Here is a 505,850-nt window from a genome sequence, read left to right as displayed (position 1 = left end):
TGTTAAAGATGCTGTATGGAATCTTGATGACGGGGAGCTAGTAATTTAAGAGTCGCTGCCAGCACTGAATTGTTTCAAGCTTAATAGTATAAGGTTTATTGTTGCATAACGTGCATTTGATGTGTTGAAAGTGACTCTGGTTCTTAATTAAAGTTCTAATTGGCTTCACTTTTACATATCCTATGAGCATCAAGACAATTCCTCACTTAAGAATGGGAAAATTTCATAACTAGACAGTCTTAAGTATTCTTATTCATCTTTAATTGGATCATACACTTGCCCACACAGTAAAGATTATTTATTTTAAAATATGAAATGTAAGATTGTGTTTTACTTACAACATTATCATGTTTTTTTACTATCTAACCTTCCAAGTTGCTATATTCAGGTAGGCTGATGACACCAATGTTTTGGGCCCGGTCAGGGGAGTGTGGCGAATCAACATATAAGAGGAACATTGAAAATCTGGCTAGGTGCCACAATGACAACCTCTTACTTAGTGTCAGCAAGACCGAGGAACTGATTGTTGACTTCAGGAGGAGGAGTTTGGAGGTCCATGAGCCAGTCCTCAATGGAGGATCAGAGGTGAAAAGGATCAGCAGATTTAAATTCCTCGGTATCACTTTGGAGAACTTGTCCTAACTCCAGCACGTAAGTGCAATTGCAGCAGCGCCTCTGCTTCATGGGGAGTTTGCGAAGATTCCACATAACATCTACTTTGACAAACTTCTGTAGATGTGTAGTGGAGAGTGCAGCACCTTTTTTTATATATACAAGTATTCACCCCCTTGGAAGTTTTCAGGTTTTATTGTTTTACAACATTGAATCACAGTGGATTTAATATTGCTTTTATTGACACTGATCAACAGAAAAAGACTGGTGTCAAAGTGAGTACAGATCTCTACAAAGTGATCTAAATTCATTACAAATATAGAGCACTAAATTGATGCATAAGTATTTCCCCCACCCCACCCCCTTTATGTCACATCAAATCATCACTGATGCAGACAATTGGTTTTAGAAGTCACATAATTAAATGGAGATCTGTTTTTTGAGATGTGTACAGTCAAGCTGCTTCAATTGATTGTAGTAAAAATATACCAACATCTGGAAGCTCCACTGCTGGTAAGTCAGTATCCTAACAAAGACTATACCATGAAGACAAAAGAACACTCCAAGCAACTCTGTGACAAGGTTATTGAAAAGCACAAGTCAGGAGATTGATACAAGAAAATTTCCAAGTCACTGAATATCCCTTGGAGTAGTTAAGTCAATTATCAAGAAATGGAAAGAATATGGCAACTGTAAATCTGTCTACAACAGGCCGTCCTTAAACATTGAGTGATTGTAAGAAGAGGACTAGTGAGAGAGGCCACCATGACAACTCCGGAGAAGTTACAAGCTTCAGTGGCTGAGACAGGAGAGACTGTGCCTACAATTGTTGCCCAGGTGCTTCACCAGTTACAGCTTTAGGAGAGAGTGGCAAAGAAAAAGCCACTGTTTGGGACAAAAAAACATGAAATTCCAGCTAGAGTTTGCCAGAAGGCATGTGAGAACCTCTGGTTTAAAGAATTCACACTTGTTGTGTTGTACTCTTAGCCCACAATCTTATATTATTTTTAATACTGCCTTGAGCTTTGGAGATATAGCTTCTCATCCTCATTCTTATCCAGTAACAATGATGTCACCCAGGCAACACTAACAGCCTGGGCAGCCTTGCAGCACCTGGTCCATAGATTTCTGCCAGAGCACAGATGCAGATAAAATAAACCTATTATAGCAACAAAACTGTTGAGTTTTTTATGGTGAGGAACACTTTGGAGTCTTCTTCCATCTCCATCTGTAGATAGACCTCAGCTAAGTCCTTGTTGATGAAGTGTTTTCCTCCATAAATGTTTGCGAAGATATCCTCTATCATGGACAGAGGGTATTGATCTACTTTAAGTACTAGCTCGATGGTGACTTTAAAATCACCATAGATCCTGACAGACCCATCTTTGGCTACTGGTACCACTAGCATTGGTCCTGGGCTCCACTCAATCTTGGAAAGATTTAATTTCGCCTCCATGCAATGTACCTCATTGGCTACTTTATCATGGATGGTATCAGGAACCAGATGGGCTTTGCAAAACTTGGATGTGGCATTCTCATTTAACACTATTTTACCCTTGATATGTTTGAGTTTTCCAGTGCCCTCCTTGAATACTGCTGTGGCATGATCCAGTACATTTCTTAATTCACTTTCAGTTGACTCTGTTGCAGGATGTGTGGCAAGCAAATGGTGAATAGATCTCCATTCAAGTTATTGCCTGAGCTAATCACAGCCCCTTCATGTTCTAACCACATACAAGCAATCTGTTAGAAATGTCATTCCCACAGAAACTATCTTTTCTCCAGTATAAGTTCTTAACTGGACATCTGCAGGCTTCAGTTCAGTATTTTTGAAATGCCTTTCAAACTCATTTTGTGTAATGACTGAAACCAATTCCATTTTAATTAATTTGTCATTCACTTCTGGTGTAAGCCATATTGCTTGTCTGTTTTCACATTGTAAATCTCAAGGCTACCTAGTTCACAGATTTTTCTTCAACAACCTGCAGATAAGTGTTTTTTATCCTGTCTGCTTGACCTGTTTTCATCCTACTTTGTTGCATTTTCAACAAATTTTGCCTTTTAAACGTGAATTGGTCTGGTGTAGGTCAACCCCTGCCACAACAGTAACACAATTTGATTAAGCCTGCAGGTTTCTGTTTAGACATTGCAATTTGTTCGCACTCACTTTAAATTCTGACTGCATCTGCCACTGCAGTTTTCATTGATACTGTGGCGGCTCATTTCCTAGCGTATGCGAACCGACTCACAATTAGATAGCCTACGGGGGTTTGCGAGCACAGAGCTTTGGAGCCTCTTCGCCATGGGGGGCCGGTTGACAGAGGCTTAAAAGTGAGGCTGAAGTTTTTGGAATAAAGTTTTTCCTTCGACTGCAGTTACCGACTCCGTGTCGTAATTTTAGCGCTGTTTGTAGCACACCGCTACAATTGGTGACCCCGACGGTCCAAACGATTTTTGGACCAGAAATGACCGACGCCGCCTCTGTTCATGCGGTTTCGTTGACACTGCCGGGTTTCTGGACACAGCGCCCGGACCTATGGTTCCAGCAAGCCGAAGCCCAATTCCACGTTCGCCGGATCACCTCAGAAGACACCCGCTACTACTACGTGGTGGGCTCCCTCGACCAGGACACAGCTGCCCAGGTCGCGGAGTTCGTACAGTCGCCCCCGGCAGACGGCAAGTACACGGAATTCAAAGCCCTGCTCCTCAGGATTTTCGGACTCTCACGGCGCGAGCGGGCTGCCCGTTTACTGCACCTGAATGGCTTGGGCGACAGACCTCCATCGGCTTTAATGAACGAGATGTTGTCTCTGGCCGAGGGACACACAGGCCTCATGTTTGAGCAGGCATTCCTGGAGCAGCTGCCCGAGGACATACGCCTGCTGCTGTCCGACGCGGATTTCAGTGACCCCCGGAAGGTGGCAGCCCGGGCGGACTTGCTGTGGAACGCCAAAAAGGTGAGCGGGGCGTCCATCGCACAGATCTCCCAGCCACACTCCCAGCAGCAAACCAGTCCAGGCCCGGCCGCAGAGCCCACTAACCCCCGGCCCAATGACCACTGGTGCTTCTACCACCAGCGGTGGGGCGCAGAAGCCCGCCGTTGCCGCCCGCCCTGCAAGTTCCTGGGAAACGCCAGGGCCAGCCGCCGCTGATGGCTACGGCGGCTGGCCATCGGGATAGCCTCCTGTATGTGTGGGATAGCAGGTCGGGACGCCGCTTTTTGGTCGATACTGGGGCTGAGGTCAGCGTTTTACCTCCGACAAGTTACGACACTCGCAGCAGGGCACCGGGTCCCCCCCTGAGGGCCGTGAATGGCAGCACAGTAAGGACCTATGGCACCCGTCAGGTGCAGCTACAGTTCGGCCCCAGCCAGTTCACGTGGGACTTCACACTGGCCGCCGTAGCCCAACCGCTTCTGGGTGCGGATTTTTTGCGAGCTCACAGCCTGCTGGTTGACCTGCCCAGGAAGAGACTGGTACACGCCGAGACCTTTCAGACGTTCTCCCTGGGCGCGGCCCAGTTGCCAGCCCCTCACCTCGGCTCCATCACGCTGTCCGACAACGACTTCACCAGGGTCCTGGCGGAGTTCCCATCGGTTCTGGCACCGCAGTTCACAGCAGCCATGCCCAGGCACGGCGTACAGCACCACATCCCGACACAGGGACCACCCCTCCATGCCCGTGCTCGGCGGCTTCCCCCGGACAAGCTCCGACTGGCGAAGGCGGAGTTCCAGAGAATGGAGGAATTGGGGATCATCCGGCGGTCCGACAGCCCCTGGGCTTCCCCCCTGCACATGGTGCCCAAAGCGACGGGGGGCTGGAGACCGTGCGGCGACTACCGCAGGCTGAACGAGGCTACCACACCGGACCGCTACCCTGTGCCGCACATTCAGGACTTTGCGGCAAACCTGCACGGCGCCCGGATCTTCTCCAAGGTCGACCTTGTCCGAGGGTACCATCAAATCCCGATGCATCCTGACGACGTCCCCAAGACGGCTCTCATCACCCCGTTTGGCCTCTTCGAGTTCCTCCGCATGCCGTTCGGCCTGAAGAATGCCGCACAGACGTTCCAGCGGTTAATGGACGCGGTGGGACGGGACCTGGACTTCGCGTTCATCTATTTGGATGACATCCTCATAGCCAGCGGCAGTCGTCAGGAGCATCTGTCCCACCTCCGTCAACTCTGCGCCCGACTGAGTGAGTACGGTCTTACAATCAACCCTGCCAAATGCCAGTTCGGACTTGATACCATTGACTTCCTGGGCCACAGGATTACTAAAGACGGGGCAACCCCTCTGCCCGCTAAGGTAGATGCGGTCCGCCACTTCCCCCGACCCACCACGGTCAAAGGCCTTCAGGAATTCGTAGGTATGGTCAATTTCTACCGCCGCTTCCTCCCTTCAGCTGCCCGGATCATGCGCCCCCTGTTCGCCCTGATGTCGGGTCCGAGCAAGGACATTACCTGGGACGAGGAGTCCGCCGCCGCTTTCGTTCAAACGAAGGAAGCTTTGGCGAACGCCGCAATGCTAGTACATCCCAGAATGGACGCCCCTACCGCCCTCACAGTGGACGCATCAAACACGGCAGTCGGTGGGGTGCTGGAGCAGCTCATCGCAGGTCGCTGGCAACCCCTGGCGTTTTTCAGCAAACACCTGCGGCCACCCGAGCTCAAGTACAGTGCTTTTGACCGGGAACTGTTGGCGCTCTACCTGGCAATCCGGCATTTCAGGTACTTCCTAGAAGGTCGGCCCTTCACTGCGTTCACGGACCACAAACCACTTACCTTTGCGTTTACGAAAGCGTCCGACCCCTGGTCGTCCCGCCAGCAACGCCACCTGTCCTACATCTCTGAATACACAACGGATGTCCGGCACGTCTCGGGTAAGGACAATGTCGTGGCGGATGCGCTCTCTCGCCCTACCGTTCATGCCCTTTCCCAAGGGGTAGACTTTGAGGCACTGGCAGAGGCACAGCAGGTAGATGAGGAGATTCCGAGTTACAGGACTGCAGTCTCTGGTTTGCAGCTCCAGGACCTCCCCATAGGCCCAGGTGAGAGGACCCTACTCTGTGACGTCGCCACCAACCAGCCCCGTCCGGTCGTCCCCGCAGCCTGGCGGCGACGTGTTTTCGACTCCATTCATAACTTGGCGCATCCCTCCATCCGGACAACTGTCCGGATGGTTTCCAGCAGGTTCGTTTGGCACGGACTCCGCAAACAGGTCAGTGAATGGGCCAGGACGTGCATGCACTGCCAGACGGCCAAGGTTCAGCGGCACACCAAAGCCCCACCGCAGCAGTTCCATCCCGCCCACCGGCGTTTCGACCACATTCATGTGGATATCGTGGGCCCCCTGCCAGTGTCGCGCGGAGCGCGTTACCTCCTGACTATCGTGGACCGGTTCACAAGATGGCCAGAGGCGGTCCCGCTCACCGACACCACCTCCGAATCTTGCGCCCGAGCCCTGATCGCCACCTGGATATCCCGCTTTGGTGTACCAGCCCACATTACCTCCGACAGAGGCGCCCAGTTCACCTCCAGCCTGTGGTCAGCTATGGCCAGCCTTTTGGGGACTCAGCTGCACCACACCACTGCCTACCACCCACAGTCGAATGGGCTAGTGGAGCGTTTCCACCGTCACCTGAAGTCGGCCCTCATGGCCCGCCTGCGAGGAGCCAACTGGGCGGACGAGCTTCCCTGGGTCCTTCTCGGCATCCGCACAGCGCCCAAGGACGACCTGCACGCCTCGTCGGCCGAGTTGGTATACGGCGCGCCCCTGGCCGTCCCCGGGGAGTTCCTACCAGCCCCGAGGGGGCAAGAGGAAGAACCCGCTGCAGTCCTGGGCAGACTTCGCGAGAAGCTCGGTAACCTGGCCCCCATACCCACTTCACAGCATGGGCAGCACCCGACCTGCGTACCCAAAGACCTACGGAACTGTAAGTTTGTGTTTGTACGAAGGGGCGGGCATCGGCCACCGCTGCAGCGGCCATACGAGGGGCCGTTTACGGTGCTCCGGAACAACGGGTCCACGTTCGTGCTGGACGTTGGGGGGAAGGAGGAGGTTTTCACGGTGGACCGCCTCAAGCCGGCCCATGTGGACCTGGCGCAACCGGCCGAGTTTCCGGCGCCTCGGCGCAGAGGCCGACCTCCCAAGCAGGTTCTGGCCCAGGCTGTGGACATTGGGGGGTGTATCGCCGGTTCTGGGGGGGGGTTATGTGGCGGCTCATTTCCTAGCGTATGCGAACCGACTCACAATTAGATAGCCTACGGGGGTTTGCGAGCACAGAGCTTTGGAGCCTCTTCGCCATGGGGGGCCGGTTGACAGAGGCTTAAAAGTGAGGCTGAAGTTTTTGGAATAAAGTTTTTCCTTCGACTGCAGTTACCGACTCCGTGTCGTAATTTTAGCGCTGTTTGTAGCACACCGCTACAATACAGTAATTTCAACTTCTCTTTTAAATAGTTGTGCTTCAGTTTGAGGCCGTTTTTGAATGCTTTCTTGTAAGATTCCACAAACTAAACAATCTCCCAGTGCATCATTAAGCTCATCAAATAACTGTCAAAGCTCAGACAATTTCTTCATTTTAGCCAGTAAGCTGAAATGGCTCGGCTTCCTATGAAACCTAAAACTTCTTGCAAACAACAATAGTTAAGTTTCGTCTACAGTACTTAGTCTTACAAACGTGGTGGCGTAATGACGTATGCTTTTCACGTACTTACATAAAACATAATTATGTAAGCAAACAGTTTTTTAATCGACAATATAATTACAATTTCCCCTCACTGTTGTAGAAATATCAAACGCACTGCACGCCCCACTGTCAGGGCCGGCTGCCAGCGGGCCGGGCGGGTGTGTCGGGGTGGGACTCCGGAGCTGATGTGGTCACCATGGCGGCGGCGCGCGGCCCCGGAATGGCGCCATGATGTCAAACAAGAAGAAGAGGAAGCGGCTCCACCGCAGTGTTATGTTGGCCAAGAAGATCATCATTAAGGACGGGGGCACGGTAAGTAACGTTGGGGCCTGAGGAGTCCATGGGCGCCGGTCGAGAGTTTGAGGGCAGTGAGATCGGGTGGGGGAGGCGCGGCTGCCTAGCCCTGCCTGTGGGGTCGGTGGCCACATGGCTGCGTGGATGGTGTTCAGCGACGGGTGCTTCCAGTCCGTAATCTGGAGCGGGTCGTGAATCGGGCCTTTTGCATCCACCGTACCTCACACCCGGTTCTCGGGTTCTGATCTCCGAAAGGGTTCTCCTTGTCACCGTTAATAAACACACGCCAGGAATGCGTCTGTGCAGTTCAACCCTCAATCCTTGGTTCTTCGGGTTGTTGTGAAGAATGTTAACCTCCTAATGCGTTATTAATAAATACGTGCGCACAACTCATTCTCTTAAGTTTTTAAGAACAAATGAAAGAAGGGCTGTAGCTACAAAGCAAAACTACTTTTCAGTTCATGGCTTCTCAAAAAAGTTCGTTTTAATTGCAGCAAAATATATGGAACAAGAAAATTCATGACTGACAGTGGTGCAGGTGTTAGTATGAGAAAACAAAAGAACTGTTAGCGGATATTCCTTTGTCACGATTCTGGTGACATTCATACTGTGTGACTGAAATAACAAGTTAGAGCTGGGTACACTGGCAGGTATATATGGATAGGGGAAGAAGCTTAAAATGAGAAATAGATTAAACCAATTCATTGGTAGAGATAAAGACAATTGACAGCAATATATTCAAAGGTCAAAGTAAAATTATTACCAAAGTACATGTATATCACCAGGTACAACTGGAGATTCTTTTTCTTGCAGGCATACTTAGTAAATCCAATAACCATAATGGAATTAACAAAGTACAGCATCCAACAGAGTGTACAGCCAGTCAGCAAAAGACAACAAACTGCAAATACAAAAGAAAAAATAGTAATAAACAAATAAGCAATAACTATTGAGAACATGAGATGAAGTGTCTTTGAATCCATAGGTTACGGGAACAGTTCAGTGATGGGACAAGTGAAGTTGAGTAAGTTATCTCCTCTGGTTCAAGAGCTTGATGGGTGTGGGGTAGTAACTGTTTCTGAACATGGTGGTGTGAGACCTGAGACTCCTGTACCGCCTTCCTGATGGCAGCAACGAGAAGAGAGCTTGACCTGGATGATGGGGGTCCCTGATGATGGATGCTGTTTTCCAGTGACATTGGTGCTTTCCGTACAGATGTGCTCAGTGGTAGTGAGGGCTTTACTGTGGGAAACAGGACCATATCCACTATTTGTAGGATTTTCCATTCAAGAACATTGGGATTTGTATACCAGGCTATGATGAAGCTGGTCAGTATACTCCACCACACATCTATAGAAATGTATCAAAGTTTTAGATTCATGCTAAATATTCTCAAGGAAGTAAAAGGTGCTGCTGTAATTGCACTTGCATGCTGGGTCCAGGACAGGTCCTCTGAAATGATAAACACTGTGGAATTTGAAGTTGCTCACCCTCTCTACCTCTGATTCCCCCCCCCCCCACCCCAGTGAGGACAGGCTCATAGACCTCTGGTTTCCTCCTCCTGATGTCAATAATCAGCTCCGTGGTCTTGTTGACATTGAGTAAAAGGTTGCTGTTGTGCCACCACTCAGCCAGATTTTCAATTTACCCTCCTATGTGCTGATTTGTTGCCACCCTTGATTCAGCCATTGGCAGCGGTGTCATCAGCGAATTTAACTATGGCATTGGAGCTGTGCTTAGCCACACAGTCATAGGTGTAAAGTAAGTAGAGCAGGGGGCTAAGCACACAGCCTTGTGGCAGACCTGTGCTGATTAAGATTGTGGAGATGTTGCCAATCTAAACTGACTGGAGTCTGTTTGTGAGGAAATCAAGGATGCAATTGTACTAAGAGGTATTGATGTCAAGGTCATGAAGCTTATTGATTAGCTCTGAGGGGATGACCATATTAAATCCTGAGCTATAGTCAATAAGGAGTATCCTCATGTATGCATCTTTGCTGTCTAGATGTTCCAGGGATGAGTGAAGAGCTAATGATATAGCATCTGCTGTGGATCTGTTGTGCTGGTAGGCAATCTGGAGAGCATGCAATTCGCTTCTCAGGCAGGAGTTAATGTGTTTCATCGCTAACCTTTCAAAACACTTCATTGCTATGGATGTAAATACTACTGGACAATAGTCATTGAGACAGATTACCACATTCGTCTTAGGCTCTGGTATAATCAAAGCTTGCCTGGAGCAAGTGGGTTCCTCATACTGCTGAAGATCTCTGAATTCTGCATCCAGTTGGTCAGCACAGGTCTTTAATACTCAGCCAGGAATCTCATCTGAATCAGATGCTTTCCATGGGTTCACCCTCCTGAAGGATGCTTTCATGTTGTCCTGAAATCACAAGGTCATCGGGAGCTGTGGGAGATCATGATGGTTACTCCTTGTTTTGACGGTCAAAGCGAGCATTGAAGGCATTGAGCTCATCTGAAGGTGTCACCTGTGTTGCTTCAGTTCACTTTGTTAGAGATAATAGCATTCAAGCTCTACCATAGCTGTCTTAAATGTTTAATCAATGTATGTTACTTTCTCCCAGGTATAAACTAAAATATTGATTATATATTGGTTGTGATAGAAAGAATTTTCAGTTGCTTATGTAAGGATTATCACAAACCACTTGAATGTGAACTTTTAAAAGCCAGTTTTCCCAGGAAGTCCAGTGGCCATGTTTGTTTGCAGACGATACGTTTATCGTAGAGGTAGAGCTTGGATGAATTTCCACAATCTCCTTCAGCATGTACACCTCAAAACCTTATAGCTTTATGATCCCATCAGCTCAGTGGAAATGAGGATTGATTTCCACCAACCACCCCCCCCTTGGAAATTAAGGGTCGGGCTGTGTTTGTGGTCGAGTCATTCAAATTCCTAGGGACTATTACTATACGTCTAAGTAGGACAAGACATTGCATTCATCACTAGGAAAGCCCAGCAGAGATTGTTCCTCCTGCCGGCTTAGGAAGCTTAACATCTCAGGCTGTATCCTGATGAACTGCTACTCATCTATCATTGAGAATGTTATAACCACCTCTATCACCATTTGGTTTCCCGCTGTCTCCTCCCTCTCCAAGCCCAGCTTGCAACATGTGATCCGCTCTGTGGAGAAGATCATTGGCTGTCTGCTACTGCCATTAAAAGACCTGTTGCTGACAGAGCAAAGAAAGAGGTGGAAACTACTAATTACACTAGTGGTCACCAACCTTTTTAAGCCCATGATCCCCTACCTCGGCCTTAGTGAAAGACCAGATTGACTCCAAATCGATTAGTTACAGGCATGCGCACCAGGGCAGAAAAGACTGGAAGTAAAACCCCACAACCTGGAAGTAGAAATAATGTATAAACACCAGGGGTACCCACCTTTTTTTGCACTGCGGACTGGTTTAATATTGGTAATATTCTTGCAGACCAGCTGACGACGGGGGGGGGGGGGGGTGGTGTTAAACACAACCAGAATACAGCGATACTCAAAGCAGGTTCCTTATGTCCAGTCTATTCCGCAATTTAGTTTTCGCAGCTCTCGGCACTTAGCTTCTGTCCTGCTTGCTCACATTTTTTCCGCTGAAAAACTCAACAGAGTTGTCTTTAAGCACAAGGTGCTTGGACTCAGGGTACCAGAGCAGTTTTGAGGGCTTCATTGGCTCATTAGACAGACTCCAGGCCCGAACTCCAGCCTCCCACTGCCAGACGCCTTGGCTAGGTGGGGCTGGTCATGAGTGGGGTGAGAGGACAAGGTCAGGGCCGGAGATCCCCATGCCGGGGCCGTGGCAATCGCAGTCCAGAGAGAGTGACCGACCAAGCGAGGAGGAATGTGATAGGGTGCCTACCCACGCCCCCCCCCCCCCCCGTAGGATCTATTGGCCGACAAAAGTTTGTTTCAGTAGATCGCAGCGCGGTAGCTGCCCTGGTACTTGTGGAACCCTGAGCCTGAATTAGTTTGTCTGCAAATATTTTAGCACCGGGTTCCCCACAAACATCCGGTGTGCTAAACAGGTTTAGAGGCAGCACTGATCTGTCCACACTCCAGGCCAGTAGCATCGGCACTTCCCGCCAGTCATGTGAGGCCAACCAGTGATCCCTTGTGCGAAGGTATCACTGCATTTAGGTGACTGATGACCTTGTGTGGGTTCAAGTTCAACAGAGGCATGACAGGGAAGAAGGAAAGGTGCGGCTGACGCATATCGTTTCCTTGTGGCCCAGTGGTTGGGGACCACTGAATTACACTGTGTAGTGTGGGGGAGCTACGCGCATGCTCACTGGGCAGAAAGAACGGAACTAAAACCCACAACCCAGAAACAATCTCTCAACAGTATTTGTGTATTTCTTTTTCTTTTTTTTTCTGGATCTACTGGGAAAGTCTCAAAGATCGACCAGTCAATTGCAATCGACGGGTTGGCGACCACTAAATTATACCAACCCTAGCAGACTCCTATTCATCAAATTTCCATCTATGAAATGCTACAAGTCCATCACCTCCAGAACTACTCATCATTTCCAAAGCTTCTATCCTGTAGCTAAACAGCTTCTCAACAAAACTCACTCGGGTCTAATACCTTAACTGTCCCTGCTCAACATACATTAAATAATCTTTCCTGCTCTCCTTCTTCTGATAATTAAGTAGTCTGTTCATATGTTCACATTTATTTAAGTTTGATTATTTATGGTTGCGCTAATTGTTGATTTCTCATGTCTGTTTGCACTATTGTCTTGTAAATTGTTTGTTGCTATAGTGTTGTCTGTTATGGTATTGTCCTGTGTTTTATGTTTGGCACTAAATCACGATCAATTCTGGTAATATTGGTCATATTGGTAACAAAGGGTTTCTGATGACTGTAAGACAAAGCACATCTCCAATGCCATGTTTACGTTTACCAATGATACCACTGTTGTTGACTGAATCAAGCGTAGTGATGAATCAGCATATAGGAGGGAGATGGAAAATCTAGCTGGGTGGTGCCACAACAACAACCTCTCACTCATTGTCAGCAAGACCAAGGAGATGATTATTGATTTCAGAATGAGGAAACCAGAGGTCCATGAGCCAGTCCTCATTTGGGGATCAGAGGTGGAGAGAGTCAGCAACTTTAAATTCCTCATTGTTATCATTTCAGAGGATCTGTTCTGGGTCCAGCACACAAGTGCCATTACAAAGAAAGCATGGCAGTGTCTCCACTTTCTTAGAAATTTGCAAAGATACAGCATGTCATCTAAAGCATTGAAAAAAAACTATAGATGTGTGGTGGTGAGTATAATTGACTGATTCCATCACAACCTGATATGGAAACACCAATGCCCTTATAGGAAAAAGCCTACAAAAAGTAGTGGATACTGCTCTGTCTATCATGGGTAAAGGCCTCCCCACCTTTGTGTACACCTACATGGTGCACTGTCACAGGAAAGCAGCATCCATCATCAAGGACCCCCCCACCATAGGCCATGCTCTTTTCTTGCTGTTGTCATCAGGAATAAGGTTCTGGATCCTCGAGACCTGTTCTACCAGGTATAGAAAGAGTTATTTACCCTCCACTGTTAGTCTCTTGAACCAGAGAGGATAACTTCACTCAAATACACTCGCTCCCATCACTGAACTGGACTCACTTTCATGGACTCTTAAATCTCATTTTCTTGATATTTATTCCCTATTTATTTATTATTATTAATATTTTTTGTTCTCCTTTTTATATTTGCACAATGTGTTTTTTTACAGTTGGGTGTGGTCTTTCATTGATAAAATTGTGTTTCTTGTACTTGCTGTGATTGCTTGCTAGAAAATGAATCTGAGGGTTGTTTATGATGACACATGCACTTTGATAATAATTTTACTTTGAACTTTGATATGCTTCCAACTCGACCTTGTCTTGAGAAACACTAAGACATTGTGATATTTTGGTTGGTATCATTGATTTAACTCTGCATCCTTCCTATAAAAGAAAAAGATGCAAATGCATTCAGGAGGCTATTTTACTGATTGTTGTGCAGGTAGTTCCAAAGTTGCACATGGATTCCAATGATTTAATCAAAGTACTCATTTAAAAGCTACAATATTTGTATTTTCTTATTGCAGCCTCAAGGAATAGGTGCACCAAGTGTATACCATGCTGTGATAGTAATATTTCTAGAATTCTTTGCTTGGGGGCTTCTGACAGCACCAACACTTGTGGTAAGTTGTTATCTGAATTATATTGCCTTTGTTAATCAGAGTGAGATCTAAAATCAGAATCAGACATATTATCACTGGCAGATTGATGATTACTGTTGGTGTTGAATTAGCTATATTGTAACTAGGCTGCGAAATGTGATTCTATATAAAATTGTATTTTTTAACGTCATCCTATACAAATATGATTTCTCCTTAGAAAAAAATCATTTATTCCAAATATATTTCAATCAGTTAAGGGATCTGAAAGGAGAAAGCATCTACTTGGAAATAATAGGATGAAGCTCTCTCATTGAAAGGCTGCGTTGCTAGTCTGTTTCAATACCAGTGGTTTTGTTCACATTGGGTTGTACAATTATATAATTGTTATTATAAAATAATAACTGGATAATTATAGTTGTATAATTAAGTACAATCTGTTCATGCAGTAAGTTGTGGTGAGTTCTGATGTAAAATCAGAATACTAACTTCCATTTCCATGTTAGACTGGTTAACCCTCTTGGCTGGAATGACTGTGATATTTAATACATCTTTTCCATCAACATCCTCCTTGTCCTTATTTTTGTATGATGTTTCTGTATAGGACAGTCTTCCTAATTTGGACTGATTTATAGAATAAAAAGATAACCTTGAATGTGAAGAATAAATAATTACTTAGTGTCATGGAATTTTTTCTGATTTTTTATTTAAAATTTCCTTCGAATACTGTTCCTTCGAATAGTATTTGTTTTATTTGAATTTTAAATTGTGTTCAAAGTGAGGGTATGATGAGATAAGGGAGCACCCTCCTCCCCATTTGAGATATTCTTTGTCTGTATCGAAGGCCCCAAGAGACTGCCAAGCTCTCTCTATACCAACAAACCAAATTAGTTCATTTTTTTAATATGTTATCCACCAACCATCATGGGGCTGGTCCAAGTTTTATTGTTGGTGGGTGCTAAATTAGGGGTCCACAAATAAAACAAATTTTTGCAAATCCACTGTCTAGAGCTATAAAGTATATCATCCAAATTTCCTGAATTGAAAAGCTAATAAAAGCCTCTCTAAGCTCAAAAACATCCTTTGAAATAACTTCCAGTTGGATTTCTCTCCTCTTAATCTGTTGAATTTACTTGATTATACTTCTTGACTAGCAGTCTATGTGTTTGCATATCAGTTGTTTATGATTTTCAGTTGCATCTGAATTTCCAACTCCCGTAGGTTGTTGGTAACATAAATTGTCATGTTGCTAACATGCAAGAAATAAAAACATAGATAATGAATTATAGTTTGAAGGTCTGTCTTTCATTTACAAAAGTAATGTACCCAATCCATTCCCATAGTTGGGTTGTTAACTTAGCAAGTGAGCCCAAGACTTTAATGATGCATATTTTGTACTCAGCCAAAATGAAAAATGAAGAATAAAGGTTGTTAACTATTTGAAAGATGGGATTTAAAACCTGTGTGATTCAAATTAATCTGCTGTAAATTTCAGATTTTATTACACTTGAAGATATTATAAAAATCTTAATTTTTTTTGCAATGTTGATGAACAGGTCAGGTTGTTTACAAACTGGTGTTTGTTCAATGTAACATTATGATGGACAGTTTATATTCTTATATTCTCTAGGTCTTGCGTGAAACATTTCCCAAACATACATTCTTGATGAATGGCTTAATCCAGGGTGTAAAGGTAAGACCAAATCCCTTGTAAATTTCTCAGGAATTTCATAAATTGTTCCTTTTATAGAAAGGTACTTTTAAAATCATAGTTGAGTTCTTGATTTTTGTTTTCTCAGTCCTAATTCATTTGGAGCTGGAAGCCACATATCAAAGTGAGAGACAGGAAAAAAAAGAAACCTTATTATGTCCTAATGTTAAGTTCATCAGGGCCAGTTGCTTCCTTTATTCCCTCCTCTAGTGCCGTGTAAATTTTTGGAGAGGTAGGAAAAAGGCAGATAATCATTGGGTTGATAACAGAAAAAATGCTCAAAAGATTCATCTGTGGCACACTTGAGTGATAGATCTATTCATCCACTCACATAAACTACACCATATCTCTAAGAGTGCTTGTCTTTTTAAGGAATAGTTTGCTTTTGGGAGCTGGAAGGGTCACAATCCATCATGCTCCGTGTATGTGGCTCAGCTAAAAGTAGTTATCTTTAGCTGGAGGTTGAATTGCATTACTGGATTGCAGCTGCATAATAAATAATAGTGTTCTTTTCCTTTGGTTAATATGAAATCAACAACTTTAATTATAGTTCTTTTATTTTTGTTGCAGTAATAATTTCAAGTATAGGGAAAAACTATTAATGCAAAGTATTGTCAAAATTAAGCTGTTTAATTTTCTGTGTAAATGAAATATAAATGAACATACTGATGCAAAGTTTCTTTTTTCTTCAGGGATTACTGTCATTTCTGAGTGCACCCTTGATAGGTGCACTTTCAGATGTGTGGGGGCGGAAGTCCTTTCTACTGCTGACTGTTTTTTTCACTTGTGCTCCTATTCCTTTAATGAAAATTAGTCCATGGTAAGTTTATTTACATATGTGGTGAATGAAAAAGACAGGCTTTGCAAACTTGACTCTCCAGAAAGGCAAGGATGGAAGGTCCTTAGTACTAGAACTACCTGCAAGTTCACTATAAGCAACATACTCAACTGACTTTAAAATTTATCAGTCAGTCTAAATTTTGAAGTTCCTGAGCCAAAGGCAGTTCAGGATTGCCTTTGTCAGATAGACTTCAATGGTTTCTTATCATTTTGGACAATTATGGTTTGGGAAATAAAAACCATACACACTGTTTCTAAACCTCCTCTAGTTCTTGTCTCACCCAACCTCAGTGGAAAAAGCCTGCTTGCAATTATCATATCCATACCCCTCATAATTTTATATACCTCTCAAATCTCTCCTCATTCTCCTACGTTCCAGAGAATAAAGTCCTAACCTATTTAACCTTTCCCAATAACTCAGGTCCTGACAACATCCTTATGCATTTTGTCTGTACTCTTTCAATCTTACCAATATCTTTCCTGTAGGTAGGTAACCAGAACTGCACACAGTACTCCAAATTAGGCCTAACTAATGTCCTATACAACTTCAACATAACATCTCAACTTCTGTTCTCAATGGTTTGATTTATGAAGGACAATGTGCCAAAAGTTCTCTTTACAAATCTATCTACCTGTGAAGCCACTTTTAAGAAATTATGGTTCTGTATTCCCAGATCTCTGTTTACCACACTCCTCAGAGCCCTACTGTTCACTGTGTAAGTCCTACAGTGGTCTTTCCTCCCAAAGTGCACCTCTTCACATTGTCTGGATTAAATTCCATCTGTCATTCTTCATTCTGTTTTTCCAGCTGTTCAAGCTTCTACTTAATTATTTGATGGTCTTTCTCGTCTAGTAGACCCCAATCTTGGTATCTTCCACAAATGTGTTATGACTTTCTTTTAAATTTCTTCTGATATCAATACTCTCATTTTTTTTCTCCCTTAGGTGGTATTTTGCAGTTATCTCTGTGTCTGGAGTGTTTGCTGTCACCTTCTCTGTAGTATTTGCTTATGTAGCTGACATAACACAGGAACATGAAAGAAGTATGGCCTATGGATTGGTAAATGTATTTTTTATTATACATTATTATCCAGACTAATTTAATTGGGCACACAGAGGAAAATTATTTAATGGAAAATATGAAAATCCTATTTAGAATATTAGAAACTCTGATAACTTCCATTAGTGTGGCACAGTGTTTTTAGTTGGATTACTCATTGTGTTGCACAGGATATGGTTACACATTATTTTTCTTTCTCCAATACTAGATGAAATGCTACTTTTACTTTTAACTCAAAATCAGAGTCAAGTTTATCATCACCGGCATATGATGTAAAACTTGTTAACTTAGCAGCAGTTCTATGAAATACATAATCTAGCAAAGAGAGAGAGAGAGAAATTAATAATAAATAAAATAAAACATAATAAATAAACAAGTAAATCATTTATATATATTGAATAGATTTTAAAATGTGCAAAAGCAGAAATACTGTATATTTGTAAAAGTGAGGTAGTGTCCAAAGCTTCAATGTCCATTTAGGAATCAGATGGCAGAGGGAAAGAAGCTGTTACTGAATCACTGAGTGTGTACCTTCAGGCTTCTATATCTCCTATCTGATGGTAACAGTGAGAAAAGGGAATGCCGTGAATGCTAGACGTCATTAATAATGGACACTGCCTTTCTGAGACACCACTCCCTAAAGATGTCCTGGGTACTTTGTAGGCTAGTGCCCAAGATGGAGCTGACTAGATTTATAACCCTCTGCAGCTTCTTTCGGTCCTGTGCAGTAGCCCCTCTATACCAGACAGTGATACAGCCCATCAGAATGCCCTCCACAGTACATCTCTAGAAGTTTTTGAGTGTATTTGTTGACATGCCAAATCTCTTCAAACTAATAAACTATAGCCGCTGTCTTGACCTCTTTAGAACTACATTGATATGTTGGGACCATGTTAGATCCTCAGAGATATTGACACCCAGGAATTTGAAACTGCTCACTCTCTCCACTTCTGATTTTTCTATGAGGATTGGTATGTGCTCCTTTGGCTTATCCTTCCTGAAGTCTACAGTCAGCTCTTTCATCTTACTGACATTGAGTGCCAGGTTGTTGCTGCGGCACCATTCCACTAGTTGGCATATCTCACTCCTGTACGCGCTCTTGTCACCACCTGAGATTCTACCAACAATGGTTGTATCGTCAGCAAACTTATAGATGGTATTTGAGGTATGCCTAGCCACACAGTCATGTGTATACAGAGAGTAGAGCAGTGGGCTAAGCACACACCCCTGAGGTGTGCCAGTGTTGATCGTCAGCGAGGAGGATATGTTATCACCAATCCGCACAGACTGTGGTCTTCTGGTTAGGAAGTTGAGGATCCATTTGCAGAGGGAGGTACAGAGGCCCAGGTTCTGCATCTTCTCCATCGGGATTGTGGGAATGATGGTATTAAATGCTGAGCTATAGTCAATGAACAACATCCTGATGTAGGTGTCTGCGTTGTCCAGGTGGTCTAAAGCTGTGTGAAGAGCCATTGAGATTGCGTCTGCTATTGACCTGTTGTGGCGATAGGCAAATTGCAATGGGTCCAGGTCCTTACTGAGGCAGGACTTCAGTCTAGTCATGACCAACCTCTCAAAGCATTTCATCGCTATTGATGTGAGTGCTACTAGACAATAGTCATTAAGGCAGCTCACATTATTCTTCTTAGGCACTGGTATAATTGTTGCCTTTTTGAAGCAAGTGGGAACTTTTGCCCGTAGCAGTGAGAGGTTGAAAATGTCCTTGAATACTCCCACTAATTGTTTGGCACAGATTTTCAGAGCCTTACCAGGTACTCCATTGGGACCTTCTGCCTTGTTAGGGTTCACTCTCTTTAAAGTCAGTCTAACATTGGCCTCTGAGATGGAGATCACAGGGTCATCAGGTACAGCAGGGATCTTCGCAGCTGTATTTCTGTTCTCCCTTTCAAAGCGTGCGTAGAAGGCGTTGAGTTCATCTGCTAGTGAAGCATCACTGCCATTCACATTATTGGGTTTCACTTTGTCGGAAGTAATGTCTTGCATACCCTGCCAAGTTGCCATGCATCTGATATCGTCTCCAACCTCGTTCGAAATTGTCTCTTTGCCCTTGAAATAGCCCTCCTCAAATCATACCTGGTTTTCTGGTACAGGCCTGGGTTGCCAGACTTAAATGCCACAGACTTAGCCTTTAGCAGACAATGTATCTCCTGGTTCATCCACGGCTTTTGGTTTGGGAATATACATTAAGTCTCATCCACACAGGTTTTAATGAAGTCGGTAACAACTGCAGCATACTCATTCAGATTCAAAGATGAGTCGCTGAATACAGTCCAGTCCACCGATTCAAAGCATTCCTATAGGCGCTCCTGTGCTTCCCTTTGTCAACCTTCTTGGTGCTCACTGTTGGTGCTGCAGACATCAGTCTCTGCCTGTACTCAGGGAGTAGAAGTACAGCCAGGTGATCAGACTTCCTGAACTGAGGGCGTGGAATAGTACAGTAGGCTTTCTTGATGGTGGTGTAGCAATAGTCCAGTGTGGTGTTACCTTTGGTATTGCAAGTGATCTATTGATGGTAATTGCTTAGTGATTTTTTTTTTGGAACTGGCCTTGTTAAAATCTCTCAAAATGATTGTGAAGGTGTTCGGGTGCGCTATTTCGTGCATGTTGATCCCATTGCTTAGATCATCTGAAGCCTGCTTGACATTGGCCTGACGTGGAATGTAAACTGCTATCAGAATGACCTCAGAGAACTCCCGTGGTAGGTAAAAAGGACGACACTGTACTGCTAGATAATCCAGGTCTGGTGAGCAGAATTGGGAACAGCACTGATATATTTGTACACCAAGAACAGTTGATCATGAGGCTTACTCCTCCACCTCTGCATTTAAGAGACTATAGATCTATCCTGATGGTGTATAATAAACCTGTCGATCTGAATTGCTGCGTCCGGTATGGAAGGGGTTAACCAGGATTCCGTGAAACAAAGAACACACTTGGTCCTAATGTCCCTCTGATTCAGCACCCTTGCTCTGAGATCATCGATTCTATTCACCAGAAACAGCACGTTCGCCAGCAAGACAGTCAGTATAGGGAATTTAAAACCCTGTTTCCTTAAACACACTTGTAATCCTGATCTATGCCCACGCTTCCTCTGAGGAGTCCTCCGTGGGCACTTCCGACCAGAGACTGTTGTTTCCATCGGTTTTAAGCAGCAATCATTCATTTAAGCACATTAAGACATCTTTGTTGACTATACTGACCTTGGAAGCAGTTGTGCTTTTTAGTTGTAACAGGCTGAAACAGGAATATTTAATCGTATCCATTGAGAGTACTGCTGCTAACTATCACTCCTTTTCCCTGAGTTACTCTTGCCTTAAAAGCCGTGCTTTTTCCCTTCCTCCATATGTTCCTTTGAATAGCTAAAGCAAGCTTAGCCTTACCCACAACAAAAGCAGCCACCCTGAGAATGAAGATTTGACATCCTCTTTGATTGGGTCTATCATGTGTTATTTCTTCCCACTTCCATCCTTGTAAACTGTAACCTTCTTGCATGCAACATTACAGCCCATCAGATTGTTCAGTTGTTTAATTCTAAGGAATTCTTATTTAATTCTGCAAGTCCTTATCTATCAGGTCATGGGTTTATCATATTTGGTGGATTTTTAGCCACTCCCATAATGCCATCTATGGCATTAATTTTGACCTCCTTTTCCCATTCAGAGGTTTCTAGATGCTTAACTTTCCACTGTCAGTTTTAACACTACCCACTTTGGATATGTACAGTTTCTTGCAGGTAAACATAAATAAACTCATCTCCAAACTCATTGACCTCTAATTCTGCACCACTTCCTCTGCATCTAGATCCTTGACTTCCTGATCAACAGAATGCAATTAATAAACATGCAAGACCACCTCCTCAAGAATTACCCTCAGCACTCTGCAAGGCTGCACCTTCAGCCCCACACTATATTCTCTGTACATTCAGGACTGTTCATATTCCAGTCACAAACAAGAGAAAATCTGTAGATGCTGGAAATCCAAGCAACGCTCACAAAATGCTGGAGGAACTCAGCAGGTCAGGCAGCATCTATGGAAAAGGGTACAGATGACATTTTGGACTGAGATTCTTTGGCAAAACTGGCAGGAAAAAAAATGAGTCTGAGTTGAAAGGGGAGGAAGAAACACAAGCTGATAGATGAAACTGAGAGGGGCAGGGGTTGAAGTAAAGAGCTGGGAAGTTGAATGGTGAAAGGGATACAGGGCTGGAGAAGGGGGGAATATAATAGAAGGGGTGATGGGCAGGCAAGGAGATAAGGTGAGAGCTATTCCCTATCCCCTTCTCTCTCTCACCTTATCTCCTTGCCTGCCCATTGTGTTTCACCTTATGTTTCTTCCTCCCCTTCCCCCACCTTCAAACACTTGACTCCTCATCGTTTTTACCCCAGCCCTGCTGAAAGCTCTCGGCCTGAAACATCGACTGTACTCTTTTCCATGGATGCTGCTTGGCCTGTTGAGTTCCTCCAGCATTTTGTGTGTTTTTCTTGGTCATATTCCAACTCTATTTATGATAACAGATAATACGACCGTTGTGGATTAGATCTCAAACAGTGACAAGATGGAGTTCAGGAGAGAGATAACAGAGTTGTCACTTTGTGTCAAGTAAACTATCTTTTTTGCAAGGCCAGCAAAACAATATACTGGTTATTTATTTAGGGAAACAGACGGAGTACACTTCTACGTCTCTTGTTAATAGTGCTGAGGTTGAGATGGGTGAGAGCTTCAAATTCCTCAGTGCAAATATCACCATTAATTTGTCCTGGTCCAATTATGGGATGCTGAAGTCAAAAAAGCACACCAACACCTCTTCTTCCTGAGAAGGCTAAAGAAATTCAGCATGTCTGCAATGATTCTTGCCAAATTTTATAGATGTGCTATAGAAAGCATTCTCTTTGGTTGCATAACTTATGTGCCTAAAGTTGCAAGAAACTGTAGAGGTGTAAACCAGCTCAGTCCATCACACAAACCAACCTGTCTTTCATGTCAGGCAGAAGATATACGAAAACCTGAGAGAATGAACCACCAAACTCAAGAGCAGCTTCTATCCCACTGTTACCAGATTCATGAACAGGCTTCTCATTGACTTATTGTAATGTATGCATTTTATTTCAATCCCTGCAGTGCACTTTCTCTGTAACTGCAACGCTGTATTCTGTTTTCCTTTTACTACCTCAGAGTAATTATCTATGACATGATCTGTTTGGATGGCACAGAAACCAAAAACTTTTCAAAGGTACATTTAATGTCAGAAAAATATATACAATATACATCCTGAAATACTTCATAACCATCCACGAAAACAAAGGAGTGCATCCAAAGAATGAATGACAGGTAAATGTTAGAACCCCAAAGTCACCCACAGCTCCCCCTCCCACGCGTAAGCAGCAGCAAAGCAACAATCACCCCTCCCCACCTGCAAAAATTAGCATCAGCACTCACCACCAAGCACTAAAGCATCAGCAAAGACACAGACTTGCAGTACCCCAAAGACTACTTATTCACCCGATATTCGACATACCACAGGCTGTCTCTCTCCTTAATAAGGGAGGAAGAGGTGTCTCCACAGTGAGAGGGGATACATAACAAACAACTCGCTGATTTACAATGTTAAAAGTCAATTGCGTCGCTTTTTCCGAGCTCTGTGCCCGTAGAACTCAGGTCTCTGGGCACACAACCAGCAGTCAGCTCATTGCTTTCAATCTTCCATCTCCCTTGACACACCAGATTCCTGCAAAGACACTGACCTTCGGTCCGCCTGTCTCCAGGGCCACGAGATCCTAGAACTCTGAAGGCAAGCTATTCTCCTCGGTTGCATGTATCTTGATAAATGTGACAATAATAAGCCAATACCAATACCATTGATCACACTCAACTGCATTCTCAGCCTGGAGTGCTGGCTCAAATAGTTCATAAGATTAGCATCCCTTTTGTTCAAGTAACTAATCTTGTATTTCTAATATACATGGAAGAATTATACATATTAAGTTGGATAATGTCTTATAATTTTCTTAAAAGAAAAGCAGTGACTTTGTTTATTTCGACCTAATAATTGAATACGGGCAAGTGAATTCATCTTATAATTGCTATATTTTGAAACTAACGAGTTTTATTAAAAGTCCCATTTCAGTAGCTCATTTGGAGATTTCTACATGTTATCCTTCTCTTGTGATAAATTAGCTTTTTGTATTGCACTAACTATTCCAATCTTTATTATTTCCAGGTTTCAGCTACATTTGCTGCAAGCTTGGTTACTAGCCCAGCCATTGGTGCATATCTTGGTGGAATTTATGGGGACAATCTTGTGGTTATTCTTGCCACAGCTATTGCTTTGCTAGATATTTGTTTCATATTGGTGGCTGTACCAGAATCTCTTCCTGTAAAAATGCGGCCTGCATCTTGGGAAGCGCCCATCTCATGGGAGCAAGCTGATCCATTTGCTGTAAGTGGAACAATGTACATTGTATTAGAAATATTGTGGATCTTTTGAATGCACCTTTATGTTGAGAACGTACAGAACTGTGGAAAAGTCTTAGGTGCAGGTAAAAAAAAATGGGTAATGAAAAGAGCAGTAAACAGTAAAAAAACTAAGTCAAATTAACGCCCTTAAAACTGCAGCAGTTCTCTTAGGTACCCTGTCATGTAGTTTTATAAGCAAATCGGCTGGTAGTTTGTTTCGAAAACTTGCCACAGTCTTCTGCAGACTTTGGCTCTCTCGCTTGCTTTCTGTAGGTAATCCCAGACAGCCTCGATGATATTGAAATCAGGGCTCTGTTGAAGGCCATGGCATCTGAAGCTATATTTAAAAATCTAGGGTGCACAGTACTGTAACTTTACCTAATTTAAAATTTTTAAAGGTTTCTTGATTGCAGCCAGTTTGTAAATGCAACTTTAAAACACTTCAGTTTACATATTGAACTATTTGTTACACTTTTCTTACTTAACTGTTGAGCACCTGCTCAAAATTATAAATTTAAGTAATGCTTGCTTGATCATTTTGAGCTTTTTTAGTTTATTTGATAATATATTCAAAATGTGGAAAGCTAGCAAAGGTTGAAATTAATGCCGATGATTTTTTTTATCCTAGTCACTCAAGAAAGTTGGCCAAGATTCAACAGTTCTTCTTATCTGTATTACAGTTTTCCTCTCCTATCTGCCAGAAGCAGGGCAGTATTCCAGTTTTTTTCTTTACCTCAAACAGGTACGAATAACATTTTAAAAATCTAATAGCTTGTAGAAATTCCAGAAGTCATTGGCTGAACATTAATAATGATGTTCTAAAGCTAATTTGAGCATTGGTATGTATTTCACACTATTATTTTTAGTGGTACCCTGCAGTACAACTCAAAAGATCAAACTTACACTCAACTGTGATACCATTTGACAACTTCTACTATAATATTTAAAATAGGTTGATTCTTTAAATAACATTTACTGCATGTTACATAAACAGTGTATAACATAGCACAGTGTGTTCACTTCTCACTTTGTGGTCTCTAACTTGTAGAGGAGAGCACAGAGATGGAGGGAGCACTTTGTGTAACATTTCCTTTCAGTCCCAACCTTCACTCTGAATGTCCATCATTTGTCATTTTAACTGGCAATCCCAATCCCAAGCCCATCCTAACCCTTGTTAACCTTCATTTTAATGAAATAAGAGCATCATCACCTCACCATTCATCAAGGCACCATACAGCCTTTTAGATCTTAAGATCATCATTTTCAAATAATTTCCAGAATCTACAGTATTTTTAAATAATCAAAGAAATGATTTGGCTTCTTGTTATATTTTCTTTGGGTGATTTTTAAAATTTTATTGTTACCATTCTCATTGTCCTTGCACTATCCTTTATTTTGTCAATTAAACTCTCTTGTGAGCTACCCTCAGAGTTTCCTTTGTTAACTTCTCTATTTCTTTCTTTCTCTGTAATTTAAACCCTGTGTTTAAATCACTTCCCATAAACCTTAAATGCTAATACTCTCTGCAGATGTCTGTTGAATATTTTTATTTAACTTTCCAGCATTCATATTGTTTTGCTTTTGAACTAAGATTTAGTATTTTTCAAATAGTGTTGGTCATTGTCTTGTGCTGTTGTGTTCAGCTAACTAGTTGGACCTACTTTTATAATTTTGCGCAAATTCTACAAGGTAATCATCATATCAATTAGAAGTTGTATGAAATGATAAGCTGATATAGCATTGGGATTATTAAATTTAAAAAAACATTATTCCTAACACTTTCTTGTTCTGTTAGGTGATGAGATTTTCAGCAGAAAGTGTCACTGTGTTTATAGCTGTCCTTGGAATTCTCTCTATAATTGCACAAGTAAGTGTCCAGTTAGCCCTTGTGTAACAATTAAGAAGATCCCCCCCCCCTTCCTATTTCCCTTCCCCTACCAATGAAATCAAAATTTACTTGCTGCAACATCACATGCACATAGTGTCATATAAGTAGCATTCACAAGGAAAACAAATTTTGACAAGAAAACACAATTAGAACAAAAAGACAAATTCCATTTCAGAGCAAATTGATCGTAGTATTGTGCTGATTGATACAAGAACTGCGTGGTTGAAGGGAGGTAGCTGTTCTTCAAGCTGGTGTTGTGGGACTTCAGGCTTTTGTACTTCTTGTCTGATAGTAGCTGTGAGAAGATGGGAGAGCTGGGATGGTGGGGTTCTTTGAATAAAGATGTTGCCTAACAATGGAGGGGAAGGAGGTGCGTGTGATACATTTCGCGGAATCTACCACACTCTGCAACTTCTTAGGTTCCTGTACTTTCACATTGCCATACTAGACCATGATATCACCTGTCAGGATGCTTTCAACAGTACATCCGTAGAAGTATATTAAAATGTTCTCTTACAAGCCAAACCACCTTTTAATAAAAAGTAAAGACACTGGCATGATTTCCTTATGATTGCATCTATGTGTTGGGCCCAGGAAAGGTCATCCAGTTTGTTAATACCCAGGAATTTAAACCTGCTGACTCTGTTGTGCCAGTCCTCCAATGTAAACTAGTGCATGTTCACCCACTTTCCCCTTCTTCAATTCAATAATCAGCTCTTTAGTTTTACTGATGTCGAGCAAAGGTTGTTGTTGCGGCACCACTGATCCAGGTGTCCTGTTTCATTCTGGTAGACTGCCTTATCAGCACCTAAGCTTGTGGCCTTTGGCCTTATGTAGCCTAAAGATCATTTGGTATTGAAGTTTTCAATATGTCATATAAGCCATTCAAAATGAATCCAATTAAATATAATAGTAAACCCTTATTTTCCAATCTCCCATGCTATAGCTGGTACACTTCAAGATACTTGTCAAATCACTGATTTGTGTAACTCCATTCTTGTCTGCTGCAGCTATGCATTCCTACATGCATGTTCAATTCTTGCACAGGAATACTTGTTTTATTACTCCTCGCTACCATCAATGGCCTTATTTCAGTCCCTGTTCCTCTCTATTGCCACTTCCAAATCATCAACAATTACTTTCAGCAACCTCCTTGCCCCAACCCATATTTCACTTAACCACTTCCCACTTCTGAATTTTTAATATTTTCTTTTTTGTGAGAAAGCACTAAAATAAATTTACTAAAACTGTTGACATTTTTCAGACAGCAGTTCTGAGTTTACTGATGCGATCGATTGGAAACAAGAATGCTATTCTGCTTGGTTTAGTATTCCAGATGTTGCAGTTGGCCTGGTATGGACTTGGCTATGAACCGTGGTATGTAGTTTAATCTTTTCTCTTGGAAATGTAGTCTTTAATAGGATCTTTAGTGGTGTTGGGAATATCCCATTATTTTTGCATCACAGTAATAAGATGCAATTGGGAGAAGCACAGGCATAGCTAAAAATTGACATACCATCCTGTTAAGCTACAGCATTGGCTTGCATGCTTGTTAAACAAAATGCAAAAAAAAAGAAATTTATATAATCCCACAACTAATAGATCAAAGCGAAGCTCTGCTGTACTATTATTATAGCTATTATTATTGTAGATAATTAAGTAACTGATTAGCAGTTTTCTTCCATTCTCAGTGAAGGCTGGCTTAGTATGCAAGTGCTAAAGAAAACACAGAACCATTCGTAGCCATATTGTAGCTAAGTGGGATCAGATTTATTAGTATTGTCATATATGATATGAAATTTGTTGTTCTGTGTTAGCAGTACTCTACAAAGGCAAATTATAATAAACTGCAAAAATAAATAGTGTAAAAAGATAGGAATATTGAGATTGTTTTCATGGACTGTCAGAAATCTGTTTGCAGAGAGGAAGAAACAGTCCTAAATGACTGAATGTGTGTCTTAAGGCTCCTGTAGCTTCTCTCAGTGGTAGTAATGAGAAGAGCACATGTCCCAGATGGTGAGGGTCATTGGTGATGAGATAGCATTTTCTTGCCTCTTGAATATCTCCTTGATAGTGAGGAAAGTTGTACCGGGTGATGGAACTGACTGTGCCTTTCACCATTTGTAGTGTCTTGCAGTCAGGTGCATTGGAGGCTCCATACCAGGCAGTGGTGCCACCAGTGAGAATGCTCTTCATTGTACATCTGTAGAAATTTGTAAGAGTCTTTGATGACGTACCACCTGTCAAATTTCTAACTAAGTACAGCCACTAGCGTGCCCTCTTCATGATTGCATCAATCTGTTGGGCCCAGATTAGATCTTCTAAGATGTTGCCACTCAGGAACATGAAACTGCTGATTCCTTATTGAGGACTGTTTTGTATTCTCTTTCTTGACTTCCTCTTCCTGAAGTCCAAAATCAGTTTCTTGGTTTTGCTGAAGTTGAATGCAAGGACATTGTTACACAACTCTGCCTGCATATTTAATACTTCTGTACCCCTCCTCAGCATCTTCTGAGGTTCTGTCATCAACAGCAGTGTCATCTGCAGATTTATGGAGGGAATTTGAGCTGTGCTTAGCCACACAGCTGAGTGTAGAGAGTGAAGCAGTGGGCTAAGCACACACCATTGAGGTGTTCCTATGTTAATTGCCAGCGAAGAGGACATGTTATTAGCAATCTGCACTAGTCTTTCAAAAAGGAAGTCACAGATCCAGTTGTAAAGGGAGGTACAGATTTTGAAGCTTGTGATTGGTACTGAGGTCATGGTGTTGAACTCTAATCTGTGATCAATAACCAGTAGTGTCGGTGACATGTTTTGCAGTTGTCTAGGTGCTCCAAAGCAGAGTGGAGAGCCACTGACATTATCTGTTGTACATCTGTTGTGGTGGTAAGTGAATTGCAGTAGGTCTAGGTCCAGGTCCTTGTCAAGTCAGGAGTTAATTGTAGCCATAATAGGCTCGCCCTGCTCCTTTTGGGCACTGTTAGGATTGCTGTCCTTTTGAAGTAGGAGGGAACCTCAGACTGCAACAATGGCAAGTTGAAAATGTCGTCGAGCCACAGATGAAGGTTTCAAAGGTACATTTAATGTCAGAGAAATGTATACAATATACATCCTGAAATGCTTTTTCTTCGCAACCATCCACAAAAACAGAGAAGTGTCCCCAAAGAATGAATGACAGTTAAATGTTAGAACCCCAAAGTCCTCCTAAGCTCCCCTCCCTCCTGCGCAAAAGTGGCAGCAAGCAACAATCCCCCCTCCCCCTACCGGCAAAAACAAAACATCGGCACCCGCCACTGAGCACTCAAGCATGAGCAAAGCAGCAGTAAAGACACAGACTTGCAGTACTCCAAAGACTAGGTGTTCTCCTAGTATTCAACATACTACAGGCTCTCTCTCTCCCGAATAAAAGAGAAAGAGATGTCTCTGTTTCACAGCAAGAGGGGAGACACAACAAACAACTTGCTGGTTTATGATGTTAAAAGTCCATTGTGTCGCTTTTTCCAAGCTCTGTGCCCAAAGATCTCAGGCCTCTGGGCACACAGCCTTGATCTTCCATCTCCCACGACACACTGGTCTTCTACCCGGACGCCAACCTCCGATCCCCCATCTTCAGAGCCACGAAATCTCAGTCCTCTGAAGGCGAGTGAAGTTCTCAGGCTAAGACCTTGGTATGCCGAATAGTGGCCATTCATAAAATCCCAGGAGTGGTTCCCATTCCCACAAAGAACCATAGTCAGTGTGTAACTCCAGGTCAGGGTCTTCAAAAGAACCCTGAAAGTGAAAAATAGAGTTATTAAAGATGGAAGAGGAGCTGTTTCCAAAGATGCAACCAAAGGAGTCGCCATTAGATGCCATTAATTCTCCTTGTCTTCCAAGGAGCAAACATCAGAGAGAAGTCCCAATGGGAGAGCTGACCTGCCTAGCATGGACTCCAGCACATCCACCTCACCTCTGTTGTCTTCGCCACCGCGTGTGGTGCCTCCTCCGCTGAGTGGCCATAACAAACAACAGGCATGAGGGCTTGGGCCACGCAACTCTCCCACCTTTGGTCTTGCCAATGAACCAGGCTTTCAGTACTTTGGATTACCAACGTCAAACAGGGTGTTGCAATCACAAGAAAAATGTTTAAGACAAATTTTTTGTACATTGGAATACATTCTCATTTGTGACAATACAAATTTTTGTTTCTTGGACTATTTTATCACTTTTGATCTGGTCCTGAGGGCCTATACATAACGTACAAATTTTCTGAAATGACAAGGTGAGGCAGTAGGCAATTTATTCAAATTGGATTGCATGTTTTTCTAGCAAAAACATTTATATTACAGAGATGGAATTTTCAATCCTGCCCAAATTTATCCTCCCTTAGGAAATGGACCCTATCCCATATGTTTCCACTTTTCTGATTTGTGTCTTTTATTCTTTTATTATTGCAGAGCTTAATTGTATAACATTATTGTGCATTGACTGTAGGATGATGTGGGCAGCAGGAGCAGTGGCAGCCATGTCCAGCATTACTTTCCCTGCCGTGAGTGCATTGGTGTCACGGAATGCTGACTCAGACCAACAAGGTAAAGCCTTCTTTTCTGTAGGAATTAGCGAGTATCATCTTTGTGCTCAATAGTTTTTTGAAGGTATTTCATTCATCAAATTACTCAGAATGTGTTTTGAAATTCAGAATCGCAGCTTTTTAAGTGTGTTTAAAAAAAAATACAATTTGAGTTTGTCCTCTCATCAGAACAGTTCCTCTTTTGATACCATCATTAAGAATTGATAGTTTCTCTTTAAAGACTGCATGACTAACAAAGTTCCCTGCATCATTCCTTTCAGACTTCCAGCATTTGTGTTTAGTTTTCAAATACTTTTAGAAGACCTCCTACACCCTTAGACTTTCCTTTGCAGTTTATGGGTGCTGTAGTGACAGAAATCTAGCTTTGTTACTAATGATCAATGTATAATTCTTAAAAGATGCATTAAATACGAGAATGTTAACTGCTGTGCAGTCCATGATAGATTTTTTTTAGCATGCATATAAAACTGACCACAGTTTTTTCATTGAAAATATGGCAACAGATGCTTGCTTCTTCCACAATTTCTGCTTCAAAGGAAGTGAATATTTTCAAATTAACCTGAAATGTAATTCACCATTAGAGATCCTTTAATTAAAAGTAATGGTCAAACAAAAAGAAACAGAGTTGCTGGTGATACTCTTTTGGTCAGTCAGGCAGTAGCTGTGAAGAGAGACAACCAGTATTTAAAATTGATGCCCCCTCATCAGAACAATTCCCCTTGGAAAACTTTTTTTGCACACTTCCAGCTGATATTCTGAATTTCAAACACTTCTTATAAATAACTATATGAATCTAAAAGTCTACTAAAGTTACTTCTATCAAAGGAAGATTTCAATAAAATAAACTGAGGCATCTGACAAAGATTTCCACAGTGCCACAATGGAGCAGAAATAGAAATCCTTTACTTTTTAAATCAGTTTTGAAACCTTTGTAAAAATGAGAATTATTTTCTCATTGCTTTGGTTTGCCTTTCTCTAAAAAGAAATCTTTCCCCACCCACATGACCACATTTTGCACTCTATGTCAAAATGTTACAAATACAAACCTTTTTTTCATAAAGGAAACCTTTTTAATCGTGTCCAAATAACCTCTGTTTGGATTTTAAGCTGTCTTACTTCTTGGACACACATAGAACAGCTGTTATTAAATAACTGAGTTATTAAACTCAAGTGATAGCAGTCATTTTACATTTAAAATCAAGATTTCATTTTGAAATATGGTTTGAACCATGACTCAGTTTGCAGTTATTTACAGGTGTCGTTCAAGGAATGATCACAGGAATTCGAGGGTTATGTAATGGACTAGGACCTGCACTTTATGGATTTATATTCTATATTTTTCATGTTGAACTAAATGAGTCACCAGAGAATGATGCTGAATCATCTGACAGTAAGAAGACAGAAAGCCATTCTGAGCAGGTAGGATGTGAATATTTATACCAGTTGTTTACTTGACAAACCGTCATGTAATGTTAATATATAGTTAAGCATCAAAGATTCATCTGCACTCATATTCCTTGATTAATTAACATAACCCTATTAATTGTTGATGAATAAGACACTAGACTGCAGATTCTTTTTTCAATTTATTTACATTGCTGAATGTTTTGGACCTATGTATGGATACCATCATTTAGTATACAATAGATAATGTATTTTGTGTGTTTGTTTAAACCTCCCTTGCTTTGCCATCTGACCCACTGTTAATGAGTTTACCTACCCAAAACAGAGAGCTCTCATTTTCCTATTAGCCCTTTCATCTTACTTTATGTATCAAGGATTGGCTGAAAAGAATGTCCAGTATTTCTCAATTGTTTTCCAATTTCAAAGTGGTAATTTAGGCAGAAAAAATGCTTGGAGTTTTTGATCTCAGCATTAATGGCAAGGTTCCAGAAGGTGTCTGGTTTTTGTATTTGGTATTATTTTTAATTACCCATATTAAAATAATCAGAATATTCCAGCAGTTTTTTTTATTTGTTGCCTAATTTAGATTAGGAGATCCATGTGTTTGCAGGACCTTTTAATTAGATAATTGTGATACTATTGAATGTGGAAAGAGAAAGAAATGAACATAACATTTATTTTGCTGGAAATGATAACTCTGCAGATAGTTATATGAGCACGAGTTATGCCTTTAATACCTAGAAAATGTGCAATTACAGGCTGTTTTATTACAGAAAGGGGTGTACTGTGAGCTGATTTATAGCAAGTGACCTAATACCTGACAGGTATTCCCAAAAGAAACTCTGGATGTTTGTTGGACAGTAACAAAACACTCCAGTACTTGAGTGGTGTTAGTAGATTAACATTTATTTTGATTTTTGATAGAAGTTTCTCTTTTTGTTTTAAACAGAGCTCGATAATTCCTGGACCACCATTCTTATTTGGAGCATGCTCAGTATTGCTGGCTTTACTTGTTGCCTTCTTCATCCCGGAATGTAGAAATATGTCTGTAAGACCCAGCAGCTGGAAGAAACTTGCTGGTAACCAAGGCCATGTACACAATTCACAGCTCCCTTCTGAAGCTAAGGAACCTCTGCTTCAGGATACCAGTGTATGACAACAGTTTGAACACAGAAAACATTTAAAAACAAGTATTTAAGAAAAACTGGTGTGGGCCTAAAGTAATACAAGATTTCCTGAATCCAGTAATTTAGGCAATACAACTCAGGATTATATTGATCTCTTCAGGATGACAAGCTTGCTGCAGGACTGCAGTTATGAGAGGAAATTGGCTGCATTGTGAATTTTACAAGCAGCCAAGTAACTCGTATAGTTTCTTGGGAGGTTTCTTTTATAGGAGGATCTTAACCTGATGCTGCTCTCAATTCCCCATGGCATGGCTAAACTAAAATGTGCCATGTGAAAGAAAATCATTAAACACAATGTGTTAGTGTGGCTCTTTACATGTTCTGTAAAGATGTAATAAGTATTAAAAACTGGGCTAAAACTATGGTCAGTCTATACTCTGATGCTGGAGATGTTGTACTGTGTCTGGATCTAGACTCAAAGCTGATGTCCCAGTGAGACTGATCCATTCTGAGTATTTCTGCAGAAGCAAGTATGGTTTGTTATTGAGCCTTGTTGTTTTAAAGTAACTTAAATACAAAACAAAAAGTGATTTTGGTAATTTATCTGCAAGTATTCAAGGCAGCATGTGTCATTACATTTTGTTCTATCCTTTCATTCCTGTATATACCCCAAACATTTCACATTAAATTCAAGTTTACTGTCACTTGACTACATGTATATACAACCTCTGTTCCTCTGGACCACAGTGCACCCACAAAACATGTAACACACACAGCACATAAACCAAAATATTACCATAAATAAAATATAACTCAAAACGCATGCAACACGGTAAACAGTACAGTATATAGTAAACAACAAGCAGACTTTTAACTTGCCTTTTGAGACTTTATCTAGCTGCTTATTTTAACTTGGAACTGGTGCTGGAATGCCTTGCTCTTGTGGACTGAGTGAAATGTGCACCTGACTTCACTTCAGTTTGCTTCAGCAAGTAAACTTAAAAGGCAGTTTGCCTTAATTGCTTGTTTGTTTACTAGGTATTGTTAATGTGATGGGTATTATTTAAACCAATATTTTTAATGCCACATTTTCACTGCCTTTTTCCCTATGCTTTTGTAATAAGTAGCATTTAACTTCAAACCAGGTACGAACATGAGCTTCAGTCCTGCAGCCTTGAAAATTATATTTTGTATGTTAATATTGTGGCCTTTTTAGCAATATAATGTTTTGTGGTAAATAGAATTGTGTCAAATTTACAACATTGACTTTCATAAGTTGCTTGTAATTTCAAATAAACATTATACTGTTTTGTGTTAAAAGATCAGTGCATTGAAAATAATTACTGAAATCATACATTTAATTTTATGGCCCCTTAACTACTGGAATCTGATTTCTATAAGAGGCATTTACTCTATTAGTTAAATTTTAAATTTCTCAACCAGAATCAATGTTATGCTAAAGATCTATCATACAGTGGGAGGAGCACACTACCGTTTCAAACTACTCAGCTGCCACCCCTATTAGTCTCATGGGTGGAGAAGTCAGCTACCTGTTCTCATTATCGACCTCAACCCAGCAAATTGAAGTGAATGTATGTCATCCTCAAGCCTGGGGAATTGACTAAGAGGGGACAAAGAGATGTTAGAAGGTCTTGCAGTGTCAAGATGTGAGTCACTGTTTTGCTCTTATATCCATAGTAGATATGTGGTTGGTCTAATTGAGCTTTTGGTCAATGTGACCCCCAGATGTTGACGATGGGAGCAGTTTTTTTTCAATAGGTTCAAATATTAGATAGGTAAAATTTTATTCAATTCCTTTTAGAGTAGCTTATAAAATTTTGTGTTATTGTGGTATGGTTCTGGCAAACCTACCACCATAAATCATTGGAGCTTCAGCATGGTTTGAGATCTTGTCCACAGGTGATGCAAAAGACAGAGGATTTTGTCTAGGTACCACTGTTTGTTCCTCATCAAGGATAGATTTTTTTTTTTGGCATTTTAACCAAATAAAAACTCAGTTATCCACCATACTTCCAGTAATTTTGTTACTTTTAATCAAAATATGGATAGATCTTAAGTAGTATTTTGTGCCAGTAAGGTTTATTTTTAAATGTTTGTCTTCCGTTTCTAATGCAAGCAATGCTTTTATGAATCAGTCTTAAAAGTGCAAATTACAGTAAACACTTAGACAAATTCAGTCCAGAAGTCTGTTTTGATGTAACTGAGTAAGCTTTAAATACTTGAATATAGTCTTATAAACATACTGTTCACATGTCAAGAAATTTCTACCTGAATATGAGAGATCTTGCAAAAGGATGTTGTTTTCTCATTGTGCAAATACTTAAGTTAGAAGTAAATTTATTAGCAAAGTACTTTTGTGTCGCCATATACAACCCTGAGATTCATTTTCTTGCAGGCATTCAGAATAAGTACCAGAAACACAATAAAATGCACTGAATGTCTGCATTCATGACCTGCTTCATATTTCTTCTGCCTTTTCTCCTCGACAGCTGGAATTGACTTCTTGACAATGCAGCGCCAACTTCTTCTGTCCAAAGCACCTTTCCCACAGGTGTTGACATTCATGTCAGTGTTCTTCATATGGCGCTTGAGCACATCTTTATAGGGCAGCTTCTGACCACCATGCTTCCTCTTTCCTTCATGTAGCTCGCCATAGAAAACAGCTTTGGGTAAATGATCATCACTCATTCTTGTGACATGACCAGTCCAATGCAGCTGAGGAACTGTGATGAGCAATTCTGTGCTGACTGTCCCAGCACGTTTGAGCACCTCTATATCTGGTACCCTCTCTTTCCACTTGATGTGTAATATTTGGTGTAAGTGCCTGAATTGTGTCTTGGTCAATTTCTTGATGTGTTTCCGATACAATGTCATCGTTTCAGTTGAATAAAGCAGAGATGGTAAAACAGCTGCGTTTTAACGTCGTGGCGAGACCAAATTTGCTTCTGCAAAGCACCAAAGACTTTGGTAGCTGATTGAATTCTCCTCTAAACTTCCAGGTCTGATGAGTTGGTGTTGGTCACAGCGTTTCCTAAGTATGTAAAAGAGTCAGAACATTTCAGCGCTACCTCATTGACAAATACGACTAGTGGTTGGGTCTCATTGGGACTACACAGAGGAGGAGGCTGGTACAGAAGTTTGGTTTTGGGGACATTGATTCTTAGGCCAAGAACAGTGGCTGCAAATGAGAAGCGGTCTACAATTTCTTGATGAAACAACTTGATCATCATAACCAGCCTCTCTGACAGCCGTAAGCTTTGAGCACTTCCCAGAGTGTTTTTCTGTCCATCATATCAAATGCTTGTGAGAAGTCAACACAGACAATGTACAATGGTTGCTGCTTTTCTACCACCTTCTCCTGGAGTTGCCTCAAAGTAAAAATCATGCCAATGGTTGCTGCTTTTCTACCACCTTCTCCTGGAGTTGCCTCAAAGTAAAAATCATGCCAATGGTTGCTCTTCAGCCCTAAAGCCACATTGGCTTTCAGGAAACACATGCTCTGAGATGATCTTGAGCCGGTTGAGCAGTATCTTCGCCATAATCTTGCCAGCTGTGGACAGAAGGGAGATTCCTCAGTGGTTTCCACCTACACTACGGTTGCCTTTCTTTTTGTAGATGGTGACTATCAGCGCATCTTTGAAGTCCTGAGGGAGACATTGATTCTGCCAACAAGCATTATATAGGTTCAACAGTTAAGTCTTCAGAGCAGGACCACCTTGCTTCAGTAAATCTGATGGAATGCCGTCTTGCCCGGGTGCTTTCCTACCTCTGGTATCTTTTAAAGCTGTATTAAGTTCTGTCATAGTAAAGCGTCCACATAGCTCTTCTCTTAACGGTCTAGTTGTGAGCTTTTCACATGCATTGCGGTGAGCCGCACCTTATTGGTTTATGAGGTTACAGAAGTGTTCCCTCCGTTGCTCGATGTCTTTCCTGTCAGTGCATAGCTTGCTCCCATCTGCAGTTTTTACAGTGGATTTCAGCAAGGCATTTGATAAGGTACCCCATGCAAGGCTTATTGAGAAAGTAAGGAGGCATGGGATCCAAGGGGACATTGCTTTGTGGATCCAGAATGAGCTTGGCCACAGAAGGCAAAAAGTGGTTGTAAATGGGTCATATTCTGCATGGAGGTCAGTCGCCAGTAAGGAGCCTCAGGGATCTGTTCTGGGACCCTTACTCTTCGTGATTTTTATAAATGACCTGGATTTTATAAATGAGTGGAGGGATGGGTTAGTAAGTCTGCTAATGACACAAAGGTTGGAGGTGTTGTGGATAGTGTGGAGGGCTGTCAGAGGTTACAGAGGGACATTGATAGGGTGCAAAACTGGGCTGAGAAGTGGCAGATGGAGTTCAACCCAGATAAGTGTGAGGTGGTTCATTTTGGTAGGTCAAATATGATGGCAGAATATAGTATTAATGGTAAGACTCAGTGTGGAGGATTAGAGGGATCTTGGGGCCCGAGTCCCTAGGACACTCAAAGCAGCAACACAGATTGACTCTGGTTAAGAAGGCGTACGGTGCATTGGCCTTCATTAATCGTGGAATTGAATTTAGGAGCCAAGAGGTATTGTTGCAGCTATATAGGACCCTGGTCAGACTCCACTTAGAGTACTGTGCTCAATTCTGATCGCCTCACTACAGGAAAGATGTAGAAGCCATAGAAAGGGTGCAGAGGAGATTTACAAGCATGTTGCCTGGATTGGGGAGCATAGAGTAGGTTGAGTGAACTCGGCCTTTTCTCCCTTGCAGTGACAGAGGAAGAAAGGTGACCTGACAGAAGTGTATAAGATGATGAGAGGCATTGATCGTGTGGATAGTCAGAGGCTTTTTCCCAGGGCTGAAATGGTTGCCATAACAGGACGCATGTTTAAGGTGCTGGGGAGTCGGTGGAGAGATGTCAGGGGTAAGTTTTTTACTTAGAGTGGTGAGTGCGTGGAATGGGCTGCTGGCAATGGTGGTGGAGGCGGATATGATAGGGTCTTTTAAGAGACTTTTTGATAAGTACATGGAGCTTAGAAAAATAGAGGGCTACAGGTAAGCCTAGTAATTTCTAAGGTAGGGACATGTTTGGCACAACATTGTGGGCTGAAGGGCCTGTATTGCGCTGTGGGTTTTTTGTTCCTATGTTTCTGTACTACATGGGTCATCATTATGTAATAAATGGGTTTTGTATTTAAACACGTCAATAAGTTGATTTTGTTACTATGTCAAAAAATACACAAAAATACTACTTTGTAGTAACCATACCTCCACTGTATTGGAATGAATGGTATCGAAAGCATATAAACAGTTAAGAAAGTGCAACTATTATATTAGAGAGAGAGAAAGTTGGAAAATACCATTGCCTTTATAAGAACCAATGTACAGTATATACTGTACCTATTGTCAGGATTTTGAATTTAATATTATAGCAGCTTCTATGTTGGCGTGACCTTTAGTTGGTTGTTTCTAACTTGGGCATTGCATGCAGTCTTAAATCTCTTCCTGGTTGGCTTCATTTCTGTTACAAGCCTCAAGTAGCATCAGTTCACTGACATGGTTAATAGACTTGCCAAAATATTAATGGGGCCCTGAGGGATGGTCTATTCTGTTTGCTAATCACTTAAACATACTTTATTTATGATATGAAATCACAGTCTTGCATTCTAGATCACACTGGACAGATTAATTGCTGGTAGGCTTTGCCAGCTTTCCATCACCTCATTTATTAGTTTAAGTTCTGAGGAGAATGTCTGAAACACAGTATGTTCCAAATGTTGTGAATTACCCTCTAAGACACAGAATACATGTAAGTGATGCTTAAGCAATTCCTCAGAATTGATTTTGACTTGGTTTCACTCTGGTTTTGTAGGTTCTTGGATAATTAATGAAGTTAATATAGGAACTGTGAGATCTACAGAGAAGGTGCCTGACTGGTTAGTTGGATAGTTGTAGGTACTTCTAGAAGAATGTGTTTGTTTCCATGTTTCACTTGAGTGCACTCACATTGATGACAAAACTTAAGGATTCCTGAGCTCTGATTGCTGAGAGGAGTTTAGTTCCAGCTTTGTTGGGATTGTCTTTGACAGTGGTGATAATCCAGATCATAAAATTAATAGTGTGAAGTGAAAATTGCCTGGTGGTGTAGCTGAAGAATATCAATCAGCATGCTGATGTCACGGAACAAGATCTTGATGTAGTGAGAATTGAGATCAAGATGATTGGTGGTTAAGCTCTGCTGCAAGGATATTAATGTTCATTCTGTTATGCTTTGTAACTCACCCACAGAATTCTCGCTGCCATTTTCACTTGCTCAAAAATTGCTACGCTATCTCTTTCCCCTTTCTTCAGAGTTCCTAATGTATTATTTTGTGACTGTCATAGTGCCAAAATATTCATAACGAGGACAAATGGACTTCCCCTTTACAGTGCCCTTCCTTTGTCCATAAAAGGAACACAAGTCATTGGGTATATTTAAGTCAGATGTTGACAGATTCTTGATTCCAATATTGAATGACTTGTCCTATCAAAAGCATTTGATGGCTCTGGGCCTATATACACTGGAATTTAGAAGACTGAGGGGTGATCTCATTGAAACCTATTGAATGCTGAAAGGTCTTGTTTGAGTGGATGTGGATAGTCTAAGACCAGAGGACACAGCCTCAGAATAGAGGGGTGTCCTTTTAGAATGGAGATGAGGAGGTATTTCTTTAGTCAGAGAGTGGTAAATCTATGGAATTCTTGGCCACGGGCATCTGTGGAGGTCAAGTCTGTATGTATATTTTAAGGCAGAGGATGACAAATTCTTGATTAGTCAAGGCATAGAGGGATCTGGTGGGAAGACTGAAGAGGGAAAATTGGAGAGCCATGATGAAATGTCAGAGCAAACCCGTTGGGCCAAATGGCCTAATTCTGCTCCTATATCTTACGGTCTTCCTATCTTTACTGCCAAGAAGAAGCAGCAAATGATTTTTTATAACCTGAAAACAGATATTTTCACAAGAGGCATCTCACATCAAATTAACATTTGCAGGAGCACATGATATTGGATGATACACTTAGAAATCCTCCAGACCTGGTGTATATATCAGTATTTGGATAGTTAATGGTTACAGTAACAATACTATTCAGAAATTATAAAATGCTTTATTTATTTCAATCTGTTCCTATTATATTTTTATTAATATTAAAACAATGAGCGCATGTAAATAAGCAACATTACTCAATTAAAAATATGTAATTTTTATTAAAACAATAATAACATCTGCTCAAAATCATCATGACATGTGAGAAAATTCTTCTAGAAGATTATCACCAGTTTCAGCAGACGCTCTCAAAAATGTTCCCCACCCCTTGAATAGAGGAATATGGACAATGTGAAGTAGATGGGATTAGTTTAAATTAGCATCATGGACTGCACAGACATAGCAGGCTGAAGGTGGCCCTGTGCTGTATTGTTCTGTCCTCTAAAGGTTGGCTTGCATGCACTTGGAATCAGGCAGATGATGTTTGCAGAGCTTTGTCATCTTCAACATTTAAACATTAAATCTCAGATGCAGGGTGTGTACAATGTTGGGGTTAGACTACCTAGGCATTCCACTATGCAAATACCACCTTCCAGCAATGACAACACCAGTACCCAGCTTGTTCTTCACCACGTAATATATTTAACTAAATAAACTTTATTCATTGTAAAAATAAATGTTTACAAGAATAAATCGTTCAATGCCTTTTCATTCTTTACATTCATAGTCAATGCTTTTCATACTGTTCTATTACATTCATACACATCAATAGCACTGCTGCCACTCATGTGGCACTCTGGGGTGGTATACTACTACAATAATTGAGGGGCTTCCTACTCCAACACAGCCCCTTCCTCTCCAGTCGGAAAAGAAACCTACACTGTGGTCCTTCCCCAAAGTGCCCTTGCATAATGGCAACAAGCTTCAGCCTGTTCCTCAGCATGTATGTTTGCAATCTGGAATGTGCCTATCAGCAGCATTCCTCCATGGACATCTTGATGTGTTGGCAGACCAAAGGGCATCTTTCACCGAGTTGATGATCTGCCAGCAGGACTTAATGTTTGTCTCTGAGTGTGTCCCTGGGAACAGAGAGTCCTCTGTCAGGCAGCTGCTCAGAATGAACTGCAACACAGGCCCTTTCACAAACCCACAGTCTGCAAAGTGGACTCCACAGTGGGCAGTTTGCTCCTGGCATGCAAGACGGATATTACAGCAAAGTAAGGTTTAAAATGTGTGCTAGCTGAGCAGAGAAGCAGGTACTTTGTACAGCCTTTCTCTGCAGGCAGCAAGTTAAAATAATAAGCTGACAAAGACAGTGTGCAGACATAGAGCAGTCACCCAGGCTGACAGCCTAACGCTTGTACAGCCTTTCTGTTTAAGCCTGGGAACCAAGGTCACCAAGCATACCAAGACATGAAAAAGATCCAAACAAAGAATTCTAGGACAACACTTATTACTGAACAGTTATTCTATTAATTTTCAACTATTATTGGCTTTTAACACATGGTTTTAATTGGTTATTAATGCCTGAAATATGTATTATGATCAGTACTTAAAAATGCAAACGGTGGGATTCATAAGTATACAAAGTTTCTATTGGATTACTATTTATATACAACCGGTCAATTTCTGTATAAAATGGCATTTCTTTGTTCAAACTTCAGAGCAGTGTGATGATAGGGGCCATGCTGTTCTCCTTGTGCACGAGCAAATGAACTATGACTGAAACATCTACAGTCTGCTTTGGAGGGCCCCTCTCACTGCCAGCCAAGCAAGGTCTTGGTGCCTGTTGGTGAGGCCTAGCAAAGAGGCATTCTGCCAGATGGTCTAGACAGTCACCCCACTGTGTCCATCAAGTCCTTCTGCAATGTCTTCAAACTACTAATGGACTTGTGGTTAAAAGTTTTGGTTTGGAAGAACTCTCCACAAGGGACAGGTAGTGCGGCAACATCCAGCTGACTGCAACATTGCGCGGAAACAGGGCAAGTAGTGGTAATTGATGCCCACATATTTAGGTTCCACGCACAGCCTGATGTGGTCACACATGAAAGTGGTCATTAGGGTGAGGCTGACATTGGATATGTTTTTCCCCCAATGTCAGATCCCCAGCACCTTTAAATGATCAAACCCGATGTTGAAGGGGACATTGGATCAATTGGGCCCATTGCCGAAGACCACGACCTCGTTCTTCATGTGGTTAACCCTGGTCCAATGCCAACTCAAACTGGTTACAAATGCGGATCAATTTGTGAACTGACCGTGGATCTGAGCAGAAGATAGTGACGTTGTCCATGTACTAGGATTTCCTCACGAGTCCCTCAACTACATGGCAGTGTCACCCCTCCTATGCTCTCATCCTTCCTGATGGCTTTGCAAAGTGTTCTATACAACCCTGCCTGACCCCAGACTTGATGGAGAAGCTGTTTCCCACCCATTGATTTGGACTGCACTACAAATGGAGTCAATTGATTCCCTCCCCAATTCCCATTTTGGAGAGTACAATTATCAGCTAAGTGTGTGATATGCTGTCAAAGACTTTCTCTTGGTTCAAGCTGACCAAGCAGAAATCCACCACCCCATCCATTGCCCCCCCCCCCACCATCCTGCACACAGGCAATGGCATCCCTAAACAACATGAGGTTGTCAAAGATCTTCCTGCCAGGTACAGCACAGGGTGGATCATCCGTCTCAGAACAGACTTCACCCCGCTGGTGAACCTAGTCTACATTCAACAGCAAAATGAGTCTCCGCGTCCTGATATCATCCATCTCCCATTTCTGCTTCTAGATGAGGGCAATTATGCCCTTCCCCATGGAGTCTGATATGCTGCAACTAGAAGCATTTAATTGTACACTTCCAGCAGATCTGGACCTATCCAGTCCCACAGAGTTGTACAACTTAGCCAGTAAGCTGTCACTTCCAGTTTTATTCAAGTCAAAAGGAACAGATGGAGCCAGTCAGCTCCTCCTGCGACCTCCTCCAGGGGTCCAGACTCCCCGGCTTACCGTCATCTACACCTTCATGGTGGATGACAGGAAATTCTGAGAGGCTGTGGCCTTTCTGTGATATAGGCTGGCATAGAAGGATCTGCAGATCTTCAATATTTTCGCCTGTGAGGATGTGACTGAGCTGCCCTCTTCCTTAAAGGCTGTGGATCACAGATCCCTGTGAACCTTTTGGCTGAAGAAATGTGAGCACACCTCATCCTGTTTCATGGTTTAGACCCTGGATTGGCAGATGATCTTGGAGGATTTGGTAGTGAATGAGGGGTTTAGACAGGGTAAATACAAGAAGGATTTTTCTATTGAGGTTGGGTGGGACTACAACCAGAGGTCATGGGTTAAGGGTGAAAGGTGAGTTTAACGGGAACATGAATGGAAAACTTCTTCACTCAGAGGGTTGTGAGAGTATGGAATGAGCTACCAGCACAAGCGGTGCATGCCGAGAAGTTTGGGTGTCGGCAGGTCAACTGGTTTCAGCATGGACTAAATAGCAGAATGGTCTGTTTCTGTATGATTCAATGAAGAGCACCTCTGGTAACTCCTCCCGCACATCCACCCCATTTGATTGCATAAGTTGCTGCAACTATCTGGAGTCTATACAGTTCCTCTGACCGTGACTCGCTTTCTGAACCCCGCTGCTGATGCTTTCTTGATGCTTTCCTTGGTGGCTTCCCACCAGTGAAGAGGGAAGAAGGATTTCAAGGTTGTCCAACCGGCATTCTTCCTCTCTAGTCCCTTAATGTTCTCTCGGGTTCGCAAGCTTGCCCTGCAGCTTCCCCTGCCTGCTCCCGTAGACGGCAGTAGGCTCGGAGGAGGCGGTGGTCAAAGAAGAAAACTTGACGATTGAGATATCGCTGTATCCCCAGCAGGAAGCGCGACAATCATTGCCACCCCGCGACCAAACAGACAAACCTAAGAGCCACCATCCGCACTCCTGAAGGGAAGTCACATCAACCTCGACTTTGGCCGGGTACCATAAAGCGATGACACCGTTCTCCTCACTCTGCACACGTTCAAATGTGCCCATTTTATATCCATGGTATTACGATGAGCAGTGTACCACACTTAACAGCGTGATCTCGGCGGAGAATACTCGCCGTTGTCACTCGAAACTGCCGTTAGCATCCCGAGAGGGTGGGCGGGGTGGGGCGGAGCGGGGCGGAGCTGGGCCCCGTCTGACCTCTGACGCATGCGCACTGACTCGTTGACCGGCGCCCGCTCCCGCCGTACCTCGGCGTTGCTTGTCCCTTAGGCATAGCCTCCTCACCGAGCGCACCATGGGCGGCAAGGGGGCTGCAAATGGCATCGAGGCGCCTCTGCCAGGAAGATGCGGATATTTCGTGGCAAAGAAAAAGAGATACTGCAAAATGATCGTGGCAGAAGGGAAGCTGCTGTGTGGGGAACATGCGAATACAGCTTCAGATAGCAACGTATGACGAATCTTCCGTGAAGTATTTAGAAAAGTTTTTGCATTATCATCACTATAGAATATTTTGGGTTAGGAAGTATAGTCAAGACTTATAAAGTTGGGTATAAACGACAAGATTCCGTTTGGTCATGTTTTAGACGGGGTGGGCAGTTATGCTTTTTGTCAACACTAATTCATACTTAGGCTTTTTCGGCCTCTTTTTACATTGATTCCATTAATAAACACATGACTACGTGTGCACTTCAATTCAAACATAAAAGTGATATAATTAATTTGGTAGGAGTGAAAGTATACTCTTAAAAACGTGCGGGAAAGAAGCATTTCAACTGTAATTATTTGTGTAAGTTTATATTCAGTGCTTTATTATTTTATTAGTCCCCCTAAGTATTAATTGTCTTTGATTCAGAGGAAGGTTTTACATTACCTTTTCAAACAAATACAATTATGTTGATATGAAAAGACTTTCCCTCTAGAGCTCTATACTAAATGGATAGTGTGGAGGGTTATAGGTTGCACTGGGTTGAGAAGTGACAGAGTTCACCCTGGAAAAGAGTGAAGTGATTAGTTTTAGAAGGTAAAATTTGAAGGCAGAATACAAAGTATAATGGCAGGGTTCTTATTGGTGTGGAGGAACTGAGGGATCTTGGGTCCATGTCCATAGATTTCTCAAAGTTACTGGATAAGCTAACAGGTTTGCTGGGAAGGCACATGGTGTGTTGGCCTTCATTAGTTAGAGGATTGAGTTTAAGAGCCCTGAGGTATTGTTGCAACTTTATAAAACCCTGTTTAAACCCACTTATAAAATTATGTTTAGTTCTGGTTGTTTCATTATATGAAGGATCTAGAAGCTTTAGAAGGGGTGCAGAGGAGATTTACCAGGATGCTACCTGGATTAGAGGGCATGGTCTTAGTTTGAGTGAGCTAGGGCTTTTCTCTTTGGAATGAAGGAGGATGCCGGGTGACTTGATAGAGGTTTACAAAATGCTAAGAGGCAGAGATAGAATGGATAGCCAGAGAGACCTTTTCTAAGGATGGAACTGGCTAATTTGGTGGTGGAGGGAGCCATAATTTTAAAGTGATTGGAGGAAAGTATGGGGGGGGGGGGGAGATGTCATAGTTGTTCTTTATACAGAGGGCGCTGCTATCCCTGTGCTGCTTCCTACATTATAAACAGCTTAATTTGATGCTTTAGAAAGATGAATATTAAACAAGTTGGTTCATGAATAGCAGCCAGCATAGTGTTGACACTTTATTTCCTTCTAGGATGAAAACCAACGGAAAAGAATTCCGTGTCCTCTGGACCCAAAACAGTAAGTGTTGTACACTTCCCCATTTTTGTATTTATGCAAATACACTGGACATTTTTTGCAGCCTTATACTGGACAGCATTATTTAAAATCTTGAAAGCAACTGCACATTTCCCTGCTAGTCATGCACTCTCCTCAGATGTATCACTCCTCCCCAAGGCTCCCTGTGTTGTTTTTTTACAGATATATGGATTGCTCTGAGCAGGTAATTTTTACACAGCCTGAAAACTGTGTGGCACTTTAGTTCTTTTTGTCATAAGCATATCAAACAAATACAAACCACAACTCACAACGCAAGTAAAAGTGTCACAGTCAAAAAAATAACAAAATTGAAAGTGTTGACTAGACTGTGTCGGCATTCAACAGGGCAGCAATTTATTAAGTGTGAGCTACTGACTTGCATCCTCTGTTTATTATTATAATTTGTAACAATGTTATAACTTGAAACACTGACAATATAAATACGTTGAAGCTCTGAAATGTTTCAAAGTAAAGATTGTGGTATGTTTATTATTTTGAAAATTTATGGAATATATTCATTAACACAATTACCAAGGACTGCAGTTGTTCAAGAAAGCACATTGCCACTACCTTCAAAGGCATAAACACTGGACTTGCTAATGATGTTCAGATGTTGATAAACAAATAAGGATAAAAAGACATTTACATTAATTTGATCATGAAGCTAATGTGTTATATTGTTACATTTTTATCTGCACTGACCACTCCGGAGTCTTTTGGAGATGACCACAAATGCAACCATTGGTACTGTTTTAGAATAGGGATTTATTGGCCTTAAGTCCCTCTAATTTCCCAAGTGCCTTCTCCTAATAATTGTTGTTAAATTCCTTGCTCATTTGACACTTAATTCGCTATTTTAAGAACTCAGAAATATAAGTATTTCTTTAAGTGCACAGTCATTTCCTGATTTCCCCATTACAAATTCTCTTGTCATTGTTTTTATGGGTTCCACATTCTTACCAGGCCTTTTACGTAGTTGTAAAGCTAAGGTTTTTAAAAAATATATATTTCTAGTTCACTTTATTATTCTGTATTCTCTATTAATTGTTGTGGTGCGTGGCCAAGTGGTTAAGGCGTTAGACTAGCGATCTGAAGGTTGTGAGTTCGAGCCCCAGCCAAGGCAACGTATTGTGTCCTTGAGCACAATTGCTCCAGTCCACCCAGCTGAAAATGGGTACTGGCAAAATGCTGGGGGTTAACCTCGTGATAGACTGGAGTCATGCCACAGAAACCGGCATGAGCACCAGCCTGATGAGCCTATAAGGCTTTAACTTAACTCTTATCAATTGTTAAGAATACACATCATAGTCTATTCCTTAGCCTTATTAGTTACAAATCATTCATCATATTTCTATGTATAGTAATTATGGATTGTCATTTCTTTAAAGTTTTGCTATTGTTTACCATTTGATTGAATTTGTCACTTTCCTCAGTAACATTCTTCAAATCTATTTTTTGCCGAGTGGCAAGTAATATTTACACTGCACAAGTCCTAGAAATGACCATGTCTAACAGAAATATTCATTAGAGATATCGACATCTGATTCCCCCATCCACGACCTTGACCAAAATCCAAAAAGAACTAGCCACACAAATACTGTATCTACAAGAGCAGGCCTGAAACTAGATATCTGGATGTGAATAAACACTTTAATCATTCAGGCCTTGTGGAAATGACAGACAGGAAAAGACCAGCTAATCAGTCAAGTCTGTCCCACTTATACAACTTTGTATAAGAAATACAATTCTTTTTTATCCTTACCAGTTTTACATTACTGTCTGTGTCCAGATGGATATCTTACTGTGAAAGCAGTTTGTCCTCCTCACTGCATTTCCTATTACTTCCCTAGGAATGGGATTCATCATTTTTATGATGAATTCTTCTGATAGTTCTAAGGGAACCATTATATATATAAGACTTCAAATCCATATAATATTTTGATGCTACACTAGTCTTATTTGCTAGTGTATTTGGTGAAGGGAATTTCCATAGGTTTGGTGGAGAGAAGAGAAAGAAGAACCTTGGACATTTTGTTAATTATTAATTATTATTTAGTTAATTATTTGTCTAATACATGTAAAGTTCAAAGCAAAAGATTCAAGGTGGGTTTTGCTGCTTGCCCACAGTGTTCAAGGACAATATCCACATTAACCATTTTAGAAATTATACAAAAATGTAAGAGCTGGGAAGTGGATTGGTGAAAGAGAAAAAGGGCTGGAGAAGTCAAGTCAAGTCACTTTTATTGTCATTTCGACCATAACATACAGTACATAGTAAAAATGAGACAACGTTTTTCAGGACCATGGTGTTACATGACACAGTACAAAAACTAGACTGAACTAGGTAATAAAAAAAAACACAGAGAAAGCTACACTAGACTACAGACCTACACAGGACTGCGTGAAGTACACAAAAAACAGTGCAGGCATTACAATAAATAATAAACAGGACAGTAGGGCAAGGTGTCAGTCCAGGCTCTGGGTATTGAGGAGTCTGATAGCTTAGGGCAGGGGTGTCAAACTCATTTTAAGTCACGGGCCGGATTGAGAAAAATGCGACTTCATGCGGGCCAGATCAGTTGTGCACGCGCGTGTGCTCCCACAGCTTTCGTTGCCTTCATTTTTTCAACCTGCTCTCATGTGTATCAGTCTCTGCTATATCTAAAATTGTTTCACTTTACGAATTTCCTTTTTTATGAAGCAGATTGCCTAGCAAGCATTCTTTTTATGATTGGTATTAACTTACAGACGTAGATTACAAGAAAGTAGGCAACGAGAAAGAAACGACGCTATTTCGGCTAAGATTGTTTTGGGAGCCATACCTTTTCCATTAATAAACTGTTTGAAATCAAGCATTAGCAAACACAAATGTAGACCTAACAGTTACACAGAAATGCCATTTCACAAAGCAACTTTTTATCCCGGAGCTCTGTTGTGTCTTTCCCTTTGCTTTCCATGAACTGACAGATCTCCTCATGCAACTCAAAACATCTTTTCAGCACTTTTCCTTGGTTTAACCATCGCACCTCTGTGTGATAGGGCAAATCATTATATTCTGAACCCAACTCCTCCAGAAACGACTTGAACTCACGGTGATTTAAACCTTTGGCTCTTATGAAGTTAACTGCTCGTGTTATGGTGCTCATTATATGTTCCATTTTCAAGGCTTTGCCACACAACGATTCCTGGTGTATGATGCAGTGATAAGCTGTCAGCTCACCTGCGCCGTTTTCCTCCCGCATCTTCTCCCGGATCCTGCCCACCAATCCACTCTTGACCGCACATCGCGGGCTTCTGTTTCTTATCCAGATGCTTGTATTTGTCGTGGTGTTTCGTTTCATAGTGTCATCTTACGGTATATTCTTTAATTACAGCCACACCGTCTCCGCACACAGGACAAACAGGTTTGCCCGTTATATCTGCGAACATATACTCTGCCTCCCACCTGCCTTGAAAACCCCTGTTTTCAAAGTCCACCTTTCGTTCAGCCATTTTTGGGGTGAGGGATAGCAGAAAGTTGACCACACGTGACTAGCGCCATAAGGATGCTGATGAGAGAGTAAGGCAAGCGCTAGCAATGCACTGGCAGTGCATTGTGGGATTTGTAGTATTAGTGGTGCATGCAATATACCGGCGGGCCAGCTCTAATAGAAAAAAAATTTATTCATTAATGATATTCAGGAAATAAACCAGGGAAACCAAATAAACACTAAAAACCCTGAAAACCTGGTACCTGAATAAACTCAGCATTAGCCATATCATATGCCATAGGCGCTTCGATTACTGGAGCCAGCTTTAATAGTAATTAGATATTATCTCGTGGGCCAAAGATAATTCCACCGCGGGCCTTGAGTTTGACATATATGGCTTAGGGGAAGAAACTGTTATACAGTCTGGTCATGAGAGCCTGAATGCTTCGGAGCCTTTTCCCAGATGGCAGGAGGGAGAAGCGATTGTATGAAGGGTGCATGGGGTCCTTCATAATGCTGTTTCCTTTGCAGATGCAGCAGGTAGTGTAAACGTCTGTGATGGCGGGAAGAGAGACCCCAGTGATCTTCTCAGCTGACCTCACTATCCACTGCAGGGTCTTGCGATCTGAGATGGTGCAATTTCCGAACCAGGCAGTGATGCAGCTGCTCAGGATGTTCCCAATACAACCCCTGTAGAATGTGATGAGGATGGAGGGGTGGGAGATGGATTTTCCTCAGCCTTTGCAGAAAGAAGAGGGAAGTGATGGGCAGATAAATAGATAAGGTGAGAGTGGGAAATGGGAATAGTGAAGAAGCAGCAGAGGATGTGGTGATCACAATTACCAGAAGTTCAAGAAATTGATGTTCATGCCATCTGTTTGGAGACTACCCAGACGGAATACAAGGTGTTGTTCCTCCAACCCAAGTGTGGTCTTATTGTGGCAGTAAAGGAGGAGGCCATGCCCCACCCAGCCCTTTATCTCTTTCACCAACTTCCCAGCTCTTTACTTCACCCCGAACCCTCTTCTGGTTTCTCCTATCACTTTCTACCTTGTACTACTTCCTCTCCTTCCCTCCACCTTCTTATTCTAACTTCTCATCTCAATTTTCGAGCCTTGATGAAGGGTCTCAGCCTGAAACGTTTACTGTTTACTCTTCTCCATAGATGCTGCCTGGCCTGCTGAGTTCCTCCAGCATTTTGTATGTTTTAAAATGTTTTTATTTTAACACACACAAATACACCGAAAGGTCCATTTTACTTGTAGGCCAAATCAAATCCCATTCCTTTAGTAGTTGTCTTCTGTTACCTTTCAGTCGTTGTCTTTTCAAAAATTTAGCATGATGAGAAAGATAAAATATTGATCTGTTTGTAGTTGAAGTTAGATTCTTAATAATCTAATGTCAAACTACAATTTTTTTCCAGTACAGTTGATAAAGATAAACTAGAAAAGCATCTGAAAAAATGTAATTCAAGGGAAAAACCAAAACCTGTAAGTTGTTATTTTTCTTTTTTCTACATGAAATACTATTACATTTTATTTTCAAAAACTGTATAAAATCTGCAATGTTCATTTAAGCATTAATATTTTAAAATAGTTGTGATGTAAAGTATTCACTTATTTTCATCGTGTCACTAAAAAATCAGGGTATTGCCACACTGAAACTATGCACTTACAACAGGCACTTACAGTAGTCTTTAAATTAGTAGGTTCCAACTATGTTGGAAAATAATATACAAATTAATTAAATGTTTGAATGTTAAAACCAAGATCTTGTGGAAATGCAAATATTAGTTCCAGAGAATGAATTATACTTCCATTTCTCTAGATCGATCACAAAGAAATTTTGAGTGGTTAAAATTGTTCTGTCAGTCAAGGAAAGTAATGTGGAACTTGCAGACTATTGAGTCTCATATCAGTACAGGGAAGCAATTCAGGTCGATTTTTAGGGATAGGATTTATGAGTATTTAGAAAACCATGATCTAATTGGGGACAGAGAGAGGGTTAAGTTATGTCTTACTAATTTGTTTGTGATGTTTAAGGAAGCGACAGAGGTGATTCTCTGTAGATTTTAGCAAGGTATTTGACAGGTCCATCATGGTAGGCTCATCCAGAAGGTTAAGGTGGGTGGCTGTGATGTTGAATCAGGTTCCCGGGTCCGGAAAGTGAGAGGGGAAATACACTGACTTTGAACAGGTGTATTTATCATTTATTTACAAACAGTAAAAATTTGACCAAACATTCATGTTCCCCAAGTTATAGACACTACAAAGCTGAATTTTCAACAAACATGCTTGGCTAAAACCACGCACAGAGCATACCTTCCCAATAGTCATGTGCATCACTTGCCTTAAACAAAAGAAGTGAGACATAATCTCTCACACATGCTTTCTGGTTATTTGAAACTGGACATCAGGCAGCTATCCAATGGAAAAAGCAGCTGCAATTTCTAAACTAACCAATCACAAAGTCACTTTTGACGATCAGAATAAGGCACGGCCCCCACAGGAAACATGGTAACTTGGCCATTTGGATTCGAAATTGGCTTGGCATAGAAGACAGAGGGTAGTGGTTGATGGGACTACTGTGGGTAGGTATCTGTGACCAGTGGCATTCTACAGGGACCTCTGCTGTTTATGACCTGATTGAAAATGTGAATGTTTGGGTTAGTAAGTTTGCAGATTATGCAAAGATTGGTGGTGGTGTGGATAGTATAAAAGATTGCCAAAGAATATAGCAGGATATAGGCCAATTGGACATGGGATAGAGAAATGGCAGATGGAGTTAAAGCTAAATGTGATGAGTTGCTCTTTGGGAGAACAAATATAAAGTGACATTATGCTATTAACGGTGAGACCCTTAATATTGGGGTACAGAGTGATCCTGGGTCCAGGTCCATTGCCCCCTGAAATTGGCTGCACAGGTTGATGGGGGATTAAAAAAATGTCTGTGGCATGCTTGCTTTATTCGTTGAGATATTGAGTTCAGGAATCAGAAGTTGCGTTGCAGCTTTATAAAACTCTAGTTAGGGCCACATAGAATCATAGAAAACCTACAGCGCAATACAATCCCTTCAGCCCATAAAGTTGTGCCAACATCTCTACCTTAGAAATTACTAGGCTTACCTATAACCCTCTATTTTACTAACCTCCATGTACCTATCTAAAACCCTCTTAAAAGACCCTATTGTATCTGCCTCCACCACCATTGCCGGCAGCCCATTCCACGCACTCACCACTCTCTGAGTTAAAAAAAAAAACTTATCCCTGACATCTCCTCTGTACCTACTCCCCAGCACCTTAAACCTGTGTCCTCTTGTGGCAACCATTTCAGCCCTGAGAAAAAGCCTATGACTATCCACACGATCAATGCCTCTCATCATCCTGTACACCTCTATCAGGTTACCTCTCATCCTCCTTCGCTCCAAGGAGAAAAGGCCAAGTTCACTCAACCTATTCTCATAAGGCATGCTCCCCAAACCAGGCAACATCCTTGTAAATCTCCTGTGCACCCTTTCTATGGCTTCCACATCCTTCCTGTAATGAGGGAACCAGAACTGAGCACAGTACTCCAAGTGAGATCTGACCAGGGTCTTATATAGCTGCAACATTACCTCTCGGCTCCTAAATTCAATTCCATGATTCATGAAGGCCAATACACCATATGCCTTCTTAACCACAGAGTCAACCTGCTCAGCTGCTTTGAGCATCCTATGGACTCAGACCCCAAGATCCCTCTGATCCTCCACACTGCCAAGAGTCCTACCATTAATACTATATCCTGCCATCATATTTGACCTACCAAAATGAACCACTTCACATTTATCTGGGTTGAACTCCATCAACCACTTTTCAGCCTAGTTTTGCGTGCTATCAGTGCCCCGCTGTAACCTCTGACAGCACTCCATACTATCCACATCACCTCCAACCTTAATGTCATCAGCAAACTTACTAACCCATCCCTCCACTTTCTCATCCAGATCATTTATAAAAATCACAAAGGGTAAGGGTCCCAGAACAGATCCCTGAGGCATTCCACTGGTGACTGACCTCCATGCAGAACAGGACCTGTCTACTACCAATCTTTGCCTTCTGTGGGCAAGCCAGTTCTGGATCCCCAAAGCAATGTCCCCTTGGATCCCATGCCTCCTTATTTCCTAAATAAGCCTTGCATGGGATACCTTATCAAATACTGAAATCCATATACATTACATCTACTACCCTTCATTCATCAGTGTGTTTCGTCACATCCTCAAAAAATTCAATCAGGCTCATAAGGCACGACCTGCCCTTGACTACTCCAAATGTTCTTAAATCCAGCCTTTCAGAATCTTCTCCATCAACTTACCAACCACTGAGGTAAGACTCACAGGTCTATAATTTCCAGGGCTATCTCTACTCCCTTTCTTGAATAAAGGAACAACATCTGCAACCCTCCAATCCTCCGGAACCTCCCCCGTCCCCATTGATGATGCAAAGATCATCGCCGGAGGCTCAGCAATCTCCTCCCTCACCTTCCGCAGTAGCCTGGGGTACATTTTGTCTGGTCCTGGTGACTTATCCAACTTGATGCTTTCCAAAAGCTCCAGCACATCCTCTTTCTTAACTTCTACATGCTCAAGCTTTTCAGTCTGCAGCAAGTCATCACTACAGTCACTAAGAGCCTTTTCCATAGTGAATACTGAAGTAAAGTATTCATTAAATACTTCTGCTATTTCCTCCAGTTCCATACACACTTTCCCACTGTCACACTTGATAGGTCCTATTCTTTCACGTCTTATCCTTTTGCTCTTCACATATTTGTAGAATGCCTTGGGGTTTTCCTTAACTCTGCCTGCCAAGGCCTTCTCATGGCCCCTTCTGGCTCTCCTGATTTCCTTCTTAAGCTCCTTCCTGTTAGCCTTATAATCTTCTAGATTTCTAACATTACCTAGCTCTCTGAACCTTTTGTAAGTTTTTCTTCTTGACTACATTTATTACAGCCTTTGTACGCAATGGTTCCTGTACCTTACCATAACTTCCCTGTCTCATTGGAACATACCTATACAGAGCTCTACACAAATATTCCCTGAATATTTGCCACATTTCTTCTGTACTTTCCCTGAGAATATCTGTTTCCAATTTAAGCTTCTAATTTCCTGCCTGATAGCCTCATAATTCCTCTTACTCCAATTAAACACTTTTTTAACTTGTCTGTTCCTATCTTTCTCCATTGCTATTGTAAATGAGATAGAATTATGATCACTATCTCCAAAATGCACTCCCACTGAGAGATCTGACACCTGACCAGGTTCATTTCCTAATACCACATCTGGAATATTGCATTCTATTCTGCCGTATCTTAGGATGGATGTGGAACCTTTGGAGTAAGTACAGAAGATGTTTACCAGGATGCTGCCTGGATGAGTAAGCCTGTGCTATAAAGAGAGATTAGGCAAATTTGGGTTGTTTTCTCTGAAACAGCAGAGACTGAGTAGAGATCTGAAAGAAGTCTATAAGATTGAGGCATAAATAAACAGCTGATATCTTTATCCCAGGGTCAAAATGCCTAATACTAGAGGACATATATTTAAGGTGAAAGGGCACGTTCAAAGGAAATTGGCAGAGCAAGTTTTCTGCAATGATCTGCCAGGGGTAGTAGTGTTGGCAAATATGGCAAGGGTGTTTAAGAGGGTTTTAGACAGGCACATTGATGTGTAGAGAATGGAGGAACATGGACATTGTTGGCAAAATGGATTAGTTTAGTTAGGCATTTAACTAGTTTAGTAAGTTCAGCGGACCGTCATGAGCTACAGTGCATGTTCCTGTGCTGTACTGTTCAATATTCTATGTTAAAAATTGAACATGAATCAGTTTAATGTTCTATTTTCGTTTTTAAGTATATTCTCATTAGTGTTGATCATGACATGAAGAAGTTCCTTACAATGGTGAGCTACAAAGTATTTTGCAAATAGATAATAGGTAGGTAGTGAAAAGTTGTGACAAATTGGAGATGAGGTACAGATCAACTTTGATTCAATAGATGACTATTTTTAATTTCTTATCAGAAAAGGTTCTTGATGTTTCTAATTATATGCATAATCAATAAGCTTGAAAGAAGCAAAGTTTAAATATATATAGTTAATTTCTGTGTTTTCTTATTTCAGATTTATTATAGTAAAGGTATCAATGGGGGCTTTGAGGATTCAGTGGAGGGAACCAAACAGGTATAGCTTTCTGTTCTGTGAAAATCAATAAAATATTGCTTATATGATAACAACAACTTACTTTATTTCTCAATATTATTTCAAGGTTTCAATTTGTGCTTTGTCCAAAGAAGAATTGGAGAAAATGATCAGAAAACTGGTAAAAGTAACCAACAGTAAGTAAAATATACAACAAAATAAAAAAATATCTAATTCTCATAGGGGTGAAAACAAAGGTTTAAATGCAAGACAAAGGTAGATTAGCAAAATTTTCACAATATGCACCTTTTGTTTAAAATACTGTATGAAGCCTTTGTGAACTTTATCCTTTCATGTAATGGGATACAGATTAGAGCGTTTTTTTGGTATTTGAACAATCAATGGGTTATTGGTTTTAATGAAATATAATAAAACTCTTAATCTGTACATTGAACTTACTGTGCTCTGGGCACAACATCGAGTTTTTAGAAAAAAGTAACTTTGTGCCAATAAACTAAAATTGCATCAGTCTATTTTCATAACATGTGCTTAAAGGATCCTAAAAAGGTATATAAATCTAGGTAATATTGTATGTAAATTAATTTATTCACCTGTACCAGATTCCTAGCATATGGTGATAAGACCACAGTAAATACAATAAAGTAAACTTATCAATCCTACTTTCCTAGTTGTAAGATATAAAGAGTGTTACAACACTGCAATGAAAATTTTGGTAAAAGTGAAGTCAGTGTCATTCAAGGTGAACCTAGTCCCAATAATTAGTCATACCTCACACAAAGGAAGACACAACTGTTTAATCATGGAAGTAGTATATAAAAATTGCTGGTTTTTTTAGCCTCCATAAAAAAAAGTTTCCTCACTATAGATTCCGTTGTTCTCTCTGTATGATAAATTAAACTGTACCTGTTTTATAGCCCTGTTTGAGGACTATCCTTTATATTTCATCATACACCACAACATTTCCCATCAGCATCCCTGCCTCATTCTACGTGCTGCTGAAAGTCTCAACTATGCTTTTGTTATTATTAGTCTCTAATTTTCTACTTCTCATAAATTTCTTTTTTCTAAATAGTATAAGGTCCCACACTACCATTACTTCATTAAATACACGAAACGTGTTGCTTCTCTAGTGTGTTTTTAAATCATGCGTGCATAGTAGACAAACAAATTGGAGCAAACCCTGACATTTGTACCTGCAGACAAATTTACTGTGTTGATGGAAGTGACATTGAAAGTGTCCCAATTTTATGGTATAAGTGTAATCCACAGTCAGAGACCAATGGCAAATTTCAGATCTACAAAATCAAGTCTGAAACATACTGAATAGTTTAATCAATTGCACATTAAAATATAATGACTCCCAGTTTCTAATGCATTAAGTTTAAATTTTTTAATGTGTTCTAATTCTTAGAGTCTGGAATATTTTTGTACGGTTCTCCAACACACAACTCCTATAACTCCATCTTCCTCCAGCTGTGGCTTTCTTGCACCAAAACTGTTCTGTGCCTTCAAATATACAAGCCATTAACTCTGAAATTTTCTTCATTTCTCCCCTACTCCTTCAACATAACTCTATTTAATATGTCCCACTTACTGAGCTTTTAATCATCCTACCTGCATCTCCTTTAATATTAATTTCGTTTATTATACTTTTTTAAAAATAAGTGGAAGGAACAATGTGGTTGACTTTTAACTCTTTGAAATGAGCCAGCAAGCCACTCAGCATTATCATGCCTCTACATTTAAGCAAAGCATAAAATTGGATGGCACTGAATTCAGCAAAACAAAGTTACTTTCAACCCAGTTGAATTTTCCTCATGAACATCTAGTAAGAATAAACAGTAGTTCATCCCGTGCTTCTTCTATGCTTCTTGATATTCCTTATCCCATTTCTAACAAACCTGAACCGCTATGTACATTTATACTAATTCTTTGCATCTTAGGTGACTTTACACGCAGAATTCTTTCAGGTACCTTTTAACACAAATGATATAAAACCATGGATACTCAGATCCCAGTTACCCACAATTAATGCTATGAAGCTAACTTTCCTGAGATCATAAACCTATCAACTTATTAATACATCATTTACTTATGTGCTAAGTGATTGTCTCCATCTGGTCTACAAGCTTCCTTGAAGTAAGCAGCATACCCAGCGTTGTATGTTTTGAAACAACCAATTTAAATAATCCATGGTTTTATACTGCACCTCTTCTGCAATAAGACAGATGCTATGACACAACATCCTGCTTGCTACAAGCAGTGCATCTATTTGCAGTTTGCATTCTGAGATTTTTTTTCAATTTTGTTGATATTGCTTCCATTTACATTTTAAAAATTGAAGACAGGTGCCAGTTTATGGCCAGAAGCTAAACAATCAGTATTAGTTGGAAGTTTTAACACAACTGTTTGATCTTTACAAGTAGCAGCTGAACGTACCTCTGCATAGAGGAAATTCATTCTAGAAGTAAGCAGAGGAAATCTGTCTCAGCTGGATTACAGTAATGCAGTTAGAGGAAGTTGTACTAAATTGTTAAAGGCTCCATTGAGATCAAGATTAGGTATAGTGTACTTTGGTCTGTTCATGGAAAATGCAGTTGTGATTTTCTTTGCATGTTGTGAAAGCTTGACAATAAGATCAGCACATTTTTTAAATTTAAGTAAAACTATTTGTAATTCATATTTTTATAATGTTTTTGTTAATTATCTTTAGATTTGGATTCTCAGGTAACTGATCGAACATCAACCCATAGAGCATTTGAGGAAGCTCTGAATGATCCAAAAAATGGAGAATATGCCTTTAAGCATTTGAAGCAGAAGGTAGGATGTGGAGATGAATGACTTGAATTAAAAACTCAAGTGTATATTTATGTGCTTGGGTGGTGTGTAACTTGTAAGTTCAACCATGGAAGTTGCTAATTGTGCTACAACCAATGCAACAATTATCGATGACATAAAACAAGCAACAACTGTTGCAACTGAGGGAGATGTCTCCTGGATACATGGATTCCGATTGTAGAGAAGATTTTTAAAATAAAACTAATGTTTTCAAAAATCATGAATTTTCATCGGACACAGAAGTCATTTGGAGAATATCGCTAAAATCTTGAACCATGCTGAGCAAGCCTATTGTCTCATTATATGAGAGTTGAAAGTTACATTGCAGTTTTATCAAACTGGTTGGGTTACTGTTTGAGTATTACATTCAATTCTAGTTGCTCTATTGTAGGAAGGATGTGAAGGGTTTAGTGAGGGTATTGAAGAAGTTTACCAGTATGTTGTCAGAATTAGAGGACATGTGCTACAGATGTGCTGGGTTGGATAAACTAGGGTTGTTTTCTCTGGAACAGCGGAGCCTGACAGAATTTTATAAAATTATGGGAGGCATAGATGAGTAATCAATGGCTATCTTTTTTCTAAGGTCCAAATGTCTTGCCTTTTAAAGTAAGAGGGGGAAAGTTCAAAGGATATGTCTGGGACATTTTTTTTATATTTACACAGAACAGTGGGTGCCTGGAATGCTCTGCCAAGGGTGGTGGTGGAGGCAGATATGACAGGCATTTAAGTGGCTCTTAAGCATATGAATATGCGGAGAATGCAAGGTTATGGATTATGTGCATTCAGAAGTAATTGGGTGTCATTAGCTAAATTAGTTCAACATTATATCATGGCCCAAAGAGCCTATCCCTATGCTGTACTGTCCTGTGTTCCAACTAGTTTACATCCTGTCACTTAAGTATTTGCTCTAACTTCTATCCCTTTATCAATTTCCTAACTAATTCAGTAATTTCCTCCTCGACCTCATGAAATTCAACTTTAGATAACAATCACTCAAGAAGGTCTTTATGAATTATCTCCTGGAAGTCCCTAATAACTTGTATTTCATTTGTTGCTTCTAAAATCTTGGAAAAGATTCATATGCATTACTGCTTTTGAATTGAACTATCTGAAACTCTTATCAATTGAACATTGTCAGGAGTTCATCCACTTCATGGTAAAAAATGTAGTCATTTCCCCAAAACAGATGATGTGTTGACAAGTGATTCCATGGGTTGCTTTCACTTACCTTACTTAAAAAAACAATGTGCAATTTTCCAAATGGGGGGAAAAAACAATGGCTTACCACACCATTACTTTCATTTGGGTAATATTAATTGTTATCTCCTAGAAAAGTTTATTACTATTGCAAATGATCGTGGTAAATAGCATTTCTGTTATAACTCTGATAGGTGTTAGCTAATGTGAGAAACTGGAGATTAAACCTGGACCTTGCACCATTGCCAAACTATTTAGTAAATAAAGCATCTGAGCCATATGTAATAGAAATTATTAACTTTTTAAAGTTTTTGATTGTGTTGTTAACCCATACAGTATGGAATATATTCTAGGCTTCACTCGCTGGTAACTTGGAAAGACTGGGCTTACTAGGATCAAACAGATGTTACGTTGAGTTTGGTGCTGGTCGAGGAAAATTGTCTCATTGGATAGATCTTGCCTTGAAAGGTTCTGAGAATGTTCACTTCCTCCTTGTGGAAAGGGCTACTACTCGTTTCAAGGTAATAGTTTTCTAGAATTAGATAAGAAATAGCAATGATCTTCTACAAAAGTTTTAAAATTCTTTGAATAAATATGGCATTTTCTTTTAAAGGTAGATGGTAAGCACAGGCATCAAGGTTCAACATTTGAGCGGCTTCATATTGACATAGAAGATCTCAACCTAAGTAAGAGCTGTTTCAATTTTGCACACATGCATCGAATGTATTTTTCTTCTGTTAAAATATTATAAATTTTGTTTAATAATAGTAACATCATTGCAGGTAATGTGCCTCTTCTAGCAAGTGAAAAGTTGCCAGTGGTTGGAATTGGCAAGCATTTGTGTGGAGCTGCAACAGGTATGAATGGCTTTAAAATAAATCCAAATGTCAAAAAGAGGTAAACATTTATTGTTTATCAGTATGAGGCACCTTTTTAAATTTGTGCTTTAAAATGCTGACTTTTAGGATGGTGCCCTCTAGTGATGTCCCAAGGCAAGTAATTATTGTTTATTAATTTGTTCCTTTCTGTGCCTTGTAGCACATTGGATGGCAACCTTGCTGTTTCTTCAGCAGTTTTTACCTGTTTTTCAAGGCTAAGTTGCTAGCTCGATGTTGAACCCAGCATGAATGGAAAGTAAGCAAGGAGTCAGCCAATTCAAACCCAGGACAATTTGCCTCGAAGTCCAGTGTGGATGCCACTACATCACTGACTAGCCACGTTTATTAAGTGATCATCCTAAATTAACAATGAATCAGGAGAAACTTTACAATTATGATGCTCAAAATTTTATTCAGTATTACAAATATACAGGACTAATTTAGTATCAAAATATATCATGATTCTGAAACTGACAAATTACAGAATTATAGAGTGAAAATCATACAGTACAGAAATTGCAAGGGTAAAAAATGCTGATGGGAGTTATGTACAGGCCTCTGAAAATTAGCTACAAGAGGAAACAAAGAAGACATGTAAAATGGGCAATGTAAGTGTTCATGGGAGATTTCAATATGCAGGTAGATTGTGAAAATCAGATTGGTGCTGGATCCCAAGAGAAGGGATTTGTAGATGCCTATGAGACTTTTTTTAAGAAGAGCTTGTGGTGGAATAGTCCATTAGGGAAAAGATATTTCTGAATTAGCTATATGTAATTAACTAAGTTTGATTAGGGAGTTTAAGGTAAAGGAGCCCTTATGAGGCAGTGATCATAATATGATGGCATTCACCCAACAATTTAAGAGGGAGAATTGAAATCAGATGTATCTGTATTGAAGTGGAGTGAAGGGAACTGCAGAGGTGTTAAAGGGGAGTTAGTTGGCCAGAGTTGATTGGAAAAGTACACTAGCATGGATGATGTTTGAGTTTCTGGGAGTAATTTGGAAGATGCAAGATTGGTTCATTCTAAAGAAGAATAAGCATTCTAAAGGGAATGGCTGATAAGGGAAGTCAAACACAATGTAAAAGGAAATGAGGCCATATAATATAGCAAATATTAGTGGAAAGCTGGAGGATTGGAAGCTTTTAAAAACCAACAGAAGGCAAAAAGAGCAATAAGGACTGAAAAGATGAAATATGAAGGGAAGCTAGCCAATAGTATAAAAGAGGAATGCTAGCAAGTAAAAGAGAGACAGGAGTAGACATTATACCGCTGGAAAATGATGCTGGAGAGGTAATAATGGGGAACAAAGAAGTAGCAGATGAACTGACTAAGTATTTTGTGTCAAATTTTACTGTGAAAGGCTACCAGCAGCATTTCAGAAACTTGGAAGTGCCAGCGAACAGAAGGAAGGGGGGGCAGAAAAAAAGAAAATTATAGGCCAGTTGGCCTGACTCCAGTGATTGGCGTGATATTAAAGCCCATTATTAAGGATAACGTGTCAGCATATGCAGAGTTATTTGATAAAATAGGCCAAAGTCAGCATGGTTTCTTTAAGGAGAAATCCTGCCTGACAAATCTATAGGAATTGTTTGAGGAAATAAGAGGCACGACCGTGCAAAGGAGAGTCGGTGGATGTTGTTTACTTGGATTTTCAGAAGGCCTTTTACAGAGTACTGCACATTAGGCTGCTAAACAAGGTAAGAGCCATTGGTAATACTGGAAAAATACTAGCATGTATAGAAATTTGGCTGACTGGCAAAATGCAAGGAGTAGGAATAAAGGAGGCCTTTTCTGGTTGGCTGCCAGTGACAAGTGCTATTCCACGTCTTTTTGTGTTATTTGTCTATGATTTGGATGATGACATTGATGGTTTTCTGGCTAAGTTTGCATATCAGCTGTCAATCAGTAAGCTTAAAGACCTTAGTCTCAATATCTCCTTGTGCAATGGAATCCTCTGGATTTTCTCAGTTGCAGACCCATCAGTTCAGATTGGCAACAGCGTCTTCTTCACAATCTCTATCAGTACAGGAGCATCACAAGGTTGTGTGCTTAGCCTCTTGCTCTACTTACTTTACACTTACGACTCTGTAGCTAAGCACAGCTTCAATGCCATTTAAGTTTGCTGAAAAACCACTGTCGTTGGTTGAATCAAAGGTGGTAATGAATCAGCATATAGGAGGAAGATTGAAAATCTGGCTGAGCAGTGCCACAGTGATGACCTCTTACTCAATGTCAGCAAGATCAAGGATAGGATTATTGACTTCAGTAGGAAGAAACCAAAGGTCCATGAGCCAGTCCATATTGGGAGATCAGAGGTGGAGAGGGTCAGCAACTTTAATTTCAGACAACCAGTCCTTGGCCCAGCACATGCATACAATTATGAGGAAAGCATGGCAGCACCTGCACCTCCTTAGAAATTTGCAAAGATTTGCCATGACATCTAAAACTTGTGCAGTGGAGAGTGTATTGACTGGCTGCATCATAACCTGGTATAGAAACACCAATGCTCTTGAATGTAAAATCCTACAAAAGTCCATCCATCAGAGGTATAGCCCTCCCCACCATTGAGCACGTCTACATGGAACATTGTTGCAGGAAAACCGCATCCGTCATCAGGGACCCCCACCACTTGTGTCATGTTCTTTTCTCACTGTTGCCATCAGGAAAATAAAAGAGCCTCAGGACAAACCACCAGGTTCAGGAGTAGTTAATACCCTTCATCCATCAGGTTCTTGAACCAGAGGGGTAACTTTACTTGACCCAAAACTGGATTGTTCCCACAACCTATAGACTCACTTTCACGGAGCCTTCATCTCATGTTCTCGATATTTATTCACTATTATTTATTTATTTTTGTATTTGCACAGTTTGTTGTCTTTTACACACTGGTTGTCTGCCCTGTTGGTGTGGTAGTCCATTGATTCTGTTATGTTTATTGGATTTATTAAGTATGCCCACAAGAAAATAAATCTCAGGGTTGTATATTATAACACACATGCACTTGATACTAAATTTACGTTGAACTTTCAGTCTGCAGAAGAACTGGGGCAGACTAGGAGATTAGGCAAAGCAGTGGCAGATGAAATACACTGTATGGTCATACACTTTGGAGAAAGGAATAAAGGCATAGACTGTTTTCTAAATGGGGAATGGCCTAATTTTGCTCCCATGTCTTATGAGCCCTTAATCCACAACGTTCAGGCCAACCATTTTGCTCCTCCACATTAGTCCATTTGCCCACATTAGGTCCATACCCAGCTATTGTGTTACCTATTTAAGTGCCTGTCTAAATGTTTCTTAAATATCACGATTGTATCCTACTCTACCACCTCCTCTGGAAGAAAATTCCAGATATCAATACTGTGTTTCTCCATAAAGGCATTTTCTTGATGTGTATGGCCAATCAAGACTCTTTGCATTTGTCTGGTAAGCTATCAAGACTCCAAGTAGGAGTTGGGGTCTGCTATCATATCATGTGCCCTCTTGGACATTTCTAACAGTCTTTAACAAGTCACACATCTTTTAAAATGTCTTTGATAATCAGAGAGATTATAAAAATCATTACAAAAGTTGTAACTTAAGTATTATATAAAATTAATTTAAAACGTCTTTTTCCACATGTTAGCAACCCCATTCAGGAGGATAGAGTTGCTATTTGTTTATCACAGTTTCCCAGCATCATCATGAAAATCAGATAAAAAGTTCACGTAAAACCTTCGTAAACCTTTGGCACATAATTACTTAAACACTAGGCTTTAATGGAGAGTCAAGCAATGGAACAAGTAGTGAGAATGTATCAGACATTCACACATCTGCTGATGGTTAAGATACAAAGATCTTGTAGTTAGCAGTTCCTCAGCTATAAATCAGCAAAATTCTGGTCACTTGTGTATTTTCTTGCATGTGTAATTAGATGGTGAAAAAGCAAAGTGAAGCTTTAAAAATGAAACATGTTTGTGGGTAGTTAGACTGATCTGCTAACCTGGATTTCTTTTTAGTATTATCAACTGTCAGCTAGTAGAAAGTTGCTTGAATTCATGTTGAGATACCCTAGTTGCATATAAATAGCCCCAAATGTAAAAACTGGGAAAAATATATCTATTAAAATGCTGGTCTTTTTAAATTGGACAGATCTTGCACTGAGGTGTATGTTGAAAAGTTATAAAACCAAACAGGAGGATGCTGTCGAAGAACCTCTGAAGAAAAGATCCAAGGGTGAAATGGAGACAAGGGAACACCCTTTGAATCTTCCTAACTGTACTGTTCTGAACACTTCAAATGGACTGTCAGTACTTGGTATTGCCATTGCACTGTGCTGCCATCACAAGTGTGAGTGGAAGCATTATGTGGGCAAAGAATTCTTCTCTTCACATGGTCTTGGTGCAGAGGATTTTAACATATTTCAGCGTTTGTCAAGCTGGGCCACCTGTGGCATGAAAAAGCATTCCATTGACATTTGTGAAGTAGAATTTGGCAATGCAGATGAGAAACTGCATCTGGAAGACCACAACTTTGAGGAGGAAAGTTCTGCATACGAAGGGTATGTATCAAATCTTGAAATATTATTGTTATACACTGGTTTAAAGTTAGAGTGATAAATGCGAGTTCTGGAAAAATCTGGTAGGGGGGCATTAAGGTATATATGTATTTTTAATTGCTTGATTAACTGGAATTCTTAGGTGCAAAATATAGTTTAATTGCTGGACACAGTAATACTAAAAGTTGTATGTGGATGAGCATACTTGGGATTTTGATTAAGAGGACTGTGGCCTTGGAACGGGTATGATCACCTTGGTTATAATGTGTTCTAAGGAGAAGTTGCAAAAGTTATTTTTTATTGCCTGAATAACATAACAAGCAACTTAATTGAGATTTAAGATAATTTCATTGGATAAAGAAGAAAAGACAATTCAGGAGACTGGAGCAGAGGGACACAATCTTAAATTAGAACATGGATGGTTACACACACCATTAGATAACATAAAAGGAAGAGAAGCTTTGGCAAATTTCTCTTCTCTGGACCAGGAGCATAGAAACAAACCACTGCTCTGTTATTATTTTAGCTGGTACTGTTGTTAGAGAGTTAATGGCTCATGCTAAGGATACCTTTTATCTTTCTTGTTCAGAATAATTTTACTGAAATTCCTAATTATTCAATTTAACAATTGTAAGCATTTCAGCTCCATTGAGTCATTATACCATACCTACATTTTAGAATGCCTTTAATTACCAACAATGATAACAAAATCAACTATTAGACCTATTACATAACAGTACGAACCACTGATGTACAACTGAAATTATCTGTTTACATTTAAAGATATACGCACTGCAGTTCCTAGTGCACAGATGGCTATCAATCCTTTCACCCTTTTATATTCTGGCTGTTCAAGTCGTCATTAGGACCCCTAGAGCCTGTGAAGCAGGTTTAGTGTTGTGCTAGTTTCATGACATCTCAGATGTAGTTTTCTCCTGCTTTGGCTTTTTGCTTGAATAATCTTTTCTTTAATCATTTAAGTTTGGAAAGTTAACGCCACCAAATCAAGGACCTTGTATTGACTAGCAACAAACTCTACAGGAGTTAAGAAAACCTTGTCTATGCAAGGACAATTCAGGAAACTGGATGGATGAAACAGAGGAACTCAAGGGACTTCAGAGTGGCTAGGTTTGACAGGTGCTGTGCTGTAGATTAAGGAAAGTGCTAGGCTACAGATTAACCAAATGTGATGTAATATGGTAATTAGCTGTGGTATCAAGTAATGTACATTTATCGATAACCTGCTCAAAATATTTAAATTATCATCTCAACTATAAAATTAAGTAAATGAAAAAGTATTTGTAATATTTTTAGAAACTCAATTTCCAAAAAATGAGCATTTTCAGGTAGTTTACACAGATTGGTTTATAAATTTCAGTTCAGTGATTATTCTTTGCATTGGAAAAATTGCTAAATAATAGTGTGGAAGAGTGTTTAATCATCAAAACTAATTCCCAGACTTTCATACATGAGGCTGTTGCAACAATCTTCAACACTTGTTATGTATTGAATGTACACAGTGAGTTTCACTTATCATAATATCAAAATCAAATTAGAAGCTCCCTTTGCTTCTGGTACAACATTGTGTGTATTATCTACAAGATGTATTACAGCATCTCTCAAGCTTCTTTGTTATCATATCTTTATTTTACTTACGTAGAGATGCAGTGTGGAACAGGCCCTTCTGCCGCATGAATTGCACTGCCCAGCAACCCATCTATTTAGCCTTGGCCTAATCACAGGACAATTTATAATGACCAAATAACCTACTAACTGGTACATCTATAGACTGTGGAAAGAAATTGGAGCACCTGGAGGAAACCCCATATAGTCACAAGAGAACATACAAACTCCTTACAGATTCCTTACAGGAATTGAACTCCAAACCCCAACACCTAACACTGTAATAGTCATGCTAACCAGTATACTACAACCTAAAAAGATGGGCAACTTTTATGCCACCATCTCCTGGACAATTAAGATTCTACCTTGGAAAGAAATTTCTACCAGGCAACAATATGCAAGTATATTTATCAATTCAACTGAAACACTTCAAAAGGACTGTCCTTCCCATTTGCATCTATATTCCATGCAAAATCCACTTTAGAGTTTTAAGTTTCCTGTGAGTAGCGTTCCAGGCAATGGCAAATTATTTTGGGGCATTATTGCGCAAAGCAAGGGAAGAAACTAAAAGTGGATGCTTTCACTGTATTATAAGTACAAACCAACCAATTTTATTTTACAGCTGATCACTTTTTAAATTTTAAATCCCCTCAGAACACTGAATGTAGAGGAAAGAGAACACGTGGGACGCCTGTGCAAACTGTTGATAGACCATGGCCGGATCTGGTATTTGCAGCAGCAGGGATTTGATTCTACTTTGCAGTATTACACCAGTACCAACATCTCACTGGAAAATGTCCTGCTCACAGCTATTCCCCATCCAACAATTAAACAAACTGAGGACTCTGGAATAAGATTCAGTTTTTTAAAGAAATGAGGACTGTTAACAACAATATTTGTAAAGCAACATGTTCCATTCATTAATCATTAGTCCTTGATTCTCTTTGTTTGTCACATACAATGAATTGAATAAAATGCAGATGTGGGGTTTTTCTTTTATGTTTTTGATGGTTGACGTAAAAAGTTCTTGCATTTCATAAATTCACAAGTTTCAAAGAATCCGACCAGGTTCACGCAAGTGTTCATCATTTAAATTTGCATTATGTTATTTTAATACACTATTTGCTTTGTGATAGTGGTAACATGATTTTAATTGAATATTTCAGCTTCATTTGTAACTGACAGTGCTGAGTTACAAGTTTCAGTTTTGCCTGAAAGAGAGAAAAAAATGTTTGTATTTTGGAGTTTTATGTACAGTATTCAGTAGGTATTTCCTGTCTTGTATATGTAGTCAAAACATTTTTTAATAAGCATTTACAGTTTCATTCTTAAGTTGCACAAAAACTAATTTCACTGAGTCTTTTTTTACTGGCTATAACTTGGTATAAAATTGTAGTATAGTTTTGTGATTTTTCCACAAAACAAAATGATTTAATCAGTAACAAAATTAAGTTAAAACTATCAACAGTACTATACAATATTATTAAGGAAGAAAGATTGTTATTATTGAAATATACTGTGACTATATGGCATTGCATTTATTAATTTACATCTGCTTTACCTCAAGATTTAAATGTGTACGATTTCCACTCATGTCTGTCTTCCACTCTGGTAGTTGCCGTACATCTCTCATCTTCCTTGATAGGTAAGTTTCCAGAATGACGTTAAACTAGGTATTTAAATAACACTAATGGTTTGAATACCATTTCCAGGATACTCTGTGTAAGTGTGGCTCATGAATGGCATAGAACCTACTTGCCCACAAAGTCTGAAGCCTGGAGTATTTAGAAGCAATTAGCTAACCTAAATAAGCTAAGAATTGAGTTTCAGTGGTGCTCTCCCAACCAACGTGCCTTGAGCAAAACAACAAATTTCACAATATGTCAGTGATACTAAGTCTGATTCTGATACTGTGAACCAAAATCCAGTCCCACTCATGTCTTGGTCTCAATTACTTTAGCAAAGGGATCCAAACTTCCATATGCTAGATCTCCTATCCACCATGACGTAACTGATACCTGCAGCTCAATCTTTAAAGGCAAAAGTGACAGTTGTTAGGTAAGCCTGTCACCCCCACTGAGGCATAGGCTGCTAACAGCAGTTCACCAGAATCATCTCTCTTAGACCAGACTTTCAAGTTGTCCCTAGGTGTAGCCCATCATCTTGGTGTCAGCTTCAAGGTTGTGTTCCAGGTGATCTTCGGCGGGCATCTCTTCCACTTTCTCTGGGGATGTTTTGTAAGGGTCTGCCTGGTGATGTTGATACTTGGCTTACACAGCACATATCCCATCCATCCCCAACTTCATTTCCTTAATTCTTTCTGCACTGTGTTCACTGCCATCGATCAGTGTTGCTTATGACTTCTGGCTAGCGTATCTGGAGGATTTTTTTCACAGACAGCTATTAATAAAAGTCTGCACTTTCCTGATAGTCTTTGTTGTCCTCCAAATCTGCCCTGTACAGAAGAACTGACCACAAGTTGGAGTTGAACAGCCTGATCTAAGTGTGCTATGACAGCTCCTTCAAGGACCAGCTGTACTTGAGCTGGGTGAAGGCTGCCCTAGCTTTGCCAATTGGTGCTGCCCTGTCTGTAAATGACACTGCTTTTACTTCCTCAAGTGAACGTCCCTTGAAAGTATCTGGGTCACTGCAAGTTGAGTTGATCTTGGGGACTTTTTTCCTCTTTGGTTATCAAGTCTGTTTTTTTTCCCCTTGTGGGTGTTGGACAGGAGAGTTATATCGTCAGCAGAGTCCAGGTCATCCAGTTGTTTACATAGGATCCACTTCATCCCATTCCTTTTCTGTGCCGTAGATGGCTTCATGATCTAGTCTTTGACCAGAAGGTACAGGAAAGGGGACAGCAGGCAGCATTGTGTGACTCCTTTCTTCATCTAAAAGTGCGTGGTGAGCTATCCACCATGGTTGACTCTGCAGGACATTCCCTCGTACGAATTCTTGATCAGTCTGACCATCTTGCCTGGTACTCCATAGTGCCCCAGGATTCTCCAAGGTCTCTCTGTCTATACTGTCGAATGCTTTTTCATAATTGATGTTACTGTACAGAGATGAATTCCACTCAAGTGACTGCTTGATTATGGTGTGTAATGTGGTTATTTGGTTAGTACATGATCTATTCTTGTGGAACTCTTGATTGTTCATCTTTTTAAGAGTGTGATGCCTCTGTAATTGGAGCAGTTGCTAAGGTCACCCTTTGGAATCTTGACAAAGTAGCCCTTTTTTCCAGTCTGTTGATACTTTCTCTTCTTTCCAGGTCTTCTGAAAGAGAGGGTACAGCATCTCTGCTGTAGTGTCTACGTCTGCCCTGGGAGCTTCTCCAAGAATGTTGTCTGGACCAGCTGCTATACAATTGTTTAGCAATTTTGTTGCTTTCCTGATCTCTCTGGTAGGCTTGTCGCAGTTTATAGGCAGGACAATATTGGCTAGAGGTATGTCATTTGGGTTTAGAGTTGTGAGTCTGCTCAACAGATCTTCAAAGTGTTCAGCCCACCTGCAGCTGCTGCTCTGTTCCCACTATGCCTTTCTATCCTTGTCCTTGACTGGCTTCTCAGGCTTACTGTACTTGCCAGTTTCTTGGTGGTGGTGTACAGCTTCCTCACATTGCCATGTAAAAGTATTCAGCCCACAAAGTTTGTTCACATAAATGAATATTACAAGCAGAGATTTTGATCAACTTAACTGCGAATTTTTATTTGTGAATCACATGCTCCTTTTTTTTCCACGATAGAACCCAAAAGATGTAACGCATGAAAAACTAAAAACTCAACTGAAACATCAGCAGTTCAAAAGTATTCATCCCCCTTTGCTCAATACTTAGTCGAACCACTTCTCACAGCTATTACAGCCGGTGGTCTTTTGGATAAATCCCTTAGCTTTGCACAACATAACAGCAAGATTTGCCTATTCTTTCTTGCAAAATTGCACGGGGTTAGTTGGGGGAGTGGCAGTGGACGACAATCTTGAGGGTTTGCCAGAGATACTCGACTGGGTTAAGGTCAGGACTATGACTGGGCCACTCAAGAACATCAATTTTCTTCATCTAAAACCACTCCATGGTTGCAATGGAAGTGTGCATTGGGTCATTGTGCTGCTGAAACCAAACGTCCTACCCAGTTTAAGCTTTCTGGCAGAGGTGAGCATACTTCTATCCAGGATCTCTCTGTATTTAACAGCATTCATCTTCCCATCAATCCTGACCAGATTCTCCATCCCTTTTGCTGAAAAGCATCCCCATAGAATGATGCTACCTCCACTATACAGTAGGAACGGAGTTACCTGGCAAATGCACATTACTAGATTTACACTACATGTACCATTTAGTGTTAAGGCCAAAATATTTCACAAGTCCTTCTTCCACATCTTTACAGTATCTGTTAAGTGATGCTTTGCAAAGTCTTTATGGACAGGACTTTTTTTTATCCTGGAATTTTTCCTTGCCAATTTTCCATAAATTACTTTTTATGCAAGGCCTTGGAGATTGAGGAGCCATGAAATTTCATCTTCAGTTGCAGCCACAGGCTTCTGCAGCTCAGAGTGACTTGAATGCTCATCTGTCTTCATTTTGGTTTGGTCTTTGAAACTCTACCATTGTAAGCAGGTGATGCTCCAATTTTCTACATAAACAACTTGGGCAAGTTGGTATGGTAATATACAATATTGCATCTGAGGAAAGTTAATGTAGTAATTACAAAGGGGGCTATTACTTTTTCAGCCTCACTATTTTGGTTTTTAATTTTAAGTACATTGTTGACAGATTTTGGAATTTTTCTTTTAATTTAGCATGATGCTTGATGTTTTATAGATTAGCTCAAAAGATCAAAATTTATGCTTTGAATTTAGAAAATGGACAAAACATGAAAAGAGTTATGTGAGCTGAATATTTTCTGAAGGCAGAGTTGCTTGGTGGTGTCAAACAGTTTCCTCATGTTGCCACACCCTGCTCCTTTTTCTGCTTCTGCCAGGCTTAACTCTATGTAACTGTGCTTATCTGCTGTAGTGCTGCTCTTCTTCTCTGCATGCTGCCTATGTGCTTTCCCGTTTCCCATTCTAGTCCTGTTGTTATTCGTAATTGCTTTCTTCTGCCTCCTTGCCTTGATCATGTGGAATGTTTCAGTTGAAATCCATTCTTCCTGCTGGTTCTTTTTAGCACCTAGTAGTTCTCGACATGTCCTTAACTTTCTGCCATTTGTTGTGTAGATCCTCTCATGCAATTCTTGTAACACTGGAATTTGTTGCTGAGGGCCAGTTTGAATGTTTCTTGGGACTGCATGGTACTTAAAATGCTGTTGTTGAATCTGTGCCTTGTTCCATCCAATTCTTCAGTTGAGTTTCAGCTTCTCAACCAAGAATTGGTAGTCCAATGTGACATCTGCTCCTCTCCTTACTCTGACATCTTGAAGTGGTCTCCTGCATTTCATGGGTATACAGATATGGTCCATTTGGTTCTTTGTTTATATGGTTGGGTGACACCCAGATGTTCTTGTGAATTCTTTTATGGGGAAAGATGCTCCCTCCAAAGACCATGTTATTCAATGTACACATGTAGGCAAAATGCTGTCCATTCTCATCGTACCCATTCCATGTGTTGCCATCACATCTTTGTAGCCAGTGTTAGCCAATCCTATTTTTACATTGAAGTCTTCTATGAGAATGTTAATCTCTCTCTCAGGATGCACTACTTGAATGTTCTGGAGTCTGCTGTAGAAATCATCCTTGTTTTCTTTGTCACTATCTTTAGTGGGCGCATAACATACATGACGTTTATCTTGATTTTTCTCTTTGTACTAAAAGATGCCGAGATGACTTGGGGACCATGGGCTTCCTATCCTATCATGTCCTTTGTATTACTTTTGATAGCACTAGTGCCACTCCATGTGTATGTGGGACAGCATCTTCCTCATGCCCTGAATAAAGCATCAGTTCCCCTGTCAACAGCTGCCTCTGCTTATAGTACTGTCCATCTTGTCTCACTGGTGCCAAACAGGCTCTGATTGTCGTTCTTCATTTCAGCCTCCACTTGCACTGTCTTTCCACTTTTGTACATTGCCTTTACATTCCATGTTCCTGTAGTGTTCTCGTGCAGTGTGTTGAAACTCTGACTAAACACTGTTAAACTGGAGCCAGTGAAGACAGAGATGCAGTAAGATTGACTGTTTACTGTACACTCTTCCACATTAATGTATGGTGAAAACTGTTGATAATACAAAATATATACAGTCTGTTTCATTCTTGAGACCACATGCACTTTTTTCTTTCAGCGAGTGTCTTCAGCCACCCAGGAGAGGGAGGGGGTCACGTCAAACCACCACCGGGCTCGAGCCGACCCCGCATTTGAAATTGAAAAGCCACCATGCGCGCTGCTCTAATCGCCGCTTCCTTTAACAGAATCCACATTATTTTTACTTCAAATACTGTCATGTGAACTTACGGCGTTGCTTCTATAATGTTTCTTTACAGGTAGACATGGAGCTCTTTACGTTCATGCTGCACGCATGGCCCCCACCTTTCCACCTTCTCCAAACCAGAAGTTACCCCCCAAGACGCGGCAAAACCGGAGGTGACGTCATCACATGCCGCGGTATACCATAGGCAATGAATTTTATCTTTAACCTTAACTAGAAAATAGTTACAAACATTATTTAAAGCAGAAACCCAACAAAGCTAAACAAATGCATCAAGGGCAACACACTCCCCGCCTGACTTGTGATGTCACTATGAACATGGTATAGAACTTTAGTCTCTAGATCAGTCTTTGGGAAGAAGTAGAACGACCTCTGCGACTGGTCTTAGGTAAGTTTTCACATCACCTTGGTCAGTAGTTTATAATTTGACCTTCCTGACATGTCCATCCCTACCAGGGAATATGACAGTGATTCTGACCATTGGCCAGCAGTTGCGGACGATCTGCTTGTCCCTGAGCAGGACTAGATCTCCAACTTGAAGGATCCTGCAAGGTTCTGTCCACTTTTGTCTGTGTTGCAACAAAGGTAGGTATTCGTGGCTCCAACACGTCCAGAACTGACTTGCATGAGCCTGAAGCTGTCTCCATTGCTTCGTGTACAAGTCTTTGAAGTCTCCAGGTGGAGGGGGAACTCCTGCCTTCTGTGTAAGGAGCATTGACGGCGAGAGTATGAAGGGGCTTACCGGGTCTGAAGACACAGGTAGGAGTGGTCACACATTTATAATGGCTGGGACCTCTGCCATTAGTGTGCACAGTATTTCATGGGTCAGACGGGTGCATTGCTGAAGAAACATTGAATCAAGGATTCTTCTGGCAATACCAATCATCTGCTCCCAAGAGCCTCCCGTGTGAGAGTTGTGTGGTGTGTTGAATTCCCAGTTGCATCCCTGCTCACTGAGGTACCTTTGCACCATTTTGTCCATCCCAAGCTCCTTGGACGCTCCAACAAAGTTTGTGCCGCAATCAGATCTTAACTGTTTTGCAGGGCCTCTTAGTGCAAAGAAGTGCCTGAGAGTGTTAATGCAGCTGGATATATCTGAAGATTCAATTACCTCGATATGTACAGCTCTTGAACTCATGCAGCTGAACATGATGGCCCACCGTTTGCTCTCTGCTTGTCTTCCTCTGGTGCATCTAGTGGTGACAGTCCAAGGACCAAATACATTGAACCCCACATATGTAAAAGGAGGGCAGGCTTTGAGGCGTTCTGGTGGGAGGGCTGCCATACATTGAACTTCCAGCTTCCCTCGTGGTTTGCAGCAGGTAACACATTTGTGGAGTACTGAATTGGTTAGTGTTTTGCCTCCCAAGATCCACAGTCCCACTGCCCTGATTGCTCCCTCCGTCAGGTGACAGCTTTGATGCCTTACCTGTTCATGATGATGGCATGTGAGCAGTAAGGACACGTGGCTGTCTTTGGGCGGGATTACTGGGCTCTTTTCTGCAGCTGATAGGTGAGAGTCTATTAACCGGCCTCCAATGCAAATGAGATCGTTCTTCAGGATCGGGCTGAGCTTCCTCAAACGACTGTCCTTTGGTATTGGTTTATTAGCTTGGAGGGCTGAAAGCTTCTTTGCAAAGGCTGCTCTTTGAGTTGCTTTAAGGATGACATCCTTTACCTGGGCCAATTCGTCCGCAGTGCGAGGTAAGCCACATTTGTGCCATCCTTTACATTCACTATTTTGGGGTGAGTGTTTGTGGGATCTGGAGATGTGGATGAGGAACACAAATCCTCTCATTAAGGAGTTCAGGGTGGAGAACCGCTGAAAGCGGTCATTGGTACATATTGGTTTTTGCAGGTTGGTGGCACAGGTTTGTATTTGCGGCTGAATTTCCAAGTCTCGGGTTCAATCAGCTCAAATGTCTGGCTCGTTTGTGTTTTTTCTGCTGGTGACTGATGAGCAGGAAGGAAGGTCCAGTGAACCAGGGAGTCTGCACCAAACGGGATGCAGGTAAGGATCTCGATGCATGTTCTTCAGGGTTTTCCTCTGTGCGTACATAATGCCATTGTTCAGGCTTCGAGGACGGTCGGATGCGTTGAACTCTATTATGAGCTTACACGTAGAAACATTTTGATTCATTATAGATGTAGCCAAGCACTACTTTGCTGTCTGTGTAGAACTTGGTGTCATCCAGCTCTAGGTCTAGCTCGTTCTGGATAAGATCTGCCCTTTCCACAGCTGGGACAGCTGCACACAGTTCAAGCCTTAGAATTGTAGGCTCGGACTGAGGTGCCTGCTTCACCTTACCAGTTACAAATCCTACTTCAACTTGACCATCCTTCCAAACTACTTTTAAGTAAGCCACAGCACCGATGGCCTTGGTTGATGCATCTGAGAACACACAATTCTCTGTGCGCAGCCTCGGTGAGTGGGGTTGCAGTGTACCTACACGGGACGTGAAGCTGTTTTAGGTCTTGAAGTGAGTCTCTCCAAGCCTCCCATCTCCTTAGTTTATTTTCTGGTAGCAGAGTGTCCCAGTCAGCTCGGATGTGTTCTCTGAGGAGAGCTCTTCCCTGGATCGCAACCGGTGCCAGTACACCCAGGGGATCGAAAACACTGTTGACAGTGGAGAGAACTCCATGGTTCGTGAATGGTTGGTTTGTGGTCAGCATGGAGAATGTGAATGTGTCAGTCATGATCTTCCAAAGGAGACCCAAACTCCTTTGTGTGAGTGTAGTTTCTCTACCTAGATCTAGATCCTTGATTGCTGGAGCACAGTCATCAGGTGGGCAGGCCTCCACAACTGCCTGCTCTATGTTATTTGACAAGCGCTGGCGTGGTTCTCTGAACGGTAGTGGGGTGACCCAGTTGTTTGCTTCGTCTCTAAAGACCTTGGTGTCCATTATTTTTAAGAAGATGGTGTCTTCCACTGTTGGAGTGAGGTTATTGTCGTGCTTGGTTTGGGCAAAGACTGTCTCAGTGTCTTCTCAGTTACTTTACTATGCTTGTGCTTTTGTTGTGCTTCCTTGATACACATAACGCATGTGCAGGGCTGAAAGGTTGAATGGCGGCCACTATCTAGCACGTTAGTCTTGAGTGTGTTAACTGTCGGTTTGTATATGTTGTCAGGACACACCTCTCCTATCACCACCCAGCCCAGATCCAGACGTTGGGCAAAGGGGGCATTGTGTGGTCCATTGACCTGCTGCCTGACTTTGTGCACCCTAAGAACGTTTCTTCCGAGTAGCAGGAGTATTTCTGCTTCTGGATCCAGTTCTGAGATGTGCTTGGCAATGTGGTGGAGATGCGGCTGGTGTAGCACTGCGTTTGGCGTCGGAATCTCGGATCGATTATTCAAGATCTTGTTGCACTCCAAGAATGGGGGGAGGCAGATGACAACTTTACCATCCAGCGACTCAAGCTGGAAGCCTTCTGCCTTCCTGCCAGATGTTTCTGCGATGCCAGAGCAAGTTCTGAGGTAGTATGGAAATGGAGTACTCTCTACACTAAACAACTCGAAGAACTCTGGTCTGACTAGTGAGCGGTTGCTCTGGTCATCCAGAATTACACAGGCTTTGATGGCCTTGTCTTTGGCTCCCTTAGCGTATACCTTAGTGAGGCAGATCTTTGAACACGAACGGCTTTACTGATCTGAACCGCAAACTTCTGTGCAGCTCAAGCTGACAACAGTTGTATCAGGGTGATCCTCTCCCTCTCTGCCGTCCTCTTGAGAGGGTGAAGGAGCCTCAGCGGTTTGCGGTGACGGGCTGGGATGCATGGCCACATCGTGATTAGTGCTGTTGCATTTTGAGCACTTTACGGGGAACGTACACTCTTTAGCGAGGTGGGAGGTAGAGGAACAGCACTTAAAACATATTCTTTTTTTCCTTGAGAAGGGCCTTTCTTTCGTCAAAGGGTTTGTTTCTAAACATACTGCATTTTTGAGGGGGTGGGGTTTGTTGTGCAATGGACAATTCTTGCTAGGGTCATTGTTGGTTGTGGAGACTTTGGTTTTATGCACTGAGACAGGTTTATTGATGTCAAAATTGTTTGAAATAGATTTGATTGGTTTGATGTGAGTTGTGGTGCTACCTTGATTCATGAAGCTAGGGTCGTTTCGCCTCCTTGCGCACAAACCTACTAAAATACTTAAAGGGAGGGAATCTACCACCATTCTCTTCCTTGTACTCTGAGCCAATAGACACCCACCTTTCCTGCAGCCCAAATGGAAGTTTGTCCACAATTGGTTCAATCCCGTGTGAAGTATCTAGATATAACAGGCCAGTTAAATAGCTGTCGTCTTTAGCACCTTCAATCTCCAAGAGTAAATCTCTGAGTTCTCTTAGTTTAGTGTGGTCCTTGGCCACCCTAGGAAAATTGTCCAGCCATTGAAATAGCGCCCTTTCAATAATTTCAGGGGCTGCATAGCACTCCCGAAGTCTCTCCCATGCTTTGCGTAAGGCTAGCTTGGGGTCGTTGACGTACACTGAGCATATGCGTTTCACCTGTTCACTTGATTCCTTTCCCAGCCATTTAGTCATAAGGTACAACTCTTGGGTTGCTGTGAGCTGGACTCTGCAGGCTGCACTGGCGAATGAGTACCGTGCACGATAATTTTCAAGCTTATCGTCAAACTGGTTCAGTCCTGAATTGACGAGGTCTCGTTGTGCTAAATACTGTGCCAAGGGTTCTGCTGCAGGTGGCGTGCTGGCTGGAGGAATATGTTGGGGGGCATATGACTGAGCGTGTACATTCATGATGGGATTTGCTGTTCTGACTTCAGCCTTTGTCTCTGCTCTTGGCAGATCTGGTAAGTTTGGCGTCAGGAAGTATTTGTAGTCGGCCCTTTCATACTTGAGTTCGTTGCAAGGTTGCAATTGTGAGTTGTCTTCCCCAGGTGGATGCGATGCAACGAAGGTTCCCTGAGATTTCACATGAGATGGGATGCCAATAGGCAAGTATGGAGAGGAAGGACAAATCTGCAGGTCAATTTGAGATTGGACATATACGCTGGTGCGTTCCAATTTGGCCCTTTCTGATGCATATTTTACTGCTTCATCTAGAACGTGTATTTCTTCACCATTTTCCAACACTTCTGCTTCTACCATGGCTGCATCAGCTTCTCATTGTAGCATCAGCGCTTCTAACTCTGCATCTATCCTTGCCTTTTCCCTCTAGTTTTCAGTTTCTCTGGTAGCCTTTTCCATTTTCAGTTTTGCTTCTTGGTTAGCGTGTGACGCTCGCACCTTGGCGGCTTCTGCTTTAGCTCTAGGGAGGGCAGCCACACTTGCCGATGTCCTACTGCTCTTGGCGTTGGATGCCAACATCTTGATCGCAAAGACATCGTACCACTTGTCAAAACACCTAATGATGACACCTTTTTGCTGTAGTGTTCTCATGCAGTGCGTTGAAACTCTGACTAAACACCAAGTTAAACTAAAAACAATGAAGACAGAGTCACAGTAAGATGAACTCTTCCACATTAATGTATGGTGAAAACTGTTGATAAAATAATACAAAATATATACATTCTAGGTTTCATTCTTGACACCACGTGCACTCTTTTAGCGAGTGTCTTCAGCCACCCAGGGGAGGGAAGGGGTCACGTCAAACCACTGCTGGGCTCGAGCCAAATCTGCATTTGAAATTGAAAAGCTGCCACGTGTGCTGCTCCAACCGCCGCTTCCTTTAACAGAATCTGCGTTAATATTTTCATTTCAAATACTGTCATATGAACTTACAGCGTTGCTTCTATAATGTTTCTTTGTGGGTAGACACGGAGCTCTTTACGTTCATTCTGCACGCATGGCCCCCACCTTTCCACCTTCTCCAAACCAGAAGTTACCCCCCAAGACGCGGCAAAACCGGAGGTGACGTCATCACATGCTGCGATATACCATAGGCAATGAATTTTATCTTTAACCTTAACTAGAAAATAGTTACAAACAAATTATTTAATGTGGAAACCCAACAAAGCTAAACAAATGCCTCAAGGGCAACAGTTCCAATGATGATGGTCCTGGTTGATAGAAGGTCCTGTGGCTTAAATGAGCTTGTGGCTTTCAACACATGACTTAATATGTCTTCCAGGCAAAGATCTTTCCTCTCCCAGGGATGAGGTCTTTGGAGCTTCTGGTGCCATTTCTGTAGCTCTGGGTTTTACAAGATAGGGTTGTTGACGCTTGTACACACTGGGCTTGTACTCGCTGGAATTAAGGAGATTAAGAGGGGATCTGATTGCAACATATAAGATTATTAAGGGATTGGACAAGATAGAGGCAGGAAGTATGTTCCAGATGCTGGGAGAGTCCAGTACCAGAGGGCATGGTTTGAGAATAAGGGGTAGGTCATTTAGGACAGAGTTAAGGAAAAACTACTTCTCCCAGAGAGTTGTGGGGGTCTGGAATGCACTGCCTCAGAAGGTAGTGGAGGCCAATTCTCTGGATACTTTCAAGAAGGAGCTAGATAGGTATAGGGAAATCAAGGGATATGGGGACAAGGCAGGAACCAGGTATTGATAGTAGATGATCAGCCATGATCTCAGAATGGTGGTGCAGGCTCGAAGGGCCAAATGGTCTACTTCTACACCTATTGTCTATTGACCCCAGCCCTAACCTTCCTCCTTTCGCAGCCAAGCTTGGGACGCTACAATTTAATTTTCCAGCACTGGGTTCCTTCACAACGTTTGGTTTACCAGACATTACTCATTTAACACACTCAGATATTCAAAAAATTCTGCTACAGTGTATTTACACCTGGACTTGAGCCAACAGAGCCTAAACCCACCTGGATAATGTATAGAAAATCCACTTTTCTCTGGCACAACATCTGATTTAGCCAGTGCTGGTTACTACTTAAGTTACATCTGCTTACATACGTAAAAGCCCTGACTGGTTACATATAGCCTTCATGTTAAATACACAGAATAAGACAAAGAACCAAATCAATATGTTGAAAAATGTCAATGTTCTTCAAGCAACTGTAGCATACAAATGAGGGGAAGAGATGAACAACAACTATTTAAGACTGGAAAAAAGAACAAATAGAAATTCCATATGTTTAATTATGTCAGGAATAAAATACATATTAACAATGCAATGCCATATAGCCAATTAGAATAATGATATTTTCCTTCAATATTGGCATGACACTCGTGTTAGTTGAAATTTGGATGTACCAATCTGCATTTAAGAAATTGTTTCCCAATGAAGTTTTGTGTGTTCAATGTCATCTAACAAGAGACAGGAGATTTTCTTACTTCACTACACATTTTGTTCCTAGTCAGAACCCTGATATTTGTTTTTCTCTGATTCATTCAGCTGCATTTAAGTTTAATTTATAGGCACAGTTTAATGAAGATTTAGCATTATTAAGCAGGGTAACTGTTTGATATAATGCAGGTTGTAACACTGTCTATTAATGCTGACAATTGTATGGTTGATTTACAATAATCAAAGTTAAATGTTTTTAATGTTGAGTCAGTCTGCTGTGACAGCTTAAAAAATAGAACTTTAAATATTTACACTTTTACTAAATTGTGCGAAACAAATGTAAATTGAAAATACAATTTCCTTTCACTCACAGTTTTTTAATTCCTTTATATAGGCTTGCATGAACTCTATTCCAAACAATTCACGGTCTTCCTCCTCTTCAGGGCTTGCACACGCAGGTAGGGTTACTTTTAGCTGAAGTGGATTGTCTCTCAGATTCACAAACCTTTAACATACATTAACAATATCAGTGGGTAATTTTTTTTTTTGCTCAGCAAGATCAGTTTTTTTAAAATAAAGGATATAGCTAAAATTTGTAATCATGAATGCCTATATCAAATAGCATTCCAGAATTCTTATACAGCACCCTGGTTTTCTCTTTATCAAGGCTATTTAGAGTTGGTCAAAACCTAAACCTTATCGATTATAGGTGGGGAAAACAGAAGCAAAAGGCAGTGCTCACTCAAATACTAGTATTTTGCTGTATTTCAATGCCTTGTTTGGAAACTTATCTTTCCATCACAGTTTGCTAAGCCATTCAGAGGGGGTAGCCAGTGCTAAACTTTCTAACAGAAATAGGGCTGTTAGCACTAAGTCATAGGCTAACACCACACAATCTGTATTTCCAGAAAACAAAAGGTCCACTTGTTTAGTTTAAACAATTATGGTTCACAACCCAGATAAAAGAACATATAATTCTCAAAGAAAAATGTCTCTTAAATGCAGAAAAATGACAATGAAAAGTGATGAAATTATAGAAAAATAATAGTAAAAGCTGTGCACAGAGGGAACTGGAAAAGTTTTCAAGAGACATTGCAGCATATAGTAGTACTTCTTCCCAATACAGGTCTTAATAAATAACATACAAATGGCACATCGACGGCAGATCAGGTATGACTTTAATGGAAAATAAGGAAATCCCAGCCATTTTAATGATTTTTTTCCTACACAGAGGAAAAGGGAAAAACAACCAAGGCAGTGTAATGAGAGGAAATAAGCTTGAAATTTGTTATACTAAATAAAAAGATGAGATGTATAGCCAGGAATTGATGGGTCTATCCTAGACTTTTAAAAGAAATTGATGAGAAAATTAAAGACATAACAAAGTTCCCTGCATTCAAATATTATGTATGTCCGTGTGAAGAACCTACTGGTTTGGCCTTCAACCTTTATTCTCATCAAGTCATTAATTTTCTACCAGGTAAAATGAATTAGCTAGAAATTACTGATTACCAAGTTCATATAGAACAAATAGATTCTAGTACTTTACCTCAAATTGATCATTTCTTCCATACAAATTGGGATTATCTTCAGCTTGTTGCTTGTTAGAACCAGAGTGCTGAGATTTTTCAATTGACTTATGGTCTCTGGCAAGTGAGTGATTTTATTTCTCTGTAGCCAAATCGTGTGCAGATTTTCCATTCTTTAAGTAGAAAAATAAGACGGCATTTTAGTAAATAAATGCTATGTACATTACTGCTTTTAGAAATTCTGATGGCTTTGTGTAGATACTTTTGTAGGTTTTCACCTGTCATCCACTGCACAACATTATATTTTTTGTACCCTGCTATTGTCAGAGCCCTGAAACACCATCAACCCCACTGGGTTCTCTCTAGACACATTGCTTGACCTGTTGAGTATTTTCAGCTTTTACAGGTTTCCCCCACCCCTCCAGATTCGCCATCATTTGCAGTTTTTTTGTTAACTTTTTATTACTGTGACATTTGTAATGCTCTGTTGAATTCAACTCTATACTTCAACATTTTTTTTTGTTTTACTTCTAGCGATTACAAACAGTGATATTTCTAGCAAGACTTCCAGAAAGCTGAAATTAGAATTTTCTTCTTGATTACTGTGCCTTATTTGTAATTTTTTTTTCCTTTTTTTAATTTTTTTTAATTCCCCCCACCCCTCCCCCCCCCTGTAATTGTTATTGGTTGATCCAGAGCATTTTAGTTCAACAGGAAAAAAGGAGAAATTAACTTTTACTGTGGGACTGTTATCCTCTCTCTTTACCAAGATTCCTAAAGCTGGATTGAAAAAGAAAGAGGAAACAGTCATTTGGTTTTGCCACAACAATGATATATACAGAAAGAGAAATTAGTTTTACTTGGAGGATCAAAATGATGTATTAACTGAGCATGTAAAGACGATGTGAAAATAGAAGACTTCTAAAGGAAAAATTGGCAGAAATAACTGAATGAAATGCAAAGTGGACTGTATTAACACTTAAATGTGATTGGTAAATTTGGAAGAAATTGAGAAAATTAGTTCCCCAAGATCCTCTTTGTTACCTAGCCATGTCATCCGGAAGCTCCTGAAGTTTGTTGCTGCCCATGTCTAACCATTCCAGTGCAGGCATATTCAGAACAGCCAAGGGGACTGCAGTAAACCGGTTCATGGACAGGTCGAGATGGTAGAGCCTCTGCAGTTGGGACAACTAAGCAAGTGAAGGACATTTACAAGAAGAAAATTTAATCCTACACTTCCTTTCTCAACAATTGCAAAAACAAAAAAAAAACAATCATAGCTAACATTAACAAAACAAATTTTATTATCTAGCCCTAAATCTTCATAGTGAACCATTGCACATGAAACAAATTTTGCATGGAGGCTAGGGTCAAAAGACAATGTAGTTTGTTTGGAGCAGATTTTGTGCTCATTCCATGTGCTCCATTGAACATGAGGTGATATGGACCCATGATCTGAGTTGTTAGGCCAATTACATAACCATATTCAGTGTGTGAATGTTTACAAATTTGTGCACAGGTTATTTTTAAATCAATTATCCTTAGCTGTTAACTAGTTTATATAGCAATGACCAATCTGAAAGAGTGTTCAAAGAACCAACATGTTAAATTGAGTTGCTAGGATACATCTAATCATTTCCAAGTTCATTACATTCATTGCATAATAGTGCCATTTAAACCCATTTATTCTTGGCATTCAACTTCCTGTGAGATACCAGTGTCCAGAAATTCATTTGGACCAGCCATATAAATACTGCAATTATAACTGCAGATTACATGCTGGGTATCACACAGCAACTGGCTCATCTCCTGAGCCCTGCAAAGCCTTCCTACCATCAACAAACACAAGTCATCACTGATAGAATAAGCCCTACATACTTTATTGTCACTAAACAATTGATACTAGAGCGTACAATCATCACAGCGATATTTGATTCTGCGTTTCATGCTCCCTGAAGTACAAATCGAATTAAATATAATAAAAATTTAAATAATAAATCATAATTAGAAAATAGAAAAGGGTAAGGTGGTGCAAGTCAGGTCCGGATATTTGGAAGGTACGGCCCAGATGCCTAATGAGCTTTATCTCCATCAACATTCAAACTTGATTTCATCTAAGGCAAGGTAGTCCACTTGATTGGCATCTTATGTACAGCCATAAATATTGATTCCTTCCATCTCCGATGCACAGTGCCCACAGTTTTCCCTCCAACAATATCTTGCCTGAGTTTCTCCACATGCATACCCTAAATCCATGACTGCTAATACCCAGAACAAGGGCAGTGGGCAAGGGAATGCTGCAACCTTTACATTCCCTTTCGTGTTACTAACTGTCCTGACTTCAGGAAGGAGAGAATGGAGGCAGCAGCAGAAAAGGTAAGCAGCTTCAAGTTCCTGAGTATCAACATCTCAGAGGATCTATCCTGGGCTCAACATACTGATGCAATCACAAAAAACCACAATAGTAGCTATACTTTATTAGAAGTTTGAGGAGATCTGGTATGTCACCAAAGCCTTCTAGAGATACCCCATGGAGAACATTCTGACTGGTTGCATTACTGCCTGCTATGGAGCCTCTAATGCACAGGATCACAAGAGGCTGTAGAGGGTTGTGGACTTAGCCAACTCCAAACAAGCCTCCCCACCTTCAAGGACACCTCCTAAAGGTGGTGCTTCCAAGTAGGCAGCATCCATCATCAAGTACCTTCACCATGTCCCAGATGATGGATGCTGCCCTCTTCTCATTACTACCATCAGGAAGGAGGCTCAGGAGCCTGAAGAAGTTTTGGGAACAGCTTTTCCCCTCCACCATCAGATTTCTGAATGCTGTGTGAATCCATAAACACTGCCTCATTGTTTCAGCTTTGCATAATTTTTTTGTTGTAGGATTATTTTTTATATGTCTTGCACGGTAGTGCAGCCACAAAACAACTAATTTCATGACATACGTCAGTGATAATGATTCTCATTCCATCAGTAGGTCTCTATCCTGGAAGATTCTACCCACCAGCATTGTGGGACTACCTTCATCCAGCAGCTCCCCAGGCCCTTCTCAAGAGCAATAGGATTGGACATTAATTATCTACAACACAAAAATAGATTAAAAAAGAAAAATATTGAAAAGACTGTAGATTCTAGAAATTCTAACATAAAAGGTCAAATTAATATTTCTGCTCAACACTATCCTAGCTGCTTTTAAATAGATATTGTTTGGTGTCAGGTGAATACAGTAGTTTCAGCAATGTTTAGAATTTGGACTTTTTGTATGAATTTGCTGAAGCATTTATGTCGGTCCAAACTAAGATACAAAACTTCATTTCTACCAGTTGTCTAGAAAGGAGCTGTGAGAACGCATTGGAGTGCATAATCCCCCTTCCTGAGATTTCATTCCAAAGTACAGAATGGTTACAGTAGCGAGGCAAATTACTTAGTCAAGTCCAGTCAGTTAGTATCATTACAAACTTTCTCCAGGATTCTGCAAATAATTATTTCAGATATTTATCCAGGTTCCTGTTAAACACCACAATTCATATTGCCTCTCCAAAGACACCTGGCAATGCATTCCAGGATATAATCAGTCACTGCAAAAAAAAATCCTCATGCCATTTGTTGTTTGCCAATTATCATCATTCTATGTGACTTCTATGCCAATGGAGATAGTTCCTCTGTTCTCAGGAGCTTAAACACTTCTATCATTTAGAGTCATATAACACTAACCCATCTAGTCCATGCCTAACTATTTCCTAGAACCATTGACCTGCACCCCGGCCATAGACCTCCAACACAACTTCCATTGCCAGCTCATCCACACACTCATCACTCTCTGAGTGAAGATGTTGACCTATTTACGATTTACGATTTATGTCAATGATTTAGATGAGGGCATTGAAAACTATATCAGCAAGTTTGCTGACGATACTAAACTGGGTGGCAGTGTGACATGCGAAGAGGACGTTAGGAGAATACAGGGAGACTTGGATAGGCTGAGTGAGTGCGCAGATACTTGGCAGATGTCATTCAATGTGAATAAATGTGAAGTTATCCACTTTGGAAGCAGGAACAAGAGGGCAGAGTATTGTCTGAACGGTGTAGAGTTAGGTAAGGGAGAAATGCAAAGAGACCTAGGAGTCCTAGTTCACCAGTCAATGAAGGTGAATGAGCAAGTGCAACAGGCAGTGAAGAGGGCAAATGGAATGTTGGCCTTTGTTACAAGGGGAATTGAATACAAGAGCAAGGATGTTCTTTTGCATTTGTACAGGGCCCTGGTGAGACCACACCTGGAATATTGTGTACAGTTTTGGTCTCCAGGTTTAAGGAAGGACATTCTGGCAATTGAGGAAGTGCAGCGTAGATTCACTAGGTTGATTCCTGGGATGGCAGGGCTGTCTTACGCAGAGAGATTGGAGAGATTGGGCTTGTACACGCTGGAATTGAGGAGATTGAGAGGGGAACTGATTGAAACGTTTAAGATAATTAAAGGATTTGATAGGATTGAGGCAGGAAATATGTTCCAGATGTTGGGAGAGTCCAGTACCAGAGGGCATGGATTGAGAATAAGAGGTCAGTTATTTAAAACAGAGTTGAGGAAGAGCTTCTTCTCCCAGAGAGTTGTGGAGGTGTGGAATGCACTGCCTCGGAAGACGGTGGAGGCCAATTCTCTGGATGCTTTCAAGAAGGAGCTGGATAGATATCTGATGGATAGGGGAATCAAGGGATATGGGGACAAGGCAGGGACTGAGTATTGATAGTGAATGATCAGCCATGATCTCAGAATGGCGGTGCAGACTGGAGGGGCCGAATGGTCTACTTCTGCACCTATTGTCTATTGTCTATTATTTCCCTTAAACATTTCACCTTTCACCCTTAATCCATGACCTCCAGTTGTAGTCTTACCCAGCCTCCCTGGGAAAAAGCCTGCTTGTATATACCCTATCTATACCCCTCAAAATTTTATACACCTCTATCAAATCTCCCCTCTTCTCCTACACTCCATGGGGAAGAAGTCCTAACTTATTCATCCTTCCCTATAACTCTGTCCTCAAGTCCTGGCAAAATCCTTATAGATTTTCTCTGCATGCTTTCATTCTTAGTGATATCTTTCCTGTTGGTAGATGACCAAAAATGCACACAATACTTTAAATCCGGCCTCACCAATGTCTTATACAACTTCAACAAAACATCTCAATCCCTGTACTCAATACTTTGACTTATGAAGGCCTGTATGCCAAAAGCTTTCTTTATGACCTTGTCTCCTGTGATGCCACTTTCTTTTTTTTATGTTAATTTTATTTGGATAAGGTATCAGGAAGTATTACACAAACTTTTTTACATATAAAACCTCCATTTTTTATATATGTATAAATCTATATATATATATACACACACACAAGTGTGTATTTATACATTCACAAGAATACACTGAGAAGATATTTAAAAAAATAATTTTAAAAGGGACATAAAATAGGTAACATAGTGGGAATAAAAAAGAATATATAATTATATAATTAGGCACTTAAATAGATTTTTATGTGCAATTGTAATCCCACACTATTAAACTAAATAATAATAGTTGTTAAAAAAAAGTAATAATAGTGGTTGAATAATAATTTCCATTTGTCTCTTCTGGTCCATTTCTTTCTAGTCCAAAATATTGTGTGTAACCCTATAACTTCCATGGTAGGTGTTTGTATCCTAACACATTCAGGTTTGCTCCTACCTACAGACATACTTATCCAATCCCTGTTTACTTACTTCATTTTATCACTTTTTCCCAAATCCTTTTATTTACTTGTGTGAATTCTGCATTTTCCAGAAATAGAACAGTGAACATTCAAACCAAGGGAGCTTACGTGAAGACTATTATTATGCTGTTGAGGAAAGCAGTATGAACCATTAGAAGAGTCATCTAAAGTTTGCTGGCATTGGGGTTATAAATTCAATCCATTTATTCCAAATTTGATAAAATTTTTCTTCTTGAATTCTCAGGGAGTAAGTCATCTTTTCCATTTTAAATATTTCCAAAATAATTTCATGCCGGTCTTCTGAAGTTTAGCCACTTTCTGGTGATTGATTTCTTATTTGCCTCTAAAAGGGTCTGCAGCAGCTTTATAGCCTTCTTCTGTTCCAAAAATAATACATGCCTCAAATAGAGAGTCACAAAGTCCAGAGGTATCTGTATATTAAATACTTTAATAAATGTTCTGTGAATACCTTTCCAATATAAACTTAATTTAGGGCAGTCCCAAAAATTATGGAAATGATTTGCCTCCTTGGAGCCACACCTTCTCCAACACACCTGATTTGTGTCTTTCTATTTTTCCTATTATAGGTTCTTGATGTATCTTACAATATTTTTCCAGCAATGTTCTCTCCAAACCAAAGAGTTAGTTGAAGACCACTGAAAGCTGCATATTTTTCCCCAAACCTCCTCTGAAAGTGCCAACCTCGCTTCTTTCTCCCACTTCTCTTTAATATACAATGTGTTTTCATTTTTGGCATGAGAGAGGGCATTATATAATCGAGAAATTGATTTACTTGGTATTGAGCTATAAGCTGATTTCAGAATTTTAAGAAGTTCTAATTCTGCCGTTGATTAGTCTGTACATCTGCAATTCTGGTTAAAGTAGTGTTGTACTTGAAGGTACCTAAAAAAAAAATCGTCGTGTTCTAGGCCGTGTTTGTCCTACAGGGATTGAAAACTTCGTAATGCACTTTTATGTGTGAATGAGAGATAGATTGTAAGACCTTTCTTTCTCCATAGTTCAAATCTTTTATCTCCTCTGCTGGGAAGGAATTCAGTATCATAAGCACACCATCTGAAAAATTTTAACATGTAGATTGCACGTGAATTAACCAACTTCTGCCATACTTTTAGTGTGAAGTTTATCCAGCTGTTTTTAATCTTTTCCAATTGGGCCATCAATCCTTTGTCCGCAATTGAGGCCTGTAGAGGAAAACTGTCAATCAATCCAAATTCTATTTCCTTCCATCTAGCCTTGTATTCCCCATTACACCAATATAACTGACGGGTTATCTGTGAAGCATAAACAGCGAGCAAGTGCCATACCTCCTCCTTCCTTTACTAACTGTAATGTGTTAAATCAGATTCGAGGTTTCTTTCCTTGCCAGATAAAGCGGGAAATCCATTTGTCCCATTCCCTAAATTGATTATCGTCTACCTTCACAGGTAAACTCCAGAAAAAGTAAAGTAACCGAGGGAGAATATGCATTTCTATGGAATTTATCCTTGAATTTAGAAAAAGAGTATAAGATTCCATCTACGTATATCTGATTTTATCTCTGACACCAATGGCCCATAATTTACCTATGACAACTTTGAAAGATCTTTTGGCAGGGTTATTCCTAAATATTTTAATGATTTAGCTTCCCACTTAAGATCATATGTTTCCTGCAATTTTTTTGGATGCTGTAGGGACATAAGCTGTGTTTTCTTCACATTAATTTTATAACCTGATATTTTCCCAAACTCATCCAACAGTGTAAACAATTCTATGAATGATTTTTCTGGTTCACTCAAATAGATGTCTGTGAATAGCGCCACCTTCTGTTCAATCCCTGCCACCTTGATACCTTTTACAATTTTGCTCTGTCGTATTAGTTGGACAAGAGGTTCAATGTATAGTGCAAACAGGAGGGGGGGAAATTGGGCATCCCTGTCTCGTTCCTCTCTCTAAAATTCAAGAGTCAGGGAGGTCCCTGTTTATCTTAATTCGAGCTGTAGGGCTGTCATTTAAAGTCCGGATTACTTTAATAAACTTCTTGAAAGCCGAATCTTCCTAACAGTTTGTATAGGAATACCCATCTAACTGAATCAAAAGCTTTCTCGGTGTCTAATCCCACTACCATTGCCTCTGCACCGTTCTTAGCAACCTGTTCTAATATGTGTAAAGTACTCCTTATATTGTCCTGAGTTTGTCTTTGCTGGACGAATCCAGTCTGGTCTAAGTGGATGAGGCCAGGTAGAAGCTTTTCCAGTCTATGAGCTAATATAGATGTAAATAATTTGTAATCCAAATTAAGGATACTGACTGGCCGGTAATTACCGTACTCTAGTTTACCTTTACCCTCTTTGGGAATGACTGAGATAATCACCTCTCTCCAAGAAGGTGGAATTTCTCCTCTCTGTAAGACCCAATTAAAGGTGTTAAGTAATAACTTCAGCGATTTGTACCACTGAGGTAAACCAATCAGAGCCTGGAGACTTTCCAGCCTTTAATCTAGAGATGGCCACATTCAGGTCTTTGGTAGTTACTGGTTCTAATAAGCATTCATTCTGTAAATCTGTGAGCTTGGGTAGTTCTAAACAATTCAGGAAAGTGTCTACATGGGACTCATTGGAGTTCCGGGGTTGAGAATACATCTCTCGATAATATGTTTCAAAACTCTCTTGAATTTTCCCTATTGTACGCACCAAATTTCTTGGTGTTCACCTGGCGGAGAATCTCACCTGGACCCTCAACACCAGCTCCATAGCAAAGAAAGCCCAGCAACGTCTTTACTTTCTGCGAAGGCTGAGGAAAGTCCACCTCCCACACCCCCTATCCTCATCACATTCTACATTGGGTTGTATCGAGAGTATCCTGAGCAGCTGCATCACTGACTGGTTCGGAAATTGCACCATCTCGGATCGCCAGACCCTGCAGCGGATAGTGAGGTCAGCTGAGATCATCGGGGTCTCTCTTCCCACCATCACAGACATTTACACTACACGCTACATCTGCAAAGGAAACAGCATTATGAAGGACCCCATGCACCCATCATACAGTCTCTTCTCCCTCCTGCCATCTGGGAAAAAGGCTCCGAAGCATTCAGGCTCTCACAACCAAATTATATAACAGCTTCTTCCCCCAAGCTATCAGACTCCTGAATACCCAGAGCCTGGACTGACACCTTGCCCTACTGTCCTGTTTATTATTTATTGTAATGCCTGCACTGTTTTTGTGCACTTTATGCAGTCCTGTGTAGGTCTGTAGTCCAGTGTAGCTTTCTCTGTTGTTTTTTTACGTAGTTCAGTCTAGCTTTTGTACTGTGTCATGTAACACCATGGTCCTGAGAAACATTGTCTCATTTTTACTATGCACTGTACCAGCATTTATGGTTGAAATGACAATAAAATTTGAATTGACTTGACTTGAATTGTATTGTCTGCTTGTTGTTTATTTAACTTATATGCTAACAATCTAGCTGATTTAGCTCCTACTTCATAATTCTTTTGTTTCAGGTAAAGAAAATTTCTTTGAGCTTCCAATGTACAAATATCATCAATTTCACTTTGCAATTTCTTAATTTCCTGTTTTAAATTAAAATTAATTGTGTTACTATCGACAGCTTGAAGTTGTTTTAACTTTCCTTGAAGATCTGCTAGTTCTTGTGCTTTAAATTTTTTTCACATGAGTAGTAATGGAAATTATTTTTCCTTTCAGTACAGCTTTCAATGTATCCCATAAGATCACTGGTGATGTTTGTCCCATGTCATTAAGGTCTAGGTATTCTTTGATTTCTCCCCTTAATCCCTCCATTACTTTCAGGTTATTGAGTATCTGTGAATTTAACCTCCTCAGTGTTTTCCTCATTTTCCTTTCCAAAATTAGAGACATAGAGATTGGGCTATAGTCTGACAGATCAATTGCTGCAAAGTTACACTCTTTTATCCTGAATCTGTCTATATTAAATATAAAAAAATATTCTATCCTTGAGTAAGCTGAATGAGGGAAAGAGTAATGTGTATTGTCTCTACTAGTGGGGTGTAATTCCCTCCACACATCTACTATTCCCAGCAAATCCATCAATGATTTCACTTTCCTAGTCAGAGGTTTGTTCTGAATAACTGTTCCTGAAGATTACTATCTGCAGATTACTATCCATTGAGAGCTGGCCATTAGGTCAAAAATGTGTCTATAGAATGACCATTCACTACCTGGTGGAGCATAAACATACAGAAATATTATTTCAGTCCCTTCTATTCTTCCTGTAATCCTTATAAATCGTTCATCCTTGTCTTTAGTCTCTGAAATATGTTCATAGTTAAGAGCACTTGATATTAAAGTAGCTACTCCTCTTCTGTGGCTCGGTTTATATGATGAATAAAATACATACTTAAAGCTCATTCTTTTTAATTTTGCATGTTCAGATTGACTCGTGCATTTCCTGAAGGAAAGCTATTTGTGCCCTCTCTTTTTTCAATTTAGACATAATCTTATTTCTCTTAATTGGATTCAGAACCCCATTAACATTATAGGAATTATTTTTACAGGTTCAATTTGTAATTTTCTCTAGTAGAAAAGAAAACACTCTCCTTTTCTAAACAAATGGTAAGCAATCCCTTCTTAACAGTAAATCAGAACACAAAACCAAACCCTAGGCATCTTTGAATGTAGAACATTTGAAAATTTTGATACCACTTTCAAGGAATTAGGAATCTCTACTCCCTGATCCCTTTGTTTACTTTGGAGCTACACCTTCCCCAAGGAGATCAGCCCCAGCTTCTCCAGCCATCCACTCAACTCCTCATCTCTAGAATCAATTCAGAAAATTTCTCTGCATTTGCTCCAAAACCTTCAATTCTTTCCAAAAATGTGACACACCCAGAACTGGATACAACACTCCATTTGTAACATTTTGTAACAGCATCTTACAGAAGTCCATCTCAACTTCCTTTGCTCTTACACTCTATTCCCCCGTTTATAAGTGCAAAATCCCGTCATTTTTCTTGTACCCTTTTATAATAGTACCCTCTAATTTCAATTGTCTCTTCATTCTTCCCATTTCACACATCTCAGTATTACATTTCATCTGCCACTTACCCCCCTGTCCTAACCCCTATTCTGTCATCTGCAGATTTGAAAATTATACTCTGCTTGTAGATATCCAAGTCATAAGTGTATTAAAAAGAGTAATGCCATTATATTGTTTATCTTAGTGCACATTATATCACTTCCCTCCAGTCCTAAAATCTTATCACAGATACCTTTAACCAATTTCTATCTGTGCTGCTACAGCCCATTTGATTTGATAGCCTTCCCACTGTGTGGCACTTACCAAAGTTCAGAAATATCACATAACTGTATTTCCTCACACTGAGAATATATTGAGATTTGCACACATTTTGGACATTGAGTCACAGAACATTCACTGATTTGATGTTATACTAGAAGTAGATGTATTAAATGAACTTCAAAATCCTAAAAGTCCTCCTCACCCAGGGGCCACACAAACCCTTTCATTAATAAGAAGTCTCAGGAAAATACCCAAAAATAGTGCACTTGTAATCATGGTTCTTAAACTGCAAACATTTGCCAAAGAACTCTGACATTTACACATAATTAAAGATGGCACCATTCTGCTACATAACTGATAGAGGACAAATTCCGGATACTTCTGTGCATGAAAGTACATTTAAGCAGCCTGCAGTAACCTTGAGTTTCGTTTTTCTCCAATACAAAGAAGTGAGAAAAAGAAGCAGCACTTGCCTGTTCAGGTAAATCACAGAGATCTCTGTTTACAGCTAGGTCCAGTTTCTCCAGGTTTACGCAGCTAGCAAGCTCTTGAGGTACTTGCCGTAGTCTGTTGTAGCTCACGTACAGCTCCCGCAGTTTGGTCAGTTGACCTGTATGGGAAGAGAGCGATAATCTGAAGTTCAGCTGCTGCTGTTACCATTTAATCTTCATTATATTAAGAAATTTAAAAAAGCTGAAGTAATTTGTTCTGAAGCTACAAAATTAGCATTTAATAGCATAGAAATTGTTGCAGAGTTTCTTACATAAAGCCTCCCTACAAATTTTTAAATTTTCAAAAGGACTTTTCAAACTATTAAGTTCACAATTAGGGCATTTTAATTCAGCAATTGATGCTCACAGCTAAATATATCAACTAGATCAAATAATATCTATATTAAAAATATGAATCTATTTTAAGCAAATGATGTGAGTAAACATTTTGATTTGTAATGTGATTATGTTTAGAACTGCCCAATTTCTTAGCAAAGTCATAACTGATTTCTTTCATGTCTCACTGGGATAAATCTAGTTTAATCAATCACATTTCTCTAAATTGCTACCTTCAACAATGATTAAGACTAAGTGTGCATAATGACTTATTGTAGTTTGGCCTTATATTTATTCTGAAGTCTGCAGCACACTGTACTACACTATTAGTAGTCTCAAAATATTGTCATGAAAGTAATGTTAATAGAGCAACAGAACCAAACCAAATGAGAAAATACACTCCACAGGATACACTGAACTGCAGTCTGATCTGACATCCACTGGGATAATGCTAGGTTACGATCTCCATAAGGCTGATAATGGAGGTAAGTGAGGGGTGTTTGTAAAAGCTGATTGAGGAAGAGCAAATTTAGCAGTAATAGCCAGTAACATTTAATCGCAAACCAGCTTTCACTGGCTAGAATCACTCAAAGAACTTTCACAAACTATCAAGAGGTAACTGGTGTTTGTACAAATCTTACAGGAGACCACCCTCAGTAAGAACAGGGAGGGGAAATTACGTTGAATAGATTCATCATATTGAGCACCGTTAAAAATAGTGTATTCCAAATATTGATGTGGTATTCTGTTGGAATAAAGCTTGCATCATTGAATAATGGCTGTTAGTCATCAAGGACAACCTCTCGGGCACTGGCCTGGATTCCTCTCTCAGCCTGTAACTGAGATAAACAAACCAGCACTGTGGTCTGCTGAGAGAGTGACAGAAGCTGGATAGAGAAAAGATCATCTGACCAATCCAACAGATTCCTTTGCTGACATCGTCCAACTGCTTTTGGCATTCAACTTCACTCGCCCCATCACTGAACTGTTCCCACACATATGGGTTCACTTTCAAGGACTCATATTCTTGATGGTTATTGCTTATGTGTTTATTATTACTACTTTTTCCTCTCTTTTTGTATTTGTACAGTTTGTTGTCCTTTGCACATTGGTTGTTTGTTCTATCCTATCGGGTCCAGTCTTTCATTGATTTTATAGTGTTTCTTGCATTTACTGTGAATGCCTGCAGGGTTGTATATAGATAGATACTTTATTGATCCCAAAGGAAATTAGCCTCACAGTAGCATTATAAGTGCACAGATATATTAGAAGGGAAGTGAAAAAGAATTTTAAAAGTATATGTACTTTGCTAATAAGTTTACTTTGAACTTTATTTTTATCTGCTGGATCTTAAGCCTGAGTAAAATGGTAATGTGGCAACAGATTCATGTAAAGGGATTTGATCATACAGTTGCTGTACTAAAACCACAGGTTTGTACTTCATGTACATGCACAATTTTGGCATACACCTTTGATGATCAATCAACAGTATTGCCAGAGATGGCTTTATTGAATAATATAATTATTTCCCTTGTAAGAACAACATCAAGGCATTTCACTTGCCTTTACAGGTAACAGGACATGCTCATTAGCTTTGTAAAAACAAACATCTACAAGTAGAGGCAAACATTATAAAGCAAGCAGATCACAGAGCTTCATTAGTGGCCAGTTAAGCCCCACAGAGCAATTTGAGGAAAATTCCTGGCACCATATTTTGAGGAAAGCAATAGGCCAAAGAAATAGCACAAAAGATGATTGTTTCAGTTTTGAGATAACATTGAAAAAGTTAGACCTGTTCTCATATAAACAGAAGTCAGGAAGTCTAAATGTGATATTGAACTTCATTTGGACACGGCCCAAGAGAGGACCAAGATCCAAAGATAATATTTGAAAGGCGCTGTCTGGAAAAAGTTAATAAAAGCTCATTGTTCCCTTAAATTAGGAACTTACAGGTTCAAAGAAAATTCAGGTCAAGTATCCCTTATCAAAAATGCTTTGGACCAGGAATATTTCAAATTTTTGATTTTTTTGAATTTTGGAATATATAATGAGATAGCTTGAGATTGCCATCATTTCCGACTCTGAATTTATGTGCTACCAGTAAGCAGTTGGTCTTTAACCTGTTCTTCACACACATGTACTGATACAGCCATTCAGCATGTTAGATTATCATCAGCAAAGATCTTGGCAAGCTCACTGAATTTCTGTTGCTTCATGATCAACAGATGCTTTATCTTTAAAATTTTAATGTCATAGCTTTTCTTATATTTCTGTAACTAGTCTGCTGAATATTCACAATTACCTTCAATTTTCAGTTCATCTTGATAGATCTTTGTTTGTTTCATGATCAGAGTATCATTAAGTGCAAATGTTCAATCTGATGCTGTCAAATCTACTACAATACAAATGATCAAGATCTTCATTTTTCTCTTTGTGCAGTTTTCTTTCCTATTTTTCATTAACTTCTGTTCATTACATATCTGAGGTCACTTCTCAGAACTGTCTATGGTGCACAGAGACCTGAGCATTGACTGGGAATTTTCCCAGCACCTTGTGGAATTTTTCATTTGTGACGTCAAGTCAGCATAAAAAAAAAATTGGTTTTCCGTTTGGGAATTTCAGGTAAGCGGTACTCTGCCTGTAGTAGTATTTTGCACAAAATCGTGACTAATTTATATAATAATCACAATTCACATTTATTGTCAAAGGATGTAAATATCATGGAAATTAGCTTCTTGCAAGGAACAGCACAATTACAAACTTGACAAACTTATTTAACAAATTATACATAATTTACACAACAAAATGAACATAATGACATTAAGTGCTAGTTGAGAGTAAAAAAAATACAAACTGAGATAGTGTTAGGGTTTTTCCAGCAGCCAGGGCAGGCAAAACTAACATCGTTCATTGATATTGTTTAATATCTATGATTGGGTTCATGAAGAAATATATTTAATTATCCAGACAAAATAACCAAATATGCTATAGCACAAGAAAGTGGGCCTTGATTACAATAGTAGACCAAAATACACAGAGTAAATGCAAACCTATTTCCCTTGGTAGTTCCTTGACTGAATTCCGTGATAGATCCAACACAAGAAGGTTATCAAATTTTCCAATAAATTGAGGAATTGTTTCCAAGCCAGTTCTGTGGATCTGCCACTCTTGTAAATATGTCAATTGTTGTATTGCATTTGGTAGTGTCTAAGAAATAAAGTAACACATTAGCATCCAACACAGAGAAGTAACAAAGCTCAGAGGAAAGATACACAAATTGAATCACAAGCTTGTACCTGAACCATTTTACTCAACATGGCTCTCCATTCAACTGCAAAAGGCAAATATCAAAGTAAAATTTGAGCTGGACTAATTCTGTACACTTTCTAAAATGGATGTTATAAGAAATCTCTGATCAGAAATATGGTCAGGTGAACCTAAAAATTAATAAAATCTCTCTCATCTCCAGTTTCATGCCTTGTCTTGAGCAGGAAGTTTAAACAAACCAAATACAGCAAATTTACCATTTAATCACTTGATTTTGACTCTTGGTTTAAAAAGACTTGACTTTCTACTTAGGGATTCATAAACAGTACTTCAATGCACTTAAAGCCACTTAATTACTTAGTTACCTTTTACTTGTCTGCACACGATTTTCCTAAACAGTTGCTTTAAGTTTAAAATCTTAATTTTTCTGCTGAAGCCTGACTCACATTTACCAAGTAGTTTTGAAGTACCTCTCTAATTAACTGACGTCTCCCAGGATTATTTATCATAATTCAAGCTCCTAACACTACAATCAGACTTCTGGACTTTCTCTTTACTTTTTCTCAAGCTTGAATGCATCGTTTCTTGGTAACCAGAAGAGGACAGAGTACATCTTCTGCAGAATGCCATGCCAGAACTAGTATAGCACAGTTTGAATAAAACTGTCTCTAATTAATATTTTATTATAACTATAAATTCAGCATTCTAATTGTGTTTTATTCATTAGATGATTGTTGAGCTCATTAAGACTCCTAGGTTTCTTTCAACAGCACAGTTCAATTGCACACATTGCTGTGAGTTAACTGCTTGTGCTAACTCTGCTTAGTTCACCCAAGTGTTTTGCTTTAATTATTCCTTTAGTGTTTGTTTATCCTGTTACTAATTTCGAGCATTCTACAAATGTGACCATCTTTCAGTCTATTTTGCATTAAAGTTATGGATAAATTTATAACAGCAATGATCCCAAATCTATGGCCAGTAATACCAACCAGTCAATCTAAAATGATCCCTCAAAACATTTTTTCCCTCCAATTAAGTTCTTATCCATTTTCAGTGTTTCCCTGAGTTTTTCCCCCGCACCAAGTTTAGAATTAAAATTCAAAATTACATGTTGCTTAGTCTTCTTGAGATCTAACCGTGCAATGGAGTCATAGAAGATCTTTCCTTTCAAATGATTCCACTCCTTTAGCCCCCTAACACTTTCCCCTTCCTTAAGTCATCTATAAAACTGGATTAACACAGAGGGGTGGAGTTTTTGAGTGTCCAAGGCAGCTCTTTAAATGCAGTATGTAGACAGACTAATGAAAAGAGTATTATTATTAGACTTTGTTATGGAAAAGGAGAATGATGTACCAATAATAAAAATCTTAAACTTGGGTGGGGGGGGGGGGGCGGGGGTGATGGAGGCCAGTTTCACCAACATAAAGGAGGACTTGGCAAAGGTAGATTGGGAACAACTGTTTGCAGTTAAGTCTACATGTTCACAGTAGGAAGCAAAAAAAAATTGTAAATAACAAGAGTTCAAGAGCAACACATTCCTGTACATGTAAAAGCCAGGGGTAGCAAGCACGGAAAGCCTTGAAAGTCGAGGGAGATTGGCGGTTGGAGAAAGAGAGAAGGTAAAGGATGCCCATGACAGCGAAAGATAATCAATGACAAGGAACACTTTTGAATATAAAAAGTGTAGGGAGACACCTGAAATGGAAATTCAGAAGGTTGAGGGGTCACCAAAAATAACAATCAGCAGATGGGGATAAGGCAAATTCAAAGACATTCTATAAATATATTAAGGGCAAAGCAATAGCTGGGGGGGGGGGGCGATGGAGAGTGATGCCCATGGGCAATCTGTATGTGGAGTGAGAATATACAGATGTGGTCCAAAATAAATGCTTTTCATCAGTATTCATAAAGAAAACAGACTCTGCAATTGGAAAATTCAGTGAAGGGATAGTGTGGGTCCTCATATACAAAGAGGAAACACTCAATGCCTTAGTGAGCTTAAAGGTGGATTGGTTTCAAGGACCAGATAGGATTTAACACACATTGCTGTGGGTGACAGAGGCAAGGGAAGAGATTGCTGGAGGTCTCAATGAGATTTTTATTATCTTCTGTAGATACAAGTGAGGCACCAGATGACCAAAGGACAAAACATGGCCCTCTTTTTCAAGCAAGACAGCAGGAAGAAGTCTAGTAACTATGGACAGGCAAGCTTAGCAGCTGTAGGGAAAATCCTGGAAACAATTCCTAAGGAGAGGATTAAAGATTATTTGGAAAGGCAGTAACAAATCAATGATATCCAACTGATCTGACTGAAGGCCTGACCCACAGGACAACCAGAGGCCATCAAGCCTCCCAGGCTCAACTAGACACAGCCAGTCAACTAGAAAATGTGGTAGAAGGGCTGGGCTACAGGTGAGACTGAAACAGTACAATTTCAAGTCACCCTTCCCCTTCCTACTCCCAGCAAATATCCAAGCCATCGGAAGTAAAGTAGATGAACTTAATACTAGACTTGCCCATCAATGGGAACTGATCAACTGTTGTGCACTCTTGTCTGATCATGATATGGCTCACACCTGCTTTGCCTGACTATGCCAAACAATCCAAGGGTTTCTCAACTCACTGGATGGACCATACAGTGTCCTCAGGCAAAGTTAGAGGCAGAGAGGTCTGCTTACTAATCAACACTTCGTGGTGCTCAAACATGACAGTCCTGGCAAGCTCCTGGCAAATTGCAACATGGAATGTCTAGCAATGAAGTGCTGTCCATTCTACCTGCCATGACAATTCACTTCAGCTATCCTGACAGCAGTCTACATCCTACTCCAGGCAGACGTGAAACCTGCACTCAGTGAGCTATGCTCTTTGGTCAACAGCCTTGAAATTGGATACCCTGAGGCACTCTTCATCATCACCAGTGACTTCAACCAGGCCAACTTCAAGAGTGTGTGGGTTACCACAATACTACCAGCATATCCCTCGTCTCACTAGGAGGTTGGGTGGGACTACAAACAGAGGTCATTGGTTAAGAGTGAAACGTGAAAAGTTTAAGCGAAACATGAGAGGAAGCCTCTTCACTCAGAGAGTTGTCAGAGTGTGGAATGAGCTGCCAGCACAAGTGGTGCATGTGAGCTCGATTTCAGCGTTTAAGAGAAGTTAGGGTAAGTACATGGATGGTAGGGGTATGGAGGGCTATGGTCCCCATGCAGGTCGATGGGAGTAGACAGTTTAAATGGTCTAACATCTGCCAGATGATGCTGAGGATGTTCTACGAGTCTGTGGTGGCCAGTGCTATCATATTTGCTGTTGTGGGCTGGGGCAGCAGGCTGAGGGTAGCAGACACCAACAGAATCAACAAACTCAATTGTAAGGCCAGTGATGTTGTGGGGGTGGAACTGGACTCTCTGACGGTGGTGTCTGAAAAGAGGATGCTGTCCAAGTTGCATGCCATCTTGGACAATGACTCCCATCCACCCCATAATGTACTGGTTAGGCACAGGAGTACATTTAACCAGAGACTCATTCCAACGAGATGTAACATTGAGCGTCATAGGAAGTCATTGCTGTCTGTAGCCATCAAACTTTACAACTCCTCCCTCGGAGTGTCAGACACCCTGAACCAATAGGCTGGTCCTGGACTTATTTCCACTTGGCATGATTAACATTATTATTCATTTATGGTTTTATATTGCTATATTTCTGCATTATTCTTGGTTGGCGCAGCTGTAATGAAACCCAATTTCCCTCGGGATCAATAAAGTATGTTTGTCTGTCTGTTTTGGCATGGAATAAATGAGCTGAAGGGCATGTTTCTGAGCTGCATTTCCTCTATGACTTTAAACTTCACTATCCATCGCAACAGCTCCAACACACTTGTACCTACAGTTACCACTACAGATCATCGATGGAAATGATCAGGCCTGAATGGAGACCTCCCCACTGCCCCCCCCCCCCACCACCAACCATTTCCTCAGGACTTGGGCAGATCATCTGGCAGGGGATTTGCAGGCAGCTTAAACCTCTCCTTAGTCTAGCCTGAGATTCCAACCTGCCTGAAGGAGTCTATCATCATCCCAATGACAAATAAAAATAGGGTAATGTACCTCAATGACTAATCCCCCATTGGCTTTACATGCACCATCACAAAGTGTTCAGGGGAATTGGTCATGGCACACATTCACTCCAGCCTCCCAGACAACCTCAACCCATTGCATTTCACCTACTGCCAAAACAGGTCCCTGACAAATGTCATCTCTCTGTCCCGGCACATCTCGAGAGCATCTGGATAATAAAAGCACCCATGTCAAACTCCTATTTATTGACTACAGCTCCACTTTCAACAGCATAATATGTATCAAACAAACACACCTCCTAACTCTTAGACTTGGGACTTGGCGTCCACTTCTGCAGCTGGCTCCTAGCCAACAGACTGTAACTACCGTAGTATGGATAGGCAGCAACATCTCTGACACAATTACCTTTGACACTGGTGCCTCACAAGGCTGCATCCTCATCCCCATACTCCCTGTGCATTTACAACTGCATGGCCAGATTCTGCTCTACCTTCATCTGCAGGTGAGTCACATCTCAAAGAACGGCAAGTCAGAGTACAAGAGCAAGATAGAAAGGCAGTGACATGGTGTCAGTGACAATCTTTCTCTCAGTGTCAGCTAAACAAGAGACATGGTCATTAACTTCAGGAGCAACACACACAAAATGCTGGGGGAACACAGTAGGTCAGATGCTTGCTCTTTTCTATAGATGCTGCCTGACCTGCTAAGCTCCTCCAGAATTTTGAGTGTGTTGCTTTGGATTTCCAGCATCTGCAGATTTTCCTTGTGTTTGTGATTAACTTCAGGAACTGAGTTGAAGCACGAGCCCCTATATCAATGATGCTGAGGTAGAAATGGTTGAGAGCCTCAAGTTCCTAGATGTAAACATCACCAATGACCTGTCCTGGTCCAACTAGGTAAACATTATGGCCGAGAAAGATCACCAAAGCCAAGGAAATATGGCAGGTCTCCATTCATCCTCACTATTTTACTTTGGTTACAGATGCACCGGAGAAAGCATCCTATCCTGAAGTATCAATGCTTGATATGGCAACTGCTCTGCCAAAAACCACATGAAATTGTAGAGAGCTCAGTCCATCACAAAAACCAGCCTTCCTTCCATTGTCTATACTTACCTCTGCCTCAGAAAGGCAGCCAACGTAACCCCTCCCACATGGATATTCTCTCTATTTCACCCTCCCACTAGATGGAATGTACCAAAGCCAGAAAATACAAACAACCAGGCTGAAAGACAGCTTCTATCCCACTGGTAAACACTCCTAAATGAACTCAACCTCACAATACACCTTGTCAGGATTCTTGCACCTAATTTGCCTACCTGCATTGCATTTCCTGCAACTGTAACCTATATTCTGCATTTTGTTGCTTCTTCCCTTTGTACTGCCTCAATATGCTTATGATCTGAAATAATCTGTACGAACGGCATGCAAAGCAAGGTTTTTCCGCTGTATCTCAGTCCATATGACAATAATAAACCAATTCCCATTACAACATGACTTAATCAAGGGCAGATCCAATCAACCAATTTAATTAAAATATCCAAAATAAGTAATAATGTGTGCCAATAAGGGCAGAGCAGTGGATGTGAGTTACATGGACTTCAGCAAGGCCTTTCCCATATGGGAGGCTGGTTCAAACGGCAAGGGACCATAAGATCCCCGGAAAGTTGTTGACTAGATCCAAAATGGGTTTGTCAATAGGAGATAGAGGGTGAAGGCAGAGGATTGTGTTGATGATTGGAGCCTATGAGTGGTAGTGTTCCATAAGGATCAGTACTCAGGCCCTTGCTGTTTGTAACATACCTAAATGACTTGGATGTGGATGTGAGAGGCATGATCTGTAAGTTTGTGGATTACATGAAGATTGACGGGATTATTGATGGCAAGGAAGGTGTGCAAAGAGTTACCTACAATTTGCTGAAAATGGCTGATGGAAGTTAATCCAGAAAAATATGAGGTCATGCATTTTGGGAAAACTAAGGAGGTTAGGATATACATCATCAATGGCAGGATGTCAGGGTGTATTGAGGAACAGAAGGAATTTGGAGTACAAGTCTTCAGATGCTTTCAAGTGGTAACACGGGTAGACAATGTACTTAGGAAGGCATGTGAAATATTGGACTTCATTAGCTGGGAAAATGAATACAGAGGTAGGGAAGTTATACTCCAACTTTATGAAACCTTGGTCAGATCTCAGCTGAGTTACAGCATGAATTTCTGGTCACCAGGCCATAGGAAGGATGTGATGGCACTAGAAATGTTGCAAAGGAGATTCGCCTGGATGCTGGCTAGGATGGAGTGTTGTAGTTCTGAGGAGACAATGGAGAAGCTTGATCTGTTCTCCCCAAAACAGAGGGGATTAAGAAGGGAAATGAATGATGTATATATAATATTGACAAGTATAGACAGGAATCGTTTCCTCCTTATCAAAAGCTAGATAAAATTAAAGGACATAGATTTAATAAGGGAGAAGATACTGAGGGGATAAGAGAGGGATTTTCTGCACCCAGAGAGTGGTATCTGTCTAAAGCTGAGTCACCGACAAAATTTAGATATCTAGATGAACAGTTGAATTGTCAAGGCACAGAGGGCAATGGACCAAGTAATGGGAAATGGGATTAATATAGAATGGTGCCCATAAGCTCTTGTGTTTGAGCTGACTTGAAAGACACATTTCCTCCATACTTGTGAGATTCTATGACCTTTATAATCCTACCTTCCCAACCCCCCACACACGCACATTCTATAACATGTATGGTTGATGAATTAGATAACTTTGATACAACCTGAAGTATTTAATTTCACTGAAGTTGGTATTTAATACAAGTAGTTTTTGTTATGATAAAGCCATTTGTGTGGCAATTATTGGATTGTAATTGGACAGCTGGTCCTTAATCCCAATATTTTCTTATTTCTTTAAAAATATATACATATAGCACATGGAACAATAAGACTAACTGGTCTGTAATTGCATGTTCCAGTTTGTGACCATACTGATGCACATACCCTCCTGACCATGAATCTGTCAAGCAATGCTGAACAAACACTACAAGCATCTCCTAAGATCCAGAAACATCCGACTGATGGCACTGCTGACTCAGCAAACTCTCGCCAATCCTCCAAGAGCTGAAGATGTCCAATTAAAATTAACAAATGAAGAATAGAAATGCACAGGTCCTGATGAAGTGCTGACTGGACTATTGACAGTGGGAGGCAGAAATGCTGAGTCTATCAGTTATTCCTTAAAACTCTCACATATTGAAGAATTCCTCACCGACTTATTTAACAACAGCACCTTTATCACATTATCACCTTGAAAAAAAAATGTCACCAGTTCAATTATGAGAACTACCAAGACATTGCTTTCCTCTCCATCACTTGGAAGACACACAAGTTCTAAAGTAACCAGTATAGCTTCAAATCATCACAGGCTACCAGGTACATGATTTCTGCAAATGTCTAAAGTTTAAAAAGGCTGCTGCAAAACACCAGCCACCGGAAGCCTAATCCAGGAAAGGTATCAACAACACTACCTGGAACTGTACATTGCCCTCATTGAGCTGATCAAAACCTTTGACCCTGTTCATTGAAAGACTGCAAGGAAAATTGTGTCAATGGTTTAGCTGCTGCTACAAATTTACTCTCGATGTTGGATTCCTCCATTCTGTACAGCACCTCTAGCACAGAGCCCTTTACATTCTGAAAGGCATAAAATAGGACAGCGTTCAGCATTTTCCCAGTAGTAATGAGAATACCAACCCAATACAGTCTGCCATACTGAATATCATGAGTACCAATATCAAACTGATGGTAACCTGTTCAGCATCACTCACCCCCCTGCTAAGGAGGATGTAATGTTGAAAGTAACAGCCGAATTCCTGTGCACAGATATCATTATTAAAAATCCATAGGAAGATGTACAAATAACCCGTCTCCTTCTCTACAGTTGTTAACCTCACACAAGTTTACAGACAAACCCGAACATGGGCAAAACAAATTCTCCTCATTCATGTTCTAAGCAACCAACAGACTAAGCAAACAAATTACTGATTAAACAACAGGAATCTGGAAAATGTGGAATCTGCTGCCTACCTTAGCAGCCATCCCTACCAGATGGAAAAATAAAGTTGCTGAGATTCAGAGTCTGATGAACCAACATTGCCTGTGGCATTCTAACTCACAACAACTGTAACTTCTTCAGATTGGTTTGCAAATGGTGGCAAATCCATCTCTTCTCTATAAAGTCCTGATTAACCCACAGGAATATCCAGTGAAAACTAAACCACCAGCTCCAGCACTTCCTTTACAAAATCCACAGAATACATAGAGAAGATTGAAAATCAAAACCAGGCCAAAATCCGCAGCGTTAACAGGCTGGTGATTTATATCAACAACTGAGGTTGCGCAGGCACTGTGTATACCTAATGCACAGCCACCTGAAATATTGCCTTGCCAGCCTATCCAAGGGAAAAGAAATGGGATGACCAAATGAAAAACCTTAAGGACACCCTCAAGGCAAATACCAAAAGATATGTCGTCAGTCGCACACTGGGAGACAGTAGCCCAGAACAAAGTCAGCTTAAGCTTATCCGAGAATGAATGACCACTATTGTAGAAAAGTTTTCCACCTGGCAGAGAAAAATGGCTGTCTCAATGCATTTGGGGCCTGACCTTGCCTATAAAACCATCAACCAGTGTATCTGTAGCTCTAAGATCAAACTTCTCAGTTACCTAACAACCCATAACAAAAACCTTCTAAGAAAATCCCTCAACAGCAAGCAATCATTATGGTTATTTACATAGCTAACTATAGTAACACCCTAATGGTCATAGATTGATTTTAATTACCACAAGATAGGTTTGGTTTCACTTCACCTCAACTAAACTATTAAGGTTCTGAACACAAGAGATTCTGCAGATGCTGGAAATCCAGACCAACACACAAAATGGTGGGGGAACTCAACAGGCCAGGCAGCATGTATGGAGAGAATTAAACAGTCGATGTTTTGGGCCATGACCTTTCATCAGGCCTGGAAAGAAAGAGAGAAGAAGATGTGGAGAAAGGAAGGAATGCAAGCAGCAGGTGATCGGGAGACGAGGTGAGGGGAAGAGGGAGGAAGTAAGAGACAGGGAAGTGCTAAGTGGGAGAGGTAACAGGCTGAAGACGGAAAGGACAGGAGATCATGGGAAAAAAAGGAAGGAAGAGCGGCACCAAAGGAAGATGATAGGCCGGTAAGGAGAAGAGAAGAACTAAGAGCAGAGCCAGAATGGGGAATGGTAATAGAGCATGGGGGAGGAGGGAGAAATTACCACAAGATAGAGAAATTAATGTTCATGCCATCAGGTTGGAGACTACCTAGATGGAAATAAGAGGCACTTCTCTTCCAACCTGAGTGAAACCTCATCGTGACAGTAGAGGCCACAAACCGACGTATCAGAGTGAGAGTGGTAAGCTGAACTGAAATGGGAGGCGACCAGGAAATCCTAACTTTTGAGATGGATAGAGCGAAGGTGCTTTACAAAGTGGCCTCTAAAGATTCACAGTTGAGAACAAGAGAGTTAACTAACTCCCCCACCCACAAAACACATTTGCTTTGTACCACTCTGGGAATGCTTTCCCCAGATTCACTTTTCTCCAATATCAGGTACCCATGATGAATAACAGACACTGTACCCTCTAGCAGGATTTAAACTCTGAGCACAACACTAAACTGGCTGAACTCAATGTCTCACAAAATCTCCACTCTTTGGAGAACAGTCAGTGCCTGTGAATTTGTATTCCTTTATAAATCAATTGTATTTGGAGAAAGGTTAAAAATGGTTGTTCAAGATGTAGAAGACTGATTTCCCAGACCAAATAGAAACAAAGTTGGTCCCAAACAAAGTTTCTGATTGTAAAGAATAACTTAAAATAATATTTTAATTTTATTTTAAAGCTGATTATCCCATTTTGCTTTCCTTTTCTTTAACAGGAAAGCTTTGCTCCTGATGTGTGGGCTTCTGTATTTTATACTAAGTAATCACACCCAAAGGATCGGGGGAATTAATTATCCTTAAACCATTAAAATGAACATCCTGTACTTACGTTATTAGGGAATGAGAAATAACTTGCGTTTGTTATGGGTTCCTAATTTCAGAAGTTTCCAGGGAGCCTTTGGGCCAATTGAAATGCAGTATTTCTGGTGTTTACTTACTGTGTCAACGAGGTGCAGGTACGCTGAGTTTCACCAATACTCATCACTGAGACTTTGTCAAAATGCACTTGAACAAGCTGCATAGACACGAACCATTCGGCCCATCTAGTTCCTACCCGAAGCGCCCAGCCCACCTCCATCCCCCATCCTTCATGTCCTCACCTCCCGAGACTTTAGGAGTCACTGACCTTCCACGTTTCGTTCTCAATCTTCAGCACAACCCTTCCCTCTGTTGTGATCACTTTCTCTTTCAACCTGGCCAGATTTATTCGCTCCTGCCACACCACCGTCACCCTGCACAGAGGTAAAATGGTTATAAACCGTCACATGAGAATCGGTTCTGACCTTGCGGCTGCTACCTGTACTCACCCCTTCAGCCCCTTCCTTTTGGACCACTCCTTTTCTCTCTCTCGGTCTTCTTTGAACTGCTGGATCCTTCCTTCCCAAAGTGCTTTGACATTACCAACCGTGCCGGCGCAGACCGCCAACGCTTTCATTGTGTGAGGCAGATCCCGAGGGTCACCGCATGGTCCCGGTGAATCTCAGCGCGGTGAGGGTCTGCGGGTAAAACAAATATTAGCGTCCCGAGAGAGGGCTGCGGGAACGCCTCCTTCCCATAACACACTCGCTCGCTCGCTCGCTCGTCCACCCAGATCCCCCCAGCCCCGTTCGTGCACTGAGGCTGGCTCACTATTGTCCCAGCTGTTATCTACATTAAATTGGTTGTTTCTTCTGCTGCCGCCAATCTGTTTAACTAATTGTGCGGGAGCGCTCATGTTGTATTTTAATTCGCTTCGGAACAGAGTGCACTTGAAATAAAAGCCCGAAACCATCTCAATCAGACAATGGAATTAAGCTTCAAACCCTACCCGCAGTCCGCTCAACCGGTTGCTCCTCATTAGGATAGCTCCACGTGGTAATCCAAGGACGAAATGTGATGCTGGTCTAAATTTAACCCACGACACAAATAAAGAGACGACCAGCTGGCTGAGTGCCCGGGACCTGGAATTGACATTAGAACCGACATTTTGCTTACTGAATGTCCATGACTAATTTTGTTTTGTTGTGAGCAGTTGCCGCTTTATTCGGTGTCTGCTGGTTCGTGGTCTCCTACTGTTGGTTCAAGGTTCGACGTGCGAGTTCCGAGATGCTCCTCCGCACACCATTGTTGTAGGGAGTGGTTATTTGAGTTACTGTCGCCTTCCAGTCAGTTTGAACCAGTCTGGCCATTCTCTTCTGGCCTCTTCGCCCGCAGAGCTACCGCTCGTTGGATTTTTTTGTTTCCCACCATTCACCATTTAACAAAAAAGCTAGAGACTGGTGTCCGTGGGAAAACCTGGAAAATTAGTAGTTTCTGAGATGCTCATAAGTCATCGGAGCAGTAATAGACCACTTGGCTCATCAAGTCTGTGCTGCCATAGAATCATGGCTGATTCATTCTCCCCTCCTCAGCCCCACTCCCCAGCCTTCACTTCTCCTCAGCCCCACTCCCCAGCCTTCTCCCCTCCTCAGCCCCAATCCCCGGCCTTCTCCCCTCCTTAGCCCCACTCCCCGGCCTTCTCCCCTCCTCAGCCCCAATCCCCGGCCTTCTCCCCTCCTCAGCCCCAATCCCCGGCCTTCTCCCCTCCTCAGCCCCAATCCCCGGCCTTCTCCCCTCCTCAGCCCCACTCCCCAGCCTTCTCCCCTCCTCAGCCCCACTCCCCAGCCTTCACTTCTCCTCAGCCCCAATCCCCGGCCTTCTCCCCTCCTCAGCCCCAATCCCCGGCCTTCTCCCCTCCTTAGCCCCACTCACCGGCCTTCTCCCCTCCTCAGCCCCAATCCCCGGCCTTCTCCCCTCCTCAGCCCCAATCCCCGGCCTTCTCCCCTCCTCAGCCCCAATCCCCGGCCTTCTCCCCTCCTCAGCCCCAATCCCCGGCCTTCTCCCCTCCTCAGCCCCAATCCCCGGCCTTCTCCCCTCCTCAGCCCCAATCCCCGGCCTTCTCCCCTCCTCAGCCCCAATCCCCGGCCTTCTCCCCTCCTCAGCCCCAATCCCCGGCCTTCTCCCCGTAACCTTTGATGCCATGCCCATTCAAGAACTTACCAACCTCTTCTTTAAATACACCCAATGACCTGGCCTCCACAGCTGCATGTGGTAACAAATTCACCACTCTCTGGCTAAAGGAAGTTTCTCCTCATCTCTGTTTTAAATGGACAACCCTATATTATGAGGTTGTACCCTCCTGTCCAAGACTCCCTCACAATGGGAAACATCCTTTCCACATCTGCTGTCTAGGCCTTCCAACCTTTGAAAGGTTTCAATGAGATCCCCCTCACCCTTCTAACTTCCAGCAAGTGCAACCCCGGAGCCATCAAACGATCCGCTTATGTAACCCCTACATTCCCGGAATCATGCTTGTGAACCTCTGAACCCTCTCCAATACCAGCACATCTTTTCTTAGATGAGGAGCCCAAAAATGTTTACAATACTCAAGGAGAGGCCTCACCAGTGCCTTATAAAGCCTCAGCATCACACACTTGCTCTTGTATTCTAGATCTCTTGAAATAAATACTAACATTGCATTTGCCTTCTTAATCACCAACTCAACCCACAACCTTATTATTGTTATGTATAAGGGCTCCCAAGTCCCTTTGCATCTCAGAGTTTTGGATTTTCTCTCAACGTAGAAGATAGTCTCACATTTATTTCTGCTACCAAAGTGCATGACCATGCATTTTCCAATATTGTATTTCATTTGCCACTTTCTTGTCCATTTTCCTAATCTGTCTTAATCCTTCTGCATCCTACCTGTTTCCTTACCACCACCTGCCTCTCCACCATTTCAGCTGCAAACTTGGCAACAAAGCCATCTATCTATTATCTAAATCATTGATATACAGCAGTCCCAGCACTGACCCCTGTGGAACACTACTAGTCACTGGCAGCCAACCAGAAAAGGACCTTTTTATGACCACTCACTGTCTCCTACCAATCAGCCAATGCTCTAACCATGCTAGTAACTTTCCTGTAATACCATGGGCTCTTAATTTGGTAAGCAGCCTCATGTGTGGCACCTTGTCAAAGGCCTTCTGAAAGTCCAAATATACAACATCCACTGCATCCCCTTTATCTATCCTACTTGTAATCTCCTCAAAGATTTCCAACAGGTTTGTCAGGCAAGATTTGCCCTTAAGGAAACCATGCTGATTTTGTCCGATCTTGTCCTGTGTCACCAAGTTCTCCATAACCTCATCCTTAACAATGAACTCCAACACCTTCCCAACCACTGAGGTCAGGCTAACTGGTCTGTAATTTCCTTTCTGCTGCCTACCTCCTTTCTGAAAGAGTGGAGTGACATTTGCAATTTTCTAGTCCTCTAGCACTGTGCCAAAATCCAATGATTTTTGAAAGATCAATACTAATGCCTCCATAATATCTACTGCTACTTCTTTCAGAACCCTAGGGTGCAGATCATCTGGTCCAGGTGATTTATGCACCCTCAGGTCTTTCAGCATTTTGAGCACCTTCTTCCTTGTAATACTAACTGCACTCACCTCTCTTCCTTCACACCCTTCAACATCTGGCACACTGCTAGTGTCTTCCACCATGAAGACAGATGCAAAATACTCATTTAGTTAATCTTCCATCTCCTTGTCCCCTGTTACTATTTCTCCAGCCTCATTTCCTAGCTTCCTATATCCATTTTTCCTTTATTTTTACATACTTGAAAAAGCTTTTACTATCCACTTTAATATTGATTGCTGCCATGCTTTCATATTTCATCATTTCCCTCTTAATGATTCTTTTAGTTGCTCTCTGTAGGTTTTTAAAAGCTTCCCAATTCTCTTTCTCCCTGCTAATTTTTACATTGTTGTATGCCCTCTCTTTTGTTTTTACATTAGCTTCGACTTCTCTTGTCAGCTACAGTTGTACAATTTTGCCATTTGAGTATTCCTTCATTTTTGGAATACATCTATCCTGCACCTTCCTCATTTTTCCTAGAAACTCAAGCCATTGTCATCACCGTCAGCATCTCTTTCCGATTTACTTTGGCCAACTCCTTTCTCATACCACTGTAATTTCCTTTACTCCACTGAAATACTGCTATGTCAGACTTTACTTTCTCCCTATTAAATTTCAAGTTGAACTCAATCATATTGTGATCACTGCCTCCTAAGGGTTCTTTTACCTTAAGCTCCCTAATCACCACCTGTTCATTACGTAAGACCCAATCCAGTATAACTAATCCCCTGGTAGAGTCAATGACAAACTGCTCTGAAAAGCCATCTCCTAGGCATTCTACAAACTCACTCTCCTGATGTACATTACCAACCTGATTCTCCCAATCAACCTGTGTGTTAAAATTTCCCACAACTATCATAACATTGCCCTTTTGACATACCTTTTCTATTTCCTGTTGTAATTTGTGGTCCACATCCCAGCTACTGTTGGGAGGTCTGTATGTATCTGCCATCAGGGTCATTTTACCCTTGCAGTTTCTTAACTCAGCGCACGTGGACTCAACATCTTCCAGTCCTATGTCACACCTTTCTACTGATTTGATGCCATTCTTTACCAGAAGAGCCATGCAAACCCCTCTGCCTACCTTCCTATCCCTCTGATACAATGTGTAACCTTGGACATTCAGATCCCAATTACAACCGTCCTTGATAGCCACAACATCATACTTGACAATATCTAGTAGTGCAACAATATCTTTTCTTATACTCCGTGCATTGAGATTTAAGACTTTGAGTACTATATTTTCTACCTTTTTAGATTCTGCATCCCTAATGCACTGATACTCATCCTGCTGGCTGCAACTTTGTCCTATCACCTGCCTGCCCTTCCTGACAGTCTGACTGCATGCTATCTTTGCTTTTTTTACCATCCATCCTATCATGACTCCCTTCAATCCGGTTCCCAGCTCCTGCCAAATTAGCTTAAGCCCTCCCTAACAGCTCTAACAAGCCTGACTGCGAGAATATTGGCCCCTTTTGGGGTCAGGTGCAACCCATCTCTTTTGTACAAGTCATACCTCTCCCAGATGAAATCCCAATGATCCATGAACCTGAAGCCATGCCCCTGCACCAGCTTCTCAGCCATGCATTTATCTGCCAAATCAGCCTGTTTCTACCCTCACTGATGCATGGCACAGGTAGCAATCCAAAAATGACTACCCTGGAGGTTCTGCTTCTCAGTTTTCTGTCTAGCTCTCTAAATTCACTCTTCAGGACCTCATTGCTTTTCCTTCCTATGTTATTGGTACCAATATGTACCAAGATATCTGGAAGCTCTCTCTTCCTCTTCAAAATGCTGTGGATGCGATCCAAGAAGTCCTGACCTTGGCACCTGGGAGGCAACATACCATCTGGGTGTCCCATTTGCATCCACAGAATCTCCTGTCTGTTTCTCTGATTCTTGAGTCCCTATCACTACCACTCCCCTCTTCTACCTCATTCCCTTCTGCACCACGGACCTATGCTCAGTGCTAGTAACCTGGTCTCCATGGTATTCCCCTGGGAAGTTGCCCTCCACAACAGTATCCAAAACTGTATACTTTTTATTGAGCAGTACTTATTAAATGGAATGTGTAAACCACCCCTGTCTGGCACCAACCGTCATTTCATGTCAAAGTCACTTAGATGATATATCTTAGCCATCTGATGTTTGGTTTCAATAACAACTGAACCTCTTGATCATGTCTGTATGCTTTTATGCACTCAGTTGCTGCCACACAAGTGATTGATTAGATACTTGAATTAATAAACACATGTACCTAATAAAGTGGCCACTGAGTGTAGTTGTGTTGTGCCATTCAGTCTTTCTTCAAACCCATAGTTTAAAGGCATTTAATCTCTAATACCTCACCTGGTAAATCTTTTCAAATTTGATGATGTCCCACATCATAGGTATCTTTTTAAAAAAATACTGTGGTTCTTAGTGTGAAGTCAGAGTTTGCAAGATCAGAATTTATATCCGCATTCCTAGTTTTCTTTAAGAAGGTGATAGTGGATCTTTTCTTCAGTTTGCTGCAGTTTGCCTTATCTAGTTCCTACAATTTTTAAGCAAAAAATATCAAACTCCAGAAGGTGACATAAGAGACTGCAGATGCCCTTCCATTTCCACCTCCAACAAATTCATTTCTAGCTCAGCATCCTGACGGACAGAAGAGACAGCTACTTTGCCTATGCTCACCTTGAATCAACCAAATCAGTAACTGGCAAATTAACTGTGTGTGTAGCTAATAGATGAGAATATAAGTAGATTATATTTACTCCATTGCATAAATATTTTAACATCTACACCATGAGCTAATATGGAAAATGGAATAGGAAAGATTGCCAGTTTATTTAGGAATAATTTATTTAGAGAACTTAATAACAAACAGTAAGTATCTAAAGTAGAAAGGCCAGATTAAATCTCAAATTTATCTGATTTTACTAATTTTGCCTACCTGATGCTTTACTATAGGATTCGGTGTGCAAGGAAGGAGTTATTGTCCAACGAATAAAGCATTGAAGACTAATTGCTTCAATAACATTTAGCATCCAACTCAATGTTCCCACTAAACTAGTCTGCTGTTGAATGCATGATTCGCCCACCACTTCATATGTGTTCAACATAGGGTTTTATCTACATCCAGTTTCTATGCGTTTATGTTAAATCAATGTTAACTGTTGATTTACGTAACCATCTTTGTGGGATTGGGTTCGAGAGGTATGAGATAGTGTTACAGCTATATAAGACCTTAATCAGACTCCACTTGGTCACTTCACTGGGACACTCAAAGCTGCTGCACAGATTGACAGTGTTGTTAAGAAGGCTTTTGGTGTGTTGGCCTTCATCAATTGTGGGACTGAGTCAAGACCTGTGAGGTAATGTTACAGCTATTTAAGAACTTGGATGGACCCACTTGGAGTACTGTGTTCGTTTCTGATCACCTCACTGCAGGAAGGATGTGGATACCTCAGAGAGAGTGCAGAGGAGATTTACAAGGATGTTGCCTGGATTGGAGGGTGTACCTTATGAGAATAGGTTGAGCATACTTAGCCTTTTCTCCTTGGAGTGATGGAGGATGAGAGGTGACCTGATAGAGCTGTATAAGACGATGAGGGACCTTGATCATGTGGATAGGCAGAGGCTTTTTCCCAGGGCTGAAATGGCTAACCCAAGGAGCATAGTTTTAAGGTACTTGGAAATAGGTATGAAGGGATGTCAGGGTGGGTTTTTCCACACAGAGAGTGATGGGTGCGTGGAATGCACTGCAGGTGGCTGTGGTGGAAGTGGATACAATAGGGTCTTTTAAGAACCTCTTAGATAGGTACATGAAGCTTAGAAAAATAGAGGGGTTTGCACTAGGGAAATTATTGGCAGTCTCTCGAGTAGATTACATGGTCGGCACAACATCGTGGGCCGAACGACCTGTAATGTGATGTAAGTTTCTATGTACTATGTAAGTCAATTCTGTAGTTAACAAACGCCAGTATTACAGTAATTAACCTGATAATGAGAGCTTCTTTAAATAAAAACTATTCATTAAAACTAACAACATCAGTCATAGTGTCATAGAATCACATAGCGCGGAACCAGGGCTTTCAGCTCAACCCGTCCATGCAAAGCAAGATGTTTATCCAATTTGCCTTCATTCGGCCCATGTCTGTAAACATTTTTTGTCCATTCACCTGTCAACGCGCAGCATATGAATTTTTTAAAGAAATAAGATATATAAGAGGTTGGGTTAGGAAGACCCAAATTAACTATTATGTCCTTTCTTTCAACATGCCTGGTGGAAGGACGAAACAGGAACACACGACAAAGATAAAATACACCATAATCAGTGAACAAAAAAACAAAATAATCGCTTAATTGGCTGTTAATGTGAGAATTCTCACCGTAACATATGACGAAGCAGGTTCGAGACAAAGCAACGTTAATTAATTATCCTGTTTAAAAGTTCAGGAGTTTTGTTTTAATTATTGAGATACAGCGCTGTATCTTGAGTCACGCCGCCCAGCAATTCCCGATTTAATCATGGGGAGATGTCAGACGTTTTTGACAATGAAACTGCGAGTGGTGTCTGCTTTTCCTCACCAGTTGACGGCAAGAGGTTTGGGGCAGTAGCTACTTTCTAAGCAACAACATTCCTCTGGGCAAAAACCCGTTCGGAGATGGGGGACTGTGGAGTTGGGCAAATCTGAAGAAATCGTGTGGATTGCAAACCAAACAGCAACGACCGCTCACGCGATTCACATGGACGCTGAACACAGTGTTGGCAATCAAAAGCAGACTTGTTCAGTCAAAGTAAATTTATTAACAAAGTACATGTCACCATTTACAATATTGAGATTCAATTTCGTGGAGACATTTACAGGAAACTAATGGAATACAATACAACCTACCAAAACTATATATAAACCAAGGCTGGCAAGTGCTACTGAGGGCTTTTGAAATTGTTTTGTTTGTAAGTAAATCTTGAAAGGAAGTGAGATATTGGGATGAATTTAGCTCTTCAATGTAAAAAAAGCGCTTAAATTATGCAAATAATAAATGCAACATGTGACTATGATTTATTTCTGAGCCCCAGATAAACTTCTGCAGATGCACTATTTAACCTATCCTGACAGGTTGCATCACGGTCATTTGAATGCGTGTTAATGTCAAGAAGATACAGAGAGCAGCGGCTTCATGGGCACACCACTCCCCCACCCCACCCCGGTGCATCAACAAGTAGGCGATGCCTTAAGCAGCAACATTTATCGTTAAAGACCCCTCCCAATGGGTCTCGATACCTTTTACCGTCGGTCTGGGGGCGCGGAAACCTGAAGCCCAGCAGCCTCAAGAATGACAACATCGCCTCAACCATTCGGTTCTTGAAACAACCAGGAAAACACTAACCACCGCTAGTTTAATAACACTAACACCACCCTGATCATTTTGCACTTAACTGGAAGTTTCTTTCGTGTTCCCCCCCCCCCCGGCAAAAGTAGTGTATAATCTACGGCTTTCTTGTGACTTCTGCTTATCTGAAGCTATGTGCCTGATGGTGTTGCAAGTAAACTTTTCTTTACACTTGTGCATACCTGTTCTTGTCCCTATGACAATAAACTCGAGTTGACTTTGATAACGCCCCGGGTTGCTGGGGGCTTCACTCCTTCTATTCAGTCTTTAGCTTCTATGACAGTCCCTTTGTGTCTATTCAAACACGCGTCTCTCGCTGTTAAATTTTACAAGCTTGTCAGCGACCATGGGAAAGTGGAATGAATAAGTCCATAAAAGTTCCTTTTTTCAGGATTCGGGTGTATGATTTTCTTCCCTACCATTTCAATGGAGCCAGGAGTTGGTGGAATATTATTCGTGGTACAAAGCAAACACCAGACAGAGTGCGAAGAGCGAATCGTTCTGGAAGCAGAATTCTGCGTATGTGTCCACGGCTGGACTCCAGACGGCCCTGCTGGAGCAGGATAGGCCGGAAGTTCGTGTCGCCCCAAGCACCAGGTAGCAGACGATCTTGTACCTCTCGTAACCCAAGGCTTTCACCGCCTTCTTCACACACTCGGCCAGTTCCACGGCTGCCAGCGCCGAGCCCCTGGGCTCGTACTTGGCACCGTTCAGTCTGCTCTCCAGCACCGAGCGAATGGCGGCTCTTGCTTCTTCCGCTGAGAAGGTTTTGGCCGGCCGGGGCACGTAGATGTTCTCTGTGGGACTGTCCAGCCTGGTACTGCTGTTGCCGGGCTTCGAGCGCTGACGGTCCTTCTCCCTTTTGCTCGGGAGTCTTGTTTGCTGCCGTTCGATCTCGCTCGCCGGAAGAGCTGAACCCCATCTTTTGGAAATCTGGGCGCTCCGGGCTTTTGGAAGTCGGAACCCCTGGAACCTGATACATTTCGGTCGTTCAGGCTCGCGGAAGCCGCGGCTTTCCATTGCAGCGCCGCAGTGATAAGGAGACACCACCGGGCAGTCCGCTAACTGAGCCGGTGTTGGTTCCTGTCGCAATGCATATTTATAAGCAGGGATGGGCAGTTCCTCACAGCCCCAACCTGGGCACTCGTGTGTGATCGACCTTCGCGCACGTTCCTGGGATAGCCGGGAGGAGCATTTGTATTCACGCCTCATAGGAATTGATCGGGGCAGTCTGAAAGCCGTGAATTACAGTACTTCCTTCCAACAGCCCGGGCCGCCGCTCGCTCAGCAAACCATTCAAAGGATGGCGCGTTGTTCTGACATTCACTCTCTAGTGCTTGACCCCCAAGATGTATCTGATTACTTAGATAGAGTGACAAGCACTGTCACTTCCTCCCATCACCACAGTGTGTTGTATCAGGAAGGCCGACAGTATCATCAAGGTACCTGTTACCCTGGTCATCCCCTTTTTCTCCCTTCCATCTTCTGGGAGAAGATTCAGAAGTTTGAAGGCCTGGATGACTAGACCGGGGAACAGTCCCGCACCCCCCCCCCCCCCAATGCCATGAGACTTCTCAACCAATCCCCTCTTTCACATCCCCTTTCACATAGCGCTGCGTGTTCTCAAACATCTAATTCTGTCTCTTCGATTAGTGTCCCTTTGGTTTTCTTTTACCACGCCGTCAAACTTCACTTGGCAGGATACTGTTGTTTTAAACACTTCACTGCAGATGTTGTATTTAACATCTGCGGTGATGTTTAACAGCGAGAAGAGTTTAAAAGGTGACAATTATTTCTTCACCGGTTTGATCGGGGCGCGACTCCACAAGCGCGTAGAGGTCAGCCACTGAACAGCAAAGAGTTTAAAGACAGCTTTATAGAGTGGGCATCGGAGGAGCGGGCGACGGGGTAGAGGGAGACAGAGTAGGAAGGCTTTGGCTCAACGGGGCTTATGTGATAAGGGGTCGAGGCGAGGTCGGTTATCTCTGTAGAATACATACAGGAAGTGTGTGTGTGAGGGCAGTTTTCTGTGCTCGGTGTCAGATGTGGGGTGGGTGGGGGGGGGGTGTCCTGAAGTCTCCCAGCTTCCCGGACGGCCACATCCACGCCAGATGTGGCGGGCTGCAGTTCCTTGGGGACCGCGTTAGGGAACTGGAGATGCAGCTTGATGACCTTCGTCTGGTCAGGGAGATTGAGGAGGTGAGAGAGGCAGGGAGTCACACCGAGGCCACAGGCGACACATAAGTGGGTAACAGTCTGGAGAGGGAAAGGCAAAAGTCAGAGGCTAGAGAGTACTCCTGTGTCTGTACCCCTTGACAATAAGTACTCCTGTTTGAGTACTGTTGAGGGGGGACAGCCTAGTTGGGGGAAGCGACAGTGGCCGTGCCTCTGGCACAGAGTCTGGCCCTGTGGATCAGAAGGGTAGGGAAAGGAAAAGGATGGCAGAAGTGATAGGGGACTCTATAGTTAGAGGGTCAGACAGGCGATTCTGTGGACACAGGAAAGAAACGCGGATGGTAGTTTACCTCCCAGGTGCCAGGGTCCGGGTTAGGATCGCGTCCACGATATCCTGAAATGGGAAGAGGAACAACCAGAGGTCGTGGTACATATCGGTACCAATGACATAGGTAGGAAAAGGGAAGAGGTCCTGAAAGGAGACTACAGGGAGTTAGGAAGGAAGTTGAGAAGCAGGACCTCACAGGTAGTAATCTCGGGATTACTGCCTGTGTCATGCGACAGTGAGTATAGGAATAGAATGAGGTGGAGGACAAATGTGTGGCTGAGGGATTGGAGCAAGGGGCAGGGATTCGGATTTCTGGATCATTGGGCGGGTGCGACCTGTCCAAAAAGGACGGGTTGCACTTGAATCCCAGGGGACCAATATCCTGGTGGTGAGGTTTGCAAAGTCTATTGCTGAGAGTTTAAACTAGAATTGCTGGGGGGTGGGAACCAAACTGAAGAGTCTGGGGAAGGGGCGGTTGGCTCACAAATGCAGAAAGCTTGGAGACAGTTCGAGAGGGAGGATAGGCAGATGATAGAAAAGGGATGAGCTCAGACCCATGGTTTGAGATGTGTCTACTTTGAAGCAATGAGTATTATGAACAAAGCGGATGAGCTTAGAGCGTGGATCAGCACTTGGAGCTATGATCTGGTGGCCATTACAGAGACTTGGATGGTGCAGGGGCTGGAGTGGCTACTTCAAGTGCCAGGCTTTGGAAGTTTCAGAAAGGACTGGGAGGGAGGCAAAAGAGGTGGGGGCGTGGCACTGTTGATCAGAGATGATGTCAAGGCTGCAGAAGAGGAAGTTATGGAGGGGTTGTCTCCGGAGTCTCTGTGGGTGGAAGGGGTCAATAACTCTACTTTTTTTTTTGAAGACCACCCAATAGTAACGGGGACATCGTGGAGTAGATGGGGAGACAGATTCTGGAAAGGAGGAATAACAACATGGTTGTTATGGTGGGAGATTTTAATTTCCGAAATATTGATAGGCATCTCGCTGGAGTGAGGGGTTTAGATGGGGTGGAGTTTGTTAGGTGTGTTCAAATGGGTTTCTTGACACAATATGTAGATAAGCCTACAAGAGGAGAAGCTGTACTTGATCTGGTCAAGTGTCAGATCTCTCAGGTGGAGATAGTGATCACAATTCTATCTACTTTACCACAGATAGCATTGGAGAGGGATACCAACAGACAAGTTAGGGAAATGTTTAATCCGAGTAAAGGGAAATATGAGGCTATCAGGCAGGAACTTGGAAACGTTCTCAGGAAAACATACAGAAGAAATATGGCAAATGTTCGGGGGATATTTGCGTGGGGTTCTGCATAGGTATATTCCAACGAGACAGGGAAAGGATGGTAGAGTACAGGAATTGTGGTGTACAAAGGCTGTGTAAATCTAGGCAAGAAGAAAAGCTTATGAAAGGTTAAAAAACAAGATAATGATAGAGATCTAGAAGATTTTGAGGGTAGCAGGACGGAGTTTAGAAATGAAAGTAGGAGAGCCAGAAGGGGCCTTGAGAAGGCTTGGCAGACAGGATTAAGGAAAAGCCCAAGGCATTCTACAACTGTGTGAAAAGCAAGAGGATATGAGAGAATAGGACCAATCAAGTGTGACAGTGGTAAAGTGTGTATGGAACTGGAGGAAATAGTGGAGGTACTTAATGAATACTTTACTTCAGTATTCACTACAGAAACGGATCTTGGCGATTTTACGGATGACTTACAGTAGACTGAAAAGCTTGGGCATGTAGATACTAATGAAGATGTGCTGGAGCTTTTGGAAAGCATCAAATTGTTTAAGTCACCAGGAGTGGACGGAATCTACCCTAGGCTACTGTGGAAAGCAAGGGAGGAGATTGCTGAGCCTCTGACAATGATCTTTGCTTCATCAATGAGGACAGGAGGGGTTCCAGAGGATCGCAGGGTTGTGGATGTTGTTCCCTTATTCAAAAAGGGAGTACAGATAGTCCAGGAAATTATAGACCAGTGAGTCTTACTGCAGTGGTTGGTAAGTTGATGGAGAAGATCCTGAAAGGCAGGATTATGAACATTTGGAGAGGCATAATATGATTAGGAATAGTCAGCATGGCTTTGTCAAAGGCGGGTTATGCCTTACGAGCCTGATTGAATTTTTTGAGGATGTGACTAAATACATTGATGAAGGTAGAGCCATAGATGTAGTGCATATGGATTTTAGCAAGGCATTTGATAAGGTAACCCATTCAAGGCTTATTGAAAAGGTAAGGAGGCATGGGATCCCAGGGGACATTGCTTTGTGGATCCAGAACTGGCTTGCCCACAGAAGGCAGAGTGGTTGTAAACATGTCATATTCTGCATGGAGATCAGTGACCAGTGGTGTGCCTCAGGGGTCAGTTCTGGGACCCCTACTCTTCGTGATTTTTATAAATGACCTGGATGAGGAAGTCCAGGGATGGGTTAATAAATTTGACACAAAAGGTGGGGGTGTTGTGGAAAGTGTGGGGGGCTGTTAGAGGTTACAGCAGGACATTGATAGGATGCATAACTGGGTGGAGAAGTGGCAGATGGAGTTCAACCCAGATAAGTGTGAGGCGGCTCATTTTGGTAGGAAAAATATGATGGCAGAATATAGCATTAATGGCAAGACTCTTGGCAGTGTGGAGGATCAGAGGGATCTTGGGGTCGGAGTCCATAGGACACTCAAAGCTGCTGCACAGGTTGACTCTGTGGTTAAGAAGGCATACAGTGCATTAGCCTTCATCAATCATGGGATTAAGTTTAAGAGCCGAGAGGTAATGTTGCAACCATATAGGATCCTGGTCAGACCCCACTTGGGAGTACTGTGCTCAATTTTGGTTGCCTCACTAAAGGAAGGATGTGGAAGCCATAGAAAGGGTGCAGAGGAGATTTACAAGGGTGTTGCCTGGATTGGGGAGCATGCCTTATGAGAATAGGTTGAGTGAACTCAGCTTTTTCTCCTTGGAGCGAAGGAGGATGAGAGGTGACCTGATAGAGGTGTACAAGATGATGAGAGGCATTGATTGTGTGGATAGTCAGAGGCTTTTCCCCAGGGCTGAAATGGCTAGCACAAGAGGGCATAGTTTTAAGGTGCTTGGAAGTAGGTACAGAAGAGGTGTCGGGGGCAAGTTGTTTTTTTTTACGCAGGGAGTGGTGAGTGCGTGGAATGGGCTGCTGGCAGTGGTGAATGCGGAAATAATTGGGTCTTTTAAGAGACTCCTGGACAGGTACATGGAGCTTAGAAAAATGGAGGGGCATGGGTAACCCTAGGTAATTTCTAAGACATGTTCAGCACAACTTTGTGGGCCAAAGGCCCAGTATTGTGCTGTAGGTTTTTTGTTTCTAATATTGCCACATATACTGACTGTGAGCTTAACGGGAGTAAGGATTTCATGCATGTGACAATAAAAGAATCTGAAAACCTGTTTAATGCTTCTCAAACCAGTTATTGTCAGATGCAAAGACTGTTAAGGTTCTATTCTACAAACAGTGTAGTTATAAGTATAAGTGTGTAGAGGCCCTCTGTTTGTTGGAGTCAATATCCTAGTAGTCTACGTTTAGTCAAAACGCAAGCCAGGGCAGTATGATAACAAGAGCAAGCTGTTGTCCATGCAGCAGGCTCCCCCACTCCACACAGCTGGTGAATCCAGAGGAACAGCAGAGACCGATACAGTTTGGCACCAGCAGCATCGCATGAGTTGCTGGTCAGCGTTGAACTGAACTTAAGCCTGGTGGGTTTAAACTCCTCCACTTAATTCTCAACTGCTGCAGGGTTGCAGAAGTTCCTCAGCTATTAAAGTCGATGGAGAGTCTAATTGCCTGTACTGACTCCTGCACCACTGATCAGCCTTGGAGAGGTTACGTGGTTTGCAAATCCAACCCCAACAGCCACACTGTTCTGAATCATGACACACAAAGTCTTCCAAGTGGACTGAGAAGATGCAAAGCCTCTTTGAAAAAGGTCAACATCGCCAGAGTCCTGGAAACACTGGCGCACACTCACTGACAGTGCAAGAGGAACACTTGACCATACAGTTCATGCACCAGAAACACAAACATGCAGGTTCAGGAAAATGATTTCGGGATGAAAGGCTTCTCAGATGAGGAGCATTTGACAGCTCTGGGCCTGTAGTAGATGGAACTTAGAAGAATGGGGGGGGGGGGGGGATCTCATTGAAACCTATCGAATGTCGAAAGGCCTAGATAGAGGGGATGTGGAGAGCTTGTTTCCTATAGTGAGCGCATCTAGGATCAGAGGGCCCAACCTCAGAATAGAGGGACGTTCATTTATATCAGAAATCAGATGGAATTTCTTTAGCCTGAGGATGGTGAATCCGTGGAATTCATTGCCACTGGTAGCTGTGGAGACCAGGTGGAAGTTAAGAGATTCTTGATAAATCAGGGCATGAAAGATTATGAGAAGGCAGATTGAGAGGAAAATGGATTGGCCATGATCAAGTGCTCATCCAAGTCATTTATAAAAATCACAAAGATCAGGGTTCCCAGAACAGGTCCCTGTAGAACATTACAGGTCACCAACCCCTAGGCAGAATATGTTCCATCTACTTCAGCCCTCTGCCTTTTATGGCCAAGCCAATTCTAAATCCTTGCAGCAAAATTTCCTTGGATCCCATGCTTCCTGACTTTCTGAATGGGTCTACCCTGGGGAATCTTATCAAACACCTTACTGAAATCCATATACCTCGCATTTACTGCTCTACTTTCAACTTGTTTTGTCCCTTCCTCAAATAATTCAATCAAGCTTGTGATGCATGACTTGCTCCTCACAAAGGCATGCTCTCTTTAAGCCAACTATGCATGTCCAAATGCATAGTTCTGTACCTAAACATCTACATAAATTCTGTACCTAAACATCCTCTTCAAGTTTACCCACCATTTAATAAGACTCATTGATCTATAAATCTCAGGATTATGTCTATTAACTTACTTGAACAAAGCAATATTTGTCGACCTCCTATCTTCTGGTACTGCTCCTGTATTCAGTTTGTAGCAAAGATAATTGCCAAAGGCACAGTGATCTATTCCCTCACTTCCCATAGTAACCTGGATTATAGCCCTTCTGGCCCTGGGGATTTATCTTTAATGTTTTTCAAAAGTTCCAGCACATCATGTTTCTTAACGTTGACATGTTCCTGCAAAACAGCATGTTTTATGCTGTCCTCATTCATCAAAGTCCCTCTCCCTGGCGAACACTGAAGCAAAACATTAAGGAACTCCCTTGCCTCTTCCAACTCTAGGCTCATAAGAAAAAAAAACATAAAATCGCAACATTTTGTTAAATTGAAACTAGCTCATCAGGCAATTTAAAAATGGCTCATGTGTCATTGGCTGAATCAAAGGTGGTAATGAATCAACAAATAGATCTGGCTAAGTGCTGCCATGACAACCTCACACTCAGTATCAGCAAGACCATAGAGCTGATTATTGACTTCAGGAGATAGAAACTGAAGGTCCATGAGCCAGTCCTCATCAGGGGATCAAAGGTGGAGAGGGTCAGCAATTTTAAATTCCTCAGTGTTATAATTTCAAAGGACCTGTCCTGGGCTCAGCACTCAAGTGCAATTATGCACAGTAGCCAAGAGTGAAAAGAGATCAAAAGTTGTGTTTAGCTGATCTTGAAGATCACTAGTACTGGCATATGTAAGCACTTCTAAAATTTGGATTGTAGTAGGTGGCAACAAAGCCATGACTGAAAAATCAATGCCATTATTAAAGGCATGTGTATTAGGGTTAGGGTTTTTCTATTTGAACATTGGCCATTCACATATGTTGTCTGAAAAATAAGTAAAATACCTTAGGATAACAGAGAATACAATAAAATGACATTTCCACACAACTCCTTAGTATAAATATTTATACAGTTCTTTGCAACTAAGCGGGTGTTATCTGCACAATAAACACTGTAACACAAATAAGAATACATTCAGTTGTCATTTGGTATACTTAGAAAAGAAAATGGATAAATTGACAATTTGATGTAATGCCTTGTTGGACTGGCATTTGCCAAAAATGTTGCTTGTGTATTAATACTGTTAAAATTTCACTATAACATTAATAATAATTCTTTGTATTAGACACTTTAATCAGCAATGGAAACACTGATTTCCAGAACAATTTCTTAGACTGCCACAGAAATGTGTTAGTTTGTCTGTTTTCTTCTTCTTGTGTTCTAGGTTAGAAAGTTAGTAAAGGTCAGCAAAGGCAACCAGGTTTACCATCATATATTCAAAATGTAAACACTATTAGAGAACAGCTAGAACCATGTTAATAATTTTGTAATTAGTCTTAAACAAAATATTTTGATTTATTTTCATTTATCTTTTCTTTTTGATTTATTACCTGGGCTCAAGGGATTTCTCCATGAAATATTGGTTCTTTGAAGAGACATGATGTTCACAAAATTTACTTCTTCAGCAATATATTATTCAGTCCAAAATCTCAATTCTACATTATTTTCTACACATGATCATGTTTTACAAGAAAAAATAATTTAGGGACAGGAACCAGCCACTTACCCGCTTAAGCCTGCATTCAATAAAATAATGGCTGATTTGGTTGTAACCTTGACTCTGCATTTCGCTTAACCCTGATGGCCAATGTTCCCTCTAATTATTTTATAGCTGCCCAGATCAACCAGTGCTCTGAGCATTAACTTTTTACACAACTTGGCACTTTAAATGTTTTTTTTGTAATGTGCACATCAAATAAACAAAAACCATAACTCACAACACAAGAAAACTATGTCAAGCAGTCAAAACAACAGACGGGTACAATGGCAGAAGTAAAATGTTTTGACTGGATGGCGCAGTGTTTAATGGGCTAGCATTGTTTATTAATAATTATTTACTGACTTCCATTCTGTGTTTAATGTTACAATGTGTTACAGTACTGGAACTTGAAACATTGACAATGTAACCATGTTAACGCTCTAAAATGTTTCAAAGTAAAGGTATTGTTACATCTATTATTTAATAAATTTATGGATTATATTCATTAATGATTATAAGGTATCTTACAATTATATTAACATAGATTTCAAAATTATCTTCAAAATTCCAGCTGCACAGCAACACTGGCTATGTGCACAGGAGCATTTCAGATACCACATGGCTGAGCACCCACACTGCTTCGAGGGAACAGTACTGATGACCTCAGTCACTATCTTAAAAATATTCAGTCTCTGCTTCTATTGCCCCTTGTCAAACAGCTTCAAAAAGATATGAAACTCAGGATAAAAAAAACCTTGCCCCTTCACTGGGTAATCCCATCATTTTTAAACATGAATACCAATTCCAAATTGTCCAAAATGAGAAATCTATTTTCCGCATCTACCCTGTCAAAACCCCACTTGACCTCGCATAACAGTTAGCATGGAGTTATGCAATGGAAGCTTTTCCTGTGTTGGAAATAGGCCATTATCTTAAGTATGAATCAATTTTAAAAACAGTCACCTTATTAATCATTGTGGTAGGTGAAATTCATACTATTGGACATGAGCTGGGGTTTCATTGGGAAGGAAAATCAGTAATATTCTGATGCAAATGTATGCAAGGAACTCATCTAAAAAATAGGACACATGATTATGATACATCTGCTAAACTTAACTTACATGGAAATCTGAGATTCAGTAAGTTATAACACTTCCAAATCAGAACATTCAAACACACTCACAAAAGTGTTAACATTTCTAGTGACAAATTTTAAGTTATCATTCAATGCTCAAGGCAAAAACATCCACTGTGATCAAGCCAATTTTTAAAGAGCAGAGCGACCCTCTAGCCAATGGCCTTGCTCACAGCATTCAAGCAAACCACATAAAGATGCAACCATACTGAGCAATCTTCAAAATGTAAACCTGCCAGCATTCAGATAACAGTAACTTCTATTTCTGATCTTTTATTGGAACCTTAGAAAGTATAAGCCATTCAGTAAGATTTTGACTGATCTGTATTTAAGTCCTGCCTGCATAATTATCAGTAGATATTCTGACCAAATATCTTCAAAGCTTCAATTAACAACCAGAGCTTGTTGCAGAAGTCCCAAATTTCTGTGGCCATGCTGAAAAGCTCTTTGTAATTTCACTCATGAATGGTCTAGTTTAATCTTAAAATTACACGACAATGTCAGCATAGGCAGCTAATCCATGGAAAACTAAATGCTGCCCTTTATTACACGGCCATTGGAGTAGAAAAGTGTGGAGATCTTACTACACCTCGACAAGGCTTTGATAAAAATCACATCATCACATGTGGTGTACACCGTGAAGTTTTGGTCCCCTTACTTAAGAAGAAATATGCTTGGATTGGAGTCAATTCAGGCAAGGTTGTCTAGGTTGACACTTGAGATGAAGGGTCTATTCAGAGGAAAATTTGAGTCTATACTTAATAGCGATTTGAAAAACTGTCATATTGAAACATACGATTCCAATTTGGGGACTCTGCAGCTCATATTCTCAGTTATTTGTTTACATTTTAAAAATTATGTACCTGATATGCCCGTTTTTGCACATTGGATGTTTGTGTCAATCTTTGTTATGTGCAGTTATTTATGTTTTATTTGTGGATTCTATTCCATTTCTTTGCTTTCCTGTGGGTCCCTGCAAGAAAATGAATCTCAAGGTTGTATATAGTTAACACACTCTGATTATTAATTTGCTTTGAAGTTGATGTGATGGAGGCTGAGAGGATGTACCCACATGGAGAGATCCAGAATTTGAAAAATGGCAGAGCACAGGCTGAATACTAAAATGAAGGAGCTCCCATTTAGGATGGTGATTTTTTTCTGCATGTGTTGTGCATTTTTAGCAATTCTCCAAACCAGGGAACCATGAAGGCTGGTATTTAATGTATTTAACATTGAAATTACAATGCAAGGGATACTAGGGAAAAGTCACAAAAGTGAAACTGAGTCCGAGATTATCCATGTCTCTATTATCCCTTGTCCACTCGCCCCTCCCCAATTACCTCTATCCTGGCATTTATCCCGATAAGTAGCACAAGTGCTACACCTTTCTTTTCGCCTCCACCCTCACCATCATTCAGTACCCAAATAGTTACTCCAGGTGAGGCAACCTGCAAATCTGGGGTCCGTTTCGTTAAGCACCTTTGCTCCATCCGCAACAACAGGTGGAATAACCCAGTGGCCACCTATTTTAATTCTACTTCCCATTCCCATTTCACCATGTCAGTTTATGGCCCTCTACTGCCATGATACAACAAACATCGTTTTCTCTAACTTCTGGTAATTTCTTCCCCCACCATTTCTCTTTTTGCATTTCCCATTCTGGCTCCCCGTTACTCTTTTCTCCTCCTTACCTGCCCTTTACCTCCCTCGGGAATCCCTCCTTCCCATTCTCCTATGGTCCACTCTGCCTCCCATCAGATTCTTTGTTCTTCAGCCCCAGCCTCTTACTCTCCCTACCTTCCCCCTCACCTGGTTTCACTTATCACCAGCCACCTTGCACTCCAACCTCTCAACCCACCATCTTGTTCTGGCTTCTCCCCCCTTCCTTTCCAGTCTTGATAAAGGGATTTGAGAGGGGGAGAGAGAGAGAGGGGGGGAGGGAGAGGGGAGGAGGGAAAGGGGGAGAAGAGAGAGAGGGGGAGGAGAGAGAGGGGGGAGGAGAGAGAGGGGGGAGGAGAGAGAGGGGGGAGGAGAGAGAGGGGGGAGGAGAGAGAGGGGGGAGGAGAGAGAGGGGGAGGAGAGAGAGGGGGAGGAGAGAGAGGGGGAGGAGAGAGAGGGAGAGGAGAGAGAGGGGGAGGAGAGAGGGGGAGGAGAGAGGGGGAGGAGAGAGGGGAGGAGAGAGGGGAGGAGAGGGGGGAGGAGAGAGAGGGGGAGGAGAGAGAGGGGGGAGGAGAGAGAGGGGGAGAGAGAGGGAGGAGAGAGAGGGGGAGGGGAGGGGGAGAGAGAGGGGATGAGAGAGAGGGGAGGAGAGAGAGAGAAAGAGGGGGGGAAGAGAGAGGAGGGGAGGGGGAGAGGGTGTGTGTGTGTGTGTTTCACAATCTCACTGAATGGCAGAGCCAAGCTGAAGGGCTATATATCCTATACCTGTTCAATATTTTCATTTGGTGCATTGTTCTCAAGTCTCCATTAGAATGCAATTTAGCTACATTAACCATACTCAATTCTTTTAACATCACTATTTCATTCCAATCACCTTTTCCCTCATTCTTTAATATTCAAGGGAATAATGTTATCTGTTATTAACAACTGAATGATGATTCTACCCTTTGTTCACCAAATCCTTGAGGCAAAGGCAAATATTTTATGTTTCAATGAAAAAATATTGACCTGAAATCCTGTTCATCTCACGAATAATGCGACCTGAGCTGTAGAGTGTTCCCACCACTTCACTTTTATTTTAGAAGTCCAACATCTGCAGTATTTTGTTTTAGATTCTATTATCATTTTGGTTGGACATTTAAGAAATACAAGTATTGAACAGGATTATAAATATATGGTAAAAAATGATATTAATAAAGGAAAAAAGGGTTCCAAATGCTGAATAGTCTTTTTCTGACTCTACTCCTAATGTAGATTTATTGACCTGTAATGCACTGTCTTAAGGATGGTGGACACAGAACAACTTCCAAGGATTTAGATAAATACCTGAAAATAAGAATAATGCAGTATTTTGATATTAACAAAGAGCTTGCAAAGATGTAACAAACTAAACAGTTTTCTCCTGTGCTGTCATTGCTAAGAGATCAGACTGAGGACCCTGCAACAATCATATGGACCCCTTCTGCAGGGTTTTCTAGCTGCTTGATTCAGGGGCTCAACGTAACGATGGGGACTTCAGGCATGTAAAGCAGCCAAATGACGATTTAAAATGATTCTCATTCTTTCCCTGTTCTCCTTCAAAGTATGGATGGTGTTATCAAATAAAACCAGGAAAGAAGGCAGCCAAAGAGGAAATGGGGTCTAATTGGCAAAAAGATTCAGTTAATTGCAGATAATTCATAATTTGGATAATATAAATATCTACATCATTTTATCTGTAAGATGGCAGTGATAATTTTATATTTATGAACATTGCATCAAATTATTTAGTTACAGAATTCATAACCCAGCAGCTAAACATGAACCATGGCACATAAAAAACATGCATATCTATTATTCAGCTGAAACCATGTACAAATAGATGATAATAAGTTGTCTTCAATACTGGAAACAGGACACAGATCAAAACAAGTTACTGACAAGTTTTCAAGCCAACATGCAAACACGTAGTGCATGAGCTGCTACTCATTTGAACCAGTGAAATGGGGAAGGTTGATTACACCAGAAACCAAGCCCCAGTGGAAAGAAATCCAAGTTTATAACAATGATCTCCCTTTCAAAAGGCGATCATTAACAGTAAAAATTATAAATACGTATTCTTCTAGTCTTGAGCAAAACAAAATACTACAAATGAAAATGACAAGAAAAATACCTTCAAATGGTATTTCACAGTAAATATTTATTACAACTAACCTTATAGAGAACACTTATAGAGATATTATGCACATGATCTTTGGACCTTTTTAAAATTCAAGTTGGAATATTTAGTGTTTTTCATGTCATAAAAACCTGGAAACAATCTGGTTAATAACACTATATTAATTGTTGGAGTACCATATAAATGTTTCCTCCTAAATTTAAAACTGCAGTTATTAACTTATACAGCAATGTAGATGATTAAGAATATGGTTCTGTATACAGTATTTCTAATAGTTCATAATCTGTTGTAAAACTGTGCAGTGGATAACTTTTGCATCCATTATGTAACAGAAGTTTTCTGAAAGCTTACAGAAGTTTTTAGTGCTCAAGAATCAATCACCAGACAATAAATTGTTTCTACTGAATCATAGTCTTTGTTTATGCACTTAAAACATTGTCAATGTTCCACAATGACTTACTCATTTTTTTTTTCTGTTTGGGGTTCAAGTCTCTGAAGGGGAAGAGGTATGTCGAGGACTTCAAAGAGGTTGTAACTGTAACCAGTATTCACGATAAATCTTACCTTCCACCATTTAGTATTAATGAAATAACTCTAACCTACCATCTACAGAACACCATATGGTTTAGACATATTACTGTTTAGAATACAAAACATTACAGAGAAGATTGCAACAGCATTTAATTATATGTGAATTATACCCAATGCCCTTTCCTTGAAGCTATGTCATAAGTGCTGTGCATTAATCACCTCTATTTACTTTAGGTCTAGCAGCATCAACGCAGGGTTCTCCAAGTAAGATTTCCAAAGATTTGAAAAGCGAGCCATTGTGGCTCCATCAATAATCCGGTGATCAGCTGACCAGCTAACATTCATAATCTGAGCCTGGATTATTTCACCTTTGTCATTGAATCTGGGGAGAACCTAAAGAGTAACACAAAGTCAGAAATTTAGATAAGATGGCAGGAAAAGTGGAACATGAATAAGATTTCGCACCTGTGAACAGCCTCTGATGCACAGCATCAGATCCTTTGGCTTGCCAGGCCCTATATCATTTCTGCTTCACTCTCCTGAGTCAGCATTGCCTTTAAAATTTTACAATCACCTCAGTTAATCACTTTTGTCCATTCCTTAGACATCCGCCCTTCACTCCATCCATCCCCTGCATGTCGCTCACCCTTTATGTTCTGTTAGGCTGCCTCTTTTCAGGTCTGCTTGTACTCCAGTTTGCCAGATCCACTCAGGATCATCTTTCCACCTCTGAGTTTCTCCTTGATATTTACTATCTCTCTGGCCTACTTAGTCCAACTCATGTTTTGCTCTGCTTTCTTAGCCTGTTTAAGCTTCACCCTACCATGAGCTTGTCACCCTGCACATCTTCACACTGCAATCACTCAGAAGCCAAATACTGTTGTGTATTCCTTGATTATTTGCCCCTTTGCTTTGCCCATCCCTTCTCCTGGTTCACCCTGCACAAGCCACCGGTCATCAACCTTTCAGGTCCACTCGAACTTCACCCTGCCAGATTTGCTCAGTGTGCCAGATCCACTTGTGGTCACCTTGCACCTCTTCACATTTTGTGGCCTACTTTCAATCACTCTGCCATGGATTACAACCGTACATTGATTGGTTAGCTTTCCCTTCCTTCTGTCCGTTCCTGCTCCTAGTTTACCAACAAGGTAATTTACCCTTTCAGATCTGTTTGAACTCCAATCTACTGTCTCTCCTTCAGGTCCACTTGGGCCCCACCCTAGCATTTCACTTTCAGATCCACTTGAACCTGAAATAATGATAACTGCTTTGATACGTACCTGTATCTTTCCAACTGCTCCAATAGCTACTTCTGGAGGTAGTATAACAGGTTTAGCATAGGTGCCACCAATCTACAAACAGACAAATACTATACATTAATGATTTCTGGTGTATCCAGCACCTTACTTTAACAGCTAAATAAAATGAATTTCAATTGTCAGCTTTACTGCAAAATATTAATTGTTCTCCCAACTAGCAAAAAGCAAATGTTGGGTAAGCACAAGGCATGTGACTACAGTACCTTCTGTGTGGGTTGTGTATACAATACTGTAGTGTACGCTCACTTGCTCAAGACATCCATATTCTTGATTTAGAAACACAAAATGCTGGCAGAACTCAGCAGGCCAGACAACATCTATGGGAGGAGGTAGTGACAACGTTTTGGGCTGAAACCCTTCATCAGGAGGGTCCTGTCTCCTGATGAAGGGTTTCGGCCCGAAACATTGTCACTACCTCCTCCCATAGATGCTGTCTGACCTGCTGAGTTCTGCCAGCATTTTGTGTTTTTATTCATTTCCAGCATCTGCAGATTCAATCGTGTTGCCATATTCTTGCTTTAGTTAGCTTGTGACACAGTAATCATATTTTTTTTAGTTTTTCAGCAACTCAGCCAACATTGTACCAAGTCATAACGTGATACAGTAAATACAAGTTTGCAATTTTACCTTTGCACTGTACTGCTGCCACAAAACAAATTTCACATTTAAGACAATGATGATAACCCCGATTCTGATTATGACTCTAATCAAGCTGATGAAATCCCGTACATTATATTAACTCAATCACAAAAACTTTTGTTTTCACCTTTTCCCAATTTCACCTGAACATCAATTTTGTTCCGCTTTCTTTAAATGTCACCTAACTTGTGTTTCCAGCATTTTCTGTTTTTATTTTAGATTTCCATCAATTTTTGACTTCTTTTCACCAAAACTCAAGTTGTCTGAGAGATGAAAAGTAAACATACAAGAACCCAGACGGTCTCACAATATGAGTCATGCCTAGATGGTTGGACGGCACGGTGGCACAGCAATTAGCACAACACTTCGCTGTGTCAGCAATGTGGGTTCAATTCCCACCGCAGTCTGTAAGGAGCTTGTAAGCTCTCCCTTATACAACGTGGCTTTCCACCAGGTTCTCCAGTTTCCTCACACATTCTAAAGGTGTATGTGTTAGTAGGTTAATTGGTCACATGGATGTAATTGGGTGGCATGGGATTTTTGGGCCAGCGACCTGTTATCCTAGTCTGCATCCTAGGGTACTAAAGGAGGTGGCCCTGGAAATTGTGGATGCATTGATAATCATTTTCCAATGTTCCTTAGATTCAGGATCAGTTCCTGAGGATTGGAGAATGGCTAATGTTATCCCACTTTTTAAGAAAGGAGGGAAGGAGAAAACAGTGAACTATCGACCTGTCAGCCTGACATCGGTGGTGGGGAAGATGCTAGAGTCCATTATTAAGGATGAAATAGTGGCATATCTAGATAGCAGTGATAGGATTGGGCCGAGCCAGCATGGATTTACCAAGGGTAAATCATGCTTGACTAATCTGTTGGGAGTTTTTCGAGGATGTAACCAGGAAGTTAGACGGGGGAGATCCAGTGGATGTAGTGTACCTTGATTTTCAGAAGGCATTTGATAAGGTCCCACATAGGAGATTGGTGGGTAAAATCAAAGCTCAGGGCATCGGGGGGAAGACACTGACATGGATAGAAAACTGGTTGGCAGATAGAAAGCAAAGGGTAGCGGAGAATGGGTGTTTCTCGGAATGGCAGGTGGTGACTAGTGGGGTGCCACAGGGCTCGGTATTGGGACCACAGCTGTTTACAATTTACGTCAACGATTTAGATGAAGGCATTGAGAATAACATCAGCAAATTTGCTGATGATACTAAGCTGGGTGGCAGTGTGACATGTGATGAGGATGTTAGGAGAATTCAGGGTGACTTGGTGAGTGAATGGGCATATACTTGGCAGATGATGTTTAATGTGAATAAGTGTGAAGTTATCCACTTTGGGAGTAAGAACAGGAAGGCAGATTATTATCTGAATGGTGTAGAGTTAGGTAAGGGAGAAATACAAAGAGATCTAGGAGTCCTTGTTCACCAGTCACTGAAGGTGAATGAGCAAGTGCAGCAGGCAGTGAAGAAGGCTAATGGAATGTTGGCCTTTATTACAAAGGGAATTGAGTACAAGAGCGAGGAAATCCTCTTGCACTTGTACAGAGCCCTGGTGAGACCACACCTGGAGTATTGGTTTTGGTACAGTTTTGGTCTCCAGGGTTAAGGAAGGACATCTTGGCTGTAGAGGAAGTACAGCGTAGATTCACGAGGTTAAGTCCTGGGATGTCTGGACTGTCTTACGCAGAGAGGTTAGAGAGACTGGGCCTGTACACGCTGGAATTAAGGAGATTGAGAGGGGATCTGATTGAAACATATGATTATTAAGGGATTGGACAAGATAGAGGCAGGAAATATGTTCCAGATGCTGGGAGAGTCCAGTACCAGAGGGCATGGTTTGAGAACGAGGGGTAGGTCATTTAGGACAGAGTTAAGGAAAAACCTCTCCCAGAGAGTTGTGGGGGTCTGGAATGTACTGCCTCGGAAGGTAGTGGAGGCCAATTCTCTGGATGCTTTCAAGAAGGAGCTAGATAGGTATCTTATGGATAGGGGAATCAAGGGATATGGGGACAAGGCAGGAACTGGGTATTGATAGTAGATGATCAGCCATGATCTCAGAATGGCGGTGCAGGCTCGAAAGGCCGAATGGTCTACTTCTGCGTCTATTGTCTATTATCATGCTATTTCTGTAAGAATTCAAATAACAGGGCTTCAAACTTGGTTCAAATTTGAATGGCGATTAAGCAGAGAATCAATTTGCTGAAAGTAACTCTATAGAGTAAATGGAGTCATATCAGTAGTGAAAGAAGAACTGATCAGAACCAAAAAAAACACACTTCATTTTGACTACAGGCAAATGGGATTTGTTTCAGTTGGCATCAAGGCCAGCAAACATGGACCGAAGACCTGTGCTGTACTGTTACAGGTTCTCTAACAATTTGTCTGTAAAACATTTATGCTGTATCAAATTTATAAACAGTCAAAAAGAACTGATGCTAACAGTTTTAATTAATCATTCACTTATACTGGAGTTGAAATTCAGTGTTTTCATAAAGAGTACAAAAAACATTTCATTTACTACTTTCCCAGTGTTTACACATACCAGGCTGAACAAATCTTGAAATACTCAAAATGCTATGTTACAGATAAAAGAACATAGCTAAATTTTATTGCAATTAAAACAATACATTTGGCTAACAACTACTTAATCAAGTCCCTTTATTCTTGCACATCAGGATGCAAAACATTTAAAAGATTCCAACTGTCCAATAATACACTGGGAGTCATTCCTCGAGACAACAACAACAAAATTTAAACCCCACTCGTTTCCTTTTCATCTATAATGAAGACTCAATGTCTGATCATGACATCTGAGTAAAACTTAGTTTGATGTTTAGCATGCAACAATAAATCACCTTTAAGAATATATATGAACATAGAATATTACAGCACAGAACAGCCCTTTGGCTCATGATACTGTGCCAACCTTTAAACCCACTCTAAGATCAATCTAACTCTTCTCTCCTCCATAGCTCTCAATTTTTCTATTTATGTGCCTATTTAAGAATTTCTTTAATGTCCCTAATGTATCGGCCTCTTCACCACCCCTGACAGTGCATTCCATGCGCCCACCACTCTGTGTAAAAAAACTTCTCCAACACCTCCCCTATACTTCCCTCCAATCTACAAAAAGCATGCCCCCTTGTACAGTTGGCCCCCCTTATCCGCGGGGGATTGGTTCCAAGACCCCCCGCAGATACCAAAAAACACGGATGCTAAAGTTCCTTATTTAACCCGGATTAGTGCGGTGGTCGTTAGGACCCAGCAGAACCCCCGACATTATTTAACATGTCTCAGTGCAGTAGACATTAGGACTTGACAGTGCTGCTCTGAATCCGCAGTGTTTCTGTTCATGAAAATAATCACGATCGCGTTTGAAAATAAAGTGGAAGTAATAAAGCAATCGGAAAGAGGTGAAACGCCATCGGTCATTGGAAAAGTGTTAGGCTACAATCGGTCAACGATCGGAACAATTTTAATGGAGCATGTGAAAGGCACTGCCCCGATGAAAGCTACAATTATTACTAAGCAACGCAGTGGTTTAATTATTGAAATAGTATGTTTCTTAAGTGTTTTATATGCATAGAAAGGTAAAATATGCACTATATACTACCCGGGGACTGCCTGTACATTTAAGTCATTTCTAGACTACTTATAATAACTAACACAATGTAAATGCTATGTAAATAGTTGTTATACTGTATTGTTTAGGGAATAATGACAAGAAAAAATAGTCTGTACATGCTCAAACAACGAGTGCTGGAGAGAGAACTTCCGGGTTTTCCTGATCCGTAGTTGGTTGAATCCACGCATGCCGAATCTGTGGATAAGGAGGGCCGACTGTATTAGCCATTTCTGCCTGGGAAAAAATCTCCGGTTATCCACTTGATCTGTACCTCTTATCATCTTGTACACTTTTTCGAGTCACCCCTCATCCTCCTTCGCTCCAAAGAGAAAAGGCCTAGCTTGCTCAACCTACCTTCATAAGAAATGCCCTCTAGATATAGCTTTGTGTCATATGAAGTTTTGAGTGAACAATCTTCAGTGATTTTTAGATTTTCTTTGAAAAGAGTGTTGTTAGCATAAAACAAAAGAACATTTTCCAATCAATTCAAAGTAAATCAGAAGAGGGCAAGGAACAGGATAAAAGATATGTCACATGCAAACCAGAAGGATACCGCCTTTTCAGACCAATGAACATGGAAACCAAAGTGAAATTTGTTCCTTTGATATTTCAGAAAAAAGAGGTGGGCAGTGATGATTAGAAATAAAACTGATGCTGTTTACACTGCTTTGTTCTGAAGTGGTAACTTCAAATTAGTACTGATGCAAGTCTAGAACTCAATGGTGTCACAGTGTATTGGCACATGTCCTAAATTTTGTTTTAATTCAATTACAAGTTACAAAAATCAATTTCTCTAATGTAATGAAGCAGTTAAACTCTTGTATTTTCCCTCTGAACCCTTTATAAACTAGTATCCCACAGCGCACATCAATATTGTGTTACTCTGTAACTGAGAGAATATAACTCAGCGTTTGTTAATCCTTATTTGAATTAGAATTCAAATACCCAATCTTGCTTCATGTATGTGATGAAATTATTGCGTGTAGCCGGAGGCAACTCTGCAAAACACAAGTCTCCTATGAAGGTGGAATATACACAAAGCAGGAAAAATTCTGACTATAGGACATACATGAAGAATATCTAATTTTGATACTTCAGAACCAATATTGAACAGGTTGAATGGTGTCACAAAATAATCTTATACTCAACGTCAGCAAGACCAAGGAAATGATTTTGAATTTAGGAAGGGAAGTCAAGAGAAAACACGCCAGTCCTCATTTAGGGGTCAGCGGTAGAAAGGATGAGCAGTTTCTAATTCCTGGCATCCACATCAAAGAGGATCTATCCTCGGCCTAAGACATTGATGTAATCAAAAGGGGCACACCAGCAGATCTACTTCATTAGGAGCTTGAGGTTTTAAATGTCGCCAAAGGCTCTTGCAAATTTGGACAGCATTCCAAAAGGCTGCAGAGAGTTGTAGACTCAGCCAGTACGTCTTTGGTATAGCCAGTACAGCCCTTCCTGCCATCGAGGAATCTTCAAGAGGGGTGCCTCAAGAAACCAGCATTCACTATTGCTACCTTCTCCAATTAAGACATTACTACCATCACAGAAGGCATACAGGAGCCTGGAGACCCATGTTAATAAGGGATCCTTCCTCTGTCATCAGGCTTCTGAATGGTCTACCTTATTATTTGTCTTCTGTATTGTTATTTTTGTAATTTATATATTTATGGTAATTTAAGTTTTGCAGGGTACTGCTGCTGCAAAACAACAAGTTTCATAATGAGTCAATGTCAATAATCCTGATTTTGGGTAGAGGATCATTAAAAAATATACCCAAAGACATACTAGGAAATACTGGTAACATGATTGCACTTTACTGACCGTGCCAATGTTGGAGAGGGTGAATGTCCCTCCAGTAAGATCATTTGTTCCCAGTTGATTTGCTGAGCCCAGAGTAAGCAGTCGGTTTAATTCTGCTGCAATCTCAAAGACACTAAGAATCTGTACATTCTTAACTACTGGAACAATCAGACCTTGTTGTGTATCCATAGCAATGCCAATGTTATGGGAAGCCTGTCCAGAAAGACAAAAACAACTAAGATCAGCATTTCAAAAATTAGGAATACTATCTACATGTAATATGTTAAGATTTTCTTCATTGTAGGAAATTCATTTCTTTACAGCTATTAGTGAAATAAAGTTTAATGGCCAAGTATTGTTGAAACAGCTGAGTGAAAGTACTGTGTGGTAACACTAAAAGTTTCCCTCATCTAAATAATGTATAAAATCTGAAACCAAATGTGTGAGCTCAGAAAGAAAGTTACATGGGTAACAAGGTTACCATAATAACAAAAAGTCAAAACACGTTATGAAAGTACTTCATGTGCCAGAATGGAATTCAAGTGCAAAACTATTCACATTAAACAGCACAAATACTGATTTTAAATTATTTAACATTCTGGCTAAAACTACTTAAATCACAATTAGCTGTAATATTCAAATAAGATTTCAAGATATCTGCAAACATATTAATTCTCAAAGACCCACAATTGGTGAGGTGATAGCAGCTGACAATTAAGCTAGAGTCAAATGTGGTAGGCATGGATACAAGGGCATGACTAAACTCTTGGTTTACCATTAACTTGAAACAAAGCACAACAGCAGCATTTAATTAGATAGAATATCTTAGGGACATGCTATCTGATGCAAACATCAAATTTGCAATGTACTTTTCCCTGCAAGTGCTGCATGTCTCAATACAAACACATTGTCCAGATGAAGCTTTTGATCTCCCTCTTCCAATGTCAGCCTCACTCATTTTCATCTATAATTTAAAGTATCCTTTGCACAAGACTTCACAACATACAGAGGGAAAGGATATTCAGAAATCCATCCGTTGTTTAATTCTGCATGGTTTTGTTAGAAAGGAATCACTTAATCTAGCCACATTAACATAGTCAGATATAGCTGCAATAGACTTAACATTTCAAAGTTCAAAGTACATTTATTATCCAAGTATGAATACTATATATAACCGTGAGATTAGCCTCATACAGGCAGCCACAAAACAAAAGAAATCCAATAAAAAACATTAAAAAAAGATTGTGCAGAATAAAACCAAATCATGCAAACAACAAAAGTAAGCACATAACATTCAGAACTGATGTTCACAAGAGTGAGTCAACAGCCACGAAACCAGTTAACACTGCAGTTGATTCAGGAGTCTAATAATTGCAGGCCACAGCCTCAGTTCATCTTAACCACCATCTCAGTACAGGGCTAATAATGAAATTATATAACCCAGAAAAACACTCTGCATTACAGTATTTGTTTTTAAGCTTTCGTATAATGTAGTTATACCTTATAAGTTATAAACTGACAGTTTTCATCCAACGAAGCGTTTAAGACAGGATATTGTAGCAACCCCAAAGATGCTGCCTGTTGGAATAAAACACAGAATTTACAAGTTTTTTCCCACTAATAAAGCTTAATGAAATGTTTTATATTTCTCAAGATTTCTCTCAAATTTTCTTTTATTTTGTTTATCTTGGGGTCTGAGTCCATAGGATGCTCAAAGCAGCTGCGCAGGTTGACTCTGTGGTTAAGAAGGCATACAGTGCATTGGCCTTCATCAATCATGGAATTGAATTTAGGAGCCGAGAGGTAATATTACAGCTATATAGGACCCTGGTCAGACCCCACTTGGAGTACAGTACTCAGTTCTGGTCACCTCACTGCAGGAAGGATGTGGAAGCCATAGAAAGGGTACAGAGGAGATTTACAAGGATGTTGTAAACTAAGTTAGATATGGCCCTTGGGGCTAAAGGGATCAGGGGTATGGAGAGAAAGCAGGTACAGGGTTCTGAGTTGGATGATCAGCCATGATCATACTGAATGGCGGTGCAGGCTCGAAAGGTCGAATGGCCTACTCCTGCACCTATTGTCTATGCTTCTATGTTTTCATATTTCTATGTGTTGGCGCATGGCCTAGTGGGCAAGGTATCAGACTAGTAACCTGAAGGTCACTGGTTCGAGCCTCAGCTGAGGCAGCGTGTTTGTGGTCCTTGAGCAAAGCACAACACATTGCTCTGCGACGTCACCAGTGCCAAGCTGCATGGGTCCTAGTGCCCTTCCCTTGAACAACATCGGTGGCGTGGAGAGGGGTAGGCCTGCAGCTTGGGCAACTGCCGGTCTCCCATACAACCCTGCCCAGGCCTGTGCCCTGGAAGCTCCAGGCGCAGATCCATGGTCTCTCAAGACCGACGGATGCCACCATCATGTTTTCTATGTTTGTCTGTTGCCTGGATTGGGGAGCATGCCTTATGAGAATAGGTTGAGTGAACTGGGCCTTTTCTCTTTGGAGCAACAGAGGATGAGAGGTGACCTGATAGAGGTGTATAAGTTGATGAGAGGCATTGATTGTGTGTATAGTCAGAGGCCTTTTTCCCCAGGGCCGAAATGGTTGCTAAAAGAGGGCACAGGTTTAAGGTGCCGGGGAGTAGAAACAGAGGAGATGTCAGGGTTAAGTATTTTACTCAGAGAATGGTGAATACATGGAATGGGCTGCCGGCAACGGTGGTGGAGGCGGATATGATAGGGTCTTTTAAGAGACTTTTGAATAGGTACATGGAGCGTAGAAAAAGAGAGGACTATGGGTAAGCCTAGTAATTTCTAAGGTTGGGACATGTCTGGCACAACTTTGTGGGCTGAAAGGCCTGTATTGTGCTGTAGGTTTTCTATGATTCTATCACTGGTTTCATAATTTTATGTACCTGTATCATTACTTTTTTATATGACATAGTATAATAATAATTTTACTACTATTAATCTGGATGAAATAACTTGAAATATGTTACCAATCACGAGATCTCCTGTTGAATTGTAAATACTATAAGAGGACATGCGACCTATAATTTTCTGAGTATTTATCACCCAAATTTGCTGTAGAAGTATTTTTTATTCAAGTAATGTGAAAATATGCTTGCAGACACTGGCTGGTATTGGGTGAACAAAATATTTTAATTCATTCTCTAAACAACCTTTTAGTATTGAAAAAATTATTCATCCAGAGAAAATAAGTAACACCTGAAGCATACTACAGATAACCAGGGAACAGGAGCATCAACTTTTTTGATAGATCAAAAACTTTAGCCACTGGAAAAACAAGAAAAATTTAAAAAAGCTTAAGAATACAGATACATCCCTGACAAACTAATGGACCATCTATCATTTACCAACAGTTGTTAAGACCAACCGCTTCATTAAGTAGCCCCACATGACTGAAAGTTAAATGACAGAGCAGAAGGGCATCACCTAATTTATGTAGCAGTTTTAAAGAAGTGACCAACAGATATTTTAATTTTGATCAAAATAATACTGTTTTGCTCACCTTTATAAAGAATGGCATGTATGAAAGTTTGATGCCTCTATCTTCAGTTACAGCTTTCAGTTCTTTTCGCAGTTTTACAAGGTTAGTTAAATCTACTTCATCACAGTAGCCAAAATGAGGAATTTTCAGTGCAACAGACATTGTTTTTACCATAGCCTTCCGGATCCCTGTGATTAAAAAAAACACATTCCAAGTGTTTGCTCACTATTTAATTTTGCAACATTCTGCATACAACTGAGAAGAAGTGCAAAACTTTTCAAAGAATCTTAATTTAACTGGAAGATATGGATTTTCAGAGATGGGATGCACTTAGTTTGTCTGTTGGCTGCAGTTTACACAGTCTTCTGCACATTCTGCCCTTCTATCTTTTCTAATCTTTCCAGACCCGCTTATCAGTCAGCAGGGAGAACATCACATTGTTTTTGACCTGGCTGCTTGAAAGCCTAATTATCTTGAATGGATTTTTTTTCCCAAAACTTTCTGGAAAGAAGTGGGGACGGAGGAGCACATACCTCAAAGAGTTAAAAAAAACGAATAATTTATTAAAACTGAATAAAATCAAACCTAGTCAACATGGTTTTATGAAAGCAAAATCATGTTAGATAAACATGCTCTAATTATGAGTACATGACATGGAGAACTGATTCATATGTAGTATATTTAGATTTCCAAAATGCAGTTAACATGGTGCCACACAAGAGGCTGGTGCATCAATTAAGAGCCAAAGGTACTGGAGGAAGTGTGTTAGCATGAATTGAAGCAAGTTGCTACATGGAAGATAAAGAGTTGTAATAAATGGGTCCTTTGCAGGCTGGATTGATGTAATTAGGGGAGCATTCTAGCAAATTCTAGCTCTCAGTTGTTTGCTGTTTTTGTTGATGACCTGGAGGAAGAAACAAAATGCATGTTTCGCAAGCTTTCCAATGATATAACATTTCAAGGGCATTGTGTGATAAAGGCATAGTAATTCTGTACTGGGATACAGATCAAGGTAGTGAGTTGAAACCCTGGCATATGGAATTTAATGTGGGGGGAGTATGAAGTCATGCAAAAGGTGAATATCTAAATAAAGATTCTGCAAGTAAGTTTAGTGGGATCTAAGTTTTCTAATTCCTAAATTATAAAATGCTAGCAGCACGGACTAGCAAGTACGTAAGAAAGCAAACAGCATTTTGTTCTTTCTTGGAGTTTAAGAAAAGATACATTTGGTACAGTTGTAAGAAGTATAGCCAAGGATACAATTGAAATATTGTTCAGTTTTTTTATCTTTCTTTCCTAATGGATTTGATAGAATTCTGGGATGCCCAAAGGAGGTTTACTAGGCTAATTCCTGGGGCATAATCATTGTATCCCTTAGAGTTTATTAGAATAAGGGGTGACCTTATACAAACATACAAAGATCCTAAGGGAGGTTGACAGGTTAGTTGAGACATTCCCACTGGTGGGAGACAGAACACAAAGGGACATAGCAACAAAATAAAGGATCAGTCATTTACAACTGAGGTGCTTTAAAGATATTTTCTCTGAGATGATAGTAAATCTCTGGAATTCTCTGCCACCGAGGGTGGTGACAGACAGATCATTAGATATATTTAAGGAGGAAGCAGATAAATATTTGAAACATTCAGGAATTGAGTGCCATGGGAAACTGGCATGGAAGAGTTGAGGCCAGCATAGATTAGTGATAGTTATACTGAATGGAAGGGCAAACTGGAGGGATCTGTTGGCTGACTGCAGCACCTTTTTTCCTTGTGTTCTTAGGTACCTCAAAAAGAAAACAAACCTTCAATAATTGCATCTGTTAAGATAAAAATAATGTGCAGAAATGAAATTTTGAGCGATCTGAAGTAGTTTACCTTTAACTGGCTCAGTTCTATCTTTATCCATAAATGGTATTTTTGGAGTTATTGGTTTGGGTACAGTAGGTGCTCCTTTAGCTGTGGGTGAGGTTGGCTCTGGTGGAGGTGGAACAATCTCAGGAGAAGGTGGTAATATAGCACCAGTTTGCTTAGCCAAGTAGTTCAGTATATCTTCTTTGAGAATTCTTTCATCCTTTCCAGTTCCTACAACTTCACTAAGTTTAATCTGCATAAAGAACACACTGTTTCAGGAACAATGTTACATTCAAGTCAGAATAAGTTACCATGTGGGCAGTATATTTCAAAAGTTTTAATCACAGAGGAAATTAATTTGAACCCCACAACCCCTCAGCAACGTAAATTATATGCAAAATGTTTATTGGATTGTTTTCATGCATCTTGCCACAGCTGAGAGATTGATGGTGGCATTGCAGCAGACTACCATTCAAACCTTTTTGATGTAATTGTGCATCAGACAAGATCTCTGTAATAACCAGTCTACAGCGTTTGTCTCATTTACAGCAAAGTCTGAATGACAGAAGTTCTTACCATTCAAACTCCTAGTATCTAAACAGTTGCATTCTGCTCTTTAGGTCCACAACTAAAATTGAACACTTTCTTTGGGAAAATGCTAAAAGGGAAAACCAAAGTGGTGCAAGTCTGATGTGGAGAAGCCCATCTCATCAATTAGTCAATGAGTATGACCAATTGAGGTGATGAGAGAAATGCTTTTTGCTACCCTTTCAGTAAAGTGAAAAAATACACTAGTTTAGAATACCATCTAGATTTACATCTTTCAAAAACATAACCAGATGTCAAGGTACTTCATTTAATAAAAAAAACTGGATGATTCAATATGAATCCCTGGAAATTTATTCTGATAGCAAGAGAAAACTGCCAAACTATATACCTCTCTTAGACCAAAAATATAACCATCATGTTCAAAGATAGAATAAAAATTGGGAAATAAAACACTAGAATATGCTTCAATGATTTTTTTAAATGCAAGTGCTACAAATATGAAAATGAAGTTAGTAAGTCTAAATGCACAGGCTTGGAATCTGTAAACAGAACAGCTAATTTTGACATTTAAGGTGTATCCCCATCATATAAATTGAAGAGTGTACGGATGCAAAATCAGACAGAAGTTAGGTGAACCTGTCTGTGAATCCAGCATTTTGTTTTTACTGCTCTAATGCAAGTAGACTGAGCATTTATTCAAGGCTGCTAAAACGCAGTTGAAATTACAAAGAAACACCAAGCATCTGTCACTATGCAATAGAAGCTGAATAAATCCAGGAGATTTACAAGCACTGAGAACCATTTGAGAACAATAACAAACTGTAAATCACATCAATTACATTGTATAAAAATATCAGATAAGCTGGACTATTTGAGCAAGAACACAAAGAGCATTGTTTGAATTTGTTGAATGTGCAGTATCTTCTCAAACAGTCGCACCACAAATACGTCAAATCTTTCAGTGCCCCGGTAATATTTGCATTGTTAATGTATATCTGTAGGGTGAGTTTTCTTTTGTAGCAGTTGAGCATTACTGGCAAATAACTTTATATACATAATATACCAAATTAAATGAAAAACTTTTTGTTGCTTCACAGGAACCTGATAACCTTTCAAAATAGATTTGTCATTTTATTTCAATAACAAATGCAAATCAGACTTTCAGGGGCTGATAAATGGAGACTGTTAGATAAACAAATACCTACCCATCAACAGAACACATTGTAACTTACATTGTTTTCCATGGCAAGCCGGCGCACAGCAGGTGTTGCTAGTCTTTTCTGCCCTTTTATCTCTTGGTGCGTATGTTCCTCATTCAACACCGCAGGTGCTTCAACAACATCTTGTTCTGGAACAACAGCTATGGCAGAAGCATGGGGAAGTTAATCACACTCACTTTTGCTAAATTGCAGAATACTAACTTCAAAAGTTTTGCCATTTTATGTTCTGAACATAGCTGAGCAATCCTTTTTTAAAATTCATTTTATTTATTTATTTTTCTATTGAAGTTCATCATCAAACAAACATTTCCATAAGACGTATTTCAGACATTGTACATATATATCATATAATCATTTATATCACAAATCTCCACAAAGAATTTATCTGGGGTATACACTTACAAAAAAGAGCGGAAAGAAAAAACAAGCAAAAGGAAAGAACTATGTACAAATAGGGAGTGAAGTGAAAAAATAGGGAGTGATCTTTCTTTTAACAACATATTCATTGATTTGTGAGAATAAAATCAGGCCTATGAGGCATTCTGTACAAACGTTTGTAGTTAAACCATTTTTCCCAGTATAAATCAAATTGTTCCAGCTAATGATTAACAGATGCTGTTATCTTCTCCATTTTGTAAATGTCCATTGTAATTTCCATCCATCTATTTAAAGTTGGGCTCTCCTGTGATAACCATTTCCTAGTAAGAGTCTTTTTACCGCCACCAACAGTATATTCATTAAATATTTATCTCTTTTCAACCATTCTTGAGGTATATATCCAAAATATATGGTCTTACTCTCTAAGGGTATTTCACATTTAAAGATGTCTTGTAGGGCATTGTGTATCCCCCATCCAACAGTTTTTGATAATAGGGCAGTCCCAAAAAATATCATAATGATTTGCATTTTGATTTCCACAATTTCTCCAGCAAACAGGGAGGTTACTATCATAATGGGATTTCTGAGAGGGTGTAATAAAATATCTTATCAAGTTTTTCCATCCGAACTCCCTCCATTTCTATAACTGGTACACTTCCACTGATACCTTCATATTGTTGTCCACTCTTCTTCAGATATAATTATCCCTCCTTCCTTCTCCCATTTTGTTTTAATGTATGAAGTTGAACGTGTTTTAAGATTTGACAACCCGTTATACATGCTTGAAATGATTCCACTACCATTATCTGAATTATATGCTTTTCTAAATAGTTCTATCAAGCACGTACTTGCCTTGGTTACATTTTTAACTGTCTTATTAACATATTGTTGCATCTGTAAATACCGATAAAAATCTTGTTTCTCTAATAAGTGTTTCTCTTTAAGCATTTCAAAACTGAACAGTGTTCCTTCTTTCATTATGTTACAAAGAACTATTATTCCTTTAGCTGTCCAGTCCTTAAATCGAGCATCCAATTTATTTGGTGTAAAATCCGAGTCATATGCACGCCATTTAAGAATTGTAATATCTCCCTCTAGATTATATTCTTTTTTAGTAGTTTTCCATATTTTAAGAGTCAATTTCACCCATGGGTTATCAATAGTATTCATGTACCTTTCTAGGTTGTTATCAGCCAAAATTGCTTGTATGGGGATGGGAAGTACCTGCTCCTCAATGTTTTTCCATTGAGCACCATATGATGGGTTGCACAAACATATCACAGCTCTCAACTGTGCTGCAAAATAATAATCTCTAAGAGAAGGTAGGCCCCATCCCCCCCTTTTTCTTTGCTAATTGCAAAGTTTTGAGACAAACTCTAGGCCTTTTACCCTGTCAAATATACCTTGATAACATCTTGTTCCATTCATTGAATTGATTTTGATTAATCTCTATTGGTAGGGTCTGAAAGAGATACAACAGTCTGGGCAGTATATTCATTTTAACAGACTCAATCCTTGAACTGAGACTGAAAAAAGGAATCAGGTTCCATTTTGCCACATCTTCCTTAGTTTTTTTATATAAAGGCTGATAATTACATTCTGATAATTTTGCCAAATCTTTTGGCATAATGATACCCATATATTTGAAAGACTCTGTGTGCCATGCCCAAGGGTATCAACTTTCAGTTTCTCTTGGTGGGCTATAGTAATATGAAAGTAATTGGGTTTTATCTATGTTGATCTTGTACCCTGGTAATTGACCATATTGTTCAAAGGATTGCATCAATTTAGGTAAAGAGTATGTTGGTTGTCCTAGATAGATCAAAATGTCATCCACATAACAAGCCAATTTATGCTCTGTTCCTTTAATAGTAATTCCCCTGATATCTTCATTTTGTCTAATGTATTGAGCTAATGGTTCCAAATATAGCATGAAGAGTAGTGGTGACCATGCACAACCCTGTCTCGTGCTCCTTTCTAGGGTAAGACTATTTGATAAATATCCATTGATTTCAATCCTAGCAGTAGGATTGTCATACAGAGTCTGTATAGTTTTAATAATTGTGTCTTGGAAACCAAATCTATGTAAAACTCTGTAAAGAAAATTCCAATCAACTGAATCAAATGCTTTTTCAGTGTCCACAGATCACTATTGCTTCTATTTTATTTTATTGTATATGATCCATAATGTGGTGTCTTTCCTATATTGTCTTGTGTCTGGCATTGTTGTATAAAACCTGTCTGATGGTTACGTATCAGTATGGGTAGAAACTCCTCTAATCGTTTGGCCATGCTGGAGGTAAATAATCTATAATCTACATTAAGAACGGATATTGGTCTAAATGACCCACATTCCATTTTATCCTTGCCTTCTTTCAGTATAGCTGAGATTATCGCTTCCTTCCAATTGGGTGCCATTTGTGCGTCGGCCTCCTCCCATCTCCTGCCTTCTCGATTCTCACACTATTTCCCAAGCGGACTGGGATAACTCCTCTGCCAGGCTTTCCCTCTGTTTGGTCACGCTGACTGGCAACCCTCTGGCCTTCTTGTCTGCAGTCATCTCTTCCACTGTCTGGTACAACCGTGTCCCGTCATCATAAAACACTCGAAGTTTAGCAGGGTATGGAGTTTGAAATCTGATCTTTTTTTGTTTCAGTACTCGCTTTACTTCAGAGTATTCTTTACGTTTCTGCAGGACCGTGGGGGAGGGGTTAATCTTGGTCAAAATATATTACTTTATCGTCTAAAAACACTCTCTTCTTACCCCAGGCCCTTCATAGAATCTCCGCCTTGGAGCTGTATCGAAGGAATTTAATTATTATTGAACCTGGCTTATCTTGGGTACACTTTGAGACTAGCGCACGATGGGCTCTTTCGATTTCCAGCTCCATAGTTGAGGGAAGCTCCAGCACACCCTGCAGAAACTTTCCGACAAACTCCGTCATAAATGAGCCCTCTGCTTGTTCGGGAACGTTGTAGATTCTGATCATTTTCCACCGTGATCTTCCCTCCAGGAAGATCTTCCTGCATCATGCACTGTTACAGTATTCCCTGCCATATTCAGTGGAAGCCAGTAAGAGACAAGAATTTTAATATTATGAACTAATCTCGTAGTAAATGCAAGTCTGAAATCTTTATGCCTTTTTGAATGAAGTGCAATTGAATTTTAAATGCTTTCCAATTTAATAATTAAAAACAGCTCTGTTTCCAGTTTTTCTCACCAATTTCATTGATTACTCAGTCTGGTACACAACATCAGCATCACAGCAAGAAGTGCCGAGAGCAAAGTAATGTTCAGTGTAACCAACACAGGAAATGGGAGACACACACAACTGCCTAGGAGGTTACCAACAAAAGCAATTAATTCATTGTTGATTCAAAAATGTAATTGAAAAGAAATGCATTTTCAAAACATATTGTGACCTTTCAGTGACTGAAATCACAAGCAAAAAAAACTCAAAATACCCAAATAATTATTGAATTCAGGGAGGAAATTGGAGGTCCATGAGCCAGTCTTCGTCAGTGGATCAGAGGGGGAGAGGGTCAGCAACTTACAATTGCTGTGTTAACATTTGAAAGGACCGGTCAATTACAAAAAAGCATGGCAATACCTCCACTTCCCTAGGAGTTTGCAAAGATTCTGCATGACATCTAAAACTTTGATCAACTTCTATAGATGAGTGTTGGAGAGTATATTGACTGTGATTTTGTATTTGCACACTGGTTGTCTGCCCTATTGGTAGTGTGTTCCATTGATTCTATTATGGTCATTGGATTTACTGAGTATTCTTAGAAGAAAATAAATCCCAGGGTTGAATATGGTGACCTATATGCACTTGATAATAAAATTTACTTTGAAATGAAATAAAAATTAAGATTTTTGCAAGTGTTTATAATCACTATGTGATGCAACAGGCCAGCACACCACAACAAGGATTTGGGACTGAATCCACCCCGTGATTAAGACCCTACCTAAATTTCAAGATATGCAAAAGTCAGTAAGCACATTCCTTTATCTTTTCAGCAGAACAGAGAAAGAGCTTAAACTACACAAGGACTATTTAAGTAGTAAGGTAAATTTGTTTCTTCTGTTGAGAATCAGCTGCTGTCAAGAATTACTTAATAGTGATAAGAGAATGAGCAAAGTAGCGCCTGGCACTGGAAGATGAGAATGAATCTCTTCTGCTCCCCTCCACATGCAGGATGGAAGACAAGGCTCACTCCGAACCCACCCAGAAGATTCCACCTTTCCACCTACTTCTCTTCACCCAGTCCTCCCCATTTTTCACCATTCCCTGAACCAAGTCCAATCATTTGACTGTAAGAATCTACACAATCCATGAAATATTTCCATTAAATTACACTGGGGTATCCCTACCATTCATGGTAGGCCTCACCTGAAGAGAAAGAAAATTAAGTTCAATTCTGCTAAGAGCTCTCTCTCTAACTGAGCCACAGAGAACAAAGCATGCAGTTACAGGTTTGTTCTATCTAACCAGGAATTCTTGACAAAGCATTGCTGGACATAAAATGCATTTAATAGCTGGGCTGGGAAAACCTTATACACTGACAGATAAAAAATGTGTGGGTCCTGGTTCCTACAACTGCCAATGCAAAATGAAATAAAATCCAAATCGAAACCAAACTTCAAAATCTATTATTTCAGCTTTCAATTTTTATCAAATTTACTAATTTATACAAATTAAAAAAGATTAATGTTATAATATCAAATACTCTCAGGGCAGTCAATTGGAAATGTACTGGCAGCAGGACCAACAAAATACATGTTGCAGTGAAATACCAAAACAGTGGATATAATGGGAGCTTCATTAATCTTCAACTAACTACTCATTTCACTCTTGAATAATGCAACAGTTTGTGACATTTACAATTATATTCAGCTAAAACAATTTTACCAGGTTACACAGTCCAATTAATCTAGTAACAATCACAATAGCAGTGATTGTTCTGGTGGGCAAGTGAAATTTGTGCATGACAGATCAAGATCACCTGAAATGAGCACATTGTAGAAACCACTTATCACAGCCATTAAAGAAAGGTTGTGTCTCAAAAACCTTCAGTGGAATAGATGTTTTACTGCCTTCAATCTCTGCTTGGATCCTCCTTCCATAGCCCTTACTAGACCAGGGCGATGGTTGCTATGATACAGTCACTTTACTGACACAAAGTCCAATTTAAAGGACTATTTAAGCAGCTTCAGCTTTTGCAGACTTTTACCACCACACAAAAAGTATTCAAGACATAGAGCCAGCCAAACCTTTGGCGGCATTCCACAGCAAAGGGAGTGTATTACATTCAAAGCAAAGAGAAATATTTCTCATACTAGTAGAGTGAATGAACACAACAGGATAAGGGCTAGTCACACAGCCTCTGACAGCACACATTGGGTAGACTGAAGCATAATGTTGCTTTTAGATCTGTTTAATAAGATAATGATGATGATATTTATAAAATATTTCTTTGAGTGTTGACCCAATGAAGAGGGAGACTGGTGATTTAATAATGGAAAATCGATAAACAGCTATTTTGTACCTTCACCATAGAGAATACAAATAACTTGGAAAACCTCGTGCATAATCGCCAGGAAAGTGATACTGAGCAAACTGTTGGAGCTGAAAGCTGATAAATATTTGTGTCCTGATGGACCTCATCCTTGAATGCTATAAAGTGACTAATGAGAGAGTTGACATATGAGTATGAATGATCCAAAATTCCCCAGATTCAGGAAAGGTCTCGTTAGACTGAAAAATAATAAATGAAACTCCTTCATTAAATGGGGAAGGAGAGAAAAAACAGTACTATAGGCATCAATTTTACATATGCCACTGGATAAACATTAAAAGCAAATATTTCAAAGTAAGACAAACAAAAAAAACTTCAAAGTGATCACTTGTGAAAGAGAAATCATACCTGATCAATTTGTTGGAGGTCATTAAAGTTGTAACATGCACTATGGATAAAGGACAACTGGTATACTTTGATCTTCAGAAGGCATTTAAGTAGATGTTGCATTGGTTATTGCACAACATATTTACATAATTAAAAGATTGGTTGGATAACAGAAAAAATGGTTGGCAAAATGGAACAAGCACTGTGGAGCAAGGATCTGTGCTTGGGCCTCAACGTTTTACTTTTTTTATATCAATGACTTGGATGAAGGCACCAAAGTTATAGCTCCAAAATTTGCTAATGGTATAAAGATAGGTTGGAAAATGTGAGGAGGTTATGAAGAAGCTAAAGTCAGTTCAGATAGTGGGCAAAGATCTGGCTTTGGAGTATAATGCAGGATATGTAAAATTCTCCATTTGGTATAAAGATAACAAAGTAGGATTTTATCCAAATACTGAGACTTGTAGAGCTTTGAGTTGCAACACAATCTGAGTATTCCACTCCATCCCTTACAAAATACTAGTATGAATGCACAGCTAATAATTAGCAAAGCTAACGAAGTGTTGTTATTTAATGCTGGACAAGTGATTACAAAAGTAGAGAGATGAATTGGTGAGATCACATCTGGAGTGCTGTGCATAGTCTTTTCTTAAGAAAGGATGAAAATTTGTTAGGAATATTCTTTTGGATAACTGGACTAAGACCTGGATTGCGCTTTGCGAAGACTGAAATCCACTGGTGAGCAGTGGTGTTCCGCAAGATTCCCTGTTAGGACCATTTATATTCATGTTATATGTCAATGATGGAATTGATGGCTTTGTGGCTGAGTTTGCTGATGATACAAAGATAGATGGAGGGGCAGGAAGTGTTGAGGAAGCAGGGGGTCTGCAGAAGGATTTGGACAGATTAAGAGAATGGCAGATGGAGTACAGTGAAGGGAAATGTATGGTCATATACTTTGGCAGAAGTAATAAAGGCACTTCCCTGTTTACAAAAGTAAAGACTATTTTCTAAAAGGATTAAATTCAGAAATCAGAAGTGCAAAGGAACATGGCAGTCATTGTGCAGGATTCCCTAAAGGTTAACACACAGGTTGAGTTGGTGGGAAGGAAGGCAAATGCAATGTTAACACTTATTTTCAGAGGACTAGAATAAGCAAGGATGTAATGCTGAATCTTTATAAGGCATTGGTCAGACTGCAAATGGGAGTATTGTAAGCAGTTTTGGGCCACTTACCTAAAAAAGGATATGCTGGCATTGGAAAGGATACAGAGGAGGTTCACCAGAATGAAGCTGGGAATGAAAGGGTTGATATACGAGAAGCATTTGATGGATCTGGGCCTGCACTTGCAAGAGTTTAGAAAAATGAGGGAGGAATCTCATTGAAATGCATTGAATTTTGAAAGGCCTCAACAGAGTGGACATGGAGAGGTAGTAGGGAATTTTAGGACCAGAGGGCACAGCCTCCGTATACAAGGACTTCCCTTTAAAACAGATGAGGAGGAATTTCTTCAGCCAGAGGATGATGAATCTGTGGAATTTCATTGCCAAAGATAGCTATGGAGGCCTTGTCATTGGGTATATTTAATGTGGAGGATGACATGTTCTGATTAGTAAGAGTGTCAAAGTTACGGAGAGTAAGTGGAAAAAGGAGGCTGAGAGGGATAATAAATCAGCCATAATAGAATGGCAGAGAACATTTGGAAGGCCTAATTTTGCTCCTACTGTACGTCTTACAGTCTTATAGATTGGGTTGGTTATCCCATGAGAAATGATGGAAAGGCTAAATGTGTATCCACTGGAGTTTAGGAAGGGAACTTAATCAAACAAAATAGGTCCTGAGGGCCTTAAAAGAGCAATGTTTTGATTGCAAGAGAATCTGAGAGCAAACTCAAGGGACCAAGTGGCCTAATTCCCCTCCTATGAACTGCTTCCGTCTGGTAGGCGCTTCAGATCCCTCCAGACTAAGACTAATAGGCACTGGAGAAGTTTTTTCCCTACTGCGGTCACTTTGCTGAACAGTTAACTGCCGGTTAACTGTCGGCTAACTATTACTTGGATTGCACTACCTATATGTATAATCTATATTTTCATTTATATTTATCATTATTATTGTTATGAGCAGAGAGACAACATCTGCCGGAAGTAAATTCCTTGTATGTGCACAGGTACTTGGCGATTAAAGTCTGATTCTGATTCTGATTATATCTTATGGTCTAAAACTTATTCATATTAAAATTGATGGAATTAAACTTCAGAATCTAGGAGGACAATCAGTTTCTCCAGTCAAGTAATATGACCAAAACTACGTCGGGTATCAGTCTAATAAATCTGGAGCATTGTATCCAAAGCTTTGAGAAGTCTCTTACAAGAAGTATGATAACTGGGCAGTACTCCAGCTGAGGTTTACCTGCTATTTACATAAATTTGAAAAAAAGTTCTTTGCCTTTGCATTTTACACTTCAAGCCAAGGCCCTATTTATTTCTGGAAAGTCTTGCATTCTGGAATGCAATAACACTCTCAAAGATAAATACATATACACACACACACGTTTGACTTCTATTGGTCCTATTCATATTGAATTATATCAAATATCACCTTTACACTAATTAGTCCCAAGTCTGATGTACCTTTTATAGCTTCTGTTTCTATATCAATGAGTGGTTTGCCCACATAAGCAGTATCATCCACATTGTAATAAATTTTTCGAACAACACCATCGTATCGGCTGGTTATTGTAACTGATGCTTTGTCACTCTGGACTTCGCAGATGCTGTCAAACTGTGATACTGTGTCTCCCACCTTTACGTACCTGCAATGATCAGAGAAAAGCAGTCACTACAAGACATTGGAACACACAACTATATCAAATGTGTGATCACTTAGGCTTTATGGAAAATGTGTTCAAATCAGCTACAAAGACAGAATTAGATGAGGCTGGAAAATAGTCTCAAGAAAAACTACTAATATTTCTCAATCAATACCAGCAAATATTTTTCGGCAGTGCTTTATCATGATTTTCCCAAATGCAGGCCGCTAGTAAAGTACTGAGGTGTCTGTGCTGCACAAGAGTTCGTTCATCAGAAATGAGAGGAGTGGCTGAAGAGACAAATGCAAGCATAAGGTAATTTACATACCTCAGAATTAAATGAGATTTAATATTAATTATAGGTCATTAAATTTGGCATTTTAATTTTATATGCATTTTAACATTAATTTTTGAATTTTAGAATTATTTCCAAAGCTTCTTCAATATTTCAATGTATTAAGACATTAATTATTCATTATTCTCAACTTTGACAGCATGTTGACAAGGACTTTTTCCAGTATTTTTATGGGCAGGGCTTGTTCTAATTTGCTATCCTAATGTTATCCAATACCTGGCTACTGCACAGATCTTTGCTACTGGTGGATCTGGATGACTTGAGTCAACAATTCAACATTGCCAGATCCAGAAAAATCTACACACAGAACATAAGTAAGCAACAACCCGACAGAAAATGAAGTTTAATAAAAGGGAGGTTTCTAATGTTTCCAAAAATTGTGTAAGAACTGGGAAGATTTAAGTAAATGACAAGATTTGTCCAATGAATCATGAGAGAGAAAAATATAATGAAAGGCAAAAGACAAAATGAATGTAATATTTGCTGACAACACAAAATATGAATACTCCAAGGAACAAACCTTGAGCCTCATTTAGTCTTAGAACAATACAACACGGATACAGGTCCTTTGATCTGATCAGTCCATACCAAGCTCGTCCCAATTTCCTGTATTCAGCTCACATGCCCAAGCCAGTCTCTCAATGCACCCAAGTGATTCTTGAATTATACTTTTGTACCTGCTCAATCACTTCCTCTGGCAGCTCATCCCAGTTATTCACTGTACTGTGTGCAAAATGATGCCTTTTAACTCCCTTTTATATGTTTACCCTCTCGGCCATAAAACTATTCCTGCTAGCTCTGGACTCCCCTACCCTGTGGAAAAGACTGTTACCAATCCCATTATGTATGGCTCTCATATGAAACAATTCTTTAAGATTCATGGAATAAAGACCTAGGCTGGGCAACGTCTCCCTATATCTCAGGCCCTGTAGTCCTAGCAACATCCTTGTAAATCCTCTAATTTAACCATATAATTCCTATAACAGGGTGACCAAAACTGTACTACTGCTTTAAGTCCATAAGTGATTGAGAATAACACTTGCTGCTGATAACCAGCCAGGTGAGAAAGAAAAGAGTGAGAAAGTGGCAGAGGACATCTGATGGACACTAGGATAAAAGAAGCAATGAGCTTGGGTATGGAGCAGGCATGCAGCAGTGTTGGAAATATGTTCACTTGACATTTAAGGCAACTGCCCAATCCTAGCTAATCTCCTCTTCTCCCTCTGCTAATCATACACAACATGCAGGCAGGTTGTAGCCTGTCAAATCCTTTTCCACCAAATTAACCCATAAAACACACCTGAAAATGCAATCTTTTACCCACCTAATATTTAGCCTCAGTCACTGGAAAAAGATACGGAGAGAACAAAAAAAGCACTGATAGAAAGAAGAATGAGAGAACCTCAAAACAAAATGAGACAGTTGGAACAAGAGTGAAATTGCACAATAGACTTACAATAGAAGGAAAGCTCTAAAGAATAAAACAGTGTTGAATGTTGCTTTCAAAATAACTAATTGGAGATGTATGTAAGTCGTCACTTTTTATTGTCATTTCGACCGTAACTGTTGGTATAGTACACAGTAAAACGAGACAACATTTTTCACAACCATGGTGTTACATGAAATAGTACAAAAACTAGACTGAACTACGTAAAAACAACACAGAAAAAAACTACACTAGACTACAGGCCTACCCAGGACTGCATAAAGTGCACAAAACAGTGCAGGCATTACAATAAATAATAAGACAAGACACAGTAGAGGGCAGTAAGTTGGTGTCAGTCCAGGCTCTGGGTATTGAGGAGTCTGATAGCTTGGGAGAATAAACTGTTACATAGTCTGGTTGTGAGAGCCCGAATGTTTTGGTGCCTTTTCCCAGATGGCAGGAGGGAGAAGAGTTTGCATGAGGGGTGCATGGGGTCCTTCATAATGCTGTTTGCTTTGCGGATGCAGTGTGTAGTGTAAATGTCTGTAATGGCTGGAAAAAAGGCCCCGATGACCTTCTCAGCTGACCTATCCACTGCAGGATCTTGCGATCCAAGATGGTGCAATTTCTAAACCAGGCAGTGATGCAGCTGCTCAGGATGCTCTCAATACAACTCCTGTAGAATGTGATGAGGATTGCGGGGTGGGAGATGGACTTTCCTCAGCCTTCGCAGGAAGCAGAGGCGCTGCTGGGCTTTCTTTGCTATGGAGCTGGTATTGAGGGACCAAGTGAGATTCTCTGCCAGGTGAACACCAAGAAATTTGGTGCTCTTCACGATCTCTACTGAGGAGCCGTTGATGTTCAGCGAGGAACGGTTGCTCTGTGCCCTCCTGAAGTCAACAACCATCTCTTTTGTTTTGTTCACATTCAGAGTCAGGTTGTTGGCTCTGCACCAGTTCGTTAGCCGCTGCACCTTCTCTCTGTAAGCTGACTCGTCGTTCTTGCTGATGAAACCCACCACGGTCATGTCATTGAGCAAGTAAAACCAGTCATGTCAAGAATTACTTGTACCCTGTCCAGGAGTCTTGAGTCAAAAATATAGAAGTGCTTCTGCTGTCTGTACAGAGCATTCAAAGTTGTCTACAACATACAGTATTTTTTTCTTTTTACATACAGATTAATGTCGTTAAGTTACTGTAACCTACTTGGTTTGTTTGGCAATATTGCAGGTCTGAGGAATCATCTCAAGAATTCACACGTAATTTTGATTTATATTAATGTATTTCATGAGGTAATAGCTTTTACCATATATAGTAAACTGAGATGTTAATTATATGTTACTATATTGAATAGTTGATCCAATATTTTCTTCAACTTGAAAACATTACAGTGTCTGCATGTGAAAAGCATCCCAATGATTTGTGAGATACATTAGTTCATTCAACCTTCAGACATGAAAGAAGCTATCTAAAATACAGGTTTCCCTGTATTACTCGAAGGTAGAGCGTTCCTATGAAACAGTTCGTAAGCCGGAATGTCGTACAGTGAAGAAGCAATTGCCATTTATTTATATAGGAAAAATTTGTGAGCGTTCTCAAACCCAAAAATTAACCTACCAAATCATGCCAAATAACACATAACACCTAAAATAACAGTAACATACAGTAAAAGCAGGAATGATCTGATAAATACACAGCCTAAATAATGTAGGAATACTTTTCTGCAATCATTGCAGCGAAAATCTCACGCAATTGCTTCCCGTTCAGTTCCTGGACGTCTTCACTTTCTGGCTGCTCGCTACTGCGTTCGGCTTCAAATGTTATCCTTTCCTCTTCATCAGCTCTTTATCTCTCAGTTCTTGGTCATGGGATGCCAAAACCTCTTCAACATCATCTTCATCAACTTCCACAAACCCTTAGCCAAACTCACTATGTCCTTACTTTGTTCAACACGATCGAAACACTTAATTATGTCTAGTTTTACACTGTGTAACACCTTTACGCACTCTTTTAGGCTTTTTCGACACCTTAGAACTCATCTTGCTAACGGATGCACAAAGTAAATTGACATAAAGCACAGATGCTCACAGGCACGTGTTTAAGCAATGCCAACTAGAATGCAGTTCCGGGGGAGGAACTTGGCTGCTTGGCGCGTGCTGCCTTTTTTCGTAACAGTGAAAACACCTTCTGTTAACGAAAACAGGTAACTAATGTAGGTCTTTCGTAATAACGAGTTGACGTAAAGCAAATGTTCGAAAAACGGGGGACACCTGTACAAGTTTGTCTTTAACACAGGGCAGCCAGCCATACATCCCATTTCTATTTGTGAGATTTTGTTATGTGCAGATACCTCATTCGTACATTGGGCTGTAACAATGTTTGAAGGAAATGATGAGGCACAATTCAAATGCAATAGTCTTTGAAACAAAAATTATTCACCAGATTACATGGTCTATATTAAGTTGTACTCTTAGCAATTTTGTTATATAAAACACAAGACAATGAAGAGGTACACTCTTGCATTGTAAAATACATCCTAGTCAAAAATTAACCAATAAATCAATTTTATGAACAAAAGATTTGTTGATTGGGCCCATAGCAATTCTGGAACACAAAATCATCATCTGGAATCAACTTACCATTCCTTCACATTAACTTCTGTAATCCCTTCCCCAATGTCAGAAAGTTTAAACTGAACAACTTGACCATTAACAGCTGCAAAAGTAAGTAAAAAGGTAAGTCAACAGTTGACACAACTAATCATGCTAAATTATGAGTTCAGAGAGAAACTAGTAAGCATTACAGTTACCAGCAGAGGTTCTTAAATATCTTGACTGTACGCAGGCTCGAATAGATGACTTGTTAAATATAGGATATTGTGGCTTCATAAAATGACCATTACTACAACATCTATAGTGGTGCACACATACCTGGCAGAGAAACAGAGACAATTAACAGATGTAACAATATAGACTTCAATGGCAGTTTTGCAATTATAGCAACCTCTAAGAAATGGGAAAGAGAAGATTGAGAAATTTGACATTTGCAATTCAAAATCTCTTCCTATGCTCTTCACAGAGAAGGGGCAAACATTCATAATTTCTGTTATTGCTGTTGCTGAACAACAGGAAACAAAAACAGCATTATTGGGAAGGACCTATTACCTTGAGTAGCAGTGGTCAGTGGTCTTGGTATCAATTATGGTTTAACCACAAGAGAAACTTCTGCCTCAAACTGGCAGAAGGCCAAACATCTTGGGCAAAGGGCAAAGAAGTCATTTTCCCACAAGGACATATTTCTATGTGTATGATGGGGGTATATTGTTTACCTCTGAGCTTCATTATCAATTACCTGGCCAATCAATGCCATCACAACCTTTGACAAAAGTGCTCTTAGAATGTTATTTAAAAAGTTAATTTTTTTAGGGTACAAAGCAGATAGAAGCTCCAACCTTTTTTTTATTATGCAATATGAAACAGTAATGATGAAAACACCAGTGAAACAATTTTAATCATTCTGCATGCCCCATTACCATAGAATGCAACAAGTATAATGTAATACTAATGTATGGTTAACCGTACTTTTCCATTGTGTTGAATTTGATTTTCACTAAAGTAAACCTTACCCTTCTATACAGAGAATTTATCCAAAATAGCTTAAAGTTATGTCAATGAGATCTTCAGATTCACTACCTTCTGGCTAAAGAAATTCCTCATCACTGTTCTAAATGGACATCCCTCTATTCTGAGGCTGTGACCTCTGGTCATAGACTTACCCACTATATAAAGCATCCTTTCCACATCCACTCTGTCAAGGCCTTTCAATATTTGATGGGTTTCAATGAGAACCCCCCCCCCCCTCCATTCTTCTAAACTCCAGCACGTACAGAACAGAGCCATCAAACACTCTTCAATATCATTTCTTTGATAAGAGGCCCAAAACTGCTCACAATACTCCAAGTCCATCGTGCACAAAAAGTTCTTTTGCATCTCTGATTTTGGAATTTTCTCCATTTAGAAAATAGTCTATGCTTTTATTCCTTCTACCAAAGTGCATGACTGTATAATTCCCAGTACTATACTCCATCTGCCACTTCTTTGCCCATTCTCCATACTGTCCAAGTCCTTCTGCAGACTCCCTGCTTCCTCAACACTACCTGCCCCTCCACCTATCTTCTACTGTCTGCAAACACGGGCATAAAGCTATCAATACTGCCATCCAAATCGCTAACATATAAAAGGAAATGGTCTCAACACCGACCTCTACCAAACACCACTAGTCACTGGCAGCCAACCAGTAAATGCCCCCTTTATTCCCACTCTGCCTCCTGCCAGTCAGCCAATCTTCTACAGGTATCTTTCCAGTAATTCCTGCTAAGCAATGTATGAGCTCATGGTATTACAGGAAAGAGAAGTATGAGGAAATCAGAGACGGAGAGGTTCAACAACCTTAAATTTCACAAAGTTATTATTTCGGAGGACCTGTCTTGGGCCCAACACATAAGTGCAATTACAAAGAAAGCATGGCAGCACCTCTACTTCCTTAGGAATTTGCTAAGATTTGGCATGACATCTGAAAACTTTGACAAACTTCTATAGATATGTAGTGGGGAGTACATTGACTGGGTGCACTGTTGTACTGCCTCACTATCAGAGGACTTTAGGTTCAGACTCAGGGAATAATTGTCAAACACAGTTTATTTAAAATTACATACTGTTTCTTAGCAAGCTTGCATCACTCAGTTGAACTACAGAACCCCACTCACATAGCTTGGGAAAATCTGCAAATCAAGTGAGCACCCGAGTACTGTCTGGGGCTGCTGTCAAACAATTTGTTATCACATACATATTCTGATAAGGGGACACAGCAGCTTTTTCATGCAACAAACACTTCTTTGTTCATACATTATTCTCACAGCACAACTCGTCAAGCTGCCAATAAATCAAGTTAGGTTTTAGCCCTTTTAGTTCTGCATATAATTCCTCAGCACCACATAGCCTGGTATGGAAACACCAATGCCCTTGAACAGAAAACCTCTCTAAAGATAGTGGATATGGCCCAATCCATCACAGGTAAAGTCTTCTCCCACCTTGAGCACATCTACATAAAATGTTGTTGCAGGAAAGCAGCATTCATCTTCAGGGACCCCCACCACCTAGAGCATATTCTCTTCTCGCTAGTGCCATCAGGAAGGTGGTTCAGGAGCCACACGACTCACACCACCACGTTCAAGAACAGTTAATATCCTTCAACCATCACGTAACTTCACTTGCCCCATCACTGAAATGATCCCACAAACTATGGACTCACTTTCAAAGACTCTTCATCCCATTGCTTATTTACAATCATTATTCTTTCTTCTTGTATCTGCAGCTTGTTGTCTTTTACATACTGGTTGAATGCCCAAGTTGGTGCAAGCTTTCATTAATGCTATGGTAATTATGCCAATATGAATTTATTGAGTATGCCCACAAAAAAATTAATCTCAGGGTTGTATATCGTGACATATATGTACTTTAGTAATAAATTTACTTTGAACTTTGAAGCAGTTTCATGTGCGGCATCTTGTCAAAGCCTTCTGAAAATCCAAGTTAACAACATCCAACTAACTCTTTGTCTATCCTGCCTGTTATTTCCTAAAAGACTTCCAACGGATTTGTCAATTCTGGCCTATTTTACCATGTGCCTCAAGTAGCCTGAAACTTCATCCTGAACAATGGACTCCAAAATCTACCCAACTATTGAAGTCAGGCTAATTGGCCTATAATTTCCTTTCTTCTGCCTCCCTCCCTTCTTAAACAATGGAGAGATATTTGTAATTTTTCTGTACTCAGGAACCATTCCAGAATCTAGTGGTTTTTGAAAGATCATTACCCTGCCTCCATAATCTCTTTAGCTACCTCTTTCAGAGCCATGGCATGTAGACCACTCAGACCAGGTGACTTATCTATATTCGGACCCTACGACTTCCCAAGCACCTTCTCCTTAGTAATAGCAACTACACTTACTTCTGCCTCCAGTCTCAAATGTCAGTATACAGGTAGTGCCTTCTGCAGTGAAGACAGACAAAGACATCCCCCGTTTCTTCCCCCACCCCAATTACTACCTCTCCAACATCATTTTCCAGCAGTCCAAAATCCAATCTCACCTCTCTCTTACCCTTTATATATCTGAAAAACTTCAGTATCTTCTTTTATATTATTGGTTAGCTTATCATCTTTTCTCTCCTTTTCCTGGTCAGCTATCAGCCCTGCTAGAGTCTCTTTCCCAGTAACTTTGGCCAGCTTCTCTCTCATGCTGCTGTAATACCTTTTACTCCACTATAATACTGATACATTTTACTTTAGCTTCCCCTTCTTAAATTGCAGGGTGAATTCTATTATATTATGATCACTGTCTTCTAAGGGTTCCTTTACCTCAAGTTCCCTCATTAAATCTGGTTCATTACACAACACCCAATCCAGAATTGTCTTTCCCTTAGTGGGCTCAACTACATGCTGCTCTAAAAAGCCATCTTGTGGACACTCTATAAATTCACTCTTTTCGGATTAAGCACCAACCTGACATCCCTATGACTATCAGAACATTGCCCTCATTACATGCCTTTTCTATCTCCCGCTGTAATTTGTATCTGACATCCTGGCTACTGTTTTGGGGGCCTGTATATAACTCCCATGAGGATCTTATTACCCTCCACCCACAAGGATTATACAACTTCTAATCCTATGTCACCTCTTACTAAGAATTTGATTTCTTTTTTTTTTTAACCAACAGAGCCACCCCACCCCTCTGCCTACCCGCCTGTCATTTCAAAACAACCTGTATCCCTCTGGTGGTTAAGCTTCCAACTATGATCTTCTTTCAGCCACTTCTCAGTGATGCCCATGTCATAACAGTCTATTTCCAACTGTGCAACAGACCTTCTAACTTACTCTATATACAGGTGTCCCACATTTTTCGAACATTCGCTTTACATCAACTCGCTGTTACGAAAGACCTACATTAGTTACCTGTTTTCGCTAACAGAAGGTGTTTTCACTGTTATGAAAAAAGGCAGCACGCGCTGAGCAGCCTCCCCTGGAACTGCATTCTAGCTGGCATTGCTAAAACACGTACCTGTGAGCATCTGTGCTTTATGTCTATTTATTTTGTGACCCAAATCATTTGACCTTCAATGTTATTCAACAGCCCCTGATCCATTGTGCAATTATACATACTGTAGTGCAAACATTGAAACATGGTTAGTTAATGGAACAGTAAGGGCAAATGTTGCATTTATTTATTTGCAATTGGTTGAATATTACATACTTTCCATGAGATTTAATCTAATCAATGTTGAACCTTAATTATAAAGGAAAAGCTCCGCATTCAATCACTAATCATCTCCATTGGCTTGAATGTCAAGATCAGAAGTTATGCAGCTTGATAATTTTTCTTTATATATCTATATCTATTTGTACAATGTACTGTGTATCTTAATTAAAATGGCTTCTTTGTTTTGTTAAGAATAGGAATGCTTCTTTGTATGATAAGTGTTTTCTCTCGCAGTGGTTTATAGACAATAAACAATAGGTGCAGAAGTAGACCATTCGGCCCTTCAAGCATACACTGCCATTTTCAGATCATGGCTGATCATCTACTATCAATACCCGGTTCCTGCCATGTCTCCATATCCCTTCATTCCCCTATCCATAAGATACCTATCTAGCTCCTTCTTGAAAGCATCCAGAGAATTGGCCTCCAAGGCAGTGCATTCCAGACCCCCACAGCTCTCTGGGAGAAGAAGTTTTTCCTTAACTCTGTCCTAAATCACCTACCCCATATTCTCAAACCATGCCCTCTGGTACTGGACTCTCCCAGCATCTGGAACATATTTCCTGCCTCTATCTTGTCCAATCCCTTAATAATCTTTTATGTTTCAATCAGATCCCCTCTCAATCTCCTTAATTCCAGCGTGTACAAGCCCAGTCTCTCTAACCTCTCTGCGTAAGACAGTCCAGACATCCCAGGAATTAACCTCGTGAATCTATGCTGCACTTCCTCTACAGCCAGGATGTCCTTCCTTAACCCTGGAGACCAAAACTGTACACAATTTAGCTTTAGACTTGCTGATATCGGGATTGTATTCATTTGTTAACCAATGGGGAATGTTATTTTCTTGTGAGGCTGGGAGCTTGGTGGTTTTCGCAGTCTTTTCAGGGGAGTCGGGAAGAAGATGCCAAGGAAAGTGGACGTGCGCTGCACTGCTCGGTCAACCACCAGGTGCAAGGACATGAAGGTCGGAGGAAAGTGACGAGGGGTCAAATGGTTCGATGGTTGAGCTCCAACGACGTGCACTAAACTGACTGAACTTTGGTAAGTTGGCGCCTTTTACTTTATTTTCTTTTCCTTCATATATACTGTATTGCATAGTACTCTTTTAGTTTTAGTAAAATCTAAAACTAAAGTGTATTCCATAACTGTATCTGGTGTGAGTTTGATATTGTGTGTGTGTGCATGGCATAAACTTGACTCTCACAGCACCTGCGTGTATGGGAGGTGGGGTTGGTGAGTGGCTGGATCTCCTTTTCCCCGAGACATATACCAGCCTGTTGGGTAAGTGTTACATATTGGGTTTTTTTATACTTTTATTAAATTTTAATTGTATTGGTAGTGTTTGGAATAAATATTGTAATCTAGGGAATATAGTCATTTTTACAGCATTGACTCTACCTACTAATGTTATTGGTAACATCATGCATTTGTCAAGATCCTCTTGAATTTTTTTCAATAATGGCAAATAATTCAGTTTATATAAATTCTTTATATCATTATCAACTCTTATACCTAAATATTTTATACCATTTATCGGCTATCTAAATTGAGTTACTAATCGACATTGACTATAATCTCCTTTAGTAAGGGGTAGAATTTCACTTTTATCCCAATTTATTTTGTACTCTGATATTTTCCCATATTCTTCCAATCTAGAAGATAATTTACGCAACAAATGCAATGGGTTAGTTAGATAAATCAGAACATCATCAGCAAATAAGTTAATCTTATATTCCTCCTGATTAACTCTGAAACCTATAATATCTGAGTCAGTTCTAATTAATTCAGCTAATGGTTCTATCGCCAACACAAATAAAGCAGGTGATAATGGACAACCTTGTCTAGTTGACCTTGTTAACTGAAATGATGTTGAAATTTGGCCATTTGTCACCACTTTAGCTTTGGGGCTAGTATTTAAGGTTTTAATCCTTTTTATAAAAGATACTCTTAATCCATATTTTTCCAATACCTTAAATAAAAAATCCCATTCCAATCTATCAAATACTTTTTCTGCAGCCAAAGCAACTGCCACACTCATTTCTTCCCTCTTTTGTGCCAAATGAATTATGCTAAGTAACCGATTTACATTATCTGCCGATTGTCTATTTTTAATAAATCCTGCTTGGTCCATGTGTTATTAATTTTGGTAAGTATTTAGATAATCTATTAGATAAAATCTTTGCTATTATTTTATAGTCCGTGTTCAACAAAGAAATAGGTCTATATGATGTTGGCTTTAAAAGATCACTGTCTTTTTTTGGCAATACTATTAAAATAGCCATCGAAAAAGATTCTGGAAGTTTATGCGTTCTTTCCGCTTGGTGTATTAGCTCCATAAAAGGAGGAGTTAATAAATCTTTAAACTTTTCGTAAAATTCAGGCAGAAAACCATCTTCTCCAAGAGATTTGTTACTCTGAAGTGATCCTAGAGCTTCTTCGACCTCTTTTAATGTAAAAGGCACATCTAATCCCTTCTGTTCTTCCGAATTCAATTTTGGGAGAGTTATTTGTGATAAAAAAAAACCTTTCTATCTCAACAATATCATTTTGTGATTCTGATTGATACAGTTCAGTATAAAAAAATTTTTAAAGTTTCATTGATTTCTAAAGGTTTATAAGTAATTTTATTTACACTTATTCTAATTGCAGTTATGGTTTTGGAAGCCTGGTCTGTTTTTAAACTGCCAAGCAAGAATCTTGTTAGATCTTTCACCTAGTTCATAATATTTCTGTTTAGTTCTCATAATTGCTTTTTCTGTTCGGTATGTCTGAAGTGTATTATATTGTAGCTTCTTATTAACAAGTTGTCTTTGTTTTTCTTCTGTCATATATCTTTGAGATTCTTTTTCTAATTTTGTAATCTCTTTTTCCAATTGATCTATTTCTACCATATATTCCTTCTTAATTTTAGAAGTATAACTTATTATCTGGCCTCTCAAATATGCCTTCATCGCTTTCCATAATATAAATTTATCATCAACTGAATGTGAGTTTGTATCTAAAAAAAAATGTTTTTTCATAAAATCACAAAAATCTTGACGTTTTAATAATATTGAATTAAATCTCCATCTGTAAATTGATTCCTCCTTATCCATCATTATCATTGGTGAATGATCTGACAATATTACTGCTTTATCTTCCATATTTTTCACTCTGTCTTGAATATTCGCTGATAGTAGGAAAAAATCTATCCTTGAATAAGTTTTATGTCTATTTGAATAAGATGAATAATCTCTTTCACTTGGGTTAATTCTTCTCCATATATCAATCAAATTTAAATCTTTCATCAATGATAAAGTTAATTTTGCTACTTTATGTTTTGTAACAACCTTTGTTGACCTATCTAGAACTGGGTCTAGACAAAAGTTAAAGTCTCCACCTATTGATATTTTATCGTGTGCATCAGCCAAATTCAAAAAAGCCCATTGTATAAATTTTACATCATTTTCATTTGGTGCATAAATATTCATAAGAGTCCATAGTTCTGAAAAGATTTGACAATGTATAATTACATATCTTCCAGCAGAATCAATTAGTACATTTTGTATTTTAATTGGTAAAGTTTTGTTAAGCAAAATTGCAACTCCCCTCGCTTTTGAATTAAATGAAGCTGCAATAACATTTCCGACCTAATTTCTCTTTAATTTCTGATGTTCTATCTCTGTTAAATGTGTTTCTTGTATAAAAGCTATATCTATTTTCATTTTCTTAATGTATGTTAAAATTCTTTTTCTTTTCACCAGTTCATTAAGCCCATTAACATTAAAACTTTAAAAATTCATTAAATTAGTCATTATTTTTAAAGGGGTTACTCCAATCTATAATAATACATAATATTTCAACTCTCATAGTACCTTGGGGAATTATTTTAAAATTCTCCATGTTGCTATGTGTCTCCCCTCCGATCATCCAGGCAAAGAAAGAAAGATAAAAGAAAAATAGATTATAAAGAAAAAAACTACAAAAAACCCCCTGCTAATGTTGTGAATGAAAAAAAACACATTACCCCCCCTCCATTGTGCAGGCCATGGCAAACGCCATGATTACACACGTGAATCCCGTAGCGATCGATCCAATGTTCCCCCAGCTCCCCCATAGCATGAAAAAAGTATATGTAAGAAAAAATATCACTACTCTCAATTAATATTTCTCAATTTTTTACCTTTCTCCCCATATCATATAATTAAAAGTATATTTAAATATTCTTCTGTCCTTAATCTCCATCAACTCACTTCACTGTCCCTGTCTTCATCTTTAATCTGTTTCACTTTTAAATCTTTACTGTGCAAATATTTGGGAGTTCTTGTGCAAACTCCTCTGCATCCCGATGATCAGTAAAAAAATCTTCTTTTTCCATCATCCAAAAAAGTTATCAGTGTTGCCAGGTGGCGCAATATAAATTTATAACCCTTTTCCCATAAACTTTTTTTGCTGGATTAGATTCCTTCTTTCTCTTCAAAAGGTCATAACTTATATCAGGATAGAAAAGAACTGCTTTCCCTTCTATCATCAATGGCTCATTTCTCTTTCTGGCACATTGGGCAGCCGCCTTCAGGATCTTTTCTTTATCTTGATATCTTAAGCATTTTATCAAGATTGGTAGTGGGTTTTGATCAGGTTGAGGTTTTGGTCTTAAGGCTCTGTGGGCCCTTTTGATTTCAATCAATTGGATTCCCTCTTCCAATTCCAAATTTTCCGGGATCCATTTTTGAAAAAATTTTATTGGATCCTCTCCCTCAATCCCTTCTTTAAGACCAACAATTTTAATATTATTTCATCTACTAAAATTTTCAAGCACGTTTATTTTTCCCAACAGTCATTTTCTTTCTGATGTCCAGGCAAGAATATTATCTTCCATTTTATTCACTCTATCAATAGTGTCTCCCGTTATTTCTTCCAACTTTTTAACTTTCTTGTCCATTTTCTCCTGTTTTTTCACCATTTTATCAAACATAGTCTTCATATTTTTAGTATCTTCTTTTATTATTTTTAAGGTTTTTAATTCTTTTAACTCATGTATTATTTGCACCAAAGCTTTTCTTATGCCTCCAGAAGATCTTCCACCTCCAACCTCTTCCTGTTGTTCTTCTTTTGCCTCCTCATCTTCATCTGTATGTTCCAGAGAATCTGAATCCACCTCGGATTCATTTTCACTTCCACTTCCAATTGTAGCTGGGATTTGTAGTTCCAATTGCTCGTGTTTGCGCATGCCCCTTACTTCGCACACGCGCAGTTCCTGTTGTTCCTTCTTGGAGACTGTTGATGTTGCAGCCGATTCCTGTTCTGTATCGCCGGAGGTAAGATGCACTTGAGTCTGAGACTTCTTCATGGTGGCCGGACCAGCTTGCACTGTCTTCAAAGTAGTAGTTTTCTTCTGCATCTGTTTAGGAGGCATATCTAAGGAAAATCCTGAGTAGTTTAGACATAGTTTTTAGAAAATATTTACTAACTTTTCTTCACAAACATTAATTAGTTTTTTTTTTTTACGGGAGAGCTGGATTTCCACATCTCGATCCTACGTCATCACATGACATCCCCCGTGTTACATATTGTTTTGATCATTTATTACAATTCCATTCTTTCTAACAGTCATCCCCATATTTCATTTGTTTTTCACTTTATAAATATCATAATATATCAGCACGGGGGCTGGAGGAATATAGTAATTTTGCATCTGCACTATATGAAAGAACGCAATTGTCCAAATGTTGAAAATGCAATACTTACCAGGAAAATCGTAAAAACTGTATGGATTAACTTAAACTAACTGAAAGAAATGTAGTTAGTAAGGCAAAGTTGAGACCATCATTTGCACAGTATGAAGGGTTGTAATGGAATTAAAGTACTAACAATTTTGCAAAATGTTAACTACCACTGATTTGATAAAATGAGTTCTTTCCAGTTAGAGACATCGGCTGATTCAATATGTTGTGTATCACTTACGTCAGAATGCTTTTCCTGGATTTCAGTTTGGCATTCAACGCCATTATTCAAAGACTTTGGTGAACAAATTTCTACTATTTACTCTAGATACAGAACTGTGCAACTGGGTGTTGAACTTCCCAACTAACAGAACTCATATAGCCAGGATCCTCCCCATCATCTTCTACAAAGCCGACACCCACCCCCCACCCCCAAGACTGTGTGCTGAGCCCATTGCTGTCCACTCTGCTCACACGACTGCACGGCCAAACACCCGAACAATCACATCGTAAGGTTAGCCAATGACTCAACAGTGGTGGTATTCATCACCACAATAATGAGATGACTTAGAGAGCAGGTGGAAGAGCTCAAGGCTTGGTGCCATTTGGCAGTATTGAGGTGTCCAGCTGACAATAAACTGAACTTGAACTTTTCATCAATGTCAACAAGACATAGGAAATGGTTATTGATTTCAGAAGAACTCACACCACTCATTATCTCATGTTCTCAGTATTTATTGCTTTATTATTATTTTCTTTTCTCTCTTTCTTTTTGTATTTTGCACATTGGTAGTTGTCTGTCCTGTAGGGTGCGATCCTTTTTTTATTTATTAAATTTTTAGAAAATTACAAAGAATAAATGTAATGATAAAATAGTAAGAAAGAGAAATAATATTAACCCTCCCCCCTTAACCCTTGTCTAAAGAAAGAGAAAAAAAAGAAAGAGAAAGATTGCCTGGATATCGGAGGATCCCCACATGCTCCATGGAGTTCAAAATAATTTTAATATTTATTTTTACTTTCCCAATTACTTTATAATTTTATCTTCAAAGGACCCATGTATTTAATCCTATCTTTTGTAGGTATGGGAGCCAAATTTTCAAAAATATATCATATTCATTTCTTAGATTGTATGTAATTTTTTCAAGTGGAATACAACTAAATATTTCATTATTCCAACGATCCATAGTTAAATATAAATCAGATTTCCAAGTAACTACAATAACTTTTTTGGCTACTGCCAAAGCAATTTTTATAAATTTTTTCTGATACTTATTCAATTTAAGTTTCGGTATTGTCCCTTCAATGTCTCCTGATAAAAATAATATTGGACTATGTGGGAGTTGTACTCCAGTAATTTGTTCCAATAAAAGTCTTAGATTTATCCAAAATGATTGAATTTTAAAACAAGACCAAGTAGAATGAAAAAAAGTACCAATTTCTTGATTACATCGAAAACATTGGTCAGACATATTTGAATTTAATCTATTTATTTTCTGTGGTGTTATATATAATTGATGTAAAAAATTATATTGTACTAAACTGTTGAACATTTACTGTAGTTATCATACTATCAGAACATAATCTTGACCAGCTTTTTCCATCAATTTTAATATTCAAATCAGATTCCCATTTTTGTCTTGACTTATGAATTCCTGATTTAATTGTCTGTTTTTGAATCAAATAGTACATACAGGGTGTAAATTTTTTAATTTTTCCTTTTTGAATTAATATTTCTATTTCACTAGGTTTTGGCATCAACATTGTTTGACCCAGCTTTTCTTTAAAAGCCTTTAATTGAAAATAACAGAAAAGAGTGTTGTTTGATATTTTATATTTATTTTTAATTGATCAAACGACATCAATATACCTCCTTCAAAACAATCACCTATATATTTAATCCCCTTTTGGAACCAATTATGTAAAAGTTTACTATCCATTGTGAAAGGAATAAGCCTATTTTGAATTAAAGTTCTTTTTGCTAATAAAGATTTCTTTATCTCTTCGTCCATATTTACCTTATTCCATAAATCAATCAAGTGTCTTAATATAGGAGATTCTTTTTTTTCCCCATATCCATTTGGATTCCCATTTATATATAAAATCTTCTGGTATGTTTTCTCCTATCTTATCTAATTCTATTCTAATCCATGCCGGTTTTTCTTCATCAAAAAAAGACGCAATAAATCTAAGTTGATTTGCTTTATAATAATTCTTAAAATTTCGAAGTTGTAACCCTCCTAAATCAAATTTACATGTCAATTTTTCCAATGATATTCTTGACATCTTTCCTTTCCAAAGAAATTTCCTTACATATTTATTCAGTTCTTGAAAAAACTTCTGAGGCAATTGTATTGGTAAAGTTTGGAATAAATATTGCAATCTGGGAAATATATTCATTTTTACAGCATTAACTCTACCTATTATTGGTAACATCATCCATTTATCAAGATCCTCTTTTATTTTTTTAATAATGGCAAATAATTTTGTTTATATAATTTTTTTACATCATTATCAACTCTAATACCTAAATATTTTATCCCATTTATTGACCATCGAAATTGAGTTACTAATCGACATTGATTATAATTTCCTTTGATAAGGGGTAAAATTTCACTTTTATCCCAATTTACTTTATACCCTGATACTTTCCCATATTCTTCCAATCTAAAAGATAGTCTTTGCAAAGATTGCAATGGGTTTGTTAAATAAATCAAAACATCATCAGCAAATAAATTAATCTTATATTCTTCTTGACTAACTCTAAAGCCACCAATATCTGAATCTGTTCTAATTAATTCAGCTAATGGTTCTATTGCCAATACAAATAAAGCAGGTGATAATAGGCAGCCTTGGCTAGCTGACCTCGTTAAGCAAAATGGTGGTGAAATCTGACCATTTGTAACTACTTTAGCTTGAGGATTAGTATTTAAGGTTTTAATCTATTGTATAAAAGATTTTCCTGACCCATATTTTTCCAATACCTTAAATAAAAAATACCATTCCAATCTGTCAAATGCTTTTCCTGCATCCAAAGCAACTGCCACACTCATTTCCTCTCTTTTTTGTGCCAAATGAATTATACTAAGTAACCAGGTTATATTATCCATTGATTGCTTTTAATAAAACCTGTTTGTTCCATATGTATTAATTTTGGTAAATATTTAGATATTCTATTAGATAAAATTTTTGCTATTATGTTATAATCTGTATTCAACAAAGAAATAGGCCTATATGATGTTGGTTTTAAAGGATCTCTATCTTTTTTTGGCAATACAGTTATGATCGCTGTTAAAAAAGATTGTGGGAGTTTATGCATTCTTTCCACTTGATATATTAATTCCATAAAAGGAGGAATTAATAAATCTTTAATTTTTTTATAAAATTCAGGAGGAAAACCATCTTCTCCTGGGGATTTATTACTCTGAAGTGATCCTAAAGCTTCTTCAACCTCTTTTAATGTAAAGGGCATATCTAATCCTTTCTGTTCTTCCAAATTTAATTTTGGAAGGGTTATTTGTGATAAAAAAAAATTTATCTATCTCAGCAATCTTATTTTGTGATTCTGATTGATATAGTTCAGTATAAATTTTTTTTTAAGTTTCATTAATTTCTAAAGGTTTATAAGTAACCTTATTTGCACTTGTTCTAATTGCATTTATTGTTTTAGAAGCCTGTGCTGTTTTCAGCTGCCAAGGAAGAATCTTGTGATCTTTCACCTAATTCATAATATTTCTGTTTAGTTCTCATAATTACTTTTTTCTGTACGATATGTCTGGAGTGTATTATTTTGTAATTTTTTATTAACAAGTTGTCTTCGTTTTTCTTCTGTCATATATCTTTGAGATTCTTTTTCTAACTTTATGATATATTTTTCTAATTGATCTATTTCTGCCATGTATTCCTTCTTAATTTTAGATGTATAACTTATAATCTGACCCCTTAATTATGCTTTCATCACGTCCCATAATACAATTTTATCCTCAACTGAATGTAAATTTGTATCCAAAAAAAACTGAATCTGTTTTTTCATAAAATCACAAAAATCTTGACGTTTTAATAAAATTGAATTAAATCTCAATCTATAGATCGATTCCTCCTTATCCATCAATATCATTGTCATTATCAAGGGGGAATGATCTGACAGTATTCTTGCTTTATATTCCACACTTTTCATTCTATCCTGAATATTTTTTGATAATAAAAAAAATCAATCCTTGAGTAAGTTTTATGTCTATTTGAATAAAATGAATGCTCTCTTTCTCTTGGATTAATGTTTCTCCATATATCAATCAGGTTTAAGTCTTTCATTAATGATAAAGTTAGTTTTGTTACTTTTGATTTTGTAGCAACTTCAGTTGACCTATCCAAAACTGGATCTAAACAAAAATTAAAGTCTCCACCTATTAATATTTTATCATGTGCATCAGCCAAGTTCAAAAAACTTCTTGTATGAATTTTGCATCATTTTCATTTGGTGCATAAATGTTCATAAGAGTCCATAATTCTGAAAAAATTTGACAATGTATAATCACATATCTCCCCACAGAATCAATTTTAATTATATTTTAATGTATTTTAATTAGTAAAGTTTTATTAACCAAAATTGCAACTCCTCTCGATTTTGAATTAAATGAAGCTGCAATGACATTTCCAACCCAATCTCTCTTTAATTTCTTATGTTCTGTTTCTGTTAAATGTGTTTCTTGTAGAAAAGCTATATCTCCTTTCACTTTCTTAATATATGTTAAAACTCTTTTTCTTTTCACAGGTCCATTAAGTCCATTAACATTAAGATTTAAAAAATTAAGTAAATTAATCATTCATAATACCTTGGGAACTCTAAAATTCTCCATGTTGCTATGAGTCCCTCCCCAACCATCCAGGCAAAAAAGAAAACTAGAAGAAAGGTAACTAATATATAAGAAAAAAAACAAAATACCCCCCCACTAATGTTGCGAATAAAAAGAAACACATTACCCCCCCCCCATTTTACGTGTCATGGCAATTGCCATGATTGTACACGTGAAACTCACAGCCATCGATCAGAAGCTCCTCCAACTCCCCCGCAAAAAAAAAGAAAATATATTAGTGAAGAAAAAAAATTAATGTCTCTACTCCCAATTAATACTCAACTATTTTTTTCTTATTCCTTATAAATGTCCGTCAAGTCCAACCTTATTTCAGTCTTCATCATTAGTCCACTTCATTTCTATGATTCTTTACTCCTCCTCGTGGATATCAGGTAGTTCTTGTACAAATTTCTCTGCTTTCCGGTAGTCAACGAAAAATCTTCTTTCTTCGTTATCCAGGAAAATTATCAATTTTGCTGGGTAGCTCAATAAAAATTTATAGCCCTTTTCCCATAAAGATTTTTTCACTGGATTAAATTCCTTCCGCCTCTTCAGAAGATCGTTACTTATGTCTGGATAAAAAAAAACTATTTTCCCTTCTATCATCAATGGCCCATTTCTCTTTTTAGCACCTTGAGTAGCTGCCTTCAAGATCATTTCTTTATCTTGATACCTTAAGCGTTTTATCAAAATTGATCTTGGATTTTGATCTTGTTGAGGTTTTGGTCTTAAAGCTCTGTGTGCTCTTTCAATTTCAATTACTTGACTTCCCTATTTCATTTCCAAAATTTTTGGAATCCATTCTTGGAAGAATTTTATTGGATTTTCTCCCCCTGTACCTTCTATAAGACCAACAATTTTAATATTATTTCGTCTAATAGAGTTTTCAAGCGCATCTATTTTTTCCAACATCCATTTTCTTTCTATTGTCCAGGCAAGATTATTGTCTTCTATCTTATCTATTCTTACAGTGTTTTCTTCCATTTTTACTGCCATCTCTTTAACTTTATTATCCATCTTCTTTTGTTTTTCCACCACATTATTGAGTGTATTCTGCATCCTTCTTATATCTGTTCTTATAGCTTTTAATTCATTCATCATATATATCAGGATATCTCTTATGTCTCCTTTAATCTCCTTTTCCTCTTCTTCTTCATCTGTGTTTCCCAAAGAATCTGATTCCACTTCTGATTCACTTCCAATTTCACTTCCAGCCGTAGTTGGGATTTGTAGTTTTGTTAATATCTGTTCATGCACACTTGTTTCTTCGCGCATGCGTTGTTCCTGCCGTTTCTTCTTAGAGACTGCCGACATTGCCACAACTTCCTGTCCTGCATCATCAGAAGTGCCATTCACTTCACCGGGAGGAGATCCAACTTGAGTACGAGGCTTCACCGAGACAGTTAGGCCTTTTTCCCCGCCGATTTGCAGTCTTTGAAGTAGTAGTTTTCTTCTGTTTCGGTTTAGGAGCCATATCTAAAAATAATCCTGAGTTGCTTATAAATAGTTTCTAGTAGGTATTTGTTAACTCTTCTTCATTTAAACCCTATTTCATTACTTTTTACGAGGAAGCTGGATTCCCAACGTCTTGATCCTATGTCATCACGTGACGCCCCCTTGGGTGCGGTCTTTCATTGATTCTACTGTGTTTCTTGTATTTAAAGCGATTGCCAACAAGAAAGTGAATCTCAAGGTTGTATATGGTGACATACAAATACTTTGATAATAAACATAGTTTGAACATTGAGCACATCTACATGGAGTGCTATCGCAGGAAAGCATCATCAATTATCCTTATAATTCAGGTCATGGTGTCTTCTCACTGCTGCCATCAGAAAGATGGTACAGGAGCCTCAAGACCCACACCACTAGGTTCAGGAACAGTTATTACCCCTCAACCATCAGGCTCTTGAATCAGAGGATAACTTCACTCAACTGCACTCTCTCTATCACTGAACTGTTCCCACAACCTGCAGGCCCACTTTCAAGGACTCTTCATCTCATGGTTTCGATATTCATTACTCATTTATTATCTATTTTTGCTTTTTGTATTTACACACTTTGTTGTCTTTTGAACATTAGTGTATTTCCATCTTGTTGGTTGCAGTCTTTCATTGATTCTGTTGTGTTTATTTGAATTTACTGTGAATGCACGCAAGAAAAGGAACCTCAGGGTTGCATATGGTAACACACGTGTACATACTTCAATAACAAATTCACCTTGAACTTTTACATTGACAGCACAGCAGTGGAAACTGCAAGCAGTTTCAAACTCCTGGTAGTGCACATCTCGCTTAACCTCTCCTGGTCCCAAAACACACCCTATATAATCAGGAAAGCTCACCAAAACCTCCATTTTCTGAGGAGGCTTAAGAGAGCTATACACCTATACTCACATCCTTCTAGTGATGCATAGCAATGCATCCTGACAAGCTGCATCACTTTACGGTAAGGAAACTGCACAGCAACGGACAGCAAGTTTCTGCAAAGGGTAGTCAAAACTGCCCAAAGCATCACCGGCACCAGACTACCCACCATCAAGGACATGTATGCAGAAAGGTACCAGCAACATCAGGAAGAGTCCTACTCACCCTGCTCATGTACTGTTTGTCCCACTCACACCAGGGAGGAGGCTTTGAAACATCCACACCTGGACCACCGGGCTCAAAAACAGTTACTTTCCCCAAACACTATGGATGAGCTTCAGCACCTGGCTACGTGGTGTGCCGACAACAATCCGGCCCTTAACACCCAGAAGACCAAGGAGATCATTCTGGACTTCAGGCATGCTAGGAACCACACTCACGTCCCCATTTTCATTAACGGAGCTGTAATGGAGTGTGTATCAAGCTTCAAATTCCTCAGTGTCCACATTTCCGAGGATCTCACCTGGTCCCTGAACTACTCCATCCTGATCGTGAAGAGCATCAAGAAAGCTCACCTCTGTCCCAGGATACTGACGGACTTTTACCGGTGTACCATTGAGAGCAAACTCACCAACTGCATCTCAGTGTGGTGTGGCAATTGTCCTATATCAGACCTCAAAGCACTCCAGCGTATGATGAAAACTGCCCAGCGGATTATCAGCACCCAATTGCCCACCATTGAGAACATCTACCATAAATGCTGCCTGGGCAGGGCAAAAAGCATTATCAAGGATGCATCTCACCCTAGCCATAGACTTTTTATTCTCCTCCCATCTGGCAGGTGCTACAGGAGCCTCCACTCCCACACCAGCAGTCACAGGAACAGCTTCTTCCCTGAGGCTGTGACCCTGCTGAACCTCACATCACAGTGCTAAGCAGTATTGCACCCATGTTGTACTTGCTCAGTACTGTTACACTTGTGTGCTGTGGCACTTACTTTTAATTCGCAGTTATTTTGTAAATAACACTATTCTTTGCATTTCTGGTTAGATGCTAACTGCATTTCATTGGCTTTGTATGTGTACTCGGCACAATGACAATAAAGTTGAATCTAATCTAATCAACACCTGCAGCCACTAACCCACCCCTCTACACCACCAATCATCACTACCTTCTCATTTTCTGTCCTTCACCTAATGTACAGTCACTCCTGTGCCTGGCGCCACTATCTGGGCATACAACCAAAGTTAATAAGCTATCTTATATTTTTGTGATTATTGTGTTCTTTATGCTGCATCGATCTAGAGTAACACTTATTTTCGTTCTCCTTTGCACTTGTGCATTGGAAATGGCATCGTTAATCTCGAATCGGATCTCATTCTTACTTTATGTACAAACGGACGCCAACTATTGTGCAGCGACAGTGCCAGTTTCAGACCCGCCATACCACCACCGAGGCCGCCACAAACACTGGAGGAAGCCACAGAAAAATGAACCAGGTAAAACGTGGAGTTTGCCTACTGAGACAACTAGTACAACTTCGTCCTACAACAGCCGCCTGAGGGCAAGCTCGATGACAAGCGTGGTATCGACTCATGGGCATCCCTTCTCCACTCAACATGACTTCCACACTTGATGACCACTAACTTCTCACCAACCACGCAAAATACCTGTCGCAGCGGCGTCCGTCTGCCGGAAAGCTTCAATCCCTCACCCCGCAGCATAGCCATAACAGCCCGCACGGTCGCCATTTTACCCGGAACTGATGTCAACACGTAACCCTGGAAGGACACGGCGCCACTCGTTTGGGGGCAATCGGTGGGGTGGGTTGTCTCTTTGCAGGATCTCGTCCTGACCCTGACTGAAAACTCTCCGAGTTAGGTATTTCTCAGGGTCGGGGAGAATATTCCAAAATCTCGGAGAGGATTTCACCGCTCTCGTTGAAACCTTTCCGCTGCGCAGCTGGTAATCTTTCTGTGACAAAGCTCAGGCCAGAATGTCTCTTCCAAGAGCCAAAAGAGACTGCAGGCGCTGGACTTAAGATTATCACAAAAAGTGCTGGAGGAACTCAGCGGGTTAGGCAGCATTTGTGGAGGGAGATGGTACGGTGAACTACATCTACCTGCTGTCTGGACACGCCCCCCTCCCTCCCACGGACCCCGGTATAAAGGCCTCAGTCTCCAGGATGCAGTGTGGTGGTCAATTGCTGCTTGTTCTTTCAGCCAATAAAAGCCTATATCTCACCTCACGTCTCCAAGAGTTATTGATGGTGCATTTCAGGTGATAACACAACCTGGACTACAGCTGATTGTCCATTACCCTTGACAGATATAGTCTGTCCCACTGAGTTCCCCCACAGCTTTTTCCATTGTTTCTATATCATGGAATAGAGATCATGTCAGCCTGTGTGATGAAGTCAACTGAGTGTGATGGAACCGGCATCTGAGAATGTTTGCATGGGAGAGAGTGCTGATTCTGGTTCCCTAAATCTTGCAGTCCATTTGAAAGATAAAGTGGAGACAAGCTGTAGGAATATTGTATGCAGTTCTGGTCATCCAGCCATAGAAAGGAAAGCGTATAGAAAAGACTTACGGGGATATTACTGGAACTGAAGTGCTTGAGAGGCTGGAATGTTTCTCCTTGGAAGATAGGTTGAGGGGTTACCTTACAGAAGTATATACAATCATAAAGGGAATAGATAGCACATGTATGATCGTAGTCTTTTTCCCCAGAGTGGAGTTTAAAACAAGAGGATGTATGCTTAGCTGAGAATGGAAAGATTTAAAGGGAAATTTTCTCACAGAGGGTGGTGATTATGTGGAATGACCTGCCAGAGGAAGAGGTAGAGGTGGATACCTCCAAGGTGTAGGGCTTAACATCCAAGAATACACATTCTATTGAAAGGACAGGCAGATAGACGGAGGTGGTGGGGTGGCTTTTCTGGTAAAAAAAAATCAAACCTTTAGAAAGAGGTGATAGAGAATCTTTGTGGGTAGAGTTAAGAAACTGCAAGGGTAAACAGACCTTGATGGGTGTTATACACAAGCCTGTGAACAGTAGCCAGAATGTGAGATGCAAATTACAATGGGAGATAGAAGAGGCATGTAAAAAGGTCGATTTTATGATACTCCTGGGGGATTTCAATATGCAGGTAGACTGAGAAACTTGGTTTGGTGCTGGATCCCTGGAGAGGGAATTTGGAGAATGCCTCTGAGGTGGATTTTTAGAGTAGTTGGTGTTGAGTCACTAGGGAAAAAGCGATTCTGGGTTAGGTGTTGCATAATGAAGCTGATTTGATTAGGGAACTTAAGGTAAAGGAGCTCTTAGGAGGCAGCGATCAAGCCTTTGATCAGCTCCATTGCTTGCTGATCTTGCTAATTAAAGCATCAAGCAAGGCTGAAATTGATGAGAACAAAAGCAGAAGGCAAGCAGGCGCTCAGCTTTGTCTGCCTGTGTTTGATGGGTGCCCTCCCTCGCTCACTGCTGCTGGAGGAAGGTGCAGGAGTCTTGGGTTTTGGGCAAGGTTTAATCAGCGCAGCTTGTGGCTGTTGACACATTTGAGAGGACTCTGCAGTTCATGTTACATATATTGTCAAACAACACATCATTAAATTGAACTGAACAGAACATTCCTAGACCATTTCAAGGACTCTGCAGTTTGATATTTAATATTCTGTGAATTATTCGCTTGTTGTTTTAATCATTTGGTGTTTGATGTTTTCCTTGGACAGGTATTTATTTGTATCATGGCTGCCTGCAGAAAGACAACTCTAAGGGTTTATATACTGCATACATACTTAAAAGGAATCACATTGACATGAGAGAGGAGCTGGAATGGGACACCAGCAGGGATGATGGCAGAACAGCAATGGCAGGAGTTTTTTTTTATAGCAATTCAGAAGGTGCAGGATAGATACACCTCAAAGAAGAAGTATTCTAATGAGAGGATGAGGCAAATGGCTGACTGGGGAAGTCAAGGACAGCATAAAAGCAAAAGAGAGGGCATACAATATTGCAAAATATTAGTGGGAAGTTGGCAGAATGGGAAGCTTTAAAAAGCCAACAGAAGGAACTGAAAAGCAATAAGGAGAAAAAATATGAAATATGAAGGTAAGGTAGTCAATAATAAAAAAGAGGATACCAGAAGTTTTTTTCAGATATACGGTACTGTGCAAAACGCTTAGGCACCTTAGACTTTTGTACCTAAGAGAACTCTTGGAGTTTTAAAAGCGAAGAGTAATCACACCAAATAATGATTTTTAGCTTTTTACTATTTACAGCTCTTTATAGTAAATTTTTTGATACTTAGAAACTTTTCATTATTTTTGAAACTATCTTCGCTTTACAGAATATTTTTACGTGTACCCAAGACTTTTGCACAGCACTGCAGAAGGAGTGAAGTGTCGAGGGCAGAAGTGGGTGCAGTTGCTATTAGGAGAAGGTGTTTGGGAAGCTGAAAAATCTGAAGGCAGATAAGTCATCTGGACTAGATAGACTACACCTCAGGGTTCTGAAAGAGGTAGCCAAAGAGATTGTGGAGGTATCAGTAATGATTTTCCAAGAACCACTGTATTCTGGAATAGTTTGGGAGCACTAGAAAATTAGAATTGTCATTCCATTCCTCAAGAAGGGAGGGAAGCAAGGAAATTATAAGCCAGTTAACTTGACTTCAGTGGTTGGGAAAATCTTGGCGTCTATGATTAAGGATGAGGTTTCGAGATACTTAGAGGTGCATGATAAAATAGGTGAAAGTCAACATGGTTTCCCTAAAGTGAAAATCTTGCCTGACATGTCTTTTTGGAATTCTTTTAGGAAATAATAGGCAGGATAAACAAATGAGAGTCAGTAAATGTTGTTTACTTGGATTTTCAGAAGGCCTTGGACAAGTTGCATCACCTGGGTTGCTAAACAAGATAAGAGCCCATGATATTTCAGAAAAGATAATAGCATGGATAGAAGATAACTGACTGTCCAGAGGCAAAGAGTGGGAATAAAGGGTGCCTTTTCTGGTTGTCTGCCATTGACTAGAGATGCTCCACAGGGGTCAGTATTTCCTGACTGTATTTCCTATTATATGTCAGTGATTTGAATGATGGAATTGTGTAGATGATATGGAGATAGGAATTTAGTTTTAAGACTTTTTATGGCCTTTTTTGAATTAATTAAATCCTTTGGATCCAACAAAGTCATATGTTCATAGATTAATACTGCATGGTAAATGGGCCCTTTGGCCCAACTGCTCCATGCTGACCACAGCAAACTCCCTGCTAGTCCCGGTTGCCAAGGTTCAGCCCATAACTCTCCAAGCCTTTCCTTCCATGTACCTGTCCAAATGTCTCTTAAATGTTATAGTGATATCCACCTCAATCATTTCCTCTGCACCTCATTACAAGTACACATCATCCTTGGTGCAAAGAAGTTATGTCTCAAGCCTCTTAAATCTCTACCAGCTTGTGGTTATGGACTCTAGTTTTGGGCACCCAGTCCTGGGAAAGAAAGACTATCATTGTCCACCTTATTCATACCACTCAAGATTTTATAAACTTCTATGAGGTCACCTCTTACTCTGTGCTCCAAGATATAAGGATCCTGCAGTGACACTGGTGACAAGCTGTATTGGCATTTGCTCTTCCCTTGGACTACATTGGTGATGTGGAGGGGGGAGCCTGCTGAGTGGGCAGCAGCCGGTTCTTCTGATCTTTCCACCCAGGCTTGTGCCCCAGAGAGGACACAATCCACCAGGGGTGCAAACCCATGATCCCCTGGGATCAACAACTGCCTTACTACTACCTTTATAAGGATCCAGCATGGCCAACCTCTCCTCATAACTCAGGCCCTCAGTCCAGACAGCATCTTTGTAAATGTCTTCTGCCCCCTCTCCACCTTGACAATGTCTTTCATATATGAGTGACCAAATATGTACACAGTACTCCAAACGTTCTCTCCTCAAATTCAGTTGCCCACTGTAACTTGTCTTCAACTTATGTTTGATTCATGATAATATTTGAGCTACATTCCAACCAATGCTTCTATTAACAGTGCTAAAGTCAGTGAGGAGTGATGTCATGTTGTCATTTGCATAAATATTTTACAATTTTTATTGTTATAGTGTTGCATTTTGCCTCCAACAACCTTCCTGCAGGAGTGGAGCTGATGTTCAATGTGCAGGGGACACTGCTGGGTAGATAGGACAAAGGTCATCCAACAGAAGAGAGTTCCAATAACACAAATAAGATTCCAATATGATGCACTCAACTCTGTGGCACTCCAACACCAGCAGAGAGCACACTAAACAGGACGGAACACAAAAGCATGCAAGCTCTGCATCTGGCAAAATGGCATTCTAGTATTTGTGCACTTGGCAGAAGAAGCCCTCAAGAGGCTGGCATCTCACTGCAGCATTCTATGCACCCAATCTTAGCACACCATCTCATGCTCCCAGCAGGACAGTAATCATTTCTAGAACTGCATACTGCAACTTGGGCACTGCAAAGGCAATAATAAAGCAACTTAACACCAGAAGACTGTGCACCCAACAGCAAGGCAGGCCAATATCGGCACACTGTGTACCCAGTACAACAGTGCATCTAAGTTAGAACACTTAGTACTAGCAGGATGACAGTCTAACACACTACTTCTGATAAGATCATACCCCAACACTATCACAGTGCAACTAGCAGAATAGTGCATCAACACCAGGATATTGTATTGGTTTATTGTTTGTCACATGTATCAAGATGAAGTGAAAGGCTTTTCTTTGTATGTCACCTGGATAAATAATTTCATGCACAAGTATATTGAGGTGGTACACACAAAAAAAATAGCAAAATAGAGTTTTATAGTTATGGGGAAAGTGGAGTGCAGGTAGACAAAAAAAGTGCAAAGGCTACGATAAGGTCGTTAGAGAGATCAAAAGTTCATCTTTATCGACTCAGAGATCCTTCCAAGAGTCTGATAATAGTGGGAAAAAAATCACTCCTGAGCCTACTTGTATTTATTTTGAAGCTCTATATTATCTACATGATGGAAGGGCAGTGGGATTGATGGGGAGGTGGTGGTGGTCCTTGATTTTTTTGGCTTCTTTCCCTTGGCAGCGAGAAGTGTAGACAGAATCAATGGGATCTTGTGCAGACCAGTTGATACACCAAGTTGTGATGCATTCCATGGTGCATCTGTAAAAATTGTTAAAGCTCATAGAAACCCTACAGCGCAATACAGGCCCTTCAGCCCACAGTGCTGTGCCAAACATGTACCTTTTGAAATTACCTAGGGTTACCTATTAGCCCTCTATTTTACTAAGCTTCATGTACCTATCCAAGAATCTTGTAAAAGACCCTATTGTATCCGCATATTGGAGGCATGCTGGATTTTCTTTACTCTCTGAGGAACCCGAGGCACTGGTGCTTTTCTTGGACATAACATCCATGTGGCTGGACCAGGACAAATTTTTTGTTGATATTTACACTGAGGAACTTGAAGCACCCAAACACCAGAATGTTACATGTTATGGGTTGACACCCTAACACCAGTATTCTGTGCACATTGTGTGTCGGCATCCCAGCTATAACAATTTCTGCATGCAATACCTGGCACCTCCAAAACCAGTCTAATGAATCCAATGTGCATCTCATAAAATTAAATTCTGCTGTACATGTATTCCAGAAGTTAGAGCCCATCCAGTGGGAGAGTGCTCCATGTTCATCTGAGATTAATAAGGCTGCTACAATAATAAAATAACAAAACAGAAGGATTCACTAGAAAAATGGATGGATTACAGAAAGCCTGTATAGGCTCTTGTGTCATTTTAGGGTACACACTCAATTCTAGATTCCATGTTATGACAAAGAGGTCGGAAGTTCAAAGTAAATTATTACGAAGTACGTATATATTACCATATATACAACCCTGAGATTTGTTTTCTTGTAGGTATACATGGTAATTTCAACAAGCATAATAGAATCAGTGAATGACCACACCCAACAGGGCAAACAACCAGTGTGTAAAAGGTAAGAAACTGCAAATACAAAAGAGAAAAAAGGAAAATAAATAAACAAGCAATAAATATCGAGAATATAAGATAAAGATCCATTGAAAGTGAGTCCTTAGCTTGTGGGAACAGTAATAAAGGCAAGTGAAGTTATCCCCTCTAGTTCAAGAGCCTGAGGGATGAGGGGTAATAACTGTTCCTGAGCCTGTTGGTGTGAGTCATAAGATTACTGATGGAACCTGACCATCACTCGCAATGCTGGCATTTGTTGTCCATCACTAATTAGCTCTGAGAATATGATTATAACCCTCCTTCCACCATCACTGTGGTCCCGATGATAAGGGGAGAACGGTATCAATGAGAGGCAGAACGGAAAATGCAAGAAGAGGAACAGAAAAGAGGTTGACATCAGAAAGCGGGACTGAGTTAAGAGGCGGGGTTTGAGCGGTGATGGTGTGAGAGGCGGGATTTGATCGGCGACTGCGGAAAGGAGCTAGGGGTTGGCTGTTTTGTGCATGTCTCTGCTTTCTGTGGGTGGCAGACTTCTCCGGTTCCCCTCGGCGACAATGGCTGAATACATTGAAATTGACGGTGGGATAATGGAAGGGGTGAGTGATGCGTGGAGTTGCTCTCCACTGTAAGTCTCTCGGTTGGGCCTATGCTGCTTAACGCCGACTGCGTAGCTTTGGGCCCGGCTGTTGAAATCTACCGATAATACTGTTTGAACCCACATAAGGTTGGTGCGCGAAGTAAAGCGGTCGGTCTCAGGCAGAATCTCGACCCGTTAATTTAGTGTGTGCTTGACATTGGTCAGTTAGAGCTATCAATGATAATTTGCGGGAAATAAACCTAGTACTGATCGGCCAAGCATATGTGTTTCTGCCCGGGTTTCGAGAGATGAAGGGACTCTGGAATTGGGGGTTCTGCGTTGCCTGTTTGCAAAAATCTGAATATCGCTGCCTTTCTTTACCCGCCCACCCCACAAGATTGATAATAATACCATAAAGGGGAGTCGGTGGCTGTTACGGCACTTCATGCGATTACGAATTGACTAATAGGAAACTCCAATCCTATTAAGATGTTTATTAATGTACTTCACAGATCTTTTTACCTAACAAAGACCCATATCATTTATGGGTAGCTTGCGAATATATCAGTGATTGATAACTAACGTCACGTGTATTAATCTGTCTGCCATGATTCACGAGGTAGTAGTTTTGACTGGAATTAGATTGTGGATTTGATACATTCAGAAACAAGTCGTTCAACCCACTGACTTTACGCTGGCCATCCAACACCAACCCCCAACATAATTTGGGTTAGTTGATGGGAATGGCTTGCAACAGGATTAGTGTTTGACCATTTGTGTAAACTTGGGCAGAACAAGCTGTTTTGTGTAGTATTCCTACGATTTTTAAAAAATCTACTCTAGATTAAGTTATACATGCCTTTATAATTGAAGTGTAACCTCTGAAGGTTAATACCACGTATAATAAAGGATGACATTGTTGTCTCTCCTCATTAATTGGCATATTTACGTTCTAGCCTTTTGCAAATCTTCTCTGGGACACACAGACCCCTTTGTCAAGCCTTTTAATACAATCTGTCACAATTAAGATAATTGATCTGCTTTCTTGCCAACATTAACAGTTTTACAGTGCCCCATGGTATATTCCATTTGATAAATTTTGCATATTGACTTGACCTATGTCGATCAACTGCCTGGAATCTTCAAGGACATGAAACAACTCCCAAGTATAAAAAGTATAATATATCCAGTGTAATTGGCTTTACTTAAGCTTAAAATTATAGCCTGGAACTAAGCAACACACACAAAATTATAGAGGAACTCAGCAGGTCAGGCACCATCTATGGAAATGAATAAACAGTCAACATTTTGGGCCAAGGCCCATCTTCAGGACTGGAAAGGAAGGGGGAAGATGTCAGAATAAAAAGGTAAGGGAAGGAGGATAGCTAGAAGGTGATAGGTGAAGCCGTGTTGGTAGGAAAGGTAAAGGGCTGGAGAGAAAGGAATCTAATAGGAGAGGAGAGTGGATCTTGGGAGAAAGGGAAGGAGAAGGGGACCAAGGTTGAAGGAGATAGGCAGGTGAGAAACGGTAAGAGGCCTGAATTGGGAATAGAAGAAGGGAGGGGAGAGGGAATTTCTTTTTGCCAGAAGGAGAAATTGATGTCCATGCTATCAGGTTGGATGCTACCCAGACTGAATAAAAGGTGTTGTTCCTCCACCCTGAGGGTGGCCTCATCGTGGCACAAGAGGAGGTCGGGGTTGGAAAGGGAATCGGAATTAAAATGTTTGGCACTGGGGAGTTTCACTTGTGGCAGATGGAGTTGGCGTGCTTGATAAAGCGGACCCCCAATTTATGACAGATCTCACCAATGTAGACAAGGCTGCATAGGGAGCACCAGGCACAATAGACAACCCCAGCAGATTTGCAGGTGAAGTGTTGCCTCGTCTGGAAGGACAGTTTGGGTCCCTGAATGGAGGTGAGGGAGGAGGAGAACGGGCAGGTGTAGCACTTTGGCTGCTTGCAGGGTTAAGTACCAGGAGAGAGATTAGTGGGGAGAGATGAATGGACAAGGGAGTCACAGAGGGAGTGATTCCTGTGGAAAGCAGAGGGGTGGGTGTTTGGTGGTAGGATCCCTTTGGAGATTGCAGAAGTTGCAGAGGATGATGTGTTAGATGCGGATTTTAGGTAAGAAGAGGAACTCTGTTACAATTAAGGTGGCGAGATTTGGTTCTCAGCAGATTTCTGCCTTGCAATTGAGCTTTACATTCATTTTATTATAGTTGTTGCCTTCATCTGAGGGTGTTCATTGTTCAATTCTCTTTACAAAACAGTATTACCTGATCTCAGTTTATCTCCAGAATGTGGAGTTCAAGGAAAGTATCCCCAAAAAGCTCGAGGAGCTCCTGTTGTAGGTTATGTTTTCTATGCTGAATCATGGCAGACACATCAATACATTGATATTTGTAGAATAAAATTCCCCCACTCACTGAATATCGCTATATCTATTGACCAGTCTCTATCATTTCTTTTACAATCTGTTCAACTGTGTTGTTATTGGGCCTGTATAATGTACCCAACAGTGTCTACATCCTGAAAATATTACACTTAATCATCAATAATTCACAGAATAATTTCTGAATTGTTTCCTTGCTTCCTTTCCTCATTAGATGCCAAATCCAATATTAAAAGTTCAAAGTAAATTTATTGTCTAAAGTACATGTATGTAATCATACACAATCATGAGATTTATTTTTGTGCAAAGAATCACAGTAACTACAAGGAACACAACAGAATCAATGAAAGACTGCATCCAACAGGATGGACTGATAACCAGTATGTAAAAGACAACAAACTGTCAGAATGCAAAAAGAAAAAAATAAAATAAACAATAAATATCAAGAACATGAGATGAAGAGTTCTTGAAAGTTAGTCCATTGGTTATGGGAACATTTCAGTGATGAGACAGGTGATGTTGGGTAAAGTTATCCCCTCTGGTTCATGAGGCTGATGGTTGACTGTTCCTGAACCTGGTGGTGTAGGTCCTGAGGCTCCTACCAGATAGCAGCGAGAAGAGAGTATGGCCTGGATGGTGGGGGGTGGAGGGGTTCCTTTGATGGCTGCTGCTCTCTTGGGACAGCACTCCATATGTGCTCAGTAGTGGGGAGGGCTTTACTTGTGATGGACTGGACTGTATCCACTACGTTTTGTAGGATATTCTGTTGAAAGGCATTGGTGTTTTCATACCTGGCTGTGATGCAGCCAGTCAATGGACTCTCCACCACACATCTATAGAGGTTTGTCAAAGTTTTAGATATCATGCCAAATCAACATGAACTCCTAAGGAAGTAGCGGTGCTACCGTGCTTTCTTTGTAATGGTACTTGCGTGCTGGGCCCAGGATAGGTTGTCTGAAATGATAACACTGAGGAATTTAAGGTTGCTGACTCTCTCCACTTCTGATCCCCAAATGAGGTGTTTCCCTATTGACCTCTGAATTTTCTCCTCCTGCAGACACTGATCTGCTCCTTGGTCTTGATGACATTGAGTGAGATGTTATTGTGGTACCACTCAGCCAGATTTTCAATCTCCCTCCTATATGTTGATTCATTATCACCTTTGACTCGGTCAATGACAGCAAACTTAAATATGGCATAAGAGCTGTCTTAGCCTCATAAGTATAAAGTCAGTAGAGCAGGGGCTAAGCTCACTGCCTTGTGTTGCACCTCCACTGATAGTGATCATAGAGGAGATGTTGTTGCGAATCTGAGCTGACTGGGGTCTGCAAGTGAAGAAATCGAGGATCCAGTTGCACAAGGATGTATTGAGGCTTGGGTCTTGAAGCTTATTGGTTAATTTTGAGGGGATAATAGTACTGAACGCTGAACTGTAATCAATGAAGAGCATCCTATGTAAGCATCCTCACGCTCCAGATGTTCCAGGGTCAAGTGAAGAGACAATGAACTGGCATCTACTGTTGATCCAAGTCACCTCTCAGGCAGGAGTTATTTCATCACCAACATCTCAAAGTGAATGTACAGTAAGTGCTACTGGACAATAGTCATTGAGGCAGGTAACCATGTTCTTCTTGGCACTGGAATAATTGAAGCTTGTTTGAAGAAGGTGGTTCCTCAGGCTGCTGGAGCAAGTCATTAAAAATAACAGTGAACACTCCAGCCATTTGATCAGCACAGGTCTTTGGTACTCGACCTGAAATCCTTGCTGGCCCGGATGCTCTTCGTGGGTTCACCCTCCTGAAGAATGCTGTCACATTGGCTTTTCAGATTCAGTTTATTGTCATTTAGAAACCACAAATGCAATGCAGTTAAAAAATGAGACAAAGTTCCCCTAGAATGATATCACAAAAGCATATGACAAAACAGACTACACCAGAAAATCCACGTAACGAGGACTTCCGGTAAGGTGGCAATTGTTTAGTCGCTTCAAACTTTTGCTCCGTTATACTTCCTATTTTGGCACTATGTGTCTCCCTTTTTAAACCTTAGTTCATAATTTTATTTGCTTTTATCTGCCTGCGAATACGTCTTATCTTATAATGACTACAAAAAGTACTAAACTCGGGGAAAGAAGAAACTTCCATGGCTCTGTCGGCTGAGATTCTCTCTATCCTGGAACAGCATTGACAAGATACTCTAACGGATATCAAGACTGAATTTAGAGCTTCTATCAGTCAGCTGGAGTCAAAATTGGATCAGGTTAACGCCAGAGTGGATGACCATGCTGAACATCTATCTCGCATCGACCTAACCTCTGAAGATTTAGAACACCGTGTTCAACATCTAGAAACTCTCTGCTCCAACCTAACGGAAAAAAACAGTAAACTTACTTCCAAAATGGGAGATCTCGAAAATCGGAGCAGACACTGCAATATGCGAATTCTCGGTTTGCCGGAGGCCACCAAAAAGGGCTCTTCCATCGAATTTTTCTCTTCTTTTCTCTGAGATTTTCGGGAAGGAATTTCTCCCGACTCCACCTGAGCTAGAAAGGGCTCACAGGATTTATGTTTCTCGTACCATTTTGGGTTCTAGTCCACGGCCAATTATTTTATGTTTTCATCGATATCAGGTGAAAAATCGTTTGATTATGGAGGCACGCCGCAGAGGTACTTTGACTTTCAAAATACAACTATTCATTTCGTGGAAGATTATGCCCCCCAGGTTATGAAGATAACTCCATGTTTTGATGGTCAAAGGGAGCATAGAAGGTGTTGGAGCTCATGTGGGAGTGAACCCTTGTCACCTATGTTGTTTGGTTTCTCTTTGTAGGAGGTGATAGCATTCATGTCCTGCCACAGAAGTAGAGCATCCTTCAGTGATTCAAGTGTGGTCTGTTATTGCCACTTCACATATGAGATGGCTTTCTGGAAATTGTACCTAGACATCTTGTATTTTACTTGTTTGTGAGACTTGAATGCCACTGATCTGGTCCTCAGCAGATTTCGGATCTCATGGTTCATCGGGGATTCTGGTTGGGGAAGATTGAATAATTTTGTGGAGCCGCTCATCTACAACTGTCCTTGTAATATCAATGACAACTATCCTTTGAGTCCTTGAACAAGGTCCAGTCCACTGACTCGAAGCAATCCCATAGCTGCTCCTTTGCCTCCTATGACCATCTCTTCATTGTCCTTACTTCTGGAGCGTTGCTCTTCAGCGTCTGCCTGTGTACAGGTAGGAGGAGGACAACCAAATGATCCAATTTCCCAACGCAGTCTAGGAATTGAACAGCAGGCATTCCTTATGGAAGTATCTGCCCTAGTCTATACAGGTTTCCCCCTGCTATCCAAAAGTAGAGCATTCCTATGAAACCTTTCGTAAGACGAAATGGCATACAGTGAAGAAGCAATTACCATTAATTTATATGGGAAAAATCTCTGAGTGTTCCCAGACCCAAAAAACAACCTACCAAATCATACCAAATAGCACATAAAACCTAAAATAACACTAACATATAGTAAAAGCAGGAATGATATGATAAATGCACAGCCTATATAAAGTAGAAATAATGTATGTACAGTGTAGTTTCACTTACAGAATCGGGAAGATTTAGCCAAAACCGATTTGTAGAAAAAATTTGGCACATACGCATGCGTACACAACTGCCTGCGCAAGACTTCACGGTCGTGGTAGTCTTTCTTGGGGTAAACTCAAGTTTAAAGCGGGCGCCTTTTTTCATAAAAGCGAAAATCCTCTTTGGATTTCTTTCAGTTAGCTAAAACAGGTACTAATGTAAGTCTTTCATAAAAGCGAAGTGGCGTAAAGGGAACTTTGGTAAAGCTGGGGACACCTGTACATCTCTTGCAACCATGCCTCTGTTAGTGCTATCAGATTGTATTGGTATGTTCAACTTTTAATATATGGTACTGTGCAAAAGTCTTGGGCATACATAAAAATATTCTGTAAAGTGAAGCTACTTTCAAAAATTATGAATTGAAAAGTTTGTAAATATCAAAAAATTACTATAATGAACAGTAAACAGTCATGAACTAAATAAAACCAATTTTTGGTGTGACCACCATTTGCTTTTAAAACTGCATCAATTCTCTTAGTTGCACTGTTCTGTAGTTTTATAAGAAAATTGGTGCAGGATGACCTTGTGTCATGTTGTTATGCTAACTATTGCCCTGGTGCAAGAATTGACAGTTTGAAGGTTAAACTTTCACATTTGCCGTGCCTTCGCCTTTTAGTTTGGTTTGATTCTATCTACACTCATTTCTGTTTCAGTTAATCTGTTTAGTTCATCAAGTCATTATGTTACTTATCATTAGCATCCTGTTTGTAATCTTTGTTGACCATAAGATATAAGAGCAGAATTAGGCCATTTGGCCTATCATTGGCTGATCCATTTTGCCATCACCCCTGTATTCCTTCATGCCCTGACCAATCAAGAATTTATCGACCTCTGCTTAAATATACGTAAAGACTTGGCCTCACTGGACTTGGACTTTGCCTGTGGCAGTGAATTCCACAGATTTACTTCTCTCTGGCTAAAGAAATTCTGCATCTCCATTCTAAAAGGATGCCTGTCTATTCAGAGGCTCTGTCCTCTAGTCTTAGACACTGCCACCTAGGAAAATGTCCTTTCCACATCCACTCCATCAAGGCCTTTCACCATTTGATGAAGGTTTTAATGAGATCACCCCTGATTCTCTTGAATAATTATGCTTTGGGCTTTTGACCTACTACGTAAGTTTTTATTTGAAAAGCAGCCTATTACTTAATGTGTCACTTTCTTTAATGAAATGCAAAAAATTCTCTAACGTTTAATTTTTGGGAAAATGAATGCTTGAAAATCTAACATTTGCTCTTTCCTACTGACACACTAATGCAGAAAACAAAATTTATATAAAAAATCTAGGGTGCCTAAGACTTTAACATAGTACTGTAAATACAGATAGTTGAATGGATGTCTGTGGCATTTTCATTTTCCAGGGAGGACAGATTTTGCGTGTTTGTACAGCACTAAGTTGCCTTCTTGGAACCAAGATAAAAATCCATAACATTCGAGCAGGGAGAAGCACACCTGGCCTACGGTAAGTGTTCACAGTTTATTTGATCAATTTTTTAACCTCCCCATCAAACTCTTTTAAAAGACCGTGGAATCATAGAGCACAGAAGCAGGCTCTCTGGCCCATCGAGTCCACACTGAACTATATTTTTGCCTAGTACCATAGTCTTCCATTCTCCTTCCATCCATTTGCTTGTCTAGACTTCTCTTAAATGTTTTAGTTCGAACCTGCATCCAACACTACTTCTGGCAGCTTGTTTCACACTCTTGTCGCTCTCTGAGTGAAGATATTTCCCCCACCCCCCAGGTTAAAAATTTTTCTTTTCACCCTTAACCTATTTTAGTCTCACCTACTCTTTGCCTCTCTATTTAATACCCATCTTTTTGCCTTCTCCCTTGATTCCTCAAACAATCAACACCGATCGGGGTTGGAAGTGCCCACGGAGGACCCCTTGGAGGAAGCACGGGTGTAGGTCAGGGTTACAAGTGTGTTTAAGGAAACGGGGTATTAAACTCCCTATACTGACTGTCTTTGTGGTGAACATGCAGTCTCTGGTGAATAAAATTGACAATCTCAGAGCAAGGGTGCTGAATCAGAGGGACGTTAGGACCAAGTGTGTCCTTTGTTTCATGGAATCCTGGTTAACCCCTTCTGTACCGGATGCAGCGATTCAGATCGACGGGCTTACCGTCAGAATGGATCTTCAGAATCTCTCAAAAGCAGAGGTGGAGGAGTATGCCTCATGATCAACTCTTCTTGGTGCATGAATATATCAGTTCTGCTCACCAGACCTGGAATATCTAGCAGTAAAGTGTCATCCTTTTTACTTGCCATGGGAATTCTCTGAGAGCATTCTGGTAGCAGTTTACATTCCACCTCAGGCCAATGTCAATCAGGCTTTAGATGATCTGAGCAATGGGATCAACATGCACGAAACAGCGCACCCATTGTTTTGGGAGATTTTAACAAGGCCAGTCTGAAAAAATCACTAAGCAATTACCATCTACAGATAACTTGCAATACCAGAGGAAACAACACACTGGACCATTGTTACACCACCATCAAGTATGCCTACCGTGCTAGTCCATGCCCTCACTTCAAGAAGTCTGATCACCTAGCTTGATCTACTCCTTGAGTATAAGCAGAGACTGAGGACTGCAGCACCAGCAGTGAGGACCAAGAAGGTATGTATGGCAACTCTATAAGGGTCTTCAAGACATTACTTCCTACAAAGCGAAACCCAGTAGCATGAATGGCACTACCAGATGAACTCAACGCCTTCCATGCACACTTTGAAAGGGAGAACACAGCTACAGCTGTGACGATCCCTGCTGCACCTGATGACCCTGTGATTTCCATTTCAGAGTCCTATATTAAACTGTCTTTAAAGAGAGTGAACCCTCGCAAGGCAGAAGGTCCCGATGGAGTACCTGGTAAGGCTCTGAAATCCTGTGCCAACCAACTAGTGGGAGTATTCAAGGACATTTTCAACCTCTCACTGCTACGGGCGGAAGTTCCCACTTGCTTCAAAAAGGCAACACTTATACCAGAGCCTAAGAAGAAAATTGTGGGCTGCCTTAATGACTGTCGCCTAGTAGCACTCACATCAATAGCGATGAAATGCTTTGAGAGGTTGTTCATGACTAGACTGAACTCTTGCCTCAGCAAGGACCTGGACCCATTGCGATTTGCCTATTGCCACAATAGGTCAACAACAGATGCAATCTCTTTTCTTTCTTTTTCAATCTTTTTATTAAATTTCATATATAAAAAAAAACAACACAAAATAATGAATAGATTACAGATTCAATAAACTTGAGATTACATTAGTAATAGGATAATAATATCCTATTAAAACATCCATCAACAAAAGGTGCATAAATCAATCAAGTCTATGTAAATATATATGAAAAACAAAAATAATCGTCGAAAAAAGAGAAAAAAAAAATTGAAATTATATATGAGAAAAAATATATAATGAAAAAAAATACTAAACTAACACTAACATGGGCAATAATAACACTTTATAAATATATAAAGGTGTCAAGAAAAGAACTCCAGAACTCCATACCTGAACAAGTATAAGTAGAGAAAAGGATCTGAAATAAGCCAAATTAATTCATATGAAAGTGTCGAATAAATGGTCCCCAGGTTTCTTCAAATTTAATTGAAGAATCAAAGATAGTGCTTCTGATTTTTTCCAAACTCAAATAAGAAATAGTTTGGGAGAACCACTGAAATGTAGTAGGAGGATTTACTTCTTTCCAGTTTTGTAATATAGACCTTCTGGCAATTAATGTTACAAAGGCAATCATTCGTCTGATTGAAGGGGAAAGTTGATTGCCATCTTCATTTGGTATACCGAAAATTGCAGTAATAAAATGGGGTTGTAAATCGATATTCCATACTGAGGAAATGACATCAAAAATGTCCTTCCAATAGTTATGTAAAGTGGGACATGTCCAAAACATGTGAGTCAATGAAGCCACTTCTAAGTGACATCTGTCACATTGAGGATTGATATGCGAATAAAATCGGGCAAGTTTATCTTTAGACATATAAGCTCTATGTACAATTTTAAATTGTATTAAAGCATGTTTAGCACAAATAGAGGAGGAATTAACCATTTGTAAAATTTTTTCCCATTTATCTGTTGATATATTACATCGAAGTTCTTTTTCCCATTCTTGTCTAATTCTATCCGATATTTCTGGCTGTATCTTCATAATCATGTTATAAATAAAAGCTACTAATCCCTTCTGACAAGGATTAAAAGTAAAAATCAGATCTGAAAAATCCGATGGAGTTGAATTAGGAAAAGATGGAAGAATTTTATGTAAGAAATTTCTAATTTGTAAGTATCTAAAAAAATTAGATTTAGGTAATTCAAATTTGTTGGATAGTTGATCAAAGGACATCAAAGTACCTTCAAAAAAAAGATCACGAAAACATTTTATACCTTTCCTTTTCCATATACTAAAAGCTTGATCTGTCAATGAAGGTTTAAAAAAAAAATTACATAAAATAGGGCTGTCCAAAGCAAAGTTTTTCAGATTAAAGAATTTGCGAAATTGAAACCAAATTCGTAGTGTATGTTTAACAACAGGGTTAGATATCTGTTTATTGAATTTGGCTAAATCAATAGGAAGAAAAGAACCAAGAACGGAAAATATAGAATATCCCTTAACCTCACTACATTCCAAATTTACCCACTGTGGGCACACAGGTGAATCCAAATCTAGTTTCCAGTACATTAGGTTACGAATATTATTCGCCCAATAATAAAATCTAAAGTTAGGTAAAGCTAGACCACCATCTTTTTTAGACTTTTGTAATTGCCTTTTGCTTAACCTAGGATTTTTATTTTGCCAAACAAATGAGGAAATCTTTGAATCAATATTATCAAAAAAAGATTTAGGAATAAAAATTGGTAAAGCTTGGAATAAATATAAAAATTTCGGTAAAATCATCATTTTAATAGCATTAATCCGACCAACTAATGATAAAAATAAGGGAGACCATCTAGTAGTAAGTTGCTGAATTTGATGAAGCATAGGTAAAAAATTCAGTCCAAATAAATCTTTATATTTCTTGGTAATTTTTATACCTAAATAGATAAAGTTATCAGTAACAACTTTAAATGGCATCCTATCACTCAATAAAGTTTGCGCGTTTAAAGGGAATAACTCACTCTTATCTAAGTTTAACTTATAACCAGAAAAACTACCAAATTGAGCCAACAAGGATAAAATAGCAGGAATAGACCTACTAGGATTAGAAATATATAACAACAAATCATCAGCATAAAGCGATAATTTGTATAACTTCTCATTACGGGTAATACCAAAAATATTAGGAGACTCACGAATAGCAATAGCTAAAGGTTCTAATGCAATATTAAATAGTAAAGGACTTAAAGGACAACCTTGTCTCGTACCACGAGATAATTGAAAAAAAGAGGATCTATAATTATTTGTAAGAACAGAAGCAACAGGTTTATAATATATTAATTTAATCCATGATATAAAATTAGGACTAAAATTAAAGTTTCTCAATGCATTAAATAAATATGTCCATTCAACTCTATCAAAGGCTTTTTCAGCATCTAATGAGATAACACATTCTGGGGTTGTAGGTGATGAAGTATAAATTATGTTAATCAATTTTCTAATATTAAAAAAGGAATATCGATTCCTAATAAAACCAGTTTGATCTTCTGAAATAATCTGTGGTAATACCTTTTCTAATCTAATGGCTAAAATTTTTGTAAGAATCTTAGAGTCTACATTTAATAATGATATAGGGCGATAAGATGCACATAAGGTAGGATCTTTATCTTTTTTAAGAATTAGAGAGATAGTAGCTTCATAAAACGATTGAGGTAATCTCTTCTTAACAAACGCATCATTAAAGATTTCACATAGCCAAGGAGAAAGCAATAAAGAAAAAGTTTTAAAAAATTCTACAATAAAACCATCAGGACCAGGAGCTTTCCCTGAATTCATTGATGAGATAGCCTCTCTTATTTCATCCATAGAAATAGGAGCATCAAGCAAGCTACAATCTTCATCTATCAGTTTAGGAATATTCAAATTATTAAAAAAATTATCCATCATAAACCGGTCACCGTCAAATTCTGATTGATATAAAGATTTATAAAAATCTTGAAAAGTGTTATTGATTTCTTTATAATCAGTAGTTAAATTACCGTCTTGTTTACGAATTTTAATAATTTGTCGCTTAGTCGAAATAGCTTTTAATTGATTAGCTAATAATTTACCAGTTCGATCACTATGAATATAAAATTGAGCCCTAGTCTTAATTAATTGATTCTCAATTGAAGAAGATAATAATAAACTATGTTCCATTTGAAGCTCAACTCTCTTCTTATAAAGTTCTTTGGTAGGAGTAACGGAATAAATCTTATCAATTTCTTTAATTTTATCCACCAATAAAGCTATATCTGAATATCTTTGTTTTCTTTTACCAGCGGAATATGAAATAATTTGTCCACGAATAAAAGCCTTGAAAGAGTCCCAAAGTATTCCTTTATCAATCTCTTCATTATAGTTTGTTGAAAAAAATAAGTCAATTTGTTGTTTTATGAAGGTAATAAATTCTGGATCTTGAAGTAAAGTAGCATTAAGTCTCCAAGATCTAGTATTGATAGAAGAATCCGAAATCTTGATAGATAACTTCAGAGGCGCATGATCCGAAATAGCAATAGAATCGTATTTACAATCAATAACATCTGTTAATAAACTATGATCAATAAGAAAGTAATCAATTCTAGAATAACTATGATATACATGTGAAAAAAATGAAAATTCTTTACCTTTAGGGTTCAAAAACCGCCATATTTCAGTAATTCCAGAATCAACCATAAAAGAATTAATAAGTAAAGCTGATCTATTCGGAAGAGTTCGAATAGGTTTAGATCTATCCATCGAAGGATTCAAACAACAATTAAAGTCTCCACCCATAATCAACATATATTCATTCAAATTAGGAAGAGAAGTAAATAACCGTTTAAAAAATTCAGGACAATCAAAGTTTGGAGCATAAATATTAACTAAAACAACTTTCCGATTAAAAAGTGAACCAGTTATCAACAAAAATCTACCCTGTGGATCAGAAATAATTTCATAATGTGTAAACGAAATTGAGGCGTCTATAAAAATAGACACACCCCTAATTTTAGCGGTACAATTTGAGTGAAATTGTTGACCTTTCCAGAACCTAAAAAAACGTTGATTATCCTCCCTCCTAATGTGGGTCTCCTGTGCAAAAATAATATTAGCGTTCAATCTATGGAATACTTTAAATATTTTTTTACGTTTAATCGGATGATTTAAACCATTAGTATTCCACGAGATAAAGTTAATAGATTTATCCATCATACCAATATTAATTGTGTGTATCATAAAAGGTTAAAAAAACACATAACCCACAATTTAGGAAGAAGGAAAATTGATTCAGGAGCAACCGGAGATCCTGACACCTCAACAATATTAACAATTTAAAGTCAGCCCATAAACTAAAAGCAAAAAAATAAAAAGCAAAAGCATGAAAAAAGATCCCTCCCCCCTCCCCCCACCCTTTGAAAGAAAGCCAAGCGGCAGGCGCATAAACTAATACTAATATTACCCCCATTTCAAGATGGCAGCTCCATAAGAAAATTTTTTAAGAAAAAACTATATAACACCCCAATTAAAATATAGAGTTGCAAAAAAAAAATATATATATATATATATACCTACATATATATATATATATATACATACACATACACATACACACCCATATCAGACAAATCAAAAAAAAACTAAAATAGTAAAACCAGAAAGATCATTAATAAAAAAAAATGCACATTAAAGTTTAAAAATGTGATACACCTTTAAAAAAGAATTTCCATATTCAGATACAAAGATGACGTTTCACAAGCCAAGACTTATGGGAAGAAGAAACGACATTTTGAGAAAGCCATATTACAAAATATGAATATAAATTCAGCAATCTAATGAGAAAATATAGTAAAAAAAGTTATCAAAATAGAATATTTTTATATAAAAAAAAAGATTTAATAGACACTACAACATATTTAAAAAAAAACTAAAGAAAAAGAATTCAAAACCTTTGTTCCATTTCTAAATACAGGCAAGCAAATAAACGCTTATAAAAAGTAAAGACTTATGGGAAGAAGAAACGACATTTTGAAAAAAATAATTCATTATTACAAAATACAAACGTATATAAAAAAAGGATATTATAAAGATTAAAACAGCATCTATAAGCAATAATAATGGTAAAAAAAAAGACCCAGACCCATAGTTCAAAATAAGAAGTTATAACCCAACTTCCAGGGTTAAAACTTAAAATGAAATAACATCCTCTCTCCAAAAAAAAAATCTTCAATGTAACTCATAGTTCAAGTTGCACTAGAGGATCGATATTCTTCAACAAATTTCTTCGCTTCTTCAGGAGTGATAAAAAAGTGTAGACTGTTGTCGGGCAGCACCATTCTAAGTTTCGCTGGATACATTAAAGCTTGTTTAAAACCAAACGAATGAATCTCTGCCATCACTGGTTTAAAAGCGATCCTGGCTTTCATAACTTCATACGAATAGTCTTCAACTATTCGAAATGAATAATTTCTGTAGGAGATCATACCTTTTTTACGAGCTAATCGAATTAAAAGCTCTTTCTCACGAGGATAATGAAGGCGAACAATCACCGCTCGTGGTTTATCAGACACAGACGAAAGCCTCGCAACTCTATGAGCGCGGTCAATAACAGGTTCATTTTTCAAACCTTCACCACCGAAAATTTCCCACAGTAATTTAGAGAAAAATTCAGTTAAATCACCGGACTCAACTTTTTCGGGAATTCCGATGATGCGCAAATTCTGTCTGCGAGAACGATTTTCAAGATCAGTAATTTTAAACTTGTACTGATCTAAAGTTTTAGCAGTCGACTCTATCTTCTTCTCTAACACTTCAATTGTACGTGCTTTTTCACAAATTGATTGTTCAAGAGTCGTGATCTTAATTCCATGCTGTTGAACCTCTAACGCCTGCGACTGAAACTTAGTTTCAAGCGATTTAACAACTCCTTCAAGATCGGATATTCTCGAAGTAATCCTCCTTTCCAAACTTAACAGTTTACTGTCCAATTTACCTTCTAGTCTGCCTTCCAGAGCCGCAAATTTAGCATCCAGTTTATTGTCCAATTTACTTTCCATAGCCGCAAATTTAACATCCAGTTTAGTGTCCAAAAGACCAACAATTGCGTCGATGGATAAAGGATCCTTAGCCGATTTCTTACTTGTAGCCATTTTAGGTTTGACAAGATTAGATCAACTATTATTTTAGGAAAAAAGGGTCAATCAAAGGTAGCAACTCATATGATTAAGTTCGAAAAGGTCTAATTAAAGGGTGATTATAGTTAAAAAAATAAAGAGCGCCTAAAAGGCAGATGCTTACGTCGCCATCTTGAAACTCCGCCCCAGATCAACAGATGCAATCTCAGTGGCTCTCCACATGGCTTTAGACCACCTAGACAACACAAAGACCTACATCAGGATGCTGTTCATCGACTATAGCTCAGCATTTAATACCATCATTCTCACAATCCTGATTGAGAAGTTGCTGAACCTGGGCCTCTGTACCTCCCTCTGCAATTGGATCCTTGACTTCCTAACTGGAAGACCACAATATGTGTGGTTTGGTGATAACATATCTTCCTTGCTAATGATCAACACTGGTGCACCTCAGGGGTGTGTGCTTAGCCCACTGCTCTATTCTCTATATGCACGTGACTGTGTGGCTTGGCATAGCTTAATTGCCATCTATAAATTTGCTGACGATACAACCATTGTTGGTAGAATCTCAGGTGGTGACAAGAGGGCATACAGGAGTGAGATAGCAACATGGCACTCAACGTCAGTAAGGCGAAAGAATTGATTGTGGATTTCTGGAAGGTTAAGATGAAGGGACACATACCAATCCTCGTAGAGGGATCAGAATTGGAGAGAGTGAGCAGCTTCAAGTTCCTGGGTGTCAAGATCTCTGAAGATCTAACCTGGTCCCAACATATCGATGTAGTTAGAAAGAAGGCAAGACACTGGCTATACTTTATTAGGAGTTTGAAGAGATTTGGCATGTCAATAAATGCACTCAAAAACTTCTATAGTTGTACCATGAAAAGCATTCTGACAGGCTGAATCACTGTCTGGTATGGAGGGGCTACTCCACAGGACCGAGAGAAGCTGCAGAATGTTATAAATCTAGTCAGCTCCGTCTTGGGTACTAGCCAACAAAGTACCTAGGACATCTTTAGGGAGTGGTGTCTCAGAAAGGCAGAGTCCATTATTAAGGACTTTCAGCACCCAGGGCATACCCTTTTCTCACTGTTATCATCAGGTAGGAGGTACAGAAGCCTGAAGGCACACACTCAGTGATTCAGGAACAGCTTCTTCCCCTCTGTCATCCGATCCTGAATGGACTTTGAAGCTTTGGACACTACCTCACTTTTTAAAAAATATTTCTGTTTTTGTATGTTTTTTAAATCTAGTCAATATACATAATTGATTTACTTGTTCATTATTATTATTTTGTTTATTTTTTTCTCTCTCTGCTAGATTATATATTGCTTTGAACTGCTACTAAGTTAACAAATTTCACATCACATTCCAGTGATAATAAACCTGATTCTGATTCAGAAACTTGTCAATCAAACACAAATAGATGGACCACATTTCCTGTGGGTTTTTGTGCCGTAGAGGAATAACATTTTCTGCAGCATCTGCCTTGTTTCTTTATATGAAAGCAATTGCCTGCCCACCTTTGTACCTACAGGCTGATTTTATTTTCCCTCTTACCTTTAAGACTATTTTCAGATTAATTGCATCACTTTCAAACTCAAAAGAATAATTTCATCATATTATGAATGTTGTCTTGTGTAAAGCCTCTTTGCAGCAGAATTATCAGTTAGCTCTTTGTTATGTACTAAATAACCTAAAAGATCTCCCTGGTTTCCCTAAGTGGTCACTGCGTTATTGATCTTAAAATATCATCTTGCATATATGTTATGAATGTGTCGTTGATTTGCTGCTGATGTGACTTATCCAGTCTCTATGTAGATAAAAGTCTCCCATGATTACAGATTTTATCTCTATTTTTTGTAATTATTCTTAGTTTTCTAATAACCTGTTTGAGTGGTGGTGAAGAAAAAACTTTATTCTTCATTTCATTCTCTGTCTGATGATTTATGCCCACTTGATGCCACTCGGATGGTTTGTGAACAATTCCCATTAGATGAGAAATTTTAAAATATTTTATCCTAGCTTTGGTTGTAGCACAAAAGGCTGGTATTGGAAACAGGAGAACATTTAAACTGGTACAAAAATGGAGATATTTTCATGTGTTAATCAGAGGCACCCAACTATGATGGCTTTAGTTTGTGGCCCTTATTCTGAAGATTGATTTGGATTCTAATTACTAATGTAATCTTCATGAACACACATATTTCTATTGGAAGACCTGAAAAATGCAGTTCTTAATTGATTAACTGCTAAAATAGCAAACACGAGGAAATCTGCAGATGCTGGAAATTCAAACAACAACACACACAAAATGCTGGTAGAACACAGCAGGCCAGGCAGCATCTATAGGGAGAAGCGCTGTCGACGTTTCGGGCCGAGACCCTTCATCAGGACTAACCGAAAGGAAAGATAGTAAGAGATTTGAAAGTAGTGGGGGGAGGGGGAAATGTGAAATGGTAGGAGAAGACCGGAGGGGGTAGGATGAAGCTAAAAGCTGGAAAGGTGATTGGCGAAAGTGATACAGAGCTGGAGAAGGGAAAGGATCATGGGACGGGAAGCCTCAGGAGAAAGAAAGGTGGGGGGAGCACCAGAGGGAGATGGAGAACAGGCAAACAACTAAATATATCAGGGATGGGGTACGAAGGGGAGGAGGGGCATTAACGGAAGTTAGAGAAGTCAATGTTCAAAACTGCTAAAATACATTCTTTTAAAATCCCAAGGCCTCAGCATCTGTCAGGACTTGAGATGGTTCGTGATATATGTGATGGTTACCTTGAAGAAGCCAAAGTCGGTTCCACAGAAATATGTTTCTCTCCTGGTAAAATCAAAGGAGGTAACCACATGGCAGATACAAGAACAGCTGGGTAAGCAAAGATGCACATAGCTGCATATTAATGAAGAAAAAAATGTCTTGCTTTGTTCTTTTACACTTTTAGGATCCCTGAATTTGAAGCCAAATTTTAGCATCTGCAATTGATATTGAACATTATATCTTGCTCATCAGAAGAAAATGAATAAACAATTTATTTTTATTCTGATTTCCATGGCTTCTGATAAATTTTAGCTTAGAAGTTTGTGAAAGATCCAAATATTTAACTCAAACTGGTGACATTCTTTGACGTTCTGATGTTTGATATTGTTAGGATTCATTGAGCATCTGAAAGTGGTGGGAAAGCTTCTGTCATGGCATCCTGGAATGCAAGGATCTTGGTCAGAAGAGATGTTGGTGTCAGTCTTTGGCTTCCTTAGCTAGTGTAAACTGTGATTGAGCTTCCCAACATTCAATTTTGACATAAGAGTGCATCACATCGATGATTTTTTTTTTGTCTTCCTCTAAATTGTTTGCGTGAAGTTTCCAACAAATCTGTGTGAACTTTATTTAAAATTGTGAGGTCTATTATGGTGTATTCTATTTTATAGATGACTAACATTACAAAAAGTGAAACTATTAAGTTTTTTTAAAAAAGTTTACATCACAAGTCACCTTTTTCTCTTGGCTTTTTTCTTTGGGGTATTCACTGCCGATGTTAGAATAGTGCTTCTGATGTAGAAGAACCTTGCAATCAAAAATGGGCACTGAGCTCAGAAAACATTCCAGTGTAGCAGAACGCATGGATCTTCATATTAGAAGAAAGGGAAGGTGGTGATGGAGGAATTGTGTAAGAGGATAGAAACTGAAGAGGGTTTAAATCTAAATTTGAGATATTTAGAATAGGAACTTTCCTGTGCTTATTGGAGGTAATTGCCTCTATTAGACAAATGATGTACAGTTTTCCACTGAAGATGCTTGTAAAAGTCCCACTTTTCAACTACCAAGTTCAACTGCATTGTCTAGTCTGTTCAATTTGGGCATAAGTTAAGTTTAACTCTTCTGTCATAGAAATGAATGACTCTGTCCTTCAATACCATTGTTTACAAATGTATTTAATTGCTGATCTACTGGGAACTCTTGACAAAAGCACTTTATCAGTAATTGGTAGCTGTGACATTTTGTTCCTTTTGTGAGAGTAATTCTGGCCAGTCTGCTCAAGAATGGTAAGTTTTGGTTCCCGTAAGTAAGTTTTGATGTACCTGTTGTGTTTTTTGTTTGTGTGGGAGGAAGGGTTTGGGGTTGATGTGCATGTTCCATATTTGGTTTTTTTTGCGCGTGGAGTGGGGATTTTGGAGGTTGATGATCGTGCTGCCTTTCTTTCTTGGTCTTGTGGCTACCTGGAGAAGAAGAATTTCAAGTCATATACTTGGATAATAAATGAACCTTTGAACCATAGTTAATACACAATATATAAGCCAGTTTTTTAAATACTCAAACAGTTGTGAATCATTTCTGTGCTGAAGTGAGAGTATACCCCAGTCATCTTTATGTGATTTCAGCCTCCAAATGTATTTATGCCACATTTACAAAACTGGGCTTCAGTCACCATTGAATGCTTTCAAAATCCCAGACTGTTGTCTACTTCTCAACTATTAAAAGCTGTGTCTAGAATAAATCTGTACAAATATATCTCCCTTAAGATAATTACTTGCTCTCCCTGGACGTTGTAATGCTGACTATTTCTCTATTACTACAAAGATTCGAAGCTGCCATCTGCGTGTGAAAATGTTTCCTTATGAGTGGTTGTTTAACCATCTGCAGATTTATTATCTCCTCGTTGTTAAGCTTGGCCTGTGTTTTATCTTGTGTTATCAGTGTTTTTCTCAGCTGCCTATCTGGCAATTACAAAATTTTACTTTGTACGCTTGTTCCTGTGTTGCACTGCTGCATCCATTTTAATAGGTGCAACGGGAGATTGGGAATGAATGCAGTTTAGTGATCAATGGTGAATGCAATTTTAGACTGGGGTATAGCCAAAGAATTTCTTGCTAGCTGAACTTTGTGGACGTTAGAAAATATGAGATGGACCAGGAAAAAAATTGCAGTGATGGCTTTTGGAGGTAACAAGGCCATGAGAGTTTCCCAGAAGAAGGGGTGAAATGAGCAAAGAGCAGATCAAGGGAAAGTTCAATTAAAAATAGTCTCAGTAATGAACTGGATAATGGCACAAGAAGCAGAAATTGGGTTTAATTGGGCATGAAGTGAGACAGCTCAGCAATCTGTGTTTGAGGGCAGGAAATTATATCTTAAGATTAAAAGATCAGGACATATTCAGAATTGAATAAAGTTTTAATATAAAAGTATTGTGAATAAATTTTGAATTACTGGAATATTATTTTCAAAGATAAATCTATTTGATGGAGGTTCCCCGGTTTTGTAAAGTGAACCTATGTAATTTTAACGTGCAACACCAAGAGTCTATCACTCAACATTGCATTGTTTTCCTGTGAAGATTGTCAGATGAGTCTTTACATCACTGATAAGCCAATTTATCTCTCTGCTATGCTTGTGGGACACTTCTGTGAATTTTCAAAATTGCTGATTTATTTTTGTCAGAAAGACATTTGTTATGAACAGTATTTCCATTTTGATATGCCATTAATTTAGAAGGTCAATTGTGCTTTGTTTACCAGGAGCGTCTGTCTACTAATGCAGGTCTCCATTCCGTGTGTACTCTTTGCTGCTTCTCCATCTGAACTGATTTTACGAGGAGGCACTAATGCTGAGATGGCTCCACAGATTGATTATACCTTAGAAGTAAGAGCCAGCATAGTGCTCAATGATTTGCAAGGGAAATAGTGTGTGTATACTTTCCTAGGGATGGTATTTTATCTTAATTAACTAATTTGTGGTTTTCAATTTATCTGCATTTGTCCATGTTGAGAAATGTGTTTAAATAACTCCTCCCATTTTGATTAGTTTCTTTGGATTCATTATTCAGTGAACACAAAAGTTAACTCAAAAGAACTTTTCAAAATGGCCCATGACCTGCCAATTGCAGCTGTTTCTTTGATTTCATTTAGTATCAGTTAACTGGCAAAGTGATTGGGATTTGAGCCTTTTTTTTACAAAGATGTGCCCTCACTTTCTGTCATTCTTTCACAACTATCCTCTGCACTATATATTTAGTTCATTCTTCAGTGGTTTAGACATTTGACTTAACAGCCACTGCATGAGACATATTATTTTCTTAAAAACCTTTTCAATAGCTGATTGAAATTGATGGGGCTGTGCATGAAAGCATTTAATGTAGTTCAGAATTCATAAATGTTTTCTGCTATAAATCCTTAATGCAACAAATTACTGAATTAATCTTTTTGGGTTTGTGTATGTGCAAAATTCAAATGAGGACTGGTTGTGCACTCAGGTGGTGGCATCCGTCGGCCTCGAGAGACCATGGATCTGCGCCTGGAGTTTCCAGGGCGCAGGCCTGGGCAGGGTTGTATGGGAGACCGGCAGTTGCCCAAGCTGCAGGCCTTCCCCTCTCCACGCCACCGATGTTGTCCAAGGGAAGGGCACTAGGACCCAAGCAGCTTGGCACCAGTGATGTCACAGAGCAATGTGTTGTTAAGTGCCTTGCTCAAGGACACAAACACGCTGCCTCAGCTGAGGCTCGAACCAGTGACCTTCAGGTTACTAGTCTGATGCCTTGCCCACTGTGCGCTCAAAGTACATAACAAATAACAGTAATAACATTTACATCTTTTACTGTCAGTTGAAAATTGCAAAATCTTTATAGGAGCATTTTTAAACAAAGCTTGGAAAAGGAACCAAAAGATATTGAGCACTTTAAAGTGTGAAAGACATGGATAAGGTTTACTGAGGGAATGCCATGCTTTCAGTTGCCATTGGCAGACAAATTGTAATGTGAAATGATTTTGGCTAGAGGAGCATAAAGAGATGAGGAGGGGTGAGAGATCTGAAACAACATGAATTTTAAAGGGTTTCTGAGAATACAAGTACAGATATATGCACAAAGTATATAGTTCCTCTTATCGATCATAGAGGCTGTGAGACTATTTGAGTTGGCAAGGCTGTGAATATGCAATTGGCAAATTTGTTCAGTAAGTGGGGATGTTTTAAGGCAGTGATCAGTATGATGGAGGATCCACTAGCTGAAGGGAAGAAGTCAGTAGAAGTATTTTCATTAGAATTTTTATGGTCCCTGTTGGGATGATAAAGAACATCTGAATAAAATGTTAATAGTGGTAGAATTGAGATCCTTGAGAGAAAAGTGTCAGGTGTAGGGAAGTGTCAGACCAAGAATGATTTCAGTGACAAAATGTGCACTGCCACCATGAACATCTGTGGCGTGTGATCAAAGGTAGAGCCAGGCAGGGAGGCTTCATTGAATAAAGAACATAGAACAGTACAGCACAGTGATGTTGCACTGACCTTTTAACCTACTCCAAGATTGCTTCCCACGTTCATGGTTAACTATTATTCAATCATATGTGAATACCCATGAATACAGCCAAATGAAATAGCATTCCTCAGGGGCCAAGATGCAAAACACAGTACTAATAGGCATATACAGCAAAGACACATTTAGCACATGTTAGATAGGAAGTAAAAATACAGTCACAGATAATTATAAATAACCCAAGTCTGTGAGAGACATGTATTCCTCCTGTGTGGCGCTCCATTTTTTATTTGTCCACATGCCTGACTAAGAGAGGAAGATGTTCTTGTTTGTCACCCAGGTTTCTATCTACAGACAGTGATAATATACTCATCCATGATGATCCAGTGTATGTAAGTGTCTAGTTCACAAATAAGTGGATGTTTTGGAGGGAGATGCAGAATTCCACCAGTGGGACAACTTGGTTGAATCTGTGGGCTCTTCAGAGAGTGCAAAGACATTCGGAGGAAAGCTTGCCTAAGTTGCACAGTCTGACATAGTGACTAGAGAATAAGAAAGCTGAGGATTGGTGTAGGTATGAAACACAATTTGGGAGTGTAGTTTGCCAGTAGAGGGACAAATGAAAGGAGATGTGATTACATAAAATAACCAGCAACAAGTGAAGGATAAGCAAATGAACTAAGTTAGTTTAAATTAAATTAATCCAAGATTAATTTATGGGGATAATTTTACTAAATATAGCAATATTGCATGGTAGCCAATAATACTCAATTTCATTGTGATCCAAAATTAGAATTTTCAGAGGACATCTGGTCTTGAAAGACATCAAAAATGAGCATGATTTTATAACAACTGATGACTTAACTGAAATGCTTTCAAGTAAGATACTTGAATGATGCTGAATGAATAGTGACGGGAAAAAAATTCTGACTGCAAACATTCAAATTTTAACTTGCAATACTAGAGACACAAATTAGCCTCTTTTTGTTTGGTTGTGTTGAGACAAATAGTAGTTATATTTATGCAATTTTAATTTGGTCATCTTAAAAATCAGAAGCAATAATTATACTTTTCTGTTTTGCAGCTATTTCAGCCAATCGTAGAAAAGTTTGGATTTAAGTTCCACTGTGATTTATTAATGAGGTGGGTATTAAGAACTGTTCAAAAGTTGGACGATTTGTACTTGAATAACTAATTTAAACAGCAACCCAGGTTAATACCGTGGCAATTTTTATCTTCATCCTTTCTGCAGAAACTAGTAATTATTTAATACTGAATTTTAGCTGGTAGGAATACTTGGTAATCACAAAGTAATATTGAGAATTATTTTTCATACACAGCATTTAATGTAAAATAGAAAATTAGACCAGGATTGACTTCCAGACAGACTGACATACTTTATTGATCCCGAGGGAAATTGGGTTTCGTTACAGCCGCACCAACCAAGAACGGTGAAGAAATATAGCAATATAAACCCATAAATAATTAAATAATAAGTTAATCAAACCAAGTGGAAGTATGTCCAGGACCAGCCTATTGGTCCAACCCATCTAACTACTGTGTAAGCGCCATTTTGAATACCAGAAGTATTATACTGATATAATGAATGTTCACAATATTAGAAACATTCCTTTGTTCTCTTACTTTTCTCAATTCTGAGAAAAAGTTATCAACTTGGAAGCTAGAAAGTTTTTTGACAAGATCTGGCCATTTGGCCTAACAAAGTTTGCCAAATTCCTATTCACACAGTGTATTGAAATAACTATTGATTTTAGATTTGGAAGTATCTCTAAGGTACCACTCTCACCTACACAACTCGGTGGTTTGTTCCATGTATTCACAACTCGCTATGTAAAGAAATGCTTCCTGACAGTCTGAAATCACCCCTTAACCAGTCTCCGCATCTGGCCCTGTGTCCTTAATGATGAATTAGATTTGAAATATCAACTGCCATCCACTTTACTTAGACCATTAATGATTTTGAACACTTCTGTCATATCGCCTCTCAATCTATTTTTATTTAAGCTAAAAATATTTAATTCTTTCAACCTTCCTTCATAGCTCATACCCTGTAGACTTGCAATGAGTCTAGTCGCCTTTCTCTGAACTCACCAGTGCCTTCCCATCCCTCACACAATATGGAGACCAAAATTGTACACAGTGCTCAAGCTGTGACATAAGATGCTTAAGCAGAATGTCTCTTGACTTGAACTCCACTGAGCTTATTATATAACCCAACATTTTATTAGTCTTCCTAATCGCCCCTGTGCATTATCTAGTGATAAGTCCATTAGGACACCCAAATCCTTCTCATACAGTGCACTTTCTAACTCGACAACCCCCCCCCCCCCCCCCATTTATATCAAATATTTCTACTTCCTATGTGTAATGCTTTACATTTACTTACATTAAATTTCATCTGCCACTTATCAGCCCAACTCTGTATTTTAGACATAAACCATAAGATATCGGAGTAGAATTAGGCCAATTGGCCCATCGTGACTGCTTCGCCATTTAATCATGGATGATATTTTTTCCCCTCTTCAGCCCCACTCCCTGATCTTCTCCCTGTAACCTTTGATGCCATGTCCAGTCAGGAACCTTTCAAGCTCTGCCTTAAGTACACCCAACGATTTGGCCTCCATAAGAAATAGGAGCAGGAGTAAGCCATCTGGCTCATTGAAACTGCTCCGTCATTCAATAAGATAGTGGCTGATTTTGGCCATGGACTCGTCTCCACCTACCTGCCTTTTCTTCATAACTCTTAATGCCCCTACTATGCAAAAATCTATCCAACCCTGTCTTAAATATATTTACTGAGGTAGTCTTCACTGCTTCATTAGATAGATTTGCTCCACAGATTCACCACGTTGTGGGAAAAGCAGTTCCTCCTCATCTCTGTCCTAAATTTACTCCCCTGAATCTTGAAGTTATGTCCCCTAGTTCCAGTCGTACCTACCAGTAAAAACAACTTTCTTGTCTAACTCATCTATCCCTTTCATAATTTTATGTTTCTATAAGATCTCCTCTCATTCTGAATTCCAGCGAGTACAGTCCCGGGCGACTCAATCTCGTTTCATAGTCTAACCCGTTCATCTCTGGAATCAACCTGGTAAACCTCCTCTGCACCACCTCTAAAGCCAGTATCTCCTTCTTCAAGTAAGGAGACCAGAATTGTACACAGTACTCCAGGTGCAGCCTCACCAGTACCCTGTATAGTTGCAGCATAACTTTACTGCTCTTAAATTCAATCCCTCTAGCAATGAAGGCCAGCATTCCATTTGCCTTCTTGATGGCCTGCTGCACTTGGAAACCAACTTTTTGTGATTCATGCACAAGCACTCCCAAGTCCTTCTGCACAGCAGAATAATCTTTTTTTCCTTCCAAAATGGATGACCTCCCATTTACCAACATTGGTACTCCATCTGCCAGACCCTTGCCCACTAACTTAACCTATCTACATCTCTCTGCTGACTCTCCGTATCTTCTGCACACTTTGCTTTTCCACTCAATTTAGTATCATCAGCAAACTTGGATACACTACACTTGATTCCCTCTTCCAGATTGTTAATGTATATTGTGAACAGTTCTGGGCTCAGCACCAACCCCTACCGCACACTGATTGTCAACCAGAGTTACACCCATGTATCCCAACTCTCTGCTTTCTATTAGTTAACGAATCCTCTATCCATGATAATACATCACCCCCAACTCTGTGCATCCATATTTTAGTCTTTTATGTGGCATCTTATTGAACTCTTTCTGGAAATACAAATAAATAACTTCATCTATTCCCCTCTATCGACTGTGCTTGTTATATCCTCAAAGAACTCCAGTAAGTTCGTCAAACAGGACCTGCCTTTGCTGAATCCATGCTGCTACTGCCTGATGGATCCATTTCTTTCCAGATGACTCACTATTTCCTCTTTAATAATGCCTTTAAGCATTTTCCCAACTACAGCTGTTAAACTAACTGGCCTATAGTTACCTGCCTTTTTCCGACATCCTTTTTTGAACAGTGGCATGGCATTTCCAATCTGCCGGGTCTTGCCCAGAGTCCAGAGAATTTTGGTAAATTATCACCAAAGCCTCTACTATAACTTCTGCCATTTCTTTCAGTACCCTGGGATGCATTCCATCAGGACCAGGGGACTTATCTATCTTCAGGACCAAAAGTTTGCTCAGCACTAATTCTTTAGTGATAGCAATTGTATCGAGGTCCTTGGCTCCCATCGCATCCATGACATCTCTCTTTGGCATGTTGGACATGTCCTCCACCATGAAGACCAACACAAAATTGTTATTCAAATGCTTGGCCATTTCCTCATTACCCAATATCAATTCCCCCTTCTCATCCTCCAAGGGGCCTACATTCACTTTAGCCACCCTTTTCTGCTTTATATAATTATAAAAACTTTTACTATCCAGTTTCCCACTACTCGGTGACCCTGTACACATGAGCTTTTAGTTTGATGCCTTCCTTCCTTTTCTTAATTTGCCAAGGCTAGCTAGCTCTCTACCCCCCCCCCACCCCATGCTGTTCTTTCTTTTAATTGGAATATTCTATTGTTGAGGACCATGAAAAATCTCAACTATTCTACCATTTAGCCTGTGTTCCCAGTCTCCACTAGCCAAATTCTTCCCTCATCCCATTATAGTCTTCACTGTTTAAACATAATACACTGGTTTTGGATTGAATTATTGCACCCTCCATTTGTATGAGAAATTCAGTCATACAGTGATCACTCTTTCCAAGAGGATCCCTAACAAGATCACTAATTTTACCTGTCTTATTGCACAGGACCAGATCTAAGACAGCACGTTCCCTTGCAGGTTCAGTAACATGCTGTTCAAGAAAGCCATCACAGATGCATTCTATGAAGTTCTTCTCAAAACTGCCTCGACCAACTTGATTCACCCAATCCATGTGCAAGTTAAAGTCCCCCATGATAACTGCTGTTCCATTCTTACATGCCTCAGAAATTTCTCTTGTTTAATTGCCTGTGCCACTGTAATGTTATGATTTGGTGGCTGATAGAGAACTCCAACCAGTGATTTCCCCCCCCCCCCCCCACCATTATTCCTAATCTCTACCCAGATGGATTCAACATTCTGCTCCTTGGATCTTGTATCGTCTCTCACTATTGGCCTGATCTCATCTTTAATTAAGAGTGCTACCCCACCTTCCTTGCCTTCCTGCCTATCCTTCCATATTACCTAGTATCCTTGGATATTTAATTCCCAATCCTCTCCACCCTGCAACCACATCTCTAATGGCACCTAAATCATACCCCTTTATACTGATTTGTGCCACAAGTTCACTGACCTGGTTTCGAATACAATGGGCATTCATTGTGCTTTTTAAAATCTCGTAATCTTTTACTCTTTTGCACTTGACTTTTCTTCACTCTTACTTTTGTTTTTTCTTTATCCACACTTTTCTTTTTTACTTTATCTATACTTCTCCAATCTGTTGACCCCCCCCCCCCCCCGCAATTATTTAGTTTAAAGTCCTATCCACAGCCCTAGTTATGTGGTTCACTGGGATCCAGGTCCCATCATAGTTCATGGAGAGCCCATCCCGTTGGAACAGCTCCCTCCTTCCCCAATACTAGTGCCAATTTCCCATGAATTCGAACCCACTTCTCCACACCAAACCTTGAGCCACGTATTTAACTCTCTAATCTTCTTGACCCTATGCCAATTTGCACATGGTTCAGGTAGTAATCCAGAGATTACTACCTTTTGTTTTTAATTTAGTCTCTAGCTGCTCAAATTCCCTCAGCAGAACCTCTTTCCTCATTCTACCTTTGTTGATGGTAACCTCATGGATCACAACAACTGGATCTTGCCCCTCCCACTGCAAATTCCTCTGCAAGTCAGATGAGATGTCCTGAATCCAGGCACCAGACAGGCAACACAGCCTTTGAGATGCTCTATCCTTGTGACAGACAACTCTCTCTATTCCCCAGACTATATTATCCCCAATTACCACTACATTTCTCTTGCAGGCATTTAACAAACTACCTTGACATCCATTACCAACCTGATTTTTGCAATCAATCTGCATGTTGAAATCTCCCTTGACTATCATAACATTGCCCTTTTGATACACCTTTTCTATTTCCCATTGTAATCTCTGGTGCCCATCCCAGCTACTGTTGGGAGGCCTGTATATAACTGCCATAAGGATCCTTTTACCCTTGTAGTTTCTTAACTCAGGCCACAAGGATTCAACATCCTCTGATCCAATGTCATATCTTTCTACTGATTTGATGCCATCCTTTACCAACAAAGCCACACCACCCCCTCTGCCTATCCCTCTGATGCAACGTGTAACCATGAACATTCGGCTCCGAACTACAACCATCCTTCAGCCATGATTCAGTGATGGCCACATCATACCTGATAATCTGTCATAGTGCAACAAGATCATCCACCTTAGATTTTGTTTAGATCTAACTGGATTGATTCTGCTGCCTGAAGGTTATCAGGCTGTCCCCCATCGACAAACTTTACTAGTCTATTTGTTATGTGCTTAATTGTTAATGTAAATTAAAAACAGCACTAGCCTTAAAATGTGAAAATGATCCTCTCACCTTAACTCATTGTGTTCTGTTCTTGAGCCAATTCTGCACCCATTTTTACACCTTACCTTGAAATCCCTGCCACCTGTAATTTGATTGTTCATCTCTCATGGGGTACCTTGTCAAAAGCCTTTTGAAAATCCAAGTAAATAATGTTATGTACCCCTAGGGTTCATATTTTCTGTGGATTATCACTTTAAAATGTCGGGAGAATGAGACTGACTTTTGGATATTGTTTGAGCTGTTACAGAGAGAGAGTGAAAGAGACAGAAACTGCTCGAAAGATTGATATGGTTTCTCTACAAGCGTGTTTACTTTTCCACGATGTCACTGCCTGCTTGTAAAGTTCTTGCGGAGAGAGGAGGGCAGAGCAGGTTGATGGGCAGCTGGTGTTCAGCATGCTGAAATAAATACCAGGTCAGCTGCTGGACACTGGATGAGCTTGTTGTGCTCACAAGAAGGTGGGTTTGTGGAAGATCGATTCTGGGAAATCGATCAGTGGCTCTCACAGTGCAGAAAAGATGTCACCAGTGGGGTGTTATTTGTGTGTCCAACCCTGGCCAGGGTTGATAATTCCACCACGGAAGAACGGTTGCCATTGTTTTGTGGTCACATTCGATGACTTTAAAGGAAGAGAAGAGAGGAGAAGGTTTGAAACAGAAGAAACCTATTGACAAAGAGGTCACTGTTTGGACTCTCTCCTCTGTAGCCTGTAAAGGTATGTTAGAGTTCCATTTGAATACGAAGGTGTGACTGTCATGTAGTTAATCCACAGGAGTGGGTTCTCTGTGATTACCACTTGTGTGTTACCCTTGTCTGGGTGTGGTAGTTCACTGAAGAAAGGCAAATCACTGTAGGAGTTATTTCGTATGTCGTGGAACTGGATAAGTGGTAATCACATTGTGTGTGATTGGAGTAACCTTGTGTGGAAATTACCTGTGTGTGATAATCCTTGCCTGGGTTGGTAGTTTTACCATTTGAAGATGGCACCTCAGTGATAAGCTACTGTTGGTGATAATCCGTACGTGGATTCTGTTTGAATATCCTGTGGCCACCACTTTGGGATGACCCGTAGCTGAATTTGGGTGTGGTACCACCTGTGTTGAAAGGATATTCGTTGAAGATCACTGTCGGTGATACTTCGTGTGTGGAGTGGAACAACTTCGGAGATAAAACCTGCTGCTATTGCTATTTTAGAATATAATTGTCTTCTCACAACAACGCCTTTGGATTACAAATCTCTCTCTCTTACCAACAACAGCAACCTCGTGCATTGAACTGACCTTTCTTACATATCATCATAAGACTGGATTCATTTACCCCTAGACTTGAAGAAGCTTGGTTTTCCTATTTCCACACGTGTGTGTGTGTGTATCATTGCTAACCTGTTTGATATATTTGCATTTATATTACTGTATTGCTTAGTTACTAATAAACACTATTAGTTTATAGCAATACCAGACTCCAGTGCGTTCTCCATTTCTGTTGTTTCCTTAACCCGGTCATGGGGTACGTGACAATAATATCAGCCTTACTATTGTCACCAGAAATGTTATTTGCCTCTTCATAGAACTCCAGCATGATTAAACATGATTTCCCCTTTCTGAACCCTTGCTGGCTTTCTGCTAACATTCCTGTTCTTATCAGCTGGTTTTCCAGCTCATTCTTTATTATTGTTTCCATTATCTTGCATGCGATACACATTAAGCTTACTGGTCTATAATTACCAGAGTCAGTGCAGTCACCCTTCTTATTTACTGGGACAATGTTAGCCCATTTCTCGTCCTTGGGGTTTTCACCAGTCTTCAATGACTTTTGAAAAATGCATGTAGGGTTTTGTATATATATAATCACAAACTTCTTTAAGTCCCCTTGGATATCTGATGTCCATATATCCAATGGGACTTTTCTGATGAAGCAACACCTCACTTTCTAAGTTCTCTAAATCACTAAAAACAGCCTTAATTTTTCTCTTTCTCCAGTTACTCAATTAGTTTTTCTTAAAATTTTTAGATTTCCAGTGGCACTTTTTTTTTTGCTTTACAGGTAATACAGGTATTTATTTGTGTATGGGAATGAAGCATAATATCAGAGTGATCCAGAGGCATCTTTGCACCACCAGTAAAAGGTGGTCTGGGGTTTTCTGACAATAGCGGACCCAAGGATTTCATTGGAACATAGAACAGAGAGCAGTACAGCACAGGAATAGGCCATCTGGCCTGCAGTGTTGTGCCAAACCAGCTAAAAAGCAAATCAAAAAACACCCAAACACTAAGCCTGCCTACCTACACCATGTCCACTTTCTTCCATCTTCCTTACATCCATGTGCTTAGTCAAACGTCTCTTAAAAGCCTCCAATGTATTTGTCTCCACCAGAATACTAGACATTCACAACTCCCTAAGTTTAAAAAAAACTTACCCCTCACATCCCCTTTGAACCTTCTTTCTCCCTGTCACCTTCAATGCATGCCCTCTGGTATTAGACATTTCAACCCTGGAAAACATACTTTTTGTCCACTCTATCTATGCCCCTCATAATCTTGTAAACCTCTGTCAGATTTCCCCTCAGACTCTGCCGGTCTAGAGAAAACAACCCATGTTTAACTAGCCTCTCATGTTAGAGTAATGATCTGGACTGGGGACTCCTGGTGATTTACCCACTTTACCATTCTGCTTCATCTGACACTTCAGATTAATAATGTAGGGTGAAGATTGGCATATTTGAACTAAATGTTTTGTTTTGCAGAGGTTACTATCCAAAGGGTGGAGGTGAGGTGAGAGTGAAGGTGTCTCCAATAAAACTTCTTACTCCAATAAACATGACAGAAAGAGGAACCATTAAAAAGATATATGGGAGAGCCTTTGTAGCTGGAGTTCTACCATTCAAAGTATGTGATACATCTTGCAATTATATTTGAATGTTATATAATTATAGCTTTTTAAAATTTTTATTTGAACAAACTTTTTTTGTTTCCAATAGTGCTTTTGAATTTTTGGTTGTGCTTTGAATATTGTATCCAATGGTTACAGAAAGAGAAAGTGTGTGCAGAATTGAAAATTAGAGAGTCTAACCCCTGGTCAAATGAAGTACAGTATGTTGTCTCAATTGGGGACAGTTGATATTGGTTGTATCTGCTAAGCCTGCAGTGCTGCCCATTTTAAAAATGCTTTTGATCATGAAATTGTTCTGAAGGGCAAACACTAAGTTATGTTGGGGTTGCACTTTGCTTATTGGAGCATTAGCTGAGTTTGTAGGCAATACAGTGAAAGTACTGTAGGATTTGCAAATATTCTTGTGGCAGTGTGAGGGTGCTGGTCAGCTATGGAGAATTAATACTGTAGTCATATATTTCAGACCAGCATCTGATCTGGAATTATCTTTTATGTTATCCACTCCTCATTCTATGTGGCCATGTGTCTTATCCTTTTATCAAGTACTTATTTGGTTTGTTTTGGATCACACATTATCAACTGTATTAAATTCCATTAAACAATTTACTCTGGTGGGATTTGAAACTCCAAATCTTTAGCTTTCAAGTGCTAAATTCAGTACTGCAGTAACAAATGATTTTGATAGGCAATGATAACTTGAAAGCTTAAATGACTATATTTTATTGGATGTAGCCCAACTTCCTGCAGAAAACTGCAAATTTTTGTTCTATAGGTGGCAAATGTTAATTTCTGAGCATTAAAAATAATTCACTGTATTAATCCATTATAAAGCAAGTGTTTATGCTGAGATTAATGTGAAGTAATGTTGTTTTTCCTTTTAATTAGCTTGCATCTGAGATGACATCTGCAGCAATTCGGTGCATCAGGAAAGAACTGCGTGACATTTATATAAATATCGTACCTGTACAGGAGCCCAAGGATAAGGCTTTTGGAAATGGAAATGGAATTATGTAAGAAGCAAAAATCTACCGTTGCACTTGAATGAAAGGTTCTCTTCTGTTTTAAAAGCAGGAACTATTCCTGCAGTTTTTGGTATTTTCCTCTCCATCGCACTGTAAATGAATTCAAAACCTAACCATGTTTAATACTAATTTGTGTGTCATCCTTAGAAAAATCTGCAAAGCAAGTTCTAACTTCTGGATCTAATTTCTTATCCAGTGTCTTTGCTGAAACCTCTACAGGATGTGTACTTGCAGGATCTGCCCTCGGTAAAAAAGGTAAGATATTAATGTTTTAAATTAGCGAAGAATAAACAGCAAATAAATGTACTGAGCTGCTATTAATCCATTACAACTACTTGTTTATATGTCATCTTATAATATGGTCATATATCCCAAGACTACTCACGGGAGTTTCCAATCTGCTGGCAAACTAGAATAGTTTCAGCAGTGGAAGTGATGAAAAGCCACTGGGAATAGTGAGAGTAATTATAGTAAAGTTAAAAGACTAAAGATAGAGCCAATAGTAGTGACCATTGCCTGTGGGATTTATGAAAGCTGGAAAGAAACAAGGTTTGCAGGTACGAGGACATCTGCAGATGTTGGAAATTCAAACAACACACACAAAATGCTGGTGGAACACTGCAGGCCAGGCAGCATCTATAGGGAGAAGCGCTGTCGACGTTTCGGGCCGAGACCTTCATCGGGTCCTGACAAAGGGTCTGGGCCCGAAACGTCGACAGTGCTTCTCCTTATAGATGCTGCCTGGCCTGCTGTGTTCCACCAGCAATTTTGTGTGTGTAAGGTTTGCAGCTAGTCCTGTCTCAATATTTTGATTGTTTCTGAAACACAGGGGTTTCTGCAGACAGAGTTGGAATTGAAGCTGCTGAGATGTTGTTGATGAATCTTCGACATGGTGGATGTGTGGACCAGTACTTGCAGGATCAGGTATATTTAGTGCATAAAGAAATATTTAACTAACTTATAAGACTTAAATATTTTTGTAAAAATGTATTGATCTCTATTATAATCCTGAAATTATTTCCTCCTGCCTTGCTTCAGTTGTGCAGTTTATATGATTGGCTTCTCGAATGCTAGCTGTATGTTGATAGTTAAGTACACAATCAAGTAGTCCCCACTGTATGGGATGGGGTGAATTGCAATAAAATAGTTAAGTACACAATCAAGTAGTCCCCACTGTATGGGATGGGGTGAATTGCAATAATATCTCAAGCATTTTATTAAACTAATCTTGTTCTGAACTTTATAAAAATTACATACGGTTAAATGTAATTTAACCAAAAGCATAATAGCTTTTATTTGGGTCATGGTTCTGAATATGACAGTCGTTTAGCACATATCCAATTTAAGTGTGTATCTATATTTCTGTAAATTAATACAAAAATAACTTGGATTCATAGAAATAACATTTTGCCTGGACATATAGAGATGTGGTCATAAATGTGTAAAGACAACCCTAAGGCATGTGTCGTATATTGCATTAGATTTATTATATTATTTACGCTTGGTCAGGGTAAAGTGGGGGATGTTTTAATGCCTGTTTTGACCTGGTAGCCAGTTGTAATAATTGAAATTTGTTATTTTTATTAAAAACTGGTTCTGTCCAATAGCACTGCTTTATACTATGTTCTAAAAATCAAATTCCTTCCATGAGTCTTCGAAGAGGACCACAATCTTGTCGTAGGGTTTGGAGGCTTGCATGCCTCAATGAGCCGGAGAGCTATGTTGTCTGGAGTCAGGGCTTTATGCTTTGGCTCTTCGTAGGGTCACCCATGCCAAACAGGTCAAAGGGTAGAGGCCAGACTAAGAGTGATCCACCGGTCTCCGGGTTCAGGGATTCAGCTTGGGGTTAACAACCCTGACTGATTAAAAATAAAATTGTTATGGAAACAGCAATGAAGAATCTTTCTCTGTCTATGTGTGACGGTATGGACAAGCAGAAATGGAGGACTTTCATTGCTGCACTAAATGCCAGCAGCATAATGAGCAGTAAGTAAGTAGCCTTGAATAAAGACATAGAGAATTGTCTTAGTCAATGGTGAAATGATAGTGTAACACAGCCGTGAACTTTTGTCTCTTTACTTAGCTCATTATTTTCATGGCTCTTGCTAATGGTGTCTCCAGACTAAGAACTGGCCCTTTGACCCTTCACACGCAGACTGCGATGCACTTTGCAGAATTGTTAACTAAGGTCAGTATATTTGTTACCCATGAACATTTCTGGCAATGTGATTGTTTTTAAATCAATGTTATTTTATGGTATTTTCCTTGCACTTCCATGAAGTCTCTGGAAATATTTTGTCCTTTTTTTTTTTGGAATGTTTGAAGACGATCATGGGTTACCAGCTCAAACTGAAGGGTTAAGTGCAAATCAGTCTTATGCTAACCTTAAATAATTTTCACGCCGAATGCACTACAATTATTAAAACTTTACCTTGTACTACAGCATTCCCCATCTGTCTCCGGAGACTGAAATTGAAGTGCAGCATTTCAATTTCCAATTTTAAATAATATTTCCCCGTGGCAGTAATTTACAGAAATCCTAGTAAGTGTGTTGCTATCCTCCATGTGGATATCATACCTTGGGTGTCAAGTGTATAATTTTATTGCAGACAGCAATCTTTCAGATGAAGGGGGGAGAAAGGTAAATGTCATCCATTTTGTTACTCTGCAGTCAACTTCTGACTCTATATGTTTTTGTTCGTAATCTTGGAGGGGTGGTGTAGAATGATTTGATAGCTTAAGATGATTAAAGTATATTCAGTTTATCATGCTGTGGGTGTTTTGTAAATAAAGATGCAAAGTATCCATAAAGTATATAGTCTCCAAACTGAATAATGTGTTTTCTACTAACAAATACTAACAACTACTAACAAATAAAAAGTTACATTTGACTTGGAACAATTTTTACCTAATGCCTTTTCCACCTTAATTAGAATAAGATAACATGGTGTTGTAGTGATGTCGATAGAAGGGTGCGCCAAACCGTGTATGGAGTCGAAAAGTTGCCGCCACCAGGTTGCTGGGACGATGGGGCGAGGTTGGCCTGTAGCCATGTTGCACAGGAGGGTACTCTCACCTGGGCCTACTAGAAAGTCCTGCAGCTGCAAACCCGAGACTGCAGTCCTGTAGCTGGGCATCTCATCGTCTGCTTGCTGTGCCTCCGTCAGTGCTGCATAGTCCACCCCCAGGGACAGGGCCTGGACAGCTGGTCTGGAGAGTGTGTCCGCCACGACGTTGTCCTTTCCTGAGACACACTGGATGTCCGTCGTGTACTCGGAGATGTAGGACGGATGTCGCTGCTGGTGAGCCGACCAGGGATCGGACACCTTCGTGAATGCGAAGGTCAACGGTTTGTGGTCCATGAACGCGGTGAATGACCTGCCTTCTAAGAAGTACCTGAAATGCCGGATTGCCCGATACAGTGCCAACAGCTCCCGGTCGAAAGCACTGTACTTGAGTTTGGGTGGTCGTAGGTGCTTGCTGAAGAACACCAGGGGTTGCCAGCGTCCCTCGATGAGCTGCTCCAGCACCTCACCAACTGCTGTGTCGGATGCGTCCACCGTGAGGGCGGTCGGACCGTCCGTTCTGGGGTGCACCAGCATCGCGGCATCTGCCAAGGCTTCCTTGGCTTTAACAAAAGCAGCCGCGGCCTCCTTGTTCCAAGTAATGCCCTTGCTTTTACCCGACATCAGGGTGTACAAAGGACGCATGATATGGGCTGCTGAGGGGAGGAAACGGTGGTAGAAGTTCACCATACCAACGAACTCCTGCAGGCCTTTGACCGTGTTGGGCCGGGCAAAGTGGCGGATCGCGTCTACCTTGGCGGTCAGAGGTGTTCCCCGTCTTTGGTAATCCTGTGGCCCAGGAAGTCAATGGTATCAAGACCGAACTGGCATTTGGCCGGGTTGATCGTGAGGCCGAAATCACTCGGGCGGGAGTAGAGCTGGCAGAGGTGGGACAGATGCTCCTGAGGACTACTGCTGGTTATAAGGATGTTGTCCAAATAGATGAACCCAAAGTCCAGGTCACGTCCCACCGCATCCATTAGCCGCTGGAATGTCTGTGCGGCATTCTTCAGGCTGAACGGCATTCGGAGCAACTCGAACAGGGTGATGAGTGCTGTTTTGGGGATGTCTTCAGGGTGCACCAGGATTTGATGGTATCCCCGGACAAGGTCTACTTTGGAAAATATTCTTGCCCCGTGCAGGTTTGCTGCAAAGTCCGGTATGTGCAGCATGGGGTAGCGATCTGGAGTTGTAGCCTCATTCAGTCTGCGGTAGTCGCCGCATGGTCTCTAACCCCCGGTTGCTTTGGGCACCATGTGCTGGGGGGAGGCTCATGGGCTGTCGGACCTGCATACGATCCCCAATTCCTCCATCCTCTTGAACTCAGGCGGAGCTTTTCCGGGGGGAGCCTTCATGTGCGGGCGTGGAGGGGTGGTCCCTGGGTCAGAATGTGGTGCTGTACCCGTGTCTGGGCATGGCTGCCGTGAACTGCGGTGCCAGAATCGATGGAAAGTCTGCCAGGATTCTGGTGAATTTGTTGTCCGACAGCGTGATGGAGTCCAGGTGTGGGGCCGGCAACTTGGCTTCACCCAGGGAGAATGTCTGGAAAGTCTCGGCATGTACCAGTCTTTTCCCTTGCAAGTCGACCAGCAGGCTGTGAGCTCACAAGAAGTCCGCCCCCAGGAGTGGTTGGGCCACAGCGGCCAGTGTGAAGTCCCACGTGAACTGGCTGGCGCCGAACTGCAGCTGCACTGTGCGGGTACTGTAGGTCCGTATCGTGTTGCCGTTTGCGGCCCTCAGGGTGGGCCCTGGCTTCCTGTTGCGGGTGTCGTACCCCGTTGGGGGCATGATGCTGATTTCCGCTCCAGTGTCGACCAAGAAAAGGCATCCCGACTGTTTGTCCCAGACGTACAAGAGGCTGTCCTGGTGGCCAGCCGCCATAGTCATTAACGGCAGCTGGCCCTGGCCCTTGCAGGGCGGGCGACAATGGCGGGCTTTTGTGCCCCACCGCTGGTGGTAGGAACACCACTGTTCACTCCTGCCTCTGTATTTTGTGCGCCCCCCCCCTGCCAGGCCTGGTCTGGTCTGCTGTTGGGCGTGTGGCCTGGTAATCTGACTGATGGACGCCACGCTCTCCCTCTTGGCTTTCCACAGCACGTCTGCCCGGGCCGCCACCTTCCGGGGGTCGCTGAAATCTGCGTTGGCCAGCAGCAGATGTATGTCCTCGGACAGCTGCTCTAGGAACGCCTGCTCAAACATGAGGCAGGGCTTGTGTCTGTCAGCCAGGGCCAGCATCTCGTTCATCAATGCTGATGGCAGCCTGTCTCCCAAACCGTCCAGGTGAAGCAGGCAGGCACCCCGTTCACGCCGTGAGAGGCCAAAGGTCCCAATGAGCAGCGCTTTGAATGCTTCATATTTGCCTTCTTCTGGGGACGACTGTATGAAATCCGCAACCTGTGCGGCCGTCTCCTGGTCAGGGCGCTCACCACGTGGTAGTAACGCGTGGAATCGGAGGATATCTGCTGAATCTGGAACTGGGCTTCTGCTTGGCTAAACCACATGCGTGGTCGCAGCGTCCAGAAGGTCAGTAGTTTTAGCGAAACTGCGTGAACAGATGAAGAGTCGGTCATCTTTGGTCCAAATCCCTTTTGGACCATCAGGGTCACCAATGTAGCGATGTACTACATACAGAGCTAGAGACGACACGCAGTCGGTAAGTCGTTTCAAGACTAGTTTATTCAAACTTAGCAGCGCTGGCATTTAATCCCTAGCGCCCGCCCTCTCCGGGCGGAAATGACATCAGAGGCGCATTACCAAAGTCTCTCCCCGCACGCTGGTTATTTGTGAGCTGGTTCACCTGCGCAGAAAGTGGGTCGCCACAGTTAATTCTTTGCCAAACAAGATATCTAATTTGACTTTGATCAAAGGCAGAACTGCATCTTCTGTATGTGAATGTTGTACTCTGGATATGGACATGCAAGCATTCGGGGTCGGGCCAGTCCAAAAGTTATTTATTAAGGCTTTTTGGTCAATAAAATGGTGGTTAGAGAACAACATTATAACTTGGGCTGTAGTATGAGTTTTTGCTGTAATCTGCACTGGAGTATTCTAATTTAGCTCTTTTCATTTGAATAAAATAAGCCTAATTAAAATGCTTCCTTAAACTTTCTGAAGTTATATTTTGTGTTGTATTCAGGTCCCAGGAAATGCATGATGTTTCTTCAATAACACAAAGTCTCTTGTACAACATGTAAGGTGTTAAAACAGGTTTTCATTTTGTTTTGTATTTTCTTTCAGGCTAAGTTTACAGTAAATAAAATAAGTGATCAAGAATCTGGATCGGGAACGTGTGTCATAGAATGTGAGGGGATAGGAATGGCAAATCCCAACTTCTGAAATTTGAAATGTACATGCCATCCAAAAGTTACGGAAGCTGTATATTTTTTCAGTACCTTGGAGGTTCTTGATCCTCGTAACTATATCATGGAAGACTTGAATTTACAGAAATAAACATTGTATTAATATACAAGGGTTTTTTGTTGATATACTGATATAAGGAAGATAAGTTAACTGGGTAACAGCAACTTTGAAAGATCTCAAAACCGAAGGGGAATTTCACACAATAATTTTTGGAAGTGAGAAGAATTTGAGTTCCTTAGAGCATTTTAATCGATTATTAAAAAATCCTGTGTTTGCTGATCTAGCAAGAGAAATGTTGTAAGATAAAATAACATTTTAAAGCAAAAGTTCTACTTTAATGGTAATTATTATAGCTTAAAACTTCAACAGTTTTGTGCATGGCTCTACTGTAATACAGCAAATGCACTTCAATGTAAGACAATATATTTGAATATTGTGTATATTTTTCATTTGCAATGAGTTATAACATCAAATTTGCTGAGGAATAAAAATGAGCAGTCATCAATCATTTGGATCAATTGATTGGTAATTTGATTTCATCTTTATGCTTCCAACCTGTTGATCGTTTATTTAACTTGCTACGACTAGCCTTAGGATTTCCATGTCATTCTGAGGAGGTGGAGAAGAGGGTGTCTGATGTGGACAGGAGGGCATTAAGGTGAATGTAGAATACCAAGTCCTGGTGTCAGAACAAATGTGACAACGGTGGGACAAAGAGTTAAAATAATGCAGAATTCTGGGGAACTGATTGTACCTTTAAAAATAAAATGTGTGTGTGAGGTTGAAAATCTTAAATTTAAAGCATTAAGGGTAGATGGATTTTTAGGTGAATAGAAATGTGTAAACATGAGTTGTATTCAGGTGGCAGGAAGTGCATGCAAGTGCTTTTGAAAGAGCTGTGTAAAGTGTCAAGATCGCAAAGCATGGTCCTCTCCTTGAGATGAGGTGCGATAATGATGGCAATGATATGGAATCCGTGTCCAAGGATTATTTGTCTTCCCTGCCTTTGGGTATTAAATGCTGATATAACTTTTCAGGTGAGCTATAATTTTATTGAATGAGTAGTTTGCAGTTGGAGAGAGAGTTGGGTATAAGAGTTCAACCTGTGTTTTTGACATTATCTTGGAAGAACAGATATAATACTTGAACCAATGCATAGATAGTGAACAGAAGTCAGCTTGGGAGAAATTCTGGGTACAGATAATTGTTACTTTCAGCCCAGGTAAAAAATTAATACCAATTGACTTGACCATCCAGAATAGAACAGTCTTGATATGCACCCTGGTCATCTTTAGATGGTTTTGGTTGTGTACTATACACATGATAAATTGTGGTAACTTCTCAAGCTGGATTTGACAACTTTGAGATCTTTGTCATTAAATACAGTAGCACTAACATCTTAACATAATTCCAATGACCTCTCCAAGGGACACCCTCCTTTTGCACCTTCCACTCTCTTTATGTTGCTAGATCAAATGTTCTGAAGGACAAGAGCAGTTCAAAAGTGTTTCCAACATTTTTCACAGCAAACAAGAATGCCAATAAGTGCAAATATGCAAGCATCTCTTTTTCCAGAAAACATTTAAGAGTCTTATTGCCTCTCCTCCCAAATCCTAAGAGCATCACTTTTCCAAAACATAGTAGTCACAGGATGTTAGGAAACATCTCAATTATTGTCATCTATCACTGGTAAGCTGAAAGAGTCTCCTCATCATTTGTGATTCAAGTTATGTAAATAAGGTGTGTGTGATAGTTAATAGTAAATAAATTCATTTACAATATTAAAATATGTGTAAGAGTATAATATTCACATGCATATAGATATTTAATTGGTCTCATTCAGAATTGTGGATAATTACAACATGGAAGTAAGTTGCTTGGCTGATCATGTTCCTGCTCGTTTAAGAAAGGCCATCCTCTGTTAAGCCTTCATATCGAACCCGCAGTAAGATGTCCATAAAATGACTGTTAAAACTTGACCTAAAATCTAAACTGTGTTTATAGAATGTAGCATCAAGGCTTCTTTTATATTCTTGTCTCATTTTATAAATCTTAAGGACTACAAATGGAACACTGTGTGCAGATTATTTACTGCACTATAGAAAGGATGTGGTCACATTGGAAAGAATGGAAGAGATTCATCAGGACGTGATCTGGGATGAAGCATCTTGGTTATGAGGAGAGTTTGTGTTTTTTTTGGAGGCAGGGAAGGCTGAAGTAGTACATTACAAAATTATATGAGGGCCAAAGATTAGATAGTAAAAAAAAACATTTTTCCCTGTACTGGAGGTAACCAAAATAAGAAGAGCATAGGTTTGGAGTGAAAGGTAAGAGGTTTAGAAGGGATCTGAGGGAAAAATTTCATTCAGTGGGTGGTTTGAATCTGAATGCATCACCTAAGTGGGTGGTGGATGCAGGTACAGTTGGCCCTCCTTATCTGTGGGGGATTGGTTCCGAGACCCCCACGCGGATATCAAAAAACGTGGATGCTCAAGTCCCTTATTTAACCTGAAACAATGAGGTGGTCTTTAGGACCCAGCAGAACCCCGGACTTTATTTAACGTGTTCAGTGTGGTGGATATTAGTACCCAGTGCAGCTCTAAATCCGCGATGTTTCTGTTCAAGAAAATAATCACAATCACGATTGAAAATAAGGTGGAAGTAATAAAGTGATCAGAAAGAGGTGAAACGCCATCGGTCATTGGAAAAGCATTGGGCTACAGTCGTTCAACGATTGGAACAATTTTAATGGAGCGTGTGAAAAGCTCTGCCCCGATGAAAGCTACAAATATTACTAAGCAACGCAGTTTATTTATTGAAATACGTATGTTTCTTAAGTGTTTTATATGCATAGAAAGGTAAAATATGTACTATATACTAAGAAAAACGTTTGACTGACGCTAAATAATACCAGATGTACCTGTTCCGACCTCAAATCCGACTTAAAGATGGACTCAGGAACGGAACTCATTCATAACCCGGGGACTGCCTGTACTTTTAAGTCATTTCTAGATTACTTATAATACCTAATACAAAGTAAATGCTATGTAAATAATTGTTATACTGAATTGTTTAGGGAATAATGACAAGAAAAAGTAGTCTGTACATGCTCAAAGAACAAGTGCTGGAGCGAGAACTTCCGGGTTTTCCCAATCCACGGTGGTTGAATCCGTGGATAAAGAGGGCCGACTGTATACTCATGACATTTAGGATGCATTTAGATTGTGTGTGTGTGTAAAAGAAAGATGGCATAGAAAGCTATGGGTCAAGCACTGGTTTAAGGGATTAGTGTAGATAGATACTCAATAGTTGGGATAGATATTGTGGGATAAATTATCTTTTTCTGTGCTGTATAGCTCTATCACAAATGCCTTTATAATGGCCTGCCCAATTTCTTCTGCTACCTTCGAGGATATGAACCAAAAACATCATATTTCCTTTTCCTCTTAAAATTGTAAAATTTAGTTTATATCACCTAGATAATAGTGCTATCAATGTAAATAATTTCAAACATGTTCTTATTGAAAGGTAAATAGGTACAAGGGCCAGATTTACTTCTGCTTAAATTCTTAGCTACTTTCATTTTTTTCACTTCTCTGTATATTTCTTTTTGAAGTTTGTTACTATCCAAGTCCATATCATTAACATTAAATTAAAAACAAAGCTGACTTCACTGATCCTTGGGACCTGTCATTCCACTTACTCCAATCTGAAAAACATCCATTTCTAACTCACATTTTGTCCATTGACTTTTTCCTGCCAACTCTACTGCTCCATTAATCCCAATGTAAATGAAAGCTCTTTCAAGAGTTCCTGACTCTTTATTTCTGTATAGCTATGATTAATGATTCCTGGTAAAATATTAAATGTCCAACAATGTAAGTATTTTTGACAAATGCTAATTAAATGAAAGTCTAGTTAAGTAAGTTTAAGCTGGAACTATTGAAAACTCATCTCACAGGAAATGCTATGAAATGTCTGTTACCATATCTATAATTAAACTATATCATTGTTCTTTCTTCTTACACCCTCATACATTTAGGCCAACCTAGGTGGATTATCATTTAAACGCATTATTCCTTTTTTGTAATGTGTTTTGAATGTTATTTAGCTTGAATAAAAGCAAAACTTATTTATTAAATGCTAAAGCTTCCCTACAGTTTTAATTTTCAAAACCTCAGAGTTGTATTGATCAGCAAGTGTGTTGAGGACTGTGTACAAAGGGTGTTATCAAAACAAAACATGGATGAACTACTGAAGTCTGGGATTGTAGTATTCAAATCTGGTGAGCCTGACCTTCACAAGATAATCAAGATGCGTCCTCCATAAGGATATGCCAAGAGACTATACTAGTCCAAAATTGAGTCCCAGACCAACTGTCAGTTGTGGATGGGCTTGCATACTATAACAGGCTGCAAAATGAGGCAGGAGGTATTGCCAACAGCAGTGTATCCCTTGCAGATGAGCTTAATCCATTAAATGGATATTTTGAACAGAAGAAATGTGACAAACACTTTCTCTCCCCCCGCCCCGCCCCAATAGCCTGCAATACATATGAACTCAAAGTCACCATTCCAGACATATGATCGGTCTTATGCGGAGTGAACCCACAGAAAGCATCTGGCCCGAATGGTTCCCCTGCCGGTGCCCCTTCATCCTGCACTGATCAGCTGGTGAGGGTATTTGTAGATATTTTTTACCTCTTCCTGCTTCAATCTGAGGTTTCCACCTGATTTTAAAAAGAGCATCATCATCCCTGTACCTAAGAAAAACAAAGTAATATACCTTAATGACTACTGCCTGGTGGCTCTGATAGACACCATAATGAAGTGGTCATGGCATGCATTAACTCAAACCTCCCAGACAACCACGACCCTCTGCAATTTGCCCACCACCAAAACAGGTCCATAGCATATACCATTCCCCCGGTATTAAGCTCATCTCTGGAGTAACTGGGTGTGAAAGACACCTACACAAGACTGTTGTTTATTGTCTACAGCTCTGCTTTCATTTCCAAACAAGCCCATCTCCAGGCTCCTAAATCTGGGACTCAACACCTCCTCTTGCAACTGGATTCTTGTCTTCCTGCACAACAGACTACAATCAGTAAGGATAGGCAGCAACACCTTTACCATGCAACACACACAATGCAGGAGCTCAGCAGGCCAGGCAGCATCTAGGAAAAGAGTACCATTGGTATTTCAGAATGAAACTCTTTGGTGGGACTGGAGGAAAAAAAGCACTTTTCCTAGATGCTGCCTGGTCTGCAGAGTTCCTCCAGCATTGTGTGTGTGTGCTGCACGGATTTCCAGCAACTGCAAATTTTCTTTTGTTTGTGAACACCTTTGCCACCATTATTTCTCAACTCTAGTTCCTCAGCCCCATAACTCTACTCCTTATACACTCACAACTGTGTGGCCAGATTCTGTTTAACTCCATAATTTTGCAGATGACACAACCATAGTGATCATATCTCAATATCGAATCCGAATACCGGAAGGAGAGCCTGGTGACATTGTGCTATGAAAGCCCCCCTTTCCCTCAGTAACAGCAAAACAGAAGAGATCAGCATTGATCTCTGGTCCACATGCTCCTATTTCCTGGATAAGGTTGCTAAAGTTGAGTGGGTTGAGAGGTTCAAGTTCCTAGGAATGACCATCACCAATAGCCTGTCCTGGTCCAACCAGAAAAAGCTCACCAGCACCTCCACTTCCTCAAGAGGCTAAAGGAATTTGATGTGGACAGAGCTTAGCACATCGCGGAAACCTCCCTCTGTGGGCTCTGTCTATGTTCTAGCTGCCTTGGTGAAGCAGACAGCATAATCAAAGATCCAGCCCACTATGGACATCCTCCCTTCACGATACCACCCACTTCATGCAAAAGATACAGAAGTCTGAAAGTAATGCCAACAGGTTCAAGGACATCTTCAATCGTGCTGTTTTAAGACTATTGAACACTCCCTAGTATGATAAAATGTAATTTTGACCTCGCAATTTACCTTGTTATGACCTTGCACTGCACCTTCTCTGTAAACAATGTTGTAACCTGCACTCAGACGGTCTGCACCTGGGCTGGACTGGAACCAATGTACCAGGGGGAGCGTTTGCTGCTGCTGTTCAGGAGGCCTTAAACTAATGTGGCAGGGGGATGGGTTTAAGTGCAGAGAGACAGAGAGGTGTAAAATGAGGGTAGAAGCAAAAAGTAGTAAGGTGAAAAGTAAAAATGGCAGGCAGGCAAGTCCAGGGCAAAAAGCAAAAAGAGCCACTTTTCAACATAATTGTATAAGGGCTAAGTGTTGTAAAAACAAGCCTGAAGGCTTTATGTATCAATGCGAGGAGCATTCGCAACAAGGTGGTTGAATTGAGTGTACAGATAGTTATTAATGAATATGATATAGTTGGGATCACAGAGACATGGCTCCAGGGTGATCAAGGATGGGAGCTCAACATCCAGGGATATTCAATATTCTGGAGGGATAGACAGGAAAGAAAAGGAGGTGAGGTAGCATTGCTGGTTAGAGAGGAGATCAACGCAATAGAAAGGAAGGGCATTAGCCTGGAGGATGTGGAATCAATATGGGTAGAGCTGCATAACACTAAGGGCAGAAAACGCTGGTGGGAGTAGTAGTGAGGTTGGGGATGGTATTAAACAGGAAATTAGAAATGTGTGCAATAAAGGAACAGTAGTTATAATGGGTGACTTCAATCTACATATAGTTTGGGTGAACCAAATTGGTAAGGGTGCTGAGGAAGAGGATTTCTTAGAATGTATGCAGGATGGTTTTCTGAACCAACATGTCGAGGAACCAACTAGAGAGCAGGCCATTCTAGATTAGGTATTGAGCAATGAGGAAGGGTTAGTTAGTAATCTTGTCGTGCGAGGTCCCTTGGGTAAGAGCGACCGTAATGTGGTGGAATTCTTCATTAAGGTGGAGAGTGACATAGTTAATTCAGAAACATAGGTTCTGAACTTAAAGAAGGGTAACTTTGAAGGTATGAGACGTGAATTAGCTAAGATAGACCGGCAAATGATACTTAAAGGGTTGACGGTGGATATGCAATGGCAAGCATTTAAAGATTGCATGGATGAACTACAACAATTGTTCATCCCAGTTTGGCAAAAGAATAAACCAGGGAAGGTAGTGCACCCGTGGCTGAAAAGGGAAATTAGGGATAGTATCAAGTCCTAAGAAGAAACATATAAATTAGCAAAAAAAAGCGGCACACCTGAGGACTGAGAGAAATTCAGAGACCAGCAGAGGAGGACAAAGGGCTTAATTAGGAAAGGGAAAAAAGATTATGAGAGAAAGTTGGCAGGGAACATAAAAACTGACTGTAAAAGCTTTTATAGATACATGAAAAAAATAAGATTGGTCAAGACAAATGTAGGTCCCTTACAGTCAGAAACAGGTGAATTGATCGTAGGGAACAAAGACATGGCAGACCAATTGAATAACTACTTTGGTTCTGTCTTCACTAAGGAGGACATAAATAATCTTGCAGAAATAGTAAGGGACCGAGGGTCTAGTGAGATGGAGGAACTGAGGGAAATACATGTTAGTAGGGAAGTGGTGTTAGGTAAATTGAAGGGATTAAAGTCAGATAAATCCCCAGGGCCAGATGGTCTGCATCCCAACGTGATTAAGGAAGTAGCCCAAGAAATAGTGGATGCATTAGTGATAATTTTTCAAAACTCCTTAGATTCTGGATTAGTTCCTGAGGATTGGAGGGTGGCTAATGTAACCCCACTTTTTAAAAAAGGAGGGAGAGAGAAACCGGGGAATTATAGACCGGTTAGTCTGACATTGGTGGTGGGGAAAATGCTAGAGTCGGTTATCAAAGATGTGATAACAGCACATTTGGAAAGAGGTGAAATCATCGGACAAAGTCAGCATGGATTTGTGAAAAGAAAATCACATCTGACGAATCTTACAGAATTTTTTGAAGATGTAACTAGTAGAGTGGATAGGGGAGAGCCAGTGGATGTGGTATATTTAGATTTTCAAAAGGCTTTTGACAAGGTCCCACACAGGAGATTAGTGTGCAAACTTAAAGCACACGGTATTGGGGATATGGTATTGATGTGGATGGAGAATTGGTTGGCAGACAGGAAGCAAAGAGTGGGAGTAAATGGGACCTTTTCAGAATGGCAGGCAGTGACTAGTGGGGTACCACAAGGCTCAGTGCTGGGACCCCAGTTGTTTACAATATATATTAATAATTTAGACGAGGGAATTAACTGCAGCATCTCCAAGTTTGCAGATGACACGAAGCTAGGCGGTGGTGTTAGCTGTGAGGAGGATGCTAAGAAAATGCAGGGTGACTTGGATAGGTTAGGTGAGTGGGCAAATTCATGGCAGATGCAATTTAATGTGGATAAATGTGAAGTTATCCACTTTTATTGCAAGAACAGAAAAACAGATTATTATCTGAACGGTGGCCGATTAGGAAAAGGGGAGATGCAACGAGACCTGGGTGTCATTGTTCACCAGTCATTGAAGGTGGGCATTGTGGTGAACTACATATACCTGTCTGGACACGCCCCCTGCTGACTGCTCCTGTGGCTCCTCCCACAGACCCCTGTATAAAGGTGATCAAGGCCTGAGCCCGGCCTCTCAGTCTCCAGGATGTAGTATGGTGGTCACTCACTGCTTGTTCCTTCTTCCTGTCAATAAAAGCCGATATCTCGCCTTTACATCTCAGAGTGAGTTATTGATGGTGCATCAGGCATGCAGATACAGCAGGCGGTGAAAAAGGCAAATGGTACGTTGGCATTCATAGCAAAAGGATTTGAGTACAAGAGCAGGGAGGTTCTACTGCAGTTGTACAAGGCCTTGGTGGGACCGCACCTAGAATATTGTGTGCAGTTTTGGTCCCCTAATCTGAGGAAAGACATTCTTGCCATAGAGGGAATACAGAGAAGGTTCACCAGATTGATTCCTGGGATGGCAGGACTTTCATATGAAGAAAGGCTGGATTGACTAGGCTTATACACACTAGAATTTAGAAGATTGAGGGGGGATCTTATTGAAAGGTATAAAATTCTAAAGGGATTGGACAGGCTAGATGCAGGAAGATTGTTTCTGATGTTGGGGAAGTCCAGAACGAGGGGTCACAGTTTAAGGATAAAGGGGAAGCCTTTTAGGACCGAGATGAGGAAAAACTTCTTCACAAAGAGAGTGGTGAATCTGTGGAATTCTCTGCCACAGGAAACAGTTACGGCTGGTTCATTGGCTATATTTAAGAGGAAGTTAGATATGGCCCTTGTGGCTAAAGAGATCAGGGGGTATGAAGAGAAAGCAGGTACATGGTTCTGAGTTGGATGATCAGCCATGATCATACTGAATGGTGGTTCAGGCTCGAAGGGCCGAATGGCCGACTTCTGCACCTATTTTCTATGTTTCTACTATCTCAATGCACTGTGATAATGAATTGGTCTCTGAAAGGTATGCAAGATATGTTTTTACTGTACCGAGGTACATGTGAGAATAAACAGTTACCGATTTGTTGGCAAAGTTTTATGTCCTGAGTTTGTTGCAGCATCTTTTCAACAACTTTATTGGCTTTACTTTATAGATATTAAACTTGCGCGTCTGCAGGTAGCGGGCCGTTGTATATACATAGATAAACCCATATTTGGTCTGCGGGATTTTTTTTGTGTGTATCTAGCACAAATGTAGGAAAACTTAATGATGATTCTGCCAATTTATGATTGTCAGAATGTGCCCCTTCTGGTTGAGTGGACGGAACATGAGATGAAGCTGATGTTCAGTTACAATTTGTAGTGACTTAGATGTCACTGAATGGGTGAAGCAGCTTCTCTGTATTTGTTGTGACTCTAACAGTATCTAACAGCTTTCCGCAGATGACTAAATCCCAAGTATTTCTCGACCATATTATTATAATTTTGGAATATGATCGGCGCCAAATATGATTAATTAACCAAAGCAAGGTTCTGGTGGAATGCTATTATGTCGAGAGGTAATCAAATCCGAATTGCTAGATTCAGCAGTCCCCTGGTGCAGGGTCAGCAACTATTTGTTAGTTTCAAGGGACGTGGTTATAAGTTAGGAGACGTCACAAAGCCCAAGCTGGTGCTGAAACTCATCCCAATTACTAGCTGCCAGGAACCCAAACCTGTGCCCTCACTTACCGAAATCTAATGCAGCATGTTCACTTAATTTCATCCATACCAACGCCCTAAAGCCAGCGAAGGGAAGCCAGACCCTTCTAATTGGAATTAACGTCCAGACATGTGGAGCCCCGACCAGTGCATTCGACCCACAGCGGATCGAGTTTATTTTGTTGATTTTGGGGGTAAGGTTATTAAAACTCAGAAAATGCTAATTGTCAGCTCAATGCTAATTGTCAGCTCTCACAGATGAATGGTGGAAATTTGACATACCTTCAATGGAGCCATGCATATCTTTGCAAGCGATCTTTCAGTCATAATATGTTTATTTGTATCTACTGTTGGCTGAGTTAAAGTCGACTGTGCCAATGCCATTATTTACTAGGGATTAAAATGCATAGATTTTAAACTCAGCATATGCAGGTAAATATTTAATGTATGCGGTTAACATAGCACTATAACAGCGCCAGCAATCCGGTTTCCATTCTGATGTTATCTGTGTAAAGAGTTTGTGTTTTCTCCATATGACAATTTGAGTTTCCTCCGGGTGCTTCGGTTTCCTCCCACGTTCCAAAGATGAGCGTGTTAGTAGATTCATATGGTCATATGGGTATAATTGGGCTCGTTCTCAAACGGTGAAGAGATAACATTTCAGGAATGTTACAATAAATGAAAGCTGTTTGTTGGGGGTTTTTTTAGGAGGCATCCAGCATTTCCTATATGATAACATGCGCTTTTCTACCTTTATCTAAAAGTTTATCCAACATGTACAGAAGTAGGCGTTAGAAACATAGAAAACCTACAGCACAATACAGGCCCTTCGACCCACAATGCTGTGCTGAACATGTACTTACTTTAGAAATTACCTAGGATTACCCATAGCCCTATATTTTTCTAAGGTTCATGTACCTGTCCAAGAGTCTCTTAAAATACCCTATCGTTTCCGCCTCCACCACCGTCACCGGCAGCCCATTCTACGCCCTCACCATTTTCTGTGCATAAAACTTACCCCTGACATCTCCTCTGTACCTACTTCCAAGCACCTTAAAACTATGCCCTCTATTTCAGCCCAGGGAAAAGCCTCTGACTATCCACATGATCAATGCCTCTCATCATCTTGTACATCTCTGTCAGGTCACCTCTTATCCTCCGTCGCTCCAAGGAGAAAAGGCTGAGTTCACTCAACCTATTTTAAAGCATGCTCCCCAAGCCAGGCAATGTCCTTGTAAATCTCCTCTGCACCCTTTCTATAATTTCCACATCCTTCCTGCAGTGAGGCGAATCTAGTTAAATCTTTATATTTTCTAAACCGCTGTAACAGTGTGAAAACAGCAAAATTGCGGGTGTGCTAACGACCAAGCTGTGGTTCCTTATTGTCCGGAAAATCTTGACATCGACATTGCCTGTATTGATTAATCTATCCTTCCAAATTTGGAAAGAGGAGAGAGAAGGAAGAGTATGATTTGAGAACAATGCCGAATGACGAAAGGAAGAATGTTAGTAACTTGCCACTGACGACACTACTCCTCTTGTTTCTATATTGGTACTATTGTCATGGTAGCACACAGAGAAAGTATTGTGTGACAAGCCAAATCCAGACTGGATCATATTTAAACAGTTTCCTTCCAATTGTAATCATAATATAGTGACCACTGCGGGAATGCTTAATGCTAACATCAATTGTTTAAACAACCACGAATATGTTATTAACGGCGCTTAAGGAAGGCAAAGGGTTTACTCTGACAATAGATTTGATACCCCCCCCCACCCCGGAATTGTAGTGATGAAAGTGTTTAAAGTGGGCGATGGAAGTTATTGCTCGTAGCAGAATCTTCCCGTTGCCTCAAAATGGGCGCTCGAGTTTAACGGCAATTGTATATTTTGCCGAATTCCAGATTCGTGTTCATTAACAGTGTGCATATGGCTCAAAACTCACTACACAATTCTTCCAGAGATTGCAGCTTCAAGTACCACGATGCTTTGAACACAGACATTTCATTTGATGCTCCAGCGAGGCGTTCTTCTATTGGTTGAAAATTTAAACCAAGCTCCCAATTTATCTCTGAAATGAATATAGGGAATGCCAGGTACCATTTTCAGGAAGATTAATTAAAGTTTGTCCAATAGTATCTCTAAACCAACACCAGTAAAAAAAAAGGCCTCACTGATCATGAACCCACGTTGGAGCTTGCTTTTGTATTTTCTACCTGCAAAAGAAAGTGACTTGGAAGGTATTGAGGTTGTGAAATGTAAATCTTTCTTTGTATCCAATGGGATAGAAATGGTGATTATATGATCAAATAATATCATCCCTACAAGTATTTAAGAAATGTTTCACTTCTGTTGGTAAACTCCATTATCAATAGTTGTTAGTCCAACATGTATGACAATACATGTAATGCAAGAAAATAATGTAATATTGAAATGTGTTCCTATACTAATCTGAATTATGATTCACAGATGTTGTCCAATCTAAGTAAGGTGTAATTGATATCACTTGTGGGTAGATTAAGCCAACAGAAAGGATCTGATTTATTTTATAGGAGCAATATGATACACAATTAACCTTTTAACATCCCTAATGGTTATCATAATCTTTCAAAATAATATAGCTTTTGTACATTAAAGGGTAGTGAACAAAATAGATTTTTTTGTTTTGTTTTCTGATCAGTTCGACATGAAACCTTAGTTTCTAGATTAGGTATGAAAGGCATAGCTAAATCAAATGGATAATAGTACATTGGGAGCTTGTTTTTGATCCCTTTATTTTTGTTGATATGGAGGGAAGTAATCACTTCTGAGTTGATATATTGTCAGGCTGGCATTACCTATTTCCCATTCAAAAGGTAATTTACACCTTTCTAGTGAGAGTTCTGATTGTTCTTGATTTACTTGGTTGTGCAGTAGCTGATTATCTCTGGTAACTAACAATCAGAAATGAGTTACTACTGACAAATTCAAAGAAAAATGAAGCATGGAATACCGTTTAAGGAAATGCATGATCATGTGCTTTGGAGGAAAGAATAAAAGCATGGACTAATTTCTAAATGGGGAGTGAATTCAAAAATTGGAGGTGCAAAGGGACTTGGGTGTCCTATTGCAGGATTCTCTAAAGGTTAGCTTACAGGTTGGGTTGACAGTAAGGAAGGCAAAAGCAATGTTAGCATTCATTTTGAGAAGACTAGAATATACAAGCAAGGATGCAATGCTGAAGCTTTCTAAGACATTGGTCAGACAACATTTGGATATTGTGAACAGTTCTGGGCCTGTTCATCATCATCATCATCATCTGGTGCCATGCCAGTTTGAGCTTTGACTGCCATAGTCCACACACTCCTGTTTTGGGTCAAGTGGATCAATTCATTGGTATTCATTTCCAGTTCTCTGGCTGCTGTCTCCATCATCACTTATCTTTGCCTTCCTCTTGCTTTCTTCCCATCAATCTTTCCCATAATTACCGTGCATTCTAACTCCTCTTTCCTAATCACAAGTCCAAAAAAGTTATGTTGCCTTTTCATGATCTCATACATTATTTCTCTTTTTGTGCTTGCTCTGGTCATGACATCCTCATTAGATACTCATTTTGTCCATGATATTCTTTGCATCCTCCTCAAAAACCACATCTTTGCTGCTTCAATTCATTTCCTCATGTTACTAGATACTGTCCAACATTCTGAACCATATAACATAACTGGATAAACATAACATTTCAGTACTCTGAAGTGAGTTGTCTTGCCTAGTTTAGTGTTGGTCAGTATATTCTTCATTCTTGTAAAGGTGTCTTTTGCCATCCCTATCCTTCTTTCAATGACCATGTCACACCTGCCATCTGATGTCACCCAGTTTCCTAAGTAGCAAAAGTTCTGTACCTGTTTGATGTCTTCCCCATTTATTCTCAGCCTGCAGATAGGATTCTCCTTCTTTTTAGATATCACCATACATTCTGCCTTTTGCAATTGATAGACAGACCCATTTTTGCACTTTCTTCAACAACTACATCTATTAAGTTTTGTAGTTCTTCCTCCGTACTTGCAATTAACACAGTGTCATCCGCATTTCTGAAATTATTGATGTTTTCACCGCCAACTTTGATTCCCAAGATGTCTCTTATTTTTTGTGATATTGTCTCATTGTATGCATTAAACAAATCAGGGAGAAAACACACCCTTGTCTAACACCTCTCTTGATTTTCATAAACTGACTCACTTCTTCATCTATTCTTACAGTCGCAGTTTGTTCCCAGTACAGATTTCTGATTAGGCGGAGGTCTTTTGAATCTAGATCTAGAGTTTCCTGTAATACTTCAAATAACTTATTGTGCTTCACTTTATCAAACACTTTTGTGTAGTCAATAAAACAAACACATTTTTTTGCACTTGAGTAGCTTGTTCTGATAGTACCTTAACATTTATATCGTGTTTCTTTTACCTTTGTCTTTCACAAAGCCACATTGTTCTTTACCTTTTTCAGCTTGTATCTTATTTTTAGCTCTTATCATCAAAATTCTTAGAAGTATCTTGGTAATATGACTCATTAAACTTATGGTCCTATGTTATTCACATTCTATTGCTCCAGGTTTCTTAGGAAGAGTGATAAATACTGATTTTACCATCTCTTATGGTATTATTCCAGTCTCATAAATGTCTTTGATTAAATCAGTAAATTTTTTCAATTCCATAATCTTCAAGGGCAATAATTTCTTCTGTTACTAATTCATCAGGACCTGCTGCCTTTACTTTCTTCACCTTATTTATTGCATTACGAACTTCAGAGTTTAAAATACTTGGACCTTCAATGTTCTTCTTAATTTCTGGTTTTTTGCCTCGATAGTCTTCAAACAATTTCTGAATGTACTCAGTGCATCTGTTCATAATCTCATCTTTTTCCATGATAATGGTACCGTCCTTTGCTTTCAAACATCCACCTGAAGAACAGAGGAGCTTTGGGCCCATTACCTAAGGAAAAAAAGGCTGGCATTGGAAAAGATCCAGAGGAGGAACACATGAGGAGCATTTGATGCCTCTGGGCCTGTACTTGCTGGATTTGGAAAGAATTAATGGGGATCTCATTGAAAACTATTGAATATTGAAAGACATAGTTAGAAGGGACGTGGAGAGGAGAGTGGGCTAGAATCTAATAGTGGTCTTGGACCAGAGAGCACATATCTGAATAGAAGGGAGATGAACAGAGATGAGGAAGAATTTCTTTAGCTAGAGGATGGTGAATCTGTTGAACTCACTGCTGCAGATGGTTATGGAGGTCAAGTCACTGGGTATATTTAAAGTGGAGGTAGACAGGATTTTGGTTCATCAGGGCATCATAGGTTACAAGAAGAAGACAGACGAATGGATTGAGAGGTAAGAAATCAGCCACGGTGGAACTGGTGAAGCAGTACTGATGGGCTGAATGGCCCAATGTCATAGTCTTATGGTTTAAAATATTTACTGGAAATCTAAAACAAAACATTTAATTACCCTTTGCTAGATAGGTGTCTATAAAAAAGCCATTATTCAAAGACTCTGAAGCACTTTACAGGGGTTGGGGGAGAGAGAAGGAGGGATGATTTCTGGGTAAAGCTTGCTCATTTCTGATTGAAATAGGGGGAGTATTTATGTTCTCAAAGGGTTATGGATCTTAAGCCAAAAAAATCATTTCAGAGGCATATCTTATGAGAATTGCTATATTTTTCCTCTTCACTCCAACTCTTTCCTCCATTTCCATTCCTTTTTGAAACTTATAATGGCAAAGTTAATTGGACATCAGTTCTAAACCCCTGCCATGTTTTTGCATTAACCAGTGAAACAATGTATTACTTTTGATTGGATTTGTCATCATAAACTGATATTACCATGAACATTAATCTCAATGTTTTAACTTCATAATTTAGCTTGAAGTGACATTCTGGACATCTTTTTACGCCTCACTTCTATATTAGCTTGCTTTTCCTCATATCTTGGATCTCTAAAGCAAATGAGAAGAAAGTGGCATGAATTGTCTTATACTGTTATTGTATTGGTAACTAGAAATAAGAATAGTAATTAAGTTGCTCATGGTCAATAATGGTAATATTCAGATCCTTTTCTTGATATTCATCCCCTCTGACCTTGGATGATCTTTTGTCCAGATCATTAGACAAGTCTCCAATTGCTTTCATATAAAATGGTTCCTCTTTCTTCCACTTCTCCCAACACCTCTACACACCTCCCCCCATGAGAAGCTTTTTCCAGAAAATTCAAAAATGTGTAAGATTTTAAACATGTCCCCCAAAACAAAAGTTCTTAAAACACAAATTTCTTAGAATTCTGAGCAAGGCAGTTTTAGTTCACCCTCTGCAAACTTTCTGGTTTCCTCTTTGCCATGGATATAGTAAATGGCATATTTTATTATCTTATATAGTGCCATACTTAAAATTATATATCTCTAGCAAATGTCAATGCTATATTTTAAACCAATTTATTAGTAATTTCTTTATTTTTAAGATGAACAACATTATTTTCAGCAGAGAACCCTTCAGGACATCAGTACTTTTAATTTTTATCTTTAGTTTTGTTTTATTTTGCAGCCATCTGCTTTCTGTTGTCTATCACCTATTCTTCTCTCTGGCCATCTGCCCTTATTATGAGCTTTTTATCTTGCACCTTTTATACCATATCTATTGTACTGCCTCTGTCAGTTCTCTCAATTATTTATACCAAGTATTTAACTTGGCTAATTAAAGATGAATACAATAGCACAACACTGTAAATAATAGAAATCTGAAATAAAAGCAGAAAGTGTTACTAATAGGAGTTAAAGTAGCATATATCGAAAGAGAAAAATAGAAAAACGTTTTGAGTTGCTGACTTCCATATATTAAAGATATGCACAATGTGACCCTATTATTTATGGAATGAGGGTAAGAGTAAACAGAACTATTGACCTGTTAGCCTGATATCATAGGAAGGTAAATGCTGTAATACATAATGAATGATGCAATAAAGAGCACCTTGAAAATAATAATAGATTATGAGATGTCAACCTAGATTTATAAAAGTAAAATCATGTTCAACAAATTTGCTGGGGTTCTTTGAGGATGTGCCCAATTAAATTGACAACCAGAAATTAATGGATTTGATGTATTTGGATTTCTGGAAGGCTTTGACTCAATGCAAAAAAGCATACAGATATATTCAAGAGATGCTGTTGTATTTCATTCCAAACATCAGAATGGGGAAGAAATGTGATCTAAGTGACTTTGCATGAAATGATTGTTGATGCCAGATGCAGTGGTTTGAGTATCTCAGAAACTCTTAATCTCCTATGATTTTCACACACAACAGTTTCTCGAATTAACAGAGAATGGTGCAAAAACAAAAAAAAAATCCTTCAGTGAGTAGCAGTTCTGTGGGTGAAAATGCCTTGTTAATGAGAGAGGTCAGAGGAGAATGGCCAGATTGATTCAGGCTGACAGAAGGTAACAGTAATTTAAGTAACCACATATTATCACAGTGGTGTGCATGAGTATCTTGTAATGCACAACTGGTCAAATCTTAAAGTGGATGGGCTTCAGCAGCGGAAGACCGCTAATATACACTCAGTGGCCACTTTATTAGGTTCTGGAGGTATCTAATAAAGTGGCCACTGAGAGTAAATGATTTGGCTCAGGGATTCAAGGTTGATGATGACACTAAATTAGGTGGCATTGTGAGTACTGTATGGAGGACAATCAAGACAGAATATAGTCAAACTGAGGGAGTGGGCAAGAACATGGCATATGGAATATATTGTGGAAAAGTTTGAGATCATTCTCAAGAATGCACAAAATAGAAGAGCAATGTATGTATTAAATGGTGAGAAATTGAGAAATGCCAATATTCATAGGGATATAGATGTGTTTCTCTACAAGCTGCTGAAAACCAACATTCAGATCTAGTAAGCATTTAAGAAGGCAAATAGTAAGTTAGTTATTATAAAAAGGGGATTTTAATACAGCAATAATGAAGTCTTACTGCAATTATGGGGTTGCACAGTGGTGTAATGATTAGCACAATACTTTACAGTATCAGCAACCTGGGTACAATTCCTGCCATTGCCTGTAAGGTGTTCGGTACATTTTCCTTGTGACCATGTGGGTTTCCTTCCACAGTCCAAAGACATACTGGTTGGTCATTGAAAATTGTCCTATGGTTAGGCTAGGGTTAAATCATGGGGGGTGGGGAGGAGAGGGTTGCTGTGTGACATGACTTGAAGCGCCAGAAAGGACTATTCTGTGCTGTATCTCAATAAATAAAAATAATTATATGCAATAGGGTAAAGACTGCAGCTAGGGAGAGTATTGTATATGGTTTTTGTCTCCTTATCAAACAAGGGTGTGCCCATCCTGAAGGCAATAATGATTTGCCAGACTGTTTCCAGGGACAGTTGGTATGTATTATGAGGGAAGGCCAAGTACAAAGTGTAGATTAGACATGCTTTCTCCAGAGTTTAGAAGAATGAGAACAGATTTCATTGACACTAAAAAACTTCTCTCAGAGCTGACAGAATGATTGTTGGGAGGATGTTTTCCTTGATTGAGGAGTCTAGCATTAGAGATCACACTTTCAGAAAAAGGAAACTGATAGATTTCTAGATATAAAGGGAATCAAAGGATATGGGCATAGTGCAGAAAAGATTGAAGATCAGTCATGATCTTGATAAAAGGCATAATGGGTTCAAGGGGCATGTCGTGCTAAGGAAAGAAGGGTGAGATAGAGAAAAAAGAGGAATTTATGTGTAGTATGAATGATTAAATTAATAAAATAATGAATGGTCAGTGGAGCAATACAAAGGTGATGGTGATGGGACAAATAAATAAAGATTAGTTTTGAGGAGGTGTTAATGAGAAATAATAGAATTATTACCAATATAGGCAGTCTTAAAAAAATGAAGCAATGATTATATGTGTTGGGATTCTGGATGGAAGGGAAATACAAAATTTAAGAGCAGAAGTAGATTTTTTGTCAAGTTCATGGGTGATCTTTTCTTGATGAACCCCTTCTTGCCTATCCCCCATAATTCTTAATAATAACAGAAAATGCTGGAGAATCTTGGCTTGACAGGCAAAGAGAGACATTTAATGTTTTAAATCAAGGACTCTTCATCAGGACTGAGAATGAGAAAACAAATTCATCTGTGCAACAGAGAAGGTGGGGATTACAATGAATGGCACAAAGTTAATTTCTATTAATTAATGTAACCACTAGTTGGGCAGTGACTATGTTCTTTCTGCTGTGCCTAGATAATACTGTGAAGTCTGTGTAATGTTGTACAGTAACTCTTGACTCCTTTACAAACCTGAGAAATAAGGAAACAAAAATTTTCAAAGTCATAACTCAGACTTCTGAGTCCAAACTATTGATGTGCAAATTAAACATTTCCTATTGAATAACAGGCCTTCTTCTTCATCTTACCACTGTAACCAGCCCACCCCTTACCCTACCTTCTCTGCAGGATCAACACGTTTACTAATAGTGCAGATTTTTGGAATTTGCATCTCAAATGTGATCCCGTTCACCTTTGGAAGACCAAATGCAGATTGGGTGATAGTTTTGTGGAACATTATTTATTCCACAATCTTGGACCAACATTTTTGGTTGCCTGCTAATTTTATGCTACATTTACATTTAGTTCACAGTACATTGACTCACAAATTATGATGTTTGTTTACTTATCCCACTTATGTTTGTACCCTTGGCCTCCTATACTCAGCTTACAAAGGGCTATCACCTTCCTTGGTGCTTTATTCCATTCTGAGTGGTCCATGAAACTTTAAACACTATCTAATTATTTGTCATTGAAACAATTTATTTATTGTAACTTATAGTAATGTCTACCTGTAACTTTAATGTCTTGCACTGTTCAGCTGCCCCCCAAAAAATTCACATCAAGTTGATAATCTGATTGTGACAGATTCTGCAGTAATTTCAACAATTTTAGAAAGTAAATAGATTTTGTTAACGAACAAGAGAAAATCTGCAGATGCTGGAAATTCAAGCAACGCATACAAAATGCTGGAGGAGCTCAGCAGGCCAGGAGGCATCTATGGAAAAGAATACAGTTGACATCCTGACCCATTGAAGGGTCTCAGCCCAAAACGTCAACTGTATTTTTTTCAGCTGCCTGGCCTGCTGAATTCCTCCAGCATTTTTCGTGTTGATGTAGTTAACAAGCTCACTTTCCCCCATGTATTGTACTTTCTTTGATTTTAGTTATTCACCATCAACAGCCTCATCAATCTCTCTTGCCTTTCACAGTACCCCTATTTGTTTTTCCTCCCCTTTTTTTGCCTGATTAAAATTTGTTCAGTCACTTCCTTTTCTGCTTCTATCGAAAACTTTAACGTTTCTTTTGAATGCAGTTGTTGCTCAACCCATATATCATTTTCACAATTTCCTTTTAAACACATCCTATTGAAATCGTTTCTTTAAGTTTTTAAAGTGTTCTCAGTCAGGAGATATGTTATTTATGGGACCTCTCTGACAAGATCCACTGGCTCAACAGATGGTTCTAGATAATCACTGGCATTTTTGGCCGCTGCGAAATCGGAGTCCACCAATGAACAGAACTTGTCTTGGTCCTCACAAGGCCACTGGTTCCGGTTGAACATCCCGACCCGGCGCCCCCTACAGGCAAACCCAACTGACGCACTCCCGCCGTCTCTGTGTTTTTGAACTTTTCCGCCCGGTGATTGGCCGAGCCATTGCTATGGTGACGCGAGGCAGCGGGCATGTGACTAAAGCTGTTGACTGCCAGCGGGCCGTGGCGGCGGAATGGCTTGAGTTTCTTGTCTGAGGGGGAGGGAAGGCGCCGCGCGGAGGGGGCGGGCTCCGAGAAATCCGTTCGCGGGAGGGGACACGACTTTGTCCAAGTTGGGAAGAAGTGGTGGGTCCTAGTTGGAGAGTCGCCATCTGTGGATCTTGCTGGAGAGGCGTTGAAGTTGGGATTGTGCTGGACACGCGGACGCGCGCCTCGTCGACTTGACACCCCGTGCACGCGCTCGCAGCCCCCGTCCCCATTTGCCCAGTTGCGCGCTCTTTAAAATGGCCGAGGAGCAGGAACTGATCAGTGCGTCCGAGTTCTCCAAAGGTGAGTACGGCAGCCCTGGGCTTCGTGGCAGGGAGGAGGAGGAGGAAGATGATGTGGTGGTGGGGGTGGGGGGAATGGAGGGAAACGCGGGATGTCCCTGCTGCTAATGTTCGTGTAAATTCTCTTATACCCTTTCCCTTCACCGTACCTTGATTTAGATCGATTATATTTCGCAACTCTGAGGAACAAGCCGAAGAGCACCGTCAATACCCATTACTTTTGCACGGACGAGGAACTCGTTTATGAAAAGTAAGTTTCTGCTGACTGTAATTGGAGTTCAGTTTCTTTTTAAAGTCTGCAGTAAGCATCGTGGAGGCTTGGTATGGTAATAGTTCAGTTCTGTGATCACGAGTGAAATCGGGATGCGGACTTTCAACATGCATCTTTATTAACTTGAGATGTTGTCTTTTAATTATTTAAGAATGACTGTTCCTGTTTATTTATATCTCCGGAGGACTGGGCAGATGATGGGTTTCTCCAATCGTAACAGTTTTTCTATAAATTGAAACGCCTTCGATCCTGTGTTCACCTGAGTGAATTGCTTGTTTCTGTTCAGTTTCTATGCAGATTTTGGTCCACTTAACTTGGCTCAACTGTATCGATATTGTTGCAAGCTTAATAAGAAATTGAAAGTAAGTAATATAAATAACTATATAGTTAAAGTGAAAATTGTCTTAATATTTAGACTGTCAAAGAAGTCTGAGAGAACAAGGAAGCCATAATGCTTAAATTTACATATTAGTAATTCCAGAATATTGCACTGCTTTGGCTGTGTTTTATTGAAGAAACTTCTAAAACTTCATCCCAGTGAATAAGCTGAGATCTCTAACACTGTTGCTCTAATTATAAACTCTCTCTCCCATTCAGAGGCAAAATTAAAGCATAGGACTAAACTGAAATGGTGCTTAAAGTGAACTTTGATAGTATAAAGCTGTAGTGAAATAGTGATTTTTCTTCAGAAAAAAAACTTTGAGGGGATTAATACAATAGATCTATTATGGAATGAAGATTTCCATTCTTTGCGGTTACAGGAATTGTGTTGACTCTGTATGACTAAATCAGGGGTGGGCAAACTTTTTGACGTGTGGGCCACAAAGGGTTCTAAAATTTGACAGGGGGGCTGGACCAGAAGCAGATGGACGGAGTGTTTTGGTAATACACCTCATAAGAGAAAATAAAATATGGGATATGTAGAAAACATGTGCTTTAATTTCAATTGAAAATGAACAAATGCATTACAACAAAATATCTGTCTTTGATGTCCCATGGTATTTAGCTATTTATTGAAATGACTTTTAAAACACTGAAAATTAAATGAATAAAATACAGCTTTTTTTAATAGTAACAGTTATTATTTTAAAGCACTGAAAATTCTGTTATCCTTCAAGATATTATCATCATCACTCTCCTTCTGCCTGTCTTTATTTCAAAAACGGTAGGAGATGCAAGTCTACTTGTCCTGCTCCTTCTTATTCAATTGTCTCCTGTGCCAAAACTCAACAACGACCAGCACAAGGACAGAACAGTGAGAGCGCGCCAATATGCGGAGCGCGTTATTTGATCTGGAGCGCATTTTTTATTTTGAGAACGTACGTGCACCTGTGCACTACTCATGTCCATCACTTAACAGAAATGACATGTAACATGTAAGGCTTATTGAAAAAAAATATTTTCAAATGCATTTTTTACATATCACAAGGAAGAAACTTATTTTTAATTTCATTGGTCTCCCTTTTTAGCCAGCGCATCAAAGTCTGGATTTAGTTTTGTTGTGGCGATTCTCAGGATGGATCTGAGGTGTTGGTCAGTTAACTTGGATTTGTGGCTGGCTTTGTTGATGTTCATGACTGTGAACGCTTGTTCACACAAATAGGTCGAGCCAAACAAAGAGTAAAGCGCAAATGTGGAGTAATACGCTGCACCTCAACAAAGGTCAATGTGTAGCGGTGTGCTACATGCAGCGCTAAAATTACGACACGGAGTCGGTAACTGCAGTCGAAGAAAAAAACTTTATTCGAAATCCCCAGCCTCACTTTTAAGCCTCCCTCAACCTGCCCCCCGTGGCGCAGAGGCTCCAAAGCTCTGTGCTCGCAAATCCCCGCAGGCTATCTCCCTTCGCCGGAACTCTGGCTAATTGTGAGCTGGTTCGGATGTGCCAGGAAATGGGTTGCCACAGATGTATATAGAGTGCATCATCTATTGGGAAAACGCCAGAATTGTGGGGAAAAAACGTTAACAAGGTTTATTAATATAATTTCATCAAGTTCTGTGGGCCGGATTAAAAAGCTTAATGGGCCGTAGTTTGCCCATGCCTGGACTAAATTATCAAAAAGCTAGCCCTATCTGTGGATTTGATGATTAGGATGTTGAAATTTGACAGGAAATTAGCTGAAGTATGTAATGGGTGGTGTTTTTAGTGGTATGAGCACACTTTGGTTATGTTACTGGGCTACTTTTCATGATGATTTAAAATTCTATCACTGCTTCTGGAGAACTTGGATAAATCTGAAAAGTAAAAAGGCAAGTATATGTAATGTTGACTGAAGCTACTGAACTTCTGTTTTTTAAAAAAAACTGATGTCCATTAGAGAAGAAACTTGCCATCCTTGTCCAGTTTGGTTGACTATACAAATAATGTCAGCCTTACCGTTCTACTCTTGTCTTACTATAACATTTTAGCAACATGCAGTTCAGGGATAGTTGGGGATGAACAATAAACCTACAGCACGATACAGGCCCTTCAGCCCACAAGGTTGTGCCGAACATGTCCCTACCTCAGAAATTACTAGGCTTACCTATAGCCCTCTATTTTTCTAAGCTCCATGTACCCATCCAGAAGTCTCTTAAAAGACTCTATCGTATCCACCTCCACCACTATTGCAGCAGCCCATTCCATGCACTCATGACTGCGTTTTAAAAAAAACACTTACCCCTGACATCTCCTCTGTACCTACTCCCTAGCACCTTAAACCTGTGTCCTCTTGTGGCAACCATTTATCCATCAACCAGTTTTCTAAACCCAAGCAATTACTGATATTTGAGAGTACAATATTAACAAAATTTTTTCTGTTATTCTATTCATTTGGATCTCTGCCACTATGTTGTACCTATAAAGAGTTTGTGATTACACAGTATTTTTGTCCATCTTCATTTTGTGATGACCCAGTCAGAAACTCCTGAAATTTTCAGAACCTATGCACATTTGAAATGATTGTTTTGAGCCCAAAATATCAAAAGGCAACACCCTGGAAATGATTTTTTTTTGCTGCTATAAGCTGAAGATGAGCAACTTTGTGAATTTTTATCATCAAATTCTCTGCAAATGAATACTCGATGTCCTCCTTTCTCTGACCCAGATTTGAATGTCTTCTGTTTACTATAGTGCAATTATCTGGGTTATCCAATGGCTCTGAGCAACACTGGCATAAAATCAAGCAGACTTTTAAGAACAGTGTTTTTACAAGTGTTTCTACAGTTCCTTGAACAGAGAAGGCCAGTTATCAATGCTTTGGCAGTTACTTTCAATGTCTATAGCAAATATTCAGTAATTTACCTGAAAGGGAGATTAGGTCGGGTTTATGTTAACTTGTATTATTGCTTTAATTTGTGCAGTTTCAATAACAAACCTTTGGTTTACGCTCCTAACTTGGTGGTGATTTGGCTTTTTAACATTGGCTGTTTCTGTCATAATGGAAATTTTTTTTTATTGAATTACACAATCTATTTGGATAGTTGGACAAAGGATCAGAAATAGTCGTGTGTAATCCAGATTCTGTTCTGGTTGGATCCACTTCTGCACATGCCATTTTGGGCCAGGTACTTTATGCTGCTGAGCTTTGGGGCAAGGTGTAAATTAGGTCCTTATATTTAAATTGGCAAAATTTGGATTTGCTTAAATCAAAAGAGTAGTTACCATTGTAAAAGAGTGTTTGTTTATTTTTGTGAAGGTCTGTTGATTTATTGATAATGAAGTTAATATTTGATTATTTAAACTGAAATAATTTCCTCTGCTTTTAAAGCTAGCTCCTGGCAGAAAAGACTGGATCAACTAGGCTTATACTCACTGGAATTTAGAAGATTGAGGGGGGATCTTAGTAAAACGTATAAAATTCTAAAGGGATTGGACAGGGTGCAGGAAGATTGTTTCCGATGTTGGGGAAGTCCAGAACGAGGGGTCACAGTTTAAGGATAAAGGGGAACCCTTCTAGGACCGGGATGAGGAAAAACTTCTTCACACAGAGAGTGGTGAATCTGTGGAATTCTTTGCCACAGGAAACAGTTGAGGCTGGTTCATTGGCTATATTTAAGAGGAAGTTAGATATGGCCCTTGTGGCTAAAGGGATCAGGGGGTATGGAGAGAAAGCAGGTACATGGTTCTGAGTTGGATGATCAGCCATGATCATACTGAATGGCGGTGCAGGATCGAAGGGTCGAATGGCCTACTCCTGCACCTATTTTCTATGTTTCTAAGCTTGATTTTCTATGGACAAAAGTGGGTTAGGTTTTTTGTTTTACTTGGATGTTACTATGGTAGTGAGCCTATAGTAGAATTTTATTGACCTTGCTTTGATCAACAAGCAAAACTTCATTGTAGTTTAAATAAATAATGTTGTTGTGTATTTTGGCCATTGTTGCTTGACAATCTATAGCTGAATCTTAGATCTTGCAAGACAGCAGGTACAGAGGTTTTTTTAATCTTGAGACATATTTTGCTTGACCTGAGTGTCATATAAGCACTTCCTAGGCATTTTTACTGTGCTTTTAGTTTTTGTGTTCTTGCCAAGAACTGAATTGTGATATTCAGAGTAATGGGGAAAGGGAAAAAGATTTGTGCTTGAGTATTACTTATTTGAACTTATGAAGAGGTGTCAAAATAAGTTGAATGGTATTGTTTTGCATAATTAGTTTTTCATTATAAATTAAATTGTTTTGATTTGCTTATTGACTTTTGTGGCTTCAACCATTTTGAACAGACATCATTATCTAAACTGTTCCTTTGAAAATTAGTTGCTTATTGTTTCGGTAGGCAACTGTGGTACATTTGTCATAATTTCTGTTGTGTTTAATTTCTGCACATTCTCTTGGGTATTGGTTGTACTGTGGCGACCCATTTCCTAGCGTATCCGAACCGACTCACAATTAGATAGCCTACGGGGGTTTGCGAGCACAGAGCTTTGGAGCCTCTGCGCCATGGGGGGCCGGTTGACAGAGGCTTAAAAGTGAGGCTGAAGTTTTGGAATAAAGTTTTTTTCCTTCGACTGCAGTTACCGACTCCGTGTCGTAATTTTAGCGCTGCGTGTAGCACACCGCTATAATTGGTGACCCCGACGGTCCAAACGATTTTTGGACCAGAAATGACTGACGCCGCCTCTGTTCATGCGGTTTCGTTGAAACTGCCAGATTTCTGGACACAGCGCCCGGACCTATGATTCCAGCAAGCCGAAGCCCAATTCCACGTTCGCCAGATCACCTCAGAAGACACCCGCTACTACTACGTGGTGAGCTCCCTCGACCAGGACACAGCGGCCCAGGTCGCGGAGTTCGTACAGTCGCCCCCGGCAGGTGGCAAGTACATGGAATTCAAAGCCCTGCTCCTCAGGACTTTCGGACTCTCTCGGCGCGAGCGGGCTGCCCGTTTACTGCACCTAGATGGCTTGGGTGACAGACCTCCATCGGCTTTAATGAATGAGATGTTGTCTCTCGCCGACGAACACACACCCTGCCTCATGTTTGAGCAGGCATTCCAGGAGCAGCTGCCCGAGGACATACGCCTGCTGCTGTCCGATGTGGATTTCAGTGACCCCCGGAAGGTGGCAGCCCGGGCGGACTTGCTGTGGAACGCCAAAAAGGTGAGCGGGGCGTCCATCGCACAGATCACCCAGCCACGCTCCCGGCAGCAAACCAGTCCAGGCCCGGCCACAGAGCCCGCCAACCCCCGGCCCAATGAACACTGGTGCTTCTACCACCAGCGGTGGGGTGCAGAAGCCCGCCGTTGTCGCCCACCCTGCAAGTTCCCGGGAAACGCCAGGGCCAGCCGCCGCTGATGGCTACGGCGGCTGGCCATCGGGATAGCCTCCTGTATGTGTGGGATAGAAGGTCGGGACGCCGGTTTTTGGTCGATACTGGGGCTGAGATCAGCGTTTTACCTCCGACGAGTTACGACACCCGCAGCAGGGCACCGGGTCCCCCCCTGAGGGCCGTGAATGGCAGCACCGTAAGGACCTATGGCACCCGTCAGGTGCAACTACAGTTCGGCTCCAGCCAGTTCACGTGGGACTTCACACTGGCCGCCGTAGCCCAACCGCTTCTGGGTGCGGATTTTTTGCGGGCACACAGCCTGCTGGTCGACCTGCCCAGGAAGAGACTGGTACACGCCGAGACCTTTCAGACGTTCTCCCTGGGTGCAGCCCAATTGCCAGCCCCTCACCTCGGCTCCATCACGCTGTCCGACAACGACTTCACCAGGGTCCTGGCGGAGTTCCCATCGGTTCTGGCACCGCAGTTCACAGCGGCCATGCCCAGGCACGGCGTACAGCACCACATCCCGACCCAGGGACCACCCCTCCATGCCCGTGCTCGGCGGCTTTCCCCGGACAAGCTCCGACTGGCGAAGGAGGAGTTCCAGAGGATGGAGGAATTGGGGATCATCCGGCGGTCCGACAGCCCATGGGCCTCCCCCCTGCACGTGGTGCCCAAAGCGACGGGGGGCTGGAGACCGTGCGGCGACTACCGCAGGCTGAACGAGGCCACCACACCGGACCGCTACCCTGTGCCGCACATTCAGGACTTTGCAGCAAACCTGCACGGCGCACGGATCTTCTCCAAGGTAGATCTCGTCCGGGGATACCATCAAATCCCGATGCATCCTGACGACGTCCCCAAAACGGCTCTCATCACCCCTTTCGGCCTTTTCGAGTTCCTCCGCATGCCGTTCGGCCTGAAGAATGCCGCACAGACGTTCCAGCGGTTAATGGACGCGGTGGGACGGGACCTGGACTTCGCGTTCATCTATTTGGATGACATCCTCATAGCCAGCGGCAGTCGTCAGGAGCATCTGTCCCACCTCCGTCAACTCTGCGCCCGACTGAGTGAGTACGGTCTTACAATCAACCCCGCCAAATGCCAGTTTGGACTCGATACCATTGACTTCCTGGGCCACAGGATTACTAAAGACGGGGCAACCCCTCTGCCCGCTAAGGTAGATGCGGTCCGCCACTTCCCCCGACCCACCACGATCAAAGGCCTTCAGGAATTCGTAGGTATGGTCAATTTCTACCGCCGCTTCCTCCCTTCAGCTGCCCGGATCATGCGCCCCCTGTTCGCCCTGATGTCGGGTCCGAGCAAGGACATTACCTGGGACGAAGGAAGCTTTGGCGGACGCCGCAATGCTAGTACATCCCAGAATGGACACCCCTACCGCCCTCACAGTGGACGCATCAAACACGGCAGTCGGTGGGGTGCTGGAGCAGCTCATCGCAGGTGGCTGGCAACCCCTGGCGTTTTTCAGCAAACACCTGCGACCACCCGAGCTTAAGTACAGTGCTTTCGACCGGGAACTGTTGGCGCTCTACCTGGCAATCCGGCATTTCAGGTACTTCCTGGAAGGTCGGCCCTTCACCGCGTTCACGGACCACAAACCGCTTACCTTTGCGTTTACGAAAGCATCCGACCCCTGGTCGTCCCGCCAGCAACGCCACCTGTCCTACATCTCTGAATACACGACGGATGTCCGGCACGTCTCAGGTAAGGACAATGTCGTGGCGGATGCGCTCTCTCGCCCTACCGTTCATGCCCTTTCCCAAAGGGTAGACTTTGAGGCACTGGCAGAGGCGCAGCAGGTGGATGAGGAGATTCCGAGTTACAGAACCGCAGTCTCTGGTCTGCAGCTCCAGGACCTCCCCGTGGGCCCAGGTGAGAGGACCCTACTCTGTGACGTCGCCACCGGCCAGCCCCGTCCAGTCGTCCCGACAGTATGGCGGCGCCGCGTTTTCGACTCCATTCATAACTTGGCGCATCCCTCCATCCGGACAACTGTCCGGATGGTTTCCAGCAGGTTCGTTTGGCACGGACTCCGCAAGCAGGTCAGTGAATGGGCCAGAACGTGCATGCACTGCCAGACGGCCAAGGTGCAGCGGCACACCAAAGCCCCACCGCAGCAGTTCCATCCCGCCCACCGGCGTTTCGACCACATTCATGTGGATATCGTGGGCCCCCTGCCAGTGTCGCGCGGAGCGCGTTACCTCCTGACTATCGTGGACCAGTTCACAAGATGGGCAGAGGCGGTCCCGCTCACTGACATCACCTCCGAATCTTGCGCCCGAGCCCTGATCGCCACCTGGATATCTCGCTTTGGTGTCCCGGCCCACATTACCTCCGACAGAGGCGCCCAGTTCACCTCCAGCCTGTGGTCAGCTATGGCCAGCCTTTTGGGGACTCAGCTGCACCACACAACTGCCTACCACCCACAGTCGAAGGGGCTAGTGGAGCGTTTCCACCGTCACCTGAAGTCGGCCCTCATGGCCCGCCTGCGAGGAGCCAACTGGGCGGACGAGCTTCCCTGGGTCCTACTCGGCATCCGCACAGCGCCCAAGGACGACCTGCACGCCTCGTCGGCCGAGTTGGTATACGGCGCGCCCCTGGTCGTCCTCGGGGAGTTCCTACCAGCCCCAAGGGGGCAAGAGGAAGAACCCGCAGCAGTCCTGGGCAGACTATGCGAGAAGCTCGGTAACCTGGCCCCCATACCCACTTCACAGCACGGGCGGCACCCGACCTGCATTCTCAAAGACCTACAGAACTGTAAGTTTGTGTTTGTACGAAGGGGCGGGCATCGGCCACCGCTGCAGCGGCCATACGAGGGGCCGTTTATGGTGCTCCGGAACAACGGGTCCACGTTCGTGCTGGACGTTGGGGGGAAAGAGGAGGTTTTCACGGTGAACCACCTCAAACCGGCCCATGTGGACCTGGCGCAACCGGCCGAGTTTCCGGCGCCTCGGCGCAGAGGCCGACCTCCCAAGCAGGTTCTGGCCCAGACTGTGGACATTGGGGGGTGTATCGCCGGTTCTGGGGGGGGGGTTATGTGGCGACCCATTTCCTAGCGTATCCGAACCGACTCACAATTAGATAGCCTACGGGGGTTTGCGAGCACAGAGCTTTGGAGCCTCTGCGCCATGGGGGGCCGGTTGACAGAGGCTTAAAAGTGAGGCTGAAGTTTTCGAATAAAGTTTTTTTTCCTTCGACTGCAGTTACCGACTCCGTGTCGTAATTTTAGCGCTGCGTGTAGCACACCGCTACAGTACAATTTTCCCTCCTTTTCAAAACAATAATCTTGGACTCTACATTTCAACTTCCTACTTCCACAGTTCTCCCCTTATCATTTCAAAGCCACATCCAACTCTTGTTTTCTCAAAACTACTTCTTTTTGAATGACTTTGCAAAAGTTTCTCTTCATGAGCCTTTTCTTTGCATAGTCTTACTCTCTATTGGATCTGTATGTTGAACTATGAACATTAATTCATTACTTTGTAGTTCACTTTTCATGTAATTTGAGGGTTTTGAAGTTGCTTGTTAAGTTTCTGAGATGTGGTAAGAAAGTGCAAAGAGATTACAATATTTAGTTGTTTAGATTTTTGTCTTGTTTACTTTTGCCAATCAAGATACTTCCTCTGTTTTGTACTTCAGGCGCCATGGCTGTAACTGATACTTAGCATTAATGTGATTATGGAATTACTTCAAATGATAGATGTTTCAGCAGACAATTTACTAACTGCAGTACTAAAATATTGCACCATGAAATATGCCGACTTTCTCATTAAGAAATATTAGTTGAGTGAATACTGTAGATTGATTTTCCTGGTCACTCAAGGGATTTTTTCTGGTTCTTTGCACATTCTTTGTGTATAAGATGATGAAAGGCATTGATCATGTGGATAGTCAGAGGCTTTTTCCCAGGGCTGAAATGGTTGCCACAAAAGGATACAGGTTTAAGGTGCTGGGGAGTAGGTACAGAGGAGTTGTCAGGGCTAAGTTTTTTACGCAGAGAGTCATGAGTGCATGGAATGGGCTGCCAGCAATGGTGGTGGAGGCCGATTTGTTAAGGTCTTTTAAGAGGCTCTTGGATAGGTACATGGGGCTTAGAAAAATAGAGGGCTATGGGTAAGCCTAGTAATGTCTAAGGTAGGGACATGTTCGGCACAATTTTGTGGGCTGAAGGACCAGTTTTGTGCTGTAGGTTTTCTATGTTTTTTACACGTAATCAATCAGGGCATATTGAAGATTCAATTACCTGTGGAGGTAGGGTTATAATGTACAAAGAAGTTTTAAAAAAAAATTTGTAGTGAAGTATTTGTAGTTACTGCTATGATTTAGGAAATGTATGTCCAACTTTATGCTTTATTGTCACCAAACAATTGATACTAGAGCATACAATCATCACAATGATATTTGTTTCTGCTCTTCGTGCTCCCTGAAGTACAAATCAAAGTAAATATCATAAAAATTTAAATTATAAATCATAATTAGAAAATAGAAAAGGGTAAGTAAGGTAGTGCAAGTCAGGTCCAGATATTTGGAAGGAACGGGCCAGATCCGGGTCAGGATCTGTTCAGCAGTCTTATCACAGTTGGAAAGAAGCTGTTCCCAAATCTGGCCGTACCAATCTTCATGCTCCCGGAGGGAAGTGGGACAAAAAGTGTGTTGGCTGGGTGGGTCTTGTCCTTGATTATCCTGGCAGCACTGTTCTGACAATATTAACTTCAATATTAATTTAGCTTGTTCTGGTATTTTAATTTCAAAATCATTAATTCTGATGCAAGCTGACAGTTAATAGATCTACTGTATATGGGCCATTTGCCTGTGACTACCATTGACTTAGAGAAAACCCTCCCTCTCTTCTTAACACATCCCTTTGTTTTTGCTTTGTAGGTCTAAGGCCCTTATGTACTGTAATGGTTATAAGACCATTAGGTATTCAGCTCATTGAGTCTACCTTTCATGGCTGATTTATTATTCCTTCAACCCCATTCTTCAGCCTTTTCTTCCCCCCCCCCCACCTATGACACCCTTATTAATCAGAAGCCTATCAACCTCTGCATTGAAGATACTCAGTGACTTAGCCTCTACAGCTGTCTGTTGCAATGAATTCCACCAATTCACCACACTCTGGCTAAAGAAATTCCTTCTAATCTCTGTTCTAAAGAGATGAGTGATCTGTGGTTTCTTACTTTTGGTGTCTTTGGTGATTTTGTCTTCAGCTGTTTTATCATGGCCATTGATGAAATTAGTTTTCACTTTGTCTCCTGAAGTACTTACTTGATCTAACTACTGGCTGCTCATTTGCTAACATGTGCAAGGATGATCGGTGTCCATGTTCAGGTGACAATGTCCATACAACTCTTCCTTCTTCAGCTCTTAATAAACCCATGCTTTTTTTTCTCAAACTACTTTTCCAGCATCAGTGCTATTTTCCTTTAAGGTTTAAAACAGACACACCATTCCTCATTGATTCCAAGTCCAAAAAATTTTCCTGGTTGGACACTTTTCACTCCCAGTATTGTAGAGTCATTATCGTATGAAAGGAGCACTGAGGTTTTGCAGGATTTTGCTAAAGGTGCTCCATCAGATTTGTTACTATTCTCTTTCCACATTACCCTGGTTTTTATTTTCTCTTGCACTTTTATCCAGGTAAGTTCCAAGTTGTAAGCATAACCACAGCCATCACTGCTGCTCTTAATGCCCTTTTAAAATTTGTTTTATATTTAATCTCTTCCTCCTGGTCTTTCATCCCTGTTGATCTGTGTAGAAAAGACTGAATGTGACATATTCCCTCTTTTTTTACTTTTGAGAACATTCATTTGCAAAACTCCAGTCATGTGATGATAAATGAATCTTAAAACTGTAAACAGTAATCACTAATTTTGGTCTTGTTTTCATGGTTATTATTTAGTCTGATATGGTACAAGCTTCATCAGGAGGTACAAATTGTAAAACAGATGCAGATGACTTTGTGCTCCCCTCCCATCCCAGATAATAATTGATGATGTTTAAAGAATTCCTCTTTTTTTTGTCAGTTAATCCACTAAAACTATGGAGGCTAATTTATACCTTGACAGTTTAAATGTAAGCAATGTCAGTAAATATTCCCATAGCTCAACAGAATTGAGAGAGCTTAAAATAGATTAATATAAGTTGTTTTCATGCACTCTAGTTCAATAATAAAGCTTATGTTCATCAAATGAGTAAGTAATTTATTTTTATGTATTATGTCTATATATTTGCCCAATAACAGGCATATGATCCTGTTTGAAGATGTTAACCTATGCTGTGGTGCCCAGAATATTTTTTAAAAATTCACTACTCTTACCTTTTGTTTCCATCAGAGTATTATTCTTTTTGTCTTGTACAGTGGCATTCAAATAGTTTGTTATGTGTCTGGCTCTTTTTTTCTGACATGAACATCTGTATTTTCTTTTTAGTCATTTACTTTGTCACGTAAGAAGATCGTTCATTATACCAGCTTTGATCAACGAAAACGAGCTAATGCTGCTTACCTAATTGGTGCTTATTCAGTAAGTGCAACATTTTTTATATGTTTAAAGGAGTGACAGATTCATAATGAAACTTTCAGTGTAACTTTAAGCCCAATCCAGCCAAACAAACACCCAGTTATTGGAAGTTCTGTTCCATGTATGGAGCAGGTACAGCAGGGCCTATGCCTTCTCAAGCCTGTCTGTCATTCAGTAAGATTGTGCTGATCATCATAACTTTTGATTTTTTTCCTTCTATATACAATACACCTTTTAAAATTGTCTCTGAATGATTCTATTCCAGTTATTTCAATGAAGAATTTCAAAAGCATAAAACCCTTCCAAGGAAAAAAATCTCTGTTACCTTAGTTTTAATTGAGATTCCATTAGTCATACAATAATGTTTGGACAATCTCTATCCTTTCAATCTCCTTCAATTTTTGTTTTGTTTGTTTTAATAAGATCATGTGCCATTCTCCTAGAACTGGTGTTTGGATTTAATGTATTCGGACTCTCCTAATAAAACAATCTCTTTATTCTGCTAGAAGAACTGTGGTTGAGCATAATCTGTGCTGGTGGGAAGAAAGAATTCTTGTTGCTTTGAGTCAAAGCCCTGCTTCAGGACTGGGTTTGGAGTATGAACCTAGTATAAAGGGGAGAGGGAGAATGGAAAGATTGGGATGGGTTGGTGATTTGTGGACTAAGGATGGGTGAATAACGATGAGGTGATGGAGCAGGGACTTGCTTCCATCTCCCCAACTTTCACCTATTTTTGACTCACCAATACCAACTCATCCCTGTCTCATCAGTCCCTCTCTTTATACTGGCTAACATCCCCTTCTACACCCACTCCAGATGCAGGATGAAAAGGGGATAATTCCTTTTCTCCCACAGATGATGCTTGATCACACAAGTTTCTCCAGTACCTTGTTTGTTGCTTGAGATTCTAGATTCTGCAATTTTCTTTACCAGGAATCTCTTCCCTCCATGGCTCCAAGCAGGGCTTGGAGGGCCTTTCACGAGGGTCTGAAATTGCACCTAAGCTTAAAGTTGTATAATGAATTGAATTGAAGTTATTATTTACATCCTTCATGTACATGAGTAAAAAATCTTTGTTGTGTCTATCTAAATGTGCAGTTTATAGTAATTTATAAATAGTATATACAACAGAACTGTCAATATAACATTGAAATACAGTTGTATCAGCATGTATTAAGCAGTCTTATGTCCTGGTGGAAGAAGCTGTTCTGGAGCATGTTGGTCCTGGCTTTTGTGCTGCAGTACTGTTTCCAGGATGGTAGCAGCTGGAACAGTTTGTGGTTGGGGCGACTCAAGTCCCCAATGATCCTTCGGGCACTTTTTACATACCTGTCTTTGTAAATGTCCTGAATAGTGGGACGTTCACGTCTACAAATGCGCTGGGCTGTCCGCACCACTCTCTGCAGAGTCTTGCAATTGAGGGAAGTACAGTTCCAATACCTGGCAGTGATGCAGCCGGTCAGGATGCTCTCAATTGTGTTCCTGTAGAAAGTTCTTGGGATTTTGGGTCCCATACCAAACTTCTTCAACCATCTGAGGTGAAAGAGGCACTTTTTCGCCACACAGCTGGTACATACAGACCATGTGAGATCCTCGGTGATGTTTATGCTGAGGAACTTAAAGCTGTTCACCTTCTCAATGCCAGATCCATTGATGTCAATATGGCTTAGCCTGTCTCCAGTCCTTCTGTAGTCCACAACCAGCTCCTTTGTTTTTGAGACATTGAGAGGGAGGTTGTTTTCTTGACACCAGTGTGTCAGGGTGATGACTTCTTCTCTGTAGGCTGCTTCTTTATTATTTGAGATTAGGCCAATCAATGTAGTATTGTCAGGAAATGTAATGAGCAGATTGGAGCTGTGAGTGGGTATACACAGTCATGGGAGTAAAGGAGGGGGCTTTGGACACAGTCCTGAGGGGCACCTGTGTTGAGCATCAGAGGGGCAGTGGTGAGGGATTCCACTCTGTCCACCTGCTAGCGATCTGACTGGATCCTGCTACACAAGGCAGAGTGAAGACTGAGGTCTCTGAGCTTTTTTTCAAGCCTGGAGGGAATTATGCTGTTGAATGGTGAACTGTAGTCCAAGACCAGCATTATCACATAAGCATCCTTCTTCTCTAGATGTGTAAGGACAGTGCGTAGAGCTGTGGCTATTGCGTCATGTGTCGATAGGCAAATTGTAGGGGTCCAATGTGGGTGACTTCCCTACCTTTTGTACTCCATTTTATCCGTAAAGACAAGCATTCCGATTTTGGATCCTTTTGGCTCTTGTTAAGTTTCTTTTAAAATGAAGGATGCACTATTTATTGCTCTTGCTCCTTTTTAAAATAAATTATTTCTTCATTCTTCCTCCAAAATTGGTAATCTCTCATTTTGCTACTTATTCTGCTTTACATCTTATTGTCCATTCATTTAAATCTGTAAACGATGTTAATTAAGTCATGGAGCTATACAGCATGGAAACTGAACCTTCAGCCCAACTAGCCCATGCCAAGTTGTCAAGCCTTGTGGATTTGTGGATGATGAAAGGTTCAAAGGTTCATTAAGGACAGAATATGGCAAATTTAATCTTGTACTCTATTGGTAGATTTGGTGTTGAGTTCATTAACAAAGGAATAACTTGCTGAAGAGAGAGTCAGATACATTGGAATATGGAAGGTAATTTCCTGAGACGTCTTACTTGTATTTCTCAAAGGATCTTAAGATTAGGAACAGTGTGAGCTCTTCCTCTCAGTATTAATAAATATGTAACAATTAATTTTGAAGTTTAAATTTGGATAATCTTAATTCTTTGATTATAACAAGTTGGTAAAGACAGTCATTGCAGAGCTTCAGTGCTATGCTGTCTGAGGATCAGTTGCTACTCATAAACCATTCAGTTTCTAAGGATGTCTCTTGGATGTGGAGAGTTGGCTATTTTAACTCTGCATCTAGAAAATGTCTGGTTGCACAGGGATTGTGGATGGCCAGCTGGATTCTGGTCAATCAGGCCCAGTTTAATTTCTGCCTAATCTAAATGTCCTTTTACTACTTTAATAATGGACTCTGGCATTTCCCTAGCAGCAGATGTTGGCTAAACTGACCTACAGTTTCCTGTTTGTTTTTCTCTCTCTCTCTGCCTTTGTGTTTGTCTCTTCCCCCCCACACCACCCTACCCCTGTCAGGAATAGCAAAATTAGATTTGCAGTTTTTCACTCTACTGAGTTGAGAGAATTTGATAGATCCTAACAAAGTACTTATCCCCGCTGTATATATATTTTTTGAACCTCCTTGAATGCAGATAATTGGATCCAATTGATTTGGTAGCCCTTCTGTTAGTCAACTGATCAATTCTCCAATGATACTTGTTTAAGTTTATTTCCTTCTCTCCCGCCTCATTTTACTGCTTTCTGCTATGCTTTGTTTTCTGCAGAGGCCTACTAAATATTTGTTTAAATTTTAACCTTATTCTTGTCTCTTGCATCTTTGGAGGTCTTCTGGACTTTTTCTGTAGCTGTAATACGTAACGTGCCCTGCTAATCTTCAGGAAACTTTTTTATTAGTTTTTTAACACATTTTACAAATTAAAAACCCCCAAATCAAAATGAGGAACATTAATACAGTGCAAAATTAAGCATACAATGACAATATGATACAAAGAAAGATAATTTAAAAAAAGCACCTAAATTGAAGACAAGTAAACTTAGTATCCTCCCCAAGCCCCACAACACAAAAAAAAACTCCAGACCAACCACAACACAATATAGAGAATATAAATCAGGACAATCAAACTCCCAGACTGTGAATACACTTAGCAACAGAGGATAATAATGCCTACTACCAGGGAAAAAAAGGGGAACTGAAAGCAAGGGACCGAAAAAAAAACACAAATAAAAAAAAACCCTAGTCAAGAGGAAGGTTATGAAAGTACTCGATAAAAGGTCCCCAGACCTTATGGAACTTTAAATCCGAATTAAGAACTGAATAATGAATTTTTTCGAGGTCCAAGCTGGCCATAATGTCGTTAAGCCATTGAGCATGAGTGGGCGGGGCAACATCTCTCCATCTAAGGAGGATCAAGCGTCTAGCCAGGAGAGAGGCAAAGGATAATATTCGGCATTTGGTCGGACCCAGACGTAAATCTTTCTCGCCCCAGAAACCGAACAAAGCAATTAAGGGGTTTGGTTCTAGGTGCAGATTCAGAATATACGATAACGTAGTGAAGACATCTTTCCAAAATTTCTCCAAGCTAGGACAGAACCAGTACATATGAATGAGAGAGGTCTCGCCCCTCTTGCATTTATCACAAAGCGGACTAATGTTAGGGTAGAATCGAGATAGTTTAGATTCAGACATATGGGCTCTATGAACAATCTTAAACTGTAAAAGGCAATGGCGAGCACAGAGAGAGGTTGAGTTAACCGATTTGAGAATCGAGTCCCAACTCTCATCAGATAAGGAGGTATTTAAATCCTGCTTCCATGCCATTTTAATTTTATCCATAGGGGCCCGTCGTAAGGCTGCTAATTTATCTCGAATAATTGATATTAAACCTTTACCTAGTGGATTAAAGGAAAGAAATAAGTCCATAGCATTTTTCGCAGGCATTTCAGGAAAGTTAGGAATTAAAGGAGCAATAAAGTTTCTAATTTGGAGATATCTTAAAAAAATGAGCATTGGGCAGATTGAACTTAACAGAGAGCTGCTGAAAAGAAGCAAGGCGATTATCAATGAAAAGATCTTCAAAATGTCTAATGCCCTTCCTATACCAAACATGGAATGCTGAATCGTACGTAGTAGGTAAAAAAAAGGTGATTATGTACGACAGGGCTGGAAACGGAAAAACCATGGAAACCATAGCATTTCCTAAACTGAGCCCATATGCGCAAAGTGTGTCTAACAAGAGGATTAGCTATTAATCTGGACAGACTACTAGGGAGTGCAGAGCCAAGAAGTGCAGAGATAGATAATTCTTTAGTGGAGCTCAACTCCATTGCCACCCAATTAGGGCACTCGGGTTGGCCATGGAAGAAAGACCAAAAGGTAGCACAACGTATATTAGCTGCCCAATAATATAAACGAAAGTTAGGTAAAGCCATGCCACCCTCTTTTTTAGGTTTTTGGAGATGCATTTTATTAATTCTAGAGCCTTTATCCCTGCTAATCTTAACAAATATTGTTTTAAAAATTCAGTTAGTTTTTAAAAAAAGTTTAACTAATCTCCCTGTTAAATATCCTTGGTGGAAGTTTAAATGCTAATAGAGTTTATGGTGATTACATTGTATGCATTTCCATTGGCATTTGAGCCTGAACAATTAGAGACATTAAGAAATGCGACCATAACTGCATACAAATAACATCTTCGATGGTGTATGAAGAAGATGAAGTGTAAGGGTTTGTCATATTGGAGGTTCCACGAGTCATACTCCACCACAGATTGAAGTGTATTTTGACAGTAAAAACATCCCAAAGTACCACAGGCACATGAAACCGAGTAGTTTGGGTGAGCTTAGTCAGAAATAGTTTTTAACAAATATTTAGAATGTTTGGATTGGTTATTTGGAAGCAGAAGTTAAAACATCACTGGTCTCCCCTTGAATGTAGTGGCACCAGTTAACCCATTTGTTGCATTGCTGTTTGGCCAAAAACAAGATATCTGATGTCTAAATGCCATCAGAGTCCTTGGTTTTATTTTAGCATATTTGATCTTACTGTGTCGTATACAGTGCTTCTTTCATTTCTCAACTTTCTTTCTTACAGAAGTGTTCTTCAGCATTATGCAGTGGGGATTTTAGTCTTTTCTAAATTAATTTTCTGATCATCATCAGAGTGGGCATCAGTAGGATGATTACAAGGTTCAAAATTTATTATCAAAGTACATGTATGTCACCATATTCAAATCTGAGATTCATTTTCTTGTGTGCATTCACAATAAAAATAGCAACAGAATAAAATCAATGAAAGACTCCACCTGACAGGACCAACAAACATTCTATATGCAAAAGAAAATAAACTAGGCAAATACAAAAAGATCTAAAAAAACAAATAATAAGCAATAAATATCGAGAAAAAGAGTACTTTAAAATGAATCCATTGGTTGTGGTAACAGTTTAGTGATGGAACAAGTGAATTTATCTCTTCTAGTTCAAGAGCCTTGATGGTTGAGGGGTAAAAACAGTTCCTGAACCTGGTGGTGCTAAGGCTCTTGTACCACCTAGGTGGCAGCAGTGAGGAGAGAGTATGGCCTGGATGGTGGAGGTTCTTGATGATGAATGCTGCTTTCCTGTGACAGAGCTCATTGGTGGGGAGTGCTTTACCAGTAATGGAGTGGGATGTATCCACTGCATATTGTAGGCTTTTATAATCAAGGGTATTGGTTTTTCCATTGCAGGTGGTGATGCAGCCAGTCAATATATTCTCCACCACAAATCTGTAGAAGGTTGTCAGAGTTTTAGATGACATGTTGAATCTGTGTAAACTTCAATAAATAATTAGAGGTGCTGCCATGCTTTCTTTCTAATGGTACTTGTGTGCTGGACCCAGGACAAATGATAATACCAAGGAATTTAACTTTGCTGATCCTATCCACCTCTGATCCCCCAAGGAGGACTGGCTCATGGATCTCCTGTTTTCTCCCTTTGATATCAGTAATTAACTCCCTTATCTTGCTGACATTGTGTGAGAGGTTGTTGTTGTGGCACCATTCAAATTCCAAGATGGTGGTGCATCACAGCTTGCAGCGGCCACTCTGGAGCTGATTATCTGTTATTTGTGAAGCGGGGTGCCGTGTGCAAACATAATCAGATGAAAAACGGACGTGGGAACATGGAGGAATATCTGGAAATCTCCAGGAAGACCTTCTTCATTGCTGCTGCTGGTCTCTGCTGGGAAGAACAGGCCCCCAGTCCTCAGGGTCGCGTTGCCGATGGTTGTTGGGGACGTCTTAATATGCTCGGCAGAGGATGGTGCTCGGAGAAGCTGTGCCGGAGGGGATGGTTGGAGGCTCGGAGGTTTGACGGACTTGGGAGTCCGCTGTGGTCGGAGCACTTTCATTGTGTGCTATGTCTGTGAGGCTGAGTCGGGCGGCGCCGTGGAAGTCCATAGCGGGGTTATTCCCTTCTGCCTTATTGATTGTTTTCAGGGGACAATGGTATTGAATGCTGAGCTGTAGTCAATGAAGGGCATCCTGATGTATGCATCTTCATGGTACAGATGTGCCAGGGTTGAGTGAAGAGCCAATGAAATGGCATCTGCTGTTGACTGTTGTGACAGTAGGCCAACTAGAGCAGATCCAAGTTGCTTCTCATGCAGGAGTTGATATGTTTCATTGCCAACCTCTCATTTACAGTGGATGTAAGTGGTATTGGATGATGGTCATTGAGACAGGTTCTTCTTAGACACTGGTATAATTGAAGCCTGATTGAATCAAGTGGATACCTCAGACTGCCGAAATGAGAGGTTAAAGATCTTGGTGAACACTCCAGCCAGTTGATCAGCATAGGCCTTTAGTTCTCAGCCAAATGCCTTATCTAGACTGGATGCTTACCATGTTTTCACCCATCTGAAGGATGCTTTCACATTGGCCCCTGAGTCTGAAATCACAGTGTCATCGGGGGCTGTGGGAGTTCATGAAGGTGACTCCATGTTTTGACAGTCAAAACCCACAAAAGCTATTGAGTTCATCTGGAGCAAAGCCTTGTTGTCACCTATGTCACTTTGTACGATGTGTTAGCTGTGGCAGAGTTTGAATGCTACCAAGCATCCTTCCTTGATTTAAGTTTGATTGGGATTGCAACTTTGTATGTGAGATAGCTTTCCAGAAGTTGTACGTTGCTGCATTGCATTGATCGGTGCTGCATTGAAGTTTAGTTTCACATTTTTGGTAGGCTGACATTTTTGAATAGCAAGTTGGTTTTGAGACCAAAATTTTCCTCAGTTGATAGGAATAAATATCAATTGCAATATTAATTTGTCAGAATATTTGCTATTTCTTCTCATTATTTTTGGAGATTATTTGCTTTGTGCAATCATTTTTGGTGAGCTGTTCCGGGAATAAAACTTGCTGGGTTGACTTCTAGCCACAATGCGGTTAGTAAGTTTACTTTGGCTTTTGCTAATGGTCAACATGAATATTAACAAAATGTAGACTTCTTTTTTCACAAAATACCCTAAGCCTCAATACTTCCTTCCAGTAAATTAACTTTCTGTTCAATACACCACTTTAATGGGTAATATCGCTTCTAAAATGGTGAAAATTATTTTGTTTTAAAAAATGAGTCTGGTATGATAATAGCAGTGTTTAGGGATTAAAATAATTCACTTGATTTTAGTCTAGTAATTGGTCATAGCAAGAAATATGAAATGGAACAGTGTGGTATGTCATACATGTATGATTTTCCCTTCACTCTATTCTACAGTCCCCATGGGCTGTTGTCTTGTTTATCAGTCTTCATCTCACCTTGTCAAAGGCCTTCTGAAAATCCAAGTAAACAACGTCCACCGACTCTCTTTTTGTCTATCCTGCCTATCACTTCCTCAAATAATTCCAACATGCTTGTTCTACAAGATTTCCCCTTAAATAAACCATGCTGATTTTGGGCTGATTTTCAAAGCCTCATCCTTAATAATGGACTTCAACATCTTCTCAACCACTGAAGGAAGTATCATTGACCTCTACTTTTGATTTTTGCTTTGCTCCCTTCTTAAATTATGGAGTGACATTTGCAATTTTTCAGTCCTTCAGAGCCATTCCAGAATCTAGTGTTTCTTGAAAGATGCCTACTAATGTCTTCACAATCTCTTCAGCTATTTCTTTCAGAACTCTGGGGTGTAGTCCATCTGGTCTAAGAGACATATCTACATTCAGATCTTGCAGCTTCCCAAAACACCTTCTCCTTAATAGATGGGTCTCCTGACATTCTTAAATTTCTGCCATACTGCTAATGTCATCCACAAGGAAGAGTGATTCACAATACTTACTGTGTTGTCTGTAATTTTTTTGTCCCCCATTCAGCATCATTTTCTAGTAATCCAATATCTGCATTCCTTTTTTACTCTTTATTTATCTGAAAAATCTTCTGGTATTCTCTTTTAAAAAAGCAATAAGGGAGAGAAAAGATGAAATATGAAGATAAGCTAATCAATAATATTAACGTCAGAGTACATTTACTATCACAGTATGTATGCAGCAAACAACCCTGAGATTTGTCTTCCCACAGACATCATGGAACCCATTCAAAGCAAACATTAAACACCCAGTGCAGAAAAAAACAAATCACGCAAGTGGCAAAAAAGAAACAAATACACTGAATATAAAACATCAAACTACAGAGTCATTGAAACAGTTTAGGAATATACAGTTGAGTTGCGTTCAATTCAATTTAGTGCTATGTTGTTTGTTGGCTGCAGAATTGTAACCAGAAACATGTTTAACAAAGTGCACTGTCCGAACCACAAACTCCGTTAATTAAACCTTGCCCAAGAGTTGGGGGGGAGGGGAGGGCGAAGGACGGAGGGAACAAACAGGCAGACAGTGCTGAACATCTGCTCTCCTTCCATTCTTGTTCTCATTGATTTCAATCTTGCATGTGCTTTAATCAGCAGGATCAGACAAATATAGAGTCAATCATGGGCTCGTGACCCATCCCCATTCTTCTTGGCCCCTGGGCTGCACCTTCTGCTCAAAACCTTCCCAAACACCCTCAGAGACAGCAAAGTGCTAGATTGCTCAATTGGCCCAAAACACACCTTCAAACTGTAAACCACAGGTTCCAGAAGTAGTTCTATGAACTGTCAGGACATTGCCTTTGGTTGCGTTGTTTGCTGGCACCATCTTCTTCAGCCACTTTTGTTTTAGTTGCTTTCTGTTGGTTTTATAAAGTTTCCAATCCTCTTGCTTCCCAGTTATTTTTTGCTGTATTATGTACCCTCTCGTTTGCTTTTGTGCTGTCTTTAATTTCCCCTGTCAACCACGATTGCCTCATCCTCCCTTTAGAATACTACTACTTCTTTGCAGTGACCCTGTCCTGCACCTTCCAGGCTGCTCCCAGAAACTCCAGACATTGCTGTTCTGTGTCATCCCTACTAGTGTCCCCTTCCAAACAACTTTGGGATGCTTCTCTAATTCCCTTTACTCCACTATAATACTGATACATCTGACTTTAGCTTATCCATCTCAATGGCAGGGTGCATTCTTATGATCACTATCTCCTAAGGGTTCTTTACCTTGATCCGTAATAAAATCTGTTTCATTACACAACACCTAATCCAGGATTTTTTTCCCTAGTGGGTTCAACCACAGGCTGCTCTGAAAATCCACTTCATCAACATTCTACAATTTCTTTCTTTTGGGATCCAATCCCAGCCTGATCTTCCCAATCTATCTGCTCATTGAAATCCTCCATGACCATCGTACATAACCCTTTTTACATGCCTTTTCTATTTCCCATTGTAATATGTACTTCAGATCCTGGCTACTGTCTGTATGTAACTCATCAGGGTTTTTTTTTACCCTTGCAGTTTCTTAACGCTATCCACAAGGACTTTACATCTTTCTAAGTATTTGATATTATTTTTACCAACAGAGCCGCTCCACCCATTCTGCCTTGAATGTTGTAGGCTACCACTGATGGCAAAATTGTTAAAATATCACTGTTGTTTTGGAGCTGAGTCATTACAAACAATACAAGGTTGTGTGGATCTTTTGACTTCCTTGCTGACAGATGAAAAAAGAAATGCTCAAGTGGATACTTTAAATACTCATGAATGGAATGCAGTGAAGTACTTCAGCACATAAATACCTTATGTAGATGTTATTTTGCATTGTACCACCGTCTCTAACATAGTTGCAAAGGCTGAGTTGTTACCAGTGTCTTCTCTACAGAGCGTTCAAATAATTTAGTTTCATTTCTTCCCGTGGGTTTAGCTTTTTAGATTTTCAAATAGATTCTGTCAAGCTGCAGAGTTTTACTAGCTATTATTTTGATTGGTCACTTCATCATACTGTACTGCACTGTTACTGACAAATATTTGATAATGATGGCACATTGTTTAGAAGTTTATCTTCAAAATTGTTATGTATTAGACCTAAAAGTTGAGCAACAGTGTCTTGCTTTCTAGTCCAGTTACTAAGTGAGAGTGTTTATTCTTGTTTCTGTGGCATAAAGTATTTTTTTCATTTTAGATTTGCATGTTGTCTTGGGGAGTAAGGTTCCATCTGATACTGAGGTAGTTGACAAGAGGTAGTAAACTGATGTCTGTTTCATTCAAATCTTGAAGGGCTTGTTGTTAGTGGTTAGACCAGAGCCTTGGTAACTTGTTTTAAGTTTCATGTTGGAGTGAGGCTGAGACGAGTAATCAATTGGGTTGGAAGGGAATGGATAAATTTGGCCTTTAGCCAAAGTAGTCCTGAAGATGAGTGGTGCAAATTGGATTATTGTTTTTAGTTGCCATGAATTTCCATTGTATTTATTTTGATTCTTTGAGTTTTGCACACTAATAGAACTTTTGCCACTCAACAGGTCTATGGTGCACAAAACCTGCGGCCACCATTAGCAATATAATTTTACAGCCTGGGCCTCCAGCTTTTTGGCTGTTTCATTTTGATTTCTTGTACTGTGTTAATTTATTTTAAGTTCATGGCAAGATAATTGCAGTGTTGCTGTGAGTAAATGCCAAATTTAATTCTGTATAGAATTAAATAAATGATTTATTTATGCATACAGGTTGTTCTGTTGGTGATAGCTGAAGAGCTCACCAGATTCACAGAAATATTCTGTATGGATATTGTGACAGAGGGCTCTTCACTGGCCTTGGGCAGCAGTACAATAATTTCACAACTTTGAATTAACATGCACTTGTCTTTTAATATCCAAATAATAATCATACCATTTTGCTGGGTAGTGTCAGTGGTGCACACCCTTGGCATGGAAAGCAATTCCTATATATCATATACACATGAACACACACACCTTCACAACATATGAATGTATTTGCCACAATCGATCTGCAAGTGACATACACAGAGAACAAGTTAGTTATTAAACTTAATATACTGAAATGTTTAAAAAAACACAAAATGCTGGCAGAACTCAGCAGGCCACCAGACAGCATCTATGGGAGGAGGTAGTGGGGACGTTTCAGGCTGAAACCCTTTATCAGGCGTGAAGTAACATGGGATGGTCGAGGGGGGGAGGAATAAGAAGTGAGGGGAGGGATGAAGTAGAGAGCTGGGAAGTGATAGGCTGGAGGGAAATGGGCTGGGGGAAGGTGGAGAATTATGGGAAATAAAAGAGAAAGATAGGTAGGGCTGCGGGGAGATTATAGTGAGGGGGGAAAAGAGAGAGAAAGAGAACCAGACTAAAATTATAGATGGGGTAAGTGGGGGCAGGGGTATCAACGGAGGTCTGTGAGTTGAATGTTCATGCTGGCAGGTAGGAGGCTACCTAGGCTAGCCGCAGACTGGGAGAATGTTTCGCCGAACACCGGCGCTCAGTCCTCCAGCAGTGGCGGGATCTCCCTGTGGCCACACACTTCAATTCCACAACCACTCCCTCTCCGACACGTCTGCCCATGGCCTCCTCTACCGTCAAGATGAGGCCACACACAGGTTGATGGAGCAATACCTTATCTCCCACCTAGGTAGCCTCCTACCTGCCGACATGAACATTCAACTCACAGACCTCAGTTGATACCCCTGCCCCCCCCTTACCTTATCCCTACCTATAATTTTAGTCTGGTTCTCTTTCTCTTTTTTCCCCCCTCACTATAATCTCCCCCCGAGTCCTACCTTTCTTTCTCTTTTATTTCCCATAATTCTCTACCTTCCCCCAGCCCATTTCCTTCCAGCCTATCACTTCCTAGCTTTCTACTTCATCCCTCCCCCCACTTCTTATCCCCCCTCGACCATCCCATGTTACTTCACTCCTGATGAAGGGTTTCGGCCTGAAACGTCATCACTACCTCCTCCCATAGATGCTGTCTGGCCTGCTGAGTTCTGCCAGCATTTTGTGTTTTTTATTTATTTCCAGCATCTGCAGATTTACTCGTGTTGCATACTGAAATGTTTATTTGTTTTACGTTTGCTTGTTGAAGGAAGTGGATGATCTTGATGTAGGCTCTCTTTTCCTGTTTATCTAATGTGTTTGACCTTAAGATGCTCAGGGATCCTGCTGGGCCCTCTCAAATCTTTGTCCAAGTGCAAATTCTGGTTCTTATCCAACTCTAGACACGTACACACATACACACACACACACACACACACACACACACACATACACACACACACAGACACACACATACACACAGACACACACACATACACACACACATACACACACACATACACACACACATACACACACACATACACACACACATACACACACACATACACACACACATACACACACACATACACACACACACACATATACACACACACTCTCTCTCTCTCTCTCTCTCTCTCTCTCTCTCTCTCTCTCTCTCTCTGCTGGATACTGGCAAAAAAAAATGAAGCGCTGTTAGCTGCCTTGTAGGTTATAAACAGCTATACAACTATATGCCTATATAAACAGCTACAAATAATATTGTTGTTTGTGCATTATATCATGTAGGAGTCTATGAATTTTTCTCTCACAGTCTCATAGTCCATTTGAACTTTGCATCGGTGCCATACTTGCTCTGTCACTGTGGAGCACAAAATAATTAATTGCATAAGTATTCACCCCCTTCAAGATGCACCTTTGGCAGTAATTACAGCCTTGAGTCTGTGTGGATAAGTCTCCATCAGCTTTGCACATCTGGATACTGCAATTTTTCCCCATTCATCTTTACAAAACTGCTCAAGCTCTGTCAGAATGCATAGGGATCATGAGTGAACAACCCTTTTCAAGTCCAGCCACAAATTCTCAATTGGATTGAGGTCTGGACTCTGACTTGTTTTTAAGTCATTCCTGTGTAGCTTCGGCTTTAAGCTTGGGGCCATTGTCTTGCTGGAAAACAGATCGTGTCAGAAGTCACAGTCCTCTTTCAGACTGCGTCAGGTTTTCCTCCAGGATTTCCCTGTGTTTTCCTGCATTCATTTTACCTCTACCTTCTCAAGCCTCCCAGGGGGTGAAGTATCCCCACAGCATGATGCAGCCACCACTATGCTTCACGGTAGGGATGGTGTGTTTTTGATGTGTGTGGTTTGTCTTATGCCAAACATAGCATTTAGTCTGATGGTCAAAAAGCTGAAATTTGGTTTCATTAGACAATAGGACCACCTTCCAGATGACTAGAGTCTCTCACATACCTTCTGACAAACTCTAGCCATGATTTCATGTGAGTTTTTTTCAACAGTGGCTTTCTCTTTGCCATTTTCCTATAAAGCTGCAACTGTTGAAGTACTCTGGCAACAGTTGCATGCGCTGTCTCTCCCATCTCAGCCACTGAAGCTTGTAACTCCTCCCTCACTAGTCCCCCTTCTTGCATGATCACTCAGTTTTTGAGAACAACCTGCTCTAGGCAGATTTGCAGCTATGCCGTGTTCTTTCCATATCTTGATGATTGACTTAGCTGTACTTCCAATGGATATTCAGTATTTCGAAAATTTTCCTGCATCCATCTCCTGATTTGTGCTTTTCATGGAGTTGCTTGGAGTGTTCTTTTGTCTTCATGGTGTAGTTTTTGCCAGGATACCATTTCACCAGCAGTTGGACCTTCCAGATACAGGTGTATTTTAACTGCAATCAATTGAAGCATCTTGATTGCACACTGGTCTCCAAAAACATATCTCCATTAACTAATTATGTGACTTATAAAAGCAGTTAGCTGCACGAGTGATGACTTGATGTGCCATATTAAAGGGGGTGAATACTTATGCAATCAATTATTTTGTGCTTTATAGTTGTAAATAATTTGGATCACTTTGTTTTCTCTTTGACACAAAATAGTCTTTTTCTGTCGATCAGTGTCAAAAAAAAGCCAAACTAAATCCATTGATTTAATGTTGTAAAACAATAAAACATGAAAACTTCCAAGGGAGGGTGAATACATTTTTATAGGCACTGTATATATGTGTTAATTTTAACAAGTGTTTAGGTTATATTTTGTGTTCAATAAATGTAGTTAAACTTTAAATTTATGCAAATGAGGCACTAAACTTTGCATTGTTCAACTTGTAACTGAACTCTGCTAAAGATCTTAATGGACTGGAGCACACTTCCATAGTTTATCCAGAGATATACAATTGTGTTTCCTTTTTTCTTAATATCAAAAGATTAATGCAGAACTTTTAATTCTTTGCCAAAGTCTGTGACTTATTTTTCCCATCTTGCTGTGCATTTTTAGGTCTTCATCTTGTGGTCAGTGGTGCAGTAGGTTCCTGGTTACAGTAGTTTTGTAATTGGAAGTTCCTGTTTTCAGTCTGTAATTAGTGGAAGCCAACTTTTTCTTTGCTTTCTTTTGATTTTCTTACTCTTTTGCTGTTTTATTTCTAATTCTAGCTGAACACCATATTGTTAGAAACTTAGAGATGCTGGGTGTGGCATAATTACATGCATTTGAACTTTTAGTTGGTGCTGGGAAACCTGTCATTGTTTTGTTCCATTGAATGGTCATGAATAGTTCTGCCATTCCATTGGCATGTGGTTTTATCCCCAGCTGAGCATTAACTAATTCCTCTTAGGAATGTTAGTGCAGAGTCATATTATATATGTGCACTGGCCATTAGTCTTTTAAAATTACACAGTACTTTGTTAAATATCTGGCCTCTCTGTAGTGGTTAACACTATGCCTGTATTGACAAATATACATGTACTTACTGTTTAATTTTCTATTCTGTATTTTTAGTACACAATTTTTTAATAATTCATTGTGTATCAATTTCTCTCCCCAAATAATGTTATTTCTATCTAGCATACTACATATGGTATCTCTGAGTTACATAAACTGAGTTGTTCATTTAAAAATTTCCTTCAAAGTTGTAATGGAAAATCTCTTGGTCTCAACAATCTTTGCAAATTGATTTTTCCAAAGAGTAGACTGAGGAATGTTACCAGCAAGTGAACAATGACTAATATTTATTGACTGCAATATGGGCGTAGTGATGGAGGAAAACTATCAGCAAATTAATAAAGGAAATCGTGCACAATCTAGAGATAGCTTGGGATTTGTAATATATGACCTTATCTGAATGAAATTTTGAGAAAGCAAAGACAGTTTTAAATGGGTTAATATAAACTTGAAGCTAGTCTAAATTCTGCAGCAGTTACAGGTGCCAGAAAATAATTGTAAATTTTATTGTCTGTCTTTAACAAGGTCATTTACCTTCGAAAGACACCAGAAGAGGCCTACAGATCTCTTGTAGCAGGAAAGAATCCTCCTTACATGCCATTCAGGTATGATTGCCATGTAGTACCACAAATAAGTTTCCTTGATCTACCATTTATATAATTGCATTTTTTAATGTATTGAAAATGAAATTTATTTTTCCTCATACTTGGAATGCCTGGGCGTGGAAGGGAGGGTGAATTATTTCTGCAGCATTGTTTCATGTGATTGAAGGCATGAGAATGGTTTGGTTGTGTTTCTTGTCCACTGCACTCTTTCAAATATCATTTTCCTTGATACGGCTCAGATTGGGAATAGAAGTAGTAAGTGCATTTGGTGTCATGGACTGATCTTAAATCACTGTTGTGTGCTCTGTTTTGCACCTTCTGATCCTAGAGTTTGTACCTTTGGGACTAAATTACTCTGTAAACATTGTATGCAAGCATAGCCTCCCAGATGATTAATGTTTTTAGCTAAATTGAAAGGATTGAAGTATTACCCACTGAAGTTCTATTCCTCAATATGTTGATATTTTAAAGATGAGTTTAGAGTGACTAGGAAGAAATGAACGTTCATGCGTCTTTTGCAATTTGTAACAAATGAAACGTGGCATGTGATTTTTGTTTGCAAGACCTTGTTTAAAATGAGTAATCATTTTAAGTTGTCAGTTCTGCTTGCTGGTTTGCTCAATTAATCTACCGTCACAGCACTATCTATTGTTACCACATTTAGAGTTATTTTGTAATAGGACAGTGTTTTGTAATTTGATCATTTATGTGTTGAAGTGGTGTATATAGAGAAAAAAGCTTAAAAGTTGTTATTGGTCTTGTCAAAAGTGAATGAGGAATTAATAAAGTTCAAAGTAAATTTATTATCAATGTACATGTACGTCACCATCCCTGATCCTCATTGACCTCCTGAAGTCAATAATCAGCTGCTTGGTCTTGCTGACATAGAGAGAGGTAGTTGTTGTGGTGCTACTCAGCCAGATTTTCAATCTCCCTCTATGCTGATTCCTCATCACCTTTGATTCAACCAACAACAGTGATGCATTAGCAAACTTAAATATATAATTGGAGCTGTGCTTAGCCACGGTTATAAGTTAAAAGTGAGTAGAGCGGGGGCTAACCTTGTGATGCACCTGTGCCGAAGGAGATTGTGGAGATGGTGTTGTTGCCAATCCAAACTGTCTGAGGTCTGCAAGTGAAGAAATCAAGGATCCAATTGCAGGGAGGTATTGAGGCCAAGGTGTTGAAGTTTATTGATTAGCTCTTAGGGGTTGATGGTATTGAATGTCCAGTTGTGGTCGGTAAAGATCATCTTAATGTATGCATCTTGGTATCCAGATGTTCCATAGTTGAATGAAGAGCCAATGTAAATGGCATCTCCTATGGACATGTTGTGCTGTAGCAAATTGGAGTGGATCCAATTGCTTCTTAGGGAAGAATTAATGTGTTTCATTACTAACATCTCAAAGCACTTCACAGTGGATGCAAGTGCTACTGGAAGATGAGTCATTGAGGCAGGTTACCACATTCTTCCCAGGGCATAATTGAGGCCTGCTTGAAGCAGTGGCTGCCCTGGACTGCTGAAATGAGAGGTTAAAGATATTGGTGAACATGCTAGCTTGTTCATTAGCACAGATGTTTAGTACTTAGCCAGGTACCTCATCAGCGCTAGATGCTTTTTGTGGGTTCACTGTCTTGAAAAATGCTGTCACATTGGCCTCTGACTGAAATCACAGGGTCATTGGGGGCTGTGTGAATAACAAGGTGATGATATAGAAAATGAAGTGGGATAGGAATTCATTATAGAGGAATCCATGGATATCCCAGAAATGGCAATAAATTGTGAATTTTGAAGGAGAAATATAGAGTAATTGAAGATTATCAGGGCAGTGGTAACCAAGAAAACTGTTGGAGCTGCAAGCTAATAAGTTTCCAGACTTGATTAATTTCATCATGTCCTTGGAAAGTCTAGCTAGTGAGATTGATGAATTAATTTGTTTTTCCAAACTGCCCTCATTCATTTGGCATGTTATGCTAGACTGAAGAGCCTGTTTCTGTGCCACATTGCTCCCTAACCCTATTTTCAAGATAATTACATAAAGTCAGCCTGGTTTTGTGAAATGGGAAATGATGTTTAACTGATTTATTGCATTTCTTTGAAGAAGTAACGTGATGTGTATAAGAGGAAATTGATGGGTGTACTATATTGAAACTCAGAAAAAAAGTGTTTAATTAGGGGTCATCTTGAAGGTTATTCTAGAAAATAAAAAAACGTGCTGTGACAAATCAAAGTGGGTAGACGACTGACTTGCTAATGGCGGTGTAAGTGAGTCTTGTTCTGGTTGGCAAGATGTAAAGAGTGATTTGTTAGAGGGAAGAAATGCTTTGCTCTCAACTTCCTATAAATTGTTTAATTTACATCTGGAGTATCATGTGTTGTATTGGTCATTATTTAAGGAAAGTTACTAATCTGTTAGAAATAGATCAATGACTTTTTAAAAGACTGATAGGTGAAATGAGCAAATTGTCTTAAAAGGAAAGATTGAATAGGCTTGCCTTGTACAGGTTTCCTCCGCTATCCGAAGGTAGAGTGTTCCTATGAAACCGTTTGTAAGCCGAAATATCGTAAAGAGAAGAAGCAATTACCATTCAAAAAATAACCTACCAAATCATACCAAATAACACACAAAACCTAAAACAAAAGCAGGAATAATATGATAAATATACAGCCTATATAAAGAAGAAATATTGCATTCATGGTGTAGTTTCCCTTATCAAAATCTGGAAGACAGCAAGCCAAAATCGATTTTGGGGGGGGTGGGAATGGCACGTTCACGCATACATGCGTACGTACGTACATGCATGCACACACAACTGCCCGCACAAGGATTCATGGTCATGGTAGTCTCTCTCGGGTAAACACACGTATAAAGTGGCAGTCTTTTTTTCGTAAAAGTGAAAATCCTCTTTTGGTTAGCGAAAACAGGTACTAATGTAGGTCTTCCATAACAGCGAGCTGTCGTAAAGTGAACATTTGGAAAAACAGGGGCCACCTGTACTTGTTGAAGTGAAGCATACAAAACTTGTAGGGTCTCTGATGTGGTGAACGTGAAGGTGGCATTCTTTCTTGGGGATGAATTCAGAATTGGAGATAGCGGTAAGATTGCTCAGCTATGAAATTTTGTCCTTGCTTAGTTTTATGAATCATTGGAATTCTTTCTCACAGACTTAGTTTTCTAGATTTATATGTTAGTGTTAGATATAGATTCTTGAAAAGGAAGTATCAAAAGTTTCCTGGGGCAGAGGAGAATATAGGGTTAAAGTTGTTTTTTTAAAAAAAAAGAATACAAGACAGCCAAGGATCTGAGAGACATATAGTCCCATTTCTAAACTGTATGTGTACATGGGCGGTAAAAGAAAATGACATTAATCTGAATATTACTGATCCGGACAAAAGTTGATGCAATGTGGAACTGGAACCTTAATGTCTGCATGAACTGTTAAATTTAGAGATTATTTTTCAGGTTTCTGTTGAGAAACCTATGTACATATTTTGATTTTAGTTACAATGAATATGTATTTTTAATTTACTTGTGCTTTTGTGATTATGTACCTGAGGTGACGATGCATACCTTGGATTTTATCAAGTTGAACTAGATCAAACATATAATAGATAAATCACATTTGCACGTATATACCTGTTGTAATGTTGAGATCTGTATTGATTTCTTTAGTTGGGTGGTTGTAATGTATTAATTGATGTGGCTGTTGGTTTTGTCTTTTTAGTTGTTTTTATTTCCTTACACAATTTAGAATTGTGACTGTTTCACTTGCTACCTTCTCCTGCAACCTGTGATGTGGTTTTAGCTGTCTTTATGCCCTTTCTTGAGGCATGGCAAAGAATGCTTTTAAATTGTATCATAATCTGCTGAATGTGAGAAAACTTGAAAGTAAAGCGGAGGGGTTTATTGCAACATTTGGAGGAAATTCATTTGAAGGGGTTGAAAACGTATTTAAAAGCTATTTATATTTTTTTTCCTTTGCTTGAGGCACTCCCATATGCTAAAGACTTAATTTCATATACTTATCTAGAGTAATTGCTTTTTTATTATTTACCTTGCTCCTGGGAGTAAATGTTTGCTGTCATTTAAATGGAATCTGGCATGCATGTGCTAGGCTTAACCCAGCAAAAGCTGGAGCATATTTTCCAGGTTGAATGTTGTGAAAATTGTGGAGGTTTGTGCTTCCTCGGACTCCATGAGCAGCATGAGTAATGGAGCAAATGATGCCATTACTGATTTAGACTGGTGTAAATACTGTTACGTACCCTGTAACTGGGTGTCTAACCAGCCGAGAAAGAAGTATCCGTTGGAGTCTGGTGATACTATACTAAAGGTGTTTATTAATAAAAATAAGCAAAACCATATCAATAATGCAAATATACATATAAAACCAGTTAGCAGTAATAAACCTAAAAGTGTAGGAATAATAATAATAATCAATAATAAACAAGCTCTATCGATGTCTAGGGGTAAATAAATTGTCATAGAAAAGTATAAAGTTCAGTTCATGAGTGCTGATGTAGTTATAGTTGTTGTATTGTAATCGGAGAGAGAGCGAGCAAGATGTAACAGCTACAGTCAGGCAAACCTTCCTTTGCTTTCTTAATCCGTCGTATCGGTGTGGTCATTCAGATATGACCTCTCCGTCCTTCTGCTAGACCGTTCTTCTGTGGTGGACTCGTCACTCTGGCATGAGTGGATGACCGACCTCCTGGTTCGGTCTCCGAAGCCCCCACCTTTCTTGTGGGTTCCAACAGTGTCCACTGGCGTTTCTGGAGGGTGTCTCTACAGACCTGTCTTTTATCCCTACTCACAGGGACTCAGCTGTCCATCACTCCTGAATGACTGTGTCTATCAAATAAGGCCACTCCTTCAATCCACTGAGGAATGTTTATGAGCAAACTATTGTCCTTGCAGCGAAACAGTAATTCAAAAAAAGAGTCACAATACGGTTAATCAGCAATTTCCCCCTCTCTCTTATCTGTCGCTGATGTTTTTGTGTGTTTTTCCATCTCTCTTTCTCATGGTCAGCATAGCAACAGTAATAGTTCATGTTTCTCGGGGGGGGGGGGGAATGGTTAACTCTGTACCCCATTGTCCATCAGGTCTAACCATCACTCGTAACAGTACTAAAAGCTGGGATTTCTGAGGTTATTTGGAGTTCTGTCATTATTTCTAGGGTGGGGCTAGAAATAATATCCTCAGCATGTGCTCTTGTTGCACTGATTTAGTTTACTACTTTGAAAGGGTTTAATCATTTATTTTAATAGAAAAGTGAGGGAAAAAACTGCAAAAGTAGCTCTAATGGGGGAAAAGTAACTAATTGCCTGATACAGTAGTTGTTAAAAATGTAATGCTAATTCAGTTCTTCTGTTTTTTTGTGATTTATGGAGAATCTTTTGGAGCAACTAGTCATGGGTTAGATGAAAATGACCTGTTTGCTTGGTTCACAAGTCAATAAAAGGTTCAGTCTTTTATCCTTTTATGGACTGAAAATGCTGGAATCTGGACCACCATACAAAGCACTGGAGGAGCATCGCAGGCCAGGCAGCACATTTGGAAGGAAGTTATCACTGTTTTTGGTCACACCCTTTATCTGGTCTGAAAGATTGTGGAGAGATGGCCAATATACAAGAGAAAAAATGGAGGGAAAGGTGGACCAAGAGTCATTTCTGATGAGTGGATATAGGTGAGGGTAGGGGGAGATAGGAAGTTGAAGGAAGGCAGAAAGTATAAGTGGTGTCAGAAACTGGAAGGTAATAAGTTGAAATGAGAAAGGACTGAAAATGATAGATTCTAGTAAGAAACGAAGATGGAATAAAGGGAGGGAGGTAGTAGGGAAATTTTTTGGAGGAGTTTGTGGGTGATGGCCAGTAGAGGGAATACCTCACTAGGAAGAGCTGTTTATGGCCCTGGATGGTGGTGAGGGGAGGTGTTACACCTTTTTGAAGTTGTGCAAGAGAATGCCAAGGGGGAGAATGATTGGAAAAGGGGGTCACAGACTGATCCTTTTGGAAAGTGGGGAAGGGATGGGATCCAGTTGATAAAAAATTATATGTTGGATACATAGTCTGGTGAGGAAGTAGGTGATTTCCTGGGGAGGAAATTGTGAGGTGAAGGGGACAGGGCGAGGGCAGAAGTGCTGGAAATTGAGAAGATATGGGTGAGGGATCCATCAGTAGTGCGGGGGGAGATTCTCATTTCTGAACAAGAAGGGCTTTCACTTTGTCTTTCAACCTAAAATCTTTTGGCCTGTTTGGTTCAATCAGTTATACTTTCCCTAACAACAAAATCTGGTATGGTGAGTTACATCAAAGAACACTTGGTTAGCCAGCCATTTTCTGAATAGTTACAGTGACGTGCATACAGTTCTACTGTTTTGCATTGAGTGTGCCAAACTCCATGTCGGCTATCAGTTCGTTGTGAGATGTCATCAGAATGTACTGATGATCACGTTTTAGCTCTTCGTAACAGCACACAGATGCACAATGAGATTATAAGCATTCCACTATAATTTCCATCTCACACAAGTGCTTTCCAATGTAGCTTAAACATCTTCCTGAGTATTACTGTCAGAACAATTGGTGAGTGGCTCATGAAGACAACCAAAATTTATTTGGAAGTGCTCTGAAACTTCAATTGTGAAGTGACTTTGCTGAATAAAAATTATTTGCTCCATTTTGCTCCTCATTTTAGAAAAAGCCTATTGTTTTAAATTTGTAATATTGCTATTTCTGAGCCTATGATGCCCTCTACTGTGCAGTGTCAACATATGACTTGTCACATACCCTGTGATGGGTTAAAGAACCAGCAGAAATGGAGAACACAGTGGAGTCTGGTATTGCTATAAGCTAATAATGTTTATTAGTAACTAAGCAATACAGTAATATAAATGCAAATATATTGAAAAGGTTAGCAATGATATCTAGAAATAGGAACAAAACTCGGCTCTTTCAAACCTAGGGGTAAAGTGGGTACAGTCTTACAATGATGAAGAGAGTTCAGTTCAGTTCGAGGTAGTTAGTTGAGTAACATTGTGGGGGGAGAGAGAGAGAGAGGTGAGCTGATGCCGTTGATTTTCCCGTTGTCTTCTGAAATCCTGTTGTCACCAACTATGACCATAACGTATGACCGTTCTTCAGTGGTGGAATTATCACCCCGGCAAGGATGGACACACAAATAATTCCCCACCGGTCGCACCTTTTCACACTGTGAGCCGCTGATAGATTTCCCCGAAACCCCCACCTTCCTGTGGGTCCAACAAGCTCATCCAGTCTCCAAAACCTTACGTATCTCGTGGTGTGTCTCCTGTGTAACAGCGGACCTGGTTTTTATCTCCACATGTTGGACACTGGCGGTCCATCAACCTGCTCCATCCTCCTCCCTTTGTAGGAATTTTAACAAGCAGGCAGGTGTCCTTGCAGAAAGGTAAACAACTTTCAGAGAAACCATAACATCAATCTTTCGAGCAGTTTCTCTCTCCCCCCTCCCCCTCTCCCCTCCCCTCTCTCTTTGTAACAGCTGAAAGTGTCCAAAAGTCAGTCTTATTCCCCTGACATTTTAAGTGATTGTCCACCAGAAAATATGAACCCTAAAGGTACATAACAGACTGTTTTACAGTTACCTGAGATCATTGCATGGCCTAGACATAAAAAGATAAATACAGGTAGTCCCAGAGTTATGAACGTCTGACTTATGAACAACTCGTACTTACGAACTGAGGAAGGGGAACGCTTTGCTCTATTTTAAGTTGGATCATGATGCCGTCCGCCATTTTAAGTCATTGCCATTGACACTGTGCTGAGTGTTTAACTTTGTATTTGGCTTAAATTTTTCTTAGTAAGATCAACCCTAACCCACCCCTGTTTCAGTCGGCTGGTGGTGCAGTCAGATCAGCGCCAGGCTAGAGAATGGAGGTTCCCGAGTTCGATTTAGGACAGACTACTCCTGTGTGCTGGGTTGCTGTTGATCCAGTGACTCCATACCATCCATGCCGGGTTGATGTCAAGCTCGCAACTCGGCCTTGTAAAAAAAAACACTGCCACCTCCAGTTTAAATTCCCACACGGAATATTGTGGAGGATCAAATACCCAAACCCAGCACAGCCCCCACTTGTCGCATTTAACCTGTGTGTCTCAGTGCGGTGCAGTTTAGGACCCAGGGAAATCAGTACAGCGGTCCTTGGGACCCAGCGGACCTCAGAAGCCGGCGCAGGTTGGGACCCGCTGCCCACAGTGTTTCTGTTCCATTGATGGGAAGTGATCGCGATTGAAAATAAAGTGGAAAAAATAAAGTGTTTGGAAAGAGATGAAACTCCATCATTGGAAAAGCATTAGGCTACAGTCAGTCAACGATCGGAATAATTTTAAAGGATAACGGATAAAGTGAGAATAATGGAGCATGTGAAAGGCCCTGCCCCGATGAAAGCTACAATTATTACTAAGCAACGCAGTGGTTTAATTATTGGAATACATACGTTTCTTAAATGTTTTATATGCACAGAAAGGTAAAATATGTACTGTATACTAAGACAAACGTTTGACTAACTGACGCTAAATAATACTGGATGTACTTGTTCCGACTTACGTACAAATCCGACTTAAAGACAGACTCAGGAACTGAACTCATACGTAACCCTGGGACTGCCTGTATTGCCAATAGGAATAGAAAGATTAATTGCCCACAAATTCTTTGTATTCAGAAATGATGCATTATAATGCAGACACAGATTGGTGAGGAAAAGTAATACATCAAAATTTTTACTAGATAGAAGAAAATAAGTCTTGACAGCTGAGTAGATAAACGAGTAGATAAATTATGTGCATGAGTTGAAGCCCAGTCAGTCTTAAAAACTTCATGAAGGATTCTGTACTCTTGCTTCACTCTTTCCCTTCCCCTGTACCTCAAAAAAATCAAGTTCCAGGCTGAGTCATGGTTCCAGTTGCTTTCTGGGTTCCCACTCAGCTAGAGACTGCTGCCTTTTACCAAATGAGTTTAATATTGTGGATCACCAGTAGTGGAGGTTAACTTGCTGACAAAAAGATAAGTGATTCAGCTCTTTGAAACCACAATGAAGGACTACTCTCAGGTGGGGAGGGAAATCTAAAGGCTAGTAGTGGAAACTTGCCTTCCCACTATCTGAGATGGAATGCTGTTAATGGGTAACAGCTACAGTAACTGCTGTTTGGCAGGTGTAGTGATCTGGCCTATTATTTTGGTCTTGGTAGTAGGTTTCCCTGCTATTGGAAAGTAGAACGTTCCTTGAAACCTTTCATAAGCCGAAATGGTGTAAAGTGGAGAAGCAATTACCATTACTTTATATGGGAAAAAAATTTGAATGTTCCCAGGCCCCAAAAAATAACTTAACAAATTTATGTACTACTAAAACTCTCATGCCCTGTTTGTCTGTTTGTGACCTCCAGTTAGCCCAATCAGTGCATTACAGTGGCACTTTTTTTTTTACTAAAATCACTTAAAAGAATACTGATAGAGAGAAACGCCAGGTGCTAGGTGAAACTTGGAGGGGAGGGATGAAGCAAAGGGCTAAGAAGTTGATTGATGGAAAAAGACGGAAGGCCATGGAAGAAAGAAAAAGTGGGGTGGTGGGAGGAAGGAATACCACAGGGAGGTGATGGACGGGCAAGGAGATGGCATGAACATCGATTTCTCAAACTTCCAGTAATGCCCCACCCTTCACCATTTCCCATCCCCTTGTCCCTCTCTCATGTTATCTCCTTGACCGTCCATCACCTCCCTCTGACACTCCTCACCTCTCCTTTCACATCTACTTCTCAGATATTTTTTTTTCTCCAGTCCTGTTGAAGGGTTTCAGCCAGAAATATCGATTCCACTTTTTTCCATAGATGCTGCCAGGCCTGCTGAGTTCTATCAGCATTTTGTGTGTGTTGCTCAGATTTCCAGCATCTGCAGATTTTCTCTTGCTGGTAACCCGAAGGTTATGTTGCTGTACTTGTCAGGTAATTCAAGCTGCCTCTTAATGGTAATATCTTCAGTCAGGCCAGGATGTGATTTAAATTATAACTGATCTAGGCATGTCAATTTGTCAGCTTCATGCAATATGGTACACAAGAGTCATGTAAAACTACATGCTAGTGAGGTTTCTGATATTTCTACATGTTGTAGCTTCAAAACGTTAATTCAAATGAAAACGAGAGCTGAAAAATGGAAGTCTAACTTCATTCATTAGGCGAGGCACACGTGCATCACCTGGTAGTGTCATGATGAATGCAATTCATATATTCTTACATATAACCAATAGTGAATTATTTAAATGAGCAAGGCTGCTTGATCAAACTATATATTTACAATATTACTGGAATATTAAATACACAACATTGTTTCACTGTTACGTACCCCGTAACTGGGTGTCAGACCAGCAAAGATAGAAGTATCCGTTGGAGTCTGGTGGTACCAAAACTAAAGGTTTATTAGTAAACTACACAATACAGTATCAAAAATGCAAATATGCATATAAAACAGGTTAGCAATAATGAACATAAAAGTGTAGGAATAATAATAAGCAATAATAAACAAGCTCCATCGATGTCTAGGGGTAAATGAATTGTCATAGAAAAGTATAAAGTTCAGTTCATGTGTGCTGAGGTAGTTATAGTTGTTGTATTGTAATCGTTGGAGAGAGAGTGAGTGAGTGCGGGAGATTAGGTAGCTGCAGCAGGCAAATCTTCTGTGGCTTTCTTAACCCGTCGTGTCGTTGTGGCCATTCAGTTATGACCCCTCCGTTCTTCTGTGGTGGACTCATCACTCTGGCATGAGTGGACACACAAGCAAGTCCCCACCGGCCCTGCCGTCACACTGTGAGCTTTGTTGACCAATCTCCTGATTCGGTCTCCGAAGCCCCCACCTTCTTGTGGGATCACAACACTCAGTCAGTGTCCAGTGGTGTGTCTGAAAGGTGTCTCTCCAGACCTGTCTTTTATCCCTACTAATGGGGTCTCAGCTAGCCATCAACTGAATGACTGTGTCCATCAAATCAGGCCACTCCTGCTGTCTCCTGAGGAATGTTAACAAGCAAAGTAAAGTCCTTGTAGTGAAAGGTAAATAATCCAGGAATAGTCAAAATACAATAAATCAACATAGCTACAGGAATAGTTCATAGTTCTCTGGGGGGGGGGGGATGGTTAACTCTGCACCCCATTTTCCATCAGATCTGTTCATCACTCATAACACCACAGATCTCTGGCAAAAGAAAGGATAAGCCATTTGGAAAATAAATCAAAGTTCTTGATTTTGAGAGAGTACTGAATACTTGGAATTATCTCCACTAGTTAGTTTTGAAGATTTGGTCATTCAAAACTGAGTACACCAGATTCCTTTAATCTGGCATGGGGTAGAAGGTTGGTCTTACTGGAATTTGTAAGTGTAAAGGGTAATCTCAGGATACTGGGAATGTTCTTTTAGGGGAGAGATGAAAAGCACTTCATGCCAGAGATTGGAGTCTTGTGTGTAGGCTGACAGATTTTTGTGGACTACAGTGCATCCAGGATCTTTGGGGATCAGGCAGGAGAGTGGAGTTAAGACCAAAATCAAATTGATTGATAGGGTTGAAGGACCTGCTGTATTTCTGATCACAGACTAGTTCAAGAATGAAAGGATATCTGTTGAGTCTATATTGGCTCTGTGCAAAAGCACTCCACTGCTCTCCCCATAGTCCTGCATAATCTTTAATTTCAGGTACTCTTTGTTTTAACACTATAATTGAATCCATCTCTGTTACTATCCTAGCAGTGCATTCCATGTACTATCCACTTTTGCATTGGGTTTCTTTTCCAGAAAAATAAATTCCTTGTCACATTTATTTCATCATCTGGTTCTCATAGACCAATTTTCTAATACTTTTAAGTCTGTATTTGGTTTTTTACTCCATTTTCTAGACTCTACACAGAAAATTTACAAACAATTCTACAGTGGATTTTGGTATCATTGATATATTTAAGCAAGGCATGTTAAACTGCCATTTTGTATCATATTTTAAAAATATTTTGTATATTATTTTAAGTTCAGTCTTTGGAGTAGGTTTGTTACTTTGTATCTGAGAAATTAATACTCTAGCAAAGAGTGTTCTAATTTCAGTACATTGGGATCTTTGGAGAGAAGTAGGATTGTTGATGCATTTTATTTTGATCCCTAAATGTCTTTGTATCCAAAATGTGTGCACATTGTCACTATTTTGGCACTCAGCATTCCAGTCAGTATCTCCATGACTCATTCTCTGGAAAGAACTAATTATACTTGTAGGTTGATTATGGATAGACTGTTCTATTGCTATTGCCATGATTCTCAAGTGTTTGTTGTTTCCTGTTTTCCAGAGTTGATTTGAGATGTAAAAAGTTCATAAATCAGTTAGAATTAGAGCAGAATATTGTTGGAATTTTATTTGGATATGCCCCATTTCAGATAACTTTTACTGCTTCCCTCTCCCAGTCGTTCTCTGTTCCTCTAATTCCTGTAAAAGATTGATTTTTAAGAGCTACGCCCTCTTATTGCTCCCTTTACTGGCTGATGGATGGTGCTCTTGTTTCTTTCTCTCACCATCCCAGTTTCATTTGATAGTTATCTGAAATTTCCCAATTTTTTCCCTTCTGCCCTGGGGGAAAAAAAGCTTCCTTTGATAAAGGAAATAAGTAAATATGAAAATTGGAAATTCTTCAGATGAAATGAAGTAGGCACTGTAGTATTTTACGGACTCATTCCTGCTGTTAACTAGAATGGGTTAATGGACTTTGATCAGGGAATCCTAGCTTGCTATTATGACCGGACCATTTTATTTAAGATCAGTTATCTGAACTGTATTAAAGTTTAGCTGTTTGTGGTTTGTTACAGCATAGATTCCAGGAATGCAGGGAGAGCGTGAAAGAACTCTTGAGGCTAAGATTAGATTGACCAGCATCTAATTAAACAATGGAGCAGACTCGTATAGCTTTTTGGCAATATTATACTCCTGTTTACATTCTTATTAGTGACAAATCCTTTAAGATATTAATTTGTTAATTCTTCAGGGTGGACTATTGAATAGAACAAATCATACAATGAATTGGTTTAAACATTTTTCTCAGTTTTGTTAACTGATACGCATGATCAAATAAAATGCTACATATATGTGCATCGTTTGAGTATATTTTTTATCTGTTACTTGACCAATGGGTTCTCAGTAAAGTGTTGACATACTCTGAAATATTTTACTTGGTCTCTTTGTTTTGTAGAGATGCCTCCTTTGGGAATTCCACCTACCATCTAACTATTCTAGATTGTTTACATGCAATAAATCAGGTAAGTGACCCATTTATTTAAGTACAAATGGTTTTTATTTACATTGGTTTAGTTTTTTAAAAATGCTTTTATGGTGGGATTGACAAGAACAAAAGATATAAAGCATTTTAGAAGCAAATGTATTTTGTAAGGATCATGAAACTACTGGATCACCATAAAACTCTTATTAGTTTACTAATTTTTCTTTTAGGGATGGTACTCTGTTATGTTTGCTGGCCTGGCCCATGTCTTAGTACATATCTTGCATTTGAAAATTACTAGCAGTCCACTGTTCAGGGGCAATGATTGATGGGTAGTATATGCTGACCTCAGCAGCAAAGTCCACATCCTGAAATAGTATTGGGTGCATAGCTAAAATGGGCTTCAAATAACCATTGTTTCTTGGTAATCTTTTAACCTTCAAGATTCAAATCTTCTTCTATTGTTGCCTTGGCAATTGGTAAGATTTTTGTACCCCTTCATGCATTTCATGAAGATGTTGAGATGTAACAATACCATTTAAAATCTGCTGCAAAGTTTTATTCACTCTAAGGTGACAAAAATCACTGGCAATTTTATGATCCTAAAGTTGCCAATGTGGCTCTTTATTCCAGAGGCTGATCATATAATAATCAGGAATATTACCTAGATTTTACTTGTAATTTTCTGTTTATCCACTTTCATTCCTGTCAAGGCCACTCTTTGTTGCACATCCCTAACTGCCCCTGATGATGATAATAAACTACCTTTTGGAAATGTTGCCGACTAATGCTTAAGCTATGCTTGTGGTGCTATTTGAAGAAGTTTCCAATAATGAAGGACCAGCAATACATTTGCCAGCCAGTTGGTGCGCAACTTGGTTACCTGCAGACTGTACTCTGCTCCAATTGTCCTTCTAGGTCAAGGATTCCCAACCTTTTATTGTGCCATGGATCAACACAATTAAGCAAGGGGTCCATGGACCCCTGGTTGGGAACCCCTGTTCTAGGTGGTACTGCTCTTTGGTTTAGAAGCTGTTAGGATCCTTTATATGCCAGGTTTAAAAAGCAACCAGGGCCTGTCAGGACTTGTCTGCCGAGTGGGTGATTGGTAAGGTGATAAGCAAATTAGTAAGGGCCAGTAAAAGGAGGGAAGATGTAAGCGAAATGGGTCCTTGTGAGAGCAGTCAGGCTTTGGCTCAGCTGGTTTCAGTGAGAATAGGTGTAGGCTGAAGGTGCGGAGTCTTTTGGAGTCAATTAGTTGTTTGCAGAACTCGAGCTTAACTCAATTTATACAGTTTGGCTAACAACTTTAGACAGGAAGATAATTAAGGCAGTGGAATTCTCCTGTAAGATGTAGGATGACAGGGTACCTAATGGTCTCCCTGATGACTACATTTGGAGTAAAGTGCACCCAACTTCACCTCCTGACCGAGGTCAAGGAACTGGAACTAGAACTGGATGTACTTGGGATCATTTGGGAGACTTCAAACCTCGTAGATGAGACTTTTATTGAGGTGTTCACACCTAGAGTGCAGACTTCAGGTAGTAGGAAAACCAGGAGAAGTAAGGAGAGCAAGCAGTTAGTGCAGAGTTCCCCCATGGCCATTCCCCTCAGCAGCAAGTAATACCCTTTTGGATACCGCTGGGGGGGGGGGGGGGGGGGGGTGGAGAGTGACCTCTCAGGGAACAGCAGCAGCAGCCAGGCCAGTGGCACTGTGGCTGGCTCAGCAAAGTAGAGTGAAGCTGGGCAGAGCATCCGTAAGAGGAGACTCGATGGTTAGGGAGATGGACGAGATTGTTTTGGGCCACAAGATGGAGGCCAGGATGGTGTGTTGTCTGCCAAGTGCTAGGATGAAGGATGGCTCAGAACAGCTGCCGAATATTCTTAAGAGGGAGTGTGAACAGCCAGAGATCATGGTGCACATTAGCACAAATGACATGGGTAGAAAGGGGGAAGAGATCCTGTGCAGTGAGTAAAGAAAGTTGTGGAAGAGGCTGAAAAGCAGGGCCTCCAAGTGCCATGTACTAGTCAGGGTAGGGTAGGATGATAGTGCAGATAAATGAGTGGCTGAAAGAGTGATTCAGGGGGCAGGGTTTCAGACTTTTGGATTGTAGGGATCTCTTCTGAGGTAGGTATGACCTGTACAAAATGGCCAGATTACACCTGCACCTGAGGGGGAATCGGTATCCTTGCAGGCAGGTTTGCAAGAGCTGTTGGGGAGGGTTTAAACTATTTTGGCAAGGGGGTGGGAACAGTGTAATAGGGATGAAGATGGGCAGTTGGTATCCAATAGATGCAGTGTGTAGTGAGAAAGGTCAGGCAGATGATAGGAGCATTGTATTTGGTGGGATGAGTTGAAGTATAACCTGTGGGCAATCGAAAAGGGCAAAGAATAGAGAAATAAAGGTATATTTGAATGCATGCAGTATACAGAATAAAGTAGATTATCTTGTAGCTCAGTTAGAAATTGGCAAGTAGGATGTTTTGGGCATCAGTAAGTCATGGCTGAAAGAAGATCATAGTTGGGAGCTTAACATTCAAGGATGCACATTGTATCAAAAGGGCAGGCAAGTAGGCAAAGGGGATGGTGTGGCTCTTCCTGTGACAGTGCTCTGTGTGGATGTGCTCAGTGGTAGAGAAGGTTTTACATGTGGTGAACTGGGTCATATTTACTACTACATATTATAGTGTTTTCCATTCAAGGCCATGATGCAGCTAGTCAGTATACTCCTCACACATCTATTGAGGTTTGCCAAAGTTTTGGATGTCACGCCCAATATTTGTGAACTTATAAGAAAGTAGAGGAGCTATATGTTTTGTTTGTAATTGCCCTTGCGTGCTGGGCCCAGGGCAGGTCCTCTGAAATTATAACACTGAGTAATTTAAAATTGCTGACCTTCTCCTCCTCTGATCCCCTGATGAGGACTGGCTCGTGGACCTCCAGTTTCCTCCTCCTGAAGGTAATAATCAGCTGCTTGGTCTTGCTGACATTGAGTGACAGGTTGTTGTGGCACCATGCAGCCACATCTTCAGTCTCCCTCCTATATACTGATTTGTCATCAACTTGATTTGGCCAATGACAGTGGTGCTGTCAGCAAACTTGAATATAACATTGGAGCTGTTGTTAGCCACACAGTCATAAGAATAAAGTGACTAGAGCAGGGGACTAAGCATATAGCCTTGTAGTGCACCTGTGCTGATGGAGATGTTGCCAATCTGAACTGACTGCGGCCTGCATGTAAGGAAACAAAGATGTAATTATACAAAGGTACTGAGGTCAGGGTCTTAAAGCTTATTGATTAGTTTTGAGAGGATGATGGTATTGAATGCTGAGTTCAGTAAAGAGCATCCTGATATATGCATCTTTGCTGTCCAGGTGTTCTGGGGCTACATGAAGAGACAATAAAATGGCACCTGCTGTGGACTTGTGCTTATAGGCAAATTGGAGTGGATCCAGGATGCTTCTCGGGCAGGAATTGATGTATTGAGCAACCTCTCAAAACACTTCATCACAGTTGATGTAAATGCTACTGGATGTGGGTCAGTGAGGCAGGATACCATGTTTTCTTAGGCACTGATGTGATTGAAGCAGGTGGATACTGAGACGGCTGAAGCAAGAGGTTAAAGTTGTTGGTGAATACTCTAGCCAATTGATCAGCAGAGGTCTTTCGTACTTGACCAGGTATCCCATCAGGACCAGGTGCTTTCTGTTGGTTCACCTTCCTGAAGGATGCTCTCACGTCAGCCTCAGAGACTGAAATCACAGGGTCATTGGGGCTGTGGGAGTTCATGAAGTATCCTCTGTGTTGACAGGCAAAGTGTGCATAGAAGGCATTGAGTTCATATGTCACTTGATTTCTCTTAGTAAGAGGTAATATCATTTAAGCACAAAGGCAGCATGGTTTCCTTAAGGGGAAAATTTGTGTGGCAAGTCTGAAATTATTTTGAGGAATTAACTGACAGGATAAACAAAGGAGAGTCTGTGGGTGTTCTGCACTTGGATTTTCAGAAGGCTTTTGACAAGTGCAGTAAATGAGGCTGCTTAAGAAGATAAGAGACCATGAGATTACAGGAAAGATGCTAGCAAGGATAGAAGATTGGCTGAGTCAAGATTGACAAAGAGTCAATGCCTCAGGAAGGTGGTGTCCATCATTAAGAATCCCCCCACCACCTGTGACATGCTCTCTTCACACTGTTATCATCAGAAAGTAGGTACAGAAGCCTGAAGTTACACACTCAGCGATTCAGGAACAGCTTCTTCCCCTCTGCCATTCATTTTCTAAATGAACACTGAACCCATGAACACTACCTCACTACTATTTTATTTTTGTTATTTTGCACTACTTAATTTAACTTAATTATTTAATAGACATATATATTTAATGTGACTTAGATTTTTCTCTATATTTATCATGTTTTTCATTGTACTGCTGCTGTAAAGTTAACAAACTTCATGAAATATGCCAGTGATACTGTATTTGATTCTGATAAAGGGGCCCTTTTCTGGTTGGCTGCCAGTGACAAGTGGTGTTCCACAGGGGTCAGTATTGGGACAACTGCTTTTCATGTTTAGTGTCAAAGAAGGCACATCAGTGGCTAATATTTGTGAGTGTCTTTGGTGAGCTTGAGGAAATTTGGCATATCAGCAAAGACACTTGCAAATTCGTACAAATGTACTAAGGAGAGCATTCTAACTGGCTGCATCACTGTCTTCTGCGGGTAGGGGGGTGCTACTGCACAAGATTGAAGTAAACTGCAGAGTGCTGTAAACATAGTCAGCTCCATTATGGATGCTAGCCTCTATAGTATTCAGGACATCTTCAAGGAGTGATGCCTCAAAAAGGTGGCATCCATCTTTGGGGACCCTCATCACATAGGACTTGTCCTGTTCTCATTGCTCCAATCAGGAAAGAGGTACAGGAGCCTGAAGGCACACATTCAATGAATTGGGAACAGCCGGTTCTCCTCTGCCATCTGATTTTTGTGTGTCTTCATGTATGCACGTGTGTGCATACACACACTTATTTATGAATCTTAACTTAAAGGGTTAGTAAAGAAAAAAAACCCAAAAAGGGCCTATTATAATTAAAGAGTCAAATGTGCATAATTTGGATCTCAACTCTTCCCAAAATTCATATTCACTGATCCCCAGTCAATCTCGGCGCCTGGCTCTATCGAATCATGGTCTCCCACTGGGTTGAATCCTATAAACAGTTCTCCCCAGCGTCTTGTCTCTTCATCTCCAGCTGAACAAAAAAAAAACAAGACCAACTTTCCTAATTGGATGACGCACATTCCTCAGTATCCCTTATCTTCAACAATAACCCACAGGCTGAAAACAGAACAGACTGCTAAAATGAAATACCCTTAATATAGCAATAAAAATGTGAGCCAGAACATTAACGTTGTTTTGCACTGTATACATTGTACTGCTACCGCAAAGACAACAAATTCTGATGATATTATGCAGTGATATTAAACCCGATTTTGATTTGGATGATGGAATTGATGGCTTAGTTGCCAACTTTGCAGACAATATCAAGACAGGTGGAGGGGCAGATAGTGTTGAGTCTTCAGAAGAACTTGGACAGATTGGGCGAATGGGCAGTGAAGTGGCAGATGAAATCTAGTGCAGGGACAGGTATGGTCACACATTTTGGTAGAAGGAGTAAAGGTGTAGACTATTTTGTAAACAAGGAGAAAATTCAAAAATCAGAGGTTGGCGTCCTTGTTCAGGATTCCCTAAATGTTAACTTGTGGTAGGGAAGCCAAAAGCAATGTTGGCATTCATTGCTTTAATATGAGAGTATTAAAAAGAATGATATAATGCAGAGACTTTATGAGGCATTGGTCGGACTGCATTTGGAGTACTGCGAGCAGTTTTGGACCTCTTATCTAAGAAAAGATGTGCTCGCATTGAAGAGGGTCCAGAAGCGGTTCACAAGACAGATTCTGGGAATGAAAGGCTTGGCATATGAGGAGTTGTTTGATAGCTCAGGCCTGTACTCGCTGGAGTTTAGAAGAATGGGGGGGGGGGAGTGGGGTGTGTGATCTCATTGAAACCTATCGAACATTGAAAGACATAGAGTGGATGTGAAGATGTTTCCTATAGTAGGTAAGTCTTGTATCAGAGGACATAGCCTCAGACAGCTGTGGAGGACAAGTCATTGTATATATTTAAAACAGAGGTGGTTAGGTTCTTGATTAGTCAAGGTGTCAAAGTTTATGGGGAGAAGGCAGGAGACTGGAGTTGAGAGGGATAATAAATCAGCCAGGGTAGAATGGCAGAGCAGATTCGAATGGCCTGATTATAAGACAGTAAGGTGTAGGAGCAGAATTAGGCCATTTGGCCCATTGAGTCTACTCCGCCAGAGCTGATCCAATTTCCCTCTCAGCCCTAATCTCCTGCCTTCTCTCCATATCCCTTCCAGCCCTGACCAATCAAGAAATAATTGATTCTGCCTTAAATACACATAAAGATTTGGCCTCCACTGCTGCCTATGGCAAAGAATTCCATAGATTCGCCGCTCTGTTGCTAAAGAAATTCCTCCTTATTTCGGTTCTAAAAGGACACCCTTCTATTCTGAAGCGGTGTCATTTGGTCTTAGATTCTCCTACTGGGGAGCATCCTCCATACATCCGCATCCATTCTAACAAGGCCTTTCACCACTTGATAGATTTCAATGAGGTCACCCCTCATTCTACTGAATTTTAGTGAATACAAGTCCAGAGCCATCAAATGCTCTTCATGTGACAAGCCTTTCAATTCCAGAATCATTTTCGCAAACTGCCTTTGAACCCTGTCCAATGTCAGCACATCCTTTCTTAGATAAGGGTTTCAAAACCGCTCACATTACTCCGAGTAAGGGCACGCCAGTGCTTTATAAAGTCTCAACATTACATCCTTGCTGTTGTATTCTAATCCTATTGAAATGAATGATAACATTGCTTTTGCCTTCCTCACCAAGATTCAACCTGCAAATTAACTTTTAGGGAATTATGCACAAGGACTCCCGAGTCCCTTTGCACCTCAGGTTTTTGTATTTTCTCTCTAGAAAATATTCAACCCTTTAATTTCTTCTAGCAGATTGCACATACTTCTTGACACTGTATTCCATCTGCCATTTCTTTGCTCATTCTCCTAATCTGTCTCAGTTCCTCTGTAGCCTTACTTTTTCAACTACCTGCCCCTCCACCTATCTTCATATCTTCTGCAAATTTTGCAACAAAGTAATCAATTCCATCATTCAAATCATTGACTCCTACATCTCCTAATAATGCTCCTATGTCTTGTAGTCTTATGACTAACTGCAGAGCATTTGGCAAATGTCACACACTGCAACAATTGTGCATTGGGAGAGGAATGAACATTCAGTGTGATGGTCAATTGCAATGTTTTGTCTTGGGTAGTGTTCAGCTTTTTGAGTATCCTTTTGAAGCTACATGCTTACAGGTAAATGGAGTATATTCTATCATCCTTTCTAAATGTGTTTTGTATATGTTGGTAAAACTTTGGTTATTAGGAAGTGAGGCACTCCAGTTTACTCTGCCTCTGAAGTTTACTCTGCCTCTGACCTGCTGTTGTAGCTACAGTGTTCATGTGATTGGCCCATGGAGTTTCTAGTCAATGGTTTCCCCACTCCTGCCCTTCAGGATGTTGATGGTGGGTTCTTGGCAGTTTATAACTTAATTGAATGCTATAAATTATCTTAGTACATCCTTAGGAAATACCTAATTTTGAGGATGACTTGTTTCCAGTCTGGTTTTTATAGGTCTGGGATGGCTAGTAAGGCAGGTGTTACAACCTCAGTCTTCTGGTAGATGAGACAGCTGGTATCTGAGGGAGTGGTTGGGTAGTTGGTGAGGTGGAATGCTCCTTTTGCCACAACTAATGCATAACATTCACAATGTTATGCTAAATTCTGCTCTGCCACTTGAGTCATTATAGGAGAAAGATTCCCAAAAGTTCGTCAGTGGGGATTATGACATTGCTTGAAGGCAACTTAAAAGCTTCCTTAAACTTTTTTTTAATCTGCCTGCTTTGTGACCCCTTCCCATGATAGGGCTTGGTATACTCTTTGAGAAACTGGCATTGTGCATGTGACAAGTTTGGCCTGCCTGTGTAGCCAACTGCAGGCATTGATCTTGGAAATGTTGGCTTGGGATACGGCATTGAATGTAGAGGATTTAGCAACAACAGTTAGTGCCATCTTGCTGATGTCTTAAGTTCCTGTTGTAGGTCCTATGCAAAGGAGCAAACAAGTGGACAAGATCACTGCTGTCCAGTAGACCTTGCAATACCAAGCATTAGTCTTCATCTTCAGAAACCATTTTCCTTAATCAGCTGATGGTTGTGTTAAGACATTGCAGGAAATAATCAACTTCATCATTGCAGTCTGCCTTCAACAAGATATGGGTACCTAAATATGTGAAGTGGTTTGTATTTTACTGCTAGGGCAGTGTGCTGCATTGGGGGCTGGCTGGTTTATCTTGTGGTAGTTGAGTATAGGCTTTTTCTCTTGTATACTGTAGTAACAGGTCAACAATGTCTTGAAGCTGAGCCTCTGAATATGCACAAGTACGCATTCCCTGTACATTGCAACTTGACCAGTGAGGTTTGGGTTACTTAGGGTCTGTAGTATAGACTCTAGTCAAAGTTTCCTGTTCTAAAGAATAGATCCATACCCACAGCATGTTCGTGGGAGGTGCAGCATAAACTGTGGTAAGAAAGACAGCATTGTTCAACGCTGATTTTCATGATTCTGTCAAACCTATAGGTCAGTATCCTCACTTGTCTGTAGTGAGGTTTTGAATGTAAAATGGAGGCAAATATTTCTGTGTAGCTGAACTTGAGCAGGATTACAGAATCTTCCTGAGTAATGGACTCAAAGGCTGAGGTCAGAAAAGATCACCTGGAGTGGTTGATGCTGCTACCTTCATTTTCCCTGGAATTGTTGCACAATGAAAATAGTATCTATTGTGCATTTCGGGGAACTACATCTACACAGCAATTCAGGAGCAGATCTGCAGCCATTGGGAAGAGGTGGTTCAAAACGACACAACAATGACTTTTCCTGAGGCCCCATAATGTTAGTAACAACATGGGTATTGCTGCAAGAAGTGGTGAAGGACCCACAAAGGTAGTTCTCTTTGGATGTGCTGAAACTAGAGAGGGTTCAAAGGAGGTTCACAGAAATTATTCCAGGATTAAGTGCTGTGTCATATGAAGAGTGTTTGATGGCTGTGGGCCTGTGTTCACTGGAATTTAGATGAATGAGGAGTGAACTCATTGAAACCTATTGAATAGTGAAAGGCCATAGAGTGGACATGGAGAGGTTGTTTCCTTTGGTGGGAGTGTTTAAGATCAAAGGACACGGCCTCAAAATAAAGGCATGTCCTTTTAGAACAGAGATGAGGAATTTCTTTAGCCAGAGTGCGGTGAATTTGGAATTCTTTACCACAGGTAGCTGTGGAGACCAAGTCTTTATGTATACTTAAGGCAGTGGTTGATAGATTCTTGATTGTTATGGCATGAAGGGATACGGGGAGAAGGCAGGAGTTTGGAGCTGAGAGGAAAAATGGATTAGCTATGACGAAATGGTGGAGCAGGTTCTGGGAAAAATCCCTAATTGTGCTCCTATACCTTATAGATGTGGTTTAGCCTGCTGATTTGCCGGCTTTGCAGAAGGGCATATTCTTGGCACCACCTCCTTAGCTGTTTAATTGTATTTTATCATTGATGGTAAGATTGCAGAGATTCCAATATGATCCATTGATTGCTTGAGTGTCAGTTGCATATAGAAATGGCGCGCCCGCACATACCCATCCCCGCACGCACACTCACCCCCAACATTTCTTTAAAAGTTTCACTGATGATGTTGCCAAGCTGGGTAATGAAACATCTGTAAGCTAACAAGCCAGCTCAGTGAGCCACTCAACAACACCACCCTTCTCCATATACAGCACCTGTTCCCACACTCCATCCCAAAAATATCTGTCCTGTAATTTTGGAATCTGCCATTCCACATCTGGAGAAAATTTCCATTTTTCTAAACATCATAAGACTGCATAATTCTAGTGCTCTTTCTAGTGCTGTATCCATAACCTTTTGTACTTCGTGACAGAAATAAAATCAGATGCGGTACTCCAAATTCTACCCTAAGTATAGGGTGAGAATTGCATTTTTGTTGAAAGGACCTAAGAATACCTATGTTTTTACAAATTCTCTAAAGCATTTTACAAGACTTTTTGGCATATTAAACCCATCTCACTGAGTATTTTGTATTTTTATTTTGGTAGCAATTTTGTTGGTACTGCTAACTTCATTTGTTTGGTACATCACTATCAGAAAATTCCCACACTTAAAAGTGCATCAATGAGTTATTAAAGAGTTTAGCTAATGTTTGGTTATGTTGTTATGTTGAGAAAATGCAGTGTTTTGTCACCAACTCTCAATATCTGTGAGGTTGGCATGAAAAATTTTAATCAGTGATTGGAGTTTTTTTTTGTATTTTGACTGCCTTTATCCTAAGTTGGCGATTGATTAAACGGTGGAGGAACTTAGTTGTTTTTGATGTGCAATGTTAGTAGACACTCTTAGTAGACATAGGAGCAGAATTAGGCCATTTGGCCACTCCATCATGGCTGATTTATTATCCTTCTCAACCCCATTCCCCTGAAGTAGACAGGACTATTTCATAAGATGGGCAAGACTTGTTTTTCCTCTGGAGCAAAGGAAGCTGAAGGGTGACCTGATAGATGTAAAATTATAAGAGGCCTAGATGGAGCAGCTAGACAAAATATTTTTCCATTTGGAGAGGTATCTAAAATAAGAGGGCACAAATTTAATGAGGGAAAAGAATTTTAAAGAGAATTTGAAGGCAAGGGGAACTCTCTGCCAGAGGAGGTGGTGGAGCTAGGTACAATCTGACAAGGAGACAAGGCTTTGAAGGATATGGACCTAATCTAGAAAAATGGGTTTTAGTGTGGATAGGTAGAATGGTCAGCAGAGGTTTATGAGTTGAAAGCCCATTTCTCTGTTGCATTACTTGTATGACTATATTAATTTTTTGAAATAAAAGAGAAATATCAGTGAAAATGACTATATGGTTCTGCACTTCTGTGAATAATCATAAAAGCAAGAGATTCTGCCGGTGCTGAAAATCAGGAGCAAAACATATAAAATGCTGAAGGAACTCAGCAGGTCAGGAAGCATCGTGAATGGTGGTGAGGCAGGATTATCAGGGAAGGCTTTGAATACGGACTGTTCCACATAGCCAATGAAAAGACACAGAATAGCTGGTGCCCACGGCTACACCATGAGTTTGGGAAAAGTGGGAGGGGCCTAAAGAAATAGTTGAGTTTGAAGACCAGTTCCACCAGACATGGGAGGGTGGTGGTGGAGAGAACTGATTGGGTCTGTTGCCAAGAAAGAAGCAGAGAGCTTTAAGGACTTCTTAATAGAGTGTACAGATACTGGACATCCAGTGTGAAAATGAGATGATCAGGGCCAGGAAGTAGACCATAAGGTCATAGACATAGGAGCAGAATTAGGTCATTTGGCTGATCGATTCTGCTCCACCATTCTATCAAGGCTGATTCTTATTTATTTATATAAATATAGATCCTTCTCAACTCCATTCTCCTGCCTTCTCTCTGTAACCTCTGACACCTTGATTAATCAAGAACCAATCACCTCCAATTAAATATACTATCTGTGGCAATAAATTCCACAGATTCACCACAATTTGGCTAAAGAAAATTTTCCTCACCTCTGTTCTTTATGTGTCCCTCTTTTCTGAGGCTGCACCCACTGGTCCTAGATTCCCCAACTATAGGTAATATTCTCTCTATCTCCACTCTATCTAGACCTTTCAATATTTTATAGGTTTCAATGGAATTTCTCCTCCCCCCCCCCCCCCCACCCATTCTTCTAAACTCCAACCAGTACGGGCCCACAACCACTAAACATTTTCTTATGTTAACCCTTTCATTCCTGAGAATATTTTTGTGAACTTCCTCTGGACCCTCTCCAACACTAGCACATCTTTTCTTAGATAAGGGTCCCAGAACTGCTCACAGTACTCTAAATGTAGTTAACCAATGCTTCATAAACCCTAAGCATTTCATCCTTCCTTCTGTATTCCAGTCTTCTCAAAATTAATAATAACATTGTATTTGCCTTCCTTGCCACCAAATTAACCTGCAAGCTAACCTTTAGGGAATCTTGCATGAAGACTCCCAAGTTCCTTTGCACCTCTGATTTTTAATTTTTCTCCCCATTTAGAAAATAATTCATGCCTTTATTCCTTCTACCAAAGTGCATGATCATGCACATCCCTACACTATATTCCATCTACCACTTCTTTGCCCATTCTCCCAATCTGTCTTGAATTCTTCTGGAGACACATCATCTAGTGCCTTTTCACATTGGTCAGTGATTAATGAAAGACGTTCTATAAGATAGCAGTCTAATTGGAGTTCATTCACTTTTGAAATACAAAATTTAACTTTTCTATATGAGACCATTAAAAAGGTATGACAATATTTACTAGCAAAATAATGATACAGTCCTTACAACATATGAGCGCACAATGTGATCTAACCTTGAAGCTGCCTTACTGAGTTTCCTGTAAGTTATGTGCATTTAAGAATGTATTGGTATAACTGCACTTCAAATAACACCCAGTGAACATTTTAAATCTAGGATGTTTTGAAATCCTAGCTAATGTTTTTCTCCTAATAAATAACACTAAAAAGAATAAACATGAGATTCTGCAAATGCTGGAAATCCAGAGTAAAACACACACAAAATGCTGGAGAATTCAGCAGCACTGGCAGCATCTATGGAGGCGAATAAACAGTTGACCTTTTGGGGTGAGACCTTTTATCAGGATTCACTCCTGAAGCGTCAACTGTTTGTTCCCCTCCATAGATGCTGCCTAACCTGCTGAGTTCTTCTAGCATTAGTGTGCATTTCACCAAAATGGATATTTGCTCTTGACCAAGCTTGTGATTTGTTATTTGTCATTTATGCAGCCATGTGCAGTTTAGAATGAATTGTTACATGCTTGGGTTCTTAAGGGCTGTGAAAAGTGTTAAATGACTGGAAGTTTTTTTTTGTAGGAAGGGATTCAAATAGTCTCAACTGATGTTTTATTGTGGCTGTCCACATAAGGTATGTTTTGTAGAGGTTTGCTTCCTAATGGTGACTTCAAATTATTGGTAAACCCACAAGAAATTGAAAGCTTAGCCTATTTGTTGAGAAGTTAAAAGCACTATCTCAACAAAAAAAAATCTTGTTTTACAATCATTGGCTGTGAAAGCCAGAAAAATACTTCCAAAGTGCATGTGCAAGTAGCAGTTAAAGTAATTAAATGATAAATTTTATTTGTTTTTCAAAAAGTACCAATGGATGTTTTGCATTCACTGAAGAAGTTAAAACTTTAGTTTAAAATCCCATGAACTCTTTGTTAATGCAGGACACCCTACATATTATATTGAAATGTCAATCTAGATTATATGCTCTGGTCACAGATGGTATGATTTGTCCACATTTAGATGCAAATAAGCTATCATTTGGAGCAAATGGGTTCCATGTAATGGCAGAACAATAGGACAACATACTTGTTTAAAATTCTGTGATACAGTTTTCATGCTGCATTTGGCAAATTATCCCCAATTGTGAATAATAATGCATATCAAACAAGCAAAAGAATTTCAGGTAGGCTATATACTTTAATTCATTGGGCTTAAGATATTTGTCATACTGCTTTTTAAGTTGTGTGCCTATTTTAGTTAAGAAGTACAATAATACTTTCAATTCTGTTTTTTTTTTCAGGCCTTGCAACATGGCTTTCTTAATTTTGAAAAATTTGACGTGGATGAGTATGAACACTATGAGGTAACCCTCCCTTTTGTTTTCTGTTTATTTAAAAAAAAATCAATCTTTTGCGTACTGAATTAATAACAAGTAAGTGCATAGTAGTGTAGTGGTGTGCTCAATACTTTACAGTACAGGCAACCTGGTTTCAATTCCCACTGCTGCCTATAAGGAGTTTGTTTGCAGTCCCTGTGACTGAGTGGGTTTTCTCCCAAGGTCCAAAGACGCACCAGTTGCTAGGTTAGTTGATTATTGTAAATTGTCCGGTAATTAAGGCTAGGATTAAATCAGGATTGCTGGGCAGCGTGGCTCAAAGGGCCTATTCTGTGCTGTATCTCTATAAATAAATAGGTTGGAAAATTAGTGGTGGATGTAGTTTTCTGAAGAAGATACTGCAAACAAGGATACAAAAGCTGTTACTGAAGTATGGCAATCTGAATTTGAGATTCTACAAACAGAAGTCCATAATTGGCTAGTAATCTGTTTCTAATGTTATAGCAACCCACTGTCTTTCCTCCTTCCCCCCTGAATGTTGGGGCATTGATTAATAAGAGACACCTTGTGTATCTTATCACTGTCTACAGAATAAGTGAAAGCCAGTGATCCTGTAAGAAAGACATGCAATTTTAGCATCTTTCGCAACCTCTCACACCCAAGCTATTTCCTTGTATTTCTGGAATGTTGCCATTTATACCTTGGCCTACGTATACATGTGATGGACACCATTTTATCTTTGTGCGTACCTTCTACTGGTTGGCTGCTGTCATATGAGAGATCAAAATAATATTGCCTTGGGCCTTTTTAATAATAAACATTTCTTTCCTGTAGCGTGTTGAAAATGGTGATATTAACTGGATCATCAATGGCAAATTTCTGGCTTTTAGTGGACCTCATTCAAAAAGCAAAATTGAAAATGGTGAGGAAAATATTTTAAAGGAGTTTTTAATATTTTGCTTTACATAATACTCTATGCTCAGTTTGCAATTGTTTTGAAAATTAATGAATGCTGCTCAAATTTGCCCTTAAATCTTCAAAACCATTTTGCATTGTGCTCCTTTATTATATCTTGTGAAAAGGCTGCTGTTTACAGAACACAGATGTGTGGCGAGAAGCTGATCTAAAATTATGTTTTTAAATATGTATTTATGTTTATTCTTAAATCAAAATGGGATGAACTAATTGACCAAATGTTACAGTGTAAATTTATGTTTGGTTGGCTACACCCTCACTCACAGAATCTAGGTTATGTTCCATGGTTTCTGATTGTGTTAAATTTATTGGGTGCTTACATATCAAATTAGATGCAAATCTAAAATACCAGACTAGATTGTAGCTAGAGCATGTAGTAAAAGTTGTGAAATTCTTTCTTTTGGTATGTTTGCTGTTGTAGCGATGTGCTACATACACACAGCGCTGAAATAATGACACGCAGTGGGTAAGTGATTTGGAGACTAGTTTATTCAAACTTCGCAGCACTGGCATTTAATCCCTAGCGCCCGCCCTCTCCGGGCGGAAATGACATCAGTGGTGCATTACCAAAGTCTCCCCCCGCGCGCTGGCAATTTGTGAGCCGGTTCGCCTGCGCAGAAAGTGGGTCGCCACATAACCCACCCCCCCCCAGAACCGGCGATGCACCTCCCAATGTCCACAATCTGGATCAGCCTCTGTTTGGGAGGTCTGCCTCTGCGTCGCATTGCCTGAACCTCGACCGGCAGCGCCAAGTCCACATGGGCTGGTTTGAGTCGGTCCACCGTGTAAACCTCCTGTCTCTTCCCAATGTCCAGAACGTACGTGGACCCGTTGTTGATCACCTTGAATGGCCTCTCGTACGGCTGCTGTAACGGTGCCTGGTGTCCGCCCCTTCATACAAACACAAACTTACGGTTCTGCAGGTCTTTGGGTACATGGGTCGGGGTCCATCCATGCTGTGAAGTTGGTACGGGGGCCAGGTTGCTGAGCCTTTCGCGTAGCCTGTCCAGGACTGCTGCAGGTTCTTCCTCTTGCCCTCTTGGGGCTGGTATGAACTCTCCCGGGACGGCCAGGGGTGCGCCGTACACCAACTTAGATGACGAGGCGTGCAGATCCTCTTTGGGCACTGTACGAATTCCAAGCAGGACCCAGGGAAGCTCGTCCACCTAGTTCGGTCCTCTCAGGCGGGTCATGAGAGCCGACTTCAAGTGACGGTGGAAGCATTCCACCAGTCCGTTCGACTGTGGGTGGTAGGCAGTTGTGTGGTGTAGCTGAGTTCCCAACAGGCTGGAGGTGAACTGGGCACCTCTGACAGAGGTAATGTGGACCGGTACCCCGAAGTGTGCTACCCAGGTTGCGATCAGTGCTCGGGCGCAGGAATCGGCAGATGTGTCGGTGAGCGGGACCGCCTCTGGCCACCTCATGAACTGGTCTACCATAGTTAGGAGGTACTGCGCTCCTCGGGACACTGGTAGGTGGCCCACGATATCCACATGAATGTGGCCTAACCTCCGGTGGGTGGGTTCGAACTGCTGCAGCAGGGGTTTAGTGTGCTGCTGCACCTTGGCTGTTTGGCACTGCGCGCACGTTCTGGCCCATTCACTGACCTGGTTGCGAAGTCCGTGCCACGCGAACTTGCTGGAGACCAGCCAGACGGTTGTCCTGATAGATGGGTGCACCAAACCGTGCAGGAGATGAAAACTCGCCTCCTCCAGGCTGCTGGGATGATGGGGCGAGGTTGGCCAGTAGCCACGTTGCACAGGAGGGTCCTATCACCTGGGCCTACAAGAAGTCCTGCAGCTGCAAACCCGAGACTGTGGTCCTGTAGCTGGGCATCTCGTCGTCTGCCTGCTGCGCCTCCGCCAGTGCTGCATAGTCCACCCCCAGGGACAGGGCCTGGACAGCTGGTCTGGAGAGTGCATCCGCCACAATGTTGTCCTTTCCCGAGACACGTTGGATGTCCGTCGTGTACTTGGAGATGTAGGACAGATGTCGCTGCTGGCGAGCCAACCAGGGATCGTGAACACGAAGGTCAACGGTTTGTGGTCCGTGAACGCAGTGAACGGCCTGCCTTCTAAGAAGTACCTAAAATGCTGGATTGCCAGATACAGTGCCAACAGCTTCCGGTCGAGAGCACTGTACTTGAGTTCGGGTGGTTGTAAGTGCTTGCTGAAGAACACCAGGGGTTGCCAACGCCCCTCGATGAGCTGCTCCAGTACCGCACCGACTGCTGTGTCGGATGCGTCCACCGTGAGGGCGGTCGGAACGTCCGTTCTAGGGTGCACCAGCATCGCGGCATCTGCCAAGGCTTCCTTGGCTTTAACGAAAGCGGCCGCAGCCTCCGCGTCCCAAGTAATGTCCTTGCCTTTACCCAACATCAGGGTGTACAAAGGGCGCATGATATGGGCTGCTGAGGAGAGGAAACGGTGGTAGAAGTTCACCATACCAATGAACTCCTGCAGGCTTTTGACCATGTTGGGCCGGGCAAAGTGGCGGATCACATCTACCTTGGCGGGCAGAGGTGTTGCCCCGTCTTTGGTAATCCTGTGGCCCAGGAAGTCGATAGTATCGAGACCGAACTGGCATTTGGCTGGGTTGATCGTGAGGCCGAAATCACTCAGGCAGGAGTAGAGCTGGTGGAGGTGGGACAGATGCTCCTGACGACAACTGCTGGCTATAAGGATGTCTTCCAAATAGATGAACGCAAAGTTCAGGTCGCCTCCCACCGCGTCCATTAGCTGCTGGAACATCTGTGTGGCATTCTTCAGGCCGAATGGCATTCGGATGTACTCTGAACAGGCCGAACGGGGTGATGAGTGCTGTTTTGGGGATGTCTTCAGGGTGCACTTGATGGTATCCCCGGACGAGGTCTACTTTGGAAAAGATTCTTGCCCCATGCAGGTTTGCTGCAAAGTCCTGTATGTGCGGCACGGGGTAGCGGTCTGGAGTGGTAGCCTCGTTCAGTCTGCGGTAGTCGCCACATGGTCTCCAACCCCCGGCTGCTTTGGGCACCATGTGCAGGGGGGAGGCGCATGGGCTGTCGGACCTCTGTACGATCCTCAATACCTCCATGCTCTTGAAATCCTCCTTTGCCAGGCGGAGCTTTTCCGGAGGGAGCCTTCATGCGTGGGCGTGGAGGGGTGGTCCCTGGGTCGGAATGTGGTGCTGTACCCCGTGTCTGGGCGTGGCTGCCGTGAACTGCGGTGCCAGAATCGATGGAAAGTCCGCCAGGACTTTTTTGTCCGACAGCGTGATGGAGTCCAGGTGTAGGGCCGGCAACTTGGCTTCACCCAGCGAGAACGTCTGGAAAGTCTCGGCATGTACCAGTCTTTTCCCTTGCAAGTCGACCAGCAGGCTGTGAACTCGCAAGAAGTCTGTCCCCAGGAGTGGTTGGACCACTGCGGCCGGTGTGAAGTCCCATGTGAACTGGCTGGCGCTGAACTGCAGCTGCACTTGCGGGTGCCATAGGTCCGTATCGTGCTGCCGTTTGCAGCCCTCAGGGTGGGCCCTGGCTTCCTGTTGCGGGTGTCATACCCCGTCGGGGGCAAGACGCTGATTTTTGCTCCGGTGTCGACCAAGAAGCGACATCCCGACTGTTTGTCCCAGACGTACAAGAGGCTGTCCTGGTGGCCAGCCGCCATAGTCATTAGCGGCATCTGGCCCTGGCCCTTGCAGGGCGGGTGACAACGGTGGGCTTTTGTGCTCCACCACTGGTGGTAGAAACACCACTGTTCACTGGCCTCCTCACTCCTGCCTCTATGTTGTGTGCGCCCCCCTGCCAGGCCTGGTCTTGTCTGCTGTTGGGCGCGTGGCTTGGTAATCTGACCGACAGATGCCACGCTCTCCCTCTTGGCATTCCGCAGCACGTCTGCCTGGGCCGCTACCTTCCGGGGGTCGTTGAAATCTGCGTCAGCCAGCAGCAGATGTATGTCCTCGTGCAGTCGCTCTAGGAACGCTTGCTCGAACATGAGGCAGGGCTTGTGTCCGTCAGCCAGGGACAACATCTTGTTCATCAATGCTGACGGCAGTCTGTCTCCCAAACTGTCCAGGTGAAGCAGGCGGGCACCTCGCTTACGCCATGAGAGGCCAAAGGTCCCAATGAGCAGCGCTTTGAATGCTTCATATTTGCCTTCTTCCGGGGGCGACTGTATGAAATCCACAACCTGGGCGGCCGTCTCCTGTTCAAGGGCGCTCACCACGTGGTGGTAACGCGTGGAATCAGAGGATATCTGCCGAATCTGGAACTGGGCTTCTGCTTGGCTAAACCACATACATGGTCACAGCGTCCAGAAAGTCGACAGTTTTAGCGAAACTGCGTGAACAGATGAAGTCGGTTATCTTTGATCCAAATCCCGTTTGGACCGTCGGGGTCACCAATGTAGCGATGTACTACACACGGCGCTGAAATAACGACACGCAAGTCAGTAAGTTGTTTGGAGACTAGTTTATTCAAACTTGGCGGCGCTGGCATTTAATCCCTAGTGCCTGCCCTCTCCGGGTGGAAGTGATGTCAGAGGTGCATTACCAAAGTCTCCCCCCGCGCACTGGCTATTTGTGAGCTGGTTCGCCTGCACAGAAAGTGGGTCACCACACTGTATTCTTTATCAACAATTTACTGGAAATTGGATTTATTTTATGTAATTTATGATTGACTGATTATAGTTTTAAAATGAATTTTTGGGCAAGAGGTGGTGCTACTGCATAAATAAATGTGTTCAGTATTCAAAAATGATCAGTTGCTAATAACATCCTAGTGAAAGTTCCTTTCTTTATTCTGTTTGTCTGAAAAATCTGGATAATAGGAAAACTTACACAGGCAGTATTTGAGGAAATTGTGCTTGAGCTTTTTGTTCTATTGCTGCCAGGGCCTTGTATTTTAATTTGTAATTGTAAGTCATTTATACAGTAAGGTGGCACAAGAATATATTTTTGGGATTTTGGATTAAGTAAAGACATTCCTAATTTATTTTCTAATTATGACTTGGAATGGTTTCTCTTTAGGAAAAGTCAATGGCAAATTTCATAAGACAAATGTTGTCTTATGATTTTTGTAGTGAAATTACTTGTGTCAAGTGCATAATATTGGGTTTTTGGGTATCTTGTTTATTAAATCAGGTAAGCAATTTCTTATCATGAAGGACCTTTGGGAACGATCAAGATTTTTTAATCTGATATCTTTTCTAGTGATTTAGTTTTTAATTCAACCTACCAGTTGAATGAATTAGTTCTCTCAAGACCAATTAATCTACTGGTGCCTTTATAAGAAATAGGAAAATATTAAAAATATTTCTCATAATTTATAAATATTTTAATAGATTTTTAGAAATATTAATGAAAAGAGCAAGATTAGGTCGACAAATCACGAACAAGAAAATCTGCAGATGCTGGAAATCAGAGTAACACACACAAAATGCTGGAGGATCTCAGCAGACCAGGCAGTATCTATGAGTATGGCCCTGCTGAAGGGTTTCAGCCTGAAACATTGTACTTTTTTCCATAGATGCTGCCTGGCCTGTTGAGTTCTTCCATTTTGTGTGTGTTGCTAAGATGAGGTCATGCTGGAGTTTGTTGGTGTGGGGGGAGAAAATGAATCACAATATTATTGAATGACAAGAATAGGATTGGGGGTTTGTTCTTCTATTTCTTTGTTGTGCTTATTGAGATTAATTAAATATTGTTTTCAATAATCCTTAGGTTATCCTCTCCATGCGCCAGAAGCCTATTTTCCATACTTCAGGAAACACTGTGTTACCACAATCATAAGACTTAACAAGAAAATTTATGATGCTAAACGCTTCATGGATGCTGGGTTTGCACATCATGACCTGTTCTTTGTTGATGGAAGTACACCGAGTGATTCTATTGTGAAAAGATTTTTAACAATATGTGAGAATGAGGAAGGTGCTATTGCGGTACATTGTAAAGGTATAGCCAATGAAATAATGCTATTAATTTTCCAACAGCTATTATGATTATTTTTTTTCCTCACCAGTCTTCAACTTTGCAGATCCATTATGCCCTTAATCTTTCCAAAGACTTGTTGACGCTGCTCTTTCAGTACATATGAGGCATTCTGCACTGCTTTGTACAATGTGCTTAAATGTGCCAGCTGCTTGGCTACTCATTTATGCCCATTTCTAATAATGAGTGATTTCAATGTGGTGTGGTTTTGGCATTTAAGAACGTAAGAACATGTTAACCATGTAACAAGATAAACCTAACAACTAAAGCATTATGTGTAATTGATCTTACACAGGGTTGCTACACTAAGAGAAGGGTAAAATTACACCAGGATTCACCAGGATGTTGCCTTGATAAGGAATTGTTATGGGGAGAAATTGGATAGGCAGGTTTGGTTTCTGTGGAGCAAAACCAGCTGAGTCAAAATCTGAATATAGGTACATAAGCTTGTAAGAGTTGTAGTGCAAGTGGTCAGAATTGATTCCTTATGATAGTAATATCAAATACAAAATACAGTTTAAAATGAAAGAAAGGAGTTTCAAAGAGGATATGAAGGGAATTTTTATTTGCATAGAGCAGCTGATAATCTGGAACTTGCTGCAAGAAGAGGTGGTGGAGTCAAATGCAATCACAACTTTTAAGAGACATTTAGATGGTCATTTTTATATATACAAGGCATTGAAGAGTATAGATACAATGTAGATAAATGGGGTTAGTGTAAGTGGGCAAAAAAATGGCCTGGGGTTGGATATGGTGGGCCAGATGGCCTATTTTGTGCTGTACAATTCAATGAACTCTGGGCACTAAAGCCTTAATTCAATTTGGTCTTAAACATTGGCAAAGATGCACAATTGTTTCATTTTACGTGATTAATTTTCCTTCTTAATAGTGTGAAATGAATATATAATACTTAATCACAAATGTAGTGAAAATTGATTGAGTAGGATCATAGAATTACAAGTTAGTTTAAAAGCTACATAAAACATGTTTTACTTGAAAATGGTACTTTCACAATGGAATCTTTCTAAACCTGCACTTTATCACACGGTAATTCCTTTTCCAGGTTTACCAATTCTTCTAGGCTAAAGGAAAAGAATCTCTTTAGTGATTGGGTGGGTGGGTAGCGGTTAGAAAGTTTTTTTTCCCCAGTTTAGTGACAGTTAATGGAAAGAAACCAACATAGAACAGTTAAGAATCTTTCAAGTGCTTTTGCAAAAGTAAAAGGATTTGTAGGGTCATTATTGTAACTTCATTCTAGTAAAATGGGAATTGAATAAAAGTTTGTCTACTGTAACATCAGCTTGATGGATTATTGCATTTAGACCATAAGATATTGGAGCAAAGTAGGCCATTCGGTCCATCAAGTTTGCTCTGCCATTCAATCATGGGCTGAGCCAACTCTTCCAGTTATCCCCACTCCCCTGCTTTCACCCCATAGCTTTTGATGCCTTGGCTAATCAAGAACCTATCTATCTCTGCCTTAAATACACCCAACGACTTGGCCTCCACGGCTGCTCGTGGCAACAAATTCCACAGATTTACCACCCTCTAACTAAAGTAATTTTTCTGTTCTAAAAGGACATCCTTTAATCCTGAAGTCTTACATAGATTTGTTTCAATCTAAATGATATGTAATATTTTCATAACTTTGTTTGAGTATGACAGTTGACACTGTGTACAGAGAGTATACAAGAAGTATTTCTGGCCCACCGAAGATACTTTTCTTGGATATATTTTTGTCCAAACTATTCAGTCCTTACAAATAACAGAAATAGTTAGTCTCTTTAAGAATTCAAAACAGGCAAGTGTATTTGAGCTAATTTGTGAAGCTTACCTCAGTACTATTGCTGCTCTGATTCACCTGATTTTTGAATCGTATGATCTGGACTGATGCTGAGGGAATGTTGTATAGTTTGAGTGGGTAGGTTTTTAAATTATACCTCTCCAAATATCACCCTTCGAAGAGCACTAAAATATATTAGAATGCAACGTAAAGAAGAGCATGAACAATTTCCCCATAACTAAGTCAACAATCATCTCACAACTCATATCAGAATAGTTTGCAACAATTTAACAGATTTGCTGATAATCTGTGAAGATGCAGGCATTTATTTAGCATTCATTTTAGCATACTATGCACAGCGCTAAATAACACTGAATAATAAATACACTCTTCCATTCAAATAAAAATTTTAAATTTAAAAATACTATAACTTTTAAATCTATAATGGGTATTAAAATTGTGCCTTATTAACATGAGTAAAATGGATAAAATGCACCTTATTTTAATTAAGATAGAGAAGTACATTTTCTGTTCACTTGGAAGTAAATAGTGAATTGTACCAAAAACTGCTTTACTAAACCTCAATCTATTCTGGATCAAGTAATTGGCTAAATTGCTCTCCAATCTTGATAAATCATACATTTATTGTCATGTATTTAAGAAATATTTAACAAATGTTACCAAAATTTTCCTGTCAGTTTTTGTTGCTGTGTATGTGGCCAGGCCAACTTAATTCATAAGATAAATATTTCACAAAGGTGAAGTGACTCCAGATCATGATCATATTTAGTGTTTGTTTATTTATTGGAAGTTTGACATTGATGTAATTATGTAAAAACCCTAACAAATCTTGCTTCATTTCAGCTGGTTTAGGAAGAACGGGCACACTGATAGCATGTTACATAATGAAACACTACAGATTCACTGCAGCAGAAGCCATAGGATGGATTCGAATTTGCCGACCAGGATCTATAATTGGTCCACAGCAGCACTTCTTGGAGGAGTAAGTGACAAATTTATTTTAGAGTATAAAATACTTTATATTGCACAGTAGAAGGTATTATTGTGCATTATGATAATGCAAGTAATCTTACACCCAATGGAGTCAAAGAAAACTACTGAAATTTGCTGCAAGTCTGCTAAAAATTAGTTATTTTAAAGGATGAATAATTGCAACTTTAGATACAAGTCACTTTTATGTTGATGAGTGTAATAATTTTCAGATACTGTACTTTGAAAGCCTTTATCTTAGATTTTTTGGAAGTTGGAAAATATCTTCATAAGAATGAAATGAAATACAGTTGGCCCTCCTTATCCATGGGGGATTGCTTCCGGGACCCCACCACCCCCGGCGGATACCAAAAAAACACAGATGCTCAAGTCCCTTATTTAACCTGTCTCATTGCGGGTGGACTTTAGGACCCGGGGGAGCTCAGGACCTGCTGCCCATGGCTGCTGCTGAATCCACAGTGTTTCTGTTCCCTTGACGGAAAATAATCACGATTGAAAATAAAGTGGAAATAATAAAGCAATTGGAAAGAAGTGAAGCACCAATGGTCATTGGAGAAGTGTTAGGCTACAGTCGGTGAACAGTCAGAACAATTTTAAAGGATGAAGTGAGAATAATGGTGCATGTGAAAGGCCCTGCCCCAATGAAAGCTACAATTATTACTAAGCAACGCAGAGGTTTAATTATTGAAATACATATGTTTCCTAAGTGCTTTATATGCATAAAAAGGTAAAATATATACTATATACTAAGACAAACCTTTGACTAACTGACGCTAAATGATACTGGATGTACCTGTTCCGACTTGCATACAAATCCGACTTAAAGACAGACTCTGGAACGGAACTCGTTCTACTCTGGGGGACTGCCAACTTTAAAATCATTTCTAGGTTACTTATAATACCTAATACAAAGTAAATGCTATGTAAATAGTTGTTATATTGTATTGCATAGAGAGTAATGACAAGGGGAAAAAAAATCTGTACATGCTCAAACAACGAGTGCTGGAGACAGAACTTCTGGGTTTTCCCGATCCTTGGAAGAATGAATCCAAGGATGAATCCGCGCATGCGGAACCCCCGGATAAGGAGAACCAGCTGTACTAACTCTTTAAAGCATGGTTTGTATGATATAGAAATAGCGACTAGTACTGTGCTGCTACCTTTGAATTCAATTGACTTTCTTGCATCCTTCACGTACATGAGGAATAAAAATCTTTACATTACATCTCAGTCTAAATGTGCAATGTGCAATCATAGTAATTCATAATAACTTATGATAAATAGAACAATCAATGTAACATAGAAATACACTCAAATCAGCATGAGATGGCCTGGTGGAAGAAGCTGTCCCTGAGCCTGATGGTCCTGGCTTTTATGCTGCGGTACTTTTTCTTGAATGGTAGAAGCTAGAACAGATTGTGGTTGGGGTGGCTTAAAAACATGGAAACATAGAAAATATACAGCACAATACAGGCCCTTCTGCCCACAAAGTTGTGCCAAACATTTCCCTACCTTAGAAATTACTAGGCTTACCCATAGCCCTCTATTTTTCTAAGCTCCATGAACCTATCCAAAAGTCTCTTAACAGACCCTATCATATCCGCCTCCACACCGTTGCTGGCAGCCCATTCCACGCACTCACCACTCTCTGAGTAAAAAACTTACCCCTGACATCTCCCCTGTACCTACTCCCAGCACCTTAAACCTGTGTCCTCTTGTGGCAACCATTTCAGCCCTGGGAAAAAGCCTCTGACTATCCACATGATCAATGCCTCTCATCATCTTACACATCTCTGTCAGGTCACCTCTCATCCTCTGGCAATCCAAGGAGAAAAGGCCGAATTCACTCAACCTATTCTCATAAGGCACGCTCCCCAATCCAGACAACATCCTTGTAAATCTCCTCTGCATCCTTTCTATGCCTTCCACATCCTTCCTGTGGTGAGGCAACCAGAACTGAGCACAGTACTCTAAGTGTGGTCTGACCAGAGTCCTATATAGCTGCAACATTACCTCTTGGCTCCTAAATTCAATTCCATGATTGATGAAGGCCAATACACCGTACGCCTTTTAACCACTGACTTAACTTGCGCAGCTGCTTTGAGCATCCTTTGGACTCTGACCCTAAGATCCCTCTGATTCTCCAGATTGCCAAGAGTCTTACCATTAATGCTATATTCTGCCATCATATTTGACCTACCAAAATGAACTACCTCACACTTATCTAGGTTGAAGTCCATCTGCCACTTCTCAGCCCAGTTTTGCATCCTATCATGTCCCGCTGTAACCTCTGACAGCCCTCCACACTATCCACAACAGCTCCAACCTTTGTCAACAGCAAACTTACTAACCCATCCCTGCACTTCCTCATCCAGGTTATTTATAAAATTCACGAAGAGCGAGGGTCCCAGAACAGATCCCTGAGGCACACCACTGGTGATCATTCTCCATGCAGAATATGATCTGTCTACAACCACTCTTTGCCTTCTGTGGGCAAGCCAGTTCTGGATCCCCAAAGCAATGTCCCCCTTGGATCTCATGCCTCCTTACTTTCTCAATAAGCCTTTCATGGGGTACCTTATCAAATACCTTGCTGAAATCCAAATACACTATATCTACTGCTCTTCCTTCATCAGTGTGTTTAGTCACATCCTTGAAAAATTCAATCAGGCTCGTAAGGCACGACCTGCCCTTGACAAAGCCATACTGACTATTTCTAATCATATTATGACTCTCCAAATGTTCATAAATCCTGCCTGTCAGGATCTTCATCAACTTACCAACCACTGAGGTAAGACTCACTGGTCTATAACTTCCTGGGTTATCTCTACTCCCTTGAATAAAGGAACAACATCTGCAACCCTCCAATCCTCCGGAACCTCTCCTGTCCCTTTTGATGATGCAAACATCATCACCAGAGGCTCAGCAATCTCCTTCCTCGCCTCCCACAGCCTGGGGTACATCTCATCCGGTCCTGGCGACGTATCTGACTTGATGCTTTCCAAAAGCTCCAGCACATCTTCTTTCTTAATAGCTGCATGCTCAAGTCTTTCAGTCTGCTGCAAGTCAGCACTACAATCACCAAGATCCTTTTCCATAGTGAATACTAGAGTAAAGTTTTCATTAAGTACCTCTGCTATTTCCTCCAGTTCCATACACACTTTCCCACTGTCATACTTGATAGGTTCTATTCTTTCATGTCTTATCCTCTTGCTCTTCACACATCCTTGTAGAATGCCTTGGGGTTTTCCTTAACCCTGTACGCCAAGGCCTTCTCATGGCCCCTTCTGGCTCTCCTAATTTCCTTCTTAAGATCCTTCCTATTAGCCTTATGATCTTATACATCTCTAGCATTACCTAGCTCTCTGAACCTTTTGTAAGCTTTTCTTCTCTTCTTGACTAGATTTATTACAGTCTTTGTACACCACGGTTCCTGTACCCTTCCATAACTTCCCTGTTTCATTGAAACATACCTATGCAGAACTCCACACAAATATCCCCTGAACATTTGCCACACTTCTTCTGTATTTTTCCCTGGGAACATCTATTGGGCGGCCTATAGAAAACACCCAGTAAAGTTATTGACCCCTTCCTGTTCCAAACCTCCACCCACAGAGACTCCATAGACAATCCCTCCATAGTGTTCACCTTTTTTGCAGTTGTGACATTATCTCTGATCAACAGTGTCTCGCCCCCACCTCTGTTGCTTTCTGAAACAGCTAAAACCTGGCACTTGAAGTAATCATTCCTGTCCCTGAGCCATCCAAGTCTCTGTAATGACCACCACATTATAGCTCCAAGTACTGATACATGCTCTAAGCTCATCCACTTTGTTCACAACACTCCTTCCGTTAAAATAAACACCTCAAACCTTTGGTGTGAGCGCGTCCTTTCTCTATCACCTGCCTGTCCTCCCTCTCGCACCATCCGTTTTGTACAGGTCACACCTGTCCCAAAAGAGGACCCAATGATCCAGAAATCTGAATCCCTCCCCCCTGCTCCAATCCCTCAGCCAGGCATTTGTCCTCCACCACATTCTATTTCTATTCTCACTGTCGTGTGGCACAGGCAGTAATCCCGAGATTACTACCTTTGTGGTCCTGCTTCTCAACTTCCTTCCTAACTCCCTGTAGTCTCCTTTCAGGACCTCTTCTCTTTTCCTACTTATGTCATTGGTACCAATATGTACCACAACCTCTGGTTGTTCTCCCTCCCACTGCAGGATATCTTAGACATGATCTGAAACATCCCGGACCCTGGCACCTGGGAGACAAACTACCATCCAAATTTCTTTCTTGCTTCCACAGAATCGCCTGTCTGACCCCCTAACTATAGAGTCCCCTTTTGCTACTGCCTTCCTCTTCCTTTCCCTACCCTTCTGAGCCACAGGGCCAGACTCTGTGCCAGAGACATGGTCACTGTTGCTTCCCCCAGCTAGGCTGTCCCTCCCAACAGTACTCAAAACAGGAGTACTTATTGTCAAGGGGTACTGCCACAGGGGTACTCTCTAGTACCTGACTCTTCCCCTTCCCCCTTCTGACTGTGACCCACTTGTCAGTCTCCTGTGACCCCGGTTTGACCACCTACCTATAACTCCTTTCTATCACCTCCTCACTCTCCCTGACTAGGCGAAGGTCATCGAGCTGCATCTCCAGTTCCCTAACTCTGTCTCTTAGGAGTTGCAGCTCGACACACCGGGTACAGATATGGGATGCTGGGAGACTCCAGGATCTCCCACGTCTGGCACAGAGCACAGAAAACTGGCCTCACACACATACTTCCTCCTTTCCTCAAATAATACAGGTAGACCTACCTCGCCTCGTCCTTTTACTGCTTAAGCCCATAGAACCAAAGCCCTATCACTGTGCTGCCTCTCACTCCACTGCCTGCTGGATATGGCAGTCTTTTTTTAAACCTTTTGTGTTCTATTGCTGACGTCATAGTCTTGCCTCTCTTTTACCTCAAGTAGTAAAACTGACTTTGCTCCAGAAATCAGTCATTCACTCACAGCCTTCTTGCTCCAAGTTGGATCCCCAATGATCCTTCGGGCCCTTTTTTTCACACCTATCTGTATAAATGTTCTGAATCATGGGAAACTACAGATGCACTGGGCTGTCCGCGCCACTGTCTGCAGAGTCCTGATTGAGAGAGGTACAGTTCTCATACCAGGCAGTATTGCAGCCAGTCAGGGTGCTCTCAATTGTGCCCCTGTAGAAAGTTCTTAGAATTTGGGGGCCCATACCAAACTTATTCAACCATCTAAGGTGAAAGAGGCTCTGTTGTGACTTTTTCACCACAGAGCTGGTATGTACAGACCACATGGGGTCCCTGGTAATGTGAGTGATGAGGAACTTAAAAGCTGTTCACCCTCTCAGCTCCAGACCCATTGATGTCAATCGGGGTTAGCCCATCTCCCGTTCCTCCTGTAATCCACAACCAGATCCTTTGTTTTTATGACACTGAGGAATAGATTTTTTTGATACCATTGTGTCAGAGAGATGACTTCTTCCCAGTAGGCCACTGTTATTGTTTAAGATTAGCACAATCAATGTAGTGTCATCGGCAAATTTAATTAGCAGGTTAGAGCTGTGGGTGGCAGCACAGTCATGGGTATACAGGATGTAAAGGATGAGACTTGGTACACAGCACTGAGGGGCTCCTGTGTTGAGAGTCACAGGGGTGGTGATCTGACAGGAAGCCCAGGATCCAGCTGCACAAGGCAGAGTCAAGGCTGAGATCCTGTCGAGCCTGATGGAATCATGGTGTTGAATGCAGAATTGTAGTTCAAGAACAGCGTTCTCATATAAGCATCCTTCTTTTCCGGATGTGTAAGGGTGGTATGTAGAGGCTATTGTGTCGTCTGTCGATCGGTTGTGTCGGTAGGTGTAGGGTGTCCAGTTTGGGCATGCTGCAGATGTAGTCCTTGACCAGCCTCTCAGAGCATTTGCTTCTTATTCAGGTGAGTGCGACGGCATGCCATTGTGAATCCTGACTCAATCTTGTCCTTGTTGTTTCATAGCCTTGTTAGCTTTGTGCAGATTGTAGCTACTTTTCCTGAGCTGCTGATTGCCAGCAGCATAAGCTCTGTGTTGCACGGTAAGTGCTGCTTGCACGGAACTATTGATCTGGGTTTCTGTTTAGGGAAGACCCTGACCGACTTCTGGGGGACAACATTGTTGGCGCTCTTTTGGATGAAGCTTATGACTCCATCCATGAACTTGGAGACATCCTCATCGTGGAGGACATTCCAGTTGCCGTCATTGAAGCAATTCTTCACCATGGAGACTGATTCATTGGACTAACAATAGATGGTTTTAACTATGGCTGCCTCTTGTTTCAGCTTCTTCCTGTTATGTCAGCAAAAGCAGGATCGAAGAGTGATCTAAATTTTCAAAAGCTGGGCGAAGAAGAGCTTTGTAAGCATTGTGGAAGGGAGTGCAGCAGTGGTCAAGTGTGTTATCTCCATGAGTGCCTACCTGATGTGCTGACAAAACTTTGAAGAGACTTTCATCAGCGATGCTCTGTTAAAGTCACCAATGATGATGAAGGCAGCCTCTAGGTGTGCAGTTTTCAGCGTGTTGATGGTCTCATACAGTTCCTTGAGAGCCAGGTCAGTATCAGACTGCGGTGGAATGTACAGCACTGTGATGATAACAGCCATGAACTCCCTTGGTCTGCACAGCAGCACCATGTATTCCAGGTCTGGGGAACAAAAGGATTTGATGGGATGCACATTCTGGGGGCCGCACCAAGCATTGTTGACCATGAAGCATACCTCTCCTCCTTTACTCTTCCCATGAGGTTTTTTGAACTGTCCTCCCGGAACAGGGGGAACCCAGAGAGTTTGATCGTGTGGTCTGTTATCTCCTCTGTCAGCCAGGTCTCTACGAAGCACAAAAGGTTACATTCCTTTGTTTCCTGTTGGTAGGAGATGCTGGCTCTCAGTTCGCACAGCTTGTTGTCCAGAGACTGAACGTTAGCCAGAAGTATGCTAAGGAGCAACAGCTGATTAGCACACTATCTCAGCCTCATCAGGATGCTGGCCCTTCTCCCTCGTTTCTGGCACTCCTTCCAAGGTAGTAGTGGTGTAAGAGATGAGTCTCCTATGGATCGCACAAGCAGGGGTTCCCAGTGTAGGAAAAGTGGCACGTAGTGGGTAAATGCTGTCTTTCCGATGTTCAGAAGGGGCTGTCTATCGTACCTAATGTGACTATCAGCTACTTGAATAGAAAATGCTAAGAAAATTGTAGACATTAGTAGTATACTGTAGATTTGGAACAGAGCTCCCAACACAGTGCCATCATGAGGCTGGAGAAGCAGAGAAGCAGAAGCATTGGTTCAGCCAGTGTATGATGCCAGCATCTTTTGTGCAAACTTGTTCAGCAGCCCGAAAACATTTGAAGCATCTGATTATAGATATGGAAGCTTTTTTATTTTGTAAGTGTTCAGGGGTTAAAATTTGGTGGTACCAAGTACTTTTCCCCCCAATGCAAATGATTAAATGCTGGATGTGTTTTTCATGGGGAAAGTGAACTATCATAGCTGAAGTGATCATTTTTGTTTTCTAGGAAATCTTAACTTAAAAATCTGGTCAGTCATTCAGTTTCTCTTGATGTCCAGCCTATAACAGATATTCCCTTATCCTAAAATGGAATTTCCTAATTTAGAACATAGAACATGGAATGGTACAGCACATTACAGGCCCTTCGGCCCACAATGCTGTGCCTACCCTCAAACCCTGCCTCCCATATAACCCCCCCCACCTTAAATTCCTCCATATACCTGTCTAGTAGTTTCTTAAACTCACTAGTGTATCTGCCTCCACCACTGATTCAGGCAGTGCATTCCACGCACCAACCACTCTCTGAGTGAAAAACCTTCTTCTAGTATCCCCCTTGAACTTCCCTCCCCTTACCTTAAAGCCATGTCCTCTTGTACTGAGCAGTGGTGCCCTGGTGAAGAGGCACTGGCTGTCCACTGTCTATTCCTCTTAATATCTTGTATGCCTCTATCATGTCTCTCATCCTCCTTCTCTCCAAAGAGTAAAACCCTAGCTCCCTTAATCTCTGATCATAATCCATACTCTCTAAACCAGGCAGCATCCTGGTAAATCTCCTCTGTATCCTTTCCAATGCTTCCACATCCTTCCTATAGTGAGGCGACCAGAACTGGACACAGTACTCCAAGTGTGGCCTAACTAGAGTTTTATACAGCTGCATCATTACATCCGGTCTCTTAAACTCTATCCCTTCACTTATGAAAGATAACACCCCATAAGCTTTCTTAACTACTGTATCTACCTGTGAGGCAACTTTCAAGGATCTGTGGACATGTACCTCCAGATCCCTCTGCTCCTCCACACTACCAAGTATCGTGCCATTTACTTTGTACTTTGCCTTGGAGTTTGTCCTTCCAAAGTGTACCACCTCACACTTCTCTGGGTTGAACTCCAACTGCCGCTTCTCAGCCCATTTCTGCATCCTATCAATGTCTCTCTGCAATCTTCGACAATCCTCTACACTATCTACAACACCACCAACCTTTGTGTCGTCTGCAAACCTGCCAACCCACCCTTCTACCCCCTCTTCCAGGTGGTTAATAAAAATCACAAAAAGTAGAGGTCCCAGAACAGATTCTTGTGGGACACCACTAGTCACAACCTCCAATCTGAATGTACTTCCTCCACCACGACCCTCTGCCTTCTGCAGGCAAGCCAATTCTGAATCCACCTGGCCAAACTTCCCTGGATACCATGCCTTCTTACTTTTTGAATAAGACTAAGACTACTGTGTGGAACCTTGTCAAATGCCTTACGAAACTCCATGTAGATCACATCCACTGCACTACCCTCATCTATATGCCTGGTCACCACCTGAAAGAACTCTATCAGGCTTGTTAGACACAATCTGCCCTTCACAAAGCTGACTGTCCCTGATCAGACCATGATTCTCTAAATGCTCATAGATCCTATCTCTAAGAATCTTTTCCAACAGCTTTCCCACCACACTTAGACTTGTGAGAAGTGTAAGTAAAATAAATTCTATCACAATGGAAAAAATGTCTGGTGTGAGAGATAAAGTTCTAATCAAACAGAAAAAGGAAATACTGGAAAGACTCAGCAAGTGTAGTGTCTTTGGGGAAGTGACACAAAGTTTCACATCTGGGAGTTGGTTCATTTACTTTTAAAGCTTTAAAATATTTTAAATGATTATGATTTAATTTTTTTTGACACTCCTGGCAGCTAGTAGGCTGAAAAACTATGACTTATCTGGCTGACAAAATAATTGTGTGTAATAGCTTTTGTAACAGTCTGGTTAAGATTTTTACTGCTGTGCTGTAGGTATTTCATTTTAGCAGTTCTGTAAGAGCAGTCTGTTATGCTTTTAGCGTGTTTGGGTTTGAGCTAAAAATGAGGGGCTGTGTTCTTCAACTTAGTGTTGTATCAGTTAATCAGGTTGGTGGAATTGGGAGACGGTTCTTGAGAACCTTAACCAAAGTGATCTGAAGGTTGTTAGTTCGAGCCTCAGCCAAGGCAGTGTGTGTGTCCTTAAGCAAGGCACTTAACCACACACTGCTCCTGCACGTTTATAGCCCAGTGGCGGTGGTTGGTGCAGTATGGACAAGACAAGAACGCTGGATGGATTGAGGTCTTTTTGGCAGGAGCTGGGCTAAGACAGGGAGAAAGATGGCTGAGGATGTTGTCTCTGTTGCACAAGATAATTTGTACAGATGAATGGCTTCAAAGAGGAAGGACCAATACTCTTGTGGGGAAGCCTGTTTGTTTGAGGTGGATTTTGAGTGACATTCAGAAGGTGGTGTGAACTTTTATGCAGACTGGGTCCAGTGTGTGAGTTAAAGCCAACTTTAAGATGAGCTCCAAATTATGTGCACATTTGGACTGGGTTAACTGTAATGGGCCCTCTTTACTTTTTTTCCTTTCTTTTTCTAACTAACTGTTTGATAAAGCTGACATTTGTAAATATCTTTATAATTGTGTACAGTCTGTTATTTCTTGCCAACTATTAATTGCATGGGGGCAATACTTACACAGTATTTGCACAGATCGGGGTTCAGGTGTTTAAGACATCCCACCCAACCTCCCGGTTTTGATGGGACCAATATCATACCAACCCAAGATGTATGGAGTTTGAGAAAGGTGGTTTTCTCACTACAGGCAGTCCCTGGGTTACGAACGAATTTCGTTCCTGAGTCCATCTTTAAATCGGATTTGTACGTAAGTCGAAACAAGTATATCCGGTATTATTTAGCGTCAGTTAGTCAAACATTTGTCTTAGTATATAGTATGTATTTTACCTTTCTATGCATATAAAACACTTAAGAAACGTATGTATTCCAATAATTAAACTTCTGCGTTGCTTAGTAATAATTGTAGCTTTCATTGGGGCAGGGCCTTTCACATGCTCCGTTATTCTCACTTTATCCTTTATCTTTTAAAATTGTTCCGATCGTTGACCGACTGTAGCCTAATGCTTTTCCAATGACCAATGGCGTTTCACCTCTTTCCAAACACTTTATTATTTCCACTTTATTTTCAATTGTGATCGCTTCCCGTCAATGGAACAGAAACACTGTGGGTGGTGGGTCCCGACCTGCACCACCTTCCGAGGTCCGCTGGGTCCTAAGGACCACCGCACTGGGACAGGCTAAATGGGAGAAGTGGGGGCTGTGCTGGGTTTGGATATTTGATCATCCACAATATTCCGCGTAGGAATTTAAACTGGAGGTGGCAGTGTTTTTTTTACGAGGTCGAGTTGTGAGCTCGACATCAACAGGGCACAGATGGTACGGGAGTCACTGGATCAACATCAACCTGGCATGGGAGTGATCTGTCACTAAATCGAACTCAGGAACCTCCGTTCTCCGGCCCCGTGCTGATCTCACTGCGCTACCAGCCAACCGGAACAGAGGGGGCGGGGTCAGGGTGAATCTTACTAAGAAAAATTTGAACCAATTACAAGGTTAAACACAGTGTCAATGGCGAACGGTGTCACGATCTGCCTTAAAATGGCGGACGGCGTTCTTCCCCTGTTTGCAAGTACGAATTGTCCGTAAGTCAGATGTTCGTAACTCGGGGACTACCTGTACTGAGTCCAGTGGCTGTTAGTCAGGGGCTAACAAGCCACATCTCTAGAGATGTCTGGTTTTTAAAAAAAAAAAGAAAATTTCACTTCCGATTTTTTTTTTTTGAAGTGTTTCTGCTGCAATGAGCCTTGATTGGAGTGGCTTCCACAAGGGAGGTTGGGACAGGAGACACTCAGCTGAGAGGAGGTTGTATGGTTGGAAAAGCAGGGAGATTCTGAGAAGATTTGGACCAGTTTTTTTTATTTGACTATTTAGTCTCAGTTTCAACAACCCTCCAATATTTGATATCCACTGTGAATTTTGTCTGTATGCATTGTTATAAATCATGGTTCCTAATACTAAGTGGAAATATTGGAAATCCTAGCCTTGAGGACCAGTCCCTAGTCCTAAATTACCTTGGTTGTCATTTGTTGCTTCGATCTTAAAACTAGTGAATCTGTTTTTTCATCATGAAATTTAAATTTACATGAGCTTTTCTGAATATCTAGTAAGACGACGAGGTCACAGATAAGTGATGCAGCAGTATTTCATAAAATAAGCTCAGTGATCTTGTCTACAGCTGTATGGTATAATGAGTTTAATTCAGTGATCCTGACCTTCGTATAAATGTAGTTAGAGTTGCAGAGCAATAAAGCACAGATACAGGCCCCTCAGTCCTATAAGTGGCAGATGGAATACAGTGTCGGTAATTATCTGGTCATGCAGTTTGGTAGAAGAAATGAAAGGGTTTATTCTAAATGGAGAGATGGCAAAAAACTGAGGTACAAAGGGACTTGGAAGTCCTTGTGCAGTTAATTTGCTGGTTGAGTCTGTGGTGAGGAAGGCAAATGCAATGTTAGCATTTGTTTCAAGAGGACTAGAATGTGAAAGCAATGATGTAATGTTGAGAATTTATAAAGCACTGGTGAGGCCTCACTTGCAGTATTGTGTGTAGTTTTGTGCTCCTTATTTTAGAAAGGGTGTGCTCATTTCCTCATTTCTGTCCTATTTTCCTGTAGTTTGACCTCTCTCATGCCTATCAATTATGCCTTGATACTTTTTGACTATTGCTTGCAGCAGTCAGTTAACCTACTGGGTTATCATTAGGAGGTGATTCCTGGCTGAAACCTTAAGTATTGATAGAGAAAATATAGAGACATCAGACTGTGAAGGGTCTGAGGTTAAGATTGAATCCAGTTCCTGGAGCTGTGAGGTAACAGTTTTGATGCTGGTCTACCATGTACCCTTCATAATGAGTAAAAGTGCCATTTACCTTTTCACCCCTTGGCACTTGGGAATACTATTCTAAATTACTATTTAAAGATTGCGACACAAAGGCAAGGATTCCTTTCCACTTGATGTGATTAATTGAGCAAAAAGGCTCTCATTATAACATGGGAGCATATTCTGGCTGGCTGCCGGTGACTAGTGGTGTTACACTGGGGTCTGTGTTGGGACTGATTCTTAAGTTGAATGTAAACCTCTTTTTATTTTTTTTTGTTTTGTCACATTGTAGAAGAAACTCAAATAAAAAATCAATAAGAAAAAGTTGAATGTCAGTGATTTGGATGATGGAATTAATAGCTTTGTTGCAAAGTTTGCAGAAGATGTGAAGATAGGTGGAAGGACCAGTAGTTTTGAATAAGTAGAGAGGCTAAGGGCTTACATTAGGAGAATGGGCGAAGAAAGGGCAGATGGAATATAGTGTTGTGAAGTGTGTGGTCATGCACTTTGGTAGAAAAAATGAAAGGGTTGACAGTTTTTTTGTATCTTCTAGCCATTTAGAAAATAGAGGTGCAAAGGGACTGGGAGTCCTTATGCAGGACTCCTGACAGGTTAATTTGCAGGTTGAGTATGGTGAGGAAGGCAAATGCGATGTTAGCATTAATTTCAAGAGGATTAAGATATGAAAGTAAAGATGTAATATTGAGACTCTATAAAGCATTGGTGAGGCCTCACTTGGAGTATTGTGAGCAGTTTTGGGCCTCTTAGAAAGGACGTGCTGAAACTGGAGAAGGTTCAAAGGAGATTCACGAAAATGATTCCAGGATTGAATGGCTTGTTATATGAAGAGTGATGAATCTGGGCCTGTATTCATTAGAATTCAGAAGAATGAGGGGTGACCTCATTGACACCTACCGAATGGTGAGAGGCCTTGATAGAGTGGATGTGGAGAGTATGTTTCCTATGGTCAGAGAGTCTAAGACCAGAGGACACAACCTCAGAATAGAAGGGCGTCCTTTAAGAACGCAGACGAGGAGGAATTTCTTTAGCCAGAGGGTGGTGAATCTGTGGAATTCTTTGCCACAGACAACTGTGGAAGCCAAGTCTTTATGTATATTTAAGACAGAGGTTGATAGGTTCTTGAGCTGAGGAGAAAATTGGATCAGCCATGATGAAATGGATCAGATGTGATGGGTCAAATGGCCTAATTCTAGTTGTATATCTTATGATTGTATGATACTGTGGCACTTTGGGGTGGGGGGGGGGAAGTGTGGTTGAGAGCTTGCCCTTGCATTTCTGATGATCAGCACTGTTTATTGTTTTTGTGCTAAAATACTTTTGTGGGATTATGGTGGGAAGTTCCAGTTCATTTATTGTTACATTTTAGGTTGGGTTATATAGTTCTTAGCTTGTGTATTTGTGGCCACCCTAACTGTAACTCGGGTGTGTGATGGTCACCCCCCCCCCCCACCCCCCTGTCTGTGTGAGACTGGTTGGGTTCACTCTGTGGGTCATGGTGTCCAGTCTGCTTTGTGTTTATCACGATAAAACAGTTGTTGAGTTAACAAGCTTCCTTGTCTGACATTATGGACCAAAAGATTGCCACAATACTACAGTGGAGAAGACCATCTTAATGTGAATTGACTGCAGTTTTCAACTCTTATTTGTCCAGTGCATTCAGGCTTTGATATTTGTTTAACGTGCCTCCCTACCCACTTGTGAAGTCTCATACTTTTCATTTTGTCTTCATAATGTGCCTCCTTCTGCACTGCAGCTAAAGGTGTTCAGATTTTGAAACCAGTCCAACATCCTTTCAGTACAAATTATTGCTGCAGTTATTGTACAACCGAAAAAGCCCCATGTATGTGTTTTGTATAGTCTGCTTTATAACAGAACTGAAATTAAAAGGGAATGATGCTAGATGTGTTGCAAATGGGTGGGAACTTTGCCATAAGCTGAGGGATGGAAATATAAATCATAACTTGTCAGCTGAGAAATTATTATAGTTCTTTTATGTGATAGCCATCATTGATCGATGTCTGTATACTTTACAGTTAGTCCTTTTGAGTTGATGGGGCTTTAAACATTTAACTAGATTGGTACTACCGATTATTTTTTTTTAAGTCTCAAAAAAATATGTAAATGTTGGCCTAGCTCTGACACAAGCAAAACAAGCCAATTGCTTATTTCCTTCATGGTCATAAATCTGTTCTCCCCTTTTCCTCAACAATATTTCTTGTGCATCTGACCTTTGTTTTATCTAAAAATAAGTATGAGTATGGATACTAAAGAAAGCGAATGTGTATGTGGGGGTGGGGGGTGCAAGGGAGGAGTGAGAAAATAGTTGAAGAAATAAGAGAGAACAAGGTAATAATGAAGATAACCACCTGTATATAAAAGCTTTTTGAAGGAAAGGAACAGAGGTATAGTGGAAATTGAGCCATTTGGTGAAATCATAATTGATCTATGATCTAATTCTATACCTCTGCCATGTTGTCTTTATCTTTTTGATTAATTTCAAATGTGCTAAATGTGAAATTTTGATTTGATTCTTGTACCTTTCTTTAAAACATTCTTATTTGGCATGAAATTACTTCAGAAAATTCTAGTAGTTTAATTAAATGGTATAAAGAGTTAACCTACCAGAGTGTCTTGAGTTACCAGAAATAAAAGTGCTCCACATAGATGCAATTAAGAGTCAGGTTAAATAGATAATATTATCTTGCATAAAAAGTCTTGCTGTTTTACCATCTTTTGGCATGTGTTATTATGTGAAATAGGTATCCTGTAAGCTGTTTTCTCGTACTTTAGACCAGTGATTGAAAGCAAAATAAAACCTCTTTACAGATAAAATTAAAGCATTTAAAGGGTGATGTCATTATAATTAGAGTAGAGCTGAAAATAAAATAAAACTAAAATCATCCAACTAACCTATTTAAAAAGAGAAATATCACATGGTGAAACCAATGAAAATCCATTCAATACATAAAAGGTTGAAAAGTAACTTATTTCCAAGTTCTCTTTCAACAGACTCTACCAGTTTGGCAGATAACCACCATTGTGGAAAAAATGCAACAGGGATCTGAGAAATGCAGTTCCAGTTTAAGAAGAGCACAGCATTCTGAAGTTTGAGGCTTACTGCAAGTCTGCTGACTGCAGTTTCCACAGGCACATTATGTTATCATCCAAGTCTCCTACATGCTGCAAAGAGTTTAATTAAAGCATTAAAAATAAAGATTGAATAGTAAATCAAGCTTTAAAATATTAATTCTGCTGTAATGCTGTTGATGTCCTGAATGAATACCAGTAGGATCAAAATTTCATGAAGCTCATTTTCACATTGGTATGTATTAGTTGATAGTGATTATTGCTTACAAATGATGAGCCTGTATGGAATTTGAGTTTATAATTAGTACAATATTTATTACAAGATGCCATTGCACCTTGTTAATGGATTTTAATAGAAAGGTGGGCAGACTTGTGGATATTGCTTTTTGAAATGAGCCTATTACACTGTGGAGTCGTCTCTATGCAGGTTCCACTCAACCTGCTCAGAAATGTGTGAAATATGGGTCTTGCCTTAGCTGCAACAAAGCTCAAACAATTTTGCAAAACTACTTGGGAACCAGTATCTGTTGCTTACTGATATTGTACCTTTTGTATTTCAGTCTTACATTCTTGTGCAAAATATGAGTTGCATTCTGAAGAAAATCCAATCTCTTGTTAGGGGACATCATTAGTTTCTCATCATTGATATGTGTTGCTACTTTATTTCATGATTTTCAAGCATAGTGCGGAAGGAAACTTTTCTTCCTGCCTGATCCATGCAAGCTCCCAGCAGTTTTTAAAAAATTATGTACATTTTTACATTTCTATTTTATTACGTTTTATGTTAATTACATTTTTCTACGTAGCCCTGCTGCTTATTCTCTCTCAGGGTCACCTAACTTTTTTTTTATAGTCATGTGTTACAACAGAAAGGATTCAACATAATGTATTTTTTCATTGTAAGCTGTAATTTTTGTGGATTGCGATTGAAAGAATGTTATTTGCATAAGGGTTAGTGTTCTCTGTGAAGGTTGGTAACTCTACTATTTAAAAGGCTTATTGGCTGATCATATGTTCTTAACAAAGGTGCTAAAGGAATATAGTGATGAGGGCCTCAATTGTTTGGTAATTGAAACCTTTAAAATTATCTCAGTATAGTATTTTAGAATAAGGTATGATGTCTTGGTGATTGTATTGAGTAACTTCACTAATTTAGTTTGTCTCCTGGTTCATGGTGACTTACTGAGATCAGATTAGAGTATTGTTTGGGATCTAACTGAGTTCTTGTTTGGTGGTGGGTAGTGAGGGGAAACATGATCAGTTGAATCTACTGCAAGTCAGTATCCCTATCCATTACATATAAGTTGACTATTAGTAACCATAGGGATTAACCACCAAAAAACTTACTTATGATTTAAGAACACATCTCAGTGTTTTGTGGAATCTATTTTTTAAGCAGGCAAGCTATTTGGGGATTTTTGAGTGAACACTAGAATTATTCCATTATATTTTGAGTAAAGAATGATGCAGGTTTGTGGTTATAACAATATTTTGCTGTCAGGCCTCTTGCTGATTCAAAATGAGTATAAATTGGTTTCTCAATTGTCCTGTCAAGTGTAATTTCCATTTTTAGTATGTTGATTATGTTGCTGCATGTCATGCTAAAGCTGGATGTATAAGGGGCCATATTAACATACTGGATTTTGAGATGGTCTGACTGCATTTAATTCATACTGAAACCTTCAACACCTACCAATTATCATTTTCCCCTAATGTGCATACACACATCTCTGCTATGTTTCACACCAGAAATTATAATTTTAAACTTGTTTGAAACATTATTTAGAAATATTGATTAATCCCCATTTGGGCTTAACACTGATTCTTTGTTCAGTGTACAAGCAGGATGTGAAAATCTGGTTAAGGTCCATTTGGGAATGGTGTATTTCACTAGGAAATACAATCTAAAATACAAAATATTTCAGTAATCAGCAGGCACAAAGCATCACACCCTGATGCCTTCCATATCCAGCTGATGCCTTCCAGGCTGTGGATGTTGTATATTGGATTTTCAAAAGGCCTTTGATAAGGTGCCGCAGAAGAGGCTGCTTAATGAGATGAGGGCCCATGGAATTACAGGAAGGATATTGGAATGGGTGGAGCATTGGCTGATGGGCAGAAAGCAAAGAGTAGAATACAGGGATCCTATTCTGGTTGGTTGCCGGTTACTAGTGGTATTCCACAGAGGTCGGTGTTGGGACCACTTCTTTTTACACTGTATATTGATGATTTAGATTATGGATTAAATGGCTTTGTGGCTAAGTTTGCAGATGTCACCAAGATAGGTGGAGGAGCAGGAAGTGTTGAGGAAACGGAAAGGTTGCAAAGAGACTTGGTCAGTTTAGGAGAGTGGGCAAAGAAATGGCAGATGAGATACAATGTTGAGAAATGTACGGTTGTACATTTTGGAAGAAGAAACAATCAGGCAGATTATTATTTAGATGGGGAGAAAATTCAAAAATTGGAAGTGCAAAGGGACTTGGGGGTCCTGGTGCAGAATACCCTAAAGGTTAACCACTAGGTTGGATCGGCAGTAAGGAAAGCGAATGCTATGTTGGCATTCATTTCAAGAGGAATAATGTATAAGAGTAAGGAGGTGTTGATGAGGCTGTATGGGGCACTGGTGAGACCCCATTTGGAATACTGTGCAGTTTTGGGCCCCCTATCTTAGAAAGGATGTGCTGATATTGGAGAGAGTTCAGAGAAGATTCACTAGGATGATTCCTGGAATGCAGAGACTAACATATGAGGAGCGTTTGTTGGCTCTTGGATTGTTGTCTTTAGAGTATAGAAGAATGAGAGGGGATCTCATAGAAACATTTCAAATATTGAAAGGGTTGGACAGAGTAGATGTGGAAAGGCTATTTCCCTTGGTGGGTGAGTCCAGGACAAGAGGTCACAGAATTAGAGGGTACCCATTTAAAACAGAGATGAGGAGACATTTTTTTTAGCCAGAGGGTCGTGGATTTATGGAATTTGTTGCCACATACAGCAATGTTGAGGGTGTTTAAGGAGGAGATTGATAGATATCTAATTAGTCAGGGTATCAAGAGATATGGGGAGAAAGCTGGAAATTGGAACGAGATGGGAGAATAGTTTAGCTCATGGTGGAGTGGTGGAGCAGACTCAATGGGCCGAATGGCCTACTTCTGCTCCTTTGTCTTGTGATATCATTGTAGGGGATTTCAACCAGGCAGGCTTGAAATCTCTAAACAACTACCACCAACATATCACACACTTAACCACTGTTATGCTGCCATCAAGAAAACAGACTATGCCATCTCACACCCACACTTTGGAAAGTCCACTCACCTGGCTGTACTTCTACACCATGCTTACCAAGAAGCTATGGTCAAGGGAGGCGAGGAGTGCATACAGGATTGTTTTGAGTATCAGATCCAAGTTTGGACTTAAAAGCCCGATTCACTGGCTCCCCAATTTGGTTTCAAATCTCGAGACGAGAACCCCAATTTTTTTGTTACGAACCCTGTAACTGGGTCACTTACCAGCAAAGATAGAGAGGCCCGTGGAAGTCTGATGGTACTATTTTTAAAAGTCTTTATTTATAAAGGGGCACAAAAATAAGATTAATACAGACATTCAGATAATATACGTTGTAATCTACTGCAGCCTAGATCTATGGCATTCATGAACAATGATCCAGAACTATACAAGAAATCCGGGTACGAACTATGGAAGACTATTTTAAGAGCAAAAAACCAATTCTAATTGAGATTAGAGACGGTATTGGATGCACATCAGCTGTGGCAGGGTTTGCAGGCCATTACTTTCTACTAAATGAAACCTAACAACATGAATGATTATGATGCTTCACTCCCAGATGAACTCAACGCCTTTTATGCACACTTTTGATGGGAGAATAAAACTACAAATGTGTGAATGCCTGTGGCACCTGTTGACTCTGATTTGTCTCAGAGGCTGATGGCAGAGCATTTTTCATGAGGAAGAACCCTTGCAACATGTCAGACCCTGATGGTGTACGTGGTAGGACTCTTCTAAAAACTTGTGCCAGTCAACTGGTGGGAGTGTTCAAAGACACTTTCAATCTCTCACTGCTGCAGTTGGAAGTTCCCACCTGCTTCAAAAGGGCGACAATCATATCAGTGCCCAAGAAGAGCAGGGTGAGCTGCCTCAATGATTATTGCCCTGTAGCGCTCACATGTACTCTGATGAAGTACTTTAAGAGGTTGGTGATGGCAGGAATCAACTCCTGCTAAGCAAGGATCTAGATCAGCTGCAATTACCCTATCACTACAATAGGTCCAAGGTGGATGAAATCTCACTGGTTCTCCACCTCGCTGTGGATGGTTAATACTTTATTCACAGTAGCATTACAAGTGCACAGCTATACAAATATTAGAAGAGAAATAAAGAATGAAAAATACGTTACCTCAAACTGTCTAATGAGGGGGGAGGGGGGAGGGGGGTATCATTTTCCCCAGCTATAGCTTAACTCATTATAGAGACTAATGGCCAAGGGCAAGAATGATATCTGTCCATTAGTAATGTCTACATTATGCTGCTGTTTATTGATTACAGCTCAGCATTCAACATTATAGTGTCCTCAGTTCTAATCAAGAAGCTCCAAAACCTGGCCTCTGTACTTCCCTCTACAACTGGATTCTTGATTTCCTCATCGGGAGACCAGTCTATGTGGACCACAATTAACATCTCCTCTTCACTGACATCTCATCTTTAAGGACGTGTACATTTCAAGACATTGTGGCTAGGGAAGTTCAAATGCTAACTATAAATTTGCCGAGGACACAGCTATTGACTGAATTTCAGATGGTGACGAGGTGTACAGGAGCGAGATAGATCATCTAGTTGAGTGGTATTACAACAACATTCTTGCATTCAACATCAGTAAGACCAAGGAATTGATTGTGGAATTTAGGAAGGGGAAGTTAAGAGGACACACACCAGTCCTTATCGAAGGATCGGCAGTGGAAAGGATGAGCAGTTTCAAGTTCCTGGGAGTCAACATCTCCGAAGGTCTAGCCTGGGCCCAACATAAGATACAATTACAAAGAAGGCATGACAATGGCTATTTTTTATTGGGAATTTGAGGAGACTTGGTATATCACCAACGATGCACACAGATTTTCTACAGATGTACTTTTGAGAGCATTTTAACTGGTTGCATCACCGTCTGGTATAAGAGGGCAACTGCACAATCCAGAAAAAGCTGCAGAAACTAGTAAACTCAGCGAGCTCCATCATAGCTTCCAACCTCCCCAGCATTGAAGAGACCTTCAAAAGACAAACCCTCAAAAAGGTGGCATCCATCATCCCAGGACATGCTCCCTTCACATTGCTACAATCAAAGAGTAGGTTCTGGAGCCTGAAGAGACACAGTCAATGTTTCGGGAGCCATTTCTTCCCCTCTGCCATCACATTTCTGAATGGGCAGTGAATCCATAAACACTACTTCACTTTTTTCTTCTTTTATTGGATTACTTATTTAATGTTTATCTAGACTTATTGCAATTTATAGTATTTTTTTATTTTGTATTGCTGCCACAAAACAACAAATTTCACAATGTAAGCCAGTGATATTAAAGCTGAAAAAAAGATACTGCACTGGATGCCTTTTGAATGGTATTGCAAATTAGAGCATTATTTCTTGTCAGTTGACTTGCTTCCATTATGTATAAAGGAACCAGATAAAAACTATTCTGGCAATTCCAAGTATATACTAATCTAAGTATACTAAAGCTTGACCTGAATTCTTTTGGCTTAAGCAAACAATTTTAATACTGATTAGAGCTGTGTTTACAAATCTATTCCAAGTCATTTGCTGTGACTTTTAGAATAATATTCTTAATTTTTACTTATTTGATATTGCATATGGTTTAATAGTTCTGTAATTAACTATTTTGCTTTGAATGGAAGCCAGAGTGTCATTGAAACACATTGTTATTCTGACTTCTAGCAACAGTCAACATGAATTTTGAGCCTTGTTTCTGATGGTACAGATCAGTAATGAATTGGTATGTGTTTAGGAAACTGCAAATTGCACAAGTTTTTGATGGTCTTCTGACATTCAATTCTGCTTATTACAAAAATACCTTTCACGACAGTTCAAAAATTCTTTAGGGACAAATTTACAATGTATGTGAAATAACGTTTAAGTTCCTTTTGTTAAAGTGCATATATATATATATACCATGTAGGTATGAAACTTTTAGCTTCTAAACTTCTGAATGACAAAATCTACAGAGAATCATTGCATATGAGAATTGGGGTGGGTTTGTGCTCATTTTAGTTCCACCACAGTACTTTTGCTCAGTGGCACTTAAATTCTATCATTAAGTTTTTTTTTCCTTTCCAGCTTGTTTTGAGTATAAAGGTTTGAAAAGTAATGAGAAACTATTTCGACTCTGTGATTTGTCTGTAGGAAACAAGGTCACATGTGGCTTGAAGGTGATATTTACAGGTCTGTGAAGAAACGGCGAGCTATGGATAAAGAATGCACTGGATTAAACCAGATCATTTCCGGCATTGATAATCTCTATCTTGGTGGAAACATGAAGATGCATTCTATAGACAAGAGTTTGGAGGTAAGGAAGTTTCCAGAGTCTGTATTTTCATTTAGACTATAAGACATAGGAGCAGAATTAGGCCAATTGGTCCATTGGATCTGCTCCACTATTCTATCACAGCTGGTTTATTATTCCCCTCAACCTCATTCTCCTGCCTTATACCTGTAACCTTTGACACCCTGACTGATCAAGAACCTATCAACCTCCACTTTAAATCTACTCAATGACTTGGCAACCCTAACCAATTGTGGTAATGAATTCCACAAATTAACCTCCCCTTGGCTAAAGGAATTTCTGCTCATCTCTGTTTGAAATGGACATCTCTCTATTCTGAGACTGTGCCTTCTGGTCATAGACTTACCCTTTATAGGAAACATTCATTCCCCCCCCCCCCCCCCCATTCCCCCATTCTTCTAAACTCTTCATATGTTAACCCATTCATTCTTAGAATCATTCACATGAACCTCCTCTGGACCTTCTCTAATGTTAGCACATTTTTTCTTAGACAACAGGCCCAAAACTGCTTATAATACTCTGTCCGGTCTGGCCAGTGCCTTATTAAGCCACAGCATCACATCTTTGTTCTTGTATACTGGTCTTCTCAAAATGACTGATAACATTATATTTGCCTTCCTTACTGACAACTCAGCTTGCAAGTTAACCTGCAGAATGACTTCAGTTCCTATGTTCCTTTTATGTTTGTATTTTTTTCCCATTTAGAAAATAGTGTACACCTTTATTCCTTCTATCAAGGTCATGACCATACACTTTTCTACCCTAGAATCCATTTGCCGCTTCTTTGCCCATCTTCCAATGTGTGTAAGACCTGAAGACTCACTGCTTCCTCAACACTACTTAACCCTCCACCTGTCTTTGTACTGTCTGCAAACTTGACCACAAAGCCATGAATTCCATCAATTAAATTGTTGACATATAACATGGAAAGAGGCAGTCACAATACCTTCCCCTGCAGAACACCATTTGTCATCGGCAGCCAAACAGAATAGGTCCTCTTTATTTCCACTCTTTGCCTCCTATCAGTCAGCTAATCCTCTGTTCAAGCTAGTATCTTTCCTGTAGTAATATGGGCTCTTGTTAAGCAGCCCCATAACGTGGCATCTTGTCAAAGGCCTTCTGAAAATCCAAGTAAGCACTATCTACTCACTCTTCTTTGTCTGTCCTGCCTGTTATTTCCTCAGAAGAATTCTAACTGATTTGTCAGGCAAGGTTTCCCCTTAAGGAAACCATGCTAACTTTGGCCCGTTTTATCATGTGCCTCCAGATCCCCTGCAACCTCATCCTTAATAATGGACTCTAGCATCTTCCTAACCACTGAAGTCAGGCTAACTGGCCTATAACTTACTTTCTTTTGCCTCCCTTCATTCTTGGAGTGGAGTGATGTTTGCAATTTTTCAGTCCACCAGAACCATTCCAGAATCTAGTGATTCTTGAAAGATCTTTACTAATGCCACCACAATCTCTTGAGTTACTTCTTTCAGACCCTGGTGTGTAGTCCATCTGGCCCTTGTGACTTGTTCACCTTCAGACCTTTCAGCTTCCCAAGCATCTCTCCTTAGTAATAGCAACTACACTTGCTTCTACTCCCAGGCATGCCTTAGAAATGTTTATGCATAGATGAATGATTCTTGAGTTAACAGGGTGTATTTCAGCAGCAGTGTTCCATTTAATTTTAATTAGATGTAGTGTGTATCATCCAATCTGGTGACCCTGAGCAGGGAGACCATCAGTTTGATTGTGGCAACTATATATTAACTAGTTTATGTATGTATGTATTAGTATTGGCGGTAATTCACCTGGTTGAATTTGTACCTAAGTTTCATCTAAGTTCTATTTCAAAAATATGAGCACTATAATGCAGGTCTGCACTTAAATTCATTCTTGTATGAGATGTCCAGTGAGACATTAATATTTAGGTCTCGTCTGTTCTCTTCATAGACTGAAAAGAAACTTAGAGAATTTTTTTTTGAAGAACAGGAAAATTATCTCTAATATCCTAGCTAATGCCACTTGTGTAAAGAAAATTATTTGGTTGTTTTCATATTGCTATTTCTACGAGAATTGTTATACAACCTAAATTAGTGGTTAGACTTCAAAATACTTAATCAGCTCATGTTGGAAGAGAAGTAAAATTTATCTTTTTTAAATGCCAGACCTCCTTATTTCGCTTTTTCCTCAATATACATGGAAAATAACTTGCACATTAATTTACATAGTTGTGGAAATGTAGCTGGCTAAAGCTGATTTGAGAAGAGGTCACCTTAGCAGTACAGTTCAAAAGTGATGTACCATAAGAATTAGTGTCGCGATCATAGTTGTTAACAATTTATATTAATAATTTAAAATTTTAAGAACTTTTTCTGTAGAAATTTTAAATTGTGGAATTTTCCATTTTCAGTTCTTTAAATTGGAAAAATTATTTAAAAGGAGAAAATTGAGCAACTATTTTCGGGTCAAGCACAATTCCTGGGACAATTCTTTGAAATATTATCCTATGTCTGTTTATATATTTTATAATTTATATGTATAATGTTAAAGTTTGTAATAGAATTGGAAATATGAAGTAGATTTAGTAATGTTAGATTTCTCTATTGGAAAAACTACTTTGGTAATTCTGGTGAAAAGTCTAAAAGGTATGTTGAGTGTTTAGAAGTGAATTCAGAAACCAGTTCACATTTTAAAAAAAAATGGAAATCTGAAGACTCCCCTCCCCAGAGGTTAGTTTTTTTTTCTTAGCTATCTGGAAGAAATGCAACTTAAACAAGGTTGATGTGGGTACTCTAATACTTCACATAAGCATTAGCATTGCATTTTGCAGAATAGCATGCAGAATTTTACATGCAACTTTCATATGGTACACTTGTCAAAAATTAAATAAATTGTGGAATATGGTTCCCTTCAGATTGTATATGTAGTAAATTGAATTTTATTCTGATATGGCATTTCCACCTCAAACATTAACTCATTAACTGAATCCACATGACCTCTGCTTATTTGCTCTAAACATCATTCGTGTATGTTTATTATCTCCAGACTTGATTTTTTTCAGTTTTCTCCTTGTTAGCTTTTATCATTCCACAAACTCACTCAAAAGTACATAGAGCATATTTCAACTATCAGTTAATTCCATGGTTAATTCTGGAATTCTCTGCTTATTCTAGAATTTCCAAATTTTGCACATCTCTATCTTTCTTTCCTCTAGGTATTTAAGTTAAGTACACTAGTATCTTCTGCAGCTTGATGAACAATATTATTTAATATTGATATTGTAGTGCACCTTGGCACATTTTTGTTTAGTAAGCACTCTGTAATTACATATGCTTCCTTGGCCTATTGCAGAATAGAATTTTAGTTTTGTCTTTCTCTTGCACCAGTTATGATTTGGTTGTACTAAAGTCAGTAATCATAATGCAACCGTTTTTTTAAGGTGAAGCAGATAGGAAAATGATGCTATGGTTGAACTCGCATCTCAAGCATATATTAGAATACAACTTTTCGAGAATGTGTTTTTCTTTGTGAGGTATACAGTGTGTGTATGTTTACATTCAGCAGCCAGTAAATTTTTTTTCTTGTCTTTCCAACATTACACAATGGTTCTGACCAGCCATAGTGAGTAAGATGTTGTGGTTTCAGCTTATCCTTGCTGACAGTGTGAATAGTATTTAATAAACTCAGACAGCTAACAAATTAATTTGCTTGTGTGTATATCTAATTTTTATGTTGTTACTTGTTTCCCAAGTAAAGCCATTTCTTGATTATATATTTAAATAATACCTGGTACTTTTTTTTCCTTAATCATTTACACTTTAATAACTTCAATATGAGAGAGTGTTACCATTGTATTTGCATGGATTATTCTTTTATAAAACTTGGATTTTCCTCTACTTTTCCTTCGGATACAGACTTTACAAGTCTAAAAAAAATAAGAGTTGAGTTTTGAGCATTTATGAAGAGCTGTTAAAAGTACTTCATTTGTTCAAGTAGATCTCAATTTTTGCTATTAATAGGTCATCAATATTGATAGTGAATTAGAAAGAGCTAAGCTTACAGGGGATGGACAGAATGCAAATTTTTTAATACTCTATATTAAAGAAGGTAATTCCAACATTTGAGTAGTATCTGTTGGCACCCTTTATTTATGTTTTGAAGACGCAAATTTGAGTAAAATCATAAGTACAGATTGTAGCACTGCAGCTGCGGCACATGATAAATTACATTGTTTAAAACACAAATAATGCTTTTCATGTTTGCATCTGAAGTGGTTTACGTTAATTTTAAAAGACAAAATGGTACAGGGTAAGTGGTTCTATAAGATAAACCAGCATTAGTTCAGACCAAAAATAGTTAATATGAACCTGATCATCCAATAACACCGGATTATGTGTCAGGTTCAGCTTGGATATCAAAAAATATTAAGTCTTTAAGGTAGAATCAGCTGTGGTTGTATTGGGCTTAAGAGCTGTTGTTAATTCTGTACTTCTACTGTTTAGGTTTCTTATTTTCTAGCCTTGCAATGCATAGTAAAGCTCTTATTTTGTTTCCTTGATCTATGTAAATAATTAGACCATTGGCATTTTGGAGTTGAGAGGAATGAGGGAGTAATCTTAATGAAACATCAATGATCCTAATGTAGCATGATGCACTAGACGCTAAGAAGTTTTCACTAGTAGCAGTACACAGGCAAGGGGCATTATAACAAGATAATGGGCTGGTTATTTAATATTGAGCTGCATAGGAAGTTCTTCTTACAGAGTGTTCTGTAAGCTAAGTCATTAAAGGTATTTTAGGAAGGAGATTTTTTTTTAAAGATTGGGGAAGTCTGGACAGTAGGATATGGAGGATGGCAGGACCATAGGGATTGTTGCATAGATTGTGTAAAATGGACTTGTAAACTAAGTACTGGAGTGAATATAACAAAGACCAGGGAGGAAAACAAGATAATTCAGGTTAAGATTTGCGCAGAAGAATTTGGGCTGAATAAGTATTGTGTGACAGTGTTCAGAAGAATGCTAATGTCTTCTCAATGTAGAATCATAGTCGTACCATATGGAAATAGAGGCGTCAGCACACCAACACTGGGCCAACCATCAAGCATCCCTCATCTGCATATTTTTATCAATTCCCCCATATGCTAACACTCACCTTCAAATGAGGTGCAATGTACAATGGCCAATTAACCTACCATTCTGCATAGTTTTGAATTCTGAGTGGGTGGAAATTGAACACCCAGAGGAAACCCACATGATCACTGAGAGAGTGCAAATTCCATGCAAGCTATAGTAGGAGACAGTATTGAGCTTAGGTCACAGGAACTGTCTTTCTATTAACGAAAGCTCATTGGTTTTTGTCATTGGTAAAATGTGCAGATTTCTTCAGATCATGACAAAATATGGAATTTTAGTATCTTTGCTGGCAGGAAACTTAGTGTAACCAGATATACAATGTGGCTAAGATGCAGGCAAGAAATTAACTTACAGGAGGAAAGAAAAGTTATTTTGAGATTAAGTGGAGAAACAATTTTGTATGATAAGGGCAAGTTGAGCCATATAAAGAATGCAATCAAGTAAATGTAAAGGTTATCTTTAAAATTTTGAAGGTATATTGAATAAACTAGGTTTTAATTGTCTTGAGTTTGGAATGTCGAAGGTGAGCAAAGTACGTTTTTAAAATAATTCAGTTTTCAGTACAGTGGGATTAGATGCTCTTATGTGAGAGCCCAGCACAATTTAAACCTAGCTATTATAATTTTGGACAGAATTCATGATACACTTGTTCACACAAAACATAATGGAAATGGGTGAAAACACAAAATGCTGACACACCTCAGCAGGCCAGACAGCATCTATGGGAGGAGGTAGTGACGGTGTTTCGGGCTGAAACTCAGCTGTCTGGGCTGCTGAGTTCTGCCAGCATTTTGTGTTTTTATTTATTTCCAGCATCTGCAGATTCGTGTTGCCTATGGAAATGGGTGATATTCTTTCTCCAAAACTGTGTGGTAGTGGGTAATTTTCTAGACTAACAATGTCACACTCCTGTGAGATAACTACACCGAAGGATATGAAGTAAAGGTAGCTGAATAAATAGTTATAAAAGCCATGATCTGATTGAAAGGAATATCAGTGTTAAAAGTTTTCTTTTCCTGCCACAAATATTTCAGTCTTTTATTTCCACTCCATAGTTCAGTCCTTTGTATATTTTGTATTACTGGACCATATACATTCTAGAATCCTGGTTTATTTCTGAACAATATTGCAATGCATCAGCAATATACAGTACATACAGTCGGCCCTCCGTATCCCCGGGTTCTGCATCCACAGAATCAACCAACCGTGGATTGAAAATATTCGGGGGGGAAATTTCCAGAAAGTTCCAAAAAGCAAAACTTGAATTTGCCACGCACCAAGCAGTAGCTGAATCCGTGCAAATAAAGTGAAGTGTAGGCATACCCTGTTGTAGCCTCCTGCTATTTCACAGATCCTCAGTCTCTCTCCAGCACTCGTTGTTTGAGAACTATTCACCTTGCATCTCATTCATTTGCTACGTGTTGTGAGCAAGACGAAGGAGTTTAAGGCTAGTAAGGGATGGCTGGCTAGCTACGTAAAGAGCTTAAAGATCACAGGAGAATCGTCATCGGCTGATGCCAAGGCAGCATTAGTGTTCCCAGAAGACCTACGATGGTTGTGTCTGTACTGAACATGTACAGACTTTTTTTCTTATCATCATTCCCTAAACAATACAGTATAACAACTATTTACATAGTATTTACATTGTATTATGTATTATAAGTAATCTAGAGATGATTTAAAGTATACAGGAGGACTTGCACAGGTTATTTTATATAAGGGACTTAAGCATCCGCAGATTTTGCTATCTGCAGGGGGTCCTGGAACCAATACCTTGCGGATACCGAGGGACGATTGTACACCGAAGTGTATTAGTGCTGCACTGTTGAAAGGGATATTCCAGTGCAAATACTACTCTTACCCATCATTATGGCCACTGTCTCAAAAACAATGCTGCAGCTTTCCTTTAAGTTTAAAAAGTTAGTTTCTGAGATAACTCATGATCTAAATCTGTTTTGCTTTCCTTTGAAAGAACAATTGTCCTGAAGATGGAAACCCTGCAACAACAAATTGTATGACTCAGGGAGATAAACTTCGTGCCTTAAAATGTAGGAGACAACCACGATCAGCAACTACTGGAACATTAAGGTAATGCCTTAATAAATAATAAATGAAGCAGTGGGTATCAATAAAATTCTTAAGTGGGTATAAATGTTATAGAAATTTTAGGCGTGAATTTGAATACATTTAGTCAGTATCTCATTATTGAATTTCTGCTTCACCTACAGAGCTCATTAAATTTAACACAAAAACTTACTGTTTTGACAACTCTGGGGGGAAAAAATTGTGATCTGTATTCCTGCCTATGAAATGCAGATTAATAGAATATAGAATTAATTCCCTAACAAAATGTGATCTAAAAGAACAAATAACACTTAAATGTATACATGACTGTCTCAATATTATGTTTTGTATAGCACTTAATTGTCCAAATCTAGTCTGTCAGTGTTTATAATTCCATATGAGTTTTCTGTCTTTTTTTTTCATTCTACCTTTTCAACATACTCTTATATTCCTCCATTTTCTCCTGCTCATCTATCTTCTCAAATGCATCTACTGTTTTGCAACAGTTACTCTTTCTGATACCTAATTTTTTGGTTATTAGCTCCCATCTCAGCATTTAAGCAAAATAGACTGAGCCATTTTAGGTTTTCTTCTAATTTTTTTTCTAAATCTTAATGTCTGTATTCCTTTAAATATACAGGGCATAGTAGTGTTCAACTCTAACTGCACAGTGGATTGGGCTCCTACTTCTCTGGAACTCTTGTTTGTACCACTTTTCACAACTCTATTTAAAATGCTACTGTTTTGATTGTCCTTCCAAGAATCATGTCAAGTTTCTGAGTGATTCCTTTGGTCCATTTTATATTCTTCCCTGTTTCCCTAGTCTCTGCTCTGAGCAACTGCTGAAGTGATTTCTAACTACCTCCCTTTTTGTTTATGTTCACAACCTTCCTTTTCAGCCTAAACATAGTTCAGTTTAGTTCTCCTCTAATTTTGTTTAACTAGATAGAACTACTGTTGCTTAGTTCCATGTTTTTATTTTTTTAAGTAACCAGTGAATTGTCCAGATAGAAGTTCAAAGTAAATTTTATTATCTAAAGTACATGTATGTCACCATAAACAACCCTGAGATTCATTTCCTTGTGGGTGTCCTCAGCAAATCGAGATCAATGAAAGATCAACCAACGTGCAGATATTGTCTTTCTGTTCTCACACCTTGGTTTCCATACTTTGCCTCTTCCATACTTCAGTGTAGCAGAAGTTTCCCACAACAAAATGTGTACAAATCAATCCTAGTGTTGGATTAGACACTCCTAATTTTAACTTTTCCTATGCTTTTTATTTTTCTATAATCGGTGGGGAAGGGGTGTGCAGGCAGGAGCAAACTTGCCTTTCTCACCTTAAACCTTTGCTTTCTAGTATTTGATGTTTCTACCCTTGAGACAAAGACTGACTGTCTACCCTATCTTTACCTCTCATTCTATGTTCTTCTATCAGGTCTCCCCTCAGTGCTCGATGATCCAGAGAAATCAATCCAAGTTTGTCCAACTTCTCTTTATACCTAACATACTCCAATCCAGGCAACACCCTGGTGAACTTCTTTTACCCTCTTAAAAAGCCTCCACATCTTTCCTGTAATGTGGTGACTAGAATTTCACACAGTACTCCAAATGTGACCTCACTTAAGTGTATACAGCTGCAACATAACTTCTCAGCTTTTATACTCGCGCCATGGCTGAGGTGATAGAGGTGAGTATACTGTATACAGCCTTTATAACTTTGTCTAATTATGTTATCATTTTCAGGGAGACCCTAAGATTTCTGTGTGCATCATTGTTCCTAAGGATCCTACCATTTGCTTGTACTTTCCTCATGCATTTGACCTCCCAAAGTGCACCTCACACTTACCTGGATTAAATTTCTTATGCAGTTTCTTTGGCCAGATTTCCAACATCTATATCAAATGTAATGCAGAAAACAGTGCAGCGTAGTACAGGCCCTTCTGCCCATGATATTGTCCCTACCTTTTAACCTATTCCATGGTTAACCTAACTGTTCTCTTCTACTTGGCCCATAACCCTCCCACTTGTCTTTCAACCATGTGCTAATCTACAAGTCTCCTAAGTGTCCCTGGTGTATCAGCCTAACCACCACACTGCATTCCAGGCACTCTGGAATAAAAAAAAACTACCTCTTTCATCTCCCCTAAACTTTTCTCCACTCACCTTTAAAAAGATGTCCTCTAGTATTAGCCATTGCTGCCCTGGGGAAAAGGGTATATACTCTTGTATGTGTCGATTGAAATACCTGATATCAACATTTGCTCTAAATAGAAAAATCCTAGCTTGCTCAGTCTCTCCTCATATGTTTTCTAATCCAGGCAGTATCCTGGTAAATCTCCTCTGCACCCTCTGATGCTTCCATATCCCTACTAAAAGGGGGCAATCAGAACTGAACACAATATTCCAAGTGCAGTTAATCCTGCTGTAGCTTTTGACAACCTTCCTTCCTATCCACAACTCTGCCAAATTTTGTTTCCTCTGCAAGCTTGCATTTTACATCCCTCCAGCAGTACTGTTTTCTTTGACCAAGCCATTATGAATCAGTCTGTCAAGTCTCCAATCAGTGTGTTTGTTAAAATGCAGCTGTTATACATAATTTTTAATATATAAAAAAAGCTTCAGTTCACTAATATCTGCCCTTTCATCTTGTTGCCTGATGTAGGGTTGCACTTTAATTTTAAAAATAATTAAGTTACGATTTGCATAACGAAGCACAATTGAAGTGGAAAAACTGATGTCATTCTTTATCCTTAACATATTTGTTGATGTTTCTTCAAAGATGACTACAACGTGCATTGCAGTGATCAAAGAAGTATTTTCAGTATATTTTCAAAGCTGATTGAACTGATGTAGTCACGGGATTTTCAAGAGACTAATGGCCATCTACTCATTTCCTGTCTGTAGAAAATAAAATTGGAACAAAGCTATTTAACATGGATTTGGACTTTATGTTCTTTATTCTATGCATGTATTGCGATATAAATGAATAATTGTAATTTAATAAGGGTTATTTTAATTATTATGTCTTGTTATTTTATAGGCTAGATGATATGAAAATTCATTCAAGATCTCCATCACAACCATTCAGGTAACCAACTATATTTATGATTATATTCTGGCTTAAGTACATTATTAAATAATTACAGAACAGGTAAAAGTGAAACTGAGCTAGTTTGAACAAAGCAAGAATTAAGAAATATTTCCTTAAAACTCCCTTTTTTTGAATAACTGGACATTTATATTTTTAGAATTTCTAATTCTGCTAATTTCACACAAGTATTGTTTTTTCAGCAATATTTGTAAATTAGATTTTAGGTAAAGTGATCACTTGCTTGAACTCTGCAAACCAGAAATATGGAAGTTTCCTTATTGTGTAGTACCAAATATCAATTTACCAAGTCAGTTATGATCCATTCTATTACAACTTGCACAAGTGTGAGAGACTTGCTTAAGTTAAGAGACTTGTCACAGAATTTGCATAGAACATTTAAAAAGGAGAAATTATCCCCAAACAGTTGAATTAAAATCCAGTGGAAGTTTGTGTTAAGGTAGCTAAGTTGAAGATGCAGTGTTTAAGGGAAGAGCCTTCACTCCTTTGGGACCCGAGCGCTGGACTTTCTGACCTAATTATCATGGTTTTTCTTTCTGAAAGGAAAACAATATCAGAATGCAGAATATATTGTTACAGAGAGTGTCCTGCATATAAATCAATAAGTTACAAAGGCATGATGAGATAGATAAGAAATCAAGAGTTCGTCTTTGTCTTATGAGGTCAGTTCAATAGTCTTTAACAGTGGGATAGAAGCTGTTCTTGAGCCTGAAGGTGCATGCTTTTGTGTTTTTGTATCTTCTACCTGATGGAAGAGGAGGGAGAAGAGAGAATGACTGGGATATGAGGGATTCTTGATTATGTTGGCTGCTTTCCCAAGGTAGCAGGAAAGGTAAGCAGATTGACTGGAGGGGAGGCTCATTTTCCTGATTGTATGGGCTGCATTCACAACTCTCTTGTGGTCATGGGCAGAGCAGTTGCCATTTCAAGCTGTGATGCACCTGGATAGGGTGTTTTCTATGGTGCACCTGTAAACATTTGTCAACAGGGGTCTGCTGAATTTTCGGAGCATTATTGGGAAGCAAAGACACAGGTTTTCTTGGCCATAGCATCTGTTTGGCTGGATCAAGACAAATTGGTGACATTAACACCTAGGAACTTGATGCTCTTAACCACCTCCACCTCAGCACCATGGATACAGAAAGGAATTTGTACTCTGTTCTGCTTCCTGAAATCAATAACCAGCTTTTTTGTTTTGTTGACATTGAAGAAGAGGTGATTGTACTGACACCATTCTGCTTGGTTCTCTATTCCTTTCCTGCCAATAATGAGACTAAAATAAATGTTTCAGATGTTAAATTTCAAGCTGGAAAAAGTTAACACACTAGAGAAAAGTCACATCGTTATGAGATCACTGTGGATTAAAAATGAATGGAAGTGCAATGCTATAAGTTGGGCCATGGAAAAAGCTCAGATTTATGTGAAGTGAGAGAAAGTCATAGGGTACCAAAAGAATGAATGCGAACGGACATCTTTCAGCCTTTCTCCACATACAAATCAGACTCCGACTTTTTTTTTTGCCACCATTCGTAATTCAATGTCTTTTTACCTGCTGGATGGAAATTACTTACTCTGAAGGGTTATCTTCTGCTTAAATGTTGACACCTTACTCTTGCTGCTAATGCAAGATATATTTGATTCTTAGCCTAAATGTCTTTTGAAGATTTTCATCAGATGTATTTAATCCATCCTCTAAATTTAAAAGTTAAATGTTTTCAGTTTGTCAAAAGACTTAATTTTTCAACGTAATAATAAACAAGGTAGTGATCAATGCTTTAAATATGCTGAGAAGGCTGGCTTCCCAAAAGGGAGATCACTAGTATTGTCAGTTCTATAAGCTTAGCTGGTCTTACTGTTCAGTGCATAAAAAGGGATCAAAAATGTGATGCTTGGCAGATCTGTGCTGGTTTATTTCTACTTTCACTAATCAAAGGATATCTTCAACAATAACTGTATTCTTTTGCCTGTCACTTCTGAACTCTGACAGTTCAGTCCTTCTCTTTCATTTGTATGATATTGCCAGATTGTAACACATGGATTTGTGCACTGTCTTTCAGGAAAATGGCAGATATGAAATAGTAAGCGGTAGATATAGAGAATGGGATATCATCAGAATACAAATATTGATTTCCTTCAGTTGAATATCTGCAGTGCCCAGTTATTCCATTTGCAGATTCTTCATCTTAACCAGTAATTCATTTTTTAATCAAGTCACTTCAGCCATGCTATGTTATCTTCAAACAGTATTTAATCCTGAACAGAATCTTGTGAAACTTTCTGTGACAACTGATACAATGTTAATTTCCCTGAGTTCTATTAAACACTATCTCTTTCCTCTATTCTGCAAACATAAGTATGTATTTTCCCTTGACTTCACTTGCTTCCTGTTTCCTGCCATATTAAATTCACAGTTCTCATTTTAGTCTTCAAGCCTTCTTGAGAGGTGGCTATACTAAACTTGCCCAGCCTATTAATTGTCTGATTTTGTTTTCTCGTTTTACTTGCCCCTCAGGGGGATGTTTTATCAATTTTATTGCTTGTGCTTTTGTGAATGCTTTTTGCTATATTCCAGCCATTTCACCATGTCAATGGCACTGGTAAGATGACAAGGACAAAGTCTGAAGCTTGCTTTTGAATATCTGAACACTCTTTATCATGGCTAGCTGTCCCATTTTGCAGTGGGAGGGGAAAGATCCAGTTGTCTTGGTCCATGTGAGTATCAATGACATAGGGAGAATGAGGGAAGAGGTTCTGCTGAGGAAATGTGTGCAGTTAGGGACTAAATTGAAAAGCAGAACCAAAAAGTGGTAATCTCTGGATTATTACCTGAGCCACGTGCCAATTGGCACAGAAGTGGGTTTGAATTATGGAAAACTGGCACCAGTATTGGGGAAGGAGGGAGCCGTTCCATTGGTCAATAGTGGGACCTGGATCCTGACAAATGGCATAACTAGGGTTGTGGATAGCGCTTTAAACTAAATAGTAAGGGGGTGGGTTCAACAGATTGGAGAAGTATGGATAAAGTAAAAGAGAAAAATGTGGATAAAGTAAAGAAAAAAGTAAAGGTGGAGTGCAGAAATGTCAAGTGCACAAGAGACAAAGAATACTAAATTTTAAAGGCACAATGAGTGCCTTTAAATTTTAAAAGGCACTTTATCTAAATGCCTGATTTATTTGAAACGAGGTTAGTGAACTTGTGGCACAAATCAGTATAAAGGAGTATGATTTAGTGCCCATTACAGAAATGTGCTTGCAGGTTGGAGAGAATTGGGAATTAATTATCTAAGGATTTCAGTTAATACAGAAGAATAGGCAGGAAGGTAAGGGAGGTGGGGTAGTGCTGTTAATTAAGGATGAGATCAGGGCGATGTGTGAGACAATACAAGATCTAATGAGCAGAATGTTGAATACATCTGGGTAAAGATTAGGAATAGTAAAGGGGGAAAAAAATCATAGGTGGGAGTTGTCTATAGGTTACCGAATAATAATATTACAGTGGCACAGGCAGTAAACCGTGAAATATTTGAGGTGTGTAAGAATGGAACAGTTATCATGGGAGAGCTTTAACTTGGGTAAATCAAGTTGGTCAAGGCAGTCTTAAGGAGGACTTCATAGAATGCATACGTGAAAGCTTTCTTAAACAACATGTTACGGAACCTACAAGGGAACATGTTATCTTCGATCTAGTTCTGTGCAATGAGATGGATAAAATTAGCAATCTTGCAGTTAGGGATCCTTTTGGTAATGGAGGATGCAATAGTTCGATCTAAAGCCAGTGTATTATGCCTTTTAAAAAAAAAAGGATAAGGGAGGAGTCGGATAGGATAGACTGGGAACACAGGCAATATGGTGGAACGGTTGAACAGTTGAAGACTTTCAAAGAGATTTTTCACGGTGCTCAACAAAAGTATATTCCAGTTAAAAGCAAGGACGGTAAGAGTGGGGAGAGCCAGCCTTGGATAACTAAGAAAATAAAGGAAGGCTTCAAACTAAAAGCTTATGTGTATAAAGTTGCCAAGAGTAGTGGGAAACTGGAAGATTGGGAGTACTTTAAAAAGCAACAAAGAACCACTAAATGAGCAATAAAGAAAGGGAAGATAGATTATGAAACAAGCACAAAATATAAAAACGTATAGTAAAAGTTTTAAATAATTATATAAAGTGGAAAAGGATGGCCAAAGTGAACATTGGTCCCTTGGAGGACGAGAAGGGGGAATTGATAATAGGAATGAAGAAAGGGCCAAGGCGTTGAATGACTACTTTGTGTCAGTTTTCACAGTGGAGAACACGACTAACATGCTGAAGAGAGATGATATGGATGTGATGGAAGGTGAGGGCCTCGATACAATAGCAATCACTAAAGAGGTAGTGTTGAGCGAACTTCTGGGCCTAAAGAGAGGCTGGACCCCTGGTTCTGATAGAGTACATCCCAGGGTACTGAAAGAAATGGCATAAGTTATAGTTGAGGCTTTGGTGATAATTTACCAAAATTCTCTAGACTCTGGACAGGTCCCCAGCGGATTGGAAGAAGGAAAAGGAAAAGGAAAAGGCAGGTAACTAGTCTAGTTCGTTTAACATCTTTAGTTGGGAAGATGCTTGAGGCTATCTTTAAAGAAGAAATAGCAAGGCATCTGGAAAGAAATGGATTCATCAGACAGACGCAGCATGGATTCACCAAGGGCAGGTCCTGTTTAACAAACTTGCTGGAGCTCTTTGAGGATATAACAAGCACAGTGGATAGAAGGAAACAGATGGATGTTATTTACTTGGATCTTTAGTAGGCTTTCGATAAGGTGCCACATAAGATATCCATAAGATAAGTATGCATAGAGTTAGGGGTGATGCATTAGCATGAATAGAGAATTGGTTAACCAATAGAAAGCAGAAGGTTTGGATGCATGGGTGTTTCTCGGTTTGACAATCAGTGGTGAGCGGTGCTCCGCAGTGGTTGGTGCTATGCCCACACTCTTAACAATATACATTAATGATGTGGCAATGGGGACTAAGTGTACTGTCTCTGAGTTTGCTACATTGAGTGGAAAAGGCAATTTTGTAAGAGGAAACGGAGAGTCTGCAGAGAGATGTGGATTGGTTAAGTGAATGGGTAAGTGTCTGGCAGATGGAGTACAATGATGTTAAATGGAAGGAAAAACGGAAGATCAGATTATTACTTAAATAGTAAAAGATTGCAGCATTCTGCTGTGCAGAAGGACTTGGTAGTGCTTGTGCATGAATCGCAAAAGGTTGGCTTGCAGATGCAGCAAGCTATCAAGAAGGCAAATGGAATGCTGCCCTTCATTGCTGGAGGGATTGAATTTAAGAGCAGGAGGATGAGTTATGCTGCAACTGTACAGGGTACTGGTGAGGCCAGATTTGGAGTACTGCGTGCAGTTCTGGTCTCCTTACTTGAGGAAGGATACACTGGCTTTGGAGGCAATGCAGAGGACATTCCCCAGATTGATTCCAGAGATTTTGGGGAGGGAGGTTTAGACTACAAGGAGTGATTGTCACCTGGGACTGTACTCACTGGATTTCAGAAGGATGAAAGGAGATCATATAGAAATACATAAAATTATGAAAGGGATATTTAAGATAGAGGCAGGAAAGTTGTTTCCACTGGTAGGTGAGACTAGAACTAGGGGTCATAGCCTCAAGATTTGCGAGTGTAAATTTAGGTTGGAGACAGGGAGGGATTGCTTTTCCCAAAGAGTGGTGAATCTGTGGAATTCTCCGCCCAATGAAGCAGTGGAGACTAACTCAGTAAATATATTTAAGACAAGGTTGGATAGATCTTTGCATAGTAGGGGAATTAAGGGTTTTGGGGGAAAAGGTAGGTGGGTGGAAATGAGTCCATGGTCAGATCAGCCGTGATCTTATTGAGATGGCCTAATCCTGCTCCTATTTCTTGGGTTCCTATGTTCTTGTGTTTCTTATTCAGCATGAAATGTTTCTGTTACTGTTACTGAAACCATTATAAAAATGGACGAATATAAATTCAATACAAGATACATCAATATATTTTCATTTGCAGCATGACCAGAGAACTGGAATTTAAAAAAAAATATGCTTTGTTTTTAGCTGAAAACTGAGTGGGTAAAGCCTAAAGAGAATTTTCTCTCTATCCTTGTCTTCTTAACCACTTGAAATAATTAATTTCCTACACTCAATATTGTTCTGTACACAATGATTCAATTTAGATATGCTACACATCTGTTTTTTTCTTTATTGCAATGTATGCCAGAATCTCATGTATGCTTGAATCTCATCAAAAAACTTTCAGTGGCTTTCTTGACTTCCCAATGACTATAAAATATTTTAGGGCAATGTAAATTTCAGAAGTCACTGTTGTAAAATGAAAACATGCCTGTCAGGATAAAGTCCACAGTCAACGGTATGATAATTCATTATACAAGTTTACTTCTAAGTTATTATGATAAGCTACTGGTTTATCATATTTTAAGAATTGTAGTTACTGATATATCTCCAGCTGAAATTAGTGTTTTGAAAATTCTGATTCTATTTAATTCATTTTTCACTTTGCACATTATTTTGAAAATCGTGAACCTCCATTATCTTTAGAAAATGCATTAAATCACAAAATATATTTTTGTTTTTACTATTCTAATTTAAGCCAGTTTCATTGTGTGGACTTGTTTTAACAGGGTCAATTATTCAAGTACTGGCCAAGGATCAATGTCACCTCTAAAATCATCAAAGATCTCAATTACTTCTGCAAGTCCACGAAGAATATGCAGAAATCCTTGCCCTGCAAACAGTAATAACAAAAGGTGAAGTTTTTGCATATTTTTAAAAAGATAATGTTTAAGAACAAACTCATGCTTTAATTACATAAACACACCAGCTAAAGAAATTTTATTTTCCCTTTATTCTAGACATTTAAATGTACCGTAGATTCCAGACTACAGAGCGCACCTGATTAAAAGCCGCATGCTCTAATTTTAGAAAGAAAATCAATTTTGTACTTGTACAGGCCGCACCGGATTTTAAGCTGCAGGTGTCCCACGTTGTAATATGAGATATTTACACAGAAAGATATTACACGTGAGGATTTTTTAACTTTTAATTAAATCCGTATGGTAACATAAACAAATACATATTGCAAATGCTTTTTTTCGAACAGTGCCTGTAACACAGCTACTTTTAAATATACATACGTATCGGTAACACACAAATTACGTTGCGTATACTTTTTTACTGAACAGTGCACAAACAACATTCCAATATCTCCTAACGACTAGTAAAAAAATATATATATACTGCAGCCTACCAGGAAAAGTTATTGATCGCCTTCTTCATCTTCCTCCTGCGCACTAAAACCATCAAAGTCCTTCAGTGTCCGAATTGAACAACCTCTGGATCGCGTCACTCACTTCAGTCTCTTCATTGTCGCTCTCACCTGAGCGCACGCGGTCCTCTTCATCACGCAGCAGTCCAGCCTTTCGAAACCCGTTGGTGATGGTGGATGTTGTGACACGGCTCCACGCATTTAGGATCCACTGGCAGACTTGAGTTAAAGATGCTCTTCGCATGTGTCCTGTTTTGGTAAAGGATTTCTCGCCGCTCGTCATCCAAGCCTCCCACTCAATGCGCAGCGCCACTTTAAATGCCCGGTTCACACTGATGTCCAGTGGCTGCAAATACTTCGTGGTGCCCCCAGGAATCACAGCTGGAATTGAGTTTGTACTCTTGATGGCAGCTTTCACTGAACTTTCATTGTCAGCCGCTTAAAAATCACCATCGGTGGAAGCTTTAGTCCGGATGCTGTGCAGCTCAGAACACAAGTAAAATGCGTTCTCTCATGGCCACTTGTTTTCAGTGTGATGGACGAGTCACCTTTTTTATTAACAATCCGAGTGAGAGGCAGGTCAAACGTCAAAGGTACTTCATCCATATTTATGATATCATCTGGCCCGATGGAATTCTCCGCTATCTTTGTTTGAGTGAATGTGCGGAAGTTAGCAAGTTTTTCCTCGTGGTCGGGAGGGAGCTGCTGACACAGAGTCGTGCGTACCCTGACGGACAGGCCTTTTCGTCTCATAAATCTAAAACACCACGTTGGCCCACCTCTAAAATCTTCGATTTTCATTTTGGTGGCGATTGCTTTAGCCTTCAGTCTGATCTGCACGGTGGAAACACCGCGGCCGCCTGCTCTCTGTGTGTTAACCCAGTCTTCAAGAAAGTTCTCAAGTTCGGGCCATCTGCTATGATTACCTCTGAAAGCTTTTGTCGTCTTTTTTCATTGACTCAGTTCTTCACGCTGGCGTCTCCACCGTCTCATCATCGATTCATTTATGCCAAGATTATGTGCAGCAGCTCGATTTCCTTCTTCAACCGCCAGATTGATCACCTTTAACTTAAAAGCTGTTTCATATACTTTTCTTCGAGTGTTTTCCATGTTGATGAGGGTGAGTACAAATGACTGATTTACAATAATTTAATTGTGAAAGTGCGCTTGATTTATCATACAATTTCATTGGACCTCTGTGAACTACTCATCAATTTTATTGGTCTACTGTTACGAGGCAAAATGTTTTTGGCGGCATGAAAAAAAAAACATGCATTAGCTGCACCGTAGTATAGGCCGCAGTGTTCAAAGCGTGGGAAAAAAGTAGCGGCTTATAGTCTAGAATTTACGGTACTTCCTGGATTAATAATACAATGTACCACTGGATTATTCAAACTGCAAAAATAGAATTAAACTGCGTAAAGATTTCAGTTTCAATTGCTGGTCTTGCAGTGCACCCAGGCATTTGCTATAGTATTACTCAGGCCTGAAAGGGTAATGAAAAAAAGATTTGGGAAGCTAGAAAACTTCCTCTGTTGTCAAATATCTCAGTGTATACCAGATGAGGGTACTGAGTTGGGCAAGAGTTCAAGTGTCAGGTTGATTCCACCTTATCAAAACTCATTTAATGTGACTAAGGTACCAAGAATACTTTTTTTTTTAAAATGCAAGCATGTTTCTTTTATTGTTTGAAAGTGGTGTGATTAAATTTGTACATCACAGTATATAGCTGTAATATTTTAGTGGGTAAAAACTTGCTTTTTCTTATCCATGGACGGAGGAATTGCCAAAAAGAAATTAGATCAGTTTTTGACCCTGCCTCTGCAGAGACCTCTAGTGGTCTGGTTCTCCTTCTTCCAATTTATTACATAAGTATAGCTAAATAATATATAAAAAAATACAAAAGAACCCAATGACATACATTTTCCCTTAAACTGCTGCTGAAAATTGTTCATGAATCCCTTTTATTGAATCAATCCTGGGTAATGATCTGTATTTCATCTTTTTCGAGGCTTATTTATGGAAGGGTTAGATGCTTAGTTTAATGTTTTTAAGAAACTTCAGATTTATGCAAGCAAAGTAATCTTACAAGCCCTCGGGATGATTTTGATTTTTTTTTGGCTTGTTTTTAAGATTGGTTAAGGTTTGGGTGTTTTTCTGTAGTCATCAATTTTTTTTAAAACAACATATTGTAGCTTTGGTTATTCCACTGATTCAAGTGCAGTGTTTGTTCATCTTATTATTTGTTGATCTGCTCAGCAGAAGTGAATTGTTCTTTTTGGGCAGCATGAAAGAAAATTGCAAAATTGGAGGGAAAAAAACACATTTTAAGATGTCATTTTAAATTTCTAAATGTCTATTTTTCCCTCAATGCAATGCAAGAATACATGACTAGCCATCTTTGCCTTCTTTTGAGAACATGGTAAGAGTTGTCATCATGTGTCAGTTAAGATGGTAAGATTTAACAGCTAGGAATCTATTTGCCACTTGGTTATTTAATTTGGTTACACTGGCTTTAAAGTTGAATACATTTTATAAAACAGTCTTAGCACTTGAAAAATATAATTGATAACTTTTTTGTGTGTATTTTTTTTCATGTTCATTATGTCGTGTTTCCCATTCAGCTTCTCCATAAACTCCAGGCTAGGCAGTTCACTAGGAAATCTGTATGCTGCCCCGGATGAACCTGACAACATAATGACATCAACTCCTAGGTCAAGTTTTACAGCTGGTTATACCTCCAACCAACCTTGTAACAACTCGCAGCTTCCTGCGAGATTTTACCAAGAACTGAACAACAACTACTACAGCAAATGCAACAGTGGTACTACTTGCAGTATTCCCATCAATACTTGTTCCCGTCCGAAGGATGATCACAACTGTAGAAATACCTTTGGTGGCCTCAGTCCTGGCACCATGCGATACCTAAGTCGTTCACACCCTGTAAGTTTAAGTTTATGTCCTCTTGTGCTTTATAAGCTGTCATAAAGGGTGCTTATATATTTTTTTAATGGGATCTGATGTTGATTGGCTAAAAATGTGCTCTGCTTTGAATTGTAGTTTCATTGATTAAAAATGACTAACATTAAAAGGCTTGTAAGAAGTATGTTTATCAAAATTCCCAGGATTGTAGTAATAATCTAGTAACAACTGCAGAATTGGACTCCACTGGAATCCCGCTGAAGTCAAATACATGGCTAAAGCGTGATGTTAAGCCTCATACAAATGTGAGGACCAGTGTCCTGAACTCTATTTAAAATTGCCTCTGTATAATTATATTTTAGATGAATTGACAAAATTTAGGAAGGTAAGTATAAAGGACAAATCATTTAAATTCTCCTATTGTTTATTCTGCTCTGTTATTGTACTTGGTCATTTTCTTCCAGATCTTGTTTTTAGTAAAAGGAAACTATACTTAAGCATTAAATTAAATTATCTTAAGAATTTGTAGGTAATATCAGCTTCCTTAGTTGTTTGTGTGTGTCCAGCTGCAGACCTGCAATAGATAATTGCCTTTCCAGACTGCTCAAGCATGACAGTTCTAAGTGTACTAACCAGATGCAAATAACATTGCAGAGACACGCTCAGTACAAGGTTTTTTTTTAAAAAGCTGCCATTAAATTGTCAATTTACCATATTTAGCTGTCTCCTGCAGATGAAATTCTGATCAAAATAGGATGCTACTTGTATCCCCGTTGCCTCTGAAGGCAGTAACTATCTTGGATTAACCATTTCAATCGGATGAAATATTTTGATAAACAAATCGACCACCCCACCATCTCCCGCTTTATGGAAAATCACTTCCAAGTAATTTATTACTCCAAATTATGCTGTAAGCAGTAGTTAATTACTGGACCTCCTTGTGGATGTTGTGTTTTACATTTGAGTCACATTTTTCCCTTCCTTTTCCCATTTTATTCTGTTCAACTTCACAGTAAATGTATGTGCTGTGATCTCCTTAAGGTATAATGACAATTCTTGACACTTGAGTTTATTTTTTATCATCATTTTTCAGCAGCAGATTTTTTTTGCTGCAAACAAAATTCTACTTAATAAATTATCATATTGCATTTGATAATTTGGTAAACTTTGTGAGGCACATTGCCATGCATGTATCTAGGAGTTAAAGATTTGGTGATTGGAAATGCATAACAGTATCTCTCCACATTTAGACCCTTGATCAGTTTTTGTGTGTTGTAATTATGCATCACCATATATACGATTGTAAATATCTTGCATTATTACAACTTTATTTGCATGCCTTTTTTATGCTGGTTCATAGCAAGTCCCACACTGAAATCAGAAGCAGCGATAGCACCTAATGTAAAATCAAAATGGCAAAACATTTGATATTGATTATTAAAAAATCTGACATCAAACCACATCAGGTGATTGTTCTTGTCCATGGCTTGATCAAAGATGGTTTTGGGGAATATTTAAAGAGAAAATTTGTAGTGAAGTTTAGGGAATTCCAGTGCTTAGGACTTTGACAGCTGAAAGCACAGTCTTCATTGTTTGGTCTGAAAATGTTGTCTAGAATGTTCTTACTTAAGAAGTCTAGAATGAGACAAATCTTGTGGTTACAGCTCTTTTATTAGATGTTCATCATGGTACAGGTGGTCAAGCAGTGTCAGCTTGAACAGCAAGTAAGGCAAGTGTGGGGGGTGGAAGTAACAAAGGAACATGTCCTTGTGCTGTCCCTTTTGTACTGCAGATTGTTCTAGTTGGTTAGAATAGGAAATCTAATAGGAAATTCTGATAACAGCCTGTGAAAAGATATTGTCTTGAGTTTCACTTCAGTTTTGCAAAGAAACTATAAAAATATAGTCAAATATATTAAATATACTAAAGTTTACAGGTGACTAGATGATTATACAAACATAAAATAAGATTTGGTAATATTAGCATATCAGCATAAAGCTAAAACTACAAAAAAAAATTGGGTAAGACCATCCAGGCCATACTCTTTTCTCACTGCTGTCATCAGGAAGAAGATACAGGAGCCTCAGGATCCACAGCACCAAGTTCAGGAACAGTTATTACCCCTCAACCATCAGACACTTGAACCAGAGGGGATAGCTTAAGTAAACTTAGTTCGTCCCATTATTGAACTATACCAGGGGTCGGCAACGTTTACCACTGAAAGAGCCAATATGGACCCATTTCCCACAGAAAAGAAAACACCGGGAGCCACAAAACCCGTTTGACATTTAAAATGAAATAACACTGCATTCAACGTTTTTTTTTGCCTTTATGCTATGTATAAACAAACTATAATGTGTTGCATTTATGAAATTGATGAACTCCTGCAGAGAAAACGAAATTACATTTCTGCATGCAACGAAAACATTTTGAACTCCAAAAAAAAGACGTTGGGTTGAAGGTTACTCCATAGTTAGCCTACCTTGGATCGAAGAATTAAAAGAAAGCGCGCACTGGCGGGTGTCAGGCATTGGCAGTGGTGATGTATATTAATAGCGATAAAAAACACGTTGTAGCGGTGTAGCGCTACATGCAGCGCTAAAATAAAGACACTGCAGTCAAAGGTAACTTTATTCGAACTAAACAGCCTTGCTTTAAAGCCTCCCTCAACCCGTCCCCGTGGGCGCGGATGCTCCAAAAGACACGTACTCACAAACCCCCATAGGCTATCCCCTTAGCTGGAATGGTGGCTAATTGTGAGCCGGTTCGGATGTGCCAGGAAATGGGGTCTACACAACGTTTTTAGATTGTACAAGATCACCATAATCTTCAAATTTTGAATTACATTTCAAAAACTAACAAACCACGGGGAGCCGCAGCACAGAAATGAAAGAGTCGCATACGGCTCCGGAGCCGCAGGTTGCCGACCCCTGAACTATACCCACAACATATCGACTCACTTTCAAGGACTCTTCATCTCATGGTCTTGGTGTTTATTATTTATTATTTTTTCTTTTGCATTCACACGGTTTGTTGTCTTTTTGTACATTGGTCGTTTGTCCATCCTATTGGTTGCAATATTTCATTGATTCTATTGTGTTTCTTGAATTTGCTGTGTATACATGCAAGAAATGAATCTCAGGGTTGTATATGGTACTGTATGTACTTTGATAAAAAAAAATTTAATTTGGAAAAAATAAGAATGATACTAAGGTACATAAATTTAAGTAATGGGGAAAGTCAAAGGTGAGCTAAATGGAAGGGACATCGAAGGGAATGGAAGAGAAATGTATTTCATATAAAATGAGACTAGGTTAAACTAAGAAACAATGGATGAAAAAGTGAAAAAGAATGATCACAAGGGAAAAACCCATACAAAGTACAAAAGGGGTGAAGTTATAAATCAAATACTGTATGTGCTTAAGACAGAAGAAACATGAAAAAACAAAATGAATAATACCCTGTAATAAATAACAAACAATTAAGAATACTGAAAAGGAATGAACAGGATAAGATCAGAAATTAATACCAAAATAGTGACTTAATGCATCATTTCTGCAATTTTCATTAGAGAACCTGACCATTGAAATATCAGTAATAACATTCCTGCTGAATTTTCATGCTGAGATAGAAAGCAAATCAAACTAGTTTGTTCTTGGCCATGGCCTGTCATTATTGGAAGTGCTTATTATGGGAAGTAGTTGCTTGCTTCTGGCTTGGCTTGGGTAATTTCCTTTTACGCACACCTGTTGAAAGAAGTGGGAACTATCTTAGGAGCAAACACGAGGAAATATGCAGATGCTGGAAATTCAAACAACACACACAAAATGCTGGTGGAACACAGCAGTCCAGGCAGCATCTATAAGAAGCACTGTCGACGTTTTGGGCCAAGTCCTGAAGAAGGGTCTCGGCCTGAAATGTCAACAGTGCTTCTCCTTATAGATGCTGCCTGGCCTGCTGTGCTCCACCAGCATTTTGTGTGTGTTGTTACTACTATCTTAGGAGCTACTAAGCAATATCTAAGCAAAAAAGGAATAACTCTGGTTAGGCCACATCTGGAATATTGTGTACGATTCTGGTCGCCCCACAATTGAAAGGATGTTGAGGCTTTGGAGAGGCTGCGGAAGAGGTTTACCAGGATGCTGCCTGGTTTAAAGGGCTTAGATTACCTATGCAAATAGGTACTGTAGTCACATACCATGTGTCCACCTATTACTCTTCATTTACTAATCAGAAATACAATTAAGATCAAAATTCCCAGTTTTTGCACATGGTAATTGCAAACTTATTGGATAATATAATTTCTCATGTTGGATTTGTTACATTCTGAAGGAAGTTTTCACCAAGACAGAATTCGGTTAGGTCATGTTTAATTTATTTGTGCAAATATATGAAATGTCTTTTTCATTGAACACCCCACTTTCTGGTATTATCTATCATTTGGGTAGATACTAAGACTTTTGCTGACATTTGTTTTCATACTTGCTGTTGGAAGTTTTCTTATTACTAGAATGTATTTAGATACTACCTTACCAATTATAACATTCCAGATTTGCCTTTCTTGAAAGCTGGCCTGTTATGATGCAAACTGGAAAATAAGAGATGACTTGCCCCTCACAAAGCCATGCTGGCTCTCCCCAGTTAGGCCATAGATTTCCAAATGCTTCCATGGATTTCATATATCCTATCCCTAAGAAATTTCTCCAGCCATTTCCCTACAACTGATGTGAGACTCACGGGTCTATAGTTTCTGGAATTTTCCCCTGTTCCCTTCTTAGAGGTGCAACATTAGCTACTCACCAGTCCTCCAGGATCTCATTTCTCACCTCCCTTAATAATCTGAGGTAAATCCCATCAGGTCTGGGGACTTATCCACCTGAATACTCATTAGGAGACCCAACACTTCCTCCTCTGTGACCTCGAAACACTAACGTTTTTGTACACTTAGCACTGATCTCCTGGTATTCCATGTCCTTTTCCATGGTAAAACTGAAGTAAAATACTCATTAAAATTCTCTCACATTCCCAGCATCCAAGCAAATGTTCCCCTCTTTATCCTTGAGGGGTCCTACCCTCTCCCTAGTTATTTGCTTGCTTTTGATGTATGTATCGAATTCCTTGGGATTCACCTTAATTCTATTTGCTAAGGACTTTGATGGCCATTGCTGGCTTTTCTATTTCACTTATTGAGTTCTTTTCTGGCTTTTTAATCCTTGTGCTCCATTTGATCCTAACTTCTGAAGCTTTACATACTTTTCCTTTCTCTTCTTGACTAAATTCATCACCTCTCTGGATATCCAAGGTTCTCTTAACTTTCCATCCCTGTCCATCCTCTTAACAGGAACATACCTCTCCTGTAGTCTGTGCAATTGACCTTTAAGCACCCTCTACGTCTGATGTGGACTTGCCAGAAAAAGGTGCTCCCAATTAACTTAGTTCCTGCTTAATACCCTCATAATTTGCCCTACTCCAATTTAAGACTCTCCTGCAGGGACCATACCTATCCTTATCTAGAGCTATCCTGAAAGTTAAGGAGTCCTGGTCACTGGTCCTTAACTGCTCCCCCACTAAAAGGTCAGTCACCTGGCCAGGCTCATTACCCAACACCAGGTCTAGTACAGCCCCTTCTCTCATTGGATAATCTACAAATTGATTTAATAAGCCCTCTGAATACACTTAACAAATTCTGCTCCATCTAAACTCCTTGCATCAAGAAGGTCTCAGTTTATATTAGGAAAGTTGAAATCCCCTATGTCATCAGTCTATTATTTTTACACAATTCCTTAAACTGTTCACATATCTATTCATCATTGTCCTGGTGGCTATTGGGGGTCTGCAGTACAATCTCATCAGTTTCATGCATCCTGACAGTTACCTTCTTGTCTGATCCTTCACCTACTGACCTGATGCTCCAGTTCCCAGCCCCCTGAAAAGCTAGTTTAACCCCTCCTGAGTAGCAGTGGCAAACCTCCCCGCCAGGATATTGGTTCCCCTTCAGTCCAGGTGGAGCCCATCCCTCTTGTGCAGGTCATTCCTACCCCAGAAATGATTCTAATGATCCAAGGACTTGAAACACTGCCACCCCCCCCCCCCCCCCACACTGCACCAAATCCTCAACCACTGAATCACATGTGTTATCATCCCATTTCTACCTGCACTAGCCCATTGCATTGGGAGTAATACAGAGTTTACTACCTTGAAGGTCCTTCTCATCAGCCTGTTTCCTAACTATATACTCACTACCTAGGACTTTTTCCCCTTTTCTGCCTATGTCATTGGTGCAAATATGCACCATGACTTCTGGCTGTTCATCCTCCTCCTTGAGAATATTCTGCAGCTGCTCCAATACATCCTGGACCCTAACACTTGGGAGGCAATATGCCATCCTAGTGTCCCTTTTGTAACCACAGAATCTTGTGTCTGTACTTCTAACTTTGAGTCCCTTATCACTACTGCACTGCCTGACGTTGCTGTGCCCTGATGAGTCACATCCCCCCCACCCCCACAGTATACAAAGAGGTATTCTTGTTACTGAGGGGAATGGCCACAGGGGAGTCCTGCACTGACTGCTTAATCCCCTTACTTCCGGTGGTTACCCCTCTTTCTAAAGCCTGTACTCTGGGTGTGACCACATCATCAAAAGTCTCATCTATAACTTCTATAGTCTCCCGGATGATTCGAAGTATATCCAACTCCTTCTCCAACAACTTGACCCAGTCATTCTGGAGCTCAAGTCATCTGTTGGAAGTATTGTTGTCGAAAGTGTTACTATCAGAATTGAGATGGAGTCAGAGGAACTGCACAAATGGAATATAGATGTTCTGGGAAGCAGAGTGGGAGTTGGCACAGTCAGAATTTCTGTGGGCTTTTATTGTTTATCTCCTGAAATTTCAGTATAGACAAGAAAGGAAATAAGTCAGATGGACCAAGTGAGTTTGAGAGCAAGCTAAAAATTAGCAGAAAATGTGAGGTCTGGAAAGAGGTGAGGAATGGGGCTCAGCAGGACTGAAACAAGAATTGTTCTACACAATGACAAGAGTACAACCTTGGACCCTCATGACTTTCCATAACTAACTGTTGATTTGGAGAATGAGTGGATTCAAGGCGAAAATGATTTTGCACTATTTATGGAGGGTGGTTTTGGAAAGTGAGTCTATTCAAGGACAAAATCAATGCCCTTGGGCCATCCTGGTGTAGGATAGAGATGTAGAGGGATTGTGCATCCACGGTGAAAGTCATTTGTGACTAGGAACTGGAAACAAAGTGGTAGAGAGCATCAGGTATAAGGGAGAGGAGACTGAATAAAGAAAACAGTAGTAAGGAACAAGTACTGTGGGGGGAGTTGGGAATAACAAAGGATCTAGCAGGGCAGTTTCTTCTGGAAAATTGGAGGAAATATAATCAGACTGTGTCTGAGTGTGAGAGTGGCTGTGCAGGAAGGTTTCCAGAGGAAATGGTGTTGATGCTCTGGAAAATGTGTATATAAATCTTATACTTCAGAATGGGGCTATGGCCCAGAGGGTGGTGGCAGCTTGTCTCGGAAAATTCAGTTTCCAACAATCAGTATCACTTGGTCTCCACCCTATCACAGACATTCCTTTTCTCCTGCTGAAACGACATTGGCCTGAAACATTAAATCAGCCCAAAATATTAACTGTTTATTCATTTCCATAGATGCTGCCTGACCTGCTGCATTTCTCCAGCATTTTGTATGTGTTGCTTTGGACTTCCAGAATATGCAGACTTTCTCGTGTTTAAAATGACCTGTTATTCTGCCTACAATGCATCTAGAGCATTTTCCAATTGGATTTCAAAGTTCCTATATCTAAAGTATTTTGCTTTCCAGTGTAAATTGTACTCTGCAGAAAACGAAGCAGATTTCTTTTTAAATTTAGTGTGCTGTTACTTGCAAGAAAGTAATAAGCTATTGGAAACCAGTTAAGATTGAGAGGAAAAATTCATTGGAGGATTTAAATTATAAGGAGAGGCTAGATTGGCTGGAGCTTTATCCTTGGAGGCTGAGGGGTGACCTTGTGGTAAATAAAATCATTAAGAACATATGAGTTGAGTGGTTATAATTATTTTCCTAGAGTAAGGATATCTAAAAAGAGTATAGATTTAAGGTGAGATGATGTAAGAGACCTGAAGAACATGTTATTCACACAGTAATGGATATGCGGAAAGAGAAGTGGTAGAGGCAGGAACAGTTACAGCATTTAAAAAAAAATAAATTGGACACTTGTATGGATAGAAAAGTTTTAAAAGGATGACAGCCTGGACAAGTAGGCTAAAGGGCTGATTTCTGTGCTGTAGGATTCTAAATGTTTGATTGATGTTTTGGAGGGTGTATTACATTAATTGAGGAACAGTACAACTCAAAGAGCTACCCTACTTTAGGCCAGCTTTCAGTACTCAATCCAGACTCTGCAAGTCACAGCTCTTCAAATACACTCAGTATACCCTTTAAATGCAATAAGTGTGAATATTTTTCTTCATCGCACCACCCCCTTAACCCATCTACCAAGGACTAAATAAAAACCCAAGAAGCCTAGATCTATATCCCTCTACTTGTGTTTTTTTTTTAAAAAACTACTCATTTACTCTTCCTGGGTCTGTCAAAACATTTTGTATCTAAATTAAAAATGCCCTGGACCACCTGTAAACGATCCAAATCACTGAACTCTTTCCTCATAGCCCGCTTCAAAACAGTCACATTTTTTTCTGTAACTTGTTGACCAGAACCAGTGCACTTAAAATATTGTTTCAATAACATCACCTACAGCATAATGTCTTTGCTCATGTAACCCCCTGGGTCGCCTCAGGCTCGCTCAGCTCGTTCTCGTCTGGGGGGAGCAGCCTTCGGCCCCACCAAACTGGGTAATCAGCTGGTGTGTATGCTGTGTGATGTCCCCGCCTCGCCCAAAAACAGACAGTACACCATATGCGATTAAATGAGTACAATTTATAAAGGTTACTATAACTAAGTGATTAATAACAATACAGTATACATGAAGAAAAAAATAAAGGCACCAAACTTATCAAAGTCCAAACCACTTCGTGCACAACCGTTGGAGCTCAATTACTGAAGTCTTCTGGCCACCATTCGATCCCCTCCGAACTCCTCAACCAAGCACATCTAGCTTCATCTCCTCTCCTCGGAGTACCTCCTGGCCTTGGACCCCCGCTTGGGGGTCCGTCCCTCGCCCAGCTTACAGCATTGCGTCCTCTCTCTCAACCCCTTGCGCCGATCTCCCCAAAAGCCCGCCAACAATAGCTTACAGACTCAGAAGAAAGAGCAACATTAATCCCAATTGGTTTACAAAGGAATACAATTCTCGTTATCAGTAAATTTTAACCCAAACAAGCTTCCAGCACTCTCTCGCAACAAAGAAGCATTCCTGCTTTTAACAAAACAAAGAAGCCATTTTGATTACATACACAGTAACAAAGAAAAAAGAAGAAACCCCCTTTACACTCATATGATCTGCGCCTCTGCTAACAAAGAAAACTGTGACTCTTTTGATTGGACTGCTTCTTTGCTGAATTCCACGTGGACTGTATTAAATCATTCTAGTTACCTACTCAAAAATCTAAGTTTAGTCAATGGGACTTTCATTATATACATGAGTCTTTGTAAATGAAGGATTATTACTAAGATTTAGAATTGATTCTAATAACTGACTGGATAACAACATTAAAATTATTGGACTTTATTAGTTTGTTTATCCCCTCTTCTAAAACAACATAAAGGCAGCTAAATTAATTAGCTTTTAATGGACTGTCTTAACCCACTCTTAATTTTCTTTCCTTTTTATTGTAAAAATATTGACTCCTTTCTAAGATGTGATTAAATAATTGATACTAGTTTTCTATCATTTCTCAACCACCTAATAGCTAATCAACTCCTGTGAGGCTGGATGTTAAATTTTAATGTCTTATATCATGAACTTTGTCCGGCATCTATTGTGGATCTCCAGTAGAGAATATTGAAGGAGCAAGGAACTTTCTCCAAGCCTTTCTCCTACTTCTCATCCCAATAATTCTATTTAAAGCACTGAAGCTAATTTGCAGCACCACTACCATTCAACCTGGCTGAGAGTAAGCAGCTTAAGATTGGAGGGGGGGGGGGGGGGTCAATATTTTGAACTTTCACTTAGTTTTTTTGTTTGTATAATGGATTGGTGGTGTTGGGGTGCTATTAAATGTGTTTAAATGTTTTTGTAACATTCAAAAGAAATGTTAATGTTCTTAGCTGAGGTTTTATCTTTTCTCTTGCAGTCACTTCAGTCTGAATATGTTCAGTATTAAAGCATCACTACTCCGCTGAAAATGGAAAATACTGTGATTGGAAAAAGCAACGAAACTGAAGTGAAGACTAACCTCTTTGGGCTCGAAACTAGGGAACCTTTATTTAAATAATTTGTAAAGGTCTAGTAATTGCTGCATTGAAATAGCAATACTTTGGAAATAACTTTTCAGGATTACATCATGTATTGAGAGCTGATAAATCAGTATTGCTGAACTATAAGTTTCTAGTTAATGACCAGTTCTCCATTTTGCTGTGCTGTCATAAACAGCAGTTTGATTAACACCTGCTGACAAGTGAAACCTGGCAGCTGATTTAGCTGAAATAAGGCAAGACTTTAGGTTCTTGTAAAACACACTGCAAGATCCTAAATAAAAAGTTAAGCCTGGGAATATAATAATCCTCCATTGCTTATGTTTACACCAGTGAACCATTTACAAGGTGCATTATAGCAAGGAACATGTGGAAGTTGATTCTGCACCTCTTCTACAGCCTTAAACAGCATCCCATAGCAGTAGTGATGGAGAGACTTGGTTTTGCAGTTCTTAAAACATGAAAACCATTGAGTTCCAGTATTTGCTATCTCCTGCACTTCCCTGTATTCACATTGCACATTATCCCCAGTTCTAACCAAGCTGCTTAAGGGAGCACTTTTATGTCAGTGTACTTCTCCACCTTGCGATGGTAGAAGTAATGTGTGTCCATTATCCAGATGACTGCAGCCTTCAGGCTGTAACGTTAAAACATAACAATCCAGAGGTATTCAAATGGCAAGGAAGATGGGGTTTACGATACACAAAATACTCTGCAGATGCTGGGGTCAAAGCAACACGCTGGAGGAACTCAGCAGGTTGGGTAGCATCTGTGGATACGTTTCAGGCCAAAACCCTTTGTCAGTCCTGACAAAGTGTCTCAGCCCGAAACATTGACTGTTCATTTCCACGGACGCTGCCTGACCTGCTGCGTTCCTCCAGTATGTTGTGCGTGGGGTTTAGGATAGATCTGAACAAACAAATTAGATGGACAAAAATTATATTGAGAGTTTAATCCATTATTTTGAGAAATGCACCAGAAATAAAACACAAACCATTGAACTGATTTCTATTAGGTTTGATTTAACAACTTACTTTTTAAAGAAGCAAGCTGATAATACAACTCTGACTTGCTTTGAATTGTGCACTTATAAAAATCACAAGTGTGTAAATATACAGTTACAAATTTTTCATGTAAGGAAGGTTAACTGAGATTTATATTTTTGTTCCAAGATCTGTTTTATAAATTTACTTTTCATATTGATAGTGTATGTATAAATATGTATATACAGTATATGGTATCTTAAATAAAAGTATCATTTGCCCTGTACTTTCCAGATGTTCTAATGTAGTGGCATTTGTGTTTTAGTAAACATACCATTCAGGTAATGTTAATATAACTCAAAATTAATTTCTGTCTGTCCGTTCTGGACTAAGTTTCAAAATGTTAAAGCTTTTTGGACAGCTTAAGTTATGCCCACATATGGGGGAAAATTGATTTAGCTTAATCAAATAAGTGGTAAGATAATTTGGACAGACACAAAAATCAGTTTGTTTTTTTAAGATGGGGGCAGGGTAAAACTTTTGATTTCTGAATAACATTTTAAAATTATCTTGTAAATCAACTGGAGCAAATCCTTGTCTTTAGTGTTATTAGTACAATAGAGCTATATTAATATAATTGCAGTAAAATCATTGATTTGTTATAGTATACTAGCTCAAATTATAATGTTTGCTGTTTAAACTGATGGTTGTATATTTCAACAAAATGTGGGCTGCAGAAATGTATTGTCAAAATTCTACCTCTTGAAAAGAGATTTGAAATTTAGAGCTTGGAGCTCTTGTATTTTCCATGCTCTGAAGTTTTAAAATTTTTATGCTAATTTCTTAACCATAGGCCAGTATTTTTAAATACTCAATTAAAGTTCCATTTCAAATATTAAGATACTGTCTGTTTGATTTCACTGCTTTAATTCACACTATGCTTTAAGCACACTAGTGCTTATAACAAAGTGCTTATAAAATATATTCATTCCCCCCCCCCCCCCCCCCCCCCCGGAAGTTTTCATGTATTTATTGTTTTACAGTGTTGAATCAGTGAACTTAATTTGGCTTTTTTGACACTGATCAACAAAAAAACTGTCAAAATGAAAACAGATCTCTACAAAGTGATCTAAATTAATTACAAATACGGCATGATTGATAAGTGTGTGGCCTAAGGTAGAAGGAATCCCATCCTACATTTACGCACTTTGCCCAGCAGTCTTGGACCTCCAGGAAGTGTCCACAGATGGGTGACTGATAAGTTTGTGGCCCAAGGTAGAAGGGAATGAGTTATTAATTCAAACTTTCTGTGTAATCACTCAGAGTTGAACTGCATGTACATACAACAAGAGCTGTATATCTCATCTCCTTCTACCCCGGGCCATGAATTTATCAATCACCCAGCTGGACACTTTCTGGAGGTCCAAGATCCGTATGCTCCATGACCACTGGACTAAGTGTGTAAATGCAGGAGGGGACTATATTGAAAAATAAATGTACTAGGTTTTCTAAAATTGACTCCTTCTACCTTAGGCCACGAACTTATCAATCACCTCTCATATACAACAAAATAATTGATTGCATAAGTATTCACCCCCTTGAATATGACACACCAAATCATCACTGGTGCAGCCAATTGGCTTTAGAAGTCACAACTAGTTAAATGGAGATCACCTGTGTGCAGTCTGTGTTTCATTTGACTGTAGTAAAAATACACTTGTACCTGGAAGTGCCAAATGCTGTTGAGTCAGTATCCTAGCAAAAACTACAGGAGAAGTCAGGAGATGGATACAAGAAAATTTCCAAGTGACTAAATATCCCTTGAAGTACAGTTAAGTCAAATCATCAAGAAATAGAAAGAATATGGCACAGCTGTAAATATGCCTACAGTGACCATGCAAGAAGGGCACTAGTGAGGGAGGTCACCAAGAAACAGTGATGTCCCTTGGGCAGTTGGCAATGAAAGAAGGAATTACAAGCTTCAGTAGCCGAGATGGGAGGACTGTGGCTGCAACTGTTGCCCAGGTGCCTCACCAGTCACAGCTTTATGGGAGAATGGCAAAGAGTAAACTACTGTTGAAAAAAAAATCTCAGCTGCAGTTTGCCAGAAGGCCTGTGGGAGACTTGGAAGTCAGTGGTCTGATGAAACCAAAATTGGGCTTTTTGGCCATCAGACTAAATGCCATGTTTGGTGCAAGACAAACCCCACATATCATCAAAAACACTCCATCCCCACTGTGAAGCATGGTGGTGGCTGCATCATGCTGTGTGGATGCTTCACTGTAGCAGGCCCTGGAAAGTTTGTGAAGGTAGAGGGTAAAATGCAGGTGCCAAGGATCTTGGACTCCTTCAAAGTGCCGATTGTGCAATCTCTGACTCCATCCTTGACCAACAATACCTCAAAGCCAGGACTTTACCTACTGCTGCTGGAACTCCTGCCTCCCCTTTCCCCCATCACCTGTCTGCAATCTTGTGTCTCTCAGGTCCTCAGAGACTCCATCTTCCTCTCACCCCAACACTCCCCTTTCCTCTGACACTACTAACTGCCTTTCCCCCTCTGATCCCAGCTCTCATTTATGTTGTGTCTTCACCATCCTCTGCCTTCCCCTGAAGCAGAATGTTCTGTCCTCAGTAATGAGTACAGGAAGGCCTCAAAGCTCTCCGTTTCTTTCTGGGCACCAGACCTAACCAGTTCCCCTCCACCACCAAGCTCCTCCGTCCGCTGGAACTTGTCATCATTCCCAATAATTTCTCCTTCAGCTCCTCCCACTTCCTTCAGACAAAGGTGTATACATGGGCACTCGTATGGGTTGCAGCTATGCCTGCCTTTTTGTCAGTTACATGAAACAGTCTATGTATCACTCTGGTATCACTCCCCAACTTTTCCTATGGTACATTGACAACTGCATTGGAAATAATTCCTGCACCCATGCAGAACTTGTCAACTTCATCAACTTTGCCTCCACCCTGCCCTCAAATTCACCTGGTCCATTTCCAACACCTCCCTCTCCTTTCTTGATTTCTCTGAAGACAGCTTATCTACAGCTGTCTATTTTAGACCCACTGATTCACAGTTACCTGGACTATACCTTTTACAACCCTGTTTCTTGTAAAAATGCCAACGGCTTCTCTGTCTCTGCCGCATCTGGTCTCAGGATAAGGCTTTTCATTCCAGAACTAATGAGATATCCTCCTTCAAAGAAAGCAGCTTCCCCTACTCCACCATCAACATAGCCCTCAACCACATCTCTTCCATTTGGCACATATTTCCCCTCACCCCATTCTCCCACCACCCCACTGGGGATAGGGTTTCTTTTGTCCTCACCTAGCACCCCACCAGCCTCCACATCCAGTGCATAATTCTTCATAACTTCTGCCACCTACAATGAGGTCTCACCAGCAAACAATCTTTCCCTCCTCTCACTTTCTGCTTTCCACAGGGATGGCTCACTATGCAACTCCCTTGACCATTCGTCCCTTCCCACTGATCTCATTCCTGGCACTTGCAAACAGAACAAGTGCTACACCTGCCCCTACACTGCTTCCCTCGCTTCCATTCTGAACTCCAACCAGTTCTTCCTGTGAGTCTGTTGGGATCATCTACTGTGCTCTCAGTGTGGCCTCCTGTATTTCAGTGAGACCTGACATAGATTGGGAGACCGCTTTCGATGAGCACCTACACTCTGTCCACCAGGAAAAGCAGGATCTCCCAGTAGCCACCCATTTTAATTCCACTTCCCATTCCAACATGTCAGTCCACAGCCTCCTCTACAAGGCCACACTTATATTGGAGGAGCAACACCTTATATTCTATCTGAGTAGTCTCCAAGCTGATGGCATGAACATCAATTCCTTGTACCTCTGATAATGCCCCCATCTTCTTCACCATTCCCATCTCTCACCTTACCTGACTATTATCTCCCTCTGGTGCTCCTCCCCATTTTCTTTCTCCCATGGCCCTCTGTCCTCTACTATCAGATTCCCCTTCTCCACCAATCGTATATTTCACCAATCAACTTCTCAGCTCTTTTCTTCACCCCTCCCAATTTCACCTAACACCTTGTGTTTCTTCCTCCCCTCTCTCACCTTCTTAATCGGACTCCTCAATATTTTTCTTTCCTCTAGTGCTGGTGAAGGGCATTTTGTGTGTGTTTACAGAGCTTGAGCAGCCTTGTAAAGAAGAATGGGGGCGGGGGGAATGGCAGTATCCAGATGTGTAAAGATGGTAGAGACCTATCCACACAGACTGAAGGCTGTAATTGCTGCCAAAGATGCATCTGGTCACCTCACTACAAGAAGGACATGGACACTATACAGAGAGTGCAGAGGAGATTTTCAAGGATGTTGCCTGGATTGGAGGGCATGCCTTATGAGGATAGGTTGAGGTAACTTGGCCTTTTCTCCTTGGGGTGACAGAGGATGAAAGGTGACCTGACAGAAATATACAAGATGATGAGAGACATTGATTGTGTGCAATTGTCAGAAGCTTTTTCCCCAGGGCTGAAATGGCTAACATGAGAAGGCATAGTTTAAGGTCCTAAAACCTTAAGTTATAAGGTACTTAATTTGGAAGTAGGTACAAGGAAGATGTCAGAGGTAAGTTTTTTTTGTTTTTACACACGCAGGGAGTGGTGTGTGTATGGAATGCACTGCCCATGACAGTGGTAGAGGTGGATACAATAGGGTCTTTTAACAGACTCTTAGATAGGTACATGGAGCTCAGAAAAAATAGAGGGCTGTGTGGCAGGGTAATTCTAGGTAGTTTCTAGAGTAGGTCACATGGTGAGCACAACATTGTGGGCTAAAGGGCCTGTAATGTGCTGTAAATGTCTATGATGATTTTACTAAATACAGATTTGAAGGGAATGAATACCAATACAATCACAGTGAGACCTGAAAACTTCCGGCGGGGTGGGGGGAGAATACTTTTTATAGGCACTGTAGCTGAGCTGCTGGAGTATATTGGAGGTTAATAGAATATGACAATATGATGTCATATACTGAATCTCTCTTAACTGTTTGAGAACCAGAGAGACCACTGTCTTTGACTGTATTTTCACAGAGATAAACTAAGAAGGTCAATGAGGTTACTGTTGGTTCATCTCTGTGAATGTCAGTAAGGTCTTTAAAAAGATCCCACATGTGACCCAAGGGATTAGGCAATTTGGAAAATCAGATCAGAAATCAGCTTGGTGACAAGGTGGTGGTGGTCATGGTTAAGGGTTGCTTTGTGACTCTGAGGATTAGTGCTGGCACTGAATTAGAATATGATCGAAGCTGTTGTGACGAGCTCTGAAGGATTATTCTAAAGTGGACTGTTCCTTTTAAAAGAGAGTGAACAGCTTGTGTGCTATTTCAGTAAAAGAGAGAAAGTCTGAGTTGCCTTGGAAACTGAAAGGCAGAGCTATATGATGGACAGCTCGTGTTCAGGCACTTGTGAGATATATACAAGGTCAGCTGGCTTTTTAAATCGGACACACACGACACGTCAGAGACAAGGAAGATACTGGTGAGCTTTGTGTGCCCACAAGGGTGGGGTTGTTGCTCACAGTGTGGACAAAGGAGTGACCGGTGGGGAGCTAGCGGTGTGGTTAACCCTCGCCTGGGTTGATACTGTGGAAAACCGGCATTCCTCTTTTTGTGGTCACAGGTTGGTGACTGTAAGTTTCAGGAGCAGGAGGACAATGTGGAGGATCGGCACTGGGAAGACAAAACAAATCTCTCTCCTTCTCCAACTTAACCCAAAGCAAATTCCAGAACTGAACTGACTACTTACCATACCACCGTAAGACTGTATCACCTAATCACCTGAGCTGGGAAAAGCTTGGAAACTTTATTTCTCACTTATATATGCATATACTCTATTTACCTTATCTTGTTTTATATCACTTTATTACGTAGTTACTAATAGAGTTTATAACGGAATACTCAGACGCCGGGGTATGTAACACTGTCTGTATGTAATCTTTGCCGAGAGAATGATGATATATATTAAGTTGGGCAGAACAATGGCAGACTGAATTTAATCCTTAAAAAAAGGTGAGGTGTCGCACTTTGGGAGGATGTAACTCCAGCACGGACACAATGAATGACAGGATCCCAGGAAGTAATGAGAAAGAGAGGGAGCTTGGTAAACATGTCCCCAGATCTGTGCAAACAGTAACAGAGAGGCAAGGTGGTGTAGAAGCAAATAGAATGAAAACATTCGGAGTAAGAAGGCTGTGAGCAGAATGGCTAAGTATTTCCGGACCCAAGGCATTTTACTACTTGGGGTAAAAGGGAGGTGAGACTGCGCAGGCGCATGGTGTCAGCCAGCAGAGTGGGAAAAATTTTAAAAGACCGCCATATCCAGCGGGCGGTGTTCGGAGTGGGTAGCGGAGTGAGAGAGAACAGGGTGATAGGGCTTTGGCTCAATGGGCTGAGGCGGTAACAAGGCAAGGTAGGTCTACCTGTGTTAATTGCGGAAAGGAAGTAGTATGTGTGTGAGGCCAGTTTTCTGTGCTTGGTGACATGTGGGAGGTCCTGGAGTCTCCCAGCATCCCGGATGGCCATATCTGCACCCGGTGCATCGAGCTGCAGCTCCTAAAGGACCGCGCATGGGAACTGGAGATGCAGCTCGATTACCTTCATCTGGTCAGGGAGAGCAAGGAGGTGATAGAAAGGAGTTATAGGCAGGTGGTCACTCCAGGGCCATGGGAGACAGACAAATGGGTAACAGTCAGGAGAGGGAAGGGAAAGAGTCAGGTACTAGAGAGTACCCCTGTCGCTGTACCCCTTGACAATAAGTACTTCTGTTTGAGTACTGTTGGGGGGGGGACAGCCTACCTGGGGGAAGCAACAGTGATCGTGTCTCGGGCACAGAGTCTGGCCCTGTGGCTCAGAAGGGTAGGGAAAGGAAGAGGATGGCAGTAGTGATAGGGGACTCGATAGTTATGGGGTCAGGCAGGTGATTCTGTGGACACAGGAAAAAAACTCAGATAGCAGTTTGCCTCCCAGGTGCCAGTGTCCAGGACATTTCAGGCCGCATCCAGGATATCAGAGAACAGACAGAGGTCATGGTACATATCGGTACCAATGACATAGGTAAGAAAAAGGAAGAGGTCTTGAAAAAAGACTACAGGGAATTAGGAAGGAAGTTGAGAAGCAGGACAGCAAAGGTAGTTATCTCGGGATTACTGCCTGTGCCACGCGACAGAGAGTATAGGTATAGAATGAGGTACAGGATAAATGCATGGCTGAGGGATTAGAGCAGGGGGCAGGGATTCAGATTTCTGGATCATTGGGACCTCTTTTGGGGCAGGTCTGACCTGTACAAAAAGGATGGGTTGCACTTGAATCCCAGGGGGAAAAAATATCCTGGCAGGGAGGTTTGCAAAGACTACTGGAGTGAGTTTAAACTAAAATTGCTGGGGGATGGGAACTGAAGAGAAGAGACAAAGGAAGAGGCAGTTGGCTCACAAATAGAGAAAGCTTGGAGACAGTGTGCGAGGGAGGATAGGCAGGTGATAGAGAAGGGATGCGCTCAGACGGACGGTTTGAGATGTGTCTATTTTAATGCAAGGAGTGTTGTGAACAAAGCAGAGGAGCTTAGAGCGTGGATCAGTACTTGGAGCTATGATGTGGGGCCATTACAGAGACTTGGATGGCTCAGGGTCAGGAATGGTTACTTCAAGTGCCGGGTTTTAGATGTTTCAGAAAGGACAGGGAGGGAGGAACAGGAAGGAGTCAATAACTTTACTGGGTGTTTTTTTTATAGACCGCCCAATAGTAACAGAGATATTGAGGAGCAGATAGGGAAACGGATCCTGGAAAGGTGTAATAATAAGAGTTGTCGTGATGGGAGATTTTAATTTCCCAAATATCGATTGGCATCTCCATAGAGGCAGGGGTGTACATGGGGTGGAGTTTGTTAGGTGTGTCCAGGAAGGTTTCTTGACACAATATATAGATAAGCCTACAAGAGGAGAGGCTGTACTTGATCTGGTATTGGGAAATGAACCTGGTCAGGTGTCAGATCTCTCAGTGGGAAAGCATTTTGGAGATAGTGATACTAATTCTATTTTCCTTACAATAGCATTGGAGAGAGATAGGATCGGACAAGTTAGGAAAGCGTTTAATCTGAGTAAGGGGAATTATGAGGCTTTCAGGCAGGAAATTGGAAGCTTACATGGGAGATCCGATGGATGTAGTGTACATCGATTTTCAGAAGGCATTTGATAAGGTCCCACATAGGAGATTGGTGGGTAAAATCAAAGCTCAGGGCATGGGGGGGGGGGGCGGAAAGACACTGACATGGATAGAAAACTGGTTGGCAGATAGAAAGCAAAGGGTAGCAGTGAATGGGTGTTTCTTGGAATGGCAGGTGGTGACTAGTGGGGTGCCACAGGGTTCGGTATTGGGACCACAGCTGTTTACAATTTACGTCAATGTTTTAGATAAAGGCATTGAGAATAACATCAGCAAATTTGCTGATGATACTAAGCTGGGTGGTAGTGTGACGTGATAAGGATGTTAGGAGAATTCAGGGTGACTTGGATAGGCTGGGTGAGTGGGCAGATACTTGGCAGATGACGTTTAATGTGAATAAGTGTGAGGTTATCCACTTTGGGAGTAAGAACAGGAAGGCAGATTATCTGAACAGTGTAGAGTTAGGTAAGGGAGAAATACAAAGAGATCTAGGAGTCCTTGTTCATCAGTCACTGAAGGTGAATGAGCAAGTGCAGCAGGCAGTGAAGGAGGCTAATGGAATGTTAGCCTTTATTTCAAAGGGAATTGAGTACAAGAGCAAGGAAATCCTCTTGCATTTGTACAGAGCCCTGGTGAGACCACACCTGGAGTATTGTGTACAGTTTTGGTCTCCAGGGTTAAGGAAGGACATCCTGGCTGTAGAGGAAGTGCAGCATAGATTCACAAGGTTAATTCCTGGGATGTCTGGACTGTCTTACGCAGAGAGGTTAGAGAGACTGGGCTTGTACACGCTGGAATTAAGGAGATTGAGAGGGGATCTGATTGAAACATGTAAGATTATTAAGGGATTGGACAAGATAGAGGCAGGAAATATGTTCCAGATGCTGGGAGAGTCCAGTACCAGAGGGCATGGTTTGAGAATAAAGGGTAGGTCATTTAGGACAGAGTTAAGGAAAAACTTCTTCTCCCAGAGAGTTGTGGAGGTCTGGAATGCACTGCCTCAGAAGGTAGTGGAGGCCAATTCTCTGGATGCTTTCAAGAAGGAGTTAGATAGGTATCTTATGGATAGGAAAATCAAGGGATATGGGGACAAGGCAGGAACTGGGTATTGATAGTAGTTGATCAGCCATGATCTCAAAATGGTGGTGCAGGCTCGAAGGGCCAAATGGTCTACTTATGCACCTATTGTCTATTGATATTTGTGTGGAGTTCAGCATAGGTATGTTCCAATGAGACTGGGAAGTTATGGTAGGGTACAGGAACCGTGGTGTACAAAGGCTGTAATATATCTAGTCTAGCTTACAAAAGGTTCAGAGAGCTAGGTAATGTTAGAGATCTAGAAGCTTATAAGGCTAACAGGAAGGAGCTTAAAAAAGGAAATTAGGAGAGCCAGAAGGGGCCATGAGAAGGTCTTGGCATGCAGAATTAAGAAAAAGCCCAAGGCATTCTACAAGTATGTGAAGAGCAAGCGGATAAGACATGAAAGAATAGGACCTATCAAGTGTGATAGTGGGGAAGTGTATATGGAACTGGAGGAAATAGCAGGGGTACTTAATGAATACTTTACTTCAGTACTCACTATGGAAAAGGATCTTGGTGATTGTAGTGCTGACTTTCAGCAGACTGAAAAGCTTGAGCATGTAGATATTAAGAAAGAGGATGTGCTGAAGCTTTTGGAAAGCATCAAGTTGGATAAGTCACCAGGACCAGACAAAATGTACCCCAGGCTACTGTGGGAGGCGAGGAAGGAGATTGCTGAGCCTCTGGCGATGATCTTTGCATCACTAATGCGGACGTTAGAGGTTCCGGAGAATTGGAGGGTTGCAGATGTTGTTCCTTTATTCAAGAAAGGGAGTTGAGACAGCCCAGGAAATTATAGACCAGTGAGTCTTACTTCAGTGGTTAGTAAATTGATGGAGAAGATCCTGACAGGCTGGATTTATGAACATTTGGAGAGGAATAGTTCTGGATCTTATGATATGTTCTGGAACATATGATTAGGAATAGTCAGCATGGCTTTGTCAAGGGCAGGTCGTGCCTTACAAGCCTGATTGAATTTTTTGAGAATGTGACTAAACATGTTGATGAAGGAAGAGCAGTAGATGTAGTATACATGGATTTCAGCGAGGCATTTGATAAGGTACCCCATGTAAGGCTTATTGAGAAAGTAAGGAGGCATGGGATCCAAGGGAACATTGCTTTGGGGATCCAGAACTGGCTTGCCCACAGAAGGCAAGGAGTGGTTGTAGACGGGTCATATTCTGCATGGAGGTCAGTCACCAGTGGAATGCCTCAGGGATCTGTTCTGGGACCGTTACTTCATGAATTTTATAAATGACCTGGATGAGGAAGTGGAAGGATGGGTTAGTAAGTTTGCTGTTGACACAAAAGTTAGAGCTGTTGTGGATAGTGTGGAGGGCTGTCAGAAGTTACAGCGGGACATGATAGGATGTAAAACTGGGCTGAGAAGTGGCAGATGGAGTTCAACCCAGATAAGTGTGAAGTGGCTCATTTTGGTAGGTCAAATAAGAATGCAGAATATAGTACCCTGTATTAATGGTAAGACTCTTGGCAGTGTGGAGGATCAGAGGGATCTTGGGGTCTGAGTCCATAGGATGCTCAAAGCAGCTGTGCAGGCTGACTCTGTGGTTAAGAAGGCATATGGTGTATTGGCCTTCATTAATTGTGGAATTGAATTTAGGAGCAAAGAGGTAACGTTGCAGCTATATAGGACCCTGGTCAGACCCCACTTGGAGAACTGTGCTCAGTTCTGGTCGCCTCATACAGGAAGGATGTGGAAACCATAGAAAGGGTGCAGAGGAGATTTACAAGGATGTTGCCTGGATTGGGGAGCATGCTTTATGAGAATAGGTTGAGTGAACTCGGCCTTTTCTCCTTGGAGCAACGAAGGATGAGAGGTGACCTGATAGAGGTGTACAAGATGATGAGAGGCAATGATCATGTGGATAATCAGTCACTTTTTCTCAGGGCTGAAATGGTTGCCACAAGAGGACACAGGTTAAGGTGCTGTGAAGCAGGTACAGAGGAGATTTCAAGGATAAGTTTTTTTACTCAGAGAGTGGTGAGTGCGTGGAATGGGCTGCCGGCTATGGTGTGGAGGCAGATACAATAGGGTCTTTTAAGAGACTTTTGGATAGGTACATGGAACTTAGGAAAATAGAGGGCTATGGGAAAGTCTAGTAATTTCTAAGATAGGAACATGTTTGGCACAACTTTATGGACCGAAGGGCCTGTAGGGTTTCTATACATCAAGATATGGAATGAAAGAGCAAGAAGTTTATGTGACAACTAAACTTGGGTAAGCTGCAGCTGGTGTACTGTGCAGTTCTGATTGTAACACTAAAGCAGAAGTGTGATTGCACTGGAGTGGTGTAAAGATTTGCAAGGATGTTGCCTGGGACTGAGTGTTTCAGCAAGGAAGAATAACTGGACAGATTGTGTTTGTTTTCCTCAGAGCAGAAAAGACTGAAGGAGTACCTGGTTGAAGTATTTAGAAATGACAGGCAGCATTGGGACTGATGAAGGGTCATGGCCCGAAACATCAACTGCTTACTCGTTTCCGTTGATGCTGCCTCGCCTGCTGAGTTCCTTTTGTGTGCGTCAGCAAAGGCGATGCCATTACTGAAGTTCAATATCCTGTTTTATGTTACAGTTCTTGGATGCCAGAAGGCAAGAATGTTTGAAGATAAACCGGCCACAGCTTATATTCTAGCAGGCAGCAATTAGAACCTTTGCACACCCTTTCCTTGCATGATCATATGATTCTGAACCTCAGATTAATTATTGCAGGGACCTGTAAGCAATGGGGAGGAAAAGCCAGTGTTGCCTCTGTGAAATCCTAAAAAACAATATCTGTGCCCTCTCCCATTACTGAATGTGCAAGCCCATTACTGAAGTCCTAATAAACTTGGCCCAGTTTGCAGTTTATGTTGCTGATCACCAAAATTACACTCCAGAAAGAAGGCACCTTATTGCAAGTTCTCTCACAGCGAGAGATGATCAGGCGAGGAGAGGAAAATATTCAATGATGTGCTCAAAGCTTTCTTGAAAACATAAATGCCCCAGTAGGTGCATTACCACTCAAAATGAAAGAGCATTAGGGATAATACCAAGACCCACAAGCTTGTGCATCAGGAGTTTACAAAAGCCCAGCACAGGTGGTGGAATGATGGAATCAATCTTTAAACTACCCATCCATCCTCTCCACCTATGATGGATCTGGTGGTCCTTTTCGGGTCTCCTGTTATTTCAGAATCCTCCAAACTAAAATGGAAACAAGTCCTCCTCAATTCCATGAGACCACCTGAGGAGACCATTACCCTACTAAATATTTCTGCATAAATCGAGTATGTACTTGTTATAAATCTCCCTGCAGAATGAACAAACCAAGTTATCATAGAAACTATGGTCAAATGTTCATCTCTCTCTCTCCTCCTCTTTCCTCAATGCTTTTTCTCTGTTGTTAAACATAGCCATCCCTAGCAATAGTTTCCATAAATTCTCTAACCTTCATGCTTGTCTTACTGTTTTTGTTGAACATGTGGTGCATTCCTCCAATTAAACAAAGAACAAAGCTAGCTGGCTGGATTTTCCTCAGAGGAGACAGTTGCTTGTTCCGTCTTCCTATATCTTTTATTCTACCAAATCTACTTCCTTGAGGTTAAGGTCACTCGCCCTGACCTCTTGGGCAGAGGACTGAGCCCTTGACCTTCATAAAGGTCTTTAACGATGGTGTAACATGGGTGAGCCAGAACAAGCTAATCCACAATGTGGAGATCTTCAGTGCATTTCTGAATGGCTCTGACATTCAGAAACATAAACATGTTTTATTTTAGTCTAATGCTTTAAAATATAAACAATGCAACATTTGCAAATTTTAAACCCTTAAGCATTATAAAAATAACATATTTAAAATGTATAATTTATCAAAAGATGGTCAGCAAATGAGTTCAGCATCTGTGGACTGAGAACCTGCTAACGTTTCAGGTCAAGAGTGATAGTAATACAGCACGGAAACAGGCCTTTTGGACCAACATCCTTGCCCACCATAGCATTCTCCCTGCTAGTTCCAATTGCCTATGATCAACCCATTGCCCTCTAAGTCCCCCTCCTCTATGTACCTATCCAAATGTATGTTAAACATTACAATTTTATCCACCTTGACCATTTGCTGAGGCAGCTCATTCCAGGTATTCATTGCCATCTGTGTAAGGAAGTTACCTCTCAGGTCTCTCTTAAATCTCTCCCCTCCCATCTTGTATGTGCTCCTTTTTGGACTCCCCAAGCCTGTGGACTATGGCAGTCCACCTATGATTTTGTAAATTTCTATGAAGTCACCCCACATTCTCCTGCTCTCCAGGGAATAAAGATCCAACAATACCAACCCCTGCCTATCACTCAGGCCACCTAGTCCAGCCAGCATCCTCACCTCATAAATCTCTTCTGCACCCTCTTCAGCTTAGATAGCGTCATTTCAAAATCCACTTTCCAATTCTCAGTCCACCTCCTTAACCGATCAAGATCTCCTTATAATTCGTTGTAACTTATTTCACTATCAAGACTGCTAATTTGGTACCATCAGCAAACCTGCCTATCATGCCACGTACATTCATATCAGAATCATTTACATAAATAATGAATAACACTGGGGAACCCAACTATTCACAGGCCTCTCATCAGAGAGTCGACTTTGAACCATCACACTCTGCTTCCCATCATCACAGCAATTCTGAATCTACCTTACTCGCTCCACCTTAATCCCAAATAATGCAACATTCCAGATCAACCTGCCATGCAGGACCTTTTCAAAGGCCTTAACACACTCCATTTAAATAATATTCACTGCCCCATCTTTTTCTGAAAGCTTACTCACCATGATCTCCAATATGTAAAACCATGCTAACCGTTCCTGATCAGACCTCGACTATACAAGTGATGGCAGATCTTATCCCTCAGAATTGTGTCCAGTAACTTCCCTACAACTTAATTCAGACTCAAATTTCCTTGCTACCTTTTTGGAACCTCGTTGGTGGCTACCAATGAAGCAAAGATGCCCCCCCTTAAGGTACTGGGGTACATTTGTTCAGGCTCTGGGGATTGCCCAAGTTATTGGCCTTAAAGGCTGCAATAAATAAATGATCAAATAAATCACTACTCATTACTCTAATTTCTTTGGCATCCTTCTTAGTAAATATCAAGGAGAAAGACATTAAAAATCTCAGCCCACACCTGTATCTCCTCACACAGGCTGATGGTCTTCAACAGAGCATAGCCTCTCCTTGGTTAGTATCTTACTGTTAACATTACTGAAGAACCTTTTGGATTCCCTGCCTGCCAAATCCATGTTCAAACCCTCTTTTTGCCCTTCTGATTTCCCTCAAGTTTGCTCTTAAACATTTTAACTTATTGAGGGATTCATTTATACCCAGATGCCTAAATATCATGTGCACTTCTTTCTTTTCCTTACCATAATCTCGATATCTCTCGTCTGCCAGGATTCTCTGAACTTGGTATGTCTAACAGGAATCTGCTACTCTTTTTAAAAAGTCTCTTACCTGTCAACAGTCACCCAATGGACCCCAGCTAAATCCTACATAACGCCCTCGATGACTTCAACAGATTTTATTCCAGAGTTCTCAGAACCTTCCTGTTCAGCCTCAGGAAACACAGTCCGAAAAAGTGGTGCAACTTAGCCACAAATTCCAAAATGGCGCCTGAAATCAACTGGAAACGACTGACACTTACCCAGTTGAGAAAAGAAGAACCGCTGATTGAGCTCAGCAGAATCCAGTCCGGAAATGATTAATACCACCTCCTAAGTCACTTAGCCGACCTTGCCCTATTTGTGGCTAAAACGAATGATGGAATCTTGGGCAGTTTTCTAGCCACATAACACTGTTCCTGCCTCGGTTTACGTGTTGTAGAATTCTCACACATGCTTTTAGTATCTTGTTCGTAGACATTATCAATGTTTTCCGAGTTCAAAATTCATTCCCAACATTCAGTTGTGTGCTCGTGAAGCAAAGAACCTAGTCTATTTCATTCCTTAGTAACCTACATTTGCTCCAAATCCCGCAAGATCACTTATGCTTGGTTTCGAGTCTTCTTTAGCCTCCTCCTTCGTTTTTCAAGCTTACAACTCCATTAAATCTCCACACTCTTGTCAACTCAAGCCTCTTCAAACTGTGAATTTTAATTGCTCTGTTGCTGGAGCTATTTGTCCGCTGTCAACCCTGGGGTCTGGAATTTCTTCCTTAAACCTCCGTGCTTCGCTACCTTATTTATCCCCATTAATATTAAATACAATCGGAGGTAAAGCTCCGAATCTTCCTGGCTGTGACGGCCATCTTTAAGTGAGCATCTGGATTTACCCCTTATCCAAAACACAGTTAGTTAGTAACGAGTAGCCACAGATTTTTTTAATTACATAAAACATGTTTTCTCCCACGTCGAATTCGCTTCCGCATTTGTTTTGTATTCAAGAAACAGAAAGTAATAGCTAAAGTTTAGGAGATATTTTTCAAAGCGGGACGTCTTCAATTGACCCTCCATGTTGACTGTAGGGTAATATCAGCTTACAGGTTAATGTAGTGTTTCTGACAGGGGCACAAAGCTCTGTATTATACATCACCCTCTGTGGGATTATTGACAATAATTTTTGAACGAAGCCATATCCTCGTGTGCAACCAATAATCTTAATTCTGGCTTCCTTTGCGACATTTAAACTGTCAACGGAGAATATGGAGCTGCAAAACAGCTAATAAAAGCTGACTTGTTTTCTGAACCCTTGAATAATGTAAAAAATAAATAAGTTGAGAAGTGAGTCTGAGCATTTATATGGCCTCCCACATTACCACTCACTTTTCCTGCGTGTTATTTGGAGAGTCGTGCCGGTCCCTTGCGGAGGAGATAGGCACCATCTGTCTGCAGCGTACTTTCCTATCTGTAACAATTTAACTGTTTCTCTTCGCGATAAATCCTGAACCACTTCGTAGAGGACATTACTAACAACAAAGAGAATTTCACTTCTGATAAAACCCGCCAAGTATTTGAAGAAATGAGACATGGAATAAGGCTCAGCACCAGGGGGACCTCTTCCCTACAGTCACCCGGGTGGCTGAGGTGAACACCACGTGCGGTGGCACTGCGATCTTCTGCAGGAAGCACGTCTCTATCAGTATCTTCTCCCTCAAACGGCTTCGATGCAAAATCTATCGAATTCTGCACAAATATCAAAGGCTCCCCTTCTGAAAAATTTTATCCGTATCGCAACAATCGTGACTTTCCTGAACAGTTCAATCACTTTTACAAAACAATTTCAACTGTTCCAATAAAAGAACAGAAGAGCCGCATTAGAAAACCTCGGCAGGACTCTTAATCCCAATGAACATTTTGATTTGAGCACTCACTGAAACCAAGTTCAAACTGAACAACTGACAGGTTATGCCTTAGGTAAATAGATTACCAATAATTCACTATTTTGGAAACATTCCTAATTGTATGTGAGCTTGTATGTCATCAATAATTTCAGACAATTATTTACCAAAGTCATTAAACTAATGAAAATAGCAAGAAGTCCAGAAATCTAGGTATTTAGACAACTCCTGTGAATCCCTTAAACAAATAGATTCAATTTATGAGAATTGGGAGGCCTTCCTATTGAAGAATCTCACAATTTGCTTTTACACCAACTATCAGCCTTAGTATCATGACATTAAATTCTCCTTAAAGCCAAAAATTTTGTCATTCTCTCAGCCTATAAACTGATACTTCATTGCAATGTTAAGAAAATGAGGTGATGCCAATTAACAAATGGTAGGATGGCATACATTCACCACTGTAACAAAGTTGCACTTAATCTTCCAGGGAAATGTTCATCCAAGTTCCAAGACCTGCCTGAGGTGTTCTTACCTGTCTGAAATATCATTCATGTTATCCATTTCAATTGCTGTTCTTAGTCTGATCACCCTCCTGAGAGCTAAGGAACAGAATTATCCCTCAGGCCTATTCCAGCATTTAGTGAAATCATAGCTGATAGTTCTTTTCAATCCCTAGCCCTGCCTTTGCCCTGCATCACTGAATAACTTTGATGAACACAAATCTACAAAATTACTGTACTTATTGACCTGGTATCAGACAACACTGACAGATAAACTTTCAGGACATCACTGCCCTTTGTTAGTAAGAGAGATGCCTAATTTCATGACAGAATGATCTGACTTTAATATTTGGATAATTTACTAGAGTCATATACTCGACTAGTTATAGTAGCTCTGCCATAGTTTAGCCTATTAGTTTGTCTGTATGACAATAATGATGGGTCCAAATCACCCTGTGATTCCCTTCCCAGTAAGAGTTAAATTCATTAGAAATGGCTACCTTCAGGGATGGCGAGCTTACATCAAAATTCTTCTCCAATAAGGTTTACCTGGTGACTCTGACTAAAAGACGGAATAAGAATGGGGTGGGAATTTGGAAATATTCTGTTGTGTTTGGAGAATTACATAAGACAGAGGAGCAGGAATAGGCCATCTGGCACATTGAACCTGCTCTGCCATTCAATAAGATCATGGCTGATCTGACCATGGACTCATCTCCACCTACCGGCCTTTCCCTCATAACCCTTAATTCTCCTACTTAGCAAAAATCTATCCAACCTAGCCTTAAATATATTTACTGAGGTAGCCTTTGATATTTGTGCAGAATTCGATAGATTTTGCATTGAAGCCATTGAGGGAGAAGATACTGATAGAGACGTGCTTCCTGCAGAAGATCGCAGTGCCACTGCACGTGGTGTTCACCTCAGCCACCCGGGTGACTGTAGGGAAGAGGTTCCCCTGGTGCTGAGCCTTATTCCATGTCTCATTTCGTCAAATACTTGGCGGGTTTTATCAGAAGTGAAATTCTCTTTGTTGTTAGTAATGTCCTCTACGAAGTGGTTCAGGATTTATCTGGAAGAGAAACAGTTAAATCGTTACAGATAGGAAAGTACGCTGCAGACAGATGGTGCCTATCTCCTCTGCAAGGGACTGGCACGACTCTCCAAATAACATGCAGGAAAAGTGACTGGTAATGTGGGAGGCCATATAAATAAATGCTCAGACTCAGTTGGGCAGAGAATTCCACAGATTCACCAGCCTTTGAGAAAAGCAGTTCCTCCTCATCTCTATCCTAAATTTACTCTCCTGAATCTTGAGGCTATGCACCCAAGTTCTAGTCTCACCTACCAGTGGAAACAACTTTCCTGCCCCTATCTTATCTATCCCTTTCATAATTTTATTTGTCTCTGTAAGATCTCCTCTCATCCTTCTGAATTTCATCAAGTACAGTCCCAGGCCACTCAATCTCTCCTCATAGTCTAACCCCCTCATCTCTGGAATCAACCTGGTGAATCTCCTCTGTACCACCTCCAAAGCCAGTATATCCTTCCTCAAGTATGGGGACCAGAACTGCACGCAGTACTCCAGGTGCGGCCTCACCGGTACCCTGTACAATTGCAGCATGACCTCCCTGCTCTTAAATTCAATCCCTCTAGCAGTGAAGGCCAACATTCCATTTGCCTTCTTGATAGCCTGCTGCACCTGCAAACCAACCTTTTGCAATTCATGCACAAGCACTCCCAAGTCCTTCTACACATACTGAAAGCAATAACCTATTGATGCTCTCCTGTCTGATTCACAATTAATGTCATCTCCTTACGTAATGTCCTGGGTAAGATTTCTACTGCTATGTTGTGAGGTATTTTTATTTTAGCGGTTTTCCATAAAAGCAGTGTGTCCTGCCAGTAAGAGTGTTTTGGCTTCAGCTAAAGATAAGGAGTCATGTTGTCCAACCTAGGACGTGGGTCAGCCATTCAGGGTTACCTTGGTACTCGTTGTATCTTCCTGCCCAGTGGGACATCCAAGAGTGCTGGGTAGGAGCAGATTTCTGAAGGACAATGGTCTGGTTTGGGCTCTTTTCGGTGGGAGCTGCAGGGTGGAGCATGAGGGAATATGCCGCAGAATGCCATTCTAAGGAGAGACCCCATTGTACAAAGTGCTTCGTGCAGGTGAATGGCTCCAAGGAGGGAGGCCAATACTGTACCCCTAAAAGAGCCAGTTCATTTGTGATGGTCTTTGAGGGAAGTTCTGACTGTGGAGAGTGCCTTCACATGGACTGTGGGTTCAGCGCGTGAGCAAAGCAATACACCTGAGTACCCCAGAAATGGGCTCCAACATTCAGGTACACGATTAGGCTGGTTTAACTGTAACAGACCCTTCTATTTTTTTTTCTTTTTCTGTAAGTGTTTGTTAAAGTTGAACTTTTGGTAAATATATCTCCTCTGTAATTTTCTGCCGCTGTACGATCTGTTAATTTTCTGGTAAATGATCATTTTGCATGGAGCAGTACTCACACAGCATTCTCCCTGAACATCCCAACTTTCCTGTGTGGTTGAACCCCAAAAGATACCAGCCGTAGATGGAATGTGACCTTTTCACCACTGAGTCATGTGGCTGTTAGAGTTAACTCATGAGCCAGGTTTGTATACGAACCCAGTGAGAGGGTTGCACTGGCATTTACAGCTTTTTTTAAAACTATGTCTCGCTCAATCTGCTGCATTTTCTACTTTAGGCATCATTTTTATGTAATGGGCTATTAAAGACACAAATTCAGGTAGAATATTTAACATATGTCATATGCTAAAATAAGATCAAGGCATATGTAACATTTCCTCAACATCACTTAAAATTATCTGCTTAATCTCTTATTTTAATTGATTGAAGTATGTGTTTCCAGCGGAGGAACATGTTTTAGTGAGGTGGAAATAAAAAAAATATTAAGAGTGATTATTCATTCTGACAAGGTTAACAAATCCCCTGCTGATTAATCTATATTTATCAAAATGTGAAAACTTTTTGTTATTCATTTTAATGTTGCTGGTGCCCAGATGATTCAATCAAATTAAATCCAAATGCAAGGATATTATTAGACACTGAACAACTGGCGGGTTTTGTCTTACATAAATACATGACCAAAAATTCACTATTAAGACAATAAATTAAATCAAAAATACAATGTTAGCAGCAGATGATGATGAAAGATATGGACTTGCTATTTAATGCTAAAAAATGAACACTAGTGCCTAAACAATAAATAGTTAGGACGACTGGAAGCTCCGCCATTCCTCAAAGAGAATGAAATAGCTCGACAGATACATGTAGCAGAAATCCTGGAAACCAAAGTGCAGAGAGTGCAAGAAGAGGACACAGGAGGCTTGCCAACTTGCTGCTAGTCCTGCATGGGTACTTTCAAATCATATATGGCCCAAATACCACAGCTTCCACCCAGTGAAGAGCCACAAGCAGGATGAACTCATCAAAGACAGAGAAGCAGCCAACACCCTCCGGAAGGAGCACATTGAATTGGCCGTCAGCAATCCTGTCATTGGCTCATTGGCCTCATCAGCAACCTTACAACACACACAATCGGAGTGGAAGTAAGTCAGCCTCATTCTGGAAGGACTATTGAAGAAGATGGTCAATGGTTATAAAAAGTGTTAGCGATAGTGACACTGAGATTGCTACTGTGCTGCTAATGAAGCTGGCACTGTTTGTGATGGCCTAAGTAATGCAGTTAGTTGCTGGCAGTAGGAATGAGAGTGAATTGTTATTACCTTTTCTCATCAAATTAGGGATGATAATGTCAGTGGGGCAGGAGCATTTATTCTCCATATCTAATTGCCCTTGAGAAGTGGGTGATGAGCTGCTGTCTTGTACTTCTGCAATCCTTCTGGAAAAGTTAGTCCTGTTCTGCTGTGGGGTGCTCCAGGGTTCTAATTGGTAATACCTTTCCAGGTTAGTTTAGTGTGTGTGACCTGGAGGGGAATCTATGATGCTGATGTTCCCATGCATCTGCTCTTGACTCTGTTAGTGATCTGGGGGTGGGAGGAAAGTATGTACAAAGTCGAGCAGGTGAATAACCACGGTGCATTTTGAAGACTGTGTATAATGCAGTCAGAGTGGTGGTGATAGTGAATAATTACTCGTACAGGTTATATCAGTCAACAAACTGCTTTGTTGAGGGGGGTTCCGGTTTCTTTAGAGATGTTGGAGCTGCACCAGTCCAGTGAAGTGGAGGGTATTTCTGCACTTGCACCTTGTAAATGGTGGAAGGGAGCAACAAACAATCCGCTGGATGGACTCAGCAGATTGAGCAGAATCTGTGGGAGGATGACTACACCTGTAGAAGGTGCATCCAGCTGCAGCTCCTGACAAACCGAGTTAGAGAACTGGAGCTGGAGCTGGATGAACTTCAGATCATTCGGGAGGCAGAGGCAGAAATAAACAGGAGTTACAGGGAAATAGTCACCTCTAGGAGTCAGGAGACAGGTAGTTGGGTGACTGTCAGGAGAGGGAAGGGGAATAGACAGAATGAGCAGAGCACCCCTGTGGCCATTCCCATCAACAATAAGTATACCGTTTTGGATACTGTTGGTGGGGATGGCCTACCAGGGACAAGTTGCAGTGGTTACTCTACTTTATTGTCACCAAACAATTGATACTAGAGCATACAATCATCACAGTGATATTTGATTCTGCGCTTTGCACTCCCTGAAGTACAACTCGAAGTAAATATAATAAAAATTTAAATTATAAATCATAATTTGAAAATAGAAAAGGGAAAGTAAGGTAGTGCAAGTCAGGTCCAGATATTTGGAAGGTACGGCCCAGATCCGGGTCAGGATCCGTTCAGCAGTCTTATCACAGTTGGAAAGAAGCTGTTCCCAAATCTGGCTGTACGAATCTTCACGCTCCTGAACCTTCTCCCAGAGGGAAGAGGGACAAAAAGTGTGTTGGCTGGGTGGGTCATGTCCTTGATTATCCTGGCAGCACTGCTCCAACAGCATGCGGTGTAAAGTGAGTCCAAGGATGGAAGATTGGTTTGTGTGATGTGCTGGGCTATGTTCATGATCTTCTGCAGCTACTTCTCGTCTTGGACAGGACAACTTCCATACCAGGTTGTGATGCACCCTACAAGAATGCTTTCTATGGTGCATCTATAAAAATTAGTGAGGGTTTTAGGGGACAGGCCAAATTTCTTCAGCTTTCTCAGGAAGTAAAGGCGCTGGTGGGCTTTCTTGGCAGTGGACTCTGCTTGGTTAGACCAAGTCAGGTCATTTGTTCACTCCGAGGAACTTAAAGCTTTTGACCTGTTCCACCTGCGCACCACCAATGTAGATGGGGTTGTGCAGTCTGCTACTCCTTCTGAAGTCAACAACCAATTCCTTCGTCTTGCTGACGTTGAGGGATAGGTTATTGTCTTTGCACCATGCCACCAGGTTCTTAATTTCCTCTCTGTACTCAGACTCATCACTACCCAAGATACGGCCTACAATTGTGGTGCCAGCAGCAAACTTATATATTGTGTTTGATGAAAACTTGGCTACACAATCATGGGTGCATCTCTGGCACTGAGACTGGACCCTCAGCTCAGAAGGGAAGGAGGTAAAAGAGTAGAGCAATAGTGATAGAGGATTCGATAGATGGGGGGCAGATAAGAGGTTCTGTGGAAGAGATCGAGAATCCCGGATGGTCTGTTGCCAGGGTCCGCAATTATCTCAGATCGAGTTCTTAGTATTCTCAAGAGGGACGGTGAGTAGCCAGATGTAGGGACCAATGATGTGGATAGGAAGAAGGAGGAGGTCCTGCGAAGATAGTTCAGGGAGTTAGGCGCAAAGTTGAAGGGTAGGACCTCCAAGGTTGCAATCTCAGGATTGCTACCCATGCCACGTGCTAGTGAAGCTAGAAATAGGAAGATAATGCAGCTAAATACATGGCTAAGAAGTTGGTGCAGGAGGGAGAGCTTCATGTTTCTGGACAATCGGGCCTTGTTCCAGGGAAAGTGGAACCTGTTCCGATGGGACGGGTTGCAACCTGAACTGGAGGAGGACTAACATCCTTGCGGGAAGTTTGCTAGTGCTGCTCTGGGGGGTTTAAACTAGATTTGCAGGGGGAGGGGAATCAGAGTGTTAGAGCAGATGGTGTTAGAGGTGGAGGAGGATAAAGGTTATGCGAGAGCTGCAAGTATAGTGCATGAAGTAAAGCCAGATCTAGCATATAAAGAGGCTTTGAGGAAAGAGAAACAGAATAAAGGGTGTAAAGGTAGTAAGGTAGAAGGGCTAAGTGCATGTACTTCAATGCAAGAAGTGTCAGGAACAAAAGTGATGAACTGAGAGCTTGGATACATACATGGAATTATGACGTAGTGGCCATTACAGAGACTTGGCTGGCACCAGGGCAGGAATGGATTCTCAATATTCCTGGATTTCAGTACTTTAAAAGGGATACAGAGGGGGTAAAAAGGGGAGGAGGGGTGGCATTACTAATCAGGGATACGATTACAGCTACAGAAAGGGTCGGTAATGTAGCAGGATCCTCTTTTGAGCCAGTATGGATAGAAGTCAGGAACAGGAAGGGAGCAGTTACTCTACTGGGGGTATTCTATAGGCCCCCTGGTAGCAGCAGAGATACTGAGGAGCAGATTGGGAGGCAGATTTTGGAAAGGTGCAAAAATAACAGGGTTGTTATCATGGGTGACTTTAACTTCCCTAATATTGATTGGCACCTGATTAGTTCCAATGGTTTAGATGGGGTAGAGTTTGTCAAGTGTGTCAAGGATGGGTTCCTGTCACAGTATGTTGACAGGCCAACTAGGGGGAATGCCATGCTAGATCTAGTATTAGGTAACAAACCGGGTCAGGTCACAGATCTCTCAGTGGGTGAGCATCTGGGGGACAGTGATCACCACTCCCTGGCCTTTAACATTATCATGGAAAAGGATAGAATCAGACAGGACAGGAAACTTTTTTTATTGGGAAGGGCAAATTATGAGGCTATAAGGCTAGAACTTGCGGGTGTGAATTGGGATGATGTTTTTGCAGGGAAATGTACTTTGGACATGTGGTTGATGTTTAGGGATCTCTTGCAGGATGTTAGGGATAAATTTGTCCCGGTGAGGAAGATAAAGAATGGTAGGGTGAAGGAACCATGAGTGATAAGTGAGGTGGAGAATCTAGTCAGATGGAAGAAGGCAGCATACGTGAGGTTTAGGAAGCAAGGATCAGATGAATCTATTGAGGAATATAGGATAGCAAGAAAGGAGCTGAGAAGAGCAAGAAGGGGGCATGAGAAGGCCTTGGAAAGGAAAACCCCAAGGCATTCTTCAATTATGTGAAGAACAAAAGGTTGACAGGAGTGAAAGTAGGACCGATTAGAGATAAAAGTGGGAAGATATGCCTGGAGGCTGTGGAAGTGAGCGAGGTCCTCAATGAATACTTCTCTTCGGTATTCAACAATGAGAGGGAAGTTGATGACGGTGAGGACAATATGAGTGAGGTTGATGTTCTGGAGCATGTTGATATTAAGGGAGAGGACGTGTTGGAGTTGTTAAAATACATTAGGATGGATAAGTCCCTGGGGCCTGACGTAATATTCCCCAGGCTGCTCCATGAGGCGAGGAAAGAGATTGCTGAGCCTCTGGCTAACATCTTTATGTCCTTGTTGTCCATGGGAATGGTACTGGAGGATTGGAGGGAAGTGAATGTTGTCCCCTTGTTCAAAAAAAGGTAGTAGGGATAGTCTGGGTAATTATAGACCAGTGAGCCTTACGTCTGTGGTGGGAAAGCTGTTGGAAAAGATTCTTAGGGATAGAATCTATGGGCATTTAGAGAATCATGGTCTGATCAGGGACAGTCAGCATGGCTTTGTGAAGGGCAGATTGTGTCTAACAAGCCTGATAGAGTTCTTTGAGGAGGTGACCAGGCATATAGATGAGGGTAGTGCAGTGGATGTGATCTGCATGGATTTTAGTAAGGCATTTGACAAGGTACCACACGGTAGGCTTATTCAGAATGTCCAGAAGGCATGGGATCCAGGGAAGTTTGGCCAGGTGGATTCAGAATTGGCTTGCCTGCAGAAGGCAGAGGGTCGTGGTGGAGGGAGTACATTCAGATTGGAGGGTTGTGACTAGTGGTGTCCCACAAGAATCAGTTCTGGGACCTCTACTTTTTGTGATTTTTATTAACGACCTGGATGTGGGGGTAGAAGGGTAGTTTGGCAAGTTTGCAGATGACACAAAGGTTGGTGGTGTTGTGGATAGTGTTGAGGATTGTCGAAGATTGCAGAGAGACATTGATAGGATGCAGAAATGGGCTGAGAAGTGGCAGATGGAGTTCAACCCAAAGTGTGAGGTGGTACACTTTGGAAGGACAAACTCCAAGGCAGAGTACAAAGTAAATGGCAGGATACTTGGTAGTGTGGAGGAGCAGAGGGATCTGGGGGTTCTTTCAGATCCCTGAAAGTTGCCTCACAGGTAGATAGGGTAGTTAAGAAAGCTTATGGAGTGTTAGCTTTCATAAGTCGAGGGATAAAGTTTAAGAGTCACAGGGTAATGATACAGCTCTATAAAACTCTGGTTAGGCCACACTTGGAGAGCTGTGTCCAGTTCTGGTCGCCTCACTATAGGAAGGATATAGAAGCATTGGAAAGGGTACAGAGGAGATTTACCAGGATGCTGGAATACATACAGAATGCTGGAAGAACTCAGCAGGTCAGGCAGCATCTGTGAGAAAAGAGTAGCCAATGTTTCGGGCCGAGACCCTTCATCAGGAATGCTGCCTGGTTTAGAGAGTATGCATTATGATCAGAGATTAAGGGAGCTAGGGCTTTACTCTCTGGAGAGAAGGAGGATGAGAGGAGACATGATAGAGGTATACAAGATATTAAGAGGAATAGACAGTGGACAGCCAGTGCCTCTTCCCCAGGGCACCACTGCTCAATACAAGAGGACATGGCTTTAAGGTAAGGGGTGGAAAGTTCAAGGGGGATATTAGAGGAAGGGTTTTTACTCAGAGTGGTTGATGTGTGGAATACACTGCCTGAGTCAGTGGGTGGAGGCAGATACACTAGTGACATTTAAGAGACTACTAGACAAGTATACGGAGGAATTTAAGGTGGAGGGTTATAAGGGAGGCAGGGTTTAGGGTCAGCACAACATTGTGGGCCGATGGGCCTGTTCTGTGCTGTATTGTTCTATGAGGAAAGGGATTGCTAATATTTTGGGTCAAACCCCTGCACTAGAACCCAGCCCCTAGCCTTGATGCAGAGTTACAACCCAAAATGTGGACATTTTCTTTCCTCGCGCAGACACTGCTTTTCCCGTTGAGTTCCTCCAGCAGATTGTTCATTGATCCAAGCTGCAGCATCTGAAGTCCCTTGTGTCTCTGGTGAAAAGGCTTCAGCTGACAGGATCTGAGCCACTCATTGCAGGATACCAAGACTCTGATCAGTCACTGCATTTATGTGACTGATCTAAGTTGCTTGTCAATGGTGACTGACTATAGTATTAATATTGGGGAACTGGCAACAATAATGCCATTGAACATCCTGTTGGAGAAATTAGATACCTACACTTCTGTGGCACAGAAACTGCATGACTGAATGTTGCCTTGGTCTTGCTGTATGCAAGCATGGGCTGCTTCACTTGGGAGGAGGGCAGGGTGGAGTGGCAGAGGGTGGACTCCACTGCTCGCAGCACAGGTGGAGAGAGGGTCCCCAGAAGGCACGCATGCACACTCAGTGTACTGTTCACCGAGGGAGGTGGGAGGTGGGTGGGGCTGAGGAAATTCCAGACAACACGGACGGACGTCAGACAGTCTACCACAGTGACACTGTCACCCTCAAGACCAGTGATGGTGCCAAAATCATTGCCATCAATGGGCACAGATACTTCCAGGCCATTTAGTCCAAGTACCCTCATCCCTAACAGCCCAGGTGCCCCTGTCACTAACAGTTCTGGTGCCCCAGCTTCAGTCATAATATTTTTTGTGGCAAATTGCCCCCATAGTCCTGTTTCTAACATTGCCTGTGCCCTGTCACTAACAGTCCTGGTACCCTATTGCTATCAGACCCAGTGCCCTCTCACAGACAGTCCCAGAGTTCCTGTCACCAATATTCCCAGTATCAGATGGAATTGAATGTTGTACAATCATCCCACCTCTGACTTAATCATGGAAGGAAGGTAAGTGGCCTTTACCAGGAAGGCTGAAGATAAATGGCCCTGAGACACGACCTTCAGGAAATTCTTGAGTGATTCTGATGGGTAGAATTATTGACCCCGGTAAACCATAACTGTCTACAACCATTAAGATTATGTCTTGATGCCATTGCCTTAAGTTTTAACAGGGCTCCTTAATGCTGCACACAGTCAAACAATGTCTTGGTGACAAGGGAGGTATTCTCACCTCAGCTCTGGAATTAACCCACATTTGGAAAAAGCTGTGAAGAGCGTGGGAGCATTGTGGTGCCGGTCAAAGACAGAATAGTTATTCATGAGTTTCCACTGATGGTGATGTTTCTGTTTACTTCACTGGGAGCTGGGAAATTGCCTGATTCTATAACCTATGGACTCACATTTGCTGACTCCACAACCCGTGTTCTCAGTATTATTTTCATTTGCACAACCTGCCTTCTTTTGGACATCGGTTGTTTGTCAGCCTTTGTTAACGTATAGATCTTTGTATGTCTTTATTTTCCTGTAAATGCCCGCAAGAAATGAATCTGAAGGTAGCATATGATAACATATATGTACTTTGATAATAAATTTACCTTGCCTTTGACTTTTGAATGGATATATCCTGCTTTTCACCAACAACCTGACAATTACCCATACAAAATGCTGGAGGATCTCAGCAGGTCAGGCAGCGTCTATGGAAAACAGGCGACGTTTCGGGCCAAGGCTTTGGATTTCCAGCTTGTGAAGATTTTCTTCTGTTTGGGATTTCCCACAATATCCTGTGTAATGCTGACACTCGGAGTGTCAGTGGGTCTGATAGCAAAGGGTACCAGGACTGTTACCGACAAGAGCTCTGGCAATATTAAGGAGAGGAGTACGGGGGCTATTTGCCACGTAAGTATTGGGTCTGGTTGCAACTGGAGCACCAGGACTGTTAATGACAGGGGTACTGGGCTTAGGGACGATGGTACTTGTTCTAAACGACCGGGAAGTATCCGTGCCCATTGATGGTGATGACATTGGCGCCGTCTCTGGCATTGAAGTCGGCGATGTCACTGCGGCAGTCAGCCCGATGTGCAGCCGTGTTGTCCGGAACCTCCTCAGCCGCCAACCCCACCCGCCTCCCACCTCCTCAGGTGGAGCGGAGCCCGAGTGCGCACGCGTACCTTCTGGGGCCACTCTCGGCACCTGTCCTACGAGCGGAGCAGCCCCACCGCAGCCGCTCCACCCTCCCCTCCTCTCAGCCCAGCGCACGGACAGGAAGCATGGGCAACTTCTCCAACACTTCGACCTGCTGCGACGGAGCTTTGGGCGGGAACATTCCGTGGGCTGTCACCTACGCGCTGATGGCAGTGGCCGGGAGCACGGCCAATTTGCTGGTCATTTACCTGGTGTGCTCAGTCAGGAGGCTCCGCAGCACCAGCAACGCCTTCATCGTCAACGTGTGCGCCGCCGACCTGCTGCTCTGCGCCCTCTGGATGCCCCAGGAGGCAGCAGCTCTGGCTCAGCCGCCGCCCCCGGCCGCCGAGCACAGCATAGCCGGGGCGCTGCTCTGGATCGGGCTGCTCGCCTCCCTCTTCTCGCACTCGCTCGTCGCCCTCAACCGCTGCGCGCTGATCACCAGACTGCCGGCGGCTTACCGAGACCTCTACCGGCGAAGGAACGCCGTGGCGATGATCGCAGGCTCCTGGCTGGCGGCCGGCTCGCTGCTGCTCCCCTGGCTGGCAGGGCGAGGTGACAGCAGCCGCCGCCCGTTCGGGGCTTGCTCCCGGCTCCCGGCCGTCGGCCCCGTCCTCGCCCGCGGCTGTTCGGCCTCTGCTAGCCCTTATCCCGGCGCCGTTACCGCCGCCGCCATCCTGGCTCAGACCGCCGTCCTGCTGGGCGCCTACTCCAGAATACTGCGCCGGGTGCAGGTCAGCGCGAAGAGAGTCAGCGTCCTCAACTTCCAGGTCATTAGCAACTTGCCCTACCCGTTTGCTAGGAAGGACAGAAGGTCCCGCTTCTACGTCTCCTTCGTCCTGTGCGCCTTCTTGCTGAGCACCGAGCCTTTCCTGTGGGTGCTGATCTTCGGGCTGTTTCAGCCGGTGTCCACTGCTCTCTCCAACCTCGCCTGGCTGCTCTTCACCCTGCTCTTCGTGCTGAGCCCCTACCTGTACACCCGCAAGAACGAAGAGTTCAAAAGATCCCTGCGAACTCTCCTCGGCATCGAGCTCACCAGAGAGCCGGCGGGGGCCGAGCCGGTGATCCAGGCGGTGTCGCGATGATCCTGCCTTCTCAAGCCGGAGACAGGGGCGGCCCAAAGCCCGAGTTGTGCAGAAACTTCACACTGGATCAGCAGTGCCACGGATTCAAGCTCGCCGGAGTGTGAAAGACTGTATTAATAACGTACTATTAAAAAAGTGGGTAACTTCCTATATGGCGGTGACCCGCGTGGAGTCTGCCCGAGGTCAAGTCCAATTTGGTGTACCACGACGTGTGTGTGTGTGTCCGTTGTGCGTCAGGTTTATGTTGGACAGCTCCCGACTTTTCTGAAAATACTGACATTTATTCTGCTGTTCTGATTCCGTTTCAATCGCGGGACCAGGGTTGAGCCGGCTCGATTAGCCCACTCCTCATCAGCTTTGATTTGCGGCGGGCAGTGAAGAGTTACCACGTTGGTTTCTGGTGTGGAATCACACGGCAGTCGTCCTCCCGGTGAGGCAACATTGTATCATATTTTAAATACAATTCGGTAGTTTCACGGTCATCTTTACACGCATGTTCCAGATTATTTAATGTATATTTAAACCTCATCTGCCATGGTTGTTTAAAACTCATGCCAAAAGATCACTAATTCGGGTCCGGGCATTCGCCTACTAATCGAAACATTTTAATAGCAGCGGGCTCTGTTTGAATTTGCCTTGACATTTAGACAGGTGTGGGGAAGAGAGCCCAACCGCATCACTGGCTTGTGTCGGCCCCTCGCACACGCGATTGGTAATTTGTTTATTATCGTCCCCACATACAGACATACAGTGAAAGGTTTTTGTTTACATGCCGTTTAGATATACTATCCCGCAAGGAAGTGGAGCTAATACATAAAAATAAACAAAACAGAATATAGTGTTAGAGAGAATGTGCAGTGCAGGCTGATAAAGAAACTGCAAAGGTACTTGGGAAGTCAAGAGATTATCTTTCAGCGTATGGGAGGCGTGATCAAGAGACTCATACGGTAAATGGAAGCTGTCCTTTAGTAATTACCTGCTAAATTTGGAATGCATTTCAAAGCTAAATGTTATACTTGGAGTTCAGACAGTGTGAAATATCTCCTGAGAGCTACCCAGTTTAAGGTGAGATGTGTGAACTGTAGATGGTGGAAGCATTCAGCAGGCCAGGCAATATCTGGAGGAAGAGAAAAAGGGTTAACATTTCAGTCAGCAGATCTTTGGTGGGGTCTCTGATACGGTCACTGTAACGTTTACTCCGTTTCTCTCTTCACAGATGCTGACTGGCCTGCTGGGTGTTGGCACCATTTTGGAATTTTATCTCAGATTCCCAGTACTTTCAGGTATATTTCTTAAGGAAATAAATTTGCACGTCACTGTACCAGTTCGGATAGGGGTATGGAGGCCTATGGTCCAGGTGCTGGTCGATGAGAGTTTAAACGGTTCGGCACGGACTAGATGGGCAGATGGGCCTGTTTCTGTGCCGTATTTTTCTATGAACAGTTTTCGCTTCTGCAGGAACATCGTTTTTACTTTGTTTATGCAGCAAGCGAACAGATTAAGTTTCCCCCGAACCGCCCTTTGAAATTGGAACGCGATTTTTTTACCTGCTTGACGAACTCTGGAAAAATGATGCGAGACGAGCTTTCGTCCGGAGCCATGAGGGCCTTTCGGGCGCCGTGTGCTGCGAATTGGGAGGAGGTGGCTCACCAGCAGTTCTTTCCAAGATTCTCCTGGAAAGCAGGATTTTACCATTTTGTGGCAGCAGTTTAGAAAAGCGAAGCGCAGAGTGGCGGAACTGCTCCAGCCCCTCGAAACGTCGTGGCCTTCTGCTCACATGACGGGGAGAGGGGTTAGTGCCGCGGGAGGTGGGGCGAATTCTGTGGGAAATGCTTGCCCCTCTCTCAGAACCGGGGCAGTTTGCAGCGGATAGACGGGCACATGCCTCTCACAGCCGCATACCTTACTCAAGTGGTGCCAACAATTCGAGTCCCTGACCAAGATTTGATTGTTACCAATTGGGAAATGGAGGCAATTACCTTTAAGATTTTGTTGGTGTTAGCATATTCACTTCTACTTGGTCTAGAGTGGTTCCTATTTTACATGCCTGTCCGAGGTGAGAACGTGCCCCACATCTGGCATACGGCATATTTTAAATTCACCTCACCAGAAGTCACAGCTCAGAACCGGGCATTTTTGGCCCGCTTGCAAATGTTCCTCCACTCCATTCCAGTTTACTTAAGAGAATTTGTCACAATTATATACGTGAACTCATAACCCTCAATGTTGTTTTTGTGCTTCCACCCCGCGTGGAGGTTTGTTCCTAGATTTCTATTTTCTGACCTGCTGCGCCGTGGCTTTCTGTCGGGAGTGTCCTTGATCACTCTGGACCTTCCTTATTTTGGAAACAATGGTCAGTTTTTTTCGGGCGGGGAGGAAGTTTACAGGGGAAACAGATGGCCCGATATTTCTGGCAATGGACTAGAGCAGGAGATTCAATACCATCCACCTGAAAAAAAAGGTTCGCAGATAAATCGCTATTGCAGACAAGAAGGCACTGAATCAGCTGACAGACGGGGTAACTCCAGCCGTGTACACTAATCCCATGCTAACCCTGTCTGATTCTCCCCACGTTCCCATCCTCTCCCATCCTATTCGCGGAAATCTACCGTGGTCGATTAACCTAGCAACCTGCGTGTGCTTCAAATGTGAAGAAAACCGGAGCGTTTCGAGATGAGCAACGCGGGCACTGGAGGAACGTGCAAATTCCACATGGACAGCAGCTGCCGTCCAACCTGAGTGGCTGGAGATGGGAGCCCCAATGCAACTGCGCCGTTCTCCCTTCTCGATCCTTCTCCGCTCGAATCCTCCTTGGCGCCCATCCTTAGCCGCGGACATCTTCAAATTGAAGCTGACGCCAGACTCGGAAATACATGTGTGTGCGTGGTTAGAGATGTGTTATTTTAACATTAGCGATGAGCTGATAAGTGAGAGGAAGGAAATTAACAGTGAACAGAAGGTTTTTATCTACTGTAACCATGACAATTTAACATTATTTTGCAAGCTGTATTTTTGCACGTTATAATCTAGGAGGAAAATCACGGAAAATGACGGGAGAGAGGGGTCAGTGAAAGGCTGTAGGACGATCAGCCTAAATTTTTTGTTTCATGCAAGGGTTGTGTGCTTCGCAGCCGAGCCAGCCAGCATTTGACTGATTATCCCAATTTGCCCTTAAGAAGGGTGTGGTGAGCTGCCCTTCTGAACTGCTGCAGTCCTTGAGGAGTCCGGTTTCCCGCACTGCAGTCGGGGCGACAGTTCTGGGATTGCGATAGTAATATATAGTGTAAGAATGGTGATAAACTTCCGAGGCTTGGGGGGGGGGGGGGGTGGGGGGAACTTCAAGGTGGCTGTGTTCCCGTGTCGTAGGTTTGGAAGGTGATCACTAAGGATCACTAGAAAGTGTCCTGCAGATGCTTCGAACTGCTGTTACTGTGTCACCATGTGTTGTTGAAGCTGCACTTACCCAGGCAAGTGGACAGTGTTTCATCACGTTCCTGACTTGAGCCTTGTTGAAGATGCACAGGCTTTGGGGAGTTACCCACTGCAGGATCACCAGTCTCTGTTCTGCTCCTGTAACCATATTGTGTATTTGTGGCTACTTCAGTTAGCTCCTGATCAATGATGACCTCTGGTCAAGTGCCCTGCCTCAAGAGCTGGATTTGGGTTGCAAATCCCAAGCTCCATTCATTGACTCTCAACTCTGGATTTTGGTAGCAAACACACAGTGCCAGATCCCATAAGACCATAAGATATAGGAGCAGGAGTCAGCTATTTGGTCCATTGAGTCTGCTCCACCTTTCAATCATGGGCTGATCCAATTCTTCCAGTTATCCTCACTCCCTTGCCTTCACCCATACCCTTTGATGCCCTGGCTAAACAAGAACCTGTCTATCTGTGCTTAAATACACCAAATGACTTGGCCTCCACAGCTGCTTGTGGCAACAAATTCCACAGATTTACCGCCCTCTGATTAAAGTAATTTTTCTGCATCCCTGTTCTAAATGGACGTCCTTCAATCCGGAAGTCATGCCCTCTTGTCCTAGACTCCCCTACCATGGCAAATAACTTTGCCATATCTAATCTGTTCAGGCCTTTTGACATTCGGAATGTCTCTGTGAGATCCCCCCCCCCCCCACCATTCTTCTGATCTCCAGCGAATACAGTCCAAGAGTTGCCAGACGTTCCTCATACGGTAACCCTTTCATTCCTGGAATCATTCTCCTGAATCTTCTCTGAACGCTCTCCAATGTCAGTATATCCTTTCTAAAATTAGGAGCCCAAAACTGCACACAATACTTCAAGTGTGGTCTCACGAGTGCCTTACAGAGCCTTAACATCACATCCCTGCTCTTATATTCTATACGTCTGGAAACGAATGCCAACATTGCACTCTTCACCACTGACTCAATGTTTAGGATATCTTGTACAAGGACTCCAAAGATCCTTTGCATCTCTGCATTTTGAATTTTCTCCCCATCTAAATAATAGTCTGCTCATTTATTTCTTCCACCTAAGTGCATGGCCATACACTTCCCAACATTGTATTTCATTTGCCACTTCTGCAAGTTTTTAAAAGCTCCCCAATCTTCTATCTTTGTCCTGACGAAGGGTCTCGGCCTGAAACGTCGACAGCGCTTCTCCCTATAGATGCTGCCTAGCCTGCTGTGTTCTACCAGCATTTTGTGTGTGTTGCTGTTTGAATTTCCAGCATTTGCAGATTTCCTCGTGTTTGTTCTATCTTCCCACTAGCTTTGGCTTCCTTGTATGCCCTTTCTTTTGCTTTTACTTTGGCTTTGACTTCACTTGTTGGCCACAGTACTGTCTTTCTTCCATTGGAAATATTCTTCTTATTTGGAATACATCTATCTTGCATTTCTCTCGTTTTTGGCAGAAACTCCAGCCATTGCTGCTCTTCCTGCAAGTGTCCCTTTCCAGTCAACTTTGGCCAGTTCCCTTTTCATGCCATTGAAATTTCCTTTATTCCATGGAAATACCGACACCTTGGATTCTAGTTTCTCCTTCTCAAATTTCAAAGTGAACGCGATCATATTGTGATCACTGTTCCCTAAGGGTTCCTTAACCTTAAACTCTTTTATCGCTTCCAGATCACTGCACAACATCCAATCCAGCACAGCCGATCCCCTAGTGGGCTCAACAACAAGCTGTTCTAAAAAGCCATCCCTTTGACATTCTACAAATTCTCTCTCTTGAAGTCCAGTACTGGCCTAGTTTTTCCAGTTCACTTTCATGTTAAAATCCCCTCCGATTATCGTGACATTGCACATCTGACGTGCCTTTTCTATCTGCTGCAGTAATTTGTAATCCACATCCCTGATGCTGTTTGGAGGCCTGTATACAACTGCCATTAGGGTTCTTTTACCCTTCCCATTTCTTAACTCAACCCATAGAGACTCTACACCTTCCGCTCCTATGTCTTCCCATTCTAATGATTTAATATTATTTCCTATACATAGGGCCCAACCACTCCCTCTACCTACTAACCGTTCTTTCTGATACACCGTATATCCTTGGACGTTCAGCTCCCAATGGCAGTCATCCTTTAGCCAGGTTTCAGAGATGATCACAACATCATACTTGCCAATCTGTAGCTGCATTTCAAGATCATCCATTTTATCTCTTATGCTGCATGCATTCAAATATAACACTTCCAGTCCATTATTTGTTGCTTTCTGTTTTAACTGCACCACACCTCTGTTGCCTTGTAACTTACCCCACTGGCTGTGATTATGCCTCATCTTCTGCCTGTCCTTTCTATCATCTCTGTTGCACGTGATCTTTGATTTATTTCTGTTTTCCCCTTCCTCAGCCCTATCACTCCGGTTCCAATCCCCCTGCCAAGTTAGTTTAAACCTTCCCTAACAGCTCTGTTAAACCCACCTGCTAGGATGCTGGACCCCTTTGGGACCCCAAGTACCTGGATCCAGATCACAGACTCCAGGGTGGGATTAACTCCTGGAGTGCTCAACCAAAAGCAAATGCTGGAGATACTGAAAAACTAAAACAAACTGAGAGTAGAGATGAAAGGCTCCCAACCTGAAACATTTACTGTTTCTCTCCTCATTAACACTGCCTGACCTGCTAAGTACCACCATTATTGTCGGTTTTCATTTCAGATTTCATTTATCTGTGTTTTCCTGCTGTTCTGCGAACTCTAGGTGCCAGTCCATTGGCCTAATGATTGTGGCCCATATGGTCAACTCTCCATCCCTGTATCTCACTCACATACAATGGGTAGGGGAATTTCCTCTGGGTCACAAATACACGGCCAGTGGAAAATATCCAGTAAGAAACAAAAGGGGAGGGGGAAATGCAAAATGATAGGAGAAGACCGGAGGGAGTGGGGTGAAGCTGAGAGCCAGAAAGGTGATTGGCGAAAGTGATACAGAGCTGGAGAATGGAAAGGATCATGGGACAGGAGGCCTCGGGAGAAAGAAAGGGGGAGGGGAGCACCAGAGGGAGATGGAGAACAGGCAGAGTGATGGGCAGAGAGAGAGAAAAAAAAACAACTAACTATTGTCAGGGATGGGGTAAGAAGGGGAGGAGGGGCATTAACGGAAGTTAGAGAAGTCAATGTTCATGCCATCAGGTTGGAGACTACCCAGCCGGTATATAAGGTGTTCTTTCTCCAATTTGAGTGTGGCTTCATCTTGACAGTAGAGGAGGCCATGGATAGACATATCAGAACTGGAATGGGACGTGGAATTAAAATGTGTGGCCACGGGGAGATCCTGCTTTCTCTGGCGGACTGAGCATAGGTGTTCAGCGAAACTGTCTCCCAGTCTGAGACCCGACGCAGACTGGGAGACCGTTTCACTGAACACCTATGCTCGGTCCGCCAGAGAAAGCAGGATCTCCCAGTGGCCACACATTTTAATTCCACGTCCCATTCCCATTCTGATATGTCTATCCATGGCCTTCTCTACTGTCAAGTTGAATCCAAACTCAGGTTGGAGGAACAACACCTTATACACCGACTGGGTAGTCTCCAAACTGATGGCATGAACATTGACTTCTCTAACTTCCGTTAATGCCCCTCCTCCCCTTCTTACCCCATCCCTGACATATTTAGTTGTTTGTTTTTATTCTCTCTCTCTGCCCATCATGCTGCCTGTTCTCCATCAACCTCTGGTGCTCCCCCCTCCCCCTTTCTTTCTCCCGAGGCCTCCCGTCCCATGATCCTTTCCGTACTCCAGCTCTATATCACTTTCACCAATCACCTTTCCGGCTGTCAGCTTCACCCCACCCCCTCCAGTCTTCTTCTATCATTTTGCATTTCCCCCTCCCCCCACTACTTTCAAATCTCTTAGTATCTTTCCTTTCAGTTAGTCCTGACGAAGGGTCTCGGCCCAAAACGTCAACAGTGCTTCTCCCTATGGATGCTGCCTGGCCTGCTGTGTTCCACCAGCATTTTGTGTGTGTTGTACAGAAATATGTTTGTTTATTTTCCTGTCTCTGTTTAAAATGATACATCTCTAACATCATTAATATCAGATGACCAATGGCTATACATGTTAGTTGTCTTTCTCTCTCCTGGCCTGATCTGCTGACGTTTTTTCCTATTTCCAGTTATGAATACCCACATTGCTTTTGCTCCTCTGTTTTATTAACTATAGATTGCAGGTCACTGATTTATTAATTGATTTATTTTTCAGTGGGAACTAACTTCTTCAAATCCTGAATTCCACATTTTCTCTGAGGACCAAGAGAATTTTGTATAAACACAAACACAAGAGATTTTGCAGATACTGAAAATCCAAAGCAACACACACAAAATGGTGGAGGAACTCAGCAGGTCTGGCTGATAGGTCATCTGTGGAAACTAACAAATAGTCTACGTTTTGGGCAGAGACCTTTCATTGGGACCGTATAAACACAGCATCTGTTCAGAACAAACCTGGCTTCATGGATTGACCCAACACTCCCGCCTTGCAGATTTTGTACTGGCATCTCTTTAAATCCTGCGGATTCACATCTACGGAGTTATTCCTCACTTTATACTTCCTCCTCCTGGGTGCAGCTTGTTTGTTGTTCAGTGCATGGAAATGTAAAATGTTTAACTCAGGTGAAAAAGCAATTCTCTTTTAGTTCTCTTTATAATAAGTACCATTATGGTATCAGTATAAATAGTAGAATCACAATTTACCATAATCCTTTTCACAGTAGGGTTTAAACATGTACAGTATTCATTTCCTTGCTTTAATCTATTGATTATTTTGCTAGAATTAATTGGGAGTCAGAAAAGTTTACACAATTTCTGATGAGCAGTTCCAATTTAAGAAGGTCATGACTTGGAGGAGATGCAACTTGAGAGGTTTACAAGTGGTTAAGAAATCTGAACTGAGACAAGATTTCCAGGGCTGGATCAATTAGTGGAATTGTGAGACATGAAGTTCAGGTCGTTGAGAATATGAGGTGGTGCATTGGGAAGGGCTCTTGCAGCTATGGAGAATGGATATGAGACTTGGTGTTTCCATTTTGTAATTAAGGATGTGCAAGGGGCCAAAATGGAGAGATTTTTAGGGGATTGTTGGGCTGGATATTATAGAGATAGGGAGGATAATATGGATGGGTTGAATACAAGCATAATAATTCCAAAATTATTCCATGCACTTTGTTAGCAGGAGTAAAGACGTAGACTATTTTCTAAATGGGGAGAAAATTTAAAAATCGGAGGTGCAAAGGGACTTGGGAGTTCTTTGCAGGATTCCCTGAATGCTAATTGCAGGTTGAGTTGGTGGCGAGGAAGGCAAATGCAATGTTAGCATTCATTTTGAGAGGACTAGAATACAAGAGCATGGATGTAATGCGGAGGTTTTATAAGGCATTGGTCAGACCACATATCGAGTATTGTGATCAGTTTTGAGCCCCTTAGAAGATGTGTGGCACTGAAGAGGGTCCAGAGGAAGTTCATGAGAATGATTCTGGGAATGCAAGGGTTAATGTATGGAGAGCATTTGATGGCTCTGGGCCTGTAGTCTCTGGAGTTTAGAAAAATAAGGGGGATCTCACTGTAACCTATTGAATATTGAAAACCATAGAGTGGAATTGGAGAGGATGTTTCCTATAGTGGTGGAAATCTAGGAGCAGAAGACACAGCCTCAGAATAGACAGACATCCATTTAGAACAGATAAGAGCTGTAATTTCTTTAGCCAGAAGGTGGTGAATCTGTGGAATTCATGCCGCAGATGGCTTTGGAGGCCAAGTCATTGGATATGTTTAAAACAGAGGTTCTTGATTAGTCAGGGCATCAAAGGTTATAGGGAGAAAGCAAGGAAAGGGGGTTGAGAGGGATAATAAATCAGCCATTCAATGGGCCAAAGGGCCTAATTCTGTTAGTTACTATGCCTTACGGTCTCGCATCAACAGGTTAAGTAACATCAGTAAATGCAGGGGTGGTGAGTGAACTTAAACTGTTGTGAGCTACAGTGTGGTGAACAAAGTTTGAGATTTATGTTTATAAAGGGTAGAGAAGATGGCCAACAATCTATTTAAATGAACATCCGGAGGCAATGAAAGCATAGATGAAAGATTAGTCTTGAATTGCACAATTTCTCTTAATTCAAAGTATTTTGTACTTTTACAGTGAATGAGACAGCCTTTTATCCTTTGTTTTAGAAATTCAGACTGCAGCATTGAAAAACCTTTACAGTGTCAATCATCTTAACTGCAGGAAGATGGGAGACAGCAGGAAACAAGACAATGACGAAATGTTGGGTCAAGGGTGTCAAAGGTGATGATCCAAACAACCTTGAATCTATTCCAATGGACGGAAAGCGTTCAACCTTGCTAGATTGAACGGTTACTGTAAGGATCACTCCAGTAAGCAAAGCTGCGAGAAAACATCACCAATATTTAATTTAGCTGGGGGGTGTGCAACTGTCTAGGAACAACTGACATTTTCAGGGGCCACAGGTCACTCTCTTTAAAGTTAAAATGGTGTTCTCCTGGTGTGAATTATGTATTGCACTAATTGGCTTCCAGCCTGGAAGTGTTTTGCTTACTATGTATAAGAATGAAAAATATCACATCAACTTGTCATCTACTTCCTTGAACAGATTCTTAGCCAGGTATTCTTGGATTAAACTGCAAATCAGATGTGGCATTTCTCACATTTTTCCAAAATGTTTCAAAACTCATAAGTTGAAGTTGTGCCCTGCTGCTAAGGAAGCCAATGCCTAGGTTCATCCATTACAAAGGGAGGGGCTACTCAATCCATTCTTTATGCTGGCACTTTGAAAAGAGTTTGCCACTTTTCCCACTTACCCGCCATTCTCTTTACTCATGCAATGCTCTTTTTTTAAAAATGGAAGTCACCACCTTTTCAGGGTGGCGCACTCTAGTTTCTAACAGCCCACCAAATTATTTTCCTTATTTACTCCTCCTGCTCTGCCCCTCTTCTACCAGTTATGGAACTGATTACATCACTGTACAAGAGAAAACAATCCCATCTTCATTGCTTTTCTCTTTCTACTGCACCACTATTCTGGTAAATCTTTTCAGGACTCTATAAACTATTGTCAACCCACTTGCAGATAAAAAAAATGAGAAGTGTGGAGTGTTATCCTTAAAGCAGAGAGAGCCAAAAGAAGGTTTCAAATTCATGGATAGTTTTAACGGAATAAAAAATCCATTTCTAGGGAAGACTGATATTTAACCACAAGGTGCAAATTTAAGATGATTCCCAAACACAAAACCTTGGGTCAGGGTAAATTTATTAGCTGTCACATTCTGCAGATGGGGGCCATCCAGGGGAACACACAGAAAATACTGGAGGAACTCATCGGGTCAGTCAGCATCTATGGAAATGAATAACCAGTGGATGTCTCCGGGCCAAGACCCTTCATCAGGACTGGAAAGGCCCAGGATGAACTGGTACTCTGTGCTGCTATGGTTTGAAAGGCACTGCCTGAACTGGTGCTGAAAGCAGATTCAGTTGTAGATATTTTAGACGTTTCTGTATATTTTAATGTAAAATATAAAGCGGGGGACAAATTACAGGGAAGTATGACAAATTGCTAATTTGCCCTTGCCCAGACCTATAGCTTGGGGCTAACGATCTCCTTCAATATTCTATTGCCTGATCCGTGAATCTATTGACCGTAGAGCATATTGAGCTGCCAACAATTCAACTTAAATGGCTGACGGAGTCTGAACTGATGTGAGTGAAAAGGACCTTACGCGTTCAGTACATCCTGAAAAAGACGCAAATAAGTTGGGTGATAGACTACATAAGAACAGCAGAGGGCGCACAAAGTTGCAACACGTCAGGAAAACACAAAATACTGGAGCAGTTCAGCAGGTCAGGCAGTATGGAAATACAAAGTCGACGTTTGGGGCCGAGACCCTGCATTAGGACAAGCTCACTGTGGCTTGAAATTCAACCAGTCACTAATGTTTGAATGAGACATGAGCGCTCCGTTCATATTACCCACTCGCCGATGCTTTGGCAATGTTAAGTAAAGAGAATGAGCTCCCAGGGTAATTTTTAGCGGCCACTGTTGTTAACTTACTTTTCGGGCTCAATGCTTTGCTGGGAAAAGCAGCAGTCCTTCTGATGAAGATATTCCAAACGGGCAAGGTGATCTGTCCTGCTATTTGCACACTGAACACACCTGGACATCTTTTTAAATCACATTGCCTGCTACTTGTCAGCATTGGAGCAGTGTGGGTAGAGGTGTAGCTGGTTTGGGAGTGCAGGTCTTCCTGCCTGTGTATATTTCAACATGGTCTTCAGCAATTGCATGCTGGACTCTGCTGATGCTGAGGACGGAGCCCTCTCTCCCTGGTTCGTGATTAACTGCTTGCTGGCAGATGTATTAGGAGAGCATACTTCAGCCTGGCCTGTGGTCCTGAGGTCACTTTGTCAGTTGCAGGCTGCCTTGCTGCTTGCTAAGTTATTGTTTCGTTATACTAGCGCCTCACTGTTGGCATTGCCCAGTGCTGCCCTTGGCATGCCTTTCAACAGTGTCTACTGCCTCAAGGTTGATCGGCTGGTTTGATGTTAAGGGTGGAGTGAAGGATGTGAGGTTATAAGTTGTGGTGGAATGAAGTTCTGCTGCTGATCTTCCAGAGTAACCTGCAATTGCCCAGTTTGCTCTATCGAGTGTAGCTCTTTGCCCTGTAACTGTGAAGATGGGATTTTGTTTCCAGTAGGGTTATGTGGTGGTTGCTTTCCCCAATATCACAGACAGATGAACATACCACAGGGACTGAAACAGACTGATAAATATACTACAGAGAATGATTGAAGAGAATGAGGTCAAATATGTTTATTCATCATGATTGCTGACAAACTCTCTTCCACAATCTAGTCTGGCAATAATATCCTTTGGTACTTGGTCAGGCTGGTCACTGATATGATGGAGAGTAATGTCCCTCACCTAGATCATGTTCTGTCTCCTTGCTACTTTCAGTGCATTTTCCAGTCATTGATCAACACGGTGTTAACTTTCATCAATATTAATAGTAGACTCAATCGCTGTGTATGCCCGAAGAAAGCCAGGTTCTTTTCTTGAATTGCCACTTTGAAACTCTTATTGGAAATGGCACATTTTCATGTTGCTTGAGTTATTATTGCTGATCCACCCTGTGATGATTATTATCTGGTCAGACGGAGAGAGGATAGTGAATAGAAGTCTCACCCGGTGGGTCCCTGGTATCAGTGTCCTCAGGAGAAGAAAAGGAAGCCCTTAAGTGCAGAAAAAGGACACATTGTGATTTAGAAAAAATATGATGGTTCAGTTCATTGTTAAAGCTGTCTTATTTGGAGAAAGGTTCAAGTATTACTACTTAACACAAATCCGGCAACTGTATATTAGATCTGATTTGGAAGAGCAGTCTTCAAAGCCATGCTGTTCAATTATGGAATTATCATAATGTGAGGATGTCAAGTCACTTGCCCCTCACAAGTACTTTGGCTTCAGATGTATTATCAGCCAGGAGTTCCTCTTATAGTACATTCAGTAAGAAAAGATCAAGTTCAGTGAAGGGCCTAATACTCGCATTATAACTAATGGATGCATTGTAATACAGACACAGCATAATGATCTCTCAACCTTCAAGTTACAGTCCGTGGATAAGACCCTTGTTGTCTGTCAATCACGTACTGAAATAGACTTACTTCCAACATCAGAGCTAGTAACATCAGCTTCTCAACTAACAGGAGCTGCTGTGGCTGGTTGTTCTTTGAGGCAATAACTGGAATGATTTCATCCAGATAAAACCCTTGTCAAACATTGGTTCTGAATGCTGAGCGATCCTGTTTTATTCTCATGATATAAAACTGTTGCTTCATAAATGCTTACTTCATTTGATATTGCTTTAGTCAAGTAGCAAGCAGACTGCTCTCACAAAAAGCGAAAAGCAATGTATTGCAGAGAGGGAATTTTTGCCTATTCTTTCAAACAAGATATTAAAATGAACACGTGAATGTTGTAATTTTTCTTCTATTTCACACAGTTCTAGTTGACATAACTTGGGAAAATCAAACTGTGAGTTTTATTTCAGTGATCATGTCAGACTTTAGCAATGAATGCAGAGTGGTATGCCACAACGTTTTTCAGTAAGATAGTGGATGTTTTAATGGTTGTTATGTATCTGATACTGAACAGAATAGTGCTAAATGTTTGAACTCTTAACACCAGACAGGAAGAAGGGTGGTAGTGGTGACAGTTATGGGTGTTGCTATGACTATATTTACATTAACCATGTCTTAAATGCTGATTTATCTGGATATTTTAAGTCATTGTCATAGGTGAGACTGCAGTCTTTCAGTAACAACACTTCCATCTGAAAGAGGTCACTACCACAGGAGATAGATAGTTTTAGTTAGCTATATACAGTGCCTATACAAAGTACTCACACTTCCCCCTCGGAAGTTTTCATTTTTTATTGTTTTACAACATTGAAATACAGTGAATTTAATTTGGTTTTTTTGATGACTCTGATCAACAACAAAAGACTCTCTCCTGTCAAAGTGAAAACAGATCTCTACAAAGAGATCTAAATTAATTATAAATATAAAATACAAAACAATTATATATGTATTCACTCCTTCAAGTCATTATTTAACAAATGGTGTGTTTTTGATGATGTGTGGTGTTTGGCTTATGGTGTTTAGTCTGATGGCCGAAAAGCATAATTTTGGTTTCATCAGACCATAGAACCTTCTTCCAGCTGACATCAGAGTCTCCCACATTCCTTCTGGCAAACTCTAACCAAGATTTCATGTGAGTTTTTTCAAAAGTGGCTTTCTCTTTGCCATTTTCCCATAAAGCTGCAAAGTACCTGGGCAACAATTGTTGTATATGCAGTCTCTCCCAGCTCAGCCAATGAAGCTTGTACCTGCTCCAGAGTTGTCATAGGTCTCTTGATGGTCTCCATCACTAGTTCCCTTCCTGCACAATCACTCAGTTTTTGAGGATGGCCTGCTCTAGGCAGATTTACAGCTGTGCCATATTCTTTCCATTTCTTGATGACTGACTTAACTATACTCAGTGACTTGGAAATTTTCTTGTCTCCATCTCCTGACTTGTGCTTTTCAATAATCTTTTTGTGGAGCTGCTTGGAGTGTTCTACTGTCTTCACGGTGTAGTTTTTGCCTGGATACTGACTCACCAGCAGATGACCTTCCAGATACAGGTGCATCAATTGAAACAGCTTGACTGCACACAGGTCTCCAAAACAGATCTCCATTTAACTAATTATATGACTTCTAAAACCAGTTGGCTGCACCAATGATAATTTAGATCACTTTGTAGAGATCTGTTTTCAGTTTGACATGAAAGAGCCTTTTTCTGTTGATCTGTGTCAAAACAAAACAAATTAAATCCACAGTTATTCTATGTTGTAAAACAATAAAACATGAAGGCTTCCAAGTGGGGTGAATACTTTTTATGGACACTGTATGTTTGTAACTTTATTGCTGGGAACTGACTGTGGTATTCACCTGGGTTAGGGTTTCTCAGATGGAATGGTATCTATGCATGCAGAAAACTGACTCTTGTAAATTCCTACAAAAAGCACAAATGGACCCTGATGATGAGTTTCAAATATCTCACCCTCCCATTGTCACGAGTTCCAGTTCCTCAGGCAGTCAATATCCAGCAACTCTGTGGAATGAGGCAGCCATTGAATATGGTAGTTCACCAGTGTCTTCTCAAAGGAAATTGGGAATGACCTTGGAAGCCTGTAAATGTTAAACAATACCAGGATTGAGCGGAGAAGCAGACAGCATCTTTCACACTGTATGACAAGCAGTCATGGTGTATTCAAGGACTACTGGAGCACGTAACAACATTAAGAGTCACTGACTTGAAACATCCTGCAAACATAAAGCAGATCAGTTGGCCCAAGCTGTATCTGACCGCCAAGCCAGCGTTCAATAGTCTCCATTCATAGAATGAATCAAGTTGCATTTCTCTCAAAAGTCTGCTTGCACAGAGAGGATTAAGGTGTGATGGTTGGCAACTGTACTACGCAGAAGTTGATGCGTAGAAGGAAGTTGAACAGCAAGTGTTCAACATTAACAAGAGAATATCTGCAGTTGCTGGAAATCCAAGCAGCACATACAAAATGCTGGATGAACTCAGCATGCTAGGCAGCATCTGTGGAAAGAACATAGACAACTTTTTGAGCTGAGACTGTACTCTTTTCCATAGATACTGGCTGGCCTGCAAGGTTCCTCCAGCATTTTGAGTGTTTTGCTAAGTGTTCAACATTTTTGGATCAAGTGGAATTATACATCACACTCTTTTTTAACTGCCTTTTAGTTTAGGTCTGAGGAGGTGCAACATGTGCAAAACTAAGGACTAAAATTTTTTTAAAACTGCGTAACCATAACTACTTACAGATTTTCCTTTCGGTGATTTCTGGCTCTATCAACAATTGAACTAGGACAGATTTTGATATTTAGATTGTATAGAATTGCATATCGCCTCATGGGAGGGATCCGCTATTCAGATTTGAATAAACAAAACACATTTAAAAATCTCACAGTACCAGCGTCATCCTGGGGTAAAGCTGAAGTCAGCCAGGTACTTTCATACCAGAAAGTCCTGTGCTTGAGAGGAAAGTCCCGAGCCAATGATAGCGGGCGGGTCAGGAAAAAAAGTTTCCTGAGATTCATGGAGACAGCCCGGCTAATTCATGACAAATGATTGTAAAATAAACTGCCAGGCGTCAGAGGGAGTTTAAAATAAAATAGACCCAAACACTGCAGTATGTCTCTGCCATCATCATGCATCTGCAATTCTCATCGAACAGAAAGAACTTTCCAATCCTACCCAACAGGTTTCTGCACCTGCTTTTGTGATCACTTTGGATTGCCTATTCTTGTCCTCTGACACTTACCCCCCAATCAGTCTCTCTCTCTTCCAGAGTTCTCCCAACGTCCGTCTATCCTTAATTCTCTCAATCTAGTCATGATGCTTCACACCCCTTTACTTCTGTCTCCTGAGTTCCAGCACATTATTTCCATAAGTCTATACCCTTGATACAAATGTGCAGCCACACCCTTCACCACCTCTCTTGGGCACCAACTCATCAACCTGTTGACCTGGAATTAAATATCCATCTTAAACATGCAGCACTGAAAACACACAGTCAGTTATAGATAATCCGGGGAAAGAGAAAGAGACAATATTTTCTGTGTAAAATTCAACTCAATAGAATTAAGGAAAGATTTCTCCTTTCAAGATGCTGTTTCACCTGTTGAATGTTCCAAGCATTTTCTTAATATTTGTCCCAGCTCAAAACATTATTTTACTTAGATAGCTCTGTGACATACCTTAGATTTATATATTGATCACTAAATAAAGGTGGATTATTGTTTATATAGTCCAAAGTGACTTTGAATATCATTTTGTCTCATAAAGAAATACAAATCAATTCACATAATGCAGATGAAATGACTAGTCACAGTTTTGGTCATTTGAAAGAGCTTGTATTGCAAACAGATCAAATCATTACACAATGTATTGAAGTAGTATAAAGTCTATTCCCACTATAGCATGTGGAAAAAGAAACTTATTTAGCTATGTATGTAGTACCATTTGCTCAGGGTGTTGGACAGCTGACTCTTGTGACCCTTCTGCAAAACTACATGAAGCGTGAAGGTCTGCTGCTGATGGCTATCACCCAGCTGATCTAACCTTGACTTGCATGCATTTTCTCTCATGGCCTGTCAGTCAGCATCATGGATCTCTGGCTCCTAGACCCAGTATCTTTGTTTCCCTGCTCTGGGACCTAGCTGTGGGCCAGCCTGACACTAGAATCAGCCAGGTACGGCTCTGTGAACTTCACAGAGTTGCCTATTGGGTTCCAGCAGCTTCTTATACACGAAGACCTGGGGCCATTTTGGTTGAGCCTTGGGCTGACACCTTTTCTGTCATTCCTTTTTCATAAATAGAATTTCTTCTCATTATTTTCCTGAATTTATATCTGTGTCAGACATTATTTACATGCTCAGGAATGTGCAAAACACCTGAGATCACATGCCAGCAGGCTTCTACCTCATTGTTATAAAACTATTGAGGGCTGTCTCATAAAAGCTGCAATACTGACCTCACAATCTGCTTTATTATAAGACCATAAGACATCGGAGCAGAAATAGGCCATTTGGCCCAAGAAGTCTGCTCCATCATTCCATAAGGGCTGATTTGTTATCCTTGTCAAACCCATTCTCCTGCCTTCTCCCCGTAACCTTTTATGCTTTTACTAATCAGGAACATTTCAACCTCTACAGTAAACATACAACAGACAATAGCTGCAAGAGTAGGCCATTCGGCCCTTCAAGCCAGCACTGTCATTCACTGTGATCATGTCTGATCATCCACAATCAGTACCCCGTTCCCGCCTTCTCTCCATATCCTTTGACTCCACTATCTTTAAGAGCTCTATCTAACTCTTTCTTGAAAGCGTCCAGAGAATTGGCCTCCACTGTGTTCTGAGGCAGAGCATTCCACAGATCCACAACTCTCTGGGTGAAAAAGTCTTTCCTCATCTCTGTTCTAAATGGCTTACCCCTTATTCTTAAACTGTGGCCTCTGGTTCTGGACTTCTCCAACATTGGGAACTTGATTCCTGCCTCTAGCATGTCCAATCCCTTAATAATCTTATATGTTTCAATCAGATCCCCTCTCATCCTTCTGAACTCCAGAGTTTACAAACCCAGTCACTCCAATCTTTCAATATATGACAGTCCCGCCATCCCAGGAATTAACCTCGTGAAGCTACGCTGCAGTCCCTCAATAGCAAGAATGTCCTTCCTCAAATTTGGAGACCAAACCTGAACACAATATTCCAGGTGTGGTCTCACCAGGGCCCTGTACAACTGCAGAAGGACCTCTTTGCTCCTATACTCAAGTCCCCTTGTTATGAAGGCCAACATGCCATTAGCTTTCTTCCCTGCCTGCTGTACTTGCATGCTTACTTTCAGTGACTGATGAACAAGGACACCTAGATCTCATTGTACTTCCCCTTTTCCTAACTTGACACCATTCAGATAGTAATCTGCCTTCCCGTTCTTGACACCAAAGTGTCTAACCTCACATTCATCCGCATTAAACTGCATCTGCCATGCATCTGCCCATTCACCCAACCTGTCCTAGTTACCCTGCATTATCCGAACATCCTCCTTATATTTCACACTGCCACTCAGCTCTGTGTCATCTGCAAATTTGCTAATGTTATTTTTAATCCCTTCATCTAAATCATTAATGTACATTGTAAATAGCTGCGGTCCCAGCATCGAGCTTAGTGGTGCCCCACTAGTCAATGCCCTGCCATTCTGAAAAGGACCCATTAATCCCTACTCTTTGTTTCCTGTCTGCCAACCAATTTTCTATCCATGTCAGTACCCTAGACCATTACCATGTGCTCTAATTTTGCCCACTGATCTCCTATGTGGGACCTTATCAAAGGCTTTCTGAAAGTCCAGGACACTACATCCACTGGCTCTCCCTTGTCCATTTTCATAGTTACATCCTGAAAAAATTCCAGAAGATTAGTCATGCATGATTTCCCCTTTGTAAATCCATGCTGATTTGGACCGATCCTGTTACTGCTATCCAAATGTGCCGCTATTTCATCTTTTATAATTGACTCCAGCATCTTCCTCACCACTGATGTCAGGCAATGGCTGCTCTAGACATCTGTGGCAAGGAATTCCGCAGATTCACCACCTTTTGGCTAAAGAAATTCCTCTTCATCTCTGTTCTAAAGGTTCATCCTTGTATTCTGTGGCTGTGCCCTTTAGACCTAGACTCCCCCACTATACGATCATCCTCCCCCTGTCCACTCTATCTCAATCTTATATCTTATTGTCCTCCCACACTGCACCTTTTCTTTAGCTGTTGCACTTTATTCTTCATTCTGCTACTATTTATCTTGTGCTACCTCGATGCACTGTGTAATTTTTGATCTGTGTGAACAGAATGCAAATCAAGCTTATCACTGTTCTCAGTACACGTGACAGTAATAAACCAATTCTATTTCCAATTTTTAAGAAGATTTTGTTTTTACCCTGTGCATCCACAGATCTTTAAGCAGTTACCTTCCCAGATAATTTCTGACAATGTTAAACAGTGGGTCTTTAAGTGTTATTGATCCATCGGACTAAATTACCATCCGGATCAAATGCCAATAGTACATCCCGTATGGATTGTAACTTGCCTTCCTTACAGTAGCATTTCTGTTAAACCATTCTGTCGGTTACTTCTATTTCTGGTCTAACAAGAGTACCCAATGCCTAATGGGATATTTCTTATTTGGACAAGAGCTACTGTGAGAAGAGCACATAAACTGTCCGAAGTCAGAGCACCATATTGGCTCATTGAAAAGTTAATAGAATGAAAGGCAGCAGCCCTAAACTGAACCCACACAAAGCACATGTTGACTACTAATCACTCAGAGGATTCAGAGTTCACACAGAAAAGCAAAGAGACACAGGCAGGCTTCTCAATTAGCATGAGCCCGTTGTAAGCTTGGGTAGAAATAAATAGTAATAAAGATTTTTTTCCCATTGTATGAGCACTGTTTGAGGGGGGTTATGTTTATTCAGTTGGACAAAAGCTATTGTCTGAATTCTCAGAATTTTCCATTTCTCACTGATAATCATTTGAGTGCCTGTTCACAGAGTCCTCTTAGAGTAATCACTCTCTCCCAAAAGCACCTCAGCAGATAAGGCTAATCAGAGGACAGACTGGGATTGTTTAAGGCTGGGAATGTTAGGCTTGTGTGTCCCTTTGACTTTGAGCTCTGCTGGACTTTAGCATCACTTCTCTTTCTGCAAGATATGTTATTTTTCTTCATTCTCTATTCACAGACTATTTTCTCTTACCAGAAAAATACATCACAATTCCTGCAGGCCAGGGCTATTTTGTTTAACTTCATCCGTTGTTCAAATATTTTCCAAACCAGTTTAAAGCCTTTACTTTGGGCATCATAGAAAAACTTTAACTTTTAATCACAGTTATTATGTTCTTGGAGAATATGGAAGGCAGTAGCCCAGAGCTACTTTGAGCAAATGAGGTGTAGGCTGATGCTTTGTGTGATGTTCACTTACAAGTGATTGTGAGGTAGTCCTTACCACTGGGGTCTCTGCCATATTTCCTGGACGGGGGAGCCTCCTTCTTTCATGTGAGCACAACTAAAAAGATCAGGAGTGGGCTATATAATGCCCTGTGTCTGCTTTCATATTCAATAAAAGCCCTGTTGATCTGGTCTTGATCTTGGTTCTGCATTCCTAACTGTTCTCCATAATCCTTGACTCCCTTGTTGACCAAAAATCAATCATAAATTTCAATCAGTTTGATTTTTCATCTCTCTGAGGTAGTGAATTCCAAATGAAAGTAATTGGAATACTACTGTTTATATTAGGCAGTGTCATGATTTAATAAAGGACATACTCATTAGTGAAAATAAGTGCCCTGAGGAACTCAGTATATCAGGCAGCCACTGAGGAGGGAAATGGACTTTTGGTGTTTCAGGTCAAGATCCTTCATCTGGTGCCTTCCTGTCATTGTTTCATTCAGGCTCCAAACCTGTATTTAGACCCATGTGTACTGAACTATATCAGTCCCAGTGGCTGGGACACCAGTGTTGCCTGAATAACCCAACGGGAGGAATGGATAGACTTTGTTCTCTTTCCAAACCACACAAGAAGAATGCCCATTGCAGGATTAGTGAATCATAGTTATACAAAGGCTGCATTTTGCTTTTGTACAATAAACAGATTTCAGTTAGTTTTCTGAAAACAACATAAATAGTAACATGAATAGGTTATTTTGTGCCTCAAAACTGCTTGTTACTCAATAGGATCATGGCTCAGCTATTAGCTCATTGCCATCTACATGCACCGATTCTGTCTTGCATACACTCTGTAACTCTACAACCCTCATGAGTAGCATTCCAAAGATTCTCCTCTATCGTCAGGGTGATAACATTTCTTTTTACCTCAGTCCTGAATGCCTAATTTACCAACATCACGGTGAGACCATTGTATCTGTGTCTAAACAGCTCGGGGAAACATTATCTTTGCATCGAAAGTCAAAGCCGAGTTTGTTGACATTTGCACAAGTACATATATCCACACAAGAAATGAAAATCTTACTTGCAGCAGCATCATTGGGCACAGGAATCAAACAAACAGCATTCACCAGGAAAACATTAAACACAACTTATACGCAATTTTCACAAGAAAACACAATTAGATTAAAAATATACCAAGTACACTTTACTGCAAAGTGGTTATAGTGTTGTAAAACTGTAGTGCTTAGGGCATTGTCCATTGGTTCAAGAGCCAAATGGTTGTAGGCTGCTCTTCAGTATGGTGATGTGGGACTTCTGCGAGAAGATGGCATGGCTTGAATGGTGGAGATCTTTGATGATAGATGTTGCTATCTTGAGGCAGCAGCTCCTGTAGATACTGTTGGTGGTGGAGAGGGACGTGCCCATGTTTCTGCAGCTTCATTGCTCCTCACATTCAAACTTCTTTACCAGATCACACTGCCAAGTATATACTTGTAAGGATTTGTATGTTTCAATGAAATAACCTCTCAGTTTGGAGAATATAGGCCCAGGTATCACCTGTCTTGAATTGATAAGCTACCTTCCCGACCTCAGTACTGCCCCATCCTTGGGATTAATCTAGAGAACTCTTCTTGTACTCCTTTCATATGTGTGTCTGTCCCTAGGCAGGGAGATCAGACCAGTACATGATGTTCCAATGCAATTTCATCACAACTGTATATCATTACATTTTGAATGGCCTATGCACTTCTCAGCTTCTAGTTATCAGTCGTGGCAAAGAGGCTGGCTTGGAGAAGCTAAAATGAGATGCATTTATGTCAAGAACAGAATCACATTTGATGGGGTCTTTGAGGTGCTCCTTTTATTAGGTGATGGCCACATCTCTGTCCCTAATGAAGTCCACAACCTTGACTTTCAGGAGGATGGGACCTTGGGTGTCGGGGTTGTAGATCACTGCTGATGAACCTGTGCAAGTTGTAGATGTCAATGAGTTGCTCTGGATTTATTTTCACAATCTCTTCTTTATGTCCTGGTTTCTCTGCTAGACATCTGCCTTCAGATGCTGCTTTTGGATTGTCCCTCAGATGAAATAGGGTTTTTGTAATGACAAAATTGTGTTCTAAGCATTTGATCAAGAAAAGGGCTCCACTGGAATTCACCTTCCCTTCTTTCCTTGGGTGGTGATTTTAATTGTTGTTTGAATCCTTCAATGGATAGATCCATATCTACTCAAGTCTTCCCAAACAAGTTGGCTACTCTTATCAATTCATTCATGAATGATTCTGGAATTTTAGATATTTGGAGATTTTTACACCCCAAGGAGAAAGTGTTTACATTTTTTTTCACTTGTATCATTCTTACTCTAGAATTGATTACTTTTTTATTGATTCTCATCTCATACTATCTGTGATTGACTGTAACTATGATATTATTGCCATTTCTAATCATGCTCCAATGAAACTTTCTATCAAATTAATGGATATAGTTCCTAGCATTAGACAATGGCGATTTAATTCCAATTTGCTTCAAGACCCGGATTTTGTTGAGTTTATGAAGGAACAAATTGATTTCTTCTTTTCAATCAATTTTACAGAAGAAATTTCCAATGGGACACTTTTAAGGCATATATCCGAGGTCAGGTTATTTCCTACTCTGTTGGTATGAGGAAACTTATTAAGAATGAAGTATTACTATTGGTTGATAAGATCAAAGAAATTGATAAGAAATATTCTACTGCTCCTAGTAAGGAGCTTTATAAACAGAGAGTCGAGCTTCAAATGGAATATAATTTATTACTTACATCTTCGATTGAAAACCAATTAATGAAAACCAGAAGTGAGTTTTACATCATAGCGATAAATCGGGTAAAGTATTAACTAATCAACTGAAAACTGCCTCGGTTAAACGCCAAATTATTAAGATTCGTAAACAAGATGGTAATTTGACAGCTAATCATGACAAAATAAACAAACCTTTTCAATATTTTTATATCGCTTTATATAATTCTGATTTTCCTAATGATTCTAATACTATGCACGACTTCTTAAGGAAATTGAATTTTCCAAAATTATAACCCGAAGAACATTTGATATTAGAAACTCCCATTACAGATGAAGAAACAAAAGGAGCCATTCATTCAATGAATTCTGGTAAAGCACCAGGTCCAGACGGTTTTACAGTAGAATTTTTTCTTCTTCTCTCTCTCCTTGGTTAGGTAGAGTTTTTAAAGAAGCAATTAAATTGGGTAAATAACCACAATCATTTTATAGGGCTTCTACTTCTTTAATATTAAAAAAGAATAACAACCCCACCGAATGTGCATCATATCGACCGATATCTTTGTTGAATGTAGATTCCAAGATTTTCTCTAAGATATTGGTGACTAGATTGGAGAAGATGTTACCTTGAATTATTTCTGTGGATCAAACTGGAGTTATTTGAGATAAATACTCTTCTTTTAACATTAGATTAATGAATATTGTTTACACTCCTTCATGTAGTACTCCAGAATGTGTCATTTCATTAGATGCTGAGAAAGCATTTGACACAGTTGAATGGCCATGTTTATTTACTATAGAACACTACAACACAGTACAGACCCTTCAGCCCTCCATGTTGTGCCAACCCATATAATCCTTAAAAAAGGTACTAAACCCACACCACCCCATAACCTTCCATTTTTCTTTCATCTATGTGCCTATCCAAGAGGCTCTTAAATACCACTAATGTTTTAGCCTCCACCACCACCCCTGGCAAGTCACTCCAGGCACTCACAACCCTCTGTGTAAAAAACTTACCCCTGATGTCTCCCCTAAATTTCCCTCCCTTAATTTTGTATATATGCCCTCTGGTGTTTGCTGTTGATGCTCTGGGAAACAAGTACTGACTATCCACCCTATCTATGCCTCTTAAAATCTTGTAGACCTCTATCAAGTCCCCTCTCATTCTTCTATGCTCCAAAGAGAAAAGTCCCAGCTCTGCTAACCTTGCTTCATATGACTTGTTCTCCAATCCAGGCAACACCCTGGTAAATCTCCTCTGCACCCTCTCCATATATCTTTCCTATAATGAAGTGACCAGAATTGAACACAATACTCTAAGTGTGTTCTCACCAGAGATTTGTAGAGTTGCATCATGACCTCTCTACTCTTGAACTCAGTCCCCCCTGTTAATGAAGCTTAGCATCCCATAGGCCTTCTTAACTACCCTATCAACCTGTGCAGCAACCTTGAGGGATGTATGAATTTGAGCCCCAAGGTCCCTTTGTTCATCCATACTCTTAAGTAACTGACCATTAATCCTGTACTCAGTCTTCTGGTTTGTCCTTCCAAAATGCATCACCTCACACTTTTCTGCTCAACTCTGCAGCCTGTCTATATCCTCTTATAACCTTCAACCACCTACAGCTCTATTCAGAACTCCTCCAATCTTCATGTCATCTGTAAACTTACTCACCCATCCTTCCACTTCTACATCCAGGTCGTTTATAAAAATCACAAATAGCAAGGGTCCCAGGACAGATCCCTGCAGCACTCCACTAGTCACCGACCTCCAGGCAGAATACTTTTCTTCCACAGCTACCCACTACTTTCTTCCTCTAAGCCAATTTTTTTTTTAACCAAACAGCCAAGGTTCCACTTATCCCATGCCTCATGACTTTCTGGATGAGTCTCTCATGAGGGACTTTGTCAAATGCTTTTGCTAAGGTCCATGTAGACCACATCCACTGCCCTACCCTCATCAATTTCTTAGACCTATCATGTACCCTGTGACCGGATTACCAAACCAGCAGAAACAGAATGATATGTTGGAGTCTGGTGGTACGGTAACTAAAAGTGTTTATTAGTAAACTAAGTAATACAGTATCAAAAATGCAAATATACAGACAAAACAGGTTAGCAATAATAAATACAGAAGTGTAGAAATAAGAATCAAAACCAAGCTTTATCAAAGTCTAGGGGTAAATGAGTAGTCTTAAGATAATGCAGAGTTCAGTTCAGTTTGGGTTGAGGTAGTTGCTGTTGTAATGTTGGAGACAGAGGGAGAGAGGGGGAGAGAGAGAGAGTACGCGCAAACGAGAGATGAGCAGCTGCAGCAGGCAAACCTTCCGTTGTCTTCTTGTTCTGTTGTGCTGTTGTGATCACCAACTGTGACCCCTCCATTCCCAGCCACACCATTCTTCAGTGGTGGGCTTGTCACCCAGGTGAGAGTGGACATACACACAAGCCCCCACCGGCCTGCCTTCACACACTGTGAGCCTCTGACCGATTCCCTGAATCGATCCTCCAAGCCCCCACCTTCCTGTGGGTGCACAACACTCTTTCAGTGCCCAGTGGCGTGTATGCCTGTGTCTCAGCAGACCTGTCTTTTTATCTCCCCTGCCGGGGTACCAGCCATGCATCAACTGACCATATTCATGTCCATCAAACTGGGTCACTCCTTGCTGTCTCAGCAGGCACCTGGCACCACTCTGCTGTGTCAGCAAGGATTCACACAAGCAGGCAAAGTCCTTGGAAGTAAAGTCAACAATTAGTGAAGAAGCCATAACTATAAATCCTTGTCTCTCTCTCTCTCTCATTATCAGCATGTGCAGCATAGTGCCTCTCTCCCTTTTTATCTCTCTCTCTCTCTCTCTCACATTAGCAGCATAGTTCACAGGGGGGTTAACTCTGGACCCCATTTCCCCATGGCTTGCTCATCACACAGGACAGACCACATCCACTGCCCTACCCTCATCAATTTCTTACTGTATTTGAGAAATTTAATTTTAGTTCAACATTTGTATCTTGGTTTAAATTGATATATCATACCCCAGTAGCTTTGGTTGTCAGTAATAATCGAAGATCTCCCTTTTCTTGTTTATTTCAGGGTACCAGGCAAGGTTGTCCTCTTAGTCCATTGCCATTTGATATTGCTCTGGAACCTTTAGCAATTGCTATTTGGGAATCTCTAATATTTTTGGTATTACTCGCGGGAATGAGATACATAAACTATCATTATATGCAGACGATTTATTATTGTACGTCTCTAATCCTGAGGAATCTATTCCCCCAGTTTTATCTTTGTTGGCTCAGTTTAGTAACTTTTCAGGTTACAAACTGAAACTTAATAAGAGTGAATTATTTCCTCTAAGTACGCATGTCCCAATATATGGACGTTTACCTTTTAAATTGGTTACCGACTATTTTATGTATTTAGGAGTCAAAATTACCAAAAAACATAAAAATTTATTTAAGGTTAACTTTTTACCTTTAATTGATAAGATTAAACAGTTATTCACTAATTGGCCCCCAATGTCTTTGTCATTGATAGGCTGGATTAATTCTATCAAGATGATTATATTACCCAAATTTTTATATTTATTTCAAGCAGTACCAATTTTTATTCCGAAATCTTTTTTCGACAGTGTTGATTCTAAAATCTCTTCTTATATTTGGCAGAATAAAAATCCGAGGCTAGGCAAAAAATATTTACACAAGTCAAAAAAGGAGGGTGGTCTGGCATTGCTGAATTTTAGATTTTATTATTGGGCAATTAATATTCGCTATTTGAAATTTTGGTTATGGAACTTGGATACAACTTTAAGCCCTCACTGGGTAAACCTTGAATGTAACTCGGTACAAGGGTTTTCACTGGGTTCTATTCTAGGGACTTCGCTTCCCTTTGCTCTTTCTAAATTGTATAAGCAATTAGATAATCCAATAGCAACATGAGTGAATCTGCAGATGCTGGAAATAAAAACACAAAATGCTGGCAGAACTCAGCAGGCCAGACAGCATCTATGGGAGGAGGTAACCTTCAGGGTTTCGGTCTGAAACGTCGTCACTACCTCCTCCCATAGATGCTGTCTGGCCTGCTGAGTTCTGCCAGCATTTTGTGTTTTTAGATAATCTAATAATTAAATATACCTTACGAATATGGTTTCAATTTCAGAAACATTTTGGGCTGAGGCAATTTATTCTAGCAAGTCCTATTATATCTAACTATTTTTTCCACCCCTCTATTATAGATCAAGCCTATATGATTTGGAAAACTAAAGGTATTTTATGATTTTGTGATTTATTTTTGGATAATTGTTTCATGTCATTTGAACAATTGCCTAACAAATATAATTTACCTAGGTCTTATATTTTTGGATATTTACAGGTTAGAAACCTTTTAAATACCATCCTTCCTACTTTTCTGAACTCATACGCTACAGATAGACTGGAAAAAGTCTTAGATTTAAATCCTTCTCAGAAAGGTGCAATAGCATCTATCTACAACACAATGGCGAAAATTTGTTCAGATGCATCTAATAAAATTAAAAATGATTGGGAAAGGGAACTTAAGCTTACCTTACCTATCGAAAAATGGGAAAAATTTTCCAATTATTTATTCATCTTCTATATGTGCTAAACATTTGTTGATACAGTTCAAAGTAGTTCATAGGGCCCATATGTCCAAGGATAAATTAGCTCGTTATTATTCTCATATAAGTCCAGTTTGTGATAGATGTCATTCCAAGACCGCTTCTTTAACTCATATGTTTTGGTCATGTTCCACTTTGAAAAAATATTGGGAAGATATCTTTGATATTATTTCAACTGTTTTGAATATTGAGTTACAACCTCATCTTATTATGGCAATTTTTGGTTTACCAATGATAGAACCTCACCATTTAACCTCTTCAGCGCGTCAGATGATTGCATTTCTCACATTAATGGCCAAAGGATGGATTTTGTTCAATTGGAAAGAAATTAATCCTCCCATTACATTTCGTTGGTTCTCTCGAACTATGTTATGTTTAAAATAAAAAAAAAACAGTAGTTTTATATATGACCCTTCTATTAAATTTGATCAGACTTGGAGACCTTTTATTCAACGCTTTCATATGATGTGATTTGATCTCCTTCCAAACCTATTTTTGTGTTAGTACATGTAGGGAGGTTTGAATGCTGGTGACACTAACGGTCCTGTTTTTCTTTTTATGTTGTAAACAGCCCATGTTCTTTTCTTTTCTTTGTTTTTTTTTTCTGTTAGGTTAGTATTGGTTTGCTTAGTTTTTTTTTATGGGGTATTTTTTTTTTCTTTTTTTGTCTTTTTGGATATGTCACTTTTTTCATGTGAACTCTACATTTGTATTTTGAACATTTTTGGGGGGTTTATTACCTTTGTATTAATTGAATATATAACTATATATGTTATCTATTAACAATGTAATCCCAATGATTATGTAGCAATACTATATATATCCAATATTTTCATATTAATAAAAAGATTGAAAAAGAAAGAAAGAGCCAGTGAGTCATATCCCAGGTGTTTCTTGATCATGAGAATTCAAATACGCTACATCAGCAACTTTCTCTTTATCTATTCTGCTGAATATGAGAAGTACAATTTCACAAAAACTCAAATTTGTCAAGCATAGTTCCTCCTCACAAATCTATATTGACTACTGGACATTATTATCATTTTCCAGTGCCCCCACTTCCATAATAATAGGTTCTACCATTTTTGCTATAGCAGACCAATATGTTTATAATTCCCTGCTTTCTTTCTCACTTCTTAGAGCCTTTCTATCCTTCAAGTTGTGGGAGCTATTCCAGTATTTATACAGGTTTGGAAGCTGTTAGCTGTTACAATCTCTATCTCTTTCAAATTCTTTCAAGATCTTAGCATGAAGGTCATCAGGTTGTATTGGCTTTCAGTCCTGCTAATATCCTTAAAGCTATTTTTAGCTAACATCATTTATTTCAGATCCTTATTTATTCTGTATTGTCTTCTTCTATGAAAACAACTGCAACCTATTTTACTGTCATTTTTTTCTTTTATTCCTATATAATTCCTCTTGCTTCAGTCTATTAAGTTAATAACTTGAGCAAACATTTTCCTTTTTACTTAAATTGTCCCACTCTGTTCTTATGCTCTTGTTAAACACTTTCATATTCTATTCTCCCTTTGCTTACCAGTTTCTTGGTGCATCTGATGTATCCAGAAAAAGCTCAAGGTTATTGATTTTTTTCTGACTACAATACAAACATTCTCCTTTACACTTTAACTTACAGGAGATGCCAGACCTGTCCCTATACTGTACCTCCTCTCTCATCACCAACTGGCTACATGAACAGACCTTTTGGGCGAGGAGATGTTCACATGCATCTTTCGCAACATTGGCTATTGCATTTGGTACTCTTGGATTGGTCTACTCTACCTAAATGTAGACTAGGCGACTGTTTAGTTGAGCACCTGTGCTCTTCATAATGGCCACCCTGAAATTCCAGATGCATGACTTTTCAACTCCACTCCACAATACCACATTGATCTGTCTGTCTTTGGCCTTCCCCACTGTAGAACTGAGGCTAAACATACACTAGAGGAACAATACTTCATATTGCACCTGATAGTCCACAACACAATGGTATGAACATTGAATTTCCAGTTTCAGATAACCCATGTCCCCTCTGTTCCTTACTTTCTTCTTTAATCCACTTACGTTCTTTCACATATACACAGTCTGTCATTACCCATTTCCAGAGATAGAATCAGACTCAGGTTTATTATCATTGACATACAGTATGTTGTGAAATTTGTTGTTATGAAGCAGAAGCACAGTGCAAGACATAAAGATTAATGTTACTAAAAGAAATAAATAATGCAAAAGAGGGATAACAAAGTAGTGTTCATGGACTGTTCAGAAATCTGATAGAGGGGAAAAAAGAAGCTTTTCCTAAAAGGTCCAGTGTGGGTCTTCACGCTCCTGTGTCTCCTCCCTGAAGGTAGTAATGTGAAGAGGACATATCCTAGATGGTGAGGGTGCCTAATGATGGATGTCGTCATCTTCTTCAGTCACAGCTTCTTGAAGTTGTTTTTGATGATGGAGCTGGTTGAGCCTACAGATCTCTGCAGCATCTTTAGGTCCTGCACATTAGAAGTTCCATACAAGGTGCTGATGGAGCTAGTCAGAATACTCTCCAACGTACATCAAGAAGATCGCAAGGGTCATTGGTGACATCAAGAAGCTATCAACCTCCACTATAAATATATACCCAATGACTTGGCCTCCACAGTAGTCTGTAGCAATGAATTTCACAGATTCACCACCCCCTGGCTAAAGAAATTCCTCCTTATCTCTGTTCTCAAGGATTATCCTTATATTCTGAGGCTGTGCCCTCTGGTCCTCAATTCCTCCACTACATGAAACATCCACTCCACATCTACTCCATCTAGGCCTTTCAATACTCATTAGGTTTCAATGAGACACACTCCCCCATTTTGCTAACCTCCAGCGAGTACAGGCCTAGAGCCATCGAACCACCCCATACATTAATCCTTTCATTCTTAGTATTATTATTGTGAACCTCCTCTGTACTCTTTTCATTGCCAACTCATCCTTCTTTATATAAGCGGCCTAAAATGGCTCACAAAAATCCTAGTGTGGTCTGATCAATGCTTTATAAAACTTAGCATTACATCCTTGTGTTTATTTCTAGTCCTGTCAATATGAATGCTAATATTACATTTGCCTGCCTTACCACTGACCTAACCTGCAAGTTAACCTTTAGGGAATCCTGCACAATGAACCCCAAGGCCCTATGCAACTCTGATTTCTGAATTTGCTCCCTATTTAGAAAATAGTCAGTGCCTTTATTCCTATCAAAGTGCATCACCATACACTTCCCTGCACTGGATTCTACCTGGTACTTTTGTGTCCATTCTCATAACCTTTCTCAGTTCTTCTCAAGCTCCATGCTTCCTCAACAATATCTACTCCTCCATCATATCATCCGCAAACTTCTAATGAAGTAGGATTGCTGGCATCTAGCCATCACCTGCATACTTTATCCACCTGGACTGTAATCCCCTCATGTCTAGGTGTTGAAGCATGCTGGCCTGGATTGGTTCATTTTTGAGGAATACTGACGTTCCTGAACATAGCACAATCATTTGCAACAGTCCTCACATTCTGCAATACAATGAGGCAGCTTTAGTGGTCTTGGGAGACTGCCCTGTGGAATTCTTCATGATCGGACAGCTGATTTCCAACCACCACACCATCTCCTGGAGTGGGAGTTGTAACTCCAAATAGTGGAATAATTTCTTTGACCTGAAGTTCAGCAGGCAGCTTCACAACAATTTTACAAGTACATTAATATCTCTGTATTTTGGTATGGCCCTGCTCTTAATTGAATATAGTCCATAATTTTGTCTTGGCTATAAACTTGAAATCATGCTTTGAATACATGAAGCAAAATTGTCAGTCAGTAAGTATTAAATAATCAACATTCCCATAGAGAATATTCATTGAACTTTGCTTCCTTTTTTTGGTAGATTCAGTGATTATTTTTGCACTCTGTTTACTGTTTACAAATATGAGACTCAATCAGATACTTTCTCTTTTATGTTACTTGCTTTGATCTTAGTCATGGACTTTGTGGGATACTCTTTTAAAAGAGCTTCCAATCGCTATTCATCAAGACAATGTACTTTTCTGTAGGAATGCATATAAATCATTTTCACAAATGATTTCACCTGGTGATCTTATTGTCAAGAGTATAGCTGTTTGAAATTGGAAGGGATTTTCAGAGAATGTTTTCTGGCAGAATCTCAAGCATGAGTGTCACCAGTTTAAAAATAAGGGAGCTTCCCAATCAAATCCTTTCTCTGAAAGGGTTGTGAATCTTTGGAAATCTCTTCTCCAAAGGGAGTAGAAGTCGGGTCTTTGAACATTTTAAAGACAGAAATAACGAGATACTTGATAAATAAAGGGGTAGAATGAAAGTGAATGAAAAATGTAGAGTTCGGGTTACTATCAGATCAGTAATAATATCAAGCTCAAAGGTGCAAATAATCATCTCATATTCCTGATTCATTTGTAAATTGGTAAATTGGATTATTATTGTCACATGTACCAATCTACACTGAAAAACGTGGTGTGAAGCCTGCCCGCACAGATCATTACATGATAGCAATGCATTGGGGCAGTACAAGAATGACAGAATGCAGAATAAAGTGTTATAGTTACAGACAAAGTACAGTGCAGGTAGACAATAAGGTACAAGGTCATAGTGAGGTAGTGAGGTGATGAGTCTATTTTATCGCATTAGGAATATGATCAATAGTATTATAACAGTGGGACAGAAGCTGTCTTTAAGCCTGATGGCTCATGTTATCTACCTGATGGAAGGAGGACAAAGTGAAAACATCTGGGGGTGTTTCTTTAATTATGCTGGCTGGCTGAGGCAGAAAGAAGTACAGACAGAGTTCATGGAGGGTGGGACATTTCCGTGATGTACTGAGTTGTGTCCACACCCTCTTTCCAGAAGTCAATGACCAGATTTTTGGTTTTACTGACATTGTGAAAGTTGTTGTCATGACACCATGTGTCCTGGATGTCTATCTCCTTCCTGTACTCCAACTCATCATTACTTGATATTTGGCGCATTACATTGGATATCATCTGGAAACTTGTAGATGGAGCAGAATCTGGCCACACAGTTCACAGTGTACATGGAGTAGGGGACTGAAGAGGCAATTGTGTGGGGCACCAGTTTTGAGAATAATTGTGGTGGAGGTGTTATTGCCTATCCTTACTGTTTGCAATCTGTTGGTCAGGAAGTCGAGGATTCAATTGCAAATGGAGATGTTGAGTCCCAGGTTTAAGAGTTTGGAGATGAAATTGCATGGGACTATAGTAATGAAAGGGGAACAGTAGTCAATAAACTGTATTCTTATTCTAATATAGGTGTCTTTACTGTCCAGATGCTCTGCTGATGAGTGTAGGGCCAGGGTAATGCTGTCCGCCTATTTCTGCGGTAGACAAATTGTAGTGGCTTGAGGTTGTTTAAGAGTTTGGAGTTGTTGTGTGCTATATCGAAGCGCTCCATAATGGTGGATGTCAGAGCTTCTGGGCAACAGTCATTAAGGAACGTTGCCTTGTTTTTGTTAGATATCAGTTTGAAAGTGGTCTTCTTTAAACAGGCGGGAATCTCAGATTTAGGCAGAGAGAGGTTAAAAATATCTGCAAATATGCCCTGCAAACTGGTCTGCAAAGGATCTAAGGACACCATCCAGACCAGATGCTTTCCATGGATTCACCTTCTGGAAGACTGATTTACTTTGACAATGGTGTCTCCGTTTCACAGGGAGACGGGAGACATAACAAACAACTTGCTGATTTACAGTGTTAAAAGTCTGTTGCGTCACTTTTTCCGAGCTCTGTGCCCAAAGAACTCGGGTCTCTGTGCACACAGCCCACTAGCTGCTTTCGATCTTCCGTGTACTCCCACGACGCATCAGATTCCTGCGGAGGCACCTACCTCGAGTCTACCCACCTCCAGAGCCACAAAATCCTGTAACTCCAAACGTGTGCTAGTCTTCCAGGCTGCATCCTTGGTAAATCGATCAGCAGCCAGTCGTGAGACCCTGAGAGGGGATCCTATTCCCGCAAAGAACCAAATTAACTGGCGACTCAGTGCACGCTCTCCCGAGCAAACTGCCCTCTACACTATCCTATACCCGAGAAACCCTTCTAAACCTCCAATTTTCTACATTTAGCAAGATCAACAACACTTGTTACTGACCCAGCTCGAAATCATCGACGCGCCAGAATTGCTTCAACTCCAGACCGTACCTGGACCCGATCGTCGAGGCCTGGTCCGAGGTTCACCACGTTCCCGGAGACCCGCGGCCTGCTACCGTGTCGGAACGTCTAGAGACATGGCTCATTCCGACCAGCCGCTCTCCGAAGCAGACGACCACACAGAAGTGATGTCGGAGACCTCAAGATACCCCAGACGCTTCCCCGGCGCGACCACCGTAGAGCCTCGTTTGTGGCTATCCAGAGCTGCTGGAAGTGAGGCCTCCGCTGGCGACCTCGGAAATTGAGCCCGGGGCTCGGATGGAGCGGAGGCCTTCGCAACCGTGACACAATTCACGGACTTGTTTCAGCCGGCAGCCGGGACTCCGGGATTAAGTGTCGGCTTCGGGCTGCGACCCGATTGGCCCCCGACAGTTGGAGTGGCAGCGGAGCCTCCCCCGTCACTCGGCCCGCTTGGAGCGCCCGACGACGCGATCCGCCGATCGATCCCCATGGGGCACGTCCACCAACCTCAAAGAGCTGCCAACAACACACTGCAACGATGGAAATCTGGAGAGATGCACAAGTTACCGAGGAAGCGTGGGAAAAGAACTGGGCTGCTGGTCAGATTGAAGCAGAGGGGCTTCAGGATCCCTCTGCCCACCATCCTACTAGCCAATGTGCAAGCCATAGAGAACAAGGTGGATGATCTTAAAGGGAGACTCACCTACTGGAGGGAGATGCAGAACTGCTGTGTATTCTGTTTCACCAAGACCTGGCTCTCCCCTGCCACCCCTAACTGCACCATCCGACCAGACTGATTTTCAATCTATGCATGGTGTCTTCGGACAAGACGAAGGGAGGTGGAGTCTGCCTACTGATCAATATTGCGTGGTGCTCGGATACAGTGGCACTAACAAGCTCCTGCAGTCCAGACCTGTTATATGGGTGACTTCAACCTGCATATAGATTGGGTGAACCAAATTGGTAAGGGTGCTGAGGAAGAGGATTTCTTAGAATGTGTGCGGGATGGTTTTCTGAACCAACATGTCGAAGAACCAACTAGAGATCAGGCCATTCTAGATTGGGTATTGAGCAATGAGGAAGGGGTAGTTAGCAATCTTGACGTGCGAGGCCCCTTGGGTAAGAGTGACCATAATATGGTGGAATTCTTCATTAAGATGGAGAGTGACATAGTTAATTCAGAAACAAAGGTTCTTAAAGAACCTTTAAGAAGGGTAAAGAACCTTTACCTTCTTTACCCTTAAAGAAGGGTAACTTTGAAGGTATGAGATGTGAATTAACAAAAATAGACTGGCAAATGATACTTAAAGGGTTGATGGTGGATATGCAATGACAAGCATTTAAAGATCCCATGGATGAACTACAAAAATTGTTCATCCAAGTTTGGCAAAAGAATAAATCAGGGAAGGTAGTGCACCCATGGCTGACAAGGGAAATTAAGGTTAGTATCAAGTCCAAAGAAATAACATACAAATTAGCCAGAAAAAGCGGCACACCTGAGGACTGGGAGAAATTCAGAGTCCAGCTGAGGAGGCCAAAGGGCTTAATTAGGAAAGGGAAAACAGATTATGACAGAAAGCTGGTAGAGAACATAAAAACTGACTGTAAAAGCTTTTATAGATATGTGAAGGAAAAGATTGGTTAAGACAAATGTAGGTCCCTTACAGTCAGAAACAGGTGAATTGATCATGGGGAACAAGGGCTTGGCAGACCAATTGAATAACTACTTTGGTTCTGTCTTCACTAAGGAGGACATAAATAATCTTGCGGAAATAGTAAGGGACCGAGGGTCTAGTGAGATGGAGGAACTGAGGGAAATACATGTTAGTAGGGAAGTGGTGTTAGGTAAATTGAAGGGATTAAAGGCAGATAAATCCCCAGGGCCAGATGGTCTGCATCCCAGAGTGCTTAAGGAAATAGCTCAAGAAATAGTGGATGCATTAGTGATAATTTTTCAAAACTCTTTAGATTCTGGATTAGTTCCTGAGGATTGGAGGGTGGCTAATGTAACCCCACTTTTTTTTAAAAAAAGGGAGAGAGAAACCATATGACCCTTGTGGCTAAAGGGATCAGGGGGTATGGAGAGAAAGCAGGTACAGGGTTCTGAGTTGGATGATCAGCCATGATCATACTGAATGGCGGTGCAGGCTTGAAGGGCCAAATGGCCTATTCCTGCACCTATTTTCTATGTTCTATCTGTCGGTGAAGTGTGGTCCCCATTATCTGCCACAGGAATCCCCCTCGGTAATACTGACAGCGGTCTACATTTCCCCCCAGGCGGACGTGGAGTGTGCTGTGAATACACTGTATGCCAACATCAGTGAACTTGAGACCAGGTATCCAGAGGCTTTGCTCATTACAGCCGGGGACTTTAACCAGGCCAACCTCTGAAAAGCATTGCCAAAGTTATACCAACATGTCTCCTGCTCCACTAGAGGCCCGAATATACTTGACCACTGTTACACAGCAGTCAAGGATGCCTACTGTTCCGTCCAACGACCTCACTTCAGAAAATCGGACCAACAGGCCGTACTCCTCCTCCCGGCTTACAAATGGAAACTGAAGCAGGAGGTCACGTTGTCAAAAGTGGTGTCGCGTTGGACAGAGGAAACTGATGAGGTCCCCCATGACTGCTTTGAATCAGTGGACTGGTTAGTATTCAAGGACTCGGCAGCTAACCTTGATGAGTATGCCTCAGCTGTTATGGACTTTATCTGGAAATGCATGGAGAACTGTGTGTCTCGCAAGACGATCTGGGTATTCCCTAACCAGAAACCTTGGATGAATTATGAGGTCCAGTCCCTTTTGAAGGCTAGAGCTGTGGCTTTTAGGTCCGGAGATATCAGTCGCTACAGGGAATCCAGGCGTGAACTCCGTAAAGCCAATAAGGGTGCCAAGAGGCAATATTGAGCCAAGTTGGAAGCCCAGGCTAACCAGAGGGATGCCAGTAGACTATGGCAGGGTCTAAATGAGACCACTGGGTGCAAAGAAAAGGCTGGGAATATCAATAACTGTAGTACTTCTCTTCCTGATGAACTTAACGTATTCTACGCAAGATTCGAACAGAAGAGGAGCATCCCACCCCCTCTGGATGAACCGGACCTAGTGGCATCAAGATTCATCGTCACCGAGGAAGATGCTAGAAGAGCCTTCCTGAAGATAAATGCAAGGAAGGCGACGGGCCCAGATGGCATCCCAGGACGGGTTCTCTGGGCCTGTGCAAGTGAGCTAACTGGAGTGCTTGCTGACATCTTCAACTGCTCCCTGCTTCAGTCTAAGATCCCCTCGTGTTTTAAGAAGGCAACGATAATCTTGGTGCCGAACAAAAGCAAGGTGGCATGCCTGAATGACTACCGACCTGTGGCTCCAACATCAATTGCTATGAAGTGCTTCGAGCGATTGGTTATGGTGCACATCAACCATAACCTGCCGATCAACCTTGATGATTTGCAATTTGCCTACAGGAGCAACAGGTCAACGGCAGTTGCCATCTCTCTGGCACTACATTCCTCCTTAGAACACCTGGAGAATAAAGACGCACATGTAAGGCTCCTTTTCATCAACCACAGCTCTGCCTTTAATACCATCATTCCAAATAAACTGATTCCTAAGCTCCAGAACCTGGGTCTTAGCACTCAGATCTGCAGCTGGATCTTCAACTTCCTCACAGACAGGACCCAGGCTGTGAAAATAAGGGACAAGCTCTCCTCTACAATCACTCTGAGCACCGGTGCCCCACAAAGCTGTATACTCAGCTCCCTGCTGTACTCACTGTACACCCATGATTGTGTAGCCAAGTTTCTATCAGACTCAATATATAAGTTTGCTGATGACACCACAATTGTAGGCCGTATCTTGGGTAGTGATGAGTCTGAGTACAGAGAGGAAATTAAGAACCTGGAGGCATGGTGCGAAGACAATAACCTATCCCTCAATGTCAGCAAGACGAAGGAATTGATTGTTGACTCCAGAAGGAGTAGCGGACCGCACAACCCCATCTACATCAGTGGTGCGCAGGTGGAACAGGTCAAAAGCTTTAAGTTCCTCAGGGTGAATATTGCAAATGACCTGACTTGGTCTAATCAAGCAGAGTCCACTGCCAAGAAGGCCCACCAGCGCCTTTACTTCCTGAGAAAGCTGAAGAAATTTGGCCTGTCCCCTAAAACCCTCACTAATTTTTATAGATGCACTGTAGAAAGCATTCTTCTAGGGTGCATCACAACCTGGTATGGAAGTTGTCCTGTCCAAGAACGGAAGAAGCTGCAGAAGATCGTCAACATAGCCCAGCACATCACACAAACTAATTTTCCATCCTTGGACTCACTTTACATCACACGCTGTCAGAGCAGTGCTGCCAGGATAATTAAGGACAAGACCCACCCAGCCAACACACTTTTTGTCCCAATTCCCTCCAGGAGAAGGTTCAGGAGTGTGAAGATTCATACGGTCAGATTTGGGAACAGCTTCTTTCCAACTGTGATAAGACTGCTGAACAGATCCTGACCTGGATCTGGGCCGTACCTTCCAAATATCCCGACCTGACTTGCACTACCTTACTTTCCCTTTTCTATTTTCTAATTATGATTTATAATTTAAATTTTTATTTATATTTACTTCGATTTGTACTTCAGGGAGCGCAAAGTGCAGAAACAAATATCACTGTGATGATTGTACGCTCTAGTATCAATTGTTTGTTGACAATAAAGTAAAATAAGGTAAAGTAAAGTAGTCAGCATGTAACTCCAGGTCAGGGTCTTCAAAATAACCCTGAAAGGGAAAATAGAGATGTTAAAGACAGAAATAGAGCTATTTCCAAATATGCAAGCAAAGGAGTCACCGTTAGGCGCCCTCGTCTCCTAAGCCTTTCAACCCGCAATGTGGTGCCAAACCACTAAATTAGTAATCAAATGGTTAACTAATTTCTTCTCCTTACATAATGTCCATTTCCATTCATTTTCATTTTCCTTACTTTCATGTGCGAATCTAAACATCTTTTAAAAGTTCCTAATAGATCTGCCTCTACCACTAATCCAGGCAATGCATTCCAAATATCAGCCCCTCAAATCACCTCCGAAGTTACCCCCTTCACCTTACATGCTGCCCTCTGGTATGAGACATTTCAACCCTTGGAAAAAGATAGTGTCTATCTACACTATCTATGCTTCTCATAGTCCTATAAACCTCTGTCAGACCTTCCCACAGTCTCCATTGCTCCAGGTAAAACAACTCAAGTTCGTCCATTATACCACGTGTCCTCTAATCTAGGTAGCATCCTGGTAAACCTTTCATGCACCCTCTCCAAAGCCTTGACATCCTTCCTATAATGGGGCAACAAGAACTGTATACAATACTCCAGATGTGGCCTAACTAAAGTTTTATAAAGCTGCACCATAGCTTCTTGAATTTTGTACTCAGTGCCTTGACAAATAAAGGCAAGAATGCCATGTGGCTTCTTAACCACCCTATCAACCTGTGTAGCTTTCAGGGCGCTGTGAACTTGAACCCCAAGATCCCCCGCTCATCAGCACTTTTGCCCATAACGGTGTCTCTTTACATTTGACTTACTAAGATGCAACACTTCTCCTTTGTCAAGGTTAAACTCCAAATGCCATTTCTGTGCCCATATCTGTAACTGGTCTATATCCCACTGTATTCTTTACCAGTTGCCTATGCTATCCACAACACTGCCAGTCTTTGTATCATCTGCAAATTTACTAACCCACCATCTACACTTACATCCAGGAAATTTAAGTTCAAAGTTCAAAGTAAATTTATTATCAAAGTATATATATGTGTCCATATACAATCCTGAGATTTATTTTCTTGCAGACATGCTCAGTAAATCCACAATAGAATAATAACAATAGAATCAATGTAAGAGCACACCAACTGAGTGTACAACCAGTGCGCAAAAGACGAAGAAAGTAATAATAAACATCAATAAATAAGCATTAAATATTGAGAACATGAGAAGAAGAGTCCTTGAAAGTCAATTCATAGTATGTGGTAACATTTCAGTGGTGGGGTGAATAAAGTTGAGTGAAGTTATCCCATTTATTCAAGAGCCTGATGGTTAAAGAGTGATGTGAACCTGGTGATGTGAGTCCTGAGACTTCCTTACCTTCTACCGGATGGTGGCAGCAAGAAGAGAACTTGATCTGGGTGGTGGGCGTCCCAGATAGTGGATGCTGCTTTCCTCGGACAATGCCCCATGTAGATGAGCTCAGTGGTGGGAAGGGACGGGGCCGTGTCCACTACTTTTTGTAGGATTTTCCATTCAAGGCCATTGGTGCTTCCACACCAGGTATGATACAACCAGTCAATATACTCTCCACCACACATCCATAGAGGCTTGTCAGAGTTTGAGATGTCATGCTGAATCCTCACAAACTCCTAAGGAAATGAGGCAATGTTGTGCTTTCTTTGTAATTGCATTTATGTTCTGGACCCAGGGCAGGTCCTCTGAAATGAAAACACTGAGGAACTTAAAGTTGCTGATCCTCTCCACCTCTGACACTCCAATGAGGACTGGCTCATGGACCTCCACTTCCCTCCTCCTAAAATCAATGATCAGCTCCTTTGTCTTGTTGACCAGAGTAAGAGATTGTTGTGGCACCACTCAGCCAGATTTTCAACCTCCCTCCTATATGCTGATTCATTACCACCTTTGATTCAGCCAACAACAGTCATGTCATTAGCAAACTCGAAAATGGCACTGAAGCTGTGCTTAGCCACACAGTCATAAGTGCAAACAGAGTAGAGCAGGGGTGTAAGCACACAGACTTGTGGTGCACCTGTGCTGAGGGAGATTGTGGAGGGGATGTTGTTGCCAATCTGAACTGACTGGGGTGTGTAAGTGAAGAAATAGAGGATCCAAATAGAGGCCTTTGCACAGTACTGTTAGTAAGCCCCAAAAAAGCCAAGTTGACTCTCCCTAATTTGGCTATGGATTTCCAAATTCTAATTCCCTAATAATTCTGTCCAGTAACTTTCCTATCACTGACATGTGACTCACTGCTCTATTGTTTACAGAATTATCCTGGTTTCCTTCTTGAATAGTGGAACAACATTGGCTGCCAGCCCAACTCCGGGACCTTGCCTGTGGCTGGAAAGGACACAAAGATATCGGCTAAGGCGCCATCAACTTCATCTCTTGGCTTTGTCAATAACCTGGAGTAGAGCCCATCAGGCCCAGGGACCTATCCACCTTAATGCTCTTTAGGAGTCCCAACCTTGCCTCCTCCTGTACCTCAAAATGCCCTATCTCATCAATAAGCTCAGCACCAATCTACATACTCTGCACGTCCTTCTCTTTGGTAAATAGTACTCAATAAGGATTTCACCCACATCCTTTGCACCCAAGCAAATGTTTCCCCCTTTTTCTCGAGTGGTCCTACCCTCTCCCTATTTATCCTTTTGCTCCTGATGTATGTAGGGAATGCCTTGGGAGTCTCCTTAATCTTATTTGCTAAACACTTTTCATGACGCATCCTGGTTTTCCTAATTTCTTCTTTATCTGCTTCTGGCTTCCTTATAATCCTCAAATGCCCTCTTTGATTCTAGATTCCTAAGCTTTACATACGTTTCCTTTTCTTTCTTGACTAAATTCATGGCCTCTCTCAACACCCTTCCTTGCTGAGCCTCAGAGCCGGCCACAGAGCCACAGGTTTGACTGCTGCCGCTGTGTCCCAATAGGTCATCTCCCCACTCCAGCAGTATTCAAAAGGCTGCACTTGTTGCTAAGGGGAATGGCCACAGGGGAATCTTGCACTGATTGTTTACTCCCCTTACTTCTGGTGGTCACCCGTCTGCTATCTGCACTCTGGTTGTGGCCACCTCTCTGTGAGGTTTTCGGCCTCCCAGAATGTTTACATTCAACTCCAGTACCTTGACCTGATCAGTGAGGAGCTGAAGTTGGGTGCACTTCCCGTAGATGTATTTATCAGGGAGACTGTTAGGTCCTGAAATCCCACATCTTACAGGTGGAACATTTCACTGCCTTAACTACCATCCTGCTTACACTGAATGAAAGACTAAGGATTTACGGACAACATTAAAAAACCTCACTATGTGCACCTTCTCTCTAAAACCTTTGAGTTTCACACTAACCTAGTTCACTTACTCACCCTCTTCTTAACTTTTTATACCTTTGTCTCTAACTTCTCAAGCCTAGGTCATAGAATAAAATAAACGATTCCAAACAACTCAGCACCCTTAGCCTCTGCCTGTTCTCACTGAAGCCTGTTGCACCTGTTACGTACGCCGTAACTGGGTGTCTTACCAGCAAAGATAGAATTGTCCATTGGAGTCTGGTGGTACTATTTTCAACAGTGTTTATTAGTAAAATATACAAAATAATATCAATGCAAATATACAGATAATACACGTTAGCAATACTAAACCTAAAAGTGTGGGAATAATAATAAATAATAAACAAGCTCTATCGTTGTCTAGGGGATAATGAATTGTCACATGGAAATATAAAGTTCAGTTCAGTTCATACAGGCTGAGGTAGTTGTTGGTCGATGTGTTGTAATTGTTGGAGAGAGAGAGCGAACGAGAGAGAGGACGATCAAACAGTGACAGCTATTGTCTTGCAAACCTTCCTTTACGATCTTGATCCGTTGATGTTTATTGTGGCCATTCGAGCATGACCCCTCTGTCCTTTAGCTAGACTGTTCTTCCATGGTGGACTCGTCACCCAGGCAAGGGTGGACACACACACAAGCCCCCACCGGCCTGGCTATAAACACTGTGAGTTAAAATTGACCGATCCTTTGTTTGTTCCCCGATGTCCCACACTTTCTCGTGGGTTTCTGATGCTCACTAGTGTGTCTCCTGGTGCGTCTGAGGGGTGTCACCCCAGACCTCACTTTTATCCCCACTCACGGGGTCTCAGGTGTCAATCAGGTTTGAATGACTTAGCCCATCAAACCAGCCCACTCTGGCTGTCCACTGAGGAATCTTAATGAGCAGGATGGTACCACATAAACAGCCCTCTCCGCAGCCATAGGTCTTTTGGGAGTCATAACCTGGTGAATAAACATAACTCTCTCAAGCTGTTATCAGTAACAGATGTCCTTGCATGTTCTCTTTTGTCTCTCTTACTCTCTTGTTAGCAGCATCGAAATAGTACCTGTTTGCAATTCTCCAAAGGGGGGGGGGCATGGGCAACTCTGCACCCTTCTGCCCATCAGAGTTGTTCATCCTTCGTAACACACCAAATCTATCAACTCCAACACTGGCCTTCTCCAACAAAACCGCTCCCACAATGGCCACTCTGCTTACATCTCACTACTTTTATTAGCCCTTGCAAAGTTACTAATAATTCAAGCAACTTCCTGATCCACAGACAAGCTTCAATGGGCTCCACCCACTCTTTGAAACTAGAGTGTAAACCCCACAACAAAGTCTCCAACTCTCTTTGCGATCTCCCGCTCCATCAGATTTCATCAGATGTTGTGATAGCTCAGTTTGCCTCATAACAGCTGCATTGCCCAACAGAAATCAAGAAATAACGGAAAAATTACAGCCCAAAAATGCCATGTAGAGAGGCAGTGGTATGGCGTATATTTTAATCCTCATTTTTCTTGCATCTTTGTACAAATGCCATACATTTCTAGTATTTTAAATACATTTTTACCAGATGTTGGTAGCTCTGGGAAGGCTGAGGTGTATTCTCCATCCTGAATGTAGTTGGTAAGTGGTCACCTGCACTTCCTATCCCACGTGCACTGTGGGATAGAAAGCTTCAAGATCTGGATACAGCAAAGACAAAGTCACAACAAGTCAGGGTATTGTGTGTCTTGGAAGGGAGTTGCATTCCTGTGCATCTGCTGCCCTTATCCTTTGAAGCAGCAGAAGTTGCAGGCTTGGGCCGAAGTGTTAAAAAGCTTTAGTGAGTTTCTGCAGCTCATTTCACGGATGGGATTCTTTCATCTTGCTGTGATGGCAGTGCAGGGTGAAGATGCTTAGAGTGGAGAAGGTGGTGCCACTCAAATGGGTTGTTTTGTCATAGATGTTATTGAGTTTCATCAATACTCTCCAAAATCCATCTTCCTTTTTGATAATTATTACTTCAGACAATGAGAGGTCTTCTGCTTGATACTCATTGCTTTTGTTTTCCCTAAGGCCTTGGCGGACAAGATTAAGGAAAACCCCAAGGTATTCTACAGTATGTGAAGAGCAAGAAGATAAGACGTGAGAGAATAGGACCAATCAAGTGTGACAGTGGAAAAATGTGTATGGAACCAGAGGAAATAGCGGAAGTAATCAATACTCAGTATTCACTACAGCAAAGGATCTTGGCAATTGTAGGGATGACTTGCAGTGAACTGAAAAGCTTGAACATGTAGATATTAAGGAAGAAGATGTGCTGGAGCTTTTGGAAAGCATCAAGTTGGATAAGTCACTGGAACTAGATGAGATATACCCCAGGCTAATGTGGGAGTAGAGGGAGGAGATTGATGAGCCTCTGGCAATAATCTTTGCAGGATCATTGGGGATGGGAAAGGTTCTGGAAGATTGGAGGGTTATTCAAGAAAGGGAGTAGGGATAGCCCAGGAAATTATAGGCCGGTGAGTCTTTCTTCAGTGGTTGGTAAGTCGATGGGGAAGTTCCTGAGAGGTAGGATTTATGAACACTTGGAGAGGTGTAATATGATTAGGAATAGTCAGCAAGGCTTTGTCAAAGCCTTACGAGCCTGATTGAATATTTTGAGGATGTGACTAAACACATTGATGAAGGTAGAGCCATAGATGTAGTGTATATGGATTTTTGCAAGGCATTTGATAAGGTACCCCAAGCAAGGCTTACTGAGAAAGTAAGGAGGCATGGGATCCAAGAAGACATTGCTTTGTGGATCCAGAACTGGCTTGCCCACAGAAAGCAAAGAGCGGTTGTAGATGGGTCATATTCTGCATGGAGGTTGGTGACCAGTGGTGTGTGTCAGGGATCTGTCTGGGACCCCTGCTCTTTGTGATTAATATAAATGACCTGGATGAGGAAATGGAGGGATGGGTTAGTAAATTTACTGATGACACAAAGGTTGGGTGTGTTGTGGACAGAGTGGAGGGCTGTCAGATATTACAATGAGACGTTGATAGCATGCAAAACTGGGCTGAGAAGTGGCAGATGGAGTTTAACCCAGATAAGTGTGAGGTGGTTCATTTTAGTCAAATATGATGATGGAATATAGTATTAATGGTAAGGCTCTTAGCAGTGTGGAGGATCAGAGGGATCTTGGGGTCCGAGTCCATAGGACACTCAAAGCTGCTACGCAGGTTAACTCTGTGGTTAAGAAAGCATACGGTGCATTGGCCTTCATCAATCGTGGAAATTGAGTTTAAGAGCCAAGAGTAATGTTGCATCTATATAGGACCCTGTTCAGACCCCACTTGGAGTACTGTGCTCAGTTCTGGTTGCCTCACTACCGGAAGGACATGGAAACCATAGAAAGGGTGCAGAGGAGATTTACAAGGATGTTACCTGGATTGGGGAGCATGCCTTATGAGAATAGGTTGAGTGAACTCGGCCTTTTCTCCTTAGAGCAACAGAAGATGAGGGGTGACCTGATAGAGGTGTTCAAGATAATGAGAGGCATTGATCTTGTGGATAATCAAAGGTTTTTCACCAGGGCTGAGATGGCTAGCGTGAGAGGGCATAGTTTTAAGGTGCTTGGAAGTAGGTACAGAGGAGATGCCAGGGGTAAGTTTTTTATGCAGAGAGTGGTGAGGGTGTGGAATGGGCTGCCAGCGGCAGTGGTGGGGGCGGAAACGATAGGGTCTTTTAAGAGACTTTTGGATGGCTACTTGGAGCTTAGAAGAATAGAGGGCTATTGGTAAAGCCCAGGTAGTTCTAAGTTAGGGACATGTTCACTACAGCTGTACGTTTTCTAAGTTTCTAATGCTCCTGATACCACAATCAAGCACAATTATTCTTCTTTTAGCTTCTTATTTAATTTATGAATAATTAATATTAACTTCAGTTTCTATTTGTCACATTTGTAACATACTGTGTAAAACATTAATATTCATGGCATTTATAACCTGGGTAAGTAAGCCTTAAACAACAAATTTGAACTTGCCTTTACCTCCTGTACCTAATAAAGTGGCCACTGAGTGTATCTTCTGCTTCTGTTGCTCATCTACTTTAAGTTTCAACATGTTGTGCATTCGGAGATCTCTTCTACACAGCACAGTTGTAACTCATGGTTATTTCACTTACAGTTGCCTTTCTGTCAGCTTGAAACAGTCTGGCCATTCTCCTCTGACCTCCCACATTAACAAGTCATTTTTGTTGTCAGAACTGCTGCTCACTGGGTATTTATTTTTTAAATTTTCTCACCCTTCCCTCTAAACTGTAGAGTCTGTGGTGTGCAAAAATCCCAGGAAATCTTCAGTTTCTGAGATACTCAAACCACCCCATCTGGCACCAACAATCATTCCACGCACCAAGTCACTTAGATCACACTTTTTCCCCATTCTGATGTTTGTATGAACAGCAACTGAACATCTTGACCATGTCTGCATGCACTGAGTTACTGCTAGATGATTGGTGTTTAGATATTTCCATTGATGAGCAGGTGTACAGGTGTACCTAATAAAGTGTCCACTGAGTGTCTGTCAGGAGCAGTCATTCACACCTCCACATTGTTGCCATAGCTCATCAGTTTCTCTGCTTCCTCAGAAGGGGAAAGAAATGTTTCTTTTCATCCTTTGGCATGTTTCCTTTGATACTCACCAACTTATATTGATGCATCATAGAAAGTGTCCAGTCCAGATGCATATGGCTTGGTATGACAACTGGTCTGGCCACGATCACAGGAAACTGCAGAGAGTTGTGGGCACAGCTCAGCACACCCTCCCTCCATGACTTGGTCAATAATTTTTGCTGCCTCTGTAAAGTAGCCAGCATAATGAAATTTCCCATCCACCCTAGACATTCACCTTCCCCCCTTTCCCATCGAGCAGAAGATACAAAAGCCTGAAAGCACAGTTCACCAAGTTCAAAGGCAGCTTCTATTGATAAGTATAATATATATAAGTAACACAGACAAAATGCTGGAGGAACTCAGCAGGCCAGGCAGCATCTATGGAAAATTGTTGACATTTCAGGCTGAGACCCTACATCAGGACTGGAAAAAAGAGATTAGAAGTCAGAGGAAGAAGGTGGGGGTGGAGTGGAAGAAATACAAGGTAGTAGGTGATAGGTGAAGCTGGAAGAGGGTGAGGCTGGTAAAGAAGTGGGAAGTCAATTGGTGGAAGAGATAAAGAGCTGGAGAAGGGGGAATTCTGATAGGAGAGGACAGAAGGCCATGGAACAAAGGGAAGGGGGATGAACTCCAGAGGGAGGTGAGCAGGTAAGAGGTTAAGGTGAGAGAGAAAAATTGGAATAAGACCATGATGATAAGACATAGGAGCAGAGTTAGTCCATCTGGCCCATTGAGTCTGCTCTGCCATTCAATCATAGTTGGTCCTCTTTTCTCCTCCTCCCCAGCCTATTCCCCGTAACCCTTGATGCCGTGTCCAATCATGAACTTATCAATCTCTGTCTTAAATACACCCAATGATCTGGCCTCCACAGCTGCATGTGGTAACAAGTTTCAGAAATTGACCATCCTCTGGCTAAAGAAATATCTCTGCATCCTTGTTTAAACTTGGCAACGGACCATCTATTCCATCATCTAAATCTTTGATATACAGCATTAAAAGAAAAAGTAACAACACCAACCCCTGCGGAACACAACTAGTCACTGGCAGAAAATGATCCTTTTATTCCCACTCACTGCCCACTACCAATCAGCCAATGCTCTAACCATGTTAGTAACTTTCCTGTAATACCATGAGCTCTTAACTTGGTGTGGCACCTTGTCAAAGGTCTTCTGAAAGTCCAGATATACAACATCCACTGCATCCCCTTTATCTATCCTACTTGTAATCTCCTCAAAGAATTCCAGCAGGTTCATCAGGCAAGATTTTCCCTTAAGGAAACCATGCTGACTTTGTCCTATTTTGTCCTGTGACACCATATACTTAACAAATGACTCCAACATCGTCCCAACCACTGAGGTCAGGCTAACTGGTTTATAATTTTCTCTCTTCAAGAGTGGAGTGACATTTGCAATTTTCTAGTTAACTGGCAGCATGCCAGAGTCCAATGATTTTTGAAAGATCATTACTAATGGGAAATGGTGAAGGAGAAGGGGGGCAATTACTGGAAGTTCGATATGTGAGTATGATAGTCTACTTCTTATATCCTTGCACATTTTTGTCCAGCTGTATTGTACTTCATCAGTAGTTGTTACACTTTCTGTTATTTCTTTATCTTGCACTGCCTTGATGCACTGTTGCAATAATGAAATGTTCTATGTGAATTTCATGCCAGACAAGTTTTGCACTGTAACTCAGTACATACAACAACAATGAACTAATTCCAGTTTCATTTCCGCTGCAATTCTGTTGTTTGCTAAATTTGAAAGAACACTGTAATGAGGCCTGACACCCAGTGACCTTAAATGGTAAACAGTGATTTAGTGTGGACTAATGAGATGTAATTGGTCAAAGTTTCAAAGATTCATAGGTCAATCATTCAAAGTACATTTATTATCAAAGAATGTATAAATTATACAACCTTACAGGCAGCCACGAAACAAACAACCCGAAAGAACGCAGTTGGAAAAGAGACCGACACCCATTGACAGAGAAAGAGGAAAAGGCACAAATGATGCCAACAACAGAAATGAGCAACAGCATTCCAAACCAAATTGAGTCCTTAGATCCAAATCCCCTCTGCAGTCTCTGATTTAACACATAGACTGACGAGGTAAGACTGGATTGATTTACCCCTCATGTTGGTTCACTCAACACTGGGTCAGTTCCAGCTGTTCCAGCTTATTCTTATTAAATTTAAATATAAATAAGACCATAGGACAGAGGAGCAGAATTAGGCCATTCAGCCCATTGAATCTGCTCTGCTATCCCATCATGGCTGATCCCAGATTCCACCCAACCCCATACACCAGCCTTCTCATGATATCCTTTGATGCCCTGACCAATCAGGAAATATTCAATTTTCACTTTAAATGTACCCACAGGCACCACTACAGTCTGTGGCACAGCATTCCACAAAGCCAATACTTTCTGGCTAAAAAAATTCCTCTTCCCTCTGTTCTAAAGATTGACCCTCAATTTTGAGGCTGTATCCTCCAGTTCTAGATTCTCCCATCATAAGAAACATCCTCTCCACATCTACCCTAGCCAGTCCTTTCAACATTCGGTAGATTTCAATAAGATCCCCCCAACATTCTTCTAAATTCTAGTGAATACAGGCCCAAAGCGGCCAAATGCTCCTCATTCCCGGAATCATCCTCGTAAACTTCCTCTAGTCTCTCTCCAATGACATCACTTCCTTTCTAAGATATGGGCCCAATACTCCAAGTGTGGCCTGACTAGTGTCTTATTAAGGCTCAGTATTATCCCCTTGCTTTTATATTCTATTCTCCTTGAAATAAATGCCAACATTGCATTTGCATTCTTTACCATAGACTCAACCTGTAAATTAGCCTTATGGGAATCTTGCAAGAGGACTCCCAAATCCTTCCGCACCTCTGACGTTTGTATCTTCTCCCCATTTACCTAATAATCTGCACTTTTGTTCCATTTACCAAAATACATTATCCTACATTTCCCAACACTGTATTCCATCTGCCACTTTTTTGTCCATTCCTCCAATTTGTCTAAGTCCTGCTGCAATCGCATTGCTTCTTCAGCACTACTTACCTCTCTACCTATCTTCGTAGCATCCCTCAAACCTTTGTCACAAAACCATCAATTCCATTATCCAAATCATTGACCAACAATGTGAAAGTAGTGGTCTCAATACTAACCCCTGAGGAACACCACTAGTCACTGCCAGCCAACCAGAAAAGACCACTTTTATTTCAACTCACTGCCTCCTGCCTGTCAGACATTTCTCTATCCATGCCACTATTTTTCCTGTAATGCCATAGTATTTTATCTTGTTAAGCTTCTTCATATGTGGCACCTTATCAAATGCCTTCTGATAATCCAAGTAAATGACATCCACTGCCTCTCCTTTGTCCACCCTCCTTGTTACTTCTTTGAAGAACTCTAACAGAGTTGACAGGCAAGAGTTCTATTTACAGAAACCATGCTGACTTTGACTTATTTCATCATTAGTCTCCAAGTACCTTGAAACCTCATCCTTAATAATAGATTCCAACTATTTCCCAACAATTGAAGTTAGGCTAAATGACTGATAATTTTCTTTCTTTTGCCTTCCTCCCTCCTTAAAGAGTCACATTTGCAATCTTCCAGTCCTCCAGGACCATGCCAGAATTGTGATTCTTGAAAGATCATGACCAATGCACCTGTAATCTCTTCAGCAACCTATTTCAAGATTCTGGGATGTAGTCCATCTGGTCTAGATGACTTACCCACCATAAGCCTTTGAGTTTGCCAAGCACTTATTCCTTTGTAATAGCAAAATAGCACTCATTCCTGCTCCCTGACACTCATGGACCTCTGGCACACTGAAGACAGTTGCAAAGAAGCCATTAAGTTCAAATGCCATTTCTTTATTCCCCTATCACTACCTCACCAGCATCATTTTCCAGTAGTCCAATATCAACTCCCTTTTACTCTTTATATAACTGAAAAAAAACTTTTGATATCCTGCTTTATATTATTGGCTAGTCTACCCACAAATTTCTTCTTTTCCCTTCTTAAGGCTTTTTAGGTGCCTTTTGTTGAATTTTAAAAGCTTCCCAATCATCCAATTTCCCACTCGTTTTTGCTGTGACTTCTGGCTACTCACCCTCTCTTCTCAGGATGTTATATGTAGATTAGTACAAACAGAGAATATTGATACAACTGAATGCCTCACTAGGCCTGTCCTGAGTCTGAAGTTACATGCAAGATTTCCATAAAAATATTCCTTCTTTCCTTTAAAGATATCATGTGCACTATTTTTTTATTCAATGGCCTTATGGACATCTATAAAAAGTTGTCAATGATGCTGAGATATTGAAATATAACAGACTACTTCGCCAGATGGCTCATTAGTTTCTAAAAAAACTTTGTGTTGTTTTGGAGCCTACAACCCCAGAGTTACAATACCTATAAAAAGTATTCACACCCATTGGAAGTTTTTGTGTTTTATTGTTTTGCAACGTTGAATCACAGTGAATTTAATCTAACTTTTATTGACACTGATCAATGGAAGAGACTCTTTTGTGTCAAAGTGAAAACAAATTTCTACAAATTGGTCTATGTTCAATATAATTATTAAACACAAAATTATTCACCCCCTTCAAGTCAGTATTTAGTAGATGCACCAGTGGCAGCAATTACAGCCGAATGTCTATGTAGATAGGTTTCTATCAGCTTTGCACACCTGGATGCTGCAATTTTTCCCCACTCATCTTTACAAAACTGCTCAAGCTCTGTCAGATTGCATGGGGATCGTAAGTGTACAGCCCTTTTAAAGTCCAGCCACAAATTCTCAATTGGATTGAGGTCTGGACTCTGTTTTGGGCACCCCAGGACATTAACTTTGTTGTTTTTAAGTCACTTCTGTGTAGCTTGGGCTTTATATTTGGGGTCATTATCTTGCTGGAAGACAAACCTTCTCCCAGGTCTCAGTTCTCTGCAGACTGCATCAGGTTTTTCTCCAGAAGTTCCCCATATTTTGCTGCATTCATTTACCCTCTACCTTCACAAACCTTCCAGGGCCTGCTGCAGTGAAGCATCCCCACAGCATGATGCAGCTACCACCATGCTTCACAGTAGGGTTGCTCTGTTTTTGATGATGTGTGGGGTTTGGCTTACACCAAACATAGCATTTAGTCTGATGGCAAAAAAGCTCAGTTTTGGTTTCATCACATCATAGAACCTTCTTCCAGCTGACTTCAGAGTCTCCCACATTTGTTCTGGCAAACTCTAGCTGTGATTTCAAGTGAGTTTTTTTCAACAGTGGCTTTTTCTTTGCTACTCTCCTATAAAGCTGTGACTGGTGAAAAACCCGGGCAACAGTTGTTGTATGCACAGTCTCTCCCATCTCAGCCACTAAAGTTTGTAACTCCTCCAGAGTTGTCTTCGTGGCCTCCCTCACTCATCCCCTTCTTGCACAGTCACTCTGTTTTTGAGGACAGTCTGATCTAGGCAGATTTACAGCTGTGACATATTCTTTCCATTTCTTGATGATTGACATATTGCATTCCAAGGGATATTCAGTGACTTGGAAATTTTCTTGCATCCATCTCCTGACTTCTGCTTTGCAATAACCTTTTCACGGAGTTGCTTGGTGTGTTCTTTTGTCTTCGTGGTGTAGTCTTTGCCAGGGTACTGACTCACCAGCAGTTGGACCTTTCAGATACAGATGCATTTGACTACAATCAAGTGAAACACCTTTACTGCAGATAGGTGATCTCCATTTAACTAATTATGTGACTGGCAAAGCCAATTAGGCTGCACCAGTGATGATTTGGTGTATCATATTAAAGGGAGTGAATACTGGTGCAATCAATTATTTCACATGTTTTATATTTCTAATCAGTTTAGGTCACTTTATAGAGATTGGTTTCACATTGACATGAAAGAGTCTTTTTCTGTTGATCGGTGTCAAAAAAGCCAAATTAAATCCATTGTGATTCATTGTTGTAAAATAATAAAACATGTAAACTTCCAAGGGGGGTGAATACTTTTTTTTAGGTATTGTAAGTGGACAGTATCAAAAAGCAGACATGCATATAACCCCCAGTATATTTTTAAATCTCATTTCAAGTTCTGTCTGTAAGTGTTTTATGTTCTCATGCTGCTTTCATTCAGCCAGCAGTCTTTGATGTAGAGTGATTCTAAAACTGGTAGTTTCTCCTAAATGACATTTCTTTCCTTTGTTATAACGTTCTGATGGACTTCTGTTTGAGTAGTCTAAAAAAACTAATTTTGGAGAACAGTGCTGACATACATGGAACAGGATTGGTTTTTGGAGAAAACATTTCTTAATGGGTAATTTTGCTTAACAGATTTCCCGTATTTTGCAAGGAAACCAAAACTGAAGTGTTGGACAAAATGTATCTTTGAGATAAATCATGAGGTAATTCAGTTCAACATTACATCTACTTTCCTTTATAAACACAAGTGAAATTAAGAACTGGGAATTTCCAAAGTGAAGGAAGTTTTTATGACCAGTGAAATCTAGAGCATCTGGAGATTTTAATTCACAGGGGCTTTGGTCTGTCTATGATTTTGTTACCTACCCTTAGTTTGAATATTATTTACGTATTGGCTTTGAAATCCCTAGTGTTAATGGATGATATCTGAAGGAAGGCAATTTGTTTTCTTTCTTTCTCTCTTTCTCTCCTTCTCTCTCTCTCTTTCTTTCTTTCTTTCTTCCCCTCACAGATATCAGCTCTCAGAATACTTCCATTAAACTACCATCAAACGTCCATCAGACATCACCACAACATCCTATACAAAAGCCCTTATTAGTATAGCAGACAGGATTACATCTACATCTTGCAGTTAAGCCTACAAGAGGAGAGGCTGTACTTGATTTGGTATTGGGAAATGAACCTGGTCAGGTGTCAGATCTCTCAGTGGGAGAGCATTTTGGAGATAGTGATCACAATTCTATCTCCTTTACAATAGCATTGGGAAGAGCTAGGAACAGACAAGTAAGAAAAGCATTTAATTGGAGTAAGGGGAATTATGAGGCTATCAGTACGGAAGAAATGTGGCAAATATTCAGGGGATATTTGTGTAGAGTTCTGTATAGGTACATTCCAGTGAGACAGGGAAGTTATGGTAGGGTTCAGGAACTGTGGTGTACAAAGACTGTAATAAATCTAGTCAATCAGAAAAGCTTAAAAAAGCTTCAGAGAGCTAGATAATGTCAGAGATCTAGAAGATTATAAGGCTACTAGGAAGGAGCTTAAGAAGGAAATTAGGAGAGCCAGAAGGGGCCATGAGAAGGCCTTGGCAGGCAGAATTAAGGAAAACCCCAAGGCATTCTACAAGTATGTGAAGAGCAAGAGGATAAGACATGAAAGAATGGGACTTAGCAATTGGGAAAGTGTGTATGGAACCAGAGGAAATAGCAGAGGTACTTAATGAATACTTTATTTCATTATTCACTATGGGAAAGGATCTTGGTGATTTTTGTGATGACTTGCAGCAGACTGAAAAGCTTGAGCATGTAGATATTAAGAAAGAGGATGTGCTGGAACTTTTGGAAAGCATTAAGTTGGATAAGTTGCCAGGACCGGATGAAATGTACCCCAGGCTACCGTGGGAGGCGAGGGAGGAGATTGCTGAGCCTCTGGTGCTGGTATTTGCATCATCAATTGGGACTGGAGAGGTTCCAGAGGATTAGAGGGTTGCAGATGTTGTTCCTTTATTCAAGAAAGGGAGTACAGACAGTCCAGGAAATTATAGACCAGTGAGTCTTACCTCAGTGGTTGGTAAGTTGATGGAGAAGATCCTGAGAGGCTGGACTTCTGAACATTTGGAGAGGCATAATCTGATTAGGAATAGTCAGCATGGCTTTGTCAAAGGCAGGTCGTGCCTTACAAGCCTGATTGAATTTTTTGAGGATGTGACTAAACACATTGATGAAGGTAGAGCCATGGATGTAGTATATATGGATTTTAGCAAGGCATTTGATAAGGTACCCCATGTAAGGTTTATTGAGAAAGTAAGGAGGCATGGGAGCCAAGGGGTTCTTGCTTTGGGGATCCAGAACTGGCTTGCCCACAGAAGGCAAAGAGAGGTTGTAGATGGGTCATATTCTGCATGGTGGTTGGTGACCAGTGGTGTGCCTCAGGGATCTGTTCTGGGACCCCTACTCTTTGTGATTTTATAAATGACCTGGACGAGGAAGCAGAGGGATGGGTTAGTAAGTTTGCTGATGGCACAAAGGTTGGGAGTGTTGTGGATAGTGTGGAGGGCTGTCAGAGGTTACAACGGGACATTGATAGGATGCAAAAATGGGCTGAGAAGTGGCAGATGGAGTTCAACCCAGATAAGTGTGAGGTGGTTCATTTTGGTAGGTCAAATATGATGGAAGAATATAGCATTAATGGTAAGACTCTTGGCACTGTGGAGGATCAGAGGGATCTTGGGGTCTGAGTCCATAGGACACTCAAAGCTGCTACGCAGGTTGACTCTATGGTTAAGAAGGCATATGGTGCACTGGCCTTCATCAATCATGGGATTGAGTTTAGGAGCCAAGAATTAATGTTGCAGCTATATAGGACCTTGGTCAGACCCCACTTGGAGTACTGTGCTCAGTTCTGGTCGCCTCACTACAGGAAGGACATGGAAACCATAGAAAGGGTGCAGAGGAGATTTACATGCATGTTGCGTGGATTGGGAAGCATGCCTTATGAGAATAGGTTGAGTGAACTCAGCCTTTTCTCCTTGGAGCGACAGAGGATGAGAGATGACCTGATAGATGTGTATAAGATGACAAGAGGTATTGATCATGTGGATAATCAAAGGCTTTTTCCCAGGGCTGAAATGGCTAGCACAAGAGGGCACTGTCCTAACGTGCTTGGAAGTAGGTACAGAGGAGATGTCAGGGGTAAGTTCTTTTACGCAGAGAGTGGTGAGTGTGTGGAATGGGCTGCCAGCGGTAGTGGTGGAGGCGGAAACAATAGGGTCTTTGAAGAGTCTTCTGGATGGCTGCACGGAGCTTAGAAAAATAGAGGACTGTGGGTAAAGCCTAGGTAGTTCTAAGGTAGGGACATGTCTGGCACAGCTTTATGGGCTGAAGGGCCTGTATTGTGCTGTATGTTTTCTATGTTTCTATATTCTTCATGACCTAATTCTGGGTTTATGTCTCTGTCCAAGGACCAGGTTCAAAAGTCTAGAAAGGCAATCAAATTCTTCAAAGAGGGAATGTTGCAGTTAAAGTTGCATCTTGGTAAATTGTCCATTATGGTGAGAGAGCAGAGATTTAAAAGGGAAACCGAAGGTGGAACTTTATCCCACAGAAAAGGTGGTGGGGTATGGAACCAGCTGCCAGAGTAAGTGGCAGAGGCGGGTACCATTACAATGTGCAAAAGACATTTAAGTAGGTACTGTGTTTGGGGAGATACGGGGCAAATGCAGGCAGCTGGGATTAGCTTGCCTACACACCTTAGTCAGTATGCATGAGTTGGAACAAAGGTCCTGTTTCTGCTTTATGATTCTGACTTTAATATTAATTAATCCATTCAAAATGAAACATTATGTCAATAAGATTCACGCACCCTCAACGCGAAATTCCACCTCCGTAACTATTTCCCCCAGCTCATTTATGGCTTCACAGCGGTAGGTTCCCGAATTCTCGATGCGGGTCGGTGAAAGCTGATATGTACGTTGGTTCTCGGCTATCACTGACCAGCCGTCGGCTGATAACTTGCTCCACACGATGGTGACAGGAGAACTGCTGTCGGCAGTACAGGTTAGTGAGGCACCCTGACCTTCCCTCACGGTGAGAGAGGGCTCTGCGGAAATGTTTGTCCTTTTAGGAGGATCTGCAGAATAAGAAGATAGTATCATTTAGAGAGTTAAAAGCGGGTTGTTTAAAATATTTAAATTAAGACGCACTCCTGTTTACATAAAAGGTACTGTAATACCATATTGAATTTAAAGCAGTACAGTTCTCCCCTGTAGGTTCCAGACTCCCACTCAATACTTGTCCCTGAAACAACATCAGTATAATCTGACTGCCAGTTTATTATCTCACAACTCCTCACTGGAATGATGACATGTCTAAGGTATTTGGTTGGTGTGAAAGTACTTTACAAAGGCTTGAATGGTAAGAATTTTAAGATGAGATTAGCTTTATTATTTGTCACACGTACATTGAAACATCCAGTGCGATGCGTTGTATTGCGTCCAATCAAATCAGCAAAGATGGTGCAGGGCAGCCCGCAAACGTCACCACAGTTCTGGTGCCAACACAGCATGCCCACAACTGACTAACCGAACTGGTATGTCTTTGGACTGTGGGAGGAAACTGGAGAACTCGGATGAAATATGATGGCAGAATATAGCATTAATGGTAAGACTCTTGGCTGTGTGGAGTATCAGAGGGATCTTGGGGTCCAAGTCCTTAGGAGACTCAAAGCTGCTGCGCAGGTTGACTCTATGGTTAAGAAGGCATACCGTGCATTGGCCTTCATCAATCGTGGGATTGAGTTTAGGAGCCCAGAGGTAATGTTGCAGCTACTTATGACCCTGGTCAGACCCCACCTGGAGTACTGTGCTCAATTCTGGTCGCTTCTCTACAGGAAGGATGTGGAAACTATAGAAAGTGTGCAGAGATTTACAAGCATGTTGCCTGGATTGGGAAGCATGCCTTATGAGAATAGTTTGAGGGAACTCGGCCTTTTCTCCTTGGAGCGACAGAGGATCAGAGGTGACCTGAGATGTGTATAAGATGACAAGAGGCATTGATCATGTGGATAATCAGAGGCTTTTTCCCAGGGCTGAAATGGCTAGCACGGGAGGGCACTGTCTTAAGGTGCTTGGAAGTAAGTACCCCTGTTTTTTATGTAGAGAGTGGTGAGTGCGTGGAATGGGCTGCCGGTGATAGTGGTGGAGGTGGAAATGATAGGGTCTTTTAAGAGACTCCTGGATGGCTGCATGGAGCTCAGAAAAATAGAGGACTATGGGTAAAGCCTTGGTAGTTCTAAGATAGGGACGTGTCTGGCACAGCTTTGTGGGCTGAAGGGCCTGTATTGTGCTGTATATTTTCTATGTTTCCATATTCATCATGACCTAATTCTGGGTTTATGTCTCAATCCAAGGACATAAGTTCAAAAGTCTAGAAAGGCAATCAAATTCTTCTAAGAGGGAGTGTTGCAGTTGAAGTTGCATCTTGGTAAATTAAGGTCCATTCCAGTTAACATAAAAGATACTGTAATAATATATTCAGTTTACAGCAGTACAATTCTCTCCTGAATTCTTTTAAGTTACGTGCTGTTACACTACCATGCATGGCCCTTTTATATATTAAAATAATTCTTTCCTTCCCATAATACTTTGCATGATACTTTTTCACATTAATTTTCATGCAGACCTTGGACAGTGAGTTTTGTGTCAATAGACTTCGTTCCCAGATCATTGCTGCCCTCAGGGTTTGAGTGGGTTGTGCTGTTGTTTGTGACATAGTCTCCCTCCTTCACTTCAGAAGGTGTGACAGAGAGTCTGATGTCTCTGGCGCTGCCTGATGAAAGAAACAGAGTGAAATTAATAAGTTTTTAAAGATCCTGTGCTCCAAGAACGTTTTTCCCTGGACTGTAGGAATTTGAGGTGTATGTAATCACGAGGGGCATAGAGCAGAAGGATGGCTGCATTCTCAGACAGACTTTCTCTCCAGCATGGGTCACTCCTGCAACAATGAGAGCGGAGACCAGCAACTCACTGTTCCGCTGTTAACAGGCTAATACAAAGGAGCTTAAGAATGAAATTAGAGAGCCAGAAGGGGCCATGAGAAGGCCTTGGCGGACAGCATTAAGGAAAACCCCAAGGCATTCTACAATTGTGTGAAGCGCAAGAGGATAAGGCATGAGAGAATAGGACCAATCAAATGTGACAGTGGAAAAGTGTGTATGGAACCGGAGGAAATAGTGGAGGTACTTAATGAATACTTTACTTCAGTATTCACTATGGAAAAGGATCTTGGTGATTGTAGTGATGACTTGCAGCAGACTGAAAAGCTTGAGCATGTAGATATTAAGAAAGAGGATGTGCTGGAGATTTTGGAAAGCATTAAGTTGGATAAGTCACCGGGACCGGATGGGATGTACCCCGGGCAACTGTGGGAAGCAAGGAAGGAGAATGTTGAGCCTCTGGCAATGATCTTTGCATCATCAATGAGGATCAGAGAGGTTCTGGAGGATTGGAGGGTTGCAGGTGTTGTTCCCTTATTCAAGAAGGGGAGTAGACATAGCCCAGGAAATTATAGGCCAGTGAGTCTTACTTCAGTGGTTGGTAAGTTGATGGAGAAGATCCTGAGAGGTAGGATTTATGAACATTTGGAGAGGCATAATAAGATTAGGAATAGTCAGCATGGCTTTGTCAAAGGCAGGTTGTGCCTTACGAGCCTGATTGAATTTTTGAGGATGTGACTAAACACATTGATGAAGGTAGAGCCGTAGATGTAGTGTATATGGATTTCAGCAAGGCATTTGATTAGGTATCCCATGCAAGGCTTATTGAGCAAGTAAGGAGACCCGAATGGTCCTGATGAAGGGTCTCGGCCCAAAACATTGACTGCTCATTTCAACAGATGCTGCCCGACCTGCTGAGTTCATCCAGCTTGTTTGTACATGTTGAACAGACTGGTAGAACTTGTGAAGGAGAGGGCTGCATGCTCTAAAGGACCTCAGTCTCCTCAGGAAGTAGAGGCTACGCTGACACTCCTTGTACACAGCCTCTGTGTTGGTGCTGCATTCAAATCTGGAGGTTTATGGTGAGACAGCAGAGATTTAAAAGGGAAACCAAAGATGCAAGTTTATTCCACAGAAAAAGTGGTGGGGTTAGGAACCAACTGCCAGAGGAAGTGGCAGAGGCAGGTACCATTACAATGTGCGAAAGACATTTAAGTAGGTAACAACACACACAAAATGTTGGTAGAACACAGCAGACTAGGCAGCATCTATAGGGAGAGGCGCTGTCTACGTTTCAGGCCGAGACCCATCGTCATTTAAATAAGTACTGTGTTTGGAGAGATACGGGGCAAACGCAGGCAGCTGGGACTAGCTTGGCTACACACCTTAGTCAGTGTGCATGAGTTGGGGCAAAGGCCGTTTCTGCTTTATGATTCTGATTTTAATATTAATTAATTCATTCAAAATGAAACATTATGTCAGTAAGATTCACGCACCCTGAACGCGAAATTCCACCTCCGTGGTACTTTTTCCCAGCTGATTTTTGGCTTCACAGCGGTAGGTTCCTGAATGCTCGATGCGGGTCGGTGAAAGCTGATATGTACGTTGGTTCTCGGCTATCACTGACCAGCCGTCGGCTGATAACTTGCTCCACACGATGGTGACAGGAGAATTGCCGTCGGCAGTACAGGTCAGCGAGGCATCCTGACCTTCCCTCACGGTGAGAGAGGGCTCTGCGGAAATGTTTATCATTCTGGGAGGATCTGTAGAAGAAGATCGAATCATTTAGAGAGTTAAAGACAGGCGGTTTTGAATGTACAGAAGTTTAAAGTGAAATCTCTGCCAGGACACTTACAGTGAATGTCCAGAGTTAGCGTTCCCTCGACTTGAAGCTCCTTATCAGTGCGCATATTGACTCGGCAAGTAAGCTTTTGTCCGGAATGCTGCAATTCTGGGGTTAGTTCATAGGTGACGGTCACATTCTGTATTTCCCCAGTGGGATCGTAGACTTCTTGAGTTTTCAATACTCCCGTTTCATTCAGCCACTGCACTGTGAAATAAGCGGGTTAGACATCGGGGACGATACATCTCACGGTGCCTTTCCTGCCGACTTGCAAACTCCCTACCGTCTCCAGAGTGACCGCGTCCCGCAGAGCTGCAGCGACACACAGTCAGACAGGGTTTGAGAAGAGAATGAACCCGGTGGCGCAGACCTCAATTCCCAATCCCCGATTGCGAATGACTCGGATTACCTCTGATAATCCGCGTCATTCATCGTTGCACTCAAAAATAGTGTGAAACTGTTAACGCAAACAAAACAAAACGCAGTCATTGGAAATCGTAAATAAAGCAGAATACTGAAGTCAGACAGTATCCGCGGACAGAGAAGCGGAGTTAATGACCTTTCCGTCATGAGAATGAAACGCTAACTCCGTCTCTTTCATCACAGAAGCTGTCTGACCAGCTGAGTGTTTCTGTTTTTATTTAATGCAACAAGTTTACCTCTCCGCGACGAGTTTAAACTCACAATAAACATGCAGAATGGCACCCCTCTGCTTTGTTTTGGCCCCGCATTTTGCGGTACATCTGTATATCTTTTCGTCCTGCACGGTGACCGGGTCGATGGTGAGGGTGGACTCCGAGTCTTGTTCTCTGACTGTTCCTGCCAAGAGATGATCGGTTCCGAGAGTCCATTTGATTGAAGGGGACGGACAGTCCTTCGCGCTGCAGCTCAGCACCACCTTCTCCCCAACCCGGGACCACACTTCTCCTTGTGGGGTCAACTCCAAATTGAAGGCATACCCTGGGTGCAGAGGAGGAGAATGGGTAACCTTACTCGAACAACTACAGTAACATATTTTAAACGTTTGCGCGTTTAATGCTAGAAAGTTTACAATTTTTATGAAAATATTACAAGTACAATGTTAAAAAGTTTACAACTTTAATACTATTTACATATTTCTTCAAACGGCAGAAGCGTTAATGGGCATTGGACAAAATAAGAAAAATGCAGGTGTAACGTTCTCCTTCGCGTGTAACTGATAACGTCGAATTCAACGTCGAGATAAACCACAGTCAATGAGAACCCGATCGCAGTAAGATTAACCATTTACTGTTCACTCTTCACATTAACATATGGTGAAAACTGTTGATAAAACAATACAAGATTGATACAGTATTTGTTCCTTCCTTAATATCACATTTCAATTGTAAATACTTCCAAAGGTGACTATAACTACATTACACTAAGGTGCAGTATACAGGCAGAGTTTACCTGCTCCATTGACTACTTTAAATACACTTCAATGCAAACTATCCGCAACTCTTTAACTAATGAAAGCATAAACATTATCGACCGTCGTTACTTCTAACAGGATCGGCATTAACATCTTAGTTCAATATATTGATTATCTATTAACTTCCAGCGTTGCTCTCACTGTGATTTCTCATGCCTGCAAAACAACTTCTGCTCAGGTGTGCCTCGTGGTGAGCCCCCACCCTCGTGTTGATCTCAAAGTGGTACTTTCCCACAAGACGCGGCGAAACCGGATGTGATGTCATCGCATGCCGATATATTTTACATGCAATGAATATACTTTAAACACTTCTAACTCTAACTAGAAAATACTATCAAATGAATTACTAAGCGAAAATATTATAAACTAAATAACTGTCGTAAAGACAGCACACTCCCCGCTTGACCTTCGTAAGGTCATAATGAACAGAGTACAAACTTAGTCTCTTAATCAGTCATTAGGTAGAAGTAGAATAACTTCTGTAACTGGCCTTTGGTAAATTTTCACATCGCCTTGGTCGGTAGTCTTCAATTCGATCTTCCTGACATGTCCATCCTCGATAGGGAATGTAGCAGTGATTCTGGCCGTTGGCCAGCTGTTGCGGGCGATTTGCTTGTCCCTGAGCAGGACTAAGTCTCCAACTTGAAGATTCCTGCGGGGTTCTGTCCACTTTTGTCTCTGTTGCAACAAAGGTAGATATTTTTGTCTCCAGCGAGACCAGAACTGATTTGCCAGAGCCTGGACTTGTCTCCATTGCTTTGTGTACAAATCCTTGTCTGAGAAGTCTCCTGGTGGAGGAGGTGCTCCTGCCTTCTGTGTAAGGAGCATTGATGGCGAAAGGATGAAGGGGTTTTCTGGGTCAGAAGACACAGGTAGGAGTGATTGTGCGTTTATAATGGCTGTGACCTCTGCCATTAGGGTGCACAGTACCTCGTGGGCCAATCGGGTGCGTTGTTGCATCTCAGGTTTCCTTTTCCGGGTTTTCCGTAAGGACGTGAACCGTTTGACTGCCTGCTCTTTGTTATCTGGTGAGCGCTGGCGTGGTTCTCTGAAAGGCAATGGGGCAACCCCATTATTTGCTTCATCTCTGAAGACCTTGGTGTCTTTGGGTTTTAAAGAAATGGTATCTTGAGCTGATTGTGCAAGTTTGTTTCCGTGCTCGGTTTGAACGAAAACTGACTGACCTAGCGTCTCGTCGGTTACTTTACGCTTGTTAACGTCTTGTTGTGCTTCCTTAATGCACGGGGCACTTGGGCAGGGTTGAAAGATTGAATGGCGGCCACTCTCTAGCACATTGGTCTTGAGTGTGTTAACCATCGGTTTGTGTACGACACCGGGGCACACCTCTCCTATCACCACCCAGCCCAGATCCAGACGTTGCATGAAGGGGGCGTCGAGTGGTCCATTGACCTGCTGCCTAACCTTGTGTACCTGGATAACATCTCTTCCTAATAGCAGGAGTATTTCCGCTTTTGGATCCAGTTCTGGGATGTGTTTGGCGATGTGGTGGAGATGTGGCTGGTGTAGCACCGCACTTGGTGTCGGGATCCCAGTGCGGTTATTCATGATTCCATCGCACTCTAAGAGCGGAGGGAGACAGATGACGACTTTACCATCCAGGGACTCGATCTGGATGCCTTCTGCCTTCCTTCCTTGGGTTTCCATGTTGCCTGAGCAAGTTTTGAGGTAGTATGGGAACTGCTCACTCTCAATGTTGAACAATTTAAAGAACTCTGGACTGACTAGTGAGCGATTGCTCTGATCGTCCAGAATCACATAGGCTTTGATGGCCTTGTCTTTGGCTCCTTTAGGGTACACCTTAGTGAGGCAGATCTTGGAACAAGAACGACTTGACCGCAAACTTCTGTACAGTTCGTGCTGACAACTGTTGACCTAGAGTGAGCCTCTCTCTCCCCGCCGTCCTGTTGTGGGGGTGAAGGAGCGCTGTCGGTTTGCGGTGACAGGTCGGGATGCATGGCCCCGACGTGATCTGGGCTATCACATTCCGGACACTTCACGGCGATCGTACACTCTCTGGCGAGGTGAGAGGTTGAGGAACAGCATCTAAAACATATTCTTTTCTCCTTGAGAAGAGCCATCCTCTCTGCAAGGGGTTTTTCCCTAAACATTCTGCATCCTTTGAGGGGGTGAGGTTTGTTATGCAACGGACAATACTTGCTAGGGTCGTTGTTAGTTGTAAGGGCTTCAGTCTTGAGCACTGAGGCGGGTTTATCAATTTTGAAAACATTCGAAGAGGATCTATTTGGCTTGGTGTAAATCGTACTGTTTCTTGGACCCACGAGGCTAGGGTCGTTTCGCTTCTTCGCCTCCCTGCACACAAACCTAGCGAACAGCTCAAAGGGAGGTGGTTGATCATCGTGCTCTTCCTTGTAATCTAAAGCAACGGACAGCCACCTGTCCTGCAGCCCAAAAAGAAGTTTGTCCACGACTTGTCTAATCCCGAATGGAGTATCTAGGTATACTAGACCAGCTGAGCAGCCATCTTCTTTGGCGCCTTGGATCTCCATGAGTAAATCTCCAAATTCTCTTAACTTAATGTGATCTTTGGCTGACACCTCAGGAAAGTTTCCCAGACGTCGATATAGCGCCGCTTCAATAGCTTCGGGGGACCCATAGTCCTCCCGAATTCTCTCCCACGCTTTGCTTAAGGCTAGTTCGGGTTCGTTGATGTACACTGAATCACCTGGTCGCGTGATTCTTTCCCCAGCCATTTCGCCATAAGGTCCAACCTTTGGGTTGCACTGAGCTGGACTCCGTCGATCGCGTTGGTGAATGTGGAGTACCATGCACAGTAATTTTCGGGTTTATCGTCAAACTGGTACAGTCCCGAAGTGACGAGATCCCGTCATGCTAAATACTGCATCGTGGGATCAGCTGTAAGTGGCATGTGGGCTGGAGAAGTACGTTGGCACCTATATGACTGAGAGCGCACGTTTCTCATGGAATTTGCCATCCTGGATTCGACCTCCGCGTCTCTTCGCATCGAACTTTGTAAGTTTGGTGTCAAGAAGTATCGGTTGTCAGCTCTTTCATTCTTGACTTCATCACGGAGCCGCGAGGGTAAATTTTCTTCCTCGTATGGATGTGATGCAATCGTGACTCTCTGAGGTTCCTCGTAGCTGGGGAAGTTATCGAATACGTATGGAGAGGGGAGACGAGCCTGCCTGTCTATTTGAGATTGTACATAGTCGCTTGCGCGTTCCAGTCTGGTCCTTTCTAAAGTAGATCTTACTTCGGTCAGATCACGTGACCCTTCAGCTTCTTCTATGTACTCTGCTTCCGCCATGGCAGCTTCTTCTTCTCTTTCTAGCTGCAGCACTTGCAACTCTGTTGATATTTTTGCCATTTCCAACTGGGTTTCGGCTTCTCGGGTGTCCCATTCCTTCTGGGTTTCGGCTTCTCTGGTGGCCCATTCCAACTGGGTTTCGGCTTCTCGGGTGTCCCATTCCTTCTGGGTTTCGGCTTCTCTGGCGGCCCATTCCAACTGGGTTTCAGCTTCTCTGGCGGCCTCTGCTCTTTGTCTGGCAGCCTTTTCTTTCTGGATTTCGGCTTCTCTGGCAGCCTTTTCTTTCTGGATTTCGGCTTCTCTGGCAGCCTTTTCTTTCTGGATTTCGGCTTCTCTGGTGGCCTGTTTCATTTTCAAAACTGCTTCTTGTCTGGCGTAACGCAGTCGCACCTTGGCGGCTTCTGCCTTGGCTCTTGCCTGGGTGGACTTACTTGATGTCGCTCTACTGCCCTTGTCGCTGGGCGCCATCGACTTGATCCCGGATCGAGCTGACATTGCAGCACTTGGAACACCTGATAACGCCTGGGTGGGCCTACTTGATGTCGGTTTACCGCCCTTGTCGCTGGGCGCCATCGACTTGAAGCTGGATCGAGCTGACATTGCAGCACTTGAAACACCTGATAATGTCGCTTTTTCACTGTAACGTTCTCCTTCGCGTGTAACTGATAACGTCGAATTCAACATCGAGATAAACCACAGTCAATGAGAACCCGATCGCAGTAAGATTAACCATTTACTGTTCACTCTTCACATTAACATATGGTGAAAACTGTTGATAAAACAATACAAGATTGATACAGTATTTGTTCCTTCCTTAATATTACATTTCAATTGTAAATACTTCCAAAGGTGACTATAACTACATTACACTAAGGTGCAGTATACAGGCAGAGTTTACCTGCTCCATTGACTACTTTAAATACACTTCAATGCAAACTATCCGCAACTCTTTAACTAATGAAAGCATAAACATTATCGACCGTCGTTACTTCTAACAGGATCGGCATTAACATCTTAGTTCAATTTATCGATTATCTATTAACTTCCAGCGTTGCTCTCACTGTGATTTCTCATGCCTGCAAAACAACTTCTGCTCAGGTGTGCCTCGTGGTGAGCCCCCACCCTCGCGTTGATCTCAAAGTGGTACTTTCCCACAAGACGCGGCGAAACCGGATGTGATGTCATCGCATGCCGATATATTTTACATGCAATGAATATACTTTAAACACTTCTAACTCTAACTAGAAAATACTATCGAATGAATTACTAAGCGAAAATATTATAAACTAAATAACTGTTGTAAAGACAGCACAGCAGGTAATCAGAACATACTAAAATACAGTGAAACGAAATTAGAAACCTGTTAGCAGGAACATCAGAGCGAGTGCCGCCGTCAGGGAGAGTTTCCAACTTGCCATGGTTCAGCGTTTGTCACAGGAGATTTAATTCTCTGCTGCAGGGGATGTCAAATTTGAAGCTGTGAGTCAGGGCTCCGCTGCTCCATCTTATAAAGCCTGAAAGAACAGGGAATTTCCCTTCGCAGTGAAGCGTGCATTCCTAACTACATACCGCTCACAAGTTCCAACTCTTTGTCTAATTCACGATGGGATTTTCCCATTATAGTCAAAATAACTGAACAAGTAAATTCATTGCACAGGTTCTCAATTCCACTTCTGAGAAAATGCACAACTAGAAATGAATGGATTCGCAGAATTAAGGAATATATTCACAATTAGACTTTTCATATGGCTCCGTCGTTCAAAGTCAGCGCCAGTACAATGCAAGAACAATATATCTGGGTCCCTCTCCCCAGGCTCAGGTACGGATCCGTTTTTCTTTGCACGCTGCAACGGAGTAGATTTTCTTCCTCTCGTGATTTTTCCCCCGATCACCCTCAACCTGTTTGCTCTGACTCTTGAGGCTTGGGCTAATGGGGTAATTTCTCTTTAACCTATAGGCTGGGTCAGTGCCTCAATCAGATTTCTCTCCTCTGTTCCAAAGATAACAACATAATTATAGAATCATAGAATGGTTGCAGCACAGAAAGAAGCCATTTGACCAATTACGTCTGCTCCAGCTCTTTACTAGAGCAACCCACAGCTGCATCCGCTGCCATATCACAACCCAACGTCCTTCTGCACCTACTCACCGCAGAGAAAAGTATCCTTTTCTCCATACTGTCTCTCCTTGTTCTTCCTACCAGATGGTATGATCTTTCATTTCTCAGCATGAGGAGCTGAGGAAAGCTCTCAGCAGGATGAACCTATTGGACCCTTTAAGCCTTCTCCACTGTCTCCCAAGATCCTGGTTGATACTTTGCAATATTTTTCTTCACTATTCATATATCCCCCCATTGTCACACTTGCCAAACTCTGAAAGATCTATTTCTCCTATTCCTGATGAAGGGTCTCAGCCCCAAATGTTGACTAGAGTCTGCCTAACTCGCTGAGTTCCTCCAGAATTTTGTGCATGTTGTTCAACATTTCCAACATTTTTTTTTTTGAATCCCAGCCTTCACTTTCAGTTCAATAACTGATTTTCTTCATCAGCATGACACCCAATCTAAGTGTTTGTACCTTTAGAGTCATAGAAAAGTGCAGCATAGAAACAAGCCCCTTGACCCATCTGGGCCATGGTGAACCATTTAAACGGCCAGCTCCCATTGACCTGCCCTGGTACCATGACCCTCTATGCCTACCATCCACAAACCTATCCAAACTTCTCTTACATTTTGAAATTGAGCTTGCATGCAGCACTTATGCCAGCAGCTTGTTCCACATGCTCATGAACTTCTAGTTTTGCCTAATTATCTCTTTAAGTTTTTCACCTTTCACCTTTAACCCATGACCACTGGTTGTAGTCCCACCCAACCTCAGTGGAAAAACAAACATGAGAAAACCTGCAGATGCTGGAATTCCAAGGGAACACATGCAAAATGCCGGAGGAACTCAGCAGGCCAGGCAGTGTCTATGGAAAAGAGTAGGCAGTCGATATTTCGGGCCGAGACATTTCATTAGGACTGAGTGAGAACTCAATAGGCTTGCCTGAACAGAAATGATCACAAATGCAAAGATAGCGTGAAAGTTTCAGTCTTAACACAGGACAAACTGAGAGATATGTAGACCAAGACAAAGCTGAAGTCTTAGGGTGAGCAGGCAAGTCACTGGGAGAAACAAAAGTTGGTACAACTTCAGTTACCTAAAACCAGTCACAGTTGTTGATACTGCAGGATCAGTTGACACGTCATGTGCAGACAGACTTCGCATTGAATCAAGTCATAGATCAGGCTGGACCATCTGAGAAATATCAAGATGAAGATGTCCTAGTAACTAAAGAGGTTTCATTTGACTCTGCAAAACAGGATGAAATCAGAAGTTGGAGAAATAATGGAGTATTTGAGGAATTATGGGATGTAAAGATGGTGGCCCTCGGGTATCGAGGGAGATGTTGAATGTAAAGTTGTTCAAACAAAGGAAAACCATGTTCTTGTTGTTTGTGCGTTAACACTCATGGTCCCACTGAAAGGTCTTGGCCCGAAACATTGACTATTTACAACTTTCTAGGAATGCTACTTGGCCTGCTGATTTCTTCCAGCATTTTGTGTATGTTGCTCAGTAGAAAGAACCTGCTTGCATTCACCCTATCTATACTCCTCACAACTTTGTATACTTCTATCAAATTTCCCCTCAATCTTCTACATTCCAAGGAATAAAGTCCTAACCTATTCAATCTTTCCTTATAATGCAGGTCCTCCAGACCTGGCAACATCCTTGTAAATTTTCTCTGCACTCTTTCAATCTTATTTACATCTTTCCTGTAGATAAGTGACCAAAACTTCACACAATACTCCGAATTAGGCCTCACCAATATCTTGTACAACTTCAACATAACTTCCCTTCTCCTGTTCCCAATACTTTGATTTATGAAGGTACGGTGCCAAACGTTTTCTTTATAACCATGTCTACTTGTATTGCCACTTTTAACGAAGTATGGAACTGTATTCCTAGATTTCCCAGATCCCTTTGACTACCACACTCCTTAGTGTGCTAATGTTCACGGTGTAAGACGCTTGCACTCGTTTGCATTAAGTTCCATCTGCAAATTTTCAGCCCATTTTTCCAACTAATTCAGATCCAGCTGCAAACCACGATAGCCTTCCTTGTTGTCCACTACACCCCTAACCTTAGTGTTATCCACAAATTTACTGATTCAGTTAACCACATCATCATTCAGATTGTTGACGTAGAATCTATACAAACAAACAACAATGGACCCAGCATCAATCCTTGCTGCACTCCACTAGACACAGGCCTCCAATCAAAAAGGCAACCATCTACTATCACACTTTGGCTTCCCTCATAAATCCAATGTCTAATGCAATTTACTGCATCATCTTGAATGCCAAGTGACTAAACCCTCTTGACCAACCTCCCAAATGTCAAATGTCTTACTAAAGTCTACGTAGACAACATCCAGTACCTTGCCTTCATTAACTTTCCTGGAAACTTTCTCCAGAAATGTTATAAGCCATGCTGGCTATCCTTAATTAGTTCATGTCTATCCAAATACTTACACACCTGGTCCATCAGAATACCTTCCAATTTCCCTCTACAGATGTCAGGCTCACTGGCCTATAATTTCCAGCTTTATTTTAGAGAATTTCTCAAACAGTGGAACAACATTAGCTATCCTTCAATCCTCTGCTACCTCATCTGTTGCTAAGGATGATTTAAATATCTCTGCTAGGGGCCCAGCAATTTCTGCACTTGCCTCCTGCAGGGTCTGAGGGAGTACCTTGTCAGCCCCTCAGGATTTATCCTCCATTATTTTCATCAGGGCAGCAAACACCTCTGTGTTCTATATAGAGTCTATGAAGTTGATGCCACTTTGCCCCACTTCTATAGACTCTGTGTCCATCGCCTGAGGAAATACAGATGGAGAAAAAATATTTAAGATTTCCCCCATCTCTTTTGGCTCCATGCATGGATTACCATTCTGATAATCCAGAGGATCAAATTTGTCCCTTGCAATCCTTTTGCTCTTAACATATTTGTAGAATCCTTTATGATTCTCCTTCACCTTGTCTGATAAGCAACCTCATACCCTATTTTAGCCCTCCTGATTTTTTCCTTAGGGGGTTCTCTTGCATTTCTTGTACTCTATATGCACCCCATCTATTCCTACCTGCATATACCTGCTATGCATCTCCTTTTTTTGCTTATCCATGGCCTCAATATCTCTTGAAAACCAAGGTCCCCTATACCTGTTATAGAAACATAGAAAACCTACAGCACAATACAGGCACTTCCACTCACAATGTTGTGCCAAATATGTACTTACTTTAAAATGATGAAGACCAATGCACCGTATGCCTTCTTAACTATACAGTCAACCTGTGCAGCAGCTTTGAGTGTCCTATGGGCTCAGACCCCAAGATCCCTCTGATCCTCCACACTGCCAAGAGACTTACTATTAATACTATATTCTACCATCACATTCTACCAAAATGAACCACCTCACATTAATCCGGGTTAAACTCCATCTGCCACTTCTTAGCCAAGTTTTGCAACCTATCGATGTCCACCCTATCCATTTTGCCCCCAACCTTTGGGTCATCAACAAATTTACAAACCCATCCCTCCACTTCGTCATCCAGTTAGTTTATAAAAATCATGAAGAGAAGGGGTCCCAGAACAGATCCCTGAGGCACACCACTGGTCACCGACCTCCTTGCAGAATATGACCTGTCTACAACAACTCTTTGCCTTCTGTGAGCAAGCCAATTCTGAATCCACAAAACAAGATCCCCTTGGCTCCCATACTTCCTTATTTTCTCGACAAGCCTTGCATGGGATACCTTATCAAATACCTTGCTGAAATCCAAATACACTAGATCTACTGCTCTACTGGTCACCTCTCATCCTCTGTCGCTCCAAGGAGAAAAGGCTGAGTTCACTCAACCTATTCTCTTAAGACATGCTCCCCAATCCAGGCAACATCCTTGTAAATCTCCTCTGCACTCTTTCTATAGTTTCCACATCCTCTCTGTAGTTTACACATCCTCCTGTAGTGAGGTAAACAAAACTGAACACAGTACTCCAAGTGGGGTCTAACCAGGGTCCTATATAGCTGTAACATTACCTGTTGGACCTGTTATCTTTACCTTTTATTCTGTCCGTCACATACAATCTTTGAACTCTCAAAATTTCACTTTTGAAGGCCTCCCACTTACCAAGTACACATTTTTTGCCAGAAAACAGCCTGTCAGATCCTTTCTGATACCATCAAAATTGTCCTTTCTCCAATTTAGAATCTCAACCCACAGACCAGATCTATCCTCCATATTTTCTAATATGAAACGAATGACATTGTGATCATTAGATGCAAAGTGTTCCCCAACACAACTTTCTGTCACCTGCCCCAGCTCATTTCCTAATAGCAGATCAAGTATTGCACCCGCTCTCTTTGGGGACTTTATGTACTGATTAAGGAAACTTTCCTGAACATCTTTGACAAACTCTATCCCATCTGGGCATTTTATAGTGTGGGAGTCCCAGTCAATATATGGAAAGTAAAAATCACCTAACTATAACAACCTAATATTTGTTTACAACAGTCTACAATCTCTCTGCAAGTTTGTTCCTCTAAATTCTTTAGACTGTTGGGTCGTCTATAATATAGCCCCATTAATGTGGTGATACCTTTCTTATTCCTCAGTTCCACCCATAACGCTTTACCAGTCGCATTCTGTAGTCTGTCCTGATTGAGTACTGCCGTGACATTTTCCCTGGCTAGTAACGCCACCCCTCCTCCTTTTATCCCTCCCGCTCTGTCATGTCTAAAACTTCTGAACCCCAGAATACTGAGCTGTCAGTCCTGTCCCTCCTACAATCAAGTCTCACTAATGACTGCAATTTCATAATTCCACGTGTTGATGAATACCCTGAGCTCATCTGCCTTTCCTATGATACCTCTTGCATTGAAATGTATGCAGCTCAGAACATTAGTTGCATCATTCTCAACCTTTTGATTCCTGACTTTGTCTGAGGTCTTAACAACATCTTCACTAACTGTTCTGGCACTCTGGTTCCCAGCCCATTGCATCTCTAGTTTAAACTCCACTGTGCAGCACTGGATGGATATTAGTCCCCTTCCAGTTCAGGTACAGCCTTCTCTTTTGTACAGGTTCCAACTTCCCTATAAGAGAGTTCAATGATCCAAAAATCTTATGCCCCCTCTCCTAGACCAACCACTCAGGCACGTGTTAACCTGGATTATCTTTCTATTTCTGGCCTCACTAGCATGTTACATCAGTAGCAATCCCGAGATCACAATCCTGAAGGTCCTGCCTTTTAACTTAGCCCCCAACTCTCTGAATTCACTTTGCAGAACCTCATACTCTTCCTAACTAGGTCATTGATATCTGCATGGACCACGACCTCTGTTTGTTCACTCTCCCACTTAAGAATGCTGAGGACTCGATCTGAGATGTCCCAGACCCTGGCACCCAAGAAGCAATGTACCACCCAGGAATCTCATTCTTGTCCACTGAACCTCCTTTGTGTTCCCCTATCACCAAAGCCCACCTCTTCTCCCCCACCTTCCATTCTGTCACAGAGTCAGACTCAGTGCCAGAGACCTAACCACTATGTCTTTCCTCTGCTAGGTCATTGCCCCCAACAGTATCCAAAGTGGTATACCTGTTGTTGAGGGGGATGGCCACAGGGGCACTCTAACTCTTTGTTAGAGATTATTCTGAAGTTATGAAATTATGAATTATATAATTATAATTTAATTAAAATGAGAACCAGTCTTTGGGAAACAAATCTGTTTACAATTTAACTTCTGGATGTATTTTCTGGCTAGTGAAACCAATCATTGGCTATGGGGCATTCAGATTTTGTCCCATTGAAACTATGCAGAGAAAGGTAGTAGATGAAAGTCCATGTAGCTGGGATCATTGTAAATAGCAGAATAGGAGCAGAGAAGCTGTTAAGTGGCCCCTTTCTGTATTAGTACATTGTTTAATATGTATCCCAGTCATTCATACATAGCAACACACACAAAATGCTGGTGGAACGCAGCAGGCCAGGCAGCATCTATAGGGAGAAGCACTGTTGACATTTCAGGCTGAGACCCTTTGTCAGGACTAACTGAAAGGAAAGATAGTAAGAGATTTGAAAGTAGGAGGGGAAAGGGAAAATGCGAAATGATAGGAGAAGACCGGAGTGGGTGGGGTGAAGCTGAGAGCCAGAAAGGTGATTGGCAAAAGGGCTACAGAGCTAGAGAAGGGGAATCAGAATCAGAATCAGAATTAGACTTTAATCACCAAGTACCTGTGCACTTACAAGGAATTTACTTCCGGCAGATGTTGTCTCTCTGCTCATAACAATAATAATGATAAATATAAATGAAAATATAGATTATACATACAGGTAGTGCAATCCAAGTAACAGTTAGCCGACAGATCATGGAACAGGAGGCCTAGGGAAATAAAAAGAGGGAAGGGAGCACTAGAGGGAGATGGAGAACAGGCAGAGTGATGGGCAGAAAGAGAGAGAAAAAAGGAGGGGGAAAAACTAAATATATCAGGGATGGGGTAAGAAGGGGAGGATGGGCATTAACAGAAGTTAGAGAAGTCAATGTTCATGCCATCAGGTTGGAGGCTACCCAGCTGGTATATAAGGTGTTGTTCCTCCAACCTGAGTGTGGCTTCATCTTGACAGTAAAGGAGGCCATGGATAGACATATCAGAATGGGAATGGGACGTGGAATTAAATTGTGTGGCCACTGGGAGATCCTGCTTTCTCTGGCGGACAGAGCGTAGGTGTTCAGCGAAACGGTCTCCCAGTCTGCTTTGGGTCTCACCAATATATAAAAGGACACACCGGGAGCACCAGACGCAGTATACCACACCAGCCGACTCACAGGTGAAGTGTCGCCTCACCTGGAAGGACTGTCTGGGGCCCTGAATGGTGGTGAGGGAGGAAGTGTAAGGGCAGGTGTAGCACTTGTTCCGCTTACAAGGATAAGTGCCAGGAGGGGGATCAGTGGGAAGGGATGGGGGGATGAGTGGACAAGGGAGTCGCGTAGGGAGTGATCCCTGTGAAAAGCAGAAGGGGGGGGAGGGAAAGATGTGCTTGGTAGTGGGATCCCATTGGAGGTGGTGTAAGTTACTGAGAATTATACGTTGGACCCGGAGGCTGGTGGGGTGGTAGGTGAGGACAAGGGGAACCCTATCCTGAGTGGGGTGGTGGGTGGATGGGGTGAGGGTAGATGTACGGGAAATGGGAGAGATGCGTTAGGGAGCAGAGTTGATGGTGGAAGAAGGGAAGCCACTTTGTTTAAAAAAGGAAGACTTCTCCTTTGTCCTGGAATGAAAAGCCTCATCCGGAGAGCAGATGCGGCGGAGACGGAGGAATTGTGAGAAGGCGATAGCATTTTTGCAAGATACAGGGTGGGAAGAGGAATAGTCCAGGTAGCTGTGAGAGTCTGTAGGCTTATAGTAGATATCAGTAGATAAGCTGTCTCCAGAGATGGAGACAGAAAGATCAAGAAAGGGGAGGGAGGTGTCGGAAATAGACCAGGTAAATTTGAGGGTAGGGTGAAAGTTGGAGGCAAAGTTAATGAAGTCAATGAGCTCAGCATGCGTGCAAGAGGCAGCAGCAATGCAGTCGTCAATGTAGCAAAGGAAAAGAGGGGGACGTATAGGCTTGGAACATGGACTGTTCCACAAAGCCAACAAAAAGGCAGGCATAACTGGGACCCATTCGGGTGCCCATGGCTACACCTTTGGTTTGGAGGAAGTGGGAGGAGCCAAAGGAGAAATGTGTCCCATTTCCTTTCAGTTAGTCCTGACGAAGGGTCTCGTCCCAAAACGTTGACATTGCTTCTCCCTATAGATGCTGCCTGGCCTGCTGCGTTCCACTAGCATTTTGTGTGTGTTGCTTGAATTTCCAGCATCTGCAGATTTCCTCGTGTTTGCATTTATACATAGTCTGGTTTGTCATTTACCATTCTGGCTAGTTGCATATTCAGAGACAAGTCAGACTGCACGTATGGAGGGGAATAAACAGTCAATGTTCTGGGCCAAGGCCCTTCATTAGGATTGGAAAGGAAGAGGGCAGAAGCCAGATAGAGAAGTTAGGGGGAAGGGAAGTTCAAGAGGCCAGGTGATAGGTGAGGCTGAAGGTGGGAAGGCAGGGATGAAGTAAGAAGTTGGGAAGGGATGGGTGGAAGGGACAAAGGGCTGAAGAGAAAGGAACCTAATAGAAGAGGACAATGGAGGGATGAAGGGAACCAGAGGGAGGTAATGGGCAGGTTAGAAGAGAAGGGGTGAAAGGGGGCCCAGAATGGGGAATGGAAAAAAGAGAGAAGGGCAGAGGGGGGAATAATTGCTGAAAGTTAGAGAAATTGATGCTCATGCCATTAGGTTGGAGGCTACCCAGGTGGGATATGAGGTGTTGCTCCTCTACACTGCATATGGGCTCATCGTGTCAGTCGAGGAGGTCATGGACAGACATGTTGGAATTGGAATGGGGTGTGGAATTGAAATGGGCAGCCACTGGGAGATCCTGTCTTTCGCAACAGAAAGAACAGAGGTTCTTGACAAAGTGGTCCCCCAATCTGTGACTTGCTGATTTCCTCCAAAATTTTATGCGTGTCTTTCAAGATTTCTAGCATATGCAGAATCTCTTGTGTTTATACTGTATATTCTGGGGAACTTCTATTAACACTGTAACAAAGGGAGTATATTTTGGTTTAGAAGTGTTCACCATATCTCTATGATTTAACGAGTAACAGTCTGAGACCTTTTTAACTAGTGGGTGACTAGAAAAGAAATACCTTCCCTTTAATTCAGTTTTCCAATCCTCCTGCCACTTCTTCTCAATACCTTTTTTATAATTCTGCTCTGCCTAGGGGTATTCTAATTCCTACTTGGCCACTCTGTAAGGAAGACTTTGCAATGCCATCCACAATTTCATTTCTCTCCACCCCAGCATGCCCAGGTATCCATATAAATCTGACTTCACAACCCATCTTCCCTACTCTAAGCAAAACTAAGAGAATCTCAATAAATATGTCAGGATGAGCTTTTGATTTATTCCCTTTTATAGCCTCTAAGGCAGCAGCAGAATCCGAACAGATGATGACCCTGCATGGTCGAGAGTCTTCTATCCACCATAAGGCCCAGAGGATTGTTAACAATTCAGTTGCAAAGACAGAAACACCATCTGAAACCCGGTGACCAATCTCAACTCCAAGTTGAGACACGTAAATCCCAATTCCTGCCTCACTGCTCTCTGGGTCCACTAAGCCATCAGTAAAAATCTTCAGATAAGATCCCCATTTATTATTTAAATATTCATTTACAATTTCGCCGTTCAAATTGCTCTGCTTCCTTGAAGCTGAAAAAGGAGGAATAGGTCTACTTCTGGTTCTAACAAAAGCCAAAAAGGAATGGGTGGCGGGCAATTTTTGTCAGCTATGTCTTCCTCAATCAGTTTCAATTTCACAACCCAGTTATTAACCAAATCTAAAAATTGATATCTTTTAGTTTTACTTTAGCGCTCCAACGTCTCCTGCAAAAGACATTTTGATGGACAGCTGTGATTGAAGCCATTTAGTTTTGCCCAATACTGCAGGCCCAACTTAACTCGTCTTAAATGTAGAGGTGCTTCTCCCATCTCCACACATAATGCAGGGACTGATGTTTGTTCTGAAAGCTCCACAACAGAGTCTAAGTGCTTTGGATTGCACAAGTGTCTAATTGTTCAAGCACTGCCATAGCAGCGGAACCATAAGCAATACAACCATAATCAATAACTGATCTAATCATAGCTAGATATATTAAGTACATAGTTTCCCATCCTGCTCCCCAGTCACACTCAGCAATACTTCTCATAACATTTAAAACTTTCTCACACTTTCCAATTGTTTTATCTATATGAACCCTCCAAGTAGGTCTTTCATCAAACCAGACATCTAAAAACTTGAATACCTTGACTTTTTCTAATGGAGAATCATATAGACACAATTCACAATCAGGAGTCTTTCTTCTAAAGCCAAAAATCATATATTTGGACTTAGAAGCAAACTCCTGAAACCCCATTTACTTGCCCATTTTTCAACTGATCTTAAAGCCTTTTGTACCTGCTTTAATATATACTTGACATTTCTTCCTCTTTTCCAGATTGCACCATTGTCTGCAAACAATGATTTGCCAAATCCTGTCCCTACCTGATCAAAGGTATCATTTATCATGACATTAAAAAGAACTGGACTAGTGATGCTTCTTTGAGGGGTACCATTACCTATTTTAACTGACTTGGAGCTTGTTCTGCCTATTCTTACGTGAATTGTCCTTTCCTTAAGAAAATCTTTGATCCAATTAAACATTCTATCTCTAATTCCCGCATCATAGAGTTTACTTAATAAACCATCCTTCCATGGCGAGTCATACGCTCTTTCAATATCTAGAATATCTTCTCTATTTTGAAACGGTTTTTTAATGTCATGATCTAAAAGGGCAACAGATTCCATTGTTGATCTTCTAGTTCTAAAACTATTTTGATAGGTAGCAAAATGTCCCTTATTTTCTAAAAAATAAACAAGTCTGTTGGTGACCATTCATTCCTTAGTTTTACAAAGCACTGATGTTAAAGCTATAGGCCGATATGAACTAGGACTAGATGCATCTTTACCTGGCTTTAAAACTGGAACTACCACCGCATGCTTCCATTCTGCTGGTAATTTTCCTTCTTTCCACACTGAATTAAACAAAGTTAGCATTTCTATTAATACAGAGTCGTCTAAATACTTAAGCAATTCATAACACAGTCCATCCCTACCAGGAGAAGTGTTTGAACCTGATTGGACAGCTTCCTGCAATTCTTGAACGGAGAAAAACAAATTTATGGAGCAATTATCATCCAAACTCCTGTCCAATTTCCAACTTTCCTTTAACATAATTTCTTTTCTCAAAACACCGGGCTCTCCAGAAGTGTGTAATGCTTGGAACACCTCTACACCTTTTCCTTGTTGGTTACAGCTTCAATATCTCCTTCCAGCAAAGCTGGGATAGATGGTTTTCTATATATTCCTGACATTCTGTGAATGATCGTCCACAGCTGCTTTATAGGTGTCTCAGGGCCCAGGGTTCTCCAACTATCCCTCTTTGCATTTTTAATTACTCTCCTTGCTACTGCTCATTCCTTTTTATACTCTAACACTGGGTTCTTTCTTAACTTTCTGTAAGCTCTATTTCTGTTTCTTATTGCTATATCACAATTTTTATTCCATCACGGAACTAATGCTTGAGCTTTAGGAACATTCCGTAGTGGAATAGTCAACTGAGCAACTTTATGAATTATACAACAGATGGATTCATTCCACTCACTTATGGAGCCCTCACTATCAATCTCTTCTATTATATCCACAGCTTTATCCTGGTACTCATCCTAACGGGACAATGAAAAATTATAGCTAGCAGCCCTCTCCTCAACTTTCACTATCAAATTTCTACCAAATCTACATAATATAGGATAGTGATCACTTCTTAGTGTGTATCTGTCCATCCCATTCTCCAACCCTGGCTAAGTTTGAGGAAGTGATTAATAAGTTTAAGTGACTACAAGTAGTCTTTACAATATTAAATCTTATAGACCTTCCGTCGTTTAGAAGTACCATGTTGTATTTATCTAGAAACTCCTCTACTACCACTCCATTACTATCTTTACTTTCATTACCCCATGTAGGATTATGGGCATTGAAATTTCTCATCCAGATTACTGGGAGTATTACCTTATTCATAATTTCATCAAAATCTAATAACATCATCATATTACATGGATAATAAAAGTTAATCAAAGCTGTTTGACCACAAGAGCTCCAAAGCTCCACAGCCACAATTTCAAGGTTAGATTTAAAATTAAGTCTTCTAAACTGAAGTCCTGTTTTTATGGAAGTTGCACACCCTCCACCAGATTTACCCATTCTGTCAGCTCTCAAACTATCATATCCAGGGATCATAAAATCTAAATGAGGCTTTAACCATGCTTCCTGTATATAGATCAAATCAGGCATCTTTATAAGTTCCAACAAATCTTTTTAATTCTTGACCATTTGCAATTAGACTTCTTGCATTCTACTGTAATATTGTCAGGGTCCGGTTTGGTCCAGAATCTGCGTTCTGGGTCTCGATCCGGTCCGAGTGCTCCGGACTCTGGGTCTTGCAGCTGTCCCTCCTGGCCCCTTTGAGCCTGTAAGATCAGCCTGGATCAAGGAGGCACACCTGTGGCCAATTCGGCTGCAGGTGTTTATAAGGGGTCGTGGGACGGAGACCGTGTGGGTGGTCGTTTTGTTCTGTCCTGTATATGCTCTATCGGGTTGGTCTTGTTCCCCTGCTTCTCTCCTGTGTGCTGGTCCCGCTGTTCCACCTTATTCTCCTTGTTTGCGCTGCCACGTTGTCGGTTACCTTTCCCAATTTACCCGGTGGATCGCTGTAGTTTTGCTGCTTACTCTGGACCCAGCTTCCAACATGTTGCCTCTGTCGGGCAAGTCCGGCCGGACTGCCGCTACCCGGCAGGGGGTTCTGCCCCTTCTTACCCGTTGCCTCCGTCGGGTAGGTCTGGCTGGACTGCCGTTGCCTGGCAGGGGTTCTGCCCCTTCCACCTATTGCTCCCTAAGGGTTGTGCTCCACACCTGCCCAGGTGTCCGCGACTGGCCCAGGCCTCCGTGTTTTCCGCCCTGCCCGGGATCATGGCCCGCCATGAGGAATCTGCCTGCCCGCCCCGAACTGTGGGATCCCCCTGCCTGCCTGCCTCGTCTGAACTCTTGGATCCAGCCCCGCCTGCATTAACCCTTACATGCCATGGCATCCCCATCCTGTCCTTCCCCCTAGTACTTCAGTGTCTGCGTCCTGCGTTTGGGTCCATCTGGCCCCCGTTCCTGACAAATATTAAAAATATCAAAATACTAATTATTGGCCTCTTCATCCTCAAAGCTCCTCCATACTCTCTGACCCCAACAACTGGTAAGTATTCAGTGATTATTTGTCTGTCATATACTCGTAATTTTTCCAGTAAATCCTGTTTCATATCAAGGAATCTCTCTGCAGCTCCAACAACTACTTTTATCACATCCAACCTCTTGGTTGTAGTTTTATCCCTGACCAGTACATCAACAACAAATGCCAAAAAAGACTCTTTAGTTGTCACCAATGTGTCTGAAGGAACCATAGTTAGAGAACGTGGAATGTGCTGACTCCCCATCGTTCTAATCTTTTCTTTACTTTGCCCTCTATCAACTTTCTTTACTTCCTCAGCATATTATATTTTTTGTTGGTTACTAACAACCTGAATCTGCTTTGCCTTGATAAAATACTCACATCCTCTGAATGCCACTACATGGTCCCCTCCACAGTTACTGCATTTAGGTGCTGCTGCCTGACATGCTTTATTATCATGATCCTCTCCACATTTCACACATCTTCTTTTACCTCAACATGAACCAGCAATGTGTCCAAATCTCTGGCAATTATAATAGTGCAAGGGAGGTCTAATAGATTCTCTAACTTGATAAGACATGCTCCCAAGATAGACTCTAGTTAGAAGAACATCACCTGCAAAAACCAGTAGGACAGGAGAATCCGAATCACCTCCTTTTCTCGATTTTAATTGCTTGGCTTCAGTCACTGGACCACCTTTAATATTGTCCAAAATTTCCTTTTCAGTCATGCCAGACCAGATACCATACACTACCACCCTAACTTCCTTCCTTTCTTTTGGAGTAATACACTTCATTTTCACAACTAATTTTTCCACCATTTTAGCACTGCTATATTGGTCAACATCTTTGCAAAAAATTTTGGCAATCCATTATACAAAATCCTGGCCCGGAATCCTTTACCTATTTGGTTCTCTAATGCTGCTGCCACTTTCAAAGGATTAAGGGCTCTAAATCCCCCTTCCTCTTCCTTCTGACGTTTAATTTTATACAGAACTACAAATTCCTCCAAGTCACCCATTTTCCTCAATTTGTTGTCCACTATTACATTGGGTCTTTCACTTGATGCACCTCTTTTTTTGGCTACCCTTACTTCTGAAGCATTCCACAGTCTCCCACCCTCCTCATTCAATCTCAAGCCCCCTTCCTTTGCAGCCATAGGCTACAAACTAACCCTTTCAAACTACTAGGCTTAATAAAGGAGAAAAATATGTAAATTAATAAAATACGTAAAATTAAACAAACTGGCCAACCAAAAGTTGAGGGAAACCACCACTGATCGAACATCAAAACAATGCTTCCACACTGCCCAGCCCAGCTACTCTACCGGCCCCTGGCCTGTGTCGGCGCTCACTTCCAGCCAACACGGATCTTCCGCTCAGGTCCTGCTTGGCACCTGCCCTTAAATGCGGACTCTTCACATGAAGCTGACGCCAGCTTTGGAAATAAACGTGCATGCGTGGTTAGAGATGTGTTATTTTAACATTAGCGATCAGTTGATAAGTGAGAGGAAGGAAATTAACAGTGAACAGAAGGCTTTTATCTACTGTAACTATGACAACTTAAAATTATTTTGCGAGCTGTATTTCTGCACGTTCTAGAGGGAAAATCATGGAAAATGACGGGAGGGAGGGGGTCAGTGAAAGGCTGTAGGACAATTAGCCCAAGTTCTTTGTTTCACGCAAGGGTTATGTGCTTCGCAGCCGAGCCAGCCAGCATTTGACTGATTATCCCAATTTGCCCTTAAGAAGGGTGTGGTGAGCTGCCCTTCTGAACTGCTGCAGTCCTTGAGGAGTCCGGTTTCCCGCACTGCAGTCAGGGCGACAGTTCTGGGATTGCGATAGTAATATATAGTGTAAGAATGGTGATAAACTTCCGAGGCTTGGGGGGGGGGGGGTGGGGGGAACTTCAAGGTGGCTGTGTTCCCGTGTCGTAGGTTTGGAAGGTGATCACTAAGGATCACTAGAAAGTGTCCTGCAGATGCTTCGAACTGCTGTTACTGTGTCACCATGTGTTGTTGAAGCTGCACTTACCCAGGCAAGTGGACAGTGTTTCATCACGTTCCTGACTTGAGCCTTGTTGAAGATGCACAGGCTTTGGGGAGTTACCCACTGCAGGATCACCAGTCTCTGTTCTGCTCCTGTAACCATATTGTGTATTTGTGGCTACTTCAGTTAGCTCCTGATCAATGATGACCTCTGGTCAAGTGCCCTGCCTCAAGAGCTGGATTTGGGTTGCAAATCCCAAGCTCCATTCATTGACTCCCAACTTTGGATTATGATTATGGTAGCAAACACACAGTGCCAGATCCCATAAGACCATAAGATATAGGAGCAGGAGTCAGCTATTTGGTCCATTGAGTCTGCTCCACCTTTCAATCATGGGCTGATCCAATTCTTCCAGTTATCCTCACTCCCTTGCCTTCACCCATACCCTTTGATGCCCTGGCTAAACAAGAACCTATCTATCTGTGCTTAAATACACCAAATGACTTGGCCTCCACAGCTGCTTGTGGCAACAAATTCCACAGATTTACCACCCTCTGATTAAAGTAATTTTTCTGCATCCCTGTTCTAAATGGATATCCTTCAATCCAGAAGTCATGCCCTCTTGTCCTAGACTCCCCTACCATGGGAAATAACTTTGTCATATCTAATCTGTTCAGGCCTTTTGACATTCAGAATGTTTCTGTGAGATCCCCCCCCCCCCACCATTCTTCTGATCTCCAGCAAATACAGTCCAAGAGTTGCCAGACGTTCCTCATACGGTAACCCTTTCATTCCTGGAATCATTCTCCTGAATCTTCTCTGAACGCTCTCCAATGTCAGTATATCCTTTCTAAAATTAGGAGCCCAAAACTGCACACAATACTTCAAGTATGGTCTCACGAGTGCCTTACAGAGCCTTAACATCACATCCCTGCTCTTATATTCTATACGTCTGGAAACGAATGCCAACATTGCACTTGCCTTCTTCACCACTGACTCAATGTTTAGGATATCTTGTACAAGGACTCCAAAGACCCTTTGCATCTCTGCATTTTGAATTTTCTCCCCATCTAAATAATAGTCTGCTCATTTATTTCTTCCACCTAAGTGCATGGCCATACACTTCCCAACATTGTATTTCATTTGCCACTACTGCAAGTTTTTAAAAGCTCCCCAATCTTCTATCTTCGTCCTGACGAAGGGTCTCGGCCTGAAACGTCGACAGCGCTTCTCCCTATAGATGCTGCCTAGCCTGCTGTGTTCCACCAGCATTTTGTGTGTGTTGCTGTTTGAATTTCCAGCATTTGCAGATTTCCTCGTGTTTGTTCTATCTTCCCACTAGCTTTGGCTTCCTTGTATGCCCTCTCTTTTGCTTTTACTTTGGCTTTGACTTCACTTGTTGGCCACAGTACTGTCTTTCTTCCATTGGAAATATTCTTCTTATTTGGAATACATCTATCTTGCATTTCTCTCATTTTTGGCAGAAACTCCAGCCATTGCTGCTCTTCCTGCAAGTGTCCCTTTCCAGTCAACTTTGGCCAGTTCCCCTTTCATGCCATTGAAATTTCCTTTATTCCATGGAAATACCGACACCTTGGATTCTAGTTTCTCCTTCTCAAATTTCAAAGTGAACGCGATCATATTGTGATCACTGTTCCCTAAGGGTTCCTTAACCTTAAACTCTTTTATCGCTTCCAGATCACTGCACAACATCCAATCCAGCACAGCCGATCCCCTAGTGGGCTCAAAAACAAGCTGTTCTAAAAAGCCATCCCTTTGACATTCTACAAATTCTCTCTCTTGAAGTCCAGTACTGGCCTAGTTTTTCCAGTTCACTTTCATGTTAAAATCCCCTCCGATTATCGTGACATTGCCCATCTGATGTGCCTTTTCTATCTGCTGCAGTAATTTGTAATCCACATCCCTGATGCTGTTTGGAGGCCTGTATACAACTGCCATTAGGGTTCTTTTACCCTTCCCATTTCTTAACTCAACCCATAGAGACTTTACACCTTCCGCTCCTATGTCTTCCCATTCTAATGATTTAATATTATTTCCTATACACAGGGCCCAACCACTCCCTCTACCTACTAACCGTTCTTTCTGATACACCGTATATCCTTGGACGTTCAGCTCCCAATGGCAGTCATCCTTTAGCCAAGTTTCAGAGATGATCACAACATCATACTTGCCAATCTGTAGCTGCATTTCAAGATCATCCATTTTATCTCTTATGCTGCATGCATTCAAATATAACACTTCCAGTCCATTATTTGTTGCTTTCTGTTTTAACTGCACCACACCTCTGTTGCCTTGTAACTTACCCCACTGGCTGTGATTATGCCTCATCTTCTGCCTGTCCTTTCTATCATCTCTGTTGCACGTGATCTTTGATTTATTTCTGTTTTCCCCTTCCTCAGCCCTATCACTCCGGTTCCAATCCCCCTGCCAAGTTAGTTTAAACCCTCCCTAACAGCTCTGTTAAACCCACCTGCTAGGATGCTGGACCCCTTTGGGACCCCAAGTACCTGGATCCAGATCACAGACTCCAGGGTGGGATTAACTCCTGGAGTGCTCAACCAAAAGCAAATGCTGGAGATACTGAAAAACTAAAACAAACTGAGAGTAGAGATGAAAGGCTCCCAACCTGAAACATTTACTGTTTCTCTCCTCATTAACACTGCCTGACCTGCTAAGTACCACCATTATTGTCGGTTTTCATTTCAGATTTCATTTATCTGTGTTTTCCTGCTGTTCTGCGAACTCTAGGTGCCAGTCCATTGGCCTAATGATTGTGGCCCATATGGTCAACTCTCCATCCCTGTATCTCACTCACATACAATGGGTAGGGGAATTTCCTCTGGGTCACAAATACACGGCCAGTGGAAAATATCCAGTAAGAAACAAAAGGGGAGGGGGAAATGCAAAATGATAGGAGAAGACCGGAGGGAGTGGGGTGAAGCTGAGAGCCAGAAAGGTGATTGGCGAAAGTGATACAGAGCTGGAGAACGGAAAGGATCATGGGGCAGGAGGCCTCGGGAGAAAGAAAGGGAGAGGGGAGCACCAGAGGGAGATGGAGAACAGGCAGAGTGATGGGCAGAGAGAGAGAGAAAAAAAAAACAACTAAATATTGTCAGGGATGGGGTAAGAAGGGGAGGAGGGGCATTAACGGAAGTTAGAGAAGTCAATGTTCATGCCATCAGGTTGGAGACTACCCAGACGGTGTATAAGGTGTTGTTCCTCCAATTTGAGTGTGGCTTCATCTTGACAGTAGAGGAGGCCATGGATAGACATATCAGAATGGGAATGGGATGTGGAATTAAAATGTGTGGCCACGGGGAGATCCTGCTTTCTCTGGCGGACTGAGCATAGGTGTTCAGCGAAACTGTCTCCCAGTCTGAGACCCGACGCAGACTGGGAGACCGTTTCACTGAACACCTACGCTCGGTCCGCCAGAGAAAGCAGGATCTCCCAGTGGCCACACATTTTAATTCCACGTCCCATTCCCATTCTGATATGTCTATCCATGGCCTTCTCTACTGTCAAGATGAATCCAAACTCAGGTTGGAGGAACAACACCTTATACACCGACTGGGTAGTCTCCAAACTGATGGCATGAACATTGACTTCTCTAACTTCCGTTAATGCCCCTCCTCCCCTTCTTACCCCATCCCTGACATATTTAGTTGTTTGTTTTTATTCTCTCTCTCTGCCCATCATGCTGCCTGTTCTCCATCAACCTCTGGTGCTCCCCCCTCCCCCTTTCTTTCTCCCGAGGCCTCCCGTCCCATGATCCTTTCCGTACTCCAGCTCTATATCACTTTCGCCAATCACCTTTCCGGCTGTCAGCTTCACCCCACCCCCTCCAGTCTTCTTCTATCATTTTGCATTTCCCCCTCCCCCCACTACTTTCAAATCTCTTAGTATCTTTCCTTTCAGTTAGTCCTGACGAAGGGTCTCGGCCCAAAACGTCAACAGTGCTTCTCCCTATGGATGCTGCCTGGCCTGCTGTGTTCCACCAGCATTTTGTGTGTGTTGTACAGAAATATGTTTGTTTATTTTCCTGTCTCTGTTTAAAATGATATATCTCTAACATCATTAATATCAGATGACCAATGGCTATACATGTTAGTTGTCTTTCTCTCTCCTGGCCTGATCTGCTGACGTTTTTTCCTATTTCCAGTTATGAATACCCACATTGCTTTTGCTCCTCTGTTTTATTAACTATAGATTGCAGGTCACTGATTTATTAATTGATTTATTTTTCAGTGGGAACTAACTTCTTCAAATCCTGAATTCCACATTTTCTCTGAGGACCAAGAGAATTTTGTATAAACACAAACACAAGAGATTTTGCAGATACTGAACATCCAAAGCAACACACACAAAATGGTGGAGGAACTCAGCAGGTCTGGCTGATAGGTCATCTGTGGAAACTAACAAATAGTCTACGTTTTGGGCAGAGACCTTTCATTGGGACCGTATAAACACAGCATCTGTTCAGAACAAACCTGGCTTCATGGATTGACCCAACACTCCCGCCTTGCAGATTTTGTACTGGCATCTCTTTAAATCCTGCGGATTCACATCTACGGAGTTATTCCTCACTTTATACTTCCTCCTCCTGGGTGCAGCTTGTTTGTTGTTCAGTGCATGGAAATGTAAAATGTTTAACTCAGGTGAAAAAGCAATTCTCTTTTAGTTCTCTTTATAATAAGTACCATTATGGTATCAGTATAAATAGTAGAATCACAATTTACCATAATCCTTTTCACAGTAGGGTTTAAACATGTACAGTATTCATTTCCTTGCTTTAATCTATTGATTATTTTGCTAGAATTAATTGGGAGTCAGAAAAGTTTACACAATTTCTGATGAGCAGTTTCAATTTAAGAAGGTCATGACTTGGAGGAGATGCAACTTGAGAGGTTTACAAGTGGTTAAGAAATCTGAACTGAGACAAGATTTCCAGGGCTGGATCAATTAGTGGAATTGTGAGACATGAAGTTCAGGTCGTTGAGAATATGAGGTGGTGCATTGGGAAGGGCTCTTGCAGCTATGGAGAATGGATATGAGACTTGGTGTTTCCATTTTGTAATTAAGGATGTGCAAGGGGCCAAAATGGAGAGATTTTTAGGGGATTGTTGGGCTGGATATTATAGAGATAGGGAGGATAATATGGATGGGTTGAATACAAGCATAACAATTCCAAAATTATTCCATGCACTTTGTTAGCAGGAGTAAAGACGTAGACTATTTTCTAAATGGGGAGAAAATTTAAAAATCGGAGGTGCAAAGTGACTTGGGAGTTCCCTGAATGCTAATTGCAGGTTGAGTTGGTGGCGAGGAAGGCAAATGCAATGTTAGCATTCATTTTGAGAGGACTAGAATACAAGAGCATGGATGTAATGCGGAGGTTTTATAAGGCATTGGTCAGACCACATATCGAGTATTGTGAGCAGTTTTGAGCCCCTTAGAAGATGTGTGGCACTGAAGAGGGTCCAGAGGAGGTTCATGAGAATGATTCTGGGAATGCAAAGGTTAATGTATGGAGAGCATTTGATGGCTCTGGGCCTGTAGTCTCTGGAGTTTAGAAAAATAAGGGGGATCTCACTGTAACCTATTGAATATTGAAAACCATAGAGTGGAATTGGAGAGGATGTTTCCTATAGTGGTGGAAATCTAGGAGCAGAAGACACAGCCTCAGAATAGACAGACATCCATTTAGAACAGATAAGAGCTGTAATTTCTTTAGCCAGAAGGTGGTGAATCTGTGGAATTCATGCCGCAGATGGCTTTGGAGGCCAAGTCATTGGATATGTTTAAAACAGAGGTTCTTGATTAGTCAGGGCATCAAAGGTTATAGGGAGAAAGCAAGGAAAGGGGGTTGAGAGGGATAATAAATCAGCCATTCAATGGGCCAAAGGGCCTAATTCTGTTAGTTACTATGCCTTACGGTCTCGCATCAACAGGTTAAGTAACATCAGTAAATGCAGGGGTGGTGAGTGAACTTAAACTGTTGTGAGCTACAGTGTGGTGAACAAAGTTTGAGATTTATGTTTATAAAGGGTAGAGAAGATGGCCAACAATCTATTTAAATGAACATCCGGAGGCAATGAAAGCATAGATGAAAGATTAGTCTTGAATTGCACAATTTCTCTTAATTCAAAGTATTTTGTACTTTTACAGTGAATGAGACAGCCTTTTATCCTTTGTTTTAGGAATTCAGACTGCACCATTGAAAAACCTTTACAGTGTCAATCATCTTAACTGCAGGAAGATGGGAGACAGCAGGAAACAAGACAATGACGAAATGTTGGGTCAAGGGTGTCAAAGGTGATGATCCAAACAACCTTGAATCTATTCCAATGGACGGAAAGCGTTCAACCTTGCTAGATTGAACGGTTACTGTAAGGATCACTCCAGTAAGCAAAGCTGCGAGAAAACATCACCAATATTTAATTTAGCTGGGGGGTGTGCAACTGTCTAGGAACAACTGACATTTTCAGGGGCCACAGGTCACTCTCTTTAAAGTTAAAATGGTGTTCTCCTGGTGTGAATTATGTATTGCACTAATTGGCTTCCAGCCTGGAAGTGTTTTGCTTACTATGTATAAGAATGAAAAATATCACATCAACTTGTCATCTACTTCCTTGAACAGATTCTTAGCCAGGTATTCTTGGATTAAACTGCAAATCAGATGTGGCATTTCTCACATTTTTCCAAAATGTTTCAAAACTCATAAGTTGAAGTTGTGCCCTGCTGCTAAGGAAGCCAATGCCTAGGTTCATCCATTACAAAGGGAGGGGCTACTCAATCCATTCTTTATGCTGGCACTTTGAAAAGAGTTTGCCACTTTTCCCACTTACCCGCCATTCTCTTTACTCATGCAATGCTCTTTTTTTAAAAATGGAAGTCACCACCTTTTCAGGGTGGCGCACTCTAGTTTCTAACAGCCCACCAAATTATTTTCCTTATTTACTCCTCCTGCTCTGCCCCTCTTCTACCAGTTATGGAACTGATTACATCACTGTACAAGAGAAAACAATCCCATCTTCATTGCTTTTCTCTTTCTACTGCACCACTATTCTGGTAAATCTTTTCAGGACTCTATAAACTATTGTCAACCCACTTGCAGATAAAAAAAATGAGAAGTGTGGAGTGTTATCCTTAAAGCAGAGAGAGCCAAAAGAAGGTTTCAAATTCATGGATAGTTTTAACGGAATAAAAAATCCATTTCTAGGGAAGACTGATATTTAACCACAAGGTGCAAATTTAAGATGATTCCCAAACACAAAACCTTGGGTCAGGGTAAATTTATTAGCTGTCACATTCTGCAGATGGGGGCCATCCAGGGGAACACACAGAAAATACTGGAGGAACTCATCGGGTCAGTCAGCATCTATGGAAATGAATAACCAGTGGATGTCTCCGGGCCAAGACCCTTCATCAGGACTGGAAAGGCCCAGGATGAACTGGTACTCTGTGCTGCTATGGTTTGAAAGGCACTGCCTGAACTGGTGCTGAAAGCAGATTCAGTTGTAGATATTTTAGACGTTTCTGTATATTTTAATGTAAAATATAAAGCGGGGGACAAATTACAGGGAAGTATGACAAATTGCTAATTTGCCCTTGCCCAGACCTATAGCTTGGGGCTAACGATCTCCTTCAATATTCTATTGCCTGATCCGTGAATCTATTGACCGTAGAGCATATTGAGCTGCCAACAATTCAACTTAAATGGCTGACGGAGTCTGAACTGATGTGAGTGAAAAGGACCTTACGCGTTCAGTACATCCTGAAAAAGACGCAAATAAGTTGGGTGATAGACTACATAAGAACAGCAGAGGGCGCACAAAGTTGCAACACGTCAGGAAAACACAAAATACTGGAGCAGTTCAGCAGGTCAGGCAGTATGGAAATACAAAGTCGACGTTTGGGGCCGAGACCCTGCATTAGGACAAGCTCACTGTGGCTTGAAATTCAACCAGTCACTAATGTTTGAATGAGACATGAGCGCTCCGTTCATATTACCCACTCGCCGATGCTTTGGCAATGTTAAGTAAAGAGAATGAGCCCCCAGGGTCATTTTTAGCGGCCACTGTTGTTAACTTACTTTTCGGGCTCAATGCTTTGCTGGGAAAAGCAGCAGTCCTTCTGATGAAGATATTCCAAACGGGCAAGGTGATCTGTCCTGCTATTTGCACACTGAACACACCTGGACATCTTTTTAAATCACATTGCCTGCTACTTGTCAGCATTGGAGCAGTGTGGGTAGAGGTGTAGCTGGTTTGGGAGTGCAGGTCTTCCTGCCTGTGTATATTTCAACATGGTCTTCAGCAATTGCATGCTGGACTCTGCTGATACTGAGGACGGAGCCCTCTCTCCCTGGTTCGTGATTAACTGCTTGCTGGCAGATGTATTAGGAGAGCATACTTCAGCCTGGTCTGTGGTCCTGAGGTCACTTTGTCAGTTGCAGGCTGCCTTGCTGCTTGCTAAGTTATTGTTTCGTTATACTAGCGCCTCACTGTTGGCATTGCCCAGTGCTGCCCTTGGCATGCCTTTCAACAGTGTCTACTGCCTCAAGGTTGATCGGCTGGTTTGATGTTAAGGGTGGAGTGAAGGATGTGAGGTTATAAGTTGTGGTGGAATGAAGTTCTGCTGCTGATCTTCCAGAGTAACCTGCAATTGCCCAGTTTGCTCTATCGATTGTAGCTCTTTGCCCTGTAACTGTGAAGATGGGATTTTGTTTCCAGTAGGGTTATGTGGTGGTTGCTTTCCCCAATATCACAGACAGATGAACATACCACAGGGACTGAAACAGACTGATAAATATACTACAGAGAATGATTGAAGAGAATGAGGTCAAATATGTTTATTCATCATGATTGCTGACAAACTCTCTTCCACAATCTAGTCTGGCAATAATATCCTTTGGTACTTGGTCAGGCTGGTCACTGATATGATGGAGAGTAATGTCCCTCACCTAGATCATGTTCTGTCTCCTTGCTACTTTCAGTGCATTTTCCAGTCATTGATCAACACGGTGTTAACTTTCATCAATATTAATAGTAGACTCAATCGCTGTGTATGCCCGAAGAAAGCCAGGTTCTTTTCTTGAATTGCCACTTTGAAACTCTTATTGGAAATGGCACATTTTCATGTTGCTTGAGTTATTATTGCTGATCCATCCTGTGATGATTATTATCTGGTCAGACGGAGAGAGGATAGTGAATAGAAGTCTCACCCGGTGGGTCCCTGGTATCAGTGTCCTCAGGAGAAGAAAAGGAAGCCCTTAAGTGCAGAAAAAGGACACATTGTGATTTAGAAAAAATATGATGGTTCAGTTCATTGTTAAAGCTGTCTTATTTGGAGAAAGGTTCAAGTATTACTACTTAACACAAATCCGGCAACTGTATATTAGATCTGATTTGGAAGAGCAGTCTTCAAAGCCATGCTGTTCAATTATGGAATTATCATAATGTGAGGATGTCAAGTCACTTGCCCCTCACAAGTACTTTGGCTTCAGATGTATTATCAGCCAGGAGTTCCTCTTATAGTACATTCAGTAAGAAAAGATCAAGTTCAGTGAAGGGCCTAATACTCGCATTATAACTAATGGATGCATTGTAATACAGACACAGCATAATGATCTCTCAACCTTCAAGTTACAGTCCGTGGATAAGACCCTTGTTGTCTGTCAATCACGTACTGAAATAGACTTACTTCCAACATCAGAGCTAGTAACATCAGCTTCTCAACTAACAGGAGCTGCTGTGGCTGGTTGTTCTTTGAGGCAATAACTGGAATGATTTCATCCAGATAAAACCCTTGTCAAACATTGGTTCTGAATGCTGAGCGATCCTGTTTTATTCTCATGATATAAAACTGTTGCTTCATAAATGCTTACTTCATTTGATATTGCTTTAGTCAAGTAGCAAGCAGACTGCTCTCACAAAAAGCGAAAAGCAATGTATTGCAGAGAGGGAATTTTTGCCTATTCTTTCAAACAAGATATTAAAATGAACACGTGAATGTTGTAATTTTTCTTCTATTTCACACAGTTCTAGTTGACATAACTTGGGAAAATCAAACTGTGAGTTTTATTTCAGTGATCATGTCAGACTTTAGCAATGAATGCAGAGTGGTATGCCACAACGTTTTTCAGTAAGATAGTGGATGTTTTAATGGTTGTTATGTATCTGATACTGAACAGAATAGTGCTAAATGTTTGAACTCTTAACACCAGACAGGAAGAAGGGTGGTAGTGGTGACAGTTATGGGTGTTGCTATGACTATATTTACATTAACCATGTCTTAAATGCTGATTTATCTGGATATTTTAAGTCATTGTCATAGGTGAGACTGCAGTCTTTCAGTAACAACACTTCCATCTGAAAGAGGTCACTACCACAGGAGATAGATAGTTTTAGTTAGCTATATACAGTGCCTATACAAAGTACTCACACTTCCCCCTCGGAAGTTTTCATTTTTTATTGTTTTACAACATTGAAATACAGTGAATTTAATTTGGTTTTTTTGATGACTCTGATCAACAACAAAAGACTCTCTCCTGTCAAAGTGAAAACAGATCTCTACAAAGAGATCTAAATTAATTATAAATATAAAATACAAAACAATTATATATGTATTCACTCCTTCAAGTCATTATTTAACAAATGGTGTGTTTTTGATGATGTGTGGTGTTTGGCTTATGGTGTTTAGTCTGATGGCCGAAAAGCATAATTTTGGTTTCATCAGACCATAGAACCTTCTTCCAGCTGACATCAGAGTCTCCCACATTCCTTCTGGCAAACTCTAACCAAGATTTCATGTGAGTTTTTTCAAAAGTGGCTTTCTCTTTGCCATTTTCCCATAAAGCTGCAAAGTACCTGGGCAACAATTGTTGTATATGCAGTCTCTCCCAGCTCAGCCAATGAAGCTTGTACCTGCTCCAGAGTTGTCATAGGTCTCTTGATGGTCTCCATCACTAGTTCCCTTCCTGCACAATCACTCAGTTTTTGAGGATGGCCTGCTCTAGGCAGATTTACAGCTGTGCCATATTCTTTCCATTTCTTGATGACTGACTTAACTATACTCAGTGACTTGGAAATTTTCTTGTCTCCATCTCCTGACTTGTGCTTTTCAATAATCTTTTTGTGGAGCTGCTTGGAGTGTTCTACTGTCTTCACGGTGTAGTTTTTGCCTGGATACTGACTCACCAGCAGATGACCTTCCAGATACAGGTGCATCAATTGAAACAGCTTGACTGCACACAGGTCTCCAAAACAGATCTCCATTTAACTAATTATATGACTTCTAAAACCAGTTGGCTGCACCAATGATAATTTAGATCACTTTGTAGAGATCTGTTTTCAGTTTGACATGAAAGAGCCTTTTTCTGTTGATCTGTGTCAAAACAAAACAAATTAAATCCACAGTTATTCTATGTTGTAAAACAATAAAACATGAAGGCTTCCAAGTGGGGTGAATACTTTTTATGGACACTGTATTTTTGTAACTTTATTGCTGGGAACTGACTGTGGTATTCACCTGGGTTAGGGTTTCTCAGATGGAATGGTATCTATGCATGCAGAAAACTGACTCTTGTAAATTCCTACGAAAAGCACAAACGGACCCTGATGATGAGTTTCAAATATCTCACCCTCCCATTGTCACGAGTTCCAGTTCCTCAGGCAGTCAATATCCAGCAACTCTGTGGAATGAGGCAGCCATTGAATATGGTAGTTCACCAGTGTCTTCTCAAAGGAAATTGGGAATGACCTTGGAAGCCTGTAAATGTTAAACAATACCAGGATTGAGCGGAGAAGCAGACAGCATCTTTCACACTGTATGACAAGCAGTCATGGTGTATTCAAGGACTACTGGAGCACGTAACAACATTAAGAGTCACTGACTTGAAACATCCTGCAAACATAAAGCAGATCAGTTGGCCCAAGCTGTATCTGACCGCCAAGCCAGCCTTCAATAGTCTCCATTCATAGAATGAATCAAGTTGCATTTCTCTCAAAAGTCTGCTTGCACAGAGAGGATTAAGGTGTGATGGTTGGCAACTGTACTACGCAGAAGTTGATGCATAGAAGGAAGTTGAACAGCAAGTGTTCAACATTAACAAGAGAATATCTGCAGTTGCTGGAAATCCAAGCAGCACATACAAAATGCTGGATGAACTCAGCATGCTAGGCAGCATCTGTGGAAAGAACATAGACGACTTTTTGAGCTGAGACTGTACTCTTTTCCATAGATACTGGCTGGCCTGCAAGGTTCCTCCAGCATTTTGAGTGTTTTGCTAAGTGTTCAACATTTTTGGATCAAGTGGAATTATACATCACACTCTTTTTTAACTGCCTTTTAGTTTAGGTCTGAGGAGGTGCAACATGTGCAAAACTAAGGACTAAAATTTTTTTTAAACTGCGTAACCATAACTACTACTTACAGATTTTCCTTTCCGTGATTTCTGGCTCTATCAACAATTGAAATAGGTTTTGGACAGATTTTGATATTTAGATTGTATAGAATTGCATATCGCCTCATGGGAGGGATCCGCTATTCAGATTTGAATAAACAAAACACATTTAAAAATCTCACAGTACCAGCATCATCCTGGGGTAAAGCTGAAGTCAGCCAGGTACTTTCATACCAGGAAGTCCTGTGCTTGAGAGGAAAGTCCCGAGCCAATGATAGTGGGCGGGTCAGGAAAAAAGTTTCCTGAGATTCATGGAGACAGCCCGGCTAATTCATGACAAATGATTGTAAAATAAACTGCCAGGCGTCAGAGGGAGTTTAAAATAAAATAGACCCAAACACTGCAGTATGTCTCTGCCATCATCATGCATCTGCAATTCTCATCGAACAGAAAGAACTTTCCAATCCTACCCAACAGGTTTCTGCACCTGCTTTTGTGATCACTTTGGATTGCCTATTCTTGTCCTCTGACACTTACCCCCCAATCAGTCTCTCTCTCTTCCAGAGTTCTCCCAACGTCCGTCTATCCTTAATTCTCTCATTCTAGTCATGATGCTTCACACCCCTTTACTTCTGTCTCCTGAGTTCCAGCACATTATTTCCATAAGTCTATACCCTTGATACAAATGTGCAGCCACACCCTTCACCACCTCTCTTGGGCACCAACTCATCAACCTGTTGACCTGGAATTAAATATCCATCTTAAACATGCAGCACTGAAAACACACAGCCAGTTATAGATAATCCGGGGAAAGAGAAAGAGACAATATTTTCTGTGTAAAATTCAACTCAATAGAATTAAGGAAAGATTTCTCCTTTCAAGATGCTGTTTCACCTGTTGAATGTTCCAAGCATTTTCTTAATATTTGTCCCAGCTCGAAACATTATTTTACTTAGATAGCTCTGTGACATACCTTAGATTTATATATTGATCACTAAATAAAGGTGGATTATTGTTTATATAGTCCAAAGTGACTTTGAATATCATTTTGTCTCATAAAGAAATACAAATCAATTCACATAATGCAGATGAAATGACTAGTCACAGTTTTGGTCATTTGAAAGAGCTTGTATTGCAAACAGATCAAATCATTACACAATGTATCGAAGTAGTATAAAGTCTATTCCCACTATAGCATGTGGAAAAAGAAACTTATTTAGCTATGTATGTAGTACCATTTGCTCAGGGTGTTGGACAGCTGACTCTTGTGACCCTTCTGCAAAACTACATGAAGCGTGAAGGTCTGCTGCTGATGGCTATCACCCAGCTGATCTAACCTTGACTTGCATGCATTTTCTCTCATGGCCTGTCAGTCAGCATCATGGATCTCTGGCTCCTAGACCCAGTATCTTTGTTTCCCTGCTCTGGGACCTAGCTGTGGGCCAGCCTGACACTAGAATCAGCCAGGTACGGCTCTGTGAACTTCACAGAGTTGCCTATTGGGTTCCAGCAGCTTCTTATACACGAAGACCTGGGGCCATTTTGGTTGAGCCTTGGGCTGACACCTTTTCTGTCATTCCTTTTTCATAAATAGAATTTCTTCTCATTATTTTCCTGAATTTATATCTGTGTCAGACATTATTTACATGCTCAGGAATGTGCAAAACACCTGAGATCACATGCCAGCAGGCTTCTACCTCATTGTTATAAAACTATTGAGGGCTGTCTCATAAAAGCTGGAATACTGACCTCACAATCTGCTTTATTATAAGACCATAAGACATTGGAGCAGAAATAGGCCATTTGGCCCAAGAAGTCTGCTCCATCATTCCATAAGGGCTGATTTGTTATCCTTGTCAAACCCATTCTCCTGCCTTCTCCCGGTAACCTTTTATGCTTTTACTAATCAGGAACATTTCAACCTCTACAGAAAACATACAACAGACAATAGCTGCAAGAGTACGCCATTCGGCCCTTCAAGCCAGCACTGTCATTCACTGTGATCATGTCTGATCATCCACATTCAGTACCCCGTTCCCACCTTCTCTCCATATCCTTTGACTCCACTATCTTTAAGAGCTCTATCTAACTCTTTCTTGAAAGCGTCCAGAGAATTGGCCTCCACTGTGTTCTGAGGCAGAGCATTCCACAGATCCACAACTCTCTGGGTGAAAAAGTCTTTCCTCATCTCTGTTCTAAATGGCTTACCCCTTATTCTTAAACTGTGGCCTCTGGTTCTGGACTTCTCCAACATTGGGACCATGATTCCTGCCTCTAGCATGTCCAATCCCTTAATAATCTTATATGTTTCAATCAGTTCCCCTCTCATCCTTCTGAACTCCAGAGTTTACAAACCCAGTCACTCCAATCTTTCAATATATGACAGTCCCGCCATCCCAGGAATTAACCTCGTGAAGCTACGCTGCAGTCCCTCAATAGTAAGAATGTCCTTCCTCAAATTTGGAGACCAAAACTGAACACAATATTCCAGGTGTGGTCTCACCAGGGCCCTGTACAACTGCAGAAGGACCTCTTTGCTCCTATACTCAAGTCCCCTTGTTATGAAGGCCAACATGCCATTAGCTTTCTTCCCTGCCTGCTGTACTTGCATGCTTACTTTCAGTGACTGATGAACAAGGACACCTAGATCTCATTGTACTTCCCCTTTTCCTAACTTGACACCATTCAGATAGTAATCTGCCTTCCCGTTCTTGACACCAAAGTGTCTAACCTCACATTCATCCGCATTAAACTGCATCTGCCATGCATCTGCCCATTCACCCAACCTGTCCTAGTTACCCTGCATTATCCGAACATCCTCCTTATATTTCACACTGCCACTCAGCTCTGTGTCATCTGCAAATTTGCTGATGTTATTTTTAATCCCTTCATCTAAATCATTAATGTACATTGTAAATAGCTGCGGTCCCAGCATCGAGCTTAGTGGTGCCCCACTAGTCAATGCCCTGCCATTCTGAAAAGGACCCATTAATCCCTACTCTTTGTTTCCTGTCTGCCAACCAATTTTCTATCCATGTCAGTACCCTAGACCATTACCATGTGCTCTAATTTTGCCCACTGATCTCCTATGTGGGACCTTATCAAAGGCTTTCTGAAAGTCCAGGACACTACATCCACTGGCTCTCCCTTGTCCATTTTCATAGTTACATCCTGAAAAAATTCCAGAAGATTAGTCATGCATGATTTCCCCTTTGTAAATCCATGCTGATTTTGACCGATCCTGTTACTGCTATCCAAATGTGCCGCTATTTCATCTTTTATAATTGACTCCAGCATCTTCCTCACCACTGATGTCAGGCAATGGCTGCTCTAGACATCTGTGGCAAGGAATTCCGCAGATTCACCACCTTTTGGCTAAAGAAATTCCTCTTCATCTCTGTTCTAAAGGTTCATCCTTGTATTCTGTGGCTGTGCCCTTTAGACCTAGACTCCCCCACTATACGATCATCCTCCCCCTGTCCACTCTATCTCAATCTTATATCTTATTGTCCTCCCACACTGCACCTTTTCTTTAGCTGTTGCACTTTATTCTTCATTCTGCTACTATTTATCTTGTGCTACCTCGATGCACTGTGTAATTTTTGATCTGTGTGAACAGAATGCAAATCAAGCTTATCACTGTTCTCAGTACACGTGACAGTAATAAACCAATTCTATTTCCAATTTTTAAGAAGATTTTGTTTTTACCCTGTGCATCCACAGATCTTTAAGCAGTTACCTTCCCAGATAATTTCTGACGATGTTAAACAGTGGGTCTTTAAGTGTTATTGATCCATCGGACTAAATTACCATCCGGATCAAATGCCAATAGTACATCCCGTATGGATTGTAACTTGCCTTCCTTACAGTAGCATTTCTGTTAAACCATTCTGTCGGTTACTTCTATTTCTGGTCTAACAAGAGTACCCAATGCCTAATGGGATATTTCTTATTTGGACAAGAGCTACTGTGAGAAGAGCACATAAACTGTCCGAAGTCAGAGCACCATATTGGCTCATTGAAAAGTTAATAGAATGAAAGGCAGCAGCCCTAAACTGAACCCACACAAAGCACATGTTGACTACTAATCACTCAGAGGATTCAGAGTTCACACAGAAAAGCAAAGAGACACAGGCAGGCTTCTCAATTAGCATGAGCCCGTTGTAAGCTTGGGTAGAAATAAATAGTAATAAAGATTTTTTTCCCATTGTATGAGCACTGTTTGAGGGGGGTTATGTTTATTCAGTTGGACAAAAGCTATTGTCTGAATTCTCAGAATTTTCCATTTCTCACTGATAATCATTTGAGTGCCAGTTCACAGAGTCCTCTTAGAGTAATCACTCTCTCCCAAAAGCACCTCAGCAGATAAGGCTAATCAGAGGACAGACTGGGATTGTTTAAGGCTGGGAATGTTAGGCTTGTGTGTCCCTTTGACTTTGAGCTCTGCTGGACTTTAGCATCACTTCTCTTTCTGCAAGATATGTTATTTTTCTTCATTCTCTATTCACAGACTATTTTCTCTTACCAGAAAAATACATCACAATTCCTGCAGGCCAGGGCTATTTTGTTTAACTTCATCCGTTGTTCAAATATTTTCCAAACCAGTTTAAAGCCTTTACTTTGGGCATCATAGAAAAACTTTAACTTTTAATCACAGTTATTATGTTCTTGGAGAATATGGAAGGCAGTAGCCCAGAGCTACTTTGAGCAAATGAGGTGTAGGCTGATGCTTTGTGTGATGTTCACTTACAAGTCTGTGATTGTGAGGTAGTCCTTACCACTGGGGTCTCTGCCATATTTCCTGGATGGGGGAGCCTCCTTCTTTCATGTGAGCACAACTAAAAAGATCAGGAGTGGGCTATATAATGCCCTGTGTCTGCTTTCATATTCAATAAAAGCCCTGTTGATCTGGTCTTGATCTTGGTTCTGCATTCCTAACTGTTCTCCATAATCCTTGACTCCCTTGTTGACCAAAAATCAATCATAAATTTCAATCAGTTTGATCTTTCATCTCTCTGAGGTTGTGAATTCCAAATGAAAGTAATTGGAATACTACTGTTTATACTAGGCAGTGTCATGATTTAATAAAGAACATAGTCAATATTAGAAACTAATATTGGGAAATGTTTTGTATCATGATCAGAAGAAAATTTTTCTGTTCTGATTAACATTAACAGAGCCTATAGATATTATTTCTATGTTAATTCTTCTATGCTCTTCAATGGGGCCCTGAGTAAGTCTCTTTCTTCTGATCCTTGCTCTATTGTTAGTTATACACTTCCTCCTGTGGGGTCAGTCCTGTAAAAATCAGTCTCAGTCATTCATAAGAGAGTAGGCAGCAGGTTTGATTGGCACCAGAATTAAACTCCACTGTGGCTTATAATAGTATTGTAATTCTGACAGTCTTGTGTTCAGGCACTTTCCTGTCATTAGTGAAAATAAGTGCCCTGAGGAACTCAGTATATCAGGCAGCCACTGAGGAGGGAAATGGACTTTTGGTGTTTCAGGTCAAGATCCTTCATCTGGTGCCTTCCTGTCATTGTTTCATTCAGGCTCCAAACCTGTATTTAGACCCATGTGTACTGAACTATATCAGTCCCAGTGGCTGGGACACCAGTGTTGCCTGAATAACCCAACGGGAGGAATGGATAGACTTTGTTCTCTTTCCAAACCACACAAGAAGAATGCCCATTGCAGGATTAGTGAATCATAGTTATACAAAGGCTGCATTTTGCTTTTGTACAATAAACAGATTTCAGTTAGTTTTCTGAAAACAACATAAATAGTAACATGAATAGGTTATTTTGTGCCTCAAAACTGCTTGTTACTCAATAGGATCATGGCTCAGCTATTAGCTCATTGCCATCTACATGCACCGATTCTGTCTTGCATACACTCTGTAACTCTACAACCCTCATGAGTAGCATTCCAAAGATTCTCCTCTATCGTCAGGGTGATAACATTTCTTTTTACCTCAGTCCTGAATGCCTAATTTACCAACATCACGGTGAGACCATTGTATCTGTGTCTAAACAGCTCGGGGAAACATTATCTTTGCATCGAAAGTCAAAGCCGAGTTTGTTGACATTTGCACAAGTACATATATCCACACAAGAAATGAAAATCTTACTTGCAGCAGCATCATTGGGCACAGGAATCAAACAAACATCATTCACCAGGAAAACATTAAACACAACTTATACGCAATTTTCACAAGAAAACACAATTAGATAAAAAATATACCAAGTACACTTTAGTGCAAAGTGGTTATAGTGTTGCTAAACTGTAGTGCTTAGGGCATTGTCCATTGGTTCAAGAGCCAAATGGTTGTAGGCTGCTCTTCAGTATGGTGATATGGGACTTCTGCGAGAAGATGGCATGGCTTGGATGGTGGAGATCTTTGATGATAGATGTTGCTATCTTGAGGCAGCAGCTCCTGTAGATACTGTTGGTGGTGGAGAGGGATGTGCCCATGTTTCTGCAACTTCATAGATACCTGCACATTCAAACTTCTTTACCAGATCACACTGCCAAGTATATACCTGTAAGGATTTGTACATTTCAATGAAATAACCTCTCAGTTTGGAGAATATAGGCACAGGTATCAGGTCTTGAATTGATAAGCTACCTTCCCGACCTCAATACTGCCCCATTCTTGGGATTAATCTTGAGAACCCTTCTTGTACTCCTTTCATGTGTGAGTCTGTCCCTAGGCAGGGAGATGAGACATGATGTTCCAATGCAATTTCACCACCACTGTATATCATTACATTTTGAGTGGCCCATGTCCTTCTCAGCTTCTAGTTATCAGACGTGGCAGAGAGGCTGGCTTGGAGAGGCTAATATGAGATGGAGTCAGTGCATTTATGTCAAGAACAGAATCACATTTGATGGGGTCTTTGAGGTGCTCCTTTTATTAGGTGATGGCCACATCTCTGTCCCTAATGAAGTCCACAACCTTGACTTTCAGGAGGATGGGACCTTGGGTGTCGGGGTTGTAGATCACTGCTGATGAACCTGTGCAAGTCATAGATGTCAATGTGTTGCTCAGCATTTATCTTCACAATCTCTTTTTTAAGCCCTGGTTTCTCAGCTAGACATCTGCTTCAGATGCTGCTTTTGGATTGTCCTTCAGATGAAATAGGGTTTTTGTAATGACAAAATTGTGTTCTAAGCATTTGATCAAGAAAAGGGCTCCATTGGAATTCACCTTCCCTTCTTTCCTGTCAAACACATCTTACCAGAGAGTGGTATCTTTTCCCAACCTAACCTTGAGGTTACCCAGAGGATCAGTTTGTCATCTTTTGGGATAAGAACAGGAGCATTTTCAAATTCAGAACAGAACCACTTCTTGAAGAGCCTTTCAGATGCTCCCACTGTGGAGCCTATGTGTGTGAGCACATTCTAAGAGGGATGCATTCACTATTTTCACAAACTGAGTCAGTGAGTCATATCCCAGGTGTTTCTTGATCATGAGAATTCAAGTACGCTACATCAGCAACTTTCTTTTTATCTATTTTGCTGAATATGAGAATTACAATTTCACAAAAACTCAAATTTGTCAAGCATAATTGCTCCTCCCAAATCTATATTGACTACTGGACATTATTATTATTTTTCAGTGCCCCCACTTCCATAATAATAGGTTCTACCATTTTTGCTATAGCAGACCAATAAGTTTATAATTCCCTGTTTTCTTTCTCACTTCTTAGAGACTTTCTATCCTTCAAATTGTGGGAGCTATTCCAGTATTTATAAAGGTTTGGAAGCTGTTACAATCTCTATCTCTTTCAAATTCTTTCAAGATCTTAGCATGAAGGTCATCAGGTTGTATTGGCTTTCAGTCCTGCTAATATCCTTAAAGCTATTTTTAGCTAACATCATTTATTTCAGATCCTTATTTATTCTGTATTCTGTCTTCTTCTATGAAAACAACTGCAATCTATTTCACTGCCATTTTTTCTTTTATCCCAATATAATTCCTTTTGCTTCAGTCTATTAAGTTAATAACTTGAGCAAACATTTTCCTTTTTACTTAAATTGTCCCACTCTGTTCTTATGCTCTTGTTAAACACTTTCATATTCTATTCTCCCTTTGCTTACCAGTTTCTTGGTGCATCTGATGTATCCAGAAAAAGCTCAAGGTTATTGATTTTTTTCTGACTACAATACAAACATTCTCCTTTACACTTTAACTTACAGGAGATGCCAGACCTGTCCCTATACTGTACCTCCTCTCTCATCACCAACTGGCTACATGAACAGACCTTTTGGGCGAGGAGATGTTCACATGCATCTTTCGCAACATTGGCTATTGCATTTGGTACTCTTGGATTGGTCTACTCTACCTAAATGTAGACTAGGCGACTGTTTAGTTGAGCACCTGTGCTCTTCATAATGGCCACCCTGAAATTCCAGATGCATGACTTTTCAACTCTACTCCACAATATCACATTGATCTGTCTGTCTTTGGCCTTCCCCACTGTAGAACTGAGGCTAAACATACACTAGAGGAACAATACTTCATATCGCACCTGATAGTCCACAACACAATGGTATGAACATGGAATTTCCAGTTTCAGATAACCCATGTCCCCTCTGTTCCTTACTTTCTTCTTTAATCCACTTACGTTCTTTCACATATACACAGTCTGTCATTACCCATTTCCAGAGATAGAATCAGACTCAGGTTTATTATCATTGACATACAGTATGTTGTGAAATTTGTTGTTATGAAGCAGAAGCACAGTGCAAGACATAAAGATTAATGTTACTAAAAGAAATAAATAATGCAAAAGAGGGATAACAAAGTAGTGTTCATGGACTGTTCAGAAATCTGATAGAGGGGAAAAAAGAAGCTTTTCCTAAAAGGTCCAGTGTGGGTCTTCACGCTCCTGTGTCTCCTCCCTGAAGGTAGTAATGTGAAGAGGACATATCCTAGATGGTGAGGGTGCCTAATGATGGATGTCGTCATCTTCTTCAGTCACAGCTTCTTGAAGTTGTTTTTGATGATGGAGAGGGTTGTGCCCATGATGGAGCTGGTTGAGCCTACAGATCTCTGCAGCATCTTTAGGTCCTGCACATTAGAAGTTCCATACAAGGTGCTGATGGAGCTAGTCAGAATACTCTCCAACGTACATCAAGAAGATCGCAAGGGTCATTGGTGACATCAAGAAGCTATCAACCTCCACTATAAATATATACCCAATGACTTGGCCTCCACAGTAGTCTGTAGCAATGAATTTCACAGATTCACTACCCCCTGGCTAAAGAAATTCCTCCTTATCTCTGTTCTCAAGGATTATCCTTATATTCTGAGGCTGTGCCCTCTAGTCCTCAACTCCTCCACTACATGAAACATCCACTCCACATCTACTCCATCTAGGCCTTTCAATACTCATTAGGTTTCAATGAGAACCAATGCCCCCCGCCCCCCCACCATTTTGCTAACCTCCAGCGAGTACAGGCCTAGAGCCATCGAACCACCCCATACATTAATCCTTTCATTCTTAGGATTATTATTGTGAACCTCCTCTGTACTCTCTTCATTGCCAACTCATCCTTCTTTATATAAGCGGCCTAAAATGGCTCACAAAAATCCTGGTGTGCTCTGATCAATGCTTTATAAAACTTAGCATTACATCCTTGTATTTATTTCTAGTCCTGTCAATATGAATGCTAATATTACATTTGCCTGCCTTACCACTGACCTAACCTGCAAGTTAACCTTTAGGGAATCCTGCACAATGAACCCCAAGGCCCTATGCAACTCTGATTTCTGAATTTGCTCCCTATTTAGAAAATAGTCAGTGCCTTTATTCCTATCAAAGTGCACCACCATACACTTCCCTACACTGAATTCTACCTGGTACTTCTGTGTCCATTCTCATAACCTTTCTCAGTTCTTCTCAAGCTCCATGCTTCCTCAACAATATCTACTCCTCCATCATATCATCCGCAAACTTCTAATGAAGTAGAATTGCTGGCATCTAGCCATCACCTGCATACTTTATCCACCTGGACTGTAATCCCCTCATGTCTAGGTGTTGAAGCATGCTGGCCTGGATTGGTTCATTTTTGAGGAATACTGACGTTCCTGAACATAGCAAAATCATTTGCAACAGTCCTCACATTCTGCAATACAATGAGGCAGCTTTAGTGGTCTTGGGAGACTGCCCTGTGGAATTCTTCATGATCGGACAGCTGACTTCCAACCACCACACCATCTCCTGGAGTGGGAGTTGTAACTCCAAATAGTGGAATAATTTCTTTGACCTGAAGTTCAGCAGGCAGCTTCACAACAATTTTACAAGTTCATTAATATCTCTGTATTTTGGTATGGCCCTGCTCTTAATTGAATATAGTCCATAATGTTGTCTTGGCTATAAACTTGAAATCATGCTTTGAATACTTGAAGCAAAATTGTTTCCAGTAAGTATTAAATAATCAACATTCCCTAAGAGAATATTCATTGAACTTTGCTTCCTTTTTTTGGTAGATTCAGTGATTATTTTCGCACTCTGTTTACTGTTTACAAATATGAGACTCAATCAGATACTTTCTCTTTTATGTTACTTGCTTTGATCTTAGTCATGGACTTTGTGGGATACTCTTTTAAAAGAGCTTCCAATCCCTATTCATCAAGACAATGTACTTTTCTGTAGGAATGCATATAAATCATTTTCACAACCACCAAGAGTCAAGAGTCAAGATTGTCAAGAGTACAGATGTTTGAAATCGGAAGGGATTTTCAGAGAATGTTTTCTGGCAGAATCTCAAGCGTAAGTGTCACCAGTTTAAAAATAAGGGAGCTTCCCATTCAAATCCTTTCTCTGAAAGGGTTGTGAATCTTTGGAAATCTCTTCTCCAAAGGGAGTAGAAGTCAGGTCTTTGAACATTTTAAAGACAGAAATAACGAGATCCTTGATAAGTAAAGGGGTAGAAGGTTACTGAAGGTGAATGAAAAATGTAGAGTTCGGGTTACAATCAGATCAGTAATAATATCAAGCTCAAAGGTGCAAATAATCATCTCATATTCCTGATTCATTTGTAAATTGGTAGATTGGATTATTATTGTCACATGTACCAATCTACAGTGAAAAACGTGGTTTGAAGCCTGCCCGCACAGATCATTACATGATAGCAATGCATTGGGGCAGTACAAGAATGACAGAATGCAGAATAAAGTGTTATAGTTACAGACAAAGTACAGTGCAGGTAGACAATAAGGTACAAGGTCATAGTGAGGTAGTGAGGTGATGAGTCTATTTTATCGCATTAGGAATATGATCAATAGTATTGTAACAGTGGGACAGAAGCTCTCTTTAAGCCTGATGGTTCATGTTATCAGGCTTTTGTACCTTCTACCTGATGGAAGGGGGACAAAGTGAAAACATCTGGGGGTGTTTCTTTAATTATGCTGGCTGGCTGAGGCAGCAAGAAGTACAGACAGAGTTCATGGAGGGTGGGACATTTCCGTGATGTACTGAGTTGTGTCCACACCCTCTTTCCAGAAGTCAATGACCAGATTTTTGGTTTTACTGACGTTGTGAAAGGTTGTTGTCATGACACCATGTGTCCTGGCTGTCTATCTCCTTCCTGTACTCCAGTTGATGTATCATTTCTTGATATTTGGCGCATTACATTGGTACCATCTGGAAACTTGTAGATGGACATGGAGCAGAATCTGGCCACACAGTTCACAGTGTACAGGGAGTAGGGGACTGAAGAGGCAGTCATGTGTGGTCAGGAAGTCAAGGATTCAATTGTAAATGGAGATGTTGAGTCCTAGGTTTAGGAGTTTGGAGATGAATTTGCATGAAACTGTAGTACTGAAAGTGGAACGGTAGTCAATAGACAGTATTCTAATGTAAGTGTCTTTACTGTCCAGATGCTCTGCTGATGAGTGTAGGGCCAGGGTAATGCTGTCCACCTATTTCTGCGGTAGACAAATTGTAGTGGCTTGAGGTTGTTTAAGATTTTGGAGTTGTTGTGTGCTATATCGAAGCGCTCCATGATGGTGGATGTCAGAGCTTCTGGGCAACAGTCATTAAGGAACGTTGCCTTGTTTTTCTTAGATATCAGTTTGAAAGTGGTCTTCTTTAAACAGGTGGGAATCTCAGATTTAGGCAGAGAGAGGTTAAAAATATCTGCAAATATCCCCTGCAACCTGGTCTGCAAAGGATCTAAGGACACCATCCAGACCAGATGCTTTCCATGGATTCACCGTCTGGAAGACTGATTTACTTTGACAATTGTGACTAAGGATTTGGGCGCATTGGAGGCTGATGGAGAGCGTGGTGAAATACCAGTTCCTGTTTACTTAAATTATGCAGGCAAAGTTCATTGGGCTGCGATACTCTGCTGTTGGCAATGCTTCCTGACTTTGTTTCGTAGGCATGTAAGCCCAGCCATAACTGATGGCTGATCTGGGGCTCTACATTAGACTGGTATTGTGTCTTGGCATCTCTGACAGCTAAATGAGACTGTATCCCAATTTCTTGTATAGTTCAGGCTTTGGACCTACACAAGAAATCACATGATTGTGAGACAGCCAACCTGGTTTGTTGTTGTTGGATGCACTCCACAAAAATTCCAATATTTTACAATAATTTTGTTGATCTTGTTCCTGACTCAGACACAGAGCACAATGAGTTCATATCTCTCTTTAAAGAAGTGAACTTTCAGATTGATTTACCGCAGTACTGAAAAGCATCTGATTCCTCAGATGAAGCAAAAAACTAAACTCCTGTTAAACCTCTCAGAGATGTGTAACTTATCCCATGTGATTTCCCAAAAAAAGGAATAGAGGCAATACTTCCATGTTTGCTAGTGATACAAGATGACCAGAGTTCTAAAAAAGTTTTAAAGGAGATGACAAGATCGGTGAGTGGGCAAAATCTTGACAGATGAAAGATAATGTAGAAAAATGTGAGGTCACTGTGGTCTTGAAAAATAGTGGGCTAGATCTTGTTGGCTAATGCCAGCAGTTTTGGCTTGAGTGACAACAGGCATGCACAGCCTAACGTGGATGTTTCTGGTTTACCAACACATTTGGAGTCCCACATCCACAGGCAGTGTTGCTCAGCTTTCCTGGTGCTGGGGCATTACTTTCTGGATTTGTTGTCAGGATCTGACACACCACCAGTTTCAATGGTGATTGTAAGGTATTCAGTAGCAAAAGAACTATTTTTGGTTAGTCATTGTTTTGAAGTGTTTCTCATTAAACTTCTTTTTAATATTATTTTAAATTTTAAATTATTTTTAAGATTTTAAAATCATTTATTTCAGTTTTCATAGCTTTCCTTAATATTTTTGAATGCCATGGACATAACAGACTATAAAAATTTCCTTCCAGCTTTTACAACTGGGTTTCGCTGTGGTCAACAGAGAACGGAACATAAGACACAGTAGATGGTGAATTAGTGATTGGACAGAACGCAGAGTGAGATCTGACTCAAGTTAACAGGTTGTGACCAGTGAGCTATCACTGGGATCAGTTTAGGTTAATCAGTACCTACATTAAGACCAACTAAGCACAAGTGTGGGGAAATGGGAACTGATTCAACATGAGGAGCTGGCTGACAAGATCTTGTCCTTAAATTCTTCTACCATTTGGTCTTTCAGAAACAGTGAAAATACATACACCAATAACCCATAACATAGGTATGAAGACCCCTCTTATGTTACAGATGTCCTTCATGTATTGACCATTTAGACACTTTTCTCTTCATCATCCTCACTTTCTAACTGCCTTCAATCACTTCTCAAAAATTCTTAGATATTCTTAGAATACAAGAATTGTTTTCAGAACACAATATTCATTTATTATTTAGTTTATTTATTTCTTTAGTGATACAGTGCAGAATAAGCCCTACCTGCCCTTCAAGCAACCCCGATTTAACAGTAGCCTAACCACGGGACAATTTACAAAGACCAATTAACCTACTAACCGGTATGTCTTTCGACTGTAGGAGGGAAATGGAGGGCTTGTGTATTCTTAGAGATCCAGCACAGTAACAGGCTCTTCTGGCCTAACAAGCACATATTGCCCAATTACACCATGTGATAGATTACCCTACGAACCCATACATCTCTGAAATGTGTGAGGAAACTGAAACACCCAGAGGAAAGTCTCACGGTCACAGGAATAATGTACAAACTTTTCTTACCGACGGCAGCAGGAATTGAACCAGATCACAGATGCTGTAAAGCCTCTATGCTACTGTGTTGTCCCTATTCAACTCCAGCTGAATAGAAGATGAGTTTTAACAAAATAGGCTAATCTGTGTATTACAAATAGTCCCGGATTGTGCTGGCGTGGGCATAAGGGTGTCTCAAAAACAAGTGAAAGTTGAGCAATAAATTATGACTTCACAATGAGCTTTCAGATCCAAGGAGTTGCCATGCTTGCCGATAGCACTTGTTCAATGCATTTACTTTGTAGCCTTGCCAATTCTGCTTAGCAGGATACCTGGGAAAGCTTATAAAGTATTTCTTAATGAGCACTGAACCCCTTTAGGAATTATATCAATGCTTAGTGTAAATTTCCTGTCAGAACAATTAGCACTGCCTAACGGTTCCTGCGCTGCAAGATTAACTCTTCGAGGATTTGCTGTGTTTGCAGATGTCCAACATTAAAACTAATCTCTGATAAGTAAATATCTCAGTTTAAGGACATTTTGTATGTGAGAAGGGGGCAGGGTTGGAGGTTTTAATTCCATTGTTGTTTTTTTTCTGCAAGGGTGGGGGTTCTTTTTTGTGTTGAGGGGTGAGTTCATGTCTTTTCTTTCAACAAGCCCTCAAGGTCTCTCTGCATTTCATGGCTATCTGGAGAAGGCAAATATCGGAGTTGTGTTGTACATGGTTGATAATAAAATGAACCTTTGAACTACATTTGTTTACTAATCTTTGTTCTTTCTTGGTAACAGACTAATTTTTGCATTACATATAATTATGGTGACATCATTGGGGCCCCAAATCAAAACTGACTGATTTAGTATAACAGAATGATTACAGAGAAACTTCAGAAATCATAGGGAACAGAAGAAGGCCATTTAGCACATTGCCCATTGACCTGTTCTCCAAAGCCTTGCAAAGGTTGTTCCACACTATATTGAAAGCCATAAGGAACCTTTCTCTAACACAGCTACATCGGAAGTTTTTCTTCATGTCACATTTATTTCAATTCCCCTTAATTTTACAGCTGAGACTTCCAGTTCTTCACCCTTCCATCAAAGGGAACACCCTGCCATTATATACCTTGACCAAAGCTATCAATATTTTATACTCTTATTTGAAACCTGCTCTCAGCTCTTCTCTGAGGAAAATGGTTCTGTCCACTCTAATCTGTTCTTGTGAATGTAGTCCCCAATAAAGGAACCATTCACAAAAATATTTTCTGGATGATAGAAAATACATTCTTCTCTAAGATGGCAGCCAGAAATGAACATAAAATTCCATTGGAAGCTGGTCCAGGGATTTATAATAACTCGGTATAACTTCTTCGTTTTTACATTATTTGAACTCAAAAAATTATCTACTTTATTATCACTTTCACAATCTACTTGCCATGATCAGTGATTTGTGCACACAAAGCCCCGGATCTCTCTGCTCCTGCACCTCATTTAGAAAAGTATCCTCTGTTTTCTACTGTCTCTCGTCATTCTGCCTACCAAGATGCATCTCCTCATGTCTGGGTTAGAAGCTGACCTCTACAACTGTCAGTTGATTGAAAAAGCTGCAAATCAAACACCTATTGGAACAAATGATCCACCTAAGCCAAATACTCTAATTCCTACCTTGAGCATTTTTCCCCAAATAAATGCAGCAGCAAGATGGTCTGGAATATTCTTCTGTGGGATCAAACTCAAAATACTGCGAATCTTGGAAAGCTGAAATAAAACTAAATATGCTGAAAATATTCAACAGCCCAACAGTTTCTGCGGAGGGAGAAATCTGATTATTTTTCAGATCAATGACCATTTATCACACCTGAAATGTTTTTCCTTCTGTTTTCCCACAGGTGATTTCTGACCTGCTGAACTTTGAGTATTTTCAGTTTTATTTCTATGAATAACGCTTCAATCTTTTTATAAACCATTGTGGTAAATTCCCTTGGAGGTTCTTCTGCCATTTCTTTGCCCATTCTGCTAATCTGTCTAAGTTCTTCTGTAGCATCTCTACTTCCTCAAAACTACTTCCCCCTCCACCAATCTTCATTTCATCTACAAACTTTGCAACAAAGCCATCAATTCCATCATCCAAATCATTGTAAAAAGAAGTGGTCCCAACACAGACCCCTGTGGAACACCACTAGTCACTGGCACCCAGCCAGATAAGGCTCCCTGTATTCCCACTCTTTGCCTCCTGCCAGTCAGCCACTGCTTCACCCATGCTAGAATCTTTCTCATACTACCATGGGTTTATAGCTTGTTAAGCAGCCTCATTTGTGGCACCATGTTAAAGGTCTTCTGAAAATCCAGGTAAAGTATATCAACCAATTCTCCTTTGTCTATCCTGCTTGTTACTTCTTCAAATAATTCCAACAGGTTTGTCAGGCAAGGTTTTCCCTTGAGGAATCCATGCTGACTATAGCCTATTTTATCATGTGCCTTCAACTACCTTGAGACCTCATTTAATAATTGACTCCAACATCTTCCCAACTACTTATGTCAGACTAACTGGCCTATAGTTTCACTTTATGTATCTGAAGAAACCTTTGGTATCCTCTTTAATATTATTGGCTAGCTTACTTTTGTATTCCATCTTCATCTTCTTATTGACTTTTTTTTTTGCCTTCTGTTGGTTTTTAAAAGCTTCCCAATCCTCTAACTTCCCACTAATTTTTGCTCTATTATATGTGCTGTCTTTGGCTTTCATGTTGGCTTTGACTTCTGTTGTCAGTCACGGTTGTGTCATATTGCC

At 40.9% G+C, this 505,850-nt stretch overlaps 10 protein-coding genes and 1 long non-coding RNA gene across 20 annotated transcripts; 5 read left to right on the top strand and 6 right to left on the bottom strand.

The window, feature by feature from the left end:
- The first annotated feature begins 7,079 nt into the window (after nt 1-7,079).
- LOC132402082 (hippocampus abundant transcript 1 protein) lies at nt 7,080-34,920 on the top strand. The gene is made up of 12 exons (XM_059984640.1): nt 7,080-7,610; nt 13,697-13,792; nt 15,399-15,461; nt 16,172-16,299; nt 17,265-17,379; nt 23,618-23,836; nt 24,482-24,595; nt 25,649-25,720; nt 27,006-27,118; nt 30,215-30,312; nt 31,567-31,730; nt 32,665-34,920. The coding sequence occupies exons 1-12, from the start codon at nt 7,527-7,529 to the stop codon at nt 32,869-32,871; spliced, it is 1,473 nt and encodes a 490-aa protein (XP_059840623.1). The 5' UTR covers nt 7,080-7,526; the 3' UTR covers nt 32,872-34,920.
- A 9,156-nt stretch (nt 34,921-44,076) lies between these two features.
- Nucleotides 44,077-67,889, top strand: trmt13 (tRNA methyltransferase 13 homolog). 3 transcript variants are annotated; one of them, XR_009514802.1, is made up of 12 exons: nt 44,077-44,296; nt 45,559-45,605; nt 50,517-50,583; nt 55,239-55,298; nt 55,384-55,453; nt 57,991-58,097; nt 59,666-59,833; nt 59,926-59,998; nt 60,095-60,169; nt 64,324-64,732; nt 65,711-65,866; nt 67,007-67,129. XR_009514802.1 is itself a non-coding variant. In XM_059984641.1 (11 exons), the coding sequence occupies exons 1-11, from the start codon at nt 44,144-44,146 to the stop codon at nt 67,227-67,229; spliced, it is 1,452 nt and encodes a 483-aa protein (XP_059840624.1). In that variant the 5' UTR covers nt 44,077-44,143; the 3' UTR covers nt 67,230-67,889. The 3 variants fall into 3 exon arrangements, 2 of the variants coding, with proteins under 2 accessions (XP_059840624.1, XP_059840625.1); XM_059984641.1 differs by lacking the exon at nt 65,711-65,866 and having other exon boundaries at nt 67,007-67,889; XM_059984642.1 differs by lacking the exon at nt 65,711-65,866 and having other exon boundaries at nt 44,130-44,296; nt 50,522-50,583; nt 67,007-67,351.
- lrrc39 (leucine rich repeat containing 39) lies at nt 67,426-108,278 on the bottom strand. Its single transcript, XM_059984643.1, has 9 exons — nt 107,758-108,278; nt 107,258-107,446; nt 107,077-107,182; nt 96,406-96,562; nt 93,002-93,138; nt 82,557-82,702; nt 81,533-81,685; nt 80,355-80,488; nt 67,426-67,563 (listed from the first exon to the last, which is right to left on the bottom strand). The coding sequence occupies exons 2-9, from the start codon at nt 107,383-107,385 to the stop codon at nt 67,502-67,504; spliced, it is 1,023 nt and encodes a 340-aa protein (XP_059840626.1). The 5' UTR covers nt 107,386-107,446; nt 107,758-108,278; the 3' UTR covers nt 67,426-67,501.
- Nucleotides 108,279-115,137: 6,859 nt separating this feature from the next.
- On the bottom strand, nt 115,138-117,073 carry LOC132401603 (dynein light chain Tctex-type 5-A). The gene has a single exon (XM_059983626.1). The coding sequence runs from the start codon at nt 116,976-116,978 to the stop codon at nt 116,217-116,219; it is 762 nt and encodes a 253-aa protein (XP_059839609.1). The 5' UTR covers nt 116,979-117,073; the 3' UTR covers nt 115,138-116,216.
- A 12,649-nt stretch (nt 117,074-129,722) lies between these two features.
- Nucleotides 129,723-177,670, bottom strand: dbt (dihydrolipoamide branched chain transacylase E2). 3 transcript variants are annotated; one of them, XM_059984639.1, is made up of 12 exons: nt 177,556-177,653; nt 166,819-166,863; nt 158,460-158,580; nt 158,290-158,365; nt 153,692-153,873; nt 144,785-144,912; nt 143,028-143,256; nt 141,172-141,338; nt 139,143-139,220; nt 137,664-137,855; nt 131,535-131,606; nt 129,723-130,647 (listed from the first exon to the last, which is right to left on the bottom strand). In XM_059984639.1, exons 3-12 carry the CDS (start codon nt 158,536-158,538, stop codon nt 130,480-130,482), a joined length of 1,371 nt encoding a protein of 456 aa, XP_059840622.1. In that variant the 5' UTR covers nt 158,539-158,580; nt 166,819-166,863; nt 177,556-177,653; the 3' UTR covers nt 129,723-130,479. The 3 variants fall into 3 exon arrangements, 2 of the variants coding, with proteins under 2 accessions (XP_059840622.1, XP_059840621.1); XR_009514801.1 differs by lacking the exon at nt 166,819-166,863 and adding an exon at nt 135,953-136,031 and having other exon boundaries at nt 130,597-130,647; nt 177,556-177,670; XM_059984638.1 differs by lacking the exon at nt 166,819-166,863 and having other exon boundaries at nt 177,556-177,670.
- A 6,646-nt stretch (nt 177,671-184,316) lies between these two features.
- rtca (RNA 3'-terminal phosphate cyclase) lies at nt 184,317-224,415 on the top strand. The gene is made up of 11 exons (XM_059984637.1): nt 184,317-184,480; nt 191,850-191,950; nt 202,469-202,612; nt 205,254-205,377; nt 208,068-208,126; nt 216,317-216,458; nt 217,348-217,472; nt 217,681-217,739; nt 218,314-218,408; nt 219,568-219,672; nt 223,787-224,415. Exons 1-11 carry the CDS (start codon nt 184,388-184,390, stop codon nt 223,883-223,885), a joined length of 1,146 nt encoding a protein of 381 aa, XP_059840620.1. The 5' UTR covers nt 184,317-184,387; the 3' UTR covers nt 223,886-224,415.
- A 20,369-nt stretch (nt 224,416-244,784) lies between these two features.
- cdc14ab (cell division cycle 14Ab) lies at nt 244,785-365,774 on the top strand. Of its 2 annotated transcripts, none has more exons than XR_009514803.1 (16): nt 244,785-245,143; nt 245,302-245,392; nt 245,700-245,775; nt 257,614-257,706; nt 273,980-274,059; nt 287,303-287,369; nt 301,171-301,233; nt 302,041-302,128; nt 307,876-308,106; nt 310,790-310,928; nt 332,772-332,934; nt 340,030-340,145; nt 343,164-343,211; nt 349,895-350,020; nt 350,126-350,294; nt 353,163-353,302. XR_009514803.1 is itself a non-coding variant. In XM_059984644.1 (16 exons), the coding sequence occupies exons 1-16, from the start codon at nt 245,098-245,100 to the stop codon at nt 363,766-363,768; spliced, it is 1,776 nt and encodes a 591-aa protein (XP_059840627.1). In that variant the 5' UTR covers nt 244,791-245,097; the 3' UTR covers nt 363,769-365,774. The 2 variants fall into 2 exon arrangements, 1 of the variants encoding a protein (XP_059840627.1); XM_059984644.1 differs by lacking the exon at nt 350,126-350,294 and adding an exon at nt 363,739-365,774 and having other exon boundaries at nt 244,791-245,143; nt 353,163-353,481.
- On the bottom strand, nt 284,482-392,796 carry LOC132402089 (uncharacterized). The gene is made up of 3 exons (XR_009514804.1): nt 392,694-392,796; nt 290,227-290,562; nt 284,482-285,093 (listed from the first exon to the last, which is right to left on the bottom strand). It is a non-coding gene; the product is annotated as an uncharacterized LOC132402089 (long non-coding RNA).
- A 311-nt stretch (nt 392,797-393,107) lies between these two features.
- gpr88 (G protein-coupled receptor 88) lies at nt 393,108-483,387 on the top strand. Of its 5 annotated transcripts, XM_059984645.1 has the most exons (4): nt 393,108-394,794; nt 395,581-395,647; nt 402,038-402,447; nt 404,002-406,098. In XM_059984645.1, the coding sequence occupies exon 1, from the start codon at nt 393,108-393,110 to the stop codon at nt 394,362-394,364; it is 1,257 nt and encodes a 418-aa protein (XP_059840628.1). In that variant the 3' UTR covers nt 394,365-394,794; nt 395,581-395,647; nt 402,038-402,447; nt 404,002-406,098. The 5 variants fall into 5 exon arrangements, with proteins under 5 accessions (XP_059840628.1, XP_059840632.1, XP_059840633.1 ...); XM_059984649.1 differs by lacking the exons at nt 402,038-402,447; nt 404,002-406,098 and adding an exon at nt 482,719-483,387; XM_059984650.1 differs by lacking the exons at nt 402,038-402,447; nt 404,002-406,098 and adding an exon at nt 435,530-435,655.
- On the bottom strand, nt 436,871-454,961 carry LOC132402088 (vascular cell adhesion protein 1-like). The gene is made up of 5 exons (XM_059984651.1): nt 454,756-454,961; nt 454,397-454,663; nt 452,588-452,734; nt 450,771-451,037; nt 436,871-437,529 (listed from the first exon to the last, which is right to left on the bottom strand). Exons 1-5 carry the CDS (start codon nt 454,808-454,810, stop codon nt 437,393-437,395), a joined length of 873 nt encoding a protein of 290 aa, XP_059840634.1. The 5' UTR covers nt 454,811-454,961; the 3' UTR covers nt 436,871-437,392.
- Nucleotides 454,823-460,921, bottom strand: LOC132401497 (vascular cell adhesion protein 1-like). The gene is made up of 3 exons (XM_059983524.1): nt 460,864-460,921; nt 455,428-455,703; nt 454,823-455,055 (listed from the first exon to the last, which is right to left on the bottom strand). The coding sequence occupies exons 1-3, from the start codon at nt 460,919-460,921 to the stop codon at nt 454,967-454,969; spliced, it is 423 nt and encodes a 140-aa protein (XP_059839507.1). The 3' UTR covers nt 454,823-454,966.
- Nucleotides 483,388-505,850: the final 22,463 nt, after the last annotated feature.

Source organism: Hypanus sabinus, chromosome 11 (assembly GCF_030144855.1).
Source record: "Hypanus sabinus isolate sHypSab1 chromosome 11, sHypSab1.hap1, whole genome shotgun sequence".
Lineage (NCBI taxonomy): Eukaryota > Metazoa > Chordata > Chondrichthyes > Myliobatiformes > Dasyatidae > Hypanus > Hypanus sabinus.
Note: the sequence above shows the minus strand (reverse complement) of the source record. Positions and strands in the feature narration are given on the sequence as shown.

Coding starts and splice junctions, on each gene's coding strand:
- rtca (XM_059984637.1), top strand. CDS start 184,388: ATGTCTCTGCTTTCTGTGGGTGGCAGACTTCTCCGGTTCCCCTCGGCG. Junction 184,481..191,849: donor ACGGTGGGATAATGGAAGGG/GTGAGTGATGCG, acceptor TTCATTTTCCAG/GGAGGACAGATTTTGCGTGT. Junction 208,127..216,316: donor CACTGTGATTTATTAATGAG/GTGGGTATTAAG, acceptor TTTGTTTTGCAG/AGGTTACTATCCAAAGGGTG.
- LOC132402082 (XM_059984640.1), top strand. CDS start 7,527: ATGATGTCAAACAAGAAGAAGAGGAAGCGGCTCCACCGCAGTGTTATG. Junction 7,611..13,696: donor TCATTAAGGACGGGGGCACG/GTAAGTAACGTT, acceptor TTCTTATTGCAG/CCTCAAGGAATAGGTGCACC. Junction 17,380..23,617: donor GAAGTATGGCCTATGGATTG/GTAAATGTATTT, acceptor TATTATTTCCAG/GTTTCAGCTACATTTGCTGC.
- lrrc39 (XM_059984643.1), bottom strand. CDS start 107,385: ATGAAAGCGTTGGCGGTCTGCGCCGGCACGGTTGGTAATGTCAAAGCA. Junction 96,563..107,076: donor TTGAGAACGAAACGTGGAAG/GTCAGTGACTCC, acceptor TTTATTTCTTAG/ACACTACCAAATGCAATACA. Junction 67,564..80,354: donor TATAAAGGAATTAAAAAACT/GTGAGTGAAAGG, acceptor TCTCTCTTTCAG/GCAAAACTGAAACTTGTAAC.
- LOC132402088 (XM_059984651.1), bottom strand. CDS start 454,810: ATGCGCACTGATAAGGAGCTTCAAGTCGAGGGAACGCTAACTCTGGAC. Junction 452,735..454,396: donor GGTGGAATTTCGCGTTCAGG/GTGCGTGAATCT, acceptor TTCTTTCATCAG/GCAGCGCCAGAGACATCAGA. Junction 451,038..452,587: donor CACAAAACTCACTGTCCAAG/GTCTGCATGAAA, acceptor CTTATTCTGCAG/ATCCTCCTAAAAGGACAAAC.
- LOC132401497 (XM_059983524.1), bottom strand. CDS start 460,921: ATGGCAAGTTGGAAACTCTCCCTGACGGCGGCACTCGCTCTGATGTTC. Junction 455,704..460,863: donor TCTGATGTTCCTGCTAACAG/GTTTCTAATTTC, acceptor CTCTGCACCCAG/GGTATGCCTTCAATTTGGAG. Junction 455,056..455,427: donor TGCCATTCTGCATGTTTATT/GTGAGTTTAAAC, acceptor GTGTCGCTGCAG/CTCTGCGGGACGCGGTCACT.
- cdc14ab (XM_059984644.1), top strand. CDS start 245,098: ATGGCCGAGGAGCAGGAACTGATCAGTGCGTCCGAGTTCTCCAAAG. Junction 245,393..245,699: donor GAGGAACTCGTTTATGAAAA/GTAAGTTTCTGC, acceptor GTTTCTGTTCAG/TTTCTATGCAGATTTTGGTC. Junction 287,370..301,170: donor GTTTACATGCAATAAATCAG/GTAAGTGACCCA, acceptor TTTTTTTTTCAG/GCCTTGCAACATGGCTTTCT.
- dbt (XM_059984638.1), bottom strand. CDS start 177,636: ATGGCGACCGTGCGGGCTGTTATGGCTATGCTGCGGGGTGAGGGATTG. Junction 158,581..177,555: donor GACGGACGCCGCTGCGACAG/GTATTTTGCGTG, acceptor TTTCTCTGCCAG/GTATGTGTGCACCACTATAG. Junction 130,648..131,534: donor GAGCAGTTGGAAAGATACAG/GTACGTATCAAA, acceptor GTTACTCTTTAG/GTTCTCCCCAGATTCAATGA.
- trmt13 (XM_059984641.1), top strand. CDS start 44,144: ATGGGCGGCAAGGGGGCTGCAAATGGCATCGAGGCGCCTCTGCCAGGA. Junction 58,098..59,665: donor TTAAGCATTTGAAGCAGAAG/GTAGGATGTGGA, acceptor AATATATTCTAG/GCTTCACTCGCTGGTAACTT. Junction 60,170..64,323: donor TTTGTGTGGAGCTGCAACAG/GTATGAATGGCT, acceptor TAAATTGGACAG/ATCTTGCACTGAGGTGTATG.
- LOC132401603 (XM_059983626.1), bottom strand. CDS start 116,978: ATGAGGCGTGAATACAAATGCTCCTCCCGGCTATCCCAGGAACGTGCG.
- gpr88 (XM_059984649.1), top strand. CDS start 393,108: ATGGTGATGACATTGGCGCCGTCTCTGGCATTGAAGTCGGCGATGTCA.